The 563,672-nt window shown below is 36.6% G+C and overlaps 2 long non-coding RNA genes, 1 other non-coding gene and 2 pseudogenes across 26 annotated transcripts; 4 read left to right on the forward strand and 1 right to left on the reverse strand.

The window, feature by feature from the left end:
- The first annotated feature begins 17,679 nt into the window (after window positions 1–17,679).
- Window positions 17,680–228,537, forward strand: LOC148758807 (uncharacterized). Of its 23 annotated transcripts, none has more exons than XR_016020292.1 (12): window positions 17,680–18,578; window positions 139,459–139,541; window positions 172,305–172,363; window positions 190,489–190,661; window positions 192,613–192,673; window positions 201,024–201,172; window positions 206,910–206,988; window positions 208,357–208,483; window positions 209,215–209,248; window positions 212,488–212,599; window positions 217,745–219,595; window positions 226,081–226,326. It is a non-coding gene; the product is annotated as an uncharacterized LOC148758807 (long non-coding RNA). The 23 variants fall into 23 exon arrangements; XR_016020293.1 differs by having other exon boundaries at window positions 17,696–18,578; window positions 217,745–217,811; XR_016020276.1 differs by lacking the exons at window positions 217,745–219,595; window positions 226,081–226,326 and adding exons at window positions 191,917–192,045; window positions 228,333–228,537 and having other exon boundaries at window positions 17,698–18,578; window positions 209,215–210,028.
- LOC141571668 (uncharacterized) lies at window positions 224,852–366,449 on the reverse strand. 2 transcript variants are annotated; one of them, XR_016020299.1, is made up of 8 exons: window positions 366,238–366,446; window positions 272,753–272,973; window positions 255,700–255,824; window positions 241,394–242,969; window positions 239,364–239,463; window positions 228,316–228,508; window positions 226,701–226,976; window positions 224,852–225,113 (listed from the first exon to the last, which is right to left on the reverse strand). It is a non-coding gene; the product is annotated as an uncharacterized LOC141571668 (long non-coding RNA). The 2 variants fall into 2 exon arrangements; XR_016020298.1 differs by lacking the exon at window positions 224,852–225,113 and having other exon boundaries at window positions 226,556–226,976; window positions 366,238–366,449.
- Window positions 366,450–456,654: 90,205 nt separating this feature from the next.
- LOC141572025 (U5 spliceosomal RNA) lies at window positions 456,655–456,773 on the forward strand. The gene has a single exon (XR_012497036.2). It is a non-coding gene; the product is annotated as a U5 spliceosomal RNA (small nuclear RNA).
- A 6,750-nt stretch (window positions 456,774–463,523) lies between these two features.
- Window positions 463,524–464,385, forward strand: LOC109439491 (tubulin alpha-1C chain pseudogene; annotated as a pseudogene).
- Window positions 464,386–515,815: 51,430 nt separating this feature from the next.
- Window positions 515,816–516,672, forward strand: LOC148758808 (sentrin-specific protease 6 pseudogene; annotated as a pseudogene).
- The last annotated feature ends 47,000 nt before the right edge of the window (window positions 516,673–563,672 follow it).

Below are 563,672 nucleotides of genomic sequence, written 5' to 3' on the forward strand. Positions count from 1 at the left end.
TGATGTGAAGAGTCCAAGACAGCGTCACTCACAAGGTTTCTGGCATCTTGGTGGGGATGGCTGAGAGGCTGGGTTCCGCTGGGACTGTTGGGGAGTAACAAGGCGTGGCCTCTCCAGCATGACAGTTGCTCGTTTATGCCAGGTTTCAGAACAGATCTCTCCAGCAAGTCTCAGCAAGTCTAGTTAGACTTCTTACATGGCCTCTCAGGACTCCCAAAGTGCATGTGCCAGATTCATGTGCTAGCTTAAGGTCTGCACAAATAAACTGGTACAGTGTCACTTCCGCCATATTTTATTGGTCAACGTAGTAACAAAACCCACAGCACTCTATTTCCCTCTATCCTATTATAGTAACTTGTTTTTAATCTTCCGGGAGCTAAAAAATAACTGAATTTTAAAGTAACTTCTCCTTTTACCCTTTGAATTAAAATGTCAATAGTGCTTATGATCAAGGATAGTCCAGATGTCAGTCTAGCACTTATCCATACATATCCCTAACCCCTCACACTACATAAAAAGCAAGAGTGAGACTAAAATCTGTGCTTACTCATTTCAATAAAACTCTGGTATTTCAAATTCTATTAGCTTATCTTATACAACTAAAGTTCTTATAATTTTTCACTGTGCCCGTATTTTTCTTTCCTTTTTTTTTTCCAGTTAAACTTTATTGGGGTGACAATGGTTAGTGAAGTTACATTGGGTTCAAGTGTACAATTCTGTAATACATCACCTATATATCACATTGTGTGTTCACTACACAGAATCAGTTCTTCTTCCATCACCATATATTTCACCCCCTTTATCCGCATCTACCACGTTCCTCCCCCCCTTACCCTCTGGTAACCACTAAACTGTTGTGTGTGTCTATGAGTTTTTGTTTCTTCGTTTGTCTTGTTCTTTTGTTGTTTTCAGTTATATGTACCACATATCAGTGAAATCATAGGGTTCTCTACTTTTTCTGTCTGACTTATTTCACTTAGCGTAATAGTCTCAAGATCCATCCATGTTGTTGCAAATGGCATTATTTCATCTTTTCCTGTGGCAGAATAGTATTCCATTGTGTGTATATACCACAACTTATTTATCCATTCATCTATCGAAGGACACTTTGGTTCTTTCCATGTCTTGGCCACCGTAAATAAAGCTGCAATGAACATTGGAGCACATTCATCTTTACTGATAAATGTTTTCAAATGTTTTGGGTAGATACCCAGGAGAAGGGTTTCTGGGTCATATGGCAATTCTATTCTTAATTTTTTGAGGAACCTCCACACTGCCTTCCATAATGGCTGCACCAGTCTGCATTCCCACCAACAGTGTATGAGGGTTCCTTTTTCTCCACAGCCTCTCCAACACTTGTTACTCTTTGTCTTGTTGATGATAGCCATTCTGACTGGGGTGAGGTGATATCTCATTGTGGTTTTGATTTGCATTTCTCTGATGATTAGTGATGTTGAGCATTTTTTCATATGTCTATTGGCCATTTGTATGCCCTCTTTGGAGAAATGTCTATTCAGGTCCTCTGCCCATTTTTTAATTAGATTGTTTGTTTTTTCATTGTTGAGTTGTACCTGTCTGTCTAGCTATCATTTTTGAATGACTCAAAGGGAAATTAGGAAAAGAATCCAATGTTCTCCATATACACCATCTTTTGCAAATCTCATGCAAACTCTAGAATGGCAACAAATAATAAGAACAGCTAATATTTATTTTGTGCTTACTATCTGCGAAGCACTGTTCTAAGTATTTTACATGTATTAACTCCCTGAAGCCTCCCAATCTTATGAGGTAGTACCATTACATTTTCTAGTTTGCAGGTAAGGAAACCAAATTGGAGAAAAAAAGCTAGTACGTGGAAGGCCAGTGCTCAGCCGCAGGTGGTATGGCATCAGAGCTTGTACTCTTCCCCCTTAGGCCATGTGATTTCCAGATTGTCCCCACTGCTAAGCTTGCTACCGCATCCTATACTACCCTTGATCTCGGTGTAGGTCAAAGCCTGATTCATGGTCTCTACCTCAGATCCCCTACCCTAACACTCTAGGTCTCCAGTGCAAAACACCAAACATTTTCTGTTACTGGGCCATTTTATCTGACTTATAATAGGGGTAATGGAGTTCCCGCCTTGGTTTCCCTAGTCTTAACCCTAAGTCAGCCACAGACACTTAACTAAATAGTTTTCTGTCTTGGCTGTCCCTGAGAAAAAGACAATTTGGGAAGAATACAAAGGCTGGGGATGTGGATCCAAATTTTTGCTCAATCACTGAATTAAGACACTGACCCTGCTTCCTGGCATTAATACTGACCCATAACTGTTGACTGTTTCCTGCCACATCTCAAGTTTGTTAAGAGGAAGTTTCGGTCACCTGTGCGGAGAATCTGGCATACCTATCTGTGATACACTTGTAATGCACCTGCACATGACTCAGCTCCCCTGACTCACAGCAGGATGAAAAAAAAGGGCCAGGAAATAATACCAGAGACCCAAAGGACCAACAATGTTACAACTAGAGAAGCTAATGAGCTCAGTAAAAAAGCCCAACAAAGTTCAATGCTTACACTTTAGGAATACTGAAATTCATAATGCCACTGTATACACGAAGTCTTTGCTGCACAGCACTGTGTTACCCTGCCCTGCAGTACGCTGGAAGTCTACAGACAACTACTGGTATTTGTTATTCCTTAAATTTCAGTCTTAATTGGTTTGACAAATTGATTTTAAATAAGGAAAGCCATCTTTGAAAGGTCCATTTCGACTTGTGCTAATAATCAGCATCTGCCTCTAATCAAACTGAAATGATTAGCAAATTAAACCCTTTAATTAGTATTTTGCATAATGTAGGCAAATTATGCGTCTTAGGTTTAAGAAGGTGAAACAGGGTGAATTGATGTGTTAGATATTCCTTTAAATCTTTATTAATTATCTAATTTTACCACATATACAGGAAAAATAAAGAAATATACATTAAGTTCAATTTGGTTTGCTAACACCTAGTACATCACAATATTTAGGCTAATTCTGTCATTCAAGGCAAATTAACATAATACTCAGAAGAGAAGAAAAATATTTTTTTTCAATTTTCTCCATTAAGTCTGCAAGAGGTCAACTTTACCCAAACTATATTCAAATAGCAGTTTTTTTAAAAGAAGGAAGGAAGTTCGAAGGAAAGAAGGAAAGAAGGAAAAAAGGAAGGAAGTTCGAAGGAAGGAAAGGGGAAGGAAGGGAGAGGAGGGAAAAACTTCTTTTCACTTCCGCCATTCAGCACTGGAGAAGCCAAGGTTAATTTCATTAGACATTCAATTATACAGTTTTAAAGAAAAGCACTCATAAAAAGGTGAGTAACCTATTAATATTCTGTGTTAGACAAAGAGAAATCAGAGGACAATATAGTAGCAAAGCTGCCATCACAAGCCAAGCAAACCCATTATTTTTATCTACAAGAAACTACACTCTCTGAAACACAAGAGATGCTTTTTTTTTTTTTTTTTAGTATTTCCTCTCTTAACTGACTCAAAACATCCTGTTAGCTAACAAAACAAAAATAAGCAATTCTGAGATTTAATAAACAAAGTCAAGTAGTAACAAGAGCTTAAGGGATGGTGGAGAAAGCATACAGTATAGTATCATTTCTAACATATATGAAACCCCAACTTCCGATGAAGATATACATGGTCTTGGAGTTAGCCCCTGTCTTCCAGAATTAATCCTCTCATAAAGAAAACAGCCAGCAAAATTCAAAAGTAGACTTTTCTCATGACTACAGATAGCAACCTAAAATCTTCAAATAAGAGCCAGCTTGGTGGCTCAGGTGGTTGGAGTATCGTGCTCCTAACTGCCTAAGTCACCAGTCCAATTCCCACATGGGCCAGTGAGCTGCGCCCTCTACAGCTAAGATTGTGAACTGCAGCTCTCCCTGGAGTGGAGCTGCCTTGAGATGCTGGAGGCTGCTGGAAGCTGCTGTGTGCTGCCCAGTGCTGACATGAGCCGCGGACAAATGACTGGCAACTGAATGCCTCCGCTGGGGGAGCACAGGACTCATAATACCAGCATGGGAGAGGGATCTATGTCCTACACAACTAGACTGAGAAACAACAGCTTGAACCAGAATAGTTAGGCGAAGAAGAGGGAAAGGGGGAAAGGATATACAATAAACTAAATGAAAACTGAGACAGAATAAGAAAAAGCTGTCCTTTCCAAATGCAAATTCCAATCTATCTGTATGCAGATCCCACTGCACATCTCCGAACAACCTGCATCTAGAGAACCAAACAATAGCTCTGATGCACACTAATCAACCAAACAGTTCCAACATTGTTTCTTTAAGGACTTGCTCAAGTGGCAATATTTTTAATGTAATTTACAGTGCTTTGCATCTACAGGTACTGAGAAAATATCAGTCAGTTCAATGACTGGAAAAAATCAAGTCTACATTCCAAAGGCTGCTTTTTTCAGGCATTTCTTAGTGGGTCTCAATTAGACAAGGAATCAACAGCCTAATTTTGAGCAACTACAGCTCTGAAGTGATATGACACACACCCAACTGAAAATACTAATTTCTCTTAACCCTTAAAATATCAAGAAGACAATTAAAAAGCAAGTGTAAAAAATTTAAACTCTAGGCGTATAAGCATCTAACACATTTAGTCTTTTTCGTTTACTATTTAATAAACCCCTCTAACCCTTTAGTATTTTAAAGGAGAAGAAACATAGAGACAACTGCAAAGCATGAACTTCATTTCACTATTTTTTTCCCTTCTACACTAAACGTACTGTTGGAAGTTAAAGTATAGTAGTGCTTTGGCTCCCCCACATGACACTTCTACAGCATAATAATCCTGTCACAGAGAAAAGAAACAGATGCTAAATACAACTGGGTTCCTTGTAGCCCACGTTCATCAGAAGAAATGTGTCAAGTACTAGGTTCAGTTTTAGTATCATCATCCCTCATTTACCCCACTCTCTACCTAATCAAAGAAAAATATTATACATTCAACTAAGAATTTATCTATAAGTCACAAAAGGTGAAGGAATTATATAATTAAGGAACAAATGAGAGAAGTGAAACTACTGTATCCAAGTTTGCATCACAAAGGAATTAATAGTCAAGAAAAGTGTTTTCTATAAAAATACCTTAAAGTGAATTAAGTAATTATCACAAAAATTAGTTCCAGGATTACAACTCACCAGACCTTCAAAAACCAAAAAGTTCTAATTTGAGAAGTAAAAATATTACTGCTAATAAGATCACTTGTTTAATTTTAAATACTATTCAATACAACTTCTAAAGTTAGAAGTATCATTCAGTTCTGTTTTATATGCAGTGTTTAATAAATAATAACATAGCTAACCTTCAGTGTTTACTACATGTCAAGCCCTATACCACTTACATAGATCATTTCATTCAGTTTCACAATAACCCTAAGATGGATATACCATTATATTATGTTCTCTATTTTACGGTAGAAGAAAATGAGGCATTCAAAGGTTAGGTAACTTAACCAGGGTCATTAAAAAAAAACAGTATGAGATTAATTTTCCCAGGTCTTCTCACCCTTGGCAATCTTCCACAAGTTCAAATACTACTGTTACGTGGTATTTTGATTATGTATTTCTGACCATGACCTCTTGAACACAGCCTAACATTTTGAATTGTTCACTGCCTATCTCCATTGGCCCACCAGCAATTGACTCACAAGCAATACTTTCACAATCAAATGTACTATCCTAGCCCCGAAACATACTCCTATTCTTTATCTCTACCATCCCTAACATTACACTATTCCAGTGCTCTGTGTATCAGATAACTTGGAGTCAGCCTCACTTCACATTCTGTTAGTCATCAAATCTTCAGGCTACTTTTGAAATGTCTACCATATCTGCCCACTTCTTTCCATTGCCACAGTCACTTCTATAGGTAGTTCAGACCCTCACGCAGTCCCTTCATTTGGTCAGTCATTCACTCAACAAATTCCCCTTATTTAACATTAACACAGAAATTAACAATATCTTAACAGAACTCCATATTGTACTACTTGGCAATCATTTTTTTAACTTTAATTATAATTATAGATTAACAGACATTACAAAAATAGTACAGAGAGGTACCATGAACCCTTCAGCCAGTGTCCCTCAATGGTGCATCTTACATAACTATAGTACAATATTTTAACCAGGACAGGTGACGGTGGTATAACGCGTATATAGCTCCATGCCATTTCATCACATCTGTAGATTTGTGAAATGACCACAATTGAGAGTAATTATTTCTACACTGAGGGTCTGAGTGAGAGCTAATTAATCCCATTAAGCCTTTAATAGACTCATGCTCATGTTGAATAAGTAGGCAGGTTCACTAGAAGATACAGGAAGTGGTACCCAATATTAGCTGGCAATCTTAAATCTCAATTTCCTTATTCACTCAGCTACGGCAGTTATCTTCCTCATACTAGATTATAACATATCAGTCCACACCTCAAAAACCTTCAACAATCCCCCTGCCTTTATCCTATCTGGCCAGCCTCATTTTCTACTCTTCCCCATAATCTAATGACAAACTTCCTTATCATAAAAATATACAATCCAAACCAAGATTAATGTGGGAAACAGTACATGAGTATATTTCCTTGAAATAAAAAAGGGAAAGAAATAGTTAAAATAATGTTAAATGAACAGAGGATATATATGACAGCTAGGAGACCCCCCCAGAGGGGTAGGGGTTATGCTATCTTTAGGAAAAATGACATGATGACACTATGTCTGTTCAAGCTGGAAACGGGGAGAAAGAATGACACTGCATTAAGGAAGGGCCATCTGCTGTTGTTGGGGGGGAGGAGGGAGAAGCCCTCTGTCATCAACCCGTCCTCAGAACAAAGCTCCAGCAGCCACTTAGCTTCCACAAAGAGGCAGGGGAAAGACCTCCCTCTAACCCGCCCATCCCATCCCAAACCGTCCCTCAGGTTTATCTTCAGGACCTGAAGACTGACAAGTTAACTAAATGTCAGAGGTCCTCAGTCCAAAGGCAAAGTTCTCTCAATGGTTTATGATGCTTGGAATTCCTCTATGGCATTATTCACTCATCATCACCACCACCATCACAAATTAAAATGTAAATAAATAGTGAAAAAATTAGAATTCTTTGTGTGATGAACATTCCTCAAAACTGCCATTTCAAGTCATAATCATAAATGTATACTGTCTAGGAATTATTTCTATACAAAGGTGATCCAAAGAGCAGAAACCTCCCTATATGGACAGCACAATCCAGGGGAGAAGGCGCGTTCACTACGCTCTATGTTCTATGAAGACAGCCCCAAGGGGAACAGAAAGAACTGAAGTTCCCACCCCAGGCGTACCAAAGGATCCGTGTGAGCAGATAGTCATCTTGATTCTCTGCATCTGAGAAGTCCACTTGCCCTGTTCTACTGGGATATTGGGAAGCTCTGCGTTCACAACATATGAAGAGCTTGGAACCCTGTTTATGAAGGGGACTACAAAGAAGTATTACTGTGATGTTGTTTTTGGCTGTTTCCTTCACCTGCTATGCTCACGTTGTTGTGGGTACTGAAAGTACGCAATATTGAGGGTTTAAGATTTGACAAAAAGAAAAATGGGAAGACATGCAGATATAACTTTAGTTATGGCAACAATGTGTCTGGGATGAGAACTACATTAGTATGAGTGAGGTAAACAATGTGTTTTCAAAAACAGGATAATTCCATAAATAAAATATAAAAGAAAAATAAAAGCAAAGTTATTTAAAACAAAATAATGTATATATGCTCAGGCACCGTGCATCAAATGATGTGATCAAGTAGACACTGTACCCATTCCTAGAAACACTGTGACTGCAACAAGTATGAATGCAGACTGGTAGTGTGTGTGTGTGTGTGTGTGTGTGTGTGTGTGTGTGTGTGCCTCAAATACCACATCAGTGAAGTATTTTCCCAAAAAGGTAAACAACTCGCAGAAACATTAGGAACAAAACAAAGTATAATCTTCCATCAATTCACACCGTAGTTGCATTCCACAAAAAATCAGGGTATATAAAACCATGGGAGGAGTGGACATTTTGTGTTTATCTATAAAACTGTTTGGTTCTAGATTCAGATCATTAGAAACAGTTTGGTGTTTGTTTTCTTGATCCACCTAAATGTCAACAGGAACATTAAAAGTAAATCAAGCAGGACATGGGAAAAGTCATTGTACAGAACTATCCAGTGCATGGCAGGCGTTCCAGCATCTCCATCTCCTATCTACTAAGTGCCTGTAGCAACCACAAATCATTGTTACAACCACCAAAAATACCAGAGATGTCCAAAATATCTAGTAGGGCAGTATAGCTCCTGCAAGTCCAGAACCCTTTGTCTGCACCGAGAAGCTGTCCTCCTAAAAGGGAAACAACCAGTGGATGTCCACAACTCTTCCTTTCCTCACCTGTTAAATTATTCCTATTTCAAGCATGAATCTACTCTTAGATTTTGGTTTACACTGATTTGGAATATTACATGAATCAATTGATGAAAGTTAACTAAAATATACAAGGTCGGACAATTAAGTTCACAAACTTGTCCTAGAAAAAGTGCTACATACCTCATTGCTGAATGGTCACCTTGGAAGTACTCCCCTTGGGAAGCTATGCACCAATGCCAGCACCTAGTCCTCCCTTCAAAGCAATTTTGGAACTCTTTTTCTGGAATGGCCATCAGAGCTGTCGTCATATTACCCTTGATGTCCTGAATGTCATCAAAATGTCTTCCTTTCAATATTTCCTTTATCTTTTGATAAAGAAAGAAGTCATGGGGGTCCATATCGGGTGAGTAAGGAAGGTGTTCCAATAGTTACCTGTTTACTGGCTAAAAACTCCCTCACTGACAGTGCCACGTGAGCTGGTGCACTGTCGTGATGCAAGAGCCATGAATTGTTGGCAAAAAGTTCAGGTCGTCTAACTTTTTCACGCAGCCTTTTCAGCACTTCCAAATAGTAAACTTGGTTACCTGTTTGTCCAGTTGGTACAAATTCATAATGAATAATCCCTTTGACATCAAAAAGAGGTTAGCAACATTGTTGCAATAAGTTTGTGAACTTAATTGTGAGACTTCTACAATGTGATCAAAGATATGTTTTTTAAAAAAGTACCAGAGAACAAAACAACAAAGGGTATAGAAAAGCCATAAGCCAGATAATGAGCCCCTCAACAACAAAGTTGTGTGAATAGAATGTTTTCCTTAGAGGCAGCACACATATTATATTGGGAAAACTACTTCAGTATATTTAATATGTTTAGTTTCCATTTCTGCCAAGAACCATCAGCTAAAATAAAACATCTTAGTAAAATTAGAGGTAACGATTTAATTTCCTACATTAATGTAAATCTCTAATCTCACACCTGTGTTTGTATATTCCTTTTGATGGGTCCTGACACCTTAAATGTCAGCATCTTTTCCACTGCATTTCATTACTAGTTAAGGTCTAGCTGGGAAGAAATCTGCTCATACATGTGGTACTGTGCTCTGTCATTTACTCATACACATTTCAAAAAATCTAGAGGTCTGATTTTTGGGTTCCAGGTCTATCACTTAACTCTGGGGAGGTTACTTAACCCTTAGAGCTTCAGTTTCATCATAGAGCTGTTGTGAGGATTAAATTATAGAATCTACGTAAAGCCTTAAGCTTAGTGTGTGGCACTCAGTAAACAGACAACAAATGTCAGCTATCTCTGTCTCCTTACATCACTGGGCAGACAAAAACCTTAGTAAATCCACTGCTCATTCAGTATTCAACAAGCACTCCTTCCTTAGGGAACAAGAACCCCCCAAACCCCCCATGCAAGTTCCCAAACAGTCCTCTGGATTTTCTAACATTTACACAGAGGCCTTACTCCTTGGATCAACTAAAAGGAGTTGGAAAATATTTAGCTATTAGGCTCCAATATAGATGACAGAAGGTTTCTCTTGCCCAAAGGCATCATGGGACACTGGAACTGGGAGAGCAAAGATGAACAGGAAAAAAAAGCCAGCGAGTTGGCAGGGATCAATAGCTGGTGTATGGCACCATGACTCTGAAAGCCAGGAAGATTAACCACCAGGGGCAGGTAGAAAGGAAATGGAGAGAAATGCAGAATAAGATTTCCATGGCTCTGTCTCTATGCTTTCAAAGGGGTAGGGAGTGGCAGGATGGAGATATTAACAGGCAGTAGGCTAATTAAATAACTTGTTACTGCAACTACTTCCTTCTGCCCTTGTAATTCAGATTTAGCCACTCAGTGCCTGGGAACACAAAATTATTTCTCTCTCTCTTTTTTTTACCTGCAACTCCAATTAGCCCTCCACATCCCTGGTTCTTACCGTCACTCAAAGACCTAGCATAAGGCAGTCTGGCCTAAGGCTGAACTAGGTCATGACATGACTTCAACTAAAAAGTTTCAATTTTCAGGGCGTTTGGGGGGAACAGGCAAAGGTTAGGAAGATTACAGAATGAAAAATAATGTATACATTAAAAACTCAGTATCATTTTTTTGGAGCACCTTCAGAAAACACAACACTTTAAAATGTAAATGTTTACACAATATAAGAACACTAATGATGATATTTAGTAAAATTAGTTTCCCTCTTTCAGGATCTAAATACTAACATGAATATAACCTTATAAGACAATTAGGACATAACTATATGTGGGAAATTTTGACTAATTTAGTCATACATTTTCTTCAAGGGCAAAGTCATAGGCAAGAAGTCTTCAGCAATGAGAACACAAGGAATTCTATATTCAAAAGCTGTACGAAAACTTTAAAAAGGAGAAATGACTCTTGCAAGTGATTTTGCAAATTTCTGCATATGTTAATTTTAGACTTCAAGGGTAGTTTGGCTTGAAGTTTCACATTTAGTCATAGCTTCTCTAGGTTTAAACTATCTTATAATGAGCAGAATTAATTTTGTAGCTTGATGAGGAAAATCCAAATTGAATTTCTAAAATATTGAATTTCTAAAATATTGCCACTGAAGACCAATGGCCATGGTCTATTTTTACAATTATATGCATAAATGGTTAGGCCTCAATTAACTAGAAAATTTACTGAAACTTTTCCTCATTCCCCAAATATAAAAGTATAGATACCCATCAAATACATATAAAATAATACAAGGTTTGCTTCCATAATTATTTCATTTGAAAAAACACTGTGAGAGTAAAAGCATTATAGTATTTGTGGAGTCTGCTTGTAGAAAGGAAGCCCTATGTCAAGGCTTTCATTTAAATCATTTGGAAAGAAGTTAAAGGTATGCAATTGTAATAGAAACACATAAAGAGCTCTGTTTGAATCATAAATTTTCCTATATAAAATACAGAACAAATTGAAATTTGCTAACCAGCATAATCCCTCAAATTCAGTTAACTGAATTAGACTTAATGGCATCATACAAATATCTAAGAAATAACGATACACGAGCAAACATCAAAAACTATTTTGAAAGTCTACATATATAAATCGATTAAATCAATATAAAATCAATGTTCCAATGTTAAGTGGAGAAAGGCATCCAAAAGTTCCTAACAAATTCATATCACTGACATTTTAATAACAAATGATGAACTAATTCATGTTCACTAAAAAGAAGTTATCAGCCAAATATGACATGAAATAATTTCTAAGAAGAAATTAAGATTTCAAACTAAAAGGGATAAAAAACAAATTTTGAAATGTCAGGTTCAAGATAAGGAAACTATTATAAAATAAGCAAAAATAAATAATTCAAAGTTTCACACGTATTTGTTTTCAGTGAGCAGGGCATTAAGGTTATCAGCCACACTGGCTTTCACTCAAAAACCCTTATTTCCTAAACACTTTGGCAATTGTATAACACTAGTTCTGTTTAATATGCAGTGCAGTTTTCATTTGTGACCCTCAGAATACTCTCCGCATCTTTTAAGATGATCGCCTTCACTGTCCCTGCCATCTGTACTATTTTAATGAAAAACATTCTGCCAATAAATCTACTGGTAATTGAAATCAAATAAAAAACATTTTTTGACTGTCCTGAAAAGGTTTTTAAAAATCAAGGTAAATTATAAGCTGCTGTCCAGACTCTGAACTGCAAAAGCACGGAGACCGTTTGCCTGTGAGGTTGACAGCTGTCAAAGCCTGACCTTTCCCTAACTGGTCAACTGAAGAAGCTCTAATAGAATCTGTTTAACCTTACCCACTCACCTTTAATGTGACACAAGAGTAAGTCAATCAACTCAGCAGTGAGAGAGCCAAAACAGTCCCCACAGACAGCAATATTGACTCCTAATCCTTCCTAGATATTTCAGATTGAAAATCCAAAGTATTTACACATTAAGTCAAAAAAATGAAAAATACCAGTTTTCCTTTTTGAAAACTTCATATTAAGGCTTTCTGTTGTATGTCATAAAGATTTAGATTCTACTAAACCCAAAAAATAGACTGAAAAAGCCAAAGTATGAAAGCACTACCAGAGCCAGAAACAGAACACAGGAGTCCCAGATCTGGTAATTAGCCCCATTCACCTCCTCTAAATTTTTATCAAATAAAATTATATCAGCCGTGACAAACTGAACAAAAACAAAATTTAAGAGAAAAATAATGATGCAAAGAAATGAATTATCTTTTTTTACATTCTACATCAAAGCAAAAACAATGTAAGAACGTCACACAGATGCACTCTTATGTACCATCAGAGTTGCTTAAACATTCCAGCCCTTTCAGAGAGGTGATCTCTCAGCACACTAAAAGTATTTCAACAAATGCAAGTGCATATATGAGGAAAACTTGGGCAGTGATGGAAAAAACAGAAAGATTGCTATATTCTAAGAATTCCTTTATTGATAAGTGCCCTAAATCCAGAAGTGTATATGACGGTACAGACTAGCCCACGTGATACAAAAACAATCTGTGACAAACCGAAAAAGAATCTAGAATGAATTGCCTACTCCCTGACTCACACTGGCTAGGTAGGAGTTATAACTAGTTCCATAGTGACCATATCAGCAAAGTGGTATGATATTGTGATTTAAATTAAGAAATATATATGTGGTCTTTGTCCTCTGTTCCTTCATGAAACGGAGCTCCTAAAACTCTTAGAATTTCCTAAGTGATGAAAGCCATAGAGATGTTTTTTATTATGTTATTGAGGTGACTTTTGGAAAGCCCATAAATCACCTAAGGATTGGAGCTACTTGCCAAGGAACCTACCATGTGATTAGAGGGTTGGAACTTTCGGTCCTAGCTCCTAACTTCCAGGAGGGGGAAAGAGGCTGGACATTGAATACAATCACTAATGATTCAATCAATCATATCTATGTAATGAAGCCTCCATAAAAGTCCAAAAGGACTAGCCTGGAGAGCTTCCTGGTTGGTGAACATGTGGAGGTGCTGCGGTAGTGACCTGGTCTGAGGGAGCACAGAAGACCTGAGCCCTTTCCGCTTGTCCTATGCATCTCTTCCATCGGGCTGTCCCTGAGTTATGTCCTTTTATTATAAAATGGTAATCTAGCAAGTAAAATGTCTCTCTGAGTTCTATGGACCACTTAGCAAATTAATCAAACCCAAGGATTGGGCCCTGGGAACCTCCCATTTATGGCCGGTGGTCTGTGAGAAACACAGGTGATCAATCACCTGGACTTGCAATTGGCATTTCTATTGGGGTGGGGGACAGTCCTGTGGGACTGAACCCTTAACCTGTAAAATCTGATGCTATTCCAGGTAGATCGTGTCCAAGAATTGCTTGGTGGTGTGTGTGTGGGGAAATCTACATATCAGAATTTGATGCCAGAATCTCAGCTAGTCATTCAAGAAACCTGTGAGTCATTTCTGACATTCTCTCTTGTTTCTGCTCCATGGCCAAGTCCAATAGATTCCACCTCCAAAGTTAAAAACAAACATCCACTCTTCTGTATCACTCCTGCTACCATCTCAGTTAAGCCTCCATCATCTCTCACCTGGACCAGCTTTCCACTGGTCTTCCATTTTCCTCTACTCTATACATTTGTTAGACAGAAGCCAAGGAAATCTTTCAAGTGAATCTCCTTATCTTTGCACTAAAATTCTTTCAAAGACTTTCCAATATATTTGGGATACAAACCAAATTGTTTACATGAGCTACAAGGTCTTCATGATCTGGCCACTGCCTCCCTTACTCCTTCATTTTATACCACTTTCCACCTCACTCCTACACAATAGCTCCTTCAATTCCCCAAACCCGCCAAATTATCTCCTGTCTCAGTCCATCATACTTGTTGCTCCCACTGTAAAATCTTTGTCTGACTATGCCTCACCTAGCTGAATCATTTATCCTTCAGGTAACAGATTAGATGTCACTTTGTCAGAAAGACCTCTCTGGCTCTCCAGTTTAAATTAGGGCCCCCTGTTATATACTTCCATTACACTGGTTATTTTAGTTCATATAGTTGTGAATACATATACATACATATTTTTACATACATATTTTTACGTATCTATGTATGCATTATATAATCTGCCTTATTTATATATATAAATATTTCTACACATATATACATATGTACTTTTACATATATATTTTTACATATATATGTATGTATTATATAATCTTCCTTCTTTATATATATATATATATATCTTCCATATGTATGTATATTTTTACACCCATGCACACACACGAGGTCAGACAATTAAGCTTGTGAACTCATCCTAGAAAAAGTGCTACATACTTCTTTGCTGAATATCACTATGGTCACCTTCCAAGTACTCCCCTTGAGAAGCTATGCACCAGCACCTAGTCCACCCTTCAAAGCAATTTTGGAACTCTTCTTCTGGAATGGCCATCAGAGCTGTGGTCGTATTACCCTTGATGTCCTGAATGTCATCAAAACGTCTGCCTTTCAATATTTCCTTTATCTTTAGGTAAAGAAAGAAGTCATGCGGGGCCACATCAAGTGAGTAGGGAGCGTGTTCTAATACAGTTATTTGTTTACTGGCTAAAAACTCTCTCACAGACAGTGCTGTATGAGCTGGTGCATTGTCGTGATGCAAGAGCCATGAATTATTGGCGAAAAGTTCAGGTTGTCTAACTTTTACACGCAGCCTTTTATCACTTCCAGATAGTAAACTTGGTTAACTGTTTGTCCAGTTGTTACAAATTTATAATGAATAAACCCTCTGATATCAAAAAAAGGTTAGCAACATTGTTGTAACAAGTTCCCAAACTTAATTGTCAGACCTGTATACTCACCTTTTCACTGCAGAGAAGCACTTCACCACTTCTTTTTGGCATATCCAAATTATCAGCATCACTACTCTTGCACTTTGGGACCATTATTAAGTAAAATAAGGGTTACCTGAATACAAGCACTGCTATACCACAACAGTCAATTTGATAACCAAGACAGCTACTAAGTGACTAATAGATGGAGAGCGCATACAGCCTTGAGACATTAGACAAAGGAATGATTCAGGTTCCAGGCAGGCAGAGATTTCATCACGCTACTGAGAATGGCTCAAAATTTAAAATGTATGAATTGTTTATTTCTGTAATTTTCCATGTAATGTTTATGGACCAGAGTTAACTGTGGGTAACTAACTGAAATTACGGAAAAGCAAACTTGCAGATATTGGGGGGGCTATTGTATTCTGGTTTCTACTAAGCTTTTCCTGAGGCCTAGGAATTCATTCACATGTGTTTGCAGATTTGTGGTCTAAGTGGAAATTTTTCAAGGATTTCTTCCTTAAGAATATGTTCTAACTTTTCTTTAATGTTTTTCATCATTTCACTCATCTATAATTCATGATCCCTAAAAAATATTTAGCTCATCAGAGTCAAACACAGTGTAAAAACTAGCAAAGGACAATTAGCATTTTTTCTGCCTGGTCAGTGAACAATCATTAGATTTGAACAATCATTAAATGACTTAAAAATACAACTTTTCAGAATGTTTTCTCTAAAATAATTTTGTGCAACTCATTTCTGTCACAGCAGGTAAAATTTATTTCAAAGCCCTTCAAACTAATTCTATTGCCATTTTTGCTACAGCACAACTGCAGGATTTAAAAGGCCAGGTTGCCATGCCATTATCTCACAGAAAGGAGCATAAGAATCTCTGCTGTGTTCTTGGGTACAGCCTTGAGTCAAATAAAAGGTAGAATTGTTCTGAGAATGTCTAACAATCTCCTGAAAATGGAAAGGCAGGGTAAGAACTTGGGGGGGTTGGGGGGGCTCTTCAAGAAGTTTCTCTTAAATTTGAGTTCTCAGATTTATTTTCTGAGATATACTAGGATTTTCTCCTTTTTCCCCATTTAAAAATATTGTGGTAAAATGCACTTAACATAAAATTTACCATTCTAACCGTTTCCAGTGTACAGCTCAGGGGCAGAATAACATTCATATTGTTGCACTACTATCACCACCATCCATTCCCAGAACTCTGCTTATCTTGCAAAACTGAAACTCTGTACCCATTAAACTTCCCATTCTCCCCTCCGCCTGCCTCTGGCAACCACCATTCCATTTTGCATCTCTGTGAATTTGATTACTTTAGCTACCTTACATACAAGTAAGTGGAATTGTACCATATTTGTCCTATTGTCCTTGGCTTATTTTACCCAGCATAATGTCTTTAGGGTTCAACCAAATCCTATAGATGAATCCTTTGGCGACTTGATATTAAAGTTCTTTTGAATAATCATTATGTTTACATTTACAAACTATTGTAATTATGGAGAAACTACTTTCTAAATTTTTAATTTAAATTTTAATCTAAAAGATTATTACACGTGAAGTATAATTCACAAAAAGAAAAATGTGCATAACAGTACAGTTCTGTGAATTTTCACGAATAGACACACGTGTAATTAGTGCCAAGATCAACAAAGAACCTTATTAGCACCTTGGAAGCCCCTCTCCCAATCACCATCCTTTCTCTGCCAAGGTCACAAGTATTCTAACTTTTAGCAGATTACTCTTCCTGTTTTTGTGCTTTGTAGAAATGGATTTAGTATGTACTTTTGTGTCTGACTTTTTATGCTCAACTTTGCGTTTCTGCTGTTGCCTCTAGTTGCAGATAATTCTCATTGTTGGGTAGTATTCCATTATCTGGAAACTGTGTGTTTATTAATTTTTTATATTGTTGATGGTCTTTTGGGTTATTTCCACTTCGGGGCAATTAAAACAAATGCAGCTGTGAACATTCTGATAGCTGTTTGCTGGTGCACCATAAACACACATTTCTTTCGGCTGTATACGTGCACGTGCAACTGGGGGGTCATAGGGAATGTTCCTTAAGTCAACAGTGCCAAACTGTGTTTTAAAAGAGTTGTGCCAGTATACATTCCAGCAGCAGGGTAGAAATATTCATTTACTCCACATCCTTGCCAGCACTTGGTATTTTCCTCTTTTTTTCTATTTTATTTTGAAATACAAAAAATGAAGCTAAATTTAGATTGCCTTTGAGAGGTACTTTTAATTTTTGTTTGGTTCTCTAAATAATTAACTATTCCAGACGTCTACTTTGTCCAGTCACAGCGTGCGGACTTTGTGTTTTAGACTGAGTTCCACATTTTTGCTCACTCCACCACTTGGATCCCATCTGGTCAAGAAAATAAGGTATGTATCCAAGGCAGGGTAAATCCTTGGATTGCTGTGGTAGTCTGAGCACAGTGTAAGCAAAACTTACGTGGACCTTCTTCGGTCAATTTTATTTTTACTATAATCCACGACCTAGGAGCTCCTGCCCACCTCCGGTCTCCCCACTGCACACCGCGGTTCCCCGGAGGCACCGGGAACTCTGAGCGACCGCCCTCTCAGCAACCAGCCAGAACTGGGGTGGAGTGGGGGGTACAGAGTTCCCACGGAGCATGCGCAGACCAAGCCCAGCGCGTGCTCTGCAGCGCTGCGGGTCCACAGATGAGGGGAGCCGAGTCTCCAGGACCCCAACATCCCTAGCGGAGCTGCAGCAGAACCATTTGTTCTGAGCCTTGACTGCCAATAAAGTTCGTCAAAAAATCAGTTATTTTTAAAACAGCGAAAAAGGGCGTGAGCCATGTCATGCAGGGTGTCATGCGGGGTCTCTGCTCCCGCTCCCCACATGAGAACGCAGGACTTGGTGAGGCCATAAAGGAACACCCATGGAGCCATAGAGGAGTCATACCAGTATAGTCTCGCTGGCGACTGGGTTGGAGACACAGGAAGCAGGAGCCACACTATCCACAACAGGACCTCTGTTTCTCTGCCAACCAACCTCACTTGCTAACTGCAACCCTCCATGCTAACTGCAACCCGCCTCTCCTCAATCCGAAATCCATAATTCCCGCTTGCTAGTTTAGCCAGGGCAGTTATATCAGTGGCTAATGGCTAACCAGTAACAGCTGATGGCCAACTAGTCACAGCTGATGACTACTACCTGAGCCAGCACCTTTCCACCTGAAGCTGAGAGACTGGAAATTGCTTTCTGGGACTCTGTCCCCACAAGCCATCTGGGCAGACCACCAGGGTCACAGGATCGCTAGGAGGAGGTGGTGACGGCAGCAGCGGTTGCGCCGGGACCAAGAGGAGCGGGTCGCACCAGGCGTCCGGTCCACGGCCAGCGAGGGACGGTGAGTAGCTGCTCACACTCCCCGGCAGCGGCGCTGCAGTCGCTCGCCCTCTCCAGGGGCTGAGGACTCCTCTGGCTCAGCTGGGGAAGGACCCGCCTCTCCCGGGGTCGGGAGATGTGCCTTACTCCCTGGACTGCGGAGGGGCCGGGATCCCATCCCGCAGCCCTGGCCGCTGAGCGACCACTCCCCCCCCCACTCCACCCCCCGCACCCCCCCTCCAGCCTCTGAGTGCGGTGACCCTAGTTCCAGCTGGAGGAGGTGGGCGGCAGGGCCAGCCCGGCACCCCCTCCCAGCTCCCAGGGTCGGATCTGCCAGGGTGTGGGTGCCTGGAATTGCCCCTTGGGCGGGAAGGAGCGAGGTGGAGCGGAGGCGAGCGCTGCGCCTTCAGCCTGACAGACCTCGGGGCTACTTGCCCAGACCCAGCCCCCAGATAGAGAAGGGGCGACTCAGTCCGGGGAGACACCAGCTGGGGACATTAGGTGCCTAGGTAAGGTGTAATGGGGAAGAGGCTCCCAAGCTCTTACCTTAGGTTTTAGACCCCTTTCCTTCCTGTGCGTTGGGGTGCCTCCCTCCTTCCCCAGGCCCTACCCTTCCCTAATTTCTCGCTGAGAGATAGCTGCAATATGAATGAGCCAGACTGCACTATTTCATTGACACTAGCTGCCATAGAATTACTTTAGGCAACTCCCAGACATAAGAACCTGAGGGTGCCTGAGAGAGAAGTAACTTCACTATCAAGTAGCTGTGGACTCTGAAAAGGGCCTGTGGGGACAGAGCCAGGAGACTAGTTTCCAAGTTCTCGGCCTCACGTGGAAAGGTGCTGGCACCCGTAGAAGATGGTCATCAGCTGTGACTAGTTGGCCCTCAGCTGTAACCAGTTAGCCATTAGCCACTGATATAACTGCCATGGCTAAACTAGCAAGCCTAGCAAGCGCGGATTGTGGATTGCGGATTGCACAGAGGTGGATTGCAGTTAACAAGTGAGGTTGGTTGCTGAGAAGAGGATGGCAGGTTGCAGATCATGTGGCTCCTGCTGCCTGTGTCTCCAACCCAGCCACCAGCAAGACTATAGTGGTATGACTACCCTATCTGTGGCTCCGTGGGTATTCCTTTTTGGCCTCACCATGTCCTGAGTTCTTATGTGGGGAGCGGGACCAGAGACCCCACATGACACCCTGCATGACAGGGCCGTTTACTTCTCTAGGTTTTATATAACTGCTACTGCCTCCTAGGTAATTGCATTGAACCTAGAAAGTGTTTCAGTATTTTTGTAAATATAATCATACCTGTACTTAAGTACAGGCTGTGATGCAAAAACAACCCTGTTGATCAGTGAGTTAACTCATCCTTCTCTTTTCTAATTTATTAGATTGCATTAGTTGGCAAAAATCTTTAAAATTAAATTTTGGGAAAATAATATTTACATAAAGCATTGCTGTCTAGCTCTTTAATTATTGCACTCAGAATTATACTCATTTTCTAAGAACTTAGTTGTTTTGATACAGTGCTTTAAGTCTATGGAGTAGTGGCTGATAATCACAATTACACTGCCTATATTAAAATCTGATTCCACTTTTTTCTTTAAATTTTATTATCTTTAAATTACCATATTGTAAAATTAACTTTTTTAGAGATGTGTAGTTCTTTGAATTTTAGATTCATGTAACCACCACGATAATCAGGATATAGAACAGTTCTGTCAACACCACCACCACCCCCAAAAATATATGCTATCCTTTTATGTCTTTCCCCTAACCAATCAACTACAGATGCTCCTCGACTTAGGGTGGGGTTAGGTCCCAATAAACCCACTGAAAGTTGAAAATATCTTAATTGGAAATGCATTTAATAGGTACCACACTGTAGAGTATCACTTGCTTACCCTCCTGATTTCGTGGCTTGATTGGAAGCTGCTGCCGCCTTCCAGCATCTTGAGAAAGTATCACACCATATAGCAATAGCCTGGGAAAAGGTCAAATTCAAAACTGAAGTACAGTTTCTACTGAATTCCTCTCGCTTTCACACTGTCATAAAGTTGAAAAATCATAAGTCGAACTCATCGTAAAGTAAGTCTGTGACCATCTGTAGTGATCTTTTCTAGAATGTCATATAAATGGAATGATGTAGTATGTAACCTTTGGATGCTAACTTCTTTCAGCATAATGCCTTTGAGATTGCTCCAAGTTGTTGCACGTATCAACAATTGCTTTACTACCATGTTTTCCTGAAAATAAGACCAGGTCTTATATTAATTTTTGCTCCAAAAGATGCATTAGGGCTTATGTTCAGGGGATGTCATCCTGAAAAATCATTCTAGGGCTTATTTTCCGGTTAGGTCTTATTTTCAGGGAAACATGGTACTACTGGTAAGTAGTACTCCACTAGATGGATGTACCACAATTTATACATCCACTCACTGAAGGATATATGGATTATTTCCAGCTTTCGATGATTATGAATAGAACTGTTGCTATAAACATTTGTGTTATAAGTTTTTTGTGAACATAAGTTTTCATTTCTCTAGGGTACTGCTAGGAATGAGATTGCAGGGTCATGTAAGGTATATTTAACTTTAAAAGAAACTGCCACACCGATTGCCAGAGTGGGTGTATCATTTTGCATTTTCATCAGCAATGTGTGAAAGTACCATTCACTCCACATCCTCTCTAGCACTTGGTATTGTCAGTATTTTTAAATTTAGCCATTCTAATCGGTATCTTGTGGTTTTAATGTGTCCTTAACTAATGGCTAAAGATGAGTATCTTTTCATGTGTTTGTTTGGCTTATATAATCTTTGGTGAGTACCTGGCCAAGAGTTATTTATCTTGTAACTGGAAGTTTGTACCTTTTGACCACTTTCCTCCAATTTACCTTCCCCATACACTCTACCTCTGGTAACCACAAGTCTAATACCACACACACACACACACACACACACACACACACAGGAATGTCGTGTGTGTGTATGTGTGTGATATAGCTAAGAGGTTTTTTTTTTAATTTTTTTTCTGATTCCACATATAAGTGAGTTCATATAGTATTTGTCTTTCTCTGATTCTTCTTAACATAATACCTTCAAGGTCCATTCATGTTGTCACAAATGGTAGTAATTCCTTGTTTTTTTATGGCTGAATAATATTCCATTGTATGTGTATGTGATATATATCACAAATTCTTTATCCATTCATTTATCAATGGACACTTAGGTTGTTTCTGTATCTTGGCTATTATAAATAATGCTGTTATGAACATGGAGCTGCAGGTATCTTTTTTTTTTTTTTAAGTTTATTGGGGTGACGATTGTTAGTAAAATTACATAGATTTCAGGTGTACAATTCTGTATTACATCATCTATAAATCCCATTGTGTGTTCACCACCCAGAATCAATTCTCCTTCCATCACCATATATTTGATCCCCCTTACCCTCATCTCCCACCCCTCTATCCCCTTACCCTCTGGTAACCATAAACTATTGTCTGTGTATATGAGTTTTGTTTCTCATTTGGTTGTCTTGTTCTTTTGTTGTTTTTGGTTTATATACCACATATCAGTGAAATCATATGTTTCTCTGCTTTTTCTGTCTGACTTATTTCGCTTATCATCATACTCTCAAGATCTATCCATGTTGTCACAAATGTTCCTATATCATCTTTTTTTACCGCCGAATAGTATTCCATTGTGTATATATACCACAACTTCTTTATCCATTCAACTATCGAAGGATATTTTGGTTGTTTCCATCTCTTGGCCACCATTGTATGTTTTTGGCTTCTTTGTCAAAAATTATCTGTCCATATTTATATGGTTTTATTTCTGGGTTCTCAATTCTATTCCATTGGTCTATGTGTCTGTTTTTCTGCCAATACCATACTGTTTTCATTATTGTTGCCCTGTAGTACAAGCTAAAGTCAAGGAGTGTGATACCTCCAGTACTGTTCTTTTTTCTTAAGATTGCCTTGGCTATTCGGGGTCTTTTGTGGTTCCAAACAAATCTGATGATTTGTTGTTCTATTTCTTTAAAAACTGCCATTGGGATTTTGATGGGAATTGCATTAAATCTGTATATTGCTTTGGGTAATATGGCCATTTTAACTATGTTGATTCTTCCAATCCATGAGCACGGAATATCTTTCCATTTCTTTGTGTCTTCTTCAATTTCTTTTAAAAAGGTCTTATAGTTTTCAGCATATAGGTCTTTGACATCCTTGGTTAAGTTTATTCCTAGGTATTTTATTCTTTTTGCTGCAATTGCAAAAGGAATTGTTTTTTGTATTTCTTTTTCTGAGGTTTCATTGCTAGCATATAGGAATGCAATGGACTTTGTCCGTTGATTTTGTAGCCGGCAACTTTACTGTATTCGTTGATTGTTTCTAATAGCTTTTTGGTGGAGTCTTTAGGGTTTTCTATATATATCATCATGTCATCTGCAAAGAGTGACAATTTAACTTCATCATTCCCAATTTGCATGCCTTTTATTTCTTGCTCTTGCCTGATTGCTCTGGCAAGGACTTCCAACACTATGTTGAAAAGCATTAGTGATAGGGGACAGCCCTGTCGTGTTCCTGAATGTAGAGCAAAGGGCTTCAGCTTTTCACCATTGATTATGAGATTAGCTGAGGGTTTTTCATATTTGGCCTTTATTATGTTAAGGTATTTTCCTTCTACACCTATTTTATTAAGTGTTTTAATGATAAATGGATGTTGTATCTTGTCATATGCTTTTTCTGCATCAATTGATATAATCATATGATTTTTGTCCTTTATTTTGTTTATGTGATGTATCACATTGATGGATTTGTGGAGGTTGAACCATCCTTGTACCCCTGGGATGAACACGACTTGGTCGTGATGAATAATCTTTTCAATGCATTGTTTTATTCGATTTGCTAGAATTTTGTTCAGGATTTTTGCATCTGTATTCATCAGAGATATTGGTCTGTAGTTTTCTTTTTTTGTGTTGTCCTTACCAGGTTTTGGTATCAGGGTAAGATTGGCTCATAAAATGAGTTAGGTAGTACTGTCTTTTCAATTTTTTGGAAGAGTTTGAGCAGGATTGGTATTAGATCCTCTTTGAAGGTTTGGTAGAATTCACTAGTGAAACCATCTGGTCCCGGACTTTTGCTTTTGGGAAGGTTTGGATGACTGATTCAATTTGCAGGTATCTTTTTCATTTAGTGTTTTTATTTCTTTTGGATATATTCCCCATAGTAGAATCACTGGATCATAAAGTAGTTCTAATTTTAATTTTTTGAGGATCCTACATACTGTTTTCCATAAGCGTCCCAATTTTTTCGCATCGATGCTAGCATTTGTTATCTCTTGTCTTTTTGATGATGGCCATTCTGATAGGCATGTGATGTCTCATTGTGGCTTAAATTTGCATTTCTCTAATAACTTAGAGAAAGGCTAAATCTACTCATAAGGTAATAAATGTTGAGCATCATATCTATCTTCTTTGGGAAAATGTCTATTCAGGTTCTTTGCCCATTTATTAATTGGATCATTTATTTTTATTCTATTGAGTTATGAGTTCTTTATATATTTTGGATATTAAGCCCTTATCAGATATATGATTTGTATATATTTTTCCCTGGAAGCTGTTGTTCGTTAAGGTAAGAAACGGTCTTGAAACCATATATTGCAGTAAATTAAGTAGTGTTAGTACATGTCTTTCCACAAAATTTCAAGTGATTACATTTTCATAAGGGTCAAAAATCAAAATTTTAACTAAAATTCAAAATTATAAAGCAGGAGTTGAAGGTAGTATATAGAAAAAAACTAATATTGAAAACTAATAAGTAATCAATATTATGCCATATTCAGTTCATAAAAATAGAATATGAAATAATAAGTTTCAATATTGAGCAATATATTACCTTATGAGTAGATTTAACCTTTTCCAGTCATAAAGATACAAAAATGGTGGATTATGTTATATTGATTTTGTTTGTTTTAATTGCAAAGATTCTTGAAAGGAAAATATTAAGTATCAGATACAAATGTCTATTAAAGGGAATGTAGAATAGAAAGTAGGAATAAATGCTTCTTAAGTTCTCATTGGTTGTGTCAAAGTTAGAAAATCAACAAAATAAGTCCAGTTATTTAACAAGAGGGCTAATTTAAACCCATGACATGATGTTAACCTTGATGCATTTAATTCTTCACAGTGAGTCCATGTCACTTGACATAAGTTTTTGTTGACTCTGGAATTTTTCAGCTGTTACACAATTATTATATACGATATTTTGACATATTTTGTCATAATATGACATAACATAATGTAAGCTTTAAATAATACACTTAGCAAGTTGAAATGATTTGTCGTATACATAGAAGTATACCATTTACTGTCAGTGAGAAATTCACATGTTGTACTCTCTCTTGTAATGAAGGTGGTTATTGGATACCAAGAATGTCAAAGTATGAGAGACAAGGAGTTGCGACAAATGATTTATAATCTCATCGGCATTGCCTTGCTTGATGTTTATGAGGTCATATTCAATCAATTCCAGAAGCTACAAAGGGAAGCTCTGTATATATATGTTTCTAGGGACACTCTGGCAGCAATATGGGTATGTTACTAATATGACTTTTCTTAAAAATGTGACAGTACCAATTATTTGTCTGAAAAATGTAATAAATAGTTATATTTTCCATTATGCATGGAAGATTGGTTATAGATTCTGTCAGAATTCTCAAAAGTTTATTTTGAAGAGACATGGAAAGAAAATAGTGCTATTATGCCAGATTTGATTTTTTTTTTTTTTTTTTATGTCTTCACTATACATGCCCATTCCTTATCATGAGTGCTAGTGAACTATTTGTGACGATTTTTAAGCTATAGTTACCGGTAAGTTGATGACTTACACAAAAAGGAATGTCATTAAGAAGTCATGGAAATTTAAGAGAAAGGTTTACTCATTCTTTTTTTAAATTAAATATTTTATCTTGACATAATTGTAAATTCGCATACAGTTCTGAAAAATACCGAGAGAACCCATGTCCTTTGTATCCTGTTCCCTTCAATGTTAACATCTTGCAAAACTGTAGTACAGTGTCAACAACCAGGACTGACATTGATGCAGTCAAGATACACAGCATTTCCTTCACCACAAGGACCCCTCATGTTGCCCTTTTGTAGCCTCACCTTTTCCTCGTGCCCCTACCTTCTCTTTAACCTCTTTGAACAACCACTAATCTGCTCTCCATTTCTATAATTTTGCCATTTTGAGAAAGGAATCAGACAGTATGAGTATGTAACCTTTTGGGAATGGGTCTGATCACTCATAATTTTCTGGAGATTCATCCAGGCTATTGTGTGTATCAATTGTTAGTTCATTTTATTGCCGAGTAGTACTCTATGGTATGGATGTATCACAGTTACTTTAACTGTTCATCTGTTGAAAGACACCTGGATTATTTCCAGTTTGGGATTCTTGTGAATTAAGCTGTTATAAACCTTCGTGTACATCCAGGGTTTTGTGTAAACATAAGCTTTCATTTCTCTTGGTAAGTGCCCAGGAGTGGGTCATATGGTAGTTGCATGTTTATTTTTCAAAGAAACTGCCAAATTGTTTTCAGAGTGGCTATACCATTTTATATTCTCACTACCAATGTCTAAGTGATCCAGTTTCTCTCTGTATCCCTACCAGCATTTGGTGTTGTCATTGTATTTTAACCATTCTATGTAGTCTATTTCATTGTGATTTTAGTTTGTGTTTCCCTAGCAGAGAAAACTGTTGAGCATCTTTTCATGTGTTTATTTGCCAGTTGTCTATCTTCTTCCACGAAATTTCTCTTCATGTCTTTGCCCATTAAATGGGCCATCTTTTGAGCATTTAATTATTTGGTTTTTTTATGGTTGAGTTTTGAGATTTCTTTTTATGTATTCCAGATACTAGCTCATTGTTAGTTATGTGGTTTGCAAATATTTCCTCCCACTCTGTGCCTTATCTTTTCATCCTCTTAACAGTCTTTTGCACAGCAAAATGTTTTAATTTTAGTGAAGCCCAGTTTCTCAGTTTTTCATTTTCTGCATCATACTTTTCATTTCAAGTCTAAGAACTCTTTGACCTAGCCTTAGAGCCTGAATATTTTCTCCAGTTTTTTTTCTAAGTTTTATAGTTTTATAGTTTGACATTTAGGGCCATGATCCATTTTAACTTAATTTTTGAATAAGGTGTGATGTTTAGGGTGAAGTTTGTTTTTCTTGTTATTTTGTCCCAGTTGCTCCAGCGCCATTTGCCTACTGAATTTGCCTACAATTGCCTATGCATGCTTGTTAAAAGTAATTTGGGCAAATTTGTGTTGGTCTAGTTCTACATTCTCTATTCTGTTCTATTGATATGTGTGTCTAGAGTTCTGCCAATACAATACAGACTTTTTAAAAATCATTGTTTTATTTTTTAATTGCAGTTGACATGCAATATTATATTCATTTCAGGTGTACAACAGAGTAATTAGACATTTATGTATCTTATAAAGTGATCAGCTGATAAATCGAGTACCCATTGACACCATACATAATGTTATTGACTATATTCCTTATGCTATACTTTACATCATCCCCATGACTATTTTGTATCTACTAACTTATACTTCTTAATCCCTTCCCCATTTTAACCAACCTCCAAACCTCTGTCCCAGCTGGCAACCATCAAAATGTCCTTGTATGAGTGAGTTTGTTTCTGTTTGTTTGTTTTGTTCTTTAGATTCCACATGTAAAATGAAATTGTATGACATTAGTCTTTCTCTGTCTGACTTGCTCCAGTCAGCACAGTAACCTCTAGGTCCATTCATGTTGCTGCAGATGGCAAGATTTCATTCTTTTTATGGCTGAGTAATATTCTATTGTATATATGTTTCACCGCTTCTTTATCCATTCCTCTATTGATGGAAACCAAGGTTGACTCCATATGTACGCTACTATAAACAATGCTGCAATGAGTATATGCACATGTCCCTTCAAAGTAACATTTTGGGTTATTTGGATAAATACCAAGAAGTGAAATTACTAGATCCTTCTCTGTCTCTTGCTATAGCTTTTGTTTTAAAGTCTATTTTCTCTGATATTAGTGTTGCTACACTAGCTTTTTTCTTCATAAAATATCTTTTTCCATCCTTTCACTTTCAGTCTCTGTGTGTCTCTTGGTCTGAAGTGAGTCTCTGATAGGTAGCGTATGTAAGGGTCTTGTTTTCTTATTCATTCAGCCACCCTATCTTTTGATTGGAGCATTTAATCTATTTACATTTAAAGTAATTGTTGATAGATACGTGGTTATAGCCATTTTATTATTTATATTTTTTATCTTTTTTTTCATCTTAAATAATTTGCCTTAACATGCTTTGTAATACTGGTTTGGTGGTAATGGACTCTTTTAGCTTTTTCTTATCTGGGAAGCTCTTTATCTACCCTTTGATTCTAAATGATAACTTTGCTGGGTAGAATAATCAGGGTTATACATCTTTGCTTTTCATCTCTTTGAATATTTCTTGCCAAACCCTTCTAGCCTGCAAAGTTTCTGTTGAGAAATCATCTGACAGTCTTATGGGAGCTCCCCTGTAGGTAACTAATTGCTTTTCTCTTGCTGCTTTAAAGATTCTTTGTCTTTAATCTTTGGCATTTTAATTATGATGTGTCTTGGTGTGGGCTTCTTTGGATTCATCTTTTTGGGACTCTCTGTGTTTCCGGGGCTTTTATGACTATTTCCTTCACGAGGTTATAGAAGTTTTCCATCATTATTTCTTCAAATAGGCTTTCAATTCCTTGCTCTCTCTCTCTCTCTTTTGGTACACCCTGTGATGGTACATTTGATATTGGCCCATAGGCCCCTTAAACTCTCCTTATTTTTTGATTCTTGTTTTCTTTTTGCTGTGCTGATTAGGTGTTTTCAGCTACCTTATCTACTAAATTGTTGACTCCATCCTCTACTCATCAAATCTACTTTAATTCCCTCTAATGTATTTTTCCTTTCAGTTATTGTATTGTTTATTTCTGAATGGTTGATTTTATGTTTTCTCTCTCCACTTTTATGTTTCCTGTCTCTTTGTTATGGTTCTCACTCAAATCTTTGAGCATTCTTATAACTAATGTTTTGAACCCTGTGTCTGGTAGATTGCTTGTCTCAATTTTGTTTAGTTCTTTTTCTGGAGTTTTGTTTTGTTCTTGTAATTTGGAAACATTTTTTGTCTCCCCATTTGGCTGCCTTTTTGTGTTTGTTTCTATGTATTAAGTAGGACTGCTATGACTCTCGTGCTTAGCAATGTGGTCTCATGTAGTAAGTGCCCTGTGGTGCCCAGTGGCTCAGTCTCCTTGGTTACCTGAACTGAGTGCTCCAGGTAGGTCCCTTTTGTGGGTTATGTGTGACCTTCTGTTGTAGGGGATCCTTGATTGCTGCTTGTCAGTGGGAGGTATTGACCCTCAGGCTGATTGGTTTTGAAGACTTCCCCTGACAATAGTGGAGGAGCTGTTGTGCAGGGGTTGACCCTACGGAGCAGGATTCACTTTTTTGGGGATTTTGTGCCTGCCCAGTCTGCTCTTGGGTATGTCATCTGAGGAGGCAGCTCGGTGATGTTCTATTTGGGTCTGATGTCTAAAGGTAGCCACCGGGCACTCAAATCCTGAGGCCTCCTGGGAGGGGCCCCACCACAGGGCAAATTCAGCTGCAGCCTGTGTCCTGACCAGGGACACCTGGCATGAGCCACAGAGCAATCTGAAGATGGCAGCCACTCCCACTGGGCTTAGAGGTCCTGGGAGAGGCAAAGCTTTGAACTGAGGCCAGCTGCCACTAGCGCCAGGCTTGGGGCTGCTCAGCACAAGGTATGGGGCACACCGAGGCCAGATCTTGCTTGCTTGCTTGGTTTTTTTTTTTAACTATTGAGAGATTTTAGGAAAGTCTGCAGTGTAAGTCAAGACAGGTCATTTGTATGAAGAAAGCTGTGGAAAAGACTTGGGTGAGTCTGCAAGTTGTGTGGGGCGGGGTCTCAGGAAATCACCAGGGTAGGGTGAATGGTTTTAGCCAGTTTGATGGAGACTCAGATATGGCGGCTGCCTGAGTCTGCACACCGGAGGAAAATGACTTAACAAAGGAACAATCACTTTTGCCAGCACTAGTCTCTGGGAGAAAGCAGCCGCTCCAGCCCTTGACCTGAAGCCAAAAAATTTTTTTCCTGTGTGTCCCTGGCATCTTTTGAGTTGCTGCCCCAGCACTGGAGCTCAGAGCGAGTGAGTCTGTCAGCAAATAAGTCCATGTTTGGGCCCTTTAAGTGGAGCACCTAGAACTCCAGCCATCCTCTTTCACTCAGCCATAATTTCTGCTGGTTTACACAGCTAGAAACATAGGGTCTTCTATTTCTGGCACTAGAACCCTGGGCTGGGGAGCCTCGCTCTTCCAGAGGTCTTCTGTAGCCAAGATATCCCTCCTAATTTGTAAATGCCACATGTGGGTTTGGGACCAGCCTGTTCCGCTTCTCCACCCCTCCTACCCATCTCTCGGTGGCTTCTTCTCTTTGTCCTCACATTGTAGGAATTTTATTCAGCTAGACTTCAGGCAATTCTCAGTGATGGTTTTTCTGTAGTTTAGTTGTAATTTTGATGTGGTCGTGAGAGGAAGCAAGCAGAATGTTTACCTACTCTGTCATCTTGACCAGAAATTCCCCAGTTGAATCATTCTTTTTTGTCAATATATTACATTTCATTACATTAGTTGAAATAATGAGTACACTATAATATCCAAGATTTATTCAGAATACATTTCTCCATATACTTCTAAAGTACATAATTTACAAAAGTACTGGAATCCATAAATCTTAAAGAAAAAAAAGGAGGAGGGGTATAACCAGGAAGGCTAATCACTTAATAAAAGCCTATTAGGCACTATTATCACTACTGGAATTACTATATTATTAAATGTGTCCCATAGCAAGATTGGAGCCATGCTCATGAGCACAATATTTGAAGAAGGCAAAGACTTGCCTCTTATAATTGCTCTCATATTCTCGACAGAAAAACTCTTTCTACCCAAGATGTTTTTCCAGCACTCTATGTAAAAACACAGAAGGATTAACAGAACTACAACATTGTATTGCTGGCTCCACTCTGCCTCTAGCAATCCCATGAGTGTGCCTTAACCTCTTTAAGTAACAGCAACTATTGAAAGTCCCTGCTATTGAATTCTTAGCAGAAAATATACCTATACACCTAGGGGAGAGCAAAAGGAAGAATACAAAATAAAACACTAACTCTGTGACCTGGGAAGAAACCTTCTAAATCTATCTTCTTCCAAAGACCTAAGAAGCAAGAGAAACTCTCCAAAATAAAACTGACCTCTAAAATAAGAAATACTTCACAATTAACTTTCAAAATATCATAACTGTAATGTGAGCTTTTCACCATAGCCCACAATATTCCTCTATTTTTAGGTAAATTAAAGATTTAGAGAACTTTCTTCAAACATAGTCATCTGCCCTGGGTAAAAATAAGTGACTATTACAAAGAGGTAAACATAAAGGAGTCCTTATTTCTATTATTAGTGGGATAATACACCAGCCAGCAGGTTTCAGACAAACCATTGCTATTTGTTCTCACCTCACTAGCAGTGAAACTTAAATATTGAAGTGTGAAGACACATGACAGGGATCCCAATGTTGATACTGAGTGTAAAACAAGGGGCAAAGAAGAGAGGATACAGACACATTAAAACACTAAGTGGAGAATGAAAGCACAAATGAAATTTTACAAGCATCGGAAAGATGGGGGAAATAAACTGTAACAACTCTATACATAAGAGAAAGAAAAAGGTGATGAGACAAAAATCACAGGTGTAATTCAAACTGAACCTAAGAATGATAATTCATTTCTTAGTTTTTGTTTTGACAAAAGCAGAGCCCAAAGCAAGGATTTAGATGCAGATGGTTTATTTAAAAGGATTTAGGTGCAGCTCCTTTATCTAAGACCAAAATTTAAGGAGTAGGCTGAGTGAAAGATAAAAAGCATAAAGCCAATAAACAGTATGTTACTGAACTAGTTATTACTGTGGGAAATAGGGGCTAATTCTCAGTGGGAACCCCCTAAAGAGCCATTGTTGGAAGACACCTCAGACTTGTCCCAAAAAAGGAAAGGGAAGTTGGGACATTTATTTACTCACTGCTCTCCCTCAGAGTATTGAATGCCTTTGAACGTCTGGGTTGTGCCTGTGTAGACTGAGTATTTTTCCCAACCTTCAGGAAAACAACAACAACAACAACAATAAAAATGCAGACATATGCTTCTGGTTCTGAGCAAATACTTAAGTTATAAAAGACATATATTAAATGAGAGAAAAAATGAATAAAATTCTAAAACAATTAAGAAATTCATATCCAGATGATGTATGTCAAAAGAGATGTTAATAGAATGGGGAGGTTGAAGAATAAATGTAATGTGTGGTCAAACTCCTATGAAGAGAATACAATTCCACAACTTATATTTGACAACTATATTTTAAAATTTGTGGAATTCTTGAGACTGTGCCAGAAATGGTGAATTTTCAATAGTTTTCTCTGTCTTCCATAGGAATAGATATTTAGCTGTGATCATGGAAATCCTGAATAGAGACTACATGTCCCTGACTTCCTTTCAGCTGAATGGAGACATGTGACTAGGTTCTGGCTGATGTAAAATGGTCCATAGAAGTTTCTAAAGATGTTTCTTAACAAAGTGTAAAAAATCAGTTTTCTCTTATTCTCCGATCATTCAGCCAGCTGTCAGAAAAGCAGATTGCCACCCCCATGGGTTTTGACATTTAAGTCATACAGGGTAGAGCAACAATAATAGAAGGAACTGATATTAAGAAAACCATATCACCCTAAACCATCCACCTGATTTTTAGGCAAAAGAGCAATGCAATTTCATCTTGTTTAAACTACCTCTATTTGGGGTTTTATGTTTCCTGCCCCTGAACCTAACCCTACTAGATGCAGAGACAAAAGTCAGCAAGTATAAAATGTTGCTACTCTTTCTGCTTATGCATATCAATTAGCATTATATATATTTATATTTGTATTTGATATACGTCATTTATACATTAGATGCATTTAATATTTGTTGATGTACATTTTATATATATTTGATGTACAGTATATTTTATGTATATCATATTGTCTAAGTAACTTTGCTTTTCAACACATTTTTACATTCAGTAGATTCTTTACAGCAGCACGTGAAGAGGGAGGAAACAAAAGACCTTGTTTATATTTTTCTTCATTTCTTTCTAGTCTTTTTTCCAGTGCCTATGCTTTTGGTCATATAAATGTAACTGTGTTTATGCAAATTTTATATTATTTTTCTCCAGTCTTACATAGTCTTAGCACATAATTTTTTAATGGCTGTAAGTTTTTAAAGCATATGACAAATACATTGAATGGTTATAAAGTGTGGAGTTGGTACCTAAGAATAGCTGTGTTAGGGGATAAAGTCAGTGAAACATTTGTGGGTCGTCTCTAGAGAGCTGTGGGTTAAGATACAACTCACTGAAATAACATGAGACCCAAGCAGCCAAGGATACTAAAGCTGAGTCCATACAAGAGGGCTGAATCGAAGGCCAAGGAAAGCAAGGATATTAAATGCCAATACCATTAATGCCGAAGGCAAGGAAATCCATGGTCACAGCCAAGAATGTGTGTGTGTGTGTGTGTGTGTGTGTGTGTGTGTGTGTGTACACGCACATATGTACAAGATTGGAGGGAACACGGTTTTGGCATTTCAGTAGGTGGTTTTTGCAGAGTGTGGCAGGCAGAGTTAAGATTAAAGTGATCCTGTATGTACCATGGTCATATTTGCAGGTGGCTTTTAATTTTTCAGCATAAGTAATACTTCAGTAAATAAAAGTAAACAGTCCAGTACATACACATATATACACACTCACACAAGTACACACTTAATTTTTAAGATTACTTTCATAAATCATTTAGGAGAAGTCCAATTTCTGGGCCACAGTATATTTTGTTTTTGTTAAATCTCTTTATAAAATTCTCTTACTTTCCATGAAAGTTCTAGCAAATAAGACTACCACCAGTAATGCGTTTGACCTTCTTCTTTAATCACACTGGCTATAATCAGAAATAATTAAAAGCAAAAAATATTTGGTAGATGGTAAAAACCAATGTTATTCTGGTTTATATTTTTTGATTACTACAGAAGTGGACATTTCCTCATAATTATATACTAAATTAAGTTCCTCAGTAAATTATGTATTAGTATCCTTTGCCTGTCAAACACAAACTCCATTCTAATTCACTGATGAAGTGGTGCATAAGACATAAAACTTAGTGAATGTTTCTTTGTTTAATGTAAACATATCAGTTTGCTAGGATTGCCCTTACAAAACACCCAGACTGGGTGGCTTAACCAAAATTTATTTTCTCACCATTCTGGAGGTTAGAAGTCCAAGATTGAGGTGTCAGAAGGTTTGTTTTTTTTCTGAGGCCTCTCTGCTGGGTTTGCCAAAGACTGCCTTATCTCTATGTCCTCACGTGGTCACCCCCCAGGCTGGGTGTTAACTGTGTCCCAATCTCCTTTTCTTATAAGATCACCTGTCATAGTGGATTAGGGCCACATACATGACATCATTTCATCTTAATTATCTCTTTAAAGGCCCTAACTCCAAATACAGTCATAATCAAAAATACTGGGCCATTTTAGGACTTTAACATATGAATTTTGTAGACCACAATTCAGCCCATAACAATATCCAAATGCCAAAAGGCAGGGTTTTCATTACATTAGAGCAAGTAAGGTATATTTCTTGCTCTGTTTTCCAGAAGAGGTTTTGAGGCAAGGAAGTGAAATAACCATATTTATTTGCTGATAGTAATCCTAACAACATTGCAGAGGGTTGAGTGTGTTTGAGAAAAAATGGAAATGAGTGACTAGCTGAAAGTCTGCCAGAACAGCCTGGGAGGGAAACCCTGAGTTCTTCCACTGTGTTGCGGCCAGGATACTGATAAGAGGACCATTCAGGAGGCATCTTCTATTCCTTAGATGAGTAGTTTACAGCCTTCTCCGACAAGAACAGGGCTGTAGGATAGAACACAATACTGTTGGTTATGGTGGCTTGTGACAACAATAATGTGAAGGTGGAGGGGCGTGTGTCAGTGTTCTAAAGCATCCCTGTCACCCTGGCTTCTCTTAGGCCTCCCCCATGGACCCCAGCCCACTTCCTTCAGAAGCATCGCCTCAGCCTCCCCTCAGCAATTGTCTGAGCTGATTGACAGGAGATTTGTGCTAGAAGCTGACAATTTGAAATCAGGATAGTGTCTGAAATTGCAATGATTCAATTTTAATAGAAAGATCTCTGTGTGTTTTATATAAATTTTGTATCAAATGACCCTGATGATTGACTCTGAACTTGTCAGAGAGCAGATGCCTAGTCCTTTGTGGAAGTGTGATTAGGATAAATTATAAGTAAATTATTTTAAGTAGCCTCTTGGGATACTGAGTCTATATGACCTGACTAGATAAAGCTAGAAATATTAATAGAAATCTACAAGCTAGGTTAGACTAATTTTTCAGGAATAATTTTCTCCTTGCTAATCACTTACTCATAATAAATACAAATGTATTTCCCAATGGTACAACAAAAATTACGAGTTTTCTCTAAATACTAGGTTTCCATACTTACTTAAGCTATAATAATAATGACTTAGGGATGGTCCAAAAGCAGGTGTTAAACTAATACTTGAGCTGTATTGGAAGTCTGACATGTGGGTACCAGATTTTGGACTAACTATTTGTATTAGTTTTCACATTTTATCCTCCCAGGGGATCTATTAAAATTCAGGTTTATATTTTCATTCTACCTGGTAGGAGGTAGGAGACAGAAGCTCTGAAAAAGTACTCAAGTATTGAGAGTTAATACGTATCAAGGTCTGGATTTAACCCAAGTCTCTGGGTGACAAAACTTAGTCCACCATTATGCTGAGGAGCTTTGATTGTAGAAAGTATTCATATCTGAAAACACTGCTTTGCAAAGTCCAAACAGACAAAATTAACTGAGATGCTAGTAAGTTTATTTACATTAGGATGGTCCATGAATGTTGGTACTTCCATCACAGCCATGGATCCTTCCACAGCAACAGCTGTGTAGCTATTTCCTGTTTCCATCCTAAGGTTAAAATTAATTCTAATAACCTTTAAGCACAGGAAGCTCTTCAAAGATCTTTATCCACTATAATATTCTAAAGATGTTTAATCATGGTCTATAATTCATATTAATAGCATTTTATGAATATCATTGAAAGATCCTTCTGTGTATTTGGGAAAGGTTTAGTTTAAAAACAAAACAAAACAAAACCTCATTTGTCTGAGAGACATTACTTTTCAGACCATTGAAAGCCAAAGTCAGAAGGTCCAAGATGGTAGAATAGGTAAACGCTACACCTGCTGCCTCCCAGGATCACATAAAATTACAATTAAATTATGGAAAAATCACCCTCAACAATCATCTAAACATTAACTGAACAGAACCCTTATAATTAAGGATATAAATGAGGCCACATCAAGACTGGTAAGACAGGTGGAGATGGGAAACAGGCTTACCCCAAACCCACAGGTAATGTTTGAGAATGGGGAGGGACACCTCAGTGGCAGAGGCCCCCCCTGAAGAGTGAGGAGTCTCCGCCCTACGCTGGGCTTCCAAGCCCAGGACTCCTGTGCTGGGAAGAGGAGTCCTCACAACATCTGGCAGTGAAAAACAGCAAGGATTCCACCCATCCATCCATCCCAGTGAGACAAGATGACTGGAAACCCAGACATCCTCTTCAAGGGCCCATGCATAAACTCACTCACAGGTACTCACCCTGGGCTCTGGTGGAGGCACAATGACTCGAGAGGTGCCAAGAACATACAGGGAAAGACAGAGTTGTGTGGCTCCAGAGTGAGGGCTAGGGAGTCGTTCACCATAATCCCTCTGTGGAGCCTGCCTCACGTGTAGCATACAGGAGGGCACCATCTTTCCTGTGGTGAACCCACCACCAGAGGGACAAATTTGAGATCACATTGGGTCTGATATGATACACGTGTGCACCACCTTGGTTGACTCCCTGCCCAGCTAGTGTGGCATTGCCCAAAGCACCCACAGTTTTGGGTGGCCAGCCCTGCCCTGTGAGGTGCATGAAGCTTCTAAAGCAGCAGACAGCCCTCAATGGTCTGGGAAATTCTTGGTGGCACAGGATCAGCCCTGGCTTGCACTGCAGCCCTTCTTGGGCAGCTCTCGGGGATCTGGGGGACCCAGGGGAGGAGTGCCTGGCTGCAGTGTTCTTAGGGCATTTTACAGAGTAGCCACAGGCTCTGCAATGGTTCAAGAGCTGAATCTGTGTTAGCTTCATAAAAAACACCAGCCATACTCCGTGATCCCCTGGCACCTCATTCCACCCAGCTATTGCAACATTCACAGGAGTACTCTTGGCTTCTTTTGCAGAAAAATGAAACTGGACCACCTTTTTATACCATATACAAGAATAAATTTAAGTAGATTAAAGATTAAATGTAAGACCCAGAACCATAAAACTCCTAGAAGAAAAATATAGGGAAGTAAACTCTCAGACATTACTCTTAGTAATATTTTTACTGATATATCTCCTTGGGCTAGGGAAACAAAGTAAAAAAAAATAAACACATGGGACTACATCAAGCTAAAGCGGTTTTTGCACAGCAAAGGAAACCATCAACAAAACAAAAAGACATCCTACTGAATGGGAGATATGCACCAATGATACATCTGATAAGGGGTTAATATCCAAAATCTATTAAAAAAAAAAAACTCATATAGCTCAACACCAATAAAAAAAAAAAAAAATCCAATTAAAAAATGTGCAGAGGACCTCATAGCCATTTCTGCAAAGAGGACACAGTGATGGCCAAAAGACATATGAAAAAATATTCACCGTCAATAACCATAAGAGAAATTAAAGTAAAAACCACAATGGAATATCACCTCCCACCTGTCAGATGGCTATCAATAAATCAACAAACAATTGTTGGCGAAGATGTGGAGAATGGGGAACCTTTGTGCACTGTTGGTGGGATTGCAAATTGATGCAGCCACTATGCAAAACAGTATGGCGGTTCCTTAAAAACTTGAAAATATGACCTATGACCCAACAATTCCATTCCTGGATATTTATCCAATGAAATCCGAAACACTAATTTGAGAAGATGTATGCAGCCCTATGTTCATCCCAGCACTATTAACAATAGCCATGATATGTAGACAACCAAAATGCCCATCAACAGGTGATTGTATAAAGAAACAGTGGTACATATATATATTGGAGTATTATTCTGCCATAAACAAGAATGAGAATGAAAAATTTTCACTTGTAAAACCATGGATGGACCTAGAGGTATTATGTTTGGTGAAATAAGTCAGACTGAGACAGACAAATACCAAATGTTCTCACTCACATGTGGAATCTAGAGAACAAAATAAATGACCAAACAAAACTGAAACAGAGCCATAGATACAGAGAACAAACTGATGGTTACTGAATGGGAGGGAGGTTGGGGGGCTGCGTGAGAAAAGCAAAGGGATTAAGAAATACAGATGAATAGTTACAGGAGGGTCATGGAGATGTAAAAGTACAGTATGGGAAATACAGTCAATAGTATTGTAAAAACTGTATATAGTGTCAGATGGGTGGGGGACTTACAGGGCATCACTTCATAAATTATATAAGTGTCTAACCACTCCACTGACCATACACCTGAAACTAATATAAAATAATACTGAATGTCAACAATTTAAAAAAAAGTAACCGGGATGTGTAGTGCAGCATGGGGAATATAGTCAATAATGTTCTAATAACTGTGTACAGTGTCGGGTGGGTAGTAGACTTGTTGGGGTTATCACCTTGTGAGGTGTGTAATATCTGATCACTGTGTTGTTCTGTATGCCTGAAACTAATAAGAAAAAAAAAAGCAATCCAAAATCAGTGCTAAGAACACATACAATTTCTTACACTTTGCAAGTTAATGATGAAAATAATTCCATTATTGATCATCCAAAAAAGGATGCTAAATTCTTTACTTTCGAGCTCATTAAATAGATTTTTAGTTTGAATAAAATTTATGTACTTCATAGATTATTTTATAAGTGAGTTGTTTCAAAACAGCATGTGAGTAACTTCTAGGTGATGCTTGAAAACAGAAATCGTTCTTTTATTAAAGAATAATGTTACAGTATAATTTTTAAAGAGGTGAAATAATTTCTCTCAGGCAAATATTACGGAAATCTGTGTCAAAGATTCTATTTCACTCATTTATTAATGAGGGAAGCAGTGATACTGTGATCAGTTCAAGGAGCATTTAAGAAGTTAGGGAATTTATAGGCAATTTAACAAAGAAATGTTAAATTAGCATATAAACTGATTCATTAGATACAAAGTGGTTGGGATCTAACAGGCCATCAATCTTGATGGTTATCTCTTCCTCCAGACAGAAATTTGAATCTCTTTTTCTATGAAAATGAACAGTGAGATGAACCAATTCATCCCTAGACAATCCTTGGGTAGCTCTTCCTCCTGTGTGAGAATTAAAGATTGTGCCGCCCATCTCTTTGCTTTCTTTTGATGATTTGAATAATTTTTCTGGCAACAAAATGCTTAAATTCAAATTTGGTTTAAGTGCATTTATTTAACCACTCAAAATTATACACTGTGTGTCTGCTTTTCAGTTCAACATAAGTTGAAAAATATGAATAAGAAATTTACCATTTTCAAGGAATTTACAGTATAAAAGGGAAATAAACAGGTATAAACTGTATTAAGATAAACATAATAAAAGAGATATGAATGAGTAATGGTAGTATTCTGAAGTGAGCCTGGGATTTCAGTTGTTGGTGATCATGGAAATTCCTTGAGATGACATGAGCTCTATAGTACATTGAAAAATAGATCAGACATATGAAACTTCTGGAAGCCAGGAAAATAGAAAATACACCTCCATCTTTTTCCATACATAATTTTTAGTGCATTTCCTTCTATCTTCATTTCGAGATGGGGAGTTTTACACATGTTAGTATTGTACATACAACACTGTGACCTGCTTGTTCACTTACAATTTTCTATAGATATGTTAGGTTCTAGGAATTTGGATGTAAAATAGAGGCAGGGTAGTCAATTTTATAGTATTCCATATAATGTGGACTATACACCATCTGCATCAGATTTAGGAGACTTGTTAAAAAGGCAGGTTTCTGAGTCCACTTCCCCACAACAATTTTGCCTTGTTTTGTAGTCATAGCCTGTGTGTATCATCTCACACATAATTATACTCAACCAATTGCTTACTAAACTGAACATTAGGAGCTAGTACTGTAACAGGTGGTCAGCTAAGGGGTTGGAGATTATCAAAGTGTGCCAGTCAGTAAATCAAGGAGCAAAGGTATTCAAAAGTATCTAATAAATACCAGTTTTAGAAGGGTAGTGATTTCTCAACAATCTAGTTTATAACATTAAGCAGAAGCAATCATTTTTAACGTCTTTATCAAATATATTCTAATTTATAAAACACATTTAATTGATAACATTTGTTGCTCTGAAATGACCTATCTGTATACGTTAATATAATAACAAATTATTGGGGGAATATATTTAAAAGCAAAATCATCCAATCCAGAGATCCTCTCCATAGAGAATAAAAACCATTTTGTTATTGAATAAGCATTAAACTAGTATGTGACTGATGTCACAGGCAATCTACTAAGAGATTGCAAAGACAGAATTTTACCCTTTTATATAACCAAGTGACTATAACCTTTTTCGTACATGTTTTCAAGATAAACAATAACGTCCTCAAGAGGACTTGACAGTACCATTTGTCACACAACTTTATCCTAACTTTATCTTGTAACTGGGTTGACCGTCTCTTAGCTAATTTATTAAGAGGGGGCAAATAAAAACTTCTCATATCTTTATAATTGGACATAGTTTTGCAATTGGGAGCAAAGTATCCACCAAAGTTGGCTCCTACCCTTCCTCAGAAACTGGGAGACGGGTGCTCTGTCCCATGATGTTTACATTTCAATGGGATGGCAGTCAGGTCCTTGAAAAAGACATTCCTAGGTCATGGGAAATGACAAAAGGCCTATCTGGTCTTCAAAAGGTTATATCTATCTATCTGTATATCTAGATCTCCATATATTTCAAAGACAGGAGAAAGTACTTACAATCACAAATTTTCTAAAGTAAATGCTCTGAGAAAAAGGAGAGGAGGGAAAGCTCTTCCCTTATTTCAACAGGGAGAATTTAGTCTCTTATTTTTAATTTGCATTTGTCTTTGTACTCTAGAAGGTAAGCATAGAGAGAAACATCACAAACTTTATATAATGGAAGATAAAATTATAACCACTTTTTTCATCTAGGTAAAATTTTGTGGTTTGTATTCAATGACCATAATATATACTTTATATAAAATGAAATTTTTACTCAGTAAATGTTTGTAAGGTACATTTCTTAGGGAAAATTATGATAGTTATAATTTATTTACTCTCTGTCTCTGTGGCACTGAAAACCATCATATTTGAATTGTCATAACTACCCTTTTACTAGAACAAAATAACATTTTTTTCTATTGTTAAAAGACATTGAAGCAAAAATGATTGTAAATGTAATTTTAAAAATATTTTACTGTTTTTATGCAAGAAATTATATTCCAGGGATCCATCTTATATTTTTAGAACCACCAGATTCTTCAGTGTTTATTTTTGGAGTCCTTACCTTATGTAACTATTTAAAGCCTGTAAGGAATGTCTTCTAGTTTTGAGAATTGAATTATAAATCTCTGTAATTATTACAGAACTTCTTAATGGATAGAGAAAATAGCATTTGCCAATACTTTACCATTAAATTACTTTAAAATATTATTAAATTGGTATTTTTAAATTTTATGATCTAATTTCTAGATGGAAATATATTGAAATAGAGAAACTTTTCAAATAGAGGAAATCCTAGCTCAGGTCAGACTTTTCTGACCTCATTAACCAACAGGTAGCGACCAGCCCTGCACTGTGTAACCAATCAAGAAGGCAGTAGTAAAACATGTACATATGACTCATTCGATGGAAACTATCGCCACTTTGGGGTAAATAAGGACAGCAATTAGGGTTTGATTTTCTATCATATTATGTGAGAAATCCACCTATAAATTGATGTATAAAGTATTCTCCTTCCAGAATGTAATTGGATCCGTCATCTATGACTTCATCTATATGACAAATGTAGATGTAGGCAAAACCCTTGCCTAGAAATGGCAGTTACAATAAAGTGAGGAGATAAGGGATGCACAGCTTCTAAGAAACACTACAGTTCCTTTAAAAGAATGAGAGATAAAGAGTCTTTCTCAGATTTAGTCTTTCTACATCTACCACCATCACACTCCCCCAACAGCAGTTACTGAGAAATGTTCTAAAAGTCCATTGGCATCAAATCTGTTCTAAAGGTGAATCAGAATTGGGAGATGATAGCCTCTGCCATCAGACTACTGGCAAAGTAGGAAAATGCTTATACTATAGATGTTTACCTTCAAAAGCCCCCAGCTTTTGAATGGTTTTTATTTGTGTGGGCTCAAATAGGTCAATCATACTTACTTGTAAAAGACGCATTCTGTGAAAATCCAAAATTCCCAAACAAAATATATCACGGTGTATACCATTTTAACTAAAAACTAAATAATTAAAATTCCTAGAGTTTACTTTGTTCATTGTTAAGAAAAGTTCTTCTATTTCTAAGCATGTAATATTTATGTATGCCAGCCTGCAGTGGAAAAAATACAAAGCAAATACAGTTTCCAAAGTGGGAATATTGAGCTAGGTCGATTAACTTAATTCAGCCAATATTGACTCTACAGAGACTACATTGAAGGTGAGGTATAATAAAATGCAGGAAATAAGGAAGGGAGATAAAGATAAATATTCAAATAACTCAAATGTATGGCAGGATATTAAGTACAATTAAAGAGTAGTTTAACATGTTTTTAGCAGGAGAGAGAACTGGGGTACCAAGAAGGATATATGGAAGTTATTAGTGCTTTCATTTAACTGTAAATTAGTTTTTACTTATTTGCTTATTTATTGCTTGAATTTCTACTTTGTGCCAGGCACTGTTCTGGTCACTGGGGTTTGACTAGGGAAAAAGGCAGAGTTCCTGATTTAATGAGATTTCCATGTTACTTGTCATTGACAGAAGCCTTAGAATCTGGATGGGTTACCAACAGGGGTAAGTGAAATGCAGTCTTTCCAGGTAGTAGGATATCACCAGGATCGTGGCAGTATGTATAAAAAAATAGGAAACAGTGAAGAATCTATTTGGCTGGAGTATAAGGTACAGGTAGAAATTACTGAGATATGAAGTGATAAGAAAAATCAAAATACCGTACTGAAAATCATACTAAAATCAACAGGAAAGTGATATTTAGTGAAGGTTTTTGAGGAGTGGAACGCTGTTATGTGCTTTGGTGAAGTTTAAATGTGTAGGATAAATTAGAGATTGGGTGATGCCAGTTAAGGGATCACTTTTATAGTCCCAGTGAAAGGTAACAAAGCATCTTAAATCACGTAGTAGATTTTGAAAAATGTGATAACTTGAGATCTTTGTAATATATTTACTTGTGCCTGAGAGATAGAATTCTATTTCCAGTAGACTTCTAGAAACAAAATCACAAAGTAGAAATAGCATGATCATCTTCCTCATCCCCTTTACAAAGGCAACAGGATAAATTTAAAACAAACAAACAAACAGCTCAGATTTTAAACCAGTGTGAATATTAGCACTGATTTGATTCTCATTTTTGGAAACATAAAAGATTGTCACATTAAGCACACTAAAGAAGTCCAAACAAAGAGAATTGAGGGTTCATTCAATGGAAAGAGGTGAACAACATCAAATATGATAGATCAAATGATAATTAAATACATTAACAACTATATTTTAAAAACTACATCCTGAGCTTGTTAAAATAAATTAATCCAAATAAGTTTTCTATGAGCATGTGGAAAAAGAATGGCCTAACAATGTCTACTATGAAATTCTATATCACAGGAAGACATCAGTAATTGAATTTCTTTAGATACAATTCACATACCATACCATTCAACCTTTTGAAATGCTAAGTTCAATGTTTTTTTTATTATATTTACAGTTGTGCAACCAACAGCACAATCTAATTCCCAAAATGTTTATCACTCTAAAAAATGAACTCTACGCCCATTATCAGTCATTCACTCTCCATTCCACTCTCTCTCCAACCCCTGGCGAACACTGATCTACTTTCTATCTCTATGGAGTTGCTTATTCTGGACATCTCATAAAAATGGAATCATATAATGGAATCCGTAGCCCTTTGCTTCTGGCTTCTTCCATTTAGCATAATATTTTCAAAGTTCATCTATGTTGTAGCATGGATCAGTACTCTACTCCTTTTTATAGCTGAACAATATCTCATTATATGGATATACTGTGTTGTGTTTATCCATTCATCAGATGATGGTGTTTAGGTTGTTTCCACTTTCTGGATGTTATGAAAAATGCTGCTATGAACATTTGTGTTGATATTGTTTTTGTGTTGATATGTTTTCAGTACTCTTGGTATATATCTATGAATGGAATTGCTGGGTCATCTTATAGCTATTTAATTTCTGCCAGACAGTTTTCCAAAGCAGCTGCTCCATTTTATATTTCCATCAAAAATGTATGAGGGTTCCTATTACTCCAGATCCTCACCAGCACTTGTTATTGTCCATCTGATATGTGTATTTTGTCTGCAAATTTAGAAGCATATGTAATGAGGTTTCACACTGTGGCCTTTTCAGTTCTTTAGACGTGCAAAACACAGCTACTAAAGTCAGTCCCAGGATGCATTCAAAATCATTCTCCTCTTTGCTGTGGAATTTGGGTTACACGTGCAAAGGTAATATAGACTGTCATTATTCAAAACCAGTTTTGAATGTTTGTGTCTCGTTGAATAATGAAAACATGTTTCACACAGCTAGGATGCCAGGCCCCATCAACCAACACAGCGATAACAAATTTTGTTTTTCAGTATGGATGTCACTAGAATACTGAATAAGTAATAGCTATTAGATCCCCATGCTGTACTGGTGTTCTGACCTTGTTTTGTCACAGGTGGCAGCACAGAGAACCTTAGCAGTTTTCAGATTGGGTAGCTAGGTAAACATTGCCTTTAGTTAACATCCAGCAGGTAAGTAATAAGGCAGCAATTTCAGATGTCATAGAAGCCAAGAACACACAGGGCGAGGTACATTTTCTTTACACAGCCAACAATATAAAGGACAGACATTCTTCATCTGCCAGTGCTCTGAGAAAGGAACAGAAATGGCTTAGCATTGTTTAACCCTCATAAACTGCAACCATAAATCAGCAAATTAGCTAATGACCGCCTCCGGGTAGTGATACATGATGAAAAACAAATGAGAAAAGGTACTCAAGCATTGCACTTGGTAGCTACTGAAAAAATTAAAGATCCATCTTCATAAAAAAAAGCTGTTTAAGGGAGGTTATAAAGGGCTGTGCCCTTGTAGCAGAACAATTACTGCTTCAAATGAGTATGTTTTATAATAAATGATGTGTTTCCCACATCAACTGTGCTTTTCATTGCTAACTGTTGTAAATGATTCATACTGTTCCTAGGGAGATGCAAGCGTAGGGCTCATATGGGAAGACACAGTCAATCCCGTCTCAACAGAGTGCATGGAAATAATGGGTGTTTAATCCGTAGGACCAACACCAGGGTCATGTCATCAGTAAGGTCCCAATAAATATTTATTAATGAGGTTACTTATAAAATCAGAGAGTAACATTAATCTTGGCAAAGCCAAATTCATCTCCTGGATCTTATTTACCCTTTATATCTACTCTGCTGCTTAATTTAAAAATGATGAAATTTTCAAAAGTTGAATTCCTTATTGTTCACATTTATTCAAGAAGTATTTACTGAATGTTTTCCACATGCAAAGCACCATTGTAGGAGAGGAGGTAAATTTAAAGACATGGAGTTTGCCTGGAAGAGGGCTTATAATCCAGTAACCATGCAAAATGATGCATAATGCATTTATTTTATTACCTATTTCTCAGAGTATTTAAACAGCAGTCAAGGAGAGTAAGCTGGAAAAGAATGTTTAAACTGAGATTGGTTGGTCCCAGTTAGAGCTTGCTAAATGGTTGGCTTACCTTAAAAATAAGGAAATGACCATTTCTTTTGATTAGTACTCGCAGAGCTCACATGCCCTGAGATTTTGGAATTTCAGTTGTTTTAATGCCTACTGGAAGTCCACAAATTCAGATTTATTTTGATAAAAATTTTAACCCTCAAATTTAATTCCAGAACATAATAAACACATAAGATAAAGATGGCTCCTAGCAGTCATAGAGGCTTGTTGTTTGGGTTGTATGTCTGTCTCCATTTCATTTTATAAAGATCATTTTCTGTGATTGGGGAATGAAAGATGGAAGCTTAGACTGAGTTGGAGAGCTCTTTTTCTCCTCCCCCAGAGAAGCAGGATAAGAAATGTATTTCTCCTTGGTTCAGACCTCTGAGTTTAATGAGCTCAATTGGGCTGCCAACATTGAGGATTCGCTATGGAATAAACCTGAAGCAGAAACACCAGTGGTGCCCAGCATCCCCGTGTGCCATCACACATGCCACTTTGGATGAGAAAGTGACTTCTCCCTCTGCCTCAGTGGGCACCCATACTAGTACTCTCTCTTGCTGCCCAGGACTTCTAAGAGAAAGCCAGTTTAGTGCAAGCTAGTTATAAAAGAATCTGTTTGTATTGTTTATTATTATCTATTAGTATCTTGTTACAGGGAATTTTAAGCTTCAAATTATCCCCTCTTCCTTGTTTTCATTTGTTTTGTTTTGTTTTAGTTTGTTAAAGCACCTGTCCTAAGGACTGAAAGTAGCTTTAACTATGATTTGTTACATCAATTATTAACAGAAAATTGCTATTATTTAAAACACACTAGATTATGAGTTACAGTTGAACCTTATAGTATATGAAGGAAGATGGTGCAAGCAACCAAACAAAATCGTATTTATATTGTCTATTTTTATAAGGCCACAAGTCAGTATGTTTAATGATGTAAAGAAAATGATCCTTTGCAGCTAGCTTGATGTAGGCAAAACATGTTTCTTAACATATGCAATTTTATATCATTTTACACTGTAAATCCCAGTTTTTTTTGTTCAAGTCTCTGCCCATTTGAACTGAAAATATTGTAAAATTCCTTTGAAAATTCTTTGAAAATGCCCTTTGTTTTCACTCATGCAAAATTTTTTGTTTGTTTTCTTGCCCTAGTAATAATTGAGGACAAATATTTTATATACAGATAACAATAAACTGGATAGATTATTTCACTGAAATGTTTTGATTAAAATTAATGCACAAACAATATGTGGGTATTTTCATTCTAAAATAAATATTCACTCTAATGGGGAAAGAAACAGCAAAACTAGAAGCATTAGTCATGAACTTGTTCTTTTCTCCTCTATGTTCCTTTACCATCCATCCTTACTTCCTTCTTTAATTATTCATATGATATGCTGTCTCCTCCTTTCAAGCAGTATTTGGGCTTCTTTATAATCTCAGGCAATCCAAACATCTGTGTTCTTGATCTTTCACCAACTTTCAATAACTTATGAACACAGTTTTCCCTACAGTCTCTTCGCGTTTTACCTCTTTACTAACTTCTTATTCTACAGATCATTTCAGTTTGATAGTAGCTTAGCTTGATGTGGTGGTGACAAGGTTGGAGAAGAGAAGGTGGATGGGGTCTTTTTCTATTCACAGGCAATCACAAATAAATCAGAAATCATTGTGGGCTACAGGATCTCCTTTATATCTTTCCTGGATTCTATACAATATACAAGTTGAAGAAGGTAATATAAGTTAGAGCTTTGATTTCTTAGAAGAGACAATTAGGTGTTTTGACAGTAGTATATGTAAATATTTTTGAGGTAAATTGTATATAGAAAGAAATATTAGCAAAATAAATGAACTAATATTAAGAATAACAAAGGCAATATCATGCCCTGAAAACGTTAGTGATAGGATGATACATCCTTTCATTAATTTTTTTTGTATCTTTGACTTAGGCCTGAATTAAATACAACTGTAACGTAATTTAAGGATTTTTTTCAAGTTTGAACATCTCAGAAATTAAGATTTACATAGTATGTTTCACAACAGAAGCTTTTTAAAACAACGTTTGGTGTGTCACCAATTTTTAACTTCATAACACTTGTAACCTATATGTGTAAGAAGTATTCCGTGTCAACAATGAACCGAGACCATCTGTCATTAATCCCTATTCAAAAATTCACATACAGGTAGACAATTTTAATCAAATTAATGTCCTTCTTTTGTGACTTTTCCAAGTTTTTCTCCTTACTTTTTCGTAATTCTAAAGAAAAGTGTGCTGTGTTTAAATTCTTTCTGACTTTCATGCTTGTACCAGAAGAGAAACTTGTCATTGTTTAAGATTAATAGGAGTTCTCAGTTATATATTTTCCCTCCTTGGTCAACTGAAGGGGCATCTGCTTCATCTTAGAAGTGTCCAGGTTCTTCACCTCCATTTCTGATTCAAATGATAGGCAGATGCTCTAGTTCCTGAGTTGTTGAATGAGGTTTGGTCACAAAAATTGGTCAGAATGGGTGTTCCTATAAATCAAGCAATAGTTTGCTGCAAGCTGTTAGTTAGTTGTTCCCACTAGAAAGAAAACATGAGTGGTAACTGTTCACTAACTCAGTTTCCATATTATTCCAAAAATAACATGTGGTCTTTTGACCCTTGTAATCTTTGAGTCAGGAGCCCTCCGTACTGGTGCAGTCATTCCTCACCTGTTCCCATCAATCATATAATCATATAAACTTTGAAGGAAAGGGAAAATAGGGTGGAAATGTTCACTCTTAAAGTAAATGTTTGAATGGTTCTATCTTACATTAAGGCTGACTTTTTTATTTCATAGTCATGAATCCATTGCCTTTGACTTTTGGTTTTATCATGACTCTTTCCTCCACTAAAAAGAGTAGCTAACTTATGTTTAGCCGTTGATGCCTAAGGAAGAAATCGTTTCCAGAGTAAAAAATGTTTGGTGACAACAGAAGCAGAAAAACATGCAGAATCCTGTGTTAAAATTATATCCCTCATTACAAGGTATGATCAAACAATACAGTGAATGTTTAAATTAAAAAAAAAAAAAATATATATATATATATATATATATATATATATATATATATATATATATATTTTGAAGGGGATTAATGGCAATGTGTCTTTCACTGTGAAAGACACATTGCCATTAATCCCCTTCAAAATATTCCCCCTTGCTTTGAACACACTTATCCCAACATTCTTGCCACTTCCTGAAGCAGTTATGGAAGTCCTCTTTCGTGAGTGTCTTAGTTGTGCTGTTGTGGCTACTTTGATGTTCCAAAGTAGATTCAAAATGTTTACTTTTCATAGTCATTTTGACTTTGGGGAAGAGCCAGAAGTCACACAGTGCCAGATCCGGTAAATAAGATAGATGAAGACACACCATAATATTTTTATTGGACAGAATTTGCCATACCAGAAGTGATGCGTAACATGAAGCTTTTGTGTTGTGATAAAAAAATATGGTGTGAATGCTGCTGCCAAGTGCCAACCAACAGAAAGGCCGGGGATCTTCAATATGGGAAGTGGTGCATTGAACTTTAGTAACTGTGTGACAAGTTTCAACTTATTTGGTGCAGTCAGTCTGGTGTGGGCTATGGTTTAGAGAAGGTGTGTTTTAAAGTGTGCCGTAAATCAGCCTCCATCATGACAATGCCCTGTGTCACACATTGCTTCGAGTATATGGCAGTTTCTGTCAAATAAAATATTACGGTGTGTCCTCGTCTACCTTAGTCACTGGATCTGGCACCGTGTGACTTCTGACTCTTCCCCAAAGACAAAATGACCGTGAAAGGTAAGTGTTTTGAATCTATTCAGGACATCGAGGCAGCCACAACAGCGCAACTAAAGACACTCATGAAAGAGGACTTTCAGAACTGCTTCAGAAAGTGGCAAGAACAATGGGATAAGTGTGTTTGAAGAGAGGGGGAGTATTTTGAGTGTGATTAATGGCAATGTGTCTTTTACTGTAATAATTTTTTAAAATTTAATCATTCACCATATTGTTTGATTATACCTTGTATTCTGTATTATTTCAGTACCTACTAAACCGTGAAACAATAAGGTATACTTTGAGTAGTTATGCACCATTCAAATACTTGTGCTTTGTTTTTAGTTAGTGATAGAATAAAACATGTTCTGATTTGTGAATTTTATTTTCTTGTTACTTTTAAAAAGTTACACTTAGTATTAGCATATCCAATGATACATGCAATTTTGAAAAATGTGAAACTTGCTTTAGGTGGAGTCTGTGCATAATGGAAATCTGGAAATGTATATAGAATACATGAACAAAGATTCTTGAATTTAGGGTTAAAGCCAAAATGGTACTTTACGTCTAGTTTTTTATTTAGTATACCTTATAATACACTTAAGATTTTCTTAACATTCTTTATATCCCTGGTCTAGAAGGATGTGTCATGGATGAATGAATTCTACCATTGCTCAATAGATAAATTCTTAAACTTCAAATAATTTATTTTCTAATATATAAATGTTTAAAGAAAAATACCATTCAATATGCATAATATGATAAAAGAATTTTAAACCTCTGGCACCACCAACTAATTGGAATATAAACACTTTGGTGTCCTACAGGAAATAATGGTGGTTATGGTTTCCATGTATGTATGTATTTGTGCATATTACATCTTGAATTTCTATCTAATAGATGTAACACTAAATATAGCTACAGCATCATTACTTTTAGCCAACTGACTCTTCATCCTTACTGAGTAATTGAAGAGAGATCATAGACAACCATTTTATTTCTCTAGTTAGTTATAGCACTGTTGTCTGAATACAATTTACATTCATCTGTTGCAAATAACACAAGGCAGTCACAGAATTTTTCATGCTGCAGGCACATTTTTCTTATTTATTGAAAGCATCAACAAAAAGTCCCACCTAATTTTATCTGAATAGATAGAAAGTAAAATATGAAAATTTTCATAAAATTAAAAAAATAATTAGGCTGCCTGAACTTTTTAACATTCTGTTGGATTTTCAGGTCCATTCAATGATACATGCATCTATCATATGGAAAAATATATGAAACTTGCCTTATACGGCAAGTGTACAAGACTACATGTAGTAAGTTTTCTGCACTGGCTACCAAAACATACATAGAGAGAAGAGGGTTCCAGAGTAGTTCAAATAACTACTTTGTGTCAGACAAAATGGTGACAAAAATGGGACCATGCTAGTTGATATTATTGAGCAGACACATAAGTTCCCTAATCATCTGTGATTCCATGTGATAGACAGTGCAAAGGAAACCTAGATTGAGAGTCAGAAGACGTCATTCCAGCTTTACTCCTCCTGAGTCAGAGGAACACTTAATTTTTCGTGAACCTCAGGATTATCAGTTTAAAAACTAAGGAACACAGTTTGACATAGATGGTTTATTAAGTGGCTCACAATCAATGTTTGTCATTCTAGGAAACTTCCCCAAGTTTAAAAATAATAAACAACAAAGTCTCAATATGTGTATAAATGGCTGAGGAAATGAATGCTGGTCATTAAATTTGCAAAACATATTAATTGATTCATTGATAAGGCTGTAGCATATTCTGAATTGTCTTAGTACCTTAACTGTTCCTATTGGACTTTGTCTTAAAAGTGTTTTATATGTAATATATATATATATATATATATATACACACATAATTATATATATATATGTAATGTATGTAATTATGTACTGTGACTGACAGTATATTTAAGTCTATATTTTTGGAATCTAGAAATGCTGCCAATACAATAGTGAGAAATGCTGCCAATACAATAGTGTTTTATTCTAGGGGAGTAAACCAAATCCCTTCAAGGGTTTGGGAAAACATAATGTATATTCTGTGCTGAAATCATAAGTCCTTGTGTTTCTACATTACCCTTTACTGTTTGAGCGTTTTCATATTTGCTATCTATTGATTCTAACAATGGCCGTGTGGGATGGCTCCAGCTTGTGGCAATATCTCTATGCCATGGGAGAGAGAAATGCAGAACTGTGATTGAAGAGTTATGCCCTAGGTTCACATACCACAATTGATTAGTAAAATACCCCTGGCACTCAAAAACTCTTTTTATACTTCACTGCTACTGCAATTAAAACACATTAATAAGAAACATTTCATATAGAATTACCGTGTCGGCATGAGAAGAGTGTTTTTAAGGAAACTTCTACAACTGATACAGCCTGAAGTTGTCATCTCCGTCTGCATTAGTCAAAATGTCAGCAATAGATTTTGGCTGTATCTCTATAGACTTAAAAGTTCCAGAATTCAAATAATAAATTTTAAGCTTTTCTTGCTTTCCTAATCAAATTAGCAAATTTAAAAAATCTGATGACAGTAAAATCTGTGATATTGAAGACAACATCCTGGCAAAAAAAAAAAAAAAAAAGAATTCCAGTTGGAGACCCTGCCTAATGCACTTTTCATCCCTTTGCTTTGCTTATTGTGGACGCTCAAGATTTGAAAGGAGGGATGGAAGATAGAAAGAGGGAGAGAGACTGAAAGATAGTGGATGAAAGGAAGGAAAAAGTGAACTGAAGATATGTAAATTTTCTATCAACATATATATTTTAAAAATTTGCATTTCAGTAAACCTGATAAGTAGATATGATTCAAGTTTATGAGTAAACATAAAATAGAATTGTACTTTCTCTTAAATTATCTTTTTTCAAAAAAGATGCCTTTGCATTAAGAGTTAATCAACTTGACTTCTTTTCAATATGTCCTTCCTAAGGAGAAGAATTGCATGGTAAATGCTTCTAAAATTACAAGAAGGCAGCCTAGTCCCTACCTTGATTCTCATCCTAAGGATGTTGACACAGTGACACCTTCTAGAGTAACAAACATAAAAACTGCAAATAAAATAGATGCCCTTAAACTAAAAGGAATGAACTTTTGAGAATATCCTTTACTGCAATTATGATAAAGAAAAGTAAATTGAAATCAGAACTACCAAAGGTGGAAAAACTCATCTTTTCTGCTGTTGATGAGTTTTACGATGTCAAATGATTACATTTGCATGTTCACTTCATTATGTAGTTTCATTGTATCTTATATTTCTTATGCTGATTGAACTCATATTTTTGTTTTCAAATAACAAGAATGAAAAAATATTTTGGTTCTAAAAATGAGGAAAATACTTTTGGCCGCACAAAATAGTTATCTTTGAGTAATTCTAGCTTAGGAACATTTCTTTTTTCAAAGATAATTAATGTTTAGTAATATGTACAAAAATAATATGACTGGTTAAAAAAAAGCAAAACAGAAATACTCCTGAGGTTAATGGAAGTATAGGTGAAGGCTGTTTGCATGGAAAACGAAAGTAAAACAATTTTTCATTTAGAAAATCTACCAACAGATATAGATCAAGTCATCAGTATTTATCAGATGTTTGTCCATTTCTGTTTTATGTCCATGTGTAGTCTTCTGCTAAATTCTGGTTGTTGTATAGAAATACTGTAACAGTCATTTTTTTAAAAAGTTTTAAATGAGGGGTAGAGGAAAAGAGGGAGGTGGGAGAGAAAGAGAAATGAAGGGAAGAAGGAAAGGATGGAAGGGGAGAGAGAGAGGGCGCCTTTTTAAAGAAATTGAGAGTTACTCAGGGATAGTATGCTCTTTCTATTGGTATTTTCAAAAAGCCCCAGAAATATATTTTCCTGGAGAGAAACTGGGCACAAATTCATTGTAACCATAGTATTTTTCATGCCAAAATGTGTGGAGCTTTCTTGCCCTTGGAAGAGCTTTTCAACTCATTAAAGCCTGTCTTGTCCAACTCCCCAGAATGATGAATGATGGAGAACTATATGCTGGGGTTTCGTTTAATTTGTATCTGGAAGGAATGTTATAGCTCATGACCAAATGTCTTCCAAATAAACACCATGTTGATTGATGTGATCCATCATAAGACAGAAGGTTTATTGAATTGGGAATATATGATAGAAACTGAACATATGGTACTGTATCGGAAAAGCAGCTCTTCCAGAATGTGTGAATGAAATAGCATTTTCAAAGCTATTTCAAAAATATTACATTTTGGAGATGTTAGCAATCGCCTGACCTAGAATTTAATCAAACAGCAAGAGCTTTGAAAAGACTCTGGGACAAAGAATGTAGGTAATGTGAAAAATGTCACTCAAGCCAGAAAGCATTACTAACAAATTGTCATGGCTCTGTGCTACAGGCATCATTTATACCAATGTCAATAATAGCTCCACAAATTGTAATTTCATAGATATACAAACATATCTAACGTAAACAGCCTGCTCATTTTGTCATTTATACATCTATTCTGGTAGATCCACTGAAATATTAAAAAAGAGAAGCTACTTTATAGGAAAGTAGCAACAAATAAGAAATTATCAAATTGTGATAAGTATGTAAAATTGAAAGTCAGCATAAATTGCGTATGTCTGATCTAGGTATTCATAATTTATTAAGATGTTTATAAAATTTAATTTCAAGTTACTATTTACTAGTTTTAAATTATTGATTTCAATTACCTTTTTAAAGATAAATATATGGAACATAACCTGATATTCAAAAGCATTTATGAATTATATTATTTGCTATAAGACTTAAAGCAAGAATAGTTAGTATTCAATCAAAGCCCCATTTAGACATGAAGGGCTTTGAGACTCCCACCCCACAGCTCTCTAGATTCCAAATACACCAAAGATCAGTAACAGCCAGATCATGACGGCTGTTCAATCACTTATCTTTCTCCATTTGGACCATATGTAAGGACTTTAGGTATCAGTCAGCTGCCCCTAATGCCAAACAAAGTGTGAGTTGCCAAGCATGCCACTTCACACTTTCAAATAGGCTTTTATAGTCATTTTCTACTGTGCTCCTCCCAGCAACCCTTTGAGATAGTGTTCTGATCATCTGGTTTAAGGAAAATAAAACCAGGGCTTTCCCAAGGCAGAAATGGCAGCTGAATTCAGATTTTCTGATGTCAAGTGGCAGCCTTTATTTACTGTATCATATTTTAATACTTTTGAAGCTATTTGAGGAGTTGATACACACGAGATGAGGGAAGAGACTTTTAAATAAGGCGATATGCAGATCACACTCAAAATCATGATTTAAGTGGCTTTATTTCTAAAACCAGCCCTGAGTGAAACATCTATTGATTATAATGTTTAGAAGTTATTTAGAACACTCAATACTTCCCCACTTTATTAGTGTACAAATATCTTCATATAATGCATTATTATACCTAATTATGCTTGGAGTATGTTTACAGTTTATTATGGGTAAAAATTAACCTTGGAAATTGTTATGGAAAATTATTATGTAATTAAATTATTTCTTAATTTATTCTATATTGGCATATTTTGAATAGCTAGATAATTTCATTTGTTTGCCAATAAGGGACTTTTTTTGTTAATTATATTATCACTCTAAGATTGAAGAAGATATTTGAGAAATTATACTTAAATCTATTGACCATGTTATACACTTTTAATGTGCACTGAACATATTAACCACATTCATAAAAATACAGGAAGCTCCCAAGTTTTAATTAAGTTATATTATAAAGTTCCTTGTATTAAGCAGTTGCTTAGAGTTCAATTTTTCACTGTAAAAGGATGTTGCAAATGTTTACTAGTATCTCAGGATATCCTTCAAAAGTCCCTTTGAATCACAGGACAACTGAATGAAACACAGAAATAAATACAATAATTGGTAGAAACCTATAATATTTTAAAAATTAAAACTAAAAGTACATTATAAGCTCTAAGGTGTATATAACACACATGCGCACACACACACACATTTTTCTTTTTGTTGCCTTCAGGAATTGTGCATTTGGCAATAAATTAAGTATAAATAGGTATGTTACTTTTTCTACTTTTCTATTTGTGTTTTTTAGTCTATAATATAATAAAATATTAATAACAAGCTAGTCATTCAATAAACTTCCAGAATTAAAACAGGAAAAAGATGTTGCTAAATGTCCTGTAAATCTAAGAATTACTTTGGTATAAAAACTGCTGACCATGTCTTACCAAGGCTTAAGGAGCTTAATGACAAATTTACCAAGGAGATCAAATATATGGTGCTGGAAGGAGACTTGACTTTGGGTGTTGAACACGTAAGGCAATATATAGATAATGCAGTACAGAATTGTACACTTGAAACCTATATAGTTTTATTAACCAATGCTGCCCCCAATAAATAAAAAAAGAGAGAGAAATCACTGAGCCTCTGACTTGTCGTTGTGTTCAGTACATTTTAAAGTATAAATTTGGGGGGAAAAAAATAAGTCTCTGGTCTATCTACAGCTTTTCCCAAATACTCAAATGTATATTTTTCACATTTTTATGTCTCTGCAAAAGAGTCAAGCATTTAGCCAGAAGCATTGTTTTTTCCTTTAGTGGTATATAAAATAATGAATTATCTTAAAAACATCTAAATAAATAAATTGTTTTAATAAATAAAATGTTATCAAGTGTCCAAATTATCCATATCCCTAATATTATTTTGTTATTATGACTAGTAACAAGCCTTTAGAGTATATCATTACCAATAAACAAGCATATATTTCAACTTCTACTTTACCCTTTGGCTCAGAGGGAGAATGGCAAGCAAACTTTAACTGGGAAATAGGCCATAACATTAGACTATAAGTGGGAAGCCAGGACCAAGTTAAAACAGACAGACTTAGAAGAGACAGGTAGACTGCCAGCCTCTTTGTCAATGAGAAGAGAGAGGGAAAGAAACTAAGAGCTTCAAAAAATAAATTCTGTACCCAGTGCAGAAATGCACAATTCAAGAATAAATGGAGATTTCAACATTCATCTCTCTCCATCGCTTTAGAGAAAATTATAGATAGGCTTGCAAAATTTTGTATTGCTCACCAATTATTCCTTCCAACTTCCTTTCAGTGAGTTGAGGAAGGATACATTTGGAGAAGACTTGGATAGGTGTTAGAGAAAATCTTTAAAAACAACTCCTGAGTTTTTAGCTCTCAATATATCATTCCTGTACTTCACTCTGGACTTGCCTGAAACAGGAAAAGATAACAAAAACTAACCACTCAAAATCTGACTAGGGTGAGGGTGAGTCCACCTTCTTCTATCCTAAGAATTGGCTCCACTAATATCATACATAGTTGAACTTCTTGTATTATCCACTTCAAAAGTTTAATTAGAGAAGACATGAAAAGTGTGGTTTCACATTGTAAATATTCCATATTTCTTTGCCTTCAAGTTCCTCAAGATTTTATCTATATGCCACATGAACTTGTCTATTTTTTTTTTCAATTTATTTCAGAGTAGATGCAGAGTAGAAGTTAAATTAAGTAGGAATTATAGGAAATCCCATTGCAGTTTTTCTGGAACATTTGTGTGTGAGCATAGGAAATAAGAGATAAAAGCAGATTTTGAAATGTGGCTCCTAATCTCCATGTTGCTTTCCAGCTGGACTCATCCAGTACAGGACCTTTTATTCACTTACTCTGGATGCACTGTCTGTAAGTTCCCAGACTATGGGTCCAATATTTGCCCTGGCCATTTTTACTGCACGAAAGACTGAATATCACATATGACTCTAGTTTTAAATTGATACATTGCTATGGGCCCTTAGAAAATGATTTGGTACATGAGTTTATGGGGACTACTTTATACTTCATGCCTTAACTATAATGTAACTATGCAACTTTCTTTTCCACAGTGCCTAATAGACATGTAGATAAATATTTTTGATAAATAATATCATTATATGATTACTATATTTTATTAGATCCTTTTGATTTCTGAGCTCCGGGATTTATGTTTCTTGATTTAGTTTATTTTTCTAAGTAAAGTCAGTAATAAAGACAACTACTTAAAATCCTCAATCTTATATCATGGGTCTCATACTGTGTTTCCCCAAAAATAAGACCTACCCTGAAAATAAGCCCCAGTTAAGATCGTCAGCCAGACGGATGGATGATTTAGCACATTATGACGAAGTTCCAAAAGAAGATGAGATGACTTTATTTGAATAAATGTAGGTTGTTGTACAAGAAAAAATAAGACATCCCCTGAAAATACACCCTAATGCATCTTTTGGAGCAAAAATTAATATAAGACCCAGTCTTATTTTCAGGAAAACACAGTAGGTAGGCAAGGAAGATCAGTGTGATAAATGCTGTAGCAGAGGCTCATCAAAGGGCAGGCAAGGGACAGAATAGAAGAGACGGATGTACTGAAATGTGGAAATGGTTACCTCCCAGCCCCCTGGGGGATACAGACAAGGTACCCAGAAGAGAGAAACTTTGAAGAATTAATAATACTGTTAGTGACTTAATTATCAGTTATGGTGAACTCTTGATGTTGTATCAAATGTTAAGTTAATGATGAAATGAAAGAAAACTGATAACAAATATACAAATAACTAAAGATAATTTATAACACCCCACCCCCATACCCAGCCTCTAACCCTTTTTGATCATCTGAAAGTAACATTCAGGTCTTAATTCTGAAGTTACCGCTTCGGGAAACTTTAGTTGATACCTGAATCTAAATGTGATTCTCTTTTTATACTCTCTAAAGAAACCCTGCGTTTTTCCTTTATAACCTGTATCAAAATTTGTAAACTAAAGGTTGCCTATGTGCTTATTTATGCACTGCATCCTCACTAGATCCAGGATCAGATTGTCAAATTGGATCCATTGGTCAGAGTCTGTACCTAGCATGAAGGATACAGGCAATCCAGAGGCTCTGGCAAAGGACAGAGAGTTCTGAGAAATAAAAAGCATCTCCAGGCTCTTCCTTCCTGCATCAGACATATCCCAGAATAATCATGATCTCTCTGAGTGAGGTCCTTATGATTTCCTTACAGAACAAGGAGCATTAATTTACACAATACCTCCATTGTATATTAGCTGTGGGCTGAACTGTGTACCCTCAAACTCCATATGTTGAAGCCCTAAGCCCCAAAGTGATGGTATTTGGAGATGGTGCCTTTGGGAGGTAATTAGCGTTAGATGAAGTCGTGAGAGTGGGACCCTCGTGATGGGATGAGTGCCATTGTAACCACCCGTTGATACAAGAGAGCTCGCGCTCTTTCTCTCTGCCCTGTGAGCATACAGTGAGAAAGCACCACGTGTAATCCAGAAAGCGAGCTCTCACCAAAACCCCTCCATGCTGGCACCCAGGCTTCTGGTCCCAGGCTTCTCCAGGATCTGGAGAGAGCTATGAGAAAATAAATTTCTGTTGTTTATGCCACTCAGTGGATGGTATTTTGTTATGGCAGCCTGAGCAGACTAAGACACTATCCCAGAGAGTTGTCCAAGTTACGTGCACCCTCCAAGGAACCATGCCTCACAAATCCATAGATTGTAGATATACTGACCATATGGAGTCCTCACACTTTCGATAGAGAGGATCTCTTCCTCCTAGCAAGTGTCATGTGTCTGCTTACCTGGAGGTCCAGGAGATAAAAAAAAAAAAAAGTACACTGGGTTTCTTTTTCTTCTCTCTTCCCAGGGATGGTCACCCACACTCCCACTCCCACAGACGGAGCGAAGAGAGCATAGGCAGGCTATTTCACAATTTCCTCCCAGCTTGATGAGGACAGGGACCTTGTGCATTTTGTTTACCAGTGTTTTCCCAGCGCTTCGCAGAGTTGGAATAACACAGAACTACGGCTCGCTCAGAGTTATTGAAAAAATGGGTGAAGTAATAATGCATATTAACTGCTGTGTAAAACTATAAATTATATTTGTTTGTTCTCAATATGTTTCTGTGAAGCCCCAAAAAGTACACTGTACTTCCAGTACTTAGTGATTGAATTCATCATTGAACTGACTGTCTATATTTTCTAATGAAGTAAACAATTGCCTTAATTTTATGTAGTCCCAACTATTTCCTTGAAGAAATTATGTTGTTGGAGACTTAGGGTAATTGAAGAAGAAAAGAATACAGCTTTTGGTGCCTTCTGTGTCGTAGCCAATTTTTATATATCATGTTATGATGGGCTCACTTTTAATATTACTTTGGGTTCTGTGAGTCATGCTAGAAAAATTGTGAAAGTACTCAATTTTAAAAAACAATTTGCTAAATTTTGTTAAGGTTTTGTAAAAAAAAGAAGGAAACTGTCTCCTCAAAGAACCATTGAATTTTATGCAAATAAACATTTTCACAGAAGATAGGAAACAATCAATTGTCCAATTATTTTGAAAATTGAGCATGACTTTCTTTAAAGACCAGAAAGATCAGATATACAACTAATTAAGGAATACTGCATGAGTCTGTTGCCAGCATTGATCAGATGGCACACCCAGAGGCAATTCAAGAGAATGCAATGAAGGGACCACTTTAACTAGGGATGGTAAAACAGCCAGCAGCTAATAACAGCAGGAAGCCTTTAAAACTCTGCTCTGGTAACCACAATGCTATTGTACTATATACAGCTGTGAGTTTGGTTTTTGTTTGTTTATTCATTTGTTGCTTTTTTGTTTTATATCCAACATATGATAAAGGGAGTCGAATACATGGTGATGGAAAGAGACTAGACTTCAGGTAGTGAGCACAAAATAAGACTCTACAGATGTCATATTGTAAAGTTGTGCACCTGAAATTCATATATTGTCATTAATCAGTGGTGCACCCAATAAATTTAATTTTTAAAAAACCTGCCCTGAAGGGACAAACAGAAAGGCATTCTTACAGAATCTGTGACAGCAGTAACACAGTGGGAAACGGGCCACTCTACAGGAGCTACTATCAAGCCTTGGTCCAGGAAAAGAGAGCATTTCTTTCTCTTCCTGTCCTTTGATTTCTTGCTAGTGCCCCCTGCCTCCCCTTGGCCTAACCCAAAAGAAAGCCAGGTGGCAAGAGAGCCTGAGTGATGCAACCTGCAGAGGTTAGCCTCCTGGGGCACAAAGTGTAGTGGGTAAGGCCAAATAATAGATATAGGAAGACCAACAGAAAATAACCATCAGAAAATCCCTAAAAATGCCACAATTCTTTATATGAAGATCAGGGCCAAGGTCGTAAAATAAGTTAGGAACATTTGGAAAATAAGCAGAATATATTTAGAAAAAAATCCTTTCTTTTATCATTTGCAACCCAGATGTATTCTGACATTGTTTTGTCTGGTAAAGGATTTCCTAGCTCCTATTTTTGGAGTGAGAGAGATCTTTTAAGTGGTGACATCCTAATCTAGCACTGTTTCTTTAAAATGTTGTTTACAATTGATTTTATAGTGAATACGTACATTATTTGGCTGCTGTGGCTCTAAAAAATTTTATGGATACTGATTTATTAATACTCAGTCATATGAAGTGGACTCCATTGTCATTATCCTAATTCAGTATCTGAGGAAACTGAGACCCAGAGAAGTGAAGTGGCTTTTCCTAGTTCACACAGACAATAGAGGGTGGAGCCGCCACCTTTACCAGGGTCTAGGGCTGCAGTGTATTTACTCTTAGCTGCCATAATATACCACCTTTTTTATGGGGACTTGTTACGTGACCACATCCCCAGTACAGATAAATTTTCAATTGTGATCATGTCAACAGATCAGACAGTGGTTTTTTTGCCCATGAATTTTCACATTCCTCTCAACTATATTTACTTGTTTGTAAAATGTGTAGAGAGGATCCATCGTCTCCTCACAGTCAAACCTATTGCAAAAACTGTTTGAGATAATTATGATGTAAGTACACACAGATTGGTGTACTGTTTGTCAGAACTAGAAATTTAGAGGCACATTAGAGGATTAAGTGTAATTTGATACAGAATTATGGCAGCTACCATTGTGACCAAATCCAGTAGGTATATTGTCAATCCCAAAGACTCCGAATGTGTTTCTCAATATGGAAACGCTATTTTAAGCTGATAATTCATTTTTATTTTCATAAGAAAGAAAATGTACGCATTGTCAGATGAGAATTCTTTAACAAATAAATTTTGAAGACCTCAGTGACATTTTATAAAAATATTCTTTTAACGTAAAGAATTCCATTTCACAATCTAAATTACATCATTTTCCACATGCTTTTGGCTGATTAAATAATTTATCCCTTAATTTCAACTAAAATAAAATGAGTATTTAAATCAATACTGAATTAAATTTGTAATAAAAAGATGAAGCTCTATGAAAATTATCGAGATAAGAGCTATGAAATTATAGATTTAAAACCACCTACCGTAATAAATCTACCCAATTTTAATATTAGTAAAGTGAACAATCAGCCATTTGAATGACATGGGTATGATTACTGCACTACTCTAATTTTAAAATAGTGTAGTACATTTTATTTTCAGGAATTTAGTAAAGGTCTGGCTTTTTTACATCAGAAGTCATTTGCAGATAATCTAGCAACTGAATCTGAATGACATCATAGAATCACCTAAAACACAAATGATTTGAATGTCTTATTATTAAAACTTAAAATCAAGCCTCCTTCCCAGTTATGTGTGTTGTGTAGATTTTCAGGATACCTTAATTTTTCAGAGGCATTTGAAATTGGAAGTTCTAAAATTCATGTCTTCCAGTGCTCAGATTCTAGTACAAAGTAGAGTCCTGTGCTTTCAGTAGATGTTGACTACACGAGATGAATAAAAACAGGAGCACAGGCTTTAGTCCATTCAGAGCTTTTTGGCTGTAAACCTAGGTGTTTGGAGTTTTTAAAATACTCTTGGAACTTTTAAAGTCACACATCTCTCATATTATTAAAATAAGGAGGAAAAAAGCTGTCTTTCAGGAGAATTCCAAAAATAAAACAAAATGCAAATTAAGAAAGGATCAATAGTAAACATTTCTACATGATTTAACTTGGATTACATATCTGATATTTTGGAGCATATTATTTCAGGCACTATTTCTTCATTAGAGACCCATATACATGTTTTACTGGCTCCTACTTTCTTGGTTTTAATTTTGTAAGCTCCAGATTTTATAGTAGCCACAGATTTTTGAAAACTGTAAATTTGAGCAAGTTTTATTTGCAACACAGTCATCCGAAACACACATAAATATTCAGGTCGCAAACTATGTTATGAGGGAGACTATTCATAGATACTTCCTGATAGGAAAATGAATAATGGAAAACCATTGTAATGCAATAACCCTATTGATAAATAGATTCATTACACTAGTTTGCTTATAATGTGCATCACGTTCTGAGAGAAATAACCCATGTTAGGGCAACATTCTGGAAGAGATACTCTGATTTTGAGTTTTCTCACTTGGACCATTGGACTGTTATCTGTAGCCATCAAATAACTTCTACCCAATCTCTCCATCTAGAAAAGGCTTCACTTTTAAATGAGAATTTAATGAAGAATAGCAAAGATATGTTGCAAAACACTGAACCCACATGCTTTATCAGAACAAATGTATTTAAAATATGTTTAGCTTACTATAAAATATTATATACAACTATACAACTCTTGTGAAAGATTCCAATATAAACCCCTAATGTTTCATGCCTAAAGAGCTGGAAATCTTAGTGAGAGCTATGGGATGGCGACAATGTGATATATGTCTCACCAGCCCGAACTTCTTGACCATGGCAGACATGAGTGATCCATTCTCATGGTCCCGTTACTGCTGCATCAGAGGCTTAGAATCTACCTCAACTTTAACTTATCAGTTAAAATCACCACAGCTTTCATCATTCAGCACGTATATGTTAACCTCGGCATCATGTCAGGCACTGGAGCTACGACAGTGAAAAAATAAAAAAATAAGTGGGAATGATGCCTGTCCGCATACAGCTGACCAACTGTTGGAATACAGAATTGCAAAAACAGCTAATTACAGTCAACTGTTTCAAGGATTGCAATGGAAATAATACAAGCAATAATGGATACAGAGAAAAGAGATAATGATCTCTGTGTATGGAGGCTGGGAAAGAGAGAATATTGTAGGTTGGAAGAAAAGACCATGTCATAGTTTGGAAGATGAAGTTAGAGTCTGTGAGGCAGAGATTCCCTCTGTAAACCACAGTGCTGACCTGGTACACTCAGAACTGAACATAAAAGCATGAAGTATGGAGTGGAAATAGGTTAGCTTGGAGAGTTCATCTGGTGGCACATAATTCTGATTTAAGACGTTTTTAGGATATTTTAGAATGTTAGACATTTATTCTAAGAATAACAGAAAAACATTACAGGGTTTTAAATATTTTAGAAAGAGACTTCTGAGTTTTGCATGGAGAACTGGTGAATGGGTGGGGGGAAACCATGTTAGGAGGCTGAAGCACTGATCAAAGTGAAAGAAAATGTGATCTAATAGAAGGCCTGTGGTACTGGTGATGAAGGGAAGTATATGTATGAGACATTTAGAGGATGCATTTGACAGGACTCAGTGGTCAACTGGATGTGGGAAAACAGGAGAGAGAGTTCAAGGATGATGCCTAGCTTTCTGATTTGGGAAACCAGGTAAATGTTGGTATCATTCACTGGCATATACTGACTATACATGGTAAAAAGCCAATATGGGGAAAGAAGACGAACTCAGTTTTAGATGGACTGATTTTGAAGAGCCTATATGTCAGCCAAAAAAAAATAACTCATCGGCAATGGGAAATATAGATCTCAAATTCATCAGAAAAAGCTAAGTTGTATGATACAATTAGGTTTTATTCATAGAGATTGTTCCTGAAGCCATTTGCATTAATGAGGTCATTTGGGGTTGAGACTATTTTAAGAAAAGAGAAAACAAGGAAGAACCTCAAATAATAAAAACATTCAAGGGAATTCATGAAAATTCTTTGGAAAAGTTCACGCATGGGCCAGCTGTGTCTTTTGACTACATAAAAGAAGAAAGTTTTATCTGGGGAGAGCATCCTAGTAGATTAAAGCCTTAGACTACTCTAGGCAACTGTAAAATCTGGACTTTGCTAAATTGAATTTTTACTCTACCAGGAATCCCCTTCCTTGGTCCCTAGGTGTGGCACAGTGTTGTTCTGGGATTATATAAAGATGAAGAAATTGCTCTGAATGGGAGAAACAAAAAAAACAGACAAAAAACTGTAGTGATATGATACCTGCCATTAATGGAAGCAGTGTATAGGACATCTAGTACCTAGCTAAATGGAATTCAACTTTCCAAGACGTTTAAGTGGGAAAAATTAAATGCAGTAGTAAAATGAGCTTCCAACTCCCATCGCTGTAGCAACCTGTAGAGGGATAATAGGAACATAATCAAGGGGAGGTGGGAAGAGTAAGCATGTCAATAAAATTTTCACGTTCAATTCAGAGATAGTTGATCTTAGAACTGCCCTCTTAACTTTTGTATTCTGTCAGCATTTTAGGTCATGGAAATCTATCCATTGAAAAAGTTTCCAGCTAGATTGGGCTGAGTCCTCATTCATATACTTTATTAATGAGACAATATAATTACGCACATTCTACCAATAAAGTAATGCAGTTATTCTCAAATTTTAACCCAAAAAAAAAGAATCATCCTGGGAGTTTATTAAAAATGCCTTTTTTAAGTCCTAAATCTAGACTTTCTGATTTAAGAGGTCTTGTTAGGGCTTATGTTTTCATATTGTTTAAAAAGTGCCCCAGTTGATTCTGACAGTGGTTGTCTGCAAACTACATTTGAAAACCCCTGACGTAGGGGAAAATTGAAAGCCAAATATTCTAAGATAGAGTGATTCAAGTTAGTGAGGAGTGAACTTGTTTAATTAAGGAAATACAGAGGTATCTAATAGTGATGAATCTTAGGAATCCAAGGGAAAATAAATAATAGGTTTAAATTCAGATTCAGTCAGCTTAAGTAGTCCATATAGATGTGCCAATTCTGAGTAAAATTCTCCTAATACGATCATTAGGAAGCTATTCATTCCCATAAGGGTTGATATTACAAACTTGAAAGGAAGGGTTAGCAGATAAATATGGCTGTCGGGGTAGCACTTTGCTTTCCTCGGTTATCTGATGTTTACTGCCATTTAATTTATCTCCAAAAAAACTGTTATCAAAACCCACAGCTCTATTAAATGTGTCACACATGCACAGAAGAACTGACAAGATATGAGATCTTTTCTGCATGAATGGGTTGTAAAAGTTTGTGATAACACAAATTTCTATCAAAACAGTTGCAAATGTGACTGCCAGAGAGTTCCTAAAGGCAAAAATTATTCTAGACAGGATGCATGGATTGGTTTGACCCTATAAATAATCCACCTTTCATCAAACGTAAATTGATTTTCCAGAACTAAACTCTCCCCAAGATCCAAATTCTTGCTTAAAATCACTAAAACAGAATTTCTGTTCTATAGCCTCAGACCCTGTCAAACCTATCTCTGGTCTACTATTCTTCATCTTCCCTATAATATGTCTGTTCTCTCATTGCTCAAGCAAAAACTGTAATCATCCTGTATTTCCCTTTTTTTCACTTCACATATCAAATCTGTCAGAAAGTTATGTTGATTACACTTACTAAACACATACTGAACATCCCTTCCAAGTGAGACCCAATCTGAGCCATCATCACTCTTGCCCAGAATTCTGTGAAACTCTTCTAATGGCTTTCACTCCATTAAGCCTCCTCTAATAATTCATTCTTCCTAACAGAAGGGATTATCCTTCTCAAATATAAATCAGGTATCACTCAACCATTTACAACTTTTCAATGCCTTCCCATTGCAATTTGACAAAGCAAACAAACAAACAAAACACTGCAATCTCTTCTTGTTGCGACCTGCACAACACAAGCTGTGGGAAGGTGAGGGAGGCGGCGAGGGTTAAACTATCATAAAGAGACAGAGACTCAAATACAGTTAAATCACAGAGGACCGAGGGACTCGCAGCCTCAAGGGACTGGAGTCCCCAATCGGTCATCGTGGGTATTTATTGATTTCTTACAATAAGCATCACAAGATTAAAGGCAGGGTCTGAGAAATTCTCATACCACACCTTAAAATTCTTCCAATTCCCAGACATCTGTCCGGAAGCAACCGATGTTTATTGTCCCCAGGAGACTAAGGTGGGTGTGTTCAACCCCCTGGGGGAGCAAGTCTCACAAGGTAAAACCATCCCGAGAGCTAAGCAGGAAGAGCAATATCTTATCACTCTAAGAAGTCCTTTGCATAGCAGAGTGCAGGACAATTGGGGCATGCATTAGCAGCTTCCCATAATGGTGAGGAGGAGGGGTATGGCTACCTCCTAACTTTTATTATGTTAACTCATGGGGGTCCCAATGGGGTCCCGTCTGGCTTAAGTCGTTCCTCCCATGAGGAATCATTACTCGTCTTTGACTGCAGACCCAGCTTACAAGGACCAAATATAGAGACTTAGGATAAATGAACTCAACCCCAAAGAGGGACAGTCCCACAAAGTTTTCTTTCCCTAAGGAAAGATTGGAGGGGACAAACGGCTAGGCTGCTGTGTGACCACATCTTCTCCCAGGAAAACAAGGCCTCTTGCAACTTTTCCTAGCACACCTTCATTAATTGTCTTGCGTGCTCAGCCAATTAACTATATGAATGTTGAGAATGAGTTTCTGGAAACAGATTATCTAAGTTTGCATCTAGGCTTTATCACTTTCTAGCTTGGGCGAGTTAATAAACCTTTCTGTGTCTCATCTGAAAATAAATGATAAAATGGAAAGTACTTCACAGAGTGTTTGGGGATGCTTTCTGTTTGTTGGAAAGCTCACATGTGTTAATTCTTCAGGACACCTGTAATGTTCTTTATCAGTTCTGTTCATTCCTACATCTTGGCTTAGCCATCTCCTCCTTATCAGTTGGTTTTAGTTGGAAGTCAACTCCTCAGAGATATCTTCCCTCGTCAGCCTGCTGATTTCCCTCAGTTCTCATAACTTCAACAACTCTCAAGTTAATTTATTTTTCTGTATTTATTCACCAAAGTTGTAGAGGGATGGAAATTTGCTTTTTCTAATACTGAAAACAATATCTATTAGGAGAATCAAATTTACTGTAAAGTCCTATTGGAAAAAAGAAGAGTGTTTGTGGATATCATTTAATCCCAGGAAGAGTAGCTACTAAACAATAAAACTAGAAACAAAATGTTAGAAACACAAAGTTGATATTATTTATAGATATCTCTGTACCCCGCATAAAATCATAGGCAGAGAAAAGACGTATCACACCCAGGATTTCGGATATCTTTCAGGAAGGAGAGGGGTAGGGATGGAGAAAAGCATAGTAGGGAGAAGGTGAAGTCCAGAATTTTGTTTTATTTCCTTAAGTTACATCATATTAGACAATATTTTGAAGAAATTTATATAAAAAGTTTTCATTTAAATTATCCATTAAAACTGGATGGGAAAATGTCAATCCCTTATTACCTTAGACCTTCTTTTGGCCTCATTGATCACATTCATTTCCCTAAGCTCATTTGTATGAATGAAATCCTTATTTTATATTTTACAAGTTAAATACTGCCTACCTTACAAAAGGGATGAAGGTTTCCCAAATGTCAAAGTATTACAGGTAGAATGAAGACTTTTAAAAGAAAAAGATGTTGCAAAAAATTGAAAAGAGAGAAATTTAGAAGAAATAGTTAATTCAGTTATATGTTTAATTACTATAGTGGATATTATAGATTTTCCCAAACCTTTTGAGATTCAGTAAAGCAATCCATAGTAACATAGAGACATATACAAGGATAAGTATTTTCTTTGAGCTAGTAATCTAGTAATCAGACTACAGGGACATTATACTAGATAATAATTGCAAAAAAAAAAAAAAAAAAAAAAAGATGAAAAGGAAAAGAAAAGAAAAAACATTGTTAGAGAAAGACAAGCCTGGGTGGTATAATCTTTTATGCTTATTTTGCTCACTTTGTGGATCTAGAAACCCAGTTTCACAACCTTCTAGATTTAGCAGGTTCAGGAGTAATGGCTTCCACTAATCAAACCCAGAAGAGATAGATGAGATATAATAAAAATGTCAAACTAGCAATTTACAAAAGGAGCCACACATTTTCAATGAGCTTCATGTCCATCTAGTGTCAAAACTGTCTAGTGAACATGGAACAGCAGCAAAGTAAGGTACATACTTTTCAAGTGTATTGCATCTAGACCTGATGAAACCATATGATTTCACTTTAGCCCGAATCACACACACCTATCCAGAGAGCCAGGTCCTCCATCCACGGGGTGCTAGTCCCTTGGCCTCTCAGGGACAGTGCAGAGTTCACATTTCCAGCTTCTTGCTGTTGGAGCTTCCATTTCACTTCTTAGTCACATCTTATCACCGTCTTATAGCACTATTACAAAAACCTTCAATATCCTCTTAGTATCCCTAATATCCTTCTTTCTATCATTCTTTTTTCCTCCTTGATCCTTCTGTTGCCTGCTTTCCATTTCTTTTAATTCATCATGCTTTCCCTGACTAGTATTCTGATTTTAACAGTGGGAATATCTTTTTTTTAAAACCTAGCAACAAAATGTCTTTTCTGAATGGGAACTGATATGAAGAACAATAGAATTCCATCTTATGTATCACAGTATATATTATCTTGGCACAATGAATATGAAATACTAAGTGAAATTCCTATTGTAAATTATGTAGCATTTTTAGGACTTTTCCCTGTGATTCACGTCTCTGGGTTTTAAAATGAGGGAAAGGGGCAATGTATTTTAAAAAATGAATGCATTTAATCTGTGCAAGTTGTCAGTCAAAATATAGAACTAAACATAGACAGCCTTGGGCGTATCAGCGCCCTAATTGCAGAAAGTCTGGCTCATCACCAATGTTTTAACACTTGATTTATTTCCTGTTCAACTTGTTCAATAGAGCCAGAGTTCATCAGTTTTCCAAATGGGTGTTAAAAATATAAAGATCTAGCTTCATTAAGTGGAGGCTATACTTATTATGCACCAGTGACTTGTAAATTTTAGGAAAGGTTAGTAGAGTGAGCTTTCAGTGCATTGTGTACAAAACCACAGCTTTGACCTGGTGCTAATATGGCTAATAACTAATAAACATTGAAAGCCACAGTCGCTGGTAAAAATAGAGAGGTTTTATGAATTGAAATTTCCCCCAAACTAAATTTATTTATTAAAGACTATATAAACACATAGCATTTTCTTTTTCAAGTCTAACGTATTGTATTTTACTTCCAGAAAAGGTATTTAGAATTTTCCTAAAGAAAAAAAAAAGAACAACAACAAAAAAAAAGTCTATGAACCATTGGATATTTAGCGTACTGTGAGGTTGTTTTTTTTATTATAGTGCTTAGGATTTCAATAATTGCCTTTTTCTATAGTATAGCAGTGCATTTAATGTGATGTTTTGACACCATAAATAACAAACGGAGGACCAAACAAAGGAAGCTAATGTTGATTGGGATAGTTTTGGACTTCTACACAAGCACAAGAAAATCATAAAGCAGGGAGTTGCATCTTAATTTCCAAAATAAGTGAGAAAAAAAAAAAGAAAAAGAAACTTGAGCACCATTATCACTAACACTGGTTTTCATTACTGTTACATGTAAATGTAAATACCAAGAGATATCATCATCACTTTGCAGCAGAGCCATCATTAAGAGGGCAGCATTCCCATTCTTCGTTGAGAAAGAAGAAAACTCAGGTTGTGTTTGGGGAAGTTTTTCAGAAAAGCTGCATGTTTTCCACAGGAATAAATATTAATTTCATACCTCTGTGCCTCTACTTAGTGATTCAGCAGCCACCTCCAGGTTTCTTGTTTCTGGAGACCAGAACAGAAATATCATCTGGAAAACTGACTTCACTAGAAGCACCAAAATTGAAATCTACTATCTTCTATCTATGCCACCAATTGCAGAAAACATATGATTTAAATTAGGACAACTCCCATAAATTGACAAAGAATATTTTTTCACATGAAAATATTAGTATAATGAAAATTCCTGTGGAAGATGCTATGTCACATCATATGAATATGATGAGTTAATTTTTTTATTACATAACTTCATGACATTCCACATTCTAATAGATCTTTGCTTTAAGAGTAAGCTGATTTTTCCCTGGCAAACTTGATTGTAAAAATAGATAACAGTGTTATATTCATTTCCTAGGGCGGTGATAACAAAGTACCACAAACTGGGTAGCTTTAAACAATAGAAATTTATTCCTTCGTAGTTATGGAGGCTGGAAGTCGGAGATCAAGGTGTCAGCAGGGCTGTGCTCTCCCTGAGAATTTAGGTAGAATCCTCCCTTCTCCCCAGCTTTCCGTGATAGCTGTCAGTCCTTGGTGTTGCTTGTCTTGCAGCTGCATCCCTTCAATCTCTTCCTCTGTGGACACATAGAATTCTCCCTGTGTGTTTCTGTCTTTACATGAAGTTTTCTTCTGTTGTAAGGACACTAACCATATTGGATTAGTGTCATCCTAATGACCTCATCTTACCTTGATTATGTTAACAAAAACTCTATATCAACATAAGGTCACATTTACAGGTTTCAGGAGTTAAAATTTCAACATACCTTTGGAGGAAACACAGTTTAATCCATACAACTGTTTTGCCGAGGTATTTTCTAAATCAGAAGCATTATTTAACTAAAATTTACTTTGTTTTGGCAAGTGATAAGAAATCTCACCGAGGCATTCCTCCATCATCTTAGATTTGGTGGGATGGATGGTGAGGATGAGGTTTGGTTCACTAACGAATTCTGATGTTTATGAGGAACTGGGTTGAAAAATCCTTCCTACAATAAAATTTGAGTTTTATTTTTCTGCTTTGATATTAACACATATTCTAGTAGAACATATTAAAAAACACATTTAGCAGGGCTTTTCAGTGTACTGCTTATTATCAACATAGGGTTTTATGATGGGTATCCATGGATAACTTATACAAAGCCTAAAATTTATATAACCTAGCTAAAGATGAAGAAGTCCGCGAAAGTGAAAGTAGAGTCCCGAACTCCTTTACTTGGTTGAGAATATTAATTACACATTTTTCATTAAAAGCAAGAGCAAAGTTTTTCCCTCAGTAATTACTTCAGGGATAGAAGTGTTCATGGAGATTGAGTCCATACTAGTCTTATAATGGTCATGGAATTGAACACCCTGGGTATCAGGTACTATCCCTCATGTTCATGGCCACTGAGGATAATCTCAGCCAAACACTTGTAAATACATTGTAAGTCTAGACCACTAGCAATATGTGAATAGATCAGCAAGAACTCATAACCTAAAATTTCAAGTTGAAGTAGATACTTATGGGCAAGTAATAATATTTGTAGGGATAGAACATTATTATTGTCATCATGTTAGTTATACTGGCTTTTCACCCTAAACCCTCATAATTCCAATTTTATGTAAGGCTAAACCATTTTAGTAGCATGTGCACAGTTTTAGTGATGTTTATTTACTTTAGCCCATGGACTAGATTGTAGTCATTTATTTTAATTTCAATTATGGTGGATTGTTACATTATATTATTATGGAAGGCAGCAGCAGCTCAAAGTTATGATTTTTGTTGAATAAATGAACAACTATTTGCCTTGAAGAACCCATTTGACATATTTTTGTCACAGGATTCAAAGAATCATAGAAACTCTCATTTGAATGAATCTTGAAAGTCAGTTAGTGTAAATTTTCAGCCAGATCTCCATAAACAAATAAATAAATTCAGTGCTTTCTTTCATTAATCTTGCTGGAGTTCAACCAGACTAAACCCAGGACTGAACCCTTTAGTACTAACATAAACATGAATGGGGTTATGATGGTTCAGCAGATTCTGGACAGCAGTGGGAGGTGAAGAAAAAGAGGAAGCAATAATGGAGGGAGCGCGCCAAGTGTGTGCAGCAGTACCGCCTCTATGAACTGGGATGCCATCAGGAGGAAAGAAATCTTCCCTTGTTATAATTAGTTACTATGCAGTTACTTCCAGAACATGAGTTAATTTCACTTAACCCTTACGGAATTTCACTACATTGATACTGGTAAGTAAAAGCAGTTCTGCTAATAGCTAAGTGATGAACAGAGAACTCAGAATTCAAATAGAAACCACACCTTACAAGACTGTACTATGATTTGCAAAATCGATAAAGGGCACCAAATAATGCTATGCAAGGCAAACTATCTGAGCTCAAACTCTTTTAATATAAGTTCATTCATACCTATCAGATCAAAAACTATCGGAAACAGTAACTGCCCACAGAGTCACATGGTTCCAGCAATTCCTCAGTTTTCAAATTCTGACTAGCCTTGCCATTTCAATGGTCCACCTAGTTACATGGTCTTCCTTGCAAAAATAAGCTAATAAACCCAAATTTATTTGACTAAAGTGGGGCTCCTGGTAGTCAGTAGGCTTTAATTATATATTAGCAAGGGTAATTATGAGTACAATATTGTCATATAGCAAGAGTTCGTCTACCATTTGAGTAGTATCTGACTCAATAACTAACACTAATCTTCTATTCTTGAATCATCTTTTCTTTCCTCCTCTATGTCATTCTCAAAATATGTCAACGTCTTTTACATTGTAAGTCCTGCATTTGTTCTTAGATTTGATTTTCTTGCTATTTTTACTTCTCATTTCCTTTTCCATTAAATTGATTTTAAACAGTATTCACTCAAATACACTTACATGCACACATGATATATGATAGTAGCCTCAAAATCTTTTATTGGGAATGTAAATCCTATTGATTGCAAACAATGTTAGATTTTGAGGGGTTCTCAAAATCAAACTGGATAACTTTAAGTAAATTAAAATACAATGATCATAACATACATGTGAAAAATATATAAGAATATGTGTATAAAAATGTGAAAATATGTTAAGCTCAATGGTGAGTATATTAGAAAAACATACATGTTCATATCTCAACTCTCAAGTTATCTATGAATAATATTTTTTATTTCTGTTTCCTTGGAGATTTTTCCACATTATTATTATGTGTGGATTTTCTTTTTTCCAAAGTACTGATATGTTTTATATTTTATCTTTTTATTGATAAGGTTGACATTGATAAGGCATTTTAATCTAGGAGCTAGAAGGCTATAAGGTATTGGACCTGAAGTAAGAAAATGTAACCTAAATTGTACATAAAGAAATTTCACAATTGATCATGAGCTGAATATAAATCTCAAAGGAATGAAAGTTGGAGTTTTGCAACATTTAGGTATCTGAACTGATAGAAATATAAAAAGCAATGAGAAAAATGTTAAATGGGTTTAAGCCTAGGAATAAATGTGATCCAAGTAGAGAAAAACCAGATTGAGCAAATGATATTGAAGCTGAATTATCAGGACGCATGTTGGCTCTAGATGTCCTCCCCTCTGTACCCCCAAAGAACCTTTATTCGTTGTTCTTTGGGCCATAATGCATTATTTTATTCTGTTCTGATTAGTAAGAGGCAGCTTATTATGTTTAATTCTCAGACACTCTCTAAATATTTTAGGAAGTTTTTGTTCCTAAGTCAGTATTCCTTAACATATCTTTGTTCTTTTTAAATTTGTAATAAACAGCATCTATTTAATGATCCAATATCTCTTATGTATATTAGTATTAGTATTCTTTTTAACATGAATTTTCTTGAGATCGTGTGACACAAGCTATAGATTTCTCTCCTATGACATGTTAAAAAAATTGTTTACATTGAAAATCTTTCTTTACAATGATAAAACTAAATATATTCAATGACTGATACATCAGGATTTCCCCCATGATTTATACAGCTAAAATCCTAGTCACAGTATAAAGATTGCTGCAGTACTTATTCATAGCTCTGAAGTGATTGAAAAGAAGCTATCAGAGTAGGGTATTGATGAGAACGTGTCAAAGAAGCTCCATCACATTTGTCAGACAATTTTCTGAGGCTGACATTTTCTGGGTGCAATAGTTAAACTTGACATGGGTTTACAAAGCTTAATAAAAAAAATATGCAAACTGTATTAGTTCAGATATCAATAAAATATTGGCTTTAGGTTTTTTTATTGATTCAACATCAACTCAGAAGGAAGAAGTTTGAAGGTCAATGTTTTCTTAAGATATTTTGCAGGTATCTATTCTACAAACTGACTCAAACAAAGCTAAGTATTTCAGGCTTATGTGCAGTAATATGGTTTTGCATGAAAAGTTGCCCAAGTTTCTAGCTAAGCAAATGTCAAAGCATATACTTGGGCAGTAAACTAATTGGTAGCAAACCTCATTAAGAATTCTGAATGCAGTAATAGCTTTTCTCCTATTGCCACTGCCTTTAATGAGAAACAGAACAACAGAAGCCACATTACTGGTCTGACAATTTGTTCTATTGATTTATTATGCTTGCTCTGCCGCCATCTACATGAAGGGACTACAAAACATTAGCCTGATATTATTGCATTTTGACTTCTGCAAATATAGTAAAAGGAGGCTAGTACTTAGTGGTAGTTTACTTTTTTCCAGTGGAATCCACTGGCTACAACTGAGATAAGAAATTTACATTTAGAAGATCATTATCACAGATTATTTTTATTTCAATCCTGGAAATGAAGAAATAGATGTTGTATTTAACAAATTGCTTTAGGTAGATTTTTCTGTCAAATTTGATTGTTTTATTTTTCTACTTTTTTGTTTTCTTTATCCTTTTAGAGAAGAGGAATTTGTATGTTGCTTTAATCTATATAAATATCACAAATGAGAAAAAAAAGAAAAGTTAATTTAGAAAAACAGCTGAAAATGTTTGAAATGGCAATCTGAATATTTTTTTCACATTCCTATAGTCTCTTACATCATTTCAAATCTAAAATGCCAACTTTTCCTTTAGTTACAATTACAATAATTGAAATATAGAAATTTAAACAGTAATTCATAGCCAACTTAAAAAATCCTGCAAAGAATACATTTCTCATTTATTTATTTTAGTGTTTTATCTTCCATGAGTGCACACTCCAAAGATAGGACTATGGCAATGACTCTTCTGGTGCCATTTTACAGAATTACACTCAGGAAAAAAATAGATCATGTCATTGAGAGAAATCACATTTGCCTTTTGTTCAATACTCCTTCAGAAACCTAATGCTGATGCTCAATTTCATTGTAATTACACTGACTTCTAGTCAAAAAAAAAAAAAAAAAAAAAAGCCTGTTTAATAAAACTAGAACTAGAATTCTGGATATAGTTTCATGCTTATAATCTAGCATCATGTAAAATCAAGTTTTTTGTTTTTGTTTTAAGGCCCATTTGAATAAGTTCATATTAATTGATTGATATTAATTTCTGTATCTTTCTAGCATACATACATGGAAACTAGGTACTTAATATGATTGTCCCCTGGAAAGAATTCTACACTTAAATATTTAAGATTAATCAATTTAATAGATTTAAACTACTAATAGTAGTTGAGTTCACACTCTCACATTTTATTTGATATGTATATTTAAATCAGGAAGGAAGGAAGTTTGCCAGTGGGAATATTTCTTCTCAAATAAGAGGCCTACCAAGTGATAAGATGGTGCCTACTGGGTGAGCACTCAAGCAGTTGCTTTATTTGGGTAACTGAATGGGAATTTAATTTCTTCTTCAAATCTTCCCCTAGCATGACAATTGATTTAATATTGTTATCCAGTAGGGGTCTCTGACTATTTATATTATACTGATCTGTGGTACCTTAGTCACAAAGTAGAAATATGTTTTACAAAAAAAGATACCTTTTGCAGGAATGCAGAGTACATTTATCCCTGAAGAAATGATTGGACATTGGAAAGACAGTAAATAAAATATATTAATTTCAGAAGTTGGAAGTGTTAGAATCTAGTTACTATAGTTTCTATAGAAATTAACCCATCCTTGGAAATAATAGAACACAAAACAAAACTGAAAACTGGATTAAACCAACTTTTGAGATGCAAACAATAATAGACTTATCAGAATATTTCTGTTTGGGAAAACAGTACATATACCAAGATATAAACTTACAATTTAAACACATTTTTAATTAGTACATATAGTAATTATATGTACTTTATTTTTAACTGAATCCGTTTGTCTTCTGTAAAAAAGGTGTTCCAGTTATCTGTTCCTACATAACAAATCACCCCCATAGGTGGTGGCTTCAAACATTATCAAATGTTTTATTATCGCTCAAGGTTGTATTTTTCTTTTTTGGAGTGGGTGGGTGTCAGAAATTTGGGAGTGGCTTGCCTAGGCAATGCTGACCCAGATCTCTCATGAGATTGAAGTCAGATGGTGTCTGAGCTGGAGTAGTGAGGATGCTGAAGCAGCTGGGGGCTTCCTGGACATTTTCCTATCTTCATGTAGACTCAGGGACTCTCTTTGTGGTCTCCCTTCTTATGGATTACTTTGGGCTTCATCACACCACAGTGACCTCAGGGATGCTAGACTGCTCACATAGCAGCTCAGGTAACAGAGAATCAGCTGAAAGCTGTATCACCTTTTATGACCTGGCCTTGAAATTTACATAGTGCCATCTCTAACTTAGTCCCAAGCCCTGCTTAGATTTCAGAAAAAAAGCACATTGAGGGGAAGTATGTCAATATTACATTGTAATAAAAACAGTTGTATATGAAATATTATTGCAGACATCTTTGGAAAATAAATTCTGCCACAGCATCCGTTGTTAGAGCATAGTCTCTGAAACCTGACTTCCTGGGTTCACGTCTCAACTCCACCACTACTCTTGTGACTGCGCACAAATTGTTGAATCACTCTGCCTCGATGTTCTTATCTCTAAAAACAGGAGTAATAGTTGTGCTTACCCTACAGTATCGTTATAAAGATTAAATGAGATGATACGTATAAAAGTGCCATGCACAGTGCCTGACTTACAATAGGTATGATTAAGTGTCTGCTATTATAATTATTCAATCATATTTGTCCAAGTAAGTGTAAGTATAAGGACATATAGTCTATGGGATTCTTGTAAAAGGTAGTGTGTCTAAATTACTACTATAGATCTATGGTCACTAGGCTTTTAATATTTTTCCAGCAAGTGTGCCCAGGCATTCAGTTGCTCTCTGGAAGGGGTGCTGGGAAGGACTTTGATTCTTATGCTCCTTAGTAAACATTGTTTCCATTGGAACAAGGCTGCCTGTAAAAGAATTGTGCATTGTGTCTGCAAACAATTGACAAATTGTTTTGTTCCCAATTTCCACTCATATTGAACAACTAAAGAATTGATTATGAAGAGGGGAGGAAGAAGCAGGGCGGTATGATTCAGTCTGTGATTCAGAAAATACGTTTTGAATCTTTGAAAACAAAGTCAAGGTTTAAATTAAGTCAGTGTTGTAGTCAAAAAAGCTCCGACCAAGAAGCCTGTCTAATTTCCGTGAAGGTTTTGAGAGAATTTCTTACGTCTTTATATCTACCGTTCATCAGGATGTGGAGATTCATAACGTTCTTGGGAGACACGAATGTAGCTCTCCTTAGGCTGCTCGTCCATGACCCACCCAGGCCTTCGTTCAGGAGAAAGATCTGCCAATGAATAGATGAGAAAAAGGCATTTCTAAAGTCCACAGCTACAAATTGTACCTAGAGAAATATATAAAGTTATAGGTAAAATACCGAAGAAAGGACATTTATAACTCCCTACCTCACCTTAAATAAAATTGAGAGTGTTTTCTAAATAATGCCTTTTGCACTTCAGGACATGAGTCATTTCAGACTTCTTTGTCCATGTTTGGAACTAGATGTGGGTGAAAACATTGTAATATCTTGTGCACAGGTTAAGTAGGCAAGACTCCTTAGTCATAACTTCAACAGTAAAACTAATGTAATATGAAAGCATTATTTCACAATATGGAAGAAGTTCTGTGTTTTGCCTCATCAACCACAATAACAAATGGTAATTTTCAGCAAAATTGGCGAAATTAAGTTTCACTTTCCTCTTCTTACAATTGGTGAGGGAAATTGTATTAGTTTTCTATTTTTTGCATCACAAACTTAGTATCCCAAACAGTACCCAATTATCATCTCACAGGCCTATAGATCAGAAGTCTTGGTGGGCTCAACTAGGTTTTCCATTTAGGGTCAAAGAAGTCTAAAACCATGGTATCAGCCAGGCTCTGATCTCATCCGGGGCGCAAGGTCCTCTTTCAAGCTCACGTGGTCATGGAGGAATTCAGTTGTTCAGTTTAGGAGACTCTGAGGCCCTTGAGTTCTTGCTTTTGTCAGGGTCACTCTCATCCTGAAAGCCACTCACTTCCTTACCATGTGACTTTTTCAAAGCCAGAAATGACACTGTGAATCTTTCTCAGGCTTTGAATCTATCTGACTTCCTGTCTCTGACCTCTCTCTATGACCAGATTTAAAGGACTCATATGATTAATTCAGGCCCTCCTAGATAATACCCCTATATTAAGATCAACTGATTTGAGACCTTAAAGTATATCTGCACGATCCCTTCGTGGCAGCATGTAGATTAGTGTGTGATTGAATATTGGGAGAAGTTGTACACCAGTCTGTACACCAGTGGCCAGAAGTCTTAGGGGCTATCTTAAAATTCTACCTACTGTAAGGATTAAATGGCATCAAGTATATAAAACTATAAAGTCATTTGAGCAAATTCCTGGCACATATGAACACTCAAGTGGTATTTGTTATCATTGTCACTGGTTTCATAATTATCATCATCAACAAAAGAGCGAGAACAGTAATACTTTAAATGACTTTTGGCTGAAATGCAGCCAAATTGAGATAAAGGGCTACTTATTGGTGTTCTTTCTTTATTGTTTATAATGTCTATGAATTATCAACCAAAGTAGAGAAATTTGGAAGCATATTTAATTCCATTGGGTATTGTCTTAAAAAATACCTAATCATTAATTGTTAGCATAAATATTATCACATCCCAAAAAAATTCTAATTAATGTCATGTCGCCATTTCTTCCAACCATGCCTAATAAGGGAATCCTTGTTGTTCTCTTTAGAAACACCTGCTTTTACCATATTCTGTTCTCCAAGTAGTTTTTGGCCTCCTGAAGGATAAAAAATAATGCCTATCATCTCTGAGAAATGTCCTAGCACAAGAACATGCTCTGAAATCATTTGTTAACTAAAAAATATAATAATAATAATAACCAATGGAAATTTCAGAAAACATTTGCTTTCATATATTGCATGCTGTCTACAATCAAAGCAAAAATAAAACTTGTTGATTCACTATAATATACAAAATATGTAAACAAATTAGAGGTGTGGTAAAAATGGGAATAACTTAGTATTGCTCCTGTTATCATCATTACACCAGTAGACTCATGCGACAGGTAGTTGACATGAAGGAAATCCAGCAAAGGAAACCAGGATGTCCCAATAGGCAGGTGAGTGGGCTACAACAGCAAGGAACCTAGGAACTGATGGTACTTACATTTGCCCAAAGCAATCCACATTAGGAAGTAGGGCCACAATCTCAAGTGTTTAGAAGCAGGAGTGCTATGCAAGTATGAGGGACTGGCATGAACAAGATGGTATCCCAATCTTGCAGCAAGAGATAGTACATGTAGAAATCTAAAAGAGGAATTCAGAAAAGGTGAACAAATTAAAAAAAAAAAAAAAGAATTTCCATACTAGGGTACGGGATGGAGATGCCTAGGTCAGAAACATGGGTGGACACATGACGGCCGTGTCCCCTACTTACAGCCAGGATGGGCACCATATCTGAAGAAACAAGTACTTGTAGATCCAGCTGTTAAGTAGAATCAGGAGGATCCTGAAAACAGCAGATCAGAGTAAGATTTTTTCCAATTAGTTCATGTTAAAGAAGGTAAATATACCTGTAGTACTATCCACACTACTACACAATTACTCTCCAGTGTAGACCAGGATAATTTAGAACATAATGATTCTGAGACACATGGAGCACTTGCTTTGTTGCTCATGGGGAAGGAATTGGGGGAGCCAAGGCAGAAAGGAAGAGTGATGATCACCTCACTAAAGCTCCTCGTGTTAATGGTGAGAGAAACTGCCTTTAAGACATATTTTTAGAAAGGACCACCTGACATTCTATTCTAACAATACAATATGTAGCAGTATGCAGTTTATCTCTGTAGGATTTGATCACAAAAACATGAAATTAACTTCTTTTTTTAAATTTTCATTAAATTTATTGGGGTGAGTTGGTTAGTAAAATTATACAGGTTTCAAGTGTACAATTCTATAATACATCATCTACATATTTCATTGTGTGTTCAACACCCAGAGTCAGTGCTCCTTCCATCACCATATATTTGACCCGCTTTACCCTCATTGACCACCTCTCCACCCCCTTTATCCTCTGGTAACCACTAAACTGTTGTCTGCCTCTATGAGTTTTTGTTTGCTTGTTTGCCTTGTTTATTTGTGTGAGACTATCATGCTAAAGGAAATGAGTCAGACAGAAAAAAAGTTGAAAACTGGTACAACTTCACTCATATGTGGGATATAAAACTGAAAGCAACAAATGAACAAGAAATTAACTTCTTAATCATTCTCTTTGTAAAAGTTTTGCACCAAGATTAGTTAAGGACCAATAACTCTGATTCTTAACTAAAAGGATAGAGAACTTGGAGACAATGGCATTATTACAATTCTGAACTTGAGCTAAGGATGTAAAAAAAATGTCTTTTCAGTCATTCTTATAGGTATATTATAGAGGAAATCTTAAAAGTGTGTGTGTGTGTGTGTGTGTGTGTGTGTGTGTATACCAGCATACACATAACTTAGATACTCATGTTTTGATTATACACATAACTTACTACTTTATAACTTTCACATGTAATAATATCCATAAATAATGTTTTCATAGCACTATTAAATCAAGTGGAATCATAGTATTGAAAGTAGAAGGAAGTGGATGTAGAAGAACAAATAAAGTAAGGATTACACCTCGAACCCCTCTTTATTGCCATCCAGCTATTTTTTTTTCCTATACATTCCATGCTTGAATGGATATCATAATATGGAGAAATTCACAGTCGTAGTACTGTTCATAAAGGTTTTGGTTTTATAAGTCAAGAGATGTATTTGAAAAACTCTAATTAGAAGGGAGCTAACTGAAAAGTAATCTACCAAAAAAGGTTTTATGATTATGTGTTTCTAAAAATTTTTGATTTATTAGAAATTCTAAGTCATTACTTTGTTTCATTAAAGTATCATAATAATGATAATATATCTTGATTATTTTATTGAAGATATACATTATTCACAAAACCATGAACTATATAAAAGAAAAAGACTTAGCTTAGAAATAAGAACACTTTTTTAGGTTACAGCAGATGGAAAGCCTCAAGATATTTAAAATGATGAAGAGAAAAGAAAAAAAAAAGACATTTATATAGTTTATATCTGTGCCTGCTTGTATCTCTGACTGCCTATTTCATGCTTTCTAAAAATAAATATATAATGTCTTGGAACCAATACCTTGGGGACAAAAATTACAGCATTAAAAACTTACTGTACTATAATTCATGATTAATGCTACAAAGCCTAGTGAAAGAATGCCATGCCTCAGAGGACATGTTTCAAGTCTGTACTAGTTTTTCACTTGTTCCTTTGACTCCATTTGTAATGGCTGTCAAAATAGACACTAAGGTATATCTTCATCATCAATTCTTTAATTTCCCATTCATTTTCAGTTAATTAACAATTTAGCATTACAACTATATTTATTTGAGAATTAAGTATACTGAACATTTTTAGTCTTATACGTACAGTAGTATATGTCTATGTATACTATAGTTACGTGCTACTATAAAATGTATACAGTTTTTTGTTTAAGAGAAAACTACAGAGTAATAACCGAAAACATAAAACGTATAGTTTCCAATTTTCTCTTTTAAATATTAAATACGCTAAAATGCCTCATTACACAAGACATTAATGTAATAAGAAAAAAGTTACTTATTTGCTTTTATGATGATTGTGGTGGCCAAGTAAAACAACTATAAAATTTATAACTTAGAACTCATTCTAATATTATAACATTCTGTAGTACTGAAAATGTTTATGCTTTATACTTATGAATGAGTATTCTTTAACCAAACTAAGTGTAAATAATTACCCTTTTCTAATGATGTTACATGGCTTTAAACAAATTTCACTGGTACAAAATGCAGCCTTGTATATTCTTTGCTGCTTTGGCAGTAAGAGCACAGATTAAACAACTTAATGCTCAAGCACATCAAGATGAAATAATTCACACTGTGTAGGGTTCTTGTTTCTGCATTTGTATGTTTCTACTCACATGGAGAATGAACTGTGCACATAGGCTGCTAATAGTCTGATGCTAATACATCAAAATGACCACTCTGGAGCGTGACTTCAGCAGCATAGCAGTGTATGATGTTCCTGCTTTTTATGTCCCTTTTCAAACAATGAAATAGATACCAATCCTCAAACAAAAGTGCCTTTGGGGCATTGTGGAGTCTAGTACTATAGGCCAAGGAACTCAGAAGGAGTTGCACCCACCTGCACATCCACTAATAGGCAGAGAGATGACAGTACAAGCTATAGAACCAGGGAAGACAATGAACATGCCCAGACCCCTCTCAACCTGGCCAGGGAAAGAAACCTGGAGAGTGCTGACCTGGGCAGATACCCACACGTGAGGGAGAATTTGCAGAAGTCCAGCCTTCCCTAAGGGAGATTCAAGCACATCATTGGAGAAAATAAATTAAAAGTTTGGTCACAGGCGAGGCAGCTGTAAGAGGACCTTTCCCAGCACCACTCTCCCTGCCAAGGAAATACCACAGGGGGGCTGGTCTATCTGGCAGCGATAACCTCTCCTGCAGAGGAAAAGGAGAGCAATGAGTGATTGCCTGCCTATTCCAATTGTGCAGATGGAGAAACCCATTTCCTTCCAGTAGAACCCAGAGTACGAAGTGAGATACCCGAGACTTGGGGAGGGAGGAGATTGGGAAAGAGGTGGATAAGGGACTTTGTTTTCCTGCTGACTGTACTCTGCAAAACGTCTACCCAAGAGCCTTTGGGTATACCACACCCAGAGATCTCCCTCATAGGTACACAGGCCTGTGGGAAACATCCAGAGGACTATACCCACATCTCCTCCAAATGCTGCATCAAGAGAGCTCCGATAGGCAGAGTACACTTAGAAAACGGGCCATGCTCTTTGGACAAGAGAGAAACCACAAAGTTGAGCTGTGGCCCCAACTTTTGGAAACAAAAGAGGTAACCAACCTGGTGACTTGTAAGAACCAGAGAAGACATAAAAGCTTAAGAATCTTTCCATAAGACGGAGCAAGTTTAGTGAAGCAGGTTTAACAAAACAAGGACAGAAGAAGAAAAACAAACAAAACAAAAAAACATGTAATAAAAACACCACCTTTGAATAGAATACCCAATTTAAAGGCAACTAGCAAAGATTTAAAAGGATGTCTGCTACTTCAAATGCAAAAAATCAAAGAGATTTTGGAGCTAAAGAATTCAATGAATGAAATGAAAAAATGCAATAAAGAGCATCTGCAGTAGAGTACAACAAATGGAAGATACAATAAGTGAGTTAGAGGATAAGAGTTTTGAAATAACCCCATTAGTGGAAAATAAAATAATGAAAAAGGGTGAAGAAATCCTGTGTGACCTATGAGATTTCATCAAAAGAACAAATATGAGAATAATTGCAATTCTAAAAGGAGAAGAGACGGAGAGGAGAGCAGAAATTTTATTTGGAGCTATAATAGCTGAGAAATTGTCAACCTGGGGATAGAATTGGACATCCAAGTTTATATAACAAATATATCACCCTATTTTCTCAATATAAAAATACCTTCCCCAAGACATATGATAATGATACTGTCAAAAATCAAGCATAAAAGCAGCTGTGTGTGTGGTGGGGGAGGGAATTATTGTAACATAAATAAAATGATATTAGGCTATTAGGATTTTTCAGCAGAAACCCTACAGGTCTGGAGAGAGTAGAATGACATTCAAAGTATTGAAAGAAAAAAAAAAATGACAGCCAAGAATACTCTATCCAGTAAAATTATCCTTATACAGATTAGAAATACCTTCCTAGACAAACAAAAGCTGAAGGAGTTCATCAACACTACACATGCATCTAAGAAATGCTAAAAGAAGTTCTCCAACTGAAATCAAAAGACACTAATCAGTGACATGAACACATATGAAAGTTTGTAACACACTGATAAAGGGAAATATATACTCAGAAAACTCTCAATCTAATAAGATGGTATAATAGGTCAAAGGGAAAGAGTATTAAAAGTAATTATAGCTACTATAAGGTGTTAAGAGAGATATAATATAACAGAGGTAAATAATGACATCAAAATATAAAAGGGAAGGAGTAAAGGGTGAAGATTTATAGACAAAGTTAATTTGCTATCAGCTTAAAATGGGCCATTTTATCTATGTGACATCTTATGCAAGCTTCATGGTAAGCACAAAGCCAAGAACTAGAACAGATGCATAGAAAATAAAGAAAGGGGAAACATAGAATACCATCAGAGAAAATTACCAATTTATAGAGGTAGGCAGGGAAAAGGAAATAATGGAAATATAAAATAGTTAATAAGATGACATTAAGTACGTCTTCACATATTGATAACAATTCTAAATGCAAATGAATTGAATTCACCAGTCAAAATGCACAGACTGACTGGATGGATTAAAAAAAAAAAAAAAAAAAAAAAAGACCTAACTATATACTGCCTACAAAAGACTTACTTCAGCTTTAAAGATACACATAGGCTTAAAGACAATGGAAGGAAATATATCACATGCAAGTAGAAACCAAAAAAAAAAAAAAAGCAGGGATAGCTATACTTATATCAGAAAAAAAATAAACTTTAAGCCAAAAACTGTAACAGGAAACAAAGAGGGTCATTATATAGTGATAAAGGTGTGAATCCATCAAGATATAACATCATAAATAGATATGCACCCAACATTGCAGTACCTAAATACATTAAGCAAATAGTCACAGATCTGAAGAGAGAAATAGATAACAATACAATAATAGTAAAGGGATTCAATATCCTATTTAGAATAATAGATAGGCCATTTTTCCGACAGAAAATCAACAAGCAAAGAATGGACTTGAACCATACTTTGAAGTAAATGGGTCCAACAGACATTTTAATTTATTTTTATTTATTTATTTTTATTTTTAATTACAGTTGACATTCAATATTATATTAGTTTCAGGTGTACAGCATATTGGTTAAACATTTATATAACTTATGAAGTGATCCCCCCGATAAGCCAACAGACATTTTTAGAGCATTCCATCCAACACAAGCCGAACACAGTTTCATCTCAAGTGAACATGAAACATCTCCAGATTAGACCATATGATAGGACACAAAACAGGTCTTATCAAAGTTAAGAATATTGAAATGATACCAAGTATATTTTTCAGTCACAATGGTATAAAACTAGAAATCAAAAACAAGAGGAAAGCCGGAAAAGCTACAGATATGAAGAAATTGACAACACTCTCCTGAATAATTAATGGATCAAGGAAAACATAAAAAACAAAATAAAAATTACCTCAAAACAAATAAAGTATAAACACAGCATACCAAAACCTATGGGATACTGCTAAAACCGTTTTGAGAGGGAAATTTATAGTGATAAATTCTCATATTAGAAAACAAAAAGACCTGAAATACACAACCTAACTTTATGTCTCAAGAACTAGAAAAAGAAGAACAAAATAAGCCCAAAGTTAACAGAAGGAAGGAAATAATTTAAAAAAAAAAAAAAATTAAAAAAAAATAAGAGCAGAAATAAATGAAACAGACTAGAAGGAAAAAAATAGAGAAAATATCAATTAAACTAAGAGCTGGTTTGTTGAAATGATAAAATTGACAAATCTTAACTAAACTAAGAAAAAAAGTGAGAAGACTCAAATAAAATGAGAAATGAAAGAGGAGGCACTACAATTGATACCATGGAATTACAAAAGATCATAGACTATTGGGAATACTTTATGCCAACAAATTGGATAATATAGAAGGAATGGATAAATTCCTGGAAACATGCAACCTACCAGTACTGAATCAGAATGAAATAGAAATTGTCACCCCAATAAACTTTAATTAAAAAACAATAAGAAAGAAAATCAGAATAGGCCAATAGCAAGAAAGGATATTGAATCAGTAATCAGAAACCTCCCAACACAGAAAAGACCAGAAACAGTGGATTAACTGGTGAATCTTACCAAACATTTAAAGAAGAATTAATACCAATCCTTCTTAACGCCTTCCAGAAATATTGAAGTGGAAGCAACACTTTCAAATTCATTTTATAAAGCCAGATTACCCAGACAGTACCAGAAAAGAAAACTATAGACCAATATACCTAATGAATATAGATGCAAAAATGCTCAACAAAATTGAATTCAACAGTACATTAAAAGGATTATGCATTGTGACTAAGTGAGACTTTCCTGTGGTTGCAACAATGGTTTAACACATGCAAATCAATCAATATGATAAACCACATTAATAAAATGAAGGATAAAAATCGTATGATAATTTCAATATATGCAGAAAAAATATTTGATGATATAGAACATCTATTTATGATTAAGACCATTAAAAAACTGGGTACAGAAGGAACATATTTCAATATAATAAAGGCCATATATGACAAACCCACATCTAACACTATACTCAATGGTGAAAAATTGAGTTTCTCCTCTAAGATCAGGAATAAGACAAAGGTCTCTCTCATACCACTTTATTAAACATAGTATTGGAAGTCATAGCCAGTACAGTTAGGCCCAATAATAAATAAATAAATAAATAAATAAATAAATAAATAAATAAATAAATAAATAAATAAATAAATAAAAAATAAATAAAATTGCATCCGTATAAGGAAAGAAAAAGTAACATTGTCATTATTTGTAAATAATATGATCTTATATATGGAAAATCCTAAAGACTCAAACAAAAAAACTTGGAACTAATCAATAAATTCAGTTAAAGTTGTTGGATATAAAAATCAATATCCAGAAATCAGTGGCATTTCTATACACTAACAAGGAAACATCTGAAAAAGAAATAAAGAAATGCATATAATTTATAATAGCTTCAAAAACAATACAATTAGGAATAAATTTAACTAAAGAAGTGAAAGATCTGTACAATGAAACTCCAAAACCTTTATAAATGAAATCAAAGTATACACAAACAAATGGAAAGATATCTTGTGCTCATGTATCAGAAGAATTAATATTGTTAAAATGTCCATCCCCAAGGCCATCTATTGATTCAGTGCAGTTCCTCTCCAATGGCGTTTTTCATAGATACAGAAAATACAATACTAAAATTTATATGGAAACACAAACAACCTCAAATAGCCAAAGCAATTCTGAGAAAGAACAGGCCAGAGACATCACATTTAGTACACAACTATACTAATAAAAATAACATGGTCCTGAATAAAGAATAGACCGACAGATTATAATAGACATCCCAGAATTAATCCCCCACATATATGTTCAACTAATACTTAACAAGGTGCCAAGAATACTCAATGGCAAAATACTGTTGGGAAAACTGGATAACCACATGCAGAAAAATGAAATTGTACCCCTATCTACATCACTCACAAAAATTAACTCAAAATGTATTAAAGTCTTAAACACAACACCTGATACCATAAAACTCCTGAAAGAAAACATAGGAAAGAAAATTCTTGACATTGGACTGAGCAATGAGTTGTTTGGATATGACACCAAAACCCACAGGCAACAAAAGAAAAAATTAATTTTGGGACTATATTAAACTAAAAAGCTTCTGTACGGCAAAAGATACAATTAACAAAATGAAAAGGCAACCTACAGAAAGGAAAAAATATTTTTTAAGCATATATTGGATAAGAATTCATATAAAGAACTCATACAACTCAATAGACATTTTTCCAAGTAAGACATCCAAATGACCAACAAGTACATGAAAAGATACTCAGCATTACTAATCATCAGGGTTACATCAAAACCACAATGAGATATCACCTCACATCTGTTAGAATGGTGATCACCAAGAAGACAAGAGGGAACAGTGCTGGCAAATATGTAGAGAAAAGAGAACCCTTGTACACTGTTGGTGGGAATGTAAATTGGTTCAGCCACTCTGGAAAATAGTATGGAGGTTCCTTTAAAAATTAAAAAATAGAACTACTTCTGGTTACATATCCAGAGAAAATGAAAAAAGGACTGTAAAGATATATGTATACTCCATTATTACAGCATTATTTACAATAGTCAAGATAATGGACACCACCTAAGCGTCCATCAGTGGATGAATGACCAAAAAATGGTAAATAAACACAATTGAATATCATTCATCCATGAGAAAGAAAGAAATCCTGTTCTTTGCAACAGCGTGGATGGACCTTGAATTCACTATTGTGAGATAAAGAAACATACGGTATGATATTATGTATATGTCGAATCTAAAAAAGGCTAAATTTAAAAATGGATAGTAAAATGGTGGTTAACAGGCAATTTGGGAAATGTTTAAGGGTACAGACTGGGAACTAGTAGATAAGTCCTGGAGAGTCAATGCTCAGCACGGTGTTTACGGTCAACAAAACTGTTTTATAAACTTCCAAACTGCTAAGAAACTAGATCTTAATTGTTCCCACCACAAAAAAAGATGACAGTTATGAGATGATTTAGAGGTGTTAGTGAAAGATAAATTGGTAATCATCATATTGTAATATAAAAATGTATCAAATCAACACAATGTTATTAAACACAATTTTATTTAACACAATGTATTAAATTTACAAAATGTTACATACCAATTATATGTCAAATTTAAAAAATAACCACTCCACCTGGAGATAGTTATGCTAATCAGACATGAGCTATATCTCCTTTCAAAGGACTAAAATCCCTTTTACCAATGCATGCATTTTTATCTGAAGTAGGCATATATTGTGTGTACGCGTGCGCTGTCATCAGGCTATTTTGTGAGATCAGTGAGTTGTTCTTACAACTCATTATGTTAAAATGGGGTAATATTAGGTAGTGCATGTGAGGTATAATCAATGAGGGAGGAACTTGGTGTTTCCCAGAAATCGGAAGTAGAAAGGGAAGACCACTAATATATTTACGAGCGTTCCCAGTAATTGCTAACTGGTTAAAAAAAGATGTTTGGCGAATGAACAGGACTGAGTCTTAAAGGTTAGTTACCATTTTTCTTTGAAACCATACATGCTCATACTTCTCTCATCTCTTGCAAGTTAGACTCTGACCCTGTGTGTCCTTGTTAATAAAGATGGAGATCTGAATGCCTATCTTACTGAGTTGTGATGAAAAGTTTTGGAACGAAAAATAGCTCACGTACACTTAATGAGCTGTTAGAAAACTGTTATGCATGGATGGGAAATCATGTAGCACTGTGTTTAGCATAGTATGTCATTTCATGTTCAACAAACATTTTCGCCCTTCACTCAATTTCTTTCTTATTTCCCCTAATTGCAACATGAAACAGGATCTTCAGTTTTCCTTCTTTTTATGGTCAAAAACATGCTCAGCCTGGTATGTTCAGTGATATTTTCTTTACTTTTTTTTACTCTTAATTTACAAAGAAACTGTAAGAGATGCTGTATTCAGGCAGAAGCTTCCTTCTATAAAACACAGGATTTTTTTTTTCATTTATTGGGGTGACTACTGTTAGTAAAATTACATATATTTCAGGTGTACAATTCTGTATCACATCATCTATAAATCCCATTGTGTGTTCACCACCCAGAGTCAGTTCTCCTTCCATCACCATATATTACAACGCATTTACCCTCATCTCCCACTCCCCACCCCCCTTGCCCTCTGGTACCCACTATACTATTGTCTGTGTCTATGAGTTTTTGTTTCTCATTTGTTTGTCTTGTTCTTTTGTTGTTTTTGGTTTATATACCACCTATCACTGAAATCATATGGTTCTCTGCTTTTTCTGCCTGACTTATTTTGCTGAGAATCATACTCTCAAGATCCATCCATGTTGTCATAAATGTTCCTATATCATCTTTTCTTACCGCCGAATAGTATTCCATTGTGTATATATACCACAACTTTTTTATCCATTCATCTATCGAAGGACATTTTGGTTGTTTCCATGTCTTGGCCACCGTAAACAAAGCTGCAATGAACATTGGAGCACAGGTGTCTTTATGTATAAATGTTTTCAGATTTTTTTGGATAGATACACAGCATAGGGATTGCTGGGTCATATGGTAATTCTATTCATAAATTTTTGAGGAACCTCCACACTGCCTTCCATAGTGGCTGCACCAGTCTGCATTCCCAACAACAGTGCATGAGGGTTCCTTTTTCTCCACAGCCTCTCCAACACTTGTTACTATTTGTCTAGTTGATGATAGCCATTCTGACTGGGGTGACGTGATATCTCATTGTGGTTTTTATTTGCATTTCTCTGATGATTAGTGATGGTGAGCATTTTTTCATATATCAATTTGCCATTTGAATGTCCTCTTTGGAGAAATGTCTCTTCAGGTCCTCTGCCCATTTTTCAATTGGGTTGTTTGCTTTTCTGTTGTTGAGTTTCATGATTTCCTTGTATATTTTGGATATTAGCCCCTTATCAGAGGCACTGTTTGCAAAAATATTCTCCCATTCAGTTGGTTGCCTCTTTATTTTGTCGATGGTTTCTTTTGCTGTGCAGAAGTTTTTAAGTTTCATATAGTCCCATTCGTTTATTTTAGCTTTTACTTCCCTTGCCTTTGGAATCAAATTCATGAAATGCTCTTTGAACCCAAGGTCCATAAATTTAGTACCTATGTTTTCTTCTATGCAGTTTATTGTGTCAGGACTTATGCTTAAGTCTTTGATCATTTTGAATTAATTTTGGTACATGGTGACAGATAGCAGTCCAGTTTCATTCTTTTGCACGTGGCTATCCAATTCTCCCAGCACCATTTATTAAATAGACTGTCTTTCCTCCATTGTATGGTTTTAGATTCTTTGTCAAAAATTATCTGTCCATATTGATGTGGTTTTATTTCTGGGTTCTCAATTCTATTCCATTGGTCTATGTGTCTGTTTTTCTGCCAATACCATGCTGTTTTGATTATTGTAGCCCTGTAGTACAAGCTAAAGTCAAGGAGTGTGAAACCTCCATTATTGTTCTTTTTTCTTAAGATTGCTTTGGCTATTTGGGGTCTTTTGTGGTTCCATACAAATCTGATGATTTTTTGTTCTATTTCTTTAAAAAGTGCCATTGGGATTTTGATGGGGATTGCCTTAAATCTGTATATTGCTTTGGGTAATATGGCCATTTTAACTATGTTGATTCTTCCAATCCATGAGCACGGAATTTCTTTCCATTTCTTTGTGTCTTCTTCAATTTCTTTCAAAAATGTCTTATAGTTTTCAGCACATAGGTCTTTCACATCCTTGGTTAAGTTTATTCCTAGGTATTTTATTCTTTTTGCTGCAATTGCAAAAGGAATTGCTTTTTGTATTTCTTTGTCTGAGATGTCATTGTTAGTATGTAGTAATGCAATGGACTTTTGTACGTTGATTTTGTACCCGGCAACTTTACTGTATTCATTGATTGTTTCTAGTAGCATTTTGGTGGAGTCTTAAGGGTTTTCTATATATAGCATCATGTCATCTGCAAAGAGTGATAAATTAAATTCTTCATTCCTTATGTGGATATCTTTTATTTCTTTCTCTTGCCTGATTGCTCTGGCAAGGACTTCCAACACTATGTTGAAAAGCAGAGGTAATAGGGGACACCCCTGTCGTGTTCCTGAACGTAGAGCAAAGGGCTTTAGTTTTTCACTGTTAATTATGAGATTAGCTGAGGGCTTGTCATATATGGCCTTTATTTTTTAAGGTGTTTTCCTTCTATACCTATCTTATTAAGTGTTTTAATCATAAATGGATGTTGTATCTTGTCAAATACTTTTTCTGCATCTATTGATATAATCATATGATTTTTGTCCTTTATTTTTTTTATGTGATGTATCACATTGATGGATTTGCGAATGTTGAACCATCCTTGTGCCCTGGGGATGAACCCCACTTGGTCGTGATGAATAATCTTTTTAATGCATTGTTGTATTCGATTTGCTAGAATTTTGTTTAGGATTTTTGATCTGTATTCATCAGAGATATTGGTCTGTAGTTTTCTTTTTTTGTGCTGTCCTTACCAGGTTTAGGTATCAGGGTAATGTTGGCCTCATAAAACGAGTTAGGGAGTACTGTCTCTTCTTCAATTTTTTGGAAGAGTTTGAGAAGGTTTGGTATTAGATCCTCTTTGAAGGTTTGGTGAAATTCACTAGTGAAGCCATCTGGTCCCGGACTTTTGCTTTTGGGAAGGTTTTCGATGACTGATTCAATTTCGTTACTGGTGATCAGTCTGTTTAGATTTTCCAGTTCTTCATGGTTCAGCCTTGGAAGGCTCTATGTTTCTAAGAACTTGTCCATTTCTTCTAGATTATTGAATTTGGTGGCATATAGTCCTTCATAGTATTCTTGGATGATCCTTTGTATTTCTGTGGTGTCCGTGATAATTTCCCCTTTTTCATTTATGATTTTGTTAATTAGTGTCTTCTCTCTTTTTATCTTAGTGAGTCTAGTCAAGGGTTTGTCAATTTTGTTAATCTTTTCAAAGAACCAGCTCTTCGTCACGTTAATATTTTCTAGTGTCTTTTTGTTCTCTATTTCATTTAATTCTGTTCTAATTTTTGTTATTTGCTTTCTTCTACTCACCTTGGGTTTCAGTTGTTCTTCTTTTTCTAGTTCTTTAAAGTGTAACAAGGTTATTTATTTGGGATTTTTCTTGATTCTTCAGATAGGCCTTTAATGATATAAATTTCCCTCTTAAAACTGCTTTTGCTGCATCCCCAAAATTTTGGTAGGATGTATTTTCATTTTCATTTGTTTCTATGTATCTTTTGATCTCTCCTCTAATTTCTTCTTTGACCCAGTCGTTCTTTACAAGTATGTTCTTTAATCTCCATGTATTTGTGGTTTTTTCCTGCTTTCTTTTTGCAGTTGATATCCAATTTCAAAGCCTTGTGATCAGAGAATATGCTTGGTATGATTTCAATCTTCTTAAATTTGCTGAGGCTGATTTTATGTCCAAATATATGGTCTATCCTTGAGAACGTTCCATGTACACTAGAGAAGAATGTATAGACTGCTGTTTTAGGGTGAAATGCTCTATATAGGTCAATTATGTCCATTTTATCTAATGTGTCATTTAGGGCTGCTATTTCGTTGTTTATTTTCTGTTTCGATGATCTATCCATAGCTGTCAATGATGTGTTTAAGTCCCCTAGTATAATTGTGCTTTGGTCAATTTCTTCCTTTAGTTCTGTCAGTAGTTGCTTGGTATATTTCGGTTTTCCCTGGTTGGGGGCATACATATTGATGACTGTTATGTCTTCTTGTTGTATAGTCCCCTTTACCATTATGAAATATCCATCTTTGTCTCTTGTTATCGTTTTCACCCTGAAGTCTGTTTCATCTGATATCACTATGGCTACACCTGATTTTTTCTGGGTACCATTTGTTTGGAGTGTCAATTTCCACCCTTTCACTTTGAGTCTATGCTTGCATTTGTAGCTGAGATGTGTCTCTTGGAGACAGCATATGGTTGGGTTTAATTTTTTGATCCAATCTGCTACTCTGTGCCTTTTTATTGGTGAGTTCAGTCCTAAATTTACATTTAGGGTGATTATTGATATGTGAAGATTTCCTGTCATTCTATCTTTGGTTTTCTGGTAAGGCTGTGTCTCCATTGTTTCTTTGCCTTTTTGTTGTTGTCTGTCATTTCTGTGTGGTGGTGTTCTATGATGTTTCCCTCTGTTTGTTTCTTTTTTTATTACGTTATATAATTCAGTCCTGGCTTTTTTTTTTTTTTTTTTTTTTTTGAGTGGTTACCCTTAAGTTTATGTATAAGAAAATTTGATATTTAGAGTATTTCATTTTCTTCAGCACACTTACTTTCTCCATTCCCAAATTCCAGTTCAGGCCTTTACTCTCCCCCTTTTTAGGTTTTGGTTGCCACAAATTGTCCCTATTGATGGTGGTCGAATAGCCTCCTTTATTATTTCTTGTAGTTCAGGTCGTGTATTAGAAAATTCCCTCAGCTTCTGTATGTCTGGAATGGTCTTTATTCCTCCTTCATAGCGAAAGGATATCTTTGCTGGATATATTATTCTTGGCTCATAATTTCTCTCTTTCAGTAGTTTGAATATTTGGTTCCACTCCCTCCTGGCTTGTAGAGTTTGTGCTGAAAAATCTGATGATAATCTAATGGGCTTTACTTTGTAAGTTACCGTCTTCTTTTCCCTGGCTGCCTTGAGGATTCTTTCTTTGTCATTGATTTTAGACAGCTTCAATACAATGTGCCTTGGAGAAGACCTGTTGGGATTGAGGTAATTAGGTGTTCTATTTGCTTCTTGGATTCGAGGGTCCAGTTCTGTCAACAAGTTTGGTAAGTTCTCATCAACAATTTGTTTGAATATATTCTCTGTTCCCTTCTCTCTTTCTTCTCCTTGTGGTATGCCCATTATTCTTATATTGTTCTTCCTGATGGAGTCAGAAAGTTCTTGTATATTTCTTTCATTTCTTTTAAGTCTCAAGTCTCTTTCTTCTTCCATCTGTGTAATTTCCAGGTTTCTATCTTCGATGTCACTGATTCTTTCATCCATCTGGTCAACTCTACTACCTAAGTTGGTTATTTCTTTCTTAATTTCTTCTATTGAATTCTTAATCTGCAGAAATTCTGTTTGGTTCTTTTTCAAAATTTCAATCTCTTTCATAAAATGCTCATGTTCTTTGATTGTGTTTCTGAGTTTATTAAACTGCCTTTCTGTGTTTTCCTGCATCTCATTGAGTTTTTCAGAACTGCAATCTTGAATTCTCTGTCATTTAAGTCATATATTTCCATATCTTTATGTTCCTTTTCTGGAGACTTTTCACTTTTTTTCTGAGCTGTCTTGTTGCCTTGGTTATTCATGGCAATTACTGATATACTATTTCTCTTCTGAGACATTTACAGGAGTGGCTTCTGCAACAGGTTGATAGGAAGAGGTCTTTCTTTTGTTTTCCAGTAATTGTTGGTAGAATGTTTTAGTTTCTCTCCGACTGCAGCCTTTTATTTCTCTCTCACACGATAGTGCTATGTTTTCTCTGCACTATTTCAGCTTCTCACACAATGGGGAGATTCCCTGGGAGAGGGGCTTCTCCTCTATTAATAGTTCACCTGGGTCACAGGGCGCAGTGTCCGTGTGGGTATGCGGAGAGCTTTTGAAGTTCCAAAGCTCTTCCTACACCTGATTCAGAGCCCATATATTTCAGCAGTTCTGTTTACTCCTGCAGGGATCTGCCCAGATAGGTGGGGCCTGGGGTGGGGTGAGTTGTGAGAGGTGGCCCAGAGCAATGGCGGCGACCACCACCACAGATGGTCCTGGTTCCACAGCTCCCTCCCCTTTTCGGAACTAGTTGTACTGTGAATCTGTGTCTGTGGTCCACAGTTCTCAGAACAGCAAATGTTCTGTTTTTTTATCTGACACTGCTACTGTTCCACTTCTAGCACTGGGCAGGTGGGGGCGGGGCGAGCTCTGGAAGGGTAGAGAGGGGGTACCTAGTCTCAGCGCCTAAGGCTTCCATTCTCTGCTCGGCAGTGAGGGCTTAAACCATCATTTTCAGCCTTCTTCCCTCAGTCTTTTCTCTGAGGTCTCTGCCGTGAGCGTTGGGTTCAGCCATGTTATGTGCTGCCGCCTCAGCCCTGTGGGCCATAAGCGGAGCCCTAGCAGTCCCAGTTCTTCCCTCTCCCGCAGCTGCGGTAGTTCCAGGATGTAGCTCGGAGCACTGAGCTAGGTCTGCGTCCTGCGCCCGCCAGGCTCCGTTTCTGCACTTCTCCCTTCCCTCCTCCCCCGCTCACGCGATTTGCCCACCTTTAGGTGAATCCAGTAACGGGCTTCTTCGTCTTGCATTTCTGCTGTGCAGGGAGTTCTTTGTGGAATTATTGTTGTTGGATTAGTTGTAAATTCCAGGGGACCTTTACAGAGGTTCACCTCATGCTGCCATTTTGATGACATCCCAGAATAAATGGCCAGACTTTTAAATTTTGTTCTCTGTTATCACTTACATAACTTACTTAGAAAACTGTGATATTTTTTCTGCATATTTTGTTTTGAATATATGTTTATATGGAAACATAAAATACAGGTAGTTTGGAAACTCGAGTTCATTATCACCATTTTATAAAGTAATAAAGAGTTCTCAATAAATAAGGGGGAGTCCTCATACTCCGACACATTTTCAAGTGTGGCCATCCATTCTTACAAATTATTGCCACAGTATACAATATATGGGGTTAAATTACATCCTTTGAAAGTCTATGAAAATCAAGTACATGGTACCTTTTAAATATAGCCAATGTACCTTTTAAGTATAAAGCAAATCTTTTACATAACCAAAATTACAGCCATGCTAAGTATTAAATATTTTTCAAATTCTTTAAGCAATTTGTGGGTTCATTTGTCAATATACATTATATTATTTTTTTTAATTATCTATTTGTTTTTATAAAGCCATTCACTAGTGGATTTAGTGTAAACTTTAATAGGAATAGATTCAAAAGTAAATTTTGTAAGTATAAAATTAAGCTTGCTTTGTTTAACACCAACTGTCATCATTTGAATCATGCTTGGTTGATAATAGGCATTCAGTTATTATTTGTTAAATAAATAGAACACTGAAAGATATGTACTGAATGCTATAGTTTACTTCTCAAAAAATATTACATAATTTGAAGATTCTTCAGGCTTTGCAATGAAGCCAATTCTCTAGTTACATTAGTGGAAAAACTAGTGGAAAATAGTTGCATAATGTGTTTCAAGTTTACTTGTTTGTTTTAGTAATTAAAAGCCAATTATGGAGATCTCATAATTGAAATAAGTGAATAAGTGAAATTATGAAAGACTACTATTTTCTGTCTTCCAGAAAGTAGAATTTTAAATCTCATTCAATCTTAGAACAACTTACTAATATTTTCATTTTCCACATGAGGAAACACAATTATCTGAGGTCACGCAGCTGAAAGTGACAAAATTGAAATTCATACTCATTCCATCTTATTCCAAATCCCATATTCTTTACAACTAGACTATGTCATTTGTTCATTTTCCTTCACTTCTCTTTGAACATCCTAATATTCATGGATTCTATGATAGAATGACATCCCTCACTATTTTCGAAATAAAGTACTCAGGTCTACTGAAAAATAAGATGATTGAAGTAGAGCGGATTAAATTGGCAAACCAGAGTATAGTTAGTATATTATTTGTTGAAAGAGTTAAAATGTAAAAATGATTTTCAGGGGAAGAACAAATAACTTGCATTGATCTGGAGAGGGCACACACAAATATAATTGTGACAAGTAAAACCTTCCATGAAACTAAAGGAAGAGAGATAAAATCAAAACAAGTATCATTCAAACCATCGTTTTCCTTTTACATTAGTGAATATTGATTTTTAAAAACATGATATGTATCAGTGGATTCATTATGGCTCCTCAACTAAAGCAGTTTTAAAGATGCTCAAGTACTTGTGTATGACAAGTATAGCTCTGTGTGCGGTCCCCATCAAGTTATAATCTGCAAAATGTTTTGCAGCAGGAGATTTAATTTTGTGTATAAGTTGACATGCTTCCCTTCAGGTACTTTTTGTGTTGAGTGTCTGCCAGATTGTAAGCCATGCCTAATCATTTTCTTTCCCCAGAATTTCTTAACAGCTTGCCCTTCGATACATTGAGTTCAGCTTTTCTAGTGCATACATGAGACAACTTAGGTACATGATTGGAAGATAGACTAGATAATGTACAAACAAAAATAACATTAAATATTATTTTCTGAATTCCTAGCAGAACTTCTCTGATTCACCAAAGTTCTCTGATTAAATAATCTTCAGGGACATACTTTAAAAACCCATGCATTTTTGCCTATAGCAACTTTCTGAACTTATAAAGAACTACTTTGGTTTTTACTTTATGAAGAAATCTTGACTATATTTCAAATTTCCAGAGGTTTCATAATTTGCAAAGTTTTTGCAATTCTAATTCCATGTTCTTTTCATATCACTTGATAATGTTTCAAATATTTTCTGACATAAAAACACTATTTAAAAAAAAGTTTGATTTTTTTAGTTAAATCTTATCTAACCATGGTAAAAAGCTATTATATTTAACTGATCATTTTAAAATTTGATGCTGATAAAAATTCTCCACTAAAATGTGTAGATGCTTCGACAGCTTAGAATACAGCTAGCTAACATGCCATAGAAAACACCATTTTCCTTTCTGGAGAAAACAACTTATTTGGTAATTATAAAGTTGTCGTTAATGGCTAGGCCTTTGGAACCAGTAAGGACTTCATCTATTCTATGATCTCAGGTACATTAATGGATCACTAAGCTTCAATTTCCCCATCAATGCGTTGAGTGATAATTGTACCTCCCAGGGTTACTGTGATCATCAAATGAGACAACATGTATAAAGTTTTTGACATTCTGCTCAGCACATATTAGGGGCTCAGTAAATTGAGCTATTAATGTAATATAAAAAGATTTCAGTACTACCAAAACTCTCTAAACCTTCCTTATTCTTGTTTTGTAAATTTGTTTTAGCATTTTATATGTTTAAAACTTCTTTGACCAAAGACATACTAAAAGTGTGTTATTGTCTTGGTAGCATGCCAAATTTGACTTATGAATCAATACTGAAATCATCATAACTGAGGTAAATTGCCATTGCCCATTGCCTGAAGAATTGTTCTTACTATAATATATGACATTAACACTGGCATAATTCATAGGTAATGCTACAGTTGTTGATTATTATCATCTCTTTATGAGGTAACATCTGGAAAAATCTGTGAGTGCACTAGGAACAAAGGCATTGTGTGCATATAACCATTAAAAAATAATTCTTCGGTTTGTGGCAGCTGGTGCAATTTGCAAAGCAAGTTTATATTTCTGAATCAACTTTTTAAAATTATGACATATTGGTAACATATTGAAAGGTATGCAAGGTAATATGACACACCTCCCTAGATTCACCCACTAGTATTAACACATTGCAGTGTTTGATTTAACTGATTTGTTTTAAAGAAATAAGATATTACAGTTCTGTTAAAGCTCCCTTTCCATGTCTCTTCATCCTGACCTTCCCATTTAGAGGTCATTAGTTTATCTAACTTGGTGAATTCCTGTTTATATTTTTTTTATTTTTACTACATTATATGCATCCATTAATATAGTGTTTCTTAATGATTTGCAGATGCCATGTCTTACTTAACAAAACCTGACCCTACACAATGACATACATACATATATTATCCTATATTCGTCAGTTTTTTACATTTCATTTTTTGATTTAGATCTTTATCTGAAATCTATTTTGTAAATCTTATGAGATATTATACATGGTTACTTTTTTCTGTATTAAGCTTACTGTCCCAACACATTTATAAATAGACCATTGTTTCACCACTGATTTATAATGTCCACACTGTCATATGCTAAGTTCCTATATATGCATGGATCTGTTTCTCATCTTTCTCTTCTTTTCTTTTTATCCCTATAATAAATTCAAAGATATCAATCACCAAAACTTTATAACAAGTCTTGAAATTAAGTAGAGAAAACCCACACTACTTTTCTTAATCTTTAAAATTACTGACTATTTATACCTCCATAAGAATTTTAGGATGTGCATACACTCACAAAACCCTTTAGAATTTTGACTGAACTTGTATCAGATTAATAGTTAAGTTAGGGAGAGCTGAAATCTTTAGATATAGAGTCTTTCTATTCAGGAACATGATATTTTTCCATTCATAATAATCTATTAAAAAATTCAGACTTACTCCTAGATAACATCAATTTGGGGAGAGTATTTTTACATTTTTATCGTATTTTCTAATTAGTTGTCATTCTGACTTTCATCAGCAACAGTGGAAATAAGGGGTAGGAATGATACTTTCAAAGTACCAAAAGTAAAAATTTTTCAATCTAGAACTATGTTTCTTCTGTGATTGAAAAGAATATAAAATTTAAATAGAAATACAAATTTTTCTATAAATAGATACCATATGCATCAGGGCAACAGATGAGTGAATGAAATTAAAGTGTTCAAATGTCCTATTTTTCAAGATGTTCATCAGATATATTACTTTTAGACTTTAGACTTTGACCAATTAAATATGTTAACTATAGACAAATTAAAGACTTTAATAAGTTAGGCACATGAAGAACAGAAAGAGAAGGTTTAATTTTCAAACTAGTGGAAAGCAAAACATGGAATGAGAACAAAAATTTCAACAGATTTAAGATAGAAGGAAAAAACAAAAAACAAAACACAGAACATAAAGGCCAAACCAAGAAACAAGAGGATGGTGAGAAAATTCTCTACCCTAATGTATCTCCGGTGTCTTCTATGAAACATTCAAGGAACAAATGCCAGCGTTGCCACAAACTATTTCGAACATACACATTCAGAAATCATTCAAGAAATCGTTTTTGAAGCTACATGATTTGGATGCCAAAACCTGACAACGGCAGTGCATGAAAGGTAAATTTCTGAAAACTGTCACTCACCATGAGAACAGATGCCGAAAAATGCTAAACAAAATGTTAGTAAATTATATCCAGCAATGATAATGGTAGTTTAATAAAAGAAAATATGGAAAAATTAGGTTTATCCCAAGAAGACAAGCTACTTTAATTTAAAAATCAATGAATGAACTCATGAGAACAGACTAAAGGGGAAAATTCCAATGATTAATTTGCAGTTATTTTGAGACCTACGTGGAACACTGCAGATGAAGGGATTTGTAAGTGGAACTGCTGTTAAAGAATTATTCTTGCTGGTTCAGGCTGTTCTTGTCTGGCTTTGCTTTTGTTTTAAAAACAAAATTGCAAGTAAGGTGTATTGTGAGAGCTTTGATTAATTTATTTAGCAATTGCTGCTTTACATTGCATTTCCTTAAGCATCTTTCAAATCTAATGGATTAGAAATCTTGATAAACTAAAGGGTAAATACTGCAAAATAAGAAGAGGGAAAGGCAAAAGAACACCTAATGAAGAAATCCTGGTAGTATTTTACTTTTATAAGGATTTCTGTTTTATTTCTAGTAAAGACATCTTTTAAAAAGCACCCTTAATGTGCAAGTGCATTACTCATTTTGATCAGGACAATCTATTGTCTTGTCCTGGATAAAAAAATGCCATTGATTTACAATGGGTATACGCTTGAATCAATTCAGTAGTACCTAGACCATCATGAATAATAGATTATTCACCTTTCTTTTTTCTAAAGTATCATTTCCTAAGAATTTCAATTAACATTATAATTGAAACTTATAATTACTAGTTAGCAATGGGGCCTACCCTTTTGGCTTATGAGAGTGAATGATTATTTTGTTGACTGCATTTTTGTTTTGTTTTGTTTTAGCACTGCTCTCTTCAGAGTTTGAAAACAAATGTGCCCTCATCTCCCGCTTCTTTTTTATCTATGTATTATTTCAAATGAAGTGTTTTTGAGATCTTCAGTTTTCTTTTTCCCATTCTTTTCGAATTCGCTGTGATTCCTATGCTATCTATCCAATGCCTCCCTTTGAGTTTTATCAAGACAGTGTGATTTCCACAGGAAAGCATCAGCTTAGACGTTAGGCAGAACTTCCGATTTTTTTTTTTTCCAACTCATTGGCCACTGGATTTTTAGCACAAGAAAAAAATAAGTTTGTTTCCTCAACAATGAAGTATGCATAGAGATGCATTTACTGCATACATGTGAGATAAATGTTCTTGGGTAGGTTTTCACTGGCTACTAATGTAGATGTGATCGTACATCCATGAAATGTACTCCATTTCTAATTAAAATCTGAAACTCTAACCCTAAAGAAATATCTTGAACTTTATTCTCCTGGTCATAAGACATTTAACACTAAAGGAATTATGATAAACCCAACCCCATTGATTAATGGACATTTCGTCCTGTCTAAAATATCCACGGAAACATTTGGTCCAGGACAGAAAGTCCTTGATATTTGGTCACATTCAAAATATCCACGTAGACATTTGGTACACACCAAGAGGTTCTTGATCATGTGCCATCACCAGCTATGCTACCGAGGAAAAGGGTTATTATTGGCAATACAGCTGATGAATTGGACCAATACAACGTGATAGTATTTTTTATATATTAATCCTGTAAGCCAAAAGTATAAATAAACATTATGGACTATTTAAACCCAGAGATGTCTTTTAAGCATGGACGTGCTTGAGAGGACCAAATATCAAGGACCATTTGACATGCACCAAATGTCTCCATGGACGTTTTGGACAGGAACAAACGTACTGTAATGGCACCATTCCAACAAGAGCAGCCCAAGAGCCTGGCCTTTGTGTGTCAAAATAAGATGTTAGAAACTTAATTTACAGGACCTATAATTTATTTGATTCTTTTGAGTTTTGGCTAATCACTGTAAATCGATCTTTAAAACACGTTACCTACCTACACAAATAGTTCCTTTAAATTACTAACACCACATTTTCCTTCTTCCCATGCATGTGTACTTAGCAATTTCAGTTTTTAAATGTGTTTCTATATATATATATATATATTTCTCTATATATACATATATATATTTCTATATAAATATAGAAATAAATATATATATATAATAAACTTGTTTTTTATCTTTGATTTTTACCTTCACAGTCAATCGCCCAGTAACTTTATCTACTTTCTCACTGTTCCCATGCTTACCTCCTACTACATTTTCAATTTTAAATACTCAAGATTTGCCTTCTCAATTTATCTTTGCAAATTGTTACTATCTACACATACTAACCCAAGAATTTAGTTTAGACATCTCATTCTTAACTTCAGTCTACTGCCTCTCTAATTTATTTTCATCATTTTTATTATATTATGGGTTTAATGTGTAAAAAAATATTTAAGGTAACATTTTTCATGCTTTTCAAAATCATGATATATGGTTTCTATAAATGTAATCGATGAACATTTCACTTCTTACCAATGGCATATTTTGAATAAATTGCAGTCAATTTGGTTTTAGTAAAACTTCTCGTTGAAAATGATTCTCCTGGAGTCAGCATGCTAGTTTAAGAAAAAAAAAAGTTGGGGATTTTAAGTTTAAATAAAAGTAGCCCATCTGAATTTAGTCTATAATAGAGTTGTACTTTATTAGATATGTGCTATCTATTTTGAGAACAAGGGAATATTACATTTGCATAAAATATGCAAGACTTTTACAAAAGTCATATAGAAATATGTGAGATAACTACATAAACATCTAACAGTTAGATGTGAAATGTATACTAACAAATTATTCTCACACTGATATTTTGCATGATATAATAAAGCAATATTTGAGCTACAGCTGGAAAACACTATTCGCCCACTCTCATTAAAATTCAATGATGTTAAGCAAATAATTTGTTCAAAATGACAATAAGGCTAGAAATAATCACCACATAAAATCTCATCAAGCAGCTATAAGTAGTAGGAGTTTTCAGTAATTTGTGACATAGGCCAGAGTCAAAATCAACCAATATTTCAGAGCATGAGAGTGGCTGAGTAAGGTTTTCTTCTTCCAACAATATCTAATAGAGGATTTTCTTTTTTTAATAGCTTATGAGATCACTATTTTGCCCATATGTATAAGAAAACTATGTTTTTGGCCAACATTGATTTGAGACACATGTAAAAAAAATTATTTCCTGCAAATGTATTAATGATATTTCACTAAAATATTGTACTTAGATAATAGATTACAGTTTCTCTAACAATGCTCTATTAGGATGTATTGCGCACACCAGTAACTACACGTAAAGCAACTTTATAGGGAGCAGACTTATTTTGCAGGTTTCCTGAGCTGAGATGAGATGATAGTAAACCTTAACTCCTTAAGTCCAGTCTGCTTTTGAAACCTCGCACCTTTATAGTAAAAGTAACATTACACTGTCATTTGAAAGGAGGAAGAGAACAACTTTTCCAAGTGAATCTGATTGGAAGAAAGTGGAAAACGTGTAATTACTCAAATTGCATTGGGCCAGAATTCAGGTTAGGACTTTGACATTAGTGAAAAATACCAGGGCTTTTTGGATTGATGATAGGTCAGACCATTTTACAAAGTTAACAAAAACAAACAAACCAGAAAACTTAATAAGAGGAAGAATGCAGTGCATCATATGATACCTTTTAACTTTTCTGTAATGAGGGACATAAATAAAAATGGAGTAATCACTTTCTAGGGAAATCCATTGTTTTCATCTGTAATGAAAAACCATAAGAGTTAAAATGTGTAAATTATTTATTGTCTATAATGCATCTGTTATATAATTGATCTCAAAAATTATAAGACAGTTGAATCTGATCATGGTCAAGTCATATGTAATCACTCATAATTTTCTACTAAGTAGAGATGGAGATTATTTGGCAATTAGCTTTATTTCTAGAAATCTGCCCTAAGGAGATAGTGAGAGATGAGGTCAGAGATTTATATGCACAGATGTTGATTACAGCATTATTTATAATAACCAAATATTGAAAACAAATTAAATGTCAAATACAAGAGGTGTAAAATTTTTTCCAATTTTTCTCTGAAAAACAAAAAAAGTGTCCCAAGTTTAACAGAATGTAATTATTCCACTACTCTTAAGTCGTTGATTAACCGAAGTTTTCTGTCTAGTTTATGGATAAAAATGTACTGAGACTCCATCACGTATTCAAAAACACCTCTAATATGTTGCCTGTTTTTAATAACATGCATAGAGAGTTAGTATACTGAACGGTAACCCAGTAGAGGAAATAAAGTACTACAATTTGGTGAGTTTCTTCTGTTTTTATAGTATCTTATAATCAAGTTCTGTGTATGAATGCTAAGCAATCAGCTTTAGAGTCAGATAGTTGTGGGTTTAATTTCCAGCTTGGATACATCTGAGCCATGTGGTCTTGGACTTTGTGCCTTAGTTTTATGATGAGTAAAATGTAGATGGACAGTACTTACTTCTTAGGGTTATAAACAGAACAAATTACAATAGTTAATGTAAAAAATGTTCCTGTAATATCATATCCATTGAATGTTAGTTATTAATATTAATGTAAATTTAATTCTAACTCATTTTGTACTGCCATATTTTCTAACGAGGTTGTTTTCTGATGGAGTGCTTTAAAAATAAAGCATTTTATACATTTTCTGGTTAAATGTTCTAAATATGCCTTTATTTATTTCCCAATTTAATCCATTGAACAGAAGTATATTATTTGCCACTAATACAGGTTACCCCCATTTTTCTTCTTGTAATGCTAATTAAAATTTTCTTGAACCATATACCCATAAAAAAAGAGCATTTTTTAAATTTTTAATTAAAATTTATTGGGGTGACAGTGGTCAACAAAAGTATATAGGTTTGAAGCATACAATTCTATAATACATTATCTATATATTGCATTATGTGTTCACCACCCAGAGTCAGTTCTCCTTCCATCACCATATATTTGACCCCATTTACCCTCTTCTATTATAATACTCTCCTCTCCCCCCTTACCCTCTGGTAACCCTAAACTGTTGTGTCTATGAGTTTTCGTTTCTTTATTGGTTTGTCTATGTTCCTTTGTTGCCTTCAGTTTTATCCCACATATGAGTGAAGTCATATGGTTCTTGACATTTTGTGTTAAAAACCAGCACTTTTAATTCAACCGTTCCCATAGTCTTCATCCTTGTGTTATTGCTACATTTATTAAGACAAATGTCTAGCTTTTACTATCATATTATCCTACACCATTGCAACTCCAAGGGATATATGCCTTATGGTCCCCATGGGAAGAGAATTTTGAGTTGGGGAATTTCCGATATTAGTGGGTTGTGAAGAAGTGAACCCAAGAAATATTATGTAAATATTTCTGGTGTAACTAAAATAAAATAAAATTCTTACACTATACTACATTTATGTATTTAAATTAGTATAATTAAATAGAGGAATTTGTTCCACTCGTGTTGACAGATGGCATGATGGGAGGATATTTAGTTTAGAAACTGGGATTATGATTAAGAAAATGTCTACCAAAATCCCAAATTGCCAAGTAAATTAAGTTCCCCCTTTCTCCTCTTTCAAGCAGTGAGAAGCTGTAGCACATCTGGGCGTTGAGCTTAATAAGGTAAAAGGAAATATCAATGTGGAAATGAGTCTGACACTGACAGAGGTTAGACAGGAAATGAGTGGTGGATTGTTAGTGAGCAAAGTAGTGGGAAATAAGGTTACAGAAGTAGATGGAACCAAATTGCTAAGGGTCAGAAATCAAGGCAGAAGGGTTTGGCCTCTAGTCAATAGTCAATCTCTTCTTTCTGATATCTCATCCTTTAAAATGACTGAACAAAGAGATCAAAGATGTAATGTAATTCCTATTGAATTGTAGGGTGGAGTGTCATTTAGAACTGCCAGTGGAGTGAAGGCAGGAATGAAAGAAGACACAGAAATGCAACTGTAGCATAGTGGCACTATGTCCTGGCAAAGAAGAGTCATCATTGCTGTTTATGACTTTAGAAAACTGTCCTTTATGCTGTAATATGACCCTTGTATCCATCAAATCAGTCTTTTTCTCTTTTACTTTTAACAGCCCATTTTATTTTATAATATTCTCCTGTGTAATCATGTTTGCTCTGCCCTCTATTTGGAGAAACACATAGTACTCAAATTCACTGTCAAATTAACCAGCAATGTGGTCTTAGGTAAATTATGACCAGCTCTTTAAATTTCCTCAGCTGTAATTTCACTGAGTTATGATGGGCTGTTACACATGAAATTAAGGATGAGAAAGCATCTCACACAGTCCTGGACATAATAAACAGTGCCAACCTGACCCAGTTGCCTTCGTGTCAAATACTTTGTTAGTCCATGGAATTAAAGAAATCTTCAAAAGTCTGATTTTTGGAGCTGGTATTAATATATATTAGTAGTTGCTCATTGTCTCAAAGACATACTCTGGTAAATGGGTGGTTTTTTTTTAATTAAAAAATACGGCAGCTGATACAAATCTTTATTTTTAACCATACGATCCTATATTCCATACCGTTAACAGAAGAGTGCTGAAATCCTGGAAAGATACCAAACATATGTTGTTATGCTCTTTGCCACATTAAAGGGGGTATTTCTTTGAGGTTTCTATCACCAAAGACCATAGACATCCGGGTACATGGATGTCTATTCTCTTCTACACGTGGATCTCTCTAGATGTTTTCATTGTTGTGTCCCTTTATAATTCCACTTCATTCTTTGCCAAATAAGTAATAGTTAGAAAGAATTTTTTTTAATGCTTTCCCATGATTTCTTGGCATTCTGTGCTTCAATGTCTTTTTGCAAATGAGAAGCAAAATAACTTTAGTACTCTTTTTCTGTATTGGAAACATCTTCTGGTGTTGCTGACTATTTGTCAGTGGGTTAATAGCATAGCATGGCAAAATGCACTATTTCTCTCCTTTACTCAGGTCCCTTTCTAAAAATAAAATGACAAATTTATATTTTATCAAACCTAGTATAATTTTTTAATCATAAGTATTTTAGGAGACCTCCACTTAGCATCAGCCTAAAATGCAACATCAAACTGTAAAGATGGTTACACACAGCATGCCTTTTATATGCAAATGTATCTTTGTTATACATAAAAAGCATCAAAGACCCTGAAGAAAGACTAGCTGAGCAAAGGTCTGCAGTATGATTCTTCACTTTCAGAGGACAATGATACAGATATACTTTGTATGAAAAAGAAAGTAGGATCCTTCTAACTTCTTTGTAAATTGAATCAAATTTTAAAACCGATGAGTTAATCATTTTAAATTCTCCATATTTTTTTCTTGACAACTGAGAAATAACTTTTGAAATTTAAACAATTACCTCTAATGGCTCTATTTTATTAATCTATATTTAATCAGGTTTTTTGTAAAATTTAATTTAACGTAGGCTATAAGTTTTTGACATTTTTATAAAAAAAAAACAAATCAAGGCACACCTGTAGTACGATATATAAACATGAACCAAAAGATGTTCACCCACTATGCATAGAAATTCACAATCTGAGTTTATTTTGGAAAGATAACCATAAAATAACCTAAGGTTTCCATGTCAGTCTAAAAAGTGATTAGTGAGATCCCCCATAGTGATGAGTGAGGTCCCCATATACATTTAAAAAATTGTGACTCTATTGTTATTGGTTTGATCTCAATACTATATGACTCATGTACTTTCATTGTATAAAATGATTCCCCTGTGTTTGTTTTTGTTTTTTTGTTTTTTTCAGTTTTAGAAATTTGCTCCATTTTCAACTCTGAAAGGGGTCCTGCTGAGTTCATATTTGAATCTGGTCAGAAATTTATGTTTACTGCCGCTCAGCAAAAACTCTTCAGGAACTCTTGTCCTCCAATTATACTCCCCTCTTCAATCTCTGTTCAGACATTGGTCCAAATTTTCCACAATAAAATCTGAGAGACCTACATATACTGCTTCTAGATGATAGTATTTAGAGATATAAGAGTGTTAAGAATCAAAATATTAATGTTTAAATATTCATTTACTCATAAAATTATATATCTATCCAACAAACATGTATCAAGCCTTTTCTATGAGCCACAGGTGGGAGAATACACCCATCTTTGTGAACAAAACAGACAAACATCTGCTCTTGTGGGGTTTCTCCTCTCAATTTTTATCCCTACTTCTAGGAGATCCCTCTGATTTTTCTGCTCAACTCCTGGGCTTTCTTTGGTTGTGGCTGATGTCACAGGTGAGGAGGGAAATTGAGAGGAGTTTATGCTAATATATATTAAAAGAACTTGGAGCTCTTCGTGGAAAAGTAGACAGAATAGATCCCAAAGACAGAATGTGGAGTGAGGAAGAGAGATTTATAGAAGCTGAGGAAGAAGAGGCAAAAGACCCAGTTCCCCCTCCAGTCCCTCACTTCAGCCTCAGCTGGAAAGTTTTAGGAGTCTGGGAACAGGAAAGAAAGTCAGTTTGGCTTAATATGTGAGGGCTTTGAGAAGGGAGGCTGGTAAATAAGATTTGGTGGAAGCTTCTGCTCTGTATTATAGCCCCATTGCTACCAGTTAAGAGACTTTAAATGTCAACTGTTGTTCAGGGCCATTGGCATTGGATTTGAGCTTCTTTCTCTCTGACACCATGATGAGACCAGTTACTGTATTTCCCCGAAAATAAGACCTAGCAGGACAATCAGCTCTAATACATCTTTTAGAGCAAAAATTAATATAAGACCTGGTCTTCTATTATATTATATTATATTAAAATGAGACCCAGTTTTATATTATATTAAAATAAGACTGGGTCATATATTAAGTTTTGCTCCAAAAAACACATTAGAGCTGATGGTCCAGCTAGGTCTTATTTTAGGGGAAACACGGTAAGAGTCCTCCCCATTTTGTTGCCATACATGATTCCATACAGGATTCTTCCCAGGATAAAAAAATAAATAAAAAATTAGGGAGAAAAAGTGAACAGTTTCTCCATAGCTAAACCTGAGAAATAGTTATGGAGAGGTTGTGCAGGATTTCATTTTTCTAGGGCATTTTCCTAAATTGCTCAATTTCTTTTATTCTTATGGATTATGTCCTAGATTTATCCTAGTCTGGTCACTGTGATGTACGAAACATAGCTAGTAAAAATTATCCCTTTGCTAATTTAAATCATTTTCTAATGGTGTCTACAAATTACTCATAATGAAGAAAACCAAGAGTTTTTATTATTTTTTTCCCCTTAGACTACATTTGTGATAGTATATTTACATTATTTGGTATAAGTGAACTTATATTTTTGTTAGTAATAACAGATATTACAGAAAAGTCTTCTGGAAAAGCTAATGGAACAAAACAAATGTGGGAAAAATTCAGTCTTTTGTAACTGTAAGGCATATGTGTTCAGTTGTGCAGATTAATTAACCCCACCAATATAATGTATATACTGTTGTCAACATTTTACAAAATGGAGAAGTGTTAAAGCCAAAATTCAAATCATAGTTAAGCTGGTCTCAAATTCTATAGTTTTCTACTGCACCACACTAATCTCCCATACTTTTTGTAACTTGTATATGTAGTGACAGTTCTATTGAATGCATATATGTATTTATTTCATAGAATTGCCATCACCAGGTTTAAAGAATCTGTGCTAGGTGACTCTTATTTGACATTTATGGTGTTAGTTAGTCTTCAGACAAATAGTACCAAATACCTAATGTAATGATCTGAAATTCTGTTTTATAAATATTCAGGGACATAGTTGGTGTGTATGAAATCTTCCAGATTAAAATAACCATTAGAATTTTATACACTGATATCACCAGCATATTATTATCATAATGGAAAACATAAATATTCTGTGTCACTGGCACAAATCAAATAGGTGTTTATAGGAATTGCTAAGCAGACATGCACGTGTTTTCTAAAATATGTAATAGTCAAAAGTATCAGTTAAATTCAAACTCAACTGCCTTGATTAATGCCAAAGAAGGCCAAACTCTAACAATATAGTTCTCAAATCTACATCCTTATTTGCATCACATAGGCATTATATCTCTTCACTGACTACACATTTTAAAACTTAAAAAGTTTTCTCTGAACATTTATCCATAAAGTCATATGTGCTTCAATGTTCATTGAAGCTTTATGGAAACAACCAAAGTGTCCTTCCACAGATGATTGGATAAAGAAGTTGTGGTATATATACACAATGGAATACTATTCTGCCATAAGAAAAGATGAAATAGTGCCATTTGTGACAACATGAATGGATCTTGAGTTGTAAAGCTAAGCGAAATCATTCAGACAGAAAAAGTAGAACACCATATGATTTCACTGATATGTGGTATATAAAAATGAAAATAGCAAAAGAACAAGACAAACAAATGAAGAAACAAAAACTCATAGACATAGACAATAGTTTAGTGGTTACCAGAGGGTAAGGGGGGAGGGGAATTCTAGAAGAAAGTAAATGGGGTCAAATATATGGTGGTGGAAGGAAAACTGACTCTGGGTGGTGAACACACAATGTGAGATATAGATGACGTATTACAGAACTGTACACCTGAAATCTATGTAACTTTACAAACAATTGCCACCCAATAAACTTTAATTAAAAATAAAATAAAATAATGAAAAATAAAAAGAAGTTTCTCTGAAAAGCCTTATCTAAAAGACAACAGAAGAACTTATTCTCTATAGCATATGAAACTAGTCCACTAAAAATACAGTTAGAGAAAGTATTCTAAGAGTTGCTGCAAATTTCATTTCAAATGCCTCTTAATCCTGACTTTTTGCCTGAATCTCACCACTAAAAATATATTTAATATTATTAATAAACATGTGATACAAAAAAATTAATCTTTGCCACTCAGTTATTGATGAAATTTTGAAAACTACTCAAGCATTTCTCCACCTTATTTCCCAAAGTGTCACTTAGTAAGTCTACTTGTATATATCTGCCAACATATTTAGATTTTATGTTTAATGTAAAGGTGTGCTGCCAAATTATTAGTTTTCTACAAATTTCCATGATCCCTTATTTCCATTTCAAATACGTTAAAACCAGGATTGTCATAAAATATTCCTAAAATGCATGATTTTGTATTCTATTGGTAATGGCTTTTCTATTAAAAATTCCTCTCCAGAGCGCTCCCTACTGGCTTACAGGTATAAAGAACAGTTTGGGGCCTTGTTCTTTGTTGTTTCCACACTTGTTTGCAAACCTTCTCTAAGGGAATAATACAAATGCTTCTAGAAAAACAATTATAAATTTATTGAAATTCTCTCACTTCAGAATGTTTAGGCAGAACATGTATAATCGAATTTCCCAATTAAAAATAATACAGCATGCATTTTAAATAGCTCATCTCTTTTTAGATAAAGTTCAACACTAGGACTTAAAAAAATAAGTGCATGTTATTTTTTCAAGTTATTTTGTAAATAAGTAAACAAGTACAAATGAACTGAATTCTTCTCCAGTAAGTCAAGTTTACCATTTAGTCCTTCCCAAAGGCTCAGACCTTCACAAAAGTTTGGCCAGGCTTAAAAGACAGTGTGTTCTGGGCAAAGACAAAAGTTAATTAAAGCTGAAAAAACAATCCTTTGCACACATTCTGGCTCCTTTAGGCGGCTAGTGTTCATTTAATTTTTGTTGATTAGCCAAATCCTACCATCATGATGCCCATCAATTGTATCAGGCTGCTGCCTGTTCACCATAAGTTGAGGCTGAAATGTGCCACTAGGGGAAATGGAAGCGTCATACGTTTTTTGAAATAGTTTGGTGTCTTACAAAATGTCAAGGAATCAGCTATGCATTGGGAGCAAGTGGCTTAGTGAACTTAACATGCATAAAAAGTGGCTGACATTTGGGGTACTCCTACATCGAGCAAACCAAACACAATTCTTAACTCTCAAAAAAGAACTAAAAAACTGAAAAAAAGAGAATTAAGAGTAATTCCATTTTATCCATTGGTTTTGTTTGCTTGTTGCTTTTTGTTTTATATCCCACATACGAGTGAAATCATGTGTTCTTGTCCTTTTCCATCTGACTTGTCTCACTTAGCACGATACTCTGAAGATAATATCTTAAATTATGAGATGCAAAAAGGTTCTGAATTGCTATTAAAACTGCATTTTTGTGATGCGTTTAGAAAAGTACTATGTGAGAAGAATGGACATAGTGTTTAAACTTTTGTATTTTTAAGAAGTACGTAAAGGTTGGAGTCACACAAATGCATAAAGCAATGTGAGAGTGTAAGTACATTTGGGTATAGCAGTGTTAGGTAAGTCAGGAGTTGGTATCCATCCTGGTTATCAGGATTGCTAACCTGAACATGTAAGCAGATGTCTAGTTAAGAATTTGTTGTTTTGAACAAAGAAATAGTGACTATTCTCTTATTCTTTTATGCTTCTGCCATTGAATTCTTTGAAAGGATTGGAGTTCTTTGAACATCGAACTATCTATAAGCAAAATCATTGTTTCATTACTATTTTAGATAGCTGTTGAGGGAATACTGTCTATTACACAAACACTGAACTTTCATTTTGGCCATCCAACAATCATTTATTGAGAGCTAGTATAATTGTATCCATTTTATAGATTGATGTAAACCATCCACCACAGGTTGATTAAATAATTTGCTTAAGTCATACAAAGGACTGCATTTTATATTAGACTCTAACTAGTTTGGGAAAAGATATTAACCCTCATGGGCCATATTGGATACAGTTATAAACTGTGGTGAGGGGGTGGGGGATACTAATTGTTCAATGTTTCTAAGTTAAGGAATGTAAAATGTACATTTAACAAATCCCAACTTAGAGCTTTGATGAACTGTTCAAAATCAGCAAATATTTATCAGATGCTTAATACATATAAAACACTGTCCTGGCAATGGAGTCATATATTAATTTAAAAGCCCGCAAAGAGAGGGATTGCTGGGTCAAAATGTCCTTCGATAGATGAATGGATAAAGAAGTTGTGGTATATATACACAATGGAATACTATTCGGCGGTAAGAAAAGATGATATAGGAACATTTGTGACAACATGGATGGATCTTGAGAGTGTAATGCTGAGCAAAGTAAGTCAGACAGAAACAGCAGAGAACCATGTGATTTCACTGATATGTGGTATATAAACCAAAAACAACAAAAGAACAAGACAAACAAATGAGGAACAGAAACTCACAGACACAGACAATAGTTTAGTGGTTACCAGAGGGTAAGGGGGGTGGGGGGTGGGAGATGAGGGTAAGGGGGATCACATATATGGTGATGGAAGGAGAACTGACTCTGGGTGGTGAACACACAATGCGATCTATAGATGATGTAATACAGAATTGTACACCTGAAATCTATGTAATTTTACTAACAATTGTCACCCCAATAAATTTAAAAAATAAATTGTAAAAGAAAGAAATAAATAAAAGCCCACAAAGACTCTATCAAAAACGCATGATCTAGTGGAGGAGAGAGATACAATTTGTAATTAGAAGCAGAATGTAAGTTCAGATAGCAAGTCCATCTGCCCAAGTGGAGTAAACATGAACTGAATTTACTCTTTCACCTAAAAGAAAGAAAGAAACAAACAAAAAAACCCACAAAATAGATGAGATAATAGTTTCATGACACTGGATATCGGGCAGTGAAGGACAATGATTTCTGGGGGATGGAAAACAAATGAGACGAACCCTGCAACTGCCCCACCTGACAGCTTTGAGAGAGTTTCCACACTGTGATATAGTGAAGAGTGACTCAGGAGAGCTCAGCAAACTCCCCTAATTGAGAAGACAGAGGTGAGAGTCCAGGGAGGCCACGGCAGCTACAGATTATAAGAGTACTGGACAGGACAGAGGTGCACAGAGAGTGAATTCTAGAATCTGTAGGATAGTGATTAGCACATGTACTCATATGTGAATAAATATATGGGAAAATGATTACCACCCAGAAGGAACAGCAGTAACAGTACCCAGCATTCACACAGGACTAAGAATAGTGCCTGTTCCCAATTTTCATACTGGAAAACATCATTTATTATTAATGGGACATTAAGTAGAATACATATCTCACTCAGTATGGTAGTAGGGAATAATGAGTCGTAAGCTGAGGACTTCCCTGGTCCCACCTAACAAATATTAGAAGTACAACCAGAAAGAAAAATTGGTTTCCATACAATTAAATGGCATCCCAAAACAAGCTCTAGAATATTTATATTTTAAAACAATGAAATACCTAGAAAGGTAAAAACATACAATATACGACATCCAATCAAAAATACCAAGCATGCAAGGAAGTAGAAAAGCATGACACATGATAAACAGAAGACTCAATCAAAACTTAGCCAAAGTAACACAGACGTTAGAATTAGTAAAGAAGGACACTCAAACAATTGTTTTAACTATATTCTAGTTGTTTCAAATATTATGTAGAGACATCAAAGATATAAAAAAGACACAAATTATACATTTACATATGATAATTACAGTATATAAGATGAAAAAGAAACCAGATGGGATTAATACAGATAAGACATTAAAGAAAAGATTAATGAACTTGAAGACTAGTGAACTATGTACAATGAAGCACAGACAGGAAAACAATAAAGAGAGCACCAGTGAGCTGTGGGAAATTTTCAAGAAGCCAAGTATAAAGAAGCAGAAAAAAGGAGGGACAGAAAAATATTTGAAAAAGATTTTAGCTGAAATTTCTCTGCTTTCATGAATACTACTTAAGGCCACACATCCAAGAAGTGCAATGCACTCTAAGCACAGGAACCATAAAGAAAAGTATCCTAAGGTGCATATCATCATCAAACTGATCAAATCAACAATAAAGAGAAAATCTTCAACATAGCCAGAGCAAAAGGACACATAATATGCAGGGGTACAAAAGTAAGGGTAATAGCAGATTTCTTATCAGAAATGGTACATGCAAAAAGACAGTGGAGCAACTTAATAAATGAATACAATAATATCACATTAAAGTAGATTGTGGTAACCTTATGATTTATACTACAAATTATAAAGCCACCACCAAAATAACAAAACTAAGAATTATAAGATAACAAAGGCAATAAAATTGAATGATAAAAAAATAGTGAATTAATCCAAGAGAAGTCAGAAAAGAGGAACAAAGAACAAATGGGACAAATTGAAAGCAAACAGCAAAATGATAGTTGTAAACCTAACCATGGTTATTGAATCACACAAAATGTAAATGGTTCCAAATACCCCCCCAATTAAAAGACAGAGATTGTCACATTAAATAATTTTATAATACCCAACTTTATTCAGCCTATAAAAATTATACTTTAAATATAAAGATATAAATAGCTTAAATATAAAAAGATATAAAAATATATCATTCTAACAATAATCAAAGAAAGTTGATGGGGAGTGTGTGAAAAAACTGGGACTTTTATACGTAATTGGTGGAAATTTAAAATGCTTTATCAATATTGGAAAACAGTTTGACACATAAAATACTAAACATAGACTTACCATATTATCTTGCAAGTCCAATCCTTAGAATTTATCCAAGAGAAATGAAAGCATGTTCACACACATGCACACACACACACACACACACACACTTATCTAGTTACCCAATGAAGCATTACTCATAATAACCAAGAAACAGCCTAAATATCCGTCTAAATAATTTAGAAACAGCCTAAATATCCATCACTTGATAAATGGTTAAACAAAATATAGTATATCCATACAATGCAATATTTTTGGCAATAAAAAGGAATGAAGTGCTGATGTATGCTACAACATGTATTGTACTAAAAAACATGCTAAGTGAAAGAAGCCAGTTACAAAAGACTACGTAAAGTGTGGTCCTATTAAGATATTTAGAATAGTCGATTTTATAGAGATAAAAATTAGATGAGTTGTTGCCTTGAGTAAGTAAGGGATTTTCAGCAAGATGGGTAAATGGACAGTGACTGCTAATGGGCATAAGCTTTTTCGGGGGGAGATGATGAAAATCTAAAAATTAGATTATGGTCACAGTTGCATGATTCATTATAAACTAAAAACTAATGAATAATACTCAAAAAAGCTATTAAAAAGTTAGAGAGGCTATATTAATGTCAAAGTAATTTTCAGAGCAAAGCATATTAATATGGATAAAGAAGATAACTTCCTAATTGATTATGATAAAAGGGCCAATTAGCAATAACATAACATCACGAAATATAACAATCTTAAATATTTAACAACTAATAAAAGAGCTTCAAATACTGTAAGCAAAAACTCAATGAATTGCAATGAAAAAATGGATAAATCAGTAATTATACTGAGAGTGTCAATGCTTCTTCAATAATTGACAGAACATGTAAACAGAAAATTGGCAAGGATCAATTCAACCTAACTGATACTTATAGAACACTGTGCCAAACAACAATAGAATATTCACATTCTTCTCAAGTGCATATGGTGTAGATTAATGAATAAACAAACTTATCCCATAGACTGCTATTCAAAAATAAAGAAGTATGAATTTCGATGAAAGCCGAAACACGGATGAATTTCAAAATAATTATGCAGAACGAAAGAAGGTAAATTAAAAATAGTACCTATACTCTATGATCCCATTTACAAAAAATCTAGAAAATGCAAACTAATTTACAGTAACAAAATACAGACCAGCGGTTTCCTGGTGGAGGGACCAGGCTGGCGTGGAGAGAGGAGAGAGAGAGCGGAATTACAAAATGGCATGAAGACATTTCTGGAAATGATGAATAAGTTCATCGTTTTGATTGTGGTGATGGTTTCACTGGTGCATGCCTATTTCAGAACACTGCTGCATACCTATGTCAAATTGTACACTTGAAAAATGTTTATGCAGTTTACTGTTTTCATTATAGTTGAATAAAGCTGTTAAAATTCAAATAGCAAGATCTAAGAGTGACAGGAAAGAAAATGATTTAATAACTATTATTCTTTAGAGTCTCACATTCTCACAAAAATGCATTGCTCTTTATTTCCTGGTTATCATTTCCATATATGAGTTATTTGCTAATGAATAGTATCCAGGGCTAGTCATATGTCAACTCTGAAACATACAAGAGTTATAATGTACTTGACATATAGTAAACAGTCTGGAAATATTTAATAAATGAAAATTAGTCCCTGATTCAATTAATATATCCATAAATCTATTATACTTCTCAGAACTATGTGTCTGGTTTAGAAAACGGGTTACTGCATAAAATTTACCTGCCAGAGCCACTGTATATGCTAGTTAGTAATGATGCTGATATGTTAAAAACTATAATCATATTATATGTCATTTTTAGCAATATTCTTCCTGAGAGCAATAAGTAAACCAGAAGATGTTGCTTAAGCAACTTAAAAGTATAGATGAGCACAGTTCCCAAATCATAGCATTGAGAGTCTCTAACTCGTCCTACTGGCCCAGTAAGTCTTTATTGTGCCCTTCTCCCATTCAATTTATTAACTACTAAGTAAATTTTTAAAAAAGAATCTACAGATATTTATGCATGCACTCAAGTTGATGACTTCAAGAGATTCCTACGTTCTTATGACAGTTACATTTTCTTACAGGCTTTGTATCTTGTAGACTGGTTTTGGCTTAGCCTCATAAGGAACTTCCCTCCATAGTCTAGGCCAAATAAGCTTCCAAAGCAGTTCTTCCAAAACCTGGTTGTTAATTACTATCATCTGAGGAACTTTAAAAATTTACCAATACTCAGTCTCCAGTCTGAACTCAATTAAATCATAATCTCACGATGGGGCCAAGCAGATATCAAGAGATCTTATTAAGTAATTTATTGTGCTATCTAACTTCTAAAGCATTTCTTTAAAAACTACTTTACAGGGGTGGCCGGTTAGCTCAATTGGTTAGAGCGTGGTTCTAACAACACCAAGTTTGCTGGTTCGATCCCTGCATGGGCCACTGTGAGCTGAGCCCTCCTTAAAATTGAATATATATATATATATATATATATATATATATACACACACACTATATATATGTGTGTATATATATACATATATTATATATATACTATATATAAATGTATATATATATATATAAATATATTTATATATATACACCACTTTATAGTTAATCCTTATTGGTGTTGTATTTTTACACATCCTTGAACATAAAAATCATATCTCACACACAGGATAACATAAACCCATACCTCTCAAAACTATTCAGAGAAGAGAGTACCTGCAAGTAACCTTTGCAAAAGTCCATGAAATATTAACTTATAAGATGAAAAATAAAGTGCCTGTATATCACTTGAGCTCAAACAGGTGTTGTTATACTAGATTCTATTTTAAGTTTGGTATTGACATCAAAATTGTAATGGAAATTTCTGGAGGAAAAACGACAATGAAAACTTCCCATGTACTAACTCTATGGGTTGAAAACACTGTTCTCATTTCCATTTTAGCCAAGTAACACCTTACACTGGCCTTCTTAGTTACAGTTTAAGAAACATTTCTTTAAATTTATGCTTATGTGTTTGTGGGGACAGAGCCAGGAGAGCAGTTTCCAGGCTCTCGATCTCACGTGGAAAGGTGCTGGCTCGGGTAGTAGATGCCCATCAGCTGTTACTGGTTGGCCATCCACTATAACCAGTTAGCTATCGGCCACTGATACAACTGCCATGGCTAAGATAGGAAGCTGATTGCAGCTAGCAAGTGGGGTTGGCAGAGAAGCGGACCGTGGATTGCGGTTAGCAAGCAGATTGTGGGTTGCAGGTTGTGTGGATCCTACTTCCTGTGTCTCACCCAGCCACCTGCAAGACTGGGGTGCAGGAAGACCCTTCGTTGGGGTACTGGCAGATGTTTGCTTTTGTGTCTTAACCAGCTGCCATCGAGACTATAGTGGTATGAACCCCCTACTTGTGGCTCCGTTGCTGTTCCTTTTCAGCCTCACCGTATCCCGCGTTCTTGTGACAAGAGCGGGAGATGAGTCCCTGCATTACAGTGTTTCCTCATTTCTCTTTGCACTCAGAACTTTTTCTTCTATTATTTCTTGGCTTGCATCCATTCTACAGTCAGTAAGTAGTGTCCATACTCAATACTGAATTTTCTTCCAATAATCAATTACAAAGATTTGGGAAAAAACCATAAGCTAAGTGCTGTGTAAGGTATTGCATCATGTGGAAAGTCTGATACAAAGAAGCAAAAGCTATCGTCCACACCTGCTGGAGAGTTGCTTCTATTACTTCATAAAGTCCTGCGCTTGTGTGGCTCTAAATGTAGTCCGGGCTTGTAACACCTGATTCTCAAACTTGTACCCCAATTAAGAGAGAAACAGAAATTCTGGGAAGTAATAATAGGCTCATCTGGTCACTTAGAACATTACGTCTGCAGCGCACATAGGAATGAGGGTGGTGGGCACTCAAACCTGAAATGTTCTCTTGCCCCACTCATGAATAACAGGACAGGTCATCACTTTTTGTTCTGCAGCCCCCATCAGAATCCCTGAATCACATGTTTTGTTTTAATGTAGTTTCTAGCTTCTCAGCTTCCTGAGAATTCTAGTTAAATCACTGCCTTTTCACTCCAATACATCTATATTAGTTATCTATGGCTGCTGTAACAAACTACCACAAATTTGGTGGAAATAATAGAACTTCATTCTCTCAAGTTCTAGAGGCCGGAAGGCTAATCAGCCCTGTTGCCAGGGCTACATTCCCTCTGGAGGCTCTGCGGTAGAATCTTTCCTTGCTTCCTGCAGCTTCTAGCAGCTGTTAGCTTCCCTTGCCTGTGACTGCATCACGCCAGTGTTTGCCTCCGTCGTCACATCATCTTCTCATGTGTGTGTGTGTGTGTGTGTGTGTGTGTGTGTGTGTGTGTGAGTGTGTGTAATATCCCTCTGCCTGTCTCTATTAAGGACACTGTGATGGTATTTAGGGCCCACCTAGACAATACAGGATAATCCCCTCATCTCAAAATGCTTAATTTAATTACACCTGCAAAAATCCTTTTTCTGTATAAAGTAACATTTACAGATCATCCCTGGGATTAGGACATGGACATATATTCTAGAGCCATTTTCAATGGACCCCACCATTTCACAACACACATTAATTGTAGAGGTGGGTAACAGAATTGAAGTCGTTTCTGTGTGCGTGCCATATCCCCATCCTCCCTCCCATCTCCACACTTACTTCTCTTTCCATATACCTCTGCAGAAGAAAATAAAAGTCCCAACACTACACACATATAAGTAAAAGAGCCACAGTTTGTTTAGTATGACCATTACTGACTAACTCCGTGGGGCTGAGCCTAAGTTACAAATTTTTCTCTGTTAAAAGAAAGAGTCCATCTGTCTTCTACTGGACAGTTACTTTATCTGTTCAAAATATCACCCTCTCCTTTCCAAAAAGTGCTCACAGAGTTTGGAGGATGTCGAACCATTCCAGTCATGATCCCTTACTCCCCTGGCCAAAATGACAGGTTCAAAGAAAAGTACGTGTCCTAAGCTAATCAGAGTTCCTCTTTGAAAGTTTGAAAACTTCAACTTCTCTCTTCGCTCAGCCACTGAGTGATGTGAATATGGAGCCGTCGGTGGTTATGTTCCCTATCAAATGGAGATGCCTGACAGAAAAAAAAAAAAGAAGGCGAGAAATTGAAAGAGTAGAAGAGAGAGGAGGGTGGGGCGGGGAGAGTGAGGAAGAACGACATGAATGGTGTGTTTATCGCATCCCTAGAGCTGCCTTTCCTTCCATTCTATGAGCTACCAAGTCCAATGTAGTTTTAGCTGATTTCTGACACATAAATGATCATGAATAAAATAGCCATGAATAAAATACCCAATGAAAGTTGGCTAAGAGCTTAGCTTCCAGTGGAAATCTGCATCTTCTTTTTAAATTATTATCATTATGATGATTTTAATCCAGAACACACCTCCTCATTCAAGCAATGCTATATGTCTCAGCCTCTCAGGAGAGCCTGCCCTGACTACCTTATTAAATTATACACTTCCACTGCCTCACACTGAAAACTTGACTCTATTTTTCCCATAATATCTGTCTCCATAGCAGACTACATATTCAATTTAATCACTTTTGTTTATTCTCTGTCTCCACTTTAAGCCACCAACTGGAATATCAGTTCAATTTTTGGATTTTTGTTCTATTTACCCATGTATCACAATCACTTGGAATAGTTTTTGGCACTTTGCAGGCACTCAAAATATGTTTGTCAAGGGAAAGAATTCGGTTTTCATCTTGTTAAAGTCTATATTAAACATTAAAATCTTAGAGAAAGATAATGAAAGTTTAAAAAGGATGTGTTTGAGTAACATACCTTTTTGTATTATAGTTACGTTGGGTATTTAGATTAATAGAAAAGCAGATTTAACAGCATGATTTAATGGACAAAGACTAGAATTTAGAATGAGGCAAAGCTAGGTCAAATCCTGTCTGGTTTTATTAATCTGTAAGATCTTGAGCAACGTACTTAAACTCTATGGACCCTATTCTTCTCACCTGTCAAATGGGAAAAAGTAATCCTTACCTTGCAGAACAATCTACCTGTCATCCAAAATGTTGAGTGGGACTCTGTCCCATGGCAAACTGACTAGGCTTGTCCTAAACCCCATTCCTAGACCTTTGAGGTCTCAGGGTCTCCCTACCCTTTACTGTGATTTCAAGTGCTTCGCTTCCTGTTATCACCTGCATTGTGTCCCCCCAACCCTCAAATTCCCGTGCTGAAGCCCTAGCACCCAGGACCTCAGGGTGTGACTGTATTTGGAATTATGGCCTTTAAGGTGGTAATTAAGTTAAAATGGGGTTGTTAGGATAGGCTGTGTCCTCATACAAAGAGGAGATTGGATCACAGACACACCAGGAATGTGCACATACAGAGGAAAGACCAAGTGAGGACACAGTGAGAAGACTGCCATGTGAAAGCCAAGGAGAGAGACTTCAGAGGAAACCAAATCTGCTGACACCTTGATCTTGGACTTCTAATCTCCAGATCTTTAAGAAAATTATTTTCTGTTGTTGACCCAGTCTGTGGTGTTTTGTTAGGGCAGGTCTAGCAAACTAACACACTTCCTGGAGCATCTTTCTGCCCACAGGCCCCTCCATCCAAGTGTGCCAATTTGGATAATCCCTAAAATTGAATTAGCAGCTACTTCCTGCTTTTCCTGGTGAAATCCAGCGCTATTCAGCATTTAGGTGTTATGTTTATTTGGCAAAAATGTGATGGATTGAATCAGGGACAGTTCAGCCTTCTGTCATTTAGTTAAAGGCCCTTTACTCTTTTCTCTGAGCATCTTTCCCTTCTATGTGTCATATTATAAAATTTGGGCTCCGGCAATAGATTACATCCTGCTGCGTATGACTCCTTAAGAAGTTTATTTCATGCTCAATTTTTACTGTTTCTGTCATGGATAGACCCCACTGCCACATTGACTGGTCGTTCCCAGTTCCCTGAAACTTGGATGATTAAAAATGCCCACCTATTATCCCTTATGTTAGAAAACTGAGTATAAATTTTGAAAAAATATAATGGAAAATGTATGCTTACTCAACAACATCAGAAGCTGAGCCACTAGTCCTTTAGGTAGTTATGGTTTTACTTTAGACATCATACCAAGCAGTCTCAGTGGTAATATGGGGATAAGTGTTAGCCTCCTAACAATAAATGGAATAATCTATGGAACGTGTTTAGCAGAGGTCTCAATGTCAATGTTCGTTTGTTTGTTTTCTATACTACTAAGGCATATTACAATATAAAATTTTGTGTTGGTATATTTTTGGTTGTATATACAGTAATAAGAGGAATAACATTATAGCTACTATCATTGTTTGCTTTATACTTGATACGGACATAACACCATTTATATGCAAGGCTACTCAAGATAAAAATCAGAAACATAGGAATTCGACCTTGGAAAGATCTGTAACATTTGTCAAATTTGACTATTCCTGTGATGATTTATTGACTCTTGTTTTTCTTTTTCTCTCTCTCTTTTACTTGTAAATGAGAAGAAAAGCAGTTACTGCCTGCTACAGAAGGAAAATATGAGAGAAGGGAGTAAAGAAATGTTAAACATTTAGAAAGGAGACACCGAGGCATAGAATCAGAAGATGGCATTGTCTGGGAACACTTGATTGCTTTTCAAAGAGTTGATGAGCAGAGCACCACTGGTGCACTGGTGGATTAGCAAGTTGAACGGGCATAACTGACAGTGCGTGTACATAAGCGTCACAAACGTATAAAAAGAACACGGGAGATTCATAAAGACAAAGCCCACTATGTGCTGTGTGGCTAGAAGAGTCTTAAAATCAAGGAGGTCAAACAGAAATCCAAGCAGAAAGTGCCTGAATCCTGTAGACTGGCTTGACTTGCTCCCCTTCTTGTTCCCTGTATTACCAATCCTTGTACAAGTTTCACCACCATCATTCTGCTTCGTTTGTTATCATTTGTCACTGGAAAAAAAGTGAACTTTTTATTCATTGGCCTCAGATTTAAGCATATTACAGACGGTTAACAAATTACCTTTTATCTTTTGTGGTGCTCTCTTCTTTTTCTATGGCAAGAATGTTGTTTTGTTGTTATTCTCTAAAAAGATATCAGGGTACTATCACACATAAAATATTTCTGTTGTCTTCTACCCTTTTCCACACAGTAATCTTATATATTCTTAAGATAACTCTTTATTATCAATTTAATGAGTGTTGAAAGCCTCCTTAAGCATAAAACCCAGAGGTCATTCTACAAGTTTATAAAGAAATAATACAGAACAAAGCAGAACTGTCAACATAACATTCTGCTTTAAAACGGCAGTCTTTAAATCATCAAAGATTCAAACATGTGGATCTATTTTTCTCTCCCTCTATTATTCATTCTTTAAAATGATTGTGAGAAGGATAAGTGAAGAGTGAACAAGTGTTTTCATTTTCACTAAGCTCATTATTTTTGGCTTTTGTTAGGATGTTTGTATATTGAAATTTTCTCAGAACTATCAAAGATTATTGTCATTAACGGTTTCTTCATTTTATTTTTAATATTACCAAAAAGTAACTCTGTAGAATATGCCCTCCAAGTTTCTGGTCCATGCCATTCGTTGGAAAGCAAAATCACTCAAAATCACAAAAGAGAACATCAAGGGTAATTTCTACAACGAGACAGGAAAAGATGAAGGGAGAGTGCATGGCAGATTCAAAAGAAATATTCTTTTTTCATCAAAATTCCATAATTTATAAAATCAGCCCTTAGGCTTTTTCTCCCTCTATGGTTAAATTTGAACTGAAAAAGAAAACAGACATTAAAACATTTCTGGGTAGCTGAATGTTTCATATACATCTATTTACTTCATCATCCAATATTGTAGCCAGTAGCCATACAGGGCCACTTACATTTAAAATTAAATGAATTAAAGTGAAATAAAATGAAAAATTCAGTTTCTCAGCCACACCTGCCACATTTGTGTGCTCAGTAGCTACATATCCCTAGAGACTACCATAGAGGATGGCACAGAATATAAAAAATTTCCATCATCACAGAAAGTTCTGTTGGACAGCACTGCACTAGTATAAATGAGGTCTCCAAGTGTGAAATACAGCAGGCGTTTTAACATTATAACCCGACACAATGTTAAATTTGGAAAGAAATGACTCACCACAGAGAACATCAATAGTTAATAGGATAATACAGCAATTTGAATGATCCTTTGATAGAAGTTTGAGTTTCTATAGGACAAATTGATGTTTTTAGCCCAAACAGCATACATTCGGTAGAAACATGTAAAAATGTTTAATAAAGCAGAATGCTCTATACCAATGTATTTGAAATAATTGTAGACTGAATTTTTCAATGAACTCTCAGGTAAAATTTAAGATACTGCTAAAATTTAAGCTATTGCTAGTCTGGGCACAGTAAAGATGGAGAGACCCTGCTTGCTCATCCAGTTCGCCTCCAGGGCTGCTGGTTTTAGGTTAGCCCTGAATCAACAGCCCCAAGGAGAACCTGAGCTATCTTTAAAAAAAGAAAGAAAAAAAAAAATGCAGGACCTGACCAAGAGTAGGGAGAGAGTAGTTTAAAAAATACAATATTAAAAATCAGAACTATTAATTCAGCATTGATACCTCTTTCTAGTCAAAGAGTATCAAAATAAATACTTTTTTTAAATAACTTAGTTAAGTTGGTTATTTATATTTTCTCCTTGATAACAAGCACTGCTTGAAACAGAAAATATTCCAGAAAAATAAAATCGGTAATGTTGTCATGGCTAAGAAAAAGATCAAGTGTTAGAAGACAACTCATGTTTTTCACTCTTAAGTACCAAAAGGTTAAAGGTGAATAGAAGGGCATAGTCATATCTTAAGATATTTCTAATCATAGGAATCACAAAAAGCTTAGAAATGCCTTCCTCTCAAGATAACAAAGAAAGTTTTGTGATATATGGTACCATATAACAACAACAAAAATCACCATAAAAATGAAAACTACTTAACCCGTTTATAGAAAATTATTGTTTATTTTTGAGATGCATTTGGCTGATGCAAATTAGAAAGTAATTGTGTAAAACAAAATATCAAAATTGCTTTATTTATAAATGTAAATATGTTCTTAAATTGTTTTCTAACTGCAAAATTTTATTAAAGATCAAAATTCAAATACTTTGGGACAAGAAACAATGAAATATATTAAATAGCTACATCATGCAATCATACTCTAGTTTTACAAACTACAGAATCCCTGTTTCAAGAATCCAAATCATATTACCAAGCAGTGTAGCAGGAGTCATTAAAGGATTTTGAATTTTTGGATTCTGTTTTGTTTTGATTTTTTCTAATTTATCCCCTTCCATATCATTCAAATGAGTTAGATCATTTGAATCAGATCAGCTACGATGATGTTAACAACTTTTAGGCTTTGGTTTCTTATAGCCTAAAATAGCAGTGTAAATATAAAACACAGAGCTGCAACCTCAAGGCACAATATAGATTACTGCAGGTAATAAGACCTTTTAAACAAAGCCTCTTCCTTTGTGAGGCCAGCCTATTGGAGTCCTGTGATTAGAAATATATTAAGACAGGACAGTTCCCTTCTAGTCATCCTTAACCTTTTGGTATTTACCAGTGAAAAACATGACTTGTCTTCTAAAATTTGATCCTGTTCTTAGTCATGACAGGATTTACCAATTTTATCTTTTGTCTCTTGAGAGGTCTTAGAAGACCTTAGAGACTTATACCACTGTTTTTAGAGCACTTGCTTTAGGCTCTATTATGAAGTAGTAATGATGCCTACAACGTGAAGTACACACAGCATTAGCAACTTTAAAATGGATCCATTAGCACACTAGCACTCATTAGTGCATCACTGTAAACTTCCAGTTTCATTAGTCATAGGTCTGTTCATCAACTAGATTGAACACATTGCTGTCTGATTTCAAAAGTGTTAAAAGGTACTTATAAAAGGGGGGGGGAGAACCCTACTGACAAATGAATCTTTTCAAAAAACAAAGCACATTTTCATCGCATCCTAGGGAAAATATCCAAAGTATCATAAGAGATCTAATTTGAATTATATCCTAGAAGTGTTCTGTAAATAGCAACTGCTTCCCATATCAGACAAGAAAAAGAAACAAAAGGCATCCAAATTGGAAAGGAAAAAGTAACACTGTCATTATTGGCAGATGACATAATACTCTACATAAAGAACCCCAAAGATTCCACCAAAAAACTATTAGAATGGATAAATGAATTTAGTAAAGTAGCAGGGTACAAAATTAATATTCAGAAATTGATTGCATTTTTTCTTTAAAGTTTATTGGGGCGACAATTGTTAGTAAAGTTACATAGATTTTAGGAGTACAATTCTATAATAAATTATCTATATCTCACATTGTGTGTTCATCACCCAGAGTCAGTTCTCTTTCCATCACCATATATTACACCCCGTTTACCCTCATCTTGAGTCCCACTCCATCCCTCTATTGAAGGACATTTTGGTTATTTCCATGTCTTGGCCACCATACATACAGCTGCAATGAACATTGGAGCACACTTGTCTTTATGGCTAAATATTTTCAGATTTTTTAGGTAGATATCCAGGAGAAGGGTTTCTGGGTCATATGGTAATTCTATTTGTAATTTTTTGAGGAACCTCCACACTGCCTTCCATAGCGGCTGCACCAGTCTGCATTCCCAACAGTATATGAGGGTTCCTTTTTCTCCACAGTCTCTCCAACACTTGTTACTATTTGTCTTGTTGATGATAGCCATTCTAACTGGGGTGAGGTGATATCTCACTGTGGTTTTTATTTGCATTTCTTTGATGATTAGTGATGTTGAGCATTTTTTACATGTCTCTTTGCTATTTGTATGTCCTCTTTGGAGAAATATCTCTTCAAGTCTTCTGCCATTTTTCAATTGGGTTGTTTGTTTGTTTTTGTTGTTGAGTTGTATGAGTTCCTTGTATATTTTGGATATTAGCCACTTATCAGAGGCAGTGTTTGCAAAAATCTTCTCCCATTCTGTTGGTTGCCTCTTTATTTTGTCGATGGTTTCTTTTGCTGTGCAGAAGCTTTTAAGTTTCATATAGTCCTGTCGCGTCCAGCACAACACGGGCAGTGAGGGTGCGAGAAGGGGCGGTTTGGGTTAAGTTTTTGAGAAAGAAACAGAGACTTAATGCAGTTAAATCTCTCAGAAGGCCAGTGGTTTCTCAGTCTCCCAGGACTGGAGCCCAGAATAAGGCCGACTGGGGTTTTTTATTGAATAGGTATACAAAAACAAGAGAAAGCAACATTGTTTCTTACACGGTCTCTGAAACTCACACATCATAACAGAAAAATATTTATCTCAGTCACCCTTTGTCAGTCAACGCTGAAGCACAAGTTCCCACAATGTCTTAATTAAGGTATGTACCTTCTCAGGGTCAAGTCTCTCATTTTGTAACAGTTCTGTTGAGCTAAGTGGAGAGAACTAATCTTTATTGTTTTTATAACTTCTCTCACAAAGAGGTGCCAGGGAAAAGGCACAGCCAGCAGCAGCTTTTCCCAGGCAGGGGGAAGGGAAGGCAAGGCCCCTTCCCATATATTTCTAAGGCAGCTCATTGGGGGTCCCCACTCGGTTCCGCCTGACTTAGGTTGTATCTCCCGTGAGATATCTTACCCGTCTTTGGCTGCAAACCTTCTTTTGGGGACCAGACAGAGAGACATAAGGTGGAAACATAAGGATGGAACAAAGTCCCAAAAAGGCACAGTCTCACAGACTCTTCTTTCCTTAAGGAAAGACACAGGGGGACAGTTGGCTAGGCTGTTGTGTGACTACATAGTCCCATTCATTTTCTAGCTTTTACTTCCCTTGCCTTTGGAATCAAATTCATAAAATGCTCTTTGACCCCAAGGTCCATAAGATTACTACCTATGTTTTCTTCTATGCAGTTTAATGTTTCAGGTCTTATGCTTAAGACTTTGATCCATTTTGAATTAATTTTGGTACATGGTGACAGATAGCAGTCCAGTTTCATTCTTTTGCATGTGGCTTTCCAATTCTGCCAGCACGGTTTATTGAAGAGGCTGTCTTTTCTCCATTGTAGGTTTTTTGCTTCTTTGTCAAAAATTATGTCTACATATTTATCTGGGTTTATTTCTGGGTTCTCAATTCTATTCCATTGGTCTATGTGTCTGTTTTTCTGCCAATGCCATGTTGTTTTGATTATTGTTGTCCTGTAGTACAAGCTAAAGTCAGGGAGTGTGATACCTCCAGCACTGTTCTTTTTTCTTAGGATTGCTTCATGATTCGAGGTCTTTTGTGGTTCTATAGAAATTTGATGGTTTTTTGTTCTATGTCTTTAAAAAAAAATGCCATTAGTATTTTGATGGGGATTGCAGTAAGTGTGTATATTGCTTTGGGTAATACGGCCATTTTAACTATGTTGATTTTTCCAATCCATGAGCATGGAATGTCTTTCCATTTCTTTGTGTCTTTAATTTCTTTTAAAAATGTTTTATAGTTTTCAGCATATAGGTCTGTCACATCCTTAGTTAAGTTTATTGCTAGATATTTTATTCTCTTTGTTGTAATTGCAAAAGGAATTGTTGTGTGTGTGTGTGTGTGTGTGTGTGGTTTGTTTGTTTTTTTTTAATTTCGTTTCTGAGATTTCATTGTTAGTATATAGGAATGCAATGGACTTCTGTACCTTGATATTTTAGCTAGCAATGTTACTGTATTTGTTTATTGTTTCTCATAACTGTTTGGTGGAGTCTTTAAGGCTTTCCATATATAGCATCTTGTCATCTGCAAAGAGTGGCAATTTAACTTCTTCATTCGCAATTTGGAGGCCTTTTATTTCTTTCTCTTGCCTGATTGCTCTGGCGAGGACTTCCAAAACTATGTTGAAAAGCAGAGGTGATAGGGGACAGCCCTGTCGTGTTCCTGTCGTTTCTGGTAAGACTGTGTCTCCATTGTTTCTTTGCCTTTTTGTTGTTGTCTATTATTTCTCTGTGGTGGCAGTCTATGATTTTTCCCTCTGTTTCTTTTATTATGTTATGTATTTCAGTACTGGATTTTTTTTTTGAGTGGTTACCTTTAAGTTTATATAAAAGAAAGTTTGATATTTAGCATATTCCATTTTCTTCAGCATGCTTACTTTCCCCATTTCCATATTCTGCTTCAGGCCTTTACTCTCTCCTCTTGTGTTTTGGTTCAGAAATTATCCCTATTAACGCTGGTCAAATAGCCTCCTTCGGTATTGCTTGAAGTGCAGCTCATGTGTTAGAAAATTCCCTTAGCTTCTGTATATCTGGAAAAGTCTTTATTCTTTATATCTAAAGGAAATCTTTGCTGGATATATTATTCTTGGCTCATAATTTCTCTCTTTCAATAGTTTGAATATTTGGTTTCACTCCCTTCTGGCTTGTAGAGTTTCTGCTGAAAAATCTAATGATATTCTAATAGGCTTTCCATTGTAGGTTACCGTCTACTTTTCCCTGGCTGCCTTGAGGATTGTATCTTTGTCGTTGATTTTTGACAGCTTCAATATAATGTGCCTTGTAGAAGGCCTGTTGGGATTGAGGTAATTAGGAGTTCTATTTGCTTCTTGGATTTGAGGATCCAGTTCTTTCCACAAGTTTGGGAAGTTCTCATTGACTATTTGTTTGAATATACTCTCTGTTCCCTTCTCTCTTTCTTCTCCTTCTGGTATGCCCATTATTGTTATATTGTTATTTCTAATCGAGTCAGAAAGTTCTTGTAGAGTTCTTTCATTTCTTTTAAATCTCCCGTCTCTTTCTTCTTCCATCATGTCATTTCCAGATTTCTATCTTCGATGTCACTGATTCTTTCCTCCATCTGGTCAACTCTACTGCCTAAGCTGGCTATTTCATTCTTCATTTCTTTTGTTGAGTTCTTAATCTCCAGAAATTCTATTTGGTTCTTTTTTTAAAATTTCGATCTCTTTAGTAAAACGTTCATGTTGTCCTTTGATTGTGTTTCTGAGTTCATTAAACTGCCTTTCTGTGTTTTCTTGCATCTTGTTGAGATTTTTAAGAACTGCAATCTTGAATTCTCATCATTTATGTCACATATTTCGGTATTTTTAAGTTTGTTTTCTGGAGACTTTTTGTTTTCTTTCTGAGCTGTCTTGTTGCCTTGGTCATTCATGGCCATTAATGATTTGTTATTTCTCTTCCTAGATATGTACAGGAGTGAGTTCTGCAACAGGGTGATAGAAAGAGGTCTTTCTTTTTTTTTGCATTAGGTGTTGGTAGAATACTTTATTTTCTCTCCAACTGCAGCGCTTTATTCTCTCTCACACTGTAGTGTTATGGTTTCTCTGCACTATTCTGGCTTCTCACACAATGGGGGGATTCCCTGGAAGGCGGGCTTCTCCTCTGTGAGCAGCCCACCTGGGTTATATGGCGCTACCTCCATGGGGAGATGTGGAGAGATTCTGAAGTTCCAAAGCTCTTCCTGCACCAGATTCAGAGCCCGTGTGTTTCAGCAGCTCTGTTTACTCCTACAGGGATCCACCCAGATAGGTGGGGACAGGGGCGGGGTGGGTTGTGAGAGTTGGCCCAGAGCAATGGCAGTGACCTCCACCACAGACAGTCCTGTTTCCACAGCTCCCTCTCCCTTGCCAGAACTAGTTTGGCTGCAAGTCGATTTCTGTGGACCACAGTTCTCAGAACAGCAAATATTCTGTTCTTTTGATCTGACATTGCTATTGTTCCACTTCTAGCACTGGGCAGGTGGGGGCAGAACAAGCTCTAGGAGGGTAAGGAGGGGGCGGCTAGATTCAGTGCCTAAGGCTCCCTTTCTCTGTTTGGCAGTGAGGGCTTAAACCACCGTTTTCAGCCTTTTTCCCTCAGTCTTTGCTCCAAGGTCTCTGCCATGAGCGTTCGGTTCAGCCATGTTATATGCTGTCCCTTCAACCCTGTGGGCCATAAGTGGAGCCCTAGCAGTCCGAGTTCTTCCCTCTCCCTCAGCTGCAGTAGTTCTGGAATGCAATGAGCTCAAAGTCTCACAATTTGCCCACCTTTAGGTGATTTCAGTAGTGTGCCTCTTAGTCTTGCCTCTATGCTGCACAGGGAGTTCTTTGTGGAGTTGTAGTTGTTCAATTTGTTGTAAATTGAAGGGGAGATTTCAAGAGACTAACCTCACACCGCCATTTTTATGATGTCACTCTGCATTTTTATACAATAATGAACTGAACTATCAGAGAAATTAAGAAGACAATCCCATTTACAATTGCATCAACAACAAAAAATAATAAAATACAAGGAATAAATTTAACCAAGGAAGTGAAAAACCTGTACTCAGAACATTGTAAGACAATGAAGAGAGAAATTAAAGAAGATACAAATAAATGGAAACGTGAAACATATACCATTCTCATGGACAGGAAGAATTAATATAGGTAAACTACCCATACTATCCATAGCAATCTATAGATTCAGTGTAATCCCTATCAAAATACCAATGGTATTTTTCACAGAACTAGAACAAATTATCCTAAAATTTATATGGAACCATAAAAGACCCTGAATAGCCATGACAATCTTGAGAAAAAAGAACAAAGCTGACTATATTATGCTACCTGATGTCAAACTATACTACAAGGCCATAGTAATCAAAACAGCATGGTATTTGCATTGAAATAGACATTTTGATCAATGGAACAGAATAAAGAACTCAGAAATAAATCCATGCCTATATGGTCATTTAATCTATGATACAGGAATCAAGAGTATACATCGGGGTAAAGACGGTTTATTCTATCAGTGGTGCTGGGGAAGCTGGACCGATACACGCAAAACAATGAAACTGGACCACTTTCTTATGTCATATACAAGAATAAACACAAAATGGATTAAAGACTTAAATATAAGATGTAAAACCATAAAACACCGAGAAGAAAATATAGGAACTAAATTCTCAGACATTACCCTTAGTAATATTTTCACTGATATGTCTCCTTGGACAAGGAAAACAGAAGAAAAAATAAACAAATGGGACTACATCAAACTAAAAAGGTTTTGCATAGCAAAGGAAACCATCAGCAAAATGAAAAGACAGTCTACTGAATGGGAGAAGATAATTAGCCAATGCTACATCTGATATGAGGTTAATATACAAAATTTATTTGATTACAAAATGGGCAGACGACCTGAATAGACATTGCTCCAAAGAGGACATACATATGGCTAATAGACATATGAAAAGATAAACATAAGTAATTATCAGAGAAATGCAAATAAAACCCACAATGAGACGTCACCTCACACCTGTCAGAATGGCTATCATTAATAAATCAACAAACAACAAGTGTTGGGAAAAATGTGGAGACAAGGGAACACTTGTGCGCTGTTGGTGGGATTTCAAATTGGTGCAGCCACTATGGAAAATAGTATGGATGTTCCTCAAAAAATTAAAAATAGAACTAGCTTTTGACCCAGCATTCCACTCCTGGATATTTATACAAAATAATCCAAAATACTAATTCAAAAACATATACGAACCCCTACGTTTACTGCAGCGCTTTTCACAATCCTCAAGATACGGAAACAACCGAAATACCCATCAATAGACAATTGGATAAAGAAATTGTCTTTATCCATATATAGAATAGAATACATATATAGAGTACGTATCTGCCATGAAAAAAGGATAAAAATCTTACCATTTGCAACAATGTGGATGGACCTAAATGGTATTATGCTAAATGAAATAAGTCAGATAGAGAAAGACAAATACCATATGATCTCATATATGGAATCTGAGAAACACAATAAAGGAACAAACAAAATGGACTCATACATAGATACAGAGAACAAACTGATGGTTGTGAGATGGGAGGAGGGTTGGGGGGCTGAGTGAGAAAGGTGAAGGGATTAGGAAGTACAAATTGGTAGTTACAAAGTAGTTACAAGATATGAAATACAGTATGGGGAATATAGTCAGCAATATTGTAAGAACTATGTACAGTGACTTATTGAGGGGATTACTTCATAAATTACATAAATGCCTAACCACTACAATGTACACCTAAAACTCATACAAAATAATATTGGGTCTCAAGTAATTTTTAAAAAATATGTAGTCATGGTATGTAAAGTACAGCATGGGTAATATGGTCAATGTATTGTAATAGCTATGTATAGTGTCAGATGGGTAGTAGACTTGCTGGGGTTATCACTATATGAAGTATGTAAATGTTTAATCACTATGTTGTGTTGTAAACCTGAAACTAATAATAAAGAAAATAAAGGAAAGCTTCCCAGTAGTAATAAAAATATTTTCACCATAAAACACTTATATAATCAAAATGATTTTAAAATAATCATGAGAATTATATTTTGTCATTAATGATATTAGACCTTTTAATAATAACTACAGATTAAGCACTAGACAGTTTTAGAACTAGGGTTGAATTCTGGCCAGTCCACTTTGACAGGCTATAGCTTCATTAAATTATTTGTTTCCCAATCTGTAAAATGGGTGTAAAGCTGCAGAACGGTCCTTATAAGGTTGATTTAGGTTCTTAATGAAATATTGTGTGTATAACCACTTCATATACTGTCACTTTGTGGCCTCCAAATGCATGATTATTGCATATTAATCCAAATGTTATTCAATTGAATGGAATGTTATTAATTTCATGTAATCTCCATATGTACCTGCTGAGGTTTGTTATTTGATTTGACTGGTCTGCTTTAAAAGTTAGAATTAGCCGCCCCCAAGATTAATTTTGGAGTGTAGAATATGCCCATGCATGGCTGTCAGAGATGGTCTTGTAGCTACTTGACAACTTCTAATTTCCAAAGAGTTAGATCTCAGAAACATGCGATTTTTGCCTTCCCATTGAGTGTATATTCATATAAGGAAGTTGTTTAATAGCTACGGTCTGCCTATGAGATAAAAATGTAATAGAGTACCTTTCCCCTTATTAGGGACTTATTTATTGATTTTCATAGAAAACGTTCAGAAAATTGAAGTGTTTCCTCATTACAGAGCTAGACTGTTGCATAGTGATTCTGCACTTACTGTGCAGACCCCCATGCTGTAGGATGGTTTAGAACAGATAATGACTTCCCATGGCGAGTGAGTGAGCTGACCTACTGCATCAGTAACAAAAACTACACATTGTGGGGGATCCATTGCCAAGCTGATCCAAACCAGCCAGCAGCCCATAATAGGCCGCCATTCTTTCAGTGGGAAAAAAAGATGGAAGATACTGTTAAAATCCTTTGTATTTTATAAGGGGCTCATCTATAAAACATCAAGCAAAAAAGATATGATAAAAATATAAGGAGATATTCACATAAAACTAAAACTAAATAAAAAATACATAAGAAAGCATAAATAATTCATGAGTACATACTTGTCATAAGAATTGATCTTCTCCATCCTAAGGGAATACTGACTATTAAAACATGGGTATTCTGTGTTTAGTTTCTGTTTTTATAATATTTCATTATATGTTTTAAAATATGAATTATTACAAGGAAGTGCTTTTGTAGTAACAAGATATTATACATGAAGTGGAACTGCTGTGCATTTTGTGGTTTAACTAATTAAGAAAGGAACATATGTTTATAAGAATTCACCTCACTTCATAAAGAAAGTTAAATGTCCAGTTCCTATCTGACCTAGTAATTATATTCAAAAACATTAAAGGGCAGCATTTGCAAATTGTTTCTGTGCCTAGTATTTTAGTGTTTGGTGGCAAATTTATAATTTAACTCTCATAATTAAATTGCTTAATTCTAGAGTATTTTATGATTATTGATTGCATACCTGACTTTATTTTTTTCTCAATTATATTAGAAAATTCCAGATTATTTTCTTTTAATACCCACTGACCTCTTACAAAAAATAAAAATCCAAAATGAGAATAATGACCAAATGCTAAATCTGTCGCCAAGGGCTGTTAAAATTAAAAGTCTTCAAAGAAAGTGTGGGTAATATAACAGAGTCAGGATGACTTTTCGTATCATTTACATTTTCATGAGATTTTCTTCTCAAAGCCACAAATGTCTTGCTAGCATCACAAAACATTTTTGCTTCTCTTTAGCTGAGAAAAAACATATGTTTTATAATTTCTAATACTAGTGTTAGGCTTAACTATATAGTTCAAAATATATATTATATATTATATGTACATATAATATATATATTACATATATATGTAGTTCATGTATAAATAACCATCTCAAATAAGGACTTCCCTGAGAAACTCTCCTTAAAACCCTCAGAAAGATTTAGCCATTCCTTCCAATGTTACCATAGCACTTATTACATACTCTTTTGAAACACTTCCCATTGGTATTTCCATTTTTTTATACCTCTGTTGGTCTCCTCTCGTAGGCCAAGAGCAGTAATATGTTAGAGCTGACTTGTGTTGACTCAGGAGATCACTTGTGATAGTTTCAGGAATTTTGTGAATCGGTTGTTAAGCACAACTGTTATTAAAAGTCAAATTATATAAATTTAAAATTAAGTTATATTAAAGACAAAGATGGTTAACACATAAAAAGTCATTATTACCTAATTATTTGGTATAGTCTATTCTCTGAGTTATTTATATCTATTGTATCTGTATGCTGGAAATAATATATATTGGTCCGCTACTATGTCTCGCTTTCCAAATCTGTTTTTAAAGACATGTTGATAGCTCTAAAATAGCCATGGAAAAGTACTTATACCACAGATACTGGCAAATCCCTAAAGCCAACACTTGATCTTTTGTTAGGATGATTATGTAGGCTCAAGAACATGATGGAGAACATGTTAAGAATGCAGATTTAACTTAAAAGTGTGTTATATCGATAGCCTTTGCATTGTGAATAGAACACAAAATTGAGGAAAAGTTCTTCTAGTATGTGAAAACCATTGTCCAGAACAGTGGTTCACATCACGCACAGGTGAGTACAGTTCTGACAAACATATTTGAGGTTCCTTTTGATTTTATTTGCCAACATAAATGAAAATTTCAAGGATTTCTATCAATTCTGTGGATATTCTGTGGATAAAAGAAGTAAAAGTTTGAGTGAGAAAGGAAAATATAAGTCTTCCACAGACAAAACATTAAAGCTATCTTTCATAAATAGAGACAGTACTACTATAGAATCATATGAAATATTTCTATTTTAGTGGTGATTGATTTGAGTCAATCCATGCCTATACAGTCTCCTTTGTGGTAATTTAACAAATGTAATACATATTTTTGAGTAGATACTCTCTGGAATACACTATTCTAAGCTCCACAATGCATCAAAAAAAAAAAAAAAGAAAGAAAAGAAAGAAAAAGTGATTATCATATAATCCTTCAGCAGCCTTTCGGGAGCTTAAATTCTAAAAAGAGAGAAAATTGTAGAAAAATACAGTACATGTTTAGACATTCTAAGTACCCATGAGGGAAAAAAACAACAATACAGGCTATTAGAATTCAGAGGGTAGAGGGTTGCCATATCCTTGGAAGGAGCAGGAAAAGCTTCCTAAAGATTGTGTGATATAAAATGGCTTTTAAATCAGTAGCATTTCAACAGATGGAAACTACCCCATACTGCAGAGCAAAAATATAATGAGATGGAAATCATGAATGAAAAAAGTTGAAGTCAGATTCAGAAAACCACATGTATAAAAAATAATATTATATAAACAGTAAACCAGAAAGAGAATAAAGAAATAATATTTTAAAACTTTCTTAAGTTGATGAAAAATACTAGTCTTCAGATTAAATTATCTCAAAAGTCTTAGTCAAGATTAATGTGAAAACTTTCACATCCTCACATTTCTGTTTACATTTCTGAACAAGATAAAGACAGAAATTTATAAGCCTCCAGACTGAAATGAAGTTATGAATTGGTGGGGTGGAATAGACACACCAGGAAAGGTCCAGGGGCAGAAAAACTAAAGATTTTTTCAGAAGTAGGGAGTAATCAAAATGAATGGCTAGGGTGTAAAGCCAATGACCACAAGGGGAAATAAAACTAAATCATTCACGGTGATTGGTAACTAGAATGTTATCAATTGTTAGCTTGCTTGTACATTCTGCAATGATATATCTGCGTTGCCTTTGCTAGTGTTAATTTAGTCAGGTAATCAAACTCACCACACAACATTATTTTGTTTATGAGATTTAAAAAGCATAGAATGCACAACAAAATAAATGGTTTTTATTTTGCTTCTTTTTCTTCCTTCTTCCCCTCCCTCCCTCCTTTCTTTCTCTCCTTCCTTCCTTCCTTCTTTCCTTTTCTCTCTCCCCCTTTCTCTCTCTCTCTCTCTCTCTCTCTCTCTCTCTCTCTCTCTCTCTCTCTCTCTCTCTCTTGCAATAATGACTATATCTTTCTTACAGAAAGTTGAATACAATTTAAGGATCCTGAATTTCAGTTTCCATCTTAATTGTGATTACTATTAAAGAAAGAAAAAAACTTCCAAAGGAGTTGTAAGAAATTAGTTATCACAACTGTTTTTATCTACACATGATATTTTCAAAAGAAAAATCTACTTTGAATTTCTTAAATTGTCTTCATTAGTATCAATCAAAATTCCAAATACACACTAGAACAGGTATTGCTACTTCAGTGATACATTGAATTTAATTATTGGACATTAATATCCAACCCATGAAATACTATTCAAAGTTATGTGGAAATTGTTAATCTAGCAAAATCTGATGCAGTCTAACTAACCAAACATTAAAACTAAATCAAGGTAACATTATATAAAATCTCATTAAGGAAAAACAGATCACAATTAATAAAATTTATTACTAATAGGTCTTTCTACCGTCTTCTGCCTCAGGGGTATGATGACAGCTACGGGGGTGAATATGAGGAATAGACCTATGAGACATATGATAACAGCCATGCCACCCAAACACAAAGGTAAGCCAATTGCTGTCTAAAGCTTCTTTCCCAGGGTTATTTCTAACCCTGCTATTTGTTTCTTGTATCTGAATATCAGTTATATTGTGTGAGAGTTTCTAGTAGTGGTTTTCTCCCTTGTCTTTCTGTATGAAGTTGCTAACTAGATTCTGAGTCATAAAAATAATAATCTTTCAATTCTTAGTAATGAAATACTAGTGTGTTATTTTAAAACTAGATGATTATCATAACTAATCAACTTATTAACAAGCGTGTTTTTAATGAAATACTGTTAGAGATTATTTTAGTGAATTCATAATTAAGACAATAATGAAAACAAGTCACTTGTTCAGTGTAACTTTTTCTCTTAAAATGTAATTTTAATTTGTAATACAAAAGATAAGGAAATGTTATTGGGTCTCTGAAAACAGGAAAATTCATAAAATACCTTAATGAATCAAGAATTCCTTACATTTCTTGAGGTGTTTCTAAATGATTATTGAATATACCTCTTCAGATAGGATCAAAATTTGTGATATAAATTTTTACTTTTTAAAAATCAGATTTATTTAGGTATTACTTATATACAGTAAATTTTGCCCATGGAGGATATAATAGTATGAGTTAGCAAATGCAAACTATCATATAACCACCTCTAAAATTAAGATGTAGGACGTTTTAATCAGTCCAAGATGTTTCCTTGTGGCTCTTTATAGACAATTTTTCAACCCAGGCCTTGGAAACCACGAACTGTTTTTTGTCACTACAGTTTTGCCTTTTCTAGAATTTCATATAAATAGAAGCAACACAATATGTGGCCTTTTGAATGCATTTTTTATAATGCATTTGATAATCAAGTTGTGTGTAGCAGTGTTTCGTTCCTTTTTATTATTGTGTAGTGTTTTGTTGTAAGAATGTGCCACAGTTTCTTCATTTACCAGTTGAAGGACATTTGGATTGTTTCTATTTTTTTGGAGTTGTGAACAAAATTGACATAAAACAAATGCATTTTTAGGAAAATAAATCATTTAGGTTTTCTCTGAAAAAAAAAAACTTCCTTTACTTAGTTATGAATTTCCTGTAAAGTCAGAGTCCTTATGACATTAGTTAAATGATTCTCTCTATTTGTGATTGACAGAAACCAGTAGAATTCACTGTCACAAAATCATTATAAAATTGATCATTTATTGATCAACCATATTGGCACCCAAAGAAATTTGGATGATTTATTATGTAATATTTGTAGAAGAGAAGGTGGCAATGAAAGAAACAATTTTAGGTCATTATGAAGTGGAGGAAGTATACATGTTTTGCATAACTGTGCATTTTCCATGGTCTGTGGGACAGCATAGTGAAAGGGGTGGAGGGGAATTCTATTTAAAGAGAAGACTATTTAAAGAGAGATTAGGAGAATGAGGAGCATAAACTGATACCTTTAAAGCTAACTATAACATAAGGTATCATTATGGAAATGACCATCTTCAACTTTGACCAACTGGTGAATTTATAGTAGGTTAAATAGAAAAGCCATCATGAGCTAAAGGCCTTTACTGTGGGTAATATCTTAATTATGCCTATTGCATACTGGAACACAATACAGTTATTTAAGATTGGTTAAATGTTTGCATCACATCACAGACACTGAATAGAGTAGTAGATGCAACTTGGCTACATATGTAATACAACTCCTAGTATTTTCAATTAAATTGCTAGCTCGTCATTGTATATTAGCACATAAAAATAGTGATGATAAAGTTCTATAACTTTTTTCAAAACCTATTTAGTAGAAAACACATTATCACACACTACAAACACAACTAGAGTAAAGCAAAATAATTTCTTGATTTAGCTCGGTAGAGGTACATTTAGCTTGTAGAGATTTTGGAATAATTTTCTGAAAGTGAGGAACTTTCTTCATCCTTCTGGTTAAATTTAAATGGATTTAACTAACACTAAGAGACAAGGAAGAAGAAAAAGTTGGGAATTAGGAAAATTCATCCTTGAATATTCTAAAAATGAATATAGAATAATTGAACATAATTATGCATAAAAATAATGGAATATAGAATAGTTTTGGGAAAAAACTATTTTTTATTAGTTTCAGGTGCAGAAAACAATGCAATAACCAGACATTTCACCCCCCACAAAGTGACAATTCCCCTCCTCCAATCTACTGCCCCCTGACATGCATATCTATTACAGTTCTATTGACTCTAACCCTATGCTGAACTCCATATTCCATGACCATATATATATATATAATTATGTTTGACATACAATATTATTCAGTTTCAGTTAAATCTCTAACTGTAGATTATTTCTATTGATCCAACTATGCCAGTAGAAGGTAAGATTAACAGTTCAGTTAAGTAAGTTTGTTAAATAATTATGTATGTCAGAAAGTATATTCGCCATAGAATGACAATGCTTATTTTTAAATTTTTGAATATATTTCAGTATTTGCTCCTAATAATTTGTTTGAGGAATAGTCATTTGCAATTTGTGTATCTATTTAAATAAATATATTATAAGCGAAAAGACTACCACGAAATAATCAAGTATTAGGAATTAGAAGTGAGAGACAGTTCATTTCCTACAAGAATCAGTCTAGAATTATTTCTTTTTCAAATGGTGGCTCTTTAATTGGGCTTTGAAAAGTATGGTTTGGATTTATGGAGGGAAATGGAGAAAGTGTCTAAAGAAGTAGAATAAAGATAACTATGTGAGCATAAAACTTTTCATCATTTACAAACAATATAAATATTATTTTACCATTGTCATGGTCAAAATCAGAAGAAATGCTGATTTAGAATTTTGAAGGTAAAACAATAGATTTTGCCAGTGACTTAGCAGAACTGAGATAAAAACAAAAGTCTTTCGAGAAAATTGTCTTTAATTGACTACTTGGTCAGCACAGGTGAATACAGAGATTATAAAGTAGAATCTGACAGGTGCTTAAATGGAATAATTATATCATCTTCAATAGAGAGTCTAAGGGAAGTTCACGATGTAACAACCCTACAAAAAGGTTCACCTGAAGTTCAGAAGCTGTAACAATTTTAATTAATCCCCACTTGTCTTGTAATGTGTCTTTAGTTCTGGAAAGATTCAAATGGAACAGAAAAGGAACTTTACTAAAAAGTCCTTAAGAGGCAGCTCAACTAAATGACATATTAAGAACTAATCTCCAACCATCATTTTCTCTTGCTCTGTGTCTATGAGGAGAAAAAGTAAAGAAACAGGTTGGCAAATTTATGATGCATGCTTGAAATGGCAGGACTAGTATTGCAGTTTCCAAGGGAATTCAATTACCTGAAGTTTGACTGAAGACAAGTTACATCCTGTGATTAACACCTTTAATTGGACCAAATATTAAATTCTGTTCATGTTCTGATACCCCATTTTTAATGTAGTCTTCAAAGTCATTAACATTTTCAGAAATTAATCTGAAATTATGTAAATTCACAAAATTTTACCAACCATTTGGTTTTTCTCAATGTCCAAATTGTAAGCAAGAATTTATACCGAATCAAATCATAAATGCAGAAACAAGTGTTTTTCATGAACAGTACTTAGAAACAAATAGTAATATTGCAAATGAAAATCAAAAGACCAATTCTGATCTTTGATTCTAACAGTAATCTAATTTGGAAACAAAATGTTAAGAATTTATAATTTTCCAGTGTAAATTTTTTAACTACAGGTTGGTGTAATGAGCAAAATTTAAAATAAATAAATAAATAAATAGTTGCCTTTACTCACCTTGAAGCATGAATCAGGTGAGAAACTCACACAACCTAAAAAGAGAATCCTCTTTTCTGCAGATTAATGAAGGAATATGCTAAGAGTGCAAAGATATATCTCCCTCTGATAGTTCCCAAAATTTGCAAGGATGAAGACCCTTTTTGAATATGTGTCTACAAAGTAGGAGGAAAAAAATGAGACTCTTAATTTTAGCATAATTTGAGGAAAGTTTAATAGGGGAACTATTTTCAGTGGCAGAGTATAGTGAAACCACAAGGAACACAGCAATCCCCTGGGGCTAGTTTCCCTGGGGCAAGGTGTTTGCCACCAAAACTCAGAAGGAACGGGAGACAGAGAAAGCTGTCAGAGAGGGCTCCTGTCAGGAGCTGATTCAGAATGGCAGCCATGGCCAACCCACAAGGAGGAAGCTCCAGGGAGTTCATCCCCCGACCTCACTTACCTCTCCTTCCAGTCTCCTGCCATTGCTTCCATTGGCTGAACCCATTAAGAGACAGAGGACAAGAGACCCAGTAGATGGAGTTGCCATTCTCATCCCCGGGGTTTTGAACAGATTGGAGAGAAGAGTAGAAGTGGGGAGGCAAATAGAAAAGATCCAGCACAACATCCAAATTTTTTTATCACACACCCAACATCTAGTAATTATACATATTAGTTTCAGTTACTTGAAGATATAATGACATGAAATTGCTATGAAAACAGTAGTGCTTTTAAATCAATTCGTGCTTTGTTAATGTAAAAAAGGTAGAATATGCAGTGAATAAATGGGTTCTTGGACCCCCTTGCACTACTTCTTAGCTCCTCAGGCATCAGAACCCACATGACAGGAACTGCTGCTCTGTTGTTCAGAGGCTAGTTGGAACTAATTCTTTATAATAACTAACATAAGTTTTGTGCTAGCTGCTGCTGATTACTTAGGCCACTTTATCTCATTTAATCCTTGCAACAACACTAAAGTCAGAGAAAATTTGAAGCTTAAAAATATTAAGTAACTTTCCCAAGTTCATTCAAGCAGTAAAGGTTGGCTTCAAAATCACATCTGCTGATTCCAGAGGCCTGAGACATAAAGACTGACAAATACTGTCTAAAAGCTAAATCGATTCATTACTTCAAAAGGTTTCTGTTATATACCTGAACATGCCAGAGAGAATATGCACTTAATATAATGAGAATGTAGTGAGTTATCTGTGTGCTTTTCAAAAGGCTCTAACCAAAGAACATTTCTAAGCAAGGAAAAAAAAAAAAAAGAAATCATTTTACATTAACTGTTGTTTTTAGGCTGTAAGTTTAATGTGATATTAAGAATGTGCAGAAAGAAACCCTTCTCATGAAAATGTAAGTGTAAGGCACGGCAGTTACCCAGTAATTTAATAAAAGTTATAACATTAAGTATATAACAGCTTGTCCTATTCATTTAAGTGGCACTATTCGCTATAAAGTGACTCACCGTTATTGTATAATTCAATTCTCTTATGTCTCAAACTATAGTCAACAATGAGATTGAATTTACAGATGGTTATTGGATTTGAGATATTTCCCACAGTTATTCTACAAGTTAGCTGTATTTTCATGCCATCTACAGACCTTTGCATGCATAAACAGTGGGTTTGGTATTGTTTAAAGTTACCTCAACAGAGTGAGAATCCAGCTCTTGATACACACTATTTTTGTTGTTCTCATCTGGCATATTTATTTTAGGCATGTAGGATAACTGTTGTTAGCTTTAGGAAGGAAACTGTATGTTTTCTCAAACTATTCAATATGTATTCATTGCATTTGTTAATTATTTTTATTAATTTAAGGTTAATTTCAATGATAACTAAAGTACTTGCCTAAATAATTAATTTTTATTTAAAAAATTACCATTAAAATACTTTTTATAAGACTCTAATGAGAAGAGTTAGGAAAACCATTTTCCCTAGTCATTTGAATGGCGAGGCTCCCAAGAGAACTTAAGGAAGTGTCCCAGTTAGTAACTAAAACCTGCTTACCACTTATTAAGATCAGGTCATGTCAGCATGTCAGTTATTTCTCCTCAGCACATTAGTTTAGAATTGGAGACACCCCTCAATGGGAAACAGGAAGGTATTGGGCAAAATGTGGATGAGATACTTTATATTCAGAATTATTTGTATTTTTGAAAGATAATACAATGTATATTCTATATATTGCATATCACCTTCAGTGTCATCTGGACCAAAAATATGTATTAATGTTATTATATTGAAATATATGAATAACTACACTCAACAGGATATACATAGCTATAAATAGCTTCTTATCATTTTAGATCAGAGTTTTGTTGCCTAATGATTTCAGACACCGAATTAAAGGAAACAATTTTGGTTTCAGAACTTTTTGACTTGGTATCCAAGTATAAGTAATAGGCTTGTATTACATAATATTCAGTAAGATTGAGTTATAGAAGATGTGTGAAAGAAGCAAGAGAGGTGTTTGAAGGGCTAAGCAGGGGACACCTGACCAGTACTAACTGTAATCTGTTTCTAATAATAATCGCCACAATACAGAGCAGTTGCTCTAGGCAGGTGTCTATATTAGGTACTTTGTAAACATTATCAAATGAGATGGATAGTTTTATCCTCATGTTACAAATAAAGAAACTAGGACTCATGATGTTTACCTTGCCCAGGACTTTCTATTGTAGCTTACTAGGTAAAAGATCCAAGCTTTGAACTGATTCCTGTCAAATTCCAAACACTGGGCTCTTTGTACTAATATCATATTGCCTCCCAAATGCTTCATTTTTTTTTAACACTTCAGCTTATTAGGAAACCCTTACACTGAAGTAACTTCTTCCTTGTAGTCTTCATTTACATACATTGATCACTACGTAATAGGCTTTGTGAAGCCACATATAATACAACCAGCTTTCTTCCACATATCAGCCTTTCTTTATGAAGGTAATGTCCCTGTATCAATATCCATCCCGAGTGTGGTAGAGTGCATTCTTGGCTATAATCCTTCGCCTCCCTGTGTTCACAGTGGGTGATGTTTCAATCCATCTCAAAAAAGCAGCTGAGTCTGTTTTCCTGATTGCTCGCCATCACTTACTTGTCTTGCTCTAGCTAACAGAATAACGCCACTTCTAAGCCTACACACGAAGAGGACTATGTGTTTCCCATTTGCTCTCTTGCCATTGCCATGGGAAGAGCTTCCCCAGGCAGCTGCCGCACCCTCAGTCTGAGTTCCAGAAGGAACACGTGGGGAGCCCCAACCTCATGAGGGCCAAGCCCAGATCCATCCATAGCATAGAAGAGAAACCCCAGCAAACCCAGCCTAGACCAGCGAACCTCCAGCCAAACCACAACACATGGCCTGAATGATTACTTATTGTTGTATGATGCAAGTATTTTGGGGGTGTTGAGAAACATTATTGTACCAGTAACAAGCCAGCATCCAGCCAGCAAGCAGACATGGTTTTCCTCAACTGTTCTTGGTAAATTGTGATTCCTATTTCACCAAATACTCTAGCTGCTGTATTCCAAAACCATCCCAGTTATCCAGGCATCCATCTTAAGTTGTGGCACAGTAAACTTGTGGTGCGTTATATCAGATGAGAACTGACCCGCGCAAAAAAATGGCATTCTTACATCCTGTGCTTCTTGTTTAAAGCCCTTCAACATCATATGACTGAGTGGTTTTCCAAAGTGGCTGTGCCGTATTATTGGGTTTTATTGAACTGGTTTTCAACTGAAAACCTAGGTTCTTTCTAAATGAACTGCTGGCAAGCCAGTTCTAACACCATCCTACATCTTCGCAATTTATTTTTTTTAACCTAAATGCAGAAATGTATATTTAGTTTAGACCTTGTCTTGTTGATTTGGAGCTACCTTTTTGGAATACTAATTCTTAAAACCAGTATATTAAGTATATTTCCTAACATATATTTCTTTATCAAGTTCTTCTTCTTATCCTTCTTCCTCTTCCTTTTCCCTTTCCCCTTCCCCTCCCCTTCCCCTTCCCCTTCCTTTTCCCCTTCTCCTTCCCCTTCCCTGTCTCCTTCTCCTTCTAAAGGACAAAGTCCAATTCCATGAGAACAGTTGTTAACATAGTCACAAATCAACATGGCTGTACTGTCAGGCAGCTTACAAATTATTTACAAAGAAATTATGTAGTATTTTATAACCATTCATTTATTCAACAAACATTCATTGAATGTCACTGTTCTAGACCTATGTATTTAAAACAAATAGGACATAGCCCGGACATTGGTTTATTTACAGCTAATGTAGTTTTTTACAGAGTATGATCCTGGACTTCTGCATCAGAAACTCCTGCGAATGAAACTGCAGATTTCTGGGTCCCAGCTGAGGCCAGCTGATTCAGAATCTGAAGAGTGGGGCTTGGGATCCGCATTTTTAGCACAGTGTTCTTGTGATGCTTATGCACACTACATGCTGAGAACCATTGTGCTAGAGGGAGGGACAGGTTGTTTTTGTTGTTTGTTTGTTTTTTTAAGAATTCTGATGCAATGAGCGTTATTTTACATGAAGATATGAGATCTCTCTATATGATCTTGTATAAGATCTTTCTTACAGAAAGCAAGTGGGAAGGAGTGATACCTGCGAAGTTGGGTAAAGCTTTCATAAGAAGCTTACCATTGAGCTAGTTCCCAGAAAGATGATGAATACCTTCCTAGGTGAAGAAATAGAGGAAGTTTCGTCTAGATGGAAGGATAACCATGCTCAGGGGCACAGGAGACGCTCCACCACGTCAGAGTAGAGGCTATAGTAATGGGGAGTGAAAGGGAGGAGAATGGATGGGTCATTAGGACATAGATAGAAAGTGGACTTGTGTGCTATATAAGGAATTACCTCTCACAGTCTGAGGATCAGAGACAAGGAAGACATTAAAATACATAACTACAACATGCCACAGTGGCGGTGCATGATGGAGCCTCACCTGACTTAAGTTAAAAATTGAGAGCTTTTGAATGATTGTGGCCTTGTTTCTTCACATAAAGAAAAGACTTGTCAAAATGGAATCATTGTTATCAATTCATATATTCTTTCCCCAGACTCTAACTGATATATTTAAATTTTCAAAGTCTGGTGCATGATAAATAATCCTTTAATAAGTAACACGTTATTTGAACATTATACAGCACAGGTGAAATTCTATTTGTGATTTGAATGGAGAAGAATATAAATCATCATTAATGCATAGCCACAGTGCAATCTGTATGAGTGAATTCAGTCTCAAAGTCAACTACAGTATTGAAATAATTAGAAGTACTGTTTATATTTACAGCACTGAAATCTTACTGATAACTCATGAGTTATAATTCAGCCAAATAAATATGTGCATGGAGTTAGAATTATATGTCCATTTCAAACTAGGGTTCAATAGCATCTGTGTATTTGTACCAAAGGCACGCAACAGATCATTTAATAATGTCGTGTACTAGTGAGCCTAATTAATCAGCCAATTGTAAGTCTTATTTATAGAAAGTAATTACTATGTTCTAATGATAATTCCACATGATAAAGCAAAAGATTAATGTTTTTGTTATGAGATTGCTCACCACTCATTTATATAATGAAGAGTCAAAGTAAGCAAAAAATACAAACTGAACTAGAAAAAATTATTAAGGAGTATCTGTAAAAAGAGACTATTTGCAGAAATGTACGTGCAGTGTTGAATCCAAAACAAAAAACGAAAAAACAAAAGCATATCTGAATGTATTTCTATCTCATTTGGGGCATAAGGTTGCATCTCAAAACATCCATTTGCTATAATGGAGATCATTGCAAAGCTCATCATAATTCTACCCAAGATGCCTTATATAGATCATTTATCTTGATTCTTAATCTGTGAGCAGAACAAATATGTCACTTCCCTCATGAATAATCAGCCTATATTTCATCCAGTAGACATTAAATACCATCAGCAGAGACTTAAGAGGTCAGGTATGGTTATGTCATGTTTCAGAATATTTCAAGGAGATGAAATCTCTATCAGCACTGCAACCTTTGTGAATATGAAAAAGAGGGGTTTTATGTCTATGCCTTCATTGTTTGGACAGTCACCATTATTAATATTTATTGAGTGCCTGCTATGTACTAGGTACTTATCATGGGGCTGTCATGGGTTATCTCATTGACATGAGGTAGATATCATTACTGCCATATTAAAGATGAAGAAACTGGAGTTCAGAGGAATTAAGTGATTTGTCCAAAATGACACACTCAATAAAAATAGCAGGTCTGAATTTCAGTTCAAATACATTTCTTTCTCTGTTCTGTGTACCATTTTTAGAAGAAATACTGATTTTACTCCAAATGGATCAGAAAATAGAGACCTCACTGTTCTCCACTCTTAAAAATGTGGACTTTTTCTTTTTCATAATTAGTTCATCTCCTAATCAATCATTGAGTGGGAGGTTTATATCTTTGACTTTCTTAAAACAAACTGGCCAGAAAGATAACTGCAGTGGGTTATTATCTATCTATCTATCTATCTATCTATCTATCTATCTATCTATCATCTATCTATCTTTAATGTATTTAGTTTACTAGCTAATTTTGGAAGACACAAATTTATATTTTTCACAACCATGGCTGCTGTATAATACAATGTTTTCTGTGTAACACTTGGTTGAATGCAAGGAATAAATAATGCAATAATAAAATTTCAAAAATATTTTTAAACTATTTATGCAATGTTGATGAATTTCAAAGATACTTTAGACATGTAGTATCTAAAGCATTGATCTTTTCCCTTGTTAGAACTTTGTGAAAAACACTAATATTACAGCATAAAAAAAGAGTACCCGCAATATAACTGAAATACATACAAAAAAGAACATATTTCATTTGGTATTTTTGAACACACACAAAGTGATCAAAATATTTTAATTTTGAATAAAATATTTTAAGAAAGTTTCACTTCTTTTAAATCCATTTTTGTTATTTCTGCATGAGAAATGTATAAAATAATAGTTATGGAGAAGAGTTTATGGGTTTGATATGGTTTATTTTTACATCAAGTTTTTATTTACTAAATATAAATGCAATATTTAGAATTATGTCCATTTCAAACTAGGGTTCAATAGCTTCTGTGTATTTCTACCAAAGGCACATAACAGTTCATTTAATAATGTCGTGTAATAAATTCTCAACAAAGCAAATGATCATATACGAAAATACCAATTTCTAGTATTAGAAAGGTGAACTTTTGTGTTTTAATCCCCCAGTTGTCCTCAGAATAAAGACTAATTTCTAAATGGAAAATTTTCTTAACTGGAAAATGAATTATATAAACTATGTGCATATATCAGTGGCCAAGTAATTTAAGCTATACATTTATCATATTTAAATCTCTTATTTATTCCAGTGGTAATGGTACCTGTGATTTTAATCTAAAAACATGAGATTAAAAGTTTTAAACTACATATGTATGAATTCACTCATAATTAGTACTTACATATATATATTTATACTTATATATATTTATATTTATATATATAAATATATAAATATATAAATATATATATATATATACTTGATTTCCTATGTTTTCTCCTTACATTAGATTGCTTTCAAATAAATTAATGTTTCCTCTAAATTACAGTGTTACTTCACATTTAACAAAAGTAATTAGCTTTTAGTATTTGGATGAAAAATGTACACTTCAACCTTTACAATATCACAACCAATATTTTAAGGCAGTTGTGCTATTTGCTGTTCATGTGGAGATTCTGTTATTTTTGTATTGGAAATTTGTTTATGGAAGTTATACAGTTTGTGATCAGTGAAGTCTTGGGAATGGATCTGACAGTAAAGGTACAGAATATAGAGAAAGAGAGAAGTGAGGTCAAAATCCAGCATTAGCAGTAGGCATTGAAAAGAATCTGTGCCAGTCTCGCTGTTCCCCTCCACCTCATCTCCTGCAACTCACCTTTGCCCTGACACACTGGTTTCTTGCCATTCCTTAAAAACTCTAAGCACACATCTACATCAAAGTCTGTATGTTACCTCTTCTTTTTGCCTGGAATGCTTTTCCCCAAATTTCAAGGTTTGCTCCTCTATCTCCTTCAGGTCTTTGTTCAATATCACTTTATCAGTAAAGACTTGTTGACCACTTTAACTATAATTTTATATTCTATCCCTGCTGGAAACAACACCTGCTGTTTCCCTTTCAGCTTTAGTCTTTTCTCTTAAGCACTAATAATTATTTAAGTGAGGCTATATTTTGTTTGTTTATTTTCCTTGTTTATTATTTTACTTCTGAACTCCATGAGGGAAAGGATCTTTGTATATTTTGTTGATTGCCATATTCCCTAGCACTTAGAATAATGTCTGGCACATAATAAGTTGTCAATAGATTTTGTTGGATAAATGGAGAGCAAGTAATTTGAAAATATTCACAATATTAATCTATTCATACTTCCTTGCAACACTAATATTTATCATTTTAACATGTCTAAATAATAGATTACTTGTAAAAAGATTGAATCAGTAATCAAAAGCCTCTCAACAAAAAAAGTCCATGAACAGATTGCTTCACTGGTGAATTCTACAAAAGATTCAAAGAAAAATTATTACCAGTCCTCTTCCACAAAATAGAGGAAGAGGAACCTCAACTCTTCCAAACTCATTTTATGAGGCTAGCATTACCCTGATGCCAAAACAAGACATATTACTGGCCAATATTGTTGATGAATATAGCACAAAAATCCTCAACAAAATATCAGTAAATCAATTTCAACAATACATTAAAAGGATGTCCCACCATGGTAAAGTTGGATTTACTCCATGGATACAAGGATGGTTGAACATCCTCAAATCAGTCAATGTGATGCACCACATTAACAACATGAAGGATAAAAATCATATGATCACCCCAATCATAGGTGCAGAAAAAAAAATTGACAAAATCTAACATCCTTTTATGATAAAAACTCTCAACAATGTGGATATAGAAGGAACTTACCTCAACTTGATAAAGGCTAACCCACAGCTAACATCATACTCAAAGACCAGGAATGTGACAAGGATGCCCACTCTTGCCACTTTTATTCAAGATGGTATTGGAAGTCCTAGGCAGAGCAGTTAGGCAAGAAAAAGAAATGAAAGGTATCCAAATTGGAAAGAAAGATGTAAAACTGTCACTATTTGCAGATGACATGATATTATATATAGGAAACTCTACAGACTCCATCAAAAAAAAAAAAAAAAAACTGTTAAAAGTAAAAAAAAAATCAGTTAAGTTCCAGGACACAATATCAATGCACACAAATGTGTTGCATTTCTATGCAGTAATAATAAACTATCAGAAAGAGAAACAATCCAATTTACAATTGGACCAAAAAGAATAAACTGCCTAGGAGTAAATTTAACCAATGAGGTAAAATATTTGTATATTGAAAACTATAAGATGTTAATGAAAGAAATTGAAGAAGACACACAAAAAAATGGAAAGATATTCCATGCTCTGGGATTGGAAGAATCAATATTATTAAAATGTCCATACTACCCAAAGCAATATACAGCTTCAGTGCAATACCTGTCAAAATGCCAATGGCATTTTTCAAAGAAATAGAACAAATAATCCTGTTTCTATGGAACCACAAAACAAAACAAAACAAACAAAACTTGAATAGCCAAAGCAATCTTGAGAAAGAAGAACAAAGCTGAAGGAATCATACTGCCTGATTTCAAACTATTACAAAACTATAATAATCAAAACAGTACAGTATTGTCAAAAAACAAACAAACAAATAAAAAACCCACATCAATCAATAATAGAATAGAGATCCCAGAAATAAACTTATTAGTATGTGGTGAATTAAGTTATGACAAAGGAGCCAACAATATGCACTGGGGAAAGGACAATCTCTTCAATAAATATAACTGGTAAAACTGTACATCCACATGCAAAAGAATGAAACCAAACGACTATCTTACACCATAACAAAGATTAACTCAAAATGCATTAAAGACTGGAATGTAAGACCTGAAACCATGGAATTCCTAGAAGAAACCATAGAATTCCTAAAAGAAAACATAGGCGGTAAAATCCTTGGCATAGGTATTGGCATTGAGTTTTTGAAACCGACACCAAAAGCAAAAGCAAAAAAAGCAACAACAAACAAGTAGAAATGTACCATACTAAAAAGCTTCTGCAGAGCAAAGGAACCCATCAACAAAGTAAAAATGCAACCTACTGAATCAGATAAAATATTTGTAAATCATATATCTGATAGGCTGAAAATTTATGAAGAACTCATACAACTCAATTGCAAAAAACACAAACAATTCAATTGGAAAATGGACAGAACATCTAAGTAGACATCTTTCCAAAGAAGGCATACAGATGGCCAAAAGGTACATGAAAAGATGTGCTACATCATTAATCATCTAGGAAACACAAATCAAAACCACAATAAGTATCACTTCATACCTGTTAGAATGGTTATTATCAAAAACACAAGGAATAACAAGTGTTGGCAGGGGTATGGAGAAAAGGGAATCCTTGTGCACTATTGGTGGGAATGTAGATTGGTGCAGCCACTATGGAAAACAGTATGGAGGTTCCTCAAAAAATTAAAGATAAAATTATCATAATAACCTATAATTCCACTCCTAGGTATTTATCCAAAGAAAACAAAGCAAAAAGTTAATTCAAGAAATATATGCACCATCCCCATATTCATTGCAGTATTATTTATAATACAATTATCCAAGATATGGAAACTACCTAAGTGTCCATCGATGAATAAATGGATAAAGAAGATGTATCATATATTGTAGGGAGCCGGAGCATTAAGGGTTAAGAAAATGTAACTTCAAGCAGAGTTTGGGAGGATCGCTAAGGGGAACTCCGATAAGCATAAAGAACAAACAGACACCTGCTACCCTGGGAATGGGAAAATATCTGAAGGTCTAAGAACAGTCAGGGCCAAACTTTGAGAAAACATAACTAATCTGTACTTGCTGCCTCAGCCGCTTTATGTAACCTTCTTGTTTTTGTGTGTATAAAAGAAAGCTGAAAAATAAAGTAGGCGCAGCAGTCTAATTAGAACTGCTCGCCCTCCCGATCCCATCTTTGTCTCTTGTCTATTTTTTTCTCAATCCTCACTCCCCACTTCAGGAACCGTTCGTCTCGTCGGCAGGCTCCGACAATATATATATATATATATATATATATATATATATATATATATATATATATATATATCATTCGCAATAACATAAATGCACCGTGAGGCCATTATGCTTAATAAAATACATCAGACAGAGAAAGAAATACTGCATGATCTCTCTTATATGTGAAATATATATATAAAAAAAAAAGAAAGCTTATAGACACAGAGAACGGGTTGGTGGTTGCCAGAGGTGAAGGGGGTAGGATAAATAAAATTAAAACAAAATTTTAAATAAATATGTAATGTATCTTTTCCTCTTTGTATCCCCAGAATGGTACTCAATAAACATTTTTTTTAATTTCATGTTGTCTCAATTTTCTGGGTAAATAGAAGGCAAAGCTTTCGCTGTCAGTCCCAGAAGAGGTTGAAAAGGAGAAAAGTAAACTTAAAATTTCCATACTTTAAAGCCCAAAGCTCAGACTACCATAGTTTCAAGGCATCTTGTCTAATTCCCCCGGCTCATTTCCTATTATTTTGTAGTTGAAAAACATATTTCATTCTGTCAACTGGAAGCTTTTAAAGTAAATACCAAATCTACTTTTCCTGATACAAACATATCAAAACCTTTAGACCTCCCACACATTTCTTATATATAGTTAGAGGATTGACTCCATTTCTTATATATCATTACAAAGTTGACTCTAATTGAAGTGAAGTTGTAGAAGGAGCGAGGAAATTGGTAAAGGAAATTGGAGCGCTCATTCCAAATAGAACTGAATGCTAACGGCTCAGTGGAATAAGACAGCATTAGGACTCAAAATAGGAAAAGGAATCCAGAGGAGAGTACACAGAGGATATACGGTAATCAATGCAATAGGTTGTTGGATGATGTCTTCAGGTTCGAAGGTAGCTGTTTAGAATTGGAATGAATACAAAGCTCATCAATTCCAAGACTTCAGTTAACTCATTTAGTCAATAAATCTTGAGCATCTCCTATGTGTCACACACTAGGTTACTACCTGTAAATAAAATGATAATCCAAATAGACCTGACCTCATAGAAATCATATTTTAATTGGGAAGACAGGTGACATTGCAACAGTAACAATGCTGTATGTCGGAAGTACATGGCATTGTCAGAACACATTATAGGGTTATTTAGGATCTGAGAAGTCTTCCTAGAGCAAGAAATAATTCAGGAGGGAATGAGAGGGTGTTGAGAATTGTGTATGCTTTTGTCAGGCCCTTGTTCTTTATGGAAGCTGGATTTTTCTGAGAAAGAGCAGAGGTAAACCTAGAGGGGAGCTCACAGCTCATCTGATCTTTCTAATCACAGTTAGCCCAAGATCATACTCACTTTAAGTAAATCCTTTCCCATATTTTTGTCTGGTATATGCAGATAAAGTTGAGAACGATTGTTTGAATACATGTAATGGTCTACATGAATTATAAATTGTCCCGGTGAGTTCTCTCATCAGATACACAAATGTTCAGATCCCAGATTCACCACTGAAGGGCTGGGTAGCTTAGGACGAGTAACTTAATCAGCTAAACAGGTTTTCTCTTCAGTACTTTGCCTAATACCAACTCAAAAATTGTTGTGGTAATTAAATAAGACATAGTATGTGAAGCTCTTTGCAGTCTTTTGAAATATTAAGTGCTAGAAATGTATTAGATATATGTCTTTATGGTTATTATAGCTATTATTGATCCTGTGAGGAGAGAGGAGAAGAATTCAAAGAGACCAATGGTTAATTTCTTGTTTAACGTCCCTTCCTATTTAAAATTTTTCAATTCTAAAAATCGGGTCATAGAAGTAGTGGAGAATTTCCAGAAAAATGGCGGCATGAGGTGAGCCTCTGTAAAGCTCCCCTGGAATTTACAATGAATCGAACAACAAAAACTCCACAAAGGACTCCCTGCACAGCAGACAGGCAAGACGAAGAGGCCCGCTACCGAAATCACCTACAGGTGGGAGATTCGCACGAGTGGGGGGAGGAGGAAAGGGAGAAGTGCGCGGAGACGGAGCCGCGCGGGCGCAGGACGCAGACCTCGCTCAGTGCTCCGAGCTCGCTGCTTCCCGGAACTACCGCAGCTGCGGGAGAGGGAAGAACTGGGACTGCTTAGGGCTCCGCTTATGGCCCACAGGGCTCAGGGGGCAGCATATAACACGGCTGAACCCAATGCTCACGGCAGAGACCTCGGAGAAAAGACTGAGGGAAAAAGGCTGAAAACGGTGGTTTAAGCCCGCACTGCCGAGCAGAGAACGGAGCCTTAGGCACTGAGACTAGCCGCCCCCTCCCTCCCCTCCCAGAGCTCGCCCCGCCCCCACCTGCCCGGTGCTAGAAGCGAAACAGTAGCAGTGTCAGAGCAAAAGAACAGAATATTTGCTGTTCTGAGAACTTCGGGCCACAGACAAAAATTCACAGCCCTACTAGTTCCGGCAAAGGGGAGGGAGCTGCGGAAGCAGGACCGGCTGTGGTGGTGGTCGCCACCATTGCTCTGGGCCACTTTTCACATCTCACCCCGCCCCTGTCCCCACCTATCTGGGCGGATCCCTGCAAGAGTAAACAGAACTGCTAAAACATAAGGGCTCTGACTCTGGAGCTGGAAGAGCTTTGGAACATCAAAAGCTTTCTGCATACCCACCGGGACACTGCGCCCTGTGACCTACATGAACTATTAACAGAGGAGAAGCCCGTCTTCCAGGGAATCCCCCCATTGTGTGAGAAGCTGGAATAGTGCAGAGAAACCATAGCACTACCGTGTGGGAGAAGAAAAATAAGCTGCAGTTGGAGAAAAAATAAAACATTCTACAAACAAGTACTGGAAAACAAAAACACCGCTTCCTATCAACCTGTTACAGAAGCCACTCCTGTAGATGTCTAGGAAGAGAAATAGTAAACCAGTAATCACCAAGAATAACCAAGGCAACAAGACAGCTCAGAAAGAAAGTGAAAAATCTCCAGAAAAGGCACTTAAAGATACAGAAATATGTGACTTAAATGACAGAGAATTCAAGATTGCAGTTCTGAAAAAACTCAACGAGATACAAGAAAACACAGATAGACAGTTAAATGAACTCAGAAACACAATCAAAGAACAGCATGATCATTTTACGAAAGAGATTGAAATTTTAAAAAAGAACCAAATAGAATTTCTGGAGATCAAGAACTCAATAGAAGAAATCAAGAATGAAATAACCAGCTTAGGTAGTAGACTTGACCAGATGGAGGAAAGAATCAGTGACATCGAAGATAGAAACCTGGAAATTGCACAGATGGAAGAAGAAAGAGACTTGAGACTTAAAAGAAATGAAAGAACTCTACAAGAACTTTCTGACTCCATCAGAAAGAGCAATATAAGAATAATGGGCATACCAGAAGGAGAAGAAAGAGAGAAGAGAACAGAGAATATATTCAAACAAATTGTCGATGAGAAGTTCCCAAACTTGTGGACAGAACTGGATCCTTGAATCCAAGAAGCAAGTAGAACACCTAATTACCTCAATCTTAACAGGCCTTCTTCAAGGCACACTGTATTGAAGCTGTCTAAAATCAACGGCAAAGAAAGAATCCTCAAGGCAGCCAGGGAAAAGAAGACGGCAACCTACAAAGGAAAGCCCATTAGATTATCATCAGATTTTTCAGCAGAAACTCTACAAGCCAGGAGGGAGTGGAACCAAATATTCAAACTATTGAAAGAGAGAAATTGTGAGCCAAGATTAATATATCCAGCAAAGATATCCTTTAGATATGAAGGAGGAATAAAGACCTTTCCAGACATACAGAAGCTAAAGGAATTTTCTAATTCACGACCTGCACTACAAGAAATACTAAAGGAGGCTATTCGACCACCATCAACAGAGAAAATTTGTGGCAACCAAAACTCAAAAAGGGGGAGAGTAAAGGCCTGAACCGGAATATGGGAATGGAGAAAGTAAGTGTGCTGAACAAAATGGAATACTCTAAATATCAAACTTTCTTTTACATAAACTTAAGGGTAACCACTCAAAAAAAATCCAGAACTGAAATATATACTGTAATAAAAGAAGAAACAGAGGGAAACATCATACAATACCACCACACAGAAATAATAGACAACAACAAAAAGGCAAAGAAACAATGGAGACACAGCCTTACCAGAAAACTAAAGATACAATGACAGGAAATCCTCACATATCAATAATCACCCTAAATGTAAATGGACTGAACTCACCAATAAAAAGGCACAGAGTAGCAGATTGGATCAAAAAACTAAACCCAACCATATGCTGTCTCAAAGAGACACATCTCAGCTACAAGGACAAGCATAGACTCAAAGTGAAAGGGTGGAAATTGACACTCCAAGCAAATGGTACCCAGAGAAAATCAGGTGTAGCCATAATGATATCAGATGAAACAGACTTCAAGGTGAAAAAGATAACAAGAGACAAAGATGGACATTTCATATAGGTGAAGGGGTTGTACAACAAGAAGACATAACAGTCATCAATATTTATGCCCCCAATCAGGGAGCACCGAAATATACCAAGCAACTACTAACAGAACTAAAGGGAAAAATTGACCAAAACCAATTATACTAGGGGACTTAAATACATCATTGACAGCTATGGATAGATCATCCAAACAGAAAATAAATAACGAAATAGCAGCCCTAAATGACGCATTCGATGAAATCAACATAATTGACATTTATAGAGCACTTCATCCTAAAACATCAGACTATACATTCTTTTCCAGTGTACATGTAACGTTCTCAAGGATAGACCATATATTGGGAGATAAAATCAGTTTCAACAAATTTAAGAAGATTGAAATCATACCAATCTGATGTGATACCAATACATATTCTCTGATCACAAGGCTTTGAAATTGGATATCAACTGCAAAAAGAAAGCAGGGGAAAAACACAAATACATGGAAATTAAACAACATACTTTTAAAGAACGACTGGGTCAAAGAAAAAGTTAGAGGAGAGATCAAAAGATACATAGAAACAAATGACAATGAAAATACGTCCTACCAAAATTTTTGGGATGCAGCGAAAGCAGTTTTAAGAGGGAAATTTATCTCATTACAGGCCTATCTCAAGAAACAAGAAATATCCCAAATAAATAACCTCATGTTACACCTTAAAGAACTAGAAAAAGAAGAACAAGTAAAACCCAAGGTCAGCAGAAGAAAGGAAATAACAAAAATTAGAGCAGAACTAAATGCAATAGAGAACAAAAAACAATAGAAAAAATTAATGTGACAAAGAGCTGATTCTTTGAAAAGATTAACAAAATTGACAAACCCTTGGCTAGACTTACTAAGTTAAAAAGAGAGAAGATACTAATTAACAAAATCAGAAACGAAAAAGGGGAAGTTATCACGGACACCACAGAAATACAAAGGATCATCCAAGAATACTATGAAGGACTATATGCCACCAAATTGAACAACCTAGAAGAAATGGACAAGTTCTTAGAAACATATAGCCTTCCAAGGTTGAACCATGAAGAACTGGAAAATCTAAACAGATTGATCACCAGTAACGAAATTGAATCAGTCATCCAAAACCTTCCCAAAAGCAAAAGTCCGGGACCAGATGGCTTCACTAGTGAATTCTACCAAACCTTCAAAGAGGATCTAATACCAATCCTGCTCAAACTGTTCCAAAAAATTGAAGAAGTGACAGTACTCCCTGACTCATTTTATGACACCAACATTACCCTGATACCAAAACCTGGTAAGGACAGCACAGAAAAAGAAAACTACAGACCAATATCTCTGATGAATACCGATGCAAAAATCCTAAACAAAATTCTAGCAAATCGAATACAACAATGCATTAAAAAGATTATTCATCACGACCAAGTGTGGTTCATCCCCGGGGCACAAGGATGGTTCAACATACGAAAATCCATCAATGTGATACATCACATAAACAAAATAAAGGACACAAATCATATGATTATATCAATTGATGCAGGAAAAGCATTTGACAAGATACAACATCCATTTATGATTAAAACACTTAATAAAATAGGTATAGAAGGAAAATACCTTAACATAATAAAGGCCATATATGACAAGCCCTCTGCTAATCTCATAATTAATGGTGAAAAACTGAAGCCATTTGCTCTACGTTCAGGAACACGACAGGGCTGTCCCCTATCACCTCTGCTTTTCAACATCGTGTTGGAAGTCCTTGCCAGAGCTATCAGGCAAGAGAAAGAAATAAAAGGCATCCAAAGTGGGAATGAAGAAGTTAAATTATCACTCTTTGCAGATGACATGATGCTATATATAGAAAACCCTAAAGACTCCACCAAAAAGCTATTGGAAACAATCAACGAATACCGTAAAGTTGCTGGCTACAAAATCAACGTACAAAAGTCCATTGCCTTCCTATATACTAACAATGAAATTTCAGAAAAAGAAATACAAAAAATAATTCCTTCTGCAATTGCAGCAAAAAGAATAAAATACCTAGGAATAAACTTAACCAAGGACGTGCAAGATCTATATGCTGAAAACTATAAGACATTTTTGAAAGAAATTGAAGAAGATACAAAGAAATGGAAAGAAATTCCGTGCTCATGGATTGGAAGAATCAACATAGTTAAAATGGCATATTACTCAAAGCAATATACAGATTTAAGGCAATCCCCATCAAAATCCCAATGGCATTTTTTAAAGAAACAGAACAAAAAATCATCAGATTTGTTTGGAACCACAAAAGACCCCGAATAGTCAAAGCAATCTTAAGAAAAAAGAACATTAATGGAGGTATCACACTTCCTGACTTTGGCTTGTACTACAGGGCTACAATAATCAAAACAGCATGGTATTGGCAGAAAAGCAGACACATAGACCAATGGAATAGAATTGAGAACCCAGAAATAAAACCACATCAATATGGACAGATAATTTTTGACAAAGAAGCTAAAAACATACAATGGAGCAAAGACAGCCTCTTCAATAAATGGTGCTGGGAGAATTGGATAGCCACGTGCAAAAGAATGAAACTGGACTGCTATTTGTCACCATGTACCAAAGTTAATTCAAAATGGATCAAAGACTTAAGCATAAGACCTGACACAATAAACTGCATACAAGAAAACATAGGTATTAAACTTATGGACCTTGGGTTCAAAGAGCATTTTATGAATTTGACTCCAAAGGCAATGGAAGTAAAAGCTAAAATAAACGAATGGGACTATATGAAACTTAAAAGCTTCTGCACAGCAAAAGAAACCATCGACAAAATAAAGAGGCAACCAACTGAATGGGAGAAGATTTTTGCAAACAGTGCCTCCTATAAGGGCCTAATATCCAGAATACACAAGGAACTCATGCAACTCAACAACAAAAAAACAAACAACCCCATTGAAAAATGGGCAGAGGACTTGAAGAGACATTTCTCCAAAGAGGACATTCAAATGGCAAATAGACATATGAAAAAATGCTCAACATCACTAATCATCAGAGAAATGCAAAGAAAAACCACAATGAGATGTCACCTCACCCCAGTCAGAATGGCTATCATCAACAAGACAAATAGTAACAAGTGTTGGAGAGGCTGTGGAGAAAAAGGAACCCTCAATGCACTGTTGGTGGGAATGCAGACTGGTGCAGCCATTATGGAAGGCAGTGTGGAGGTTCCTCAAAAAATTACAAATAGAATTGCCACATGACCCAGCAATCCCTCTCCTGGGTATCTACCCAAAAAATTTGAAAACATTTATACATAAAGACACGTGTGCTCCAATGTTCATTGCAGCTTTGTTTACGGTGGCCAAGACATGGAAACAACCAAAATGTCCTTCGATAGATGAATGGATAAAGAAGTTGTGGTATATATACACAATGGAATACTATTCGGCAGTAAGAAAAGATGATATAGGAACATTTGTGACAACATGGATGGATCTTGAGAGTGTAATGCTGAGCGAAATAAGTCATACAGAAAAAGCAGAGAACCATGTGATTTCACTGATATGTGGTATATAAACCAAAAACAACAAAAGAACAAGACAAACAAATGAGAAACAGAAACTCATAGACACAGACAATAGTTTAGTGGTTACCAGAGGGTAAGGGGGGTGGGGGTGGGGGGGGTGAGATGAAGGTAAGGGGGATCAAATATATCTTGATGGAAGGACAACTGACTCTGGGTGATGAACACACAATGGGATTTATAGATGATGTAATATAGAATTGTATACCTGAAATTTATGTAATTTTACTAACAATTGTCACCCCAATAAATTTAATTTAAAAAAAATTGGGAGAAAAAAAAAAAAGAAGTGGTGGAGAAAGAGAGAATTTTCAAATCAATATGGAAGTAACATTGAATAAATGTAGAGTCTGTCACTGCAGACGTTATTAAAACAATAGCAAAAAGAGAATTAAGCAAATCATGCTTCTTTATAATTCACACATTTGTTTGGTCCTCCAAAACATCAGAGTTAATTTATGTATTCCTTTCAATATCCACCAAATCGTCAAAAATATATTTTTGAATTGCTAATTGATGTTAACCAGAATCATCCTCTTTTTGTGTTGCCTTTTAATCTCTGCCAAGTTGTTATGGTGGTGGTGGTGGTTCGGGGGTGGGGGGAGGGGAAAGACATTTAGCGGTTTAAACTGCAGATCCTGAATGTAGCATCTAATGAAATGAAATACTTAGGAGTTATGTTCACAAGTAATTTATCCTAATACGCAAATTCTCTTATATATGTTTTATTTTAAGAAAAAAGCCCAAGCACATGGATATAAAGGAAATAGAAATGCAAAAACACAAGGGAGACAGCAATTATGGAGGGAAATATTCATTCTACACACATGTACGTATCCATTAATTTATCCAATAAATATTTATTGAGTACCTACTATGTGGTTGATGCTCTGCCAGGTGCTGATGATACTGTAACAAAAAAGAAAGATACCACCAATTGGGGGATTTGTTTAAGGCAAAATGTAGTCATGTCTGTCCCCTTCTTAAATCCTTCATTGTCTTCACTGCCTCTAAGATAAAATACAAACTCCTTACCAGGACTAAGACAAGATCCTTGCAGATGTGGCCCCTGTGTCTTTCTCAAGATACAGTGTTGATTTGCGCCTCCTTCTCCCTCATGCTAACCCCCTGGCCGTCCTAGAGGAGTAGTTGCCAAGGCCGTGCCTTTTCTTGCCTCTGACCCCTGCCTGTAAGTCTCCTTCACTCCATTTACCCTGGGAATTAATTGTTCCTCTTTTTCATGGTGTTATCATTTGATGAATGAAAATAATAATAATGATAATGAATGAATCATGCCTTATCACTTGTTGAATGGCTTTTCTGCTAGCTTGTAATTTCCATGAGGCCTTTTTCATTTCCACCTGTTTGATTTTTAATGTTTTACAAAATAGACGATATGTCTATATGTAGCTGTTAGAATTTTTTTGCTTTTGTTTTGTGGTTATTATACTGTTACTTTGCATAGCCAGGAATAAAGGAAGTGAAAGAATGTGTAATAGGTGAGTGAGGAGAGATAGATGCAGTTAGTTTCTGTGGGAAGATAGGATTTCTTCTAGAAGGGCTAGACAAAAGAAAATCATTAAAAAAAAAACACACTATTTGCAAATAGGTCCTATTTTCCACCATAATAATAAGGTTGATCATTTGTTGGTAAACTTCATCCTTAGTGCTGGAAATAACAGATGCCCCCCAAGGGAAGACCCAGGGATAACAGGACTAGCAGATAACAGGACAGTAAAATGATGTGGAAGAAAGCTGGGGAGCCTTGAGCTAGTTGGTGAAGTCTCCCATTTCTCCATCCCAGCAATGTGAGTTTAATGCCCTGAATGATTCTGAGGTTGTGGCTGCTGGTAAAAATGGATACATGTACCTGTTTGTTGCACTCATTAATCTACACACTAGGTTTACAGCTTAGTAAGTAGCACTTTTATGGTGCTTTATGGAATTTACCATAAAGATTTGATCATCATATAAATGGATATAAAATAAAGGAGCTACCAATTTGTAATTTGAGGATGGGAGTTGGGCTGAAAATTAATCTTTACTTGACAGATATTTCTGGAAATGCAATGTAAATGCACAATATAACAAGGTTTTAGCATAAATGCTTAAGAGAACAAATTTTAAGAGCACCCACTAAAGTACAAAAATTAGTTAGATGGCTGTAAATATTTCATATTTATATTTTGATCAAGTTCCTTTTTCCCTTCTACAATATTGTTTTGTATTTCTTACTTTTCTTCCATGGAGAAAATAATTTAAAAAGCTTTAATTGAAACTCACTCTCATCTGGTCCCATTATCATACAAATCTTCAGCTTAGTCAAGAATCAGGGAAAGGCTAAAAGGAAGGACTACATGGCCTAAACCAAATGCAACTGGAAATTATGAATGTGGGAGCTTTAATCTTATGAGGGTCCCAACAAACTGTGGTGTATTTGTAATTTTTTAAAGTATCTCAGGTAATTTTTATATCCTACCAAGGAAACAGCAGAAATATTAAACAGTGTTGATTTTTTAAATTACATCCTCCATTTGTTTTCCCACTTATACGAGTCTCAATTGTTTGATTATATGAATGCATTGTACGAAGCAGCGTTATCATTTATATTACTGCCAGTATCTCTATTTGTAATATTGGGATGTCTAAAAATTGTCCTTTACAAGCTGGTTAGTCTCATTGACTTCTGAACCAGTCTGCTCTGCTATTATGGTGGTGTCTCCTGCCACAGGAACATAAACACCAATGGCTAGATTGTGAAGCACTATAGAAATGTAGGAGTTATTATGTCACAGGCAGGCTCACAAGAATTTGCTTGGAAGAATAGTTTGATGATGATGGTGAAGGTGTATTGGGTTTCCTAGAAACCAAACATCATCCTAATTTTTTTATATTGTGCTCATTTCCATTTAATTAATCATCTTATTAAACTGCTAACATAGTCTATTTAGGGTAAAATACTCCTCTATCCACCAAAAACAACAACAAATTAACCCTGGAAATTTTCATCTCTGATTTGTTTTGTCTTCTTTTACCTTTGACCATTATTAAATTAACCTGGTATTTTTCCTGCTGCTTTTTTATTATTTTTTTCAAATATTTATTAATATCTAAGGTCTTGATGTTCAAAGGTCAAAATGTTGTATAGAATTTTATTAATATTTAGATATCATTTAATAAGTCAATGCACCATAAACATATTATATGCTGATTGTATGTGTCAGTTCCTAGGGTAATTATGTCTGCTATAACCACCAGCGTAATTGAGTTCCAAATTCCCATTAATTGTCATAGTTTTAATTAACACCTGCATAATTGTAGTAGTATGTTTAGTAACCTAGATTGCTATATTTTCTAAAATATAAGATGAAATAATAATGATTTGAAAATTAAATAAGCTGCTTGTTTTTATACTGAATCCATTTATCCACTTTTACTCATATTTAACATAATTAAACAACATGAGAATGAAATAGATGTAATAAAATAGTAATATTAATAGCTTTCTGAAATAATGAAATGAAAAGCATAGAGCCAACACCATAGTCTTCTTTCTCTAGCCAAGTCATATATGTTTTTAATGTTGGAAAATAATTTAACGGTATAAAAGTCACACATGCATTTGTCAGTTACATTATTTCTAAACTTTTAATCTGGGTTTCACTCGTGTTAGAAAATAAATGAGTGATTGTTTTTCCTTTTTACTGTTTCCATTGCTGTCACTATAAGTAGACATCCCTTCTGAAACATACACAAGCTTTTATAAAGATATTTACAGTAAAATATTCTAAGATTATTCATGTTCAAATGTAGTGATCTTTTCTTTGAATTATTTTACTCAATCATTTACTCATGCAACAAACCTTAACTGAGTGCCTGTTCATCCTCAAGGGATTACTTTGTCAACTGTATGATTTAGGCTATGGGCTAAGCTTCCATAATAAGGAGAGCCACAATTTAATGGCCCAAACAAGAGAAAGTTTTATCTCCTCACACATTATAAACTAGGGCAAGTAGGTGGGCTCTGCTCCATTACATGCAGGAATCTAGGCTAGTTTGTTGCCACTTGTCTTAGTTGGTTCAGGCTGCTATAACATAATACCATAGGCTGGGTGGCTTATAAACAACAGAAATTTCTTTCCTACAGTTTGGAAGGCTGGGAGTCCCAGATCAGGGTGCCAGCATGGTGGGGTTCTGATGAGAGCCCTTTTCTGCGTTGCAGACTGCTGTCTTCTGTATTGTCACATGGTAGAAAGAGAGCAGGAGAGCTTTTTTAAGGACACTAATCCTATGCATGAGGGCATCACCTTCATGATCTAATTACTTCTCAAAGACCCCACCCCACAAATGGATTTTAGAGGGGAACCACTAGAAGTCTTCTATGGCCCAACCTCTACTCATCTAAATATGAGTGGTATACTCTTCATTAAACAAACAAAGATACACCTACCTTCTGCCCACAGGGAAAAATCCAAGTTCAGTTTCAATTATTGCAACCAGCTCAAAATACAGAATCTCTGGGAAATATGCAGACCTCTACAATGGATCTTGATATGGTACTTTTAAGTGTCTGGCAATCTATAAAATAATAGACATATTTTCTTTCCTCCCCTCTTCCCCATAAAAAATACCCAATGTAAAGGGGTGGAAAAGGAACATAATAACTACAATAGAAATTTCTTTTGGGAAGCACTGAAGGACCCATAGGAAATAACAATTACAAAATCCTTCCAAACAGAGATTAAATGACACCTAAGCAGCAGCATTGAAATGTTTTGTTTTTTTTAAATTTATTGGCGTGACAATTGTTAGTGAAATTACATAGATTTCAGGTGTACAATTCTGTATTACATCATCTATAAATACCATTGTGTGTTTACCACCCAGAGTCAGTTCTCCTTCCATCACCATATATTTGATTAGTGCATCTGGCAACCTCAGTTCTCTTTTCGGGAAATTACACTCCACTTACTGGAAGGTTCTACCTTATCTTAATGGATAAAATGGGCTCATCCATGGCCACATGTGAGTGAAGTAAAGTAGAGCACAGCCTCACTGAGGACAGTTTTACATCATGCTCCCTTCAGGTGCATGATTGGGGGTCTGAGGATTGTTCTGTGGCTCACATGTGTTAGCAAAGTCTAATGGGAAGATGTGAGGGGCAACATTCATTATCCCTTGCTACTGGAATACAGAAACAGTTGATTTCTCAAATCCTGTTAAGCCCCAAATTTCTGAACCCTCTGCCATTTTAAGTGACAACATGAATCAGGTATAGATAATTTTCCTTAGCAAATTTCTGTTCACTTTTGTTTCTTCTGGAAAAATGGCTCATTCTCACTCAAGCTTATATCGTTTACAAATCTTTCTGAAAGCAGCAAGGATTATTAACAGCAAAGATTACTAACAGGATTTGTCCAGCTTTTTTTTTTTCCTGTAGCGCCAAAGTATACACAGGCCAATAGCCCGCCATCCATGTTTTCACTGGCAATGGCATAACAAGTGTCATCAGCTTTCTACCCTACAGTATTTTTTTGTTGCACTCTTCACCCTCTCATTAAGTCAATGCCACATGTTTTGGAATTTTAAGGGCAGTCTGCCCTTGTACATATTATTGATTTCAGTATTTGACTCAATTGTTGTATCAGAGATGCAAAATCCAGTGGCTCAAACAAGATACTTTTTTTTTTCTCATAATAGTCCCTGAGGTAAGCAGTTAGTATAGAGTAAATCTGTTCCAGTGTGATCAGTAGGCACGTTCCTCCCATGTTGCGGTCCTGACTTCCTAAGGCATTGTCCTTATTTACATGGTAGATGCCACATCATCACTTTGAGTGCATTCCACCAATAGAGGAGGTGGTGGTGCCCCAGTCCAAGGTGAGGAGCTTCTTCTTAAATTGGAAATGACCTCAAGGTTGCCACTCTCCCTTCTGTGTACGCCCCATATTTCCTGACTTAGTCACAGGGCACATCTAGCTGCAAGGGTGGCGGACGAGTGTATTTTCCGTCCATGTAAAATATCTTCCTATGGAAGAAGTGAGAAGTAATAGTTGGATAAGCAAAAGTATAGACTCAGGAAGACTCCATTACGATTATTATCCATTTTTTCCATTATTTTGCATTATCTATTATCTTACAAATATCTTGTATGTTCCACTTTACCCTGTTTAGAGTTCTGAAAGTAAAATTTCATCTTGGTGTGTATGTATCATTTATGATAGACAATAACTGCAGCTTCTTTGTCATGGTTTTTCTCACTACTGTTCTTTTTCCCTCTCTTATCTTCATCAATTCAAATTAAAAGGAAATCCAATGAAAACATAGTAATGCCATTAGACAGTGTTTGGTCTTCATAGAACACATCCTGGGAAACATAATCAGGCTGACTCTCAGGAAAATGATTGACCATGAGGAAGGCAGGGAGAAGCTGCTGTCAATGCCCTCATTTTTCTCTTCATCCCTATAAATGGGAATGCTGCTTGTTACATCATATTCTTGAGACTGCCACTTCTTGATCATCCAGGATATCAATGTAACAACTTTCAGGAATTTGTTACACATACATCAGGGTTCTCAATTGGGTTGCATCATTTCTAATAAGATAAGTCTGTGAAAGAAGAGATGAGCATCCAGCCACCAGCATGGTCTGAGACTTCTACAATCTCGAGCCATTAGAAGGATGGGGAGAAGAACATATCACTGTACATTTTTCTTAGGTAGTTTATCCTGGGCAATGATGGCTGGGCCAGTTAATCTCCCTCCCCCATCCCCCGATTTTACACAGGAATTGAATTCGTGCATTACCAATTGCCTCCTAGAAAGATAAAGATGGGCAAAATTCTCTGTCTCTCTCTTTTATCTCTAACATGTAGACTTTTATTTTTTTTTTCTGCTTTTCTTTCCTTACTATCAATGAAATCTCAAGTATTTCATTTAATTGGACTTATAAAATTGCCTTGAGGGATAATGACAACCACATAATTTTGGGCTTTTCTGTCTTTCCTTCCACCTTAACCCTTTGGCTTTGATAGCCCACCCTCACCTCTTATATAATTTGGTATTTGGTATAAAGCCATTTCCTTGCCACACATCTATATACTTAAAAGGAATTACTAATCTTGAGATAATTTGTAAGTTTAAATTCATGTATATGTAAATTTATAAATTAAGATTTAGGCAGAGGATTTTTAAGTGAAGGAGCTTATTTGAGGGGAAATACAGTGTATCACAAATATTTATAGATCCCTAAGTAAGATTTAAAAAATGCATTCATTATCCAAATACTTTGCTCAATTAAAATAATTTTCACTTTTTTATAGTATTTTAAAAATTATAACTTGGTTACATTAGGCTTCTCATGTAAAATAGTGTCTAGTCTCCCTATGAATAATTCAGTCCTTTATTCCATAAATATTTATTGAGCAGCTATTATGTGCCAAACATTGTTCTAGCCAATCATCCTGAAACCATGACTGCAAGAGAACAAAGTAGAGATCAAGTCCTATATCAGGGAGCTATTACATTCTAGAAGTGGGAAGCAGCCAATAAATAAATAAAGAAATGTGCGTTTGTTTGGTTATATGATATGTACAGTGGTGATTGACAAGCACTAAGATGAACAAAGCAAGGTAGGGATGAGTGAATGCTAGTTTGTATAGATTAGTGAGAGAAACCTCTCACAAATGACATTGGAGTGAGTTCTAAAAGAATGAGAGAAGAGACCACTAAATATTTAGGGAAAGCACATTCTAGGTACTGGGAATAGCAGATGAAAAGGTGCTGAGACAGGCATCTGTTTGTCATATTCAGGGAACAGCAAAGTGCCCTGAGCAGACTGCGTAAAGGAGAAAGTGGTTAGAGGTCTAAGAAATACTAGGGGCCAATGTGTGTAGGCAAAAATAAGATTTTTTAAATTTTTTTCCAAAATTATATGGGAAGCTATTGATGGGTTTTGAGTAGAGAACTAATATGGTCTAATTTACTTCTATAAGAATTACTTTGACTGCTAAGTGGAAAATAGCAACCGAGGAAGCAGAGCCCAGAGACCAGTTCGAAGGATACTGTATTTGGCTAAGTGAGAGATGGTGAAACTTTAATCGCTGTCATAGCTGTGGAGATGTTTACAAATGTTCAAACTCTGGATATGTTTTGTAAGTAGAAGTGACAAAATTTGCTGTTGGACTAAAGATTAGATGTGAGAGAAAGGATAGGTCTCCAGTTTTCAGCATGAGTAACACTATTTAAGGTGTTGTCTTTTATAAAGATGGGAGGCATTCAAAAGCAGCAGGTCTGAGTTGGAAAGAAAATCAAATTTTACATTTGGATATGTTGCGTTTTACATCCAAATGGAAATGTAGAGAAGGCAACTGGATCTATGAGACCACAGTAGAGGGGAGGCGCCAAGGCTGAGCCTATCACTTGGAAGTCATCAGAGCAGAGATGGTATTAAAGCCATAGGATCAGATGAGATTGCCTAGAGTATCAATAGAAAAGATAAAAATTCTAATAACTGAGCCCCTGTGGCCTTCAGGATTCAGTGGCTGGAAAAGTAAAGAGGTACCAGTAGAGAAGCATGAGGAAATGGAATGATCTGAGGAGATCCAAGAGAGGCCATCTCCCTGTGTTTCCCCGAATATAAGACCTAGCTGGACAATCAGCTCTAATGCGTCTTTTGGAACAAAAATTAATATAAGACCCAATCTTATTTTACTATAAGATTGGGTCTTTATAATAATATAATTAATATAATATAATATAATATAATATAATATAATATAATATAATATAATATAATATAATATAATACTGGGTCTTATTTTACTATAAGACTGGGTATAATATAATATAATAATATAATACCGGGTCTTATATTAATTTTTGCTCCAAAAGACGCATTTAAAGATGATTGTCCGGCTAGGTCTTATTTTCAGGGAAACACGGCAGAAGCAATTGAAGTGTTGGAAAGAGCAGGAAATGATCAACTGTGGTAAATGGTGCTAGAGTAAAATGAGGACCAAGTCTTGACCATTGAATTTGAAAATGTCAAGACACTGACAAAAGCTGTTTCAGTAGAGAAAACAGCCTAACTGGAATCTCTTCATAAGTATATGGAAGGATACACTGTGAAAAAGAGTGAGAAGAGTTGCCTCTTTTCAAGAAATTTTGCAGTAAAGAAGCAGAGAAACGGACCGTCAGGACAGTCGCTAGAAAGAGATTTCGGGGGTAGGGAGGAGTGTTTGAGGATGGGAGACATAGAAGATACTTGGATGCTAATAGGAATGGTGTCTTAGAGGCAGAAACTATTGCTGTGGGACAAAGTGATGACGATTGCAGTGGGGGAAGATTTTAAGTAACTCGAATAAGAAATGGAGGAAGAACACCTCTTTCTCAGTTACTAAAATGTGGAAGCATCTAGCAAACTGTTAAAAATAAATAGCTTATATATTTGAGACGTGCATGAATGTACTGTGGAAGGCTAAAGAGGAGAATAAATATAATTTTAGTGTTTGAAAGTGAAGATAAAATTGATGCATATTTCTTAAAGTAAGAGCATTAAAAGCCATAGACAATTGACCAGATGTCATCTTACATAGCACTTATTTTCTTGGAAATAGACCTCTTATAACTCTCCTCTTGACAAATTTTGAAGTCATTATACTGGTATTTTAGGGGAAATTTGGTTAATAAATTGGAGGCTAGAGATAAAGAAGTACTGAGGTGGCATGACAAAAATCATAGCACTCCTTTTGATAACCTTTATTTTCTTACTACTTCTTTAGGATTTTTTTGCCTAGAGGTTCTTGAGATACTACCTTAGCACACACTTTGCTTTGAAATTCCATATGAGTTTCTGGGTTGTTCCCTCTTGATTACAGTAACATTGACTGCTGTCTAAATCTGTTGCAGTGTGCCTGAATATTATGACTACGGTCATGGAGTAAGTGAAGATGCCTATGACAACTACGGTAAGATCTTTTCTTTACTAAAACTATGAAATCAGAACATCCATCTGTCACTGACAACTCAGAAATTACTTCTAGCTTTCTCCCCCTAGTTTTTACAGAAGTCTAGACTAAATTGATTTATGTAATTCCAAGGTGAGATTTGACATACAGAGCCAGTGCTAGAAAATTGGACAGATCAATTTTGATCAAAATTTCAAAAGCAATTAATCACAATCATAAATCATTTTCAACAGCAACAGTGAGCATTCTGAATAGTGTCTTCTATGTTCCACTGTGTCTATTCTCTGACTCATTGATTTCACAATAATATGTCTTCCCTGCTGTTACAAAGATCGTCAGAGTATTATACAGTTAAAATATTTTAAAATGTTTAAGGGCCAATATTGTAGCTTTCAAGTTATTTTCTACATTGTGCATAGTTCTTAAAATTGCCAAATAACATTTGGCTCATAAGAATTAATAGTCAATAAGTATATTAGCCTATAAAATTAATTAATTTTAAAAATACTTTACTTAATTAAAATTACATACCACTTAAAATTAATTGTAATTCAATTCAGTAAGATTTTATTGCGTGCCTATGATATATCAATGTAGTACATCACTTGTGAAGAATGGTTTCTGGTTCCTTAAAATACATCTGCACCATCAACAGTAGACCACCTTGAAAAAATACTCATTTAAATATTCCAATTCCGGAGTTTTAGAAAAATAATGCCGAGGCCATTCTGTTCCTCTTTATGGGGAGCAGTGAAGGAAATGATGCATGTTCCCTGTGGGGTTCCACATGATAAGGGTGCAGCGCTTCATTGAGAAGGAGAAGGAATGGTCCAGACCTCCAGAGAAAGGAAGAAATTGCTCCCTCCTTGGAGCCAGAGTCACTAGATGGACTCATTCTCTCAATGGACTACTACTAGGCTGAGTTCATTAGTAGGAGTAGAAAAATGAACCAACACCACAATTGCCATTCATAAATTGAACACATTGTATATTTTTTCCATGTATTTATTTATAATAAATTGTAATATTAAGTACTTTTATCTTCATTTGATCATACGGAAACTGAACAGAGGTTAAGTCAATATGAGAGTATAGCTGTGCAGCTCAACTTCTGTTTTTATATTCTCAGCAGTGCTTCGAATGCTATTACTTGGGGCTACCACACACGAGGTACCTATTATGGCTCTGTGCTAAGCAATTTATGATGAGGATTAGCGATTATGAAGACACCGCTCATTACACATTATATGTATATTTATATAATCTAGTTCCCATTAGAATCCAGCAAGGTTCACACTCATATTATTATCTGCATTTCACAAATGAGGAACTAAGGCTTAGAGCATTAAGTAGCCTGCCTCAGTCAACAATTAGCAAATGACAGAGCAAGACTGTGAATTCAAGTTTGTCTCATTTTGTAGATGGGAGTGGGGTCAGAGTTCAGTGGACCCTGGGACAAAGAACAGGATCTGGTACTTTAAACTTGAAGGGTTTTTAAAGGAAAGATATTCAGCTTGGTGAGATTTCTCTTAGGGGGATGAAGGTTTCTATAGTATTCTCTTTCCCAGACTCCAGCTTCTATGTCATCAATCAAATTGACCCAATCTTTTGCTGGTGTGAAAGATAGGGATATTCTCCAAAACAACTTAAACATATTTTCAGAAATTACTTCACAGAATTAACAGGTGATGGACAAGTTTGCATGGGTCTGACTCAGTTAATAAAGCACAGCTTTAATTTTGTTCTCCCTAGAGTTTTTCCCTCATTGAAAGGAGTGGGTCAAAGGCATCCACTGGTGTTTAATAAGAACACTAGCATCCAAAACCCAAAGCCACATCACTGGGCCAGCCAGTCTGAGCTGAGAGACTGCCCAGCACCCCAGAACACACCTAACTCGGCAGCATTCTCTGAGTTCCACACAGCAATAGGTATACGTCCATTGTTCCAGGCACATTCTTAATCAAATGGGAGACAAGCCACATGCCTTGTATGGTTAGTTACTGAGGATGATAGAGGAATAAGACACAATATGGGCCTTTCTTTCATCCATTCGACTTTAGTGCACATAAGTACTGCCAGGCTCTAGAAATATGGTGGTGTACAAGACAGACGTTATCCCTCCCTGGTTCCTGCTGTCTGATGGTGAGAAACATGGATACTTATAAAAAGTATGCCATGTTATAAACCATGTGATGCAGTATTTCTGTAGAAGGTCAGAAAACATTACTCATTTAACAAATATTTATTTAATGGCTAATGCATATATATATATTTTTTAATTTATTAAATTTATTGGGGTGACAATTGTTAGTAAAATTACATAGATTTCAGGTGTACAATTCTGTATTACATCGTATATTTAATTCATTGTTCTCAATCCTAAAGATACTACAGGGAACAGTCTCTTGAAGCTTCCATTCTAATGAAAATACATATTATTTATAAATCACTTTTTTAAAAAGGAAATTTCATTTTCATTCACAGTCATTGTTTTTTACACTTGGCACATCAATTGAGGAAAATCACATCTATAAGCTTTACTTGACAGCATTACGTGCACCGAAATCAATGGCAGGATGAAGTTGATGATATATGACTGGGTAGTTAGGAATGAGAGATGATATTTCTATTTCTAAGTCTTTACATTCTAAAAATGTTAATACCATATAAGACAGTGGGAGAAAGCATGTGAATACAAACTATTGCCTCTCAGACCTTTTAATGGAGATGCAGGAGCCACCTCTACCATGCAGTAGAGGTGGGCTCATCTCTATAACCCATGGATCTCACAGTGTTCTTTTTGGTTGTTTGGTTGTCCTGCTACAGCAAAATCTGGAGACAAACAATTTATTTTACTTTAGAAGCTACACCTAGGTTTCATTCTGGGTCAAATTACAGTTTACCAACAAGCAATTCTCTGCACACAGAAAGCAGGTGATAAATTATTTTTAATAAAGTAATGAGGAAAACTCAGAAAGGGATTTAACTATTTGCACATAGTAAGGAAGATATTACTTAGGCAGCAATTTTTACTTAATAACTTTTATTTACTTATTTTATTAACTAAAATATCAGCCACACTGACTATATTCTTAATGTTGAAAGACTAGACGCATATATGCCTACAAAAAACTTTTTTAGGGACCATGATCTTTTTTTCTTTGGCCACTAGAATCTATTGCCATTTCCTGACCTTACTGAGCAAGCATTAGTTCAAGAACGCACCCCATAATCAAGGTGTTTTTACTCTTTGTTTGAAAATGGTGATATGTCAACTCTTTATGCATTCTAATTTGGGAAGTGCTTCTTGATTTTCATGACAGAAGGATGATTATTTAGAACAGAATTAATTTACTTACTTTGTTGGCGTCAAAAGATGATATTCCAGGGACTGAGGAAAAGAAATTTCACCAATCCATTACAGTCAATTTTCCATGGTGAAGAGTTCACTGAAAACAATGTGTGTGAGGAAGTGGAGTTGAGGAGGGAAGCTGCTTAGAAACCAGGATTCCAGCAGCCGAAGCTAATCGCACTGCCCAGTAATCCTCTGGCTCACTGTGGCCCATCTGTGGTAAACTTTGTCTGTGGTAAACTTTGGACAACAGAATAGGGGTCAGGGAATTCTGAACAAGAAGAATGCCAATGTTTTAAAGGGTGCAGATGTGAATTGATTTTATTTTACTTCATTTTCATTTTTATTTTTTTCAGATTTTATTGGAGAAGGGGAACAGGACTTTATTGGGGAACAGTGTGTACTTCCAGGCCTTTTTTCCAAGTTGTTGTCCTTTCAATCTTAGTTGTGGAGGGTGCCGTTCAGCTTCAAGTTGTTGTCCTTTCAGACTTAGTTATGGAGGGTGCAGCTCAGCTCCAGGTCCAGTTGTCGTTTTCTAGTTGCAGGGGGCATAGCCCACCATCCCTTGCGGGAGTCGAACCAGCAACCTTGTGGTTGACAGGACGCATTCCAACCAATTGAGCCATCCAGGAGCTCAGCGGCAGCTCAGCTCAAGGGGCCATGTTTAATCTTAGTTGCAGGGGGCGCTGCCCGCCATCCATCCGGCAACCTTATGGTTGAGAGCCCACTGGCCCATGTGGGAATCCACCTGGCAGCCTTCGGAGTTAGGAGCATGGAGCTCTAACCACCTGAGCCACCGGGCCAGCCCCGATTTTATTTTTTAAGAATTGTATTTTGCCACGGTGTTTAGAAGTCTAAGCAGATGCATAGGTCTGATTAACCTAAAAAATAAGTTCTTTTTTTACTCTAAAAATAATACACATAGAAATAATACATTATAGGAAACTTAGGTCAAAGAAAGAAGGAAACGTAAATCACCGTACGCTGCTATATTTGTTCATTTTTTTACACTTTGTTTTAAGTTTTACCAATTTTTATTTTTTAAGATTTTACCAATTTTTTAATCCATCATGATACACATGTTATTTAAAAAGAGAACAAAACTGAGACTGCTTTATAAAAATTCCTTTAAGATTTTTCTATCATAAAATGAAAAAGAAAGGTTTTCTTTCACTTCTGAATCATTAGGATTATACCTTGACAAAATGTAGAGTTTAACATATTTCCACATGTGCTACCAGAATTAACTGCTAATATGTTCAGTTGAAAAGGGCTACTCCCTTCTTTTGTATACGCAGGGAATAAAGAGAATACTTGCATGTCAACCATATGTTCATAATTTAAATTTGGATAATTCTCATACTCATATTTTACATAGATAATAGAAAAAGGACTAAGTCAAATGACAAAAAATAATAAAAGCTCAGCATCATAGCCTCGAAGCCAAATCAAATTAACATACATTATATGTACTCAGCTTTTGTATTATTATGTAGAGGGACCTTTAAGTGCAAGCTTCTTTCTGTTATCTACAATATCTAAATGGTCATAACATTTAAATAGCGTGTTTCCCTGAAAATAAGACCTAGCTGGACAATAAGCTCTAATGCATCTTTTGGAGCAAAAATTAATATAAGACCTGGTCTTATTTTACTATAATATAAGACTGGGTATAATATAATATAATATAATATAATATAATGTAATGTAATATAATATAATGTAATGTAATATAATATATAATATAATATAATATAATATAATATAATATAATATAATATAATATAATATAATATAATAATATAATACCAGGTCTTATATTAATTTTTGCTCCAAAAGACGCATTAGAGCTGATTGCCCAGCTAGGTCTTATTTTCTGGGAAACACGATATGCATGTGGAGCAGTGATTTGAGGACCCACTCATGTCAAATTGATGTTTTTTAGTTAATTATCCATACCTCACATACAAGTAGCATCCATTTATATCTTTAAATCATTATATCTTTAATGAACAGTGCACAGTCTTTTAAATCAGTAACGTTTATTCCAAAATATAAATCTTGCATCTCTACTTATTTGCTCACTTCCATTCTGAATTAGTAATTTCTCTCTGTTACATTTTGGTTGTGTGATAGCTGAAGATACTAAATCTCAATGGAATGTTTACATGTTTATTAAATAAGTAACCCCAATTCTCAGTTTCCTGGCAACACCCCAGACTCAGACAGTATGTGAAGAGGCTCAGGGTCAGTTGCGGCAGACTCCCTCCTCCACTGCTCAGGCTGGTAGGAAGAATTGTCGGGCAAAAGGAGCCTATAGACAGGGGAGAAGGAATGCTCCGTGGGATAACTGGGTCTTGCATTCAGAAACACTCACGGATGGCACCTCTCATCCAGGATTCCTTCTGAAATGGTTTTAAATAAAACACCAGAAGTAAAATCCAATCATTCAGAGTGACACTTCTCTGAATCTTCATACATTGTGTTGTGTATATCACCTGATTGAAATTGTGTTTGTCTCTTTTGTGCCCATAATTCATATTGAAATAAGAAATACGTTGACTTCCAAGAAAATCATGTACCCTTCTGGGCTTCATAGCAATTAAATTATTTAAGGTATTTACAGGTAACTTAATATTTAGTATAAAACTATTTTTCTTGCAGCAATGAAAATATACAATTTTAAATATTAATTTAAAAAAATAAATATTAGACTTTAATACAATATAATTATTTATTATGTTTGATATGAATATTCAGTAAATATTTCATTGATGTTAGTTATTATTTAATTAATATTTAAATATTATATTTCTGATAACTTGAGTTTATTCTTGGAACATGAATATTTGACTTACCGGAATTCCAAATCAGTTTCTGCTTCTTTCAAATATTTCCTAATTTATCAGTCATTGTAATTGTTTCCAATAAGTCTGAATACCTCATGAGTCAATAGGGTGCATTTTAAATACAGTACATAGACCAACTTGGCTAAGCAATGCTTCACATAAAAAATACCTTCTAAATTCTCTCTGAGACTGACATCTAAGAATGGACAGCAATACTGTCTTCTCAGAGAAAAGAGCTGTTTATAAAAATGTACCTAATGTATCAACTGAAGAGCTAATTATGCATCCATTCTTTAGTGGTATTTGAGATGACAACTGTGTGGAACCAAGGAGGATAATATTAATACATGTCATGCAATGAATGAAAAGAAAAAGAATTTTTGTGCTATATTCTAGGGCATTTGAGTGCCTCACTTCAAGTCGATTGCAGAACACGAATGCTGTTGAGGAGCTGGAATGATTATTATCCCAGTGTGAAAATAAGCACTGAATTGATTAATCTGTAAAACAGCAAGAGAAAATGAAGCTAACTGGCCATCATGACAGCCAAGTGATTCAAGAACAAAGATTGTCAATTTTAATAGTAAAGAAAAATACAAATTTGAAAAAAATTAATTTTAGAAATGAAGATGAGTTTTCTTAATATAGGCAAGAATTTATCAGTCATTTTAAAAACTAATGCATACAACAATTTATTTTTTTAATAAATAGTAAGGTTACTACATGATAATCTATTGAAAACAATACTGTGATTTATTCAATTTAACTTTTAATATAGTTTTTGGTTTTTTTTGCTTTTTAATAATAGTTTTTGAACTTTGTTTTTACTGTGTTTCCCCCAAAATAAGACCTAGCTGGACAATCAGCTCTAATGCGTCTTTGGAATAAAAATTAATATAAGGCCAGTATTATATTATATTATATTATATTATATTATATTATATTATATTATATTATATTATATTATATTATACTATAAGACCCGGTCCTATATTATAGTATAACAAGACCGGATCTTATATTAAGTTTTGCTCCAAAAGACACGTTAGAGCTGATGGTCCGGCTAGGTCTTATTTTGGGGGAAACACATGCTTTTAAATCATTTTAAAATTCATTAAAAATTTTCTATTGACTTAAAAATGTTCTATTCCTTACACTTTCAGAGGTTACAGTGAGATGGATATCTAATCCAACTAGTCTTGATAATAAATGCAGATTATGTTGCTTAGGCAAGAAACAATCAAAAACAGCATGCACCACTACTTCATGGCTTGCAATGCTAATTTTAAGTTAGCTGTACTGACAGTTTCAGTTTTGTTTTGAATTATGCATTACTAAATTCAACAGTTTTGGGCAAAACTGGAACCTGTTTTTCATTATTTTAGGTCAGAGATTCTTTCCCTAATTAACATTTTAGAATCACCTGGTGAATTTTGACAAAGTACCAAGGTCCAGTTACCACCCCAGATCAGCTATATCATAATCATTTTTTTTCCCAATTGTTACCTTAGAAACTTTAAAAAAAAATTATTAAGTTTATTGGAGTGACATTGGTTAATAAGATTATATAGGTATCAAGTGTACATTTCTATAATACACCATCTATATATTGAATTGTGTGTTCACCACCCAGAGTCAGTTTTCCTTCCATCACTGTATATTAGACACACCCCTTACCCTCTGGTAACCACTAAACTGTTGTCTGTGTCTGATTTTTTTGTTTGTTTGTCTTGTTTCTTCCTTTCAGTTTTATATCCCACATATGAGTGAAGTCAAATGGTTCTCAACTTTTTCTGTCAGATTTATTTTGCTTAGCATGATAATCTCAAGATCCATCCATGTTGTCACAAGTGGCAGCACAAGTAATATCAATCTTAGAGAGGTTGTGGAGAAAAAGGAACCCTCATACGCTACTAATAGGAATGCAAATTGGTATAGCCACTATGGAAAACAGTTTGGAGGGTCCTCAAAAAAATTAAGACTAGAATTACTGTAGGACATAGCAATTCCTCTTCTGGGTAACTACCCAAAATACCTGAAAACATTTATCTTTAAAGATATATATATATATATATATATATATATATGTATGTATGTATGTATGTATGTATGTATGTATGTATGTATATGTATATGTATATGCATATGTATATGTACATATATCCCTATGTTCATTGCAGCATTATTCTCAGTGGCCAAGACATGGAAACAATCGAAGTGTCCTTCAACAGATGATTAGATAAAGAAGAGGTGATACATATGTACAATGGAATATTACTCGGCCCTAATAAAAGATGAAATATCATAATCTTTGAGGATGAGAACTGGGCATCAATTTTAAAAATTCCTGGGTGGTCCTGTGTGCAAGCTAAGGTTGAGAATAAGTTTTAGACAGATACATGCCTGGGAGCATGATGACAGTAGCCTGTGGTCTTAATATGAGAGGTCAAAACTGTGCCAGGCATTGGCATTCTCGGCAATAACACACAAGTTATATATAGGCTACTTTTAGAATGTTAGGTAATTTGTAAGTAAACAGTTGTGATATAAAATATTTGTGGAAATTTTTTAAATTCACTTTTACAAAAAACTTTATGTAATGGAAATAGAATTTAGTCCCTTTTTGAAAATTGTGTGTTGAGCAGTTAAATCTCAAACCTGACTTAGTCGAAAATTTACCAGAATCCACAAAAAATTATATTAATAATCCACACACAGCTAACAACTCTTGTTTAGACAATAAAACGAGCCACAGGAAAGTACTGTTTAACACTTTCTTTTCTACCGAGATAATGTACAAAAAGTATGTATTTAATATGGTATAGATTTATATTTAGAATGTAGAAAAAGGGAAACTTCTTTAAAAATACAAAGTACAGAAAACAAACTATGAAGCTAGGAAAATATTTTCTTACCCACATAGAAATATACCAGCTAGGAAACTATATATCCATGATATATATATATATGGAGGTGTTTATATAATTTCCAGAGTTTGGGGAGATTTCTGTGTTTATTGAAAGAGGGCATGAAATAAACGTGCTACACTTCATTTACTAAATATGTCATAATTTATTGAATGACTCAATAGGAACTGATACATGTAGATTGCTGAAAAACAATGCCAGCTGAAAATGTAATTATAATTATTGATGACTTACTATAATCAATGTCTTTTTGTATTTAACAAATGACTTAATTATACCGGTACCTTGTCAAACCTTTAACTCAGTTGGTAACAAAATGTGCCAGGAAAAAAACAAACCTTAATTTTTATCAACAATACTTCTTCTACTTGAAGACCTAAGAAATGTTTTCAGTGAACACCACTGAACACTTATACTTTAGGTGATCACCAAAGTCATCAACTCCATTGTCTAAAATGAAGTCAGGGATCAGTCAAGTTAGAACTTGCATGAAATTCCTGGCTAAGGAATTTTGGTTTGATTTGGAATGTGCTACAAGAGCAATTTTACAGGCTTAATCAATTGTACTTGAAAAGTCCCTCAGGCTACAAGGTGGAGAAGCGTAAGGGTGTAAGGGTTGTTTGCACACACACACACACACACACACACACACAGTAGGGAATGTATATGTGTGTATATATATATAGTATGGATAAAAATAAAATCATGCAAAGGTACAAAAGGTAACTAGGGGAGCTGAGTATTCTCGGAGAAGATGACAAAGACTTGCAGTGAAATAGTGTTCGTGGAGATGGGAAGAAAGGATGGGTTAAACATATATCAAGGAAGAAAAGACAAAGCTGGGTTATTGCTTAGATCCATTGAGCAAAAAAAAAAAAAAAAAGAGGCGATCATGAAGATGTGAAGAGGTTTTGGTGGGTACCTAGGTAGATAGGTAGTAGGTATTTGCATCATTTGCTCAAATGGGAAATTTGGGAAGATTTATTAGGTAGGATGGAGAAAAAGATGAGTTTAGTTTTGGAAAAAGTTGACTTTGAGACACCTGAGGAGATGTCCCACAGGCAGTTAGTTGTGCATGTCAGAAGCTCAGAATAGTTTGTGAAAACTAAAATGTGTCATCAGTATTAGATTAAGAGACTTGCTGCAGGGGTCTTTCAACAAGGAAGAGGAAAAACCAGAAGTCAAATGCAGCTCTGGCTGCAAAACTCTTGGGACTCCCATTCAAAGTGAAGAGATCCTTCTGAAGGAAGCCTGTGGTTTCTTCTATAGGTACAAATTAAGATGTAAAATATTTAAATATAATTAATTTATGCAATCAATAATTACCAAGTGTCTGCTACGTGCATTGTAAAATACTAACAAATTCCCTTCGTTATTCTCTAAGTGGATTATCCCCAGTGTTACTTTTTCCTAGCAGAAAATATCTTTTAAAAAATTTGAAATAGGGATAAAAGCTGTAAACGCTTCCCATAAACTGACTGGATTTCCTGACAGCATAACTAATGGTGAAATAAAAGTTAACTCTCCTTGGAACATAATTCACTATGGTTGTCTGTGAAAACAGATGCTGATCATCTATAGTTCTCCTTCAGTTTTTCCCCTTTTACTATTTGCTTTTTAAAACAACAAACTCAGCAATTACAAATAGTGGCAGTACAAATTGTGTGGATGAAGTATGGAGCCATTCAATTCCAAAATTCCATAAATATTTTTAAATGCTCAGGGCAGAGCAGATAACTCTGCCTTTCACTTTGCATGAGTGACCACTTAGATTTGCACCTTTACTATTCAGTTCAAGCAGCCACATTCCTCTTACGAAAAATCAAGTTACAATCTCAGTCATTTAGTTAATTGTCCTTGGAATCACCAAGTATTATGTAATATGAAAGGAGTGAAATAAAATGAAGTCCTATTTTCTAGGAAAGAAATGGAAAAAGAAGAGGCAGTCTGGAGTTTCTTTCAGATGAAAGAGGTGGTGAAGAGATGATGAGACAGTTATAAATAAAAATTCTGGGTCTTCCCAACATCTAAACTTTCTGAGCTAGTTTCCTTTTCTTAAAAAGGAAGGCAACATTAGCACTTATCTTGCAGGAAAATTGTGAGTATTTGCTAATAATATACATAAAATGTCTAGCCCTGTGTTTCTCCCTCAGAAGGTGTGATGGTAGTATCTTCCTTTTTTAACAGGATAGATATTTTAAAAATAAATGAGGAAAATGGATGGTATTATAATAGTGAAGTACAACAATAACAAAATATCTAACCTGTTTTCTTTGGGAATAAATATCCATAAAACAACATGTAAATGTGTATTTGAAAAATGCTAGTCTGCTGTATCATTTAAGGCCACTGTTTCCTTGTTGATTTTCTTTCTGGAAGATCTCTCTATTGGTGTCAGTGGGGTGTTAAAGTCCCCCACTGTGATTGTATTACAGTCAATTGCTCACTTTATGGTGGTCAATATTTCCCTTATATATTTAAGTGCTGCTATGTTAGGTGCGTAAATGTTTACAAGGCTTATATCCTCTTGTTGGATTGATCTCTTTATCATTATGTAATGTCCCTCTTCGTCTGTTATTATAGTCTTTGTTTTAAAGTCTATTTTGTCTTGTATAAGTATTGCTACCCCAGATTTTTGTTTGCTTGTTTCCATTCTCATAAAATATCTTTTCCCATCCATTTACTTTCAGTCTGTGTCTTTCAATCTGAAGTGGCTCTCCTGTGGACAGCATATGTTATGGGTCTTGTTTTCTTATCCATTCAGCTATCCTATTTCTTTTTATCGGAGCACTTAATCATTTACATTTAAAGTGATTATTGATAGATACATAGATATTGCCATTTTATTATTCATCTTTTTTATGTTTTCTCTCCCCCTTCTTCTTCTTAAAGAAGTCCCTTTAACATTTCATATAATGCCAGTTTGCTGGTGATTAATTCCTTTATCTTTTCCTTGTCTAGGAAGCTCTTTATCTCTCCTTCAATTTTAAATGATTTCCTTGCTGGGTAGAGTAGTCATGGTTGTAGGTCCTTTCTTTCCATCACATTGAATGTTTTGTGCCAATCCCTTTTTGCCTTCCAATTTTCTGTTGAGAAATCAGCTGACAAACATATGGGAGCTCCCTTGTAAGTAACTAGCCTTTCTCTTGCTACGTTTAAGATTCTCTCTTTGTCTTAAACATTGCCATTTTAATTATAAAGTGTCTTGGTGTGGGCCTGTTCGGGTTCATCTTGTTTGAGACTCTCTGCGCTTCCTGGGCTTGTATGTCTATTTCCTTCACCAGATTAGGGAAGTTTTCAGTCATCATTACTTCAAATACGTACTCAATACCTTGTAAAATAAATTATTTTTGAGATTCCTTTTCTGATCTCAGAAACATAAACAACTAGCTATGTTGGTCTAGGTGAACATAAGAGCTGTGCCTCAATAATCTCTATGATTTCCTGTATCCTTTCTGAACTGACTGAAAGTTAATTTACTCTGAAGGTGGCATTTTAAATCTACTTCTAGGAAGATAAACATTAAAAGGTTACTTTCCAAGCACTTAAATAACGCTGACTTTTCCTCAATTGGTGCCTTGTTCCTATACTTCATTCCCCCCGCCCCACAAATCTAAACATTTATAGTATCTCTGGAACAATCATACAACATGGTTTTGCAACTTTAAAAATCATCCAGATTTTTCTTTCCGACTCTGAATGCTCCCAAAGTACCTGGCCCCATGGCAGGAATGAGAGCACACTGAGAAATGAGCACCACTTAATAGGCCTGATTCTGCTGAGAGCAGAGTATTTGAGATGCAGAAGCTTTTTAAGTCACTAGAGTAACTTTTAATGCAGAAGAAGAGTTACCAGGGTAATTTACACCCCTTTATCAAAGTAAAATGTTCCTCAATGATTCTTATGAGCATGTAATGGAGATGTACGCTATGGCATTCTGTGACACTTGACTCAACTGGGTAGAATAATCAGTGTGAGTTAAAAAAAAGAGAGGTGGAGTAATTTTTAAAAGAAACACTGATATATTTCAAATATATGCAACACTATAACCTAATTGCTAACAATGTGTTTCTGAATAAGAGTCTTGTTTTACTTATTTTGCATAATTGATTTTAAAATTCCTTTTTAGTTAGTAATATCACTTGTATGTAGCTTACAGGCATTTATGGTATTCTTACTAGGCATCTGCTAACTTAGAAGGTATCTTTTCTCATAGATCTTAGAATCCCGTTTAAGAAACAAGGCCAGATGATACAAAATAATTGATACAGGAAAATCTTTAAAGACAGTGAGTTATCTTACATAGGTTAAACAGCATCTCAATTCTTAATTATGCTCCATGTTTGCTCAGAATATTACTTCTTTGCGGGAAAAAAAAAAAAAAAAAAACCAGAATAAATGATGGAGTTCAATCCAAGTTCATTTGAATGATAGAAGTTAGTAGCTCCCTTATTTAGGCTTTCTCCAGCATTTTCTTCAAATATCAATTATAATCAATGAAATTTTATGTTAGCTGTGTTCTGTGATCTCCTTGAGGCCCCTTAAACTATCCTCAGATGCAGGGGTAAGTATAGTGACTGGCATATATGAGATCTTTGGTAAAGAAAAAAAGCAAACAATTTATTTAATGAATGCTTCATTTGCCCCCTTTCCTTCTTATTTCATGTACTATATGGTACATTAAAATCTAATTGAGAAGTCTAGAAATGTTGGGAATATGATCAAGTCACTTAAGCTATGTCTGTCATATCCTCATTTGCTATTTCCAGATCCACAATTCTGTAAACCATTCCAGTAATTTCAACTGGCAGACAGTTATTTTGTACCTTTTCTAAGTAATAATTTATTTGCTTGATTCACATGCATAGTCTAGCTAATACTTCTGATATGACAATGATCCTCATATTGAGAGCATCTTGCTTCCTTTATCATTTTCCAGAAGGACACAGAAAGATTATCTCTAAATTTCATTGTCTGCAATGATTTTTTTTTAATGACATTCTAGACCACCTCATGGAAATAGAAGCAATTGGCCAAGACTCCAAAATTTGTGTGAAGCTATAAAATACTTTAAATCTACCTTGTTTGCTGAAAAGAGAACCCCAAGAAAACATGGAAATTCCAAGGCCATTCCTGGGCCTTTATAACTTCAAACTTTGGAGAATTCCCACCATGAGGACCATATGTTTGGGTGTTTTCCATGTGTAACTTTCCATGGTGGACTCAAGTTAGAATTCCTTATATTTTTAAGAATCACTTCTATCTCTGATCCTTATAATAAAGAAATCCAAGAGGTTCTGGTGAGCAATGAGGTGATTAGCTGACCATATAAGGCTCAATTGCACACTATATGATGACAAAGAAAAAATATTCATTGAATCAGTGCTCTCCAATCCAGATCAAAGACCATCACTTCACTGAGAGATGCTGGCTTATATTATCATATGGAGATTGTAAATGTGTGGCTGTACTGTATATAAACATTATAATATTAGAGAAAATAGAGACCAAGGAAATTTGGCACAAATAGAAAAAATATTTTCTTGATCTCAATTCACTATTATTATAGAGAATATGTAAACAATGAACTGAAGATCTGAATTAAGTGAATAAATCCTTGACTTCTCTGCTAATGGTAAGGAGTCCTAGGAAATCTAAAACTCACTTTGCTTGGGTATGAATTCATATGTCTTTCTTGTTACAATTATGGAAGACTAATAGTATTTCCCATTTTCCTAGCCTTTTCAAGGAGGAAAGAACAATAGTGTCAATTCCCATACAAACAGAATTATAAAAGAGCACATTTTTGTGCAATGAACCATAATGTTTTTACCTTTTTTTGTAGTGGAATTCCACTATGATTGTTTCATTGAATCCAATAGTGAATACTTTTGGTACTCAGCTAATTAACCCTCTACAGTAAGAAATCTGACTTCAACTCCATAACAAATATATAAGATTTCTCGTTATAGAGCTTTCAAAATTAATGTTGAATTTCTTCAGCTCAATTGTTACTGTTTTCAAGTTTATCACAGGGAGCTCTTTCTGCTTCATAGTTCTTAGAGTTAATCATTCACTCTTACAGTCATTCGTTGTATTCAACCCCCTACGAGGCATTGTATTTTTTTCCAGTCACTACAGATAGAATAGTGAACAGTGACACTTTCCATTTTAATATTGGCTAACAAGTTAAGAAATCTAAGGTTTTAAGTCCACAAATTAACTGTCGACAGCTTAAGTATACAGTGAAACCAAATCAATGAGCTGTTATTAAACACTTACGTTTTCTGTGGCAAATTCCCAGGATTATTCCAGTTTTAAAGTTCTGGCAAATCTGGGGGTAGATGAAGAAGGTATTGCTGTCCCTCTGGTCGTGGTTGTTTCACTATTTTACAGAACCTACCAGGAATATTCAGCATCTGAGAAAGGATCCAGAACTTCCATTCCCTGGGAAATCTTGAAAGCTATGTTGTTTCAGCTCCTAAACCCATAGACTGCAACCCAGGGATCTCTAACACCCTAGAACAAATGGAGCAAAAAAGGGGTACATTCCCTTTGTTAAAAACAATAATAAATTGGAATAGAGTTGATCACTAGAGGAGAAGGACATTGATGTATTCTTGATTATTCACAGACAGTATAAAATTTTTTTTTTTTTTTTAGAGGTTACTTTTCTTTTTTTTTTTTTTTTTTTTTTTTTATTAAATTTATTGGGGTGACAATTGTTAGTAAAATTACATAGATTTCAGGTGTACAATTCTGTATTACATCATCTATATATCCCATTGTGTGTTCATCACCCAGAGTCAGTTCTCCTTCCATCACCATATATTCGATCCCCCTTACCCTCATCTCCCACCCTCCCACCCCCCGCCCCCGTTACCCTCTGGCAACCACTAAACTATTGTCTGTGTCTATGAGTTTCTGTTTCTCATTTGTTTGTCTTGTTCTTTTGTTGTTTTTGGTTTATATACCACATATCAGTGAAATCACATGGTTCTCTGCTTTTTCTGTCTGACTTGTTTTGCTCAGCATTACTCAGTATAAAATTTATATTACATAAGGCTTAGAAGGCATTTTCAAACTTGTAGCAAAAGTCCATTTTCCTTTGTAGTACATCAAAGAAAGTTTGTTTAATTGCAAACAAGTACTCACATAAAATTCTGCTCTAAAATGTCTATGTTGAGAAATTCTGGAAGCTCAGGGGTACATTCCTGACCTTAAGGGATCACATCAGAAATACCAACATCTACAATCTCCCACTCAAAAAAAAAAAAAAAGACAATAGGATCTAGAGCAGGAGTCTGTAAACCTTTGGTGTAAAAGATCACAGTGTAAATATTTTAGGCTTTGCAGGCAGCAGGGTCTCTGTCACATTACTCATCTCTGCCTTTGGAGAGTGAAAGCAGCCATAGACCGTGTTTGGAAATCAGCATGGCTGTGACATGCTGTGACATGCCTGTGACATGCTGTAACATGCCTGTGACAGGCAGCTGGCCGCATTTTGCTCACAGGCCATAGTTCACCAACCCCTGGTCTAGGTAGGTCTGTATTCTGGGTAAAGGTAATATTTGTCATATTTATTTTGGTTCTCACTTCTATTTTATGTCCTATCACATAATGAAATAAACATAAGTATGTTCATTAAATAGTGAAGGAAATATCATTTTCCATGTATCACCAGATATGATTTATAATAAAGGATATTCTCAGAAACCTCATGTTTACTCATTTAAGTGCTATTAGTTTCTACATTGATAAACTTTTGATCATTTTTCTATATTGTAGATCATTAGCCCTTGCCTTATAGTAAGTGCAATTGAATTTTTTCTTATTGTTTTTGCCAGAGATATTCTTTTTTTTAAGCATAAATAAAGGTTTTATTGGTCAGTTTGCGTGTCTAGAGATATTTTTAGGGGGCATATACTCTACATCAGTTGGCCTCAGTCTGCAGGGATTTTCCATTTGATATTGTCATTACCACCACCTTTGATATCAGCTATCCACGGCAATGTGTCTCCAGTAACCCCTTTTCTTATGTCCGTACTTCCTCCCACTGTAGTCCCATGAATAAAATCTGTTCTCTACTGAAGAACTAAATTCTCATTGAAAGACCCAGATAACCTAGGTTCTGGTATCAAGTCATCATAAAGCCAATATTAAGTCCGTGGCCCTTTGAAGGAGGGCTGTGTTTCTCTTCTGGGGGCATAAACTTTATAAATGCTATTTGCCATAAAACTCAAAAGTTTGGGTTTTGGCTAGGTTCCAAAACATTGAGGTTACTGGTAGTCTGATTAACAGGTAAATAAGAAATTTTCCTAGTGTGCTAACACCTCTTTATTTCCAACTTGTTTATTTGGAAAAACTAATATATTGTTTTTCTTTACTGATTTTTCTACTTAAAATTTGCTCTACTCCATATCTTGCTTAAGTCTGACCAATTTTGTTTTGCACAAGGGATCTCAACCACGTGCCACATAAGAATCTTCTAGGGAAGCATTTGAAAAATGCCAGAACCTAGGTCCCACCCTGTGGAGTTTTCTAGTCATTTGGTTTGAGAGCTAGAGAACAGGCATTGGTCATTTTTTGTTTTGTCATTCATTTGAAGATTCCTTGGTGATTCTCAAGTTAATCAAGGCCTAAGAACCACTGGTTTTCTGTATCCAATTTCTTTTAGGAGTCTGTATAAAGGATTAAATATGGAGTAGTTCGCATTGATACTCCTCTATTTGTGGCATAGAAATTTCACACATAGTAGATATGGGGTTATCTAAGAACTGTCTCTTTTTGAACAGTGAACAAGTTTATCTAAGTGGCTGCATTTCGACATATATCCTTTTGGGGGATGATCTCATCATGTGGAAAATGCAGTAAGGCTTGAGCCATCAGTGTTGAGATCTTTTATTTCCTTTTCTTTCTGAGACTGCTGTGTCTTAAATAACTGTTTCTGATAACTGTGAAGCCATGTGAATGTTATTGTCTTTCTCTTGTTCATAGCACCAGAAGAATGGTCCATGACCCGCTCCAGCCTGAAGGCGCCACCGCCAAGGTCAGCCAGAGGGGTGTTCAGGGAGCACCCCTATGGTAGATATTGAAGGTCCTCCCCACTGTGACCTCACCTCAAAGACAATTCATAGCCTGTGGTCTCCACATAAACAGCAACAATACAAGTAATAGTCATTTTTTGTTTTTTTGTCTTCCCTATTCTAGGGATAACTGCTCATGATTACTCCCATATATTTCTTGTACTTCCCCTATACTGTTGGCATGACATTGACACTAGTATTATTTTACAAAACGGACTAAAAGAGACATGGCAAGCATTGTCTATAAATCATTCAGTAGGATGATATTCTCTTGGTTGTTTTCATTGTTGTGTGTAATCTTTTTTTTTTTTTTTTTTTTTTTTAAGAAAGAGCAAGAATCTCTTAACAGATTTTGAGTCTCAGTCAACTAGCAAAAACTTTGCTAAAAGACTGTAATATGATTTTTTGAACTAGGTGGTAATACAGTTGTAAATAAGATGTTTTAACCTGCCTTTTAAAATCTGTTAGTTAAATGAAGATGTTTGATATTAAGTTTGTACATTTAATTTTAAATGCTGTTTTAATGAGGTTGAAAATAAGCAGCTACTGTATGTACGAAGCTAACTGAATTTGTTCAGTGTTTTAACCTGTATTTGTTAAAAAGGGGAAAAAAAAACCACACACACACACACATAAAGTTCCATGTGTAAGCTTCTCTAAATAGGAAACCACAATTTGTCAAATATGTTTGCCATAATTTGTCAGTAAAGCTGAAAACTTTTGTAAAAATTAAATTTGGAATTACTTGTTTTCTAGCTTTAAATGCCTGCTTTATTTCTTCTTCAAGAGATGCCTAAAATGTTTTCTATTTAAAAATTACAGAAATGAACCCAAGCCTGTTTTAAGATATTTGTGTAATACTTAAAAAATGTATTAATAACTTATGGTTGTTAAATAATTTAAAAGTTAGCAAACTAAACTGTTACATGAATCATGGTTAGTAAACACTAATGTATAATATGTTAATGGAAAAAAATGGATTTAGAATAACAAATGGATTTTAAACTATCCTCTAAGCTTTATCTTGCTAAACACAAACTCTGATTGACTTGTTTGCATTAGCATGTCTCTCCTGAGAAAGAGTAATGGAGTATAAAGAGGTAAGATTACCACTTACCACTGTCTAAATGCCTAGTTCTTCAACCTTTGAGTTTCCCCGCACATTAAGTATCCCATCCAACATGTAAGCATTGCGTAGATTCACTTTATTGTTTTCACTCAAAGGAGTGCGTGGACTTCATTTGCGTAGTTTATAACAGTTTGTTTTGACAAACAAATCATCAGTGTCACTGGCCAGTTGCTGCTATTCAACCTCAAAAACTTTATTTGTAATTTTCAGTGCTAAATATCACCACCCTTGAAGGCAGTTTACAGGGCCGATATTTCTTTTGAGACTATCACACTTGATGGCTGATGATTATTAAGGAAATATGTCGCAGGACTCAAAGGATGACTAAACGTTAAACAGGTAACACTAATAGTAACTCTGTAATTTTGCCTATGCAACAGTAATGTTAAATATTCTCAGTTAATAAGTTCCTGATAGTTAAAAAAGTAAACCTACAAAAACATAACAAATAGGTCTAGGTTATTAAAACAACTAATTAACATTAACTAGGGGCACCAAAATTATTTTACAATATATAACCCTCAAGGTAATAAACAGAACTAAAATTAACAATAATAGTAATGCAACTCTTGCTAACATCAAACGAAAGCTAAATTTTGATGGACAAAAAGAAAGTGAAAGACTGGATGGTAGGGATGAATGCCAAAACTGTTAATCTTTTAAATACAGTTTTTTGGTTTATGGTGGCTTTTTTCAATGTGATTGGTTTACTTTTTTTGCTGCGAATCAGTTTAGGCATATTGCTGTTCAGTTTTTACAGCTGAAGTTGCATATAGTTTTGTTGCTAATAGTTTTATGAATTGTGTGTGTCTGTCAACAATTAAAATTGTAAATATTTGCCTTTCACAAAATGTTATTGAGTTACATTTAATTTTCTATTTTTTTAATTCTTTCTCACTATTTCAGGTACACACAAGCAAAGAGCACGTAATTGAATAGCAGAAGTGATGGGCTAAGAAAGATAAAGGTAAGCTTATTTTTTATTTTCTCTAAAATAGATCATCTTTACCAAAATGAATCCATGGCAGTGAGCTACAACACAAATGCCACTTGTTGAAATACTGAAAAGGTTCAGATTGTTATCAAGGAACTGAGTTATTTTCATCTTCTTTGAAATAAAGTGATCTGACTTGGTATTTACCTGGCAAAGTTTTCTGAGCTTATTCAGAAGCTTGTCAAGTGAAACATAAATTAGTAGTTAATATCTAGCCCTTTTTTTGCTATGAGCTACTACATATCTCCTTGACTATACAAAGAAAGAATACTAAAAACTTTTGCTCTGCGGATATAAGAGAAGGAAATCACAACTGTTGGCTGAGATGGAGGGATGGGAAAGGGAGGCCCACAACCAACCCCTCACCTACCCCTTGTCAATGAGATAATATTTATTAACATTAACATTTACTTAGTCAAATAAAGTAATTAAAGTTACCATTATTTTCCTTATTTATCCCACTGGATTTAGCAAATTCTATTTGATTCAGCAAATATTTACTGAATACAAAGCACTACTGGAAATTGAGAGATGATTTCTATACACAATGAGTTCAAAACTTTAGCCAACAAAACTCACACTGAAAACAATGCAAAGGCGGTTGCAGAATCCACAGACTGACCTGACATACACAGAATTGAAATGGGTTTTCCATGATATTTGAAACAGGGTGAAACCCAAGTCTTCTCCTTCTGGGCCTAGTGCTCTTTCTACTACACAAATATCCGAATATCCACAACACAGTGTAGCCTTAAAAAATGTCATAGAAGAAGTAGGAGAGATTCCTTAGGAGCATAAGTAGGGCAGAGACTGAGGGAACCATGGGGTGAAAGGGAGAGCCTGTTCGTTGATGAGGAAGTGAATGTCACTTGGTGAAGGGAACAGGATGCATCAATTTATGGGGTCCCGAAAGTTCAGGAAAACTTTGAAAGGAATGGAGGTCAATGGACCCTGATAGCCAGATTCATGAAGGCACAGAGCGGAAGCCAAGCCTGAAGAGGTGGGGTCCAGTCAGGTAGGTCCTGGCTGCCCCCATGTACTGTGTTCAATTGTTCAGATTTTATTGGAAAAATAAAAGGAAGCTGCTGTAGGTCTGAAGTAAAGAATCAGAACTATTCCTCCAAGGAAATCACAGCAAGTAACCAATACAAACCTCACATTTAGTCAACTTTATAGTCACTCTTGCCTCTTCATCTGAGATAGTTTTTCTACAATTAAAATCGTTAAAAAAAAACTATTTAATACCGTATATGCCTCAATCAAGTCCCTTTGTTAAGCTGCAAATCAAAGATCAAAAGTTAGAGAAATTTTATCAGACATTCCGTATCTTGTTTGACTCTTTTAAAAAGTTAGTTTTTATAAACCAAAGGGAGAAAAAAATCTCTAATCCAGATATCCTGTGTTTTTTTCTCCTTTGATCCTTTCAAACAATTTGCTTGTTTTTGTAAAGCAAGGAAAGCAAAACCAGTCACAACTTATTACCATTTTGATATATTAATCAATGTTTTTTGTAATTACTTTATTGTTGCTGTTGTTGTTTTATAACCCAGTGGCTCTCTCTCTATTCAGACTATTATCCTCAAATTCATTAACTCAGGGCAGGGCTATCACAGTAGAAACACTAGTGCTAAACAAGAGAAGAGAACATTCTTGGCTGTTCAGTTTAAAAGTAAGACTTTTTAAAGCTCAAAAATAATGATTTGTAAGAAAAGGGATTTGGAGTTTCAAAAGCGTGCATTTTGAGTAGGCTTTAAGTAGCACATAAAGTTTACGTGTTAACAGATTTAAAAGACTCCCATCCATGAATGAATGAATGAATAAATGAATGAATGAGTGAATAATGTCTCCCTTCCATCCACCTGCCTCCACACATCTACAAGTTAATTATTGTCCAGACTGAGAAGAAAGCTTATGAGGCAGCAATAACTAAGATATTAGTGGAAGACAGTAGAGTGGCCTTAACTACAAAGTCTGTACACTGTATCAATTATCCAATAAAAGCCTTAGATCGTTTTGGAACGCAGAGGGGACCTTTGTCTAAAGTGGAGCCTGGGGAGGCAGCAAGCTTCACAGAGTTGCCCACATCAGTGTGTTGCAGGTACCGTCCTGTAGAAGAATGTTTCTCCACGCTGGCGAGAGTGCAGCAGGTGAGACAGAGAGAGGCGCACACACAGCCACCTCTGCAGGAGGCAGGACAGGGCGCAGTAGCCTCCACATGGACCCTCACTCGCCAGGATGCAGGTTATCAGTGGCTAAAACATGGAAAGGGGAGATCAGCTGCTCCCTGCCACCAACACCTGCAAAACTGAAATCCAACTAGGAAAAAAAGGGGGTGGGGTGGGTGGGGAATAAATCCCTGAGTTGACGGAGGAAGTCCTGACCAAAATTCCTCTGAATTGGCTGAGATTATTTTTTTTTTTTTTTGCCTGGCAGTATGAGGACTTGAGATTGAAATCAAGTTGAGGTATAGAAAAACATCATTATATGTACGTTGCAGTCATTTATTACGTAACTTGTCCGACTCTTACAATACTCAGACGTGAATACAGTCGGCTTCTCAGGCAAAAGGGAATGAGAATTTCCCTAAGTCAGTGGCCTCTCAGCCAAAACCTTTGATAGAATAAAAACTGTTCCGAGTGGCCCTAATTAATGTACGTCTGCCCAGCCAGAGGGTTCCTTCTCTTGTCGGCATCGGACTGTGATGCTGGGTCCCATTTGGATCCCTTCATGATGTCATGTCTGCTCGCACTAATGTCAAAGTGCTGCAGAACAGTTATCTTGCCAGTACAAACATTCTCACGTCTGACATTTCACCTGTGCAAGTCATGCAAACTCGCACGACAAATTAAGGTTTTAAAATTTCAGTGCATTCCACCCAGGTGTACTTGAAGCTATCTGTGTGCAAGCGCCATACGTTCTATCAGACAACGCTGTAACTCGGTGCACTGATGACCCTACAACAACAAGGACCTCACTGAAACACCAAAGGTAGCCAGCTTAGGGCACTAAACAAAGTACTTAAAATAGTAATAATAACATTAATAAGTAATAAATAAGTAATTATTGTGTCTGCATATATTTATCTAGCAAAAAGTTTTACTACATTCAAGTATGAGTAAATCAGAATCAACTTGATGCCAATCAAGAAACAAAATAGTGATGTTAGGTTGTATTTGTAATATTTAAATACTTATTATTTTCAGTATATTAATGTAACTAAGCTCATTTAGTTTAGTAACAATGAAGTACTAATAGTTTTTAAGTAAATTTGGAACAGAAAGACATATTAAAGCTTCTCATTAATTCTCTTAAAGGAAATTGTTTTTTCAACTATATTATTAAAATATTACTTTTGTCCCTTTAGTTCTTCACTTAAAAATATATAGACTGGTACTTTGAAAACCACAAATGTTCCTTTAAAAAGTAATGCTTTAATTATGTAGCATTCTCTCTATCTCTATGTTTCTTGGTTAATGTAATGTAGAAGCTTATAGGTTGTGTGTGTGTGTGTGTGTGTGTGTGTGTGTGCATGTATGTATGTATGTGTGTTAAAGGGAATAGAGGACAGTGATTAGTAATCTGACTTGGCTGAAAATCAAATGTCATTTTTCAGTATGAAGGGGTTGCATGTTACTGAAAACTCCATCTGTTTGACACTTGCAGATTCCATGAGAAGGTTTAATATTTACTGCAAAAAACTATGTAGTAAATGATTGAAAATATACAATTGTGTGGGAACTTATGAAATCAATGACATGGTTTATGTTTGGTATGAGGGCAGAGTAATAATAATAATAATAATGATAATAATAATAATGATAATGCCATCTCTTTTCTGAACATACTTGCCTGGCAAGGTACTAGCATTTTCACATAAAAACTTACATGAAACATCTGTAATCCTTACAACAAGCTTGCAAAGGAAGTATAATTAACCTCATTCTACAGAAGAGGAAGTTGAAATTCAGATGTTTAACTAATGTCACACTGCTAATACATAGCAAAACAAATATTTAAAATGAAGTTTGATAACCCACACATTTTCCAGAATGCTATGGTGATTCCCAGCTTTTAATGAATCTGATTGAAAAGAGAATCTAAAATCTCAAATAGCCTTAAAATAGTTTCTATTCTGTAGCAATATGATGAATAGTAACTAAAAAAATGGATAAAATATTATAACTTGAAGTGAATCTTTACTTTGATCTTTCCTCAAATTTGTCACTTTCAAAAGTTCTGATTTCATGATAGAAAAATCTAGATGAAAGTATCCTGCATTTGTCATAAAGCATGGCCACAGTTCTACAGAACAAATGAATTCATTTATAATCTAAACTCTATCTTGACACTGAAAAAATACATGATTAAATAAGCATGAGAGCAGTTTCAGGCTTTCATTCTTCAATCTATAAATCAGAACTCTGCTTTAAAGTATGAGAGTTAATTTCAAACCAGAAATATCTTCATATAAGCCATGCAGTCATGTGTTAAGAACACAAAGGGAAGGCACCATTCAATATTCAATATTTAAAAACAAAGCATTTCCTGTTGACAATAGCCTGTGTATCATTTCTGGACATCCTAGAGCCCTATTAAAGTAACTGAGTTAACAATAAGATAGGTGTTCTTGTTGACTGCCAGGCACCAGTCTCCCAACCATCATAAAGTTTAATTTTCTAGTCTCTTCACATAGAATTTATTAATTCATATTCAAAAGATCATTTATACTGAGGGAAAAAGATCACTCTACTTTACATGCCGTCTTATATCTCCATTACTTACACTTCCTCGTGAGACAGATTGAGAAAACAGGAGAGGGGGTTGTCTGATTTGTACACCACTGGATGCTTCCACAACAGCTAGTTTATTATCTGCCTTTACCAAAAAAGGTACAGAATTGGTAAAAAGTTACTAAACACTAATTTCTTTCCAGCTTCTAGTCTACCATGGTTCATATTTCACAGTGGGATATAGTGACTGATAGATTTCCAAAAGACACGTGGAGAAGTTGGGATCCTCTTCTTAGATCCTGTCTAGAAGCAAATGTCACCACTAGCCAAAGGTTTCCTAACACCTCGATGCTTCTAAGGATGACTTCTACCAAGTAGGAAAATGTCCCCTCCCCACTGTCTCATTCTCTGTCTGCCCTAACACACAGGTGTTCCATATTTCCTATATTCTAACCTAATACCTGACATTTTTAACATCAGGACATTTTTAAACTTCTCTGATACACCTTGCCCCTTCTTTCCCAATGTCTTCTGTCATTTTCCCAACTGCACATGGGAATGTGAGAAGACAAAAATCATTCAGGTACAAATAATGGTTATTTTAGAATGTGGGAGAATTGCCAGTGAATTGGTATTTTTTAGAGGGAGGATTTTCTTTTTAATATATACTGTCTCCTTTTTTTGTGGATTACGAAAGTAATCTATACTCAGGGTTAAAAAAAATTAGAATGTATAAAATAAATATGCAATCTAAAAATTCACAGTCTGTAATACTTTTATCATTTCTAGAGTAGGGGAAGGAGTACTACCGTTCCATCCATTCAACAGAGCCCCTATATTAAGATATGTTTACTGTGTTAATTATGAAACCAATACATGTCCATTGTAAACCAAAAAGTATGAAAAGAAGATCACATTTAATTAAAACAGAAATAACAACTGTTAACATTTATATATAATCTACTGGTCACAAAATTTTGATTTCTTAGCTATAAAGTATAAGGGAATCCGATAGGTGGGAAAATAGCTCCAATTAGTCTAACTTCTCTGTTTCAAAATATAAAACTTCAAAAGTAAAAACAAATAAACTTACCTACGGAATTCACTAAGATCAGTGTATATTTGTGAATAGGGTGAAGCCAGTTTTAAATGTCTTTAAACAGGGAAGAGTGTATTTACATGTTACATAAAGATAATCTTCACAATGGAATTAATGTTGAATTTTTAAATTTTTTCAACTTTCCTTTGGGACATTTAAGAATATAAGTTTATTTATTGACCAATACATAAAAAATTTAGAACTAATATTAGGTATGCTGCTTCATGCTTTCTAATAAGGCCTAATTTTTAAAATAAGTAATACCACATTCCATTAGATAAACTTCTCTGGAATCCTTTTATATCTGATAACCTCAAACAAAGTACAAATAGGTGTAACTTTTTTAAAGACTTTTTTTTCTTTTCATTTCTAGTGAGTAAATCATTCAGGTACAAATAATGGTTGTCTTAGAATATTGCCGAATTGCCAGTGAATTGTGGGTTGCTTTTTTTTTTTTCTCGGGGGGGGGTTGTTAATAAATGTAGTCTCCCTTTTTATTACAAAAGTAACCAATACCCAGAATTAAAAAAAACAAAATAGACTGTATATTGTAAATTTGTAATCTAAAAATTGAAGGTCTATAATCCTACTCCTCAAAGATAACTCTGTTAACAGACTGGTCTATTTTTTTTCTGATTTTCTTTCTCCTTTTTCTTCTTTCTTTTCTCCATTCCACAGCTGCTTGTTACTTTATTCATTTGAAATGGGATTCTGCTATATACATATATGCAATTTTAATTTTCAGAAGTGAGATGAATTTTGTTTCTTTGTGAACTAATAGTCATTTCCATAAGGTTGATTTGTGTGTGGATTAAAGTTGCATTATTACACTATGAAACTTTAAACCATACTACATACTCTAAAGTGTAAGCAAAGTTATTTTAACTTTTCAAGCTTCAATTTTCTTTTAGGTAAAATGGGAGTCATAATAGCACCTACTCATAGAATTGTGAGGTATTTAAAGTAAAATCATACAGGGGTGCGTATATCCCCTGCAAATTTAGTTAATATTCTCCCCGAAATTATTTTTGCTTGACTAAAATGTTTTACTTTAAGATATCTTTATGGTGTGTATCAAATGTTTAAATAAAAGTTAGTTTAATCCATAAAAAGATTTATAGTATCCTAATCAATTTTAAAATTATTTTTTAAATTATTTTTTACTAAAATATTCATCTAATATAGGTTTTAGAACATGGTTGTAAACATGTTCATCATGATATTCATAAGCAAGCATATATTGGGTATCTTAATAACAGGTATTGAAAGATATGCTTATACACAATAATCTTTTACTAATGTTGCATATATATTGTTCACATTGAAATACTCAGGGCTTAAAAATGAAAGTAAGACTAGCAATAATTTTGTACAATTGTTTCAATAATAATGTGAAGAAATGTGTTTGCAATAATGGAATGCATAACACATGTCAAGCACTATATTAAGTATTTTTAGTAATGACTGCATGTATTTTCTCAATAACCCTATGATATAAGTTCTAGGGTATCCTCATTTTCCAAGTGGGAAAACTGAGCCTGGGAGAGGAGACATAACCTACCTCAGGTCACATCACTGGGCAGCGGGGTGGACTCTTAAACCCAGGCAGTCATAATCAGAGACCTCATCCTTAATCCCTGCACCATACTGTCCCCTCGGACTCTAATGACAAGTTTTGTAGTAAACTAATTTGAGAGGAAACCAAATGCATATGTGTAATCCATTCTTCAAGATAGGAAAAAGGAATTAGAAGAAATTCTCTTACTATGAATACTTCCAAGATCAGTACTAATTTAACGTCTGATAAATTTCCAAGCACCTATATACGCATAAGCCAAAATATTCAAAATATCTCTTTTCCCTGGATCATCCAAAAAGTGAGTCTTGAATAACCCTAAACTGTATATGTTGTGCCTGAGTGTATTTATTTGTGCATCTTACCACTGATTAAATGGAAGCTATGTGTATCTAAGTATAGAATTTAGTCTTCATGGTGGTTGAGATATACTAAGTGAAACCACATAAAACTCCAATGAAAAATGAAAATAAAATATAAAAATATATTTGTAGAAAAATAGTCATGGTTACTTATTTGTTTAATAATGGCATTTTGTATTAATTTGCCCCAATCAGTGTGATTATAAAAATAAAATGTAGGGTTTTTGTTTTTACTATCTCTTGTCCTATAGATGATCCACACTATTGAAATGCATTTTATACTTTATTATACTTAATACCAGCATGAAGGTGAACATGAGAATAGGGAAAAAAAATGATTTAGAAAGAAAAGGAATTTAGCTAGAAGGGTGAGAAAGATCCATTAGAAGTGCTAAGATGAAAAAGGCAGCAACATGAGAAAGAAAAGATAGCCCACCCCTTACCACCTTCAAGAAATATAATGTCCTGAGATGCAAAAATTCTCATAAATCATCATGTGAAACTTATCATATAAGGCAATAACTTTACAAATTAAAAATCTGTTTTCTGTTTACAGCAAATACAGAACATTCATCTATTGAATATATCTGGAACTTCTGTTGTGTGTCCAGAACAATCACTTTCATAGGCTATTGCATTTTCCCTTCACGTCCACCAGAAGATATTATTTACCGCTTCAGAAAATTTCTGTGTGTCCAATATTGGGTAATGAACAAATGTTTACACCAGCTTTTCACAGTGTATGCTAATTCAAATGTGTGCTTGTAGAAAATTACAAATCATTGCATATCTTATATTGATGTTTGAGAAATACGGTACTCCAAACTATATTTGAAGAATCCTGTAGTTTGGTATACTATGTACTACGAGTAAAAACCAGACCCTGTAGAATCATTAACTCTATAAAGGTTCTCAGTAAGAATTGTTTATTTGTTATATTTGGATTATCAGGAAGATGTCTAACACGGGATATAAAAGGTTAGTTACTGGTAAGTGAAAGTTGGTGATGAATTGATTTGATTGCTCAGAAATAGGAGAGGTTCATTAATTCTCTGAGGATTTAATTTCAAGGTATTTGTGTGTTTTAAGTAATATTCAAATGATTTGTTTAATCCACATAGTTTCCCATCACTAATTCTACCAGTTCATTGTATCATTCAGGGAAACACTTTAACTTGCAAATGAGACTAGAAGTGATAGCCTGTGACTAAGCAAAATAGATTCAAAAGAAAGTGACCTTATGACAATTTACAGCTAAAATATACTCAGTGGATGCCAAATAGCCTGTTGAGCTAAATACGTTGCTAGCTGTCACCTAAGAGAAAATGTCATCAAGAGCAGCATCTTGGTTTAAAGATATTCAAGAAATATTTAGGGAAAGAACAGCCAGGCCTTACCTTCCTAATAGTGAAATTAGGGCTCTCTTGGGAAAAGGCTTAACTTTTTTTATCTTAACTAATATATAGATCCAGATTGATGGGAAGCATTTATCAAGTATAACTAAATGAATAAATATCAATTTGCCTCCATCTTTTTCTAATCTTACATTTCTTATGTACTATTTGTAAATTGTATTGATTTGTATGTAAAATACTAATATTGTATATCTCTCTACCTAGCTATCTATGCATTGATACTTTACAAAATTTCAAAGATCATATTGTTTAATCATCACAACAGCTCTATGAGGAAAGAATGGCAAATTTTCTTAGCTTCATTTTAAAGATAAGGAAACAAAATAAAGATAAGGATAAAGAGATTTGTCCAAAATCACATCAATTCTAAATGTTAGGACTTAGTCTGAAACCTTAACCCCTCCAAAATAACTAACCACTTTGTTTTTATTTATTTATTTATTTTTTCGCTTGTTTTTATAAATGATAGCATCCGGTGGTGGAAGAGAGATAAAGGTTGTATGAGAGAGAACACTGTTCATGTGCAGTAATTATTAAATATCTTTTAATAAAAAAATACTCTAGGTTGACCAAAAGTTTTAAGATTTACTTTCATGTGTATATAAACATTTATTTATTTAGGTGCTTCCTAAAGACATGCCATGATATTGAATACTTTTTAAAACACCAGAATATTCGTCTTTTAAACACCATATGCAATTCTTCAATATCAGGAGCTAAATGATTACAAAAATGTACACCAAATTCATAATATCTAAATTAAGTAATATTTTTTCTGATTTAGCTGGAAGAGAATGGTATTAAAATTACTTAAAAGTGTAAAACGCTAAGTAAGAAATTAATGGAGGCATTCTAATTTTGATTTATAATACATAAAATCGAGACTCCATTTCTATATCTATGATTATCAGAACTTCAAAAGAAAAAAATCAGGCAATCACGTTACCATTGGATAAAAATTAGCATAATTTTGGCCATCATTTTTTTATACATATATTAGTCCTTCCATCTTAAAAAAAAAAAAAAAAAAAAAAAAGGACTTCATGACTATTGGATAATTGAGATTTTTAAATGCCCTGTGAATTTCAAAATCTAATCTTGGCTTGGTTTGCAAAGGCCAAAAACTGTCACTGCAATTTCTTAATTTTAAGCCAAGCATCCTGTTTTGAGGAAAAGACCTTGGAAGGTTTGAGTCTAAACTAAACAGATCAACAGTTGATCTTAATTTACTAAACAATTTCATGTAGCAGTATAGAGACTTAGGTTCTTTCCATAAGGGTGAACTCTTCTGGAAGATTTCTGCTAATTGGTCCAATTTATCTTTGTTCAGCTTTATTATTAAAGTACATTGCAAGGACTCAGAAATACCTATTTGTCACAAACCCACTATTGAAGCAATACATGGCAAATCAATAGAGATTTTATTGTTTTACAATTCATCTGCTGTATTATACTGCACAGAAAATATACTAGCTCCTTTTGCAATGTAAAAGCAACATATTTGAAAGTCTTAGGCTTACTCAGTTTCCAGGTCTAACCTCATTCCTGAATTTGACGAGTGTTTTTCTCCTGTGGTCAGATAACTAAACTGTGCTATACATTTTAGGTTCTGGCATGCTTGGAACCTCACAGATTTCTAGTTAACTTCTGAGATCAGCAAATGCACTTTTTGTGTAGCATAGGTGACTACTGAAAATATTAGGGTTCATTATATAAATAAGATACAGCACCTAAGTTTCAAATAGTCAAACAATTACATATATTTGATGATGAGTTCATTCTTGCTGCCTCCCTCACCCAATGTAGCGGAAGGGTGGGTCCAGAAAGGCAATATAAATGAGAGATGATTTTAATTATGTCTACAATGTCCACACCAAAAATAAAAAATTTAAAAAATTTTTAAAAACCCACAAAAAAAACCAAAAAACAAAAGTAAAACAAAAATAGTAAGATTTCTTTATGCTAGAGAGTATTGCTAGAACTTGTATTTATTTATAAAGATAAATTACTTGATAACGATATTTGCTAAATACCTAATTTAGTAAATATCTAATTTCCTTCTCTCCTGAGGATGGTTTGTTTTTAGCAATGTTAAAATATATTATAAATGCTTTATTCTACTTCACTTATTTTCTTATTTTAATTTTCTAACTAGATTTCATTATTATTGCAGTAGAAGTATACCTTATTTCTCAAATTAACATTAATGTCTTGCAAATTTTATAGACTTATCAAATTGTAGAAAAGATACATACCATAGCTCTCAAATGATTCGTATACATAACTAACATTTTTATTCTTAATAGAACCAAAGACAGATCAAACTATAATTATTTAATTTATCAGATTACTGGTTCCTAAATATAGTAGTTGTTTTATTTATTTTTAATTGCCTTCAATGTGCAAATAGAGAAAACAGAATTTGAGACCAGGCATTTCAGACAAGATACAATCTGTTAATTTGTCAATGACTATATGTTATGATGGACTTAAATTTCAAAATCAAATTACTGGAGCACAAAATAAGTTATGAATGAGCTTTATGATTAAAGAAATAAAAACAAAATAAGGTTTTACTTATATTGTATAGAATATTGATTTCACAATATCTTTAATGTTGGGTATACTATCCCTTCAAAAGTTAGTCCTGCCAGACCTTAAGTGAATGAAAAATATTCTTATTTCATACTTTAATATGTGTTACCAATGTGTGAATGTGTAACATGTGTAAATTTTCTACTTTCCATATTTCATACTTGCCCAGCCTCTAATTTTATTGATTAGGCAATTTTGAAAGTTTTTTTTTTTCCTACTTTAAAATAGTGAGGTTTAGAAATAAGTATTATCTATTGAACTGATAATCAATCCAAAATAGGACATTTGCCAAAATTAGCCAACAGACTGTCAACTCTCCCTTCCACTTTGCATTTGTGGAGAGTGTAAGCCTTACTTATTATTGATGCAGTTCCCCTCACATTTCAAAATATACTTTTATAATGGAGTTAATAGAAAAAAATGTGTAATAAAAGACACTTAAGTATCATCTAATAGTTCTGAATGCATTTGCTCAGTAGCTTCAAAAATAGACTAGACATGAATTAGAATATTAATATCTAACAATATGTAGAATTACAAAAAAGTATATCCAGTTTAAGTTGCAATGAATTTGGTTTTAATATCAAGTAGTGATACATTTATAAATTATAATCAAAGTCAATTGTTCTGCTAAAATGTTTCTTAATGTGCTAAAACCATATAGCCACCTTTATTTATTAAAATAATAAAACTAAAGTGCAAAACTTATCAAGTTCAAATCAATTCAATGACATACATCTCAGTGAAACAGTGTTTAAGTAACACAAAACAGACTGAAAAATGGAAAGGTTTATTGCCTTATAATCAAAAACAGTTAGCTTTAAACTTCAACCAACCAGGTAACACCTTTGTCATTTCTCAGTTGTCCTCATAGTGGGAAGTTTTCAAGAACATTTGACATTCCTTAAACTTGCTATCTCATTTATCCCTATTTACAAACCTCAAGTTGAGATGCTAAACCATAGGACAGGAAGAAGAGGACAGCCAAAGTTCCATAAAATATATACATCAGCATTGGCAAATACCCTGCATGGTGTGAAAGGATCCTTCATTTCCAAAAGGAAATACTATCATTTCCTCAGTTCTTCTTTTCCCCTTTCCTTCCTACCTCCTTTCCTCCCTCCCTCCCTTCTTTCCTTTCTTCCTTTCTTTTTTCCTTTGTCCGAAGGTGCAAATTAATTTGGGACAATAAGGGATACTATTAATTAATTGCCCCAGTAAAGACATCAGAGTTCATATATCAGAATGAAAAAACAGTGAATAAATAAAATACTGCTATATCCAAATAACTACGAAAGCCAGAAATCATTTTTCTCATAAATTCAAGAATGATAATCTTTCAGTTATTTTTTAGCTTTATACGAAATATAAACATATATTTTCAGTAATTTCACAAAACTTTAACTAAAGGAAGGGTGTTGAATTGATACATTCCGTCAGCTAGTGCTTTCTGCTACATCTTATATAAGGAAAGTAGAAGTATCAATAGGGGTAGAGTTCCAAGTTAAGAAAGCAATTGAAGTAAAAAAACTGAGCCTTTCTAGTATAATACACCAAGTCTCACCTTTTGACCGGGTCCTTTCTGTTCTAACCCTGTTTTGATCTTCAATTTGAACACAGCAAGGTTCAAGCTACACAGATCATTTCCTTCCAACTTTTGATTTTTGTCTTTCTTGCAGGAGAGTAGAAGATACTTTAGTGTCAATATATGTTCCATATTCCCTAGCTGTGATAATTTGAGCTACTGTAAGAATCCTTGGAATTTTTAATAATAGTAGAGGTCCCATTAAACTTAGTTCTCAAATAGCTTCTTAGACTTAATTCATCAAATAATTCAGGATGTAAAAGTAGCACATAAACATTAGTTGAACAGCCATTAAGCAGTATGACTGTTTGTTTTTGGTTGATAGAGGACATAAAGCTTTGTACCCTGTGGTGGAAAACAATTAGGTCTTATGAGGAACATGCCATTGAATATACTATTACCAGACTTAGAGCAGTTGCACTTTAGAAAATAGCAGTCAGCTGTAGTCAGAAGACTGCCTGAGTTATAGGAAGTCATGTTTTCACTGGGATGGCCTAGCTGCTTATAAGTACTGTAGTGTGGCCCATGCCTTATGCTAATGCAATGACTGACTAATGGGTGTCATTACCTTCATTCGGTCTCGTAAAAAAACTTCCTCAGGAGAGGCTGCTCATAGCTAGAAAGCTGCTTCAAGTTAAACGTTTTTTCTGAAACACAGACTATAAAGAGCACTTAAGTACAAGAGGTTGGTTGGATAATTTATTTTGTTTTGAGTATGTCTGACAGCTGCTACTTTGGTTAAATTTGCCCTGAACCAACTTGATGTCCCATATGGGAATGGCTTATAGATGCCTGTATGTGTGATTGCATGATGCTTTAACATTGTTCCGCTCCTCTGAGACTATAGGTGAAGATGTGAGATCAAAAAACTGAAAGCTGGACTAAATCGGACACTGTTTGGAGGGTCCATGTTTTTAACGATGGCGGTGACTCCCCTCATAGAACAGAAACCATTTGTGATTTCATTTATGCGCCCTGCTTACTAGACGGGCACAGACCATTATGAGCCTGAAAAGAAATGCTTACCTGGATGAAGCAGCTCTTTCTGCCTCTCAGAAAATAACTGGGACATTAAATTAATGCCAAACAAGTGAGAAACTTAGTTTTATTATACGTGGGAGCTGCGTAGCAGTAATGTGTTGATTCTCAAATGCACATGCTTTTCATGTCTTATATCACCAGAAGTTAATGTTATGAATTTCTGTGTTACAGAGTAAAAACCCAAATGAAAACTCCATGAATAAGAAAAATATATTGGGTTGAGAAAATGTGATAAATATTCACACTATTTCTGATAAGAAGGGGAGCAGGGGACAAAAAGTTCCTGAGAGTACATGTCATCCGCCATCCCTGAATGGATCTTTAAGGAGCCTCTGTCTATAGAGTTATGATAGTTGTCCTTTCTCATATCACCTTTGTGTATTAGCGGGAACACTCAGTCCTATCAGCGAGAGGGCTGATGTACACAGTGGGCTTTCAATAAATGTTTGCGGAATGAAATGGGGCGGAGTGAAGCAGAAGGGAACAGACTATGACCGTGAGCATTTGCTCCCTCCTAAAATTCTAACTGGGTCTGAAACAAAAGGAGGAATAAATGTCTGGCTGCATGAGTGGTCAGTGATATACACGAATCAGAAGAGAAGTTTGTTTCCTTCTTTATATACCCTTTGTATTTAAAAAGGACTTAGAGTGTATACATGACAATGTTTATGTTTGTTTAATGAGACAGGAATTGTATAAGAGATTTCAGTAAGTATCTCTTAAAATACTTAAACTTTTTTTTTTTTAATGAAAGTTAATTTCCCAGGGCCTTATCTTCAGAGAGAACTTAGGAAAGACTTCAGCTAAGTTATAAATCATACAGAAACACCATGCCTCCTTCTATTTTGTCTAAGATGAGCTTGGAAAAGGCAGCACCATACTTTTCTGCCCATCGTGAATCTGACCCCTACATAACGTCTTTCCAAAGAGTTCCACGTAAATTCTCCACACACTATACACTCCCTTGGGAATTTGCTTTCCGCTAGAAAATATATTGTAGATAAGGTGACCGTGCATCCTGGCTTATGCCTGTTGTTCCTGTGTAATCATTCATAACATTCACTGTCAGATGTGTCCCCAGTATGGATGACAAATTATGGTAACCGTATCTATAAATAATAATGAAATGTTAATAATAAAATAACCTTTACTGGAAGCTTGCTATTTGTCAGAGACTTTGAAATGCTTTCGTGTATAATAAATTCTTTACAATAAGTCAATGAGGGAAGTATTTTATTGTCCCCATTTTACAGTTGAGGAAACAGAGAGAAGTTAAATAGCATCGTCCTACTCTCATAGTGGGCAAATCTGACTCCTAACAAAGGTCTGACTCTGTAACAACATGTGCCAGAAGATGATATACTATCTTCCGATTTGCTGGTCAGTATGCTTAACTTGGTCTTACTTAATGCATGCAAAGATTATCAATAGTGATGTGTTATTCTTCCTGTTATTAACTATTTTTGTAAGTACTGTGCATTTTAAGAGGCAGGAAAAGAGCACTGAACTGAATTCAAAGTCAGCTGACTTTTTTACTACTACTTTAATGATAATAGCAATGGTTTATTAAGTGACTAGTTATGCGAGTAACTGTCTATGGGGTTCCCCTGGGTTCTCTCACTGAACCTTAAAACAGCTGTGTAAGGCAGTACAATTGAACCCCACAAAAGCATATAAATTGCTTTAGCTACAAGCCCTAAATTGGTTCAGAGGTTAAAAATGAAGACTGTGGAATTAAATTATTTCAGCAGGCCTCTCCAACTCTGACTGTTTATGACTTGATTCGATGTCTCTGGGAGTAACTGATAATCAGGATATAAGGCACAGAATCCGGACGCTGAGGAAAAGTCCCGGGGGCAAAGAGACTTCCCAACACTTCATTTTTAAAAAAATCTCTTATTATTATAATAATTACTGTTCTTACTATTATTTATTAGTTTCAGGTGTACAGAGTAACATACTAGGTAGACATTTACAGCCCTCACAAAGTGATTACCCTCCTCCCCCAAGCTACTACCTCATATTTATTTATATTAGCTGTCATGCACTGAGTGCTTACTAAGGGCATGTGCTTCACAAACATTTTTCTTTCGCTTTTCTCCTCACCATAGGCCAAATAAGAAGAGAATTTGGATTGGAACCAATGTAAGTTAAACTGCACTATGCTAGTGATAGCATGCTTCTCTGAAACTGTCTGGGGATTGTCCTGATGGTGGGAAATGTGAGGGTGAAATTCAGGGAATCCATAATGCAGTTAGACCTAGCTAGCTTGCAGTTTGATCCACCCTGATATTCAGCTGTTTTCTCTGTTTCTCTCCTCACTGTTTAATTTAAGGACTGTGTTTTGTTCCCTTTCTCAAACTACCCATACCTCACTAATCCATTTAATTAACAGACTCCTAACCTGAAAAAAACAATTTCCTACTCCTCAGGCGCCTGGACACCTGATTCCTTTGCAGTTTTTACCAGTGACCCATAAAGCCCCAGGCCCTGATGGCCAAATCTTAGTCTGGAGAAAGCATTACCTTAAAACAGACCAGGGAGCGATGTCAGCCCTCGGACCTGCCTGACCGACTCCCCCTTTCCTTTGTTCTTCTGTGTACCCATAAAACCTTCTGATGGATCTAGGAACGGAGAGATGGCCTTTGGACAGGAGTCCGCCATCCTCCCAGATGCAGACATTCTGAATAAACCTGCTTTTCTTTCCACCAGGTCTCTGGATTTTTAACTTTTTCAAGTGGCATGCAGCCAAAGCCTTAGCGTGGAACCACCTGAATAACAATTACTAGATTAAAATATATGTGGAATGTATTAATATGTTAATTATGCAGATTAAAAAAGAGGAGGTTAATTTAGGCTGGGATTGAAAAGGATCTCTTCATAGAAGAGATGAGATTTGAATGAAAGGTCAGATATGGACAGAAGGTAGGTGAAACAGAACTTTCTTTTTCCTTTTCCTTTTTCAGCTCAAAATTAAATCTTGCCCTTCAAGTTGTTTTTTCTGTGTTTCAGATTCCTAATCAGATTGGAATGGAATAGATAATAAAATTTACAACGATAAATACCTGGAAATGTTCGATTACCTTCTGTTATATCTATGATATGGCTACATGCCACTCATATTTAAAGCCTTGCTTGAAAGATTTCATATTATAGATTAACATTAATATCTGAAATAAAGAAATTTAATCACAATTATTACATTGTGATTAGTAAATTATTGATTAGTAAATTAAGACTGCAAACTGCCAAAGGACAGGATCTGTGTTTTATTCAAATTTGGATTCTTAGATTGTTAGCATAGGGATTGGTATCTAATATATACCAATATATATATATATATATTTTTTTTTTTGACTCATACATTTGGATTTATTTGGTTTATTCATTCCACCTGTTTGTGGAGCAAATTTCAATGGTCTCTGTTTGAAAGATAAAAGGATTTTTACCTGTGAAGGTTTGGGTTTGTTTGTTTCTTGACCCAGGACCAATGATCTGGCAATATTTTCAACATCATTAATTTATAAGAGTAAGGTTTTAGGCCTTTTCTTTCCCTACAAAAATACCGAAGGGAAAGGGGGAAAAAAAAGTGGAAAAGGCAAAGGAGTTGCAAAGGGAGTTCTCCACCCAGGTTCATTTATGTCCAGGACAGCTGGCAAATCCCTCTTCTCAGACCAGACTCTTCAGAGGGAGGAGCACGCAGGCACCAAACCAGTGGGTGGGAAGAAAAAGCCTTCACAAGCTTTCCCAGTTTCTGTCTGCTGACCTGCCTCTTTGTAGAATGGGGTTGTTATCGTTTTGCTTTGGGTTATTAAGAGATTTTTAAAGGCATGACTATCAAAAAGATCACTAAAAATCTTTGTCTTACTGCATTACCTCTCCCCAGAAACAATCAAGCCAAGCTTCTTTAACAATTTTGTTTTTGATGTAGAAAAAAATGTTTGGAGATATTCATATTCCCTCAGTGGAATTTTATGATACCTATGGAAACAAACAGTTTTGGGGTTGTGGGGAGCTGGGGGAGGGATAATAGGAAGAAAAAGAGTATAGTGAGCTAATGACAGAAAGCTTTGATTTTATTATTCATGATGTATGTGTTTTGGAGAAGAAAGGGAAAAGCAGAATGCATCATAATGGTGTGTACCTGTGCACATGTACTTGTGAAATGTTTTTAGTGGTGAGGTGGCTTTGATAATAACGACAGTCACTTACGTTGGTAGTAGAGAAGGGACAGGTAGGACCCAGAAGAGGGAGCTTGGACAGAAGCAAACAGTACAGAAGGCGTGGGAGCTCGGCCTGGGTGCCTCCCCGGGGAAGTCCTGCTTGTCTTTCCCCTTTGTTTCTGGTTCAGTTGACATGGCTCCGCTAAGGGGGTTTAAACAAATGGGCACTCCTCCCTAAACGCCTAATGAATGAACTCTGGAGGTGACGATGTTCTATAAGTGACACAGGAAATTCTGATTTGGATCAAAACCCAAAACTTCCAAGTTGCTAAGTGGCATCTTAGTAACTCTACTGGCTGCAAAATAGCCTAAGGAACTATGGTTTTGAAAATGGCTGGTATCTGACTCACCGCATTTATCTGTTGGCTATCATGAGTGGTTGCACTTTTTCAGCCTCCCTTCTCTCCTCTCCAGCTGCTGTGTGATTACCTCATTCCAGACAAGCCTGATTATCATCAGTGAAACACATCCCCAAAATAAATATGACTACATTATTCTTAATATGCAGTGATTGAACGTGAACATATCTAAAAGTTTTAATTCACACTGAGTTTTATAAAATAGCTGAAAATAAAATGACTTCATGTTTTAAGACTATTTCAAGAGTGGGTCATTACTTCCACGGTGTACATGTCACCTTGAGCACAACAGCAGTTTTCATCAGCCAATGGTGTGCTGGAGCCACAGGCTCATGAGATCTGAATATGCTCATCTCTTCTCAACTAGGCGTTCGGTGACTTCACTTTGGTCGCTTGTAGTGGATGCTGGTGGGGCTGTTTATACCACGGAAATTGACCAAGGCTATATCTTAGTCTGTTTAAGCTGTTAAAGCAAAATACCACAGGCTGGGTGGCTTATAAACAACAGAAATTTAGTTCTCACAGTTCTGGAGGCTGGAAGTCTGAGCTCAGGTTGCCAGTATGGTCAACCGAGGGCCTTCTTCCAGGTCAAAGACATCTCCTTCTATGCTCACATGGTGGACGTGGCTCGGGAACCCCGTTGGATCTCTTTTGTAAACACTCTAATCACATTCAAGAGGGCACTACCTTCAAGGCCTAATCACCCCCAGCTTCTAACTCATCACACCGGGCAGTAGGATTCCAATATGTGAATTTGGGGCGATGCAAATAATCAGGGCTTTTTTTTTTCTTTCTTTCGCAGAGAGCCAGTGAGCCGGTTTCCCAGCACGCCACTGAGTTACATGCGCATTGTAGGAGAAGAGATCCCGCGTCTCTGTGATTATGTCTCTGGGACTAAGATTGTTGCTTTCTGGGTAAATATTTAAAGAAGATACTGCCTAAGAGAGACTATTTTGTTACTGCTACACTCATATCTTTCATTAGCCGTAAGTTAACCTCCCTGTGCGTTAGTCTCCCTGTCCTCAAAATGAGGACATAATACCTACGTCATAGACTCGTTCTGACGATTAAATGAGTTCATATGTGTGATATACTTTTAAAATGCCTGGCACAGAGAAGGTGCTCAGTAAGTATTTTCTATCAATATCAACAAAAGATGAGACTAGATCGTTTTTTTCAGTCTTCTAAAAGACAGCCTAATTTCAGTGTTGTTTCCCTTGTTGAGCTTTTGTATCGTTCAGAAGCCCATCCCCAACTTCCACAGGTTCTGTGAAGAATAGTTCAATGAAAGCAGATCAGATCACTTTGAAATGCATAAAGCACTATGTAAATGAAAGGTGGAATAATTATGTTAAAGTCATCATCTAGAATTTTGTTTATACTGCATCTTTCATATGAGGACCACATTTTTCTCTAGGCAGTTACTGCTCCTACAGAAACAAACATAGATGGTGCCCAAACCTCCTACTGAATAATTTTAGGCAATGGCATTTATCAAAATACCGCAGGTCACTAAATGTACAAAGACTCAAAACAAACCCCACATCTCAGTGTGAGGGCAGCATGGTAATTTAGGAAAATAAGCCTTTGACAATTCAAGGATTTTCTGATTTCTAGAAAGCACAACAAAAAATCGTACATGTTGCCTAAATTTTACAAAATAGGTGTGGGGGCGGAGCCCCAGAGAGTAGTTTCCAGGCTCTCGGCCTCACATAGACAGGTGCTGGCTCAGGTAGTAAATGGCCAACTGTGATTGCATGGCCATCAGCTGTGGCTAGTTGGCCGTCAGCTGTAACCAGTGAGCCATTGGCCACAATATAACTGCTGTGGCTATGCTAGAAGGAGAAGAGAGGAGAGAGGAAGAATGGGGCTAGCAAGAAGATGGCGGCTGGGCTGGCAAACGTGGATGGCGGTTTGCGGACAGTGTGGATCCAGCCTCCAGTGAAAGTATAGTGCTGCCAGAGAGAATATAGTGGTATGACTCCCCTACCTATGTCTCCTTGTGTGTTCCTTTTTGGCCTCACCATATCCTGCGTTCTTGTATGGGGAGCGGGAGCAGAGACCCCGCAGGCCGCCCCGCATGACAAAAGGATATTAAAATGCAATTTCTTTTAGAGAGAAAAAAAATCAGTTTGTCTTCTGATGAGTGTTTCTAGCCAAACTAAAACTAATTTGGGGGCTGTGCGTGCAGATGTTCCCATTTTAGGATGAACTGGCCAAGCAAAGCAGACAAAGAGGGGAAACATGTTTTGAAGATATTTTTCTCACACTCAAACCTTCTAAGAACCAAGACTTTAAAGTGCAGGCTTCCTTTTTTCCAGCAGGGTAGCCCTGGGAACTCTGTACCCTAACTCTCGCAGTTGGGTCTTGGGTCAGTTTGCTCTTGGATCCATTCCTGGTGCTTCCTCCGGCTCCGTGGCAGGGAGGGAGAGCTGACGCTGAGGCTTCCTTTCCCTGAGCACTTGCAGCTGACTTCTGCCAGTGGGAGCTTGGAGGCGGGGCAATGGCAGAGGACTTGAGGTTGGGGAGAACGGAGGGGCCGGGGCACTTCTCCTGACATTCAGTTTGCTTCCTGCACCTTCTCAGGCAGCAGCTTTGTCTCTTCCATGCTCCACTTCCCACCACAGAAGCCGACCACAGCTCCAATTCTCACCAAATACCCCAAGGCTCCTGTGTTACGCTACCTCCTCCTGGTCCTTGCATCCTTCCAGCATGGGGGTGGTTGTGACTTGCTTCTGTTGCTAAATCGGGCTGCCTCACTTTTCCCTAATTGGCTTTGTCTGTCTCTTTCATCACCTGTTTTGTGCTTTAATCAATTCCTTGTGTGAGAGCCCTCCATTTAAATATTCCAAGTGAACCCTGCTTTCCTTGATTGGACTCTGACTGTTCCAAGGTCTAACACAGGCTACTGAACTCTTAGGCAAGTAACACTGTTGGAAGTGCACTTACTCTGTATTCACCCCAAAGATCTCAGACGCCCTTCTGGAGTGTGAACTCCTGCTATCACTCTTCCCTTTGCAGTTAAATGAAGATTCTACCTTGAGCCTGCTCTGTGCCATGGTCCTAAGATGGAGGCAGAGAAAAGTTATTTTTCTTAGTTTCTGTTAACAGTAGGGTCACAAGACACTCAGCCATTACACTTGTTAGCCTAGTGGTCCCCCTTCTTCAGGCCACACCCCTCAAATTCACTGCAGGGAGCTGATTTACAGCTGGTTGTTAGTAACTTTCCTAAAAAGTCATAAAGGATGATAGGGTCCCCAGATTATTTCCACATGTATGACTGATAGGATTGGAATATGGATCTGTGAGCTGTTAACCACTCTAAAATGTTGTCACTGGTGCTTTCTTTCCAAGGAAGGAAATTTGAGCCACAAAACAAGCAATTTTAAAATGGTTTTAGGGCATTGCTAATAGTTCTAGAGATATACTCTTAATCCAAAAGTATCAAAGTAGGGTTGTACACCCCATGTTTTTGTTAAAATTATTTTGAAATTTGAACATTGAAACGTACATTAATGCTGTGGGGACAGAGCCAGGAGTGCAGTTTCCAGGCTCTCGGCCTCACGTGGAAAGGTGTTGGCTCAGGTAGTAAATGGCCATCAACTGTGATTGGATGGCCATCAGCTGTGGCTAGTTGGCTGTCAGCTGTAACCAGTGAGCCATTGGCCACTAATATAATTGCTGTGGCTACGCTAACAGCAAATGGGGGCCTAGCAAGAAGATGGTGGCTGAGTTAGCAAGCGCAGATTGCAGTTAGTAGGGTGGTTTGCAGCTAGCAAGTGGGGTTGGTTGGTTGGCAGAGTAGCGGACAGCAGGTTGCAGATTGTGTGGCTCCTGCTTCCTGTGTCTCCAACCCAGCCGCCAGCAAGACTATAGTGGTATAACTCTTCAATCTATGGCTCCGTGGGTGTTCCTTTTTGGCCTCTCCATGTCCTGCGTTCTTATGTGGGGAGTGGGAGCTGATACCCCACCCTGCATGCCACCTTGTGTGACAAATGCAGTTTCTAAAAATATTTTATTAAGATTGTTCACCTTTTTCAGCACACCCCATCCTACTGCATTGCCCATGCTGTTTCTCCTTCCTGAAGTGATTGTTTTCCCACGATTTTGTTTTGTTCTGTTGTGAATTCTCAAATAACCATATTTCCAGAAATCTTCTCTGAACTTTCCTACTCATTGTCTGAGCGACTCCGCTTGTCCCATTTGTGCCTCCATACTGCATCATATGAAATACTGTTTCTTTGTCTCACGTTACTCTTGAAGCCCCAAAAGGAAAGGACTGGATGCATCTTGGCAGCGCAGTGCTCCGTAACTTCCTTGGCACGTAGGAATCACTCAAAATATATACTTTGAACTGATTCTGAACAGCACTCTGAAAATTCCAACGCCTTCATGCTGGACAGAAATTAGTATTAGGATCATGAAATGAAAGGTTTTTATTGGTTTGGTTTCATTTTTTGGAACAAGGAATATTTTAGTAACAAACACGTAGCAGACACTGGTTGTTTCACAAATGCCTAGTGTTTGTGCCCCGTATATACAAATTCTTATGTTTTGTTGAACAACATTGATACATAGGGAAATAGGCACACAGAGGAACCGTGGCACTTTAACAAGCTTAGGACAGAGCTTCTCAGTTCTTTACCTTGTTTGTGTTGTCCTTCACCAGTAGTTGCATCCTCTTTCTGTGTCTGTCTATCTTCCTAAATTTCAGTGTCCATCTAAATATATTCCCACTGCCTTCACCATCAATTAAGTAAATGCCATGTCTGTAATTCATTTCCCTTGAAAAGGATGAGCTCAACCGTGCTCTGTTTATCCCGTTTAGGACGGCTCCTTTTGCACATTTTGGTCCACTGCCTCTGGTGTCATTTCTCATGCATCTGTTTATTCTACCCAATTAGATTCAGAGCTTTGCAGTCAGAGGTACTTTTTCTATCTCCTCACAGCATGTTCAAAATGTAGACTTGTGAACTAAATATCTTCTAGATTTCACCAATATCTGTGCTAGTATTTTAAGTTCCTTATCAAATGAACACATTACTCTGCAGCTGGAACCCTGGGCATTTGGTTCCCCTGGGTGGTTCCTTTATTTCAGAACGGGTGTCTGTGGGCTGGGCTGGGTAGCACAGCAACTTCAAGACACCTTTGGAACTTTCCTTTCGGGCCAGGAATATCCCTAAGCTACCTCCCCTGAGGGACTCACTTGATAATTGGTTCCCACCCTTGATAATTGGTTCTCTGTCACTGAAGCTGTTCATTTCCTTCATAGCACTTAGGATAATTCGTAACTACAAGGTCGGAGAATTAAGTTTGCAAACTCATCCTAGAAAAGGTGCTTCATACCTCATTGCTGAATATCACTACGGTCACCTTTGAGGTACTGTCCTTGGGAAGCTATGCACTGATGCCAGTGCCTACTCCACACTTCAAAGCAATTTTGGAACTCTGTTTTCTGGAATGGCCATCAGAGCTGTTGTCATATTACCCGTGATGTCCTGAATGTCATCCAAATATCTTCCTTTCAATATTTCCTTTGTCTTCGGGTAAAGAAAGAAGTCATTGGTGACAGCTCAGGTGAGCAGGGAGGGTGTTCCAATACAGTTATTGGATTACTGGATAAAAACTCCCTCACAGACAGTGCTGTGTGAGCTGGCGCATTATCGTGATGCAAGAGCCATGAATTGTTGGTGAAAAGTTCAAGTTGTCTAACTTTTTCATGCAGCCTTTTCAACACTTCCATACAGTAAACTTGAGTAACTGTTTGTCCAATTGGTACAAATTCATAACGAATAATCCCTCTGATATCAAAAAAGGTTAGCAACATAATTGCACGAAGTTCAGAAACTTAATTGTCAGACCTCATATATACATACATATAAAATATATATAAACTAAGCACATGGATAAAGAAGTTAAATGTATAAAAATATGTAAAATATATAGTAGATATAAAGTATATGTATGTATATGTGTAAGCAATATATGCAAAAACACCCATATGTATGAGCGTACATATGTGCGTGTTTTATGTTTTCATTTTCTCTTTCCGTCCACAGATTTTCTTTACCACATTTGCTTTACCATGTAACACCCAAGCCTAACACAGAGCCTGGCACATCATAGGTACTCAGAAATATTTGTTGAATAAATAATATGTGAATGCATGAAGCTGCAAGAGCAAAGAATTCTTTCCAGTCTTAGTCATGTCATCCTAAGTATTACAGTGAAAAAGTGAAAGGAGGAGAGAAGTAGAAGCATAGAAAAAGAAAGGAGTCAATGTTCTCTCTAATCCAAAATTTCACAGATTTGTAGTCTGGCTCCTCCCAGAAAGGGGCTCACAGACTTCTCTGTTTTCACCTGGAGAGGGGAAAGAGGAAGACAAGAAAGTCTCTGCTGTCCACTGTTGGTGCTGCCCACTAATAAAATCTACAGATGTGTTAGCAAAAAGTTAATGATTTCCAAAAAACAAATTGGACATCCCTACATTTGCTGTTTCAACCTTCTGTTTCCTCTCTATGAGTGCAATCCTGCTCTCTTTAGAAGATATCCATAGCATGTGCACGCCTTTAGCTTACATAAACACTCTGATCACTAAAAAGAAAGAGTGGGACGTAATTAGGAGTACGCGATAGAGAGCAGTGGTCGGCAAATCACTGTGAGCTGGACTGCCTGGTTTTATCTCCCGGCTCCGTTGCTTTCTAACTGTGAGATTGTAGGCAACATTGGTAAAGTAGAGACAATACGAGTACCTGACTCGTGGGGCTTCTTATGGGATCAAGTAAGTTAGAACATGTAAAGCCCTTAGAATCATGCCTGGCACAGACTAAACACTCAGTAAATGTTCAATAATCATATTCTTATTCTTTGTATTATCAGTTTTGCTGCTATCACCGAATTAAGGCAGGTTTACTTCAATACGGAATGATTAAATTCCCATTCTACAGAGAGAGAATGCAGACATAAGTAATAGTAAGTATGAAAAAGGAAATATAGGTGTAGATGCATTATAAATGTAAAAACACATGGTAGAAGGTCAGAATTCTAAGATTTTTATGTCCTGTTGATAAAGTTTTTTCTTTAATCCTTACTCCTGATACAAAATGTTATTTCATACACCTTTTAAATACCTGATGATAATGATTACTCTTATTTCATCTCCCATGGTCTAAAAGATTTAGAGAACAGCTGACACAACCTACTTTTTAATAACCCCAGCCTTGTTAAGGAATTATAAGCAATTCAATTGAATGACTGTCAAACCTGTTCATTCAAAAGCTATTCATATTCCCCAGAGCTGCTTGAATTCCTTTATTTCATCAAGAAAGGCTTTAAATTTTCCATATGTAACACAATAGCATCTTTAGTCCTTAAAAAAAGAAAAAAAAAAAAACAGCCTTCCCACCTAACTGCACCCCTCCCTGCTTATTCTTTATGAACCTATTTATGTATTTCATTTGACAAATATTTATTTACTTTCTGTCATGCCACGCATTATATTAGGCGCTAGGTTAACAACAACAACAAAAAGCAATAAAACTAAAAAAGGCAGTGAATAAGACAAAGTCTCTCATTTCATAAAACCTAGAGTCTAGAGAGGATTTGCAGCAATAAACAAAAACACAATGTGTCAGTTAGGAGTTGAGATCATTCTTATGCCAGCAATAAATGGAGCGCTTGAGGCAGAATGAGAATGGATGGCAGGGAGGGTGAGGGCTCTGTCAGGCCAATTGCAGAAGACCTCTCTGAGGAAGAGACATTTAAGCAACACCTAAAGGAAGGAAGGAAGCGGTCATTCAGATTGCTGAGAGTTCTGCTGCACGTTGGAGCAGAACGGACCGCAGTGCAGAAGTCGAGGTCGGATGTGGCAGAGAACACACACACGGCACTGGGTCTGTGACTGGTCACTGGTAAGCAACGGGGGATGGCGTGAGAAGAAGGTGGAGGGCAGGGACAGGTCAGATCACGCAGGGTTTTCTGACTTGGGGATTCTCAATGTGGAGCCAGACACTGTTAAAAGGTATTTAAACACGGGGGTAGCATGAGCATGATGTATAATATGTTTCAAAAGATAACCTTGGTAGCCATAGGGGGAATTTAGAGAAAGAGGATACGAGTAAAATAAGAAGACAACCTAGCAGACTGTATTAAAGGAATCCAGGTGAGAGAGATTTGTAACTTAGACTTAAGTGTTGGGGAAGGGGGTGTGGAAAACTAGGTACGAGAGGTGCTTAGGAGGTGGAAATGACACAATGTGATGATGGATTAGATTGGAAAGGGAGGAACCATGTGTGACTCTTAAGTTTCTGTCTCAAATACTAGATGATAGTTCATTTACCACGAAGGAAAACCTGGAGAAGCACCACGAGTTCTGTCTCGATCGGGTTAATTTCACGATATGTATGTGACACCCCAATGGAGATGTTACATAAGCATTTGGTTATACTGATGTGAAGCTGTTATACAAGTGAGCCAAAGATGGCCTCTGTGTATTGGCCCCTAGATCTTTTATTTTTTCACTGCAGGCCCATTAGCTCAAAAGCCTGCCAAAAACAAAATCAAATTTTACACATCCATTTATTTTGAAAATACGCCAAACAAGCAGATTTTTTTTTTTTTTTAAGCCGTTTAGAGCCTGCCTGTTTTCCATACCTCCACGAAATCTCACTTCCCATCTGCTAGCAATAGATACACCCTGGGCCATGAAGAACCCCAGCCACTGCTGCCCTTCTGAGCTCTCCGACCCAGAGGCTGCCTGCCACGCATGTGCGCAACATTGCCTATACACAGAAGCCCCCTTTCCAATTCCCCTCTCTCTCCCAGAAATTCCCTCATCCTCCTAGGCTTTTGAGTAGCAGCCATGAGCCTTTGTCTCTAAACAGACTCCTGTGAGGGATTTCCCCAATCTGTCTCAGCTGCTCCCTATAAAGCCTGTGTACGCTACTGCCACCTTGTGGTCAAATCTTTTTCCTTGCTCAGCCACAAAACGCCTTGAACCCTTTGCAGAAGCTCAAAGGAAAAATCTGCCCTCAGATGTCTGAATGGAAATAATTAGCATAGAGATGGCATTAGGCCATGAGAATGAATGATAACATTCCAGGAGGAGTGTATAGAAATCAGGCAAGAGGGCCCAGGACTAAATCTGAAGTTTCAAAATGTGATCTCTAGTGAAGAGGGAAAACATGCACATGTAACAACTTGGTTCATTTCTACTCATGTTCTATGACTCGGGCCAGACACTGGCTCCTCTAGGACAAAATCCTGTCTCCCGCAGACTAAGCCAAGCTGTGTCATAACGACTGCCCTTCTTTCTGCTCCTGGACGTTTCTGTATTACTGCTCTACCACACATTTCTGGAAATATCTGGTTGTTAATTGTCTGCCTCCACATGAGGCTGTCTTTGAAGGCAGAACGTGTTCATCTCTAAATTCCAGAACTCCACCACAGCACCTGACGCAGGTTGCTAAATAAAGATTTTCTCAATGAGTGACTGAACAAATGATAAATTGTGCAATCTACTATATTAAAATGGGTATAGAAAAGGGTAGCGCTGATAAAGTGGTGATAGAAGTTTTCAAATGGCTGGGAACGTGAGGACACCTTTTGCTTTCCTGATGATGGTATTACTATCCAGTCCTCTTTCTCAGTCTGAAGTTAGATTCTACTCTCACCCTGAACAGAGACTGTGGGACATCGGGCTCACATATTGTACCGTAGGAACCATATGTAGAGATAACGGAATAATGTGAAAATATTTCAAGTAATTAGAAAGGCAGCTAGTTCATGATGGCATAATACTGAGGGTCATTTTAAAATATATCCTTTAATATTATACTAATTTGGTTTTGCTTTCTTTCAAGAAATTTAAAATAAAGAAAAAATGGCATTTAGGTCAAGTTGTATGTAAGATCCGAATCTGAGTCACCTCTGAGGCAATTCTCTATTCTTAATTAGAACCCGTTTTGTGATTTCAGCGCTGGTATCTTTTGAGTTTCATTTAAGGGAGCAAGGCTGGTCCAAGAATGGCATGAATGTGTTACAGCATCACTTGCATATATATATTTTTAATAAGATACATATTCATCGTTCACAATTTGCCCTTTGAAAACAAAAACTAATACTAGAGAAGTCTGTGACCTCTACATCAGAGCACATAATGACTAAGGTAGAATAATCATTCATAAATACTTCATAGTAAAAAAATAAATGGAATTCATTAAAGATCATGGAGGCTAATATTGTAATATAAATTTATATCCACAAAAAGTTTCTGAAATGTGGTGGTACAATATTCTCTACTTCCTTAACTATGAAACAAAATTGGTTGTGAGACGTTATTAATGAGACCTTTACAATATAAAAGATAGTCAGCAAGTTTTTGGATGAGAAGTACCCTGATTTCAAGATTTAAAAGTGTAATAAGTGTGTCTTACACTTGACTTTTTAAATAACTTGTGTGTTACACCTAATAATTGAACTGAATTAATTTCTATGGCTGGGGGGAATGGTTAATGAATGTTTTAGAATTCTGTATTTATGTTGTGTAATTATCTGTGATTATATATAACTGTAGATAATTACATATTAACTTACATAAACAGTATGTTTTACTGACTTAGGAAAAGCTGTGAAAATACTGAGTGAGGTGGTCCCTCCTTTGACATATAAACAATTAAAATTATAGGCCTCAGTATGAAAATCCCACACACCAGTTTATTATTGTTGCTCTCAGTAAACATATTTCCCTAATAATTTACCATTTACAGAATGCTTTCGCAATCATTTCTCAGTGATCCTATTTTATCATTAGATTCATGACAGTAGAGGATATAAAGACAAGAGGTTGTGCATTTAAATATGCCTTATGTACTCATTTTCTACTTGTTCTTTCTTGAGAAAAGTTAAAAAAAAAAAGGGCCAAAAGTTAAAAAAAAAAGGCTCCAGTATCTGGGCTGGCCAGTGGCTCAGGTGGTTGGTGCGTTGTGCTCCTAATGCCGGGGTTACCGGTTCGATTCCTGTTTGCACCAACTTATTATTGTTACTCTCAGTAAATATATTTCCCTAATAATGTACCATTTACAGAATGCTTTCGCAATCATTTCTCAGTGATCCTATTTTATCATTAGATTCATGACAGTAGGGGATATAAAGACAACAGAGATGCACATTTATATATGCGCCCTAAGTACTCATTTCCTACTTGTTCTTTCCTGATAAAAATTGAAAAACAAGGGCCAAAAGTTAAAAAAAAAGGGCCCAAGTATCCGGGCCGGCCGGTGGCTCAGGTGGTCGGGGCTCCGTGCTCCTACTTCCGAGGTCGCCGGTTCGATTCCCACAGGGCCAGTGAGCTGCGTGAGCTGCCGCGGGGTGCTGTGAGCTACCGTGTGCTGCCATGAGTGGCCAGCAGCCAGTGTGTGTCGCTGCGTAATGCAGCTGAGCGGCTGCTGTGTGCTACCGTGTGCTAGCCATGAGTGGCCGGCAACCCACGGGGCCGCAGCCATCATTGTGCTACTGTGTGTTGCCCCGGGTGGCTGTGTGCTGCCCTGAGTGGCCGGCTGCCGGCAGCCATCTTGTGCTGCTGCGTGCTGCCCTGGGCCCCCACTGGGCGGCAGCCAGCCTCAGGCTTCATACCAGCCTCACTCCTAATACCAGGGCCAACAACTAAGACTGAGAAACAATGGCTTGAACTGGAGGGAAAAGGGGAATTGCATAGTTGAAGATTGTTTTCCTGGAAGTTGCCAACTCAGGAACATTTTCTGAACATGGAATAATCACTTTGAAAGTTCTAGGCAAACGAGAAAGTCTATTTTAGGGATTCCGTTAAGGATACCATTTGGCAGAAACTGGAGAGTATATTTATGAGAGATGCATGGGATGATGAGAGGAAAAACAAGTGAAGAAGTAAACTCTACAACGTGCTTCTACATTTTTGTTTCAATTGCTTTCTCGTAAGAGAGTTGACACTTTATGAAGTGGAAAATTGTAACTGATTTTGCAGAGATGGGAAATCAAAGATGGTATTATTCTAAAAAGCAACTTTCCAATGACATAGAAACTAGGAATCCGAGAGTTTAAATAATCTTGTTGAAGAAAAGCATTCAATTTAAATTCCTGGCCTCGCATGAAGGTTCTCACCATACAAGCAGACTTTTCAAAGTCTCCCCATCTCTCTCATGCCTTTGAGAGTTTTGAGCTAAGTTACCCTCATTAGGACGGGACATAATTTCATGTGATATGTAACTCTAATACTAGTAGGTAACTCTAATACTGAAACCTCTGAAAACCCCATCCACAGAATTATATGTATGCTTAGTAAATTTATTCTTTATTAGTAACTATACTGTTTGTTTGTTCTGAAAAGATTCACTAGCCCTTTGAACGTTAAAACCTCTCTGTACAGGTTATATGGTATTAAAAGGAGGGAGAACAGGAAGCAACTGTTAAAGAGAAAGTCCCAGTGAGTCACTACTTCCCTTTCTTTCATCCCCACACCTTCTTCTATTCTTGCCCAAATCACCTGTGACTTAGATCTAAGAAAGGGCATTTTCTGAAATCACAAAGATCTTCTCTATCCTTTGTTTGCCAACAGGCTAATATACTATTTTAGAAATTCTTAAACTTACATTTTTGAGATTATGACATTCCAAATTTAAATTTTTGGTAGACACTCCCCACCCCAAAAAAATGCGCTTTGAAAAATACAGATGCAGTGAAGAAATAAGAGATTAACTGAATAAGAAGAAATGAAAATCTAGGGAAATTGGTAGGCAACATTTAATCTCAGGCACAAGAGTTTTTGTTTTTTTTATTTTATTTGTTAAATAAGCAAACTCTAGCTGCATGCGCAGGGAATTAAATATTGGTGAAAATTCAAGACAGGGTTTTTGTGTTCCTAGCAGTTAGATATAAAATAGATAATAACTGGAAGAAACATGAATAAGTGACACAAGTTAAGAGGCTGCTGCAGTAATCCAGATGTTCATTTATCAAAAGCAGTTTATAAGTATCCACAGTATTAATGGCACTTTATTAGAGACAAATTAATGCTTACTTGAACTAGGGCAGTGACTAGACATGGAAATGGTCCTATTGAATATTAATGAAATGATTCAACCAACTCAGTGCCCATTTCTTCTTGAGGCCTTTATTCCTACATTTGCTAGACTTTACATATTTGAAACAAATCCACAGTTTCGGGATGCTTGCCTAAAATAAACTGCATTAAGAATCACGGGGAGAATTTTGCTGATAGTTGCCGATCAACTGCTTCTCAGTCTGTACCGGGATGACATACTCTTCTGAGTTAAACAGCACCTGGTTGTAAAGAAGAAGGGGAGGAAAGCCGGTGGGGAACAGTGCAGCTTCCTCCAGGTTTTATCAAATTCTCCATTTCTGTCAGTCACCGGACAATTGAAATCCATCCTAGTCCTGCAAGAATATCTTTAGTGAGTTGTGAGGTCTGTTCATTAAAAGAAACAAATGAACCGAATAGCCACGATTATTGAGCATTTCTGTCCTTATGGCTATAGACCGGAAGTGGTTTTCAAGCGTCCCAAAAGCTATCTTCAATTTTTCCTTTTCTTAATTTGATCTGCAGCATTGTGGACACAACTCATTCTAGCTACATCTGATCTGTTCTATCAGGCCATTTGGAATGATTGTTAATGAATAAAGGACATATTTGAAAGCCTTTTTAATCCCTCTATATACTTTAAAATTTATATCTAACTAAATAAAAGACTAGACATCTAGGTGTTAGAAAACTAAATTTTAGTCCCATTTCTGACTTTAGCTTAAAGCGTGGATCTAAAAAATCTAAAAGATCCAAGAAATCTAAAAATGTGGCTGAGAAGTGAAATCTCTCAGACATTCTCCTTCTACCTTATTCACATAATATTCACCACTTAGAATGTTTAAAGTAATATTAATTACAATCACTTGCTTTTGGGATTTTGTAAAACTGTTAACGTGGTGTAAATGAGTTTTCTCTTAGGTAACTTCTTTCGGAAGTATAAGATATTCAAACATAATCAGTGATCAAACCGGCAATTTTAAATACTTGATTAATATAAAAATATCCCACTCTATACAGTAATATATACTCTTTTCATAAAGAATTGCCCAAATGATCAGGTTTTTTCCCCCCTCATTTTCTCACACTCGGCAAGCATTTGTTGATCCAGCTTATGTGTTAAGTGCAGTACCAGGGACTGGGCACGTGGGGGTGTACAGGACAGCTCCCCATTCTCAAGGAGTTGACAGTCTAGTACAAGAGACAATCATAAACTGGGACACACAGAAAATGTCAAAAGTTCGACCACAGAGATGAGCACTTAGGAGAATATATAAGTCAGGGTAAGGGTTTGTATTGTAAAGTTGTTTATTCTTTTTCCAGCATATTTAAAATCCTAACAAAAATCTCAGAAGTTTCCTATGAAAAACGGCAACCTGAATATGTAACTTTTATAAACTCGTCAGTGTCTTCACAGTCTCTAAAAGGCTTAAAGGATCTACTAGTTTCCTTTACGTAAATTCATCAAATATTTTCCACATTTTGACATTCCTGGGAAATCTTTTAAAGCCCAGCACATTTTATTTTGGGAGTATCATTCTGAGTCAAAATTGCTGTATTCCCCCCCCCCCCCCCCCCCGTTTTTCTCCCAATTTTTCCCTAAATAAGTCTAGATGCATTTCTTTTCTTTGGCTTGTAAATATGATTTATCTGCTTTTAGAAGGAAAAAAAGGGAAACACTGAAAAACCTGTGGTGCATTTTCTGCTTCAGGAAATGGGTCACACTTTGTCAAATACTGAATATATTAAGCTTTTGTGAAGTTCCGTTTTTCTCAAATACTGGTTTGCTGCACTGGAGATCAAAGGGTAATTTATTTTGTTCTAAGTAAGCATTTACTTAGTCCTTTTTTCTTTTTCTTTTTTTACGTCAAATCATGACTACAAAAAAGATAACTCAGATAAAGTAGACTGTTTAAAGAAAAAGAATACTGTTTTTCACTTACATTTGGGCAACTGCACGCTGCCCGTCATGTTTGGAGATGATTACTTCAAATTGAGATCTGAAAAATGTCTGATTTGTTAATTTTCTTGTGGCAGCGATGAATTTGAGGTGATCAATCCCTGAGAAAAACGGCCCTGTCAAAAAGTAGCTTCTACCAACAGGAAGGTCAAAAGTTGCCATTCTCATGGGGACTGAACCTGAACCTAGAGCACCTGCACCTTTGTTGATTGGTTTATGGCTTTCTTCCCTCCTCTGTTTTCAATCAAATGACTTCCTCCTGACAGGGTAAAAATAGGAAAGAAAAAGAAAAAAACATTTGAGACAAACTCAGATCCTGACTCACATTCTGACAATTTGTGTTTTCCCTATAACCACCATCCTAGATTCAGGTCTCCATGACCTCACACTTAAGTTGCTGACAACACATATTACCTCCCTGCCTCCAATCTCTTTTCATCTGATTGCCCTCCTGACAGAAAGCCTTAGAAGCATTTCTGCCGTATTGTTGCTTCCAGCTTAAAATCTTAGATGATCTCTTATTTCTATCAAATCAAAATTCCCCAGTTTGACAGTCAAGTGCCAAAACTAACTCATCTTTGATAGCACTGATATATTACTTGTCACAACTCAACAGATAGCCCTGTACACAGTCACCAGCACATGTATTTGATATTTAACCTTGTCTCAGCCACTATTCTGAAAATATTTTCTGACCCTTCCCCCTTGTCCCTGATGTCGGTTAGGTATACCTCCCTTCCCAGAGTACCTCCGGCAAATACGATTTCCATCAGAGAGTGGAACATACTGTACTGTCATTTTTTGCTTATCCGTCTATATTCCCCCATTAGGATGTAAGTTTCCTGTGGGCAGAAACATGTCCTACTCATCTTCATAGCTCTATCTAGTACCTACCAAAGCACTGGCATGTAGGAAATGCTCAAAAATGATTGTAGAATAAACAACATTTCCTGAATTAGGTATTGTGTTTCTGCTGCCAAAAAACGTACTGATGTGTCTCTTCTGGGTAAAATGCTGCCTTTCTCTTACTTTATCTTTTTTCTACCTCCTAAACTTGGATCAAATTTAACTTCTTTGAAAATAGTCAGATAGTCATCAAAGAAAGGGAGAAACGTGACTTGGGGCTTCCAACATGAAATTTAAAATAATTTGTTTCTAGCAATACTGCTTCTCACTAAGGAGCTTAAAAAGCCACAGAATTGAGAGACAAATAGGCAGGGTATGCAGAATCGTGAAATTCTTACATACAGCTTCGGCACTCAGCTCGGCCCCTGGAAACATTCATCAAACTCCAAGATATTATTTGGGGCAGTTTACATCCTCAATGCATAGAGCCCCAGCTCTTGGTGATATGATCAGATCTATTCCCCGTTCACCTCTCTGGCCACTGTCTCCTGGCCACTCTCTTCTCTGGCCCAATGTCTGAGGACTCCTAAGCGAGGAAACCCAATACATCGGTACTTACTCTAACATTTGCTCATTTCAAGCACAATTTCAGAATTTCACTCTGCTCTGTAAGCATGTACCACACTGTTGCCATAACACAACCTTTTATTGCACGTGAGAAATTTCCCAAGAAGCCTTTCTCAATCCTGTACCTCTGGTTTGGTTTCAGGTGTTCTCCTCCAAAGATAATCCTGTTCACCATGGAAGACATCGGGACTTCCAGTACTTGGAGCTGGGGGCCTTCACCAGAAGCCATGCATCTGTGTTTTTGCTCTTCCGTTCCTGGAATCAATTCAGGTCCAAATATGAACTTCAGTAACCAGACCTTGTCATACATCTGTAAAACTGGGAAATAAAGAAGTGTTTAAAATATGTATATGTTTACATTTCTTTCTACAAGTCTGATTTCTTGCGGCTCAATATAATGCTTACCAAGTACCTGAAGAAGCAGAAATAAGACAGTAAAAATAACAAATTTTCAGTTGTCATCTCATTTTATAGAGCATTATGTCAGTACATAGTTTTGCTATCGCTTTGAGTTGATGGGAGTTAATTTTAAAATTTCTTACTGAGGGTTTTCAAATGTGGATTGACCCACAAACCCGTAAATGGTTGCAAGTACTATTGGAGAGAAACCATTAACTCAGGTGTAGGGATATGGAACCACTACAAGATTAGATCTGACAAAGCAAGATCTGTTAAAATGTATTTCCACTGACAGTAAGTGAAAATCATGTGGACTCTTACACGGAAATTTGAAATTTAAGTTTTCACTATATCTATTCCTTTTATCTTTATTTTCAAACACATTCATCTTTATTCACAGATTAGATGTGCTGTACTTTAAAATTCAGCTACATAGCATCCTAGTGTTATTATTGATCAGGGTTTCAGAACATCTATAGCTCTTTAAAACAAATGTAGACCTAATACCCCAGAACTCATTTGCCCAAAAGGCTTAGTAAACTCCCGGAAGTGACTTTCAGGATTTGACATTTTTTTTCAAGGTTGTGTTTTCTCACAGAAAGGCCATTTCTCCCTAAGGCATATCTATTAAATTAATGCTGAATCGTGTAGTCTTCTTGATTAGTAAGACTGGATTCTTGTTTTTCTTTTCTTTGCCACAAAATAAGAAACTTAAAGAACGTCAATATTTAGTCTTCGATTATATGTGGACATGCAGGTAGTGGGAGAACACATGCCAACTTGTGGACTGCAAAGCTGCCGACGAATGCTGGGCTGCTTAAATAGTGTTTGGGGCATGGTGTCCTCCGTGTTCGGAAAATAGTGAGGGCTCCTGTATTATGCGTATAAGTGCAAGCAGGATAGTAAGGACAATATCACCTCTAAGATTTCAATGACATTAAATTATTGGATTGATTAGAACAGCTTCAGAATTAGTTACTTTCCCCATCTCCATTATTTTTACAGATCAGACTTGACTGCTTGTGCTTATTAGATAGAATAAAAGAAAATCTATATAAAAATTGAAAAGTTTATGCACTTTTTACATGTTAGCCCTTGAGCTCACACACATAAAATTATACTGCATTTGCCTCTTTTCAAATTACGATGGCGCAGTTTTCAAAAGAACCTGGAAAAAAATAAAATAAGTACAATTTCAGGTGGCCTACTACACTAAGAGCCAAATGAGAACTGCACACAATACATACAATACGCATACATTATGTGCTGGGAGAATTCAGAAGTAAGAGCAACCCCTGAGGAATGAAAAGTCCAAGAAGGCTGACGGAGCTGGAGCTTAGACAAGCAGAGAGGGAAACGGAGCATTTCAGGCATGCAGTTTGTTCAATGGAATGGAGATGGACCCATATTGTTTGGGAGCAAAGTAATAAGTAATTGGATTGGAACAAAGGATTCATTTATGGAAGAGATGATAGAGTAGAAGAGATGCGTAGGGGCCAACTTGTGGGACCCTAAGGAGTTTGGACAGCAGAAAGACATTTATTCAACAAATAAATGAGTGCCTACTATTTGAGAAGTATTACAGTGGACGCTAAACAGACATCTCTGAAAAGGGTGTTTGAGCTTGAGGGGAGAGTAGAGGAGAGAAATTTGAACAATACGGACTTGATTACAATAAGGATAGACCAGTTTAACTTGTACTGAACTGAAGGAGATGCGTGTGAGAACTGTCATGGAGGAAAAAGAAATTGGACTGAATGGCTGATAATGTGGGAAGAGAAATAGAAAGCTCAGCAAATAAGTTGGTTGGGTATTAGAGAGGATTATGCTTTGCTTTAGGATTTAAAGAATGGGCAATGCAGTTCTGATGCTAACAACTGAAGTTAGGTCAAGTGTGACCTAAGTTAGGTCAAAGTTAGGTTAAAGGTCAAGACCCCCTCAACACTGCCCTCACTTCAGACTCCAGCCACAATCTCTAGGGTTCCCAGACCACCCACACTTGGAACCAACTGGCTACAAAGTTGGGGGTTCCCTCAGATTTTATAATTCTCCAGAATGACTCACAGAATTCAGGAAACTGCTAGTTTTATTATAAAGGATAAAAATCAGAACCAGCCACATGAAGAAACATATAAGGGAAGATCTGGAAGCTTCCCAAACATGAAGCTACTGTGTCCTCAATGTGAATCACCCTCTCAGCATATCAGTGTATATCACCAGCCAGAAAGCTGAACTAAGCATCATTGTACAGAATTGTTATTGGAGTTTCATTATAGAGGCATGATTGATTCAATCACTGGCTATGAAATTGAACTCAATTGCCAGCTCCCTCTCCTTCCCTCCCAAAGGTCATGCTGATATCACAGAACTCAAAGCCCCAAATCTCTAATCACGATTGGTCTCTCTGGCATGACCAGTCCCCATCTTGACTCCTTTTGTTAGTAAAAACTATCTAGAGGCATTCCATAAGCCATCTCATTAGCATAAATTTAAGTGTTGCCCAAGAAGCCCACCATAAATGAGAAAGACACTCCTATCACTTGGGAAATCCAAGGATTTAGAGGATCCCTCCCAAACCAGAGACAAAGGCCATCCAAATTCTTTGTTATACAACAGAATGAATTTGAAGTAACTCTAGCCTCTTTCAGGTGGAATGTCCGGCAGACAATTGAAATTCCAAAGCAAGCTGGAGAGAGAGAGGAAAGAGGACTTAGAGATATGACTTGGGTCAGAAAGTAAAAGGTCACACAGTATTATAGAGCAGTGTTCATAGCTACTCAGCAAGAGGTACAATTGGGGGCCAACTCCTTGATAAGAGGATACACATGGGAAAGCAACCCAAACACATACAGCGTATTTTTCTAAAGAAATCAATGCTTAGCCTGGTATTAACGTTAGCTTGAATAGAAACAATTCTATTTTCATCTTTCTTGATCAGATGTCTAAAATGTAGCCTTTACAAGCACATTACAAAAAAAAAAAAAATCGCTAAAGAAAATATGATAAAAAAATATGTAAATCCGAAATTGACATCGCAGGCATTTAAATATTTTACTGTTAGACAAATGCAAAAATGATGAGGTCAGCATTATTAATGCTCTCTTTATTTGGAAAGTCCTACATAGGATTGTTAGGAGTAATGGTAGACGGTAAGTGGCACCACTCTTTTTCTACCTCCTGGTTCTTGGGCCCATACAGTCTTTCTATTCAGACCTGTGACTTGGTGTGCGTACTATGTCCTGACGTATGGTAAGCCATCTTTGCACAGTATTGCCATCAATCTAGCACTCCGTTAGAAGGTTATTCCAGCGTTCTGTGACACCAGCTGCCTCTGCATGGTGTAGTATGATTCAGTCAATGCATCCTGTGGTCATCGGTCCATTCCTGTAGTGAAGTTGTTGTGAAGTGGATTCCCTGTTGGATGACGTTACAAGGGATTCAGCGCCTATGATAGAGTTTCTAGTAAGCTTTCACATAGTGTTGCTGACTAAAGCTCGTGGGAAGGTAAGTCAGAACAATAAGTGTACCCATACTCATGACAGGTATCTAGCACTGTGAGGATGAACTCCTGGCCCTTTTAATGAAGCAACCCCAGTGTAATGGAATTGTTAACAAGTGTTCACTTGGTATCTGTTGCTGGAAGGTTGAACCTTCTAGTAGCTGGATCAGCTTTGGTAAGTGGGAATCCATGCTGTAGGGCCAATGTATAGCCTCCATCTCTGCTACGACTGGGTTCATATGCCCATTTTGCCAGTTCTGAGAAAAGGCTGGCTAAGATCACTAGCCAAATATTTTGTCTACTTAGTTAATCAGTGCCTCTGCAGTAGGAGATGATTTCTGGTTGACATTGGCTTATAATACAAAAATCTTCAAACTCTGTGTCCTCTCCTATGTGTCTTTCCACATCCTTCTACTCCAGAACACCTTGTCCTCCCTGCTCTAATCCTTTCTTTTCCAGTCCTAAGCCACTGGCCTCTGCCCAAGAATTTGCATGCATTTTCACCTCAGACCACTCTTCTTTCCCCACAAAGTAGATAACCATGTGAATTGCTTGCAGCTTCAACCATTGGGAAGGATTTCTCTCTCCACTGAATTTTGAAGCCACTCCTAAATGTTACAATAATGCAGCCAATATCCATTTCCAGCTTACATCCACATATCAAACTGACCTACCCATAATCCAAACTGAGGCTTTTTTCTTTCTTCAGTTGGTCATATCAAACCCCCTCCTCCATCAGACCATATGTGCAAACTGAGGGAGAGCCACTGGTACAACTGTGGTGGGTGACAAAGTGGTTTGGGTTATCTGCTTATGTGTCATACTCATTCTCTCTGGTCCTGCTCAGGCTCATCCACGATGTACTATTTCCATTCTATGATGGAAAGCTGATGAGCCTGTTCGACTTTGACTTGGCAGGTCCAACAGAGCTCAATTAATAATACATAGTTCTGAATGCACGGTCATTTGTTACCCCACGGACAGGGGTTCTGCTCTCTCTATACCAGAACTCAGTAATACTTACAGCAGGAGTGGTTTCTCAGAATGCATATACCCCTCTGCTGCAGATGGTGAATTGCCCTGCTCCAGAACCCCAGGGATCTATGTTGTAATTTTCCCACTAGGTCTTATAAACTCCACACTGCATCATTACCCGCCACTGACATCTCTTACACCATAAAATCTGCCACAAAGACTGGAGGAGTCTTTCCAGTCTATACTTGCGGTATTGTTGCAGTATCCTTACTGTTAGAACTCCCATATTTTTAGTCAATGGATTTCATATCAGAAAATTTGTTCAGGTACAGGAACTGAGCAAGGGATCATGCCTTTTATAGAGGTGACTTTCTTCAGACTCCTGATTTCTCACTTGTACCTTCTTCTGTGTGTACATGTTAAGCAGCTCCCTTGTTGACCACACATTAGTTTTGACCTTAGAGAAGCCACTAAACACCCTCACAACTCCGTGCAAATCCCCATGGCTGCCCGCCATCATTTCCCTTGCTATAGTGTTAAATCCTATGTTCCTAGAAAACACACACAATATAATGAATTATTGCATATTCCGACTTATATTCTGGCCTACTTGATCAAGCAACCTCAAAATCCAATCTTAAGGGCATTCCTTTGGATCCAGGCAATACGTGCTAAGTAATTTTTGCAACTCCTTTGGGTGTATTCTCTTCCCTCCATTATCAGGCTCAGCTTGTCTCCAGCCAGGTTATACTGAGATGTGAGCCTCGTTATTGGCCCGGCAGCCAAGAAAGGAGGTAGAGCAACTCCTGAATGGGCATCTGTCGCCTTGCAGGAGACCTTTACAGTATCTTTACTGATGGGGAACTTGCTATCCCTTAATAAAGGGGCAGTTTTTCTTGAAGGGAGATCTAAGCATCACAACTCCAAAACGACCACATTTACTTTAATCTTTAAGAGGTACATGTTATTGTTTCCACTTTGCAATGGTGAAATTTAGCTCAGAGACACTAACTTCACAGAACCACACATCTTGTAAGTAGCAGATCTGGAATGTCGATTCAAGTCAGTCTGGTTCCAGAGACCATGTTGCCTCTTCAATAACAAACTATAATTCCTAACTATGTGTCTTCTGGTTCAGCACAGGAACTCTGGGAAGAATAGATACTGCCTTAAATGTGTAAGATATAAATACGAAAGAAATCTCAATTAAAAGTCATTAAATTTACTAATGAAATAGGCCCTTTGAGTCTATTTGTATAGTCACTAGAATAAATGAAAAAAATTTTTTTTTTAAATTACCAAAGTAGGTGAGAAAGAATGAGTGAAAGAGATGAGACTAGAAGCAAACTCCTCAAGGTATAAAGTTGCATATAGTTTTGACTTTTGAATCATATTGTGTATTTTTAAAATGTGTTTTTAAATTTGAAAATAATTCATGTAAATAAAAAAACTACACGTTAGGGGGACAAATAGCTAACAGCAATGGAATGATTGTGGCAAGCATTTTTCTAAGTGACTAATAACTATTTTTTTGATCGTTAAAACAAATCTTACAAAAGTAATCTCATCTTACAGAGACGAGGTTTTAATGCAAAATAACTGACTTTTATTAAAATTTCAAAATTTTTAAAACCACAAATTGACAAAATTTAGCTAACCTACTCTTCAGCATTCAGCATTACTATATGTATATAATATATATAATATGTATATTATATATATTATATGTAATATATTTTATATATTATGTATTATATAATATATATTATATATATTATATATATATTATATATAGATAAGTTTTCGTTCATTGTGCTGCTGAAAATGAAATAGCATAAAACAAAGACAAAAACTTCTGCCTTCATGAAGCTTACATTCTAGTTCGAGAAAACAACAATAAATAAAGAAAAACATAAACAAGTTAAGGCATTAAAGAAAGAACATGATGTATGTGAAAAAGTACTTAGGATCAGTTATATAGATGTCGGCAGATGCCCACTAAAAGAACTGTCACTTCCTGAGTGGCTAGGTATAGCTCAAAATGCTCATCCACATTAAGACCAATAATCGTTGAACAGAAAAATGTCATGTGAAAATGAAAGTATTTTCAAAATTCCTTTAAAAACCATCCTCTTCCCTGAAAATTGTCTATGTTATGCATGTATCCTAAAAAAAAAAGGTTCCATGTATAACGGCAGACCGAATTCTAGAACTTCTAAGGCAACTGAAGCTCTTACCATGTTAGAGAAAGCCGTTTCCCAAAGTTATAGCCCCTGAGGCAAAGAGGTTCAAAATACTATTCACAGATGGTAGAGTCAGTATTTCTTGATTGCTTGATTCAGGAGCCTCTATAGGAAATACTTTCCTTCAAAAATGTTATAATTGCTAAAAGAACATCATTACTTATTATTATGACTTTTTACTCAGGTTCAAATTCCTTCTTAATTTCAAAAAGTCACAATTTGATATGAAATTTTATGAGAATCTTGGAAAGAAAAAGGAAATAAACAGGAAATTGATTTGAAATAGTTCTAGGTTTTCTTAGAAAATATAAAAATTTAGGGGGAAAGTTAGGATTTATTGCTTATTTTTTAACCTTAATCTTATGTAGTATTCTTGGAAATCCAAAGGTTGGGAAAAACATGAAATTCTGTAATTATTTCTAGGAAATATGTAGAAATTAATGATTGCCCAGTATCTAGACATGGACAAACTCTTCCCCATACAAATTCAACTTTATTTGTGCTTTTATAAGTTATTAGCTTTCATTTGGATACAGTTTTGTTGTTGTTAAATTGCCTCACTTAATGAGGTGTGCTATGAACATGATATTGCTGACACTAGATACTCAAAATAGATTAAAAAATAAATAAATAAGAGACTTCTCCAGTTAATAGGCTTTCAGAACAAAATAAATTAGCATTCTTTTTAATTTGTATTTTTAATATTTAACTCTAATCACATACTCCAGCTGTCTAACATATCAAAATAAACGTGGTCTGTAAGACACTGGAATGTTACAAAGCATTGCTGCAACAAAATATTCAGAGGTAATTCTCTAATAGGTAGTATTTTAGACAGAAGGTCATCAAAATAAGATGATGCCTGGGATAATGAAATAGATAATCTGGGTGAAAGCACAGCTATCCTTCAAAATCAATATCCAGAATATATGTAGACAGCCACACTGGTCATTGAGAACGCTGAAACGAATCCATTTTTCATGCACCAGTCTTTAAATTCCATGTTTACAGACATGTAGAGAGACTACAGTTTAAAATGTAGTATGGGATTAGTTTCTGTTTCTAAGTTTACGACAAAACCCAGCAGTTATATACATCTAAATAGGTAAGTTATATTTTTATGTATTTTAAAATCCCAATAGTCTAATTATTTTGGGTGAAAATACTTAATTGCTTCACATCTGCATCTACACCTACATTCTTGTTTTCTCGTTTTGAAATTGGCCTCAACTGGCACTAAGTTTGGTTGTGATCTCCGTCTTATTTTCTGCATATATAAAAGAAAAATCAATAGGTACTCAATAAAATAACTTGTCCCTGAGAATTAGAATAGTCATCGTAACATTGATGGTTTCAGTAGGTTCTAACCTAGCCTAATAAGAGATTTTTCCTGAATGTTTTAAATTTTTCTCCTGTTAAGTTGGGAAGTCAGGGAGGAAAGCTCCACTGGAGAACGCAGGGAGCTGGGCTACTCTATGCCTGATATCAATGGCCTATGTGGGCTTTGCAAGACACTGGGACTCCTGTGAGCCCAGACTTCTCATGCATATGCTTCTCAGCAGGGTTGTTAGGATCAAGCAAAAGGAAATAAGGTAGCAGGTGACACTCCACACGTTTAATATATGCAAGTTTATCATGTATATTTGTCGTCAGCAAACGCCAAGGATCCATTCTAGCATCAATCAAATTAATTAAATCACTTGATCAACTACAAATATTACAAAATAGTTTAGACTATACTGCACCAGCATTTAAAAAAATATCTTTTCATTTCATAGCTAAAATGCTGTTAGAACATTTTTCTATAGGATCATCACATTCCATGTTGCTAGCTAACTGCTTGCCAACAATCCTTCCCTCAACCTCACACACAGCCATTGTGCTCATGATGAAACACTACAATACTGTTATAATGTAATCATGTCCTAATCTTCCAGAAAGGCATTCAAATGGGGGAGGCTTCCATGTATTTTAAAGCAAACAACAGCTTTGTCACATTCTTAAATCATAAATATTTGCACTTAAAACTCTCACCTTCATCCTTCTATCCATTCATACTCAATGTTTCTGCTGCTGAATAGTTCAGGGAACACAGGAATAAACATTTGTCTATAGTCAACTCCTTTCAGGGAGGAAATGCCATTTTTAGACAGAACCATAATCTATCCAACTCAGGATTCTGTCTCTTAACAGAAATAAAAGTGACACTGAAGGAAAAAATGACTGTTATCCTTTATAATATACCTGGAACAGCACTAAATGTCCTTTTCATAGATTTTTATAGATTGGTCAACTTTGAACTTATCCCACTGACATTATATATGCTTGTAAAGATAAAACAACAAAGATGAACTGATTTGAGCCATTTCTCCAATTTCTCTTTTTGGTAAGTAATGTGTGTAGGCTATAATCAATCAATGACATTTAGGGATTCAATGAGTCCCAAAGAAAAAGAAGGGGGTATCTGAGTTTAGGGATGGGATGAGACAAAGCATGAAGAAGCTGCACTGTTGCTCGTTTCTTCATTTGTTTCTAGTTCCGATTTTTCATGGTTTAAATTTTGAATGATATCCACCTATAATTTTCCAAATAATATGAGCAAAAAAGAAGGTTCAGCAGACTCCTCGCTGGGTCAAGTTCACCAAACAGTATATATACTCAAGGCTTACTATGAACCACGTACTGTTATCTGCAGTAACCATTTACTCTTGATATTAAGCATAGGAAATATATTGTTGTTGTCGGTTCCATCTTGAAGATGGGAAAAGTAAGTTTCCTCCAGGCTCACTTGCTAAAGTACACTGAGCTCACGTCACAGGGCTAAGATCCAAACCAAAGTCACGCTGCCTCAGAGTCCTGACTTTTTAACACTGATGCAAAATCCCAAAGTCATGGTTTAAAAAAAAAAAAAAAACAAAGCAAAAACTCCATTGTACTCTTGGAAGAAAATAAAAGAATCTGATGCTCATGATGATGCTTCCATTGACGATGAAAATGTTAGTGGACTAAATGGGCCCCATCTCACCATTCCTTTTGTCTGGATATAGCGCATAATGTGATTTATGGTCAGTTTCAGTCCTACCCTGAAAGACTAAACAGGAAGGCACTGAAAAGATGAAACTATTATCATTCCACAGATTAAACCGTTATACTTAATCAGAAGAAATAACAATAAAATTCCTTTATCTGGTACTGCATTAAGATTGTCATACTAGGAAATGTTTGGAAGCATTGTCATCCCTAGCAAGGAAGTGGAGGAAAGTAGCAGAGTGTGGATTTATTCTGATAATCATGGCAGGCGAATTCACAGCTGAGTCAGTCTGATTATTTATGTTATCATCAGAATCAATAGTGATGTCTGACTTCCCAACCACCCCACAAGCATGGGAGATTACAGGAAAGAGAGGCCACAACACGTTCAATAAACAAACACAGAAAACTGGCTTCAAATCCTGGCTTTCCTCTTAATATGCCATTGTGGGCAAGGCATCATGTGGGAGCCTCAGTCTCTCCTACCTAAAATAGGGCTAATGGTACCGCTGAAGAAATGAGTGAAGTAATGTATCTTGAAGTGTCAAGCACCGCCTCTGGGTTGAAATCCATCTGACTTGAATCAAAATAAATGGGAGCACAAATTGACTTTATTATTTTGGGTCAAGATGATGAAATAGCCATGAGGTAGGCCAGTTAATCTAGGAAATGGAGAGATGACTCAAAACATCATGTAATAAACTGCTTGAGTAGAAAAAGCCCAAATATTGCTGTCTGTTTGCAAATTCCAGGGAAGAGATTGTACCATAAGTCTCACTGGTGGCAGTTGTTTGCAATGCACATCAATAGCTTTCCTCTGATTCTTTGAGACACAAATTTGCATTACCCAGTAGAATGAATACTGACCAGAGTCAAAGAACACTTTTATTTAGAGTTATGTACAGTGACAATAAACCCTGAGGGTTTCTTATAGCTAAAGAAAGCAAGATAATAATGGCTGCACAAAGATAAGCGTAAGGAATGGGTGTAAAAAAAGCAGGAAGAAATGTAAACAAGTAAGAAATACCTTAGTCTGACAGACGTAGGATCTGATTCTTCTTCTAAGTGTTGTAATAATCCGTATATGATTTTCCACAACTAATAATCTCCCTCTGGACCACAGCTGCCTTATTTGAAAAATGAATGAAACAGACTCATTAGGTTGAGTCCCAGGGTCTCAAGCATTCTATGATTCTATCAAGTTTTGACAAGAGCTGTTATAAAATTAAATGTTACTAAACATAAACATTCACTCAGTTAAACATAAAAGGAAATTTTATTGAGCAACTATTAACTTCCAGATACCATCTTAGGAAGAGCTTTTACAGCAGAAAATAAGTCAAACAAGGTTCCTGTCCTCATGACCCTTATATTCTAGAGGAGGAAATGCTAAAAAGAAACAGTAAACAACTAGATGGAAAGCTACATTTTAGACTGCATTAGACTGTTTTACCTATGGGGAGGATATAATGTGGTGGTGGTAACTGTGATATTTAGGTCCATAAAAATGTAAAGAACGGGAAATCCTGAGCACTGGAGGGTGATAGGAACAGGTGACTTTCCTACTTGGAGGTGCTCTGTTGGACCATACACAGGTTATCCCGCTCTGCCACACACAATGACAGTGAGTGCTTTCCTCCTAACTCTGAGACCTCCATAACCAGTGAGTGGAGGAATATTAACACAACAAAAAAGTATCACATTTTTATGGAATCTCAAAAGACCCTAAACAGTCAAAGCAATCCTAAGAAAAAAGAACAAGGCCGGAGGTATCACATTCCCTGATTTCAATTTACAGTTGTACAAAGCAACAATAATCAAAACAGCATGGTATTCGCAGAAAAACAGATACACAGACCAATGGAGTAGAACTGAGAATCCAGAAATAAAACCACATATCTGTGGGCAAATAATTTTCAACAAAGGAGCCAAAAACATACAATGGAGAAAAGAAAGGCTATTCAATAAATGATACTGGAAAAATTGGAAAGCCACATGCAAAGGAATGAAACTAGACTGCTATCTGTCATCAGACACCAAAATTAACTCAAAATGGATCAAAGACCTAAATATAAGACCTGAAACAATAAATTGCATAGAAGAAAGCATAGGTACTAAATTTACGGGCCTCAGATTCAGAAAGAATTTTTATGAATTTGACCTCAAACGCAAGGGAAGTAAAAGCAAAAATAAAAGAACGACACTATATCAAACTAAAAAGCTTCTGCACATAGAAAAAAAAATCAACAAAACAGAAATAACCAACCGAATTGGAAAAGATATTTGCAAACAACCTCCAATAAGGAGCTAATATCCAAAATATATAAAGAACTCACACAACTCAACAAAAACAAAACAAAAAAACAATCCAATTAAAAAATGGGCAGAGGACCTGAACAGACACTTCTTCCAGTAAGACAAACAAATGGCCAACAGATACATGAAAAAATGCTCAACTTCACTAGCTGTTACACAGATGCAAATCAAAACCTCAGTAAGATACCACCTCATACTGTTAGAATGGCTACTATCAACAAGACAAGTAATAACAAGTGTTGGAGAGGTTGTGGAGAAAAAGGAACTCTCATATACTGCTGGTGGGAATGCAGATTGGTTCAGCCACTATAGAAAACAGTATGGAGTTTCCTCAAAAAATTAAGTCTAGAATTACCAGATGACCCAGCAATCCCTCTTCTGGGTATCTACCCCCAAACTCTGAAAACATTTATCTATAAAGATGTGTGTACCCTGATGTTCACTGCAGCATTACTCACAGTGGCCAAGACATGGAAACAACCAAAGTATCCTTCGATAGATGATTGGATAAAGAAGATGTGGTACATAATGATGTATATAATGGAATATTACTCTGCCACGAGAAAAGATAAAATACTGCCATTTGTGACAACATGGATAGAGCTTGACATTATCATGACAAGCAAAATAAGTCATACAGAAAAAGTTGAGAACCTTATGACTTCACTAAAACTCCTTATTGGGAGTTAGGCAGGAATTGTATTTAGTTCCAAGATCAATTTGGAGTAAATCATTACCTACCTTTTTTATTCCTTCATTTGATTATTGGTCCATTTACAATTGCTGCATCTTCTTGAGTTAATTTCTGCAAGATTTAATTCTAGAAAGTCATCCATTTTGTCTAAATTTTCAAATGCATTGCAAAAAGTTATACAGAATTTCTCACGCATTTTAATCTCCCTTGAATCTATATTTATGTTTTCTTTTTCATGTTTAACACTTCCATATTCCCTCCTTTTCTTGATAGACCATTCCCAAGGCTTATCTATTTTATTCATTAAAAACAAAAAACAAACAAAAAAGCAGCTTTTTTCCCCCTCTCCATTCTTAATTTTTTTTAATCTGAATTAATTTCTTCTCTTTTATTTTTATGTGTTTATTTTATTGTGCTACATATTCCATCCTTTTCTTAAACTTTTCTTGAAATTTTGAAAAATTTCCAGGTTAATCTCCAGGCTCACAAAATATTCTCTGTAGTTATGTCTATTTTACATCCACTCCCTCTATTTTTTTCCAACAAACTTTTAGTGTCCAAAATTTCTAACTTGTTCCCTTTTATGATCATAATATTCTTTGTAACTTCTCTGAACTACATTGATTATGCTTATCCTGAGGGTTTTTTTCCCCCTTTTCTCAATTACTCTATTTTCTGTTATTGGTACGTATGTTTGTTTTGGTGACTCTTTTTCACATTGTTAATTCCGTCATATATTTCGTGATTCGTGGTGATTCATATATTTGACTCTTTGATCATGTCTACTTTGAACAATGCCTGACTACTGTGATGACCGCATCTTGCCCCTCATACTGACGGACAGAAGAAGGAAGGGCTGTGGTGAATTTGAGATGTGAGCTACATTTACTTGAGTAGAGGCAATTCTGTCTTTCTTGAATACCAATAGCTGGTATCTTGCCTTGACTATATAATTCTTTTCTGGCTTTCTGCTTTATCCTGTGAGCAAACAACACCCAAACCTCTGCTGGGTCCAGTACAGAGGAACGGGAGGGGCTTAGTTGCTCTGGAAGCACAAGCTGTAGCTCCGCAATGAACCTTCTGAGAAACATCTCAAGATCCATCCAACAGTTTATACTCATTATGTCGGGCCAAGATCAATCAGGAGTATTACTACCACCTCAGGCATAGCCTATTCATGTTTTGTAGTTTGTTTTCCTCTTCAAAAATCTATTCACATTTGCTTTTTATCTTTCAGGAATTGTATGCGAGTTCTGGTTTTTCTAATGACCTCCTGTATAGCTTTTGGCATAGCTGTGGATTTATTCATTGAAGAAATGAATCTTCTCTTTCTTTCCATTGGCTTTTAGAGGGGAAGGTGAGCAAGCACATGTTCTCATTTTTTCCATTCGGGTGCAATATTCCCACTACTGAGAGTTTTTGTTGGGAAAAAATGAACTTTTGTGAGAAAAAAATTGAACTTCACTATATCAATAATGAAGGACTTCAGTCATTATTTCCCCCACAATTATAAGTCCCTGAAGCACAGAACGAGAAAGAGTGATCTGATTAATGCTCTTTGTTCTGATTTCATTTCCACGCAGCAACATTTTGCATGTGGTCTGGCTTCCCACACAGGTCTTCCTAGAAGGGAAGAAAGCATAAATAAGCACTTCGAAGTTCTAATCTCTACGGTGGCAATTTCTTGTAAATTATAAAGTAGACATTCTGGTTTGAAACTTCAGTCTCTTGATTTTATTTAATGTGCCTCCAACCCTACAGATGAAGCATCCCACGACTTGTAAGCAGAATCAAGTTTCTAAAAATTCAAGGTTTGAAGACAAACCTTTATATGTAGTGATCAAATGCCTTTGGCACCAAGCTACCTGAGTGTGAATTTTGCCTCTTAACAACCACAACATCTTGTTATCCCAGCTTCCTCATCTAAGAAAGTAGCTCGGCATGTAGACAGCACTTTCTAAGTGTTGACAAAAAAAAAAAAAAAAAAAAAAAAATCATCAGAAAGAAGATAGGAACACAAAGTAAACCCACAGGATATTATTCGTTTCAAAAAAGAGAGATTCCACGATGTGAGACAAAGTTAAGCAGGTATATTTAATTCATGGCTTCTCAGATCCCTTTATGTGTTATGTGCAACATATTTGAGTCTTTAGTGAGATATGATATAGAGACAAACTTACTTGACTCCAAAATGATTTTATTTCAGAGTAGCTCACAAAATTTATTTCCTCAGACAATACTTTGGGAAAAGATGCATCAAAGGGAACTGTCACTCTGGTGGTCTCTTGGGAGACCTTAGGCCTGTTATGTGTCCAAGAGACAATACCAAGACATCCCCACGTGTCTGGTAATGATCAGTTTTAAGTAGTGATATCTTTCTGGAGTACATACTCCACACCGAAAAATTCTGCGTAGCACCAGTGCTCCATATTTTTAATAACCCCATCTTTATCTACCATCACAACTTGTTTGTTAAGATTCCAGCCCCCCAGGCCTTGTGAAAATAACTAGTCCAGCAACATAAAAAAGTGGATTATAAAGAAGATATGCAGGTTAAACTGTTGGGTTTCCTCAGTGAATATGTGTTTCTATTGTGGCTGCTATTCTGTTCTTCAGCATCTGCTTCTTGGATACACAATACCTTGCCCTTCTGGAAGCAGGCACATCCAATGGTAGGGTTTTCTGTTACCGCAGTGGGGCTATTTTTGAGCGGTTGAACCTTTTGGACTTTGAAAGGATACCATAAGCTTTCCTCCTTCCACTGATTTTGGTGGGACTGACTATAACCCCCTCAGAGGATGTGGGATGGACTATTTATTATTCCTCTGTGTGGGGGCGGGGGGAGAAAAAAAAAAAACTCCAGGCAAAATGTAACTATAATGATTATTTCTCAACAGCCACAAACTTTTCTCCATGCTAAACAAATTTCTCCCCTTCTACTACCAAATGCCTGCTGCACAGAAGACACAGAATCAGAGCATCACTATGTCTGGGGTTGGGAGGCCTTAACTTCCTTAACTCTTTCTTACTCAGGTTACAGCTTGTTGTCAAATTATGTTCAAATAATAAAAAAGGGCATTTATGCATAAATTTTAACTCTATAAAAGCCTAGTTAACAAGGCTTTTCAGGTTGCACTAACCTAAGAAACTTGTTAACAAAGAAAATAAAATGTTATTACTGATGAGAAAATTAAGAACAACAACCAAAAACTTACTAGAACTTAGTTGCTGGAATACACACTTCTTCTCAACTATAGGAGGGTATTCAGGTATTGTCCCAAGATAGGCAGGCTGTCTCCCAAGAAGTCTCCCCAATTATTCTCATTCTCAGGCCTCAAATTATCTGAATCATCTAACTATTAATACAATCATGAAATTAACCAGGTATCTGTAAAATCTCAGTATCTATTTTTTCAAATGTTACATCTGGGTATAATTGTGGAGATTTCCAATTTAAATTACAGTGATTTATAAATGATCACTCTCATATCCTCAGGCAACAATAATCACCGATACCAGAGTGGCTGTTAGAGACATTTTAGTTTTCCCTAAATTTGTACAACCTCAAAAGAAGGGAAAGTGGAGAGAAGAGAGAAGAAAAATACAAAATAAACATTAGCAGCTTTAATGAATGCCCTCTTTATCTCCTTGTTGCTTTTAGTTATTGACATACTTACCTATATTTGCATATAGCTGTACAATTTGTAAAGTGTGCACAAACAGTAGCTATATGAGTTATAACTGAAGATGCATGAAAAACCCTAATAAATGGATAGTTGACTAAATGGGAATAGAAGTAAGGCTGCCTCAACTCATCTTTCATCAGCTAGTTTGGTGACAATAGGGTGTAGTCTTTTCTAGTTTGTCGTGGTGTCTGGCTCATAATATGCACTGAATAAATATCTGTAGATTAAAAGAACTAGAAATTGATAACTACGGATGAAGCAGTCCATTGTCTGAAATACAGTTTCTTAAGCATTGGTTTGAATGCAAGAATAAGAAAGATGTCAACCATTAGTTTTCTAAGCACTTATAACTAGATAGTAACACAAATCTCTATAAGGGAGAGATTGTTCATTCAAAATGTGCATGGGACAGTGGATGGGCAATTGGAAGAGACATACAGTCAGAGAAAAGGACAGGGGAAGTTTAGTGTAAAGATACGCACTGTAACCAATGACATTTTGAGAGTTAACCAGCCCATTGTTTTCATACAGTTAAAGAACCACCATTTGTCAGATAAAGTATACCATCCATTTGGCCTCAATTGTAGTTCCCTAAGTACCAATACTGTATTAAACTGACCCCAGGTTAAGGAAGGGAGGGACATCTATGCCAACCTTAGGGCCATTTCTGAATATCTAGAAATTTTTTAAAATGTAAGTTGCCCATTAAAAAGTCAAACAAGGATAAAATGCAGTATCAAGCTAAACCTTTGCAAGGTGATGATTGAGACTGGATGTTTCCACTGGTCTGGGGATGTGTTCTGATAGCTGGCTCTGCTCCAGAAACCTGTTTGCAGAGAGATAAAAATGCTGTGTCTTCACAGTCTTCCAGCACCAGCTGACTATCACTAGGCAGAAGGTCAGCAAAATGATGGTGAGATTTCAGTTCATCAGTTCATAAGCAGGCCAGTATGTTTTATTTGGCAGCTCCAAAAGCAATGTCTGCTTAGTTGATATAAGGCTCCAAGTGGTGATTCAAAAAGCCTGCTATGGGTGTTTCCTCCTTAGGAGGATTGCTGTCAGGAGAGGCAAGGGCAGCACAGAGTGTGGGGAGTTAGTAGGGAATGTAATCAGTTTCCCCAACACGATGAGTGCATCAAATGCTGAGAAAAGACAGATGTTAAGGAGAGAGTGAAATAAGCAGGTGTGCAGCTGAATTAATCAGTAGGTATCTTTACGTACACAGAAGTGTGAACAAGCTTTGTTATGTATTATTAGCTAGGTTTTGAGAAGTGCAGAAACCTTATTCATGCTATATTGACCTCAAAAAGGAATTTATTGACTAAAAGAAAAGAGAAGTTCAAAGATCAAGGTAGCTCCTGGCACATCAGGAATAGTGATCTTGAATGCTATCTTCTGGGCGTCCCTCTCTCCCTCGTTTCTGATTTTTTGTGGGCTGGCTTCAATCTTTCTAACTGCACATGCATCTCCATCTAGTGACTGAGGACGAGACTGTTGGGAGCCCCAAACTCAAATCCTCCCGGCCTAGGACCCCAAGCAGAAGAAAGGTCTCCTCTTTCTAAATGTCATAGATTGACATAAAGAAAACTGATTGCTCTATTGAGACACATGTTCAGCCTTGTACTAGCCACTCTGCCAAGAATGCTGGATTCCTTGATTGCCCTAAGCTAGCACAGACACCTTGGAGTTTGTCATTAGAAGCATAAAAAATACACAAAGAGTCACAGAGTGCCCATAAGGGCAGTGCAGAAGAAGTGGGGTGGAAAATAGGGAAGATATTCCCAAAGGAAATGGGTATGTTTCATAAAGAAGGGCGATGGGAAACAAATAACAAGTGCTGGCAAGGATGTGGAGAAAAGGGAACCCTCGTACACCATTAGTAGGATTGTAAATTGGTGCAGCCACTATGGAAAACAGTAAGAAGAGTCTAGAAAAAGTTAAAAATAGAGCTGCCATATGACCCAGCAATTCCACTTCTGGGTATTAATCCAAAGAAAACAAAAACACTAATTCAAAAAGCTGTATGCACGCCTTTGTTCACTGCAGCATTACTTACAATAAATAACCAAGATATGGAAGCACCCTAGGTGTCTATCAGTATATGGACGGATAAAAATGTGATCTATGTATACAATGCAATATTACTCAGCAGTAAAAAAGAATGAAATCCTGCTATTTGCAACAACACAGAGAACCTAGAGGGTAATATGCTAAGTGAAATAAGTCAGAGGAAGAAAAATAAATTCTGTATGATTTCAATTATTCGTGGAAAATGAAAACAGAAACAAATCAATAAAAATAAAACTGAAACAGACTCATAGATACAGAGAACAGTTGATGGTTGCCAAAGGGGAGAGAGATGGGAAAATGTTTTTAAATTTTTTTAACTAAAAAAAGAAGGGGGGTAGGAAATGTATTGAGCAGGAAGATAAATCACTACTAAAAGGACAATATACTGATATTGGGACAAACACACACATGGGGAGACACATGCTCTTTGAAGCCTGACCACGTAGTATACTTAAAAAAAAGCATTTCCCCAATTAATATTAGCAGGACGTTTTTTGATCATAAGTAATAGGTACACAAACCAAACTAGTTTAGAGAATAAAGGAATTTAAGCAGCTGAAAAAAATCCAAAGGTTTTGGTGTCTTCTGGCAAGGCTTGATTTGAAAGCTTGAACACAGTGGCTGAGACCTCGATCTGGTTCTTCATTTTACAGCCTGTCTCAGTGTCAGCTGCATTATCAGCAAGCTTCCCCTGTGTGGTCCTGAGACAGCTGAGGGCAGGTCCCAAGGTGTCCTGCTTTCTCACTCATGATAAGCACAGAAATCAATCTTTCTCTCATTTCTAAATAAGAGATGTGAGGTAAATTAAAATATGAGGTCTAGAGAAAAACAAGACCAAGAAAAGGTGATTACAAATATGCAACCATATGTCTATTTGAACTTTAAATTTATGTTTGTGCTTCCAAAATACCAGGTTACATACTTATCATAAGGAATGTAAACAACTTACCTTTGTCAGATTGTGAATTTTATGCTAGCCTTATAAAATTGTAAAAGTAAGCTATTTTCTTTTTTTCCCTACATTTTGAAACATTTTATATGATATGGGAATTTTGTTCTTTAATGTTTGAAGGAATTGCTTATTAAACCACCTCATTTGTGAATAATTTTATTAGTAGTACTGTGAACACTATTTAGTTCATTGTCTGCTTAATGGTCTATTCAGGCATTATACTTTATTCTGAGTAAATTTAGGTCATTTACATTTTCTCAGAAGTATGCAATTTATTTTTAATATCTGCTGTATCTATTTTTATATCATTGGTTTTTTTTTTCTTTCCTGCATCAGCCTTCTAGTTTTTCCTCATGTATTGTTTCCTAAGAAAAACAAAACCAAAAAGTGACTCTTGGACTTGCCCATTTTATTACATCGCCCATGTGAAATTATTATTTTTTGCTTCTTATTCCCTTCTACATACTGTTCTTCTTATGTTTGTTTGTTTGTAGTGTTTTTCTTTTTTTTTTCTTTTTTTTTTGGTCTAAGCAAGCTGAATGCCTAGCTCATTTCTTTTCACTTTTTTCTCTTTTAATATAAAATCTTGTAGGTAATTAATTTACTACTGATTCAATAGGTTTTTCATTTGGTATTAACTTATATAAGTTGTAGTACTTTAAAAAAAAATCAAGATTGTTTTTTGAAAAATGTCTGAGTTTTGGGACATTTTTCACCCTATACCTATGTTATTCATGTCTAGATTTAGTATCGGAGACTGTGGTTGCTACAATTTCTAATTTTCCTTTTATTATGAGTTTTTAGAGGACAAGTTTTAAAGACGTTCCCTTGACATTTGAAAATAAAGTATATTCTTTTTGATTCTTGGGTGCAGCTCTTTCCATTTATCTTTTCTCAATCTTTTAAATGTTATTCAGATTCTCCATTTCAATATATTTTGGTTTAATTGAGCTGTCATAAAAAGAGTGATGTTTTTAGATTTCCCACATCAATTATATTTCTGTTTACTTTACATATTTTTTGTTATAATTCAGTTCACCCATTACGCTTCACAGATTTTATGTCATCACTACTTGACCCTTGGCTTTTGATTAAATTTTACATTAATCTTGGTATTTTTTATCTTTTACATATTTAGCTACATATATTATTTAAAAATGATAGTCACTGGTGTCAGAAACACAGATTAAACAAGATAAATCAAAAAGAAAAGTTTGTTGGGTAATATTGAGGTTTTTCACAGAATTGACTGCCCAAACCACAGAAAGGGGGCAAGGCAAACATCTCACGTTGAGAGCACAGAACAAGGACAGAGGCAAAGGAAGCAAATTTCACATGATTTGGAAAGTACATGCTCAATAGCTTGACTGAGGCAGACAGTTTCTGTTGGGAGCGAGTGGAAAATGGGGGTTATGACGTCAGTCTTTGAGTCTCAAGATGAGGCCTGTGGTTCAGACCTGCGGCAGCCTTCACAAGAGAAAGCTCGCTTTGGCTCCCCAGTATCTCTGCACTATAACCACACACGTTTTCTAACAAATTTTGATCTGGTATTCAGAGTCTGTGTGTAAGGACTAACGTTTCCAAACATTGAGTCCAAACCATCTCTCCTTCATTACCAAGGAAGGGTTGAGCTGAGGCCGAGTTCCATGCGCAGAACTGAGCTGGGCACGGAATTAAGAAGGTAAAGCGAAGGAGTGAGGTTCCCAGCAATGGTAGGAACAGTTCTCTTTATTGTTGCCAGTGGGATCCTGCACTTGTACTTTTCCAGCCTCATCCTATTCTACATTTAAACTGAGCACTGACAGCCCACCTCCCTCTCTTTCTGCTTCAGAGACCAACTAAAACTAATATTTTGTGACATGCTGTCACACTCCAAGCTTGTTTAAATAGGGATAAAACTATTACTGATCTTACTCCCCGATGACAGAGGAAATTACCAGTAACATGTAAATCCCATGGAAAGTACAAGGTGTTAGATGCAAACAGAAAGTGCTAGCTAAATGTTCAAGAGGATGAAGAGGAAAGAAAAAGAAAATGCTCTTCTCATCACCTTCAATAAATTGGAATTTCTTCTATTTAAGTGGTAAGGAGAGTTTCATTGTCTGTGCATCTGATTGTAATAGCTTTACTACTGACAAATGTGTAAAAAGATAATTTTATCACATTAAAAATATCTTATCACTACAACTATGATACAGATGCAATGGAGCAGCCACACTTCTTATTTGATGAATCAAATTTGGTTTTTATAAGGCACATTTTTACCGGCAAACAAAAGAGCTTTTAGATGAACTGTAGAATGCAAGGGCAATGATATCTGTAATACTTTATCTGGCTGAAAGCTTTACTCCTCTGGAGATACAAGCAGCTGACCTAGTAAACCAGAGACTTCCACAACGCATCTATAAAAGTCAGGGATCGTACAGCCACATTGCCTTTTCAATTTCATAGGCAATCATGACATGTAATTGTCACTATAATCACTCACACACATATTTTTGACTACTCTACTGTTTTTCTGAATGATCATTGAATTATTAAGTGAAAATAAACAAATAATACCAGACGCTAGACACAATGTTAATGCAATGTGCCAATAATGAACTCTAAAGGCAAACTTTTTCCCGTTGTGACCTGCCCCGCACCTCCACCATTTTCCTCTGCTCTCACTGCCTTACCCCAGCTGAGGAGACTTTACATTCAGTCTTTTTTCCCAGGAGTCCAATGTATTCTACCCTTATGACTGAGGCTTCTTTATGATTCAATGGACAAAAACACATATTTGGTTAGTAAAATAGTAAGAGTTAAATATTATTAACGAAGACAGACTTTTCTTTATAAGTTCTAAAATATCTGCCTATTGATATTAATTTTGCTCTCAAGTTTAACTTTGTGAAATAATCACTGAATTAAAAATTCTGGGGGAAATATTCTCATGCCTTGACTAAGATTTTTACAACTCGTATGCTGGTCATGTTGAGATTATAAAAACAAAAGAAATGTAGCATTTACCTGCCTCAGAACAGTAATTCTAAAATGTTAGTAGATATTTTACTGTAAGAATATTATCTCTATATTCTTAATTTTATAAAAAACATACATTGTACAAAGAGCATTTCACTTATTAGTATAATTCTGATTTCAGTATCATTAATCTGTATGTAAGGTCTCATTACAAGGTCATAATTTTGGAAAATGTCTTGGAATATATGATTTCTGAAAAAATGCTCATATCAGTCATGTATATCCTTCAAAGTCCTTAGGAAGTTTGTGTTTTTGTTTTGGTTTTATTTTTCCTCAATATCAAAAGTCTGAGGTCAGGCAGAAGGAGGGAGGTTTGCTGGTGTTGGATCAGTGACTCTGTAGCGGCATTGTTAATGTCTCTGCCAGTCTCTAGGCCTGTCCCTCATGGTCACAAGATGGCTGCCGTCGGTCAACATTTATTTCTCCAGTTGAGGCTTAAAACTCAAGAACTTACTCAGGACAACCTTTTTAGTACAGGGAGGCAAGGAAGAAGGTGATTTGGATGTAGTTGGTGCTGGGTGCACTAACCCACAGTGTATACCCTAGTGATAAACCAAATCACTACTTTACACAAAAACTAGTTAGAAGAATTCATGGAAGCAAGATGCACTATTTACAAAAATAATTCAACCATAAATGTCTAGGAATAAGCTTAAGAAAAATATGCAAAACCTAAATAAAGAAAAGCTAAAACACTACTGAAGAACATAACGGAACACCATTGGAAAGCCTTACTATGATTTGAACAGAACAACTCAACATTTTCCAGATAACAATTCTATCAAAGAAAATACATGAATATAATATGATTCTAACTATATTTTGCATAATTGACAAGACGTTTCTAAATTCTACATCAAAAAGTAAACAAGCAAAATTAAATAAAGAATTTCTGACCAATTAAAAATAACAATTCCGGACTAATCCTATCCTATTTTATAGGGTCACAGAAGTTAAAACAATGTGGAACTGGCTCATGAATAGACCGCACTTGAATAAATAGGTAGCCAAGAAATATAACCAAATGCATACTGGAATTTAGGATATGCCAAATAGCTATATTAATAAATGATGTTATGACAGTTAAAGAGCTACAAGTGTTTGTGTGGGGTGGGTGGTAGCAGGGGTGCTGGCTCTACATTTCATATTTTACTCCAAAATAAATTCCAGAAAAACAAACAAAAATACTGAAGAAACATGATGGTTTGAAAAAAAAAAAAATCTGAGCATAGGAACCAAATACCAAATTCCACAAGACAAAAAAATATAAATTTGATTAAATTAGATTTTATCTTAGATAGAATAGCAGGGGCTAGATTTATCCTCCCATCTGAAAAGCTAGACATAATATGTGAAACAACAGTTTTCTGGACACTAGAATCAGGTAACAAAGCACAATGATCCCTGAGAAATGTGAAACAAACTAGGCAAGCCTTAGTTCCTTCAAAAGTAAAATTAGAAAGCATTTTTAACTGAAAAAAAAATTAATATACCACACATCAGATTTTGTGGGAGGCTGCTAAAGAGTACTTACAAGGATTGTAAAAGAACATGAAGAAACTTTTGGGGTGATGCATATGTCCACTGTCTTGACAGAAGTGATGGTGTCACAGGTATAATCACATGTTAAAACTTACCAAATTGTATACTTTAAATATGTGCAGTTTATTGTATGTGAATTATACTTCAATAATGTAAAAAATGCATTTTTATTCCATAAAGATAAAAATGTCCTTATAAAACCGACAAAGTTAGAGAAACTCCAAGTTTCAAAAAAAATGCACGCAACTGCCATCACAATCATAGTCTAATTTCCTTAATATATAAAAAAAGCACTGTAAATTAATAAGAAAAAGACAAACAATAGACAATGGTAAAAATATATGAACAGATGGCACAAAGAATTGGAATATGTTAAATAAATGAAAATATACTCAAACTCCTTCATAGTAGAAAAGTGCAAGTTAAAATTACCAAGCAATGCCAATCAGAAAATTTGATAGTACATTATGTTGATAAGGAAATAAGAAAACAAAGATCTTCATATATTGCCGTTTTGTTGTGGAAGTATAATTGATGCAACCCTTTGGAGAATAATTTATTCAACACATTTTAGATTTTGCAATGCTTTTATACATATATGTATGTACTATATAAACCCTATATATGCCTAGAATATTGATGGGATGATAATGTATGGATGGCTAAGGGAGAGGGCTGTACCCTATTGAAAGCTTGAATATTTTTACAGTTTGCAGGTATAACTTATTAAAAAAATGTGCTAAAGAATTGTTTTTGGAATCCTCTGGATTTTTGTTTTTGTTTTTTTTAAGTAAATTTAAACTATCTGGGAACATTTTTTAGTTTACATAGCAATTAATATTTTATTCTGTATATCACAAAATTATGTAACACCCTAAATATAATAAATGTTACAATGATAAAGGTAAAAACCATGGACCAGTATAAAATGCAACTTTAGCAATCATTAGCCTCAATTCATATTTTTATTTGAAAAAAGAATTTAAGTAATTTTCTTGTTGTATTAAAATGAATGTAAGCAAACTATCTACAAATATAACTGGGGAAAAATAAAAAACAATTTGTGAAGAGGCTTCAGAAATGAACAGAGAGGAACTGGTATAAAATTTTGCTTTAAACTAGTAATCAAAGATACTGTGACTGACAGAAAATAATTCTAAAAATTTCATCAGTACCAGTTTAAGGTCTTTTATCTTGATGGCTTAACTAGCAGCTAAAGTGGCAGAAATATGGTGAGAAATTTTTGTTCTAGGGCCAATTTAGTAAGAATGTGCAAAAGAAACTTCTGTGCAACTTACAGAGCCAGGATCATTTTTTTTTTCTTTCTAATTACATTAAGCCACTATTAGCTTCTAAAGTTCTGAAGGCTTCTTCTTCTTCTTCTTATTTTTCGGTTTTAATTTAAACTGTGTCTTTCCACTAAATCTCCTATTACTCTGCCACTGGAAGTCTGGCATATTCCGGCTACCGTGTTATTGCATGTATCTCCTGAAATGCCTTCCCCACTATCATTTACCTGTTTGAATCCCATCCACCTTCAAGGATCACCTGTAAGCACCTTACTTCTTCCTTTTACTCTAAAGGAGACATCGACTCACCTGGTAGTTTAAACCATGAGATCATTATTAAGGGTGATAATAGCCACCATGTGTTTTTAGCTTTCTCGTCATCTTTTCCCAAACTGTGGGATCACAGACGTGAGGTTTTAATAGTTATAAATATTAACAACTCTTTTTACTGTTTAATAAGACATAGCAAGTGAATAAAATATTTTTTCTTACTATAAAGCCAGTCATCAGTAAAATATAACTTGCATTGCTCATTGTTTAACGAACTTTAAAAATAATTGTTATTTTAAAAATAATTGTTATTATTAAAATGAATGTAAGAAAAGTATCTACAAATGTAACTGGGAAAAAATAAAAAAAACAATTTGTGAAGATGCTTCAGAAATGAACAGAGAGAGGAAGGTTTTCTAGGAGTTGAGAGGGGAGAAGCTAAGTGCCGGGTTCAGGAGCATAGACATTGTCCTACAGGCAATGTAGGGCCGTTGTACTTTAATTGGACCAAAAGGTAATAAACTAAATTAAATTTAAATAAGGATGGGGAGGTGCTGGTACAAAATGTCCAAACTTTCCCTAGATCCTCTGAAGACCAAATTGCATATTTGGGTGACTTATAATGGCTAGAGACCTTATTTAATATCCATAAGCCAAGGGTAAAACATCTTTATTTTGCGTCAGTGGCTACCTTGACAAATACTCAGTAAGCATCGATTATGTGCCAGGCAACATGCTAGAAACTGGAAGTTCTCAGCAAAGTCCCTATATAGTAGAGATGACTCTCTGATTGCTACGTGTGCCACTGCCACCACCATATTTCACTCTGCCCTCCCCCATTAGCCTGGAAGCTGCTGAAACCATCTGTATGCTAAGGACTGCCACTGTGTAAGATGAGACTTCAAGGGCCACCACAGCACAGAACTGGAGGTGAGGGAACAATATCCATTTCCTAGGGGCAGAACTAAATAACATCTCCCTATGCCTGCCTCCCCATGTTACCAAGGGGTGAAGGGTAGGCTATCTTTTTTTAATGGAGTTTACAAAGAATTATAACAGCTTTTATCCACCTCTCCCTTCCCCACTCCCACTATACAGAGTGCTCATTTTATAATGAGACTGAAGAAAAGTGTATTTGGGGGCTGAGGTTTGAGCACCAGCTTCAAATCTGAGCTGTGAAGAGAAGCCAATGAAGAAACAATAGAGAGGTGGCTCCTCAAAGTCTGCTTTGGGATTTCATGATAAAGAAGGAGATAAAGTGGGGTCAGGGGTGGGTAAGGAAAAAAGATTTCCTTCCAACTGCCTCGCCCTGTTCCTGGAGTAATTTAAGTAGAATTCTGGGCAGTGGTCCTGTTCAGGGAGTTAGAGTACATTTGGCCTAAACATCCCTTTTGTTCTTTCTTTTAGAACACGGCAGGGTGAAGGTCACAGGTAATCAAGCACTGGTCCTGTCTTTCCTTTACCCATCCCTTTCCCCAGGCTCCATACTGTGTTTTACTGTTTTATAGGTAAGTACTTACCTGAAAGTTAGTTGTACAACTTACAAGTTTCCCGTGGAGCACAGTGCGCTCTTAAGAAGAGAGGTGTTACGTCAACTCAATAATGAGTAAATATTTGATGATCCACATGCCGTTTGTTAGCAGTCCTGTCAGCACGAATAAAATAAACAGGCTCAGAAAACAACGGGCCCAAAGGGATCACTACCAATCCCATTATAAATATGTAGGATTCAAGTCAGCAATAATGACATCACCCTCTACCATACCCTGAGTTCCCGCCTTCCCCGTTTCTTTTTATTAAATCATCTCCTTTGAGAAACAGACACGTATACTTTGATTATTAGTGGGTATGCTTTCAATTCTGTTTCCAGGGCAATCATTGTACAGCAGTCAACACAAGTGGAAAGAACATCCATCTTCTCTTCTTTCTGATGGAAGAAGAGTTTTATTATGCCCTATGTTTCCACTGAAAGTGAAGACTACAGTTTATATGCGTTGTGCCTCCAAATCTTGAGCCCTTCTCCCTTCCTGTGGGCACATTAAATTCTCCAAGAAGGGAAAAAAAAGTTACAGCTGAATATCTATTAACATGAGGAATTTTCTTCTACTTCCAGGTTTTGGGTGTACATATGTGGAAAGATAAGCATAGCCACAGTGTAGAAGGATATAGATGTTCACATATAGAAAAGCATATAGGAATACTTCTTTTTAGTCACCTGCACCAGAATTGTGACACTTTAACAAGAAAAGATCTCAAAAGATATAATTTTAAAAAAATTTTATTGGGGTGACAATTGTTAGTAAAATTACATAGATTTCAGGTGTACAATTCTGTGTTACATCATCTATAAATCCCATTGTGTGTTCACCACCTAGAGTCAGTTCTCCTTCCATCACCATATATTTGATACCCCTTACCCTCATCTCCCACCACCCACCCTCTTACCCTCTGGTAACCACTAAACTATTGTCTGTGTCTATGAGGTTTTGTTTCTCATTTGTTTGTCTTGTTCTTTTGTTGATTTTGGTTTATATACCACATATTAGTGAAATCACATGGTTCTCTGCTTTTTCTGCCTGACTTATTTCGCTTAGAATCATACTCTCAAGATCCATCCATGTTGTCACAAATGTTCCTATATCATCTTTTCTTACCGCCAAATAGTATTCCATTGTGTATATATATATACCACGACTTCTTTATCCATTCATCTATCGAAGGACATTTTGGTTGTTTCCATGTTTTGGCCACCATAAACAAAGCTGCAATGAACATTGGAGCACATGTGTATTTACGGATAAATGTTTTCAGATTTTTTGGGTAGATACCCAGGAGAGGGATTGCTGGGTCTTACGGTAATTCTATTCATAATTTTTGGAGGAACCTCCACACTGCCTTCCATAACGGCTGCACCAGTCTGCATTCCCACCAACAGTGTATGAGAGTTTCTTTTTCTTGACAGCCTCTCCAACACTTGTTACTATTTGTCTTGTTGATGATAGCCATTCTGACTGGGGTGAGGTGATATCTCATTGTGGGTTTTATTTGCCTTCCTCTGATGATTAGTGATGTTGAGCATTTTTTCATATGGCTATTTCCCATTTGTATGTCTGTCCTCTTTGGAGAAATGTCTCTTCAAGTCTTCTGCCCATTTTTCAATTGGGTTGTTTGTTTTTTTGTTGTTGAGTTTCATGAGTTCCTTGTATATTTTGGATATTAGCCCCTCAACGGAGGCCTTGTTTACAAAAATCTTCTCCCATTCAGTTGGCTGCCTCTTTATTTTGTTAATGGTTTCTTTTTCTGTGCAGAAGCTTTTAAGTTTCATATAGTCCCATTCATTTATTTTACCTTTTACTTCCCTTGCCTTTGGAGTCAAATTCATAAAATGCTCTTTGAACCCAAGGTCCATAAGTTTAGTACCTATGTTTTCTTCTATGCAGTTTATTGTGTCAGGTCTTATGCTTAAGTCTTTGATCCATTTTGAATTAATTTTGGTACATGGTGACAGATCGCAGTCCAGTTTCATTCTTTTGCACGTGGCTATCCAATTCTCCCAGCACCATTTATTGAAGAGGCTGTCTTTTCTTCATTATATGTTTTTTGCTTCTTTGTCAAAAATTATCTGTCCATATTTATATGGTTTTATTTCTGGGTTGTCAATTCTATTCCATTGGTGTACGTGTCTGTTTTTCTGCCAATACCATGCTGTTTTGATTATTGTAGTCCTGTAGTACAAGCTAAAGTCAGGGAGTGTGATACCTCCAGCTTTGTTCTTTTTTCTTAAGATTGCTTTGGCTATTTGGGGTCTTTTGTGATTCAAAACAAGTCTGATGATTTTTTTATTCTATTTCTTTAAAAAATGCCACTGGGAGTTTGATGGGAATTGCATTAAATCTTTATATTGCTTTGGGTAATATGGCCTTTTTAACTATGTTGATTCTTCCATTCCATGAGCACAGAATGTCTTTCCATTTCTTTCTGTCTTCTTCAATTTCTTTTAAAAATGTCTTCTAGTTTTCAGCATATAGGTCTTTCACATCCTTAGGTAAGTTTATTCCTAGGTATTTTATTCTTTTTGCTGCAATTGCAAAAGGAATTGTTTTTTGTATTTATTTTTCTGAGATTTCATTGTTAGTATATAGGAATGCAATGGACTTTTATACGTTGATTTTGTACCCGGCAACTTTACTGTGTTCGTTGATTGTTTCTAATATCTTTTTGGTGGAGTCTTTATGGTTTTCTATATATAGCATCATGTCATCTAAAAGATATAATTTTTAAGTATCCAGAAAGTTCTGAGGGGAGGAGTTCCACACTACTGTAATGAGTTCTGACAATTAAGATCAAAAACTTGTTGCAACGATGTTGTTGACCTTTTTTGATATCGGAGGGACTATTCATTATGAATTTGTACCAAATAGACAAACAGGTAACCAAGTTTACTATTTGGAAGTGCTGAAAAGGCTGCATGAAAAAGTTAGACAACCTGAACTTTTTGCCAACAACTCATGGCTGTTGCATCACAACAATGCACCAGCACACATGGCAGTGTCTATGAGGGAGTTTTTAGCCAGTAAACAAATAACGGTATTGGAACACCCTCCCTACTCACCCGACCTGGACCCCAATGACTTCTTTCTTTGCCTGAAGATAAAGGAAATATTGAAAGGAGAACATTTTGATGACACTCAGGACATCAAGGGTAATACGACGACAGCTCTGATGGCCATTCCAGAAAAAGAGTTCCAAAATTGCTTTGAAGGGTGGACTAGGTACTGGCATTGGTACATAGCTTCCCAAGGGGAGTACTTCGAAGGTAACCATAGTGATATTCAGCAATGAGGTATGTAGCATTTTTTTTTAAAGATGAGTTCGTGAACTTAATTATCCGACCTCGTATGATTAAAGTGGTTACTCAGAATGGCTGCATCCACGAGCTGCTGGGCCACAGGGGGAGCACAAGAAATCCACTCCAGCATGATCTAGTCCAGAGACGAGATGCCCAACACACGTAGGAGTATATGAAAGATGACAGCAAATCAGGAAAGAGTCCAGAAATATACCAACATTCAATATTGGAGTTACCCATGTATCAGAAACTAGTCTGGCAAGACAGAAACCATGATGATTCCAAAGAATTAGGAAAAGTGATATTGCAAAACTTCTGATAGATAAGCAATGGCCAGGATATTTACAAGACTGCCCCCCCCCCACCCCGCCAAAAAGATAGGACAAAGAAGGCAGGAAACCAAATATGAGGACCCTTTAAAATGAGGGTAACACTTGAAATTGTCAAAGGAGCTTTTATGCACTGTGTGCAAAAGTGGAAATAAATTCCCAGGCATGGTGAATGTTAGGGGTTCAGGGAGAAATCTGTAAGTAGAATCATTAAAACAAAACAAAACTAACAAAAAGAAGCCTTTACAGTTACTGAATGGTTCTCATGTGCCAATCACAGTTCTAATTGCTTTCCATTTGTACTATGTCTATTGAACAAGCTTGACTCCTGGGACATAATCAGAATGCAACTTTTTTATTCCTTCTCTCTATGAAATGTACTCAATTGGGAAATTTCTTCTCCTCTGGAAGAAAATTTTGGTAGGACCTATGAGTTTTCTGTCACTGGCAATATAAAGTCCTATCATCTCTTTACATTATAAACCATCCTCGGTTTAAAAAATTAAAAAATTCACCCCTTTCATGTAATAGTCAAATCTCCCAACTTAACAAGGGAGGGAGATGACACAGAAAGGTACAAAGGACAGGAAAGTTCTTACACAAATAAAAGTCTCATAACATGATGTCCTGTTCTCTGTGCCTATCAGGACCCCCTTCCTGACCCTTCTCTCATAAGGCTACTAGTGGTCATTACCCCAAAGGTTCACAGTCTCCAGGAAAATGGACTCTCTAAGATCACTTCCTCTCTCCTTAGCTCCTAGAAACACTATAGTCCACATTCAGCTTCTCCCATGTTGAGGCCTGATGGTCCTCCAAGCAGCCCCTTTGGACACATCTCTCAAAACACATCAAGTCCACAGAAAGTACCCATGCATTTATTTCTAGAACGAATGTCAGGAGTGCAGAATGCAGGACAAAGCCAAGGAGTTCAATTTGGCTTCACTCTCACAGCCAAGTTCACCAGATTTCTAGGGTAGGAATAAGATGTCAGTTTACCGTATCTACCAAGTTAGATGACATATTAAGCTCTCTTAATGTGATCATCGAAGCCCTCTCCCCTGACCTGAGGGAAATGTAGAAGCATCCACACTCCTACAACTTGGTATGGCGGTGAAGGGCAGATAAAGGACAGTAGCTGCTCTTTTTAAGAAAATTCAGCTCACAAACATGTCAATCTCCAATAATCTGCCTCTTTTATACATATGTTATGTTTTATGTAACTTACTTTGAAGTTTCTACAGAATGCTTTATTTTTCAGAATCACTTCAGCATCTTTTTTCCCTATTGGTGCTTAAAGTGAGATTTCCAATGTGATATCCTTTTATTACTTCACTTAGTCTTCATATAAACCCTGTCCTGTGGGTACTTCTATGTCCATTTTAAGAGTTTAGGAAACTGAGGTTAAGTAACTTGCCCAGCTCATGAAGTTAGTATGTAGTAGGGCTAAAATTCATACTCAGGCAGTCTGTCTCCAAAGCCTGTGTTCTTATACACCGTATCATTTTGTCTCCTAAATATCCATCTGAAAGATGAAATTGGGATGTGACAGTCTTCCCTAATGTCATTTTTGATAAAACAAAGCTGCATTTCATTGCTCTCAGCTTTGGCCCAAGGTACTGGCCATTTTAAGAAGGAATTGGTCGAGATCCAGAAGACAGGCCCATGCCTAGTTCTGTCAGCTAATATTAGATTGGTGTAAAAGTAATTGCAGTTTTTGTAATTTATTTTTAACCTTCTAAACCGCAATGACTTTTGCACCAACCTAATAGATTACCAAAGTGAATTCTGGCCTGCTAAGCTTAGGCTTTGTTACACTGGAAGTTCTACTTACTCCATAGCTTTGACTATTTTTTTCCTTGAGAAACTGTGATTTATTTTTTTATTATGTTTTTTTTCTCAGCTTTTATAAGTAAAATTCTTTACCTGGCTTTTGACCATAGCATTTCTGTGTTTGGATTCCTCCTGATTAAAATTTTACTAATAGGCAACAAATAACCTAGTACTGGCTCTGTAAGGACCAACAGAGAATCATATGTAATCAGCTTACCTTTGCCAGCCTTAGAAAGTAAAGTGGTTAACAATCATCCAGGTCTTGGCTGATTATGGATTATTAAATTTTTTGATTATGGAGATAGAGGCTAGAAACTATTTTACGTGGAAAAATCACTTTCTTTAAGAATGTGTACCTGAATTTGAATGAGCAAGTCACACAATAAAATTAATTGGAGCCAGCATCGTAGGGGAGGAAGAAAGTTTCCTCTACCCTTCAATGGTGTTTAGGCTGGTCTAATAATTAAATCTATATGAGAAAGATTTACATGAGAAAATAACCAAATTTAGTTACATATGTATGCATGGGAACCCCACATAAAAACAGTAGGTGTTTAGTAATTAGTAGTTTGCCCTGCCATATAGATAGACCACAAAAGTTCACCTCTGATAATCCCTTATTATGGGCAAGACAACTAATTTAAATTTTTCTAGGTAGGTAAGGAGCAGAAGTTTCTCTTGAGCCTGCGTGGTCTTGATTGCCTTTAGTTCAAAATTATCTGCACATCAGAAAAGCATATCTTGGGGTGATTTATTCTGATCCCTATAGGGTGTATGATAGACATCTTGTAATACAATTTATTGAAATAGTTTCTTTGACATTAAAGCTATTTTTGGAATGTCAATCACAATTTTTATAGTTTAAATATATTTGTCTTTCATATTAACACTAATAAAGAAAATGTCAAATATTCAATATATTTAGGAAAACAGATCTATTTCCATAACAATAGCTTACAGTAGCTTTCAAATTACATATATATATATATATATATATATATATATATATACATATATATATATATATATATATATATACATACATATATATATATATATATATATATATATATATATATATATATTCTGTACATGCTAATCCAAAACCATTCATATTATAAAATAACTAAAATTGGTTTAGGATATTTAAAAATTATGCAGGTAATGGTGATTTTGTTTATATTCCACAAAACATTTCAAGTATCTCATGAATGGCAAATCAATTATATTTTGTATTGTGATAAAAATATTTTATCACACTCTAATCAAGTATTACTATATTTTATCACATTCTGACTATTGCTATATGTATGATTATTACGATTATTTGCTCTTGTTGTTAATGATCATTATCAGATCATACAAGTTAAAAAAAGGTTAATATACTAACGTACATTACTGTGGTTTCATGACTGGAAAGAAAGGAAGGAAGACAGGCTGGAAGAAAGAAAGGAAAAGAAAAGAAAGAAGGAGAAACAGAGAGACACAGAGAGAGAATGCGTGTATGATATTTACACAGACAAAGAGGGAGAGAAGAACATAGGAAGCAAAGAAAAGAAGAGAAAAAGAGAGAGAGGAAGAAAAGGAGAAAAAGAGAAAAAAATCTTAGCCGTATTTCATACTTGTGTGTCATCAAAGTGGCCTTAATATTCCTCTCAGCTTGACTGAATTTTAGACAGGAATTGTCTTTACCATAGGTCCCTGACCCAACTTTTATTAGAACATTTAATTTAGAAAATTTGCAATTGTAGATTATTTCTCTGCCCCTTTGAAACATAAATATTCTATAACCCACATATGTCTATCTCAAGGACCTGAGAGTCATCCCTTTGAAATGTAACCATGGAAGAACACAGGGTCCATCTCTTCCAGTCCCTGTGAGACAGTAGGCGTCTAACTTCAATAAGCAACAATTAATGAACACATAGAGCTTAATCACATTCACCAACCTCCCCGCCCACCCCCCAATCCCCATTTAAAAATCCTAGCATTTAAAAATCCTCCCATCTTCTGTTTCAGAGGAATTGAGGTCAATCTCCCTCCTTTATTGCAATAGCTTTGAGTAAAGTTTTCCTTTCTTATGTAACAAATCTGGTACAATTTTTCTTCTACATTTGTCATTACTCTATTCACATATATTTAATGAAGACACTAACAAGTTAGTGTCAAGACCCATTTATTCACCCAGTAGCTGTGGCTCCGTAGATCCTTGAATAACCTATTGAAGAGGCCGTTTGATTGGCTCAAAGAATCAAGTTATTTTATGACTGCATGGTAGCCATTAGTGGTAAGCCTGATCTAGAAAGGGAACATGTCATGGCTAATTGAGAGCCCCACTCAAAGTTAAAACATTTTATAGAAGAGCTTCCTTAACTTGCTGGGTTCATCTCCATCTCTACAGCCTTCTTTTCCCTTAATGAACAGAACAAAAGAGATAGGAGTAGATATTTCTTGCTTCTATCTTTAACTTTTCTTCTCTCCGGTATCCCAGGGTTGTGATACTGTCCTCACCTTTCAGGAATCAACTTCAGTTTTATGCTTTAGAAAACAAAAACAAAAACAGATCACTTATACTTTTCATAAAGGAGGGAGATACTCATCAGAGAGCCATAAAATGCAATAGACAAGCAATTACTTGGGACAACAGAAGGAACAAAAGGAAAGCCATTACACAAATGTTAAGCCATTTATAGCTCACCCAGCCCGGAAGAGATAATGTAAATCACCACTTTATACACCAAGAAAGATTGGAAAATTATTTCTGGACTTTTGCTCAGTTTATTCCAATTGATTGAATATTGCATTCTTTTAAGAATAGGAACTATATTTACTTCCTTTATAGTTTTCAGAGCACTTGGCAAAGGCATACAGTAAATGCTTAATAAAATGCCCATTAAATGGAATTTAAATGAATTGTCATGTTTATTAAAGTCAGACATGCTGCAGGGCTGATTAGTGCTTTTGAGCTTTTGACAAAGATTTGTTTTGTGCTTGGCCAAGGTATTTAACACAGACAACTACTTGTTTTCCCCAAGCTGATGATTTTACACCAGTGATCACAGAGGTAGAGAAAATCCTTTTACTTGAGCTGACTTTAATGACCATCACATGGAAATAAGATGGACTACTTGCTCTAACAGACAGTCCAAGGACATAATCAGACTCCCATTTCTCTTCTGCTGCATGTTTCAAAATTTTAACAGGCAGTAGTGGAGAAGCAAGGTCTTAATTTATGTGGAAATGACTTTCAAAATGCTGTTTCATGTGCGGCAGTGAGCTCCTTTGGCTCAAGTTAACTATCCCCTTTCCTCTTAAGCTCTGAATCACTTTATAATGTATTTTCTATGACTGGGTCTCAGTAATAATAGCTTTGGAATCTATTTTAATAGACATTTTTTTGAAAATGTACCTACTTTGTCTGAAAACTACAACTGAAAGTCTGTTTAGAAGGAAGGATTTTTGGATGTAAAAAGGGCTGTGACTTAGATTATCCTAGATTCCTGTAAATCCATATTCTATCGACCATGACTCTTATTTGGAATGCCTGTACTTTCCTTCCATTTGTTAGTAAGTTAAATTGATCCTATCAGTGTTAATATTAATAGAGTAAAGGTCAGCAATCTTAGTTAAAATTCAAGCCAAGATTAGCAATTAACATTTACCCCTTAAAACTAAAATCAGAGAACTTTAGAAGTTATTATTTTTCTACCTAAAATTAAGGAGGTTTAAAAATACCTCCTAAATAAGGAATATAGAGAAGATGGGATTTCATAGATGGCACTTGCAACACACATTTCCATTGAAAGTAGAGCCTCTTAAAGTCTCTATATTTGCACAAGTTTTCTAGTAGCAAAAAGAAGTCGATATGGCAAGAGGAATGAAATACAGATGAGAAAATGGTAACTTTTAAGACAGAATTTGAGCAATTTCAGACAGAACACTAAATAGTTATTATTGACAAGAAAGTGACCAGTCTGGCATCAACAAGTATAGGAAAAAGATTTCTGGAGAACCAGTGCTGGGGAAATAGAATTAAAAGCAAAATTTTCTCCTATCCCAGAAATCCTCTCCACAAAGGTAGTAGAAAAAAGAAAAATACTTTCTTATTGAATAAGCATTAAACCAGAATGCGATGTGAATCACAGGCAATCTGCTACAAGAGTGCAAAGACGGATAGAAATCTCTCCCTTTTGTACAGCCAAGCCGATAAAACAATTACATACATGTTTTCAAGATCAAGAATAACTAGTCCTCAAGTAAGAGGACTTGACAGCACCATTTGTCACACATAATTCATCCTAACTGCATACGGTAATTGTGGTGACACCTGTGTTAATTGGCTTTACCCAGAGGAAAACCAAACTTCTCATATCTTTATTACAGGAGGTAGTTTTGCAACGCAGAGCAAGGCACCCACCAAAGTCAGGCTCCTACCCTCCCACAGAAACTGTGGAATAGGGATGCTGTCCCCTTTGATGCATACATTTCAAAGATACCTAGATCCTTGAAGGAGACATTCCTGGGTCTTCAAGTTGACAAATGGCCAATGGAGTTTTCTAAAGGATTATGTACATTTTAAAGAGAGGAGACAGTACTTTCAAAGTTTTTCTAAAGGACAGGCCAGGCTATAAGAAAAAAGAGAGGAGGGAAATTTCTTCCATTATTTGCAACAACCACACCCAAGAAACATATTTGTATTTGTCCATACACAAGAAACATATCTACGAACCAGCCAACAGTTGCAAACCAGATTGTGAGGAGACCTTCCCTAAAGGACCAAGCAGGGGCATCGCCTTAGTAACTCTTGGCTGCTGGATCCACCAATGCCCAAAAGAGGTAAGATTGAATTCCCTCCCTCTTTATGTCTCTTAGTCTAAGAAAGTACCTGATATTCCTTTAAGTCATGATAAACCTGACATATCTTTCTAACCGATTTACATGACTAGAAGACATGAGAAAACAAAATATTTTGATTTCTTTTGTCCCTATACATGTGCAAGAAAAATTACTGAATACACCCTGCAAATAATATTATGGGCATTTTATGTTTGTATGAGGTCAACAATCTCAAGATTTCCTTATAGTTGGTTAAAACATGGTGCATTTGGCCATTTTCGTTTTGTTAAAGAAAAATCTTTGCAGCTGAAAGCTTTTCTGAAAGAAAAGGTTTATTGAGCAATATGCTAGCCAGAAATAGGACCAGGTCTCAGGACATACAGTGTAAAGCACCACCAGCGTGGCTTGATGGAAAAGACCAACATGTCCACCATCCTGGAGCTGACAGGGCTCTTTTATACAATGAGTTTGGGGAAGAAAGATGGAAGTTGTTTTGAAAGAATTACATTGGCTGTAGATAAGGAGGGCAGGAACAGGTGAAGTGAGGTCAAATCCAGGATAAGCACATAGTTTGAAAGGAAGAACTATTTCCTGCTTCTGGATTGTTTGTGGGCAGCAGTCCAAAGAAATTTCATGCATAAGCAGGATGGTGGTTGGCTAATTTTAGATAGCCACCTGAAAGGTGATTCAAAGTTTTAACATACATTTAGAATGTGAGCGTCCTTTGTTGGTTTCCGCCTGTGGCTGTTAACGGAGTAACCTCTTATCTCTTCCTCCCAATCTCCTGCCTGCTGCAATTTAATTTAGGACGGCTCAGAATTTTTCTCTTGTCTGTTTATAAAAATTATATCTGTGAAGACATTTTGAGAAGTGTTTGGCCGTGAAATAAGTGGCAGTACTGTACCTGCAAAAGAAGTGAGTTTTTCCTGGGGGAGCTTGGTATTTAAAGAGCTGAGGGTGGGGGTGGGGAAACATGGACGTGCACACGGCCTGAATCAACACCGTCCTTCTCACCAAATGAACCAGGAACTTCAGTTGTGCCTACAATTGTCAGCTTAACTTAGAGCCCCATGGAACTGTACATTTTATAAGTGGAAGTTGGGTTGCCTTTGAATTTGAAAATCCTTTATTAATCATTTATAATTGTTATTAATCACTTACTATTTTTAAGAAAAAAGCACTTTGCCTCAAGGCCAGAACAGTAACCAAGAACAAAAGGCAAAGACAATTTCTGGTTTAAAATTCTTATTCCGGGCCGGCCCGGTGACTAAGGTGGTTGGAGTTCCAGGATCTTAACGCCGAGGTCACTGGTTTGATTCCCACATGGGCCAGTGAGCTGCGCCCTCTACAGCTAAGATTGTGAACAACAGCTCTCTCTAGAGCTGGGCTACCGTGAGCACCTGGAGATTGGCGTGAGCTGCCCTCGGATGCCGTGGGCTGCTGTGTGCTGCCGTGAGTGGCCAGCAGCCAGCGTGAGTGGCCGGCAGCCATGGTGAGCGGCCAGCAGCCGGCGAGAGCTGCTGATGACCCACGGCTTCAGCTGGGGGGAGCACAAGGCTCATAACACCAGCATGGGTCAGAGAGCTGTGTCCTATACAACTAGACAGAGAAACAACAGCTTGAACCAGAGTGGGGGGAGGCAGAAAAAGGAACAAAACAAAAAAATGCTCATTCCTCTCCCAATTGTGATTATTGGGGGAAGATGATAGTGTGGAGGTCCTGAAATACTCTTTTAGTTCCTGACTCTCCAGGTGTGGTTGAATGATTGATATTCCAGAAGATTTCCTACAATCCACACTCAACAACAATATTTCTAACATATTGTAAATGCTGTGTAAGAAAAGAGCGGTGTGTGATAAATTGAGAACCTCTTGTTTGCGTCCTCTCCAAATTCATTTGTTGAAGCCTGAACCTCTAGTGTGGCTATATTTGGAGATGGGACCTCTAAGAAAGTAATTAAGGTTAAATAATGGCCTAAGGGTGGAGCCCCAATGTGATAAGACTACTGACTTTATAAGAGAGACGCCAGAGAGCTCTCTGCTGTCTGTCTGGGCACATTCACCAAGGAAAGGCCATGTAGCACAGAGAGAAGGTGGCAGGCCATTGGCAATTCAAGGGGAGAACTCTCACCAGACACTAACCAGGCTGGCACCCTGATCTTGAGCTTCCAGCATCCAGAACTGTGACAATACAGATTTCTGCTGCTTAAGTCATCCAGTCCAGGCTGTGGTCTTTTGTTATGACAGTCTGAGCAGACTAATACCCTCTAAATGTTTGTAGTATTAACAAGTATATAATGATACAGGACATTGAACTGAAAAACTTAATCTATTATCCCTCTGATTTAACCTGAGGATGTTAATGATGAAAAGTATTCTGATGAAATTTTAAACATATTAACATTAAAGTATCCATTATATTTTGAATTATGTACTAATAAGTAGGATATATTTCACTATATATTAAATATATTATTACACACCTAAAGAAGTGATCACCATAAGGCCAGCAACCATCCAACATCATACAATGCTATCACAATATTATTGACGATATTCCCTATGTTGTATATTAGATCCTCACAACTTATTTTATACCTGGAAATGGGAAACTCTTATTCCCCTTCAACTTTTCACTCCTTTTTAAATTTTTCAATTTACAGTTGACATTCAATATTATTTTATATTAATTTCAGGTGTACAGCATAGTGGTTAGACATTTATATAATTTAAGAAGTGATCCCCTTTACTAATCAAGTATCCACCTGGCATTATACACAGTTATTACTATATTATTGACTATATTCCTTGTGCTTCACTTTACATCCAAATGACTATTTTGTAACGACTAATTCATACTTCTTAATCCCTTCACCTTTTTCACTCTGCCCCCCAACTCCTCTCACATCTATCACCTTGATAAATCCAGTACCCATCTAATACCATACGTAGCTATTACAATATTATTGACCACATTCCTCCCTATGCTTATACCCTGCATCCCCATGACTACTGTATAACAACCACTTTGTACTTCTTAATCCCTCCCTTTTTTCACACACCGCCTTAACCCCTCCCATCTGGCAATCACCAAAATGTTCTCTGTACCATATTTCCCTGAAAATAAGACCTAACCAGAAAATAAGCTTTAGCATGGTTTTTCAGGATGACATCCCCTGAACGTAAGCCCAAATGCATCTTTTCGAGCAAAAATTAATATGACCCGGTCTTACTTTCTAGGAAACATGGTATCTATGAGTTTGCTTCTATTTTGTTCATTTTGTCCTTTAGATTGAAATATATTTATGACTATGTTGATTCTTCCAATCCATGAATACAGAATGTCTTTCCATTTGTGACTTCTTCAATTTCTTTTAAATATGTCTTACAGTTTTCAGTGTATAGGTCTTTCACATCCTGGGTTAAGTTTATTACTATGTATTTTATTCTTTTTGTTGCACTTGCAAAAGGAATTGTTTTTTTATTTCTTTTTCTAAGATTTCATTGTTACCGTGTTTCCCCGAAAACAATACCTAGCCAGACCATCAGCTCTAATGCGTCTTTTGGAGCAAAAATTAATGTAAGTCCCGGTCTTATATTATGTTAGATAAGACCCGGTCTTATTTTACTATAATATAAGACCGGGTCTTATATTAATTTTTGCTCCAGAAGACGCATTAGAGCTTATGGTCCGGCTAGGTCTTATTTTCGGGAAAACACGGTAGTATATAGGAATGCAACAGATTTTTGTATGTTGATTTTGTAGCTGGCAACTTTACTGTATTTATGTATTGTTTCTAATAGCTTTTTGGTGGAGTCTTTAGGGTTTTCTATATGTAGCATCATGTCATCTGCAAAAAGTAACAATTTAACTTCTTCATTCCCAATTTGGATGTCTTTTGTTTCTTTCTCTGGCCTGATTGCTCTAGCTAGGACCTCCAATACTATGCTGAAAAGCATTAGTGATAGGGGACAGCCCTGTCTTGTTCCTGAACATAGAGAGAAGGGCTTCAGGTTTTCACTGTTAATTATGATATTAGCTGAGGGTTTGTCATAGATGGCCTGTATTATGTTAAGGTATTTTCCTTCTGTACCCATTTTATTAAGTGTTTTAATCATAAATGGATGCTGTATCTTGTCAAATGCTTTTTCTGCATCTATTGATATAATCATATGATTTTTGTCCTTTATTTTGTTTATGTGGTGTATCACATTGATGGATTTGTGGATGTTCAACCATCCTAGTGCCCTGGGGATGAACCTCACTTGGTCGTGATGTATAATCTTTTTAATGCCTTGTTGTATTAAATTTGCTAGAATTTTATTTAGGAATTTTGCATCAGTATTCATCAGAGATATTGGTCTTAATTTTCTTTTTTTGTGTTATTCTTACCAGGTTTTGGTAATGTTGGCCTCATAAAATGAGTTAGAGTATTGTCTCTTCTTCAATTTTTTGGAAGAGTTTGACTAGGACAGATATTGGGTCTTCTTTGAATGCTTGGTATAATTCACTAGTGAAGCCATCTGGTCCCGGACTTTTGCTTTTGGGGAGGTTTTGGATGACTGATTCAATTTCCTTACTGTTGATTCTGCCATAAGAAAATATGAAATAGTGCCATTTGCAACAACATGGATGGATCTTGAGATTATTATCCTAAGTGAAGTAAGTCAGACAGAAAATGTCGAGAACCATATGATTTCACTGACACGTGGGATATAAAACTGAAAGCAACAAATGAACAAGACAAACAAAGAAACAAAACTGATAGACATAGACAATAGTTTAGTGGTTACCAGAGGATAAGGGGGAGGGACGGTAGATGAGAGTAAATGGGATCAAATATATGGTAATGGAAAGGAAGGAGAATTGACTCTGGGTGGTGAATACACAATGTGATATATAGATGATACCTTACAGAATTATAAACATGAAAGCTATATAACTTTGCTAACCATTGTCACCCCGATAAACTTTAATTAAAATATATACATATATGTATACATATATATGAATATATACATATATATTCATGAAATGAATGCAAAGCTGATATGAAATTTTAAGAAAATATAAAACTTCAAACAACTGCAGGTTATTGTACTGGGATAGTTTGTGTTTATGTCTTTAGGGTCAACTGAGGTTGTGTATTTACATTCTGTGCTACTTGGAGAACAGGTTTGAGGAAACTGCCATATATATTTTATTCTTACATTCCTTTGAGCTTGATGCATATAAATTTATCTTTAAATTAGCTATTTATTAAACTTTGTATGATTTATCTCATAGTCTAACCTCCTGGTCTTTGCCTGGTCTTTTTGCTGTCTTCATAAAGGTAGGTTAAAAGCAAACATTTCAGTAATTCTTAAAGATTTGTAATTAAACTTGATGGACCCAGCTGACAAATTTAATCACTGTACTAGGGCATGGGATGAGTAGACCCCTTAAGGGAAGAGAATGCTGTCAGTAGGGAACCCCACAAGGCGCATGTTTATTTCTGGCTTTGCCACTCTGTGGAGCCATTCAGTCCCTCGTTTGCACCATGTGGAGAAGTCTTTAAAATACTGACACATGGAAATAACACTACATGAACTAAACCAGAGTCTCTGGGGAGGATATCCAGTCCTACGGTTTCTTAAAAGCTTCTGGATAATTCTAAAGTGCAGTCAGACTGAGATCAGTTGCCTTAGAGGGACTTGTTTCAACTCCTATAAATGAGTTAATACACTTTATATGCATTCTTCTTTCAAAAAGTGTCCAATTTCTCTGTCAAGCTCTTGAAGTATATGACAGTAAATTATGTTAGCCTTTATAGCCAACGGGTTGGGGACAATTCACAGAATTCAGAGGCACAGCACTCTAACACTTTACTAACTTAGTAACACATAAACGTGAATCTCCAAATCAAGAGACGGAAAGTATGTACCAACTCTGACTGATCATTCCACTGAGCAAAGAATTTATACATCAATAATTTCAAGGAGGCAGAAATCTACCAGGAACTGAAGTGATGAATCTGACGCTTCAAAAGAGAATAGACAGTGTTTTAAAGGAAATGAATTATGATAATACATAGAAACATTCCAGCATTTGAAAAGAGACTTAATTTCAATTAACTAGGGGAAAATAACATTAAGGACAAACTAAGAAACAAGGCAGATGGAATATTTTGACATTTTATGAGGGCTGTATTTATATAGTAAGCATTTGCCAATATAAGGCAGAAAGCTGAGATCACTAAGGCTCAAATTACCCTAAATCAATGCTCACAAACTTCGGTCCACAAGAATCATCTGGAAATATTGTTAAAATGCAGATTTTAATGAAGTCGGGTGAGGCCTGAGATTCTGCATTTCTAACAAGCTCCCAGGGGATGTGGAAGTGGCAGTCAAAAAATTATACTTCGAATTGCAAGGCAAACTATTCCTCTGTAAAGTTGTCACTAATAACTAACGCAGATAACAGTCATTTTTAAAATTCAAAGTGCATTATGTGAATTGGCAGAGACATTTGCTATATTTACAGCTTTGTGTAATGCCAGGTGTCTCCACACACACAGGGTCCGTCTAAATGGCTGACTGCTAGATAAAGAGAGGTGTGAAAAATAAAACAAAAAACAGGCTCTAATTTTTGACAGAGATGTCAGCACCATGACCACAGATAAGTTCTGGATGAAAATAGGAAAAATATGGAATTATGTTTTCTTAACCATGAAAGACAGAAATCACTTACCACTAACACAGACACGGGCCAAGGGTGTGCTGGAGCCAGTTGCTACCACTGAGGAGAGCCGACTGTGTGCATCTCTTCCCAGCACCAGGTCTGTGTAGAGTCATGTCAAGTTGGTAGCTTAAGGCATCAGCAAGGGCTGCGAATCAGGGCCTTTTGTTGTTTTCCCCAGAGTGGGTTTACCAGCATATCGTGGCATGTGGTTTCTGGCTTACCACGCAATTCTGGAACAAAAGAAACACGAACCTAATGTGAAACAGTAAGAAATACAATGGCCTTGGGGATCTTCATGATTTAAAAAGAACAGGAAGCTTAAGGAGACAGTCTTCTCATCTGAATGGTGAAAATGTTGGAGAATAAACCAAAGTATGGGACAAAAGGAAGAAAACAAAAGTAACAAATGGATCAAAGTCTAAATATTAAATAATGATATAATGTTAACGTTTTCTTTGGAGCAGTGGTTCACAAGCATTTGGTCTCAGGACTACTTGAAGGCCTTAAAAATTACTGAATACTCCAATGAGCATTTATTTATGTGATAACATCAATTGATGTTGACCGTATTTGAAATTAAAATAGGAGTATTTTTAACTTTTTATGTGTTAAGCTACTTACCAACAACAGTAATAAACCCATGAGATGTTCATGTTATTTAAGAACAATACGTACATTTTCCAAAACAAATGTAACAAAGATAATTGAATTGTTTTGCAAATCTGCCTTAATAAAGACAGCTGGAGCCTCCCATTTGTTTTTGGATTCATTCTGTTGCCATCTATTGTTTTGGTTGAAGTATATGAAGGAAACCTGGCCATACACAGCTAAGTAGTGGAAGAAATATTTTAATAACCTTTTTAGATGATTGTAGATATTTTTCTTTCATTCTTCACCAAAACGTGACAAGTGATAGTTTCAGACCCAACCTGGCACCTATTCTTTAAGAAACCATATCGATGACCTTTTTGTACTGTTATATTAAAATATTCAGTCCATCTTACAGGTTAAATGGATCTTTTACTCATTGCATCGGTCATTTGTAAAATATTGTTTCACTGAGTTATACAGAGCTTCCAAACATTGTCATTTCATTATGCAGAATCAACAAAATCATTCATTAAAATCACTCCTGATCTTATCCGAAAAGTCAGTAAGAACTGGAAAGCAGTCAAGCTCATGGTGGCAAATACAAGTTTTTTAAAAAATTCTTATTTTCACTTTAAAGCTCAAATACATCCACTGGAAGATATTATAAGTGATTTTCCTGGAAGTCATAGTCTCACTTCATTCTTTTTTGGGAAACTGTCAACCGTAAGTCTCAATATCATAGTTTTGTCAGTTTTTCTTTCAGGAAAAGATGAATTTCAATTAAAAAAGAAGCTAGTTTAGCTCACAGCACAGTGTTTTTCCTCAAGACAAACTGGGAACTTTGGCGTGGCAGCAGAAATGTTGTAGGAGACACCCTCCTCCCCCAATTTTATCATACACAATATTTAAAAGACATGTACTCAAGTGTCAGTATTTAATAAACTTTATAATATTTACTGCTTTATAAAGGAAATTCCTAAGTGAAACTGATTTATTTGACTTTTTTATTTTATTGCAAGTATATGGTAGTGAAAAATACAGTGACTTCTAGGACAGTTTGATGCCACTGCCTTGAGGAGTGCTAAAGTGCCAGCAGTTGTCTCCACTATTGTTTTGCACCATCAGTGTAAGTGTCGACATAATAAATAAAATAAAATAAAAAGAAAAAAGGAAAATAATGTCTCTATAGTATTGTGAAAAGTTTTTGACCCCATAATGCCACTGAAATAGTCTCAGGACCCCCAGGAATCCGCAGCTACACTTAGAAGACCACCTCTCTACAGTACTGAACCAGCCCGGGATTTTTAGTACAATCATCGTAATATGTCATTGCATTTGCTTACACTTTTGTTATAGTATTTTGTAGGTTAGGAAGGGTCTTCATGCATATTATCTTGCTTTAATTACAGTGTAATAATATAAAGTTTCCAGCTAATTGTTCTAGTAAATAATAGCAATGCAAAAAAACTGAAATAAAATGTCCAGAAGTACAGGGAGGCTAAAGATAAATTAGCTCTTCTGCTATGTCAGAAAGACAGACTTTAAAATATTAGTGCTGTTGTTCCTTGAATATTTCCATTAGGTGTAATAAGACATCTTTCTGGAAGTTTCCGTCACCTTTCTCCGTATTATTTAATAAAACACTCTTTGCTACAGCCTCAATACATTATACCATGTTCTGTCTGTCCTTATTAACTAATAGAATAATTTTTATTTAACTATATAACATGCCTCTATATACCTGAGAATTATCATGCCTCCCTTTAGTGTTGTTTTCTCTGTCCATCAGAGCCAACTCCTAAACTCCACTCAAATTTTCAGAACTCTGTGAGCTTTGCAAATTGTGAATTTTGTGGTGAATGCATATATACATTTCCCTGATTAATCTGTATATGCCAAGTTTTCAGTTAGAAATTCACCTTGGAAAATATAAAATTGCCATATAATTGTTAAGGGCTTTGGTGAGAAGTTGTAAAATAATAATATCACATTGTAGAAAAACTTGAGTCCTTAATAGTATAAAATTAAAAGAAAAACAGTATCTGATTTTTCACAGTTATTTTATTGTGTGTGTGTATATATATATATATATATATATATATATATATATATAATTATACATGGGTACATCTAAATAAACATGTGTGAAACTTAGTTATAAACTAAGTATGAATGACTGTGTATAAATTATCTGTAAATAATATATGAAGGCATATATACATTAAATGTTTACATACTGTATACATTAATGCACGACCTATGTGTATGAATGATTGTGTTGCCTGTTGGAATTTTCAAGCATTTTTTATATCAGAAACAACTTGTTAGCCAAGCTTAAGTTTGTGTGTTTCTTTTTCTAAATAATATTTTATTTGCTCATGTTTATTTGAAATTACTCAACTCTGTACCTATACTGTCATTTGATTTCCTCCAAAATACTGAGACAGGATGTGGAAGTTAACATTTTCCCCATCTTTATTATCAGGAAATCAAACTTTATTCAAGGTAGCAGAATCATAGTTTAAAATATTTTCCCAGACTCCTCTGCAGCTAAAAGTGCCCATATAATATGAATATGACCTATGGCCATTAAGATGTGAGTCTAAGTCTGTTGGGGATTTCTGGAAAAGTTTGGATTGCTTCTCTAGGCTTGGCTATTTTTCATTGCCTCTTTCTCCTTCTTCCTGCCTGATATATGGATGTTTTAACTGAAGGCCTAGCAGTTATCTATAACATGAGGGAAAACCACAGGAACACAGTGATCTTGACCTCTACATTCTTGGGCCACTCTATCTGCTCTGGATTATCCTTTCAGTTCTTATGTGATTAAAACATTAAGCTTTTTCTGTTGTTGTTGTTACATGCTTCCAAATTATTTCCTAAATGACATAGCAGTTAAGTATTCTGAATTTATTTTTATAGATAAGGAAATTGAGACAAATTTATTTTACAGCTATGTAATTGGTACATGGCAATTGTCAAATGGGAGTAATTTTTAAAAAGAGGAAAAATCAGCCCAGTACACTTGGAAGACACAAAAAGCTCATCTAATAAATATGTGATATAATGTGAGGGAATTTGTTAATCTTAAATCCGATTTGGATTTAAAAGTTTTACGAAACTTTCCTGCTCTCCTTTCCCTTGCCTTTTTAAAAAGGTAGAATTACTGACACATCTAGGACATAAAAATAGTCGGTTATGTATGTGTTGGTAACTTTCCATCAATATTTCTGACCACTCTTCTCTTAGAACACTTGGCCTTCTTCATACTCACCATAAACTTGTATGTCTTTGAGAATTTTTTTATGCAGTTCTTTCTTATGTTTCAAAATCTTATGCATTAACATGACTTAGTTTAAACATCACTTCCTTGGGGAAAGCTTTACAGTTCTCCCTCAGCTTTTAAACCTTTGTTATAGAAGCTATCTCCATATGTTTCTTTTATATTAATTGCGTAGGTGTTGTGAAATAACTATAGAGTTTCATTACACATCTGAAAAACCTTGGGCTTTTTAGATGTGTAATGAAACTAATTATTTCACAACACCAATGCTAACACACATCTAGCACACAGAAGAAGTTTAAAAATGTTTATAATGTTTTAATGGGGGGAAAATCAGAATCAAGGATTGAAAATAATACTGTTTTCACAGTCTTTCACTTGCTTCTAAATTACAGGTCATGAAATAAATTTAGAGGGTCATGGTTAGCACTTTACAAAATGAAATAGAATGTAACAGAATAGAAATATCAAACAATATCATATAATAATTTTTGTCAATGAATATATTCATTCACTTATTCACTCAACAAGTATTTATTAAGCACCTACTATGTTCTTATACTCACTTATGTTTGCATATATATACTGAGTCATATAAAATGCACTTTATTTGTGGTTTCACTGGCATTTATTTCAAATATCTGAGACCACTTCCTGTCAAACCTATCTTTAGGTGAGAATTACATCCCCTGCCCATTAGACACTGGGTTTGGTCACATGATTTGACTTGGTCTATTAAATATGAGGGAAAATGTATGTGATTTTCCAAGCAGAAAATTTAAAAGCACTTCTGCCCTTTTGCCTCTGCCAAAAATTTGATAATATCCTGATAGAAAATGACCCATCAGCTTGGCTATTTAAGTGAAAATGGCATAAAATAGAACTATAATTAACCCCCAGTGAACATATAATAGCAGCAATAAACAAAGCTTAAAAAAAAAAAAAGACAGAAACTTGAGAGTCATTTGCTACCACAACCTCACTAACTATTATCTGCTAGACAGATACCGAAGAACTTGATTTGAGGAGAAAACAGTATGAGTGTGAGCGCATGAAGGAAAAAGTAGGAATCTTATTCCCAGGGTGTGGGACAAAGGGGTTCAGACAAAGAAAAACCGATATAGAGAATAAGGTATATATAAATACAAATATGTGTGTTAGGGTGTGACAAGTTTTCACAAAGGAATATTGTCATCACCAATGTTAATTATGGGTATGTGAAAATAATCTGAGAAGAAAAAAATTCTAAAATTAGTATCTGTTTGCACATAAAAATTCAAAATAAAGTTATTTATATAAATATTTTAACATATTTGACTACTTATCTTTCTGCACAACAGAAATATGTCAGAATAAGTGTTGTTTTATTTGATTACCAAAATAAACTATGAACACATGTATTCATAGCTTCTGGCGTGCACTGCCTGTTCTTATGGGTAAAATATAAGAAAATAAATTATAAGGAATAACTCAGCTCTGAAGGCTTCCCCTCAATACACAAAAACCTGTTATTTCTTCTCCATTGAAACTAGTCATATATGTCTATTTAAAAGGTTTACTAGGCCAACTTTTTTCAATCTAACAGTCTCCGAATTTGGCCTGATATAAAAATTCAGTTAATAAAATTTAAAGCAGCCTCATTTTCATCCCTTTTTTAAACCCAACTATGTCTTAGAAATCTGGCCGAGGCTGTCAAATTGAACTATTGAACTTAGGGCAGTAACAGTCCCTCCCCAGGTAAGAGATTCAAATCATTTTCACAGTTAATTTCCTGCTCCCAGATGGAGAACAAATCTAATCAGGTTTGCTTCATTCTTCAGATGAACAGGAAAATGTCAGTTGCATACTCAAAAAGGAAAAAGAAAATCTCAGGGTATGTAGTGTCTAATCTACATCACAGCAAACAAAGAAAGTGATTCTGAAATTGAATGTATTGGGTCAATTTTGAATCTGAAAGCAAATCTGAATTGAACCTAGACAAATCTCCAAATTTACTTCCAACCTAGTTCTATTCAAAAATTGTGCCTGTTTACACCAGGAATATATACATATTGCCTTCAAAATCATTCAACTTACAAGGCAAAAACATGATTTCTGGTCCTAAGAAGGACTCTGAGTAAGGTGTCCAAGCTATGAAATGAGGTTAGAACCTTCAAAGCCCTAAGTATGGTAGGGAAATTTGATTCTTTATTGACTATAGCTTAAAAATAAGATAGGATGAGTTAACATTTGAATCACAGAATAATTGGACTATAGAAAAAATAAACTAAATATTATTGTTCTTAATTTAAGAGCTGCTGGTTTCTATATAAAAGGTTGCTGCTATGTACCTGTTAGAAAAGATTCACATCTGCTGACAGACATTGAGTACCTACATCTCGCAATCGTGTTCTTTCTTGGTAACTAAAGCATTCTCAACAAAAAAGCAGGTATATCATTAGATCTTCATGAAGCAAGTTAACACAGCTGGGCTCCTCTCAATTTACCCTACCACATATGGCTGTGCAGAGCTTCCAGTGCAAAGCAAAGCAGTAGGTTACATTCTAAAATGGCACACATTTTCCTAAGGAACCTCTTTAACTCAATCTCTGTTTGAAGGACAAATTACCCCCAAAGTCAATAACACAAAGAAATTTTTTTCTGAAGAATTTCAACGGACTTGATAATACTAAGGTTCATTTTTTCCTATGAATACAATGCAGGAAAACAGGTATGCTTTTAATTGAAAGAAAATTAGAAAAGACCTTTAGAGTTTAAATGAGGATTTCATTTACCCTTTGTTGTAAATGTCAGTTCAAGTTGTGGGATTCCAGTTTATTGTTTAAAGTAAGTCTGTTTGTCTTAATCCATTGCTTAATCCAAAGCATGCCCGGACAGTTAAAGGTAAACTATGTCTACTGAGCAGAATATTCAAAATCATTAACATAAAAATTGATAGCTTAAAAAGAAGACATCAGGGATCTATTACCTTTTCTGAAACACAGATGCTGCTCAGTCAAAACAAGGTAAGTTTAAAGCATGACCATGAGCCATAAATCATCACAAGTACTTCTGCTGGAGCAAGAATATCAGAGCAGAGAGATGGAAACTAACTTAGCATTCTTGAGAACCTCATTCTGTGCTAGGTAGGGGGTGAAGCAATTTTTGGCTGCAAAATCTCATTTGGTCCTTATTGCAACCTCCATTATACCAAATTCTGAGAGAGTTCCTATGTGCATATGTATTTTGCTCTAATCATTCAGTAGAACTTTTTTAAATTCAGTTCTTGATCTGCACATAACCTACAACACTCTCTACCTCAGGCTTACTGGTGATTAAGGAAGGACTGAAAGGAATGAAGCTGTATGGGTTGCTCTTTCACTTTTCCTCTATATCATTTATATCATAGGTGGTTGGCTAATGTAGGAAAGTAACACGAGTAAGAAAAGATAGGGCAGCATTTTGTTGTTAGTGTTCACAGAACACCATTGACTTCTTTCTGCATTTGAAGCAAGTTCTGGTTCAAACAGAAAGCATAGCCCCCCTTTCAGTACCCCCTCTCCCACTTTCAGTGCCCCCTCTTACTCAGTTGGTGATGTAACATGCTTCCTTGGAATTGCCTTGAGTCTCTGAACTTGTATGCATCCTAAAAGTCCACAAGAATTTTGTGCTCATGGGACAACATAAATAGTCTACATGAATGGGTTAACAAGGAATGGTGGATAAACATATTGCAAGAAATGTATCTCTTCTACTGATGAATGTGCTCTGTTGTGCCATAGGACTCCACTTACAAAACAACAAACACAAACACCTGAAACCTATGTAACTTTACTGGCAGTTGTCACCCCAGAAACCTATGTAACTTTACTGGCAGTTGTCACCCCAATTTTTTTTAATTAAAAAAATATACATTCTTTCCAGAAAATGATGAGTAGAGCAGGGAGTAAGGTTCAGAATCAGGGGCCGGCCTGGTCGCTCAGGTGGTTAGAGCTCCATGCTCCTAACACCGAAGGCTGCCGGTTCGATTCCCACATGGGCCAGTGGGCTCTCAACCACAAGGTTGCCAGTTCAATTCCTCAAGTCCCACAAAGGATGGTGGGCAGCGCCCCCTACAACTAAGATTGAACACGGTACCTTGAGCTGAGCTGCTGCTGAGCTCCTGAAAGGCTCAGTTAGTTAGAGCAAGTCCTCTCAACCACAAGGTTGCCAGTTCGGCTCCCTGCGCCCCCTGCAACTAGTAACAGCAACTGGACCTGGAGCTGAGCTGTGCCCTCCACAACTAAGATTGAAAGGACAATAACTTGAAAAAAGTCCTGGAAGTATACACTGTTCCCCAATGAAGTCCTGTTCCCTTTCCCCAATAAAATCTTTTAAAAAAAAAAGAAAGTTCAGAATCACACCTTATACTTTATGATCTAATTTTAAAACGTTTTAACCCTTCAATTCTACTTTTCAATATTAGAGTTGGGTACATCACTGTATTTTTAAGACCTTTAAATGTGTCATTCACCATAATAATTTTCTAAAATGCATGTGGAATCAGTGTCCAAAACTCATGGAAGAGCCAGGATTAGAACTCAGAACTGTTTGCTTTCCTTTATGCCACTTGCCCCTGAAATATGCTGTAAAATCAACAACAAACCAATAATGGACAAGGAATTCTGAATCATTTATGAAGATCAGTGGATATGCTATCTTTGAACAGATTATGACTCAATTGATTGGTTGTCATTTAGTTAATTTAGTAATTTAAAAATTATCTTCCTGTTGTCTACTCCTATTGCAGTAATGTTAATCAGTACAATATCCATATAGTCAATTTTCCCCCACACTGTCACCACTTCCTCCCTGGTGAGGCACTAACTGGAGAAAAATGACTAACATTTTTAGGGATCACTACCCACAGTACTTCAATAAGTACAAAATATTTTCCCTGATTCTGAAAGTAGCAATGAGATGGAGTCATAGTAGGGAAAAAATGCCTCTATGGTTGCTCTTCAGGGATGGTTGTAAACCTTTCACCTTGCAAATATAACACTAAATTAAAAAAAAAAAAAAAAAAAAAAAAGTCACTTATGGAAATTGGAACACTGAATACCTATTATTTAGAACTCTATGAATGTAAGCAGTACACAAATGTAAAAAAATAAAAAAGATACTTATTTTCTATATAAAATCTAAGTAGATCTCAAGTCATTTTATTCTTTCTTCAACTAATGACAACTGTTACAAATAGCACATGAAAATATGTAACTTAGTGAACACATGAAAATGGATTTGCGTTTCCAATGGAGAGTTAGATCTAACAGGAGGAAATGAGATAGGTCACATAATAAAAGTAATGAGAAGATTCAGGAATCAAAAAGTACACGGACCACTGTCACAATTCAAAACTTCAATCATTGGTTCCCATGGCCACCTTGGAACAGGTGGAGTATCTCTGCCATTTCCACTCCTCATGCTCCTACTTAGGGACAAAATCCTTGGAACTAAACAGCTAAAGTAAAACTAAAAGCCAACTGTATCAATCAGGGTTCTCTGTAGAAAGATTAATAGAATATGTGATTTATGTTAAGGATTTGGCTCACGTAATTATGAGAGCTAGGAAATTCAAAATCTGTAGGGCAGACCAGCAGGCTGGAAACCCAGGCAAGAATTGATGTTGCCATCTTGAGTCTGAAATCTGTGGGGCAGGTTTGCAGGCTGCAGACTTAGGCAGAATTTCTATAGAATAGTCTGGCAGTACAATTCCTTTTTTAAAAAGGAAAACCCAAGTTTTTGCTCTAAAGTACTTCAAATGATTGGCTGAAGCTCACAAACATTATTGAGGGTAAGCTGCTTTACTTAAGGTCAACTGATTGTAGATGTTAATCACATCCACAAAATACCTTAACAGCAACACCTAGATTTGTGTTTGATTAAATTACTAGCCAAGTAGAAACATAAAATTAACCACCACATCATCTTAAAAGTAAAACGTTTATATTTTTCCAGTCCAGATGGCAGAGTAGGTAAACATTGTGCTTGCCTCCTCTCACAACCACATCAAAATTACAACTGAACTACAGAACAACCATCATTGAGACTCCACTGAATTCTAGCTGAACTGAAGTCCTACCTCTAAGGACATACAAAAGAAGCCACCTCAAGACTGGTAGGTGGGGCAAAGACACAGAAAGAGCTCGTCCATCTCACACCCATGTGTGACTATTAAAAATCACTAGGGATATCTTGGCTATAGATGTCCCTCCAGAGGAACAAGGGATCTCAGCTCCACATCAGGCTCCCTAGCCAAGGGTTCCAGAGCCAGAGAAAGAAGTCCCCATATCTTCTGGCTGTGAAAACCAGTGGAGACTGTGGCTGAGTGAGACGATAGCGACTGGAGTTCCAGGCACTCCTCTTAAAGGGTCCATGCATGGACTTACTCACTGACAGACTCACGTACTCTGGGCTCCAGTGCCGGGGAAGAATTTTGAAAGGTGCCAGGGACATACAGAGAGCAACTGAGTTGTCTGGCTTCAGAGCAAGAGTTGGTGTGGCTGCTTTCTCCCAGACAAAAGTGCTGGCAAATACATTGTTTTTGTTATTGTTGTTGTTGAGCCCATTCCCAGAGTACAGATGCAGACACTCCCATATTTGAGTCTCCATTAACCTAGCTAGCATGTTCATTCACATTCCCCCTCCTCCGGTGATTCCCTGAGACCCCACACCACCAAAATTTCAGGCACTTTCAGTGAATTTTCTGTATAGCCTGTCTTGGCTCATGCTGTAGACTTTCCTAAAATTGCGTAAATGTTCACAAAACCCAAACAAGTAGCATCTGGCTTCAGCTTCTTCTGTACCACTTGCTGAGCAACCGTAAGCCTGGCCATAGCAGAAGCCGGCCTCAGTTCGCTGCATGACCTCTTGAGTTACCTCCAAGTCCAGCGTGAATGGTGGCCATCTGCAGATTGCATTGTGGCTCATGCCAGGTGGTCCTGGGCAGGGTACAGGCTGAAGCTCAATTTGGCCTGTAGTATGGCCTCTCTCAGGAGGCCCCAGGGTTGGCATGCCCAGTGGTCAGCTTCAGACTGAGCTGAAGGATCACCTGGCCACTTCCAAGGACGACACACCCAAAGGGCAGAATGGGGAGGCACCAAAGCCCTTGAAAGTGAATCCTACTCTGTAGGATCAGCCCCTGCATAACAGCTCTTCCACTGCAGTCATGGCCCATGCTCACAACCAATCAGCCTAAGGGCCAGTACCTTTCACTGACATGCAAACAGCAACCAAGGCTTAAGTACAACAGTAGGACACATACAATCCACACAAAGGGCACTCTTGGAGCACGAGGATCAGGTGACCTAGGAGAATATGTCACTAGGCTCCAAAGGACACCTACTACATAAGGCCACTCTGCTATGACCAAACGGCACAGCAGTTCTACCTAATACACAGAAACAACACAGGGAGGCAGCCAAAATGGGAAGACAAAGAAACATGTCCCAAATAAAAGAACAGAACGAAACTCCAAAACTTCAAATAAGTTTTCAATTCCTTGCTTTTTCTCTTCTCTTTTGGTACCCCTATGATGTGAATATTAGTATGCCTGACGAAATAACTAAACAAAATGGAGACGAGAAATCTATCAGATGTGGAGTTCAAAACACTGGTTGTAAAGATGCTCAATGATCTCAGGGAAAACTTCAACAAAGAGACAGGAAACGTAAAAATGAAGCTAGAAAACATACAAAACAACCAGTCAGAAGTGAACAATACAATAATTGAAATGAAGAAATTGGAGAGAATCAACAGATTATATGAAACAGAGGATCAAATCAGCGACTCGGAAGATAAGGTAGCATAAAACACCCAATCAGAAGAGCAAAAAAGAAAAAAAGAATTACAAAAAGAGGATAGTTTAAGGGGCCTCTGGGACAACATCAGGCATACTAATATTCACATCATATGCGTACCAGAAGGAGAAGAGAAAAAACAAGGAATTAAAAACTTATTTGAAGAAATAATGATGGAAAATTTCCCTAACCTGGTGAAGGAAATAGACATACAAGCTCAGGAAGAACATACAGTTCCAAACAAGATGAACCCAAAGAGGCCCACCTCAAGACACATCATAATTGAAATGATAAAGTTTAAAGCCAATGAAAGAACCTTAAAAGCAGCAAGAGAAAAGCAGTTAGTTACCTACATGGGAGCTCCCACAAGAGTGTCAGCTGAGTTCTCAACAGAAACTTTGCAGGCCATAAAGTATTGGCACGAAATATTCAAAGTGATGAAAAGCACGGTCCTACAACCAAGATTACTGTACCCAGCAAAGCTATCATTTAGAATCGAAGGACAAATAGATTCCCAAACAAGAAAAAGCTAAAGGAATTCATCACCACCAAACCAGTATTACAAAGAATCTTAGAGGGACTTCTTTAAGATGAAAACAAAAAACAAACAAACAAACAAACAAAAGATAAAAAATATAAATAATAAAATGGGAATAATTACATATCTATCAACAATTACTTTAAATGTACATGACTAAATGTTCCGATTAAAAGAGAGGGTGGCTGAATGGATAAGAAAACAAGATCCTTACATCTCCTGCCTACAAGAGACACACTTTAGATTAAAAGACACACACACTGAAAGTAAAATGGTGGAAAAAGATATTCCATGAAAATGGAAACAAAGAGCTGAGGTAGCAATACTTACACCAGACACAAAAAGACTTTAAAGCAAAGGCTATAACAAGAAACAAAGGAGGACTCAGTAATCCCACTTCTGAGTATTTATCTGAAGAAACCCAAAATGTTGCTTCAAAGGGACATGTGCATCCATATGGTCACTAGGGCATTGTTTACAATGGCCAAGATGTGAAGGCAACTTGGGTGGCTGTCAATGGATAAATAGATAAAGAAGAAGTAGTGCATATATACAACGGAGGGTTATTCAGCCATGGAAGGGAATGGGTTCTTGACATTTGTGGTGGCATGGATTGACCTGGAGGGTGTTGCACTGAGTGGAGTATGTCAGGCAGAGAAAGACAGACGCAATGTGATTTTGCTTATATGTGGAATCTAAAGGAAAAAATAAATAAATAAAACAGAAACAAATTCACAGATACTGAGAAATTTTGAAGGTTGCCCATTGGGAGGGGGTTTGGAGAGTTGGGTGAAAAAGGGGGAAGGGATTAAGAAGTACAAATTGGTTGTTACACAGTAGTCATGGGGATGTGGAGTATAGCATAAGGAATATAGTCAATAATATGGTAATAACTACGTAAAGTGCCAGGTGGGTACTAGTCAGGGGAATCACTTGTTAAATTATATAAATATCTAACCTCTATGCTGTACCCCTGAAATTAATATAAAGTAATACTGAATGTCAAGGGTAATTCAAAAATTTTAAAAGGGGGGATAAAGTTGAAGGGGAATGAGAGGTTGAAATTTCCAGGTATAAAACAAGTTAAGTCATGGGGATGTAATGTACAGCTTAGGGAATGTAGTCAATATTATGATAGCATGGTATGGTGTCAGATAGTTGTTGGACTTATCATGGTGATCATTTCTTTAAGTATATAAATGCTGAATAAGTAGGGTGGACAGCTACTTATTCAAAACTAATATAATATTGCATGTTAGCTGTATTTTACTAAAAATCTTTTTAAAAGTTTATTGTTTATGATAATAATATGCCAGCCCTAGAATTGGGACTGCATAGCTGTAGGAATCAAGACAGAACTAGGGAGTCCCACTACACCTAGTTCTTTTTTCAGATTCAACATGCTCTTTCAATGAAACAATGAAAATCAATTAGCACATTACATGAAATTTAGTAAATGCAAAAAGTATGAACCAATACTTGGCCATCTTATATTTGGGGCAGCCTTTGGGATGTCCAGGCAATAATACTGAGTTGGATAAATGGCTCTAAAACTCATACCAAGATGTTAATTTAGCCAGTTAAACCAGCTTCCTCCAAGACTTGCTGTATATTATGGAATATGGAAAGGATAATTTTGTTACAATGAAAGAATAACAGAGCCAAACTATATACAAAAGCAGAGATGACATTATTTTGTGCTGGGGATATAAAGTGGAATGTACAAGAAAAGGACAAAATTGGGAGACTATTAGGAAGACTTCGCAATCTTCACCCCTCCTCTCCCCCACCTCTCATATTCATTAGCTCAAAGAATGGGGCCTCACCTCCCTCAAATCTGTCTATCTCCTCTACCACTTCTGGGATAATTCCAAAGCAAAAAGTCCCCATGTCATTCCCAGTTTAAAACCCACCAATTACTATCCATAAATTCTCTTTCAAACTTCATAATATGAAGCCTATGTCTGTCAGACCCTGGCCTACTTACATGGCCAAATTTCCAGCCATTTCTCCCACCTTTTGGATGGTTTCAGGTCCATTTTAGGAACATGTGGTACTGGAACTGTCCAAGCCACCAAACAGCTTCTCAGCATTCCATAGAGACTGTGTGTAGAACGAGTCTGTAGACTCTGCAAGGTCACGAATTACCTTTCTCATTCATTGTTCTCTCTAGTACCTGGTACTAGGAGGGGCTCAATACATAATAATACATATTTTTGCAAACATTCCTTGTCTTTTTTGCCTCTGGTCCTTTGAACATCCTTGTTTGTTTGTTTGGTTGTTCGTTTGTTTGGCTATCCCAATGCCCCACTAAAGTTAAACGGTTTAGGATAGAAGCAATCTCTTTGTATCTTTGGTGCCTAGTTCAGTACAAGGCACATACAGGTGTATCATAATATCTGTCCTCCCCTTCAGATGCCAAATTCTTTAAGCAGCATAGAGAAGCATTTTTATTCCATCTTTATTCCTTTCACAGTGTCATTAGCAAACTACTTTATACTTAGTTTCCTCAATAAATTCTTGCTGAATTCAGTGATAGAACTGTAAACCCCTATAATCATTTAAATAGGGAAATTATATTCCAAGTGTTACAAAATGGGTATAAATGAACCATGTGTGTTGATTATATGTGGGGACTGAATATGCTGTAAATTGCACATGGTAGCAAGAACACAACTGTACTGTGTTACTCAGTCTGAGTCATGTAAAACTAATACACTAGCAATAAATGTTAGTTAAACATTCAGTTAACAACTTGCTTGTCCTTTTGAAAGTGAGAATGGTTTGAAGGGGATTACATGGGTCTCTTAAAAGCACTTTCCTGGTTAATTTAAATAGGTATTTTTTTTCCTCTCCATTATTTTTTTTCAAGTGTACAGAGGCCAGCAAAATTACTCTATTGATCTCAAAATTGGCTCTTTCACTCCAAGAAGAGAGTAAAGTCTCTTTGAGTAGTATTAGAGGGGTCCACCTGCACACACACATAATCTCTAGTGCTTTCTTTCAGAAAGCTTTGGGTCCTCTGCTCTTTGACCAGAATTCTAGATATGTTTCATATCTTCTAATATGGTTGAACACACACACACACACACACACACACACACACACACACACACACACACACACACTTCCAAAGCTTCTATGATGTAGATCATAGTTATTCCAGCACATTTGTTTGGGGATGGTTTCAGGTCCACTTCACAATCATTTTAGGAACATGTGGTACTGGACCTGTCCAAACCACCAAACAGCGTCTCAGCATTCCATAGAGACTGTGTGTAGAACGAGTCTGTAGACTCTGCAAGGTCAGGAATTACCTGTGTCATTCATTGTTCTCTCTAGTGCCTGGTACTAGGAGGGGCTCAATAAACACTTGTTCACTAGGAAAAGGGGAGCTGAAAGTGTACATGCTCCCTAGTAATATCAGTCACTCTCAAAATACTTACAAGAATAAAGGTTATGGCACTTAGTCACAAACAAAACGAAATAAAACAAAACAAATATTATGTTTGCATGAATCCTTCAACAGGTAAGGATTATTCAGAGGAAGGAAGTGGGATGCATTAACAGTCAGTGTATGACAACAGAATCCCAGTACAATGTACCTGATGTTAGTTGGAGCAAAACGAACAGAAAGAAAACCCATACAGTGACAGACACTTTAGTGCATCAATTCTAAAATACATATTTTTCTATAATTTAATATCTCCAAAATATGAAATAATTTTAAAATCAACAATTTTCATTGAAATCAACAAGATCTAAAAAAATAAAAGGTTATTGTTCCTGATTACCTAAGTACAGCAAGAAAGAAAGCCTCTGAAAACCTTGCTTCAAAGTCAGTATATAGGGAAGTAATTTTATAGATATTTGAGGAGACAGAACCCCTCTCACAATAAGCAACAAAAATTCTAAGAACGGTAAGAAGTTTCAAGCACTCTAACATGTGAATTTTCGTCAAATAGGATGTTTGCTATGAACAAGAAGAAAAGGAGCCCTGCAGTTCTCCTTGAGAAACACACCAGTGTCTTCTCTCAGTATCCTACCTTTAACTCAGGGATAGGTAGAATTTTCCAGCTTTGGCAAAGTGTTACAAGAACAGGGGATTCAAAATATAGTTTTTCACATCGTATTGTCATTCTCAACCAGGTGGCAGGAATGATGCACATGCCATTGCCTGCACAAAAACAAATGTGGTTGTGGCTGTTCATATTGTCATTTTAACAGAGTTATGTTAATACTACAGGTGTTACTTTTAATTACCATTTAAAATGACTTTAAGTATTACATTGTGATTCTGCACTGAAATGAAAGTTCTGTGTTGAGAAAGGCACAAAACCCATACAGCAGGACATACATTTAATAGTCTAGATACAAATTTCCATCCTAAAAGGAATGAATGCAAATATTTATTTTCTTGGACAGCAAAAACAAAGTATCTTATTGAAGCTAAAAAAGAAAGACTCTACAAGAAGATAAAGATGTTATCTTTTCCTTCTATTGACTATTACATGCCAAGCAAGAAAGAGCCAGCAACAAATTTTGCAGGACAGGTGTCAATAACTTGTGAGAAAATCTCAGAGACTATAGTGTAGCACTTTTTAAAGAAACACTGCATCACTGATGCGCTTGATGTTACAGAGGACAGAATTTTGTGACAAAACACAGACAGATATCAGTAACTCCAGGTTTAAAAGGGATGCAGAAAAGTTGCACTGTAAATGTGAAATTATTTTAGAATATGCTAAGCAATTTATTTCACCAATTTAAAAGTATACACAAATATGATGAATGGTAAAATATCTGTAACAAAAACATCGTTCAATAAGCATAGATAAAAATTCTAAGAGATAAAATTTGATGTCACAGTTAAATGAGAAATTTGTGTTTTTCTTTCTTTGTGAGTCATAATGGCATCTTACATTAATAAACTTACATTCTATTTTATATTAATGGGGCTGGATACTGAACTATTTGGAAAATCTTGGAGGTGAGGCGGGATAGATGTGTTCATCAAAAATACAGAATCTAACCTTGGTGATAAGAAGAAAGATGAATAAATTAGAAAAAGACGTTAAGAAGAAGTGTTCCATGTGACCTAAAAAAAACAAAATCATTGTCATTAATATAGTTAAATAAACAGTATAAGCTGGTCTCCAAAGCATTTCCAAGTTTGCAGTTCAGTCTTAGAGGTGTTTACTCTTGCCTGAAAAACTGCCTGAGAGAGTGTGTCCGTCTCCTCAGCAGAACATTGGAGGAGACACATGAGCCAAAGAGGGGAGAAGTGAGTGCTCACTCAGGCAACTGGATTATCTCAAGCAGCCCTGTTGCCTCTTGGAGTGGTAGAAGTTGCAGCCATATTGTGATTCTTTTCACGTTTTAAAAAATTTTTATTAAATGTATTGGGGTGACACTGGTTAGTAAAATTATATAGGTTTCAAGGGTACATTTCTATAGTACGTTATCTATATATTGCATTGTGTGTTCACCACCCAGAGTCAGTTCTCCTTCCATCACCATATATTTTATGGCATCTCTTGCTGTTCTGTCCAAGCACTCAGCCCAGGGATGGTACTGGATTTGCATAAGAATGGACTTCATCTGACGCTGGCTATGGTATGTGGCTGGTTGAACCCTTCATCTTAAAGAGGTAGAATATGTCCATTGCCGTGGTTTTGGATCTCATCCAATACCTGGAACAGAATTTCACTGTGCTACAAAATTAACTGAGACAGACTTTCCTGATGTGACATTTTTCATTTTCTTCTAGGTTGCCACACCTCTGGGAATCAGTCTAGCTCTAAACGACTAGGCAATGAGGCTTTAATTTCTTCCTCAGGGAAACTAATGTACAGTCTAATAGACTGTTAGGAAATTGTCTTTGATATTCAGCCTACATTTTCTTTTCCCTAAATGCATCCCGTTACTACATACCAAACATTTTTTCTTTCTCCTTTATAACCTACAGATTCTTGTCTAGGAGCATTTCAATTTGGCCAAGCTTTATAAATTGAATTGTTTTTTTCTTTGTTTCTACTGGAAGTCAAACTTTCTTGTTTCTCATTTACTTGCTTGATGTTTTGCAAATTCCCTTGCTGCTGGCTGTTACTAAGATAGGCAAAAGACTAGCATTTAGTAAGGATGGGCTGACCAGTCAAGCATAGAAAATAGTATTGTCTTCTTATTTGGAAGGCAAAAATTCAGTTAATATGATGTTGGCTGTATAGTACAATTCCAATTTATTTTTAACCAGGCAGCCCACTATCTAGATGTTTTCCATCTACATATAGGTTTTAAAATTTGACATCATTCACATTATCTTCCCCCAAATCATACTTTGATTTCTTTTACAGTTTTTGTCTTATATTATTGTTTTGTGTTCCTGCATGTCTTTTAATAGATCCAGTTTACCAATAAACAACAAACAAATATACAACTTAGTGAAATTTTATGGTACAAATAGTTTGTAAAGAAAAAAATGCACTCTAAAATAAATATCACTAATCTTAAAGCTTCTTAATAATGGAAAGCTTCTGTTTTCTATTATTTTTTGGTAGTAAATATACCAAAAATTTATATAACACTTTTTAATATCAACAATCACTTTCACATCTATTACCTTAGTTAATCTGGATCTTAACTCTGTGATTGATTTCCATGATTTCTTTGAGCCCTAAGAGTTAGTAAGTGGCCATGCTGCTGACATTCACACACACACACACACACACACACACACACACACACCCTCTCTCTCTCTCTCAATCTCTCTCTCTCTCTCTCTCTCTCTCTCTCTCTCTCTCTCTCTCTCTCTCTCTCTCTCTCTCTCTCTCCTGGCAACAACTAAAGTGTTCTTTTCATTATATCTCACTTTCTAGTAACACATTAAATATCATTTATGGGAAACTAAACTTGAATTTTGGACACTATAAATAATGTAATATAGTAAAGTATGCTTAGATTTTAGTTATCCTCTAAAACTGAAATGGGGGGGGGAGTAATGAAAAAGACATATCTACTGAAGGGAAAAAAAAGGGGGGAGGAATTTTGTTATATGTTGTTAATGGACCCACATTCTCTCCAGAATCTTATTAAGGAGAGGACAATTTTGAAAAATCTGCCCCCTACTAAATAATATTGTAAGGTGTCAAAGATAAATGTATGTTGGTAACTGGAGGATGCTAATCTGACTTAAGTCTAGGAAAAGTGCCATGCAATGAGTAGTTTTCTCTGTGAGTATATAACTTTGTTTGAAATATCGACAGTAGCACTCACATTGCAAGGCTTCTCACCACCTGTTCCCTACTGTCATCACCTTTGTTGCACAGCAGTGGGTAAGAACACTGGAGGCAAGATCCTATAGACCACATTCCCCAGAATTAAAGTAGCATCTTACAACCTGATGAAGTACCAGGGTCCTTTAGAGAAGAGCTTTCCTTCTGCTTTCATTTGTTCTACTTGCCTTGGAGGACAGTAAATAGGGGAAGAATCTACGCAATCGAGTCATTCAGTTTAATGAAAAACAAAAGAAAGCACATTTATCACCTCCCTCTTTCTGTTCCTGTAGATACTGTCACATTTTGATGATGACTGACTGCCTCATCCCTGTTTGGGGAACTATGAGAATTTTGTAAAAAAATAAATAAAATTCATTCTATTACAATTTTGATGCTTTTTTGACATCTTAAATGAATGTACATTATAAATTCTGATCTTGAGTATGAGAATGAATAAATAAAATGTATAATGATGGCACTTAACTTACAAAAACTCAACTGTATGCGTCAGAGGAAAGAAAGAATGAGAAAGGGAAGGAGAATTAATAGCTTTGCTGACCTTTCAGTTCATCACAGTGATCGGAATATGGAGACCTAGCTATGCCTTTCTCTGAGTTTTGGCTCACTGACCTAACGCCTCTCATAGCAAGAGCATGTCTCCGTGCCAAATGTTATAATAAAGTTTTACACCTCTTTACCCTACCTGTCCAATCAGCTATGACTCCATTTGCAGCAAAATTCCTCCAAAGAGTGGCTTATACACACCCTTTCAATGTCTTTCCTCAAATTCTATTTTTTAATATCTTACTTTGAATGAATTTGAGGCTTGCTTATAGAAAAGATTTAAGAATAATACAAACAGGTCCTGTATACCCTTCATCCAGATTCCCTAATTGTCACCTTATTATCATTTGCACTATTGTTTCTCTCTCTTACTCTCATATACACATACAAAATTATTTGAAGTGTCCCTTAACACCTAAATATTTCAGTGTGTGTTTCCTAGAAATAAGATTTGTCTCTTACATAGTGTTATGTGCCACTGAGTCAGTTCTGGCTCCTAGTGAGACTATGAATGAGTGACATCCACAATATCCTCTCTTCAACAGCCCTGCTCAGCTCCTGCTGACTCACGCCTATGGCTTCTTTCATGGAGTCAATCATCTCATACTTGGTTTTCTCCTTTTCCTGTTGCTTTCTGTTTTTCCTAGCATCACTGTCTTTTCCAAAGAATCCTGTCTTCTCATGATGTGCCCCAAATAGAACAGATTCAGTTTTGTCATGTTTGCCCCCAGTGATGGTTCAGGCTTATTTAGCATGAGGACCCACTTGTTCATCTTCCTGGCAATCCAGGGTATCCATGGCCCTCTCCTCCAACACTGTATTTCAAATGAAATATCAGCCTTCTTCACCATCCAACTTTCACATCCGTACATAGTAACCAGGAATACAAGAGTGTGGATGATCTTAGCCTTGGTCTCTAATGACACATCCTCGCTGTTGGTGATCTTTCCTAATTCTGCCATTGCTGCCCAGGAAATCAGTCTTCTCCTTATGCCCTGGCTACAGTCTCCATTTGAATTAACGACTGAACCAAGTTAGGTAAAAGCTTTAACAATTTCAATGCCCTCATTATCTATGTTAAAGTTGTATATTTCTTCTGTAGTCATAATTTTTGTCTTCTTGAGGTTCAAAAGTCCTGCTTTGGTACCTTCTTCTTTCATTTTCATCAGATGTTGTTTCAAATCATTGCTACTTTCTGCCAGTAAGATGGTGTCATCTGCACATCTTAAATCACTGATATCTCTACCACCAATTTTTACTCATCCTTCCTCTGAGTCTAGTCCAGTTTCTTGTGTGATATATTCTGCATACAGATTAAACAAATAAAGAGATAAAATGCACCCTTTTCTGACACCCTGGCCTACAGGAAACCATTCTGTCTCTCCATAATCGGGTCTGACAGTGGCTTCCTGTCCACAAGATTATGTGCATCAGGACAATCAAGTGCTGCTGAGACACGTCCACTTCTCTCAGATCAACCCAAAGCTTTCTATGATCCAGGCAGTCAAAGGCTTCCCTGTTGTCTGTAAAACATAGACTAACCTTCTGAAATTCTTTGGAGCACTATAGTATCCAAAGAAAGTTCACAACTACAGTCTAATTATCAAAATCAGAAAATCAAAATTTGCCTTCTAGAGTAAATACTAATAATTGTGGTCAATAATCCAGTGGGATTTCTCTTTTTTTTTTTTTTTTGTTTTGTAATCTCAGTTTCCAATTTTCTGTTGCTAATGGTTTTGGAAAAGTAATTGGTTTTTGTATATTGATCTTTTATCCTGCAACCATCCTAACCTAATTTATTAGCCCTAATATGCTTTTTGTAAATGCCATCATCTTTTTACATAGATAATAATTTTATCTTTGAATAAAAACAGTTTTGCTTAATCTTTTCCAAATTGGATGCATTTTAATTTTTTTCTTACCTTATTGCACTGACTAGAACCTCCAGTACAGTGTTGAATAAAAATGTTGAGAGTGCATATTCTTGCCTTGTTCTAGTTCTTAGGGGAAAAGCAGTCTTTCACCATTAAGTGTGATGTTAGCTGTAGCTTTTCTGTAGACACCCTTTTTCGGTAGATGGAAATTCCCTTCTTTAATGGGATAAATTGTGGCCCCGTAAAAGATAGGTTTATGTTCAAATCCTTGGGACCCAAGAATATTATCCTATTTAAAAAACAAACAAACAAACAGTCCTTAAAAATGTAATTAAAGATCTTGAGATAAGAGTATTATGGATTAATCAGTTGAGCACTAAACTCAATAATAAGTGTTTTATAAGACAGAAAAGAAGACACAGACACATAGAAGAGAAGCAATGTGAAGAAGGAGGAAGACAATGGATGATGAAACAAGAAAGCCAAGGAACATCAGTAGCCACCAGAAGCTGGAAGAGACAGGAAAGGATTCTCCCTTACAGCCTCCAGAGTGACTGCAGTCCTGCTGACACCTTGATTTTAGACTTCTGACCTTCAGAACGGTGGGATAATAAATTTCTGTTGTGTTAAGCCACGCAGTTTGTGATGATTGGTTATAGCAGTCAAAGGAAACTAACACTCTTTCTACACCTACTTTGCTGAGAGTGTTTTGTTTTTTTTAATCATGAATGGATATAGAGTTTATCAAAGGTGTTTTTCTCCAACTGTTTTTGTTCCCCCTTCAAGTTTGTCAATGTGCATCACACTGATAGACTGCATTGAGTGATTTTCAAATGTTAAACCGAACTTTTATTCCTGGGACAAAGCCCATTTGGTCAGGATGCGTTCCCTGTTTTCCTGTACTGTTGAACTCAATTTGCTAAAATTTTGTTCAGCATTTTTGCATCTATGTTTATAAGGAGTATTGGTTTGTAATTTTCTTGTACTGTCTTTGGTTTTGGGATCAGAGTAATGCTGGCTTCATAGAATGAGTTTGAAGTATTCCCTCCTTTTAAGTATCTGGAAGTGTATAGAACTTTCAGATTTTTTCAGTACTTTTTCTCTAAATATCGGTAGAATTGACCAGTGCAGGCATCTGTGCCTTGCATTTTCTCTGTGGGAAAGTTTTTAACTAAAATTTAAAATTTTAAATAGATGTAGGGCTAGTCACATCAGCTATTTCTTCTTGACAGAGCTTTGGTAGTTTTCATCTTTCAAAAAAATTTTCCGTTTCACCTGAATTGTTGAATTTATTTCCATAAAGCCTTCCATAATAGCCCTTTATCATCCCTTTAATAATGTACAATCTGTAATGATATTACCGCTCTCATTCCTGCAATTGGTAATTTGTGACTTCTGCCTTTTCTGCTTGATCAGTCTGGCTACAAGATGATCAGTTTATTGATATCAAAGAAACAGACATCGATTCAATTGCATAAATTATATAAATGTCTAACCATTATGCTGTACACCTGAAACTAATATAAAATACTGAATGTCAACTGTAACTGAAAATAATAAATAATTTTAAAAAATTGATCAGTGGTGACAGCTTCATCTCTGTATTGAAAAGTTCCCCATCAAATTTCACTTATGAATGACCACTGTGTAAATAGTTTATTTCATTGGAGATCACAAAACTGCTATTTTTCTACTTCTATTATTCTTTCTGCACAAATTAGCTGAAAAGCTTATGCACTGAAGAATTTACCTACTAATGCTATTTAGTATTTACCCTGAAATACAGGTTTTCCTGTAAAGGTAGCATAACCGCTTATTTTATTTTAATGACCAATTTTCAGGATACTAAGTGGGTGTTCTGGCCACATCCAAAAAGGTACAATAATTTTTGTCTCTCTGTTTTTGGTTGGTTTGTTTCATTATCATAATTAATCAGGACTTTTCATATATGTAATATATTTTAAATAGCTTGCAGACATTACTCACCTTGATGAATAGCTATCTCCATACTTTTTATTTTTAATATTTAGTAATGATTTGTTTATGTTTGTCTCTTGATAAAAGCAATAAAATTGAATATTACTTTGTTGGCCAATCTAAAAGTCTGTTTTTAATAAGTTAATCAATTTGAATTTATTGATATAACCAATATATATTATATGTAGTCTATCTCCTATATTTACAATTTTCTCTTAACATATTTTTATCTTACTGTATTGTTGTTCTTATTTTTGTTCATTAAAATTATATTTTTCTATACCCTATTTCCTGTATGACTCCTTTTTTGAGTGTATGGCTAGCTATATGTTCTGTATTTCTTCTATTTTACAATGTCCATTTCTAAAATGTATTTGTTTTAGATTTTTCTAATTCGTTTCTAATTTCCTGTCTGCTCCCTTTTCAGATTCTATTATTGTCTAGCAACCTCACTTCAAAGCTGTTATATTACTAACACGTGCTTTTCTTGCAAAGCTTTGATCATTTTCTTAATTTCCTAGACTATTTAAAAATCAGAGAGTACTGTTTTTATCTTCCTTGTGGCTACATTTTTTTCTGGTGTGATCTCATTGTCTGTTGAAACATTATTTAACCTGTTTGCATAATGTTTTGCAATTTATTTATATGGGGTTTGATTGTAAATATTTTCTTTTCTGTGTTTAAATAACTTTTTTTGTTGAACTATTAGGAGAACGTTCCTACATAGGAAGTAGAGAAGAACCAGAGTAACTTCCACAAATTCATGGCTCAGAGCTTTCTCTGTTGTTAGCACAATGTAGTCAGAAATACAACTCCTTTTTGTTTCCATTTCTGTTTGGAAGCTAAGCTTGACTCAGAAAGTCGTCCTGACTCTACCTCTGAGAGAACCAAAGACCTATGGCCTTCCATATCAGTGTTCTCATGTCCAAAAGTGTGTTTTGTGATTAAGGTAGATCCTGAACTTTCTCTTTTGGTCACTTCCCTTGGGTTCTAATTTGCTCAATTTAGATTCTGTTCTCCATAGTTTGTTTCTTCAATTTCTTCTCTGCTAAAAGGGAGTGTTTGTTGAACATTTTGAGATTCTTCAAGGCATAGGCTGCTTCACTACTGTATGAGATTCTAAGAAAGTGCTTCGTGATTTTTTACAGTTTTTCCTCCTTGTCTGCAGTTTAGAGTCTGTGTAAAATTTTCTGTGTTTTGTTGGTTCTTCTTTATTTGCCTAATTTCCCGTGTAGTGTTAGCTATATCTTCCTATATTCTGAGATTTCTGGGAATTCTGGTCATCTAGCTTTGCTGAAAACAAAACTAGTTAATTTAACTGGTTCTAAATAAGAGGATCTTTTTTTTTAAATGTCACTACTGTCATATTCTTTCTATCAGAAAAGAAAGCTATAAATTTAAATAGTTTATACCTTTTAATTTAAATAATATGGTTGGTCCATAAAAGAAAAAGTATAATGTCCACAAATTTGACAATGAAGTCAGAAAAACTTATCAACAGAATTGAAAAATAATAAAAATAAATATTATTAAGAATTAGTTTAATTCAATCAAAGTGAATTTTTTAAATATTATGTAAGACAAGAGTTAATGAAAAATAAAATTTCCATAAGCCACATTTCAAGTTGCTTATATTTTAAAGGTAGAGTAATAATAATATATGTAAATAACTGCCAGACAAGGCATGATCTGCTATTAAAGACAATTCTTTATCTTTTCATTAATAATTAATATTTCATGTAGGCGAGAATTACTCTGAAAGAATAGAAGAAGAAAGAAGGGTTCATGGAGTTAGAAGAATTTAAATAAAACCTTGAAAATGAGTGGAATGCTCTAATTTATGGTTTTGAGAATATGAGAGTAGTAATCGCCAAAAATGAGGAAAGGTAAAGAGATGAGAAAAAAAGATGATTGGAATTCTTGAGTAGTGGCTATATACAGATAATAACTTGCTAAGAAAGAAAAAGCCCTTTTGAAAGTGTTACTCCAGGTAGTTCAAACTAAGATACCTTTCAAAAAAATGGTACATTCTTCATTTACATTATAGGAGAATGGTGGTTTGTCCTAGTCCCATTAGACTGAGGGGGTATAAATATATAATTAGGTACTGAAAAATTGTTAAAATTTTAATGGAGACTTGGTAATCAACTTAGAGATAAGAAAAATCACTGTGAATTTCAGTGCTGTCTCCTTTTTTCTGTATCTCTTTTGGAAGAGTATACAGATAAGTTAAGCAGTTACTCTGTATTTTAAATACCATTTATTAAATAAATATTTATTGAACACACTACTTTCAAACTATTAGCTACATGGCTTATATTTGTCCTCAAAAAGAGAAATCTGTAAACTTTCCATTTTCTAGCTCTTAAAACAATGGTTCTTAACCTTAGCTACACATTAGAACAACTGGGGACCTTTTGAAAAAACGCTGATGCCTAGGACACCACTGTACCACTTAAATCAGAACGTTAGGGATGGCAGTCTAGGTTTAGACATTTTGTAAGGTTTCCCAAGATGATACTAATGGGAAGCCAGGTTTGAGAGCTGCTTTCTTAAAGGATAGAGACAAAAAGAAAGAGTGGTTTAGTCTATGTATATGACTAATGTTCGGTGGCTTTTATCAGTATACTTATTTGTGCTACTTTTTTTATAAACACACCTTTTTTTCAAATATCAGTGGCCCATCTTCTCTGAAGTAGCTAATGTGGTTTAGGAGCACAGTCCACAGTCATGGAAGAGGGTAAAGATCACTGGCCCCACCCTTTGCTTTATTAACAAAAAAATCTGACTGATTAACCCAGCTGAATAAAGTCCAGCTTTAGAACAGTGCTAATGAGGCCTTGTCACAATCTTTACAGAGAACCACTGACTTCATTGTCTCCCATGGCCACAGAATGTTCCCTCAGCCTCAAAATGTTTCCACTTGGCCATAAAGCTTGGGTAACAAACAGGAATAGACAACTTCAAATCTATCGCTTCTACTAAGCCTGCTCAGTTATCATCAAGAACATAACGTTCCTACATGAAGAACAACACAAACTGAAAAGCTACTACCCAGGTAATCAGTTCCACAGAGATTCACTCTGAGGAAGAATCAAGTATAAGTAATCTCTAAGTCAGCCTACGCACTTAGAAAGTACAATCCCTCTGTGCATTGCTATGCAAAGTATCATGCACCAGTCAGCAGCATTGACTTTCCTGGAAGTGAGTTAGAAATTCAGAATCTCAGCTCCCATTCCAGACATACGGAGCCGTGTCTGAGGTAGGATCCCCTGGTAATTTGTATGCACATTAAAGTTTGAGAAGCAGTTGACTAGACCCATAAATTTGCAGCATCAACTCTTACATTTATAATATATCCGAAGCCATTATATTGTTTTAATAAGAGAAAATAAGTATCTTCCTGGAACAACACAGTCAAATTCCCCACTTGGTAAGAGTATTATAACATCCCAAGACAAATTAATAAAACAAAAAATGGATTACTATTTTTTAATTCATTATCCTCTTTCTGTTAGCCCAGTTTTCTCTTGCACTATGATATGTGTTTCTATTGTTATTTACGCATCTGTCTTCCTTTGGCTCTATGTTGAAGTTGAAAAATTGTTTTAATCTTAATTCTGTTTTCTCCTAATACCACAAGACTTAACAATTCTCAAACAGCTTAGTTTAACCTATTACTTAATTCCTTTAAATATCTACATACACTGTTGAGCCATTCCACTGATAACTATATTTTACTTAATACATAGAGTTATCTACTGAGCCACCTGTGCTATTCCCCCTTTATTGGAGAGGCCCCAATTACTTCCTTTTTCATTGATTCACATTAGTTTTCTTATTAAAGTTACTTTAAAAAAGCAACACTATCTCTCAAATATTTTATTTCCTAATTCAAAATGAATTTTCTGGCATATTTGTGTTAAAAAAATTAAAATAACACCTTACAGAGTGATGTCAACAGCTTGTTTCCTTGGGACAATGACAAGATTTCTGAAAATTAATTGACCCTCATTTGTCATTAGATTCGGTGATGATGCAAAGAGAGCAAAGCTCTGTTTTTACACTCTTCTGTGTATTAGTTCAGCTTCTATTGTAGCAAGCTCTAAAGACATTGATGTCTTCTCTCACATGGCTTGATACTGACAAATTATCTGTCAGTGCTGTCACTTAGCGTGTAGACCTCTGCCTAGAACCCACACCTATTTTATTATTTTAATATTTTATAGATTAATAATCAGTTATATTCTCATTCCTTCTCTCTCTCTTTCTCCTCTCTCTCAATTTGCTTTTGTCTTGTTTTTGAGTAATTATTTTTGTACTATAGGGACTTCAAAGTTAGTAATCCGCTATATGAAAGGTGAAAAAAAGGTATTTCAGTGTGATGGCTGTGTGTGATGTCAGAGGGAGAGTGGATGGGAGAGGGGGATTGTCACTGTGTGAGGGATATAAATGATAAATGTCTAACTATTACATTGTTTTGTGCCTGAAACTAATGAAAAAAAAAAAAGGTTTTAAAAAAAGAAAAAAAGCATTTCAGGAAAGGGTTAATCAATAACTTTCTTGTTCTAAAATCTCTTGGTCAATTCTCGGCTCTCATTTGACTCACCCTCTTAGCAGCACTTACTGCATCTTACAATTCCGCTCTTCCTGAAACAGCTTCTTCCCCTCTATGATGCTCTGTCTTAGGACACTTCCTTCCTTACTTGCTGCTTCCTCCAGTACCATAACTAATTTCCCATCTCCCTTACCGTGACATTGTGGAGTTCCCTGAGGACTCAGTCCTCTGATCTACTCCCTCCTCTATCAGCAAGTACCCTCTCGGGGAGCTCATCTATCTCCATGCCTTAAATGCCACCTGCAAGCAGCAGACTCCCAATACACATTTTCAGTCCTCACTGCTCCCCCAACTCTAAGCTCAGATATTCCATTGCCAATTCAACCTCTCTGTTTTGATGTCAGATAGCTAGTTCAAAATTAAAACATCCAACACCAAACTATTTTGGTGCCGCCCCCCACCCCCATACCTGCGCTCCTGCCAAAGTTCCTCGTCTCCAAAGTGTAAAGTCCATGCTTACAAAACACTTGGCGATATCCTTCACTCCTCTCGTTCACAACTGACATCCAATCCACTAATACATTCCATCAGGTGTACTTTGCAAGTTTATCAAGAAACCTCACCACTTCTCTCATGTGATAGCTGTCACTACTGCTCAAGCTACCAGTATTTCCATCAGGTCTTCTGCCAGAGCTTTCTAAATGTTCTCCTCGTCACTAGCTTGACTTCCTAAGTTCTAATCTCAACATATCAGAGATGTCCTTTTACAACACAAGTCAGATGTAGTCATTCCTCTTTCCTGTCTCACACGGAGTAAATCTAAAGTCTAAAAGTCCTTCTCCAACAAAGCCCCCGCTATGTCTGCAACTTCATATTATATCGCTGTTTGCCCCTCTCAATGTCAACCAGCCCTGTGGCCTCCTTGCTGTTCTCGGGACGCGTCTGGCATGCTCCAGCCTCAGTGCCCACACACTCGCTGTTCTCTCTGCCTGAATGCTCTTGGCTGACTTCCTCATGTCATTCAGGTCTCTGCTCAAATATCATCTTTTCAAAGAGAATTACTTTGACCAACTTCCTCTCTCTTACCACAATCCCTCTGCATTCTCTTACCTTGATTTGTTTTTCTTCTTAGCTCTTATGACTACTGATACATATCCTGATATGCCTGCATTTGCTTATTGTCTATTTTTCCAACAGCATGTAAGGCTTCATATGTCTTACTTACTACTGTATCCCTGGTGTCCAGAATCTTAGATCACAGGCTCAAATAAAGGCAGTATGGAGGAAAACCTGGATAGATAAATGTAGAACATATATGCAAAGGATCCTTCTAAGGGACATGCACGGAGTGGGAGGCATGTGAATATTGGACAATGCTGGTCATGACTGGTGGACTTCTGTGAACATGGGTTGTAGTCACTTGGCTTCTCTGAAACTGCAACTCAGTAATGTTGGAATTATATTTATAAACAGTGCCATCTGAATATAGGTTAAATAACTTTAGAAACCATTAACTATACAAACGTCTGTTAAGTTTCTTCTTTGTGTTAAGCACTGTCACTATAAACAGGGACTCTGATGTCATCTGACAACAAATTTGAGGGGACCAAAGTTGAGGGCTACCTAGGCCAATGTAAAGAATCTATATATGGCTTCGCCATATAATTCTTCTCCCAGCCTGGTTAAATCCTACCTGGGCTCACCCCCACAAGTGATAAGAGATGAGTAGCCTGAGTGGGGTAAAGACGTGAAAGCTGGAGGCCAGGCTGGAGTCGTCTGTAAAGTGGTGCTACTTCTAGCCTGAGAGTGAAATCCCTACAATATTTTTAGAGCAAAAGACAGTGCACTGAAGTTTGATAGTACCTGCAATAAGTATCATTTGTCTAACAATAAAATAGACCCTCTGCCATTGTTGTCTATTTATATGTCTACGTCGTGTCCCATAATACCGCACACCCTGGAGGGCAGGTGGGAAGCACGGCACCCATATAACCCAGCACTCGGCATATCCTTGTGGCCTGACTGAATTAAGGACTTGACAAAATGATGCAATAAGCTAGTAGCGCCACAAACAACATCCTGGGTGAATCATCATCGTCAGACATAAAACTGCCTCTATTATTTAGAGTCTCTCATGATGATCTTCTCTCCCCCAAGTGAGTCAAAATCTTTATAGATTTGAAAAACTACAGAAGACTGAACTAGAATTCTTTAATTTGTTTCAGCCCCAGTATTAAAATAAGCTAAGGACATGCATCTGTCAAACTGACAGGTTGGGTATGGACTTCAAATAACACTGTGTTCTCATATATTTTAATCTAACATCATCCTCCCAAGTCAGACTTTCTGTAAACCAAAGCCTGGGAGGCAAAGTAGCTCATCCATATTTTAATTCAGCTAAAGTGACTATGAACTTAATCTGAAACTTCCTATATAGTTGTGTTATGAATTTATAATAGAAGCTCCGTAATTTATAGGTCGGTGGGACATATTTCCAAAACAACCTAATATGACTAATGAAACCGAATGTCACAGTTCAGCAACAGAATAGATAATGTGGCTACAGGAATTGATTTCTAAATCACTGAACTCACCATGTAGGTAGGAGAGCCTGCACACTCTATGATAAAAACAAAAAAGAAGGAACATGTGACATGAACTCCAATGGCATTAGGGTTGAATAGCATGTACCAAATTCCTATTTATGTTTGAAAAGAGATACAAGAAACCATTTCTAAATTTTCACATTTGGCAAATATTATCAGAGAGAGATTCCTCAATTCAAATAAAAATGATGATGAGACGTTATCAAAATGGCGGCGTGAGGTGAGCCTCTGTAAAGCTGACCTGGAATTTACAACTAATCGAACGACAATAACTCCACTAAGGACTCCCTGCACAGAAGATAAGCAAGACGAAGAGGCCCACTACTGAATTCACCTACTGATGGGTGAATCGTGAGTGGGGTAGGAGGGAAGGGAGAAGTGCTGAGATGGGGTGACGTGGGCAGAGGACGCAGACCTAGCTCAGTGCGCCGAGCTCGCTGCATCCCGGAACTACCGCAGCTGCGGGAAAGGGAAGAACTGGGACTGCTAGGGCTCCGCTTGTGGCCCACAGGGCTGAGGGGGCAGCATATAACACGGCTAAAAACAACGCTCATGGCAGAGACCTCGCAGAAGGGACTAAGGGAAGAAGGCTGAAAATGGTGGTTTAAGCCCTCACTGCCAGCAGAGAACAGAAGCCTTAGGCACTGAGACTAGCCGCCCCCTCCCTACCCTCCCAGAGCTCGCCCCACCCCCACCTGTCCAGTGCTAGAAGCGGAACAGTAGCAGTGTCAGATCAAAAGAACAGAATATTTGCTGTTCTGAGAACTGTGGACCGCAGACACAGATTAGCAGCCCAACCAGTTCCGCCAAAGGGGAGGGAGCTGTGGAAGCAGGACCGGCTGTGGTGGTCGCCGCCATTGCTCTGGGCCACCTCTAACAACTCACCCCGCCTCTGGCCCCACCTATCTGGGTGGATCCCTGCAGGAGTAAACAGAACTGCTGAAACATACAGGCTCTGAATCTTGTGCAGGAAGAGCTTTGGAACTTCAAAAGCTCTCCGCATACCCACCGGGACACTGCGCCCTGTGACCTAGGTGAACTATTAAAAGAGGAGAAGCCTGTCTCCGACAGAATCCCCCCATTGTGTGAGAAGCTGAAAGAGTACAGAGAAAACATAGCACTACCGTGTGAGAGAGAAAAAAAAAGTCTGCAATAGGAGAAAAAATAAAACATTCTACAAACAAGTACTGGAAAACAAAAGAAAGTCCTCTTCCTATCAACCTGTTACAGAAGCCACTCCTGTAGATGTCTAGGAAGAGAAATACTAAATCAGTAATTGCCATGAATAACCAAGGCAACAGGACAGCTGAGAAAGAAAGTGAAAAGTCTCCAGAAAAGGAACTTAAACATATGGAAATATGTGACTTAAATGACAGAGAATTCAAGATTGCAGTTCTGAGAAAACTCAATGAGATGCAAGAAAACACAGATGGGCAGTTTAATAAACTCAGAAACACAATCAAAGAACAGCATGAGCAATTTACAAAAGAGATTGAAATTTTAAAAAAGAACCAAATAGAATTTCTGGCGATTAAGAACTCAATAGAAGAAATTAAGAATGAAATAACCAACTTAGGTAGTAGAGTTGACCAGATGGAGGAAAGAATCAGTGACATCGAAGACAGAAACCTGGAAATTACACAGATGGAAGAAGAAAGAGACTTGAGAGTTAGAAGAAATCAAAGAACTCTACAAGAACTTTCTGACTCCATCAGAAAGAGCAATATTAGAATAATGGGCATACCAGAAGGAGAAGAAAGAGAGAAGGGAACAGAGAATATATTCAAACAAATTGTCAATGAGAACTTCCCAAACTTGTGGACAGAACTGGACCCTCGAATCCAAGAAGCAAATACAATGCCTAATTACCTCCATCCCAAAAGGCCTTCTCCAACGCACATTGTATTGAAGCTGTCTAAAATCAATGACAAAGAAAGAATCCTCAAGGCAGCCAGGGAAAAGAAGACGGTAACTTACAATGTAAAGCCCATTAGATTATCATCAGATTTTTCAGCAGAAACTCTACAAGCCAGGAGGGAGTGGAAACAAATATTCAAACTATTGAAAGAGATAAATTATGAGCCATGCATAATATATCCAGCAAAGATATCCTTTAGATATGAAGGAGGAATAAAGACCTTTCCAGACATACAGAAGCTGAGGGAATTTTTTAATACACGACCTGCACTACAAGAAATACTAAAGGAGGCTATTCGACCACCATCAACAGGGACAATTTGTGGCAACCACAACCTGAAAAGGGGGAGAGTAAAGGCCTGAACCAGAGTATTGGAATGGAGAAAGTAAGCGTGCTGAAAAAAATGGGATACTATAAATATCAAAATTTGTTTTGCATAAACTTAAGGGTAACCACTAAAAAAAAAATCCAGAACTGAAACATATATTGTAATAAAAGAAGAAACAGAGGGAAACATCATAGAATACTACCACACAGAAATAACAGACAACAAGAAAAGGCAAAGAAACAATGGAGACACAGTCTTACCAGAAAACTAAAGATAGAATGACAGGAAATCCTCACATATCAATAATCACCCTAAATGTAAACAGACTGAACTCACCAATAAAAAGGCACAGAGTAGCAGATTGGATCAAAAACTAAACCCAACCATATGCTGTCTCCAAGAGACATATCTCAGCTACAAGGACAAGCATAGACTCAAAGTGAAAGGGTAGAAATTGACACTCCAAGCAAATGGTACCCAGAGAAAATCAGGTGTAGCCATAATGATATCAGATGAAACAGACTTCAGGGTGAAAAAGATAACAAGAAACGAAGATGGATAATTCATAATGGTAAAGGGGACTATACAACAAGAAGACATAACAGTCATCAATATTTATGCCCCCAATCAGGCACCACCGAAATATACCAAGCAACTACTAACAGAACTAAAGGGATAAATTGACCAAAACACAGTTATACTAGGGGACTTAAATACATCATTGACAGCTATGGATAGATCATCCAAACAGAAAATAAATAATGAATAGCAGCCCTAAATGACACATTAGATGAAATGGACATAATTAACATATATAGAGCACTTCATCCTAAAACATCAGACTATACGTTCTTTTCTAGTGTACGTGGAACATTCTCAAGGATAGACCATATATCGGGACATACAATCAGCCTCAGCAAATTTAAGGAGATTGAAATCATACCAAGTATATTCTCTGATCACAAGGCTTTGAAATTGGATATCAACTGCAAAAAGAAAGCGGGAAAAAACACAAATACATAGAGATTAAACAACATACTTTTAAAGAATGACTGGGTCAAAGAAGAAATTAGAGGAGAGATCAAAAGATACATAGAAACAAATGACAATGAAAACACATCCTACCAAAATTTTTGGGATGCAGCAAAAGCAGTTTTAAGAGGGAAATTTATATTATTACAGGCTTATCTCAAGAAACAAGAAAAATTCCAAATAAATAACCTCATGTTACACCTTAAAGAACTAGAAAAGGAAGAACAAGTGAAACCCAAGGACAGCAGAAGAAAGGAAATAACGAAAATCAGAGCAGAACTAAATGAAATAGAGAACAAAAAGACAATAGAAAAAATTAATGTGACAAGAGCTGGTTCTTTGAAATGATTAACAAGATTAACAAACCCTTGGCTAGACGCACTAAGATAAAAAGAGAGAAGACACTAATTAACAAAATCAGAAATGAAAAAGGGGAAGTTATCAAGACACCACAGAAATAGAAAGATTCATCCAAGAATACTATGAAGGACTATATGCCACCAAATTCAACAACCTAGAAGAAATGGACAAGTTCTTAGAAACATATAGCTTTCCAAGGCTGAACCATGAAGAACTGGAAAATCTAAACAGACTGATCACCAGTAATGGAATTGAATCAGTCATCCAAAACCTTCCCAAAAGCAAAAGTCCGGGACCAGAATGCTTCACTAGTGAATTCTACCAAACCTTCAAAGAGGATATAATACCAATCCTGCTCAAACTCTTCCAAAAAACTGAAGAAGAGACAGTACTCCCTAACTCATTTTATAGGCCAACATTACCCTGATACCAAAACCTGGTAAGGACAGCACAAAAAAAGAAAACTACAGACAAATATCTCTGATGAATACAGATGCAAAAATCCTAAATAAAATTCTAGCAAATCGAATACAACAACGCATTAAAAAGATTATTCATCACGACCAAGTGGGGTTCATCCCCGGGGCACAAGGATGGTTCAACATACACAAATCCATCAATGTGATACATCACACAAACAGAATAAAGGACAAAAATCATATGGTCATATCAATTGATGCAGTAAAAGCATTTGACAAGACACAAAATTCATTTATGATTAAAACACTTAATAAAATAGGTATGGAAGGAAAATGCCTCAACATAATAAAGGCCATAGATGACAAGCCCTCAGCTAATCTCATAATTAGTGGTGAAAAACTGAAGCCCAAAGCTCTACGTTCAGGAACACGACAGGGATGTCCCCTATCACCTCTGCTTTTCAACATAATGTTGGAAGTCCTTGCCGGAGCAATCAGGCAAGAGAAAGAAATAAAAGTCATCCAAACTGGGAATGAAGAAGTTAAATTAGCACTCTTGCAGATGACATGATGCTATATGTAGAAAACCCTAAAGACTACACCAAAAAGCTATTAGAAACAATCAACGAATACAGTAAAGTTGCTACAAAATCAACGCACAAAAGTCCATTGCCTTCCTATATACTAACAATGAAATCTCAGAAAAGAAATACAAAAAACAATTCCTTTTGCAATTTCAGCAAAAAGAATAAAATACCTAGGAATAAACTTAACCAAGGATGTGAAAGACCTATATGCTGAAAACTATAAGACATTTTTGAAAGAAATTGAAGAAGACACAAAAAAATGGAAAGACATTCCGTGCTCATGGATTGGAAGAATCAACATAGTTAAAATGGCCATATTACCAAAAGCAATATACAGATTTAACGCAATCCCCATCAAAATCCCAACGGCATTTTTTAAAGAAATAGAACAAAAAATCATCAGATTTGTTTGGAACCACAAAGCACCCTGAATAGCCTAAGCAATCTTAAGAAAAAAGAACAATAATGGAGGTATCACACTTCCTGACTTTAGCTTGTACTACAGGGCTACAATAAGCAAAACAGCATGGTATTGGCAGAAAAACAGACACATAGACCAATGGAATAGAATTGAGAACCCAGAAATAAAACCACATAAATATGGACAGATAATTTTTGACAAAGAAGCTAAAAACATACAATGGAGCAAAGACAGCCTCTTCAATAAATGGTGCTGGGAGAATTGGATAGCCACGTGCAAAAGAATGAAACTGGACTGCTATTTGTCAACATGTACCAAAATTATTCAAAATGGATCAAAGACTTAAGCATAAGACCTGACACAATAAACTGCATACAAGAAAACACAGGTACTAAACTTATGGACCTTGGGTTCAAAGAGCATTTTATGAATTTGACTCCAAAGGCAATGGAAATAAAAGCTAAAATAAACGAATGGGACTATATGAAACTTGAAAGCCTCTACACAGCAAAAGAAACCATCAACAAAATAAAGAGGCAACCAACTGAATGGGAGAAGATTTTTGCAAACAGTGGCTCCGATAAGGGGCTAATATCCAAAATATACAAGGAACCCATGCAACTCAACAACAAAAAAACAAACAACCCAATTGAAAAATGGGCAGAGGACTTGAAGCGACATTTCTCCAAAGAGAACATACAAATGGCAAATAGACATACGAAAAAATGCTCAACATCACTAATCATCAGAGAAATGAAAATCAAAACAACAATGAGATATCACCTCACTCCAGTCAGAATGGCTATCATCAACAAGACAAATAGTAACAAGTGTTGGAGAGGCTGTGGAGAAAAAGGAACCCTCATACACTATTGGTGGGAATGCAGACTGGTGCAGCCGTTATGGAAGGCAGTGTGGAGGTTCCTCAAAAAATTACGCATAGAATTAACATATGACCCAGCAATCCCTCTCCTGGGTATCTACCCAAAAATCTGAAAACATTTAGAGATAAAGACACGTGTGCTCCAATGTTCATTGCAGCTTTGTTTACGGTGGCCAACACATGGAAACAACCAAAATGTCCTTCGATAGATGAATGGATAAAGAAGTTGTGGTATATATACACAATAGAATACTATTCGGCGGTAAGAAAAGATGATATAGGAACATTTGTGACAACATGGATGGATCTTGAGAGTGTAATGCTGAGCGAAATAAGTCAGACAGAAAAAGAGAACCATGTGATTTCACTGATATGTGGTATATAAACCAAAAACAACAAAAGAACAAGACAAACAAATGAGAAACAAAAATTCATAGACACAGACAACAGTTTAGTGGTTACCAGAGGGTAAGGGGGGTGATAGGTGGGAGATGAGGGTAAGGGGGATCATATATATGGTGATGGAAGGAGAACTGACTCTGGGTGGTGAACACACAATGGGATTTATAGATGATGTAATACAGAATTGTACACCTGAAATTTATGTTATTTTACTAACAATTGTCACCCCAATAAATTAAAAATAAAAAAAAATATGATGATGATAATAATGGCGTCATTGATCGAACATTTACTAGATGCCAGGCACTGTTAAGAGTATTAACATATTTGTTTTTCTTGTTCTTTTGTTGTTTTCAGTTTTACATACCACATATCAGTGAAACCATATGGTTTTCTACTTTTTCTGTTTGACTTATTTCGCTTAGCACTATAATCTCAAGAGCGAATAAACTTTAATTTAAAAAAAAAAAGCATAAAGAAAAAAGTATTAAGATAAATACACAATGATACTCAAAAAGCTAACAGCAAGATGTTCTAGCTCCCAGCTCCATTTAGACACGAAAAAACTTCCTGCTTTTCATCCAACTGACCTCCTAGTTTAAGTTCTTCCATTCACACACACTCTTATGTGTTTGTCTTTGGCCTTGCTCTTATAGTTAGAGCTATGAAATGTCTGAGTTCTGGCTCTGGTTCTTACTTTTCCTTGTCTCTTCTGGCAACCTCTATTGCCTCCCAAGCCCTAATAGAACAGTAAATACATTACACTTGAGGACCCACCATTAACTTATTCTTGCAGCAGAGAATCCTCAAGCTAACTGCAACTGGAAAGATCATAGTTTTTCAGTCTAAAATGAAGAGACACATAAATTAAGAAGCCTTTCCAAGTTAAGGCACATATCATAACATAAAATGTATCATCTGCTCTCTGCTCCCAAAACCAGCCTTCAGGCCAGAATCCATGTAAAGAAATATATGGACCTATCAAGCAAACCCTGTGAAGATCATTGAAAAGATGAATCCTAGAATTCATTTGTGATCCCATGTAGACCAAATGCAAGAAAGACCACTTAATAAATAAAGATAATATCTGTCATTAGGTGAACCAAGTAATTTAACCTCTTTTGATAGGGGTCCTATAATGCCTTCTATCAAAAATAACACTCTAATAATGTTTCAAGCTCCCAAATTTTGTGTTGGTCACCATCTGAGGATGCCAGTGAGGGAACTTGCATACCAGTTTCCCCAAGCATGTCTTTTAGAGTCCTATGATATAACTGAGCAAATAGGAATAGCTATCTAATCAAGGAGGAAATACATGCTTCTTGCAAAATATCTCCTCTTGCTTACACGTGGAAAATAATTGTTCATTTGAGAGGCAATCTGAAAAAAGTCCCTTTTCCTAGAATGTTGACCTCTAATTAGAAGGAAAATACATGTTGCTATATAAAGGTACAACGGAACCTAAGCTTTTTTTATTAATAATGATTCTCATTAAATTACTTTGTGCCAAACCTCTAAATGCAAAGTCATCACAGTGCAGCCAACAGAAACAGCGTTCGTTCAGAAAGCCAACTACAAATCTAGAGAAGAAATGTGAAAGATGCATAAATCACCAGATGTTCATAACAGGGAAAGGATTAAAATAGGGGTACTGAGCTAAAAAACAGATTTAGTAGATGTGTGTTTTCCATAACCAACTAAAAGTTTTATAAGCCAGTAGAGAGGTTAAAAGACTCGTAGTAATAAGTTGTTTATAATAAATTCAGCCTTAAAGGTTAAAGGAGGAAATGAAAAGGAAAGTTGAACAGTCTTTCAAATATTATGGCCATAATTGAAAAACGTGTTCTTGTAATAGTACTAGAAGTGCTAGATTTACAGGATTGCAAAGAGTTCTTCTAAAGGAAATAGTAACAATAGTAAAATAACATGTGTCAGGCACTATGCTTGACTCTCCATTCATCATCTCCTAACAATGGACACACAAGCTAAGGGCAAAGCTTTATGTTCATTCCAGAAAGGAGGAAATAGAGACCGGCCAAGATAAAGCAAACAAGGAATAGAAACCAGGTGAGCTGGGGGCACAGCTAGAAAGTCTGATTTCTAACTTCCACAATGATTCTGATGGCAAGGAGCTCATATTTCACACATATCAGAACTGGAGTAGAGAAAGTTTAAAACAGGAGGGAAAAAAACAAAAGACAACTGCATTCACATAGATGGTGGGTTAGCAACCAAGTAAACAGTCAACCAAAAATTGGTCAAGCAAAATTGAGCTCACCTAACAAATTATTTAGGTGATAGGAATCTGAGATGGTAGATTTCACAGCTTCTAGGAAAGCTAAGGATTTAGGTGGACAAAGTAAAGAGAACAGGAGAATTTAGGTGTCAGGCACTAAAAATACAGAAAAACTTGCTTCTCACACATGAAGGCAGGATTCATGATACAGGACCTGTGCCCAGAGCTCTGTGCTCAGAACTGTTTGGTTTAACGCTCTACTGCCAATGTCTTGAAAAATCTCAGTAATTTTATGCTGAACTAGTATGTTGTAAGTGAAGTGCAATGTGGCAACGGGGTAAGCATATGAACAGAGACTAGACATACGTGCAGTACGCATATCCACGGTTTGTTGATGACTTGTTTGTATATGATGCTCCAATGCCCCAGGCACACAGGACTCTTGCAGACTCATGATGAGTGGGAGCTCAGCGAGACTACAAGCAAGGTCAAGGAAAGCATGTTACATCTACAACTGAAGAAGCAGGGGCAGAGAAAGCCTTAAGAGATCAGGTGTTCCACTTGAACCAGAACTTGCTTCCAATGGAGAAAGAAAGGAATGGAGTTTTGAGAACTCAGATAACCAAGAAACCATCATATCCTTTCTTACTCATGTTACTCCTCTGTATTAGCTCTCTCTAATTACGCTAAAAATGACATGGAAGGAAAGAGAAAGACAGAACAACCCATAGCTCCCTTTCCTTTCAGTTTTTCTTTACTCACCAGTAAGCCAAAAGTGAAGTGTTGGTAGAATACATGTATTTCGAGAAGTAAAATAAAAACAGTTGAGGTAGTTTTGTGTAACACTTCTACTCTTCTGGTAAGAATGAAATCCACAGGCATGCATAAATTGTGCACTTTTAGTGATTCGACATATGCGTTAAATGCTCTTATATTTGCATTAAAACTAGCATGAGTATACGGCTGGATGGTAAAATTTATCCTAATAATTTAAAATTTTAAGTTTTCTCTACTTAGAACAACATTAAATAGTAAATTTAAAAAAACAGCAATGACAAGCTGAGGGAGACAGTGAAAGAAAAGAAAAACTTTGTATTTTATTACTTTTAATACCTTTAGTACCTTCTCCTGCTTTTTGAATAAGGGGCTTCACTTTTTGAATTTGTACTAGGATCACAAGTTATATAGTTAGCAATATCCACAGAATTTTTAAATTCTAAAACATGGCAGCTCAGGACTCCAGGTAAGAGAAAATAGTGTCCCCAGCTGAAAAGCGCTGCTTGCTGCCACAATCCCCTGCTTCCTGCACACATCTATACTCAGAGCTTAGTACTGTATTCCGTACACAATAGGTGCTTTAGTGAATGTACATGGAATGTTTTCCACACTGAAATTCAGCGAAGCTGCTCAGAACACTGCACTCTCTCACCTCTTACCTCTCTTGAGCATCACCAGCCCTATGGAGAGAGACGACCTGCAAACAGACTTCAAGTTTTGTGATCAGAAACTATTCACTCTATAAAGTTGAGCACATTTCCTGAGTCTCTGAGTCTCATTTCCCCCCAGTCTGAAAATAGAGATTATAGATGCACACTGAGGTTCTAACTGGGATCGTGTACGTACATTTTTATGTCGCCCAGCCATCTGGCAAACCTCAAGAAAAAAATATCTGAGCTCCTATAAGAAACATTTCTGTCTGAGACACAACAAAAGCAGACATGTGTGTATGCGTGTGTGTGTGTGTGTGATGATTGCCTGATTTTTGTAATTTATGATAGTATCAAGGGGTTCCAAAATTATGCAAAGAGAAAAAATCCTAGCTCAAGACTAGATAAATTAATTTTAAAATTTCAGTCTTGGGAGTAAAGTGGGTGGCTAGCAGTGACTGAAAACAAATTCATTTATTCAATCAATTACTTAAACAAGCAAAAAAGATTTACATGGGTGAAACTATTAATAGATCAGATTCTGGAACCATTAACTCTCTGGGGCAGTTAATGGTGTTAAATAGGAACGCAAATTCTGGAAGAAGTTCAGAAATCATGGCGTGAGACTGAAGGTACGAATACCAAGAAGTAGAGTGGCCAAAGATAAAACAGGTGTGGCAGAAGATTCGTATGATTTCAAAGATGGAAATTTTCTTCTTGCTTTTCTTAGGAAGGAAACATGGCATCTGGTTTTAACTATTGGAACTTCTAAAATAGAGCATTAAATGTATACAGAAAGAACTGGATTTCCACTTCCAGGAAAATGGAGCAAACATACTTTTCTCTATTTTTCTTTTTGCAGAAAAGCTCTGGACATTATATATAAAGCAAACATAAGACTCAGAAAGGTAGAGAAAAGAAGGCAGACAGTCTAGGGACAGCCAGACCTGTGGAACAACACATTGGTGAGTTCTCTGGGTTTTCCTTTTGTATCATACATCCCATATGACTTGGAACTGAAGAAGCTGGCAACCCAGAAACACCAAAGAGTGTAGAGCAAAAAATAAAAATAACAAAAGCCTGCTCTTTCTAGACAAAGAACAAGGAAATGGGCACACTAACAAGACTTTTAGACAATAACTGCTCTCATCCAACTAAAACCATAGCAACAAGTGCAGACCCACCCCCACCCATGCCAACGGAGTCTGAGTGGGGCTCCTTGACTTTCACCTTTACCAGGCTGTACCGACGCATCGCACCTCCTTCGGATTGGTGTTAGGGGAGACCAAGAAGAGAGCTGTGACTTTCATTCCCACCAGGCAGTAACTAGGCTGGAAGACCACACACATCCTCATCTGACAGTAACAACACACCCTTCCCTGTTCTCACTGGGGTGATGTCAGAGGGAGTGTGATGGAGAAGCAGGACTTTCACTACCACACCGTGATAACAATGCCACCCTTCATCATCACCCCATTTCCACAATGCTGTGTCAACAGAGGTAATTTGGGGAGCAGTAACAAGGCACTCCTAAGTCTCCAAGCCAGGGAGGTATCAGTGGAGGGTAGTGGGGAGCTGGAATTTCCATCTCTATTCAGCAATAATGAAGAGCACTCCCCCCAAAAGAGAGGCCAAGCGGGGAGCCTTCTATCCCCACTTGGCAATAACAAAGGCAGTGCATATTCTCTTGCCCCATCAGAGCAACTTTAGAGGAAGTCAGCTAAAACAAAAAGCTTAAATAGGAACCAATATCTTTTAACTGAAAAAGAAATGTCCAGTCAAAATAAAAATATCTGGCCATACCAAAAATGAGGGAGATCTCAAGTTAAATGGAAAAATACAGTCACAGATGCCAATATCAGATGACTGAGATGTTAGACTTATCTGGCAAAGGATTAAAAGCAGCCATCATAAAAATGTTCATAAGCAATTATGAACATGCTTGAAATAAATGAAAAAATAGAAAATCTCACAAAGAAATAGACAATTTAAGCAAATAGAAGATATAATGAAAAACCAAGTGGAAATTTTAGAACTTAAAAATACACAACTGAAGTTTTTAAAAAACTTAATGATGGGCACAGGAGCAGAACGGAGGGGACAGAAGAAAGAATCAGTAAATTTGAAGATAGAAAAATTAGCCAATCTGGACAAAAAAGAGAAAATAAACTGAGATGAGAGGGAGGGAGGGAGGGAAGAAGGGAGGGAGGGAGGGAGGGAGGGAGAGAGAGGGAGAGAGAGAGAGAGAGAGAGAGAGAGAGAGAGAGAGAGAGAACCCCCCCCCCCCCAGGGACCTATGTTATCAAAATCCAAAGAGCAGAGGAAAAAGACAGCATGGCAGAAAAGTTATTAAATAAGTGATAGTTTAAAACCTTTCAAATATGGCATAAGACACACACCTAGAGATTCAAGAAGCAGAGCAAATCCCAAACAGGAAAAACCCAAAGAAATTCACAACAAGCAAATCAGTCAAACTTCTGAAAACTAAAGGAAAAAAAAAAAAAAAAAAAGCTTTTGGAAGCAATGAAAAAGCACCTTACCTATAATGGAAAACAATTTGAATTACAGGGAATTTCTCATCAGAAACCATGGAAGTCAGAAAAAGTACAGCAATAATTTTTAAAGGCTGAAAAAAATGAATTGTGAACCTTAAATCCTATATCCAGCCAGAATACCCTTCAAGAATGAAGGAAAAAACGAAGACATGCTCAGATGAAGGGAAACCGAAAGGACTGTCATCATCAGAGTTACTCTAAAAGAACGGCTAAAGGATGCTCTCAGCAGAAAGGTGTCGATAAAAGGACTCTTGGAGCATCACGAAGAAAGAACAAACAAAAACATGGGTTAAGTGATTTCCTTCTCTTGAGAATTATGTTTTTCTCCTCTTAATTATGTTTGACAGAGCAAAAGTGATCACAATGATATGATTTGAAATTTATGGGGGAAATTATTATTTATAATTTAAGGCAATTATATTATAAATGGGGAACAGCAACAGGCTATAGTAGATTTCTACACTTCAGTTGGACTGGTAAAGTGACACCAGGTCATCAATATAAAGACCATCATAACCAAGGAAAGTCTGAGAAACTGTCACAGCCTAGCGAAGCCTAAGGAGATATGGCAACTAAGTGCAATGTGATGTCTTAGATGGTATTCTGTAATATTAAAAAGTCATTAGGTAAAAACTCAGGAAATCTGAATATGCTATTGATTTTAGTTAATAATCGCACACCGACATTGGTTAATTAATTGTAACAAATCTAGCACACTAATGTAAAACAATAATAAGAGAAACTGGGATGGGGTGGGGAATACATGAGAACTCTATTATCTTCTCAGCTTTATGTAAATCTAAAATTCTTCTAAAAAAAAAAGTCTATTATTTAAAAAAAAATAGTAACAATGGCAGATACTGAAGAGGCTGTGGAGAAACTGGATCACTCATACATTGCTGATGTGAATGTAATATGGTACAGTCACTCTGGAAAACAGTGTGGTAGTTTCCCAAAAAACAAAACAAGCAGCCACTATACAACTCAGCAGTTGCAGGCATAGTCATTTGTTCCTCAAAAATGAAAACCTATGTTCACACAAAAACCTGTACTCAAAGATTTATATTAGCTTTATTCATATAGCCCCAAACTTGGAAACAACCCGGTGTCGCTCAGTAGGTGTGTGAGACATCCATATGTGGAATACTACTCAGCAATAAAAGTGAATGAGCTTTTCACACATGCCAACAACCAGGATAAATCTCCAGACGATTATGCTGAATAATAAAATACAAGCTCAAAAGGTTAAATATCGTGATTCCATTTATATAACATTCTTGAAATGGAAAATGATAGAAGTAGGGAACAGGTGCCAGGGATTAAGGCGGAGGGAAGGATGGGAGGGATGTGGGTGGTTATTAAAGTACAAAGGAGGGATCCTCGTGGTGATGGGACTGACCTGTATCTTGAGTGTGTCAGTGTCAAAATCCTGACTGTGATGAGAACTATAGTTTTGGAAGATATGCTGTCAGGGAAAACTGGATGAAGGGTACACAGAATCTCTCTGCCCTATTTCTTACAACTGTATGTGAATCTACAATTGTCTTAAAATAAAAAGTATAAAATGAAACAAATAGATGGAAGCATCTCCTCTCCTTCTGTAAACACTTAAGCTTATATGAACACAAAACTTGTCAGAAAATATATTTTGTAATGTCTGAAGAAAGTGATAACACATACTACTTTTAAAAACTTCATTAAATAGGCTATACTACAAGATATTAACTACTTTACAGCTGAGTATCAAAAGTACAGCAAGTCATAAACACCAGTCCTCACGGTACAAGTTGGGCTGTACACTTTCCTGATTTTCCCAAGTGATCGACCCTTGAAATAAACATAAAGGTTTTAAATAGAGATGTAAAAGGTCATCTAGATAAAATTTCTCATATAAAAGATAAAAAAAACAGAAGCCAAGAGAGTTTATGTGGGGTGGGCGTGGTTCCATGACTAACGTGTGGCGGACCTTTGTCTGAGACCCCAGGGTCTTGGTTCCTAGACCATCGCTCTCACACTCTATTGTATTTAAAATTTCATTTCTCACATAGATGGTCCGTATCTGAACCATATGAATAACCATGTTTTGTGAAGTTGGCTTGCTTGTTCATTTATATAATTGTGGAAATCTGTAAGAATATGTTTGTTAATAATTTAAGGAAAGAGACTGTCAAATTCTTTCTTTAAATGTATCTGCTCTTTGCCCAAAAAGCATAGAATTACTAGAAGGATAAAGTTGGGTTAATGGTGACAATCAAGTATAAATTGAACATGGAAATGAGCATTCAAAATTGTAAGACTGATTTTAAATGGTCTTAAAATACTGGATGGAGCCAGGTAAATAAAAATAACAATGCTAAAGGGCGCATTGTTTTATTAACTTCTCAAAAATGGTTCCCAGTTTTCTATACATCATTAAATTAGGTGTATATAAGTGTAACTCAAATATAACTTGGCTCTTTCTGCCACTTCTGGGGCCAGTTACATATATTGCCACATTAAAAAAAAAAATCAACTCCAAAACTTTTCTTTTGCAGAGATCTTAGAGAGACCAAAGAGTCAGAAAAATCTTACGAAACAGAAGTTAGAGCACCTAATATTTCTCATTTACTACTTTGTTTGCTATCACTCTTTTCCTGAGGTTTCTTAACCCTTCAGAGTTGCTGAATTCTGTTTCTGATTTCCACAGTCTGCGTTCTGTCTTTCTATTTCTTTAAGTATCTCTGTATCTATCCCTGTTTCCCTCTCTTTTTCACTATCCCTATTTTTATCTCTCCTTTCTCTTCCCCTCTCTCTCCTATCCCTCTCGCCCTCCCCTCATCCTATTTTTCTTTCTCTCCCTCCCTCTACCTCTTCCTCTCCTCTTTCTTTTCAGCACTCTTCCTTTCTTCTCTCTCTCCCTATCCTTCCCTCTCTTCTGCACTCTTCCTTCACACTAGACACTTGATTTACCTCCTCTAATCCCCACACAGTCTATTGCCTTCCCAAGGCACATTCCCTCCCCCCTTTGCATGGTTTTCTGCTCTTACCACTTTTCTTACAGGATTGCATACTTCTGGACTTCCGGAAAACATAATTTTCCACCTTGTAACATAAAGAAACTTCAAAATCAAATCAGTAATTGGTTGGTTGACACAAAAGCACCACTACAGGATCACAGAAGTGTACATTGGCTTTGCGCTCTGGCTGACTGCATGCCTTTGATTAGATACCACACAACGACTTATTGGACATCTATGCAGTGAAGTCTGGTACACAAGGTTACCCGACGCACCCAGAAAGCATACACACATCTTCATTGTGTAAACACAGTAACGGGCACTGAGCCACACAGCCTGAGTATTCTAGACAGAAAATGCCTTTGGTTCATGCCTTTATGTTTTTTTTTTTTTTCTTACTATACTGTTTAGTAGGACCTCCAGACTTAAAATAGCACTATATTAAGAAAATTGCCACCTCCCCCACCACACACACACACACACACACACACACACACACACACACTCACACACCAATTACATTAGAACTTCAGGACAATAGAGATTTCCAACCACAGGAGTTGTAAACCATGGGTGATCTGATTCATGGTGATTTGGTTTAGAACACAGCAAAAGAATTTTTCCATGAAAATAAATCAATAGCTACCAAACTCAGGCGAAGTATTGTGTAAATTCAATAGAGTACGCTGGTGAGGGAGCTTTACAGAGTCCACCATGTCTGTCTATACATATTCCTGACAATCCGTTACCAATCCAATTTTCCTCCTTAGTTGAAAATAGCTAGGGAGGACTGTTCTCTCCTCATTTTGCTGATTATTAGGAGAAAGAATTAGAGCAGTGTAGAGCACTAGGGAATGGCCCGTGCAGCTGGAACTTAACTGAAATAAAGAGTGGGAGGACATGAGTTGTGGTCACGGCTAGAGAGAAGCAGCTGCCCTGGGCAGGTCCACAGAAAATGGGATTTACAGTATTGGTAGAAAATGTGTGCTTGCCAAAGCTTTTACTTGATTTTTTTAATGTGATCCTGGTCGTGGTACATATGCCAAGTTCATTCAACTATATAATCTTCATTCAAATAATGTTAATACAGTTGATTCACAAGAATATGACTCTTTTCAATATACTTTCAGTCGGAATGAGAAACTATTCTCTTCCAACATCCAATACTCCTCTCCCACACACACGGTTCTTAACTTTCTTGGAGATGATGTGCAGACTTATGCAAAGTTTAGAGACTCAAGACCTTAATTTCATTTTGACTCTCTTGTGCACTCAGATAGACTCAGCAGTTTTTCATTGTCATTATATAAACCATTTAAAGTGTCATTAGATGAGGGTAAACAGGGTCAAATATATGGTGATGGAAAAACTGACTCTGGGTGGTGAACACACAATGTGATATACAGATAATGTATTACAGAATTGTACACTTGAAACCTATGTAACTTTACTAACCGCTGTCACCCCAATAAACTTGAATTAAAAAAAAAAGTGTCATTGCTTATATACTTTTCCTTTAAAAGATGTATTAACATGGTTTTTGCATGTATGTGCACGTGTGTCTATGTTTTTCTTTCCCACTACCTTTTCATCAGAAAAAAACAATATTTCTTGGAAAAAAAAGGAAAAGAAATTTGGGAAATTATTTCCTTGTTATAGATGTTAAAATTTGGAGATGTGATCTGAATTCCCCATTTATCCAAAGCTCTGAAAAGATTATAGATTAGTAGAAAATGATCACGTTTAACAGACTTCCTCCAACTTGTCATACAATGAGGACTGATACTGAAAACACTTTGCATTGTTAAATAATGACAATTGTTGGGGTTAGTGGTTTTTCAATAATGTGTTTCCTTTAGCCACATATGGATTTCACATATTCTGGAATGTAGGGGAATTTCTCATCAAAGAGTGAAATAGATTATCACCTATTGATGGTACAATTTCTTTCCCAGTTTACTGAAGTGTTTAAATAAATCTTATCCATAAAAGTTTAATATTATAGCTATTATGTACTTAGGAGAGTGTCCTAAAACGGTAACAAAGTTTTAGTCTAGAAAATGGCCTAAACCCCAGAGTTTCAATTCTTTCATCAAAATACCTTGGAGAATGTTGGGACTAATTTATTCAAGTGATATTCCCATATATTGAGCTTGGAGGGTGTTTTGGTGTGTTTTTTCCTAAAAATTTCTCTCATTCTTGGAATACAAATACATCCAAGAGACTTTAAAAGACTGAACATTGAGGCACTGACTACCCTTGACAACTTAATGATTAAATTGATATTTTTAAATTCAACCCACCTCTCCTGACCAAATCATCATTGCTTAAATTATTATGACTTATTATGTTAAACTACTAAGCATTTTTTCTGTAAACTGAGTTGGTTTATTCCATGAACTTCAATATATATTTTTGGGTAAATTCTTTCTTTTTAGTTATGGTAAAATATATGTAACATAAACTTACCATATTAACCATTTTTAAGTCTATAATTCAATTACATTAAAAGTTGTGCAATCATCACCACCATCTCTCTCTCCAGAAGGTTTTTCATTTTTTGAACAGACTCTGTATTTCCCCTCCCCATTACCATGAAACAGCAACTCCCCACTTCTTCTCCCTCCAGCCCCCCCTCCTGCAACCACCATTCTTCTTTTTACATCTATGAATTCGATCACTCTAGGTACCTCATGTAAGTGGAGTCATGCGGTATGTGCCTTTGTGTGACTGGCTTATTTCACTTTGCATAATGTTTTCAAGGCTCATCCATGTTACAGCACATATCAGTTTCCTTCCTTTTTAAGGCCAAATATTTTTCCATTAACCACATCTTTTGTATCGATACATCCAATGATGGGCGGGACAGAGACAGGACCATCAGTGAAATGTCAATGAGAAGGAGTGGGGTGAAGGAAAAAGAATAGGCTGGAAGAGTGGCAGAGAGATAAAACTACGGACAGAGATACAAAGAAAGAGAGGCAGGAAGAGACAGGGAAACAGAGAGAAAGAAACAGAGATGCAAAAGTATTGCTTCTACCTTTGGACTATTGTAAATAATGCGGATATGAAAACATACAAATATCTCTTAAGAGTCCCTGCTTTCAATTCTTTTGTGTGTACACTGAATGGAATTACTGGATCACATGGTAGTTTTATTTTTAACTTTTTGAGGAAACACCACACTGTTTTCTATAATGGCTGCACCATTTTAAATTCCCATCAACAATGCGCAAGCGTTCCGATTATTTACATCTTTGTCAACACTTGTTATTTCCAACAATTTTAATAATAGCATCCTCATGTTTGTGTGACGCAGGAGTGAAGTGGTATCTCATTATTTTTATTTACATTTTCCTAATGATTACTGATATTGAGCATCTTCTCATGAGCTTATAGTCAGTTCCATATCTTTGGAAAAATGTTTATTCAAGTTTTTTGTCCATTTGTTAATCAAGCAGTTTTTTGTTATTGTTGTTGCTGTCAGCAATTTTTTTTTATATAATCTGGATATATGGTTTGCAATTATTTTCTCCCATTCTACTGGTTGTCTTTTTGCTCTGTTGATATTGTCCTTTGCTGCACAAGATTTTTTTTGTTTTGTTTTTAATTTTAATGTAGTTCAATTTGCCCATTTTTTTTCCTTTTGTTGCCTGTGCTTTTGATATCATATCCAAAAAAATCATTGCCAAATCCAATGTCAGAAAGCTTTCCTCTATGTTTTCTTGTAACAGTTTTAAAGTTTTAACCCTTATATTTAGGTCTTTGATTCATTTTGAATTAATTTTTGTGTATGACGTACAGTTGGGTCCAACTTGATTGCTTTGCATATGTAGATATACAGTTTTCCCAATACCATTTGCTGAAAAGACAGTCCTTTCCCCCACTGAAGAATCTCAATGCCCTTGTCAAAACTCATTTGACCATATGCAAAGGTTTATTTCTGGGTTCTGTATTCAATTCCATTGATCTAATGTCTTTTTTATGCTAGTAACATACTGTTTTGATTAATTTAGCAATTATTAAACTTATTACAGTTTTTAAACTGGGAAGTGTGAGAACTCCATCTTTGCTTCTCTTTCTCAAGATTGTTTTGGATATTCAGAGTCCCTTGAGATTCCATATAAATTTTAGGATACATTTTTCTATTTCTGAAAAAAAAAAAAAAATGTTGTTGGAATTTTGATAAGAAACATATTGAATCTGTAGATTGCTTTGGGTAGTGCTTATATCTTAACAATATTGTCTTCCAGTTCACAAACATGGGATGCCATTCCATTAATGTCTTATTTAATTTCCTTCAAAAATGTTTTCTAGTTTTCAGTATTTAAGTCTTTCTTGTTTTGTTTTGTTTGTAGAGTTTGTTCTTTAGATTTCACATGTAAATCACACTGCATATGTCTTTGTCTGTCTGATATACTCCACTCAGCACAATACCCTCCAGGTCCATCCATGCTGCTGCAGATGGCAAGAACCCATTCCCTTCCATGGTTGAGTAATATTCTATTGTATATATGTACCACCTCCTCTTTATCCCTTCATCCATCAACGACACCCAGGCTGCCTCTGTATCTTGACCATTATAAACAATGCTTTAAAGAACATATGGATGAAAATGTCCCCTTGAAGTAGTGTTTTGGATTTCTTCAAATAAATCCAAAAGTGAGATTACTGGGTCCTTCTTTGTTTCTCATCATAGTCTTTGTTTTAAAGTCTATTTTGTCGGGTATAAGTACTGCTACCCCAACTTTTTTTTGTTTTGTTTTCTTTTCCATGAAATACCTTTTTCCATCCCTTTACTTTCAGTCTGTGTGTGTTTTTCAATCTGAAGTGAATGTCTTATAGACAGCATATGTAAGGGTCTTGTTTTCTTATCCATTCAGCCAACACACTTTTGGTTGGGCATTTAATCATTTACATTTAAAGTAGTTATTAACAGATATATAGTTACTGCCATTTTCAATCCTCTGCTTCATCATTAGATTTACTGTTGATTCTCTCTAATTATTCTTCATTTCAGTTACTTCATTCTTTATTTCCTGAGGGTTTTTTTTGTTTTTGTTTTTATGTTTTTTATCTCCATTTTCGTGTTTACTATCTTTTGGTTGAACTTCTTCCTGAGATCACTGAGCATCATTACAACCAGTGCTTTCAATTCCACATCTGGTCGATTGCTTGTCTCAATTTTATTTAGTTCTTTTTCTGGAGCTTTGTTCTGTTATTTTATTTGGGACACATTTCTTTCTCTCCCCATTCTGATTGCCTCCCCGGTGTGACCTCGTATAGTAGGTGTCCTGTGGGGCCCAGTGGCATAGTCTCCCTGGTCACCTGAGCCAGTTACTCCAGGTGTGTCCCTTGTGTGGATTTTGTGTGTCCCCACCCCCCACTCCCCTTGTAGCTAAGCTTTGGTTTCTGTTTGTGTGTCAATGGGAGAGATTGACCCTTGGGCTGATTGGTTGTGAGGACTGCCCCTAATTTCTCTGGGGAGGATTTTCAGTACTATGTTGATAGAAGTAGCAAGAGCAGGCATTCTTGTCTTGTTCCTTATCTTTTTTTTTTTTTTTTATTAAACTTATTGGGGTGACAATTGTTAGTAAAATTACATAGATTTCAGGTATACAATTCTGTATTACATCATCTATAAATCCCATTGTGTGTTCATCACCCAGAGTCAGTTCTCCTTCCATTACCATATATTCGATCCCCCTTACCCTCATCTCCCACCCCCCACCCCCCGCCCCCCTTACCCTCTGGCAACCACTAAACTATTGTCTGTGTCTATGAGTTTCTGTTTCTCATTTGTTTGTCTTGTTCTTTTGTTGTTTTTGGTTTATATACCACATATCAGTGAAATCACATGGTTCTCTGCTTTTTCTGTCTGACTTGTTTCGCTCAGCATTACTCTCTCAAGATCCATCCATGTTGTCACAAATGTTCCTATATCATCTTTTCTTACTGCCGAATAGTATTCCATTGTGTATATATACCACAACTTCTTTATCCATTCATCTATCGAAGGACATTTTGGCTGTTTCCATGTCTTGGCCACCGTAAACAAAGCTGCAATGAACATTGGAGCACACGTGTCTTTATCTCTAAATGTTTTCAGATTTTTTGGGTAGATACCCAGGAGAGGGATTGCTGGGTCATATGGCAATTCTATTCGTAATTCTTTGAGGAACCTCCACACTGCCTTCCATAACGGCTGCACCAGTCTGCATTCCCACCAACAGTGTATGAGGGTTCCTTTTTCTCCACAGCCTCTCCAACATTTGTTATTATTTGTCTTGTTGATGACAGCCATTCTGACTGGGGTGAGGTGATATCTCATTGTGGTTTTGATTTGCATTTCTCTGATGATTAGTGATGTTGAGCATTTTTTCATATGTCTATTTGCCATTTGTATGTCCTCTTTGGAGAAATGTCTCTTCAAGTCCTCTGCCCATTTTTCAATTGGGTTGTTTGTTTTTTTGTTGTTGAGTTTCATGAGTTCCTTGTATATTCTGGATACTAGCCCCTTATCGGAGGCACTGTTTGCAAAAATCTTGTCCCATTCAGTTGGTGGCCTCTTTATTTTGTCAATGGTTTCTTTTGCTGTGCAGAAGCTTTTAAGTTTCATATAGTCCCATTCGTTTATTTTAGCTTTTACTTCCATTGCCTTTGGAGTCAAGTTCATAAAATGCTCTTTGAACCCAAGGTCCATAAGTTTAGTACCTATGTTTTCTTCTATGCAGCTTATTGTGTCAGGTCTTATGCTTAAGTCTTTGATCCATTTTGAATTAACTTTGGTACATGGTGACAAATAGCAGTCCAGTTTCATTCTTTTGCACGTGGCTATCCAATTCTCCCAGCACCATTTATTGAAGAGGCTGTCTTTGCTCCATTGTATGTTTTTAGCTTCTTTGTCAAAAATTAACTGTCCATATTTATGTGGTTTTATTTCTGGGTTCTCAATTCTATTCCATTGGTCTATGTGTCTGCTTTACTGCCAATACCATGCTGTTTTGATTATTGTAGCCCTGTAGTACAAGCCAAAGTCAGGAAGTGTGATACCTCCATTATTGTTCTTTTTTCTTAAGATTACTTTGGCTATTCGGGGTCTTTTGTGGTTCCAAACAAATCTGATGATTTTTTGTTCTATTTCTTTAAAATATGCCATTGGGATTTTGATGGGGATTGCACTGAATCTGTATATTGCTTTGGGTAATATGGCCATTTTAACTATGTTGATTCTTCCAATCCATGAGCACGGAATGTCTTTCCATTTCTTTGTGTCTTCTTCAATTTCTTTCAAAAAAGTCTTATAGTTTTCAGCATATAGGTCTTTCACATCCTTGGTTAAGTTTATTCCTAGGTATTTTATTCTTTTTGCTGCAATTGCAAAAGGAATTGTTTTTTGTATTTCTTTTTCGGAGATTTCATTGTTAGTATATAGGAAGGCAATGGACTTTTGTGCGTAGATTTTGTAGCCAGCAACTTTACTGTATTCTTTGATTGTTTCTAATAGCTTTTTGGTGGAGTCTTTAGGGTTTTCTATATATAGCATCATGTCATCTGCAAAGAGTGATAATTTAACTTCTTCATTCCCAATTTGGATGACTTTTATTTCTTTCTCTTGCCTGATTGCTCCGGCAAGGACTTCCAACACTATGTTGAAAAGCAGAGGTGATAGGGGACATCCCTGTCGTGTTCCTGAACGTAGAGCAAAGGGCTTCAGTTTTTCTCCATTAATTATGAGATTAGCAGAGGGCTTGTCATATATGGCCTTTATTATGTTAAGGTATTTTCCTTCTATACCCATTTTATTAAGTGTTTTAATCATAAATGGATGTTGCATCTTGTCAAATGCTTTTTCTGCATCAATTGATATAATCATATGATTTTTGTCCTTTATTTTGTTTATGTGATGTATCACATTGATGGATTTGTGTATGTTGAACCATCCTTGTGCCCCGGGGATGAACCCCACTTGGTCGTGATGAATAATCTTTTTAATGCATTGTTGTATTCGATTTGCTAGAATTTTATTTAGGATTTTTGCATCTGTATTCATCAGAGATATTTGTCTGTAGTTTTCTTTTTTTGTGCTGTCCTTACCAGGTTTTGGTATCAGGGTAATGTTGGCCTCATAGAATGAGTTAGGGAGTACTGTCTCTTCTTCAATTTTTTGGAAGAGTTTGTGCAGAATTGGTATTAGATCCTCTTTGAAGGTTTGGTAGAATTCACTAGTGAAGCCATCTGGTCCCGGACTTTTGCTTTTGGGAAGGTTTTGGATGACTGATTCAATTTCGTTACTGGTGATCGGTCTGTTTAGATTTTCCAGTTCTTCATGGTTCAGCCTTGGAAGGCTATATGTTTCTAAGAACTTGTCCATTTCTTCTAGGTTGTTGAATTTGGTGGCATATATTCCTTCATAGTATTCTTGGATGATCCTTTGTATTTCTGTGGTGTCCGTGATAACTTCCCCTTTTACGTTTCTGATTTTGTTAATCAGTGTCTTCTCTCTTTTTATCTTAGTAAGTCTAGCCAAGGGTTTGTCAATTTTGTTAATCTTTTCAAAGAACCAGCTCTTTGTCATATTAATTTTTTCTATTGTCTTTTTGTTCTCTATTTCATTTAGTTCTGCTCTAATTTTCGTTATTTCCTTTCTTCTGCTGACCTTGGATTTTACTTGTTCTTCTTTTTCTAGTTCTTTAAGGTGTAACGTGAGGTTATTTATTTGGGAGTTTTCTTGTTTCTTGAGATAGGCCTGTAATGAGATAAATTTCCCTCTTAAAACTGCTTTTGCTGCATCCCAAAAATTTTGGTAGGATGTATTTTCATTGTCATTTGTTTCTATGTATCTTTTGATCTCTCCTCTAATTTCTTCTTTGACCCAGTCCTTCTTTAATAGTATTTTATTTAATCTCCATGTATTTGTGTTTTTTCCCGCTTTCTTTTTACAGTTGATATCCAATTTCAAAGCCTTGTGATCAGAGAATATGCATGGTATGATTTCAATCTTCTTAAATTTGTTGAGACTGATTTTATGTCCCATTATATGGTCTATCCTTGAGAATGTTCCATGTACACTAGAAAAGAACGTATAGTCTGATGTTTTAGGATGAAGTGCTCTATAAATGTCAATTATGTCCATTTCATCTAATGTGTCATTTAGGGCTGCTATTTCGTTATTGATTTTCTGTTTGGATAATCTATCCATAGCTGTCAATGATGTATTTAAGTCCCCTAGTATAATTGTATTTTGGTCAATTTCTCCCTTTAGTTCTGTTAGTAGTTGCTTGGTGTATTTCGGTGCTCCCTGATTGGGGGCATAAATATTGATGACTGTTATGTCTTCTTGTTGTACAGTCCCCTTCACCATTATGAAATGTCCATCTTTGTCTCTTGTTATCTTTTTCACCTTAAAGTCTGTTTCATCTGATATCATTATGGCTACACCTGATTTTCTCTGGGTACCATTTGCTTGGAGTGTCAATTTCCACCCTTTCACTTTGAGTCTATGCTTGTCCTTGTAGCTGAGATGTGTCTCCTGGAGACAGCATATGGTTGGGTTTAGTTTTTTGATCCAATCTGCTACTCTGTGCATTTTTATTGGTGAGTTCAGTCTGTTTACATTTAGGGTGATTATTGATATGTGAGGATTTCCTGTCATTCTATCTTTAGTTTTCTGGTAAGGCTGTGTCTCCATTGTTTCTTTGCCTTTTTGTTGTTGTCTATTATTTCTGAGTGGTGGTATTCTATGATGTTTCCCTCTGTTTCTTCTTTTGTTTCAGTATAGATTTCAATTCTGGATTTATTTTGAGTGGTTACCCTTAAGTTTATGTAAAAGAAAGTTTGATATTTAGAGTATTCCATTTTCTTCAGCACGCTTACTTTCTCCATTCCCATATTCCGGTTCAGGCCTTTACTCTCCCCCTTTTTGAGTTGTGGTTGCCACAAATTGTCCATGTTGATGGTGACATGGCCTCCTTTAGTATTTCTTGTAGTGAAGGTCGTGTATTAGAAAATTCCCTCAGCTTCTGTATGTCTGGAAAGGTCTTTATTCCTCCTTCATATCTAAAGGATATCTTTGCTGGATATATTATTCTTGGCTCATGGTTTCTCTCTTTCAATAGTTTGAATATTTGGTTCCACTCCCTCCTGGCTTGTAGAGTTTCTGCTGAAAAATCTGATGATAATCTAATGGGCTTTCCTTTGTAAGTTACCGTCTTCTTTTCCCTGGCTGCCTTGAGGATTCTTTCTTTGTCGTTGATTTTAGACAGCTTCAATACAATGTGCCTTGGAGAAGGTCTGTTGGGATTGAGGTAACTAGGTGTTCTATTTGCTTCTTGGATTCGAGGGTCCAGTTCTGTCCACAAATTTGGGAAGTTCTCATCGACAATTTGTTTGAATATATTCTCTGTTCCCTTCTGTCTTTCTTCTCCTTCTGGTATGCCCATTATTCTTATATTGCTCTTTCTGATGGAGTCAGAAAGTTCTTGTAGAGTTCTTTCATTTCTTTTAAGTCTCAAGTCTCTTTCTTCTTCTATTTGTGTCATTTCCAGGTTTCTATCTTCGATGTCACTGATTCTTTGCTCCATCTGGTCAACTCTACTACCTAAGCTGGTTATTTCATTCTTAATTTCTTCTATTGAGTTCTTAATCTCCAGAAATTCTATTTGGTTCTTTTTTAAGATTTCAATCTCTTTCGTAAAATGCTCATGCTATTCTTTGATTGAGTTTCTGAGTTCATTTAACTGCCTATCTGTGTTTTCTTGTATCTCGTTGAGTTTTTTCAGAACTGCAATCTTGAATTCTCTGTCATTTAAGTCACATATTTCTGTATCTTTAAGTGCCTTCTCTGGAGATTTTTCACTTTCTTTCTGAGCTATCTTGTTGCTTTGGTTATTCATGGCGATTACTGGTTTACTATTTCTCTTCCTAGACATCTACAGGAGTGACTTCTGCAACAGGTTGATAGAAAGCGGTCTGTCTTTTGTTTGCCAGCAAACATTCTACTTGTTGGTAGAATGTTTTATTATTTCTCCAACTGCAACTTATCTTTTTTGTCCCACGCGGTAGTGCTATGTTTTCTCTGCACTATTCCAACTTCTCACACAATGGGGGGATTCCCTGGGAGACGGGCTTCTCCTCTGTTAATAGTTCGTCTAGGTCACAGGGCGCAGTGTCCCGGTGGGTATGCGGAGAGCTTTTGATGTTCCAAAGCTCTTCCAGCTCCTGATTCAGAGCCCGTATATTTCAGCAGTTCTGTTTACTCCTGCAGGGATCCGCCCAGATAGGTGGGGTCAGGGGCGGGGTGAGTTGTGAGAGGTGGCCCAGAGCAATGGTGGCGACCACCACCACAGCCAGTCCTGCTTCCACAGCTCTCTCCCCTTTGCTGGAACTAGTTGGGCTGTGAATTTGTGTTTGCGGCCCACAGTTCTCAAAACAGCAAATTTTCTGTTGTTTTGATCTGACACTGCTACTGTTTCGCTTCTAGCACCAGGCAGGTGGGGGCGGGGCAAGCTCTGGGAGGGGAGGGAGGGGGCGGCTAGTCTCAGTGCCTAAGGCTCTGCTCTCTGCTCGGCAGTGCGGGCTTAAACCACCGTTTTCAGCCTTTTTCCCTCAGTCTTTTCTCCGAGGTCTCTGCCGTGAGCGTTGGGTTCAGCCGTGTTATATGCTGTCCCCTCAGCCCTGTGGAGCCCTGGCGGAGCCCTAGCAGTCCAAGTTCTTCCCTCTCCTGCAGCTGCGGTAGTTCCGGGAAGCAGTGAGCTCGGAGCACTGAGCTGGGTCTGCGTCCTGCGCCCGCGCGGCTCCGTCTCCCGCGCTTCTCCCTTTCCTCCTCCCTCCACTCGCGCGAATCTCCCACCTGTAGGTGATTTCAGTCAGTAGTGGGCCTCTTCGTCTTGCCTGTCTGCTGTGCAGGGAGTCCTTTGTGGAGTTTTTGTTGTTCGATTCGTTGTAAATTCCAGGGGAGCTTTACAGAGGCTCACCTCACGCCGCCATTTTTTTTCCTCTTGTTCCTTATCTTATGGAAAATACTTTCAGCCTTTCACCATTGAATATGTTAGCTGTAGGTTTTTCATATCTGGTCTTTCTTATGTTGAGGTAATATTTCCTTTATTTCTAGTTTGTTGAGAGGTTTTATAACATAGGGTATTGAATTTTGTCAAATGCTTTTTGTGAAGTGAGATGATCCTATGTTTACTGTTCCCTCATTCTATTAATATAGTGTACTCTACTGATTAATTTTCATATGTTGAACCATTCTTGCATTCTAGCAATAAATTCTGGAATCCCTAGGAATATTAGTCTGTAGTTTCCTTTTCTTGACATGTCTTTGAGTTTTGGTAGCAGTGTACCATGGGCCTCATGAAATGAATTTGGAACTGTTCCTTTCTTTTCAATTTTTTGGAAGAGTTTGAGGAGGACTGGTGTTATTTCTTTAAGAAGTCATTAGGAAAGGCTTCTGATCTGGGCTTTTCTTTGTTAGGAGATCTTTTTATTACTGATTCAATCTCCTTACTAGTTATACCATGTTTCCCCCAAAATAAGACCTAGTCAGACAATCAGCTCTAATGCGTCTTTTGGAGCAAAAATTAATATAAAACCCGGTCTTATATAATATAACATATTATATAAGACTTATATATTATATAATACCCGGTCTTATATGATGTATTATATAAGACCGGGTATTATATATTATATAAGACAAGGTCTTATATTGTATTATATTATATCATATAAAACCTGGTCTTATATTATAGTGAAATAAGACCGGGACTTATATTAATTTTTACTCTAAAAAAATGCATTAGAGCTGATTGTCCGGCTAGGTCTTATTTTCAGGGAAGCACAGTAGGTCTGGATTTCATATTCATGATTTCGTTTTGGTATGTTGGGTGTACCCGAGATTTTAACCATTTCATCTAGGTTATCTGATCTGTTTGGTGTATGACTGTTCATAATACACTCTACAGACCAATATCCCTAATGACTATTAATGCAAAAATTCTAAACAAAATATTTGCAAACACAATTCAAGAGTATGTTAAAAGGATTATATACCATGACTGTGTAAAATTTATTCCTGAAATGTAAGCATGGCTCAACAAATGAAAATCAGTCAATGTTATAGACTACATTAACAGAATAATGGGAAAAACCATTTTATGATCTATTTGTTCAGAAAAAGTATTTGACAAAATTCAACATCCTTTCATTATAAAAATTCTAAAAAAAAAACTAGGAATAAAAAGGAAACTACTCTCTGTTTTTTATTTCTGTAAAATTCGAAATAAATGTACCCTCTTTTATATCTGATTTTAGCTATTTGGTTCCTCATTTTTTTTCTTTGTCAATCTAGTATATGGTTTGTCAATTTTGTTGAATTTTTAAAAAAAACAACTCTGTTTCACTGATTTTTTTCTATTGTTTTTCTACTCTCTATTTTGTCTCTGTTCTAATCTTCATTATTTTCTTCCTCTGCTAGTTTTAGGTTTCAGTTTGTCCTTCTTTTTCTAGCTCCTTGAGGTGTAAAGTTAGGTTAATTTGAGATATTTCTTCTTTTTTAATATAGGTATTTACAGATATAAATTTCCCTTTCAGCACTGCTTTCACTACATCTCATACATTTCAGTATATTGTGTTTACATTTCATTTGTCTCAAGATATTTTCTAATGTCCCTTGTGATTTTATCTTTGACCCATTGCTTGTTCAAGAATGTGTGACTTAATTTTCACATACTTGTGGATTTTCCAGTTTTCCTTTTGTGATTGATTTCTAATTTCATTCCTTTGTGATCAAAAGAGATACTTTGTATGACTTTAATCTTCTAAAATTTATTAGGCCTTATTTTTTTGGCCTAACATATGATCTATGCTAGAGAATATTCCATGTGCACTTGAGAAAAATGTGTATTCTGCTATTGTTGGATGGAATGTTCTAGATACATCTGTTAGGTCCAAGTGGTTTATAGTCTTGTTCAAGTTCTATATTTCCTTATTGATTTGTTTATTCTATCTATTACTGAAATTGGTGTGTGGAAGGCTCTTACTATTATTATAGTGCTGCCTATTTCTCCCTTCAATTCTGTATATGGCTGCTTATTGTGAATTTTTAAAAGTGTGTGGGCAGTGTATTTATGCCTTAAAACACATGAAGCAAAGTCAGAAAACATATTCACACCTATGGCAGCCACGAAGATGTCTCACTCGGATGACCTTTCAAGAGAACTTTACATAAGGAACATAGTTGATAACAGACCCAGCCACTGTAACTTGGGATCGACTATTATGTTGAGTCAGAGTACACACTTCCTTTGGGCTGTCCCTACCCAATACCTTAACAGGGCAAGTTTTCTAGAGCTGAGCTACTCATGTCCAATGTAGAATTTCTTACTGGCTTGGCTGAGGCTTTCTCAGAAATGTACTACAGAGTTATTTCTACCCAACTCCTCTTCCTTCTGTTTCTCATTTCATAGGTATCAGGCCTACATTGCAATCTAAAGCCTTTCCCTCCCTACTCCTATTGCCTTTATATCCTACAGGTGTTGCACTAAATAAATCTCCTATACTGTGATACCATCTTAGCGTTTCTTCTCAGAAGAGTCGAACTGGCACAGTACCTCACTCTGAAGGGAAAAGTAGTAACTTTTCTAGGACCAAGATTATCTTACTTACAAGTCCTTGACCCTCACTTCCCACCATACTGGGGGCAAGGAGAAATGTAAACATATAAGTCTCTTGTTTTGAATATTCCTTCTACTTAAAGTTTAAGGCCCCGACTGAATTTGTTTAAGCAATCTACGGAACATTCAGTCTTTCTAGGTAAGAAAGGATGCTATGCCATCTCTCTTCTCCCAAATGATTATTACCTGCATGTTTGAGGACCCTTTGCTTATCCTCAAGGAGATAATGATAACAGTGACAGTAGTAGTAATTGTAGCAGTGGTGTTAGTAGCTAACATTTATTCAGTTTCCTATAAACCAGGAACTATTACTATGACTGATTTAACCCTTCTAATTACGCATGAGGTATAAACCCTATGAGCTTGCCTTTTCAGTGCTTTTTTGTAAATTAGAAAAAGGTGCTCCTTCCTCAAAAAACTATTTCCTATTTCCATCTGTCAGAAAATTGTTGCTTTATGCTGATATCCTTAGAATAAGACATTTTACTGCCACCTGCTGGGAAATTTTTTTTGAAATAAATATACAAACTATGTTGCCTAGAATGTGACTAGAGCCTTGCTAGATATGGTACCTTCATGCGGTATACAATGTCTATAAATATATGTGGCAGCCCTGAGCTAGAAACATTTGCCTCCTAACGAAGCATTTGTTTTGCCCCAATGCTGTGGCTGCAATGGTGGTAGAGTGCTGGGGAATGTGATTTATAAGAACAAGAAATGAAAAACAGATATACAGTGGTTTAAAAATATTATGCTACTTATTATGCTTAATGAACTTATTGGTTATGGGGATTGGTTAAATGGGTATGTCTAAATAAAGGAGCTTCTGATTCACTAGCTATTCTGCATATTAGAAAAGTTTTAGCTTAAATGAATGCTTGCATTGCAGCACATTCAAATATCTTACAAGTTAGATCAGTTCCCAACTGAAAATACGATGAGATCTATTTTCTCAGAATTAATAAAGAGTGGAATGCAGTGGTCAACTTATTATGCTAGTTATCAAATATTACCGTATGCTTTATATGTGAATTACCAGTTTAAAAAGCAATTTAACACAAGAAGTATACTGGACATAATTTAATTCATTGCTTATGCTTCAGAAGGTACTTCATTATCATATACTGCATAAAGTCATGTTTATATACATAAATTAAAATTAGACAGGAATGTGTTAAACATACTATGCTTGAGTTTTATGGCTGCTATGGACTAAATTGTGTTCCCTCAAAATTCATATGTTGAAACCCTAATCCCCAATGTGACTATATCTGGAAATAGAGCCTTTAGGAGGTAATTAAAATTAAATGAGGTCATACAGGTTGGGTCCTAATCTGATAGGATTTCTTACCTTATGAAAATGGAAAAGAGAGAGAGAGAGAGAGAGAGAGAGAGAGAGAGAGAGAGAGAGAGAGATCCGTGAATGCATAAAGAAGAGATCTCACTGTGACCACACAGAGAGAAGGTGGTCAACTGCTACCCAAAAGAGAGAGCTCTAACCAGATACCCACCCTGCTGGCACCTTCATCTTGGACTTCCAGTCTCCAGAACTGTGAGAAAATAACTTTTTATTATTAATGCTACCCAATCTATGGTATTTTGTTAGGCAGCCCAAGCAGACTAATATAATAGATAATTAGATTCTACATTAATGAGATTTTACTACTCACTGCATCTAGCAAAAATTTTAATTTTTATGTGAGATAGGTAGTTAGATATATAAAGTGGCTAAAACCAAAATTTAAAATAAGTTGCAGTTTCAATGTATGCTTTTGAATTACAATCCAAGCAAACATGTGGTATATGTGGAAATACATAGCTGTTCCTTTTTCGCCAGTTAATTTTTCTAACAATATATATCAAGTATATCTTATGTTAGAACTCAAATTAGCAGAGAAAATATTTCTGTAGGAAAATCAGATCTTTCTCCCAAGCACTGATCTGCTAACTAACAGAAACAAGTAAACAAGCAATAAATAAACCCAGTTAGTCTTAGTGGATTTATTGCTTAATTATCTAGTCTGACCTAATTTTAGCATAGTCTCTCTGCTAATCACCTCTCTCTCCCCCTACTCTTCTTCCTAAGGTAACATTCAGGTACAAGATGAGAGAGGAGTGTGGCATACATGTCTCCATGGTGTGGGGTAGAGGGGATCTGCACCTTGCATGCTTCTTGAGGGTGTTCTGGCTGGCATGCCCCGGGCACTGAGGCAATGCCCATTCACTGCCAAATGACGCTGTTGGCATCCTATGCTGAAGTCTTCAGGGGATTGCTCATGGTTCTGCTCTTGGCCAAGGCAAGGCTGTTCCCTACTCAACTTGACTTCACTTTGATTTTCATCAGTTTGTTTCAACTCCCATCCACTCTCAGCTCAAGGGGTCTCCCCTGTGGCACATTCCAGGGTTACTCTGCACCAACATGGTTTCCGCCTCTGTCAAGTTTACTAGCTAGACCCTCCGTTACTTCTGGGTTTGTTCAATGTCACTTAGAACAATAGCAGCTCAGGAAAGCTCCACTTTAGAGCTTTCTAACCTTTCTGGGATGCCAATTTTATTCCATGTAGCTGTGGTCCAAACTGTTGATTGCAAAATAGCCTCTTTTCAGAGTCCCAAACAGAAAGCAGGAGAACAAGAATCCTATCCCTTTGAGGAACAAGCTTGGAAAAGCAAAACCAAACAAAAACCTCATTTTGTACTTCTAATTTTCTTTCTCCTTTTTCTGCTCAAAATTCCCTCATCAGAAAGAGAAGACTTTGCCTCCTTCTCCTGATCTGTGTCTATTTTATGTGAAGCTCTAAGATGTCACCTGCAAAGTCTGTCCCATGATAAGTTGAATGGGAGTTAAAGAAATTTAGACAATCCTTCCTCAAAAGAAGCATTTTGTATAGAATCTATTGTTTTATTGAGAAGTTATATTTTTGAATGTCAGAAACTAAATATTACTTAATCTTTGAACTCTTTCTGTATTTTATTCTAATCTCTCCCTACACTAGGGAATGCCTCATGAATCTAGAATGAAGATCATGTACTTAAGCAAAAGAAACAATTCCCCACCAGCCCCCACAAAATAATTTTGTATAGGTTTCCTTAAGCATGATAGCCAAGAAATAGCTTAGTAATGTGTGTGGGAATGAATAAGTATGCATGTGGGTGAGTGTGTATGCATTGCCCTTTGTCTAGGGTGGGACCCAATCTTCAAATTTATTTAGAAAAGCCCCACAGTTAATTCTGATGTATAGCTAGGGTGGAGAGTGTGTATGCATAAAGAAATATGATATTGGTACTTAAAAGCTAACACATCGTGTCTTCTGGAGAACAGTTAGTCTTTAAGGGACTTCCAAGCTTGTGTTTAAGGTATTTTCACCTGTTAATTTCATTCACATGAATAAATGACTGTACAACATGCCTCTATTTAAACATCCAATCTAGCACCAGATTCCATAATAGAGACAGCTTTATCCCATGTGGCTGAGATAAGAATGGCTTGAAGTTTCCATAATTCCCAAACATCAAGAAGACTTTGAAGGCACCTGATTCAAAATAGAATCTAAATGCCTAGTAAAAATTCTCACTTTTAAATATAATTAACCTGAATTAAAAGTCCGAAACGTTTCTGTTTCTTCATCAACCAGTATTAGTAGTCTCTGTAATTAACACCAGACATGGCACTGTAATTGACAAAATATATTTAATATTATAGTGAAAATATTCAATTGCATGAATTAAGTTTTTGTATTGTAATCATTCATTCATGAAGAGCACAGAAAAATGATGGAGCACTGAACATTCCAGAGCAGTATGAAGGCCAAGGACTGAGACCCTGGAAGAGTCCCACTGTGGATCTACGTCCAGGCATCCGCTGGACAACATACGCAAAGCAACAGCCCCAGCACTGCCAATAGTGACTTCCCCAGCCCATCACTGACCAATAATCACTCTTTAAATGAAAACCTGCAAGCGTATGGGAACTCACCATAATCCAAGAGCTTGGTTCTGTCATACCCTGAGAAACCTGCATTTTCCCTGAATGACCTTTATGCTGCCATGTCACTTTAACTTGTTCTCAAAAGTGAAAAACAATCAACCATCAGGTTGGAAAAGAAGAGGCTAAGAAGCATGTAATTCTGCTCACAATGGATTTTTACAAGCCTCACTGGAGTTAATTACTGAAAACTTGCACATGTGGTAATTAATTTTATGCAATTCAGCACCATCTACAGATACATATTTTCATTCAAAATTAGTATAATCTGATATAAAATTGAAATTGTTGGGAATTTTAAGAAAGCCAAAATCTTTGCATCTTTGTTTATACTAACCAATTAGATAAGGAAATTACAATTTATAGTAAATTGTTCAAAAAATAGCAAGTGGATTACCTTTACCATGTATGTCAAGAAAACAAACTACAAATTCCAAATGTTAACCTTTGCCTCAGAGGTTACTAATCTAACTTACAGTTGTAGGCCATACTGATGTATTCCTACTACTAATAATATATAGTTTTCAAAACTCTATAGATTCACTTAGTTTTATACAGCTTACAAAGTGTGTATTATTGCCATCTACATTAACAATCCACAGCCACTGCTCCCATAACACTGGTCTATAGAGAACTAGTAGCTTCCATCACATACACTCCACAGTTCGCTCCCCAGAGTCTGATAAAAAAAAACTAATCAAAAGAGTGTGAAGAGGAAGTAAAGTATATCACCCTGCTCTGTAGGCTCCCTGCCTGGGCCTTGGTAGTTTTGCTCTCTCACCCTTTTGTGGGCCTGTCCTAACTTATTTTAGGCATTAGACATGTAAGTCAAACTTTGGCTTTTCATGACTAGTTTAAATATGCAGATAAACCCTGCTAGAACAGAGTCCACTGTGCCAAGATCTGAATTTATCAATCAGAGAGTGTGGGCTGGTAGATTCCCTGATATGCAAACCCTGACACTATCCAAAGCAGTTTAAAATCAAGGACTCTGCATCCTGTTATAAGCCTCTCAGGAAGGATTGTGAGTCATCAGTGAGACATCCAGAAACACCTCTTCCACAGAGCATAAAACACCCGTGTCACATTTGTGCTCTCAAGATCATTCCATGGCAGAACAGTTGGAGCATTGTGGGGAAAGCTGTGGGGTCCACCTAGATATGCTCCCTGCCATTCCCGGTGTAGGAAGCACACATGCAAATACATGGCACAACTGGGTAGACATTCCAAGCCTCAATCACAGAAAGTGTTTTCCTTTTATTAAATTAGCAGTATTCACTTCTCTGATAGGAATAAAAATATTTGTAGGCAGAGAGACACATTTTTACAGGTATAAAACATGCAACCCTGAGAACTTGTCTTTAAAAGTATAAATGTATTATTTAGTTTTTAAATTACTTTCAAAGGTTGTTTTGTTTTGTTTTTCCTCTTACACATGTTTCTTATCTGATAAGATATACCTGCCTTCATATGCTATAGAATGAGTTGCCAAAGAAGCAACAATATATAGCTTTTACCTTCTTTTTTTCTTTTAAATTCACCACAGAAAATTATAAAAGCCATTTCTTTATAGCACAGAGAGAAAGTCATGAAACAAAATTAAATGATTGGTTCTGGAAATAAAATTTTTGTAAGAGATTCTTTATAACTTCCTCCGTAATTATATGTCTAATGCCTCTGTGAGCCATTTCCAATCATTCTAATTAAATAAATCTCACTCCTAAATGTATAAAGGTGATAACAGAACAAACTCTGGAGCTCTGTCTGTAATTTAGTCCCCCAGGCAAAGTCATTCATAGCAATTCTAATGCCAGTCTTAGTCAAAGAAAGACGTGTTGTGCGAGATACTTATTTAACTGACATTTATGGTAGGAAATTTCACCTAGAAACCTTAGGAATGTACAAACATGGTAAGTCATCAATTTCTCTTTCTTGTACAGGTAATTTGATCTTTATCGCATTCTTTCACGTGTCAACACTGGAATGCAGTCTTTGTACTTTCTAAACTAAGTGATAAGACTGAAAGGAACCAAGTCAAGAGGCTCAGGAGACCAATTCTCAGTGAGCACTAGATAAAACCATCCCAGACTAAGTGCGGTTACTGAACTAACGTGGCACAATTTAACACTGATTTTGCCATCAGGAAACTCAAGTTCATGAAATATTTTATCCTTTAAAGAAGAAGTCTACAATCTTTGCTGAAAAAGTTTGATTTTTTTTTTATCAATGCCTTATTGATCCATATTTTTTTAAACTACAGACTATGGCTGTAGAAACTGGTTACAGATTTTCATTAGTATGTTTTGATTTAAGATAAACTAGCAAGCTATATTTTGGAATAAAAATGTGTTTATATGTATTGTTTAAAGTATTTCTGAACTAAGTGAACAGCTAAAAATGCAATTTTAAAAGATACTCATGTATTTGAGGAGATTATCTCCCTTTTTGTGCTTTAAAACGTAAGATTGTAGTTTTATAACTGTAAAAATAGACTTTCGAATACATGTGGCAAACTTATCCCTCTTTCTCTCCCAGAGTTCTACAAAAATGAAAGTAAAGGATTAAAACAGATGTAAGCCCTGAAGGAAGACAGGAAAAGAGTCAGCATGAGACTCAAGAAAATTTTGCAAGACAGAAAACTAAGAGATAACTGCAATAGCAAAGGAAGGTGAAAATCTAGTCACTGTTCACCTTAAACAAATAGTTAGCCAGATATTTCTCCAACAAAATTCAGGAACAACAGAGAATTGCAACTTTTGACATGCAATCTAATGGCAAACCACATGGAAGTCCAGAGAAACAGAGGTGAAAGTTCTTTTATGGAATGGTTCTTTTATGGATGGTTTAGGAAACCAAGAGTTCACTGGCGGAAACAAAATTTGAAGTACAGTGACTTTTCATTGGCTGAGTTGTGGCAGTGTCCCATTGGGTGAGCTGTTACTGGGCAAGAAGGAATCTTTTCTTTATCCTGCTGAAGTAGTAAAGTAGTATCACTTCCTGTTGGGGATGCAAGGTATGTCTCTTCCCATTGGGGTCAGTAGTGTGTATTGAGTGGCAGCTACGTGAGAGTTCTCTCTTCTAGCCTCCCGACTCCATTTTAAATGAGGTTTCTGTTTATTAATTTCCACACCCCCAAAGAAAGAGGTGCATCAAAGAGAGATAAGCATACATAAATATTTTTTTAAATGTTCCCAATATTAAATCTAAAAATTTTCAACTTTAATCACAGCACCAATAATTTCATAGTACATTTTATCAATCAGGATCTAAACAGAAAAAGAAGGACCAACATTAGTATCTAAAACAGAAAGGCGTTAGTACCAGGAATTGGTACGTGGATGGTAGAATTGCTAAGGAGCCAAATAAGCGTAGTGAAGCAACCCAGAGATTATCAATTACAGAAGACAGAATCTCTAAATTGCAGATACAAAGGATGGGTGGTGTTACCAGAGCCCAGGGTCCATGGTGGAAGATGAAGTCCTAATGGGCCTGTCCAAAGAAACTAGAGCCAAAGAGGAGAAGCAGCTAATACAGAAGATGCCGCCTGAGACAGAGAGAGCAAGAAATACCCTGGCTTCGCCCTTCCTCCAGCTCTCCTGTCTTCTTCAAGGATCTCCCATTGTCCAAACACAGCTGAAAGCCAGTGACATGAAAGCCTGGGAAACATAATCTGCAGGGATCAGCTCCAGAATTAGAGGAAGAAAGAGGAAGAAATTGATCTGAGGGCAAACAGGTCAAGGCTTGGACCAGACATCAAATGAAAGCTCTTTTATAAAATGTTGGGTTTGTGCAATAACTTCCTTCTAATGAATGATGTATCTTATATATTTTCCAAAGCTCTTAAAAATTTCAAAGGCGTGAGTTAATTAAAAAACTGTAATTCTCTGATTTTATGTGATGAAAAGCACAAATGAGAACTCTGGCATAAAACTTAGAGTTTATATGCCAGGGAGAAAATTTTATATCAAATATCTTCTATGTACATAGAAGGAAATTTTTCTCTCTCACAGCCTGGATATAAATAAACATGTATAACCCTTAAATATGTGTCTTTCTTGATTCATTCATTTGTTTATCCAACAGATTCCTATAAGCACTTCCTACAGGAAAACAAAAACACATATGTAACTCGAGAGGCAAAAGGGATCGAAAACACAGGTGGAAATGCACGAGAAGCAATACAGAATAATGGTCAAGAATGTGGATCTGAAGTCAGATACATGTGGGTTACAAGTATAGACCACTACTTATTCACTGTGTGATGCTGGAGAAGTCTGGGAACTCTGTGAGCCTTAGGTTCCTCCCATGGAGAATAGGATAAGAATATTTGCCTCACAAGGCAGTGTTATAAGCACTAAATTTGAAAATTCATGTCTCATGCTTAATGGAGGAATTAATTTAGTCATTCTTTAGTTGTATTTCTTACGTGGGCTCTCTTTTTATTCAGTAATCTTTAAACATGGGACATGAATTTTCAAATTGCATAGTTGTACTAAACTTATTCAAATAACAGAGAGTAAGCCCTCAGTAAATATTGCCTATTATTATTATTATTTCAGTAATGAATAAGACACAGATTTTTTTCCCTAAGATTTTTAAAGAGAACAGGACTTACATTCAATTGTAATGTTACCCTAGAAAGTAGTAAGCGTATGTAAAGAGATACAGATGCATGCTATTCTTACATTTTATTGATTAGAAAACAGCAAGTTGGTGTTTGTTTGTTTTTGTTTTGCTTTTTTTCCTTCAACTTGGAATGCCGGGGGTGGAATTTGGGCTAAAGTTTGAAAGAGATGTAGGATTTGAATATACAGAGGGAATCATGTGAGCAAAGACATAAATGTGAAAGTGTGGCATGCTGGGTGTCAGCACCAAATGGTGAGGGGGTACATTTGGGAAAAAATATCCAGTGGGTGACGAGGGGCAGTTGGAGTCAAGTTTGGAAAGAACATATAGTCATCATGGACCGACTACTGAGTTTGGGCCTTAGAAGGCAAACGGGGGGCTGGCATGTAGAGCTGGGCTTGGAGGCCATAAAGACATCAGTTGGAAGTGTGAACTGAAATAGAAAAAAAAGAAAGGCAGAATCAAAGGAAAGATAAGCTAGGTAGTTGTTGTAAAAGTCAAAGCTGGGATGAGAGTGAGTTGAATTAATAAATTCTTTGCATGTGCCCGGGGGCCTGTTCTTGGCTAAGAAGAAAACTCCAGAAGTACTATGGACCAACCCTAGAATTCAAGGGAGGCGGTACCCACAGATGAATATACATTACCCATCTGATTCAACATTTCCTGATATTCCTCAATCACATTCTTTGACCCCCTACTTTTCTCAAACAGAAACAATTTGGCAATTCTGTTTCTAACGTTATTGCTGTTATGCTCTTAAATTCCATCCAGACCTCATTTTACAGAGCGTCAGCCTACTCACAGTTCAATCATAGAGCATAATAAGTTATCGAAAATTTCCTTCAAACCTGGCAAAATTAAAAAATAAAATAGAACTTTCTCAGGATGTACAATGGTATGAACAATTTCTGACTGTAACTTACAGGATTATCAGTCTTTCGTATCACCAGAAGCCTGAACCTGGATTTTCCTTTCTTTGTTTGATAAGCTGATGTATGTAATTGAGAGATTGAAACAAAAAGGCTCAAAAACAATAACTAACGATATTTTTTCATAAGATGAAGTAAAAGTATGTTTCCTTTTACCATTAAAGAATCTAGATGGACCTCATCTTTACATATAGCCAAGACAGCCATGCTACATAGGAGAATCAAGGTGAGGTGACTTACTCGTATGTTTTAAAGGAAGCAAAATCAAGTCTTCTGGCCCTATGCATGGCCACATTCACATATATCTGACATAGCATTCAACATATGACATTAATTAATTTTTACTTGTCTATCTTTTTACTAGATTTTGGTCTTCTGAAAATTGGGAACTATATCATATTCTTTGTTTTCATTTTGTACTCTGTTCCAGTGTCTAATGAATACCTAGCAAACAATAAATATTAGACAGTGTTTCACGAACAAATCAATGGAATAGTAGGTTTGATTTAATTCCTCTATATTTCCTATACTGTGTGTTTCATTAGCTTTTAACTGCAGATTTTAATGATCTTGTTTAGGTGTGTCTTTATTAAAAACTGCCTGAAATATTTTAGAAAGAAAATGAGGTATGAATTATGCATTATCCATAAATGCTGAGTCTCAATGCAGTTTCACATATGGAAGGACTGAAAATTCCAGAAATGTTTCGTACATAATGAGTCCAATTTTATAACGTTTCCATCAGTGATACAAATGACCTATTGAGACTTTACCAAGGAGAATTCAGTTCATCTAAATAAGAGAAATTGGTGAAAGTTTGTTTGGGGTTTTTGCACACGTTTTTCCCTGACCTCATTTTTGTGGATTTTGATGCTACCTTAAAACTGAGAAGAAAACCTCTGGCTGAAAAATATATTTCTTTATGGCACTTGAAATAAATCTGATAAAGACCTGGGTGTCATATTTCCCAAGGGGTCCACTGACTGAAAACCAGGAGGTAATAGTCGCAACAATAATTTTATGCTAGAATAAGATATTAAAGGAATGAAATCTACACACACACACACACACACACACACACACACACACATAATCTAATAGGTAATACAATAAAGATACAGGTAGAAATACATACATAGTGGAATGTTGTGTTACTTCTGGAAAAAATATAAGGAAAAACATAAGGACCTGGAGGTCATTTGTTTGGTGAAATAATAAAATTGGATGAGAAGCAGAGATACAAAAGAAGGGGGGAAAATTAGGGTAATTGCAAGAAACAGGAGGGAACAAGGTTGACAGATACTATATGGAAGAGGATAATTACCATGACCAAGATAGATTCAAAGGGAATCCATTCTAAATATTATGAGGACTCAGAAAATGAGACATTGGAAAGAAGTTTATTTATGTGATTATTAGAGAAAGGTTAAGATGGATGAGAAAGAATTGTGGGTAATAAATTTACTATTCAGGAATGTCACTTTTTTTCCCCACCAAATTATTGGGAAAATTTAGCCTTTGTTAGATTTGACAAAATGACAATTTTCAAGCAAATCACAAAGCAGGAATTAAAATAAGATAAATTTAAAGTCTCATTTTGGAAATGATTAGACAAATGTTCTGTGCATTCAAATGTGAAAGGTTTGATATGATCTGTCCTTTAATTCAGACCCTACTAGCTTATAGAAAAAAAATACTTTATCTTATAGCTAAGATTAAAACATAACTAGATTGAAAATCCCTCAGTAGAATGATTGCTTCTGTTTTGTTTGTTTTTGTAATTCCTTATTATCCTGGAGACATCTGAAACTCCTGCACTGGTAGGCAAACATGATGCCTACGGCTATTTGCCACGTAGTCACTCTTCCTTCACCAGTGTAGTAGGTTGTACAAACTCTCACTGAAATCCCTAGAGTGTGATAGCACAAGGCTTTTAATGCTTAAATCCAAAAAACATTTACTTGTACTTCAAGTTTCAACAAACGACGTAAGTGAAAGTATAACACATTCTACAAAATTTTTATATCTCTCTGTGTCCTGAAAAATTACACATGGCTGTAATGTATCTATTAGGAAATAGAGGAAACTAGCCCATTAGTTTCCCAAATGAGAAGATAAACATTGGATTTGCCTGTTAACACTTTCATCATCATAGTTATAAAGACAGAATTGGCTCATCTTGCCCTTTGGAAGCATTTGATCATTTCTAAAACTCTGAAGTCTGATCTCTTTAACCACTCTTCCTAAAACAGCAGGATGAGTGGAGGTGGTGACTCTTTTGTACAGAATTACGTTCTATACAAGATAGTAACCTCACCAGTAGAGGGCTGAGACACCAGTAAAGTCTATACAGTATATGATTATTACTCAGTATTATTTTGAGTAGAAAATAAAAGAGCATTGATGAAAATCCTTTAGATCTTTACTACTCTTAAGTGTTAGAAATGCAGCCTCTGAGGCCTGCCCCAGACCTACTGCATCAAAATGTCTGTTTTAACAAGATTTCTAACTGATTACTATGTACATTAAAGTCTGACACTTTTATTTTGTCTCTCAATTCTGAATCATTGCTTAAGAAAGAGAACAAAAAGCACTGATTTGGGCAGGGAAAGGAGAGGGAATTATCTCTTAATCTCTGTTCAAAATTTCCCAAGCACAACACAGTGGACAGACAGCGGATGTCCAATAAACACAATTTGATGCAACAGACTTTACGTTACCACCTACCCCAGGTCCTGGCCCCACTCGGGGTTACTCAGGCAACTTACCGAAGAAAGGATTGAATCTGAATGCATTTCTGTCATTTAAAAAATATTCACCTAACCTGTCTTCCCACCCTTGGATTATACATGGGTGTTTACAGAAATTCTTTATGATGCTGTCAGAGGACAATAAAAATACCCATTTGTTTAAGCTGTCTTATATCACGATTTTACTGTATGTAGTCACATTTCAGGAGACATGATCTGAACTGCAGTATATCTGATTTTGTAAAACAGCATTTTAATGAGATTTGATTATTTCTGGGACGTATAAAGGGAGACATATATAAACAAGGGACAAGAAAGTGCAATTATATAAAATAAATAACTGAAAATACCAGTTGAACAAAAATAGAAGTTAAAAAATATTGTGATTTGTACCAACATCTTTAGACATGCAAATCAAAGAAAGTTCATGTGCATTGAACAAATCATGATTGGAATTAACGTGTTCATCTATTAGTTTATATATCAGACATTTTGATTAACAACAAAAATAGTTTTTATCTGATGTATTAAAATTTAACTATTTAGGTTTTTTCCCAGATGCAAAGTTAACAAAAGATTTTATCTTATGGTACATTGTTATACGAAAACTACAATATCTTCCTTTAAAGAGAGATAGTTATATTTAACCATTGAATGAAATAATTTATCTCATATTCTGACTCTTTTTCAAAAACAGGCAATATTAGTATCTCCCTTTGTGTCATTATTTCTAATTATGGCACTGCAAATCTAAGTGATAATACATGTAAGATACTAGAAAGAAATACTTTTCTGCAAATAATCATGCAAAAGTCAGCAGCACTAAAAATGTAAGTGCTAGAAAATTAAAGTTTCTAATATAAATTAATGTAAAGGCAATTGTAACCTAAAAGATTAATAGCTAACCCATAGTACTGACTCACTCAGCATGTCCACAGAATCGGAACTTATGAAATGTTAGTGATTCCAGGAAAGGATTTATGCTAACATTTCTTTATAAATTTCAGTATGGATCAGATTCAAAAAGAAAGACCCATATTTCAGGAAGCAAGAAAATCTTTATCTCAAGAAAGAATTTCCAGTCCTAGAATTCTTCACGCCCACCCCTTGAATTTCCTTTCCTAAAAAATCTATGGTAATATAGTTTTACTCTGAGCTTTTCAGAGATAAATGAGGATCTTACTGAATAGTTAGGAAGTCAGAGAATTCTTTAGAGAATTACTTTGTCCTCCAGAGAAATCCTGCAGTGTACGCATATCCTTTGGGTGTCCAATATACATTTGTTAGAAGTTACTATTATTGACTTGCTCCTAATAAGACTGAAAACCACGAAATAATTTAGAATTTAACAGGGACTCCATTTTCTTAGTCAGTTAGTTGAAATGTTATTGACTTTTTATGTTTTCCTTGAAAAGACACATTGCTGAAAATATTCTTTACATATAAGTTATGTTGAATTGAAAACATTATAATAGAAGCAGCCCTGGGAATTTATAAACAAGTATTGATACAGGATCTTATGGTGTATGTGATTAAAGGGTAATTAATATTTATACTGAACCCTGAAAGAGCAATGACCAAATAATTGAAAAAAGAAAAAAGACAATTCACCTGCGTTAGAAATTTCCACACACACATAATTTTTAAGGATTGTTGTAAAATAAGAGGAATAAGACGGCTCTAATAGTTGCCATTTTAAAAGTCATCACAAGGGCACAAAATTTAACATTTAAAAACTACTGTCATTAAGCAAATTAATGATAAGAATAAACACAAGTTGAGTATGAATAGACTAGAAAAGTAAGACACAGTACCAACAGTATTTGAGAATTAAGTATATCATAAAAATGGCATTTCAAATTAATGGGAAAGAGATAAATTACTCAATAAATGATGTTTCTCCACCTATATAAGTAAATGTACACTATAAAAATATATTACTGGCAGATTAAAGATACAATATAAAAACAAAACTATCAAAGTATAAATAATTATATATAATTAAATATAAATAGTTTTAAAAAATATTCCTGAAGTGGGGGACAGTTTCCTAAGAAAGGCATGAAGCCCAAAAACCATTAAATATTTTGACAAATTTGACTTTCCAAAATTAAAATTCACTCATAAGAAATAAAACAAAAATGTTAAAACAATGCATTGAGAGAAAATATTTGCAATGTATTTAATACTTGGTTAATGTCCCAAATATACCAAAAACTCCTATTTACAATGAAGGAAAGAAAAACAGCACAGTAGAAAAAAATTAGTCATTAATAAGAACAGATAATTCATATCAGAAGACATAGTAATAACCAATAGATTTTAAAAAGCATTTTACCCTCACATCTAATTAAGGAAATGAAAATTGAAACAATATAAATTTCATTTTAAATCTATTCAATTACTAAAGTTTCAAAAGGTGCATTATTGTCACCCCAATAACTTTTAATTAAAAAACAAAGTTTAAATAGGGATAATCTTTGTAGAAGATAGTATCTATTAATATTTTTAAAATGTGATGCTCAGTAAATATTCTTTTAAGATTTAGCCCAAAATATACAAAGAGCAACACACAAAAATGTATGTAGAAGGACATTTAATGCATTATCGTTTTCAATATTAAAAATTGGACACATGTAAATGTATAGTAATGGGAGAATAGTTAATTGGTTACATTCATACCATCAAACTATCATACAGCAGTCATAAAAAATGAACTACTAAGTCATAAGGAAATCCATGACAGAATTGGTAATTGAAAATTTTGGTTCATACATAAAAATAATTACTTTTTCCAAATAAATGCATACATAAATTAACTGTTCAACTATTATCTTACTATGTGTGCGCATGTGGGTATCTGTGTAAGGACTCATTATCAGTAGTTCCTTTCTAAAAGAGAATTGAAAGGAAAGGATGAGGGAAGGGGATTGCTTTCTATTGTCTTCAAGTGGTAAAATTATGGGGAGATTTTCACTTTTTTGCTAATTTTCAAATTCTGGAAATAAATAAATATATAAATCTCTAGCAAGGGAAGTTCACTTTCTTTGAAAACAATACATCACATCGAACAAATTTATGCCTTTTCAGTATGAAAAGAACTGCCCACCATTCAAAAAAGTTTACTTATTTGACTTGAAAAGAAACATTAAATGCAAAGATTCTCATAATTAACAAAATATTTTTTTTCGGAAAAAGCATGTAAAAGCTAATAAACTTTGTTGATTATTCTGCTAGGGATTTTGGGAGCTAACTTCTTAAAACTTCACACCAGCGTGTGCTACCTACTGATATGTTAATGAAGGTATTGACATAAAGCAAAGATCAAAAGCAAAACATAAAAATCATGAGACATTTGTCCAATTTTATAAGAGTTAAGGTCCTATGCTTCTAATAACAATATATTTGACCAGCATACACTGGTTTATGATTTACATTTTCAGCATTCTTAGTTAATTTATGCTCCTTTTTCCTTCTTTGGACCATTGTGTGTTAAGGCATGTGTTTCTTGACATACTTCTTAAACATGATTGAATGGCAATCAGCATTCTGTTCCAGATATTTCTAGTTTGCCGTATTATAGTGGTTCTCACACTTCAGTGTGCGTCAGAATCACAGGCTACTGCGCTACATCCCCAAAGGTTCTGATTCGGTAGGTGAAAAGTGAATCAAGAATCTGCATTTTTTACAAGTTCCAAGGGGGTGCTGATGCTGCTGCTCTAAGGACCACACTTTGAAAACCACTATCTCATTGTGCTGCAGAGACTGGAAAGCAAAAACTAAATTTTCCAGATTCCCTTGCAGCTAAGGATCTGGATGTGAAATAGGTTCCATCGATGAAATGCCATCTCCTGTGAGTTGGAGAATGAGTGAAAAGCAGAAGCTAATTTCATGTTACTCTTGGCTGTTTTCTGCTGGCCAACAAGTGTATAGAGACCTGGGATTTTCCTACAGTAACATCTGTGTCAAGTTAGCAGTGGTGGCAGGGGCAGCAGCTATAGCAGCAGAGGTGGCCCAGTTTCAGCTTCATGATCACTGGAGCACAGCCTCAGCACTGAGTTTCTCTGTGTTCTCAACTTCTGACTCGGCAGGAGCAGAAGCTCCCCCTGGTCGGTCAGTTCCATGGTGTTTTGGGAGTCACTCTTAAAGGTACAGCATAATCCTTGCTTCTTCCAGCCCTTCCAATGATTTCATAAGTACCTAATTATCTTTCTTCTTAAAATTCCTAGAGTGGTTTTTGTTCCCTGTAGTGAATCCTGACACTACAGAACATGCAAAGATGTTAAGAAAAGGTTCAAAGTCAAGAAATCTTATCTGTGATTCAATCCTGTGCAACCATGAGCAAGTATACACTTAGTTTCTTTAAATAGACATCTCAAAAAGTTTGCCATACTACCTAATAGAAATGGCAAGATATTTAAAATAAGGGAAAGTTCCCCAACACCTAATTAGATTGTAGTTTGGAAGCTCACTATCTATTATGGAACACGTGCTCATCCTCAAATGATGAAATATTAGAGCTAGAAGATACCTTTGAGGTTATCTAGTCTCACTGCTCTTCCTGCCACTCCTTTCCTTGCATAGCAGAAAACTTAAATGACAGCCTATACCAGATCCCAGGATTCCAAATCTAACTCCTAACAATAGGATAAGTGCATTACCTGATTTACTGCCAGAAATACTTACCACCTCATATATCACATGGCCATAATCTTTTTATGTTAATATGTTTACCATACGTTAATGCAGTCTGGTATTAAGGCCCCGTGTGTTGTATCAGGTGATGAGAATAGACTGCATGGATATTTGAAATCACATGCACATTATAGTTTATGGTATTTTTACATTTATCTCATAAACTCAAATGATTCTTTTTTTTTTTCTTCAAGTGGTACTTCCCACTGTCCTGTGGACAGTAATTACTGTTGGGGGCACCAGAATGAAATTCAATGTACACTGTACCTTGTTATTAAGGCCTCTAATGAATTTGACTAATGCCAAAAAGTTTGTTGAGCTTCTCGGAAGAAGGTATCCTGTAAGACAGTCATAGTGATGCAAACTTATTTTTTACACTGTGTTATATATATTTGTGAAAAAAATAGCTATCCTAAATCTTTGGAATCCACATAGGAAAAATAAAATCAGAAATACAAAATTGTCTGAGTCCACTGAATTAATGTAGCTGGTGTCTATAAGATACCCATGGGCTCAGAAATTATGTGCTCAGGAGAGAAAGCATACTTCTAGAAATCAGGGCTTTGTTCTCCAGGAAACAGTAAAGGTAGTAATCAAAATGAAATAAAGGCACCCAATGAAGAGTCCCATAGGTAAAACTGCTTCCTAAGTGGATGTTTGATTGCTCTCAGCTTCTCTTTTTATGTTCATCTTTCTACCACAAAAGCCCATTCTCTGTGGCATTTCATCAGGTTGCTAATGATTTACTGTTGGAAGACGCAGGAGTCTAGAGAGGAGATACACAGAAACAGCACTTTTTTTTTTTTTAAAGTAGAAGTGTTGGACAAAGATAGATTTTAAAATTATTGTTCCATTACACTTATTCATTTATTTGTAAAAATAAAATAAAATAAAGAATGCCTTTCCCCACATTTTTTTCTGGTTATCTTAAATCTGTATGTTTATCTTTATACTTGAGTACGACTAGCACATGGATTACTATAGGCAAACAAGACTGTTTACCTCAACCTGTTCTTATTTCACTTTCATCTTTTTCTTTTCCCCAAAGGCCCTCGTGGGGGGTCACTATCAGAGATGCTATTGTTATTGGACTTGACTCAAAATCTGTGGCTCTGTTAACACTCTCAACTATTCATTGTGCCTGATTTTACATACACGTTAAAGGAAAGGTCATCTAATAAGCAAGAATACTGAGGTATGAATGACTAATGTCCCCCACACATTTCCACTTTAAAAGAAGTCACTTATTAATCAAATGAGTTTCTAAATTACCACATTTCCATCTGGACGGGAGAGATTGAAATTTTATTCCAAATGCAGTTTTTTTCTTAATCTTATGAGGGGAAAAATTTACCCAACCATAATCAGTGTATATAACTTGTGCTTCTCAAAAGTTATTTTTGGTTTAAAATATATAGACAAGAAAATAAATCAATTTTAAATGATAACAACTGGCAACCAACCTAATTAAGAGCCTTTTGAGTTGATTGCCAGCCATGTGGGGTAAGGATTAACATTCTAATGGAGATTAATTTTCAAATATGACCTCAAGTCATCTCTTACATTCCATATCTTAAGAAATAGTAAAATTTAAGGCTACTTATAAATATCATTCTTAAATGAAAAAAATCAAAGTTGAACCCAACTTTCCTCAATACAGTTTGGGAGATTATGAGTCTTAACACGCTCGCCTTCCCAGATTTCTACTGAGTAGATTATGTGACCTTAAATAAACGTGTCCCTTTAATCTGATATTATTCTCAAATATGAGGGAGATGGCTTGAGGTTTTACTATGTGGGACATTTTCTATCTCAAAATCATGACTCATCTCTTTTTGGAGGTCAAAGTACACACTCATGAATCCTTAGATAATATTCTTGGTTGTTGTGGTGATGCTATTAGTAACTAAATCTAACAGGAGAACATATACACAGAGTATCAGATACATTATATATGAAACCTCGGCACAGCTGAGGAACTGGATATATATTCAGTGGGACTGAATGTCCTTTAACATTCAATGGAAATGTGTATAAACCAGAGGGGAGAATCTATTCACTGGCTTCTGAACCTGCTAGCCCTGAGCTCTTTTCTACCCAGCTGGGTCCTCTCTCTACTCAAGGCAGACGACTGCTGCTCTTCTCTGGGTCTTCACTACCCTGAAAAGCACCCTTATGTAGCCATTCCCCAAGTGGTGTGCCCCGCTCAGACTGTCACTGAAGTTTGAGGAGTTAAAAAGTGAGGGGGGGTGGGGAACAGCCAACCAAGAGTTTGCACAACCAGGAGAGTATTATGGGAAATCAGACATTATGTTTATCAATCATCCTTCAAAACTATGCTCATTTGCCATCACACTGGGTAGCATGTTGACTTTCCTTGAGTTGCTGGCCTCTTTTCTCCTCCTTCCTTTCAGTGACACTCTCCCTCCCACTCTTTCCCCTTTTCAACTTGTTGTCAGGAAATTCAAGAAGTCTCATTTTATTTTATGAAGAGAAATTTAATGTTTGCTTGTTTCTCTCTTCCCATAGCCCTCCCAGCTATGTCTAAGACCCATTTCTCACAAGAGTGTCGCATCAAAGCATTTGCCAGGCAAAAAAAAAGGAAGCTTGAGAAATATTATTCTGTTTCTCTAAGTTATAGAAGCAAATATATTATCTACATTTTCTCTTCAATATGTGTGTATAAATATATTTCTAAATACATACATTGATACATATATGCATATTTAAACTAAAAGAATTAAATTTGGTTTAGGTATAACATGGGAAGTTATTGTACACAAGCCAAATATTATGTAATTAAACTTATTCATAAATTTTCATACCCATATGTTTGATTGATTCATTGCTATGGTAGATTCAACTTGTGTTAGTGAAAAATTATTAAGGATCTGTGTTTCTAATAGATATACCCATAAATGTATATTTTGCTATTAATAGAAAACAATTTTTACTGTATCCTGAGATAGATTCTATAGGTCTACCTGAAAGAAAACTCAATAAATAATTTTGAACTATTAGTTTATAATTAAACGTTAAACGTTCTGACTAGCCAAGTGAGTTGTATTTGAGGTAGTAGGCAAGCGTAGATTCTGGAAATGCTTTCAGTGTTATGTTCTCCCCACAAAATGACAGATAGCTTTAACAACACCCATTGCTTCTACCTCTATAGTAAGTGGGAAAAAATAAAAAATATATAAAATTATTGAGAGCAAGTATGAAAGTACATAATTTTACCAGAAAAATTTTTATATCATGGAACTTGAGACCCAAAACTACAATGGAGATACTTAGAATCTTAATTTTTCCTTCCTTCATTGACGATTACTTATCAACACAAATAGCAAGAAAAAATTATTTTAATTAATGTGCATATTAAAGGGAGGAAGAAACTATGCCTTCATGACGGATGTTCTCTATGAGAATAATTACCTCATTAACCTTACAGTACCAACTCCACTTCATTATGAAGGTCAAATAAATGGATTTATGTATTTCTGAGTAGCAGAACATCTTATACAAAGTATTAAAAGTGCTACTAATACATTTGTTAGAGATACAAAATTTAAAGGACAATCCAAAAATTTAAATGAAACAGGCATAGAGTTATAAAATATAACATACAATTTCTATCCTTTACATTATTTGCACAGAGAAAGAATGATGTCTCAGGATGGCTTTTTAAAGACTCTTCAATCAACAACCATAAGCAATATGCATTCTGGGAATAAAAGATGATCAAAGCAGGAAGTGTTTTCTCTATATAGCACTTTAAAAGTGCAAGGGCACAGTCCTAAAAAGGGAGGTTATAATATAAGATGAGATATAATTATGGATCTACTTATACAAAAATTAAGTAGTGTGCTATTTTTAATACATCACTTCAAGAAGTGTCAGGATTCCTGGCCTATGCTAAACGACCTTATCAATATCGTTTTCCCCAAATTTTAGAAGTAATTATCCTTCCCATTTATGTTAACTCTCTCTGCAACAAATTGAGCATGAACAAGAAATTTTTCACTGTAACTGGACTCCCACTTTCATAGACATTGCTGAATAATTAGGAACCATTGATTTAGTTTTAAAAGGCTAGAATTCTTATTAAACCTTCTAGATTTTCAAAGGTCTAGAGAAACAACCAACCCAAATACTATCATTTATCATAATCCAAAATTCTGTAACAGCGTTAGTCATGATAGAAAAACAGCACAAGAATCCATCTTGGCTTTCAGGTATTCTCGAGTCTGAATAAAAAAGTACATTCCTGTACTGTAGTTGGATGACTTCTGTTATGTTTAAATAATTTTTTAATTTTAAGTTTTTACAGAAAAGTTGCAAGGATAGTACAGAGTTCTCATATACCCTGCACTCAGTTGTTCCTATTATTGACTTCTTATACTGTGTTTCCCCAAAAATGAGACCTAGCCGGACCATCAGCTCTAATGCATCTTTGGCGTAAAAATCAATATGATACCCAGTATTATATTATATTACACTATATTACAGTATATTATAGTATATTATAGTATATTATATATTATATAAGACCCGGTCTTATATTACATTAAAATAAGACCGGGTCTTATGTCAATTTTTGCTCCAAAAGACACATTAGAGCTGATGGTCCAGCTAGGTCTTATTTGGGGGGAAACACTGTTAGTACGGTACACTTGTCACAACTAATGAGCCAATATTGATACTGTTTTACTAACTAAAATCCACACTTCACTCTAATTTCTTTACTTTCTCCCTTATTTTCTGTTCCAGGATCCCACTCAGGACACCACATTACATTTAGTTGTCATGTCTCCTTAGGCTTCTCGCAACTGTGAAAGTTTATCAGAATTTCTTTGTTTTTGATGACCTTGGAAGTTTGGGAGAGTGCTGGTCATATATTTTATGGAGTGTCCCTCAACTTGGGTTTGCCTGATGTTTATCTCATTGTTAGTGTGCGGTTAGGGGTTCAGAGGAGAACGGTCCCACCGGTAAGGTGTCATTCTCACTACATCCAGGGTACAGGTGACCAACACTGACTGTTGATGCTGACCTAGATTACGTAGGCGCGGTGACATGATCTGTTACTCTAAAGACTTCATTTGAATTTTTAATAAATGCTAGTATGTGTACAAGAGTTGAGTTTCCTTCTTTTGAATAATAGGACACACACCCAGCTGTCTGGTAAGGATTAGGACAGTTTCTGCCTGGAGGCAAAGAGTTAAGAGAGGTCTCAAATTCTCTTCCAATTCTAGAGTTCAAAACTCCCATTCTCCCTATATTTGCTCTTGCTAATAGACGCAGAGTACATGCAATCTCTGTGTTACACAGAAACTGAATGATCCTAAACACATGTCTTAAGGCCAAAAACTAATTGGGACCACATACTGAGAGTGCGTGGATCAGGCTGAATTGATTTCACTTTTTATACTTGATTTTTGGAATGATTTCTGGATTTCAATAGCATTTTTATGCTGAAAGGTGTATGACATAGACAGAATGTCTAACTAACAATAATAGATAGTCTGCAAGCTCCAACACATCAATAAAAGAAAACAAAGCAGTGTGCAAGCAGGAAACTTACAGGAAAGAATTGTGTGGCAGGATTGGGTAGGGTGATGTATGTGGGGGAAAGAGTTGTCAGAAATGTATTTGCAAATAGATCAAAGTCATGGTCCCACAAATATTAAAGTTCCTCAGACTTTAATAAGTGAATTGGAGATTGCTTTTAACTTACATAATTGCACTAGTTTAAAAGCTCCTTGTCTTCAAAGCCTTAGAGTCTAAAAAGAACAAGGAAAGACTAAATAAATATAACGATCACAGTAAGAGCTGTTACACTAATCTGACAAGAAAACGGGTCTAGAAAGGCTCTATAAAGGTGCTAAGGCATGAATACATTTCAGAAAGAAAGATACATTAGATAAAAGGAGAATATAATAAATCTCTTGAAAAAATTAATGTCTCCAAAACATCCTCTGATGCCCTATCACTTTGAGCAGATGTTTTACACACACACACACACACACACACACACACACACACAATTTTTGTATTCTTTATCAATACACCTCACTATGGTTTGTTGGTGGTACTTGTATGTGTGTCTGTGGTATGTGTGTACTCCATTTGGAAAACATGCCCCAGTATCTCTTAGCAGGAATCGAGGGCAAATAAAACAACAGCAAACATGGAATAGAATAGCCTGATTTCTCCAACAATACAAAGCTAAAGTCAGTCAAAAGTGACCTTAACTGAGATGATCTTATAGTTATCTGCCATTTTCCAAACAAGTCAATAGAACAGAAAATAAGATTAAAGGGATAGAAAAATATAAAACCATTGTTTCCTTGGCTTACTTACTGGTCGCAGGGTAATCACACAAAAACCAGAGAAGACAAATGGAAGCTAAAAAGGAAACCAGCAAGTCATATGGTAGCACTTGACCTTGTCTGCAAAGTTTAGAAGATGATCACGACTCCTAAGAAAGAGTGCGGGGGTTCAGATCCCAGCTCTGCAACTTCCTAGCTATATGACCGATCTGTTACTCCATTTTATCACCTGTAAAATAAGGATAATAACAGCACCTAACCCACATTCATAAGGTAGTTATAAGAACTAAATCATTTAGCATCTCTGGTGTACTTAAGATGAACTCTGACATGCAGTAACCACGTAAGTGTTAACTGTTGTTATTATTTCTTATAGCAACTAAGGGTAGTATCCTACAGCTGCTCTGTTAGCACTCTGGAATCAATAAATATAAGTTTGAGTTTTTACCAATTATGTGTAACCCGAGGCAAATCATTTATCCTCTCTATATTTGTTTTCTCAACTTTAAAATGGAGCTTCTGAGGAGTAAACAAAACCATGTATATATAATCCTTAAGACACCAACCTATACATTAAAAGGAACCAGTAATAGTGTTTGTTGTGATTATTAACATGCCAATAACACTGGCCATATAAAAAGCAGCTGTAAACTATGTGAAGAGAGGTCTCTTAATGGAAAGTGACGGATATTATCACTAGCTATAAATGACCTTGAAAAGTCCCACAAACCTATGGAGAGTGGGCAGTGCCCAGCTATTCTAGAAGCCACAGAAAATGTTGCTTATTGTTATTAAAAGATATTTTATGACTTGAAGTTTAACTCTGACAGGAGAGCACAAGATTGTCTAGCAGGGTGATTTTCCCAGATTTGGGGGATATGGACTACATGCAAGAGAAAATAAACATACAGGAAAGTATTCATATACTTCATGCCCTAAGAATATTTTTGTGCAATAATTATCATCACTAGAGATTTATCTCTATTCTGAAGTTGCTTCTCAGTGGTGTATCTGGTACAGGTACAGATTAAGCTACTTGTAGACAGAGGATGTGACTACATCTATAAAAACATAATTTTCTCATTCCTACTAAATCGCTATATATCATGTAGACAGATACACAGTAAGGTCTTATTAGATGAACACATGAGATTTGGGGTGGATTGCAGACTATTGTTATAGAAGGATGTGTGGGTTTAGGTGGGGGAATAGCAGAAAAGCAATTACCTTAATTGTTAAATAGAATGGTTTAGTGAAAAGAGTAAGCTGCTAGACAAGATGGAAAAATAGGAACCATATATACCCTCACATTTGAAATCACCAAAAAAAAAAAAAAAAAAAAAAAATGGACAAAATATAGGAAGCAGTGGTTTACAGGCAACAAAGACAGTGGTCCATAAGAGACTGGAAGCAAATAAGGCGAGTCCTACAATTGCCCAAGCTCACTGCCTTGCCCGAATTTCCAGGTCATGGCATAAGCAGGGGGAACCCAAGTGGAGCCAAATGGACTCCCTGAGTTAAAGAGACGGAACTGAAACTCCAAGGAGACCAAGGCAGCTGGAGTTCTCAGGACAGAGTCCCAGAATGAAGAGAGCTATACAGAGAGAGAATTCTAGCATTCTTCAGAGTGTTCTCTTTGAGTACTGCTTCCCACATGTATGTTAAAAAACTAAGACTAGGGAAAGAAAAATGCAAAAAGATTAGCGGTAACAATGTGTGATGCTAATAGACTGGAACAGTATTTGTTTCTCATAACTAGATAAGATAAACTACAATTTATGCAGCATTGTGTAGAATGCAAAGAAGGAGCTAGACTCAGAGTGGGGAGTAACTAGCCCCAGAACGAGTACTACTACACACCCATCAAACAAATAGTAAAAGCAAGAAGAAACATGATCAAATAGGGGTCTAAATAATTATATTTATTGTAGGACAAAGCTCAAGAATATTTATGGGAGTACAAACATATCCAAATCCCTACAAGATAAAATTCACAACGTCTGGCATCCACCCAGAACTACTAGGTATTCAATTAAGCAAGAAAATATGGCACATATTGAGGAGAAAAACCAATCTTAAAACTGAACCAGAATTGAAACATACATTAGAATCAGCAGTCAAGGATTAACACAGTATTCCACACTTGCAAGAAGTTAAGACACAGAAGCTATAAAAAAGTCCCAAATCAAATTTGTAGAGTTGAAAACTATAATTTTTAAGATGAAAAATGTACTGAAAGGCACTAATAGCGAAATAGATATTGCAAAATAAAAGATTAGCAAAGTTTAAAATAACAATATGGTTATCCAAAACAAAAACATGTAGAGATAAAACAATGAAAAAAGTAAAAAGGAACATGAATAAGCTATGGCATAACTCCAGAAAGCCTAATATACTTGTAATAGGAGGATTCCCAAAGGATGAGGGAGGCAGAAAAATCTTTGAGAAAACAATGGTCAATATTTTCCTAAATATGGAAAACTAAGTATGCACAGATCCAAGAAACTCAACAAACCCTAAGCATAAGAAATATGATGAAAATTACCCCAAGGCATATCTTACTAAAATTGCTCAAAACCAGCGATAAAGAGAAAAATCTTAAAAGCAACCAGAGTAAAAAGATACATATATTACCAATAAAGAAATGGAGATAAAAATGACAGCAGGTTTTTGTTGGAAACAAGTAAAACAACAGATAAAAATGACAGCAGATTTTTTGTTGGAAACAAGCAAGTTAGAAGACATTAGAGCAACATCTTCAGAGTAAAGAAAAAAATTGTCAACGTGTAGTTATAAATCAAGTAAAAATATATTTCACAAATGAAAGTAAAATACTTTTTTCACTTTTGCAGGCGTACAAAAGCTGAATGACTTCATTAACAGTAGGCCTGCACTAAAACAAGAGTGAAGGGAATTTCTATAGAAAAAAAAAAAAAAATCCAGTTGTAAATATGGATCTACACACAAGGATAAAGAGCAATGGAAAAAGGGAATTAAATAAGATATGTTTTTCTTATTAATTAAATCTCCTTAAAAGATAGCAGAGTATTTTTATTTTTAATAGTGTATTTGGGAAATTACCACGTAAGTAAAAGTAAAATGTAGGGTAACAATAGCACAAAGGTCAAGAAGGCAAAAATCTTGTGAGGTTCTTACTCCATAAGTGAAGTGGTGTCATTTCACATGAAGGTTCATTGTAATAAGATAAAGATGTGCATGGTTTCATTTATATGAAATGTCTAAAATTTGCAAATCCATAGAGATAGTTAAGTAAATTAGTGTTTGCCAAGGCCCGGAGGGAGGAGGGGAATGGACAACGATAGCTTAATGAGAATGAGGTTTCTTTTTGGAGTAACGGTGATGGAAATTAAACTGACTACACATATTCCTGGGCCCTACATCACATGCAATGAATCAGAATTTCTGAGGATGGATATTTGAAATACCTCTTTGAATAAGCATGTCAGATGATTTTAATATATTCAAAATCATATTTTTTTTTCTTGGAGTATATATACATGTGTTTTTTTTTTCTTAGAGAATACGGCTTAACACATAATATAACCAAATACGAGTATAATAAAATGTTTTGTAAGTAAATTTTATCATTTATCAAGAAGACCTCCAGGCTTTACTAAACATTTTCAAAAAAGAGAGTGAAGCGTATATGCAGAGAAGAGCATGAAAAGGATCACAATAATGACCTTCATGCTCCAAATACAGAAGTGATTGTCAGATACATCTGAATTACATTTTTCAATTTTCATTTCGTGGTCTAGGCAAGCTAGATATCCTCTCTTTCTGTTTTCTCAAATGTTAGGATGAGGAAAAGGTGATAAATTACATGAAATAAAATACAGAAGATGACAAGCAATCTATAACTCAAGCAATTAGCTCTCACTAAAGCCTTCCTATCCTCACGTGCTCAGGAGCTGACTACGGAGCGTGCATTTCTGGTCTGCTGCATTCCAGTGCCCGTTAGCACTCACTCCTGAGACGGGGCACCAAAATGAGAATGTGGACTTCATGTCAATCAACCGTGACACTTCTTATTAGCTCTGCTCATTTCTCACAGAGAGCGAAAAAATAAGGAGGATGAGACAGAACATCATTGTGATTATATAAAATTGAAAAAATACAGTTTACCAACACGTTCGTGGTGAATATGCCTACACTAAGCATGCTTATTAGCTAAACGAATAGGTATAAGGCTTTGACACATGCCAATGAAGTAAGTGATAGGTTTCAGGTAACCTAGAAAAACAGTGCAATTCCATTTGCTTGCAATTATTCTTTTCTTTTTCTGCTCAAAAATAGATTAAATGCTGGTTGTGCTTCAAGAGGACATGAAGATTACCACAATGGGTTTTCTAACATGATGTATGGGAACTATAAACACATACCACTCCATTATCACAGCCCCATGTCCTAATATTGGGGTGATATTCTATATTACATTTATATAATTAAAATGTAAGGTTAAGGCTCCAGAATCTCTGGGTTCAAATTCTAATTGTGCCATTGCCCAGGTTAATTTGAACAGTGTGCTTGCTTTCTGTGTGCTTCAGCCTTCACATGTATTGTTGAAAAATCACAGGGCTCCAGCAGAAATTAAATGAAGTAATGTATGTAATGTACTTAGGCATAAACACATGAGCTATTATTAATGTATACTACTCTACATTTTTAAAATCACTTTTCCATATTATCATGTGTGATACCTTTACATTTAAGGGAACATGATTCTTTTTTCTAAAGTTTCTCCTCTGAGTATCAAAATAGTTAATGCTCATTCTATTGACCTAGAAAATATAATAAAATATGAAGAAACATGAAGAAATAAAATATGATGTAAACAAAACCACTCCAACTCCTAAAAACAATCGCTATTAATGATTTTTTGCTACTTCCTTTGCTTTTTTTCCTTCACTTCTGTGCCTATTTTCATCTTACTGAGATTATAAATTGAAACATGTGAGACAGCAATACTCAAATTTTTCATTTACTATATAATGTAGCTTGTATTTTTGTCCATTTATTATAAACATCAGTAATAAACTAGAAGAATGGATATTATACTCACTTTGTTTTTAGAAACTGAAACTCAGTATAATTAAACAATTGAAATTAAATAAGAGAGATGATTTATGAGTGCTACAGGTAATAAAAGGGTCTAGATCTTTTTATTTAAAAAGGATATGTACTGGCCAAAGTACAGTTAGGTAGGGAGGGAGTGGCAGCAGATGAAGTGAGGGCTGGAGGCAGGGCCAGATCTCGTGGCACTTGATAAGACTCAGTGAGGTGTTTTCAATCAATTTTAGAAACAACGAAGAGCAATTAATGGGTCATAAGCAAGGGGATGACATGGTTTATCTTTTTCTAGAGTTTCTGGTCAAGATGGCAGAGTAGGTGAATGATGTGCTTGCCTCTTCTCAAAAACACCTCAAAATTACAATTAAATTCTAGCTGAACATAAGTCCTATAATTAAGGATATACAGAAGAAGCCGACTTGAGATTGGTAGGGGTAGCAGAGATGAGGAACAGGCTGGTCCCACAACCATGTGTGGTGGTTAAAAACCAGGAGGAATATCTTGTCTGCAGGGGTCCCCCCTGAGGAGCAAGGGGTCCCAGCCTCACACCAGGCTCCCCAGCTCAGGGTTCTGGTGCTGGGAAGAAAAAATCCCCATAACTTCTGGCTATGAAAACCAGCAAAGATTTTGACTGGGTGAGATGGAGGGTGGCTGGAGTCCCAGGCATTCCTCTTAATGTGCCCTCACACAGACTTATTCAATGATGGATTCAGTCACTCAGAGCTCCAGAGCTGAGGCAGCAGATCGAAAGATGCCAGGAACATACAGGGAGGAACTGAGTTGTCTGGTTTCAGGGCGAGGCCTGCAGAGGCATCTTTCTTTCAGACAGAAGAGCTGGCAGAAACTAATGTTCTTTTGTTGAGATCTCCCCCAAGCCAGCCAGCATGCACAGGTGAACACAATATCTGAGTCTCTCTCAACCTGACTGATACTGTTCTCTCTGCCCTGGTGATTCCCTGAGACCACACCCACTCAAGCTGCTTCCAGTGGCTTTTCCATACAAACAGACTCACCTGGCTCATGTTTAGACTTTCCTAAAATATCTCAAGGATTCACAAACCCCAAACAAGAAGCATCTGGCCTTGGTGTTCCCTGTACCTCTTGCTAAGCAGCCCTAGACAAGCACCTGTGCCACTTGGTCTTAGTTCTTAGTTTAGCCCATCCCAGGCAACTGTAAGCCCAGCACAAGTGACAGCTATCGGCAGATCACTTTGTGGCACACACCAAGTGGCCCTGGACAGTGCATGGACAGCAGCTGACTTGGGTCTGCACCAGAGCCCCTCCCATGAGGCCCCAGAAATAATATGCCCAGTAGCCAGCTTCAGACCACACCAGTGCACCACCCAAGTACCTCTACAAAAAACATACCCAAAGGGCAGACTTGGCAGGCACCAGATACCCACTAACGTGAATCCTGCTCCACAGGGTCAGCCCCTGCACAACAGCTCCTCCACTGAATTCACGGTCAGTCTTCACCACCAATCAGCCTGAGGGTCAATCCCTCCCACTGAAATGCAAACAGCAATCAAGGCTCAACTACAACAGAAGGGTACACACAAGGGACAATCCTGGAGTACCCAGCTTTGGTGACCAGGGAGACAGCACCACTGGGTTCCATAGGACACCTACTATGTAAGGCCACTCTAGTGCCACTCTAGTAAGACCAGGGATATAGCAGCCCAACCTATTACATAGAATAAAACACAGGGAGGCTACCAAAATGAAGAGACAAAGAAACATGTCCACAATGAAAGAACAGAACAAAGCTCCAGAAAAAGAATTAAAACAAAATGGAGACAACCAATATACCCGATGCAGAGTTCAAAATACTAGTGATACAGATGCTCAGTGATCTCAGTAAGAACTTCAACAAAAAGGTAGGAAACATAAAAATGGAGATAGAAAACATAAAAAAGAACCCGTCAGAAAGGAAGAATACATTAGAGGGAATCAACAGTAGATTAGATGAAGCAGAGGATGAAATCAGCGATTTGAAAGATAAGGTAGCAGAAAATACCCAAACAGAAAAAAAAAAGAATTCATAAAAAAGACGATATTTTAAGGTGCCTCTGGGAAAACATCGAGTTACCAACATTTGCATCATAGGGGTATCAGAAGGAGAAGAGAGAGAGAAAGGAGCTGAAAAATAGACTTGAAAAAATAATGGTGGAAAACTTCCCTAACCTGGCAAAGGAAATAGATATACAAAACATATAATAGAGAGTCCCAAACAAGATGACCCCAGAGGCCACACCAAGACACATCATAATTAAAATGTTAAAAGTTAAAGACAAAGGAAAAAATCTTAAAAGCAGCAGGAGAAAAGCAGTTAGTTACCTACAAGGGGAATCTCCCATAAGACTGTCAGCTGATTTCTCAACAGAAACTTTGCAGGCCAGAGGGTTTAGCATAAAATACTCAAAGTACTGAAAAGCAAGGACCTAAAATCAAGACTACTTTACCCAGCAAAGCTATCATTTAGAATTGAAGGACAGATAAAGAGCTTCCCAGACAAGAAAAAGTTAAAGGTGTTCATCACCACCAGTATTACAAGAAAGTTAGAGACTTCTTTAAGAAGAAGGAAACAAAGATTTAAAAAAATGAATAATAAAATGGCAATCACTACATATTATCTAGCAATAATTACCTTAAATGTAAATGGATTAAGTGCTCCACTCTGTTAGGTCTCTGTATGTTAGGTCTCAGAGACCTTGAAAGTTAATGAGAGTTAGAGAAACCTTTTAAGACTTACTTTTGTCAAGTTCCTGAATATAGAGTTTGTGTACAAAATAATTGTAATTTCAAAACAGTATAATAATTTAATGACCCACTGAGAGGCTACCTTTCATTAGAATTTAGAATGTACATGAGCCAAACAGTGTTACAATAAAACTTCATTGGCTTATAATTGTAAGTGGACCACTGTGTTAATACATGACTTAGGGGCCTCACAGGAGGTATAGATACAGAGCTTCTGATCAGCTTGGTGTCTAAGACACAAATAGAAAAGGAAAAGACAGACTAGAGGTAAATAAAACAAATAAGTTACATAAACCAGAGTACTTATAGAACCAAATCTTCCTAAAATGAGGAGCTAGGGTTCAGGGGAGAAGGTTTAGGCTGAAGGGATAGTAGGGGAGGAGGAAGAGGGACCCGAAGGTCAGCTGGGTCAAAGGAGGGAGTTTTATCTCGAGGAGGAGAAGGCTTAGAGTGGGCTAGGAGAATCTGAAAGTATGGCCGGTTTGGCAGACGGAGGTTCAAGCACGAAGAGTAACGAAGGCCTGGACATAGGGAATTTCTGACCACTTTCCATTGCAGTGACAGAAGTTATCTAAATCTCTGAGAGCGTTGAAATTAAAGGTCCCATTTTCAGGCCATTGAGACTCAATGTCTGTATTGGGGCCAAGCCACGTTACAGTAAAAAATAAGTCGTGTGGGTCGGATCTCTCTCTTGAGCCCGAGGGCGTGTAAGTTGAGGAGGAGATAAGTGAGAGGAATAGATTTAGAAGGGACCGAATGTGAGGTCTCCATGGTTCAAATAGAGTGAGAAAGGCAAGGAGAGAGCCTCTTATTAGGAGGAGAACAAGGGGATGAGGCGGCCCACAGTCCCGGTGTTTGTCCCCCACGGGTACGAGATCACTCCTCAGACTGAGCGTCCTCAGACTCGGAGGATCTGCGCCCACGGTGCCAAGAGGACCCTCTGGCCTAACGCTATGTAGGCCTTGTCAGAAGGTCTGAGAAGGAGAGAATAGGAGGATAGGAGATCTCACTCACCCGGTGTGAGAGTCTGGCCTGTTACTGGGGTGTCAGCAGCGGAAGGGAGAAAGTCCCGAGGTGCGTCCTTACGGCAGGTCCGGGAAGGCAGCCAGAGAGCGGATCATGCACCGGAGGAGGGAGAAGAGAAAGAGAAGGGGCGATCCTGCATTCTCTGGCCTAAACCCTTCTGGGTTTCAGCACCAAATGATAGGTCGGCCGACAAAGGAGCACGCATGGTCAGGCAAGTTAAGGAAGTTTATTGTAAGAGAGAAAAGTTTATAGGGCTGAACAAAGATGGCTACAGCCCGGTCTGAGTCTAAACAAGACTGCAGCCCCCAGGGAGGGGGTGAGGAGGGTGTACAGGGGCTGTGCTGACAGGGTAGCATTGTTTGAACAGAAAATGCTGACTGCCTGCAAGCCAGTAGCTGTTTTGTGACATATTCTGTTATCACAAGTTTGGCTCTGTCTGCAGGTGCAGGCCAACAGAATTTCTGGTGTTTTCTTGCAAACATGGCTCTGTCTGTAAGTCAAGGTCTCTGAGACCTAACATTCAGAGACCTAACACAATAAAAAAACATAGGGTGGCTGAATGGATAAGCAAACAAGACCCTTACATATGTTGCCTACAAGAGACTCAATTCAGATTGAAAGACAGACTACAAGTAAAGAGATGAAAAAAAATGTATTTCATGAAAATAGAAATACATTTCTATTTTTTGCTACTCCAGCAAAAAAGCTGGGTAGCAATACTTTTACCAGACACAATAGACTCTAAAACAAAGGCTGTAACAAGAGACAAAGAAGGACCCAGTCATTCCACTTCTGGGTATTTATCTAAAGAAACCCAAAACACTAATTTGAAAAGACATATGCATCCATATGTTCATTGCTGCATTAATTACAATAGGCAAGATATGGAAGCAACTTAAATGTCCATCAATAGATGAATGGATAAAGAAGTGGTACATATAAAGAAGAGTAACAGAACATCACTCATCCATAGAAAAGAATGAAATCTGAAACAGCATGGGTGGGTCTAGAGGGTACTGTCCTGAGTGGAGTAAGTCAGACAGAGAAAGAGAAATGTCATATAATTTCACTTATATGTGGAATCTGAAAAACAAAATAAATGAAGAAACAAACTCTTAGATACAGAGAACATTTTGATCATTGCCAGATGGGAGGGGAGGTGGGGTGATGTGTGAAGGAGGGGAAGGGATTTAGAGGGACAAATTGTTACTTATAAAATAGTCATGGGCATGTAAAGTATAGCATAGGGTGATAGTCAATAACATGGTAATAACTATGTATTATATCAGATAGGTACTAGATTTACTGGGGTGATCACAAGTTATATAAATGTCTAATAACTATGCTGTACACCTGAAACTAATATATCATGCTTCCCCAAAAATAAGACCTAACCGGACCATCAGCTATAATGTGTCTTTTGGAGCAAAAATTAATATAAGACCCAGTCATATTTTAATAAAATATAAGACTGGGTATAATATAGTTTAGTATAATATAATATAATATAATATAATATAATATAATATAATATAATATAATATAATATAATATAACAGGTCTTATTTTAATATAAGACCGGGTCTTATATAATGTAATGTAATATAATATGATATAATATAATACTGGGTCTTATGTTAATTTTTGCTCCAAAAGACGCATTAGCGCTGATGATCCAGTTAGGTCTTATTTTCGGGGAAACACAGTAATATGTATGTTAACTATAATTGAAAAAATTTTTTACATGTATATTTTTAAAAAAGGTAATGTACTTTCCCTTAAAGTAGCTCACCTTTTTAAATCGTTAGTTGAAATAAGTGTGATGAATAAAGACACAATTCTTCCTACTTCCAAATAGCTCCCTATCATTCTTCTGTTATTATAAACTACCCATTTTCTTATTTCATTTTTTTTTTTAATTTAACACAGTTCCACAACAAGTGTGTGAAGTCTCTTCATTGCCAATTCACAGAAGGTTACATATTAAATGCCTAAAAACTAGTTCTAGTGTTTTTATAATCAACAAACTACAAATACAATAGTGATCTCATCACCAAGATTATCAAAATAATTTCTCTACTTGTTTTATGTGTCCCTATTCTTAGCCAAAATATTTTAAAGCCAATCCCGTGTCACGTTATTTCACCACTTATTTTACTATACATGTCCAAAAATTATAAACATTCGCTCATAAGACTGTAATGTCATTATCATACACAATATAATTAAAATATTTTAGTGAGAATAATATTCAGGTCATATTCAAATTTCTTTGATTGACTCAAAATGTGTTTCACATTGGTTTTATGATTTACAATTCAAATAAGGTCCTCGCATTGCCATGTAGATGTTATACCAGTTAAGTCTCCTGGGAAGCATTAAGATGGCATTAAGGGGTGTATTATAAGTTTTAAAACTTCGTATTTTCCTACTGCCTCAACATCCCCACAAACAGGCTGTGAGCACCCCCACCCAGGTGACCAGAAACTACAGCGTGACAAGGCTGGCCGCTGTTGTAAGTTCCCCTTCTGGCCCTCCCTTGACTGACCTAGTGAAACTCAAACACACCAATGAAATCCCCACCAATCTTTTGCCTGTGAGCTCCACCCTGACCCCCGATAAAGGCACTTGCCCATGGCTTTTCCCCCTCTCCTCTCTTCTCCTCTCCTCCTTTCCCTCACCTCTCTTTTCCTCTCTCTCTCTCTCACAAATCCCTCCCTGCTTGGTTGAGTCTGCTCCCTATGTGCTCCCCATGTGGCCCTTGTGACCCCTGGTGGCACATGGCGACTCTGTTTAGGACCTGTGAGTATAATAAACTGTTTTCCCGTGCCTCTCCTGTGGTTGCACCTGACTGAGAAGCTCATTAAAGAGTATAAAGCAGAAACCATTAAGAAAGTGAGGGGTTTATAGACACTAGGAAAAGGGAGGAAGCAGGATTGGACAGGGGGGTCATTATGCAATTGTAACAGAATTTCTGTTAGCACAATCGAAGCTGTGGAGCAAAGATGGCCTTTAGAGGCACCCCAACTTGGGGAAATGGCCAGGCCCTTGCACCACATTCTTTTCACTCATTAGCTAGAGCAGAGAGAAAAATGAGGAGATCCTACAGAAGGAGATCTCACATCTGGAGCCTGTCAGCTTGCCACACTGCTCACAGCTGGGCAATACGTGTTATCTTGAAGGGGGATCTAATAGACGCAGTTCTGTCTGCCATGGTTGTTATCTTTTAAGTCTTCCTCTTTCTCTCTTTCTTTATGCTACTGGTTTATCGAAAGAACTGATGAAGTTTCCTTAGACTATCACATTCTAAATTTGTCCATCCTCCCCAATTTGTGGTGTTCTCTAACCTGTGTTTTTATCCTTCATACTTCTTATAAACTAGAAGTTACCTATGAAGGCTTGGTTGGACTAAAGTTCAACATTTTTGGCAAAAATACTTCATAAGTATTAGTTGAATCTCAAATTCTATCTATCCATATGTTAGGAAACAAACCCCTGTCTTGTAAAGTTACCCATCAACTTTTTTTTTTCAAGTGTGTTTTTCCAGGACGCATCAGCTCCAAGTCAAGTAGTTGTTTCAATCTAGTTGTGGAGGGCGCAGCTCACAGTGGCCCATGTGGGGATCGTACCAGCAACCTTGTTGTTAAGAGCACCGCACTCTAACCAACTCAGCTAACCGGCTGCCCCCCCACCCCCCATCAACTTTTTATTTAATCACTTCATGCAGTGAAGAGGATTATATTACTAGGAATGGCAAAATCATGCTTATATAATTGTATCATTTCATCTACATTTATCATCATGGATTCTTCTGTAAAAAATAACTTTTTCTTATCAGTATAAGCTCCTCGGTAACCCTACAAAGGGAAGTTTTACAGGGAAAGAAAATGCTTACTTGTTTTCCTTCAAATTGCCGATTTTCATAATAAGGAATTGTGTTCTAGTTACTCCCTATGACCAATGAGTTGTTGAGTTTTAGTTTGTGTTTTGATTTATACTGCTTTTGGTTTTCTCCGTTTTGTGTAACATGAATGCATGGGGTTTGTTTTGACCAATATTTAAAAACAGAATTTATTGAATAAGAAGAGTCCATTTAAGTATAAAATTAAAAATGTATCCATCTGTTTCTTGAAATTTTAATAAAAGTAATAAACTCTCTTACCATTTAAAATTATTAAATGCACAGGTAAACATTTAATCCTTCCCCTCATATTATGATTAAGAACTACAGTTCAAAATAATCTTTATTATTTTTAAAACTCAATGTTTTCTTGGCCATTGTATAATATATGTCTAATTAAAATGGTGCCCACTACAGTTCAAAATAATCTTTAGTATTTTTAAAACTCAATATGTTTTCTTGGCCATTGTATAATATATGTCTAATTAAAATGGTGCCCACTTCTCCAGTTAAGAACCCTTCTATTCTGTATTTTCTAAAAATTTTTAACTTTTCATTTTTAAATAAATTCAGGTTTAATCAACACTATAAAAAAAAAACAGAAATAATTTCTGAATACCCTTCTTCACCTAACTTCTTTGAACAAAGGCTCGTGGCTATTTTGGACAATATGTCAACCTTAAGGAGTGATGTCACCAACTAAGGATAGTACAGTAACAGATTGAAGGACCTTGGGTCTTGGATGAGTATGGAGCTGCCAAGTAGTTGAGTACCTCTCTTCTTAACTTTCTTTTTTGTAATTTATTCCTAGGTATTTTTTTCTGATGCAATTGTAAATGGGACTGTTTTCTTAATTTCTCTTTCTGTCAATGCATTATTGGTGTATAAAAATGCAAACTTATTAATGAAGAGAAAGAAACCTCTATTTTGCGTAGCTGCTATTCTAGATTTTCAGTTATATGCAGGATAATTTAATTTGAACTGATACCTAAGCGTTCTCATATCCCGTCCCCAATACTATCATCCCCATAATATCCTGTGATACATGCTTCTGCATATTCAACTTTTCCATGTGGGACTATTCCATAACATTGCTGGTCAGAAATTATGATCTGAAATATGGCTTCTGGATATTCATACTAAGCAGATACTAAAACATTTTTACATATTTATGCAGTTTACACACTGTCTTAACCCAATGGATAGAGACTAAGTTTACCTTGATTTTATGTAATCACTATCCCAACGCTTCTTTGAACCAGAACACCTATTTTTTTGCCTTGAAATCAGATGTGCTTTGACTATTAATAGTTCTCTACTTAATCAAAAAGCATCACAAATTCTCTATATTTGAGTAATAACATTTGATCATTAGTACCAGGTTTTAAGGTGCATAGGATGAAAATTGCAATTTAATAAGTATTAAACTATGACTAAGAGATAGGAATATTATTTTCTCATGGTCTCCTGGCTGGCAAGTTACGGAATCAGGATTAGAAAACAGGGTTTTTGCTTCCTGTTCTATATGTCTACTATTTTAATGCACTATATCATATTTAATTCAAAATAAGTAATGAAGTTTTTAATATATATTAAGTGAAGCATCTTTTCAGTAACAGCAAACAAATAACATACTTGAACTTAATCTACATTCTGAATGGTTACTGAAGACAAGCCACATTATTTTTTATGGTGATAGCCAAGTTGATTTTGTGATTTCCTCAATTCTGCAAGTTAACTGTTACCGATGTAAGAATATTACTTGTACCAGAGAAAATGTTCACGTCATGAATGCAACATAATTTTAACAAGAATTACTGTGGCTTATGTTTACTTTTTTCCCTCCTACCACAATTCATAAATCATACAGAACATTTAAAATAGATTCTATTTAGCTAATTTGCAAAAGCTGTTTAGCCAAGTACCCAAGGTAAGCTGTAATAATCACACGAGAGTATTTCCACTAACATAAAAAAAAATGTATAGGCTGTTTTTATTATAATTAGATACACACATATAATCAGAATATACCGTAACTAAATCCAACTATATATGTTTACTGAGAGATGAGATAATTACTCTAGAATTGCCTATGGAAACAAGAACATTGTAAGGCAGTCATCACTGAATCTTTACGACCCTTTATGTGACAATCACTCCGTTTCAAATTTGCTCACACAGAAATATTGCTAGACTTCTAAACCAATTCACAAATTATTACACAGTTATTACCTTGCATTTGGTTCCCAGAAATGCAAAGTTCACCTGCAAAGAATATATGTGAGCACTTTTTTCTCATGTATTATTTTCTTGGCAATGCAGTAAGAACATTATTAGCATTTAGAAATAGGAACATATAATGTAGAATACACATGATTTTCCTCATTCGTTGGTTTTCCTTTTTTTCTTCTTGTCTGTCACATTGATCTACATGTAGCAAGATAGCTTAACTGAGACATTAATTAATTCTGTGGGATTGCAAATTGGTGCAGCCACTGTGGAAAACAGTATGGAGGTTCCTCAAAAAGTTAAAAAAAGAGTTACTATATAATCCAGCATTTGAATATATACATATATCCTAGATATATACCCAAGACAACTGAAAACATACCCACAAACCCTTGAACACAAGTGTTCACAGAAGAATTATTCATAATAGCCAAGAAGTGGAAATAACTCAAATTGTCTATCAGTGGATCAATGCATAAACAAAATGTGGTGTATCTATGCAATGGAATATTATTCAGCTAAAAAAAGAAATGCGATACTAATACATGCTACAACATGGATGGACCTTGAAAACATTATGCTAGCTGAAAGAAACTGGTCACAAAAGGCCCCATATTGTATATGAACTGTCCGTTGATATGAAATGTCCAGAATATGTAAATCCATAGTGACAGAAAGTAGATTAGTGGTTGGCAGGGGAGAAGGGAGTGTGAAATGTGGAGTGAATGCTACTGGGTATGGAGTTTCTGCTTGGAGTGATGAAAACATTCTGAATTAAACAGTGGCAATGGATGAATGTACTGAACATACTACAGACCACGGAAATCTGTGTTTTAAAGGATTGAACTTTATAGTATATAAATTTATCTTAATAAGGCAGTTTTTTAAAAAAACTTGTCTACATAAAAAGATACAATGCACTGCCTGCCATATAGCTCGGCTGAGGAAGAGTAAAAATGGAATTCTAAAAAAAGGGTTAGAAGTTGTTATCTGCCAAGTGGTAGAGAACAGGTTGGTAGTGGGGTAGGAGGGAAGGAGTGGTAGGAAGCCTGGGAATCCGCCTGGGGGATGGAGAACGACTGCAATGATATATTTCTGAGAATTAGATACAGAAATCACTTGAAGGACCAGTGAGGATGTGAAAGCAAAAGCAGTGGAATATAAAATAGCAAACAAAAATGTAAGAAACAGTCAAAGCTATAAGCCACTCTAAAAAAAAGGGGGGGCAGGGGGGGAGAGGGAGAAAACAAAACTAACCAAACAGAAAATAATGACTTTCCTTGACAAAGGACACAGTTTTTCCACCACTAACCCAGTCCTGATAAGCCGCCTTTGGGGACATGGAGTTGAGGGGGAGAGCTGCTTTATGTCTAAACAATAAAAGAGATTTCAAAAATTATCTAAAAAACATTTTTCTCCAGGACTTCAGCCACGCAATAAGCTTAATCACATTTTTACAAGATCAAACTTATGTGAATCCTACTCTTCCTCTTGTCCCTTCTTTTGAAGGATGTAGATAGAAATTTCAGACCATTACAAGCAAAATGTCCAGCATTTATGCTAAGCTTGGATAAAGATAGGATATAAGTACACAATCTTGTACCTTGAAGCCAAGGTTAAGGTCCTATACCAAAAAGAGGAATGAAGTAAATGGGAGTCAGGTGACATGGGATCCAGCCCCAGTTCTGGCATTAAATGACTGCATGAAATTGAATAATACTTCCACTAATCTCTTCTCTCATTTTTCAAATGAAGGGACTTCCTAAGAGCTTACACAGTACCAAGTCTGTCAATTACATAATCATATTTGGTATTTAAAACAATTTTATGTGCTTTTGATGCCCCGTGTCCGTTGGACCTATCTCTAATTCCTGCTGCAGCTTTGGGGGGCAGTTTTATATGCACTAAGAGATTTTGCACATGTCTCTCCTATTCTGCCTCCACATCTTCAGGAGCCAGCTGAGATCATTTAAAGAACATCCTGAAAATGTGGGGGAGGTAACACCGCTGGGAACAATCCTGAATCGGTGGGGACAATTGTCCCAGCCTCCTGTCCTTTGCAGCAGTATTTCTAGGAGGTATTCTGGACTCTTCTCAGAAGCCCTGGTGCGATCAAGACCCTGTTACCTAGAATAGCAAACTGAATAATAAACCCTCACAGTCTTGGCTTTGCCTCCTTCTTAGTCTCATTTTCACTCCTGCATCCTGAGATTATGTCTCAAATAAGCTACCTGCACCCGAGTTCTTGACTCAGGCTCTACATCTGGTGAAACCCACTCTAAAGAGAGTGTATTTGAAGAATTTCATTTTATTTTATCTAAGGAAACTGAAGCTCAGTCCAAAGTCACACAGCCAATAAATGATGGAGCCATAATTATAAACTTAGTCTCATGCTTCGAGGCCGTATCACTCCAGATGATTGCTGAGTGTTTTCAGTTCTAATAATTCCTGGATCTCTACATATTCATGTGCATTATTTTTTCTCCTTTGCATTATGTTTTCAACAGTCATAAGTGGCTAGGGCCATAACCAGTATCAGCGGTAAAAAAAAAATTAAAAAAAAAAAAATCACTATCTGGATTCTAATAGGCTCACTATTTAAAAAAGAAGAAGCATACTCTGTTATATCTGAATATTCAATAGCAACTTTGATGGCCTATTTAAAAAAATATTTTTCATTAGTCTACTGGAACAATGCCACATTCTCAGTTTCTAGCATAAACAAAAGGATAACAGATTCTTGTAAGCTCAAAGTAGATATCATATCTTAACCTTTTCCTCTGTCAACAGCGAAAAAAATTATATTGGATATGAAATCCTCTGAGATTTACACAGTGATTTAAACACTGACCTTGCCCCAACTATTATTTGTCCTTTTCTATATTTGCTCCATATTTGAGATGAAAGGATATAGAAACATATCACTAATACATTTTATTTCATAAAACACTCAAATCTCAATCAAGTCTAATTGATCACTACCATAATTAGCCTTATGACCACTCAGAAAACAGATCCCATTTATTTTGATGTAGTTTCTCTATAATGTAAAATACTATATTGGGTGTGTTTTACATGTGTGTATACTAATAGGTCTGAACAGTTTTCAACTGACTTTGTTGAGATGAGAAAATTAGCTGCATGACCTTGGTATGTATTACCAGCAACGAAGGGTGGTATTAAATTTACAGGTCTCAACACATTTGGGCATAATTTGTATATAGCTTAATTGCCCAATGACTGCATTCCTAAGTCTAGTTTTCAAAAGGATCTATATTTTTAATTTCTGCATCACACATTTGCCTCACATTACTGCTTTGTTCTAGGCATCTCTGTCTTTCAAACTATCAGTCATTCATCTTCAGCTAGTTTGTTATCACTCTTGGTAACTTCGTGTGCTTCTTTGTCAAATTATTGTCCCCTTCTCACTGGTGGTTGTTAAAGTCTGCGATATTTTTTCCTGGATAAAGTTCCCATGTCCCTCTGTTTATGGCCCCCTTTTGCCTACTAAAGTCTTCTCTGGTTTCCTTGAAGTGGCAACAGCTAGAGGAATGTGGCTGCAGACAGGAGAAGCCGTTCATTAGAGAGCCAAAGGATACTTCTGCCAGGTTAGATTGTAGAGAAGCTTTTATTTATTGAATCGTTAGCTGAGAAAATAGCATTCTCATGTAAAGGAACTCTTCTTCTTCTTTTTTTTTACATGTGTCTCTAATATGGAATTGAAGTGGTAACTGGAACTACAGCATATAAAAGGCTACAATAATATCATGGTATTTCCATATTTTATTTATTTATATCCCTACCAACTTCTGAAAGGATCTCATGAAACTTATAATAAAAGCAGAATGTGCACAGGGTATTTAAAATAAGGATGAAAGACAGACCAAAAGCCATATAGACACAGGAGTATTTTCATGTACAAAGTAACAAAACTTGGTATGCCATATCCTTAATCATTACCATCTAGAGAAACCTGAAAACTCCTACTAAATAGATTCTGAAAGCACATATCCTAACTAGTCAGATCACTGCACATGGTTGGCAGGGCCGACTGGTTAGCAATGGATCAGAATATAACTGCAGTCAGAAACTAATCTACCACAAAGGGACTTGGCACTGTGTGAGATCTGTGGGTTGAGAAAGGAAAGCAGGTAATATCATTAGAGCAGAATCAGCCAGAGAGAACTAACCTTTGAACACCCTCAAGGAAGCCATCCCACCCAAAAAGGTACATTCCCTTTCCTCTCACATGCACACTGCTTGACATTTTTGTCTATAACAGTAGCTGGAGTTCCAGAATAGTGGTTCATTGGGATTCATATGCACCACCTTTAAAATGCAAATAGTTAAGGAGTATTAAATAATTATCAGACATTTATTTGTTGACCGTATTCAAACTGGAAGAATTTCGTATGTTTTCTAACAGAGACATGGAGCTGAAGGGCAGGAGTGGTAGTAAGCTTAGAAGGCGCTTCAGTTCCTCCGTCCTTGATTCAGCGCAGCGTATTACAGCAGAGTAATAGTACAGAATGACCCTGGCCATGTCACTGGTGCTCCTTTAAACATAAACCAAAATAAATTTCCTCTTCCTATAAGGATGCAAGTCTGACTGGAGAAGGACCCACCCTAAGAGCCTCATTTTTAACTTAATCACTTCTTTAAAGGTTCTGTGTTCAAACACAATCAAATTCTAAGATGCTGGGGGGGGGGGGGTGATGAATTTTAAGAAGACACAATTCAGCCCATAACGTGCATCACGTCACCTGGTTACTATTATAATGGATCCACAGGCAGCAGTCATGTTCAGTCTTAAGGTTTGCATATCATGTTTCTGTTTTCATCGTGAGTAGTAACAAACTCAGAAATCGAGTTTGTACTCCTTGCACTAGTTTTCTGGTACAATTATTTCTCTCTACTTCCTATGTCTACTTTGTTATCTGAGATTTTTATTTTAATATGCCTACTGCACAATGTCCTGAATTAGCAGATAACGCAGGATGGCAGAGTTAGCCTAGCTCCACCCATTGCATACTGTGTGATCCCGGCATGTCTCTATGCTTCTATTCCCTCATCTGTAAAATGGGTATAATAACAGTATACAACTCAGAGTAGTTATCCCTGTTAAATGAGTTCATGAATGTAAAGCTCTTTGCACCAGACACACTGTAGGCGCTATGTGATTGTCATATGTACTCGTAAGCTAATTTTATGCAACACATCTGTATAATGATTTTTCAAATATATGAATAAATACATTTGTGACAAGTGATATGTACTTTCAGAATATCACCAGAAACAAATTACAAATGCATACTTGTATTTAAATATTTAAATCTTACACTCTATCAAATCAATCTCATCCACATTCCATAGCTATTTCCTTTGAATGTCCTTGTTTTCTCACTTAGGATCAATGCTCATTGTCTCACTTATCCCTAGAAACCCCCTAGCTGTTCTGCTTCACCTCTCCACCCCCTTCTGCAAGATGCTGTGTTATCTGTGTTTCATGTATAGAAGCACAAGCTTGAGAATACGGCTGCTATTCCTCTCTCACAGCCAGCGGGGCCATTCCTCCAGCCTGATCCCCTATAGACGCTTAACTATCAGTATCTAAGATGATTTATACACTTTGGGATCTGTTTTTCACTTCACTTTGAGCTACTCAGTGGAGATGGTCTGTGGAGATGATCTCCAGGCTTCTGTAGGATTTTCTTCTTACAGCATTGCTGACCTCAGCCTTTTCCTCTATTCCTGGGGCTGTGCTTCCTCCATAAAGCAAGCAGCCCAGACTTCATACTGTGATTTTCAGAACAGGATAGACAATGCAATAGATTCAGTGCAACTCACTCCTGTACTCTTGCGTATACCCCCTTGCCCCTCCTCTCAGTTGATAAACTTGCTTATTTCACTGAGAATAAACAGAGTTAGAGAAGGCCTTCCTTGTTTTCCCAGCGAAACCACCAGCCTGTACCTATGCCTGGGTCCTCTGGCCTCTTCTGTTACCATAAGCTTCCACCACTCCTGTCTGCAGACAACTTCTCCACTGGTGCAGGGGATCCCAGCCGGTCCCACCTACTTAAGGACTCTGATACTCCAATCACCACCACCACCACCACCCCCCATATCATCATTTCTTCCCTGTCTACTGGATCACTGTCATCAAGAAACAAAACGTAAAACCAAAAATCCTTCCTTCGCCCCTAGTCAGTGTCCAGTCACTGCCCTGTTTCCCAGCTTCCCTTTGAGGCCAAATTCCTCTAAAGATTTGTCTATAATCAATGTCTCCACTTTCCACCTCCTGTTTTCTCTGGAATCGATTCTATCGAGAATTCAGCCTCAACAAAACTCTGCAACTGCTTTTCTTAAAGCCAGCAGTGACCTTGTTGTCATCTCCAAAGGTCGGTTCTCAGTCTTCTTACTTCACGTCTCAGCAGCACTAAACATAGCTGACCACTGCTTGCTTTTGGAACTTTCTTTACGTGGCCTGTGCAGTATGAACATCCTAAAAATACCACAAGCTTCAAAATCAGGCAGATATAAACATAAATTCTGGATTTTCTACACTGTAGTCGTTTGGCTTCAGCCAAATTATTAAACCTCTCTGAGCCTCAACTTTTACATTTCTATAAAACTGGAATAATTATATCTCTCCTATAGGATGTAATAAGTATTAAAGATGGTGTTATAACACTTTGACTTAATTTTTGGCACATCATAGGTACTCAATAAATACTATCATTAATATTATTATTGCTGTATTTACTTCCTGCTTTCCCACTTCTCCTTATGTCTTTACATCTGTGTTTCTCTCCTTAACTTCTTTCCCCTGTAGAAATACTAACACAATCTTCAGATCCATCTTCAATCTCGTCTCTTTCATGAATCTTTCCTCGTATGCTTCTGAAAGGTAAGGACCCTTCCTGTGAACGTTTACTTACTCATTTTATCTATGATTCTTAGAGCATCTGCATTATATACTATTACTCAGGAACATGTTTTCTTTCTCTTACTAGCTTTAAGTTTCAAGCAGGGAAGACCAGCTCTGTAGAAGAAATCAGTTAAAAGAATCCTGGTAGGTCTCACAATTTGGTAATGTCTGAGCTTTGGAAAACTTTTTAAACATTTGGCCAACATAATAATATTACATAATAGGAACCATAAAGTTGAGATTAAAAGCAAACTTTATGCAATAACTATCGGAAACCAGCCTGTAAAGGTCTTTGCTGCTCTTCTCTGCACTCTCCCCATGTAACTGACTCTCACTTATCCAAGTTAAAGGAGAGAAAGGAATAGAGCAGTTAGCCCACAGAGGTGAGGGCTCCACAAGAAAGTGAACAAAGGAGATCACAGAAACGTGTCTGCCTCTCTGCAGCATTTCCCTCCCTTTTTTATGACTATTTGGGCTTTGTGAATTTTCAAACAGTCTCCCTATATGAGGAGCATCGAGGCATTAGTCTGACATAACTTCCCTCTCCACATGTGTGTTTGATCCCGTTTAAGTTCATAGCAGAGAGTTTTTACGGTCATTACAAAACTATTATGTAGAGTTACTTCTTTATGTTTAAGAAAGCTATTACTCATATGTCTATATGTGTTGATATTATACAATCTGCACAATGTATTACTAAGTGAAATAAAAGCAATAGGCCAAACAACCTACAGGGTATGCTCCTATATGTGTACCTAAGGGATCTATGTGTATTATGTCTACGTGCAGAGATAGAGATAGATATCTATTTCTTGGCTACACACAGATGATCCTTGGAAGGATTCAAGAGAAATTGTTGATAGTGATCGCCTGTGAGTAAGGTTTAAAGGTTCAGGAATGAAACTCATTTTCACCATATTCCTTTTATTCTGATGAGTTTTGACAATGTATGTGTATTGTTTTTCCCTTAACAAAAATTTGGTTAAGGATAAAAATATGTATTATATACTCTGGTTGGACCTTTGAGCAGATCTAAAATGAATGGATACCAGGAGCGGGCACGAGAGGGTTGTGCGTGAAGTTCCATGAGGAACATTGAGTGATTCCTCAGCTACAGACCAGTCTGGTCTCCAGAGTCTAACCTCAATCTACCTTCAGAGTTTGAGCTCCAAACGAATTCAACGATTGTCTTTCATATTCTTTTCAACTTCTAAACCTTTGCTTAGCCAACATTTTTCTAAAAAACATATTCTTTCTTCACTTTTCTAAGTGCCCCAATTCTACAAATGTTATCAAGTCCAGTGTGGTAGACTGTTTCCAAAGAATCCACCAACAATTCTTCCCACACCTGTACACACATGCTAGTTCCCCTCCTTTTAAATAAGGCCTACTCTTACGACTTGATTGACCAGTAGAATGTGGAAGAACTGAGACTTTGCCGGATCTGGGCCTAGGCTTTACTAGGCCTGGCAGCTCCCATTTTCACCTCCTTTGAATCCAGCAACCATGTAAAGAAGTCTGATTGACTTGCTAGAGAGAGAGGCCATGAGGTGAGAATGGGAGACTTTGAAGGGCTGGAGAGAAAGCCGAGTCAAGTCTGACCATCCCAGGAAAGATGCCAGACATGTGGATGAAGACGTCTTGGATCCTCCAGTTCTAGACAAACAACCCCAGATAGCATTAGTTGAAGCAAAAAAGAAGCCATTCCTGTTGAGCTCCACCAAAATTGCAGATAAATGTTTGTTTTTTTCTAATCCTCTAAGTTTTAGGAATGGTACTCTCAAAAGGAAATGATCCAAACTCTATTACTCTGCAAAATCCTGTAGCATTTTCTTAACTTTTTTTTTTTTTTTTGGTGGCGCATCACTTTCTATACTGTGTAGAATAAAATAGACTATACTCTATGTAACATCCTTGAGAGAAATTTACTGCATCTTACCATGTTTCCCGAAAAATAAGACCCAGCCGGACCATCAGCTCTAATGCATCTTTTGGAGCAAAAATTAATATAAGACCTGGTCTTATATAATATTATATTATAATATGATTATAATATATTATAATATGATTATAATATTGTATAATAGTATGACATATTATATTATACAATATTATAATCATATTATATTATATTATATTATACCCAGTTTATATTATGTTTAAATAAGACCAGGTCTTATATTACTTTTTGCTCCAAAAGATGCATTAGAGCTGACGGTCCAGCTAGGTCTTATTTTCGGGGAAACACGGTAGTTATCTTTTTATTTCCCAGCCAGGACAATATTTTCTTCTATGGGACTCAACAAGCACATTCATACGTGAGTAATTCTGTTTATGTTAATATATGCCAGTCACACACATAAACTCTATATGATGCAGTTAAATAGGGACAATTCCCTCTGCCCCTGAGAAAATCAATGCCTCTTTTAGCATCTTGGGGTACTGCTGCATCAACCTGCTCAGCCCGAGGTGATGCGGAACTATTCCAAATAGTATCAGTGTTTGTTGCATAACAGCTTGAGTTACTGAGATATAATCAACCATTAGAATGCATGTGTTTTTGGTTCACGTTCCTGCAGATACATTTTAAAGTAAAATCATTTTAAAGAAAATGGTCCTGAGTCCATTTTCTACTTTTTTACGCACATTATCATTTTCCTGTGGATTTTCACAGTGGAATGAATATTTTTTCCTTCTCAACATTTGAATCCACAACATTTATTGCAACAGCTACACTGGCTCCCAGGAGAGGTGTGTACACTCCACAGCACAGTGCAGGCCTTGTGGCATGGACAAGTGAAATGGAGATTATGCAGTGGTAAGGAGGCAAGTAAGACATGGGGCAAACATGGGCAAGACGGAATTTCAGCCCAAAGTTCTAGGGATAATAGCCCAACTCTAGTCTGACCATGAACACCTGTCAGGAATGGTGAGTCAGAGAAAAAGAGCAGGGACACAACACAGCTTGAGGAATGTGGTCAGAGGACAAGCTCAGGGCCAGGTAGTCTGTGTCATTAGTTGGTATGTCGGGTATAAGTTAGGGGAAAGATGTGGAAGGCAGAAGCTGAGCCCTGGCAAAGAGCTGGCAGGATCCTCATGACTGAAAGCAGGACCAAGCTGGCCACCGGGGTCACAGACCTGGATCTTCCAGGGATGACAAGGTCTCTAGGTGAAGGCACACTTGACAGGCTGCTGTCTTCTCTGGGGAAGGAGGAGGAGTCAAAAATTCAGCAAGCTAGCTTTTTAAAACAACCTCCAAAATAGAGTTTTTGTATCAAACTCCAGGTCCCTCAGCCCTTCTGGCATGAAAGGAGAGAATACTATTTGTGATGACAAGTAGCACTTATTGTTGATTACCATATCAACCCAATAGGTAGACAATATCTCCCTTTCTAGATAAACAACAACAACAACAACAAAACAAACAAACAAAACAACTGAGGTGATGAGAAAGGGAGTTTCCTGCCCAGGATTTGTACATAGGCCTGTGGACACAAATCCCAGGCTCAACCCCCAAGACCTCCAAGGCCCTGAAAGCTTTTGTTCTCTGCAAGATGAGGCTCCAGGGTGCTGGAGTTGCACGCCTGCTAGAGGAGAGGAACTACTGCTAAGAGAGCTTTGTGAGCCTGGGGTAGGGACCACCATCTGCATCAATATGAAATATTTGCTTCATACAAGTGGAGATCTACCATGCCCCAAATTATGTCCTCTGAATTGAAGGGAGACGGGTTAAAACTATGACACTATGAACTCAAAAAACAGCTTCATCAAGAAACATACACAAGATGAAAAATATATATAAGCATATATACATACAAAACACTTTTTACATCTGATTGAAACTAGTTCTGGGTATATAACCACAAATGTGTGACCTAATTCTCTTTTTGGACTGAACATTGTACCCTCTCAAAATTTCCATGTCGACTCCCATGTGGCTATTTAGAGGCCTAACAGTGTGGGACAGGCCTCTAAGGAATCAACTAAACCTAAAGGGGTCATAAGGATGGGGGCCTGATCTGATAGGATTAGTCCACTTGTAAAAAGAGATGCCAGACAGTTCACTCTCTCTATTTCTGTGCACAAGGAAGAGGTTTAATGAGCACACAGCAAGACGGCAGCCACCTACAAGCCAAAAGAAGAGACCTACAGAATGGAACTTACCTTGCCAGCACCTTGATACTGAACTTCCCAGCCTCGAAAACTGTGAGAAATAAATTTCTTTGGTTTGTTTAAACCACTCAGTCTGTTGTATTTTGTTACAGAAGCCAGAGCTGACTCATACATTCTTCATATCCCAGAGCAAGAAGAAATTCGAAGAACTTACCTAATTAACACAGGGGCCCCTTGTATACATCCAACTGCTAATGTTTAAGTTTTCCTGTCTTGGATCCGATTTGCAGTAATGTGGACAAATATCTTTAAAATATGTGTGCTCTTTCCCCATTTGGCATACTATGGCATCCTGGGCCTTCAAAAGGTGCTCTTCTTCATGTCATTTGACATATTCCTACCCCTTCATAAATAGCCCGATATTAACTTCTTTCTGTGTTTAAGATCTTGGACTTTGGAGTAAGATGCCACTGGGTTCTAATTACGGCTCTGGCACTACTAGCCCTGAGCAAGCTCCTTAACTGAGCTCTCTAAGACTTGATTTCCCCAGATTAAAAAAGAGACTGACGATACTGAGCTCATTTTTGCACTGTTACCACTCCTTATATGCTACTATTCCTGTTACTGCCACTATTGCTCCAACAAGAACAATTATATAATATAATGCACTGTATAATGACAGTTTACAATATCCTGGACTCTAGATTGTTATCTACACTCTGACTAATCCAAGCACCAACTTTTCGAAGAGGTAGTATGGCTAGCCCTGCTTTACAGATGAAAAGGTTTGAAGGCTAAGTGCCTCAAGTAATGCAACTGGTAAGATCTGAGAAACGAGGATAAAATTCCAGGTTTGCAGCGTTTTCAAAAAGTGTACTCTTAACCAGCAGGCAATACTGCCTATGATAATGGAAAGAACTAGTGCATATACAGGGTTTGGCACCTGCCTGGGAGAGACTGGGAACTCTATAAAGCATTCTGGGAGCTCTTTTCCCCCGACCCTGAAGACTTTTCCACTTTCTACACACAGTCATTCACTCTTCTGTGCTCTCAGAGTACGTAGCATCTGTACATACGTACATAGCTTTATCTTTCCGGACAGATCTTTATCGAAGTAACTTTCTTGTTAAAATCAAGTGTACACCTGCTTCTCCATCAGACTGGAGACCAAGCACCCTTATGCAAGCCTGTCCTGTACCCCATCACCACAGCTTGAGTCCTCTTCCCAGACAGAACTTATTGCTTTTAAGACCCTACTTTGCTATAGGTATTTGTTACATACGTATATTATAAAGCCTATCACATCATAATTATTCACTTTGATACCAGTCTTTACACAAAGGTAAGGATATTATATTTAACTTTATACTTTAAGTACCTTTGTATTGTAGGAACATAATAAATATCAATGAATGAATGAGCTGATAAGCGAATGAATAAATGTTATTTCAATTTCCTTATAGCATCCCTTCTCTTGCATTTATTCAATAGCTACAAGCTGTAAAAGCCCTAATCTGAAATTCATACCCTATGGCTTACAATATAAATCGGAATGAAATCAATCAGTATAAAACATTGTTTATATAGCTGTAGCAACGTTTATTTGAGATCATCATATGTGAAATAGCAAACCCCAGAGGATATAACGAAAATCCTTCCCATTTATATCATGGTTTTAATTTTCCCCGTGATGCTGTGGGAATCAAGCTCTTGTTTCCCTCTGGTCCATGAGTAAACGAAGGATTAGAGAGAGATGAACTGATTTGCCCAAAGGCCCAGGGCTGACAAGTGATGCAATTTGTCCTCAAGTCCAATTCTCTAAGCTGAAGTCTAGTTTCTGCATAAACTAATGCTACCTTCCTTCGTGTATTAGATGTTTAAAAACTCCTGAAAATGGTTCCCAAAATAAACTTGATTTAAGCTGAAACCTAAATAACTGAAGAAAAATGAAAGAGTCTTTTTTTTTTTTTTTTTTAATTTAAGCTGTCCGAGTAAAATCATCAAATTTATAATTGTGTGATCGGAAGTTTTTCAAACAAAGAAGCTTTCTTCTTCTATCCATGTCTGGGTCTGGGAAACAGATGCCTCATGCCTTTATTAGCAGACTCTGGATATCCCTTTAGTCACGTGGGCTGTCTGGGCATAGCTTACTGTGACTGGGGGCAAGTAAGCAGCCACATAGGACTACAAGGTGGTTATTTAATAACAGAAAACAATTACTAAAAACTGCTCTCCAGTCATAAAAAAATAAAAAAACCCACTTCTGGTTCTGCCCAAAATACTGACCTAATTTTGCATTCACGATACTTCTAAAAGAGCAATATAGTTAAACTTATACTACAGGAGAATAAATCGTTTCCAAGAGGCATAAATTTTATTGACTGGTAAACTTCATCATCTAAAATTATTCTAGAGCAAAACCATTCTGAAATTGGGTTCCTGAAAAGAAATTCTATCTTAATTCCTGAAGACTAGCTAATGCAGCTGTCTGGCAATGTCATTTGGATATTTGAAAATGTATTAAGGAGAACAATTAACTCATTCCCCTATAAATTGTTTCCAAATAAATTAACCCCAAAGCCATTAAATGCACCAGCTGCTGCAATTAACCAATACTTCCAACCTGCTGATTTGGCAATTTGGACTAGGGGAGAGAAATAGTGAAGCTGAGAATACCGTAGTGCAGAATTGTGGAGAATACTGTAGAGAGATAAAGCTCCATTTCAAAATTCAGGGTAGTAGGAAAAAACAAGCACCTTACACCACTCTGTAAGCAAACACAGAGCACGCACACCTCCAGGATGTCCCAGCCCGTTTACGTTTGGAATTCAGAATGGCTGAGACCTTAAGACATGCCTGGGGCGTGTGCTGCCACATCGTGGTGGGTTTGCCATGTTAATCAACGAGGGGGACTGCAGTGCTCGGCAAGGTTTCATTCCATGTTTCACACCATAAATCTGCTGCACGGAAACAGCATGTTTCTTCTGCCTACGCTGTAGTTCTTGCATCTCTCTAACGGGCTGCTTCCATGTAGCTCCATGTAAAACAATCTGTTTAGTGCTTCTGGGCTGCTAAGACTCTCTAAGTACATACTGGATTTTGTTGTTGCTGCTGTTGTTGTTGGGTATTTCATTTTTGCCCTTTGAACTCATGCTCTGCTAAGAACTGCAGCTAAATTTACACGTGTAGAGAGAAATGCAGGTCTACTGTGGCTTTTAAACATCAAATGGGCAGAGTTGTACATGACTCAAGTAAACTGTATGGTGCTGGGTCTTTTCCACTCTCCCCGCTTCATGCTAGAAAATCCTTCATTATTCTTGTTGTGACTGCTCCCCTCCATTCTCCTGGCGATGCCAGATACCCATTAGAAGTGATAAACACCCCATCTCCAGAGAACGTGTTCTAATCCACAGCACAGGGGTAGGTGAGAAGCAAAGATGGGAGAAGAGAGGTAGAAGCAGCACCTACAGGACAGGGAGAGACAGGGGAAATGTGAACTAACTAAAGCTTTTCAGAAAATGTCATATGTATTTCCTGACAGGGAAAGAGTCTTTGCAGAAACAGTTCTGCTCTGAATCCCAAAATCTGATTATAAGTATCATCTGAATTTGACGCAGTTACTCTATATTGAAGAACATTTCCTGTGGAGATTGAGCCTTTGTTGGAAAGAAGAAAGCAATGCTGAAATGCAGTTGCTTCAATCGGATATGATTTATTACTTAGCTCCAAGAAAAGCAAGCCCAAGTAAGAAAAACTAAAGAAAGCTCATCTGACCCAATCTTTGGAACCTTGAAGCTGAACCACAAAATCAGGGAGGTTGCTTCTTAATGAGGTCCCTGATGTTGCCAATCTTGAACCTGTGTCTGTTCTCAAAAACCTTCATGTTCAGTTTCCCAGACAAAACGTAGTGAAGGATGTGTTGTTCTGTGTACAGTGAAGGCTCAATGAATGTTGCCGACTTACCGGTTTAACAGAAAATTGTTTCCCGTGAGTCCAATAGGGAGTCTAAAAATGTGAAGGCAGAATGTATTTTCCTATTGTAGAAATTCCCAGAGTTTAAACTTTTTCTAATTAGCACCCAATTGGCAGGACACCAATTTGAAGTCATTGAATTAAACTGCTTATAGAAATCAATTGTTTTCTTAATATTTCTGAGATTTTTTTTTCCTTTGCGTGCTCTGGATTTTCTATAAATCCTGGTTTAGTCTTTCTGCTTTTCATCTTCTGCAGGGAGTTCAGAGCATCCTAACTTCATCTGTGTATCCACCCACTGCTCTAGCGCCTGACTCTGTCCATTTCCACACAGGAAGGAGGGACAGTAGGTGCTGCTCACGATCTCGGGCCTCCTCCTGCACCCACCCACTCTGTCTTCTCTGCTTCCCTCTTCTGCTGCATTTGCTCTACACATCTCAGGATGCACAGAAGCCTCAGGATGGGTTTATTCCTTTCTCTAAGCATGTAGGTCTGATGTGCTTAGAGCAAAATTCCACGGGCTTATCTGACTGCAAGTAGACACCAACATAATTCCAGAATATAGCTGTTGCCTCAGTTTCCCTCAAGAGAGTAGTTTCTTAGACACAAACAAAAAGTGACTTGAAGAGATAGATGAAGATGAAGGCAAACAAAAGAAGCCTTTTATTAGCATCTCCCCATGCATACACACTTAGCCAAAGATGATTCCAACCCTCTGTTAGAAAAACGGCCTCCATGATCAGCTCTTACAGTCTATCCTGGAGAACGCTGAGAAATGGTCCATCTTATTCTCAAAGCCCACAGTTGCCAAGTTTTTACGTTTTGCTTATGGCCTCATTTCGAGTTTCCCAAACGCACTTGAGGTGAATGTGGTAGACAAGAACCACTGAATTATTTCACATGGTGGTTTCCTAACCTGACTAAGGAAAGCCAGTCATCCGTCCTGGGCCCCCTGACCTCCTCTGCCGACCAGCACAAACATCTATCCCAGGCCCTACCGTTGCAGCAGTCAGAATCTACAGCTGCAGTCAACATTTTGGAAGACTCACAAGAGAAGTAATGTTCAAAACAGATCTGCCACAGATTCAACAACTCTGTTAAGAAATGCTAAAGATGAAATTTTCCTACTGGAATTCTGTTTTTTTATGTTAATTAAAAATACATTCTAATTAACTGAGGCCTAGAGCAGAGGTTTTCTTAAACTGTAGTACTACTATTGCAAAAACTATCACGTGGGTGTACCGGAAGCACAAATTCTCGCTATTATGGGAAGAGCACGCTATTCAAGTCACGCTATTTTTGCCATTCATCTTTTAGAAAAAAAACTGTACAACACATTAGTCTCTACAAGGATTCACTTTTAAGCCTACGAAGCTGTTCAGATATCACTGGCAGTAACATGTAAGTGCTTGCTGCTGACTCTGTAGTGTTTGAACACATACTGAATTATGGCTCTGTCTGAGAAGCATCCCAGGCAAAGGGCAGTCGGGGAGGGAGCCGGGGGAAGCAGCAAAGTACCCCATCTACAGTCATTTGTTTGTTTCTACTTAAGCTGATTTTAACGTCAAAGTTTGCTTACACTTTTTAAACTATACAACATATTTCAAAGAGACAGGCTCAATTTTCAAGTCAAACAGCAGATAATGGCATTAGGAATGCCTGCGACCACAAAGGAACTATACATAAAGAGGACAAAACACAAGTGAAACATTTGCATAAGCAGCCAGATGGAAATGAGATTTCAAACGGTCCCCTTACTACCTGGAACTCACTCAGCACTGTATATTTTTAGGATAGAGAGAAGGGGAGAGAGGCCGGAGAGCCCTGCCTGTACAGAGATGGGCTAAGGGTAGGAGTAGGAAGAAAGGGGATGACAATGAAAATGGATGAGCACGAGAAGGAGAAAATTGTGGCGTGGAGAAGAGTGAAGAAAATAAGACGTATCTAAAGACACTTAAATTGGATTCTTAATATTGTGGGTCACAGAACCCTTTGAGAATCTGATGAAAATAATAAATATTAAACCCAGAAAAATGTACCTATAAAAATAACCTGCATATTACTTCAGTTCCAAGCACCTTCTCAACGCCATCCTTGCAGGGACCCAGCATTTCTGCATCGATATCGACACAGACAACTCCATCTCTAAAAGCTATGATTCTATAAAATGTATTTTTGCCCTGATTGTATTTCCAAGATTTCTTGAAGTTATATATATCACAAGCTGTTATTCCTCTTAAAATACCAACACAAAATCATTTTTCTGCCTTTCACATTTGCTTCTCAAAGCAAGTCTGGAGATTTCCTAAACATAATTTAAGCCAAACATGTCAAAATTCCTAAATCATCATGGAGTGGTGATTGAAAATGGAGACTGTTGTCAGATGGCATGAGGTGAATCCCACTATGTGACCATGGACAACTGATTACTTACTCTATGCCTCCTCCTCAGCCTTAAAATAAAAATACTAGAACCTATTTCAAGGACTAAATGAGCTGTGATTACGCAATGTGTTCATATCTGTCAAATACTTAGAACAATGTCTAATGTATTATGAATTCCCCACACGTTAGATTGAGCATCACAGTCACCATTGTCTTGCAGAGTTTGGGATCACTGTGCTTGAGCCCTGTTCAGGGGAAGATGCTGTCTGAGGAGCCCTGGTTCACCTCTCAGCCAACAGTTTTTGATGGCTCAGTATGTTGTACCCACAGAGCTGCTCCAAAGCACTCTAGCTTGTCTGACCATCAATTCCTGCACTCTCTGTATAAAACTTGGGGTTTGAGTACCACCCCCACCACCCCCAGGCTTTCAGCTACTAGAAAGCCTGACCTGGAGCAAGCTGTGATTGTAATAACCATGCCCGTGTCCGTAGCATCCTCTGGCAACACCCTGCAGTCTAATTAGTGTCCATTTAGCCACCCCATGTATCACGTTAAAAACACAGGGTAAATGACCTTGGTACCTTTTTAAATTACTGCTCTGCTCCCTACTTTACATTCCAGCAGTTTTAGTTACTTCCTGGGATTTCAGGGCAGCCCAGAATTCATTTCACAGTTGAAAGAATAACACAATGTTCAACACTCAGAAGGTGTAAGACACTGCGAATATTGTCTTCACTCTAATAGCTCCAACCCCTGGAACTGAAGCACATGACCAAAGCATTACGTCATTTTCTGGAATCCTGCTGCTACTAGCTGACTCCACAAACATGCGCTTAGTAGTATTCTCCCTGGGCTTGCCACTCTGTGGATGCAAACAGACACCAATGGAAGCTACATTAACTCTTTCAGCTAAACGCTCCCCCCCCCCCCCCCGCCACTGAATAGAAGGTATAAAAGCAGCAATTTACTAAATGGTTTTGAATTATTCTCAACGCTGTTCTTGGAAAATGATGGTAAGTGTTAAAGAATTTCAAAAAGCATGAGTATGAAAAAATTGTAACACTCAGAATTTGTGTTAGCAGTAAGAGCAGATATTGACTCTATACCAGCTTTGCAGCAAAACATGCATGTTTGCAATTGTGAAAATAACTATATGGAAGAGTTTATGGGAGGAAGAGTCAAATGGCACTAGTTAGATAATTTGCTCAATGACATTTTTCTCCAAACCAAAATTGTCAATTCCTATTTTATTACTTTTAAGTATGAATAAAGCATTAACCATGGCATTCGATTCCAAGTAACATAGATGACTTGTTGACAATTGTGAAAATTAGCAGGATATGGTCAAATCCTCAAAAGTATATATAAGCTATATAATGAATTATACAAGAGCAGACAAATGTTCATATGGGAAATCAAAAATTGCTCTCATGGTTGCTGTTACCTCTTCCTGAATGTTACTTGAATCCTTACAAATAATTACATCCCAGGTTTCTAATTCCCAGCTCCATAATTTGGCTGACTTGTGGTATTTGAAAGACCTTCACTTACTATCTTGGAAATTTCATTAGAATGCTTTCAGAGTCTTTCCCAGCTCATTAATAAAGGAATTCTAGGAGACCAGTCACATGGCCTCACAATAACCACTTTCTCCAGACTCAATAGAGGGTTATTTATCAGCAAGCTTTGTGGTCTTTCAATCTTTTTTTATAGGAGTTTTTAATCCCTAGTAACTTTTGAACACAATGAAACCGAGAAAAATCGTCAAATAGAGAAGCGGTTTATCTCCATTTAAAATAGATTTTTAAATTGCCAAATTTTGTGGTTTCCTTGATCTTTTCCATCTTTCCTAAAGAGAGCTTTATAAAACAGGAATGAGTCCTACATTACTAACAAACTAACAAGTATCAAATGACAACAGAAGAGAATTTTACACTACAGCTAGTTAGTCCGAACAGGTTTTGTATTTAACCTGTTTCCCAAGGTCAAGTCATTAAAGCTGCTCACAAATATCATGGTTTCTTTTCAGACTTTATTTTTCCTACAATATTATTCTAGTTATCTCTATAGTAAGCATATGTTTTTAAGATAAAACAATACATGAGTTCAAAATGAATATCGCTTGCAGAAAAAGGAAGTGCTGAAATCCTTCCCTTTATATACTTGGCATATAGTTGTCACTCAGTGCGGTTTCTTAAACAAAGTAGATCTTTTTGACATACATATATCTAAATAATAACAAATGAAGTACTGCCCTGAAGTTACATATTGCATTAATTAATTTTAGGACATTATTATGAGTCAGACAAACTACATAGTTGACGGAACAGTCTTCACAAAGACCACCTTCATTTCAGACACGAGCCACAAGTTTGAGGATCCCCAGGGCCTCCCTCACTTCACACCAGCTAGCACTACACTTACAATTGCTGTTTTATTATAGTAAAAGTAGTAAAAGGATACAAATTAGAATCAGCCAAAAGAAGAGATGCAAGGTGGAATCTGGGAGCAGTACAGACACCGAGCTTCTGGGCAGCATTTCCTGCGGGGCCCTGGATGGTGGATGTTACCTCCTCCTGGCTCTAGTGTGTGATAATACAGAGTATTGCCAACTGGGAAGCTCACCTGAGCCTTTGGAGTCCAGAGTTCTTATTGATCACATACTGTGTGGCAGAACTTTAGCCACCCCTCCCTCCTGGAGACACGGGCTAATATCTTTATTAGTCCTCAAGAAGTTTGCGCAGATTTGGCATATTCCAAAGACTCCATCATGAATCACACTGCTAGACAGTCCTGTGGCAAAAGCTGCCAGACAAACAAAGACCCTCCTATCAGACAGGACATCACAGGGCCCTTAGAGAGCTCCTTCCAGTAGCCAAGGGCAAAAGCCGGCTCTCTATTTGGGTCAAGTTAATCCTCCACTATATAGACAGACATCATTATTGTCTAATGGAATGTTGGATATTGGATACGAAAAAGGTAGTAGAATAAGGACTTGCAAAAGAATCTTCCCGATATTCAAGAATTACATGCATAGGGTATCATATTCAGTTTCAGCCAGGGTTCAAATCAAAAGGAATAAAAGATGAAAAGTACAAAAAAGCAATTAAAATTTGTTTAAAAATCAAGCATATGATTAAAATGGAAGGATTTAAAGGAAATTGAGCCTGGAAAGACAAAATTAAATGGTGAGTCAAAAACCTTTCCTTAAACCAAAATTAATTTTACTCAGCCGTTATTAATGAATTTATGCAGATCACACACTTTATGAGGTATTTCTAATACTGATCAATATGAGAAACAGAGTTTCAGGACTTGAATAGAGAAAAACAAATTGGCCCATGTGAGCATAAAGCATATGACTGTAGCTGGGACTTTTAACCAACTAACTTGGATAGAATCACAAATGTGTGGACAGCAAAAGAAAATTCATTTAGAAATGAATATATCCCTTGAGTGAAAAGATGATTCAACATTTGGATAGCACTAAAAAATGTAATACAACCTCAACTTATAGAGAAATTTTAAAATAGGATAAAGTATTTTGGTGTGTGTGTGTGTGTGTGTGTGTGTGTGTGTGTGTGTGTGTGTGTGTGTGTTTGGCAGGGAGATAGGTAGGATAAGTAAGAACTGAATGAATTTCAGATCTAAATTGAACCAAATAACTCTCTGGAGATCTTGAAATTCCACAAATTAAAACTCTCAGATTAGACATAAAGTAAGCCACTGATAAATAAACTGTCTAGATTAGAGAAAAACCTTTGTAACAAATTTCATAAGGAAGAATATTAATAAGCATTAAATTTTTAACATTACTTCTTTAATAATTTTTTTTATAAAAAGACATCCAGGCACTTTTGGAAAACAAAATAATAACAAGCAAGCAAAATAAATGTTGAATTGATATTTTAAAGTTATTGAAGAGTCTAACCAACCCTCCTACATCTTTTATTAAAAGTTCAAGCAACTGAATAATTTATGCATTTTTCAACATTTTCTCAAACTTATCCAAGAAACTTGATAATTAGAAAAATATTTCATAGCTTAGTAAATTCAATGTGAAAATGTCAGCAACTGAACATAACAAATGTGTTCCTTGGCTTAAAGATGTTTTCAGATGATAAATGCTCTCTCTGGTCTTATCATACAGAGAAACTGGATATCATTTCATGAGCTTATCTTTATGTGGCATGAACTATAAAGAAAGTCCCATAGCTTAAAAGGGAATATAATTTTGCTTAAACCAAACCTTTTACCACTCCTCATCTCATCCTCCCAAAAAAGCTCAAACAAGTTTTAAAAGTTCAAGAATAATTTAATAAATGGAACTATGTTCCTGGAAAGAATGACTCAGTATTATGAAGGTCTCAATTCTCTGTTAATTTAATCTATAAATTAAATTTCATGCCATTAAAATTTTTTATGAATTTAATGAATTAATTCTGCCATTCTTTTTCTAGAGGAATCAGGAAATTTGTGAAAAACTAGAATTAAGAGGAAAAGGGCTAGGCCATGTTGATAGCAAATCAAATGGTATCATGAAGCTATAGCAATACATTCCAGATTCTACTTTACAAAAATTCGATAAATTTTGCATATGTTTTAATAATGAACATGAATTCACTTTAAAATAAAAATATCAATAAAGACTATTTTTAGGATAAAAATCTACATCCTATATTTGAAATTTTGCCCTACAAATTAATTTTAGGAAAGAATAAGCTTTACAAAATTAGTTACAAGGAAGGAAATTTTTTCTTAAAGAAATAATTCTTGTCTTCTGGACTGTATAGAAGTACAGAACTTCTGTACAGAAACAGCTATCTCTTATGTACTGAATATGTTTCCTCATTTTATATGTTGAGATATATAAACATAAAATGATTTTTCCAGACTCACCTTAGCTTTCCTCCTCTATAATAATCCCCTCACACTGTGCAGAACAAGTCACTGTCCCCTTTTTCATCTGGGAGAATTCCACATATGATTACCTATAGCTGCTATTGATAGTGCAGGGAATATACTATAATTAATGGTGAAAATGTATATTCTGACTGTCCTTTCAGAAAACTATTGGTAGGTAGCACTATTAGAATTTTATGTTTTGATGCAATGAAATCACTTCAATCTGTAAAGCTAACAGACCTCTTATAAACTTTATATATTCAAGCATGTTAAACATCGTTCTAGTGGCAAAAACTGGAAATAAGTTCCATTTCCAATAGAATAAAGGTTGAATACATTTTCATATAAATTTTATATATCATCACCATGGAATATTATACAACTGTTAGAATAATAGTTACCACAATTGCCTAAGGGAATTTCCATGAGAATATGATGAATAAAAAAAAGTGAGAAGCCGAGAAAATAGTATAATATTATATTTGTAAAGCAAAGAAATGACAAAATATATCAGTGTCCATTATATGTATATATTCTATGGATATATAAGTATAGAGAAAATTACTGAACACTACACAACTGGTTGTTAACATGCTACCTGAAAAAAGAAAGAGTGATATGGGGAAGAAGGCAAACAGACAGACAAACAAAAATAAAGACTGCACTTAAAACAAACCTTCATCTACTCCTGTAGTGTACTGCATTAATAATTTTTCCATTGTCAAATCACCGTTGAGCTCTTGTGATAAATAATAATAATATACTAGCATTATTATTATACAGTGCCAAATCCAGTTTGCTAATATTTTATTAGTTGCACATCTTTTTTCATAAGTGAAATTGGTCTATAATAGTGCTGTCCAATAAAAATATAAGTTACATAAATAATTTATATTTTTAGTAATGGAATTAAAGATATAAACAAATGAAATTAATTTCAGTAATATGTTTAATCCAAGTAACTAAAATGTTATATAAATGCCACATATCAACATGTAATCAATAAAACAATTAGTGAGATAGTTCATTCTTTATTTGTCCTAAGTCTCTAAATCTCTATGTATTTTACACTAGAGCACATCTCAATTTAGATGATAATATTTCATCAGAAATACTCATCTATATTTAGACTCCATAAAATTTATGGTTGAAAGGTAGATACACATGACCAAGTCACTGCAAGCCTACTTAAGGTCTTCCAATAACTGAATCAAGTGTCAGTTTAAATTAATCAAAATTAAATTAAAAATTCAATTCCTCAGTAGCGCCAGCCACACTGCAAGTGTTCAATAAACACAAACGGAAGTGGACAGCAAAAGTCTATGTCCTTATTTTCCTTTATTGCCTCATTCTTTAGGGGTATCAAGGTTATGCTTGCCTCACAAAGCGCACTATATAGTTCTGCCTCTTTCCCTGTTTTGGAAACAATTTGCAAAAAATTGTTAGTACCTATCCCTTGAAAACTGTTATAGCTTTCCTGTAGATAGTTAGGGCTACTGTCTTTTTTTTTTTTTTTTTGGGGGGGGATAAGAGGTGGCACATGAGGTAGAAAAAAGTTATTAACTATAAATTCAGATTTTATAAATTTGTATTTGCTTGTAACACCTATATTATCAGTAGATTTAAGCATGGTTCTACTACAGGAAGTTTTTTAAATTATTATTTTTTTAACCAAAGCACCCAGTATTGTAATAAATAACTTCTAGTCATTTCAGTTAATGTAAGGAGTGGCATATTGTTTTTATTTTTTCCATCTTACTATATGTTCATTATTGTTGCATTTTGTTCTTTATCTCTTTTAATTTTCCCTATCTTTGCTGTTTTGATCAAGATATGTTTTTCTTCCCCTTGTTAACTAGGAAATTCCACTGTCCTTTTCTCTAGCTCTTACCTTTTCTTTCCCAACGTTTTCATAAGTATATACCAGAGATGGCAAAACAATGTGTATACATGACTTGTATTCATCTTTTGTTATCAGTATATATTGAGTATTACAATTTGAATACAGTTTTTTCCTTTCTTAAAATGTGTATATACTTTTTTGGCACCCTCTGTATTGGTGTGTGTGTGTGTGTGTGTGTGTGTGTGTGTGTGTGTGTGTGTGTCTGTGTGTGTCTGTGTGTGTCTACTACTATTAAGACATATGACTTCTGTCTTATTTTTAACTCAGATACTAATACTCTATACTCTAGCCTTTAGTACTTTGACCTTTTGTATTTTTAGCATTTAATACAATCTTGTATTTTGGCTTTATGTAAAAAGTCTATACATATTTGGAATATGTGCTTTTATTCTTACTTTAAGTTTAAATCACTATTGTCTTATTTCACATTATTTGATTATCCACTGATAAAATGTCATGGTCTCTCATCATTCATTTACTATTATAGTAAAAAAAAATAAGTTAATAGTTTACCTAGTGTTGACTAATAGTTAACTTGCTGAAATAAATTACACTTTTTCATATAGTATTATTTAAACACATTGCAGATTCTGATTTCTTTCAAAACAGAAACAACTTTAAAAGTGAACATAGTACACCTTTTCCTGACTCCCCGGAGTTAGCTTGTGACTCAACGCTGGATGATGGAAAGTGGGTGGAAATAAAGTGATACCACTTCCAGGCCTGCTCCCTAAACCTTTCAACAGTTCTCCAAGCTCTCTGTCTTCCATTGCGTGTCTCATGGATGCAGAAGAATCAGCTGAAGATCCCTTAGGCTTTAAAAGAGAGATGAAGGGGCTACTAGATGGGAGTATCCTAGATCCATAATTGATTAAAACAATCCCCCTACTTATTTGTACAACATTGTGCAACTGGCATTTTGATTGTTTTTTTCTTTATAGCCTTACCCTATCTTGACAATTCAGGCTTTACTGTGCAACTAATCATAGAAAACTGAATCAAGAAACAATGTTCAAAGCTATATACTGAATAAATATATCATGTATAGTGTATAATTATTGCAAAAAAATTCATACTTTTAGAAAGCATACAGTGTAAGTAGCAATTTGCTGAGAAATAATTGTGAATATGAACCAGACTTGATATAGATTGATAGATAACAAAGACATACGAAAAATACTTGATTCTTTTTATTAATTATCTCCAAATGGGGGGAAAATTATTTCTTACTTTTTTCTTTAAGTGAAGGGGTGAGAAAAAGAAAGAAAGAAGAAATGAAGACATGAATCAGCACTTTATAAGTTTTCAGCCAACATGAATTACAGCAGTTCTATACTTGGATCAAATGAACAATTGTCTGGAAGATTTTTACCACCACGTACATTCTCATCTTCTTCCACCTCCCATCCCTGCTCATCATGAGAACTCTTTCCCTTCCTGCTATATTGGACTAAGAAATTTGGGTGTTTTTGTTTTTGTTTTTCCATTTCCAATAGGGATTGTAGATCCGCTGCTACCGTTTTCTAAATTATAGTAATTCTTATCCATTTTACATTCTAAATAATTCTCAGTCTGTCTGTTTCTCTCATGTACATCACCTACAGCCTTGTTCAAGGTACCATTTCTAGACTGACCCAGTGGACCCTATTGGGTCTGCCTGAAACCACTGAAGTCCCTTCCAATCCATTATTTTATGTTCTAGCCAGAATGTTCTTTTAAAATTGGATTTCTTCAAATATATGGTGATGGAAGGAATCTTCCAATCTGACTCTGGGTGGTGAACACACAATGGGATTTACAGATGATGTAATACAGAATTGTACACCTGAAATCTATTTAATTTTACTAACAATTGTCACCCCAATAAATTTAATAAATAAATTTTTTAAAAAATTGGATTTCTGATTATCAGATCAGTTACCCTGGCTTTCCCAATTGCCCTCCCCAACACTTGCCAAGCTTCCTGTTGCCCTTTAGATAAAGACAACGTTTTCCAAATAGTTCATTAGACTTTGCACGGACATATTTGGTTGTTTGGTTGGTTGGTTGGTTGGTTGGTTGGTTGGTTGGTTAGTTGGTTCGTTTTTAACAGTTATTTCCCTGGCTAGAATGTGCTTCTTTCTTCCCTTTTTACTTAAGGGTTAATTCCTTCAGATATTAACTTAATCATCACTTTCCTGACCTCCTTGACTAGTTCAAATTCCCCCTTAGTGAGTTAATGTGCAGTGTGAGTCACAATTATCATTTTACATGTGCTTAGAGATTTGATCTGTATCTGTAAGCCTGTTGGACTGTAAGCTTTGTAAGAAAACAAACTCTTTTTTTGAGGCAGTGGGGGTAGTTCATGTATTTGTGATCACTGCCTAGTACGTGAAGGTAAAATAATAAATAGGGGCTGAATGAAGGAGTGAACCCTAAATCTTGATCCTAAAATTATCCAGGGATTATCCATGATCCTGAATGCAGCCTGGGATGAAAAAAAGAATGAAAGTGACCAAAAAAAAAAAGGATGGGGGTGAGGAAAGAAAACCATCTTGACCAAAGTATGGCTCAGCGTCAGTCTCATAATCAAGATTCCAAATCTAACAATTCCACCATTCAGTGTCATCAAAGAGATTCAGTTCTCTTAGCTTCTGATCCAACACCCAATTATACTTCTTATTTAAAATCCCTTAATATATTTAAAATCCTTGTAAATGTATGTGAATAGTACACGAACTCTTCATCTACAGAAGGAATACTTACCTAGATCACGTTATCTTTTCCTACCAGTTTTAAGAGAGTAAAATGTAACTCCAGGTTTTGCCTTGCACTAGTTTCTTCTCAAAGCTGCCCGAGATACATATTACAGTTACTGTTTTAATGGGGAAATAAAAGCCAGATGCTTAAAAGAAAAAAAAAAAAAAAAAAGAAAAAAAAACTGCATAAAGTCATTTAGCTAAGGAGATGAACTCTTTTAAGTCCAAAGTCTCTGCTTTTTACTGAATTGCTGTTACACAACTTCTACAGTCTCCCCAAACTGTACTAGAACCACGTGCTTGCCTAGCAGATACGGCGGTAGAAGAAAAACAAAGAGACTGCCTTTTGTACTATGGGTAAGAAAAAAATGAATACAATTTTCCACTGTAGAAACAGGTAATGGCGAAGAAAAAGTTAACAGAGGGTTTATGTGACCAGAGGCTACAGAGAACCTAATTCCCACCTTTCGTTTCCCTGCACCCACCTTTTTAGAGACTCAAATCAAAAAGTTACCCATAGTAGCTGAATCCTGGCAAGTGTAGAGTGGGGAAAGGTGTGTTTCTGTTATATCAAGGGAGATTTCCAAACACATTTTCCTTTTGAAATATCATTCTTCCATAACACTATTTGGAATAATCATCAGGTATAGAACATTGAGTTTAAAAAGTTTTATTATCTTGTCCTGAAAATGTAACAATCTTTATATAAAATATTTTATGTGTTGAATAATATAGTCAACATTTAAAAAACAGTTGATTAAAAGAATTATTTTTAAACACAACATTATGAACTTCAGCCTGTGCTGAGGGTTTGAAAATCAGGGCCAGAATCCCTGGTTACGGCAGCAGCTCTCCCACTTACTTAGAACACATTTTATTTTTCTTATTAGAAAAGCACTCAGAAATTGCTGGCTTATTTTGTGAATTCCAGAAATATATTTATGTACCTGAAACAACCATTTATTTTCTTATTGATTTAATTTTTAAAAATTTACAAAGTTGTAGTAACATTCCACATAGTAGACAAATGTAAATAAATACTCATGTGAAAGGATGGTTTCTCTGAAGAAATTTTGTTCTAAAATCAATTACATTAGAACATATGTAGTAGCTTGATGTACTTTAAATTTGAACAGTTTGTGGTTATGTTCAAAATAGATATATATATATTAGCCCCAAATTTTTGTTAGATTAGATAAATTTCTCACTGACTATTTGCTCTCCCCATAACCAATGATATTTTTCACAGCTAAGTATTCTATTAATGTAATCTGGCCAATGGAGGATTTAAAATTTTTCCCAGAGATATAAAATATTTATGTCTTAGTTCATCCGTGCTTTCTTTCTTTAAAAGAAAGTTGCAGGTGTTGTGCACAATTCAAATTTTTATAACCATTCTGTATGTGGTATACATTTTCCCTACTTCTTTTGTGGCACTTAATTTTCCTTCCTAGATTATATCTATGATTGTGTGAGTGTTGGGAAGAGGTGGACAAAAGTCCTATCTACATACTTGTCTCATCAGTAGCTGGCAAAATACTTTTGTACAGTATCAACTCATATCGGTTAACTAAACTAATGACTCAGTAATCACCAAATCTATTTTTATCCTGTGTTTTTATGTTTTCAGTTCTGAGTTTAGATCATTTCAAAAGAATCCTTATTCAGTGAGATCCCTGTAATCACTTAGTGCCATTTTCTTTTTTTCCCCCCCAGGTGTTCCAATAAACACTTCATACCCTGTTTCCCTGAAATTAAGACCTAGCTGGACAATCACCTCTAAGGAGTCTTTTGGAGCAAAAATTAATATAAGACCCGGTATTATATTACATATTATATCATATCATATCACATTATATTAGACCTGGTCTTATAGTAAAGTAAGAGTGGATCTTATAATAATTTTTGCTCCAAAAGATGCATTACGGCTGATTGTCCAGCTAAGTCTAATTTTCAGGAAAACAAGTTATTTTTTAGATCATAATAATATCATTAGTAATAATGGTATCATTTCTTTGGGGACTTTTATTTCAAAAATGTTTGTAGTAATTCAAATATCCTAATTTCTAGTGATCTTCAAAAGCTACTACTTTTCTAAAACCAATATACCGAACAAAATGCTATAAAGTAGAATGTTTTGAATATTAATGTATCTCAAGTACATAAAGATGAAAAGGACCCATATTTACCTAATTTTGACCCCAGCCTCTTCCTACAAGCAGTTAAACCACAGAAGACATAAAACCTTTTACAAAGCCACCCTTGATTTTTAAAGTCTTTTAAGAAAAGGTAAGAGGCAAGACAAACCAATTGCTTTATTTCTGGCCAACTGAGCAGTGATAACCAGAGGATGGTCATTAATCATCACAAAATTACAAAGAAATCACCATGCCAAGTGAAAGGCCAAATTAATTACAGTGACGATTAAAAAACTCAAACATCAAACTCAAAGCCCCTACCGTTAATAAGCAGCCTAATATGATTTTATAGGGAATTCAAGTATAGAATTTTCCATAATGCTAAAATACAAAACTAGATTTAATGAAAGGATATAGAGCAATCATTTATATGATAACATGTGGAGGAAAGCCTCCTATGACAATAAAGTGGACAATTATTTGATCCCCTGTTTCATCCATTATTCATATTGTAGAAAGTAGTGGTAAGTACATACTGATTACAGTGCTTTCGCTGCAATCAAATCTTTGTGAAGAAAATTCCATGCATTCTTCCTTCATGTTGCCATCCAGCACCAAGACTCAATAAAATAACAGTCTCACAGTTATAGGACTAAAGGACAATCTTATCACCGTATGCTGTCAACTGTATCTTTGAACTCTATACTGACCTTCAGATGAAATCACCCAAGTGAGTAAGTCCAGAGAACCGTAGAATTTTACAGACCTCTACGTTTTCCCAGTGAGTTATATTTTCATTCACATTTCTCCCACAGTCAACCAACATTAATATTTTTTCTAAATTTCTGAAATAAGGGAAACTTTCACCAATGAAGTCAGTACAAAGAAAGGCACTTGTTCCTACCGCCCGTAGTTGTTTAGGAGCAGGCTGGGAACATTGACATTCCTTTATCATAGTGGAAAGATGCTGTCATGTTTCTTCCCCTTAGTCTACCCTATGTAAGCATTTTCCTAAAAGAAATAACTTTAATAACATCTGGTGAGATTATAACACTAGATACAGATCTGGTAAGGAAATCAAAATAGCTGTGTTTTGATGCCAGTCTCATTAGTGGCTGAGTGACTGATCCTGGGTTAGTCATTTAACCTTCTTTCTTGTAATATTTTCTATCTCTAAAACTGAAAAAAAAAAAAATGACAGTTTCTATGTATTATTCAGTGAAGTTAAACAGATACCTAATTCTGAAAAAAATTATCTTAAGATAACAAAAAATACTGTATAAACCAAATGCATAGTACATGTAAACTTAATTGAATATATCACTAATATAATAACACTAAATTTCCAAATTATCAATAGACAGGTACACTTGATTCAAAAACTCCCTTTGAGTTTCTGAAAAGGGCTGTTCATTCATTCATTTTGTAACTCATTTCATTCATTTTGTAACTTGGAAACTCATTGCTTGGATAAAATTGCCTTTAAAGACAAAGCTATCCTCAGATTCGGTTTACTGAGAACTTAGCAATGACCCTGATATTCTCAGTTTGCCACTACATCTCTGACTCAATGATCTATCCACTACCTGCAAATCTCCACACTCCCTCAGCTCTATTCACCCACTGTAAAGGTAATTTCACTGTTTGAGTGATGAATGTCCCCCAGTTTGCAACAGTTTTCATCTCTTTTTCAGCTACTCATGAGAAGAGAATGTGTTTGAAAATGTCTCAAATAGCAGCAGAAGTAAAGATCAAGCTTCTCTTTGTCCTTGTAGAAAAGAAGCCTATTCAGCCACATTCTGAAACGCATTGGATGGGAATTCTGTTGGGTTCCACGGCACTCACGGACTAGGTATTTTACACATATTAACTCACTGGCTTTAACCCTAGGAAGTAGCTAACGTTATCATACTCATATCACAGTGACAACACTGAGGCTCACAGACGTCCGAAGTCTTGGGCAAGGCCATTCACCTCAGTAAGTGTGAGAGGTGGACGTGGAACTCAAGTCTGACTAACTCTAAAACTCATTTTCCTTCTTCTATCTGAACAGTTCTCATAGTAAGAAAATCATGGTTTTATTAGGAAATATTAACACTGAATGGTTAAAATAATTCTCCAGCTATTTCTATACTTAGAAAAAACCTGATACCAATTTGAAATTTGTTTATGCAGATAGATTGGGCATAAAATTACTTCCCTATAAAGCCCTTTAAACAGGCATTTTATCAAGGGGGTGGGAGTGGGGTGGGTAACATAAACAAACCTTTCAGTCAAGTAAGAGATACTGATTGCCTACTAAGTGCCAGGCACTATTTTATAGCACAGGGGGATGAGCAGTAAACAAAACAGAGGAAGATCTCTGCACTCATAAGGCTTACATTCTAAGAATGAAAAACAAAAATAATAAACTTCATAAATAAGTAAGTTACATCATGTGTTAACAGATGGTAGGTGCTATGGAGTAAGGAAAAACAGGGCAAAGTAAGGACTGGAGTGGAAGGGGAGGGAGCAAGGGAAGGGCATGATCCACTGTGCTTGGTCAGAGGCTGGAGTGGGGGTCATAGGGGAAAAGGTCAGAGAAGAAGCAGAGACAGTCAGATAGCATAAGGCCTCATAGACTTTGGCTTTTACTCTTAATGAAGTGGGAAGTCATTTCAGGGCTTTGAGCAGAAAAGTTACAATCTGAGTTACATTCCAAATGATTACTCTTGCTGTTGAGAATCGATGGAGGGGAAGCAGAGGCAACACAGGGAGAACAGATATGAAAGTGGGTAAAAGGCTATCGCAACAGTCCAGAAGACAGGTGATGGTACCTTAAATCAGAGGGTAGCAGTGGAGGTATTAAAAGGTACTTGGATTTGGAAGTAACGTCAAGAGAATTTCCTGATGGATTAGATATGAAATGCAGAAAAAAACACATAGCAGGTGACTCCAGGGTTTCCTACTGATCAATAGGAAAGATGAGTGCCATTAAATGAAATGGATGCACACAGACCAGTTCTGGAGCATAAATCACATGCCTAGTTCTGGAGCATAAATCACATGCCACAATTTAATATCCAAGAGGAGATACCTAATTGGGCGGTTCACAAATCAGGAGCTCTAAAGAGAGATCTGGGTAGAAATCTGTTGAGTTATCAGCCTCTAAATGGTATTTAAAACCATGAGCCTCAGTGAATTAATGAGTGAGGGTATTTAGAAAAGAGAAGTAAACTTCTTTGTCATTATGTTTATAGTAAGCATATTGCCTCCTTTTGATACAGATTTAAATAAAGACAGTGTTTTGTTTTTACGAAATGAGATGAAAATTTGTAATTGGGGCCTCTATCATTATTTCTAATTTTCCTTTGGAGTAAAAATCTTCACAGCTACTCTTGTTCAATGATATATCACCTCCTAATTGAAAACTCCAGCTCTTTTACACACTTTACCTCAACACCAATGAGCTAATAATGTATTAGTACCATTCTGAGAATGAAAATACAAAAAGCCCATTTCCAAAATTTGGATCTCTATTTCACAGATGCTATTACTATCCAATGGAAGTATTTCTAAGAATTTAGCTTCTCTGCCTATAAAGGAAAATCCTATAATAATAAATTGAAATATAATAAAATTGAACTTTAGAGCAAGTCTTTTCATTTTCCGGTAAAGGAAAAACAAAAATAATGGTGATTTAAACAACTTAATATTTTTTTTAAAAAAGCCTTTAAACATGCAAATTGGAAGTGAAATGTAGAGTAAATGCTAATACCTCACTTTTCCCCCTTGACTAGCACTTTCTCCCATATCTACTTTTAATGTCAGAAAATTCATGTAACTAAGATCTTTATTCTACACCTCTAGAGCTTGCCTAAGAAAGTAACTGTGAAAGTGTTTATCAGAAACTGAACTAAGAGCTTTAGGAATTTTCATATAGAGACTACAGTTACATAGATTTCATCACTCCCCCTCGCTCCCTACCCCACCCTCCCAGGGTCAATCATCACTTACAAACCAATCCTGGCCCATTTTCCTTTAAGGACAAGCGATAGGGCTAGGGCAAATTATAACACCCGATGAAGGTAAGATGTGATGGAACAGCTATGCAAGTACCGTGCTTCCCCGAAAATAAGACCTAGCCAGACAATCAGCTCTAAAGCATCTTTTGGAGCAAAAATCAATATAAGACCCGGTATTATATATTATATCGTGTTATATTATATTATATTATACCCGTCTTATAGTAAAATGAGACCAGGTCTTATAAGAATTTTTGCTCTAAAAGACACATTAGGGCTGATTGTCCGGCTAGGTATTATTTTCGGAGAAACACAGTAGGTGGAGTATGTCAGACAGACAAAGACAGATGCAATATGTTTTCTCTTATATATGGTATCTAAAGAACAAAATAAACAAACAAACAGCACAAAAACAAACCCATAGATACAGAGAACATTTTGATAGTTGCTAGATGGGAGGGTGCTTGGGAATGAGTGAAAAATGAAAAGGGATTAAGAAGTACAAATTGGTTGTTACAAAATACTCATGGGGATGTAGGGTATAGCATAAGGAATACAATCAATAATATTGTAATGACTATGTATGGTGTGAGATGGGTACTAGCTTTATTGGGGTAACAGATGGGAGGGGAGATGAGGGGAACATGGTAAAAAAGGTGAAGGGATTAAGAAGTACAAATTGGTAGTTATGAAATAGTCAATGAGGAAGTAAAGCTTAGGGAATACAGTCAGTAATATGGTAATAACTATGCACAGTGCCAGGTGGGTACTAGAGTAGTCAGGCCGATCACTTCTTAAATTATATAAATGTCTAACCACTATGCTGTACACCTGAAACCAGTACAAAATAATATTGAATGTCAATATAAATAAAGTGTAAAAAAAAAGAAATGAAAGTAGGATCCCAAACAGATATTTGTACACCCATCTTCATAGCAGCATTATTCACACTAATCAAAATGTGAAAACAATCCATCAGTGGATGGGAGGATTAAAAAAAAAAAAAATGCGGTCTATGTACAATGGAACATTATTCAGCCTTAAAAAGAAAGAAAGGGGCCGGGCCGGTGGCTCAGGCGGTTAGAGCTCCATGCTCCTAACTCCAAAGGCTGCTGGTTCGATTCCCACATGGGCCAGTGGGCTCTCAACCACAAGGTTGCTAGTTCAATTCCTCGAGTCCCACAAGGGATGGTGGGCAGAGCCCCCTGCAATTAAGATTGAACACGGCACCTTGAGCTGAGCTGCCTCCCAGATGGCTCAGTTGGTTGGAGCGCATCCTCTCAACCACAAGGTTGCCAATTCGACTCCCACAAGGGATGGTGGACTGTGCCCTCTACAACTAACAATGGCAACTGGACCTGGAGCTGAGCTGCGCCCTCCACAACTAAGACTGAAAGGACAATGTGAAGCTGAACGGCACCCTCCACAACTAAGATTGAAAGAACAACTTGACTTGGAAAAAAGTCCTGGAAGTACACACTATTCCCCAATAAAATCCTGTTCCCTTTCCCCAATAAAATATTTTTTAAAAATAAATAAATAAATAAAAAGGAAGAAAATTCTGACACATGCTACAACATGGATGAACCTTGAGGACATTATGCTAAGTAAAATACGCCAGTCACAAAAAGATAAATGCTGTATGATTGCACTTACAAGAAGAATCTACAGAATAGTCAAATTCCTAAAGACAGAAAGTAGAATGGTGTGATGGTTAATTTTATGTGTCAACTTGACTGGGCTGCAAGATATTTGGTTAAACATTATTCTGGGTATGCCTGTGAGAGTATTTCTGAATGAGATGAACATTTGTATCCCTAGATTGAGTAAAGCAGATTCGTCTCTTCAATGTGAGTGGGCCTTATCCAATCCATTAAAGGCTTGAACAGAATAAGAAGCCTGAGTAAAGGAAGAACTCATTCTCTCTCTGCCTGTCTTCAAGCTGAAGCATCAGTTTTCTCCTGCTATGGACTAGACTTGGACTGGAACTTACACCATTGGCCCTCCAGAGTCTCCAGCTTATTGAATGCAGATCTTGAGACTTCTCAGCCTCTATAATCATATGAACCAATTCCTTATAATAAATCTCCTTTTCTATTGGTCCTGTTTCTCTGGAGAATCCTGACTAATAAAAATGGTGACTGGGGAGAGAAAGTAATGGGGATTTACTGTTAAATGGGTACAGAGTTTCAACTAACAAAATGAAGAGTCCTGCAAAGGAACGGTTGTGATGGTTGTACAGCAATGTAAATGTATTTAATATCACTAAACTGTACAGTTAAGAATGATTAAAACAGTAAATGTTATGTTATAAGTCACCACAATTTAAACAAATTTGAAATAGTCAATCCTACTGAGCAAAAGATCATTTGATTCTGCTTAGACCAACAATTCTCACCCTTTACACTCAAAAATGAAGGAGGATCCCAAAGAACTTTTGTTTATAAGGATTGTATCTATTGACATTTATCATATTAAAAATTAAAACTTAGAAAATTTAAAATATGTATTAAGTCATTTTAAAAAATAAATCCATCACATGGAAACATAACACAGTTTATGTAAATTAACTATATTTTCCAATAGATAAGTAACTCAGTGAGAAAAATGGAGTTGCTTTTCATTTTTTTAAAATCTTAATATCTAACTAAATAGAAGCGTTATATCTTCATATTTGCTTCCATATTCAATTTGTTAGAATATGTAATTTTGGTTGAAGCATATAAAGAAAATCCAGCCTCATGCAGTTATAGAGATGGAAGGAGAATTTAAAAGTCCTTTGAGATAAGTTTGGATATTGTTCTTTGATACTACACTCAAATTAAACCAGTAATAGTTTCCTAAAGGTAAGTTGCAATGTGTTATCTGGAACCATACCAATGAAATTTTTATACTGTTAATATTAAGTCCATTATTAAGGTCCAATATGGTCCCTGAAGTAGATCTTTTGTCCTTGCATGGTAATAGCATGTATTTTTTGTTTGCAAAATATTGGTTCACTGAGTTATCACTGAGCTCTTTCAAATGCTGACCCATTTCGTTATTCAATATTAAGAAAAACCATTCATTAATATCACCACTGATCTCATCAAAAAGTCTTTAAGTATTTAGGAAGTGGATACAAATTTTACAAATTTCTAATTTTCACTTGAAAGCGCATTTTATCTTTAGCAACAAATACCGTCAGTGGTGTTCTCTGAATTGACAGGTTCACTTTGTTCAAATTTGAAAAATGTCTGACAAACACCCAAGCCTGAATAAGCATAGTTTGTCTGTCATCAATTGATATAATCATATGATTTTTGTCCTTTATTTTGTTTATGTGATATATCACATTGATGGATTTGCAGATGTTGAACCATCCTTGTGCCCCGGGGATGAACCCCACTTGGTCGTGATGAATAATCTTTTTAATGCATTGTTGTATTCGATTTGCTAGAATTTTGTTTAGGATTTTTGCATCTGTATTCATCAGAGATATTGGTCTGTAGTTTTCTTTTTTTTGTTGTTGCCCTTACCAGGTTTTGGTATCAGGGTAATGTTGGCCTCATAAAATGAGTCAGGAAGCACTGTCTCTTCTTCAATTTTTTGGAAGAGTATGTGCAAGATTGGTATTAGATCCTATTTGAAGGTTTGGTAGAATTCACTAGTGAAGCCATCTGGTCCCGGACTTTTGCTTTTGGGAAGGTTTTGGATGACTGATTCAATTTCGTTACTGGTGATCGGTCTGTTTAGATTTTCCAGTTCTTCATGGTTCAGCCTTGGAAGGCTATATGTTTCTAAGAACTTGTCCATTTCTTCTAGGTTATTGAATTTGGTGGCATATAGTCCTTCAGAGTATTCTTGGATGATCCTTTGTATTTCTGTGGTGTCTGTGATAACTTCCCCTTTTTCATTTCTGATTTTGTTAGTTAGTGTCTTCTCTCTTTTTATCTTAGTGAGTCTAGCCAAGGGTTTGTCAATTTTGTTAATCTTTTCAAAGAACCAGCTCTTTGTCACATTACTTTTTTCTATTGTCTTTTTGTTCTCTATTTCATTTAGTTCTGCTCTGATTTTTGTTATTTCCTTTCTTCTGCTTTGGGTTTCACTTGTTCTTCTTTTTCTAGTTCTTTAAGGTGTAACATGAGGTTATTTATTTGGAATTTTTCTTGTTTCTTGAGATAGGCCTGTAATGATATAAATTTCCCTCTTAAAACTGCTTTCACTGCACCCTAAAAATTTTGGTAGGATGTATTTTCATTGTCATTTGTTTCTACGTATCTTTTGATCTCTCCTCTAATTTCTTCTTTGACCCAGTCATTCTTTAAAAGTATGTGGTTTAATCTCCATGTATTTTGTGTTTTTTCCTGCTTTCTTTTTGCAGTTGATATCTAATTTCAAAGCCTTGTGATCAGAGAATGTACTTGGTACAATTTCAATCTTCTTAAATTTGCTGAGGCTGATTTTATGTCCCAATATATGGTCTATCCTTGAGAACATTCCACGTACACTAGAAAAGAATGTATAGTCTGATGTTTTAGGATGAAGTGCTCTATAAATATCAATTATGCCGATTTCATCGAATGTGTCATTTAGGGCTGCTATTTCGTTATTGATTTTCTGTTTGGATGATCTATCCATAGCTGTCAATGATGTATTTAAGTCCCCTAGCATAATTGTGTTTTGGTCAATTTCTCCCTTTATTTCTGTTAGTAGTTGCTTGGTATATTTCAGTGCTCCCTGATTGGGGGCATAGATATTGATGACTGTTATGTCTTCTTGTTGTATAGTCCCCTTTACCATTATGAAATGTCCATCTTTGTCTCTTGTTATCTTGTTCACACTGAAGTGTGTTTCATCTGATATCATTATGGCTACACCTGATTTTCTCTGGGTACCATTTGCTTGGAGTGTCAATTTCCACCCTTTCACTTTGAGTCTATGCTTGTCCTTGTAGCTGAGCTGTGTCTCTTGGAGATAGCATATGGTTGGGTTTAGTTTTTTCATCCAATCCGCTTCTCTGTGCCTTTTTATTGGTGTGTTCAGTCCATTTACATTTAGGGTGATTATTGATATGTGAGGATTTCCTGTCATTCTATCTTTAGTTTTCTGGTAAGGCTGTGTCTCCATTGTTTCTTTGCCTTTTTGTTGTTGTCTATTATTTCTGTGTGGTGGTATTCTATGATGGTTCCCTCTGTTTCTTCTTTTATTACAGTACATATTTCAGTTCTGGATTTTTTTTTTGAGTGGTTACCCTTAAGTTTATGTAAAAGAAAATTTGATATTTAGAGTATTCCATTTTCTTCAGCACACTTACTTTCTCCATTCCCATATTCCAGTTCAGGCCTTTACTCTCCCCCTTTTTGAGTTTTGGTTGCCACAAATTGTCCCTGTTGATGGTGGTTGAGAGCCTCCTTTAGTATTTCTTTTAGTGCAGGTTGTGTATTAGAAAATTCCCTCTGCTTCTGTATGTCTGGAAAGGTCTTTATTCCTCCTTCATATCTAAAGAATATCTTTGCTGGATATATTACTCTTGGCTCACAATTTCTCTCTTTCAATAGTTTGAATATTTGGTTCCACTCCCTCCTGGCTTGTAGAGTTTCTGCTGAAAAATCTGATGATAATCTAATGGGTTTTCCTTTGTAAGTTACCGTCTTCTTTTCCCTGGCTGCCTTGAGGATTCTTTCTTTGTCATTGATTTTAGACAGCTTCAATACAATGTGCCTTAGAGAAGGCCTGTTGGGATTGAGGTAATTAGGTGTTCTATTTGCTTCTTGCATTCAAGGATCCAGTTCTGTCCGCAAGTTTAGGAAGTTCTCATCGACAGTTTGTTTGAATATATTCTCTGTTCCCTTCTCTCTTTCTTCTCCTTCTGGTATGCCCATTATTCTTATATTGCTCTTTCTGATGGAGTCAGAAAGTTCTTGTAGAGTTCTTTCGTTTCTTCTAACTCTCAAGTCTCTTTCTTCTTCCATCTGTGTAATTTCCAGATTTCTATCTTCGATGTCACTGATTCTTTCCTCCATCTGGTCAACTCTACTACCTAAGCTGGTTATTTCATTCTTGATTTCTTCTATTGAGTTCTTAATCTCCAGAAATTCTATTTGGTTCTTTTTTAAAATTTCAATCTCTTTCATAAAATGCTCATGTTGTTCTTTGATTATGTTTCTGAATTCATTAAACTGCCTTTCTGTGTTTTCTTGCATCTCGTTGAGTTTTTTCAGAACTGCAATCTTGAATTCTCTGTCATTTAAGTCACATATTTCCATATCTTTAAGTTCCTTTTCTGGAGACTTTTCACTTTCTCTCTGAGCTGTCTCGCTGCCTTGGTTATTCATGGCAATTACTGATTTATTATTTCTCTTCCTAGATATCTACAGGAGTGGCTTCTGCAACAGGTTGATAGGAAGAGGTCTTTCTTTTGTTTTCCAGTACTTGTTGGTAGAATGTTTTATTTTCTCTCCGACTGCAGCCTTTTTCTGTCTCTCACACGGTAGTGCTATGTTTTCTCTGCACTATTCCAGCTTCTCACACAATGCGGGGATTCCCTGGGAGATAGGCTTCTCGTCTGTTAACAGTTCGCCTGGGTCACAGGGTGCAGTCTCCGTGTGGGTATGCGGAGAGCTTTTGAAGTTCCAAAGCTCTTCCTGCACCAGATTCAGAGCCCATATGTTTCAGCAGTTCTGTTTACTCCTGCAGGGATCCGCCCAGATAGGTGGGACCAGGGGCGGGGTGAGTTGTGAGAGGTGGCCCAGAGCAATAGCAGCGACCACCACCACAGCCCGTTCTGCTTCCACAGCTCCCTCCCCTTTGCCAGAACTAGTTGGGCTGCGGATCTGTGTCTGCGGTCCATAGTTCTCAGAACAGCAAATATTCTGTTCTTTTGATCTGACACTGCTACTGTTCTGCTTCTAGCACCGGGCAGGTGGGGGCGGGCGAGCTCTGGGAGGGTAGGGAGGGGGCGGCTAGTCTCAGTGCCTAAGGCTTCCGTTCTCTGCTCGGCAGTGAGGGCTTAAACCACCATTTTCAGCCTTCTTCCCTCAGTGTTTTCTCCGAGGTCTCTGCCGTGAGCATTGGATTCAGCCATGTTATATGCTGCCCCCTCAGCCCTGTGGGCCATAAGCGGAGCCCTAGCAGTCCGAGTTCTTCCCTCTCCCGTGGCTGCGGTAATTCCGGGATGCAGTGATCTCAGAGCACTGACCTAGGTCTGTGTCCTGCGCCTGAGCGGCTCCGTCTCCGCACTTCTCCCTTCCCTCCTCCCCCCCCCCCACACGATTCGCCCACCTTTCGGTGACTTCAGTAGTGGGCCTCTTCGTCTTGCCTGTCTGCTGTGCAGGGAGTCCTTTGTGGAGTTATTTTTCGATTAGTTGTAAATTCCATGGGAGCTTTACAGAGGCTCACCTCACGCCACCATTTTGGTGACCCATCATCTTTTCTAGTTCAAATACTCTCCCTGTTGTTTTCCTCATTGTTTCTGTCAAAAATACTATCACCTTCTTTAGAGAAAATGTAGTCCCGTGATATTCAGAGCATTCGTCAACCTGATGCTGTCACAACTCCTCCATCCCCCTATAATTTATCGTTTGAAAATCACCCCTATTTTCTGTTATTCCTTCTTTGAAAAATATTTACAGTCTCTTCTTCAATTTCTTTTTCTAATAAAATTGTTATCCTTGCCATTCATGCCTCCCCATTCTTCTTTGCAACCTACCTTTTATAACATAAGATTTCAGTTCTTTGTAGAAACCTGATACAGATACCAAGGAGTTAACAATGGAGTGCTACTTGCTGTATCAATTTCATCTAAAACACAAGGATAATGTTCCCATCTGTGGCATCTGGCTCTTTGGCAATTTCATCAGACAGTGCCAGCCGTTAATATACAGTTTTGGGCTTGTCACAAGGAGTAAGCTGTTGTGCAGCTGTTTCTGCCACCTCAGTGCTGTAGAGGTACAAGTTGGCTTTCAATTTTTCCTTTGAGTAATCCCTGTTTTTCTTTCTATTCATATTTTGTTAAAATACCCAGGAGATTTGTGTCTAGATAAAGTCTGCATTCCAACACATGCCTTCAGAGGTGAAGAAACATGCACCACATTCACTTGCAAAGCAATTTCAATATTTCAATGTAACTTCCTTTGTAAATAAAGGTAAAATAAAAAGCTTTTAGTGCTTCTGTTCTAAAGATTTTTGTTTATGTGCAACTATAGCTTTTTAAAAATAGCAAATGAAATATAAACGGAGTGCATTCCTCTGTTAAATAATTTTTCAAATATGCAAGTTATTTAAGTAGCTTTATAATTTATTGTTACTGTCAACAGATAAAATAGAAAGTGTTACTTAATAGAGTGCATTTGGTGAATGTTCTCTTTGTCTTTCTCATGAACTCATTTACTAACTATGATTTTTAAATTGCTAACTAACCATCAGTGTCAAAAGGATTGATCTATTGTGTTCATTTTCAACTTAATTCTAAAGTTCTCTAAACAGCCTCATTCCTTTTGACAGTATGTTGGCTCAGAAAAAGACATAGCATAGAATCATAGATTTTAAAACTGTGATGGAACTTAGAAACTATTTGGTGTTCCTGTTTATTGTTACCAATGACAAAACTGACAGCTAGTGAAATTAAATAATATACCTAAAGTTACACAAATAATCAGTTGACAGGACCAAGCCCAGAACCCAGCCCTTAGGTCCTAGTCCACTGCATTTCCCATAATCCTTCACTGCCTCCCCCAAGTCCAGAGTATGTGATTCTTAGTTCCATTCTTCGGTCTGAAACTGACCTTTTTATCCGTGACTCACTCCCACCTCCTATCTACTACCTTCTCAGGACACCATCCTCACCAGGCCTTGTTCTCCCCCTCTTCTGTTTCTGCCTCTTAACCTTTGGTTTCCCCTGCCTGATCCAAAAGGAACGCTATAAACACAAAATGCTATCTCAAACCTTCTATGGAGCGTACGTTTTGTTAGGGAGTTGGAACAATTAACAAATGCCCATCTACTAATAATGAAAAATAAAGCACATATGGACTCAGAAAGTTCAGCAACTATGATAAACCTCAGTGTCTTAGACCGTATGAATCTTGAGATAAGGGCTCTCTGAAAACAAAGAAAGGGTGCTATATACATATATGCAATTTCCCATCTCATTCTGCCTCCCACCCTGGGAAAGACGTAATATGAAGAATTTCTCACCCCATTCTGCTTTCTACCCTGATCATTTAAGTCCAGCCTTTATTCTGAATGCCAGCTTGGTTCTTCTCTTTGAAATAGATGATTATTATCCAACGTCTATGCAATGAGTTTGACTAGCTCTGTACTTTACTCACTTTCCTACTCAGGATATATATGTATATAACATCTATAATTTCCTTTGATTCAGACTTGTTAATTGAAAGTTTGCATTTCATTTTGGAAGGTGTTGTTTCGTTAGTTAGCTGTTCTCAGGGAACAAGATAAAAATATTTCTCTGCAGGTTAGGTGTCATGGAAGAAATTAGGTCAGAATCCATCAAAGTGTGGCACAGCCCCACAAACAGAATGGACACGCTGATAAATTTATTATGTTGAGAAACTTCAGAGCAGTGACATCCACACTCTTCACTCCCTGAGTCATTGAGTTGTAAGGTGAGGACTCTGCACTTTTGAATAAGAGAGGAATGATATTTCGTGAGATGAGTGTAAACAGAGTAGTTAATAACCAAAAGGCAACCTGAAAGATGAGCTGGCTAAAAATAACAGAGTAATATCATTGCTAACAGAGAAAATATTTTTCTCTGCCTAAGAACGGAAAAAGAAAATTCTCATATAATAGGAATTCTTCAAAAAAAAAAAAAGTGTAAGGAAAAATATTTTTCTATGGACTTCTACATCTTTCTTAGTTTATATAATACATCGAAGTGATAAGAAGGAACATAATGCATTTGAGTAAACAGACATACATTAATGGGTGAAAATAGTGGCTATATATTAAGGTTTAATCACATGGCATTGGACAAAAGTTAAAGCTTACATCACTCTTGCGCGCTAAGAGTTTATGATCTAAAACAATAGTGCCAATGGCATAAACTTGAAAAAGTCAGTCTGATTTATGCAAGGGAGTTTTCTTGTAATAGTTTTGTTTATTTTACTATATGGGAATATTTTCAAATCATACTACACTGCTGATGAATTACCTCAGGGAAAGAGAGTGTGAGGGAAAATTCAGGATGGTTGAGAATTAAGTTACGCACTGTTAAGGACACCAAAAAAGGAAAGGACAGAAAGTCAATGCATGATGTGACACCTTTCTTAGAGTCAAGGCCTAAAAATATAAAGCAATTACATTCCATGATGGAGGTCTTGAGGCCAGTCCACACCTCTTTCCCTCCCGAGTCTGTATTATTATCCTAGAAGTGGGGCGATTAAGGCCATGATAGTAGAGACCCACGTGTCCCCCTAGGCATGAACCAGAAGAGGCCTGACAGCCCAAATAGGCCCACAGACTCTCAGACTCCCAAATACCTTCCAAACATGGACTCTTTCTGCACCAGATTTGCTCTCTGTACGTTAAACAAGAATTAGTCTCATTTTCTGGAGACTGAGGATGGAGTGACTTTTACCTTACAACACAGTTTCTCTACAGAGTAAGTTTCTACAAAAGCACCTATCTCATCCATTTACTAGTGTCAAGAAAGAATAAATGATGATGAAATCCTGTAGCCTAAACATAAATAAGCATATATTTCAACTGCCTTTTACTGAGTCAAATTTTACTAGGGATTTAAAAAATGGTGGTGGACCTCTCATTCCAATCAATACATTTGGACCTGTCAGGTAGCACTAATGTGCGATGATCAGACAGCTGGGTCCTGGCCTGTCAGCACACAGGCTGCATTTCGTAAAAGTCTACTTTTATAGTAGAACAAATGAGAAAACGATATATGAAGGGCTGACCTAGAAGTTGTTAAAATAAATGCAAGAAATCTAGAACTGAAAATTGGGGGGAAAAAAGGAAAACCCTCTATCTTAAAAGACAGAATTTAAAACAAGATGAATCATTGTTTTTTTCCTCCTATGTAAATTCACTATTAAATAAAATACCATTTTTGATTTGTTGATTATTGTTGGAGACTGACCTTTTGAAAGAATGTACAATCTACATTAGGGTTTTTTGTTTCTCTATCCCTGTCTCTTTCTTTCTAACAAACCCAATCCTTTATTATTTTTCTCACAAATAAAATTGTAAGATATTTAAAGTGTACACTGAGGTGATTTCATATACATATACATTGTTGAAAGGATTCCCACAACTTAGTTAACACAAACATCACCTATATATCTTGTTTTTTTTGTGAAAACAATTAAGTTCTATTTTGTTAGCAAATTTCAATGATATAATACAGTGTTATCACCTATAGTCACCATGTTTCACATTAGATCCTCAGACCTTATTCATCTTATAGCTGAAAGCTTGTACCCTTTTACCAAAGTCTCCCTATCATCCCCCTCCCCAGCCTGGCAGCCACTCTTCTCATCTATTTGTATGAGTCTGACTTTTTTTTTTTTTTTTTTTAACAATTCCACATATAAGGGTTATGATGCAGAATTTGTCTTTATCTTATTTCACTTAGCATAATGCCCTCAAGTCCAATCGCCAGGATTTCCTTTTTTCTCATGGCTGGATAATATTAAAAGAGATATACAGATGATATAGATATAGATATACATATATACATATAGATATATACATATACATATACATATATATATATATAATCACATTTTATTTATCCATTCATTCATTGATGGACACTTAGGTTGTTTCCATATTTTGCCTACTGTGAATAATGCTGCAGTGAAAACGGGAGTACAGAATTTCTTCAATATCCTGTTTTCATTTCCTTTTGGATATATACTCAGAAGTGACATTGCTGTTTTGTTTGTCCATATTGTTTTCCATAGCAGCTGCACCAGTCTATATTCCTACCAAGAGTGCACAAGGGTTCTCTTCTCCACATCCTCACAAATACTTGCTATTTCTAGTGTTTTTGATGATAGCCATTGTAACAGGTGAGGTGGTATCTATCTCACTGTGGTTTGATTTGCATTTCTCTGACGATTAGTGGTATTGAGTACCTCTGTATGTACCTGTTGGCCATTTGTATAAATTCTTTGGAAAAATGTCTATTCAGATTATTTTGCCCATTTTTAATCAGATTGTTTGGTTTTTCCCTATTGAGTTGCATGAGTTCTTTATATATGTTGAATATTAACCACTTATCAGATACATGATTTGCAAACATTTTCTCCCATTCGGAAGGTATCCTTTTCATTTTGTTGATGGTTGCCTTTGATGTGCAGAAGCGTTTTAGTATGCTATAGTCCCATTTATTTATTTTTGCTTTTATTGCCTTTCCTTTGTTGTCAAATCCAAAAAATCATCCCCAAAACCAATGGTATGCAGCTTACTGCCTATGTTTTCTTCTAGGAGTTTTATGGTTTCAGGTCTTACATTCAAGTCTTTAATCCACTTGGAATTCATTTTTGTGTCTGGTATAAGATAGGGGTCCAATTTTCCAAATATCATTATCAATGAGACAATCCTTTCCCGATTGAGTATTCTTAGCGGCTACAACCATAAACTAACCATATAAGTGTAGGTTTATTTCTAGGCTCTCTATTATATTCCATTGGTCTATGTGTCTGTTTTTATGCCAATAACAGACTGTTTTGATTGCTATAGTTTTGAAATATAGTTTGAAATCTGAACGGAAGCATGATGCCTGTAGCTTTGCTCTTTCTCAAGATGGCTTTGGCTATTCTGGATCATTTGTGTTTCAGAGAAATTTTAGGATTGCTAGTTCTATTTCTGTGGAAAATGTCATTTGAATTTTGAAAGGGACTGCACTGCATCTATAGATTGCTTTGGGTAGTATGGACATTTTCAACAACAGCGTTTCTTCTAACCCATGAGCACGGTATATCTTTCCATTTACTTGTGTCTTCTTCAATCTCTTTCATCAGTGTCTTATAGTTTTCAGTGTGCAGGTCTTTCACCTCCTTGGTTAAATTTATTCCTAGGTATTTAATTCTTTTCAATGCAATTATAAATGGTATTATTTTCTTAATTTCTCTTTCTGATAGTTTGTTATTAGTGTATGGAAATATGACAGATTTTCATATGTTGATTTTATATCTTGCAACTTTACTAAATTTGTTTATTAGCCCTAACAGTTGTTTGTGGGGTCTTTTGGGGTTTTCTATGTATAATATCATGTTATCTGCAAACAGAGACAGTTTTACTTCCTCCTTTCTGATATGGATGTGTTTTCTTTCTTTTTCTTTCCTAACTGCTCTGTGAACACTTCCAGTACGATGTTGAATAAAAGTAGTGAGAGGGGGCATCCTGGCCTCGTAAACCCAATTCTCTTAAACTGAACATCCATCCCACTTTATTTCATTTGATAGTTAGGCCTACTCCCTGAATATGAAACACTCTTGGAATGTGAAATATACATAAGATTTGAGTAAAGGACAGTTTAGACAGCAACCAACAACAGGTCATTTGAGTAATACAAACAAAAATTTATCAGACCAAACTAGGAATAGACCGTAACTTCCTGTGGGTTCTAGGGAACTATGTACATTTCCTAGTTTGTGTTTTTCATGAGTCACAAGACTATCAAAATACTTTCTTGTAATATGAACTGGATAAATGAATTGTTTTGGTCTGAGAGTCAAAGCCATTTGCTTAGGTTGAGCAAAACTATTTCATAAGCCAAGGCTAGTTTGTCCAACCATTTTCAGAAGTACATTTAAATGCACTAACGTCCCTATAGATTTTTTCCCCTCCAGTGAATTGGATCCAAGTTAACGGGAACCATTAAATGAACTTTAGTCGAATCTCTTAACTGAGTCTCTTCAAGTTGTTTCTTTTTCAGATGCCTTCTGAGATTTTTTATTTGTTCCATCAGAGTCACTTTGAATTAAAGCCTTTGCTGCCCTGTGAAATCCATGATAAAATAAAAACACATAACAATTCTTAGAGGTAAGTAGATATGATCTGTGGGCTGACCATGTACAGCACTGTATGAAAATGCATCTCGATGCAAAGTCTAATCTTCTGTGATATTAAAGTGATGCTCAAGGAGATGGAAGGATTCACTCTGCACACATCCCAAGGTGCACTGGTCTTCTGTCTGTTAACTTGCTAATGAACCATGATTGAGTAAAGTAATGAAGAGTTTACAGAGAGCCCCAGGAAACCAATTTCCAATTTTGCAACCAGCAGGCTTTAACTTCACTGCATCCTTTGCTAATTTAGTCTGGAAGAGGACTTGGATACTAAATGCCATCCCTGCCCTGTGATTCAGGCAGACTTTTCTAATCCCCATACACTTGCCCACGTCTCTCCATTTTATTTCTCTCTTTAGTTGTTATAAATAGGTTGAGAAGCTAAAAATTATTACAATGAAAACCAAATTTTAACCACTTTGAAAATCAGAAACATTAAAAAACACTGACCTCATGTCTGACCTATAAGGCAAGAAACTAAATATAAGAGCATTGCCTCAAAAAAAACGTATGATAAAATTAAGCAAAAACTGTAAAATCATTATAAAGTGTTTATTTATGTGGTTTAAAGGAGATTATTTTTAATGTCATTCAGTGTGTACCAATTCATTCACCATAAATTTGACTTATAATAAACTGCAACCTAATATTTTTTAAAATGCCCTTTATATACTGAACAAAATTCCTGTAAAAGAAGCATAAAAATTTGTAGAAATTAGAGGTACTAACAGGCAAAGACGTATAACTAACAATAATACCTTCACACAGTAACACACATAGGATTCCCTGGCCATAACTTCACACACTGGGATACGCTATTGTGTCACTGGGTAGTCTTAGTCTGTTTAAAAAACATTGAGTCTATATAAATGTGTGGTAAATGTGAGTACATCCCTCTCTAATTCCAAGGAAATTCTCCATTTTTTTTCTTCTGGTTATTAGAGAAGCACCAACGTACAATTCATTTCTACAAAAACTTTTTAAAGTTGACTGTGCTCTCATTTAAAGAAGAGTAGGAGAAAACTCTTTTACGTCTGATTTTAATGACTCAAAAAAAAAAGAAGTGTTTAAGAAGATGAAGAAAAAACAGGCCCCTTTATGCTGGTGTGGTACAGATGCAAGTCAGTATTCACTGATAATCACCAGGCAGGTGATGGAGGCAGGTTTCCTTCAGACAAGGCTAAAAACCTTTTAACTGGAAGGCATACTAAAGAACAGAAATAATTTCTCCTTTTATTCTCACTTCCATTAACTCCTGCCTTTAAAAGTATCTGTAAATGATAGCTTATTATCGAGAGCCCCTTCTGGTTAAACATATCAAAGAAATGGGAGTCTGTCAATAGCTTTTCAAGATGTGAGCTACGCTACTCAATTATGAAAAAAAAAAAAAAAAAGCTCTTTTTTTTTTTTTTCTTTCCATCTTAAAGGTGTAAAGTGAAACACATCATCCAGATGAAAATGACTCATTCTGGCTCTAACAGTTATCTCTGAGATCCTTTTCCACTTGTTCCAACTGAGTGAAGACTGCAGGCCTCTTGGGGATGAAAATCTAAATGCTTCAGTGGCGCTGAGAGACCCACACACCCATTAACATTAGCAAAGCTGGACATTTCTTTTGCATCTTCCTTGTTTGTGTACAGATGCCTATTTTAAACTATAATATACAAGAAGGCAAAGTATGTAAACCTCCAAGTCTATGCATTTTCAATAATCTTTTAGAAACTTTAAATTCTTTTTTGCTTTCGCAGTTCCATGCTTGTCCAGAGTCCAGCCTAATAAATGCTGACACTCTTGGCTCAGTTTAATTAACAATGAGCAAGCTGTGTGAAAACACAGTGGGAGCACTAAAATGGGGCCATGAAGTGCTCCAAGCATGCTACTGCCAATCAAGGATCCAAGTCCAGCTTTCAAAGGAGCCCTGGGTAAGACATTCTGGCAAGATCTCTGCTGGCATGACATTTTTATTGAAAGTGCTTTTCATTTGCTCCATAATAATAACTGCCTACACATTTTATAATAATTCCAGTATTTTAAATTTGGGACACTCTCTAGTTTACAAATGCTTTTCATGCATTACCTCACACAACCCTAAGATAAGCATATTTGTCTGTTTGTGACATAAGAGAAAGTTGAGGCTCAAGAAAGAAAATGGATTTAATCAAAACCATAAAGCTGCAAAGAGTCAGAGCCTGAATTTGAACACAGGTTCTCCAGGTCCACGCCCACATCTCTTTCCATTCTACAAGAGCTGCCTAGAAAGTTCAAGCCCAGGTATATGGCAGCTCTAACCATGGTTTTAGTATCTTGCACAGAACTTAAGTGACACAAAGAAATGCTATAATGTTTACTGAATGAGCTTTAGTATTTGAATACAGCAAACTGTCATATTATATAAGATTCTTTCTCACATCATGTAGCATGAAACATCAAACAGGTGTCCATGAAAGTATTCCTATGCTTAATTGTTCTTTAACTTGCTCACCTATAATCCCAAGTGCAGCACGTACAACTTAGTTTTTCTCAGTGGAGGTGGAGTGGGTGCTAACAATTAATGCTTATTACAAAATATCACTGAAGTCCAAAAAATCAGAGCATGATCTCTAAATAAAAAGTCACTCCCCAAAATTGCAATATACTACTAAAAAGTGATGATACTAATCCAACCATGCTTTCTGATGAGGACAATTTCAATCAATACCATGGCTTTTTCCAACAATGAGCTCCAAGAGACTGAATCTCCATCTCTCACGTCACAGCAAATGGATATAAGCAAGGAAGAGATGTTATCTAGTTCAGTAATACAAATGGCACTGGAATCAGGGGAATTCTTACTTTTACTAGAAATAACAACAGCCACACTATGCGGTTGGTGCTATTTTAGATATTTTTCACATAAAGACAGGCAAACAGAGTTAAATTTAAAACATGTGGTATTCATAAACACATTTAACAAGCACTGAACTGGCTCATTCCCTATGCCAGACCAGAGGAGAAAATGAAGATACATAAAACGGACTATATTCACCTGAAGACACTCAATCCTATGTGACTTCTGAAGCTAAGCGTGATTGTGCACAAGGTACTACAGGAAGTGAAAGCAACACATGGTGAAGGAAGACACGGACCCTCTCCCTGTTGGTCTTTCTACAGCACTGACCAGCAGGCAGTTCAGCATTTAGCTAAAGTAGACGTATGTTGAGTGACAGCCCGTCTCCACACATCCATGGAGTGCACATGCCTAGGGCAAGCTATTAAAATCTTTTAACTTCAATTCCAGCCAACTAAGGCACCAAAAATACAAGTTCCTGCAATAGGTGGCACGATGATTCACTCATGGAGACAGAACAGAATCATGGCTCCTTTCTTAACTTTCAAATTAATAGAAATTACTTAAATGGTATACTTTGGCAAGCAAAAGGTCAAGTAAAGGAAGTAGAGTGCATTTCTAGGTAAACACCAAATATTGCAAGAAAATAAAGTTTGTAAAAGCAGGTGGATACACCATTTGTCCCACTGAAAATGAACACAGGTACAAATAGCCATGATTTTAGGTTTCCTTTTTTCATACCATGGTTTATTTTTTCTGTGTAATTTTTTAAAGAGTGTGTTTTGTACACAAAAACTTTACTGCTAATTGAAAATGTATTTTGAAGGAAATGCATCAGTGAAACATTTTGTTCATTTCCAGTAACAGAGTCGATGACATTTGCAGAAATAGCTCTCCATTATCTACATTGTATTACTTGGTAAATTTAGCAGAAAGAAGGGGATGGAAAAATATGAAAACACTAAATGTGAAAATAATGAAACTTTAATGTAGCACAAAAACTATGACAGATGTAAAGCTACAAAGAGTCATTATATTCTTCCCAGTCCATCTCCTTTTATCTCCCTCACCCCTTCACTATCAATTACTCCAGATGTTGTTCCTTTTTCCTACTAGACTCATGGAAACAATAACAACTTACGCAATTTGCTTGTTATCTCTCCACATAAGCCAATCTCTGTCACTACAAGTATGACCTCCAAATCACGTGGCATGGAATTTCTCTAAGTGATGAAAATTATAGTAATTCTATCAAAGGTGTTTTTAGCCATTATAATAGTGATAGTGTTTATTCTCACATTCATAAAAAAAACAGCTACATGACTCACCATAAATTTGTCAATTGTTTCTCAGAATCACAACAGCAATAAAAGCTATACTGGTCTTTTTAGCATGGATCAATGCATATGAAAAGAGCCTTAAGCTGTGCTCATTTGTCATTGTCAACTACAGATCACCACCTAAACACATTTAAAACAAAATTATACTGGAATCACCTAATGCTATAAGCTTTATTTAAAATAATAAGAACTATTAGGTCTTTAGGGCCCAATTTTAAATTGTGATAGCTGACAAAGGTGGTCGTTCACTCACAGCATTACTTAAATCTATTAGCTTATACAATATATAAAGAAGCAAATACCTTATACCAGAAGCCTCCTTTCTTTTGAAGACTCTCAATGCCATTATCCTGCTTTCTAATATTTCAAATATGACTCCTGGTCCTACAGAATCACAAGAAAAGTCCAGGCAGGGACAGTAAGGACAGGTGGTTGGCAGTTACATGCTACTGAATAATGGTAATATCCAAGTATTTTACTCTCTAGTGGTCTTGGGACTGAGAATGGGACAGAATCAGATAGAAGATGAATACCTAGAACGGATAAGGGATGTAGATAAGGACTACCAGAAACTTCCTTTATTTGTATCCTTCCTTTGCACATATGGCTAATTTTAAAATGTGCTTCCTGGAACAAGTGTGGCAACTGTCCAAAAATCTAGGATCACTTCAGGAGGCAGAACAGCAAAGTAGTTGAGAACATGTGTCTTGGAATTGATCTTGGTTCTGGCATGTATCTACTGTGACTTTAGGAAAATTACCTGTCTCTGATAATATGTACAGTAATCACCGTTTACATGAGCAAATAAGCTTTTAAAATTAAGAGGCAAAAATCCCTGACTGTAAAAATTACTCTTGGATATGCCTGGGTAGTTTACTCTTTTGTATTTTATAAATTATATCCAAAAATTCTTCCTCAAGGATGTTGACAAAGCTTTCCTGGACTATGAAATACCATGTTTCCTTTTGCCAGTGGTCAGGGATGCAGTTCCTTATTAGAAGTTCTTGTTACAAATAGCAGAAACTTACACAAGCTATTAAAACACAGGGAATTCTGTTATAAGGACACAGGAATAGTTTATGGAACTCATGAATAGTTGAGTCTCATGAGGATCTGGAACCAGGAACTAGAAAGTGTCAGGAAACAAAATTACTGTCTTTGACTTGAAGGGACTTCAGGGATTTGAGTTTGCTTCTCTCTGTATAATCTGTCCATTCTTTCTTTCTCTCTGTAAAGTAGGTTGCCCTCTTTCTGAGGAGATTAAGAATCAGTGTTTCTCCAAAATTACGGTATTTTGCTGTGTATAATGTGCTCCTGTGTATAATGTGCACCCACATTTTTGGCCCAAACTTTCAGGGAAAATAAGCTATTGTTTTAAATTTTTAATTCAAATTTTTATTTGTGTACATTTTGGTACTTGTTTCTTGTATTATAAAGGAATTTTAGCATTTATTTTTTAACATGCTATGGTACAAGAAATTTTATGTAACAAATAATTACGAAACACAAGAACCAATACAAGGTACAAGAAATTTTATGTACCGGTAAGAAATTTACGGTATTTACGCATCACAGAAGGCCAAGAACTCTTTGTGGTTGCAAGTTCTTCGTAAATTCAACAAAATTGATTATCGTACAAATTAGGGTATTAGGGTATTATTTTGCATATGGATATCATTATTGATTTCTAGAGTTATACTTTTAACTCATAAGCATAAATAAAAGAGTTAAAATCATTTATATAGATACGGAATTAGTACTACCCATGTATAATGTGCATCCTTATTTTTCCCTCACTAATTTGGGCAAAATGTGCACATTATACATGACAAATGTGGTAAAAACTCAGCCAATGAAAACTGCAATTGACTACTATATCAGAAACTCAAGTAATAGAAAGAGAATTTTATTAAGCTGAACTGAGGTTCAGAGGATAGGGATCATGTGAAATAAAAATGGCTGCAAGTGTTCAATTATATAGAGGAGAAAGATTAAAAAAAAAAAAAAAAAAAGTATCATGGGTGAGGCAGATGCCCCCAAATACCTATAAATAAAATGGTTCTTTCAAAATACTGTCAACAGCAGGTACTTGCATATGGAGTAGGTTGGAATTCTTAGAAGAATTTCTCTAGGGTTCATTAGCAAAGAAGAGAAGAGGTAAGCCAGATATCACAAGGGAAATAATTTAAGGTATTTAGAAATTAAGGGATTAAGATTTAGCTTTGTGATTCCTTTGAATATAATCACCCAAGAGCAATTAAACTCATGTATCTATATGTAGCATATCAAAATATAAGGGGGGCGGGGAGAGAATGCATTTTAAATTACCTAAATGACTTCTTGTAAGACTTCCTCTGAGGTGCTTCTCAAATATAGCCTGGTTTTGTTTATGCTTATATAACCTGGTATACTTCTTCCACTAACGACAATATTGGTATTAACACCCAAAACAATCAGAAATAATAACATGTTTCTGAAACAAAATAAGAATCTTTAAAAACCATAAATTTATATTAATAAGTTGTCTATCATGCCTGCATAAAGGTATTTCATTTTGATAAATTAATTGTCAAGAGAATGTAAGACTGAATTTTGGAGGGATTTATGGCAACAATTTTTTACCCTGTGAATGGGCTGCTGAATGTCTAGAAATTACATTTTCATATAAATTGCATTTAAAAAAAAAAAATCAATGATTTATCCCATTTAAGCAAATCAAGAAAACACTAGGATATTCTATTCAATGTATGCATTAGGTTTATTCCCTTCAGTCGCTGACTTGCAGAATTTACTTAAAAAGTTAGTATTTTCTCAAGAATAAACTATATCTGAATATAAGAAAAACTCATGCAGTAAGCCATTAACACTTTTCCATCTGTAGCTCTAAAAAGTGGGGAAAATGCCATAAATGTTTTAATGGATCAGACAAATTTTACTAAAGTTTATAACAATGCTTTAGTGGTGAATTTCAAAAAAAAAACACGTTTTCTCCTAAAATTTTATAACTATCTTTGAGAATCTATCTATATTACTTTCATAGAGTATCCATTATATTTGCATAATTGGCATAATACTCTATGAAAATTTTTTATTCTTCTTTTTCCATCTGTGATGGGACTGGATAAAGAACATAAACAATCTGAAAGACCTCCTAATAGGAGTAATTGCTGCAGTTACTTAGTTTATTATGTGTCTTTCACTGAGCTACGTTCTTTATATTTATGAAGTCATCTCATCCTCCCAGTAACTGTATGAAATAAATAGCATCATTACCCCCATTTTAGAGGTGAGAAAATGAGGCTTAGAGAAGTTAAGTACCGTGACCAAGGTCTAATGGCTAAACATTGGTAGAGCCAGGATCTGACCCAGGCGTGTAGGACTCTAAGGACCTGCATTGACCTACTACATTATCATCCTGTGGGTCCTACAAATTGGCTTTAGTAAGATGAATAATTAATTACCCTTGGGTTAAATGGACCCCAGAAATAATACCTTGGGTGTTATTTGCCAGGTTATCCCCCTTCTCAACTAGGTTGGAACAACTCCACTGTGAGTCACAGAATTTGCACTGGGTCTGAGATAATGTGCCTCTTTGATCAATGAGAATCTGTGTCATCAGGTTACTCTTTCCCTTAAGGTTGTGCTTTCACTCTTTTCTCTAGAACCTAGAATCCACTTCTGCAGGTAAACAAACATGTCAGGCTCTGGATTTGATCTCTGAAAAGCAAAGAAAATGGGGGAAGAGAAACAGAAATACTGGTCCTCCCTGTAAAAGCCAATCAGGGCACATCCTTGCTGCCTCAGTTCTGTCCTTCATGGAGCAGGACACAGTACCAGGACTCTCGACTGGGGCCACCCAGACCTCATTAAGCTCAACTCCCAAAGACAACTGGGAACATTTTCATAGCTTCAAAGCCTCGACTTTAACTCAGAATATTTTATATACTTTTGAGGCAAATTTGACAGCATTTTCAGCAGAAACATTTACTTCATATTTTTGCAGCTATTAATTCAATTCTTGGATAGACATCAAGCATCTGCAATTTAGAATATCTCCTTGTAATTCCTGGATTTCTTTTTCTAAAGCCTGACAAATTTAGAATATCTTCATTTTAATAGAATATTTGAGTCTTAATGAAGCCATCAAAATGACCTCTTAAGCTCAAAATATTTGCACCATATTGTCAACTGACCTAGTTATCATCTTATCCTACAAAGACTAATTTCCTGCCAATGTGGACTAAATTTCTATTGCATAATTACTAAGAACCTCAGGAATCTTGCAGTCTTAATCAGACCTTAAATTTTGCTCCATCACTTTTGGTCCACAAGGATTGAGAGGTGGGATATCTACCTTATATCCCTAGAATTTCTCTAACTTCTTTCCCTAATGCATGAATGAGTGATTTCCTATATTTAGAACACTTTAATCTCTGCATTTGCAAAATGCTAAAGAACTTGCAAGTCTTCCAAATTGAGTCTGGGCATCAGGGACAAACAACAGAGAAACTAAAGACACAGCATACCGAGTCTGAGTTTTTCTCCCACATCAAGTCATAGCTAGATCTATATATTCTTCTTTAAATCAATACACACTGATCCAAGCACAATGCTGAAAACCAGAAGAAAAAAAAAATCAAAGAATTCTGAAAAATAGAATTGGCCATTTTTTCATTTCTCTTTTACAGTCGTCTTCTAACTACCCTTCCCACATTCATTCTTACTTTCCTGTAAACTCATCTCTATACAGAGTATCCTTTTTAAAACATAAACCTGATCACACCATACTTATGCCTCAAGTATCCAATAGTTTCCTATGATTTTCTGGCAAGACCAAATATTTAAAAGGCCAAAAAAACAGATAATCTGATTCTTACCCCACCAACATTACTGCACTCAAATGACTTCTTGTTTCAGGCTCATCGGTCTTATTTCAATTCCTTCAACATGCCATGCTCCCTCTGACCACGGGCCATTTACACATGCGCTCTCTGCATGGAATGCTCTCTCCTCATTTCCACCATCCCAGCCTGCTAATATCCATTCATTCTTCAAATCCCCATAAACATACTGCTTCTTAAGAGAAACCTTCTTTGAATGCCTCCCCTCAACTAGGTTGAATAACCAATTACATGCTGTGACTTTTAGTGAAATAGATCTTTTATCACTCATAATTGAAACTTGCAATTTTTTTATGACCGTCTGATTTAATATCCAACTCTCCCCACTAGTATGTAAGCCCCAATGGGACCCAGAGCAAGTCTGTTTTTGCTTATCATTTTATCCCCATCACCTGGCAAAAATCCTGGCCAATGGAAATATTTTTGTTGGCTAAATAAATGAATCAATGTTTGGGGGGCAATCTTTTCTAAAAAACAGGTGAGTATAATCATTATGTTTCTTGTAGTCTACATTTAGCACGCCAATAACCCAGCCTGAACTACTCATTCTCTTAATTCAGCTAAGGGAAAATAAGACTTTTCAGACCTGCTGACCATACTGTTCAGGTTTATTCAATTATTTTTTACAATTACATAATTGTAGTCTGGAGTCAAGAAGCATAACCATGTTGCGAGACACCTGGGGCAGGCAGGACAGAAAGAGGACTGGGACACAATCACTGCCCAGGAATATTTGTACACAGAAATATGAAGCCAGCCACTAAGCTATGGTCAGCATCAAAGCAATGGTGAGAGCAATTCAGGACTACAAGAACCAAATGGTAACACAAAGCCTCCTAATTGGAGAATATGTAATGGAAAAGAGATGTAATAAGAACAGCTGGGGTCAGGAAGGGAGTTTCGGTTTCACATGGAACCCAATGATTACCATTGTGGAGCAGATTCTGGGTCTGGTTATCCAAAAAGGAGACCCTGGGATTAATATGAAAGCTAAGGGACCAGTACCATGTTATCGAAGTCTTATATAACAAAAGGCAAGTCCCTTAATATGGAAGGAAAAAAGCACAATTGTTGTGCAGTGTCTTTCACAGCTTGCAGCATGTAAATACTATCTAATTCATTTATTAATGAGAAAGAAAATCCATTTTAAACTTCTCATCTCAATATCTGCAGGCCAGAAAATGTTGACATAACAGAGAAGCTCTAAATTTTAGAAAATATCCAAAATTGTGGACAAGCAATGGTAACAAACACCTAATCTAAAACTTACACACATTCTAATGTATAATTCCAAACAAAACTGAATCTATAGTCTGCAAGTTTCACCTTTGTGTTTTGTAACATTCTGGTTCATAAACCAAATTGTCCCCAAATTTGCCAATTTAGATTCTCAATATTCTTAGTAAAGAATGTTGCTAATTTCTGAAAAGCACTGCTGTTAATAATTTAGATGAAGGTATTTCTCTATTAAACATCCTGGTAACACTTATGTGCTAGGATGAATAATGGGTCCTCAAAAGATACCTGCCTCCAATTCTTAGAATCTGTGAGTGTTATTTTATATGACCAAAAAAAAAAGAAGAGTTCTGTAGATGTGAACAAGTTGAAGATCTTGAGATGGGGAAATTATCTTCGATTATCAGGGTGGGCCATAAATCAATCACATGCAACCTTGCAAGAGAAAATCAGAAAAGATGAAAGACTGCCATTTGCAACAACACGGATGAATCTTGAGATTGTTATGCTAAGCGAAATAAGTCAGACAGAAAAAGTTGAGAACCATATGACTTCACTTACATGTAGGATATAAAACTGAAAGCAACAAAGGAACAAGACAAACAAAGAAACAAAAGCCCATAGACACAAACAGCAATTTAGTGGTTACCAGAGGGTAAGGGGGGAGGAGGTAGTAGAAGAGGGTAAAGGGAGTCAAACATAATATATGGTGGTGGAAAGAGAACTGACTCTGGGTTGTGAGGGCACAATGTGATATACAGATGATGCATTACAGACATGTACACTTGAAACCTATTATTGTACTAACCATTGTCACCCCAACAAATTTAAAGAAAGACAGACAGAGAGAGAGAGAGAGAATCAGAGAGAGAGAGAGAGAATCAGAGAGAGAGAGAGAGAGAGAGAATCAGAGAGAGATTCTTCTACAGACAGAAGAGAAGGCTGTGTGACCACAAAGGCAGATTGGAATGATGCAGCCACAAGCCAAGAAATGGCAGAAGCCACCAGAAGCTGGAACAGGCAGGTGCAGACTCTGCCTCGGGGCCTCCTGAGGAGATGCAGCCCTGATTTGGCCCCTATGAAACTGATCTCAGACCTTTGACCTCTAGAACTATGAGGGAATAAATGTCTGTAGTTTTAAGCCAACAGAAATTTGTGGTAATTTGTTATAGCAGCCACAGGAAGCTATTACAACTTGCCAAAGTTGTGTTATAATTTCCCGTGAGGTAAGAATCAACCAATATCATTTAGGACACCATTTTGTCAACTAGAACAGAAAGTGTCTTCTCTGTTAGCAAATGAGTCAGTTTCCCCAGAAACCTAAGTCAGGACACCTAAGAAATCTTTGTATGTTTGTTTATACTTCTGTATAAGTTTCATCAGATAAGAATCACAATCATTTGAGAGCTCAAACTATAGGAGTATCCCTTCGAGTATTATTTATACACTATAATTTAAAGCAAAGAAAACGATTATTCAGAATGTCTAGTCATTTATTGTAATACACAGCATGTTCATCAGAGCACCTGAGAAACACCATTGCAGAGACCATAAAATGATTTTAAGTCTTTCCATACACATTTTATGAACAAACATCAGGATGAAATAAGCCAGTTAAAGATAAGCCTCTGCCCTCACTTCAATGGAACAGAACTGGAAGCAATGGTCCTGCGAGGCACCAGCCCCAAGATACACAGCAGCTAAGGGAAAGCACGATGAAAGGGCCTGAGCCCTCTTCACAGACTGATGCTGCTGGGGTTGCATTATACATATCTTGTACCCATGATGATTTGAGATGCAACCCAATCTCTCTCCGCAGGACAGAAGAGATGATCCACAGTCTTGAACGTCACATTCACTGGAAACTAGATCCATCAGAGGAAATAAAACCTATACTGCAAGACATCTTCCCTGGACCTGGTTTTGAAGAGGGAGCATCGGCAAATTGGTATCTCCTCCCAATTTGCTGCTTTTTAAAAGACAAATGGGCTTAGTCTACGTTAAAGTGCCTGATAAAAGCTTGCTCAATTTGATTTAAATGTAATGGTGCTAAGAAAGACTATACGTTGGTCCAGAAACCAATCTATAACGCCAAAATATCTCACCACTTGAGTTATCGTGTTTGTCTCCAGGACTGACTCCTACATCACATCCTTTTCATTATTTTTACTTAGACATACTACTGCTCAGAGTCATGCTTACTATGCAGCATTCCCCCCCCCCCCCCTGAATTCACATCATAAGCTAACATACTCCTCAACTCAATAGAGGCAATGACTGTAAAGGTAATTCACATGTCCAATACCTACTTTTCACCATTAGAGGTAAGTTGAAAGAAAGGCTGGGAAAGGCAGGGATAATATATATGTCTGGGAGAGCAAAGAATCTAACATAGAACACAGTTCTTCCAAACATATAATTACTTCAGGTGAAACACAGTACAATTAATGGCAAAATCACTTCCTGGTCTCTTCTGCTCCCCCTTTGAACAGTTGGGTCTAGTTATTCTGATAGATGGCTGGTATAAACAGTTTCATTTTTTTCATGCTAAAGCAATAGCTAGCCCATAGCACCAGTGGGAATTACGACTTGTGTTACTTACAAGCTATCAGCAGAGAGAGACAAAAAAAAACAACTCTTCAAAACAGCTGAAAACTCTTCTTCAAAGTTTCTTAGCACTAGGGCAAGGACATTTTTACCAATTATCTGTTGTTTCCAAATATCCCATTTGTTTCAAAAGGCAGTAATAATAAAACCGTTCTTGAACATGAAAGATGTTCCCACGGAGAAATGTCACAACTGACTATGAATCTTTCCGATCAAGAAAATGAAACACGTAAGCATTTATTTATAGGCTTATTACTAGCATCTGTGTGTCACTACATTTGTGGTGAGTGACCTTACAAGAAAATGATTTTCATTATTTTTTTATAAATATAACAGCTGCGGAGCTGCTAGAGCTTGTTTGTATGTTTCAGTAGGGTACAGTCTTAACTCATATACTCTTGTCCAAAGAAGGTTCTGTTGTGTGAAGAAAGGCAATCCTTCTTGATCGAGTGAACTGTTTCAAATAAGACACACATGGTATGGAGAAGAAGACAACCAATCAGATTAGTAAAAAGAATGGAATCTGGTGACCAATGAGGTCACTGACAGATGTCAGGTCATCTAGCAGGTGTAACATGCTGAGCACAATTATGACGGTGATAATTATAGTTACCGGGTGTTTGAAACCTGTCAGGGCCTAGTGGATCTAAAGCATCAAAGACAAGCACACCCTTGAATATAATCCACCAATAATGGAGTCTGGGGTAGTTGATGACCAGAGAATGAGGGAAGGTGGAGTTTCCTGTTGACTGAGTAGTTCTAGCTGTGGAAAAGACAACAAAAATTGATACTCACTTCTTAATTGGTATGAGGGACAAATAACAACAGAAGAAAGTTAGGAAATGACCTAACGTGAGGATTAAGTGCCTGGGAGGAGGTTCAGCTAAGGAAAAATCTATTTGCAGCGGTTCTGTGTCTGCGTCAAAGATTACTTGCATGAGAAGCACCTTGTACAGCACTGGGGAAAAGCAGGTTTTGGGGAACACACTGCAATGGAACAATCACGATGACTATTTTGGCTCAGCTGCTCAAAGCTTGAATAACAGTGAAGAGGTCCCAATAAACCAAAAAACCAGGTGTATAAAAGCTCTTATACTCTGCTGCCGAGATCACCTTCGCCCCTCCCCACCCCACCCCGACCCAGACATGCGTATTTTTGCAGCAGAATAAGAATTAACAGAAGCTCAAATGCCAACCAAAGGAAAGAAAGATATGCGGATGCTTATACTGGAAAAAAGCCTATTAAGCTCTGCTTTGTTCATCGTCTTTTACTTCTCACAACCACACTATGGGTCATCATTATGATCCTCATTTTACAAAGGAAAACTGTCAATGATGGGCTTAAGATCACCTAGGCAATGAGTTGCCATCAGGATTTGAACCTAGGTCTGGGTTACTGCGCCTGTCTCCTCAGCAAGGACACATTTAAGCTCACCGTCTCCTGCAGCATTCATGTACACAGTTATGGTAACAGGGCTTCACAAAAGGTGTAGATTGCCTCCGTGGCAGATTAGCTGAATTCTGGCCTAGAATGTCTGTCTTAAATTGCTAGTAAGGCTTAAATCTAAAATATCAGGACCCGTTTATTGACTTTGAGGTTGAAAATTAAATGCGCTGTATTGGTGAGAAGTTTTTCTTCCAAGTGATTTATTTCTGAAATAAAGCTGTTATTAAATGTGACATGTTATAGGAGACACAACTTGGTGTGGTGGCCTTGCTCATGATAACGTCCAGCCGGTCGTGAATGTGCTGCGCTCCCTGTTCAGGTCGTGGACTCCGCTGCTGGCTGCAAATGGGCAGGCCAGGCCATCACAGTGCCTCCTCCCCGCCTACAGGTGACTGTAGCATCAGAAAGGTGGTCCTCACTCAAGCTCACACCTAAACAGAGCATTCGCAGGGAGAAAAGACAAGGAGTGGATCTGACGTCCCGTATTGGATCCAAGAATTCAAATGCCACCTGGATGCTCTCTCCTCCTCTTTAAATTTCACCTCTACTTCTCTTGGGCCAGCTGTCACCAGGGCCTGGAAATATGACTGGAGGCAGCTCCAAGCTAACATATTACTGCTATTCACATGAGAAATTCAAAAATAGGAGTTCTTTCTCCTGTTTGCAAAATCCCTAAGCAAGACGGTTCTGGTTTGGATGTTATTCCCACCCTTTGGAGTCCCGCCTCAATGAGTCCTTACCAGAAAGGTACTGCACCCTACAGAGGGGTCAGTTCATATCTACTGCAACTCTGGGTGCGCCAGAAAGGCTTGGGAAATTGGGAACACCGGTTTTCATCCTTCATCCCCTCGCCATTTAGCTGGGCCCTCAGCAGCACTGTATCTCTAAGACTTAGGTTGTCTTCATTCCTCCACTCAACAAATATGCCGGAACATTTGCTTAGTGCAAGGCTCTTCTATTGCAATATATATGACCATTTAGGTTTGTATTCACAAATTTCAGTCCTTGGCATTTTTTGGTTCTGAGAAGTTTGTGCAAATGTTATTTCAGTTGATTCTTCTTTGCCCGAGTCCTTGCGTGTAGCTGCACCATTGGAATAAACTACATGTAGTTCTTAGCAACTGTGAAGGTAGAGTTTAAGTATCATAAAGGTCTCTGACTTCCCTCCGGCCCCTCCCCACGTGTCCCCAATGCTTCTCTTGCCGGCTCACGAGTACGGCTCTTCTGTTACTTTGGAATCATTTATGTGATTCAAGTTTTTCTTTTTTAACCAAAACTTCAGCCTATTATTTTATTTCATGTTAATTCACCGAAGCTCTGATAGATGTGGACCCATTTGACTTTGTGTGCATTTATAAACAGAAGTAATGGCTCAGTAATTATTAATACTCTTCTGTAGTATTAATACTGGGCTCTTGCACTAGTGATACACAAACACACACACACACACACACACACACACACACACACACCAATAGATACTAGGAATCAACTGGGCCAGGAAAAAATATTAGGGAATAGAACGGAGCTTACATACAAACCCACGCAGAACAATAAGTAATGATGCACTAATTTAAAAACTAGTAACAAAGAGCCATTAAAACTCAACAGCAATGCCAATGGGTTTTGAGAGAAGAGTCATAAAAATGCAAATCTGAAGTTGCCTATAAAAACAGAGGCGGAGAAAAATCAAATATTTTAGACAAACTCTATTTCCACATGTAAGAGAAGCAGAGGGTGAATAGAGGGAAAGCGGGTATCTCCGTTGTCTGTGAGCGATGACAGCTATCTCAACATCAAAGTTGGAGTGGAGGCTATGATTTCAGGTGATGCTGAACTGCAGAGTTGTGAGAGAATTTATAAAAACGCTAATAAAACTGAATTTAGAAACCTATGTGAATTTCAGAGGAAAAATATATTTGGATATTAACTTTCCACACAAATCCCTCATGATTCTCCTGTGATTGCTTTGAACTATTTTACAAGTAGGAGTTTCTGATATTTTTCAAACTTGAGATCTTTGAAGTATTCCTTTGATTCCTCTAAGCTAAAGCAGGGTGAGGTGTTTTGAGACCTTTAAAACTCTCAGCAAAAAGTCCCAAACTACTTCAGAATTTTGAAAAAGAACTTGCATTATTATAGTAAAGGGAGTTTTAAAAACAACTAACAGTTTTCAGTTAATAACAGATTTTAGGTATCCTATATCAATCAGTCCAGAAAGCAAAGTCAGTTCTCCAGAGAATTTTAAAACTTAAGCGGACTAGAGAATTTGTAGAAGAGCACTGCATTGAGTTAGGAGGTTAGGGCTCAAACCTCATCTCTTCACATAATCAGCTGTATGATCCATACAGATGTGTGTAGCTATCACAGCTCTCTGGGCTGTACCCTACTCCATAATACAAAGCAATGCAAAGAAGCAATTATAAACTGAATGTTCAATTATTCCAATCTCCAAAGGAGGAACTGTCAGTGACAATCTTTTCATAAGACAAAAAAACTTCCTACACATGGAGAGTCACAGATGTATAAACATTATGTCATGTGATCAAATGACCTCAAATCATCAGTCTTGCTGCAAACACATTACAGAAACTCTCATTGTCTCTCTCAAATAGGATGCAAGATAAGCACTGGAGTTACTTTGCTTGCATATTAGGTAGTAATATTTTTAAATTCAAACATTCAGTGCAATAGAACTTTCAAACTAAGTCAAGAATTTGAATGCACGCATCTAGCTCTTTAACTGAATGATGACTGAAAATGACATCCCCTGTCATACATTCTTTGAAGATACAGTGAAATGCCATCAGGAAGTACCTTGCTGTTCCACAGATTCAATTATTCTCCAGGTTGCATCACACCCTCTGTGTACTCAAAGATACAGAGTGCAGCCACTCACCATAAACATGGAAAACTCTGTCAGGCCTGCTCATTAGCCCTGGATCACGGCAGCAATGCTGAACTAGTGCGTCTGTGCAGGAGACTGGATGTAGCTGATAATAAAACAGTAAAAATCTGGAATCAAAAAATGTAAAAACCCTTAAAAAGGAAGAACCCGTAACAATAATCAACTTACCTAAAATAAAAATAAAAATAAATATATAAGCCCCGTGTTTCTTACCAAATATCAACAACCCCAAATTTTGGGAAAATCTGTCACATAATGAAAACCTTGGTATAAACAGATTCAACTAGCCATTGAAAATCCCATTATGCATTCATTTCAGAAAAATTTCTTTTTCATTAATTACTTTTTAAACAATAATGGCATTTGGCTTAATACGCTAACATTAGCAGGACATTAAAATAATGTAAGTACGAAGCTGAGAAAACTGAAACAGTAATTATATACAAAGAGTTTTTTGTACTTATTTCAAATATGCGGCAGTTTTTCTTTATGATAGCATGGAACGATTTAGAATCACATACTTTATAAGCTGGAGGAAAACAAAAATAAGATGGAGAATCTCCTTTTTATAGTAAAGGGCGTTATATTATTATTTATTTTAAGGAAATTCAAGCCAAAAGTGAGATTTCTTGGGTCAGGCAGTTAATGGCATTTATTTATTAACTGATTTATTCATCACATATGTGAGTGCCTACTAAGTTTAAGGCAATACCGTAAGGAGTGCAAAGAATATTAAGATGATAAAAATCCAGCCCAACCTTATAAAACTTAGGTACACTGAGCAGAAATAAGACATCTGGCCACATAACTGTAATAACAATTGTTATAATGTAAGAGCAACTAGAATGTATAGAATATCTTAAAGGAGACGAGAACCCTGGAAAATCAGAGACAGGACAAAACCTTCATAAAAGTCAGGTTTGTAGTTGGGGGGTGGAGGTGAGGAAGACCAGAAGAGAAAAAAAGGAACATGAGCAATGGGCAGGGCAGGAGATGGGTTTGACCGAGTTTGGTTGGCTCAACAAGGAACATAATGAAGCCAAGGACTGAGGCTGAGATCGTGTCACGAAAAGTCTAGAGCACCCTGCAAATAACGACCGACTTTATTTTGTTAAGAAATGAAGAATCATGGAAGGTGGCCAAGCAGGGGTGAAACAGAATCATAAGAAGTGGTTTAAGAAAGTTAATCCAGCAGCAGAATATCAGATGGTTTGGATAGTCAAGATCTAGAATGGAAGATTATGGCAAAAGCCCAAGTGAAATAGTACGTACAAGGGTCCTCATGTTAGCTCTGCCTGGCAAGGGCTGAATTGAAGAAGAGAGAGGGGAAAGTCACTGTTGGTCCTATTGATTGAAAGAGGGTCCGCAGGAGAAAAAGTGCGTCTGCAAGAAAAGAGGAGGACTTCAATCTCGAATATACTGATGGTGGAGTCCCTATTTTAACTCAGATGTTTGGTCTCTAAAGCCCAGTTGCCTTTCCTCTATATCACACTGTCTTTCTTGAAAGTTAATTATGAAATAATTCATTGCCTAATAATTAATCACAATTAATCTGTTCTCAACTGTGGACTAGAAATTTAATTTTGCATTATCTTTCATGGTCATTAATAGTAATTTATATATTTTTATTTAATAACAGCAATTTCATTGTATTAACAGTAGTTTTAATATCACTTTATTTAATAACAAGCATTTATATAGTGCTTATAATGTCCCATGTATTGTTCTAGCTACTTTAATTTTCATAGCAATCGAATATTATCCCCATTTTGCAGACCAATAAACTGATGCCCAGGGAGATTAAATAATCCAACTAAGGACATGCAACTAGTACCTGAGACAGTAGGGTTCATAACCTGAGGCAGTCTGGATTCAGACTCCATGCTTTCTTTCAACCACTGCATATGCTGCCACTCAGAACCATCCTAATGAGACTGTGATGTTGCTCTCGTTTCTCTAGCTAAAATGCAGAGGGTTAATTAGACTTTTCTCTCTCTCTCTCTCTCTCTCTTTCCTTTCCTCCCTCCCTCCTTCTCTCTCTCACTCACTCCAAGAAGCCCCCACAGTCCATCTGTCCAAACGCTACACGCAGTAATCAGTTTTCCTCAAGCTTGGCCTAGTACACTGTCTTACCCATCTTTTTCCTTTCCTTTTCAAATCACATGGAAAAGAGGTATAGTAATGAAAGGCTAAGGGAATGTGAGTGAAGATCGTTTCCAGAAATCCTCTTTCCTTCATGTGATGAGTTAATACCTTGAACAAATACTTTGAAATATTTCATTCTCCTTTATCTTAACAGCCTTGATTTCTAATGATTCACTTCATCCTACCCCATATACGTAAGGCCGTAACATTTCGGGTTTCTATAACATAGTCAATTTTAATTTCATCCTCCTCTCTCCTACAAATCCTTTACTTAAAACTAATAGTGTCAAGTGCATTTAATTAATTCCATACCAACTTTTGAGTGAGTGCTATATATTTAAATTTTATTATGTTCCCTTGTGGTTTGCATAGTAAAGGTGAGGCTACTAAACACAGCAAGCTCATTAACAAAGATACATTCTTTAAAATCTATTGAAAACCATACTGACATGATTAACTATGGGTTATTCAATTTTACATACTGTACATATCAGATAGCTTCTTAAATCACCTCTGGAGCTGGCTGTAATTCTTTATGGGAAGAGCCGGATCTTCCAGGGATGGACATAATTACTTCTCTGCCTTTCAAAACTCCATGGTACAACAGGAGATTAAATTGAATATTTGCAATAAGCAGCCCATAACAGACTTATCAGAAGTTGAGCCCTATTTCTAGGTATTTTTTCCTGTACAACACAAACTCATCGTTCTCGTTAGTACAGCGATGCATGATTAATAGTGTGAGCAGTTTTGCTAACCTAGTGTTTCTAATCTTCCTTTTCTCCTGAAAAGCTTTCCTTAGTTATCTTGCCCTGTTTTCTCAGGTACCAAAGTTTGAGAACTCACAATGGTAGATTACATTGGTAAATGCTGTAAAATACCAAAACCCATCCATGATATAATTATAAACACTTCAGAGAGAGGAGGTAAGTGAGAGAGAACATCAGCCTGAGCCCCACGCCTCGTTCTAGATTCACTGACTGCAGATCATCTGCAAAGTAGACCCACAAGGCACAATAATCAGCAGTTTAAAGTACTTCACACTCACTAATTATTTAATTCAAGCACCTCCCTATGGAGAATATTTAATAACTTGCTGACCTTAACATAAGAAGATTGTCCTGCTGAGACACCTGCCTCCCCCAGTGGGTGCCACGGATTGTTTTGCTAGTCTCCTAAAAGAAGCTGATTGTCTCTTTCTCAGGCAAACTGTTTCCCTGTAACCAACAACAGCACCCTCATTGGCTGATGAAAGGAAAGACCACAGGTGCAGGCCTTGGCTAGAGATAAGGCCCAAACAATGGACGGTCTTAGGATGTGAGATGATGCTGGTCTCATTAGCTCTGCCCGCTAATCAGCTTAGCTACTACCACAACAGACAAGTGTGAACGCTTTTCTGTATAAGCCATAAAATTAGCATTAAACATTTAAATAATCTGGTTAATGTGCCTGCTGATCTCACCTTCTCAAATTTTTCTAGCATTGATTGAATGTGAGAAATTATAACTAGTATTAATAGACACAGAAGAAACCAATCCCTGCCAGCTGACCAGAGTTCATAGACACTGACTATATGGGTAGGTACCGTGTTTCCCCCAAAATGAGACCTAAGTGAAAAATAAGCCCTAGCGTGATTTTTCAGGATGACATCCCCTGAACAGAAGCCCTACTGCGTCTTTTGGAGCAAAAATTAATATAAGACCCAGTCTTATTTTCATGGAAACACAGTATATGCAGGAGGAGAAAGAAATAAACAAAGTCCACAATCACAAACAGAAGAGTAATCAGGAAGAACAAACTCAGGGAAGAGAGGAGACAAAAATGCAAAAGCAACAAGGGATATATTGGTAAATTCACTTGGGGAGGAAAATAAGGAAATTATTTTAAGCTAGGTATTGTCAAAAAATACAGCTTAAATCTGCCATAGCATTAAAACCTGTATAGGCAGAAGTCCATGTCACCTAGACTTTTGCAAGAAATAGGAGACACTATTAATAGTCAGGACAACAAGAATTACCAAATCTATTATCCTGGGTAACTAGGACCAATGCTCATCCTATGTATAGCTAGCTGTAAGAAATAGCTGAGCACAGAAATGAAAACATTACTCATATTCAGAAACATTATTTGTGATGGTTCATTTCATGTGTGAACTTGGTTGGGCCACAAGGTGCCCAGATATTTGGTCAAACATTATTCTTAGTGTTTCTGTGAGGGTTTTTGGTTTGTTTGTTTGTTTGCTTGTTTGTCTTCTATGAGATTAACATTTGAATCGGTAGAATCATTAGAGAAGATTGCCTTCATTAATGGGAAAGGTCCTCATTCAATCAGTTGAAGACCTGAGCAGAATGAAAACGCTAACCCTTTGTCATGCAGGGTCTCTGGTCCTGCTCCCCAATGAGAACCAGGATATGGTGAGGCCAAAAAGGAACACCCACGGAGCCATAGATAGAAGAATCATACCACTATATTCCCACTGGCGGCTGGTCGGAGACACAGGGAGCAAACATCTGCCAGTACCCCAATAAGGGGTTTTCCTGCACCCCAGTCTTCCTGGCCGCCGGGCGAGACACAGGAAGTAGGAGCCACACGATGCGCTTTTCTGCCTGCAAACCAACCCCCTAGCATAGCCACGGCAGTTATATCAGTGGCTAATGGCTAACTGGTAACAACTGAGGACCAACTAGTCACAGCTGATGGCCATCTACTACCCAAGCCAGCACCTTTTCACATGAGGTCGAGAGCCTGGAATCTGCTCTCTGGGACTCTGTCCCCACACGCTCCAATGAGGAAAAGGAAACTCCGCCTGCCTCCTGCCTGGCTGCCTTGGGATGGGACATCAGTCTTTTCCTGTCTTTGTACTGAAAATAAGACATCAGCTCTTCCTGAGTCTCGAACCTGCCAGCGTTTGGACTGAACCTTACACCACTGGCTCTCATGGCTCACAGGCCTTCACCCTCAGACTGGAACTAAAATATCAGCTCTCCTGGGTCTCCAGCTTGCTGGCTCACCCTGCAGATCTTGGGACTTGTCAGCCTTCATAACCATAGGAGCCAATTCCTTATAATCAAACGCTTTATAAAAAGAGATTGTATATATAAAGAGATGTATATATACATCCTAATAATTCTGTTTCTCTGGAGAACCCTAATACCTTACTTACATTTACTCTTAAGTGAGTAACATAAGAGAAGCAAATGTCTCAAGTCATTTTTATAAGGTTATTCCTTCTATAGAGAACTTTTTTTTTTTTCATGTCCTGCAGTGAAAGAAACCTACACTAAAGGTTACTGCGACTTGTCCAAAATAATTAAAGGCCTGGATTTAGCTGGACATGCATACAGAGAAAAACAGATAAAGATGGATTTTGAAGTTATTAAAGTCTTATGTCATTCTTTCTACTTGGATAGTTAAGTGTTTAATTTCATCAATAAGAATAAAAAACTAATTCAAAGCATCTTCTATGCCCTGTGTTTCTGTCCTTGCTGTGCCGTCAGAACTTCCCAAGTCTCATGAGGCAGGTGAGGAGGGGAACGGAACCACAGTCCCCAGGAGAGCAGACACCTGAGAGAATGAGAAGAAATGTAGAACGGGAAGGAGTCAAAATCATAACAATGAAGGCTTGCTGTAAATTTAAAGGAAGGCCAAGGCTGAGGCAAAGCCAGCATGCACGCAGGGCAGCTCCGTAAGGGGGCCTGGGCCTGATGAATGGCTCTCGTGTGCAGGCAGATTTGGGGGATATGAAGCATGAGTTTGTGGGAGACCAGGAACTCCTCCTCATCTTCCTACACAAGGAATTGTCTACAGTCTGTCTGCGAGAGATTGGGAAATAGAGCTCAGTGCTCAGGTACCTAGTTGTTAACTGGATCTGGGTGCAAATTCTGATTCCACAACTTCATGTGTGATCTTGAATAAGTGGTATATTCTCTCTCAATCTCAATTCCCCAATACGCAAAATTGGTATAATACTTAGTTATTGACTCTTTTAAGAAAAGTATTGCCTGCTCTCTTTTAAACAGCCAGTATCCCCGGGATGAATGAGGAAGAACGGATGTCACTTTGAGTCACTAACTCCTTAGGTTTGCTTTAGTCTTCTATTAATTCCATTATACAAAAGAATAGGGAGGATGAGAGTACTGGTGTGGATGAGTCTATGGGAAGAGATTGGATTAAAAAGGAGAAAAAAAGATACAGAAAACTATTGAGAGAACACCTTTTTCGTCTATTACTAACTTAAGCAAATTTCCTTGGATCCAGACCTATTTGCCAAAACACCCTACAGGTAACAAACATTGACTAACTGACTTGGGTAAAAACTTCTTGTGAACAAAGAGTCCTTGCTGGAGTTAAGGACAATGCTTCTGACCAAGACACAAATAAACCTAATAGGGAACTCATTCTTCGCTTTCATGCCTGGGTCTCACTCATAGAATCCTACAACAGATAACCCATCACTTTTACGCACTAGACCATCCTCATGAAAGGCAATAAGTCATGCTTTCTTGTCTGTGGGACTAGAGTTCTGTATTACTTCAGGAATCCTCCTTCCTAGGAAGCATTTTAATATTGATTATCATTATTGTATTTTATCATGTGTCAGAAAGGACAAAACAAGCTTTAAAATCAATTTGCACTCTTCAGTTCTTAATAAAGATTTTTATTTACAGTAATGCCTTTCAGATTTTTGGTACACTTACCTCTTTATTGAAAGGCCAATCTGAATCTATTATTGTATGACCATAAGTGGTTTCATTTCCCTGAGTGGAGCACTGCCTGCTTTAAATGTAGGGTTGAACATACAAAGTACTTAGAAAATTTAATTTAAAAGCCTTAGGTGAATGGTCTCTGGAATGAGTTATTTGTATCCTAAACTGTCATTAAAGACAACCTGTCATAAGTTAATCCAATATTTCATTTTATATCATAAATTCTATTAAATTTTCATAAGAAACTGGTAAGCCCTTTCAAAAGCATACCTAAGCCACAAGCAAAGTTCCCTTCTTGAGAATTCTTACTCAAAAGTATATATTCTATCAGTGTCCAGCATGGAAGCCAGGCCTGTTTATTAACCTACATGCAAAAGTAACAGAAGAATTATCCTATAAGGATCTTGTTCCATCCTATTTAATATTCAGTCACTGATAATGTAGCCAAACAGTGATAATTCAGGGAAGCCTGGCTTAGCTGCCCTAAAAATGCTCACTAGCGTCATGAGCTCAATAAGCTACTCACTTGGTAAATTTTTTATTTCCTTTTTTGGGTCCTATACTTTTCTTATTACCGTTTTAATGGTTGCCTGTGGTATTAACATGTAATTTAACTAAGGAGGCTATATTTACACATCCAATTCCTTAATCATACTCTCCACTCATCCCTTCCCATCATGATTATATTTTAAACTGAAATTATAAGAAATAAACTACTGATTAAAATCAACTATTACTTATATAATAAACTACCATGCCAATTATTTTTAAAAGAATGTAAGGAAAATAATCCAAAAAAGGTATAACCTCTGTTCTCACATAATTCCTATGTAAACTTCCTTTCAAACCTAAGAGAAATATACTGTATTTATTGTCTCCATCAGTGATCCAGATGTTTAAACATATCAAATCTGGTCATCCAGCCAGGCTCAAAGAAAGCCAAAAGCCATGTGGGGTTAAACAGAGAAGAAACCTCTCTCACCACAGTTGGAAATATGGACTCAAAGAAGGTGCTTATTGTTCCCAGTCATGAGGAAAGCATATGGTCTTTTTGAAGACCATGAGTTCCTAGGAAATTTATTTCCATAGGCAGTCCACTTACTTGGATTCTACTATGCAGTATATAAACTTAATAAAAATGTGAGGTAGAGCACTTGTAATATCTATAATGGGAAAAGCACTGCTTGGCTCCAGGCATAGATGTTCCTATGTATATAATAAGCCTATCCTGAGCTCTTCATACTAACAACATATTTGAGCAAATACAGTAAAGTTGAAAGTATTATTTGCCTAAAATCTAAATGTAATTTAAATTATTTCATTTTCTTTAAGCAATTTTGATTGCTTTTTTTTTTTTTTTTTTTAATTTCTGGTCCCTGGAAAGGAGAGGAATCACGCTACAGGTACACCCTCTGTGGCCCACAGCCAGCTTAGGAAATAGAGCTGACCAGATGGAGGAAACAATCAGTGATACTGAAGATAGAAATCTGGAAATGACGCAGATGGAAGAGAGAAACTTGAAAGTTAAAAGAAAGAACTCTACAAGAAACTCCACCAGAAAGAGCAATATAAGAATAATGGGTATAGCAGAAGGAGAAGAGAGGAGAAAGGCAGAGAGCCTATTCAAACAAATAGTCAATGATAATTTCTCAAACCTATTGAAAGAACTGGATCCTCAAATCCAAGAAGCAAAGAGAACACTAAATTATCTCAATTCTAAAATGTGCTTTCTCCAAGGCACATAATATTGAAACTGCCAAAAATTAATGACAAAAAAAAAAAGAATTCTTCAGACAGTCAGGGAAAAGAAAACAGTAACCTACAAAGGAAAGGCCATTAGATTATCATCAGATTTTTCTGCAGAAACTCTACAAGTTTGGAGGGAGTGGAATCAAATATTGAAACTACCAAAAAAGAGAAATTACCAGCCAAGAAAAATATATCCAGCAAAGTTATCCTTTAGATATGAAAGAGGAATAAAGTCCTTTCCAGATATACAGAAACTGAGGGAATTTTCTACTACAAGGCCTGCATTACATGAAATACTGAAGAACAAAAAGATACAAAACTATGAGTAAGATGACTAACAGACAGACAGAAGCAGGAAATGGCAATGCCTACTCAGAAAAGAGCACTTACACCCTTAAGTATACCAAAAAGGTAAAGGAGATAAAAAAGAAAAAGAAGTCAATTTACTACTGAAACTTAGACATGAACTCACAGCATAAACAGAAATAATTTGTGACAATGAAAGCATAAAAAGGGAAGGAGGAGAGGTCTGAATTTTCCAAGTGGAATATATAATTTTCCAAGTGGATATAACACGCATGACGGAAAAGAATTACTATATATACAAAACTTTCTTTTACATAAATTTAATGATAACCACTAAAAAAAAAAAAAAATCCAGAGCTAAGACATATAACATGAAAAAGGAACAACAGAGGAAATAATCATAGAATATACCACCAAACTAAAATAATAGACAGAAACACAAAGGCAAAGAAACAACGTAAACACCAACCTACGAGAAAACAAAAGATAAAATGGCTATAGGAAATCCTTATATATCAATAATCACCCCAAATGCAAATAGACTGAACTCACCAATAAAAAGGCACAGAGTAGCAGATTGGATCAAAAAACAAAACCCAACCATATGCTGCCTTCAAGAGACACATCTCAGTTGTAAAGACAAATATTGACTCAAAGTGAAAGAATGGAAAATGATGCTCCAAGCAAATGGCATCCAGGAAAATAGTGGGTGTAGTCATACTTTTATCTGACAAAATAGATTTCAAAATAAAAAAGGTAACAAGAGAAAAAGATGGACATTTCATAATGATGAAGGGGACGATACAATAAGAAGCTATAATACTTGTCAATATATATTCTCCCAATCAGAGAGCACCAAAATATATAAAACAACTACTAACAGAACTAAAGGGAGAAACTGAAAAAAACACAATTATAATAGGGGACCTAAATACCCCATTGACAGCTATAGATAGATCATCCAAATAGAAAATCAATAAGGAAATATCAGCCTTAAATAACACATTAGACTGACATTTACAGGGCCTTTCATCCAAGAACATCACACCATACATTCTTTGCTAGTGGACATGGAACATTCTCAAGGATAGATCATATGTTGGAACACAAAATGAGCCTGAACAATTTTCAGAAGATTGAAATCATAACAAGCATATTCTCCTATGACAATACATTGAAATCGGAGATCAACTGCAAAAAGAAAGTGGGAAACACCACAAATATGTGGAGATTAAACAACATGTTAAAAAAAAAAAAAGAAACTGGGTCAAAGAAAAAATAAAAGGAGAGATCAAAAGATACATAGAAACAAATGAGAATAAAAATACATCATATCAAAGTAACTGGGATGCTGCAAAACTAGTAATAAGAGGGAAATTTATAACATTACAAGCCTTTCTCAAGAAACAAGAAAAATCCCAAATAAACAACCTAACATTACATCTTAACTAGGAAAAGAAGAACAAATGAAATCTAAAGTCGGCGGAAGGAAGGAAATAATACAAATTAGAACACAATTAAAGAGAAAACAAAAAGACAATAGAAAAAAATTAATGCAACAAAGGGCTGATTCTTTGAAAAGATTAATAAAATTGACAAACCCCTGGCTAGATTCACTAAGGAAAAAAGAGAAAAGACACAAACAAAATCAGAAATGAAAGAGAAGTTAAAACGAATACCACAGAAATATAAAGGTCATATAAGAATACTATGAAGAACTGTATGCCACCAAATTTAACAACCTAGAAAAAATGGACAAGTTCTTAGAAACATATAACCTTCCTAGACTGAATCACAAAGAACTGGAAAATCTCAACTGAACAAGGAAATTGAAACAATCATCCAAAATCTCCACAAAAGCAAAGATATAAGACCAGATGGCTCCACTAGTGAATTCTACCAAACATTCAAGGATGATTTAATACTTGTCCTCCTCAAAGTCTTCCAAAAAACTGAATCAGAGGCAATACTTTCTAACTCATTCTACGAGGCCAACATTACCCTGATACCAAAACCTGGTACGAATAACAAAAAAAAGTGAAACTACAGAACAATATCTCTGATGAAAACAGATGCAAACATCCTAAGCAAAATACTAGCAAATCAAATACAATAATATATTAAGAAGATTATACATTACAATCAAGTGGGGTTCATTCCAGGAGCACAAGGATGGTTCAACATATACAAATTGATCATGTGATACACCATACAAGCAAAATAAAAGATAAAAAATCACATGATTATATGAATATGCAGAAAAAGCATTTGACAAGATACAGCATCCATTTATGATTAAAACACTTAATAAAATGGGTATAGAAGGAAAGTACCTCTAAAGACCATATACTATAAACCCTCAGCCAATATCATATTTAATGGTGAAAAACTGAAATCATTCATTCTACAATCAGGAAGAAGACAGGATGCCCCCTCTCAACACTGTCATTCAACATAGTGTTGGAAGTTCTAACCAGAACAATCAGACAAGAGAAACAAATAAAAGGCATCCAAATTGGGAATGAAGTCGTCAAACTGTCACTTTTTTTAGATGACATGATTCTTTATATAGAAAACACTAAAGACTCCACCAAAAAACTATTAGAAACAATAAACAAATACAGTAGTTTCAGGATATAAAATCAATGTACAAGAATGCATTCTGTTCCTATATACTAACAATGAAATTTAAGAAATAAAAAAAAAAAAAAAAAATTCCTTTTGCAATTGCAACAAAAAGAAAATATACATACCATGTTTCCCCAAAAATAAGACCTATCTGACCATCAACTCTAATGCATCTTTTGGAGCAAAAATTAATATAAGACCCAGTCTTATTTTAATATAACGTAAGACCAGGTATGATATATGATATGATATGATATGATATGATATGATATGATATGAGATATGATATGATATGATATGATATGATATGATATGATATGATATGATATGATACTGGCTTATATTAACTTTTGCTCCAAAAGATGCATTAGAGCTGATGGTCAGGCTAGGTCTTACTTGGGGGGAAACATGGTAGGAATAAAGTTAATAAAGGACGTGAAGGATCTATACACTGAAAATTGTAAGACATTTTTTAAAAGAAATCAAAGACGACACAAAGAAATGGAAAAATATTCCATGTTCATGGACTGGAAATATCAACATAGTTAAAATGGCCATATTACCCAAAGCAACATATAGGTTTAATGCAATCCCCATCCAAATCACAATGGCATTTTTTAAAGAAATAAAACAAAAAAAAAAATCATCCGATTTCTATGATATCAGAAAAGACCCCACATAGCCAAAGAAATCCTGAAAGAAAAGAACAAGGCCAAAGGTATCACACTCACTGATTTCAATTTATACTACAAAGTGACAATAATCAAAACAGCATGGTATTGGCAGAAAAACAGACCAATGGAATAGAATTGAGAACCCAGAAATAAACCTACATATATATGGGCAGATAATTTTCGACAAATGAGCCAAAACATACAATGGAGAAAAGAAAGCCTCTTCAATAAATGCTGGGAAAATTAGGAAGCCACATGCAAAAGAATGAAACTAGACTGCTATCTGTCACCATGTACCAAAACTAACTTAGAATGGATCAAAGACCTAAAGACTTGAAACAATAAACTGCATAGTAGAAAGCATAAGTACTCAACTAATGGATCTTGGGTTCAATAGGAATATGACCTCAAAGTCAAGAAAAGTAAAAGCAAAAATAAATGAATGGAACTATAGCAAACTAAAAAGCTTCTGCACAGCAAAAGAAACCATCAACAAAACAAAGAGGCAACCAATCAAATGGGAGAAGATGCTTGCAAACAACGCCTCCGATAAAGGGCTAATATCTAAAATATATAAGGAACTCATACAAACACAACAATAATAAAGACAAACAACGCAATTAAAAAATGGGCAGAAGACCTGAACAGCCACATTTCCCAAGAACACAAACGAATGGCCAAGAGAGATATTAAAAAATGCTCAACTTTACTAGCCACTAGGGAAATATAAATCAAAACCACTATGAGGTACCACCTCACACCTGTTAGAATGGCTATTATCAACAAGACAAGTAATAACAAGTGTTGGAGAGGCTGTGGAGAAAAAGGAACCCTCATACACTGTTGGTGGGAATGCAGATTGGTGCAGCCACTATGGAAAACAGTATGGAGGTTCCTCAAAAAAATTAAGAATAGAATTACCATATGACCCAGCAATCCCACTCCTGGGTATCTACCCAAAAATTCTGAAAACATTTATCCATAAAGACAAGTGTGTTCCAAAGTTCACTGCAGCTTTATTTACGATGGCCAAGAAATGGAAACAACTAATATCTTTTCATAGATGACTGGATAAAGAAGACGTGGTACATATATACAATGGAATATCATTTGGCCATAAGAAAAGATGAAATACTGCCATTTGCGACAACATGGATGCATTTTCAGATTATCGTGCTAAACGAAATAAGACAGAAAAAGTCAAGGTCCATATGATTTCACCCATATGTAGGATATAGAACTGGAAGAAACAAACGAACAAGACAAACAATCATATAAATACTCATAGACACAGACAACAATTTAGTAGTTACCACAGGGTGAGGCAGGGAGGAGTGGTGGTAGAAGAGGATAAAGGGGTCAAATATATGGTGATGGAAGTAAAACTGAGTCTGGGTGGTAAACACACAACACAATATACAGACAATATATTATAAAAACGTAACTCAAAACCCATATAATTTTATTAACCAATATCACTTCAATAAATTTAATATATATCTTTTTAATTTCTGATCTGGAAGTTATAAGGGAGATGGGAAATTTGAAAATGAAAAAAGGAGTAAACTTAGTGGGAAGAAGTGAAAAGAAAAGAATAAGATCAAAGAAGAAACTAGTATGTCAGAACACTGGTAGAAGAGGCAACTACTACCATGGGCAGTGGAAAATGCCCTGGGCTCTATTTGAGGAGATTTGGTTCTAGTCCCAACTTGGTAATAGTGGTTAAATGACAACAATGAGTAATATGGTCAGTCAAAAAATGTGGGGTTTGAATGAAATCAACTTCCAAAAATACCTCCAATTCTACTAATCACTATGATTCTAAAGGAGACAAACATCTGTGTGTGTGTGTGTGTGTGTGTGTGTGTGTGTGTGTGTGTGTGTGTGCATATACAGGCATGTATATAAACATACATATTATTAAAATATTTCAAAACATATTATGGTTGGCTCCCTCATAATTGGAAGCTTCAGAAAACTTAATGTAAAATCATAAAGGAAAGAAACATATAGGACAAATCATACAGTCTCCCAGCGAAAACAGAAATTGGATGATTTCAATAACCACCAACTTTTCTCAATACCAATAATTGTTTGAACACAAGGAAGACATTAAAAAGGACCTAAATATTGTACAGAACTTAATATTTGCAGCAATGTTACCAGTCTGGATTTATAGCATGGACTTTCATTTACTTTATTTCTTTCCAATATTCCTGTGATAACTGTAGAGGATAATGTTAAAAAATTATTTTATAAGTGGGGAAATAAGACAAAATTTTAAGTGATTTATCCAATCACAACCAACTAGTGTAAGACAACAGTCAGACTTGGTTTCCAATTTACAGCGCAGTGCTGTATTTCACAAATGGTAATAAAATCTTAATCTTTTCCTATGGATTTTCTTGCAATTGACTATATATACTTCTTACAGCATCAGTTAAAATGTTTATTTGAAGAGCCCTGAACAAGTTCACCCAACTATTAAGTGGATGAGATAAGATCTAAGATGATGTCTTACCATTTTAAGATTAATATTCAATTATTCCAGAAGTATTTTATCTACATGGTTGAATTAGGCCCAATATATTCATGCATCTCTATTGTATTTATTAATTCATCTCTCCCAAGTGAGTCAAACTATTTCACATATAGACATGGAGTACTACAGAACAGTTAAAAGTGTGGGCTCTGGAACTCAACGGCATCATTTATTAGCAGTGTCCCTGGTTCAATAATTTATTGTGTCTGTTATCTCATCTATAAGTGTGGATAATTTTAGTACCTACCTCAGTGTTGTAATACAAATAAATTGTTTAGAATAGTTTCTGGCACTATGTATAAACTATAGCTTACATAGGTATATACACACACACACACACAAACACACACACCCAAGTTAATGGTAGAAAAGACATATAAAAAGAACCTGGTTGAAAATCACCTACAGAGTTGAGGTGTTATTTATCACCCCTCCCGCCGATGTCTCCTAACAGTTCTTTAAGATGAAGGCAGATCCAGCCTCCTTCCACTTGATCAGGCTGCTCAGGCCTGGCCACGAGACCCTTAGTTTCTGCAGGGTCTCAGCTCTTGGAATGGTATCCCCAGTCTTGGTTAGTTCCAGGCCAGGCCCAGAGAGAAACAGCCTAGGGAGGCAGCCAGCCTCTCTCACTGGATGGAGCTGTAGCTGCCGCCAGTTCAGATATGCTGAGCAGCTTATCAAAGGCCACTCAGAATAGAGGAGCCAGCAAGAGCTGCTCAGAATACCCACTCTGAGGAGGTCAGGCTGAAGCGAAGGGATGGTTCCCAGCATGCTTTGCTTGCCCTCAGCTCCCCTGCACTGCTGTGGTTTTGCGATCTCCTCTCACAAGAAATTACTAAAGACTCCCCTCTTTCCAGGGAGAACAGAGCCAACTCCCCCCTGCATCTCTCCAGCTGCCAGCTGGGCCTTCCCTAAGCTAAAATTATGATGGATTCAGATGTCCCTGTTCAGCCACTTAAAAGCCCTGAGATTTGAGGCATGTCACCTGACCTCTCTGAGGCCCTTTCTCATCATGGGGAGGGAGGGAGCTGGGGGTAGTGGGGGTGCCATCCCACCTACTCCTAAGTCCAGTCGCTTTTGTCTTATAGACAGGCTTTTTGGTGTCTTCTGAGACTCTAACTTTACCTAATGCTGGTAGTTAGGAGCTTTGTGTAGGGCCTGAAATTTAATCACTGCAAGCTTTATGACCGCAGTCCTCTTCTCATGTTAATAAATATTTATTAAGCACCGGGAGTTTACCAGGACCATGGGGAACACTGTTGGCCTTTAACAAATAGACAACCAGGAATTTGTTCGGTAAAATGGGCTGATTTGGGGCCAATAAAGAATTGCAGTTGGAGGCATGTGGTGCAGTTGTGGGGGAAAAAATATATCACCTACATGGTCATGCCAAAAAGAGAAAAAAAGAGGCTATCACTGCACTGAAGTTAAGTACCAATGTCTGAGAAATAGAAATGCATTTGAACATTAGTACTTCTGCCCTAATTGACTCTGTAGGGCTAAAGTAAAGTACGATGTCTATGAATTATATTTTTTTGGGGGGTGGGGGACAAAAGATGAGGGAATTTCAGGATTTCTACATCCTAAGAATCACAGAAATTCACAGAAAAGCAATGAAAGACTGTTAAGTGCAGACTGCCTTTAGGAACTCCTCTGGCCTTGCATATTATCCTTAACTCGGGCTGCTGCTCCTTTTTTCTCATCACCAAGAGGTTTAATTTTTCAGTCTGTGGCACTATTGGTATAAAGCACGCCTCATTAGCTTGTGGAAGGTAGCCAGTCTTCATTAATTCAGTTCTTACATCATTTGCTTTGCACACAGTCATAATTAGCTTCCAAATAACTTAGGTAACTTCAATAGATTTATGACTAAAATTTTATTCTTATTTGCTTTTTTACTCCCTTTTTTCTTATTTTGATATTCTACAAAGTTAAAATTTAAAAGGACAAAGCTACTTTGGAGAATGACTCACTGTTAAAATTTTGGGCATCCACTTGTCTTATGTGGTTAATACACAGTGATTTGGGTATTTTAATAATTTTCTTACCTTAGAAACTCTGATAAAGAGGCAAACAATTGACTTTTTAAAAAATCTGCTGAGAAGTGTTTTCAACTATAAATTCAAACAAAATATCCAAGCCTCACGCCATTTCAGGATCCTGTTATTTACTGCATTTGTCTATCCAGATCACGTTAATGTTCTTTTTTTGCCGATATTGTTTTCATGTGGGACTTATGCTACATCAACAAAATCAAGGCTGAGTTGATACGAATGTTGTGGTAGATTGAAAACAAAACAATAACCATAGTAGTTTGCAGCTCCTTCCATATAGAGCAAGAACCTATTTCTCTTTCTCCTGAATCTGGACTTAGCCATGTGACTTCTTTGGCCAAAGAATCTTAGCCATCATGAGACAGAGACATAAAGAATGCTTGTACACTGCAGCATGCCCTTCCTGTTGCTTTTGGAACAATGTGGAGAAGTCTGGGCTAGCCTGCTAGAGAGTAGAGCTATATGACCAGTAACTTTGGTCACCCAAGCCTAATGCCACACTGTGAGTAAAGCCATCTGGAACCACCCAGATCCCAGCCTACCCACCCAGTGATTGCAGCTACAGGCGTGAATTCAAGTGAGACCATCAGAGGAATTGCCCAGCTGAGCATAGCCCAAATTGTCAACCCACAGAATCATGAGTGAATAAGCTAATGATGTCTCTTTAAACTATTAAGTTTTAGGGTTATCTGTAACACAGCAAAGCCTCTTAATAAGCTGATATTTTAAAAAGCATTAAAATGTATCTCAAGGCCTCTCCATAATGACCATAATTCTAATACTGACTATAATTTTAGACTCAATCAGTGAAAAAATTGGTTGATATCATCATGGAAACTGCTCTGTGATACAACTCGAATGAACCCAATACAAAGCAACTAAAATATATATATATATATATATTAGGTATAGATGAATAGTCAACATAATAAATGTATAATAGAAAGTAAACAACCAAAGATGGCTGCTACCCTTGAGAAATTTACACTGCAAAACCTCACTTCTACAGAAAAGACCATCAAGAAGTCTTACCTAGCTCCGTGAGTAAAAAACAAAAGTAAGCAATATGTTTGACAATGTGAACACCATCCATACAATAAAGCTTCTTCTCTTTATCCATAGGTGAGTCCCTCAGGCCTTCACGAGAGCTTACTTAGTCTACATTCATGCATAACTCTAACAAATTGGATCATCTGGTTTCCAAGAAAGAAAATAGATTAAGACATTAAGTTAGAAAGAAAACTGCTTACAGACAGGCACACTGACACCAAAGAGAAGAGCTGCTATTAACAAAGGAATTGACAGAAAACATTTGCATAACATATCCAATAACTCAGTGATTAATGCACGTGAGACCAAAAGCCCTATCCTCCTCAGTGGTTCCCAGTGCATGGTACACACAGTGCATTAGTTCATGCTCCCTGTGATGACTTAAGTTTTTAAAAACCTGTTGAACTGTTTTGAGTATATGCTGTTTAAAAGGTCCTCACCAAGAAACAAACAATCCAGTCCAAATATAGGCAAAGGACTTGAATAGACGTTTCTCCAAAGATAAAAATGGCCAATAGGCACAGTAAAAGATAATCAATATCACTATCGTTAGGGAAATACATATCAAAAGCACAGTGAGATACCACTTCAAAACCATTAGGCTGACTATTATCCAAAAAAATTGAAAAATAAGTGTTGGCAAGGATATGGAAACACTATAACCCTTGTATATTGCTCATAAAATGCTGCAACCACTGTGGAAGACAGAATGACAGTTTCTCAATAAACTAAGCATAAAATGATCCACAATTCCACTTCTGGGTATAGACACAAAATAATTGAAAGCAGGGACTCGAACAGATAGTTGAACACCAATGTTTATAGCTATATGATTCACAATAGCCAAAATGTAGAAAGAACCCAATTGTTATCAGCTATAATACGGACAAACTTTGAGAATCTGATGCTAAAAAAAATAAGCCAGACACAAAATACCATGATTCCACTTATATGAGGTATCTAGAATAGTCAAATTCATGGATAGAGAAAGTAGAATGGCAGTCACCAGGGGCTAAGGGAAGGGAGAAATAGGAGTGATTGTTTAATGGATAAAGAGTTTCAGTTTAGATGATGAAAACTTTCTGGAGATGGATAGTGCTGATGACTGCATAACACTGTGAATTTACTTAATGCCACTGAATTCTACACTCAAAAACGATAAATTATAAATTTTAGGTTATGGATATTTAACCAGAATATTAAAAAGGTCAGGAGTCAGTCAGTTGAATGCATAAAAATCACTGGTAACGGAGTACTGCAGACATAATTACTTGGCAGGTTTTCATATAACTTGGATTGGAAACTTCAAGGACAAAAACAAAACCTAAATCATCCCTGAAGGATGGGTAGGGAAGAAGGAGAAGCATGCTGAAAGAGGGGAACAGTGCTCACAAAGGCAGGGAGGCAGGAATAAACAACCCCAACAACAACGAAATCCTCCTTCCTGAAGTGAATATACTGTGTTTCCCTGAAAATAAGACCTAGCTGGATAATCAGCTCTAATGCGTCTTTTGGAGCAAAAATCAATATAAGACCCGATCTTATATTATTATATTATGTTATATCATATTATACCAAGTCTTATTTTACTATATTATTTTTGCTCCAAAAGACGCATTAGAGGTGATTGTCCGGCTAGGTCTTATTTTCGGGGAAACACGGTATGAGGGCTACTGGGGAGCAGGGGGAAATGTTCTTGTAATAAAGAGCCATAAATGTAAGGAAAGAAATTAGGACATAATATAAATCAAATGTTTATCAACCTGCCAAAATTTTCTTTTGCTTTGAGGAGAAGGATGTAATTTTTACGGAAAATAATCCAAGCAATATAATGCACCTCAAATGGAAGGGGGTTAACCTGCTGTCAGAGACACCTGTCAGATGTTGCTCAGTAATCCTTGCATGAGGTGATAATGACCCAAACTAGACTTGCACTGTTAGGAAGGTTAAGAGAAATGGAAAATATAAAAGGAAAATTTCAAAGGAAAATAACGGAGTTGGGAGATTTACTAAAGTTAAAAATAAATACATTTATACTCTGGTTTCTCTTCAGATCGTATAAATCTTTCGCCTTTTACTAAAGATTTCCGTGGAGAGGAACAATTCTGAGTTTATACCCAATTTTTTGAGGCCTTGTGTATTTTGCAGGGCTTATAAGTGTTTACGAATAGCAGAAAGAAAAAAAAATACATTTTATCCCACATCATTGACAGAGGCAAGTCTAAGTATACAATTAAGAAATGAAGACACAATGTGATATATAGATGATGTAATACAGAATTGTACACCTGAAATCTATGTAACTTTACTAACAATTGTCACCCCAGTAAACTTTAATAAAAGAAAGAAGGAAGGAAGGAAGGAAGGAAGGAAGGAAGGAAGGAAGGAAGGAAGGAAGGAAGGAAGGAAGGAAGGAAGACACTACAATTTTAACCCTACAACACTGGGTAGGAAAAAGACAAAAGTCCAGAATTTAAAGCCAAGACTTCGCTGTCGATAAGAACTATGTAGCAAAAAGCAAGGAGATACTCTGGGAGCCACCGTGTCGCAGTTCTTCAACATCAGTATCAGGGCTTCTTTTATTTGACCTTTACAGATGACAAAACTGAGACTAAAGGAACACAAACGACTTGTTCAATGTCTTTCAGTCAATAAGTGGAAGAGCGTGCTTTTGCATTAGTAGTGAAAAAATGCAAATGAAATAAATCGTTCCTCAAGATACATTTTTGGACAAGAATGGAAATTTTTCTCAGCTACACAGCCCCAAATTAGTGCAAAAAGAACAGAAACATGAACCCTAAATAGATGTATTAATATTAATATCACAACATCCCACAGCACTCCAATAGTGTTCCCTATTCTGAAGTGTTTTAAAGTTCTGAAGTACAATAACATGGCATAGGGAATGTTGAAAACCAGCCATTGTCTAGCTAACATATCTCTGATTTTCAGCAAAACATACTAAAATAAAATGTGCTTGAATGCTGTATTCCAGCACTAGGTAAATAAAAACAGAATTGTAATCTTAATTTTACTATCAAATAAGTTATCTGCCAGTTTAAAAAGTAATTCTTAAATTCTGAAACTGAGAATGCAATCTTTCTCCAAAAATATAGATACAATTTATGTTATGTTGTAATAATGTTGGGCAATTGCTTCTGAACTACGCATTCCTTGTCTAATTATTAAACTCATTAATATGCAGAGACATTTCAGAAGTTTGCACCCAGACTGTGAAAACAAAACTATATTAGTGAATATCAGTCAGGGATGTATTTTTTGTTTGATTTTTGTACTTAGATGCACATTAAAAAAAAAAAAAAAGGATAATCACGGTGATTTTGAAACTCCATAGATGAAGCTAATGTGGAGACGTCCAGACCTCACCACACTCTGGAGAGAGCAAGTGCATTAACAGCAGATGTTCACCGGGTGACTGTCCCTGATGTCTCCTGGAGGAAGAACTCCAGTCCCCAGAAGAGGCCCCTGCCCAGGTATCTCTGGGAGTCTCTGAAAGGGAGAAACTAAATCTGCTGTGTTAACTGCTCCCAGCTTTTCCCTCTGGCAGCTGCCTCCTTACATGAAAGCTCCTAGTTGCTGCCGCTGCTTCACGTGCCCTGTGAAACGTCTGTGCCCACGTCAAGGTGCCACTTCCCTGTGTTCTCAAATTAGCCAGTTTTGGAACAGTCCAAGTTCTGCCAATTGCAGCCTGAGGTTGGAAAGAAGTCCCTCTCATGTACTTTGATCAGTGCTCTGCCACTGTCCTTGGAGCAGCCTAGCTCCTTTCACAAGTGTCAGGCAAGTATCATGGCATTTCCTGTAAAACAGCTCCTTCAGCTTTTTCTTCTACCTCGCTCTGCCAAGATTCAAAAATCCAAATGGGCTATATCTATTCTGCTCCCTCCCCTGTTCATGTTTTCCCCCAACTCACCACCACGTGCTCCGCAATTTAAAAAAAATTCTTCCAGCTTTAGCCTAAAACAAAATCTCTTAGGCATAGCCATGTATGCTATCAGACGTCCTTAAAGGTCACCCGCACAACGCCTCAGCAAACAGTAAGATACTTATACTCAATTTGAGCTCAGCTAGTAGCCGCTTCGAATGGTTATTGGACGGAAATTATTTTTATAATTTAAATGTATTAGGTTGGTGTAAAAGTAATTGCGGTTTAAAAGATTAAAAATAATTGCAAAAACCACAATTACCTTTGCACCAACCTAATACCAAAACAAATACTCGAACCATAAGTAGAAGCATACTTATATAACATGCTGATACATGCCAGCATCAACAGATTAACTATTAGTCAGAAATACTTCTTTATCCATTTCTATTAACTAAAAGAAAATGAACCACTGTCTGAAAGCAGCTAAAGGAGGGCCACTGGCTATTTCAAAAGCATAGTCTGGAAGTGATAAGCTAACATATTTTAATAAACCTTTTTTATTCTCTGAATTTGGAATTTATTCCCTGCACGGTTAGTTGGTCTCATATAAATCCTCTTTTCTTTGGGTTTACTTTCAGAATAAATGCTTGCTACTTTGTGCAAGAATCCTAAAGTTTCTGGATGTGGTTTGGGGATAAACTATAAAACAGTGATTTCTCTTATATCCCTTTTTATAAGACAAATGCAATTTGTTTAAAATAGAGGTATTTTACAATGAGGCAAATTATGAAATTATTAAAGTGAGTTGCAGTATAAATATGCATATATACAAACAACTAAATAAAAGCCTAATATATCAACTTCTCAGGAAATGTTTTTCACATTATACACACACATAATATACATATATACACAAATTCACCAGGGTTCAGGATTAAGAGGTTTTCTTGAATGTGTGATATATATATATACATATATATATATATATGTATATATATGTATATATACACATTTCAACAGTATAGTTTACATACAATGCCAAAATTTAAGATATTCACTTATTTTCCTCATTTGGATTAATGACTAAACTTCAATAAATTCAAATATGCAACATTTTGCACCGATTGGGTCAATTACGGTATCCAAGTATATATTTGCTACAAAGGTTTGAGAATCTATCCTCCAAATGAAATGGTTATAAAAGAAAGTATCTGCAAAGTAACTAAATATTATTCTAGGTAAAGAACAGAGAGGGTTATTTTTAAAGAAAAAATTAAGATTCAAGATATTCACCATATAACAAAAGCAGACTGTGGGCCTATTTACTTGAGATGCTTCAAGGAACTGGGGAAAATTTATATGACTTGTCAAGTCCAAAATTCTAGAACTAAAAGGAAATGGAGCTTGCGGTCATACACTCATCAAAACTGACTAAAAATGCTATATTTAAAAATAAAACAACAGTATTTCAAAGGAACCATTTATTAGGGAGTTTGTTATTAGAGGCAGAAGTTGATACACTGTTTAAGGCATCATCATAGACATCAGATAAGATAAAGGTTGTGGTCAAGAAAATATTAAAAATTAAAGAAATTTTAAATATGCTTTTAAAATACTGATTCTCCTGAAAATCCTAAATCAAAAAAAGAAAAGAAAATATTTAGGGAAAGTGACAGAGATGTCCCATCTGTCCTGTCCCAGGAAAGAAACAGTACATTGCGGGGCTGCACCAGGGCACAGTTGATAAATAGACCTAAGTCCCTCTATCACCAATAACTTCTAAAATAGGACACAAATAATTATTCCCATTCCACATGGAAGAACTAATTACGGTATGTCCAACAAACAAAGATTAAAAGTACGCCAGGATCTACTCTGTCTCCTGAGCAAAAGGGCAAAGGATAACATACTTCCCTAATATACATCAAAACATCTTGAACAATCCTTTCACCGTCACGTCATCCATATTCTTTCAATGGACAGCATTCATTTTCCTGGAAATTTTTCCTTTTCCTATTCTGAGTTTCCAACCCTCAAACATGCCCCAAACCTTCCAAAAGCTTTCTCTCCACCGCAGTCCTCCCCACTTCACGCCCTCCATCCTCACATCACACGACACCACCCTTTCCCAGACAAGATCACGGGGATTTCCACTAGAACCCACGAGGCCAAAACTACAAAGGAAAGCAGGACACGTCCTTTCCTCCACTATCTTACCATTCCTGCTGCACACGGAGGGAAGACACGGAGAAGCCTAAGAGGTACAGTTGTTTTCTTCCTTTGACTGCCTTCCTTATGAGAAAGTCTCATGAAGAACTTGGGTGGATTCAATTTCTCATCTCAGAATCAGACTTCTGAACTGTAAGTGTTCAAAAGAAACCACCCCCATCTGGTTGCAGGGAACCCTTCTCTCCTCCATTTCCATACAAGCTTGATGATGTCTGAAATCAGGGGGAAAGGTCTTTCTTTTGATAGTGAAAATTAATGTGCATGTGCTTGCTTTATGAAGCTGATTCGAAGTCAGGCAGGCACCTAGCACCTTGACAGGTACTAGAACCTTACCTGCTTTTATAGGGGAGAGTGTAGCGGAAGGATTGCCACAGAAAAGCCTAATGTGTTGCGTACTTAAAAGGAAAAAAAGTCTCTACTAGAGTGGGAAGGGATTCAGAAACGGGCTATGGGAGAGCAGGCTACAATCTCTGCAAAATTCATAACCCGGTCTGGAAACTGCATGTTAACTGGGATCTCTCTCTAGAGAAAAAGAGGTTTCCCATTATATTCAGCTAGAAATCTATTTGAATGATTTATAAACATTTGTTGTTGCTATTTTTAAACACATTTTTGCTATAAAGGAACTTGGTTTTTAAAAGAATTTATTAACCAAAGTATCACCAAATTTACACACACACACACACACACACAGTTTTTAATCAATTCTTAATCTCTATAAGCCTGAAACTTGAGGGTAGGGGTGGCAGGTGACATACAGACCCAGATGAAGGTAAAATTAAAATAATAAATTGGGATTGAGAGACAAATTGCTGTCATGTAACCCAGTCATAAATTTCAGTGACTAAATGAACACGATGAGCATGTACCCTTCTGAATTGTTAACTGAGCAGATAATATTCTTTAAAATTGTCAGTATACTTGTTCTTTTTCTTATATGAATAGCTCAACTATTTACTGGTCATGCAAAAAGCATGTCCTTCATATATAGAATATTCCAATAAAGCCTAAACGATGCTTCTAAATATAATGATTCTTTATTATTTCACCTCAGTGAGGCCAATCTAAATATTTCTTCTAATACAGTGGCTGTTAGTATGGGGCGATTTTGCCCCACAAGGACCATTTGGCCATGTCTGAGGCCATTTCTGTTTGTTTACTAGCATGAACTGGGTAGAGGCCAGAGATGCTGCTAAACCTCCTGCACTGCATAGGGACAGCCCCTTGCAATGAAGAAGATCCAGCCCAAAATGTCAGTAGTACTGAGTCCGGGAAACCCTCCTTTAGAAGAATGAAGAATGTATGCTAATTTGCAAATATTCTTTCCCTTCTACTTCCCCATTTTCCCATCTCCTACTCCAAATCCACTCAGTGGTCTTCATTTAGAATGTTATAGTCCACGATTTAACATGGTTAGTTTGTACTATTTAAGCTGTGTGGTCATTTTTATGGTCCCATACTACCATCCAAAGGGAGCACTGCTGGTTTTCGTATTTCTGACCATCTATTTCAGGCTGGATGAATGTCTGGGTGGATCTGTGCAAAGAGCATCTGCAGAAATCATGAGCTACCAAGAGGCCAGACACAACTTGGCAGGAAGCTCATACTCAAGGAATAATAAAATTCTTTTTAAAACACTGAGTTGGGGTAGAAGTCAACCAAAAGCAAAAGTCTTTGTTAAGATTAGTTTTTTTAATAGAGTTAGCTTTTAGAGCAGTTTTAGGTTCACAACAAAATTGAGAAGAAGGTATGGAGATTTCCTGTATACCCCTGCCTCCCAAATGAATACCCCCCTTCATTAGCAGCACCCCCCACCAGAGTGGTGCATCTGTCACAAGTGATGAACCTAAACTGACATATCATTTTCACCCAGAATCCATAGTTTACATTAGGATTCACTCTTGGTGCTGCATATTCTATGCACTTGGACAAAATTTTAATGACATGTATCCACCATTGCAGTTTCATGTAGAGTATTTTCACTGCCCTAAAAATCCTTTGTGCTCCACATATTCATGCCTCTCCATCCAACTCCTGGCAATCACTGATCTTTTCACTGTCTCCGTAGTTTTGCCTTTTCCAAAATGTCATATAGTATGTAACATTTTCGATTGGATTCTTTCACTTACTAATATGCATTTGTTTCCTTCTTGGTTTTTCATGGCTTAATAGCTCATTTCTTATTAGAGCTGAATAGTATTCCATTTTCTGAATGTACCAGTTTATCTATGCACCTACTGAAGGGCATCTTGGCTGTGTAGCTTCACAGTTTTGACAATTATGAATATGAATATTTGCTTTTTAAGAGCAAAATATTAATACAAAGTCTATGAGGAAAAAGTCATTAGAAGTGTAGGAGAAAAACATTTACTCATATTTTGGTCAAAACATTTATCAAATACTACTGTACTGGTCTTCTTTTCTGTCTCCCAATCGAAGCCATAAAATATAGAAATGATATATTTGTTTTTTGTATTCCTAGTATGGTGCATGGCACATAACAGGTCCTAAGTAACTAGCTGATGAGTGCATAAATTGAGCTTGTTTCCTCAACTGAAAATAGATTTGATGAATGATATTTTAAAAATGCATTATGTGATTTAAAATTGGTGATTCTTTTGCTAGAAAAATAAAACACAAAGTTACTCATCTCCTTCCTATTTTAATTGGGAATATTCTCTCTGCCTCATAAGTAAACGAAATCAATAGAAAAATGTCACATGCAACGTTAATTTTTTAACATGGCAAGCATAAAAGCAGGACAGGTGGCAGGTTCTCTTCCATCGACCGCCTAAGAGTCGCGCTGTAAGAAGCAACAACCTCTTCCTCTCCGCCACCCACCCGGCAGCCGCAAAGCAACAACCATGCGTGAGTGCCTCTCCATCCACGTTGGCCAGGCATGTGTCCAGATTGGCAATGCCTGCTGGGAGCTCTACTGCCTGGAACATAGCATCCAGCCCGATGGCCAGATGCCAAATGATAAGACCACTGGACGAGGAGATGACTCCTTCAACGCCTTCTTCAGTGAGACAGGCGCTGGCAAGCATGTGCCCAGGGCAGTGTTTGTGGACCTGGAATTCACGGTCATTGATGAAGTTCGCTTTGGCACCTTACCGCCAGCTAGTCTACCCCGAGCAGCTCATCACAGGCAAGGAAGATGCTGCCAATAACTATGCCCGGGCGCACTACACCGTTGGCAAGGAGATCACTGATCTTGTCTTGGAGCAAATTCTGAAGCTGGCTGACCAGTTCACACAGGTCTTCAGTGCTTCCTGGTTTTCCATAGCTTTGGTGGGGGAATTGGTTCTGGGTTCACCTCTCTACTGATGGAGCATCTCTCTGTCGATTATGGCAAGATATCCAATCCGGAGTTCTCCATTTACCCAGCCCCCCAGGTTTCACAGCTGTAGTTGAGCCCTACAACTCCATCTTCACCACCCACACCACCCTGGAGCACTTTGGTTGTGCCTTCATGGTTGACAGTGAGGCCATCTATGACATCTATCGTAGAAACCTCAATATTGAGCACACACCCTATACTAACCTGAAAAGGTTGATAGTTCAAATTGTGTCCTCCATTTCTCCGATGGATTTGAATAAAGTATTCCCTGTCTTAAATGGAAAAAAAAAAGAAGGCAGGACAAGTTAGGATACACACTGAGGTAAGAAAACTCCTGCAAAAGGCTAGAGAAAGAAAATAATATTTTATTAAGCTCTTCTTTATTGCCAGGTACTGTGCTGAGAAAAAAATAAATAAATGAGTAAGATATTATCTCTTTTCTGAGCAACCCACCCAGGCTAACCAAGGGACAACCCAAGAAGGCTATGAGCAGGTTTTCTCAGTGAGGGTGGGTTGAAGGAAGCAGAACTATCCAAGAGGCTTTAACACACTCCACACCCCTCCTCTTCATGTCACCCCAATTTCTGCCGCCTTAGAGTGACTGCCAGACTAAGCTGCTCACTGAGGAGCCTAGGCCATATCCCTCAGGAACCAAGAAGATAAAGTTGGTTATAAAACTGAGAATCATTACCAGATTGAGTTGGAGAAAAGAACAAGGTAATAAATGACCTTTTTTTTCCCATTTAAAAAGACGCCATTGGAGTAAAAGGATAATACTTCTCAGAGCACTACAAATTTGCACTTTGAATATAAACAGATTTTAAAGATTTACGAGTATGGTGCTTTGTAAAATATTGCTAAAAATAAAGTGGTTCCCAAACTTGGGTCCGCATCAATCACTAGGGGGACCTGGTAAAAGTACAGAGGCCCAGGTCCTGTCCTACCCGTCACAGTAAGAACAGACTGGATGTTTGTTAAAAACAGCAGCACATTTTTATTTGGGCTACTGCAGTAGGGTGGAGAGATGTCAGTACAGGACTGAGCTCAGCTCTGCTGAAACAAAGGGCAGGAGGGTTTTTGAGCACTAGGATGACCTAGTAGAAAGTACTGAAGGAGGGTAGGGGGAAAACAGATCAATGGGATTAGAGCATCTGTGTTTGTTAATTGTCTATTATTGAAGGTAGACTCCTGCCTTTCCACAAAAAGGGGATATAAGGACACTATCTTCCCTAATTACATTTCAAAGGGATGTCTCCCAAGTCCTTGATAAAGACAACAGGGGTTACAAAACTGGCAAGCGGCTGGGAGTTTTACATCTCAAAGGGGCAGACAAATAATTCACAATTGCAAGTTTGCTAAACGCTGTAAAAAAAGAGAGAGAAAGAGAGAGACAGAGAGAGAGAGAGAGAGAGAGAGAGAGAGAGAGACAGAGAGACAGAGACAGAGAGACAGAGAGACAGAGAGACAGAGAGACAGAGAGAGAGATCAGGGGCCTATAGTCAAGAAGCCTGTTTAAAATTTATTCAGGCTAAAGGGAAATATTAAGGCCATCTTGATTATACCTCAATGAGTTTTATTAGTTTTCCAGGTGAAAATCTAATAGGTACTCAGATTTGAAACCATTGCTTTGAAATACTTAGGAAAACTTTCAAAACTGCCCCAAACTAAATTAAATGGAATGTTGGCAAAGTAACATAGTCATATCAACTTGACTTTCATTTGTGTTGTGTTCATGAATCCCTTTATTCATTGTGACAAAGAAATAAGTGGAACTTTTATGTGAGATTTAGAAAAAAAAGAACTCAAATGTAGGGTTTCCAGATAAAATACAGGGCACACGGCACTGACAGAGTGGGCAGGAAGGTGGACTTGAGCAGGAGGTGGAGGAAGGAGGAGGCCCCCACAGGTAACCCAGTGATGTCATCAGCATCCTGTTATAGACCCACTGAAGCCAGGAGCCAGAACAGAGACCTGGGCTGGTGCCAACACACCAGGATGAAGGAGCCATGCAGAATGAGGAGAAAACCAGGGAGGGGGAGGAGGAGGATATCCCAATCTGCAGGACAGAGGCCAGGGATCTCACAGATGTTGGTCTGCTACCCACCCTCTGGTCAGCCCGCTCCACGAAGAGTGTACTTGCTTTGCTGACAAACTTTGCTGTCTGCTGCTTACTTACTCCTGTCTCTTGACTGAATCCTGTCCTTAAGGAAGACAAGAACCAAGGAAAATCATCGTTTCTGGTGACAGCACATTCTTGTTTTCTGGAATTCAAATCTAACAGGGCATCATGTATTTTTATTTGCCTAACTTGGCCACGTTTTGATGGAGATCCTGACTGCGCCCCCCTAACAGCACACAGAAAGTTCCTACTTAAAAATCTTAAAGCTGTTGCCTCAGTATTTTCATGGCGAAGGTATTTTTAAAATGAGTCAAGACAGACAGGAGTCGTTAGCCTATAAGTACAGTAACCTTTTAAGAATTGCATTTCCTGAACATCCATTCTCCACAATTCAGCTGGTTTAACAATGCAGTCTCTTGATGTGCCTGCCGGTGGCCAGGTGTCTCTCTCAGCCATTGTTTGTGAGGCAAACCTGCTGCCTGGGGCACCTGGATTTGTGGAAGCCACTTACTCTCTTTCAAATGTGAGGGGCTCAGCAGGTTAAAATATAGCCATTTTTTTCAACCAGGTTCAAAGAACATGAACAATCTACAAAGGACATAATCAAATACCTTCCAAAGTACAAACCCATAGGTTCCAGACCCCACCAGATTTTGGTTTTGTGAATATTTTACCAACCATTTAAACAATAGAGAGTGGCTGACCTGCTTGGCTTAGTTGTGAAACGGATCTGTTGTTACCCTGTAATGACAAAAGCGGGTCTACATGACAATTTAACAGCAAAAGCCATTTCTTTCAATTTTATCTTTTAAAAAATGCTAGGTAATTAATTTCACAGCTGGACTGTTGGCAAAGTAATACTACAAATAAAATGAACATTCATTAATAACTGACCGTGAAAACTGTAGTTAAATACTGTTGAGCTCATGTAATCACTGACAGAAGATGGAGCAGAAAACTGTGAGTTGTTGCAAAGGGGAAGTAATCACAGAGTATTACAGCTCCAAAGGGCTAAACTATAAAGAAATGGGAGGTCAAGAACAAGAGGTAAAAGCATTATTTACAATACCTGTATTTTCACATATTTATGGGCTAAACAAATCATCATAGTGTTCAAAGCCCAACATGAACTCCCTATTAAAAGACAATTGAAAAGAAGTCTCTCATTTGTGTAAAGACACAAACAAATAAGAGAACACAGAAACATGATAAATAACCAAAAGCCCATCAAAGCACATGAAATACCCAATTAAGCCAGTGATAACTATTCATCAAAGCAAGCACTTAACTTCCACTTTAGGGCATGTGCTTTGTCCATTTTATTGTCTTTTAAATGCTACTGACAATGACTTTACTCTCCACTTACAGTGTGCCTATTGTTTTTAACCCCACACATAATCTTCTAAATAACTGTCCAAAAAAATGGTATGAGTTCAAAAGAATCCTTATATAAATAAAACCTTTCATCTACAAAATATTGGTAATTTCTTTTATGCAGAAAACAAAACAAAAGGCAAAGGAAATAATTTCCTCTCCCTCAAATGGATGTATATCTCAGCTTCAGTATCTAGGTTACCCGTGCATTCTGAGAAAAATCATAGAGTGCAGAGACTAACCTCACACGAAAGATAATTTCTTAGCCACTATACTTGCATGTTGTTAAAATCATGCATGTTTATATTGCTTTGATCTGAAGATAGCTAAATATCATGAAGTCTTTCCTACCAATGATTAAGTATCTTTGAGGATAAATAATAATTAAACTTCTAATTTTTGTAATAGGGATATCCAGATACTGAATTTGCTACTAAACTGCTGTGGGTAAAAATCAGAAGTAAAAAATAAAAGTTTCCATTTTTGTTAATCTGTTCTAAGCAGCAGACCAGACTGTATCTTCGGAAATTATTTTTAGTAAGTTCTTAAAAATGAAAAAGCAATAGTGTTGCAGAAAAAGGATTAGGGCAAGGATATAGTCACAAACAAAAATCTCCACTGCAAAAGACTTTTGTGGCACCTATGGTGACATCAGAAAATCAACAATCTGTTTTGAACTGGTCCATAATTTCTGGTGCAATTCAGAAATAATTGCTAATGTGCTTTTTAACTTGCAATTTTCAGAGCCATAAACCTTAAAGTTCACTCTGGAAACACTGGGGCTCTTTATTTTAAAATTTGAGAAAAAAAATGTCTAATGTCTTTTCTGTGTGTTCTTGTTCAAAGACAAACAGCTTTCTGAATGTGTAAGAGGAAGGTAATGATTTGGGCCATTACACGAAGAACCAAGGGAGAAGGGGGGAAAAACAAAACAGAAAGAAAAAAAGGCAAATGGAGATGAGTATATGCCTGTCACTTATCAAGTATACACACAAAAAAATATCATTTTCTGATTAAAAGATTTTAATCACCCTCCGTTCCTGGGTAACAAGAACAATATATTGGTTTAAGTCAAATATAGCCCAGTTACTTGGCTTTGAGGTGAGACAAATCATCTCATTTTTCAGCCAAAACATAATTTATAAAGAAACATTACAGGTGGATAGCTTAATGCTAATCCTAGAAAATATTTTATTAGGAATAGTTTTTTAGGTTTCTTTTAAAGAACTCTAACAATATACTTACTGCACATTATTTTATTTCCTGTTTAAACTGAAGTCCTTTTCACAAATCTGAAGCAATTCTGGCAATTGCTGATTATGCCATTTCATACATAAGCCTAGAAAAACCATACTAATTAAATTTAAAATAAACTTATAAGATAAATACCAAAAGTGAAACGCTTTGCAAATGGCTTATCAATTTCCAGCCCAATCAGCTTCTTTAACTCTAATGGACTGACTGAAGCAAACTGCTACATCATTGGCCTCAACACGATTACAAACCAGTTACCTCTCTGGGGCTTCAAGGCTCTTTCTACTCTGGGCTCCTATAACGCATGGATTGGCTGATGGCTGAGAGCACTGTGGCATGACCTTCCTACTTCCCATCCTCATGCTAGAGCTGCACACTTGGGGACATGCCATCAAAGGCAGCTTGTACTTCACAAACAATCTGAGACTCTGTCCTACACACACACACACACACACACACACACACACACTCTCACACACACAGAGGCCCATGTGAATGTCACTGTAAGAGACTCAGATATACTTCCGGCCTCTCCTGCTCTGAGGTTTTCACATTAGAATCAAAAATTTAGGGTTTTATGACCAGATAGCTTCAGTTAGCTACAAGCCCCCAAAAGGCCAAGGTCTCCCTGATGAGTCTGGCCCCACCTCACTATCCCACACAGGCTCAGATCTAGCTCAAAACAGGTTCCCTGACAGCTTTGTTTCTAACTAGATACGTATCTGTAGAAAGGTTCATAGACATGTCCATTGTCGTCCGCAGAGTTGAAGAAAAAGATCTCTAGCTTTCTGTATTTTATCATTTTGACAGTGCAAAAATCTTTGAAAATATTTAGTTTCTAGTCAATTATTTTGAAAAAAATGTTTTATCTCTAAATATTGCTCCCTTCATATCATTTATTTTCTTTGTTCATCAAAGCTGAATAATGTCACTATCAAAGATTACTCAAATGATTCTGTTTCTAAAATTATATAATAAGCTCCTTAACTCCAGTTTCATATAATTTCATACTATAGGTGAATCCTTCAAATTAACTTATGAATAGAAAATCTATTGCACGTTAGTGATTCTAAAACTTAGCTTTTGCTATAAACACATGAATATAAACACGAAACTCCAACACCATCCCTTTATATCGTTTTACGTAATTGCAACTGGATCATAGGCTAGGTACTGATTTCCACAAAATTAGCTTACAGAAAATGGTAAGTTTATTGAAAGTTTTCATTTGATTATAATTTATAAAAGCAGAATTAAAGTTTGAGATGTATTCTATACCAAATCATTGGAATAAATAAATTTTGAGCTGTTACTGAATTCAATAGGCCAAGATTCTAAATTAGTGCATTTATTTCCTATGACAATATGCTGTCCATTAGGCAACAAATGCTTTTAAAAGTTAATTTTATGAAACAGAGAAAGGGCTACTGAATATTTTTTAGGGATTTAGGATATTTTTTTTTAACTTGCCAGGGAAATAAACAACTGATTTTTATGGCTGGGCCTGGATAAAAGGATACAAATAAGAGAATAATTCATATTTCCCCACCTGTCCAGAGTTCTGCATAATTTACCTACACATGGCTCAACTGTAAAATCATGCTACCTCTGTAAAGCCTTAATGAGAAGTAGAGTTTTATTTGGTTTTAATGGTCTAAAAATAATGGCCTGATGAGCCTACGAAATTATTTTACCAGAATTATATGCTGTGTTTGCAAATTATATATGCACACACCCAGGACCACGACATATTTACTTCTGTATCCCCAAAACCTACAATGTTTATTATATATCAGGTTACTCAAGGAATGTAAACTGAATTGACATTAAACACCTAGCAGGTCAGAGAAAGGAAAAGAATGAGAGAGGAGACCTATATACACAGATGATACATGTTATGTACTTGTACACCCAGTGGTCAAAACATGCATACAGAAATGTATTCTTGATGCAGGAAATTTCTGTGAGTGCTGGGACTGGGGTCTTGCGAAACCGAAGAATGGAAGCACAGACCAGAGAGAGACGAGGCGATGCAAAACAGGATAGTTTATCAAAAGCAGAGTAAGCAGCTCTCGAGCAAGGGGGTCCCAACTGGGGTGCTCCCTGACTAAGGACAAGGGCTCTTATTCTTATATCTTCTCTTGCCCGCTTGGAGAAGGGAGCTGGTGCCTTCTAATGGGATTTGTGTATCACCTTTGCTTTGTTTGTCCGTCCTGAACGGATTAAAGAACTAACCCATTTTTATCTATCAGATCTGCTCTGTCTGTCTGGCCTAAAGGGATTTATGAGACAACTTATTAACCTCAGGGCGCCACTACATTTTTGTCCTGGAGTGAATGAGTTATTTCAGAACCTGTAGTTTTGGGATATGGCTGCTTTTGTTTATTCCACCAAGGACCTTCCTGTCTTCCCAACAACCTGCTAACTAACCTGTCTCAATCTTATGTGCAAAAAGTGAAACATGTTCCTAAAGTTTCTGAAAAGCCAAAAATACGTATTTTTTCAAACATTCACATGGAAAGTCTGTTTTAGGGAATAAACATAGCCTCATCATGCTCAGGAAAGTATAATAAGAGGAGGACAGAGCCCAGGGTGCTGATTTACTGCTCTCTTAGGTGCCTTTCCTGGCTGATTTATTGAGGCGCCTTGGAAATGCCTTTGGAAGACAACTGTTCCCTTTTTCAGGTACTAGTTACTGCTCTGACACTCACCATGGAGAAAAAAGAGAAAAATAAAATATAGAAATTACGATGACAAAAAGTAATTTTTAAGTAAAATATGTATTTTTCTTCATGCCCCATTAGTATTTTATAGATTAGTAATATTTGGACAACAGAAGGTTACACAAAATTATACTCTAAATCTTCATTGCCAAAAATAGTACCTCGCAGTGTTTGTAATGTCATTATATTCTGACATTATTCCAAATAAATTTTAGGTGACAAAATCCCGCAAAACAGACCTAATAAATAGAGAAAAATGTCAAGGGGTAAAATTGAGTGACATTTTTGTTGTTGTTAAGAAAAAAATAGAGATTTTTTCTGAATAACAAGTGGTCCATGATTCATAACATAAAATCTATGAAACTTGTATTATCAGTAACAAACAGGAATGGCCATTGCTAGGACTGTGTGAAATTCTGGGAATGTGGGAGCCCTTTTCCCTCCTCTTGGAACTAACACAACTACTAATTACAATCTATGTCCACCGGAGCAGCTGCTGCCTTCCTCCCCCACCACCCAACAATTGCCCTTAACATACTATACAGCAGCCAGAAAGAGACCTAGCAGACTTGACCTACCTTGTGAAACAGAACTGCCAGAGGCAAAGCCGACTACTGAACCAAAAAATAAGCAGACATAAGATTGAAAGTCAGCATGACAAAAGATTTTCTAAAAATAAACAACATGATTTTCAAATTAAAAATTCAGTAAATGAATTTAAGAAGAGGCTGGACATTTTTTAAAAATCTCTTGGGCAACTAACTCAGGTCCCAAAAGGAAAAATATACAAAATAAATACCTCTCGGGGAAAAGACAAGGGACTTCAAGTGCAGATCACAAAGGATAGGTGTTTGGGGGTTGAATAAAATGTGATAATGACACAGATAATAGATAAAATTTCTCTGAGAGGCAGAAAATCTTGAGTCCCCTAATCAAAAGGGCTCACCAAATTCCAGAAATGTTTGACACACAATTAAGCAAATGCCAGCACTTTACCAATTTTTTTTAATGAATAATTAAAATTTTCAAGAATTTAGAAAGAAAATCTTACAACCTCCCAGCCAGAGAGTACATGACACTTTACAATACAAAGTAAACCATACCCAAATCAAAACAGATACTTCAAGACAGGGGAAGATGAAAAGCAGAGGAAACAACATTAAGAAGAGAAAAAACTCCATAATAATATAAACAATATAATAATAAATTGAAAGACAACAATCACTGAAGTACTAAAAAATCTCATTAAAACTTGACAGTTAGGTCTCATACGTGCAAATATTCCATATATCCCTTTTGAAAATAGGGACCTGGTAGACCTGGGTTTATACCAGATTCATGGATTTATCATAATAACAGTATAATCTAATCCTTCACACAGCACTGGAGTATGTGCACTCTGAACCACTGGCCTTTTCATACAGAGAATCTGAAGGTACTGATACCATGTCAGGATATATTAAGATGGATGCTCAATGAAAGAAAAGCAAATCTCAACTTCTCTATATTCTCTGAGTCTTAGATTAAGTACACCTCTTCTGTGATCTGAACTTGAGATATTACTGTGATACACATTATATTATTATTGGCCATTTGGGGCTTATGTTGGCCCTTGAATTCTCTCTCCTTTCTAATGACAAAAAAGGGGGGAGGGAAAATAAAAGTATTTGAGGGAGAGAGAAGGCAATGAAAAATGTAAGCAGAGGTCAGAGAGAAAGAAACTTGAAAATGCTATGTATGCTGCATAACTTTCTAGGAGCTGAAAAAGTCAAGGAAACGGATTCTCCCCTCCAGTTTCCAAAAGTAATGCTGCCCTGATGACATCTTGATTTTAGGACTTCCGGCCTCCAGAACTGTAAGATAATAAATTTGTGTTATTTGAAAAATAAAAATACAAAATAAAAATATTTGGTAACATACAATTTTAAAATGAGCATGTCATAGGAAGCAGAAGTACGTGTCCTCAATTTTTAAAAAATGTAAATGACTCTAAAAAGAGGGGATCAAAGATGAACTGATTAGAAAACTTCTAAACTGAAAGGCTATGTTGCTGAGAGGTAGTGGAGCTGAATGAGATAAAGATCTGAAAGACATAAAACCATGGTCATTGAATTTAAACTGAAGGTCTGAGAAGCACAGAAGATTAAAATCAACAGAGCAGAAAATCTTACTGGAAAAAAACTTCAGAATTTTACCTGTATTGCAGAGAGAATAATTAAGAGATAAAAGTCACAAGAGAAAAATTAGGTATGTACAACAGTGATTCACCATTACATATAATTGGAGCTACCAGACAGGGGAAAGAAACAAATGGAATCAAAATAGTACAAAAAGTTATAAGACAAGAAACATTTCCAAAACTTAGAAAATACATATGAACCTATATTTCAAAAGGAACTCATCATAGGTAAAGCAAAAATAATGAAAATAGGCCAACATCTCAACATGTCTTAGTAAGTTTTCAATTTTAAGAATATTGATTCATGTATACTCAATGAGGAAAGAATAGATTCCATGTGAAAAAAAGAAAAATCAAGGTATCTTCATTAAAAAGTAAGACATAATGGAGCAATGTCTACAGAATTTTGAGTGAGAAAAGCTGAACCCAAGAGGTCTGTACTTAATCCTGCTGGCATTCACATGTGAAGTCAACAGAAATGTATTCCTCAGTCATATTGTGGACTCAGAAAGTATTTCACCACATACACCAAAATCAATTTCCAATATATTAAAAAGTAAAATATGCAACAATGAAATCACAAAGCTAGAGAAGAAAATGTCAGGTAGTATTATTTTGATCTTCTGATAAGACTTTTTAAACATAAACACAAAGGCAAAAAACATAATAAAAGAGGTTGATAGACTTTACTTGCAAAAATTAACTTGTACATATGAAAATCAAAAGCCAAAAGCAAATAAACTTAAAAAGTTAAGCCCATATATAAGAAAACTAGGGGGCTATTGTCCTTAATATATCAGGATATTTCACACAGCAGTGTGAAAAAAGAATAATTCAATTAAAAAAAGGGTAAAAAATATGATCAAGTATATCACTAAAAGAAAATTATAAATGCATTAAACATGAAAGCTAAAATAATCAACCATGCTTTTAAGCAAAAAGATATGAATCGAGACTAATGGCAATTATTTTTTTATTGTTGATTAAAGTACTAGGAAATGGACACTTGCATATATTATTTCATGCAATATAACTTGACACAACTTACCTGGGGAGCTTTTTGACAACATATACTACTATCTTTAAAATATGGGCTTACCTAGGCAGAGCAATTCCAATTTCAGAAAATCACCCAGCATTGCGTACAGTGGTCCAAAGTGTGATCACTAGAGAAGACCAATATTATTTGGCTCTTTGAACAGATTACCATGCTTCTAGAAAACGGAATACCATGCAGCTCTAGAAATGTAGAAGAATACTTAAACCGATGACGATTTTCAATAAATACTTAGTAAATTAATGAATAAATGAATTGCTTCCGTGAAAACCAATAGAATACAGTATATGTTACTCATTTCATTTAAATTGCCAATATACATGTAGAAGGTGCACTGAAAAAGTGTGTCAAAGATCTGTGCCAAAATATTTATCATGACTATCTTTGAGTGATAGTTATTGGTGATTTTTGTAGTCTTTACTATACTTCCATGAAATTTCCAGAATTATTATAATAAGTATGCATTAACTAATACAATAGAAAAAAGCACTGAGAACAGAGTAAAAAAATCAATAAATGCAGCTATTTTAAAGTATTAACTATACTATTAAAATAATCATTTCTTTTTTAATGAAAAGCATCTCATCAAATCTAAAGACAATGACAGCTAATATGACAATAAATATTCACTGAGCATTTACGTTTTTATATTAAACCTCATAAAATCATTTTAGAGTCCTTTCCCTCTTGTACAGAACTATTACATTATATATGAGAACTGTTAGTGCCCAGTATTTGAAACCACCCTTCTAGAGTTTCTCCAGGGCTTGGATGCTAGTTCATTTATGGGGATGTTTCCAGGGCACAGTACAGTCCCTCTGGTTCATAACACATGGGGTTGATTGATAAATGTTATTTTAACAGAAATGATCTGCTGAACTAAATTTATCACAGTCGTATGATGGCACAAGAATTGATTTTTACATAAATCATTACCCTAAACCAAAAGGAATGACACTTTCATCATGAGAATTTTTTAAGCTATCAACCAGAAATTAGGATAGGGCAGGGTGAAGAGAACGTCCCTGCTTTCTCTGAACTGCTGAACACCATTAAAACTCACACTTTCTGTGTGCTACAACCGTTTCTTCCCTATATAGAAACTACTTTCTATGGGTAAGCCTCCAATTCTATGCACGTGTGTTATGCAGGTTGTAATCCAACTTCCTAGGCAGAACTGGTATGAAAATAATTAGTTTTACAGAGCAAGGAAGATCTAGCACTAAAATTGTATGATGGCAATAATAGAAATCAGAGTGATCACAAAGGCCAGCATACATCAGACGCAACATAAAACCAGCCACCACCTTGACAGATTTATCTAAACCTCACAGACAAAACAAATGAAAAGAAAGTGAAGGAAAATTATAAGGGGAAACTGAATATCCATCAAGGAAAAATATCTGGAAATAGGTACATGTTGTTAAAATAAGCAGATAATGGTCTTTCGGCACCACAAACATCCCTTATCTTCCTAATTTGTGAGCTCATGTTACATGAAACTGATAAAATCGGTGTTCTGCCATCCGAGGTTGGAGTCCGTACATACTGTACAGTTAGCCTGGAGACACGGCAGGAACTGGAAGAATGTCAGACAGAATGAATGTGTCTGTCAAGAAAGAAAGAAAAATCCCAGTTTCTCCCCGTTTCTTGAGCTTCAAAATAAATGGATTTCTACATCCCTCTGTGCTTGAGACAGCATTATTGTATATACTGCATTTTCCTATAATGTGTATTTACAGATAAACAGACTACTTCCTATACACCCTCTAACCTGAGACAGTGACATACAAACACAAAATATTTAAAACAATCAAAATGTCAATCTGGATGGAAACATCATATAGACATCAAAAATATAAAGAGTGCCAAAAAATGTATACACATTTTAAGAAAGGAAAAAACTGTATTGAAATTGTAATACTCAATATATACTAATAACATAAAATGAATAGAAGTCACGTGTATACATATTTTTGGCACCCCCAGTATTTACACTCATTTCTCGATTATATAGTACAAATTGTGATCCTTTTATGAAACTATAAACTTTATGAAAGCATATTTTAAATTAAATCCAAGATACTTTAAAAGAGCTTTGCTTTATTTACAATTAACAACATGATTTTATTAAGTATAACTTAGGTGTTACTATTTATAATCATACGAGTATGTCACTGAATATTTAGACAAAAACTTAATATTGCTGTAATATATTATCCCTTTTTTTTGTGACCCCTAAATGAGCTACTGTTTTCCAAATAAATACCCTAGGCTAACACAGAATGTTTTGTATTTGTAAGATATTTTTTGCAATTATAAAAATTAAATCAATCACCAAATGTTAAGAACATTTGGATTTCAACAATACGAAAGGTCAAATTAAAATAAGTATGCATTTGATTAAAAAAAGAAATATCTCCCCAATTCTAATTAATACATAAAAGTAACAGAATTACATAGTTGGCTTGTTCTCTTTTCCAAACTTAATTTATTGTCATCTTACTGTTTTGAGAGCAGCAATAACTAAAACAATAATAACAATTCAAGTAATTTTGAATAATGAAGGGAGAGATAAAATAGGTAGAGGCCTCAGTAACACAGTTGAGTCCCAAAATTCATCTACCTCAAAATAAGAAAGAAAATTTCATACAGTGCTGTCTGAAAATATTTTAACCTATGTAACAATGTAGAAAATAGAAATGAGCGGTATCATTAATGTAAAGATAAATCCTCATTTTAATTGTTTCAGAGGTTTCAGCCAATACAACCAAGCTGGAAACTCTTCACTTTTGGAAAAAAAAAAAAAAAAAAAAAAGATCACTATGTTAAAAGAATTCCATATTCTACATAGATAATATGAGAATTAACTAATGTTGGAATTCATAAAGTAAATTATTTAAGATAAATATAAACAATCCAACAGCTTTCATATATTCTTGCAATAACCAATTAGGAAAAAAATAGAAAAAGATCCCACTAACAGGATAAAATATAAAACAAATATGAAATCTTCAAGACCTAAATAAAGAAAATCACAAAAAATTTATTGGTAGTAATAGCTAAGACATGAACAAATGAACAGACATAAACATGTTCTTGAATTAAAAAGTGAATACTACAAAATTTCAAATCTCCCTAAACTAATGTAAAAACTTAGAACTTAAAATGATTTTGAAACTTAGCTGAAAGATTAAATGACCCAGAAAAAAAATAGCCAAGAACAATTTGAACACAAAAATAATCAGAAGTGTCAATTACCAGATACTAAAATACATTATCAAATTCTGATAAAATAAAAGCTTATTAATGAAATAGACTAACACAATCTCAATTTCCTACCACTGAAAGTATTCAATTAAGAGATGGAATAGATCCCCTTTACCCTCATCTACCACCCCCTTCCCACTTCCCCTCTGATTACCACTAAACTATGGTCTGTGTCTGAGTTTTGTTTCTTCATTTGTTTTTCTTCTTCTTTTGTTGTTTTCAGTTTTATATACCCCAAAAATATGATGATAGAAAGAGAAGTGACTCTGGGTGGTGAACACACAATGTGATATCTAGATGATGTATTATAGAATTGTACACCTGAAATCTATGTAACTTTGCTAACAACTGTCACCCCAATAAGCTTTAATTTAAAAAAAGAGAGAGATGGGATAGAAAGAGTGTAATAAAGAGAATGTCCTTATTGGACCATAAGCTGTTCTACATCATTTCTGTTTCCTTCAACTCTAAAATTCTGCGTCTCTTTGTGTTAACAATGGTGATATATCAGATATATCTGAAATACATACTGTTTCGTAGTGAAACCTTCAGAGTTTACCTGCAGTCACAGTAGGTAGACACATGCTGAGCCTGCCTGCCTGTAACTAAGGTGCCCCAACAAAGCACAAAATGCAAACTACACATCCCCAGAGGGTGTCCCTCATGCTACTAACAGCAGAAGGTCCAGAAGCCCAGTCTATCAATTCCGAGGTTCCTACCGCCTATTTATTATAGTCCAGGGGTCCCTGATTGCTCATAAATATCTTGGTGAGAGGGTAGGAGAAAGGACTCCCAAGTTCAACCCAGTTGCTTTCTGGTTGAATGTTCTGAGTTTTAGGAAGAAGCCTAGAAAATCCTGTCTGAAGCGCAGAATCTAGACAAAGTCTTCAGCAACTTGGCAGGTATAGCTGTTGAGGTGTTGGCCACCTTCAGAGTGGTGAACCTTTGAGGCTAGCTGCCCAAGCCCCTTCTGTTACAGTTCATTGAATTCTGTCACCTAACAGGTGTGAGCTTGCGATAAAGGCTGCTGTGAAAGGCACAGGCTCCTTGGAGGTGAGGTCCTGTGTATTACATGCCATTGAGTCGGCTCCAACTCCTGGCGACTCTATGAATGAGTGACGATGTCCATGTCCTGTCCTCAACCGCCCTGCTCAGCTCCTGTGGACTCACGTCTACGGCTTCTTTTATGGAGTCAGTCATACTTGGTCTTCCCCTTCTCCTGCTGCCTTCCATTTTTATCAGCATCATTGTCTTCTCTAAAGAACGGCCTTCTCATGATGTGCCCAAGGTAGGGCAGCTTCAGTTTTGTTATCTTTGCCTCCAGCGCTGTTTCAGGCTTATTTAGCTCTAGGACTCACTTATTTGTCTTTCTGGTGATCCAGGGTGTCTGTACAGCTCTCCTCCAGCACCGTATTTCAGATGAATCCATTTTTTTCCTACCAGCCTTCTTTACTGTCCAACTTCCACATCTGCACATAGTAACTGGGAATACGAGGCTGTGGATGATCTTAGCCTTGGTGTCCAATGACACTTCTCTGCTGGTGGTGACCTTTCCTAATTCTTCCATTGCGGCCCTTCCGAGTCTCACTCAGCCTTCTTTTGATTTCTTGGCTGCAGTCTCCATTTGAATTGATAACCTACCCAAGGTAGGCAAAATCTTTAACAATTTCAATGTCTTCATTGTCGGTGTTAAAGTTGTATATTTTTTCTGTAATCATGATTTTTGTCTTCTTGTTCAAATGCCATCTTGCTTTGGCACTTTCTTCTTTCACTTTCATCAGAAGTTGTTCCAAGTTATTGCTACTCTCTGCTGGGAAGATGGTGTCATTTTCATATCTTAAGTTATTGATATTTCTTCTACCAAATTTCACTCCTCCTTCCTCTGAGTCTAGCCCAATTTTTCCTACAACATATTCTGCTTCCCCTGTAGAAAACCATTCTGTCTCCATATTCTGTCCTGACAGTGGCTTCCTGTCCACAGTACAGGTTACACATCAGGACAACCAAGTGCTGGGGCATCACCTTTTCTTTTAGAGCAACCCATCGCCTTTAATGATCCAGGCAGTCGAAGGCTTTACTGAAGGCCATAAAACACAGACTAACCCTCTCCTGAAATTCTTTGGAGCCCTCTAATCCCCAGCAAGGGCTCCTGATTAGATCTCTATTGCCTCTTTCTTTTCTAAACCCAGCTTGAACAGCTGGCATTTCTGGCTCCATGTAAAGTAAAAGGCTTTGTTATGTCATCTTGAGCATCATTTTACTTGCGTGGGAAAATAGAGCAATGGTCCTATAGCTACTGCATTCCTTGCTATGTCTTTTCTTGAAGACTGGGAGGTATATTGAATGTTCCCAATATGAAGGTCATTGTTTTGTTTTCTGTATTTGCTGACATATCCTTGTTAGGACTTTGACAGATTCAGCATCTGTGGCTTGAAATAATTCTATTGGTATCCCATCTACTGATGATTTATTTCTTCCTAATACTTTCAGGGCAGCTTTTACTTCACTTTCTAGAATTACAGATTCCTCCTCATAGGAATCTTCTTGAAAGGTATCTGTCAACCTTTTGTCTCTTGTTTATAGATCTTCAGTATACTGTTTCCACCTTCCCTTTATTTTCTCCTGGTCAGGTAATGTGCTTCCTTGTGGGTCGTTCAGAATTCCTAATCTAGGTTTGATTTCCCTTATATTGCTTGAATCTTCTGGTAGCAATCTCTTGTTTTGCCTTTGTTGCTCTCTTTTGTCTCCTTATATTTACTATTATAATTATTCTCTTTATGTGATAGTTGTTGAAAAACCGAGTTCAGGATTCTAACTTTGCTTTTGTCATTTTTTAAAAATTATTTATTTCTTTTTTTTTTCAGTTACAGTTGACATTCAATTTTGACACCTTTTTCTTTTGACTCTGTCTGTCTCTAAGTTTTAGTGTTTCTTCTGTCACTCATCTTAATTTTTCTTTCCTTTTTACATCTGTTTTTTTTGTTTTTGTTTTTTTTCATTCTTCCCTAATAGTATTTCTAGTTTCAGTCCACAGTTCTTCTGGCTACCGTCAACTAAGTTCAACACTGCAAATCTGTTTTTTATGTGGACTTTAAATCCAACAGGAATGCTATTTACAGTATATTTTGGCACGATGACTCTTTCAGTGCTGCCCTTTAGCTTTACTCTAATGTTTAGTATCAACAGTTCATAGTACCACAATCTGTTCCTGGTCTTGTTTGGCAGAGAGAATACAAGTTCTCCATTTCCTGCTTTGAATTACATAGTCTATTTGATTTCTATATTGGCCATTTGGTGATGTCCATGTGCACAGTCATCTCTTAGGTTGTTTGAACCATGTGCTTGAGATGGACAAGTTCTCGGCTTCACAGAAATCCATGAGCCATTCTCCTGCTTCAATTCTAATCCCTGGTCCAAATTTTCTAAAGACATCTGATTCTGATTTACTTCCTACTTTTGTGTTCTAGTCACTTATAATGTCAGCATGTCTTGTTTAGGTGAGTTCCTGCCACACCAAAAAGCAATTACTGAAGGCTGTACCCAACACACAATGGCAGAGGCTGTGTCCCCCACTCTGGGGCCACTGTCGACGCTGAGACAGAGCCCACTGGCACTTGAGGCAAAAGAATATAGTCAATGTCAAGCTCAGAAATGGAGTCCTCTCACCGTACCAGACTGAAGCACTCAGTGTCCCACCTCCAGTGTTTTCCTTTCAATTTATCTCCCACACATATTCTGGGTGCGAGCCAGCTCCCAGAGCCCCTGGTCCAAACACCCTCTAATACCTTTCACCTCAGAGATCTAAAGCCTCACTTCCCCTCATTTCCCACACTTCACTCCAGGTCTGGAAACGCTTTCCTCCCAGGATAGTCAGGGCTTCTCCCTTCACGTGACTGAAAGATGTCTTCCACCCATCCTCTAAAAGGAAGACAATGCTCTGTGAATTCAGCAGGTTTTCAAGTTCCCAACTTTACTGTGATACAGAGGTAACTTTTCTCACTGAAGAAAATAAAACTAATGCAAAATTAACCTCTGGGAGGGTTTCCACGCTCATCCCCTACCAAATCCACCATAACATACCATTCCAAGAGACTTTTCACAATTCCAAATGCCTGGAGCCCGATCCAGATCTACTCAATCAAACACTTTGGAGATGGAGTTCCGGAATAGACACCTTTTAACCAGCTCCCCATGGAACACCTAGATACTGAGGTCTGAGAATCACCACTCCAGGCTTTAATTGCTTTACACTTATCTCTTTCCTGTTTCATTAGCATAAAACAAAGCTACATAATTTCAATTATACTTTATATTTCTGTGGCTTCAGTTAGGATACTTTATCCAACTTGAAAGAAGAGGAAGAAATAGAAAAACATAATGATGGCATTGCTGGTGGAGACAGCTATCAGAAATAGGAACAGCACATTACGGACTTTCCTTAGAAAAGGAACGTCAGCAACAAAAAGAAAGGAGAGAAGGTAGATCCATGAACTGCAGAGTAGAGGCAAACCAGCATCTTATAGCTCAAGCCCCTCACACCTGCGAGCACAGAGAAAACCTGTGCATCTCCTGCCCCCATTCCACGCACATTCTCTTCACTAATTCACCCATTTAGCAGGTTATGCCTGGTACTGTTTTACATCCCACTTACTCAACACGAAACAGACAAGGTTACTATCATTAGGGAACTCACTTATTTACTATGGGAGATAAGCACTAAATGAGCAAACACACAAAATTCAAAAAGCACAGTAACTTCCAAAAGGAAACGAGGAGTGGATATGATAAAAGAGAATAAAGGGAAGGTACAAGAGAAGGAATCCATGAAGAAGTAACATTTAAACAGAGTCGTTAGATTGTAGTGAACTAGGTAGGGAATGTGGAGGCAGGGACACAATGTGTTAGGGAAGAAATTTGGCTCAACATCACTAATCATCAGAGAAATGCAAATCAAAACCACAATGAGACATCACCTCACACCGGTTAGAATGGCTATCATCAACAAGACAAATAATAACAAGTGTTGGAGAGGCTGTGGAGAAAAAGGAACCCTCATGCACTGTTGGTGGGAATGCAGACTGGTGAAGCCACTAGGGAAGGCAGTGTGGAGGTTCCTCAAAAAATTAAAAATAGAATTACCATATGACCCAGCAATTCCCCTCTAACCAAAAAATCTGAAAATATTTATCCGTAAAGATATATGTGCTCTGATGTTCACTGAAGCTTTATTTATGGTGGCCAAGGCATGGAAACCAAAGTGTCCTTCAATAGATGATTGGATAAAGAAGCCGTGGTATATATACACAACGGAATACTACTCTGCCATAAGAAAAGATGAAATAGTGTCATTTGCAACAACATGGATGGATCCTGAAATTATAATGCTAAGCGAAATAAGTCAGACAGAAAAAGTAGAGAACCATATAATTAAACTGATAAAACTGAAAACAACAAAAGAACAAGACAAACAAATGAAGAAACAAAACTCATAGACACAGACAATAGTTTAGTGGTTACCAGAGGGTAAGGGGGGTGGGGGTGGGAGATGAGGGTAAAGGGGATCAAATATACGGTGATGGAAGGAGAACTGTCTCTGGGTGGTGAACACACAATGGGATTTATAGATGATGTGATACAGAATTGTACGCCTGAAAACTATGTAATTTTACTAACAATTGTCACCCCAATAAACTTTAATTAAAAAAATAAAATAAGATAGCTACAGTTAAATTGAATAGGTAAGAAAAAATAAGAAATTTGCAGGCAGAAAGTAAAGCCAGTGCAAAAATCCTGAGGTAGAAATGTGCTTAGTGTCTTGCTGTGTGCGAGATGTACAGAGCAGTTGGAGAAAATGAGCAAGGAGAAGGGTGAAGCGAGATAATGTTGCATATTTAGAGATCAAATCATGCAAGGCCTTAAAATCATTGTCAAGCTACTGGCTTTATTTTATGTACTACTGAAAGTTATTTTAAAAGTTTTAAACTAGGAAGGTTAATCTTGTTGTTTTTTAAAGGTCACTCCAGTTGCTGTGTGAAGAATGGATGGAGGTAGCCAAGACAGGAAATAAGATGTGCTATCTAGGCAAGGGATGCTGGTGGTTTTTATAAGGGTGTTTACTTCTGTGAGAAGCTGTAAAGGGAGATGGCCGTAATTACTAAATGGAAATAGAGCAGGTTTGAGGAATGGAACTCATGAGTTCAGTCTTAAACGCACTATATGTGAGATGCTTGTGAAAATATGAAAAATGTAATGTAGACAGTGTAATATAAGCATCAGGAGAATGAAACTGTAGACTGAGCTGGCAACACGAAATTGAGCTGTTTGCCTAAAAGTGGTACTGAAAGCCACGGAAATGCATGAAATCACTAAAGGAGAGTATTATTATTAAAAAAATAATAATAATAAGGCTAAGATGGAGAACATTAGAAGTCTGTGGACAAATAGCCATTTCTATCTAACTAGTCCCAAAGAATTTATATCAGTGAGCAATGACAACTACAGTCAACCAGATGAGAGGATTAAGAGCCCCTACTGTAGGACAAACTGTAAACTTCTCAGTTGTATGTCCCATAACTGTCAGACAGACACATTGGCAGTTCTACATGCATCGTAGCCCAGTAAATGTGGTTCAAGAAGTTATCAGTTATTGGCTGATTATCACGTACCAGACATTATACTAGGTTGTTTGCACACACTAGTAGGAGAACTCACTGGACTTTAGAGAATGACTACGCACAAAGTGCACAGTTAAAAAACAGATCTACAAGCTTGGCTGTAGCAGCACTCATGAGAAACAATGACGGCAGAGAATATCAGACTCCAAATCTCTCTGTTCAGCACACAGAAGACAGACTTCTCCCATTTCCCACTTTGAACTAAATTAAGATTACAGGGTTCGCTGGCAGTCCTAGGATGGGGAAGCCTCAAGAAGAAGATGCTAGGTTTTAGCTAAAAGGACAGAAGGGTACTCAAATGTAATATTATCATAGATGTACTCCGAGCTGATAGAGTGAGTCATATGAGTTAAATGTATGTAGCTAGTATATTAAATAAGCTTATTCAGTATGGTACAACCTGAAAATATTCTTTTTTTCCTCTTTACCATTGTGCTTCAATCTGTTCCACAGTATCTCCTACCCCTGATGGCGGGGCGCGCAGTGGAGGCAAGCTCCTGTTTTACAAACAGTGGGACAAGAGTGTTGCCTAATTGCCAGGGCTGATACGCAGGAGGTACAGACAGGTTCATTTTAATAATGAATCTGCCCTTTGAGGGCTGCCTGCCAGAGTGAAGCCACAGCATCAGGGAGAAGCTATACGGGATGTATCAAAACAGGAAGTCAGGGTCATGCCTTCTAGGCTAACAAATCTCTTCGAATAAATCCTTTGTGTGATCAGTCCAGCCTGTAGATCTTCTATCACACCATTATGTCTCAAGCCAGCTTTCGCAACTTTTTAGTAAGTTATTCCATTTAGAATGTTTGGTATCTTGTCGCCTATTATTTTCAGCGTTATGTATCCATCCAGACTCCTACACAACAAGATCTAACCCATTAAACAAATTATTTGTCATAGATGATATTATCCCCATTTTCCAAGTGAGAAAACTGAGGCTCAGAGAGAGTAAGTGACTTGCCCAAGGCACTGAGTTACAGAGTGGGATCTGCTCCAAATCCTGTTGAATCCCTAAATTGTTTCCACTGCAGTGCTCCACATTTAAGAAATAAGGTCAGATGGAATATAATTTAGAACCTACCCACCATATTGAGTTAATTTGTTAATTTGCAAATTAAAGTACTGATACATATACATATACATATATATTTGCAACCAGGTCATGGATTAGAACCACTTTTTAAAACTATAATTTCCAAAGCCCCAATCCCAATCTCTGATTTAAAAGTCTCAGAAGGATTTGTTCATCTATACCTATTTTCATTTTTAACGTGAAAGCTCCTGGTATCAACGTTCAGCTTTTATTTATTATATTATCTGAAACTGTCTTAGAGTCTACTGGGGCTTTTAGTTACAAAATCTGTTAAGAAATCTGTACACCTAGGAATAGAAGCAGATAAAGGATACTTGTTGAAGGTAAAATGGAGAAGGAAATCATATTGTTGGAGGACATGTCCATCAGGCACACAAAGAATAAGGGGGTCTCCTTCTGTAAGCAAATTACAAAACCAGCACAGAGGCAAGTAAAGCAGTGATTATGGACCTCACCTACCCTAACACCTGCCTGAAATCTGTCTGAATTTGACCAACGTATACTATAGGTAAATTCCTACTTTGCTGACATCTTCATCTTTTCAAAAGGAAAAGAAACAACCAGCAAAATTTCTTATTTAAATCAGTACTTATTAACATCCCCTAATCAGCTTCTCTTACCTTTTCAAGAAAGTACTTATGTAGACATAGGAAAAGATGAACCCACACCACCAGCTGACAGACAACTTAAAGCAAACATCCGGAAAGAATCTCTACAAAGCACAGGAGAGATTAATTTAGTTTCTCCTCAGATGAAACCCTGAGTACGTTTATTTTTCCTTAACTTGACCTTCAAGTATAAATCTAAAAAGTGAATTCAGTCATGACTCAACCAGATAAAGAGACTGAAAAAGACAATCCAACATCTATCTTGTCTATTGAAAAATATAGTCTGGATAGATAGCACCTCTTTCAAAAGTAAGTAGAAAACAGCCAACATAAAACCTATAAAATATTAATTCTTAATAAACTTATTTAAGGTCATAAACTATTTTTCTGAATAGCACTTTACCAGCATCCCACAAGTTTTGATATATACTTTTATTACTGTTCCATTCTAAAAAGTTTAAAACCCAGCAGTTATTTTGGGAATATGTTTTTCAGTTTCCAAACATATGTTGTGTTTTGTTTTTTATTCCATTTTCCTTTTATTGCTAATTTGTAATAAGAATGATGTAAAATAATGGAAAATGCTCCGTATGATGTCTGTTTTTTTTTAATTTGTTGAGACTACTTATAAGCCAATATGTGGTCAATATATACTTTAAAATAATGTGTTTTATATCACATTTGCATGATTTTTGTGATTTACCTCAGATCAATATTATTGACCTACAGCTAGTCTAGAGATAACATAAACCAGAAAAATTATAAAATCTCAATTATTAATAATGAATAGGAAAGTAAGACCATGAGCAAGATAAACTTGGTCTTCCAGACACTGACTGAGCCTTTTGGTGATTGTAGGCTGCATAAGAAGACCAATGTTTATGATCTTCCAAGTCCAAAAGATGCTACCAATAACTAAAATCCTCTCTTGCTATATAATTACATGGAATTCTAAGATAAAGACCCTGTATATTACATTTTCTATTGGACATCTGTGGGGGCGGAGCCCCAGAGAGTAGTTTCCAGGCTCTTGGCCTCACATAGACAGGTGCTGGCTCAGGTAGTAAATGGCCAACTGTGATTGCATGGCCATCAGCTGTGGCTAGTTGGCCGTCAGCTGTAACCAGTGAGCCATTGGCCACTAATATAACTGCTGTGGCTACGAGAAGGAGGAGAGGAAGGAGAAAGAATGGGGGCTAGCAAGAAGATGGCGGCTGGGCTGGCAAGCGTGGATGGCGGTTTGCAGACAGTGTGGATCCAGTCTCCAGTGAGAGTATAGTGCCGCCAGAGAGAATATAGTGGTATGACTCCCCTACCTATGGCTCCGTGGGTGTTCCTTTTCGGCCTCACCATATCCTGCGTTCTTGTATGGGGAGCAGGAGCAGAGACCGAGCAGGGTCCCCCGCACGACAAATGGCGCAGCGAGCAGGGTCTCCCGCATGACAACATCAATATTTTGTATTTGGAGAAAAAGAAAACAAGTTAGTGTTTTTTTTTAAGAAAACAAGTTTTTAAAACATTTACAATTATGCTTAGTGAGAAGCAAATAGCCTGTCAGCCAGCCCACACTTTCATGATGACCACTTCTGGATGGACAATTAAATAATGACTTGTCCATATACAAAATAACAATATTTGGAAACAGAGAAGGTCTGCTTCCTAAAAACATAAAGAAAAAACTTCAGTTTTTATATATTTGTAGTGACTGCCATTTCTCACTAAAAAAGCAAAGTTTCTGCAATGATAATTACCAGCTGGCAGCACTATACAGGACATGGTTCATTAGGAAATAAGACACAGACTCAGGTTTGTACCTGAGTAGGAGATTGTTACGGTTAAATTGTGTCCCTCAAAAATTCACATGTTGAAATCCTCACCCCCATTACCTCAGAATTTGATTTTATTTGAAACAGGATCATTGCAAATACAATGTTAATATGAGGTCATAATGGAGTAGGGTGAACCCCTAATCTGATATGACTGAGGTCCAGACCATCTGAAAAGAGAGAAATGGGAAGAATGCCATGTAAAGACAGAATTAGAGCGATGCATCTACAAGCCGAAGAATATCAAAGATTGCCAGCAAATCACCAGAAGATAGGAAGAAGAAAGAAACGATGCCCCTATAGATTTCAGAGGGAGCATGGCCTTGACAACACCTTGATTTACAACTACTAGCCTCCAAAATTAAGACAATAAATTTCTGTTGTTCTAAGCTATCCATGTTGTGGTACTTTTTAGCATCACTCTAGGAAATTAATACAGAAAATTGTGCAGATATTTCTTAGTGGACCTAATAAGGAGTTCATAACAGCATCACAACACAAGAAAATTCAAAATAATACATTAAAAAATAAAAGGAGAAAAATCTAACTATAAACAATAACTAAATATCAAAATAAAACTGAGTGAAAATTGCTGGTTCCAGTCAAGATGGCGGAATCGGTAAACTCCATCCTTGCCTCCTCTCATGACCACATCAAAATTACAACTAAACTACAGAAAAACCATCATCGAGAATTTCCTGAACTCTAAGTGAACAGAAGTCTTATCACTAAGGATATACAGAAGAAGCCACATTGAAACTTGTTCAAGGAGTGGAGACATAGAAAAGGATGGTTCCACACCCATGTGGGGCAGTTAAAAATGGGAAGAGATATCTTGGCTGCAGAGGTCCTACTGAGGATTGAGGGGTCCTAGCCCCACACCAGGCTCCCCAGCCCAGGGTTCCAGTGCCAGGAAGAGAAGTCCCCATAACTTCTGGCTCTGAAACCAGTGGAGATTATAGCTGAGACGAGAGAGGCTGCAGTCCCAGGTGCTCCTCTCAAGTGGCCCAAGTACAGACTTACTCGTTGATGGACTCAGTCTCTCTGAGCTCCAGCTGTGTGGCAGCAGCTGGAAAGGCACCAGGGACACAGAACAGTAACTGAATTGTCTGGCTGCAGAGCGAGGGATGGAGGGGTAGCGTTCTCCCAGACAGAAATGCTGGCTGTAGCCATTGTTCCTTTGTTGAACCCTCTCCCCACCCAGCCTGCATGAGAAGGCAGAAACCATATCTGAATCTCCATCAAACTGGCTAACATTGTTCGCCCTGTCTGGGTGATTCCCTGAGACCCCACCTCACGCAACTTGCGGGCCCACCCAGGCAGCTACCAGTGGCTTTTCCATACAAAACGCCTGTCTTGGCTCATGCTACAGACTTTCCTAAACTCTCTCAAAGGTTCACAAAACCCCAACAAGAAGCATCTGATCTCTGCATGCCCCATACCTCTTCTAAGCAGCCCCAAGCCTGGCACTAACAGCAGCCAGCCTTGGTTCACAGCTTAGCCTCTCCCAGGAAACTCCAAACCCAGCAAAGTGGCAACCATCTGCAAATCACTTTGTAGCTCATACCAAGGGACCCAGGCAGGGCACAGATAGCGGCTGAACTTGGCCTGCAACAGAGCCCATCCCAAGAGGCCCCAGAACCAACAAACCAAGTGGCCAGCCTCAGACCATACAAGAATACCACCTAACCACCTCCACAAACGACACACCAAAAGGGCAGAATTGGCAGGCACCATAGTCCAACTAAAGCAAATGCTCCTACATAGGGCCAGCCCTTGCACAACAGCTCCTCCACTGTAGTCACAGCTAGTCCTCAAAACCAATCAGCCTGAGGGTCACTTCCTCCCACTGAAATGCAAACAGCAACTAAGGCTCAACTACAACAGAAGGGTACACCCAACCCATACAAAGGATGCACCTAAACCACCCATCTCAGGTAACCATGGAGGCTGTGCCACTGGGCCCCACAGAACACCTACTACGTAAGGCCACTCCACTAAGACCAGGAGACACAGCAGCTTTACGTAATACAGAAACAAACACAGGGAGGCAGCGAAAATGGGCAAAGAATCATGTCCCAAATGAAAGAACACCACAACCTCCAGAAAAAGAACTAAACAAAATGGAGACAAACAGTCTACCAGATACAGAGTTCAAAACACTATTTATACGGATTCTCAATTATCTCAGTGAGAACTTCAACAAAGAGATAGGAAACATGAAAATGCAAATATTAGGTTGGTACAAATGTAACTGCGGTTTAAAAGGTTAAAAATAATTGCAAAAACTGCAATTACTTTTGCACCAACCTAATAGGAAGGATAAAAAAGAGCCAGTCATAAATGAAGAAAACAATAACTGAAATAAAGAATACATTAGAGGGAATCGACAGTAGATTAGATGAAGCAGAGAATCAAATAAGTGATTTGGAAGGTAAAGTAGCAGAAAACACCCAACCAGAACAGAAAAAAAAAAAAAAAAGGAATCCAAAAAAATGTGGACAGTTTAAGGGGCCTCTGGGACAACATCAAGCACACCAACATTCGCATCACAGGGCAACAAAAGGAGAAGAGACAGAACAAGGAATTGAAAACCTATTTGAAAAATTAATGATGGAAAACTTTCCGAACCTGGTAAAGGAAAGAGATAACAAGTTCAGGGAGCACAGAGAGTCACAAACAAGATGAAAACCAAAGAGGTCCACACCAAGGCACATCATAATTAAAATGCCAAAGGTTAAAGACAAAGAGAGAATCTTAAAAGCAGCTACAGAAAAGCAGTGAGTTACCTACAGGGAGCTCTCATAAGACTCTCAGCTGATATCTCAACAGAAACCTTGCAGGCCAGAAGGGATGGGCAGGAAATATTTAGTGATGAAAGCAAGGACCTACAACCAAGATTACCCTACCAAACAAAGCTATCATTTAGAATCAAAAGATAAAGAGCTTCCCAGACAAGAAAAAGCTAACAGAGTACATCACCACCAAACCAGGATTACAAAGAATCTTAGAGAGACTTTTTCAAAATGGAAAAAAAAAAGATTAAAAATATGGATAATAAAATGGCAATAACTACATATCAACAATTATTTTAAATATAAATGAATTAAATGCTACAATCAAAATACACAGGATGGCTGAAGAGATAAGAAAACAAAGTCCTTACATATGCTGCCTACAAGAGACTCACTTCAGATCAAAAGAAACACACAGACTAAAGGTAAGGGATGGAAAAGGATATTTCCTAAAAATGGAAATGATAAAAAATCGGGTACTTATATCAGAGAAAATAAACGACAACAAAGGCTATCATAAGAGACAAAGAAGGACCCTGTAATCCCACTTCTGGGTATTTATCCAAAGAAACCCAAAACATTACTTCAAAAGGACATGAGCATCCATATGTTCACTGCAGCATTATTTACAATAGCCACAATATGGAGGCAACCTGGATATCCATCAACAGATGAATGGATAAAGAAGAGGTGGTACATACATACAATGGAATATTACTCAGCCATGAAAAAGAATGAAAGCCTACCACCTGCAACAAAATGGATGGATCTAGAGGGCATTGTGCTGAGTGGAGTGAGTCAGACAAGATAAATGTTATATGATTTCACTCATATGTGGAATCTAAAGAACATGATAAATGAACAAACAAAACAGAAACAAGCTCATAGATACGGAGAACATTTCGATGATTTCCAGATTGGGGGAGAGGTTAAAGGGATGGGTGCAGAGAAGAGAGGATTAAAAGGTACAATTTGGTAGTTGTACAAAATGGTCATGGGGATGTAGAGTACAGCACGAGGAATATAGTCAGTAGTATTGTAATAACTATGTACGGTGTCAGATAGATACTGGGTTTATTGGGGCGATTACTTCATAAGTTATATAAAAGTCTAATCACTGTGTTGTACACCTGAAACTAATGTAATATTGTATGTCAACTGTAATTGAAAAATTAAAAAGTCAAATATATATATATATACATATATTTTAAAAATTGAGTGAAAATATGGAATTTATTTTAACTCATTTCCAATGCTCAGTCCTGAATAGTCAATATCTAGAGCAATATTTCAGCATTTCATAATTCCTAAATTAAGTATAAATGAATGAAAATTTAGCAATTGGTTTTTGTCTAATGTCTGTCCTAAATGCTTTTAGAAATTTTTAATACATTAAGCAATAGTTGTACCCATATTAAATCTCGAATTTCCTGGTGAGACCAGATAGATAGATAGATAGATAGATAGATAGATAGACAGATAGATAGATAGATAGATTCTAACCACATGGACTTTGAGGAAGGTAGCTATGTTCCACCCTTTCATTTTCAAACCAACTTCCAAATGAAAGCTGCTTTTTTTTATCTTTAAACCTCACTCAGATACAATACTAAATCCAGAATGTATTAAGACAACACATTTGTCCTTTCATTATCTCATTCAATCAACACAACCACCTAGAAACCTCAACTCTCTCCCTCATCTAGAAAGAATCTAGCATTTCTTCTTTCCTCAAGAGAGCTAGGCAATTAGTCATAAAAACTGCTTTCTTCTTTTAGCATTTTTTGTGTGCCAAAGTAGGAAGAAGTAAGATGGTGGAAGTCTCAAACTGCCTCTAGCTAGAGAGGGAAAAACTGAAATTGGCCTTTTACAGGCTTAAATGGCTTGAAGAATTCACACAACAGGTCACAATTATTCGATTTCCCCTTTCCTTTATAGCAATGAGTATCAGGTACAGGAGACAATAAGTATGTCAAGGTCATGTTTACCTAACTCTAATGAAGCTAGGAATAAATCTCAAATTGTTAATCATCTGCAGGGAATGACTGTTTTTTGTTTGTTTGTTTGTTTGTTTTTTCAGAAGCCAAGTAATTAAAATGGAAAAATCTGTTTAGTGTTAAAAGAAACCGGAATGTTACTATATTAGCTAAGGGAGCAGTCCATGACCACATAATGTCATTAAAGTGATCGGAAATTATGTGGTCCCTTAAATTGCTTTATTTCCATCAGCAGAATATTAATTTCAGGTGAGTAAATTAAATTGCATTAACAGCAGACTCCTTAAGATGACACTTCATTTAGTCTTGAAAGTTGATGCTGTTTAAGATATCACCCCAGCCTGCCATTTCACACTGGTGCTAACTTGTGACAGATTGTATGTTGTTTTTTCAAAATACCATGGGGGTGTCCAATGCTTTATGGCAAACCTGCTATTTTATAGGAATATGCAACGTAAATAAATCAGAGAGACATTTCTGTAAATTGCCCTATTTTAGACGGAAAACATTTCAATTAGATGTATGAGATCAACTGACAGTTTTATGAACCAAATCATTTTAGAAATATCCTTCACCTGCACTGGGTATCATCATATTTTCAGAGACCATATGGTATGAAGTAGATCCACGAGATCTTCAAGGACAGGCGAACTTACACTCAGCACGATCTCGATTCCAGTGCCTGTGTCTCCTTCGCTGATAAAGGTCTAGGTGAGACAATTTTCAAAGTTGCTAATTTGGTGGAAAGGAAGTATCAAAAATACTTTTATAAGAAATTATTTATTGTGATTATTTTCCTTATAAAAACAAGGTGAATGCATATTCCTCGGCTCTTCCATGGACCACCAATCCAGTAACTCAAACAGTGACAGACCACTAGAGCCTAGGCTAAAATAGGTGACAAGGGCTATAGGATTAAGTATGTGTTTGCATAATCATTGCTTTGTTAGAACCCTTGCACATCAACTTTTAACATGAATAATCATTTGAGTGAGAATAGGTTTCATGAATGACTGAATGAGATTACTAAATGAGTCAAGAAACTTTAACCTAGTAGCTAATATGTTACACAATTTAAATTTGCCTTTGACCTCCAAGCCCTCCTCAAATAAAGGGAAGGATATGTTCTAAATTGGATATGACAAAATCATTGATTCAACTCCCGTCTTTACCAAATAACTCTTTCTTCCACTTCTATGCCTTCTTTTCTAGCATTACAGAGGGTTATAAGCACCTTCCGAGAGATGTAACATTCATTTTATTACAATACAGGGCCTTTTCTTTCTCAACTGTAAATCCTGTTGCTGACCTTTTCTCCTATAAGCTCCTGTTCTAATCTGCAACACCTCTCTGCTATGACTTGCAGATGCACGCCGGAATTTTGCTTTTTGGCTGCTGGTATCCTTGGCGCCACTGCTTTTTTCTCTCAGGTGACTCCCATGCTGTTCAACTTGGTTGCTCTGATACTGCACTGTAATTGAAAAATTGCACTGTCCCTGACTGTCACTGCCTCCTGAATCAAGCTCACATATTCCAAGGCTATCTTCCCATCAAGGAAATTTCAGAGCGTAAATCCATACCAGCCTACAACTCATTTCACTGAGCACATCTTTCTAATTCTCATTCTCCAAAGGATGGAACAGATTCTCTCTCCAGAAACCCTAGGTTTGGAAAGAAGAAAAGCCCAGCCTTCCCAGATCACCAGCAGGAGTAACATTTCCAAACTCTAACTTCATATATGCTTCTTGTTAGCTCCTGGAGAGTAATCCTTGCCACGACTGTGAAACCACCCAGCCACAGGAGGTAGCAAAGCTTCCTGCCACCCAAGGGGTTAGGAGGGATAAGCACGCATTCTCTAACATATGCCCAGAGAGAAGTGCTCAAGTAAATGATGACAAAGAAGGATCTAAGTTACACAACAGGAGACCACTATCCAAGCAAGGAACATACGGCTATCTGGGATAATACGTAAATTATGGATAATCCAAAATTAGTCTCTGTTAAAAAATATAAGAAGTAACCTAGAAAGAAGGAAACACATTCTCTTTGTAATGATGAGGATCAGAATATGCTTCCCCGAAAACATGCCCCTTTGGCATAATGATTATTTTTGGCGGAAGGCAATTAAGAAACAGCAGATAGGAAGAACTCTCTGCCCTCCCCCTTTCTGTCTAAAAGCAGGGAATTAATTTCCCTGTGTGAAAGTTCCCCTCCTCACCTTTCCCTCACAAGGAAGAAGACATGACTCATCTTGGAGATGGCACTGACTTCAGTTTGAATAAACAAACCTTACTAAAATAACCCTTATCTTCCATTAGTTTCCCCCATATGTGTATATACAGAGGGTGCCAAAAAAATGTATACACATTTTAAGAAAGGAAAAAACTGTATTAAAATAGTAATACAATGAATGACGTTCACATTCATTTGATTAACGCCATCTTTTGAGCCAACGTCATACCACACATTGCTACTGTAATTCAATTCAACTTAGAAAAGTAATACATAGATAACATCTCTTAAAATGTGTATATTTTTTTGGCACCCCTGGTATTTACCTTCCCATAACTCACTGCCCCTAGAATCCCAAATCCGTTTTCCTTTGTTACGTCACTTCTCCACAATTTATTGCCCTGTATTAAAATGGTACATAAGCTCCTGGGCCTAATCACTCCTTTGGAATTTTTACTTCTTTTCTGTGAAGTTCCTGAGTGCATGCATAACAAACTTTTTCTCTTAATTTGCCTTTTGTCAGTTTAATTCACAGGCCCCTCCTACTGAATTTAAGAGGATATTAGGAAACGTTTCTTTCCTCTCCTACGCTGATAGTGATCACAATTACAATCATGTTTTATCCTTCAGCAAAAACTAGCAAAATGCTTCAGAAATTGGGTAGTTTCCTGTATAATAATGAAATGATGTAAACAAATAGAAGAAAATAATGAATCCTTTTAAGACTGTCTAAGTTATGGCATCATTATTCTATTTCCTTCCATTTGTATGTTGCTTTTAGGATGCTTCTTTTTTTTAAAGATTGTGGAGATGAGGAATCTAAATGAGAAAGCCTAAAGCCCTAACCCCTGTAAATATCATCTGGGTCATCTGTCGCTGTCATCTTGACACACTGTGTAGTTAAAAGCAATGGGATTCCAATGACTGATGCTGAACTCACACGGGCTGAGCAGCTGACAGAAATAACACCATTCAATCTCTGAGGAACTAAACACAATTTACAGGCTTATTTAATTTTAGCCCATCTTCTAACGACACTATAAAGTTGTAGGGGAGCAGATATTGTCATCATAGTGTGACAAGTAGGGAAAAACGAGGCTCCAGAAAAACAAAGTGAATAACGCCATTTGCAGGCCAAGGGGTTAGGAACTCAAGTTACATAGCAGGCCAGCACAGAAGCTGCTGTTTTAAGACGGACCCCAGGCTGGCAGGATGAACACTTAGATGAGCCTTCATTATACCAAGAATCTCCCTCTCCTTCTTTAGCATATAATGTTTTTATCCTGAGATGGTACCTAGAGTGGTTTGTGCTCACCTCTTCAACTATGGTCAGTCTATAATCCAGCCTTTCAGAAGATTCTTTCTCCAAATGAATGCAGCTTTTCTGTGTGTGTCCTCCCTCCCCCCAGAGCATTTTCTAATTCTTGCAAAGCTCATTCAGTTTAGACAAAGATTGCCTGCCTCTTAGGGATACTATTTGATATATCAGATTATTTTAAATTTTATTGTGACAAAGTGTACATAACAGAAAATTTACTATTTCTCATTTCTAGTGTAGAGTTGAATAGCAGTGAGTATATTCACTGTTGTGCACCATTCACCATCACCACTATTCACCGCCAGAAATGTGTCATCTTCCCAAAATTAAATTCTGCATCCATTAAATAGTAACTCCCCATTACCCTCTCCCCAACCCCTGGTAACCACTATTCTAATTAGTTTCTCTATGAATCTGAGTATTCACCACATGTAAGTTGAATCACACAATATTTGCCCTTTTGTGTCTGTCTTATTTCACTTATTATCTTCAAAGTTAATCTATTTTGCAGCATGTATCAGAATTTCATTCCTTTTTGAGGCTAAATAACACTCCATTGTATATCCATAAACAAATGAGTCACATTTTCTTTATCCATCCATCCTTTGATAGACATTTGGGTTATTTTCACAGTTTGGCTATTGTGAATAATGTTGCTATAAACACTGGTATCCAAATACCTGTTCAAGTCTCTGCTTTCAATTTTTTTGTTTACCTACCCACAAGTGGAATTTCTAGGTCATATGGTAATTCTATGTTTCATCTACTGAGGAACCGCCATACAGTTCTCCACAGCAGCTGTACCATTTTACATTCCCACCAGCAATGTACAAGGGTTCCAATTTTTCTACATCCTTACTATTACTCCTTGTCTTCTATTTTTTGTTTGCTTGTTTTTCATTTGTTTGTTTTGGGTAATAGGTATCTTAGTGGGTGTGAAGTTATACTTCACTGTGGTTTTGATTTGCATTTCTCTGATGATTAATGCTGAGGATATGATATATCAGATGCATGGCTATTTTATTCATTTACTTTTAATGGCACTTATCTAATTTTTTTTCTTTTTAGAGCTTTATTGAAGTTCTAATTTCTCTATATTCTTGTCAACATTTAGTATGGTCAGTCTATTAAATTTTAGTCATTCTACTGTGAGTACTGTAATATCTCACTGTGGTTTGATTTGCATTTCCCAATGACTAATGATGCTGAGCATCTTTTCATGTGTTCATTTTCCATCTGCATATCTTCTTCAGGGATGTATCTGTTCAAATATTTTATGCATATTTTAATTGGATTATTTTCTGTCTTATTGGTTGTGTTGTAAGAATAGTATGTGATTTTACAGATTTATTACATGTATCATACAATAGATATGTCATACATTGTTAGATATGTTTTACAAATATTTTCTCCTACTAGTTTGTCGCTTGCCTTTTCATTTTTTTACAGTATCTTTTGAAGAGCAAATGTTCGACTTTGATAAAGTTCAATTTCTTGATTTTTTTTCCTTCTGTAGCTTGTGCATTTTGCACTGTATTTAAGAAATATTTGCTAAACCCAAGGTCGCTAATATTTTCTCCTATATTTTCTTACGTATAATATCTTATTTCCAAAAAAAATTAAGTAAAAAAAAAAAAAAAAAAAGAAAAAAGAAATGGCGGAAGACTGACTATCCAACACTACCCTGAAATAGCGTCACCGAATCTCTGTTAGTTACCCTTAGTATCCCTGATGATCCTATTGGCCTAAATGACTATAACGCTGAAGAAAGCTAACAACTTCATACATAAAAGTATACAAGGCCTAAGAACTGGGATAACAGAAACCAGTGTCCTCCATAAAAACAGGTCCTCAGTAATGCCTGATCCATCATTCCAACTTTCACCCAATTTTGTTCTTCTTTTTCAAATACTGTTATCATTCTGTATATCTACCTGACTATTTAATGACGTTTTCCCTTCCTCAGGACAGCTGGACTAGAATGTCCATAAACTCAAACTGCAATGAAGTTCCTATGGTTAGAGAAACTTACAATTAAACAAATTTAGTAAAACAGTAAGGAACGTGCATTCCATTAGCTGAAAAGATTCCTTCAAATCTTTACAAATAGGAAGTAGAATCAACCATCAGATACAACAGAATCAAAACAATTTGCCATCTTAATCTTAAAGTGTTGAATGAAAGCCACATGGAGTAATGTGAAAATTTTACTGATGTCTTTATTCCAAAGGACCAGAGTTAGTTAATCATTAACACAAATTTTCAAGTATGACTGGATGGTTATGCACTTCTAAAGGCTAATGTGCAAACAAATATGCAAGTTTCCTCTTGTCTCTGAAATTCATTCTGATTCTCATTATCACTCTGTCTTCAATAAGTTCTGGTGATAAGTAAGAAATATGAGTCAAACTACCTTAGGCTACAGAGAAATTTATTATAAGAAAATAGGAGTATCACTCAGGACCCAAGATAGACATAAAATGTCACTGACACCCACGGCTCTTACCCTCTCTATCTCTGTCTCAGGTTATATGGTTTCATACATCTGCTTCTCTCAGAATGGCCACTTCTTCATTCAGTAGCTTTCTCTGATTCAGCATGAACACAGCAGATGATAATGCCTGACAACTTACAAGGTCACTTATCTTTAAGACAAGTGACCAACCTATAGAGTCTTGGTATCTTTCAATCCCAATTCTTAATTTGTAGGAGAAAGAAGCCAATTGGCTCAACTTTGTCCATCCAAAGCAACTATGGCCCAGAAGACAGCATTACGAGATACACACCTGGCTGATAGGGCCCTTCTTTGTGTATAAGGAGTAGGTAAGAGAAAGTTCGCGTAAAAAGAGGGACTGATAAGCTGAGGAGACATCGCATAATGTGTCCACTATATATATATTAATAGATTGAATTATAAAGTTAAAATAAGATGAGTAGAGTGTATGGAACTCTGTAATTAATCTAGAGATGAGCATTTCTAGCTGTCCATAATTAATGAATGCTAAAAAATTTACTCACGCACTCTACTAAATGGTTCCACCCTTTAATAATATCAAAAGAGATTATATATATATATATATATATATATATATATATATATATATATATGAGATACAAAAAATACTAACCACACCACTAGTGGGTAAAGATTGGTTCTCCTATCTATTGACTTTACCAGGAAGACAAGAAAATTAAAAATATCCTAGGAAATTTGGCAAAAGAGCACTTCAAAAGGAATTCAGCAGGGGACTTCCAGTTTCAGCTCTGACATATAAAGAATTTAGAAGCTGTCACTCTCATTCTTACAACAATAAAAAAACTGAATAAATTGAAAATCTTTAACTTCTTGGACCTATCAGAAAACTGAGGTCACACAGCAAACCACCACCCCGAAATCTGGAGTGACAGGCACATCCAGAGATACAGCAACTGAGATCTGTTTACCTAGAGCAGAAGCCACTGGAACTACAAACTGGTAGAGGTACTTAAACGGTAATTTTGATGAATTGCTAGAGGCTGAGCTTGGACTAGTGTGAGTAAGAATCTCCTGGGGACCCCCATACTTTCATTACCTTTCTCTCCAGGAATAGCATCAGGCTCTCAGCGAGGATTCAAGCAGGATCACCTCCTGGCTCTGGCAGTGGGAGGGAAGAGCAACCGCAAAACTTTCTACAGAAAATAGGCCTACTTTCCAGGGTAAAGGGCTTTCAGAGATCAATTCTGAAACCCTATCCCAGCTGGGCAAAGCAAATGCCTCTACTGCAGGCCTTCCATCCAGCTCTAGCCTTCTTGTTTCATATAAGGGGTAAAAGAAACCATACTTAATAGGGGTCAAGGTTTCAAGGATGTAGACTGGAAACACCTCATCTAAAAAAGGAAATAGTGGGCAAATTCTCCTTTACACTGAAGAAACACAGGAAGGCCCCAAGACACAGGCTTTCAAAAGGACTGAGATTATGGAATGCTCCCTTGCCCATACCTTACCACCCCAACAGGTGTCCAGTATAACAGTGGATTATAGCTGAAAGAGCTGTGAGACACAGACTCTATCTGAGGTGTATTTAGGGAAACCCCAAAAACAGGGGAGACCAAAAGAAGGACACTAGAGGAATTGGGGCCTCTAGTATCTATAGATACAACAAACACTAAACATAGCCCAACTCCTAGCCAAATTAACATATATCCTCATGACAAAAGTCTATTTGCTTCAGTTTCTAGTACCTAATACAACATGTCCAGTTTTCAAGAAAAAAATTATAAAGTATGCCAAAAACAAGAAAACACCCCAAAGAGACAAATCAATAATCAGAACCAGATTCAGATATGATGCAGATGTCATAATTATCAGACATGGAATCGTAAATAAATATGATTAGTAGAATAAGGGTTCTAATGGAAAAAGTAGACAGCATGCAAGAACAGATGGGTAATGTAACAAGAAATACAGAAACTAAGAAATAATCAAAAGAAAATGCTAGAAATCAAAAATACAGTAACAGAAATGAAAAATGCCTTCAATGAGTTCAATAGCAAACTTGACATAACTGATGAAAGAATCAAGAGAACTTGAAAACAGCTTAATGGGAACTTCCCAAACTGAAATGCAAAGAGAAAAGAAGAAAAACAGTAACAAAGACATGCAAGAATTATGGGACAAAATCAAGAAGTATAATGTATGTATAATTGAAATAGCAAAAGAACAAGAAAAAGAACAAAGCAAAATAATATTTGAAATAACAATGACTGAGAACTTTTCAAAATTAATGACTCCACACCACAGATAAAGGAAGCCTTCAAAATACCAAGCAGGCTAAATGCCACAAAAAAAAACACACCTCTGCAGATTATGTTTCAACTGCAGAAAACCAATGACAAAGAAAAAAATCTTGAAAGAAGCCAGAAGGAGTGTGTGTGTTGGGGGGTGTGGGGGAAAGAGTGTCTTAACCTACAGAATAACAAAGGATGATAAGTACAACCAACTTATCAGAAACCATGTAAGTAAGAGGAAAGTAGAGGAATTAAAGTGTTGAAAGAAAACCACCAACCTAAAATTCCATATCCAGAAAATTTATCCTTCAAAAATGGAGGACGCATGAACACTTTCTCACACAAATAAAAAGTGAGGGAATGCGTCATCAGCAAACCAGCCCTGCAAGAAATGCTAAAAGAAGTTATTCAGGCAGAAAGAAAATGATATGTGTCAGGATCTACATAAAAAAAGAAAGTACGTCAGAGAAGTAATTAACGAAAGTAAAATAAAATCTACTTGTTCTTATTCTTAGTTGATCTAAAAAATCTCTTCAAAGAAATAATAGTAACAGTGTATTGAGTGATTATTGATTATAACATATGAATAAGTGAAATGAGTGACAACAATGCCACAAGAAACAGAAGGCATTGAGAACACACTGTTAGAAGGTAACTGTACTATATATGAAGTGGTATAGTGTTATTTAAAGATGGATTTAGATTATGTGTAAAAAATGTGTATTATAAACTGTAAGGCAATCACTAAATTTTTTTAAGTTATTGATATACTAAGAGAAGACACAGCGAAATCATAGAAAATGTTTGATTAGAAACCAAGAAGGTAGAAAAGGAGAAAAATGTAAGAAAACAGTTACAAACATGACTGACATTAATCCAACTACATTAATAATCAATTTAAATGTCAATAGCTAACTGGATAAATGCTGATTCTCTTACCTATCGACTTCACTGAAAATTTTGGATAAGGATTATATGGGAAGTCTCTACACTACCTTTTGCAACTTTTCTGTAAATTTTAAAATATTCTAAAATACATACTTTATGTATTCAAAAATAAAGAAGTTATTTTAAAAAGAAACCCAGCTAAAACCAAGAGTCCATCATCTTAGGTACTTTTAAATACTCCCCCCCCCCCAAAAAAAAAACAAAACACATTGCATTAAAAACCAATAGTATTTGAGTTCATCATCATCAGATTTAAAGACATTGAATAGCACTGCCCAATAAAACTTTCTGCAATGACAGCAACGTATTATAGCAGTGCAATCTAATATGGTAACCACTAACCACATGTAGCTGTTGAGGACTTGATATGTGCTAATGCGATGAAGCAAATTTTTAATTTTTTAAAGTAATAAAATTTTAAATTTAAATAGACAGATGTGGCTACTATCATGTTAGCACAAGTCTCTTGTACAAGTCAAACACAACTCTTCATTTAGACAATGAATTCACTCTCATACAGTTCTAGCATCAATTTTTTCTTTTTGTATTTTATAGATTCTAAGATTTTCATAGTTGGTATTTAAGGACATCATGAATTTCAAGACATTATGTCAATCTTTACCAGCCTGTCTATATAATTTTGTGAGTACAATATCCTAAAAAGAAAAAGATTAATCCCAATTTTAGAAATACTTGTTTTTCCCCCAAATTACAGACTTCTATTTTGTTAGATCCTCTCTAACTCCAACTTTCACCAGAATAAGAGCCATCTATGAGCTAAACTGTGTGACTGTAGAATGGATTCTAAGTATTATCACATCTTTAAAGCTTATATCATACTAGCTTTCAGTGAGAACAGACTCTCAAATGGGGTAACCAAATTCCCATTAAATTATCTCAAGGCAGAGACAAAGATTATACACAACAGCACTGAAAACTAGAACCGACTTCACTGGAATTGGAAAGAATTCCAAGGAAATTGAAAGAATTTTCACTGGTCATGAAGCCAGTGAAATTGGATTGGGAAACATAGGCTTTTTCTTATGTCAACTTAGCCATAAGAAACGGGCAATTTATCTGCCTAAAGCAGGGCAAATGGCTATTAGTCCTCCAGGCATTACCTCTACTTCATGAAACTAATCTTTATTTACCATTCCTCAAAAGCAGCACCAATTAGTAGTTGTCTTTCTTTACACATTGAGGAACCAAATTTTTCAACAACAAAAAGGGGGCTACAAATGAAGACACTGCAGGTGGCACCAACCCCAGGAGGAAGAGCTATGCCCAAGAGGTGGAAGACGGACAGCCCTGGTGACACATGGTGGATGGTGCTGTCCAATACAGCCTGAGGTGATATGGAGAAAAACATCTCTGTTGGCAGACACACTCAATGACATTGGGAACTCAACCAGCACAGGGAACATCGACCCACTCACTTCAGAAGAGGGTTCACCTGGCATCAAATGGAAAATGAATTATAAATACAAAAAACTATAGGTTGTTCACAGATTGAGCGAAATGATGACGGGGGCAGCTGAATGGCTCAGTTAGTTAGAGCATAAGCTCTGAACAACAGGGTTGCCGATTCAATTCCCACATGGGCCAGTGAGCTGCGCCCTCCACAACTAGACTGAAGACAGTGAGGTGCCACTGAGCTACCGGAGAGGCAGCTGGATGGCTCAGTTGGTTAGAGCGCGAGCTCTCAACAACAAAGTTGCCGGTTCAATTCCTGCATGGGATGGTGGGCTGCGCCCCCTGCAACTAAAGATTGAAAACAGCAACTGGACTTGGAGCTGAGCTGTGCTATCCACAACTAGATTTAAGGACAACGACTTGGAGCTGATGGGCTCTGGAGAAACACACTGTTCCCCAACATTGCCCAGTAAAATCTTTTTTTAAAAAAAGATGATCTGAAACCCACAAAAAATAAGAAGACATAAAAAACAATGAAAATCTGATAGATATGGAGTCCAATCAATGAACAAACCAAGTTAAGAATTACACTTTTTCCCCAAAAAACTGTAACCATAAAACATGTAACAGAAATAATATAGACCAAAATGAAGAAAACCTGTCTAAGCTAATAAAAGACCTTATAACTTAATATAAAAGCCCAGCTATGTTCCAAGTAAATCTCAACCAACAGATGAAACTTCTGTTTCCTATTTTAAGCGCCCAATTAATAGGCTGAAACAAAGTCCACAAGACTCTAGGCAGAAAAAGCAAGTAAATTGGCTTCTCTACCAAGGAATATCAGGCTGGCCTGAGGTTTTTTTTTCCTCTGCAATACTTAGTGACCACACAATGACATTTTTAGGGCAAAAGGGGCTATAACCCAAGACTGTAACCCTGCCAAGTTGTCACTCACATGTGAAGAGTCTGACATTTTCAATTACAAAGGGGATTTGTATGTTCGGAAAACGTACCACTATTATACCATTAGTTTTTAAAAGATCAAGAGCAGTTATGTTGGTGGAACCCTTTTCCTTCACTTTTCACATTCCCTCCTCAAACTACAAAACCACATTCCTGCTCAGCCCAACGTCTACCTTCCTGGGGAGGCCGGGGAGAGGGTGCCACCCCTCCATCCTTCTCTCCTCTCCAAGCAGGAAGCAGCTGCTGATCTAAGTGGAAGAGCCTATGCTTCCTTAGTCCTCACTTCTGAAGGGCAGTCACTGCGCCTCAAAGCAAGAAATGAGCTCCAGCACTCTCTCGGCTCCTCCTCTCTGACTGCTGTAAGGGTGTGCTCTGGTGGAAAATGCTCTCTTCTTCCTGTCCTCGAGTGGTAGGCCACCAGCACAGAGCCTCCAGGCTTGGGAAAACAAGGCTCGCAGTGCATCTCTGCTTTTGACTGAAAAGATAAATTAATTTCTGGATGATGTATCCTCAGCTTTCTCAGCTATAATACTATGATAGATAAGAGATTTGGCTTTGGACATTCTTTTTCTAGAGAATATTCCTGTAAAGTAGAGACTGAAAAACTAAACAATTCAATCCGTAGGCTCTTTTGCAGCTAGAGTTTCCAGGTATGAGTTAGGTTGGACCAATCAAATACACTCAAAGGAGACTTGGAAAAGAATTAGTGTTGCAGAAACCACCTTCTCCAGCTGCTATTTCTGCTGGCAAGCATGGCCATGGAGGCCCCTGGTTTTTCTGGGGCAGCATTAGTAGTCCATTTCTAGTTTCATGGCTGCCAAGGGCAGGCCACAGGCCATCCACATTGCTGGCACACTTTGTAACAACTAGGACTAGGTTGTGTAGCCGGCAGCAGCAGCAGCAGTTCCCTGATCATGGCCTTGATAGGATCACTCGGGAACTGAACGCTTCCTGATGATACCAGAGGGAGAAGCTCCCTCGGGGCCTGGTTCTGGAGTGTGGCTTGCAAGTTGCTCTTGTAAGTTAACCTGGAGTCTGTTTCTTCAGGCTTTCTGATGATTTTATACACTATTTAAAATCTTATGACTTTTTCTGCATAAACCAGCAGGAGTGAATTTGTTTCTCTGCCACTGAATTCTCTGCCACTGAACTCTGACCAACACAGCCAGACAGTCATGTACTGTAGGCATTACTGATCCCACTTGGCTTCCTGTATCTGTTATCAATTCTTTAGAACTTAGAGAGGATGGGAGGTTAGGCTCTCACCTCCAAAGGTAGTCAACTGAGGATGGCATCAAAATTAAGAACTCAACATTTTAAACAACATTGTTGTATAAAAGGACTGGTGGTGAGCTCTGATATTAAACAATGATTAACTATACAAAATTATTATAAACATGATTGCATTAAAATGTTATGTAAGAATTAATTAATTTAACCACCCCTATGACCTACTATTCAAGATAAAACTAATCAAGTTCAGGAATTTAATAGTGGGTCAAAAATGAAAGTGACATATAGGGATATCAAAGAAACACAATTTCTTACTGAAGTACAGATTTAAATTGTAGATGGAAAGTTGTTTTTAAAAACAAAGTGAACATCTCAAATGCCTCCCACTTGTTGGAAGAGGAAGAAAAGCAAATAAAACATAGGACATTCATGGAACAAGTTGCAAAATTAGAAAATATTAATCACAACAGGGAAGATGAACCATAAAATAAGATGACAACAGTTCAAACACTTCAGGTCATAAATATAAATAGTATAAATTGATCAATTAAATGATAAAAACACTATACACTGCTTACAAAAGAAACAATGAAATCGAATGATTAAAATGGGTTAAAAGTAAAAGCCTTGCGGAAAAAACATAAAATTCAAACCAAAAAAATACCAGGGGCAGCATATTAATTGTAGACAATGTCACATTTAAGATTTAAATTATTAAGTGGGCAAAAATCGTCATTTTAAAAATCGAATCCACAAAGAAGGGATATATATTATCATTTGATGAAATATATGAAACAAAAAATAAATACCAGGAGAAACGTACAGGCACACAATTGATGGGGAAGCTCATAAATTCAAGTTCTAGTAGACCATATTACTGTTTACATAGAAAAACACAGATATTTGAAACAATATATACAGGGAAAGAGAACATTTTTTCCATATAAAAAGGGTATAAACTCTCTTAGGAATACTCATCTGTTCCTGGTTATAGTGCAAAATGAAAAGACACCCGTTTTCAAAAAAAGTTGACACCTTATGTTAGAAATCTTAAAATGTTGATAATTCTACGTACAAAGATTCTATTTACACAGATGAATAAAGGCACTATAATTCTAAGTACACAGATATTAATAACAGTTACTATTTGAGTGCTTATAATCCCATTCATTAGGGCTCTACCTCATGACAATCACCTCCCAAAAGCCCTACCTCCTAATACCATCATATTGGGGGTTAAGATTTCAATATATGAATTTGCGGGGCACATAAACATTCCATCTATAACACTATCTACAAGGCTATGACAGGCCCAAAGACAGGACATAAGAATATCCTGGTTTTGTCAGATACCCCAAATAAAGACTGTACTCTTACTTAATTTGCCACTAAATGAACCTACACAAAACAAACACTACATCAGTATCTATTACCAAGGCACTTTATCTTTTAGTCCAAACAAAAGACCCACCCCAAATATTCAGATGAAATAAATATTCAGATGAAATAATGTATCTAATTACAAACCTAGCTGTAAAGATATATCGTTTATAGATGACCAGGATTGTACTATAAAGTCCACTATAAATAGCTGTAGTTTTTTAGTATGTGTATGATTTTTTAGTTGGAGAGGCGTTGGGATCAATTAAATTAAAAGTTATCTCACCAGATCAGTCAGTATGTTTTTGGTTGCAAGATACAGAATATACAAGTCAAATCGTTTTTTTTTATAAAAAGGGGGGGGGGCGGAATTAATTGGCTCATGGAACTTAAGAGTCAAAGGGCAAGAATGACTTTTAAACAAAGCTGAATCTAAGGGCTCAAACCATGTCACCAGGACCCAGTCTCTCCCCAGTCCTGCTGGCTCTGCCTCCCTCTGTACTGTTTCCACCCCTAGGAAGTCACTCCTATTATGGGGACAGTAAAGAGGATAAAATGGCTGCCAACAGCCTCACCCTTATATTCTTTTCTTCTCAACCAAAGCAAAATAGAAGGGCTTCTCTCACCCAACAGATTGAACAAAAGACCTGGACCTTGAATCCATTGGCCCAAACTGGGTCACATGCCTATTCCTAAATCCGTGCCTATGGTCACGCAGATGTAAGTTATACTGACAGGCTCAGGCCACATGCCAAATTCAGCCACATCCCGACAGCATTAAAATAACACCAATAACAACAACAATGATAAAAGGAATGGAGGTCTAGCAGACCCATAAGAATGTCTACTACTGCAGATTTCCTATATAAAAAACCATATAGGAAATGAATTGAGATAAAGAAATGAGCTTAAGGAAACATCACCCCAGCTTTACTTTTTTAACATCTTGGTAATTGCTGAATACTCTGCCTTCCTTCAGCCATGCAGCACTAATACTTTACTTCAGGTGTCTATGCAGCTGAGAAACACAGCCAAAGAATACTGACTAGATCTGGCAATGCACAATGTCCTGAAAATGTTCAGCTTTAAATAAAACCTTGTAGTAACCCACAAATTTCCAATCATACTTCCAGACAGATCAGCATTTGTAGCAGAAACTGTTCTCAATTTTTATTAAAAACCTCATTTGCCACTAGCCTCATATATTTTTTAAATGTCTGACCTAATTTCTTCAAACTTGCACATATTACATATTTTCTTGGCTGTAATTAGTCATTAAGACTTACTAGCACAGAAGTAGCTCCAAGAAACTCTAATTTACAGGTCAGCACTGATACCTGTTTTTCTGTTTTTCTTGACTCTCAGGAAAACTGTTTGCTTCCTCCTACTGGAAACAGCCACCACATTAGGTTTCCTCTTTTTACCCTTTGAGAAGAGCTATTATTATTAGAAGGGAGCATTAGTATAAACTCTTAAAGTAACACATCAGAAGCATTAGGTAGAGTTTAAGCAGTCTCCCTCAAGTCTATGACTACTATGCAGCAAAACTTCCACAAGTCAGGAGAAAAGCCAGTTAAAACCAACCCTTTACCAGCTGCTACACGTGGGGTGGATCAATAACACCAACAACTTTTCATGTGAAATTCAAACAGTCTGAAGTTTCCCCTTTCTATCCCCTGAATATCTGTTCTCTCCATTTCAAAGGACTGTCTGCCGCTAAGCAAGGAGAGGTGGCTGATACACAACAGCAGCCCTCTTCCGTTTAAATTGTAACATCCCTCAGTCTGGGAGGCCAGGCAACGACAAAGGGGCACAGGGCTGACTGCTCATTCCTCAGCAGTGACGGCACAGGAGCCCTGTGAACACTGCAGGAGGTTAGGACTCAGGCATGGCTGGGTCCTAACCACAGCTCTGCCACCTACAGTCTTGTGTGTGACCTTGAGCAATTTACTTACCTCTCTGAGCTCTTCTTCTCCTCACCTGTAAAATTAATATTATAACAATAATATTTATCTTTCTTGGTTGGTAGGAGAATTAAGTATCTGTTGTGAAGTGCTTAACCCAAAACTTGCACTTTAAAATAACAGCTAATATTTACTAAGCATTTATTGTGTACCAGGTGTAAGAACCACCCAATTCATGTATTTATCCATTAAACAAATATTTATGAGTACTTATAATGTACCAGGAACGGTTCTAGAAGATTAGGATATCTCAGTAATGAAAATAAAGATTCCTGCCTGGAGCTTAATTCTTCTTGGATAGCTATTAAGATTATAATTAATAAGCATAATGCACATAATATATAAAACCAACAAGAAACATGAAAATTAAATTCCTCCAGGTTAATTCATATGATAGCGGCTTGCCTAAAGTCCTTAAGAGCAGTTGGCCTCTGCAAACACTTCAGGCCCAATGGCACAACGAAGTCTGCTGTCAGGAAACAGAGACTCTCCTGCAGCAGGGGTTCTGGTATCATTGTGCAGTCGAGTTCCTTTTGACTGGAGATAAATGCAAATGAAAGCATTATGAAGATTTTCTGCAATGTTGAAATGCTACAAACGTTCTGAAGATCTAAGGAAATGGAGTAGACTATTCATCTTTCTCAGTTCCTACAGGAGTTTTAGGATAGTCACTGCTCTCCCACAATTTCAAATTACAGCAAAGGGCCATTTAGCAATAGACAAAGGTTGAAGTGACACATGGAGCAGAGCTGTGACTTTCTGTTTCTATTTACTGGTATCTGCTCTCACACACAAAGTTAGATTTTCATTTTTGGACAGTACTCCTGTTCTTGACCTAGAATACATATTAAGCATCAGCCATCCAAATCAGGAACAGGATCAGTACTGTTTAAAGGGAAGCTGACATCCATTGTGTTCATCTCTATTGGTGGTTAGCTGGAAAAGGAAAACAAGAAATTTCACTCGACAAAAACAATGGAACCACGTCTATCTGTGGCAAAAGGAGGACAGTGCAAAAAGTATTGGGCAAGCCAACAGGGAAATGCAAATCAAAACCACACTGAAATACCACTTCACACCAACGGGGCTATATTAAAAGAGACATACAAAAACAAGTGTGGGAGAGGATGTGGAATAAATGGAACCCTCACACTTTGCTGGTGGGAATTTAAACTGGTGCAGCTGCTTCGGAAACGGTCTGGCCATTCCTCAAAAGGTTAATAAACATAGTTACCAAAGGACCCAGCAATTTCACTCATTAAGTACATACATACCTAAGAGAAATGAAAACTTACGTCCACGCAAGAATGTGGACAGAAATGTTCATAGCAACAGGACTCAACATAGCCAAAATGTGAAAACAACCCATATGACCACCAACTGAAGAATGGATAAACAAAATGTATAATGTCCATACAATGGCGTATTGAACAATAAAAGGAAATGAAGCATCGTTAGCTTCTACAACGTGGGTTAACCTTAAAAACATGCTAAGTGAAAGAAGCCAGTCACAAAAGGTCACATATTGTATGATTCCATTTATATGAAATGATCAGAATAGGAACATTCATAGAGACAAAGTAGATTAGTGGTTGCCAGGGACTGGAGGGAGGAAAAAAGAAGGCAGCATGACCACTAATGGGTACAGGATTTCTTTTTGGGGTGATGAAAATGTTCTAAAATTAGAGAGTGGTGATGGCTACAGAACTCTGTGAATATACTAAAAACCACTGAAATGTACACTTTAAACTGCTGAATTATATGGTATATCAATTATATCTCAATAAAGCCATTTTTCCAAAAGCATCGGTGCTGCAGGCAGAATAAATTTTGTCTTTATCCAAAATATCTTTTTGTCCTTATTCAGTGTTTCCCTCCCTGGTATGCTTTCACACTTAGGGGAGAGCTCTGTGTCCCTGCAATATCTCTTGCTCTTGCCCTACTCGTTTCACTAAGCTTGTGAAATGATACCTTATTAACTTCACACCTTTGGCTTAAGGCTTCGCTTCTAACAAATACTCAAAATAGCTCAGGGAAAGATTTCTCATTGAGCTTTATCAGTCATGTGCTGTGTAGTGTGAATGAGTTTGTCACATCTTTTGCTAACAGAAGGATTTGGTTGTGGGCAAACAGAATGAGGATAAAGTGCCACAGGACGGAGGAAGACACAAAGAAAAGCAGGTTGGGGACACACACATTTTCATTTCAATATTTTAATAGCATCAATCTTATTGTCTCTCTTTGCTAATGCTCGGACACATCTCTTTTTCTTCCTGTTTTCATCCAGTAATCCATAAAAACCTCTGCATCCTGCAGGGCCTGATTCAAAAGCCACTTATACCAAAAGCATGACTATATAAAATTACTACTCATATTTCTATTTTCTCTGTTTTTGGTGCATATCTTTATTGATTTTAATTTGAAACTTTATTGATTTTTTTTTTCATTCTGCTTCATATATACCAGCTCTGCTCTTAGTATAAAAACTTAGTTTTGTAATACACCTATGTCATAGAAGGCAGATAGGCTTTCTTCAGAGGATCAACTCAGCTGGTAGTCTGGAGTTCTTTGCAAAGGACTCCAAACCATATCCACCTTCAGCAAGGAGTATGCTGTGACCAATTAGCTAAGTCTGCACTGAGCATGGGAGGGGGTGAATGTCATCCCTGACAGTTGTCACTGCTTATGGAGCCCTTTGTTATTTCTCTGTACCTTAAAATCAGATTTTTACCTACACAGCAGAGAAACTTTCCTCACTGTTGCATACAAGTATGGGGTGGTTTGCTAGTGATACCATGGTAATAACACTAATATTCTGTAGTCTAAAACATTGTGTTTCATCTTCCCACACTACCTAAGTGACCTAGATCTTCTGACCTCCATGAATAAGAAAAATTTTAATATATAAATTTCACATATTGTGTAGCAGACACTATTGGTTGCCTACACCTTCCATCTCCTTGCCCTTCCTGCCTCCTTCCGGAAACAATTACAGTGTCATTCTATTACCACCCATTTTCCATGGGTCCATGTGATTCAGGGGAGGCTGGTGCCACTACCACCCATAGAGTTGAAGCCTGTTTGGACGAAGCCAATCATGACAGTCCTGTTCCCCTGCCTAGGATTGGTTCAAACTAGTATGTGACACAATTCTGACAAGAGAGGAAGTCTCCCGGGCTGGGGGGCATTTGGGAGTCATCTCTTCTTTTCAAGACTCACAAAAATAGATGTTCTTTTTCTGGATATTGTTGGGTCTGGATGCTATGCCCAGAACTGCTATCGCCATCACGCTGTGAGTCTGAAAACAAAGTTTACCCACAGAGGAAAGTAAAAAAGAGACAATGACTAAGAGGCAGAGCCAAAGTCATGTCAACCAGTACCTGGAGCTTGCCCTACCACTGGACTTCTTGTTAAGAGAGTTAATAATCCTTGTACTTTTTAAACCCACTTGAATACCATTTACTGATACTTGATACATTTACTGTGTGTGTATATGTGTGTATACGTATGTGTATGTGTGTATATGTATATATCTCCATATATGTATATAGTGCGTATCTCTCTCTATGTAACTATATATATATGTGTGTGTGTATATATATGTACATATATACATATATATATGTCTCTATATACAAAGGGTGCCAAAAAAAAGTACACTTTTTTTTTTTTAAGAAGGGTGCAGCTAACAGTGGTCCACGTGGGGATCGAACCAACAAACTTGGTGTTATTAGCACCACGCTCTAACCAAGTGAGCCAACTGGCCACCCCTTAAGAAAGGAAAAAACTGCATTAAAATTGTAATAATATATACTGATAACAAAAGATGAATACAAGTCATGTCTATACATTTTTTGGTACCCCGTATATCTCTCTGTGTGTGTGTGTGTGTGTGTGTGAGAGAGAGAGAGAGAGTATGTATCTACTCTTTCCAAACTATAGCTATACCTATATATTTGACAGCACAGACATAAACATTTGTCATTAATCAAAATATCTTTATTTGGTGTGTGTGTTGGTATGGGTGTGTGCGCACATGGACATATAAATGTACTTTCTAACACTTCTATATGTAGCTATTTTACAGAAATTATCATCTTCACTTCAAACCAATAACTGAGACCCATATGTGCCGAAGATCACACAATTGGTTAGTCGTATTCTTTATTCATTCCCCTAGGCCATCCGGCCTGAATCTAAGAGTGGCATTATTGAACAACACAATTAATCGGGGTTCCATCTAAGAAAAACAAATGCATTCTTCGTGCCAGAAATCAACCTAAGGACTGGTGGTGATACACTTGAAAGAACCATGATTTCATGGAGCTTTTAATTTGTAGTGAAGAAATACATTAGTCAAGTAATGGGAGAAAATGTTATGCAGTTAAAATTGTAGTAAGTCCTACAAAAGAAACAATCTTAAGAATGTTTAAGAGAATACCGAAGTGTATTAGAAAAACCTAATCGAGACCAGGATATCAGAGTGCCTTCCCCATGGAGCTGAGCTTTAAACTAAGATCTGAGGATAGGAAGGAGTTAGTTCAGTGAGGTGGAGGGTTTGGGTACAAAGCATTACAAGGAGGAAGGACAGTATGTGAGTATGTGCAAGGCCCTAGGGCAGGAAGGAGCTTGGGTTTCCCTACAAACAAAGAGGAGGCCAATCGGTAGGAACATGATGCTCATAGATATGTGGATATAACCATGTCTGAAAGACAAGGTTACATGGAACAAGAATGTTAAGAAGAAACTCAAGCCATACTAAGTTTTAATTAGGTAAGTAACAGGATTGGATTCACACTTTTAAAGACTTGCAGGATGGATTAAAGAGGCAAAAGTGGAAGGTGTAGATGTGATTATTGAAGAGTATGCAAGAAATGATGGCGGCTTAGACAAATTAATTTGTCTTTCTCTTTACAAAGTGCTTCTGCCACTCAAATCCTCCAGTACTGCAAAGCAGTGTGTGTCTCCTACCCTGAAAACAGCACAATGCACAAACATTTATAGCACTGGGATCAAGCCAAGATAGGGGATAAGAGTCATAGAGCAGCATTTCCTTGGGGCCTGAAGCATTAGTTACAAAAGTGGGTATCAAGAGTCACAGGTAGCACTGTGCCAGTGCTTGAGCACATGTTCTTATAAACTTATTTTCCATGAGGTTGTGGTATGGCTCCTCTCACGCACAGAACTTGTGCTGGGGCCGCTCAGGCTTGGGTGTAAGGTGGCCTTTTTGAGTAACACAGTTTCCTGTCTTTCACCCAAGATAAATCAATTACTAGGTGCGTGCCTAAGTAACTGAATGGACTGAGTTGCTAATAAGATCAGGATTGTTAAATATAAGCCCGTTAATTGTTGAGGAAGGACTATCACAAAGGACTGCCTAAGACCTGCAGCCCTTCTCTTTGTTAATTGCATGGCAGATTCAGTTTTATAGTAAGGATCCTGCTGTGACAATAAACGGGGGGCGGTGACAAAGGAGACCCACGCCTGTCCCCTTGGACAGTCTCCAAGGCCCGGCCAGATGCATCCGCATCTGAGGTAGGTGGGCCGACGGCCTCGGCAGCGGCTACAAAAGGCCGGAAGGGCTGAGGCCTAATGGCCGCGGAGTCCTCGCGGCCCGTGCGCGCGGGTGCAGCCATTTCATGGCCCGGGACGCCGAGAGGCGTGACTGTGTGCTCACCTTCAACCTTCCTGCCTGCAGCCCTCCGCGGGGAAACTTCTCAGGCGGCCCGGGGGGCGGTGGACACGGAGTCGTGGGTGGAGAGGAACCGGGCCCAGGAAGCGCTGTCGCTGCCGGCGTCACTGGGCGCGTTTCTCCGGAGAGGCCTGAGGAGAAGCCCAGGCCGCTGTCCTCGCCGGCCGCCAGCTCACGGATGGGCCTGGCCGTGGACGCGGGAGCACTGCCCGCCTGAGGAGCAGCCAAGGCCGAAGCCTCCGCGGCTCAGCCTCCTGACGCGCAGGGCCTCCCGCCGGCGGGCGCAGCCGCAGAGGCTTCTGGGCCGTGGGGAGCGCGAGGGCCGCAACGGAGGTTACTTCCCTAGAAATTAAATGCTAGATCCAAGTTGTTACTAGTTCTGGTGATTTCATCTTGAAGGCGTGCGTAAGACAAAAGACTGGAAGTTTTAAAACTCTGGAAAGCCACGTAACTGGACTTAACATGTTGAGCAATCATTAGAAATGAAGTAAAAAAAAAAAAAAAAAAAAAAACACAAAATGCAGAATTACATTCTGGAACCTTCATAGAGGACTTGTCAATCAGCAGCCCAAAGGAAAGAATACCCACCTCATATCTGAACAGTTGAAATTAATCCTGTGAGATTCAATTGTCCCCAAGGTGTTGGGCCTACAATGAATACAACAAGAATCTGAATCACGACTGAAGCCTGAAATTAAGAGGAAAGTACAATAGAAATGTCACTGTAGTGCATATCTGTCTTCTCTGTCTTCTGCTTCAAAAGTCTGTTGGACTTTAATGACTGCCTTATTTTGTTCAGTGATGATTACTGTAACAGGACTAACAGAAAAGAGGACATATTGTCCTGAATCAAATGATTAGCATGTTCTTCCCTAGAGCTGAATCCGCTGGAAAAGTAGAAGCAGGACTAAATGAAAATACTTACAGAGTAAGTAGGGCATGAACTCAGAGCCATTATATCAGATTCGGAGTTAAACAGTTATGTTACCAAGGAAAACAAGAATCAAATTACCAGTTTGATAATTCTATTACCAACACACCTTTAAAATGTCATAAAGTGATATCTTAAGAAATTTTAGTTGATCTTATATCTTAAGCTGAAAGCACTTTTGAAAGTGTCATTCTAACTTGAGAAAGTGTACCTATAGGAGTACTCTTCTGACAAATTATTAGAGCCTGTAATTTTTTGTTGAGATTTTATTAAGATACAGCTACAGGAACCAGAAAATCATCCTGTACATATTACTTTAAATACCTCTAGCCTAACTAAATGTGAATGGTGTAAAGTCTGAAAATTACCAGTAGTGTTTCTCCAGATGGTACCAGCAGTTTATCAAAGGCTCAGAATAAGTCTACAAAGATAGAGTTTGGAATAATTGCAAAGGGATAAATGAGTTAACAATTCTAGAAGAACAAATATATTGCTTTAATTTTTCAAACTGGCCTTGGCTTGATCCTCTGGCAAATATGGAGTTTGAAATTATTACTAACACTGATATAAGAAATAATGTTTCTAATTTCTCTGTGAAAATTCCATTTGAAGAAGTCAATAGCAGATGTGTTGTCTGTGAAGGGAGCATCACAGGAACGTATATGCAAAAAGGAAACAAAATCTTCAATGTGTTCTTTGAATCTAAAATACAACTTTGAAACAAACTAGAATTCCAATGTTTTTATGAGAAACTTGACAGAGCCACACCATTTCCACTGGTCCTATAAAAAATAAAAAAAAATGAAGGTATATCAAGCACCTCAAATCAAAGGAGGCTGTTACTAATCAGGACTTGTACTGCCTCATGATTAAAAAACCAAAAACCAAAAAAAAGACTTTTTTTTTAAGTGCTATCACAGATTTTTATTTGAAGTAAAATTTTCACTAAGCCTCTACCAAGTCTTCAACTTTCTATCAGATTCTATATGCTTTTTGGTGTCAAACTGTCTGGGTTTTGAATTTTAACATGGCCACTTATTCTGTGACATTTGAGAAGTTAATCTGTTTCTGTCTGTATTTCCTCATTTTAAAAATGGGAATATTAATATCTCTCTAAAAAAGTTGTTATGAGAAATGAGATGATCAAGACATAGTGTATGGTACAGGCAAAGTGTTCAATAAATACAGCCTATTAGTTATTTTTGATATAGTTTTTTAAACCCTTTATAAAAAATGTGGGGTATTTTTTACATTAGATAATAATTTGTTGAGCAAGCACAAAAGTATGATTTCATTCACTTCCTTCAATAAATATTCTAAGTGCCAAAAAATGTTATGTCACCATCACTATCATTATCACGTTTATTATTTTATGTGAGGGTATGCTTCTAGCTAATCCAAAATAATTATCAAGATATGGTAAAACTATTGAGAGGGAGAATCAGAACTCTGCCTCTCTTTTCTGTACCAAAGCAATTGTTATCTGATTAATCATTACTAAAGATCATCACTAATAAGCCCAACTCTCAACATAATATTTAAGGCACAATTTAACATAAACATGAATAAATGGGGCAGATATCAATTTAGTTTTGCCCACAATCAAGTCTTGCCCACAAATTAAAGATCAATTAATTGTTGTCTACAATGTCAAATTGCAAACAAACTTATTTTATTGTGAAAACATTCCTACAAGGTAATATAGAGTATGATAAGTCAATAATGGAACAGCCATGCCTAAATCTTGACTGTTTCTTAGGAGGGACATTAACACAAGAAATCAAATTTATAATTCATGTCCAAGAAGAACATGGCTTATTTTGTCAAAGGAATTTATTACACATAAACATGTCTGCATTTTTTTCCTTTACAAAACAGATGGGCTATATTCAGGTAAAATCTGACATTAACAAACAAAAAAATTGACAAGGATAGAACACCCCACATGAAGTCTTTGAACAATTCAAAAGGCATGAAACCTTTCACAAATATCTTAAACTCTTAAATCAACTATACAATATGAGAGAAGGCACCGGGAAACAGTTCAGTACAAAATTCAAGGCAGATGATCTTTTGTAAAGCTGGCAAATACAAACATGTCACAAATCCACCAATCCTCTGCCTCACTTCCCAAAATTCTACCTCAAGTAATTCTATTTGAAAATTCATTTTAATGCTCACTTTGATGGAGCTTTTCACATAGTTGTATTTCACTGGAATTTCTGGAAGGTTTTAGGATTTAAATTTGATGAAATCACAAGTGGGTACTTCTATGTCAAGTACTAACTAGTTTCTTTTTGTTATTGTTTTATATTGTTTTGTTTGCTACCCAGAAGTCTCTTCAAAGCAAGCACTAAAAGGTGATTTCCACATTTTCTAGGTTACTAATGTTCACACCATTTTTAAGTTATCAAATTCTTGACAGGAAATAAGAGTAGAAATTTCTTTAAGCTACCATCGTGAATTGTGATAACAGCAGGTAGCCAATATATCTTTGTTTGCCCACAATCAAGGCAAAAAAATATATCTTAACGCCCCTTTCCTCATCTTAGTCTTCTCTGCCCTTTAATCTCATTGACCTAAGCATGGGTAATATTGGTTCTGTGTTTTTTTTTTTTCCTCAAGATGAAAATAAGGGATACTATCTTTTAATCCACTGTAATCACTCCAGGAAATGCCTCGTTTAGCTTGACATCAGTCCTGACAATCAGTGGGCAGTGATGAACTCAGTCAGGCAAGTGTGTAAAATTAATAAAAATTAAATCATCATCAAAAAGAGTACCAACATGTGCCCAGAATAGAGAGTGTACCTTGACTGGAGTAGTGTTAAGAAAAATCCCAGTCATATGAGCTCAACAGCAAATCCAATCCTAATCTCAGCCAATCTTTTCACCTGTCAGCAGTAATAATAAAAAATCTAAAACACTGAATATTGAGAAGTGAATGCTCTAACTTCTTTTATAGTTGTATAATATAAAAAGTCAAGTAAAGCCACTACATTAGTGTCCTTTCTTTCATTATCCCAACTGGCCATATTTCATTTTACAGGACACCTAATGGATCTCAAAAGGTACAACCAGGTAGTTTAAAATCCATTAAACTCATTGTTGCAGTTGCAGAACCTTGTCTCATATCTTAAAGGCTAAACTCATCCAGTTCAGGGTAGAAGCTTATAGGCTTCCAGGGATAATTCTTGTGTTTTAGATGACGTTGTTAGTGAGAGAGACAAATTAGAAAGAAAAACTCTCACCATGAAGACTAGGAAAAAAATTAATGGATTAAATATCCATTAAGAATAAGGCACAATTAAGAACAGAGGTAAAATAGAGTTTTACAAAGTAAGAGAACTGAAATCTCAATTAGGGTTAAATATTAGGTGTTAAAAATAGTGAGATAAGAGATGAGATGTGAGATGAAAAGTCTCAGTGCCAACAGAATTTTTTTTAAGCATGCAAAAGAGATAATGGATTTTATTAAATGTGAGTTTAAAAATTGAAAACATAAAATATGTAGGATTAAGGTTTAGAAACAGAATTAAGGACTTAAAAAGAAAATAATAGAACTGTAAGATAAAAGGAGAATTGGAAATGTATATATATATATATATATACATATATATGTATTATACATATATATGTATAATCTTTAAGAAAAAAATGTGTGTGTATATATATATATATATATATATATATGTATATTTTTTTTCTTAAAGATTTTATTGGGGAAGGGGAACAGGACTTTCTTGGGGAACAGTGTGTACTTCAAGAATTTTTACCACGTCAAGTTGTAGTCCTTTCAATCATAGTTGTGGAGGGCGCAGTTCAGCTCCAGGTCCAGTTGCTGTTGTTAGTTGCAGGGGGCGCAGCCCACCCACCATCCCTCGCGGGAGTCGAACCAGCAACCTTGTGGTTGAGAGCCCTCTGGCCCATGTGGGAATCGAACCAGCAACCTCCGGCTTTAGGAGCACGGAGCTCCAACCGCCTGAGCCACCGGGTCAGCCCCAGGGAAATGTATATTTTAAACAATGAAAATCGAGTTTGAGAATTAGAAAAAAAAAAGTAACACAAGAAATAAAAATACACAATTAAAATAGCAGAAATAAAATATTTGAAGTACTAATAACCAACTTTTCAATTTATTAGTATTCCTCTCGATCTTTTCTGGACTATGGGGTGAATTAAAGTTTTTCTTTCTTCCTGTAGCTACTGTAATTTCTAGTTTATGAATGTTGCTCCTAAGTAACCGTTTGGTTTTAACCTTGATTGTCTCATCTACAAAATGGGGATGATAATAGTACCTCCTCATATGGCTCTCGTAAAGCTCAAATGAATTAATTCCTATAAAGAGCTTAGAACACTGGGCAGCCCAGATTCAAGGAGAGAGGCAATCGAGTCTTTCTCTGAATGGGGGGTGGCAATGTCACACTGCAAAAGAGCAGGTGGGATGGGATATGTGCCCATCTTTGCAAACCCAATCTGCCACAGAGGAGTACTTAAGAAACTTGTAACAGTGGTTGCCAGAGGGAGTGGGTGAATATAGGGTATTAGATAAGAGGAAGGGGGGAAGAAATGTGTAACTATTTAATGTTGTTTTTTTTAAATTGTGTTTGTCAATTAAATAAAACTGTTTCAAAGAAGGCATAGTTTCTTTGAAAAGTAAAACAAATGTTGATTAAATGGGCAATTTTTTCCCTTGGGTTTATTGCCTGCATTATTTATGCTCCCTAATCTCCATGCCCAGAGAACACCTCACTCCACCTTCAGGTTTATGTTTCCCAACGCTATGACTGAAATTCCACCAAAACATGCTTGCATGGTTAGTCCATTCTTTTGGAACCACACCACAGTTCAAATATTAATATCACAGTGAGTGTTCATCCTAATATACTTGGTATACTTCTTATAAATTCTAAGCTGAGGTAAGAATTTAGAAGCTTTTACTCATCTTCTTTATAAATATGTCATATATGTTCTTTGTAAATAATATCTCATATATATTTTTTTAGATATTAAAGTATCTGTATGCTTAAATTAAATATATTCAAAAACAAACATATTGCCACTGTGTGTTGTTAACGTCTGGGAAGATGGATATGTATTTGCCCTTTGCACAGACAAAATTTTGAAAAGACCCCCCTCTTTAAATTTTCATGATTTAACAATGCAGAACTCAGGGCCATAATAACCTTCCTCTGCCCCCAAAATATATGAAACAAAATGTCAAATATAAAACCACAACAACTCTCACATTTCCTTTAAGGGTAGCAGAGTAGCTGAGCCATGCTATCTCTCCCTGGATAGTACTAGCCTCCATCTTCCTAAAGTACTTAATCCTACTCAGTTCAATAACCAAGGCTCCTGGGAGAGTGGCCAGAGACTGAGTGCATTCTAGGACCCATCATTGTCTCTTCAAGCCCTTCCCAATGGCCTCTGCTGCCCCGGGTGCATGATTAGATCACACATAATTATTTTTTTTTGATAGCTGGATTTCTGGCCCATGTTTTTTTGTTTGTTTGTTTGTTTGTTTGTTTTTTATCAGAAATCCTCTCAACAGGCTCCCTAAGGATGCCATGGAGAAAAATAAGCAAGTCGAAAAATCAGGTTGAAATTAGCAGCTGTTGGATAATAGAGTATATTGTACAGAGTCCATCTCCAGAAAAATCAGTTTGCAGTGAAAGCCCACTTTGGTTCTTTTGATATGATTTGAAGATACATATGTGCATTACTGAGTCAAGTGACATCAGTGTTACCCGTATTTCAGAATATAATGAATTTGATACATTAAATGTTAATATAAACCCTCCAGTTAAAGTAGCCTCCCAAATTATACACCATGTTAATTAGAAAGCTGAAGAAGAGTTTTTGGTTTGTTTTTGGTTTTCAAAACTCATTAAGGGTGCTCTCTCAACTTAAGAATGAGAGTATTAATATATGCAAAGTGTGACCATTCAGTAAGGAAAATTATCTCTATGTGTAGCCTAAGAAATTCCATGCTTTCTTTGGTGGTCACATCTACCTCTGCTGAGCTGCCATCCCTTCTATAGTATCTATCTTTTTGAATACTTTTGTTTAAAAGAAATTTCATTATTTCCAATAGCTGGGCTGAATCAACCACTGCAGTGTACAATAATTTTTCCATATTTTCTGACAAGTGCATTTTACTATGACAAACACTGCATCTAGTGTTCAGTTACAGAAACCAGTAATGTAACAATCTTTACAACATCTCCCTAACTAATCAGGATGATTAATGGCTTTTTAGATACATACTGATGCAAGATCATGAATGTCGCAATAAACTCATATGGAAATGTTTTTCCTTTTCTTTCTAGCTTTCTTCTTAAAAAAAAAAAAAAAAAAATCCTCCTCAAAGTTAAAACCTACAAATTCCATCGAAGTGTTCTAGAAAAAAAGCCACATTATCAACCATTTGTTAGGTCTAAATAATATGCCTCTATTGTCCTCCCCGTCTTGAGAACAGACTCTTTAACAAAGACAGGAGGAAAAAATAAATAGGTTAACCAGAAGGGTCATGCCTTTTCTGTTGTAATATCATCTGACCACCCAAAGTGATTGATTTCTTAAAAGAATCCATATCCATGACTCATATAGACATCCTGCCATCCTGCAGCCATCTATCTACAAGGTAGCTTGCACTTCTAAGGTCATTCAGAGTGCTTGAATCCCTGTGGTTCTCTCAGGAAATCCTGGAGGTTCTGTAGACTGATTATGTATGTATGTATGTATGTATGTATGTATGTATGTATGTATGTATTTGGAGGGTGGGGGAGGGGGCATGAGGTTTTTCAGTCCCTTTTTTACCCCCTCAAAAAAAAAAAAGCTATGAAAATAGACGTGTTAAATAAGACGATTTAACAATACCATGTATTTTTGCATATCTCTAATACCTTTGCCTCCATTGTCGAAATAAAATCAAGGAAAACTATTTCCCCTACAATAATCAATTTCTCCCTCTTCTCCTCACTCTTGTTGAAAACACATGTGGTGGCAAAAACTAAACACACTTGGCCCCTGACCCAGGCATAAAAGATTATTCAAAGGAACCAGTGGTAATTTGACTGCTTGGTATAAAAATATAAGCCATAAGATGACTTCTCCCCTCTCGTCTAGTGCAGTCTTTCTGTTCCCCCTACCAGATTCTTTCTCCCCAAGAAACACAGTAATTTAAGATTCCTAATACTGTCCTAAAATAAAGTGAAAGTAATAAGCACTGTGTCATGCAGGGTATCCTGCGGGATCTCTGGTCTTGCTCCCCACATGAGAACGCAGGACATGGTGAGGCCAAAAAGGAACACCCACGAAGCCATAGATAGGGGAGTCATACCACTATATTCTCGCTGGCGGCTGGGTTGGAGACACAGGAAGCAGGAGCCACATGAACCGCAATCCACACTCCACCGCTTGCTAGCTCAGCCACCATCTTCTTGCTAGCCCCCATTTTCTGCTAGCGTAGCCACGGCAGTTATATTAGTGGCCAATGGCTCACTGATTACAGCTGACGGCCAACTAGCCGCAGCTGATGGCCATCCAATCACAGTTGATGGCCATTTACTACCTGAGCCAGCACCTTTCCACCTGAGGGTGAGAGCCTGGAAACTGCACTGCTGGCTCTGTCCCCACAACTGAGCTTATCCCACAGTAGCTGCCTGATTCATCTCCCTTCTCAAATGAAACAGGACAATAAACCAGAAATGGAAAAAAGTAAAAAATACACTCACACTATGTTATTTTTCTCCATCTATCTTGTGATCTTTTTTTGTAATTACAATTCTTCACTACCATTGTTACTACACCACCACTACCAGCAATTATTTAACATGGGAAAAACAAAATTTCATCCAAGCTTAGTTTGATCTAAGCTTTCTCTTCATGTAAGTCAATCTCTGTTTACATGACTCCAATAAATCTTCAATGTTCCATTCATCCTTCCCCTCCTCTTCATGATGGTATCAGGTGAATGAGAAAGGGGTGTGTCATACCCCTTTTCACATCAGAGGTTGTGAAGAGAGGTGTGAAGATAAACTCTGCAGAGCAGTTGGTCTTGTTTTCATGTACTACTCAGATGAGTATTTGATCACATTTATTTTTATTTTTGGTGGGAGGTAGGACTTTGCTGGCTCTCATCAATAAAATTCTTGACCTCACCCATTTGCCTCCAGTCATATAGTATCAGAGTACTGTCACCTCTGGGCGCCACCTCCTGCTAGCCCTCTCCACACTGCACAGCTCTCCCCAGGGCACAAAGAGCTTTCCAGGTCCCTTTAATAACCAGCCTATATGAAACTGGTGTATTGAACAAACCCAATGTGATGAAAATACAAGGTTGTTTTTTTTTAAATCCCCCTTCCTTTAAACACTTTTTAGATTAAGAACATCTTCCTCCTGCACTTAATACTGTTTCACACTTACAAGCAATCCTTCAGTCATTATAATTCACAAAGCAATCTAATTTGATGAATTAAGCTATCCTATGTGATAATTAAAAGTCAAAATGTGACTAACATCTCTCCTCCCTCTTTCTGGGAGCTAGCCATTTACAGTGAGAAAAGAGGGGCAGAGTCCTCCACTTTTCATGCTTAATCCTACTTTTCTTCCACTAGTGTAGACTGAGAACTCTGGAAGGCTGGGCCCAGAGGGAGAAAGGATTAAGGGAAAGGGCCCAGACAGTGGCAGGTACCATTGTTGTCTCCTAAGGCAGCCTCCTGGGCAGTGGTTTAATACTGACTCTTTCTCACAGGGCATCTCATCAGCTCCTTGGAAATTGCATTCACTGAGAACTTGCATTTCTACCCTTTTGACATGTGAATCACTGTCCTTCTGGAGCCCAAGAGCTTCACAGTGGTTCATTCAATTTGGACTTTCACTATTAAAATACCCTTCATCCTCTCAACTCTGAGCAAGATCTTCTTCCCACATGGGCTACGTGGGAAACCCTCATACATCCTCTGTCCCAATAAGCTCTAGAAGTGTTAGCCACCTCTACCCTGCTAGCCCAGAAGGCACAGTTCTCTGTGGTGCCCAAGTGCTGGGAATGCCTTTCAAACTCTCTGAGTGGTCCCATTGAAGCCTCCTCCCAAACTGAGTTTGGGGGATAGGATACCCCCACTCCCTCACCCACCACACACAATCCCTTTCCCCTTCTCAACAATCTCCCTATATATACTTTCTGTACCTTTTCAGTCTTGATATAAATGAGGAACCCCTAGATGAGAGGCCTATGGAGTGTAACATTTGCTATTTTCCATTTCTTTTGTAAATTCAGTATATGATAATCCAGCACCTCACTTTGGAATTTCACATATAGTAATTTTACATGTAGAAGTCCCAAAACTTGAATTTTAACCTCTTGTTACACATCTAACTGTTCTTCTCTTTGATTTATGTCAGGCCACTTGTGATAGGCACTGAACTGAAGGCTGGTTTCCTCCTAAGTTCCTTCAGTCTTTCTAATAAGTCCAGATAAGCTGGCCACACACTTGCATATCCCTGGGCTGCTTCCAGCAACTATGTGGTTGTACCAAAGTAAACCTCTTCCACATCAAAGATTAATGGGGGTAAGGGAATTAGACTCCCTGTTGATTGACATTTCCATCTCCCTCTGTCTTCCTGCCCACAATCCACCAAGATCAGAAAGGGTGGGCTTTCTTCCAGTTCTCCTTCCGTGGGGCTGTGATTATCTTCTCATATCATTTCATTAAGTCTGCCAGGCTTTGTCAACTGGAAACAAAGTCATATGGTTTCTGCCAGGAATACTGTAATAAGCAACAGACCCATTGATGCAAATGTCCTTTATTACGCGTATTGATATTGTAATTGCCTGAAATTCTACCCTTCTAAACACATGAAGTTCCCTCCAACCCCCTTTCTGATTGCTGTAGTAGGAGATCTGGCCACCTCTATACTTAAATCCAAATCTGACTTATTACCAGAATCACATGGGGAGAGTGTTAAAATACTGATTTCTGCCCTCCTAATCCACACCAACATATCACTGAATCAGAATTTCTGAGGGTGGACCTGGAGATCTTATGATTCTGACGGTCAACCATGGCAACCATTATTTTTATCACTAAAATTGAAATGTCTCTACGGAGGTTACAAACTATTCTATACAAACAGAGAAAAATTAGGTATAGACAGAATCCTCTGTAAGACTATTACTTTTAATTTCCTCCATGTTTCCAGCAATTTCCAGAATATAAAGATTCACAGACATTTCTAAAGTTTTGCTACTAATCAATAATCAATATAAGCATATTAATTAAGCCTTACTTTTGGGAAAGTCAAACACGTGCTTTTATTGGACAGTAGTTCATACAATACTTTCATCACAATAATTTGAATTGATTTGGTGGGGATATTTTTTATTGCCTTACCTTCATCTGTAGAAAGGTCATAGAAAGCATTAATAGATTTTTTTTTTTTTTAAAAGATTTTATTGGGGAAGGGGAACAGGATTTTATTGGGGAACAATGGTCAAATTGTTGTCCTTTCAATCTTAGTTGTGGAGGGTTCCGTTCAGCCTCAAGTTGTTGTTCTTGTAGTCTTAGTTGTGGAGGGCACAGCCCAGCTCCAGGTCCAGTTGCCGTTGCTAGTTGCAGGGGGCACAGCCCACCATCCCCTGCGGGAGTCAAACCGGCAACCTTGTGGTTGAGAGGACAGGCTCCAACCAACTGAGCCATCTGGGAGCTCAGCTCAAGGTGCCGTGTTCAATTTTAGTTGCAGGGGGCGCTGCTCACCATCCCTTGCGGGAGTCGAGGAATTGAACTGGCAACCTTGTGGTTGAGAGCCTGCGCTCCAACCAACAACTGAGCCATCCGGGAGGCAGCTCAGCTCAAGGTGCCGTGTTCAATCCCAGCTACAGGGGGCAGAGCCCACCATCCCCTGCGGGACTCGAGAAACCGAACTGGCAACCTTGTGGTTGAGAGCCCACTGGCCCATGTGGGGATCGAACTGGCAGCCTCCGGAGTCAGGAGCACGGAGCTCCAACTGCCCGAGCCACCGGGCCGGCCCAGCATTAATAGATTTTGATAGAATTTTTTTTTTTTAAATGCTACAGGAACAAAAGCTGACTAGCACTCTGACAAAAAAAAAAACTAAAAAGATGTAATTCTCACACTATAAGAGAATTCAAAATCTGCCTGACATTCAAGGGATACACAATATGTGAAAGAACTACATCCAAACTTTTTAATGCCTAAGCCTCACAACATAAGTCACAAAGAAGATAATGTTATTATCAAGAAGCTTTTGAGAATAAGAGTCCTTATTGTACCTATTCCCAAATACACTTGCTGATTTTGCACAATGACATAAAAAGAGACTCAGGATAAAAATTTAACAGACTTTTATCTTAAGAAGTTAGACCGCCTGATGCTAGTCTCTTTTGTACAAATAAACTTGAATAGTTTGGATACATTTCAAAAATTCATAAATCACAATCTGAAGATAGCTTTAACATCCATTGTTCCTGCAAATAATATCAGGGAGGCCTTATGGTGTTTCTATAACATACAGTCACTGCTTCTACTATGTCTTCTGCTTCAAAAATTAGAAGGCAATTACAAAATATTTAGAGAAAAAAATAGAACAGATTGTTTCATATTTATCCCTGGATTAGAGGAAGCCATTGTTGTCTTTCCCAGAGTTAAAAATGTTGTACCCTAAAGTCTTAAGAAAGTGCTTACAAAAAAATTAATTTTAATCCTATAGTTCTAATGGTGATCTCCAAATTTATGTAAGAAACAAGTTATTTTAGCAATCTAAAATTAAGGGGAAGTAATCAGTTTTGTTTTTGATGTTTTCTGTCTCCAAAATAACATCCTTAATCTCTTTTAAGCCTATTTTTTTTTAACCAGTCTTCTAAAATCAGTTACACTAGTAAATGTTTCAGCTCTTCAACAGTCTCAGAGCATTTATAGCTGTATCTTTATTAGAGCTACCTTGCAGGTCACAAACTCAGTTACGGGGTATTTTATCTGGATACATTCGATCCATAAGAGATTGATAACACTTCTCATAGATGTTACTTAATAGATTTAACACCATACCTTAGCACATGCATATTTGAGTTAACTGGTACTTTAAACAGCTTAATTATAACATACATGCTGGACTTTTCTTTCCTAAAAAGCTACTCTTAATGAAATTCGTACAGAGTTAAATGAGGTGATTCTGAATTGTGGTCAGGAATTGTAGCTACTTTATTAAGGACCTACTGAGATTTCTTGACTCTGACACTGGTCTTTATCCATTACCATAAAATAAGACACCCTTAAATGGATATATAGTTTTTATTATGTTATCAACTCTATTACATTATTAAAAATAGTGGTCTACAAGATAGTGTCCCCACTGTCAGGAAGTACACAAGGCAACCCACGTGAGTTGAGAAGGAAATATTAAAATTTCTATTTACTTTTTCATGAAAAAAAATCAGGCTCTATCAATTATCTATCACTTAATATTCAGACAAACACCCATATTCCCAACCATCCAAGTATCAGGTGGTTGCCACCACAAATAGAAGATGAGGTGTCTTGAGAGAAAAGAACTGCTCTCCAACGTGGAGGGGTTAGAACTGGTGCCTCACTTGTCTGTTTGCTTGTAGTGTAATGGACAGTGAACTTGAAGTGTGACAAGCTATGAAGATTTATGGATTTTTCTAGTTTTAGTAAAAGAACTCCTATAAACTGTACAAGTAGTTTTAAAACACTCCTGCAAAGACTATAGACTGAATACAATACTAATAACTTAAACATGGGCAAACAATAAATACCGGAGCTGACACTTATACTCCTTACATGAAATTTTCCTTACAAAGTAAAAATAATAATCTGGCCACCAAAAGTAAGTTGAATTTATCAAAAAGATTATTTGAAATATGGATTTACGTTTACTATGGTTAACGATTACCCCTGTCTTAACTCTTTGTAGTGCCATAAACTATTAACAAATAATGCTATCAACAATTGGCAACATGTTTTAAATAATTTATTGATTTGTGCTTAACTTACTTTGTGTTTATTCCTGTGTATGCTTTTTAATGCACAATATGTTAGTGTAATTGTAAATGAATTAACCATATAAGGAAATAAATATATAAAGATATCTGGGGAATGCATACTAAAAATATTTTACCAACAAATGCATTACTAAAACAGTTTATAAATCATTGGGCTACAAAAATGGCAGAAAAGAGAAATATAGTACAAAATATCAAGTAACTCACAAATCAGGTTTATGTATACACAGGCACAGGCACATACACACACACATACACACAGACACACACACACACACTCATACACAACACAGTTGGGATGTGTTTTCCTATTTTCATACTTATTCTGAATACAAGGGTGTTTTATGTTGTGGGAATACACATAAAGCAATAAGTCTCATGCTCAAGATTTGACTTAGAGAGCTTAAGATGTCTAAATATTCCTTTTATCTTCCCTTCTTCAACACATTTCTTCATTGTCCAGTTCAGACTGAATGAGGAATTGCTCCAGAGAGCTAAGAAAAACAGCAGCTTGAGTGGCAATACAATTAGGTTCTCCTGTATGTGTCTGGTTTCAAGGAAGCGACAGTTATTTAATCACAGATTAAAATATGCCCTGAGGAACTAAGGAAGTTGTTGGGAGGGAGTCCCAGAGAGCAGTTTCCAGGCTCTTGGTCTCACGTGGAAAGGTGCTGGCTCGCTTATGAGACCCCCACAAGGAAGCACTTATGTAGCCATCAGCCATCAGCTGTAACCAGTTCACCGTCAGCCACTATTGTTCTGTTTGCTGTAAAGCTGGTGGGGCTGCTCCAGCAAGCATGGATGGTTCAGATGTCGCGGGTCCTACTTCCTGTGTCTCGACCATCTGCCCTTGAGATTATAGAGGTATGAACCCCCTACCTATGGCTCCGTTGTTGTTCCTTTTCGGCCTCACCGTATCCTGCATTCACCTGCCGGGAGCTGAGCCCCAGCATTACTAATTACAGAAGTATTAGCAGGAAAATATCTACACACTAATTTCACTGGCCATGCTTGAAATTATGACCCAGCGCACAGCGCCTGGGGTAGAGGGAAGGAGTTTTCACTATATTGACATCTCCAAGGAAGACTGAGACAATGGTTGCCATCACCTGTGAGCAGAAAAGAAAAGATGTTATGACTAAAAGACCAAACACTTTAACTCTAGGAAGAGCAAAAACTCCTTTGGTTATAATGAAATTTAAAAACAAGACACATGGGAGTCACTTATCACCTGATCAAACGTACAGAAGTCAAAATATTCTCAGTCAGTTGCACTTTTCACTTTACTAAGAGTTTCCCTAAGGGTAAATCTTGAATACAAATAATTTGATTGAGGTTCCTATTCCAAGGGTGGCAAAAACCTAAGAGAACTTCTCTTGCATATGAAAGCTATCTTTTCTTGTCTCCTATAATTTTAAAAGGTATTTTTAAAATGTTCCTGGAATCAGACTTTATGTGCAACATGTCACGAGAGAGTGAATATTTATGATCAAATTGCTCTCCTAAAACGTATCATAAAATCAGGTTTATAGGAAATGTTCCTCAGACCATTAGCTACCATAATTCTCTAGCCCTTTTCTTAGCTGTTTTATTAATAGTGTACAATCCTCATTACTACTAACTGTTGCTTATTAAATACAGACCTGTCCACCATAAGCCAGATTCTTGTCCTGCTGCCTGTATTACCAGCTATTATAAATAGCTGCTAACTTCATCTATCTGGGATTGTTGAGGGCCTTCTCACATAGGGGAAAGGGGCTCAATGGTCTCTTCTGGACTTTTCTATTACTGGAACTTAGTAAGCCGCAAAACAAAACCCAGCCTGGAATTATAACTCATTTGGTAACATTTTTTTAAAACAATTAAATGAATCTCTGATAACTTGCAGTGCAGAAAAGAAAAAGGAAATTGACATTTAAAGCGAAGAAAGAAGAGAAAAACCTAGAAGCAAAAGACTAGTCCTTTCCTTCTTCCATGATGACTTTTGATGCCAGTGTCACATTTTAAAGTCCACTTAGTAAAACTGACAGGAGTGGGTATGTTTTGCCTTCAGGTTCCGTCATGTGCTATCGGGAGTAAATGGAGGCACCTTCTAGAGGCATCTGACAATCCCTGAGGAAATCTTTCTGCTTCCTCACTGAAGCCCAGTGGAAAAAGCTCAAGGCAGTTCAGCTGAACCAGGTAGCTCATGAGATGAAGATGGACAGCAGGAGGATTCTGAAACCATTCTGCCGAGTAGATAGTGAATAATCAAAAAGACAGATCGCTGGAACTTCAAAGACTCAAGGGACATCATCTGAAGCAAGGTGACATTGATATCAACATCTAGGAAGTGACAGAGGCAGATAAATTGCTTGGGCAAGTAAAAGAGATGGGATGACCCAGTTTAAGCAAAAAGTAATTTGCTAATCACAAAGCAAAGAAATAATACAATAGACTCCTCTCTCCACTCACACACAGCAGGTAGAGCCATTATCCAGATACAGCAGTAGACACTAAAGGAGATCAACTCAGATGTGACTGGTGCTCAAACCACAGTGGAATTCTTTGGAACAGCTCACCCCAAAGAAAAATTGGCAGCCAGTGCCACCTGCAGAGGAAAGATATATCTTCTACAGGCACCAGCTCTCCAAAGCTGACAGCCTGAATAAATCGAAAAACTTTCAAGTGGTCTGAAGTAGACTGCACTGCAGGGATCCAATCAAGCTAAGACTGTCAGGAGCCTGTGGCAACATCCACACCAGGAAAAAGGTCCCAAATTCCGAGTTAACTGCAAATTAGAAAATATCATGGTGGGTTTTGCTTCTTTCTGTATGTTTGAGATTTTTTTTCCCCCAGGGTTTGTATGTTGTGATTTTTGAAAAGTCACAAAACTGCAAACTGTTCTTTTCATATATGAGAAAAGCAGGCACAGAAAGTACTTTTTTCCTGGAACACAGAGCAGGTGTTCCTTTCTCCTTGAACTTTCTCTTCAGCTTTTTGACACCACCCGGAACTGACTTTCCCTTCCTCCAGGCTCTCTGTTCAAGTCCTGCCTCTTCCATGAATCTCTCCTGAATGAATCTAGCCCTCATTGATCTCTTCTCTGTCTCAACTCGTAGTTTACTTATTGCTTGAACCATTCAATGTGGAGCGTAATTAAATAGTCATGCCTCACTTAACAACAGGTATAGGTTCTAAGAAATGCATCGTTAAGTGATTTCATCATTGTGTGAACATCATAGAGTTGTACCTACACACGCCTCGATGGTACAGCCTACTCCACACCTAGGCTACGTGGCATAGCCTATTGCTGCTAGGCTACAAACCTGTACAGCACGTTACGGTACTGAATACTGTAGGTTCTTTTAACACAGAGGCAAATATTTGTGTATCTAAACATATCTAAACATAGAAAAGGTACAGTCAAAATATGGAATAAAAGGTAAAAAACGGCATACTTATGTAGGGCACTTACCACAAATGGAGCTTGCAGGACTGAAAGTTGCTTGGGGTGAGTCAATGAGCAAGTGTTTAGTGAATGTGAAGGCCCAGGACGTAATTGTATGCCATTGTAGACTTTATAAACTCTGTACACTTCGGCTACACTAAATTTATAAAAATAGTTTTTCTTTCTCCAATAATAAATTAACCTTAGCTTACTGTGACTTTTTTACTTTATAAGCTTAAAATTTTTTTTTAACTTTTCAATTCTTTTGTAATAACAGCTTAAAACACAAACACCCTGTACAGCTAAACAAAAGTATTTTCTTCCTTTATATCCTCATTCTATAAGCTTTCTCTGTTTCTTAACGTTTTTAAAACTCTTTTGTTTAAAACCAAAACACAAACACACGTTAGCCTGGGCCTACGCAGGGTCAGGATCATTAATATCCAGGTCCTCCACATCTTGTCCCACTACAAGGCTTTAGGGCAATAACCTGCATGGAGCTGCCATCTCCTATGATAACACGGCCTTTTTCTAGAATACCTCCTGAAGGACTTGCCTGAGGCTCTTAAGACAGTGTCACTCTTTTCAGAAATATGTCCACAATGGTTTGCTTGGTTTGTCTCTTTTCATCATAGATTTGCTTGTAAACAAATAATACTCCATGACCCAGGTTTTCAATTTTTTTAAGGAGCTTACTGAGGTCTGCAAAAGAATTTGCTAAACCCTTCACTATGGATTTTCTTGGGGTTCTTGTTCATTTTTTTCTCCTGCAGTTTCCTTTTCTCTTGCCTCTTCCCCAGTGTGCATTCCTGTTCCAGTTCCAACAAGTCTTCGTTAGTCAGTTCCTTCACTAGTCAAATCACCTGTAGGAGCTCCACAATGTCTAACTCACGCACTCTCAGGTTAAAGTTGTTGGCCATCTCAACCACAGCCTTTTTGATTTTTGCGACCTCCTCATCCTTGGCCATTCTTTTGAAGTCACGCACGAACTTCTTGAGTTTATTCTTCCAGGTGCCATTCATCTACTTCTTGATGACATCATCCCAAGCCCAAACAAGGTTCCTGATGCAGTCATCGATGTTGTAATCCTTCTACAATTTCATCGGTGTCTTTCTCAGTTGCAGCAATAGCCTGGGCAAAGGTCCTCCTCAGGTAGCAGACCTTAAAAGCTGCTTTAACTCCTTGATCCATTGGTTGGATCAAAGAGATGGTATTTGGAGGGAAAATACCACTACGATATTAGGATGAAGATCACCAATAAAAGGGGGATGTCCCAGAGCATTAGCAACAAGCAAAATCAATATTATTCTCCAAACGGTACTTCTCCATTTTGCTGGCACAGCAATTCAGGAGGGCATCCTGCAAGAGGAACTGGGTCATCCATGACTACTTATTGCTCCTGCAATGTGCCCTTATCGATATGCTTGAAAGCCCTGGAGTTCTCACTGTGCCAGATCACAGGGGTTTCAATTTGTAGCCTGCAACATTGCCCCCAAGCAAGACTCTTTTCCTGTCCTTCAAAGCCGTGAAACCTGGTATTGACTTGGCCTCCTTATGGATGAAAGTCCTTGCAGGTATTTGTTTCCAGAATAGAGATGTTTCATCCATATTGAATATGTGCATTGGCAAGTAACTTCCCTCCACAATCAACGTATCTAGAGTTTCCAAAAATTCTTCAGCTGCTTCACATCAGTGCTTGCCAACTCACCACTCACTGTCACATTATGTAATGAATTGTTTAAGCCACTCAGAGCTTACTGTTATTATTATTGTTAACAAAGCTAACATTTACTAAGTGCTTACTATGGGCTAAATATTACATGTATTCTTTTTCTTTTAGATGACACACAGTCATGAGTAGAATGTTACTGCCCCATTTTGTAGATGAACAAACCACATGGAGATGTAAATAATTTGCCAAGGTCACATCAAGAAGCAATGGAGTCATGAGTCAAACCCAGGTCTTGGAATCCAACAATTACCTTTGCATATCATTACAAAATAGTTCAATTTACTGCTAGCTCTAGGTTTAAATCAATGTTAATCCTTTATTGGCTCACCAATACCTACATTCTTCATCATGGCCCCTTCTACCTCTCTTGCCTTGCCCTGATTGCCACCCTTTAAGCCAGAGGTGTCCAAACTTTTTTCAACGTTTTTCACCAAGGGCCATATGCAGTAAAATACACAAACAGCTGGGCCACTCACTTGAAGTGAAGTACGGATTTCCTCACCTGGTTTATTTAAGTAAACTAAATATATTTTTGGAATTTGCTGCGGGCCAATTAAAAATGTATCTCGGGCCGCAGTTTAGACACCCCTGCTAAGCACTGCACAGTCCTGACCTACACTGCGAAGTTTCCTCAGAATATACCAGTTCTTCCATTCCTTCTTGCCTTCTCACAGGCTCTAGCCTCTGTCCAGAAAGTACTGTCTCTCTCCTCCTACCCCTAGTCCCCACTACTTAGTCCTTTCCTTAGCCATCATCAAGACCCACATGAAACATTAACCCCTCATGAATCCTCTCCTGGGCAGTTAAATGCTTCTTCCTGTGCAAGCACCTGGTGTCATACACATCTCCTAACAGGTATGCAACTGATACACTGCTTAATTATTTGTTTCTATCTCTCTTTGATATAAATCTTAATAGCTTGTGAAACCCTGGAAGGGAGGGACAGTATCTTATTTTTTGCATATTTAGTGCTTACCACATAATGGATATTTTATAAACGTTGGGTAAATAACTTGCTGGCTGGATAGATGGAAATTATTCAAATAAACTTTCCAATAGAAGATAACTTCTAAAAGGAAACATATTTTCTTAATCCTAGTTCATCTATTATCTTAATCTCTTCATTTAAAACACATGTACACACATGCACAACAAGAAATTGCTCTAAAAGGATATTACAAAATATGCTAAGCATTCACCAAAGCCATTAATCCTAAAATATTTAAAGGACACTTAGCTAACAATAATTCCATTTATGGAGTGTTTACTATGAGCCTCATGTATCATATTAGGTTGGTGCAAAAGTAATAGTGGTTTAAAAGGTCAAAAATAATTGCAAAAACCACAATTACTTTTGCACCAACCTAATACGTAACACCCTGTGACGTATGTATTATTATTTTCATTTTATAGATGAAGAAACTGCCTCTTAGAGCACATAAGGACACATGGCTAGGAAAGTCCAATGGGGATCTGAAACCATAAATTCCTGACCTAAAGTCAATGCTTTTATCCACTGCTAGACTCAGATCATCAAAATTGGACAACACAGTTATATAGGATGTGAGTTTCTCTTTAATAATTATGTAAACAGTATTAATATATTTGGGAGGCATGTTAAAGACAGGATTTAACCAACAGCTCCACCATGAGTACAGCAAGAAAGCAATAACAGAATTGGTCAATAAGAAAATTCATTTTATACCACACAGTTTACACTGCCCCATTTATAGTTTTGTTTTGTTTTGTTTTGTTTTTTGTTTGTTTTTTAAGACAAGTTTGCCAACAATAATCTGTAATTATTTCTGCAATGAATATGAATAAGACACCAATGTTCTGTTTCAGGCCATGTTCTCTAAATTATTTTCAAGCAATCCAAAAACACTCCTAGCCTAATTCTCAGTAAATATTGTCATAACTGTTTCTAGTTTTAAGAAATGATGTCCTTTCTATTTTTCCCCCTAATGAGAATAAAGAACACACATAAATTAGAATTCGACTACCCTGTGGAGAACCTTTTGTATAGAATTTGGTTTGCTCAGTTTTGTCTTACATAACTGCTTAAAATATTGACAAATACTAAAAGTTCAAAATGTGAAGAAATACATACAGCTTACCTTTAAGAACACTGTGGTAGGCAGCCTCCAAGGTGTCACCCCACCGATCCCTGCCTCCTGGTGTTCATACCCTTGTTTAGTTCCCTCCACCCTCAAGGTTGATCTGTGTGAATAACTGAATACAAAAGAAGTCATAATATATGATTTACAAGGCTAGGTCATGAAAGGTATTTAGGTTCCTCTATCTTTTTCCTCTTCTCTCCAGTTCCCATATTCACTCTGAGGGAAGCTAATTTCCGTGACATGAGGTTAGCCTAACTGCCTCTCAAGCAGCCCTATTGAAAGGTCCACGTGGTGAGGAACTGAGGCCTCCTGCCAAGAGCCGGTGAGAACTGAGGCTTCTGGCCAACAGCCATGTGAGTGAGCCGTCATGGAAATGACCTTTCAGCCACAGTCAGCTTCCAGATGATGGTAGCTTTTCTCAGTATCTTGACTGCAACCACATGAGAGATTTTGAACCAAAGTCATCCAACTTAGCTGCTCTCAAATTGTGACTCTAAGGATCTGTGCAAGAAAATAAATGTTTGTTGCTTTCAGCTGCTAAATTTTGGAGGTAATTTGTCACACAGCAACAGTTTCATGATAAAGACACTATCCAGCAGTCACACACAATACTTCTGCTTGAATCCCATTGCCCCAAAATGTAGCTTTCCAACCACAATTTGATGAGTGTTAGGGTCCAAAAAGTAGTCTTAATTCTAGGAGGCCTTGTATCTCATCAAAAATTAGAATTTTAATTACTAAGAAAAGGCCATAGATACAGATATTAGGAAATAAATAGCAATCTATGGGAGACTCTGACATTGGTAGCCCCCAATGAACCACACTTCCCAGTATTCACACCCATGTAAAGTTTCCTCCCATTTGTACTCAGTCATGTGATTTGCTTTGGCCAATGGAATATTGGCAAGCATGATGCAAGCAGAGGCTTACATATTGGGTCTTACTCTCTTGACACTTGATCTTAAGAGACTCACTACCATTCTCTAAGGAAGTCCCAGCAATCCTGCTGGAAAGAGAGGCACTGTGAAGAATCCAGGTGTCCTAACCAGGCTCCCAGCTGACTGCCACTGCATGGGCAATCCCAGCTAATACCATGTCCTACAAAAAAATCACTGCAGAACCATGACAAAGAAGCAATACTTTTTAAAGCCATCAAATTTGGAGGTATTTTGTTATACAGAATAAATTACTAAAACACAACCCTACCACATATAAACTAATTTACCTGAAAACTCACTACAAACTTTTTTTTCTAAAATAAAAACATTTTTTCTTCTGTCATACAAAGGGTATATCTGCTACACTTGATTTTAATCTGGTAAGGCAATTGACTTACACAGTTGAATCACACAATGAAGGGTTCTTACACTAGAAAGAGTACATCTTACAGATTACAGAAATGAGCTATTCTTATACTAAGTCTAGCATTTAGTTTTTTTCCTAATACATCATTTCTTAAACTGTGGCATGGGATCCATGGATTGATTTCAGGGACCACATGAAACAGATGCCAAACTTTTTAGCTTTAATTTCTTCTAGGTACTTTGAAACATGACTTTATGATAAATATTCCACTTATAATAAATTATGTTATTAAAGTATTGTGGACTCCAGATAATATAGAATAGCAGTACATATCTGTACAGTACATTGTCAGTTAATTCACACTCATTAACTGTTTCCTTGCTAAGGTATACAGAATAATTTTCTTTTGGAAAGAATCAAAGAGATCTAAAACTGTCATTATACTTCTGGACAATGTGATTTTTTTACAAATTTGTTTCATAGAACTTAGCTGTAAAATGGCAAAGAAAATATAGTATGATAAAATTTCCATATTTTTAGATTTTACTTCTATAATTGAACATAAGTTAAAAACAAAAATCTCAGTTTTGGTGTTAAAAATTTTGTTTCCAATAAAAATATGAAGCCAACAAAATTCAAAGAAGTACCTTATGTCTGTCCATGATACACTAGACAATGTGAATCTTTGTGAAAAGAAGACTAGATTTGAAAAGGCTGGGATTTTGCTAACTCTTGGATTTGCCCCAACACAAAAGTCTTGTCTTGAAACATTTGAAAAGAAGCCACACCTGACTGAAAAGATCTCATTGAAGTCATGTGTTCTATTTTGTGATTTGGAGCAGAAAACTGACACTGAAGCAGTGTCCTTGTCAAATAATGTCCCTAAGTCCATGAAGCAGGTCATGAATTACAGGCAGTTCTGCCATTTACCTCCACTTGAATGAAACCATCCAGAACTCATTGCAGCAAAAATCTTGGTTTCTTACATTAATACACACTGATTTGGTGAGGTTCTTTGGGATGTTGCAAAGGCTATCTTAAAAACAGCAAAAGATTAAGAAAGTATCTGACTTGAAAAAAATGATCATCTTTCAGAGATGCTGAGCCACAAAATTAAGTGTCCTTTGTTAGAGAAAGCAGCCCTACACATCACCTGGACACATTGCTTCCAATTACCACACACGCTGGTATCAAAGACTCTGCCAACATCCGTGAAAAAATTCAGATCTCTCTCTGAAAATCATTAATATGAACAGAGCCAAGGCCTCTACTCACAGAAGTTCACCGGCATTTGAACTGGGGTATATTCTGAAGGTACAGTTGATGGAGTAGATGTAGGGTGTGACCAAAAGAGAGAAGTAAAGAATACCTCCGGATTTTGTTGCAATGGGAAATAGGAGAAGAGTAAGTTTTGCAGGCAGATATCAAGAATTCTGTTTGAATATGTTACAGTTGAAGTATCTTTGGGTCATTCATGTGGACTGTCCAGTGGGCATGTTAGCTGGATGTATGAGCCTAGAAAGCAGGGGAGAGCTGGGGCAAAGGATAGAAATGCAAATGTATTATTATTACACCACACTGTCTCAGTGCCCCGATGGGGCATAAATTTGTCTCAAACAGTGTCTATATGATTTGAATAGCTGAACAATCAGCACAGTTATTTCAGTCATCTAAAAAGGTCAATTTCATCAGCTCATTTAAATTAGTAAACTACCTGGCTGAAGTATTAAATTGATGATGCTACACTTGACCAAGCTGAATAGAACTTATATGAAGCCATTTACCTCCCTAATAATAATTTGTTTACTGATTATTATAGGAAATTTTTCCCAACATCACTCACTCCCACTTGCTTTTTAGTTTTGATTTCTTGTTTTGGAATTGAGTACATCCTCATCTGTTGTACTTAGGAAGCAGAGAAAGTTGTCCAGACACATACAACAATTTTCTTCTGTTTTTATTTTTAAATTATTAATTTTAAATAGCTGCAATTGCATACCCTTTAGCTGTATGGTTTGATATTAACTCAAAAATAATTTCTGAATAACAAAGTACCTTTATCCTCTCAAGCTTGCAGCAACGATGGCTGAAACACACAGCTGTGTGTGTGTTTAGGGGGGCAAGGGGCTGTGAGGGTCTCACCTTATGTCTCTTACACTGATTCCTGGATACCAAGCAACCTTCTGGTTATAATTTAACTTCCTATCTTATCCTGGTAAGAATATGCTGGTCTGCATGAGAGTTTCAATTCTCACTGAAATTATCACATTAATCTGAAATACAATACATACATATATACATAACTAAACATTTCACATGAGAAGAAGCAAAAAAGATGTGATTTGGAGGAAACAACAAAAATAAAAGCTCAAGGGAAGATAGACTCAAATGAGCAGTTTCTAAATCACCAATTAGAAATAACAACAGGGATTTGACAGCCGATAGTGGTGACAGAGAAGAAAGAAGAGCAGCAATGATGCACAGCAGAAGAAGGAGAAAATTTTAAGTAACTTTAAAGCCTAAAAATCCTCTATGGACACCCAGACTAAACTAGGTGAATGTCACTGAAGAAATGACATATTGCTGTTGTGGGTTAACGTCTATCTCCCTGAACCTTGTTGGTCCTTGACAGTACCAGGGTGTCATGAAAAGGGCAAACCAAATGGTGTAATCCAGTAGCGGATGAGGAACAGGGAGAAACTGCTATACACAGCATAGTCCGGTGACAAGCTAGGCTGTTGATGATACAGTACTGGGTCCACAACAAGGCTTTCTAATGTGTACTTTATGACAAGCACCGCGCTAAATGCTTTCCATGTATTTCTTCATTTGCCCCTCAAACAATCTTGGAGATACATTCCATCACCCATTTACCGCTATAGCAGCAGAGTTCCTGAGAGAGCGTCTAAATGTGTTTCTAAAAGCGTTGTACCTAACCCAGCAGAGCTGCTTTAGGCAGGCCTGTGCTGGGTATCAGTGATAGAAAACCAGCCTGAGCAAGCTTAAGAAGAAACAGAAAGTAAGCTTGATTCATATAAGCAAACTGTGTTCACGAGGGGCGGGGCGGCTGTTTCAGGGGCACTGGCGCCAGGACTGGAAAGCTGCAGGACGCTGCCACTCCTCTCACCTTTCTCCACTGTGTTGACTCAACTCCCTCTTTTTTCAAAGTGGCTTGCTCTTCACGGTGGAAAACAGGGTGGCCAGTAGCTTCTAGCTCACATCTCCCAACTTCACCACCTCTTCCCAAACCTGGACCAGTTCACTGACTGGGGTGGGCCGCCTGACTAGCTCGGCTCTGTAGGTGTCTCTAACCTCTGCTCAGCAGTCATGCCAAGGGCCTGGGAGCAGCACCCACAGGTCCCCAGGGGATCCTAGTGCTGGACACCACCACAGACGATGTGTGCTACACTGTCCTAGGACATGAAATCACTTTCCAGACAAAGTGAAAAAGAAGCAGATCATTAAAGGAAAAGAAATGGGGCCTCACCACATAACTTCAGAAATTTAGTTCCAGAACTATCATGATAGGTTAATTACTGGTTTGTCCACATTATGTGATACCCGAACCCAGAAAAATGAAATACAGTTGAGCCTTGAACAAGGAGTTTAGGGGCACTGACCTCTTGCAGTCAAAAATCCATGTATAGTTTCAGGTCTCCCAAAACTTTACTACGATGTTTCTCCTTAAATAAGACTTAGCCGGACAATCAGCTCTAATGCGTCTTTTGGAGCAAAAATAATATAAGACCCGGTATTATATTAGATTAGATTAGATTATAGATTATATTATATTATATTTGGTCTTATAATAAAATAAGATCAGGTCTTATATTAATTTGCTCCAAAAGACGCATTAGAGCTGATTGTCCAGCTAAGTCTTATTTTTGGGGAAACACGGTACTAGCCTACTGTTGACCAGAAGCCTTACCAGTTACATGAGCAGAAAATTAACACACGTTTGTATGTTATGTGTATTATATACTGTATTCTTGCAATCAAGTAAGCTCAAGAAAAGAAAACGTTATTACGAAAATCAGAAGAGAAAATACATTTACAGTATTTTTTTTTTAATCTGCATATAAGTAGACCTGTGGAATTCAATCCTGGGCTGCTCAAGGATCAACTGCACTTTAGTATATTCAGATGTTCATTTATCTTTACCTGTGAAGCAACACTTCCATACATAAAATAATCCTCTTCCCTAAATATGAAGAAATAGAGAGTCAAGTTTTCACCTTTGGAGTTACAATCCCTTTTAAGAATTGGATTAAACCTGTGGACCACTGGGACCAGCGATGAAGCTATTATCTTTGAACTTTAACTCTACCCAGGTTTGTGATGTTGCAAACCACATCTCTGCTTTGCCAGCTGACGCCTGTTAGAGTCCACCAATAGGGGGTGCTTCAGGGAGACTGCAAGATGGGAAGAGGAAGGGTCTTGTTTCTGTTTTTTGTTTTTTTGGCGTCTTGCAGGTTCCTTGAGCCCCACCCCAGCAATGCTTTTTCACCGAGAAGAGGCAGTTTGTATCTGAAGTCGCAGTTGAGTCTAGTGTAAAGAGATTCCAACACTCTCAGAAATAGCCCCAAGGTGCCCCCTTAGCAACCCCACACAAACTGCCTGATGTTCCTGCTAAGAGATCTGGGTCTCAGCATCACTGAGATCTTAGTTTAAGGTCTGTAGGGACCCTTCCCCATGTTACTAAATTGTAGTTATCCTAGCCCTTTCTTTCTCCAACTCTAGGAATAGCAGCAGCTTCCTGCAATTGCTACTTCTGTGATAACTTAGAATTCTCTTTTTGCCTTTTCAGTTACCTTGTAATAATGTTACACTTGGTTAATAGTTCTTTGTATTAAATTCTCTCTAGTAAAAAACTGGTGTGGTTTCTGTCTCCTAAATAGATATTTATGGCCATATTTCCAGAAATATGCACATATTACATCTATGCACTCTGTAAAAATTTTAATGTGTTCATTGATAAATTAAAATTCATCTACAGCCATTTATGGAATCCATGAACCCAAGATTAAGAATCTGATGCAGGACATGTTCAATAATGGTTCTTACAAAACAATTTGAAAGTGTTGTGTTCTAGGTTATCGCTCACTAAAAAGTCCAAACAGCTTTATAACTAAATGCGTTTACCTGTGTTGTGTGCTGTTTCCTGAAAGGTGGCCTTGGCATTTCAAGTGACACATTAGAAGACTGCATATTCACCAGTGAAAAATGGTTAATAAATTATGGTCCTGAAGAGGAATTTCATGATCTTGAGGAGCTTCTTTTTTATCATAGTTTATTCTCTGAATCATTTTAAAGAACTGATTTTTTAAAAAGTCTGTTCTTGTAATGTTTAGGGGCGCTGACCTTTTGCAATAAAAAAATCCACGATAGTTTCAGGTCCCCAAAACTTTACTACCATGTTTCCCCAAAAATAAGACCTAGCCAGACAATCAGTGTCTTTTGAAGCAAAAATTAATATAAGACCCGGTATTATATTATATTATAGATTATAATATACCCTTTATTTTGGCAGGTCCCAATGAATCAAGTTCCCTTGGTTTAAGGAGACTTAAGGTAAAAGGTGATATTAAGATTTTCTAGAAAATTGTAGGGCTGGTGTCATGTGAGAAGTGTCATCTTTTTCTTCAAATAGAGAACTACAAGATGAAATGTAGATTCCCCATGAAAATGGCAAGATGATCTCCTGAGGCACAAAAAGAACTAGAGCTTTTTATATCCACATTTTATCTCATGATTTTTACATTTCCATTTTTGCATGTTTTGTAATGTACATAATTTATTAGTTTGGTAAAAACGTAAATATTTTATAAATAAACGTCATGGGTACCTTCTCAAAGCTTTTAATATGAGTTCACTTTTTAAAGTTTTGGAGACCACTGCTCTAATGGTAAAGAACTGAATGCTCTGGAGCAAGGATCAGCAAAATTCAGCTGCAGGCCAATTCTGATCCGTGGTCTGTTTTGAGCAGCCCTCCAAGCTAAGAATGAAAGGAGGAGGAAGGGGAGAATACGTGACAGAGACTGTATGTGGCCCACAAAGACTGAAACACATACTTACTGTCCTTTACAGAAAATGTTTGCCAACCTCTACTTTGGAGTAAGCCTATTTAAGACACCTCCAAAGGTCTCTAAAAGGGTGAGGAAGATTCCCCTTCTCATTTCATTCAGGAAATTAGTACAAACGAGTAGGGAGGATGGATGCAAGATCGTAGGTTAGTGCTTATGGTCCAACTATAGATGTCACAGACTTGAAAAATCATCATTGGAAGTGTGATAAAAAGTCAAGAGCAACTGGAACAACAGTGAAGACACTGGTAAGTTCTCTGAGGATGACAAAGGCCCTTGCAGGGGGTCCACTCCACAGGCCCAAAGGGGCTCACAGTCAGGCTTCATTCTATGAGAAAGAAGCAAGGAAGCAAAGAGTAGTTACCACTGGAGTTTTATATCAATATCCATGACTACAAAATTTCATAGCAACTGATGCTCAAAAGGTGATTGTGAATCATCACAATTAGGATAAATTATTTTCGCTATCCTGTCATTATGTGCAAAACACATTTTAACATGTATAGCAGAGAAAGTGGCTGAAATCAATATTCCTGAACTTAACAGTTTAATTCACATCCAAGAAACTTGGCTACACAGAATGACTTGGTACCCAGTTGACCAATTCTTGATAATATAAAGATGGAAACAGAAGCTTAAAGCCAAAATGCTGCGAGCCAATTCAATGAAGACGCCCTTTAGTACCTGTTAATGAAGAAGAGAAAATTAAAACATAAAGTAATTAGGCTACCTATGTTAGGGGCAATAAGGCTTTTCCAGTAGGCCTAATTAGCTTTGATATGTAAATTCTGTTCCATTTTCGAGTTCACCAAATAAGCTATTCATAGCATCTAAAATCTGGAAGCTGGAAATATAGCTGTCCTTTGAACACTGAATCAAGTAGAATTAACCTCTCCAAATTTAGATATAAATGCCTAATAAAAAGCATGCACTGGCTAGAGTCTGTCACCGCCCAGATGGAAAGTTTTTATTGCTCACTGAAGCACCATATTCGAATGTGAACAGTTTGGACACAGGGATGCTTTCTGTGGCACACACTGCCAGTCAATGACCAGTATCCATTCCACCTTCTTCCTATCTAACAGAGTTTCGTGTGGGGCAACTGTGTAACTAACTACAAATATCTAATCTCCCAGTAAGAGTGGCCATGTAACCCAGAGCCTGCTAATTAGTATATGGATGAAGTCCCTAAGAAGGGCATTCCCTCCAGAATAAAAAAGCAGAGCTTCAAAGCAGAAGGCTTTCAATCCTTGCACTTCGTTTCGGGCTGATGCAGATTTAGGCATACAGGAACAGCAATCATTTGCCACCATAACAGGAGCCACATGCTTCGGCAGAGCAGCGAGAATTGAGAGCAAGCCTATCACTGGCAACACTGGTGAGGAGCTGAGCCAATTGGAGGATGAATCTCTGGCCTTGTTTTTAACGTGAGAAAAGAAAATGCCTTAATTTTTTAAGTTACTGCTGATCAAGTATTCTGTTACACTTGACCTAATGCAGTCCTAACTTTTACAATGTGTTATTATTATTGTGCTCAGTACGGTACTAACTGCTTTAAATATCTAATTTCATTTTTTAAATAGCTCTAGGAGAAAAATATTATTCCTCATTTTACAGAAATGTTAAAAAAGACCCTCAAGATGGTCCAACTGGTAAAGTGCCAGAACTCAAACTCAAGTCCAGATGTGATGGGTCTCCATTGCCCCTTCCACATGCTGAACGCAGTGCATTGAACATAAGATGATAGTGCAATAACAGTTTTATTGGGGGGAAGTTTACGGAACAGTCAGCCATGGAAGCTACAGAGAGTGTCACTCCCCTGGTTGGGGAGCACATTTATTTATTCACTCCAGGATAATAAAGCCACTCTTCTTTCCTCAGAGGAGATCTGCTTACATTCCAAGGTAATAAAAGTAATGTCTTTCTTGGGAGCAAAGATTGGGCAGGTTCGCCAACAGCCTCTTTTAAGCTTAGGGGTTTCCTAAGCTCAGGGTTCCTCAGCTGTAACATGTACCCCTGTAAGCGCAGTACCCACCTGGACCCACATCTGCACCACACCAGGACTTGGAGGCAAAAAAACCTGATGTAAACACGAAGTTCATGCCTCACTTATCTAAACACACTTGGGCTTGTTGTCTCTTTACGGAAGGAACCTATGGAAATGGGGCAAGTCGACCCAGCAACTGCAGTTGTCCTCGCTGCGTGGAGTCTGCTTCACCACTTGACAACAGACAGGAGGTACTTAGGTGATCCCACTGAGATAACCTCTTTTTGGCCCGAAAGGATGATGTTGTAAGAATCAAGAGCCTACCCTTCAAGAGCCTCGTACTGTATTTTTGAAGATTGTACTCTACCAAAGCAGTAGTTCTCAGCCTTTTGGAATTTGTCACTCTTGAATTCCACAATGTTGGCAACATACTTGAAGGGATTTAATACCAAAATCATCATCATCATCGAGTCATTAATCGTAACACAAATCACTATTACAACATAACATCTCACAGGTCCCATAAAGCTTCCCTAGGATGGCTTCATTCAGTCCCTGTAGCCTTTCCACGGGGGCTGTTTGAGCGGAGTTGTCTCCTTCCTGACCTTATCCTTTTATATCCTCATGGTGCAAAAGATTTCACATGTCCCAATAAGCATATGCTCTTTCTTTAATGCCACTTTTATATCAACTAAACTGTATCACACAACCTATTCACTCTACATGACATCTCACAGAGCTCTGAGTGACAGTATTCCATTGTAGCAAAGACAAAAATGTTATACTGTGATAAGAATGTAATTTGGTGAAGAGATATGGTACACTCTGTGCCTAGCGCACCAGTGGAGAAGCACCGTTCTGGCGGCTCTGGACAGTACATCAGTATTTACTAATCACTCACTGTGCGCAGAGAGTGATACTAAAGGCACAGTGCAAGATGACAGACCTTTTAAAATATTCCTTGCCATTAGAGACATAATCTACTTTGGAAAACAGGACATACGTAAAACATCCAAAGAACATATTTATAAATAATATTACAAGAACCAATCAGTGTAGTGGGTCTAAATCCCAGTCCACAATCCAGGTACACAGAACACACTGAATTTCTTCATTATCTTTAAATAAACTAAATCCAAGTCCAAATACCCAGCTTCCTAAGTTTTCCCTCCTTCCAGAATGCACAGAGGCTGTGTGCTAGAGCACCAAGGGGAGCGAGGAACCCTCTCGCCCCGTCCTGGCTCATCCATCTGATCACTGCTGAGGCCTGGCTGAGATCATCCTTTCACTGGGACGTGGGAGTCTTTGGCAAAGCTGTGAGGCCCCATGCCCAAGGTGAAGCCTCCGTGTGTGAACCATGCAGACGTCTTCTTCAAGAAAATTCTCCACCCACTCAGAGCTCATTTCCAGGGAGGAATGCCAGGGAACACACCCGCTGGGACCCGCCAACCTGTCTCCCCTTCCTCATAGGGGAAGATGTTCTCTCTCGCCTTCATTTCTCTCTGTCTCCTTCTCTCCACTTATCTTTTTTCTTGGACACTTAGCATCATCTCAATTACAATTATACAACTATTATGCGGTACAACAAAAACTAACAATTAGATGATGCTTATTAAGTGCCAGGCACTATTCTAGTGCTTTATTATACTTACTCATCTAATCCTTATACAACTTTCTGAGAAAGCACTGTCATTCCCATCTCGTAGCTGAAGAAACTAAGGCTTAGGGAAGTGCTTTGTCCAAGGTCATATAACTGGTAAAACTAGCTGATAGCTAATTTTGACCCTTGTACAGATAAGTAGAGCCACTGACCTCAAGAAGCTTCTATTTTCAACATACCCCTGTTCATAGAGTGCTGTGGAAGCTTCCTCATAAAATATGAACCACCGACAAAAAAAAGGATATATATTTCCCCTTGTTTTTTTTTTTACCTGTAAATTAGAGTCAGCCATATCTTAAACACTATTCTGAAAACCTTACAGAGTAGGAGTTTCCTTATGACAGTTTTTAAATTTAGAGTGGGTTTGGATTTGAATAACATTATCGGGCATAAAATGTTTAACTAAATGGTTCAAAAACAAGGAACATTTAACTTTCTGAATTTATTACTCAATTTTATCTGGATGCTGGACAGCTGGATAGTTATCCTGTGGTGATGAATTCTAGCGATATTCATTTGTGGTTTTATAGGAAGCAAGGTCAGAATGTTTAGATCGAAGGTTTTTCAGATCCACCATCTACAGGAAATTTCAAATAACACTCAAGTGAAAAACAATCTCCTGGACTCCCAAAAGGTACTACTTTGAGAGCTCCTGACCTTCTGGGATAGAGGAAGACTAGAAGTAATGATAGCTCTTTCTCTCTCCTCGCTCCCCCTTGCTCTCTCTCCTCTCTCATTTAAAATACTATACTCTTAACACTTATTTTCATAAAGTTGTATTCCTGGGAATCTGACATTCGTTCCCATCTAAAAGAACACTGAAAAACTTAAGACTTATTTTCCCCTTACAACTCATTTAACATGATGAAACGTGAAAATGATATAAATTTCTTGTGTCATATTTTTCTTACTCCCAATAGCAACTACTAAGAAGGAGCCTTCACAAGAGAAAGAAATAAACGGCATCCAAATTAGAAATGAAGAAGTTAAATTGTCACTCTTTGCAGATGACATGATGCTATATATAGAAAACCTAAAGACTCCACCAAAAAGCTATTAGAAACAATCAACGAATACAGTAAAGTTGCCGGTTACAAAATCAACGTACAAAAGTCCATTGCATTCCTATATACTAACAATGAAATCTCAGAAAAATAAATACAAAAAACAATTCCTTTTGCAATTGCCACAAAAAGAATAAAATACCTAGGAATAAAGTTAACCAAGGATGTGAAAGACCTATATGCTGAAAACTATAAGACATTTTTAAAAGAAATTGAAGACACAAAGAAATGGAAAGACATCCGTGCTCATGGATTGGAAGAATCAACATAGTTAAAAAGGCCATATTACCCAAAGCAATATACAGATTTAATGCAATCCCCATCAAAATCCCAATGGCATTTTTTTAAAGAAGTAGAACAAAAAATCATCAGATTTGTTTGGAACCACAAAAGACCCCAAATAGCCAAAACAATCTTAAGAAAGAAAAAACAGTGCTGGAAGTATCACACTCCCTGACTTTAGCTTGAACTACAGGGCTACAATAATCAAAACAGCATGGTATTGGCAGAGAAACAGACACATAGACCAATGGAATAGAACTGAGAACCAAGAAATAAAACCACATAAATATGGACAGCTGGTTTTTGACAAAGACGCAAAAGACATAGAATGGAGAAAAGACATCCTCTTCAATAAATGGTGCTGGGAGAATTGGATAGCCACATGCAAAAGAATGACTGGACTGCTATGTGTCACCATGTACCAAAATTAATTCAAAATGGATCAAAGACTTATGCATAAGACCTGAAACAATAAACTGCATAGAAGAAAACATAGGCACTAAACTTATGGACCGTGGGTTCAAAGAGCATTTTATGAATTTGATTCCAAAGGCAAGGGAAGTAAGAGCTAAAATAAATGAATGGGACTATATCAAACTTAAAAGCTTCTGCACAGCAGAAGAAATATTTGACAAAATAAAGAGTCAACCAATAGAACGGGAGATTTTTGCAAACAGTGACTCTGACAAAGGGCTAATATCAAAAATATACAAGGAACTCATGCAACTCAACAACACAAAAACAAACACCCAATTGAAAAATGGGCAGAGGACCTGAAGAGACATTTCTCCAAACAGGACATACAAAAGGCAAATAGACATATGAAAAAATGCTCAACATCACTAATCATCAGAGAAATGCAAATAAAAACCACAATGAGATATTACCTCACCCCAGTCAGAATGGCTATCATCAACAAGACAAATAGTAACAAATGTTGGAGAGGCTGTGGAGAAAAAGGAACCCTCATACACTGTTGGTGGGAATGCAGACTGGTGCAGCCGTTATGGAAGGCAGTGTGGAGGTTCCTCAAAAAATTACGAATAGAATTACCGTATGACCCAGCAATCCCTCTCCTGGGTATCTACCCAAAATATCTGAAAACATTTATACATAAAGACACGTGTGCTCCAATGTTCATTGCAGCTTTATTTACAGCGGCCAAGACATGGAAACAACCAAAATGTCCTTCAATAGATGAATGGATAAAGAAGTTGTGGTATATATACACAATGGAATACTATTCAGCAGTAAGAAAAGATGACATAGGAACATTTGTGACAACATGGATGGATCTTGAGAGCATAATGCTAAGCGAAATAAGTCAGACAGAAAAAGCAGAGAACCATATGATTTCACTGATATGTGGTATATAAGACAAACACAACAAAAGAACGAGACAAACAAATGAGAAACAAAAACTCATAGACACAGACAATAGTTTAGTGGTTACCAGAGGGTAAGTGGGGTGGGGGTTGGGAGATGAGGGTAAGGGGGATCAAATATATGGTGATGGAAGGAGAACTGACTCTCGGTGGTGAACACACAATGGGATTTATAGATGATGTAATGCAGAATTGTACACCTGAAATCAACCTGGCAGTCAGAGCACCACCTCACATTTGAGCAGCAAGTGCTGTAATAAGCAAGAGGGCCTTGGGGTAAACACATGGTTAACTCTGCAAAATGCTACTCAAAGGGGTCGCCAGCAGGGAATTTGATAAATCAGCATTCAGTTCAGCAACCAAGCCCTCATGCTCATCAGCTACTGTGTCTTCCCAGGTGTCATCTCAGCTCTAGTGCAAGGCTGCAGAGATCTTATTCAGGGTGAAGTTGTGTCCCTCAGCATCTTGGGATGGGACATTGTCTTTTCTCAAATCATCAGGTCCCATGCCATCAGCATTGTCATATCTTGGATCATTGTGTCCCGTACTATCATGGTCTGGGGCGCAGGTGGAGGCAGCAATCCCAGAGGGGGTTGGCTCTCCCCGGTAGCCCACCCAGGAGGGGAACAGAGGGGACAAAGGTCTAACAGGATCACATAGATTTGGGATACTCTGGTTAAAGTTTGCCTGCACCATCAGCAGCGTCTAGTGGTATCACATTCTCAGTAATTTTTGGAGGTCCTTGGGGGTACACCTCACAAATGATTGGATGGTGCTCTCTTCTGAGGCATAGGAGTTCTCTGTCCATAAATAGTAAAGGTTGGAGGCACATGTATAGCCTTGGTCTAAAGAAAATTTAGTTATATGCTCCTGACAATCTACTGTTTGACCCTATATTACCCAAGATGGGCCTGAACGGCATAAGCCTATCAGCCAATTAAGATTGAAATTAGGGCAAATAATGGCCACTGCCCAGAGATCAGAATGTCAGTGACTCTTTGGTCAGGGCAGGTGGCCTTTAAGCCTTTGTGCCATTGGCCCCACTTAAGGTAGCGGGCTTGACTCACCTGGCTAGTATCCACACCAGGTGGCATTTGGGCTCAGCCTCTCTTGGTCTGACTTCTAACATGTACCTTCCCCCATCCAGGGGTGCAATTGCGGGTCAGTGGTGTGTGGTTCCAGAAACTTTCTAGTGTTACCTCTCCAGGGTCAAGGAGAAGCTCCACAACCCAGATGACACAAAAGGCACAGAGTAAAGCCAACTGTAGGGAGCATCTGCATTTTATAGTTTTACGCCTGCCTGCTGACTGCTCCATGTGAACATTTATTACAGGGCTGCAGTGAGCCAGCAGCTCATTTGTGGCTTCCTTTAAAGTGGGGTAGAGCCAATTGTTGTAATATCACCTTGATGCCATCTTCTAATATTGCTGATGTCAGCCAACCTGAGGGGGACCCTTTTAGATATTTATGCCGCTCCTTTGGTGGGTCTGGGTACAGTTATCTCCACTTCCTATGAGAGGATGGTTAGGAAAAATGAGCCATCCACTAATGCCACTATACATTGGAATTTCAGCTGGAATTTGCATATCAAGCAGCTTAGTATGGTCCAGTAGCAGCATAGTGGGTCTGTGTTCTTCTAATGGGCCAGCACTGTCTATGACTGGGGAGTCATTGCTAATTACCAATCATCAATTGAATCGCAAAGGAATATTGGAAGGCAAGATGATGGACATTTTAAATCTGCAAGGGGGCTCAAAATTCTTGGGAAAATGTAAATAACATTGTCCTGTAAGTTGAAGGCATTAGATTCCTCTCTAACAATCATAGGCACCATGGCCAGGCGATCCCAGTTGGTGTGAGGAGAGTGATGGCCATGTGGCCTAGAGTTTTAAGTGGTAAGTGCTCTGGCAGCAAAGACGCCCATTTAGAACACCATTTACCTCCCTATAACTTAAGGAGCCAGGATTTTAGAAGACCACTGTGGCGTTCAATAATGCCAGCGGCCTTTGGCCTCTACGGGAGGTGAAAGTCCCATTGGGTGCCCTGTTGGACAACCTAGTGCTCTGTTGAATGGACATAAAATGAGATCCTTGATCTGAGTCTACGATGTCAGGAGGGCTGAATGGGGGCAGGAAATACTTGGAAAAGAAGGCGATTTCTTGCTCTACAGAGGTGTTCCTGATGTGTGTAGCAAGGAGTAGGCCAGTGAAAGCACTCACATAGGTAATAGCAAAGCAGGTAGTGACCATACCGGTAGATGGAGGAAGGGCCCTATGACATCAACCTGTCAGTGGCTAAAAGGGCGGTTGCCTCACAGAACTGAAACATGACAGGGCAGTTTCCGGTGTTTGGTTTGGGAGCATAATTTGCGATTCAAAACAATGCATTTTGCAAGGACTGCAGTAAGTAGAACACCCCTGTGGTGGGCCCCAGCCAGTGTGCCAGCAGCTCCCCTAAGAACGGAAGACATATAGGACCATTCAGCCGGGGCATAAGTAAGAAAGGGCAGAATGGTGGAATCAGGATTGATTGGTGGGGGAATTGCTGTTTTGTGGTCATGGGTGGTGGAGCTCATGGTTTTGTTAGTTAAACGTAGGTGATTAAGAGTCCCCAGTGGGTGGTGACCTGGATTCCAGCAAGGGTATCTGCCTTGTGTATAAAGAGTCCTTGTTACGGTAGCATTTGTGTGTGCTGAAACATGGCTACCTTAATTATGACTGGTGCCTGGGCAAAGTCCCTCCAAATTGGATTACTCGAAATGGGATAGCCTTGAATGAGAAAATTGTCCCGTTGTTATTGGCCCAACCGAACAGCTCTTCACTCGTAAGTCAGTAAAAATATGGACAAGATGCTTGTCATGGACAATGACGCTCTGCATAGCCATTGGTAGCACCATAAGCTCAGCAAGCTGAGCAGACCCCAACTTGCTGTCTTTGATAAGTGTGGTGCTGCTGGCTGGCTGGTACACTGCCGCTCTCCAACAGGCCCCACCCTGTACAGTGGTGGAGTACACAGACTGAGAAGCACGCAGACTCTTTTCTTGCCCAGTTACCTCTTCCTAGGGGCTACCCCAGGTCACTAGAGGTTTAGGCAATGGCAGCACCATAACCAGCGGGCAGGGGGCCGAGGAGCAGTTAGAAGCCATATTCTCCTGTGATTTGGAAAGACCTGCTATGTCAGGGTTAGCCCATTCCCAAAGGTATCCTTTCCATTTTAACAAGGAGGTGGTCATGCCATGCCAAGTTACTGTTAGGAGGTATCCCTTATCCATGACTTAATAGGAATGTGGGTACACAAGAGAACAGGCTCTGTTCCCATGAAGACCTCTGTTTCTAACAAATCCCAACAAATGGCCAGAATTTGACATTCTAAGTGCATATAATGAGTGGTTGTGGAGGGCAGCTCTCTGGTCCAGAAGCCCTTAGGCAAACAAGAGGAGCCATGTTTAGTTCATAGGCTCCAGGGTGCATCGTCCATGGTGTAGAGTCCCTCAACCTGGCAAAAGGAACCAGGGGGAACCAGGAGAATGGCTTGATTAATTGACCTTTGTGCTAACTGCAAAGCTTATTGTTGAGCTTTGCTCAGTGAAATGTGGAGGATTTGTGTGTGACTGCGAAAAGCGTCTAAGAAGGATGGTAAGTGTGGTAGGTGTTGCCACCATAATGTGAAGAGGAACGTTTTGGGTTTCCCATAGCATGGTTGGTGGCTAAATAGTTAACAGTAGATGTGTGTGGCCTTGTAAGTTGAATTTCTCAGCCTTCAGAGAGCCAATTAATATCCAGAAATTTAACAGTTCTGGCTGGCTCTTAAATTTTATATGGGGAAATAGACCTCTATGTTGTAGATGGGTCACCAGCTGTATTAGGGCCTCACACGCCACATTGTCTGAGGGACCCTGGATTAGGATGTTAGTGCCAATAGTGCAGGGGGACATTGTAAGAGCATCCAGGTCTTGCCCTCAAAGAGTATGAACAATAGCTTGGCTATTAAGAGAGGCTACTAGGTTGTTCCTAGTGACAGTAAATGGAAGTTGAATGCCTCCTAACACCCTACCTGTTAGGCCTTGTAATTTAAGAGTACCCCTTGCTTGTTTGGAGGGGTTCCTGGGAAGCACTGTAATTTAGACTTCAGTGTCAATAAGAGCCATACAATTTTTGTTTGTTCTGTCTTAATGGATAATTAAAGAAGTATGCAGGCATTCGTCCTGGGGGACTTCTGGTCCCTCAAGCAGGGGCCTTGGAGGCTCTAAAAAATCAGGGTTCAAGATCTGGGATCCCATTGCCCCAGGCTGGGGCATTCTGAGAAGTGATAGTATTCACCCACAGAAAGGGGCTGGTGTTCCCTTGAAGAGTTCACGGTGTCTGAGCAAAAGTTTCTAACTATGTTTGGGCTGTCCCAAGATTAAGTCGTTAGGGACCCCTGGTCTTCCAAGCTGCCAATACAGGGAAGCCTGTTAGTCATCTCATGATAGAGGGAGCAGGGACAAGGCACCACTCCTTGGTGGGGACCAATACGGGGCCTGGGATTTCCCATATCTCCTAGGGTTCCTCCATGGGTTCCTGGCTGAGGGAGTAGCAGGGCCCATTGGCCTTTACCAGCAAACATGATTTGAGCTTCAGGAATTTTTTTTTTTTTTCATGTCTAGCTACAGCATTGATGTTGTCTAATGTCTGTAGTACTGTATCTGACATTTCTATGAATTGCAAGTGTGTGGACTTCTAATTAAGGGGAGCACCCTTTAAGAAGAACTGCTCAGATTCTGACCCCTAAGGTGCCACCTGTGGGTTGGAAATGGTTGGGGGATCTGTGGAAACAAGGTGCTCAACAAAATAATATATCTCTGGAACCACCCCAATTTTACATAAGAGGAGGCACACTTTATTTAGGGTTTCCACTTGCAGCGAGCCTTAGCTGTAATAACTGCCCTGGATGGATGATTGGATGAATTCCACTGCCCTGACTACAAGTTAGCTGATCTTTTCTTCCACTTGATCTAGTCTAATGTTGAACTGCTCTACCTATTATATTCTTTAGCTGTGTGATTTCTGTTAAATACTTTCTTATATTTTCTATCTATTTTTAGAAATTCTCACTATGTACACACATTGTTTTTTCAGACCTCGGTGAGCATCTTTATGACCATTATTTTGAACTCTATCAGGTAAATCACTTATCTCCATTTCATTAGTTATGCTTCTGGAGGGGTATATTGGTCTCATATTTGGAACATATTCCTATATTTCTTAATTTTTCTTGACTCTCTGTGTTGATTGCTATGCATCAAACACCCACCTCTCCCAGGCTTGACAGAGTGTCTCCTGTAGGAGAATAATTTTATCATTCAGCCCAACCCCAGCTCTTGATCGTCTCTCAAACCCTGGTGATCGTCCAAGCAGCCTATTTTATTTTTAGTGGCTACTAGTAGTTGATGCTATGCCAAGACCTGTCAGTGTCCTAAAGAGAAGGATTTCAGCCAGCACTTAAATGGAGGCTCTTTAGAAACCAAACCCTCAGGCAGCAGCTCTAAAATAAGCAAATGGATCTATTAAGGAAAGACTGGGAGATGGGCATTTCTGTTTGCTGTTTCTACACTGAGTCATGGGGAGAAAGCTATGTGGAGTCATTGTGAGCCCATTAGGTACTATTTCTTTGTTTGCTGTGGTCTTGTGGGTCTTACAAACCTAGATCCACTGGATTTTACAACTAGGTGTTTTGGATGCTGTCCCTCAGATGGCAGTATTAAAAATAGGGGTTCTAGATGTTGGGTTCAAACCCTTTGCTACTCAGGGAGTAGCTGGAAGTTGTGAGTACCCTGCATATTGTACGTCACTATATTGGGAATGGGGTTTATGGCGAGAGCGTGTCTCAGCATTTTCCACCTGTTTCAATGTGGGTTGTTTTCTTGTTCACCCAGTGTATAGGAGTCACTCACCTAGTTTCTGGAATTCTTTCAGAGTAAATAGTTCCCTCTGAAATAGTGTAGCTATAGATTTGGTGTGTCCACGAGAGGAGGTGAGTACAGGGGCCTCTTATGTTGCCATCTTGGATAAGAATTTCCAGTTCTGAGTCCTAGCCATGAACAATATCCTTCCTATCTGGATTGTGGTCATCTACCCTTAGGTTAAACTGTGACCTAGAGGCTGAAAAGCTGAGCATAGATTACAGTAAATTCATGGTGGTACGGGGGAGACAATTATTGGAGTTCAGAGTTTTCCTGAAAGTATTGGTTTTGGTAAACACCCAAGGATTTCAGCTGGAACTCCTGAAAGATTATACCTTAGGAGGATGTTCAAAACAAAAAAATAGATCAGCCCTTACAAAAAACAAAACCATGCCTTACGTCATCTAAATCCCTGGATTGCATTGGGGTCATGCACTCCTGCCTAACTGCTTCACAGAAGCAAATACAAATCATTTCTGAAGGAAGATAAATTATCTTTGCAATTTTTTCTATACTGTTCTGACATTCAATAAAAAATTATGATGCAAACTTGGAGATGAGACCATCAAAAACCAAGAAAACATCAAACAATAGAAACAGACCCACAGGTAATACAGATATTGCAATTAAACAGGGACTTTAAAATAATGACAAAACTTAAATTTTTAAATTGATAATTAGATGGGGAACCTTAGTTGAGAACTGGAAGTTATACAAAGAATCAAATGGATACTCTAGAGCTAAAAAAACACGATAACAGAAATTGAAATCTCGATAGCTTTAACAGCAACTTAGACAATAAAATGTGCATTAGTGAACTAATAATATACATGCTAGTCGAGAATCGTCACAAACTGGAGTTTCTGAAATTTTATACTATTTATAAGCTAGTAAGTTACGCTGCCACACATTTATTCATGTTTGAAGAAAACATGAGATTCCTGGGTCAGAGACAAAGGTCTTTACTATTCAAGGCTTCACACTCACATATTCATGTATTGCCCATGATTGTTTTTGCACTACAGCAACAGAGTTGAGTAGTTGCAACAGAGACTCTAGGGCCCACAAGCTGAAAATATTTACTATACTGGGTTAGAGGTTGAATTGGACACCTCTAAAGTGCCCATTGTTAGATAGGCTTGAAAGGAGGAAACACACAAACGGATTTAGGGTCGGCTGTATTCACCCACGTTAAGAGACAGGAATCTGCAGATAGCCTTTCTCATTAATTTTGTCCTCATAAACAATGGATAACACCTTCATAAATAAGCTATTTTTCCTAATGTATGGGAAGGTGACAGAGGCTGTATATATTCCCTTTTGCCTAAGTGCTTTTTACAGCCTGCTATTTGAGTATGGAGTAGAAGCTGCATGCAACTCTGGTGCTTTCTTGTTTTGATGTACAGATCCAGTTATTAAGGATGTTGTACATGGATCTAAGAGGTGTGCTTAATACCTAGAAGTTGGTGTATCCCAAACTGTCTAGCTAATTAATAAAACTATTGACGGGGGCATCTGCTATGATTGCACAGAGGCCTGGATAGGATACCAAAAGAGAAAAGTCCAAAGCTTCTCTCTGATTTCTATAACAACCCAGATCACTTCTTACGGAAGATAGGTCGTTCTGGTCTAGGGAGGGGGATTGATGGAGACGATAAGGAAGATGCCACGGAATTGACAAGGGAATAACAGTGCAGCGCTCTGACCAAGGCATGAGAATGATACGTTAACTGTTCTTGAGAAGCTGATGGACAACACAAGGTATATGCAATTTCCCATGACTTTGTTTGCCAATCTGGCTGTACTTTCTCTAGATTATTCCATGAGACCAAGCAAGGCACAGTGAGGAAAAATCTTGGTAATTAAAACTCCTTGAAATTTTGAGAGTCTGTAGTTTGCTTTTATTTGAAGAGCTAAGGGTTATGGAATTTTTATTCTTTAGAGCAAAATTAAAATATAATTCTTATTCTTTAATATCCAGGAAATATTCTATTATTGTAGTTTCCAAACTTTATTTTGGGCAAACTCTTTCTTTTGACAAAATTTAATAGAACCTCTACATAACAATAGTTAACAATTATTTAAAGCTTACTACATGTCAAACCATGTACAAAGTATTTGACATGTTATCTCATTTAATCTCACACTAATCCTGAGATGTAGGTAATATTATCCCAATTATTATCCCAATTTTACAGATGAGGAAATCGAAGAAAAAGGGTTAATTACCTTGTCAAAGACAATAATACTCTGGTTTCTCTTCAGATCGTATAAATCTTTCGCCTTTTACAAAGACAATAGAAAAGAGTTGGTCTAGTTGGGGCCTGCAGTTTCAGCTACTCAGCCATGCTCACTGTGAAAAACAATAATGGAGAAAAAGTACACAGGCCAGAGAGTAACAGTGCCTGGTTCTATCAGGGAGTTTGTGACCCAGCTCAGGGGATTTAACCTCTCCGTGTGTCATTTTCTTTTTCAGAAAAAAATTCAGATGATTATTTTTCTTATCCACTTCCAGAGGTGCCATAGTGGCACCTGACTCGATCTATGTGAAGTACTGTTGACCTGCTTGGAGACTAGGTAGCACACAGGCATCGCTGTCATTGGGAATCACGTACAGCCCTAACAGAGGACATTTTAGGATGCTGTCTATATGCTGAAGCTCACGTTACCTCAGTTCTTCCCTTTAAAAGGACAAGCACTATTCTGTGACACCATTTCAACAACGTTTCATACCACAGTGTATGAGTATACCGTATACAGGAAATCCTCCATTTTTGTAGTTTGCGTTTCTCCATCCTGTGTGGCCACAGCTGGGTCAAAGGTGAGGCAAAGATTGAATGCATTGACATTAATTCCTCTTACTAAAACCTTGTTTGATTGATGGCTTCCCCCCCACCCCACCCCCACACACACACACTGATAACAGCATCGCTCTAAGTAAGAATTCTTCAGAATGGATGCTCCTCAATCACAAAAGATCCACATACTCACATAACATTTGTTTGTAGGGTTGATTATCAAACAGCAACATCTAATGTTTACTAAGTATTACCATGAGTCAGGCAGTGTTTTGTTTTCAGTGCTGTAGACTTAACAGTACTATTCTAATAGAATATTTTATTCTATTACTATAACCCTTGAAATGGATACAATTATTATCCTCATTTCATAGGGGGAGCAAATTAAGCACAGAGACATTAAGAAACTTGTCCAAGGTTACATAGTAAGAGGTAGCCCTGGTCTGGGTTCCAAGTCCATTCTACCACTTATTTTGTAGGTTTTGAAAACTCTGAATCTGAGATTCCTGTGAGATAAATAAATAACCATTCATTCACTCTACACACATTTATTGAGTGCCCAAGATTTTGTACTAAAAACTAGAGACAACGCCAATTATTAGGGATTCAAATATGAAAGTGATATAGTTTCTGCCCTCAAGGACTGTATAGTCTAATGAAAGGGAACATAAGTAAATAGATGATTATAAATATAAGTACTGTGATAGAAATACGCTGCATGGCCTAAAAAGGACAACAAACATATACTGGACACATCAGAGAAGGCTGAAAGAATGTGTACCTCACCTGAGCCTTTGAGTCGAGAAAGAGTAGTTACCAGGGCAAGCAATGGAAGGGTGTTCCAGGTGGGAGGAGCAACAAGGATGAGAGAGATGAGAGAGCACAGGGAATGTGCAGGGCAACCTTGTCTGGGATGGTTAAGTCACAGGAGTGGGTCACAGAACAGAGGGAGAATGGCAATAGATGGGACTGGAGAGGTCGGCAGGGGTTAGGTCATGGAGGGCCTCATACATGAAATCGTGGAGAGTTAGACTTCATCATATAGGTAAGGGAGAGCTGTGTTTAAGAAGACAAACACGTTAGGGGGAAAATTACTTGGGTTACATTTTGAAGAAGGATGTGGGAATGGGTACAAGGTAGGCAAATGGAAACTAAGATAGTAAGTTAAAAGATCACTGAGGTAACACAAGCTAAAAGTGACGAGTAAGCCAATGCAGTGCAAGGGAGAATGGGAGGAAAAGAAAACATTTAGGATTTCTCAACCTCAGCGCTCCTGACATTTTGAGCTAGATACCTCTGCTATGAGGGGCTGTCCTGAACTCAATATAGGAAAGAAGGCCAGATGCTTTGGGTAAATAGGCTGTTTAGCAGCATCCTGGGCCGCTACCCATCAGATGCCAGCAGCAAGCCTCCTTCCAGTCGTGACAACCAAATATTTCTCCAGGCATACCAGATGTCTCCTGTGGGAAAAGCTGCCCCCAGTTAAGATCCACTGGTTTAGAATGCTGGTATTTAAACAGAACAACTGTACTTGAATGTTTGAAGAAAGTGTCAAGTGAGAGAGAGAAAGGTCAAGGTTAACGTCAGAGTTTCTACAATGACAAACTCATGGGAAGAAAGAGAACAGGTTTGATTCTGGACACATTAGAGATACTTGTTTGACATCCTAATGGACAGGCCAGGAGGCAGTTGGATAGGTAGGTCTGTGCTCAGAGGAGAGATCTAAGTTGGGGATACAGATTTGGGAATTATTTGCATACAGATGGGAAGTAACACCATGGGAGTCAGTGAGCTCACCCAGGGAGTTTCTTGGAGTGAGAAGAGCACCAGGCAGGAAGTCTGGAGAGAACCAAGAGTTAAGGGTGGTAGAGGACTATTAAATCACCATCCTAACTCTCTGCAGTGAAAGGGAAGATAAAAAAGAGAAGCATGTAGCCCTATGTCCTTGTAGTCAGTAATGATTTTAGTATCTTCTATGACCCGAGTGCAAGCTATCAATGAAAAAAGAAAAAATGTGAGGGGAAGCAGGAAAAGTTGCATGAGATGGTAGTTTTCTTTTTACACAGTCTTAAAGGCATCATTTGCTGAATTTATTTCCACTCTATGCTTTCAGAGCAAAACTAAACAAAATCAAAACCCCTTAAAGAGCCTCACAGTTCTGTTAGGGTGAATGAACACCTTGAAATGCAGGGCTTCACTGGAAAACCCATCACGCGTTTATTAGCAGTGTTGTTTCACTACCTTGCCATCAATGTTCAAAAACAGTACTGCAATTGAAGGCTCAGGGGAAATACAGAAGCTTTCTATCCAGAGATATTCTTTAGCTTTTGATAAGGTTCTACAGTGATAATTCTTGAAGAAAATAAAATGTCAGGAAGCAATGAACAAAAAAGCTCATGGCACAGAAAGCAAACACAATAACAGGAAATAGTATCACTTTTTGCAGAAAGTTCAGATGAAGTGGGAAGATAATTTCCTAACAGGTGACAACATTTCCATAGAGTCACAAAGCAAATTGACTACAATGCCAATTATGGTGAAAAGTCTTAGACTTGGGCAATAGTTACCTGTCAAAAAGAAACTCAGTATTAGAAAGAAAGCCAGATGCTTTGGGTAAATAAGTGATTACCGGAATGTAAGTTAGAGACCCTTAATACTAACTCTTCAGGCCAACAATGTATTTTGGAGGCTCACTCCCTAATAATGTTGTACGTTTTCCAAAGGGCCTGACAACCAAACTGGCACACCTATTCAAAATGCAACTCTGACCCACTGCGGCTCTGTCTGTGCATGGAAAGAAAGACAGACCAAAAGAAGTTCTAAAAATAATGTCCCCATCTTATTCATTCACCAGAGGGCCTATTTGCCGTGTTTCTTTGCCACACAGGACGCTGCTTACACAGTTTCTAATACGGGCGCTGAATGGCCTTTCCAGTTCCCATCTGTCAACCTTCTCTCTCCCACCCTTTGCCAACATTAGAAGTTAACAAATGGGTCTAATTACCACAGTGGTTTGAGGCTTCTCAACTTTTTCCCCCTTCCAGCTGTAAAGATGTCCTCAGACTGAGCTTCACATTTAGAACTGCTGTCAAACTTTCACTTTAATGAGCACTTAAATTTAATGTCAAGCTGATGCCTGTAGAAGACCTTGATTAAATTTGCAAACAGTAGACTCTAGCCCAACCAGAATTTGAGAGTTGTCTCATTTTGCTTTTCAAGCTTCAATCCCAGAAGTCTTGTTTTCTTCTTTGCAAGGAATTACAGAAGTTTGCTTGCAAAGACCCTTAGTATCAGTTAGACAGCAAAGTTTAACAAGCAAAACACTGAATGTGTTTAGAGAGAGAGAAGAAATCCCTCAGCATATTCAAATTCTATATGAATAAAGGTCTTTCCCATTGCTTTATTTGGCTCCCTCTCCTTCAAGATCTACAACTATTAACTTTTATGACTATAATATTAAAAGCGGTCCTAAAAAGTTTACTTAAAAATCTTCCTAGTGTTCTTTTATGCACACTGCAATTAGGAGTTTTGTACTCTCTAAGCGGAGTAAGAAACATTACGGAGAAAAAACATGAAAGATATATAGTAGAATCTTCACTAACAGTATCAGTGCTTTAACCAGCTGCAAATTTCCAACCTAGTCTCTTTCCTCTGCTAGTTCTTCTTCTGTCTCTGATAATCAGATAGCCTCTCCTCCTTGAAGAGGTAATAACAAACTGCAAGTCAAAAGACCTGGAAGACTCATATTCTTTTTCATTGGCGACTGTTATGAAAAGAGGCTACTGGCTTTTAATTTTTCTTTGGGGTTCTTCCTACATCATCCAATTTAAACAGGTCTGCTTTCAAAGAAAACAAATAAAAATGGTTAAGACCTGTGAAGCATGAAAAACAAATTGCTTTCCCCAACTCCGAAAAGCACCAGAAAGGCATTAATTTCTGTCATCGTATATAAACCTCTAACCCCATCCTCTAATCTATAGACTTCACAAAACATTTATATATTCTTGTGTGTAATACATGACAGGAGATCAAACCTTATTACAAAGAAATTGAACTTGTAATACAACTAATATTTAAATAGTGTTATTGTGGAGTTTGACTAGAAACATATAAAACATTCAAGGAAGATGATCAATTCCTGGAGCTGCCAGTGTAAAATAAATAGTCAGCTAAGACACATCTACTGTGCTGCTAATGGCTCTGTCCTTTATGCTGGTGGGAGCACAGGCTTCATAAAAGGAGAACATGAGACAGTAGAAAAAGATAACCTTGCAAAATGTTGCCAGATAGAAAATATCCTGTCATAAGATTTCTCATTGAACTACAGCAGTGAGGCAGCTTCTAATATTTCACTTCTTTTGAATACAACAGAGACCTACATTTCTATGCTCGGCTTTCCAAAGCTAACTTAATTCTGTGGTTAAAACAACCCCATGCAGCACTTGCTCTTAATATTACAAAAAAAAAAAAAAAAAGAGAGAGAGAGAAAGAGAGAGCGCGAGACCTGTGGTTCTGCAGTTCACGGATAAACTGGAAGGCCATCATCAGATTCCTGTTGAGAACTATATATGATAAAAGGAATAGCAAGCAGATGGTTTCAGAAGGGAGAGATTTATAGGGGTAATTTTTAATGGAATAAAACTATTTTTCTGAACTAGGTAATAATAACTCATACAGACAAGCAAAGGTTCAGAGAGTATCTCACTAAATTACATATTACTAAATATTCCAAGAAACTTTTGCTCAGCAGCCTGAAATAAAAATCTGATCAGCTGACATTTTTAAGTTCCAATTATCTGATCCTGTTTAAATCCTTTTCATATTGCTGCAGTTTTTCACAGGATTTAAAATGTGACACTTCCAACATTCCAGTTTTCTGAATACAGTATTCCCTTTTCAATTTAGTTAATACCTGATTCAAGAGGATAAAGGGAAAATACTCCTCTTTACCAGGAAA

Source organism: Rhinolophus sinicus, chromosome 2 (genome assembly GCF_057876585.1).
Source record: "Rhinolophus sinicus isolate RSI-liver-muscle chromosome 2, RSI-T2T, whole genome shotgun sequence".
Classification (NCBI taxonomy): domain Eukaryota; kingdom Metazoa; phylum Chordata; class Mammalia; order Chiroptera; family Rhinolophidae; genus Rhinolophus; species Rhinolophus sinicus.